The sequence below is a fragment of the Haliotis rufescens genome, unplaced genomic scaffold (genome assembly GCF_023055435.1).
Source record: "Haliotis rufescens isolate VD_foot unplaced genomic scaffold, xgHalRufe1.0.p SCAF_1, whole genome shotgun sequence".
NCBI classification, from domain to species: domain Eukaryota; kingdom Metazoa; phylum Mollusca; class Gastropoda; order Lepetellida; family Haliotidae; genus Haliotis; species Haliotis rufescens.
The window spans coordinates 37,476,398-38,053,113 of NW_025963779.1; the positions used below are offsets into that span (position 1 = coordinate 37,476,398).

The window sequence follows — 576,716 nt, forward strand, 5'->3', positions numbered from 1 at the left end:
ATTACAGATACGCTACAAAAATAATACTTGTGCGTATCATCAAAATATTGTGAAGTAACCCTGCGTATTCGATTAGCAAATCAGCAACTTATTTTGAAATTATAAACGGGCATTCCGTCAACCTTGCCAAACTCCACGATGACAGTTTCATCATGATCATTTGCCATCACACTTTCTCGTGGAAGTATCGTGGTATTTTTGAGTCCTATAAAGCTCTCTAAACCAAACGACAGCAGTTTGCAGGGACTTGATGAATAGTGTTTTTAAATATTTAACTTAAATACCCACATGTGTAAAAACTAGTGGGTAACAGAAATTTTAATACCCAGATAGAATTACTGATACCAAATGATTTTAAAATGCATGGGTAAAATACCCACAACACCAAAAGCTTATCTGGAGCTATGATCAATGTACACAAGACTTATTTATTCACGTATAATACGCACTCATGTGTTATATGCACCCTTAATTATGGGCAATTAAATTCTGGAAAAAAACAGTATCTATCTGTCGTAAATAAACATTTCAGGTTGTCAGCATAAAATATGAAAAGTATCTTTCAACTCTTATGAGAGACCCTTATTTCTAATTTTGAGAGCGCCCTGGGCGCTTATTACGTCGAATACGGTAATCTGAATAATGTGTAAAATATGAAACTCTTGATTGTCTTTCCAACATGACTATACTAGCTTCAGCAACACAAATCTGTACCTGCTTATTGCCACATGTAACAATGGATGGTGTTCTTACCTCCTCTCCCTCGAATGTTCCTCAGCCTGTTACACTGAAGCAGCCATCATGCTTTTGCTTACAACATATACCACAAGCAGGAAAAGAAAAACGATACACAGCAGTTTCAAAAATAGACCCTAAATGTAAAATACCTCTTGGAGTCATGAAACAAACATCCTAAAAAACCATGGAACAAGTAAAATACAGACAACACAAGCTGAGACTTCTTTCAGAGACATGGTCAAGGTTCAGAGTGATGATCTGATGACTGCCATCACGTACATCAACATCAGGAAAATAGCATTAAGCCACAATAAACTATCAGATTTTCATCAAAATTTACTTAAAATGTGAGGTGGGAGGCATTTCAACTTTCATAGTTTGGTTTTCTAAATCAATCCATGTTGAAAGATTCACTTTAATTTTCAGAAGGTCTATGTGTTTCGTGTATTCAAGGAGTGAACAACACATGGGTCAATATTTCTTGTACTTATGGTTTACAATTTTGTTAGCCGTGTTTTTTTGTACTGGTAGTACTGCAGGAAGGGTTAAAAATATAATAAATAATACAACACACAGTCAAATATTTTTTTGTTGAACTTGGATGTGTCAAATTCCCAGTTTTCTCGAACTCATTTTGGAGTCCTAGGTATCGAAATCAAGCATAAAGTTCCCCTGATCGTGCTGATGTTTCGAGCCCAAGATCCAGGCCCCCATGAGTTTGACACAACGAGGTTCGACTGTAGGTGTCTGTAGTCCATTGAATAATAGGCTGGACAGGTTCCATGACTATCACACTTCTCGGCCAGCACTAAAACAGTTTTCCATGTTAACTTCGGCAAGTGGCTGATGTTCTGTCAGTGTTCTGTTCTGGTCAGCATCCTGAGCAAGCACTGTGCGATTGATTGAGAGAGTCGTGGACACATGGAGCTGGTCAGGGAGAGGAGCCCCGGCGGTCTCGGACATAAACATCATGAGAACACCACACACCAGGGACAGAACCCCAAACACTGCAAAGGGAACTGGCTTGTGTATGTCTCCCTACAACAACAAAAACAGATTTATTCTAAGTTGTTGTTTGTTCACTCAAACTTAAAGTGATTATTTGTTTCAAGTACCGTACAAAGATGATGAAGTAAGGCGAAGCCAATAAATTTTTTGTATCACATACAAGCAGGGAAATAAACTACTGGAATACAGTATTTGACTACCGTTGGACTTTTTATATTTAAGGATTTTTTTTTGATTTTTTTTTTTAAATGGAAATAAAAACGAAACATGCAGTGAACTTTATGATGATGTGGGCAGTGCCTGAGAACCAAGACTATTATTTATTTTAGCCTAAGTTGTCTAAATCAAGTACATGTATCAACATTCAAACATGACATCGACAGAGCTTAATAGAGAATGTGTCAGGTCCCACGTTGTACATATGACACCCCTTTCACTGCTATGGGATCAGTGTCAGAATGTCTTACCAAGAAAACAATCTGTGGGGCAACTATCCCTCCGATCCTTGCTGCCATGGAACATGCTCCAATGCCAATATTTCTGAAAGAGAAAAGAGAACATCCAAGATATCCTCCAGATGAAGGAGTACACTGAAATGTGTAGCTCCCCTGGCTATTACTTAACTGGTTTACTAAAGAATTAAAACATTATCTGCTTAACCTATATATTAGCACTTCAAATGTCGACGCCATGAAATATCACCATTTGTTCTCGATTAGCAAACAACAGATGTACTATTCTGGACTACATCATCCCAATGTTGTTTCTCTGCACGTTCCTGCATCCTGCCTGTATTGTGGGAGTGCAGTTTCATCAATGTTCACATCCTGCATAGTGGCTGTGCAGTTTCATCAATGTTCACACCCAGCATGATGGCTGTGTTGTTCGATCAATGTTCACACCCTGCATGATGGCTGTGCAGTTTCATCAATGTTCACACCCTGCATGGTGGCCGTGCAGCTTCATCAATGTTCACACCCTGCATGGTGGCTGTGCAGTTTCATCAATGTTCACACCCTGCATGGTGGCTGTGCAGTTTCATCAATGTTCACACCCTGCATGGTGGCTGTGCAGTTTCATCAATGTTCACACCCTGCATGGTGGCTGTGCAGCTTCATCAATGTTCACACCCTGCATGGTGGCTGTGCAGTTTCATCAATGTTCACACCCTGCATGGTGGCTGTGCAGTTTCATCAATGTTCACACCCTGCATGATGGCTGTGCAGTTTCATCAATGTTCACACCCTGCATGGTGGCTGTGCAGTTTCATCAATGTTCACACCCTGGATGGTGGCTGTGCAGTTTCATCAATGTTCACACCCTGCATGATGGCTGTGCAGTTTCATCAATGTTCACACCCTGGATGGTGGCTGTGCAGTTTCATCAATGTTCACACCCTGGATGGTGGCTGTGCAGTTTCATCAATGTTCACACCCTGCATGTTGGCTGTGCAGTTTCATCAATGTTCACACCCTGGATGGTGGCTGTGCAGTTTCATCAATGTTCACACCCTGGATGGTGGCTGTGCAGTTTCATCAATGTTCACACCCTGCATGTTGGCTGTGCAGTTTCATCAATGTTCACACCCTGCATGGTGGCTGTGTAGTTTCATCAATGTTCACAACCTGCATGGTGGCTGTGCTGTTCGATCAATGTTCACACCCTGCATGGGGGCCGTGCAGCTTCATCAATGTTCACACCCTGCATGATGGCTGTGCAGTTTCATCAATGTTCACACCCTGCATGGCGACTGTGCAGTTTCATCAATGTTCACACCCTGCATGGCGACTGTGCAGTTTCATCAATGTTCACACCCTGCATGGCGACTGTGCAGTTTCATCAATGTTCACACCCTGCATGATGGCTGTGCAGTTTCATCAATGTTCACACCCTGCATGGTGGCTGTGCTGTTCGATCAATGTTCACACCCTGCATGATGGCTGTGCAGTTTCATCAATGTTCACACCCTGCATGGTGGCTGTGCTGTTCGATCAATGTTCACACCCTGCATGGTGGCTGTGCAGTTTCATCAATGTTCACACCCTGCAGGTGTTTGCAAAAGATCACAATATGTCAGCACGTGGGATAAAAGCCCAAAGTGCCGCAACTGTTTAGCACTTTCAGAAAAGCCCATGAGGATGGATATGGTGCTGACAGATCCAGGATCATATTGAGTGTGACTCTTGCATTCAGATTATGATCATCAGATGATCCTAGCTGGCGTGACTTTGGGACAGACAAACATGCAATAGTCATAGCGCTGTTGTGAAACAGGACCGGTTATCTTAGTTCCAATTGCAGTGCCTTAGTCATCAGCTACCCTACCTTTCCTCCCTAATAAGAAGTGCACAAGTTACAAGTGAACATCCATGGGCTGACTGACTCACCTGACTACAGTTGGGAATGTTTCTGCTGAGAAGACCTGCACTGCCGCCCAGCCCCCAGATATACCAGCCTTGCCGAGCAGGGCAAACACTAAAGTCAGTGACGTCAGCTTGACATCTTGAGGAAAACAGAAACATGGTAATGGTGAAAACTAATAAATATCAATTTGTGAATGACCGCGAAAAAATGAAAAGCTGAATGAGCAGATTGACATATGTACATTACATTTATGTCATAAATCAACAACATCTGTCGGAGACCTACCAGCGACATCTAGGATGAGGATGGAGAAGCAGAAAACTCCAGCCATCATTATCAGGAGAGTGGTGGTCTTCCGTCGACCGAGACTGTTGTTGACCAGGGCAACAAATATGAGAGCAGGGATCTCCACCAAGCCAGACAGGAAGACATTCAGATAGCGATCTCCTGAGAGGTTCTTGGAGTTGAAATTGAGACCATAGTATACAGAGCTTGACACAAACCTGAAGAAGAGATGTCACCAAGGTGAGGCAGCAATTAGTTGGGGGATGACAATGGTAAGGGGAAAACATAACTTCAAAGTTTGAGGTGTAACAATCAGGAGAAAAACAGAATCTTTCCTTCCGTACAATAATTTCAACAAAACCTTGCTGATTTGTTTTGTAATTTATTTTTTCTCTCTCATAATGTATGGTTAACAATGTTTACAATATTGCATGCAAAGAAGCTACAACAATAGAGCCACAAGGCTCTGTAGCTCACCTGAATTATGAAAAAATAATGACGTCCATGTTCAAAGTAGGACTTGAAATCTGTGTGCAATGTTGAGGCATCATAGCTGGGATCATTACTACAGCTCCATAGGCCAGTTTCAGATGAGATTAAAAAAATGCAGTAACACAAGCAAAACGGAGTATGTGAAGACAGCTCTAAATTCAAAATGTTCCAAAAAATGTATAATGTTTCACACCGCATACCACAAACTTGAAGCATATCAAATTTCATAATGATACATGCAGAAAAAATGAGTAAAGGGCAAAAATGACAACTTTAATATGGCCACCATTGGAATCCTGTGAGCACAATTTAGGGACAACACAGTTGGGATCATTCATGGGTCTTGCAAAGAGATGTAAACAATGTAAAGGTTAATGACAGATAAGCAACCGGACAGACAATGCCCAATGACATAAGCTCACTTGACTTAAATTTAAGTCCAGTCAGCTAAAAAGCATATACAATATGATCACAAAAATAGCACTTCCAATGAAATCAGTAACATTAATACAAATATTGTCACTACTAAAGTTATAGATGCCTAAATGAAATAATAGGCAGAATAAGAATTTTGTCCCTTGCTGAATAATATACCAACTAATGAAAAGTGCAGTTTTAACATGATGAAACAATTCTCAACAAGAACCCATCAATAAACTAATTATACATCTCATAATGTGCGCAGGCTATGCTAATTAATCCTAACCATGTCCTTCCTGACCCCAGGTGAGGGAGTAAGCAATGCTGCTTTAAAGAATGTTTCATATATCCCCACATCCCCACATTTTCGAGCCCCTTAACAATTCATGACCACACATATTAACAATGTATTCAAGGTAGACGCTTCAAAGCCCATGGAAGACATGAAAGTGTTCGCCACTTGCCACTGATGTTATGTTGCGAATTAAGCTACACAAGGAAAGACATTCAATAAGCAATGAACACAAACATCCTCTTTCATTAATCATCATTTAATCAAACTTGATCTGATGATAATTTTGATTTGGAACAATCATATGTACCGATAACTATATCGGCTGATGTTTGTAAACTTCCTGTCTGTAATGTCATGTGACTGACCATGTTGTGCATCTATTTTTAACTTGACTCTAATGGAGGGGATCAAAATCACGCTTTAAAATTAACAAAACATGGTCATTTGACCATCCAAGTGTTAACAGAAATAAACGTTCTCAAAGGTAAGACTTACTTGTGGTGTATTGGGATTGTTATTAGACAGGTAATGAGAAATACTTCTTAGGGGCTCAAAACCCATACCACAAGGATATATATATATGTATCCACCTAATGTGGAAGGAAACGCTTGTGTGACACAAGTTGTTGACACTAACTACTTGTTTGAAGCTCATGAGCACATTTAGAAGAACAGAAGGATGAACCTCAGATTTAAACCTATGACCCGAGGATCCTGGCATAGCTAAGGGACACAACTCTGCAAGCAAAGCACACACGAAACCAGAAGGTGAAATCACATACCATCCATACATGAGGAAGAGAGACCCTCGAGTCAACTTCCAGGAACTGCATAAATGAAAGTAAGAATATTTCTTCTGTTCTGCAACTTTTCTGTGTTCCCTCTGAAATTTCAATATTTTGATATGATCATTCTGATAAGATAACAACTTCAGTCTATTTTCCTTACCTCTGATGAAACTTTTTAATTTGAGCTCAAAATAGTCACATTGAATTAAGGTGCATCATATGTTTGAAGAGAAAATTGATAACAAATCATATCTGGAAGTGTTAGCAGTGAGACGCAAGCAATATCAGGGCCATTTCTCCATCCCTAATGAACATTCCCATCTTGTCCTACGTACAGTGAATGTCCCAACATAGCATGTGAAGGTCTTATCATGTTTACAGACAGTGAATGTTCCAGTATAACATGTTTATGTCTTACATATAGTGTAATGTCCCAGCATAATGTGTGTAGGTCTTACATACAGCGTAATGTCCCAGCATAGCATGTGTAGGTCTTACATACAGTGTAATGTCTCAACATAGCATGTTTAGGTCTTACATACAGTGTAATGTCTCAGCATAGCATGTTTAGGTCTTACATACAGTGTAATGTCCCAGCATAGCATGTGTAGGTCTTACATACAGCGTAATGTCCCAGCATAGCATGTTTAGGTCTTACATACAGTGTAATGTCTCAGCATAGCATGTTTAGGTCTTACATACAGTGTAATGTCCCACCATAGCATGTTTATGTCTTACATATAGTGTAATGTCCCAGAATAATGTGTGTAGGTCTTACATACAGCGTAATGTCCCAGCATAGCATGTTTAGGTCTTACATACAGTGTAATGTCCCAGCATAGCATGTGTAGGTCTTACATACAGTGTAATGTCTCAGCATAGCATGTTTAGGTCTTACATACAGTGTAATGTCTCAGCATAGCATGTTTATGTCTTACATACAGTGTAATGTCTCAGCATAGCATGTTTATGTCTTACATATAGTGTAATGTCCCAGAATAATGTGTGTAGGTCTTACATACAGCGCAATGTCCCAGCATAGCATGTGTAGGTCTTACATACAGTGTAATGTCTCAACATAGCATGTTTAGGTCTTACATACAGTGTAATGTCTCAGCATAGCATGTTTAGGTCTTACATACAGTGTAATGTCCCAGCATAGCATGTGTAGGTCTTACATACAGTGTAATGTCTCAACATAGCATGTGTAGGTCTTACATACAGTGTAATGTCTCAGCATAGCATGTTTAGGTCTTACATACAGTGTAATGTCTCAGCATAGCATGTTTATGTCTTACATATAGTGTAATGTCCTAGAATAATGTGTGTAGGTCTTACATACAGCGTAATGTCCCAGCATAGCATATTTAGGTCTTACATACAGTGTAATGTCCCAGCATAGCATGTGTAGGTCTTACATACAGCGTAATGTCCCAGTATAACATGTGTAGGTCTTACATACAGCGTAATGTCCCAGCCTAGCATGTGTAGGTCTTACATACAGTGTAATGTCCCAGTATAGCATGTGTAGGTCTTATGTACAGTGTAATGTCCCAGTATAGCATGTTTAGGTCTTATGTACAGTGTAATGTCTCAACATAGCATGTGTAGGTCTTACATACAGTGTAATGTCTCAACATAGCATGTGTAGGTCTTACATACAGTGTAATGTCCCAGCATAGCATATTTAGGTCTTACATACAGTGTAATGTCCCAGCATAATATGTTTAGGTCTTACATACAGTGTAATGTCCCAGCATAGCATATTTAGGTCTTACATACAGTGTAACGTCCCAGCATAGCATATTTAGGTCTTACATACAGTGTAATGTCCCAGCATAACATGTTTAGGTCTTACATACAGTGTAATGTCCCAGCATAGCATATTTAGGTCTTACATACAGTGTAATGTCCCAGCAACGCATGTGTAGGTCTTATGTACAGTGTCATGTCTCAGCACAATGTGTGTAGGTCTTACATACAATGTGATGTCCCAGCATGGCATGTGTAGGTCTTACATACAGTGTAATGTCACAGCATAGCATGTGTAGGTCTTACATACAGTGTAATGTCCCAGCCTAGCATGTGTAGGTCTTACATACAGCGTAATGTCCCAGCATGGCATGTGTAGGTCTTACATACAGTGTAATGTCCCAGCATGGCATGTGTAGGTCTCACATAAAGTGTAATGTCCCAGCATGGCATGTGTAGGTCTTACATACAGTGTAATGTCCCAGCATGGCATGTGTAGGTCTCACATAAAGTGTAATGTCCCAGCATGGCATGTGTAGGTCTTACATACAGTGTAATGTCCCAGCATAGCATGTGTAGGTCTTACATACAGTGTAATGTCCCAGCATGGCATGTGTAGGTCTTACATACAGTGTAATGTCCCAGCATAATGTGTGTAGGTCTTATGTACAGCGTCATGTCCCAGCACAGCATGTTTAGGTCTTACATACAGTGTAATGTCCCAGCATAGCATGTGTAGGTCTTATGTACAGTGTAATGTCCCAGCATAGCATGTTTAGGTCTTACGTATAGTGTAACGTCCCAGCATAATGTGTGTAGGTCTTACATACAGTGTAATGTCCAAGCATAGCATATTTAGGTCTTACATACAGTGTAATGTCCCAGCATAATGTGTGTAGGTCTTACATACAGTGTAATGTCCCAGGATAACATGTTTAGGTCTTACATACAGTGTAATGTCCCAGCATAGCATATTTAGGTCTTACATACAGTGTAATGTCCCAGCATAATGTGTGTAGGTCTTACATACAGTGTAATGTCCCAGCATAGCATATTTAGGTCTTACATACAGTGTAATGTCCCAGCATAATGTGTGTAGGTCTTACATACAGTGTAATGTCCCAGCATAGCATATTTAGGTCTTACATACAGTGTAATGTCCCAGCATAATATGTTTAGGTCTTACATACAGTGTAATGTCCCAGCATAGCATATTTAGGTCTTACATACAGTGTAACGTCCCAGCATAGCATATTTAGGTCTTACATACAGTGTAATGTCCCAGCATAACATGTTTAGGTCTTACATACAGTGTAATGTCCCAGCATAGCATATTTAGGTCTTACATACAGTGTAATGTCCCAGCAACGCATGTGTAGGTCTTATGTACAGTGTCATGTCTCAGCACAATGTGTGTAGGTCTTACATACAATGTGATGTCCCAGCATAACATGTTTAGCCTACACAGAGACAAGAGGTAGGGGGAAGGGAAAGCCTACACAGAGACAAGGGGGAGGGCAAAGCCTACACAGAGACAAGGGGGAGGGTAAAGCCTACACAGAGACAAGGGGGAGGGCAAAGCCTACAAAGAAACAAGGGGGAGGGCAAAGCCTACACAGAGACAAGGGGGAGGGCAAAGCCTACACAGAGACAAGGGGGAGGGCAAAGCCTACACAGAGACAAGAGGTAGGGGGAAGGGAAAGCCTACACAGAGACAAGGGGGAGGGCAAAGCCTACACAGAGACAAGGGGGAGGGCAAAGCCCACACAGAGACAAGGGGGAGGGCAAAGCCTACACAGAGACAAGGGGGAGGGCAAAGCCTACACAGAGACAAGGGGGAGGGCAAAGCCTACACAGAGACAAGGGGGAGGGCAAAGCCTACACAGAGACAAGGGGGAGGGCAAAGCCCACACAGAGTCTAGGCGCAGTGGAAGGGAAAGCCTACCAGAGATAAGGCACATTGCACATTGGGACTACACTGTACCACATGAGGCAATCCTGCAGCCTCTCTGTACCTCTCCACTAGAATGTGTCACCAGTGTCTGCTGTAAATGGTAAATCAGAGTATCGTACCTCAACAAAGAGTTGGAGAGGGGAAAGGTCAGGTAATGGGCGCTTGTTGGTTGCTGCCATGGCTGTCAAAATCCTTTCGGCGTCTTTGAATCTTCCCTGACTTAGGAGCCATCTTGGACTTTCAGGTATGAACCTGTGTAGATATGGTGAACTCATTGCAATACTCCAGCCACATTATGGCAGGCAAGGTGTTGAAACAAAGACTGACATCTACACATGGTGAAATTAACATTCCCCAGTTTGACATCACATACATCACCCGTCATTGGATAACGAATCCCAATTATAGAGCCAATTAAATCTCATATAACTTATGGGCATTTCTTTCTAATGCGTAGAAACAGATCTTGATATTTCCTGGATCAACAGATATTTCTGTGAACGTACTATGTTCCTTAATGTGATCTTACAGGAAGGGGTGTTTTCTGAATAACATTGTTCCATTGAGAGCCAAGTGTGTTTCCATATTGTAAATATCACATAAATATGTTTTATAATTTGTCTTATTTCTAACATATGATATTTATACCATGGGATACACACATGGGTAATAATGTCTTTATGAAGACATTATTCTTGAAACAATTGAACACAATGCTTGATTACGTAAACATTATTTTGTAAATAGTGACACCTGATTTGCAGCCATGCTTACTTAGATCAACAACATCAGGAAACACCAATCCATACACATTAAGAACATTATACAAGTAGGCATCACATCGATGTATGGCGCTCATTAAAGGTTGTTCCTGCTGGGACACCTTATCTGCATAATTATCAGATCCTGATAACAGATTTATCCGACTGTTGTATCACATTGATAACATTATCCCATATATGATCATGAGGATAAAAAGCATTATCACCTTAATAGAAACACACGTAGAGACACTTTGTTGTGTTTTACATCCTTTATGCTTTACAGTCTCCACAAAAATACAAGACAGAAAATGTGATTCTTATTCTTTAATGACATGTAGACCAGAGTTCATACTTACCACCATGTAAAGAGTAAGAAGACACCTGATGCCGATGTTGCCATAGTGAGGTGGCGCCAGTCGCGCATGAAGAATGCCCACAACGCCAGGGTCATGAGGCCCACTGCCCAAAACCCGATGCAGCCACAGAACGTTCTCCAGGCCGGCGTGACGAACTCCAGCGGCAGAACAAAGTTGACCACTAGCGTTCCTGAAAGTCATATGAAGCCATACAGTTCATTGAACAGTAACAGCTATCCTCATCTGCAGTGTATTTTGTGGAGCTCACTGAACCATAATCACAAATTCACATCTGATCAACTAAGCTTGAGATCACAACAAGAATGGTAGTTAGGTCAAGATGTGTCAGCATAATGTGGGAGGAATGTTGAAAGTTATGCAGGTCACAGACCTTGACCACTTTGGTGAAACCAATGAGCACAAGTGGGGTGTTATTAAACCAAAGAACACAATGGGGGAAAATCCAGGATCTAAACCAGCAATCCTGGGAACAGCAGGACCTGAAGACCACTGAGCCACCCATGACCCCAAAATAACATTTGAAGCAGCTGTCATCATAATCAGTTTTTAAATACTAAATTTAAATTGAAGGAAGTGACAATCACAATGACACTGACAGTGATATGGACATTGATTGAAAGTCATGAGGCCCTATTTAGGAATAAGGATATTTACATGATGTCTTCTAGGATATTAAATACAAATCTGCCCTTAAAAGTGTTTGCTATTTCTTTTCTTGCATTACTTCATGTTCAATGAATTCGATTTAAAGTTTTAATTAAATTATCCTGAGAAACATATGATAATAGTGGGCAGGCAGGTTTTGGTCAGGGCTGGCAAGTTTTTCAGCTAGCCAGTCCTGTGGTCTGGCTGAAATTTTTGGGAGCTTCATACCCTGGTATCCACAATTTTTTAGTGGGCATTCAATTCTTTTCACCCACCTGTTTCTTGACAGTTTGGTATTTTAACTTGAGAACCTGTTTCATAACAATTCCTAGAAATTATACTGTAAATTTTGTTATGACCCGCCTTGCATGCTTGCGACGACCTCTCCAGGAAGTCCTATTTTTCAAAACCTTGCATTGTGGTCATTGACCACTATTTTTTAGAAGCACCAATCAGTGACTGGTTAAGATACACGAGGCATGATGCACTTTTCAATTGGAATCTATCAGTTCTACCAACATGACCAAATGTACAGTACAATCTGTGATTGGTATGGGTACATCAATCATAAAACGAGTTTCAAAATACGAAACATTTCCAATCAAAACAAAACACTGCAAACCTCCAACAAGAGCCCCCACGATGAAGCGGAAGGCTGCATACAGTTCCCAGGAGTTGGCGAAGGCGCTACCAAACCACACAACCAGCAGCAGGGTATACTCCACAAACAGCATCTTCTTGCGGCCCAGCAGGTCCGCCAGTTGACCAGTGGCCACCGCTCCCACCAGGACACCCACCATCTGTATCGATGTGATGAGGTTGGGAATGTAGCTCCGAGAACACACCAAGCCCCACTGAAACATCCACAACATCATTCTATCACTGAAATATCGACATCATTATTCCACCACTGAAATATGAACATCATTTTATAACTGGAACATCATAACACATGAAGTGATTTTTTTCAAGGGGACATATTGTCGGACATGTTTTCGGACATTATATGTTTCAGACGTCCATGTCTATCGTGATTAGTCGTGCTATAACAGGGGCTGTAGCATCACACAGACATTGTTAATATATTTAGATGATGGTTTGTTTTTAAGAGAAAGTTGTCTTTTAAAAGTGAATGAGATGTTTTACATTTGTTCATTTGATTAGAGAAAAAACTATGAATGTTTCTTAAGCATCCAAAAACCAAAAACCCATACTTGTGAACAATAAAATTATATGAGGAGGACTGTCATTAAATTTGACACCAAGAATACGGACAAGGACTGAAGGCACATATTTTCTGTCACCATGATATATTTGCAACAAAATATTATATAAGTACCAATGCCTATGTGTATTGAAACACTTGATAATGCTGATTCTGTAATTAAAGGATTATACTTATGTAACATAATGCCTCCAATCCTGAAGTTGAACCACTACCCACGAGGAGGTCATTATATTCAGTCTGCACCTGTAGTATACACTACTACTCCCATTCCCATGATGATCCAGGTTAGAATCGGTCTTCATCAACCCTTGCTTGTTGTAAGAGGCAACTAACGGATCAGGTGGTCAGGCTTGCTGATTTGGTTGATACATGTCATTGTATCCCAAGTTGCGTCGATCAATGCTCATCATGTCAATTACTGGATAGTTTGGTCCAGACTTGATTATTTACAGACCGCCGTCATATAGCTGGAATACAGCTGAGTGCTGCGCTAAACAACAAACCAACAAACAACTACACCCACACCTATGTAACAGGGATTGCTTACAGTCTACATTTCTAAATACCCATTTATTCTCAGGAGCTATAAGATAAAACAAATAGAGAGGGCACTTCAGTGTTTGAAAGAATTAACACTTTACAGAAGGAATATTTCCTCAGATAATTGTCCTGAGTAATATTATTTTAGTGCAATTTTTTGGGAAGTCAGTTTTCTGTGGGCAATTGGTGGACTTGCCTTGAACCATGGCTGTGGTCAGAGACTGGACATGTATTGTGTCAAGACAAAGTGTGTCATTACGTTCTTTATTCAGCACCCCCGATAATGCCATTACAACATGTTCAGTGACTACTTGAATATGCTATACAAAAGTCATAGTTACTTCACTTAGAATGGATGTGAATTCATCAGAGAACCTCATCCCAGGACAAAGCTGCCCACTGGGTAGACATGCTGCTGCTTCCACCGCTGACACATTAGATGAATTGGATGCCCTGAGCGATGTGGAGTTGACTGAATATCCCGTGTCCATACTGACCGATCCACATGTCCAGGGCGGCTTGGCGGACGTGAATATCGGCAGTAACATTGCCCAGGCCAGAGGGGTCTCAAACGCAGACACCAGTATGAAAACCCGTATTTGGTATGGTCCAAATGGCCGCAAGCCTGTCAATACTGCCTCATATTCTGACATTTTCAGTCTTTGGTGACAGACTTACTACAGACAACTGAAAGTATGAAAAAAGAAAAGCATTTACTCAATATTGGAAGTGACTATTATCTGCTTAAAGTATTCCCCCTTGTCCAGTGTTGTCATCTGGGTACAAATGGTGTGACATTGTTCTAGAAATCTACAACTAAAAGGCTTGTATCGTAGTGCCACCAGTGGCTATTACAAGTTGTGTTCCTTCTATGTCGCTCCTACTGACCAATCAGATTCCACCTCTCACATCACTTGCTTCAAACAAAATGGCAGCACCCAGTCAAACGATCTGCTTGATAATCAAGATCTATATGGTAATAACCCAAGACTTACCTCGCTATGTGCATCAAATCATTTGAGAACCTTGATTAAAAGCATGAAAAGTTTTGAAAAATATCTGTCGACACCCAGTTGATGGTACACATGCTTTGCAAATCCTGCAGTCGATCAAATTCTGCACATTGAAATTCATGTTGTTTCCTAACTAGATGAGTTTGATTGGACTATGCATAGACTCATTAGTACAGCCAAAATATAACTCCATAATTCCAGCCCAGTTTGGCAAGGGTGGGAGCTTGACTTTTACAGTCCGTTAACTGCCTTGCCTTGAGAAGATTTTTGTTTAGTTACATGACCCTTCTGGTGATGATGGACTTAAAATTTACAGCAAACTTTGAAATACTGGTATAATAATTCCAAAAGAATAATGTTTTGTTTGTTAGTTTGTTTGTTGTTTAACACCGCACTCAGCAATATTCCAGCTATATGACGGTGGTCTGTAAATAACTAAGTCTGGACCAGACAATCCAGTGATTGATATCATGAGCATCGATGACATGCATCAACCAAGCCAGTGAGCCTGACCTCCGAATCCCGTTAGTTGCCTCTTACGACAAGCATAGTCGCCTTTTAAGGCAAGCATGGGTTTCTGAAGACCTATTCTACCATGGATCTTCATATGTCTAAAAGAATAATGACTACTAAGCCTAAATATTATTTCCCTGCTGTCTGTTATTCCAATCAAAGTCATCCATACAGAAAACTATTTCTTTTCTTATTCATAGTGATGCTAGAAACTGATATTAATTAGATAACATGGAAAAAGAGTCACTGTTTTTCATAGTGACTGACTTGTTGGCCTTTCCCATAATCAGATTCACTTGTGTTTGAACTTTGGGGACGTAAACTTCTTAAATGTCAACCAAACATTATTCAACTTTGTTTCGGTGGTCAGGTGTTGGGTATAGAATAGAAAATCTTAAGATATTGTGGTTACAAGTATTTGGTAATTGGTAGAGACTTTGACCTTCAAAGCCAATAAACCATAATTCAGAATAATTCCTTTAGTGGGTGTGTATGGTTTTACACTGCTTTTAGCAATATTTCAGCAATATCACGGCGCAGAGACACCAGAAATGGACTTCACACATTGTACCCATGTGGGGAATTGAACCCAGGCCTACGACATGACAGGCGAACGCTTTAACCACCGACCCAATAATCCCTTTAAAACATGGATGGTACATTACCTCTGACAAGCAAAGGAAGCATGTTTTTCAATCGATTACAAATACTTCAAAGACAACATTTATGAATTAAGATCTCACTTCATTGTCAACAAGCAGACCAAGTCATCTATATCCACCTCCCATTGTCCAATCTTAAAGACAATGATATGTGCAACCAAAAGTGACATTGTAAATTATCAGTTGGTCCACCTGTTTGTGGAGGAGGTTATTACAAGAGCTACTGTATAACATCTCCATAAAACTTTGTACAGATATCTGCTTTAGTAAGACTAATGATAAACAAATATTATAATCATCTTCCATTAAGTTAAGGCTAAGAATATTTTGTATCCTTGAGCACTGTACAATTTTCTCATTTAGATAGCATGGCATGAATTGTATTGTAGAGCATTGTTATACCGGTAGTTACCAGAGTAAGGTACACGATACAGCTAAGGTACACGATACAGCTAAGGTACAAAAGTTGTGGGAATGCTCACCCCTCAAAACCTGGTGAATTTCTAATACAATTCCTATGAATGCTTTTATAGCTTTGTTTGTTGCAGTGACTACTGGTGTGCCATTTAATTGAAATAAGAAAATAAAACATAATTCTAATATCTTTAAAGAACAAAGACATCAGCCTTAGACTGATATCGTACAAAGTTTCATGGAAAAGTACATAACAGAACTCAAGTAAAATTAAGATCGGTTCCATTCAGTTCAAGCCTAAATTTATGAAATTAACATAAAACCTAATAATTGGAGAACTCATAAGTAAATAGCAAAAGGGATATCTACACTATATGGTGAATGTGTTTACCAAGTTTCTTAAATATATCTCTTAAATTATTTTCTAATTCTGCTCTGTAAAAAAGGCCCGTTGCTTTCATTCAGTTCAGGGACTAAGCCAAAATTTATAAAATACATATAAAATGAAAGAAAACTTCGGGGAATTATAAATAGCAAAATGCACATGTACACGATGTGGTGAATGTGTGTACTCAGCTTCATGAAGATGTCTCTAATAGTTTTGCTCTGGAAATGAAACCCACTGCTTCCATTCAATCCAAATTTAGAAAATTTATGTACAATATATTAAAAATGCAGGGGAAACCTAAATAGCATAAGGCACATCTACACCATATGGTGAATGTGTGTACCAAGTTTTGTAAAGTCCCCTCTTACGATTTCTGCTCTGGAAACGAAATGTGACAGACGGACGGATGGACAGAGTCTGTTTCTATATCCCCTGCCAAATTCACTGGGGAAGGGGATAATCATATATCCATTTCATAGATACTTGATTGGCATCAGTTTCAAACCAAGAAATTGACCAGGGAATCTGTGATCAATAATATTCCAATTTTTTTAGTTCCTTTAATGAATTAGCAGGGATAATAAATATTGGTTAGGTGAGGTGAAATGGAGTTAAACACATGCACGTGTGTGTGTGTGTGTGTGTGTGTGTGTGTGTGTGTGTGTGTGTGTGTGTGTGTGTGTGTGGCTGCTTGTACTAGTCCGGACTGATGCGGATTTATAGTGCTAGCTCACTGAGATACCGAGAATTCCCCACACAAGACACAGTATACTGACTCCGAGCCGACCAGTCCTTGTTTTAGCCCCATAAAGCTTAGCGCCAGACTGAATAACAAGAAGTACCATCTTTTAACATCTTTTGGAATGACGCGGACAGGGATCGAACCCCAGACCTTCTGCTCTTGGGCCAGACATTCTACCACTATTGAATTAACATATCTATATGCACTTATAAAATGGGCCATCTGTTTGTCTTTCCTTCACTGGCCAGAAAGATGCAATGACAAAGCCATTCCAACCTCATGGGCAACAACAATCCAACTTTGAAAGTATTGACATATATTTCTTCACGGATAAAAGATTTGACTGTGAACAGCGCTAATTGTCATCTGGTTATTATACAGGCTAATTGAAGCGGTGCCTGTGAGACAACCAAGAGTTGGAATGTTGTTTCCCTTCGAGTGAGTGAGTGAGTTGAGTTTAACGCCGCTTTTAACAGTACTCCAGTTATATTGTGGCGTGTCAGCTTAATGTGGGAGGAAAGCCCGAAGTGATGCAGGCCTCAGACGTTTACCACTTCGGTGAAACCCACGAGCACAGGTATGGTGCTGACAAACCTAGAAACATAATCGGGGCGAACCGGGATTCGAACCCACAATCATAGGTTTCTGGCGTGCCCAAGGGACACAACTCTGCACAGCGAATCGTTGCGCCTTAGACGACTGGGCCACCCGTGCCCCGTTTCCCTTTGAACTGATAGCACATTTAGATCAGTCCATGCCAGCAGTATATGTCACTATAAACATAAATAATATGTCAGTGTTTGTTGACCACACAAGAACAAATGCACACAAGCACAACCAGTACTTCTCATTCATTTCATGCTTACTTTAATCATTTTCAGGAACCTCAAAAAAGCATTGCTGCCTCCAAAACCTGATGCAGTTCACCATTTTTATAATTGCAAAATGTTACATATTCAATTGTTTTTAGCAAAATTCAAAATCACCTTTTCAAAAGGCTCACTTAAAAACATTGCTGTTGTTTGAAGAAATCATTTTCACAAGATTTCTTTTGTAAATGTTTCTAAAACTATATTGTATCAAATCAGGTTAAATATCAATTGACATGATTTATGGACTAAACTATGTCAACACCGACCTTGTTATACATTGAAACAGCCTACAGTAAACACTACAGTAGAAACAGACCTGTCACTGTATGTCCGTCTTAAAATAAATATACGTCTTAAGAATAACGCTCACGCAGAGAGCCCGTTTCTCAACTGCAGCGCTCACAATCCTGCTCGTATTTATATATACCACCCGTCCCACGCATGCCCTTACATCATATTCCACAGTCAGCACCGCCACAGTACAGCGGTCTGATTCACTGACTAATTTAGCCAAAGCTGTCATACATGCCGTGTGTGTCCAATAATTGCATGTCATTGCGAAATCTGAAACCCGGCCTCGGCGAAAACAATTCTTACGATTATATTGTTGCAAACAAACTTGCATATTCGCATATCATTACAAACAACGTTCACAATTTAATTTTACAGAATTAATGAATGGAATTTGCTTTGTCGTGCTCAACTCACAGTCACCACCCAACCTAGGCGTTATACCCCTAAACTTGTAAATGTAAACAATGCCATGTGCTTTAAACCGGAAGTTAAAAAATTACTGACTAGCCAGCTTGAAACGAAAACGGAATATTACCTTTCACCAATGCAGAGTGGCTTTTACAAACAAGAAATAACTTTAATTAAACTTACAAGCTCACTGACACTTATAATGTGTTATCTTGGTGCTTAGTTTAAGAGATAGTCACCAATTATCCCAACCATGGCACAAATGTGAACTCAATGTTTGAAATGTTTTATGAATGATTGACAGGCGACCATATTGAATCAAGAGTGATATAAAATGTTTGAATGTGTGAAACAAGTGTACTGTGAATAGTACTGTAAATAAATTCTTATGAATATATATTTATTGTCATTTTGACGGTCGATATACTGGTTAGCCAAATCCAGTCAGACATCTGCTGTATTGCCGACTCGTGATGAAAATGAAAATGCATTTGTACGGGTCCTCCACGTTTGTTTACGAATCTTTTCGGTTGAATACTTCAATCCAATCATTTATTTTAGTATTAAGGCCTCGGGCCCACGTAAATTAATAAAGTGAAGGTGTTTTGTACACGAGTGCAACAGCAAATACTTACAATTGTGAAGATCGGAAATTGACAGCATTTTTCATATAATTTGCTAAATGTACCACAAGCAGCAGAATATAGTTCAATGCTATATGACTGTAACTCGTGTAAACACAGTAAAGGGTGGTTTAATGTTTGTTTGTTGTTTAACGCCGAACTCAGCAATATTCCAGCTTTTTGACGGCGGTCTGTAAATAATCGAGTCTGGACCTGACAATCCAGTGATTGCCATCATGAGCATCGATCCATGCAATTGGGATCGATGACATGCATCAACCAAGTCAGCGAGCCTGATCATCCGATCCCGTTAGTCGGTTCTTACGACAAGCATAGGTTGCTGAAGACCGTAATTGAGTAATTGAGATACGATAACATGCATCAACCAAGTCAGCATGCAAGCCTGACCACCCGATCCCGTTAGTCGCCTCTTACGACAAGTATTGTCGCCTTTTACGGCAAGCATGGGTTGCTGAAGACCTATTCTACCCCGGATCTTCACGGGTCGGGTGGTTTAATGAAGGTACATTATATGAGGATACATTTATAGAAATCTAATCTCTACATGAGTTAAGTTTTCATCCACGAAACACCTAAAGATGAGCGAGAAGGATTAACACTGCTTAAAGAATTGAATAGTGTGTCAGTTATATCACAACCTGTAACGCAGGTTTATCATTTGACGTTGGAGTCAGTCTGTATGGATGTGACCAAATGGGGGCATTTTGGGCGTTGGTTTTGTTTTGTTTTTAAAAATACCGCTTGGAAATCTTTTAAAACAACTGTATACATCTCAACAAGGTCTTTAAGATATTTTTATAATAATGCACCAATTCATTTCCTATGGTAAGACCATATTTATCACTGTCAAAGTACCACGTAACGGTATACCATCAATGCAATATGTTATAATATCCCTCGTCAATATAAGAACATAGACTCATATCGAGACCGAACCCATTAAATGTGCCAGGCAGGACTCACGCAGTCAAGAAGTACGCACACAGCCAAAACATGCCTTACACGTGTCTGTAGCCCCGACCTGTGTGTCTCTACTGCTTGATGACGGACTGTTGGACCCGCTCTGCAACAGACCCTCCTAACACAGGGGGTCCCTGTTCATCAAGAACAGTTGTTGGACTTTGGCCCGCAACACACCTGGCTTGTTCTTCCTTCTGCATGTGACTGAACGCATGCAGCGTCGAGTCTCATGCAGATCAAATAATAGTGGGTGTTGGTTAAGTTGGCCTTCTCCAAGAGCGACCTCCCGTACTTTATTGCGGTTTGGTATAATCACTCATAACACTATACTATCCATGAACATTTATTTTATTGACTATGAAGTGAGTAGTATAGGACGGGTCCGCAGAAGGTAGTTTTGGTTGATCCGGTTGATCCAGGCGGATGCGAAGGTGATTGGCTGATCAAAGTCACGTGATCGGATAGGATGACTCATGCATCAACAGCGCGTCACAGGTGAGGGGGAATGAAAGGTGTGTGTTTATAAGACAGAAAAGAATTCATAAGAAAACAAAAGTAAAGGGTATTGAATAGAGCTATGTGTATGGCGTGCTGCCCTGAATAGACAGACCGTACCCGTCAGCCCAGTTTGAAGTGAGCGCGCTTGACAACTCACGTGACCACATATTTGTATAGAAGGCGTTCAGCCCTCTCCCGACTTGCATAGTTGATGTTTCAACGCTAGCTTTTCCATTTAACGCGATGACAAATAAGCCCTACGGTTTGAGTTTTAACCCTGTAACATGATGTGCACAGTTTTACTTCAGAACGTGCTATTTTGACAATTGATAGTTAGAACCATGTCTATGTTCAATAGAAAACTGATAAGTACATGTACCCGTGTGACGGCACGAAGCTAGGTTTGTTGGGAAAGTGATGGAAGCAATCTATAGGACATTTTCATGTTTACAATACTCACCCTTAATTCGAAGAGAGAACAGAGTTTATCATGGAAAATTGTTTGACGAGGAAAATGTCTTATTGGAAATATAGGTTTATTCATAGCTAATGTATAGCAGAGAGACTAAGCGACCGACCGCCCATAACAATGTCAACATACCCCGGCCTTACAATTAATGTTAACATACCAGCCTCGCCTGAAGCTTCCCATTCATAAATGGTGTGACCAGTGTCCCGTATTTATGATATGTTAGGGAACATGTGTTGTACATTTGTTATTTTAAAAGGGAGTTATTTTAGAGAGGATATATATGGGTATTCCCCCTCATTAAACCTTTCTTTCGTTGGTGTCTATTAAACGTATCCGGTATTTAATACATTTGAATGATGTAGGAAAGTATGTGCGTGTAGATGTTGTACCTATATCCGAACACGAATGTATGACACCTTTCAAATAGATCAATTACGGTTCTAACCACGACACGCAACATGACTATGTGCGTGGTTAGCAGTTCATATTTATAAACACATCGTAAATGACAGATTTCTGATGAATGAACTCGCCCGCACACATGTCTATAGGGTTATGTTCGCCCGAACTGTAAACGGTGACACATTGGATAACAGGAAGGGTGTGTGGAATGCACTCATCCTTGTAAGGGTAAAATACGCGTTTAAACTCACCATTTAAATGATGATGACATTACTTTTTTAGATGTATTGGTATCAGTGAGTGAGTGAATTTAGATGTACGCCACACTCGGCATTATTCCAGCTCTAGGACGGTGGTCTGTCAATGAACGAGCTTGGACCAGACAATCCAGTGATCAACAGCATGAGCAGCGATCTGTGCAACTAGGAACCGATGGCACGTGTCATCCGAGTCGGCGAGACTGACCAACCGATCCCCGTCAGTCGCCGATAAGCATGGGTCACTGAAGGTCGATTCTATAACCCGGGACCTTCACGGGTGTAGTATGACGAAGACTATATACTCATATGCAAAAAACTGAGAAAAAAAACAAACAATTCATTCATTCGTATCATTTATTGATTCGAGTCAATCGGTTCCATACAAAGCCGTGATATACGAATGGACAATAGTATTCACTCTGGAACATTATTTAGTCACTCATATACACATGCTGCTGCTGCTCGAAGGCCCTATTGTTTAAACAGCGAGTCCATGTTTTGAAACACATTTCGCACTGTTGAATGTTTCCTTTTCTACGCTGTTTTAAGGTTGAATGGTTGTCTATAGTCTATGCTTTATCCATTGCTTGGAACGATTTCCGTCCAGGCGGTCCCAGTTTCACCATTCCTCTCACGTAGAGGGAAATTCGGCGTTTCTTATCGTTCAAACGCCTCAGTTTACGAGGTGTTTTCAAAATATGAATCAAACTAGACGCGTGGCGTTGACTCGGCATTCTCTTCTGACTGTTAGACTGATATAGTAGTGATGGGTATTTATGCCTAATCGTTCTGCTCACGGTCATCATCCTCCTCCTCGTCATCACCGTCGTTATCCTCTGCAACGCTATCAGATTCAGTCTCACTTTCTATTTCCGGCATATCCATCAAAGGCAGGATCTCTTTCATCTTGGGTTTTAGGAGGAGTTTGATTTTATTTTTGAGAACGGATTGTTCCGTGGAAGGATTCATGTCTCCCAGGTTGTATAGCATGTTTTGAAACAGAGGTGCCTCTTTAAAGTACGTGGTATATTCCATCGCATAGTTGAGAGTACTACGCACTAGATCCTCCCACCTCAGTTTCAATCTTCTCTCAATCCATTCTTGCGTTCGTCCCTGTCGCTTGTACTGTTTTTTCTGCAGTTTCATCTTGACATGAAACGTATCGTACACCTGCTTCCAGATGCGTTGTAAGCCTACATTTTGCCACTCCTCGGCTTCCATATTAGTGAATGTTGACTTCCCACGTGGAGGTTTGACGGCAAGACCACTGCCTTTCTGGGAAGAGGCTACACTCTAAATTTATGTGTTCTAATATAGAACACTGGACGCGTCCATACGTTCTGCCACAGAATACGAATGTTCTAATTCGTGCAGCACGTGTTCTATTGCTGAACGCCTGTGATCTGATGTAGAACGCGTGTGTTCTCTCCGGGAGAAGTCCATGCACATTAGCAGAGTTAATGTGCTGAATGCTGTTAGACAAATTTAAATTCGACCATCATATTTGTGTTTTCGGAATATTTATTTTTGAGAAGAAGAGAGGCTGGTAGATTGGTATGTCAAACAGAAAATGTGTATAAGAAGGGTTATATTTTGAGTTTGATGAATAATAAATAGTTTATAAACATGGCATACTTTGTGTTAATAATAACTCATATGTAGCCTGAATAAATACAACAAGAAACATTACTGAAATACAACTCATTGCTAATACATGGAAATAACTTGCTTGCATTGGGGACATTTACGTGTATCAGAACACTGGCATTCTGATGGCTAATTTTAGCTGGATCTTTAATGGGTGCTCTGGAACATATACGGTCTATTTGCTGAACGCCTGCGTTCTCTCCTAGAACGCGTGTGTTCTGCTGTGTTCTATAATGTTATATGCGAGAACACGTGTTCCATTAATAGAACATCGGTGTTCTGTTTTTCTAACAAGCATTCAAAGCTGTCCATGCTCTGTGATTCACATCCGTTATGTGAGAAACTGGCGTGACGTCGCATGTATTTGGCGCTACAATTTCCTATGATCTGAGGTGTCTGTGGTAAGTATCCATCTAGGAATACTTTTGTTTCATATTTAATACGTACCTAAAATAATGTATTATTTCGGCGATATATTCATATGCTGATCCCAACGAAGTAAAACCGGCCCCTTACAAAACGCATAGCAGACGACATATTACTCGCCATTTTGACCGTCATTTCTGCCATTGTTCCACACGCTTTATTTATAAATTATGAGATGAAATTCCAATCCAAATTGCAAGTGTCACTATTTGAACGTTTCCGTTTATTTGAATGATGTTCAAATAAAATGAATATATATTTCAGGTTCTATATGAATCGCCTGAAAGTGCGAAGCGGGCTACGTGCAACAAATCTCTGAACATCTAAATTTGGGATCCGAGGGCATGATCAGCAAGCATCGACAATGCATCGAAATCAGCAGAGAGTAGTGTAAGTATGTAATGAACAAAAAGAACTAAACCTTCACAGGACATGTTTTTGGCTATTTTATGTGAAATATTTTAGAGAATCAGTCTTGTTGTTTCTATTTCAGGGTGCATTGCAGATAATCAGTACCATCCATGGAAATTATTGCACAGGGCACACGTCTACACAAAGGAGGAAAAGACACAAGGTTTTGCAGATCAAATAAGAAGGTACTTGTGTATATTTTGCTCTAACCTTTATCCAAGTAAGTGGTAACTTTGTTAGTCAAATGACATTTTTGGCAAAACATTTTGCAACCTATAAATAATGAAACAAATGTCACGGTAATCTTGGGTTTACTAACGAACATTTGTTAGAATGTCCTATGTAATATGTACGAGTTTGATAACTATATGACTATGATCAAATAAATGTTTTGTGTTGTAGGATGTTGGGGAGTCATATTTGACATGAAGTTTCCTGAAGCCTGCGATGGTCATGTCGCTGTTACGAACATCGTCCTTTGGGGATATTTACCCACAAGAAACATCTGCGAAGTACATGCGCTTGAAACTTAAGTTATCTTAAGTATGGAAGTATGCTTCAATTTGCTACACAACAGTTTGTAATGTTTCATGAAGAACTCTGACTCATAAGTGACTTGAATATCCATGATCATCCCAAACAAATATAATAAAGAATTCATGGTTGCAGTTCAGAATTTCGTCCGTGTGATTTTATGCCAGAGAATATGCATGGGTGTATGGTTTAAATTCTTACACCTTGAAAAACATCGGGTAAATTGTATTCGACACACACGATGAGTTGTCGTTTCAGTAATGTGGAAGTACGTGTCCGAGAACGTGTAGTGTTCTGAATCTCGGTCCAGAACACTTTACAGGCGTTCTAAAAGCGTTACATCGTCAGAACACGTTGAAGCGTTCTAAATATGTTTGTAGAACACTCCTGTTCTGGGTCGAGAACATCAACGTTCAGAATATTTTCAGAACACATGGACGCGTTCTAAAAGTGTTACATCCATGTGTTCTGTCTAGTGTTCAGAAGTGGAACACTTGGGTTTAGAGTGTAGGTCGTCAAAGTCACTGTCATCGTCATCACTCTCGAGTCTGGCACGCTTTCTCTTAGGTTGAAGGCTATTGGCCGGACACCAGTGTTTGATATGTCGCTGTAGATCGTGCATGTTATCTATCAGCACCCCGCAATCTGCGCAAGCCGTGGCCATAGTCAATGATGTCTCACTACTCGTGTCTGAATCGGTTTCAATTGGCGTGAGCTGATGTTGGGGCAATCTCTCTTCTTGTGTCAGAGGACTATCCAGAGATTCTGTCGTAGTCAACTTCTCCCTACGCAGATCAGGTTCAGACTGTGCTGTTGTTCTCCTGTTTTCCTCATTTATGAGGTTAACATGCAGTCGATCCTTATCTTTGGTGGTAGGTTTTAGATCGATGGTGAGTTGCCCATAGGGAGTTTCAGCAACCTTTTCATACATAGCCATAAAGTGATCCATAAGTTCGGGGAAAATTCTACGAGCGAAGAGTTTGATTTGCTGTTTATCTATGGGGGAATGAAACAGGGTGACATAATGCGCGTTCAAAGCAATGTCTCTCGATTCCTTACCTCTCGGAAACAGATTTTGTATCAAGAGAAAGATCAATACATTCTTGTGATGTGAGGTTTGAGTAAACAGCCGCGAAATACGCTTGTCGTGCTTTGCTTCGGCCAGGAAATCATCCAGGACCAACACGTTCTGTTGACGAGCATCAAAGTAATCCTCGTCCAAGATATCGTAGGGAATTCCTTTGACAAAGGTCAGCTGAGGCAGCTGCTCACCGAGGTCCTGATATAATGGCTGCCATTGAGTATAACACCAAACGATGCGGGTAGGTTGGGGTTGAATCAGGCCATGCCGGAGTACATGAGAGGTAAACACAGACTTTCCACAACCACTGGGTCCCACGACGAGCGCATTTGAGGGAATCAGGAACTTGAATTGTTCTCGAAGATCAGATATGCATGGTAAGTGAGGCAGCCACGAGTGGACTTGCGATGGCGGCGGCGGCGGCGGCGGCGGCGGCGGATGTGCTTGTAACGGCGGGTTGGCTTGACGCAGCGGCGGCGGTGGGTGGACTTGCGGCGGCGGCGTTAGCGGGTGGGCTTGTAATGGCGAATGGACTTGCGGCGGCGGGTGGGCTTGTAACAGCGGCGGTATGCTATGTTTATTTCTCCTGTGTCGTAACATGACATCTCTCCTTGAAAACATTTTTTCACAGTCCGGACAGGTGGCAACCCCCATGGTGATCCAATACGGTGTGCGATTAGAGGGTATGAAGCTTTCTTTTATACCCTTGACTCTGTTGACGCTTCAAGGCAGCAAGTGCCCGTTCCACCACAGCCTTCACCTCCGACACATGTTGTATTTTCACGGGTTGGGGTGTTGTCTTCGATCCCTGTTGGGTTGTCATCGTTTTCATTTTAGGTGTTACCTGTCTCTTCTTTGTCTTCAGCGTCGACTTCTTGGCTGCTTGTGGTTTCTTTCTCTGTTGTGATTTTCTCAACGTAGTCTTCCTAAATATATCTCTAGGGTCAAGTCTAATCTCTGATGCTTTCTTCATGTTGTTCACGTCCAATCCGTTTGCTGGCGAGAGTAAAACTGTTTGTCGGGCTACACTACTGTAGAGTTTATACTGTCTTACACGTGCAGGGAATCTTGGAAGACACTCTTTTCTTCACAGCACACTTGTGAGTATGTTAAAAAAGCGATCATATTAGTATATAGTCTTCGTCATACTACACCCGTGAAGGTCCCGGGTTATAGAATGGAGCTTCAGTAACCCATGCTTATCGGCGACTGACGGGGATCGGTTGGTCAGTCTCGCCGACTCGGATGACACGTGCCATCGGTTCCTAGTTGCACAGATCGCTGCTCATGCTGTTGATCACTTGATTGTCTGGTCCAAGCTCGTTTATTGACAGACCACCGTCCTAGAGCTGGAATAATGCCGAGTGTGGCGTAAAACTAAATTCACTCACTCACTGATACCAATACATCTAAAAAGTAATGTCATCATCATTTAAATGGTGAGTTTAAACGCGTATTTTACCCTTACAAGGACGAGTGCATTCCACACACCCTTCCTGTTATCAATGTGTCACTGTTTACAGTTCGGGCGAACATAACCCTATAGACATGTGTGCGGGCGAGTTCATTCATCAGAAATCTGTCATTTACGATGTGTTTATAAATATGAACTGCTAACCACGCTCATAGTCATGTTGCGTGTCGTGGTTAGAATCGTAATTGATCTATAGAAAGGTGTCATACATTCGTGGTCGGATATTGGTACAACATCTACACGCACATACATTCCTACATCATTCAAATGTATTAAATACCGGATACGTTTAATAGACACCAACGAAAGAAAGGTTTAATGAGGGGGAATACCCATATATATCCTCTCTGAAATAACTCCCTTTTAAAATAACAAATGTACAACACATCTTCCCTGACATATCATAAATACGGGACACTGATCACACCATTTATGAATGGGAAGCTTCAGGCGAGGCTGGTATGTTGACATTAATTGTAAGGCCGGGGTATGTTGACATTGTTATGGGCGGTCGGTCGCTTAGTCTCTCTGCTATACATTAGCTATGAATAAACCTATATTTCCAATAAAACATTTTCCTCGTCAAACAATTTTCCATGATAAACTCTGTTCTCTCTTCGAATTAAGGGTGAGTATTGTAAACATGAAAATATCTTATAGATTGCTTCCATCACTTTCCCAACAAACCTAGCTTCGTGCCGTCACACGGGTACGTATACTCATCAGTTTTCTATTGAACATAGACATGGTTCTAACTATCAATTGTCAAAATAGCACGTTCTGAAGTAAAACTGTGCACATCATGATACACGGTTAAAACTCAAACCGTACGGTTTATTTGTCATCGCGTTAAATGGAAACGCTAGCATTGAAACATCAACTACGCTAGTCGGGATAGGGCTGAATAAGTGAACGCCCTCTATACAAATGGTTCACAATAGTACGCAGCGCGGGGTGATTCGAAATCCGGCTGCCTTCAGCGTTATAGTCAATGCAGGGTGACGTGACTACCTCGTTCTTGCGCGCTAAATGTAATTAAACGACACTGCTAGCTTACTGATTGCGTAGTCTTATCTATTTTGTCTCTATGTATTTTTTTCTATATAGGTTGTCTAACGTTCATGGTGTACAACGTGTAGACCGTACAAGATGAATTTGATCCGTACATTTTTTTCCCTACATTACACGGTGTATATCGTGTTGACATAACCCGTCTCTATTGGGGTACTTGTACTTTCAACACACACCCTGCATTCATCAAACCAGATCGCACGCTCTCGCGAGCGCGGGTTAAACGACGAGGCCACGTCAGTTGTTAAGCGCGCTTAATTCAAACTGGGCTGACGGGTACGGTCTGTCTATTCAAGGCAGCACGCTAAACACATAGCTCTATTGAATACCTTTTACTTTTGTTTTCTTATGAATTCTTTTCTGTCTTATAAACACACACCTTTCATTCCCCCTCACCTGTGACGCGCTGTTGATGCATGAGTCATCCTATCCGATCACGTGACTTGGATCAACCAATCACCTTCGCATCCGCCTGGATCAACCGGATCAACCAAAAAAGGTTCCTGCGGACCCGTTCTATACTACTGAAGTGAACGCGCTTCACTTAGTATAGTGTGAAAAAAGAGGTACAAATACCATATGCGTACAATGCATAAATTGTAAATCAATCATTTTATCAGTGTACATTTCCCCATTTGATGAGAATAAAACTTATATCCAAACCTGGCTCTGTCATCCGTGACTCCTATATATATACACACACACACACACATGATTACCTATCTACATCACTACAAACTGACTGCTACACCACCCCCATATATCATCAATGTGTCTGTTTGTTTATTGTTTAACGCCGCACTCAGCAATATTCCAGCAATATGACGGCGGTCAGGTAATAATTGAGTCTGAACCAGACAATCCAGTGATTGACATCAAGAGCATCGATCTACGCAATTGGGATACGATGACACGCATCAACCAAATCAGTGAATCTGACCACCCGATCTCATTAGTCGCCTTTTACGACAAGCATAGGTTGCTGAAGACCTGTTCTAACCCGGATCTTCACGGGTCCATATGTGATCAAGGAACGGACATTATTGCCACTGTGACAATATAGAAGCATGAACTAAAACAAACAAACCAAACCAAAACAAACAAATACACGCCTGCATGTCTTCAGCGTCGACTGAATAAAGTTCGCCCCTGGGGCATTGTGCCACGGCGCGTTGTATCTTTGCTTATGCTGTCAATCACTGAATTGCCTGACCCAGACTCGATCATATACATATATTGCTAACCATGAGGTATAAAACGAAATTCATTCACTAAAACTCATCGTACATGTCAGTTGTTATAGATTTACTCCTAACAAACATCAATTCAATCTGGCCACTAGGAAAAGAACTGAACAGAATGTATTGTACAAGAAGCCCTCATGCGATAGGGTAAAATAATAATTTGGCACATTGCAACAGCATATTACACAGTGGTGTGTACATACATTTACGCACATACACAAATATCTGAACACACACACACACACACACACAAACACACACACACACACACACACACACACACACACACACACACATACATACACATATAGAATATGACGAAGAAATGCATACATTTATACAAATTAGGATTTCTAAGAATACTTCAGTTTTACATCCGTTTTCATCCCTTAAAGAGAACATTTCATATTTAATTTTTCCAAGTACATTTGGTGATCGCTAATGAGCCACTATTTGACTTATCAGCTGATAAATAAGGTGATATAAATGTTTGTTAGTTCCCCGGGCAACTTTGTAACTGATCAGTAATTATATCATGAACAAAATAGTTACATTGTTATATGAGACGACATATGCACCATGATGATGATCTAATTAAACGCCAAATTAATGATGTCATTGTTGGAATTAATAATTAAAACACAGCAAAGACCAAATGGACAGCCCAAGCATGACAGTACAGAAAAGTGACTCCATGTACATCCATGCACGTGAAACACCAAGACTGATTGGTTAACATTTAGTCTATAAAAAACATTTCTTTAAAATAATTGTTGTTGTTTTTCAAAAGAACCTTTCCTCTTCTGCTGTTTTCATAATCAAGGTAGTCTGTCTTACAGACCCTGATACAAATATATATCAAATACAGCCCATGCAAGTCTATAATGTTTGGCAAGTCTAGATCACTGCAGTATCATGAAGAGAGTCAATGGGCTCCTTTTTATTATATTTTTATTAAGATAACTAAACAACTGGTTTTTTTATGTACGATATGTTCATTTCAGAGACTAGATTTTAGTCTATAATCAAGGAAACAGGACCTGGTTTAGTTTGACTTCGACTTGTTTAGCATTTAGTAAAAAGCATGTTCAATATATATGCTCCAAACATCCCACAGTCATGGCTCATGACTACACGACTGAACCAGCAGCCAAAATCAATGCCACACTGCCACGTATCGTGTTACGACACGTGTGGTCAGCCGGCAGTATCCCGCACCTTATCCACAGGTTCTAACCGGTCATTCTGTAACTTTAATTACAGATGTAGCTGACCCGCACATGACTCTAGTCATGCAAGTCAGGATAATAAATTGCCCAGCTGCTGTTCTCTAATTTGTATTGACTACACGGTGTTTAGGTAAGATAGATAGATATGAATTTTTACTGGACTCTGTGAATATAGAACACTAAATAAACGTCCAAGTAAAACCCATCCATGTTCCGCCTAAGTGCCTGAACTATAAAAGTGGGGGTTCTCGGAAGCCAAAACACTGTCTGTGTATCTGTGTGAAATCGCGTCATGGCTAGCCATAAAGCACAACGGAACAACGTCGTCGGATCACTGGAAGTAGAATCGCAGCCGACTGGAGCCAGAATTATGAACGGCGCAAGTCGGGCCTACCCCTCGTTCCAACGGCCAGGGCCGCTTTACACGACCACACGTCTGTTTGTTGTTGTTTAACGCCGCACTCAGCAATATTCCAGCTATATGACGGCGGTCTGAAAATAATCGAGTCTGAACCAGACCATCCAGTGATTGCCATCATGAGCATCGATCTACGCAACTGAAATACAATGACATGCATCAACCAAGTGAGCGAGCCTGACCATCCGATCCCGTTAGTCGCCTCTTACGACAAGCATAGGTTGCTGAAGACCGGGGCCCCGTTCCACAAAGCGATCTTAGTGCTACGTTGATCATAAGCCTATGTTAAAGTAATGGACTTTCTATCACCTTAGTGCTAAGATCGCTTTGAGGAACGGGGCCCGGATCTTTACGACTGCGAAGGATATTTGACTAGACATGTGGTGCGTAACCGCCTTCACGAAGCAGGTCTGAGAGCCAGACGACCTGTCAGAAGTGTTGTTTTGACGCAACAACGTCGACTACTGCGACGGTATGGGTGTCAAGTATAAGAGTAAGGCCTATAAGCGATGGATAACTGTTTAGTTCATCGACCAGTCAAGATTTATCCTGTTTCGGGCTGAAGGGACAGCAAGGCTGTACCGAGGTCGCCATGAACGATTTGCCGTCAGCTACATCCAGGAGATTGACATATTTTGCGGTGACAACTTGGCAACAATGATGTGCGTGGAAATCACCCACACCAGAAGAACAGACATGTGTCCAAAAATGAACACAAAAATTATTTTAGAGACTAAGAAAATAAATTATTGCAAAGTCTACTTCATTATAATATTAGGTATTTCAGAAAGACAATACATATCCGCACACTATTCATAGTGTTTGTTTGTTTGTTGTTTAACGCTACACTCAGCAATATTCCAGCTATTTGACGGCGGTCTGTAAATAATCAAGTCTGGGCCAGACAATCCAGTGATTGACATCATGAGCATCGATCTACGCAATTGGGATACGATAACATGCATCAACCATGTTAGCCAGCCTGACCACCCGATCCCGTTAGTCACCTCTTACGACAAGCATAGTCGCCTTTTATACGACAAGCATAGTCGCCTTTTACAAACCGACTTTGTGTCCGAGGCGAAACAATTGAATTAATCTATAGAAGAAAAGACAATTTAAGTTGTGAATTGACATTTAAACGACTTTATAGTTTGGGTCATCTCATGTTGATAAATGAGACAGTATTTACTTGGTTTTGAAAACTATTGTTTGACGCGATACACTATATCCTCCAGTGGTCAGAATGTGCTCGGATCTGAGCAGAGATTGTGGAGTTTCAAGTTACAAAATGACACTCCATTAACAGACTCAGTGCTGGTCCTTATGCAGAGGGGCCTTGGGATGGTGTTTCTTAAGACAGATAACGGAGATCATATTACCAGGCAAAAACCACTGTGTAACAAAGTAGATACAGTGTACTCATTTGTTTACAAGTCACCCGCAACCGGCTTCATATCTGGTCCTAATATTGGGAAGCGAACACACACGTTGTGGCTGAAAAAGATGCTGTTTGTGGAAAGTTTCCGAAAACCTCATTAATAACGCACACATTACGCCGAGAAAATAATAAAATGCAGTGGTTTAAAGCACGACACGGAAATGAATCTAAGGCTTCGTCGAGCTGAAATAAATATTCTTACTTACAACCAAAGGGAACTGCCTGACCACATCACATGTATTCGCCAAGCATTAGCAAGACCAAATGCATGACGGTGCAGAGTCTCCATGCACCGACACTTCCTGCACGTCCTCTATATGTAATGCTCTCAGTTCAATGGCGAAGTCTCCCACGTACATGCAGGGTTGACCAGTCAGTTACAACAGGTGCTGGGCGTTCTGTAAAAGCTGACACAGATTGTGTTTCACGCGTGGTTGGTTAATTAATAAACCATATCACGCAAATGAAAATAAAATTGTATAAAGATATATAGTTTGGTCTCGGTCTGTTTGAAGTTTTTTTGTATTTTTAATGGATACATTTTGTAGTTATTTGTGTTGATATCCAAATATTCGATTGTATGAAAATTTAAAGGACTGTCCGATTTTATTACATTTATATTAATATCAATATTGAGAGTGGTCCAGCCTATAATAGCCATTCAGCGAGGAAATTATTGCTTTTTTTATTAACATCGTTATTGCTATAGACACTGCAAATGGTATGTACACATATTTCAGCTAGACACGTTTCAAATAACATAACAAATTATTTGAATATCCATGCATGAATTGTGTATCTTCTGTGCTAGAGATTTTTTTGTTCCGATGTTGATAAAACTAATATAGTGAGTGAATGAGTTAAAGATTTTAAGGCACATGGGCAGTATTTACCATCGTGGGCGTTTCTTGATATTTTCAGGCAATTTTCCCCTACATTTACAACATGGTATTTGTAAATAATCGAGCCTCGACCTGACAATCCAGTGATTGATATCATGAGCATCGATCAACGCAATTGGGATACGATAACATGCATCAACCAAGTCAGCGAGCCTGACCACCCGATCCCGTTAGTCGCCTTCTACGGCAAGCATAGGTTGCTAACCCGGAAATTCACGAATACACCAAAGAATACGAATGCCTTTCACTGTGCATACAGGAACGTGCGTGCGTGACTTTAATCCCAGTTGACATGAATACCCCACTCGGATACAGTTGGTGGACATCAGTATTCGTCACTTTACAAATCGCTCAGCAAAATGTAGTCCTCGTTTTATCCCATTTATGCCGAGAGTCAGGCAGAGTTACAACATGTACCTCCTTATTTTAATTCTCATTTATACAGGGCCGCTTAAAACTATATGCTCATGTAATGGAATTTATTTTTTCTTTTAAGACAATATGCATTGGGAACATTTCAGTGTTGAATCTCATTACGATGTCTAAAAACGTATTTTTATCATGCTAACATTGTATTTAAGAACAGTAATTATGTTTCATCTAAGTTGGCGTGTTTCTCACCATTCGTTACAATATCCCTCAACTGACGATATGAAATGACGGCACGCCCATGTCAGAAATGAAAAGGGACTTAACTCTGTCGTGGTTTTGTAAGTATCTTCCGCGGGTTTCTCTTTGATACACCAATTGCTCAGCTCTTATCCTGCAGATGGAGTGTCACGAGGGGAAATAAAAATAGTGCATGACCTAAAGTCAGGCCAAGGGACACTTGAACACCCAAGTCAACACATTTCAGATTACTTTAAACAAGAGTCATCAGAAAGATGACATATCCCCCCGGCAGCTGTCTGTAAAGTAACCACTAGTAAATGTGCAATTCTGTATGTAATGAGTCAACAGTTGAATGTTCTTTAAGAAGCATACATTGTTTACCCACTGAATGGTTTTCGAATTCTGGCCCGGAAACGAACCCCATCCCCAATTGAGTCTATGTCCAACTTCATTCCATAAAAATTGAAAAGAATTTTTTTTTAGAAAAATCCCCAAAAATCAAAAGGCACAACTTCAGTATGTGCCTGATAGATTTGCCAAGTTTCGATCAAATACACTGAATGGTTTTCGAATTCTGCCCCGGAAACGAACCCCATCCCCAATTGAGTCTATGTCCAACTTCATTCCATAAAAATTGAAAAGAAAAAAATTTAGAAAAATCCCCCAAAATCAACGGTCACCACTTCAGTATGTGCCTGATAGATTTGCCAAGTTTCGATCAAATACACTGAATGGTTTTCGAATTCTGCCCCGGAAACGAACCCCATCCCCAATTGAGTCTATGTCCAACTTCATTCCATAAAAATTTAAAAGAATAAAAATTAGAAAAATCCCAAAATATCAAAAGGCACCACTTCAGTAAGTGCCTGATAGATTTGCCAAGTCTCGATCAAATACACTGAATGGTTTTGGAATTCTGCCCCGGAAAAGGAAATGATTACGGACGGACGGATGGACGGACAGACAGACTGGCTGATTGCTATATCCCCCCCGCATTATATGCCGGGGGGGATAAAAATCACATCCCCACATCTTTTGACACCACTAATGTAAATATTTACATCTAAAAAATATGTTACAGCACTGTTAGAGAACATGTTTCTGGAAACCAGAACACTGCCTGATAAAAGAATTACATCAGCAAAAGGGTGGAAAAGTAAAAATATTTGTGGGCGGATTCATAGTTGACATGACTTCATTGCAGGCTGATTACACTAGTCTTAAGTGTCAAATAAAATCACAACTGACAATTTCTAAAACTTTGCCAACTCCTGATAACCAAAATGGTCTTGTGCAAAACCTCCTCCGCAGAAATTCCATTAGTTTCTTATAGAATAGAAGCTTTTTTTCCAACGGACATGAACAAATCACACACTGTGTATAATCAATGTTGAGGATTCCTAACTGTCAAGTTATTAAGACTTGAAATTACAATTTGATTTTTGTTCCATTCTTTCCCATTAACCATTGTGGTGGTCCACATTCTCCAACAGTTTCAGCTGTTTCTGATAAGTTCCAAGATAACAGAAATGCAAGGTGTCACGTCTCTTTGACGCTCACTCCTGGGTCGCTAAAATGACAACTTTAAAATCATTTTAGATAGTTTTATTCTTCAAACTGTTTTCTGAATATGTTGCCACTGTGGGGTGTTCTTAAAGTCTGACAGGATATTAGCTGTCAGCTATTATCGAACACCTAATAGGTTTCGTACTTAAAGGAGGTTATCTTGAATGAAGAGACGTTTTAGCGCACAGTTCTCAATATAATTCTTGCAGATGGGTATAAACAAGTATTTGATTGCTTGAAACCTATTCACAAAATATGAATATTTGTCACATTGTGTTCACTCTTCCTTTTTGTCATCAAGAAACGGGCACCAAAAGTCTGAATGACACGGAATGTTCCGACAGGTTGTCAGTACTTCATATGAACTGGATGTTAATACTCAAGTTGGCAGCTTTGATGACGTCACACCTTTCCCCATAATGCGACAATTCAATATCAAATACGGCTGTTAGGGTACTCGTCGATAGTATAGTAAGTATACTGAGACCGAGTGACTATGTATATTGCAGCTGCTATTTTTTTGCGTTACAAGTCCCTGTGATTTCAACATGGGATACCACCATGGCGTCTCATTTGTGTCTGCCTGTTTGGTCACGACATTAAAATCAGCTTATCAGCCAGGACAGAATGGATCCACCATCTTCATAATGAGCGTCACCTAAAGACTGATTGTAGCTGGTCTTAACTGACCAACATGAGAAGGATCTTTTCTTGGCCTTGCATCATGTAGGTGTACTTTATACACTTGTCTGATGAAGGGTAAGCCTGCTAGCTCTGCCAGGTCTACACAGATGTAAATATCCAGATTGGGATGTTTGCGATGGAAGTCTTTGACTGACGACCTTTTTGTTGAGTAACGAGCTGTTGGACACATTTACAATTCTGTCCAAATTCAAGAGAAACACAAGAGGTAGTGTAGCACAATTTATTCCAGGTTTTTCATTTTTCTCTTAAAATGTGATGTTGAGCAAGCATCACTTTCTAGATTGCAAACATTTTGCAAGTATTTTAACTGTCAGATGACATCAGAAAGCGGATTTGTTTAAGTTGGCCACATTTGCTAAAGTCCTCAGTCCAGAGTTTGTGAACATTCATATATTTGGTCAGCACTTTTTTTCAACGTTGTTAGCAATAAAATTGCTTCATGTCCCAGTACCATTGATCAGAATTTAAATTACAAGTAAATACATGTGTGGAGGTTTGTTGAAGCAAAGGATAACGATAATTTACATCTTGTCCAGGTACTTGTCGAGTGGTGGTATCGTCTCGCTGAGACCCTTGCGTTTCCTTGTCTCCAGTACAATGACTCCTGGCTTGGAAGCGGGATCTAAGGGATCACCAGGCATTACCTGCCAGTGATCAAACACACACTGGGGGAAGGCCTGACCACCTGTTCCTGCACGTAGAGCTGATGTGAAACCTGAGGAGGAAGACACAGAATGACTAATATGGACAGAGGCTGCCTGGTTAAAAATCGAAAAAGTAGTAAGAAGTTTACTTTCATATACATTATGTTTAAAATGAAAAAATTTCAGCGTGGAGTTGTCAAGCTATTCCCAGTTATATGTGTTTTGTCTGGTTCACTAGTGATTTCTTCGGATTGTTAACGGTCTCTTTATTTGTTTCTTGTTGTTTAATGCCACACACTCTGCAATATTCCAGCTATAAAACGGTCGTCTGTAAATAATCGGAGTCGGGACATATGAGCATCAAACCACACAATCGAGACACGCATCATCCATCACCCAAGTCAGCGAGCCTGACCCCCTAATCATGTCTTGTCTCATACGACAAGTATAGTTGCCTTTTACAACAAGCATGGGTTGCTGAAGAACTTCTTCTAACCTGGATCTTCACGGGTAAAATGTCTCTCAACATATTTGAAGGCTTATGGTATTTTTGTATCTGGCATCGTTTTGTATTGAAATGCTTACTGTAATCCGACAGTTGTGAACACTACAGATTTTCCATTTAAGCATAATTCATATTCATGCAATATCTTCACATACACCATTTCATATCCATACAGCATTCGTAGTTATGTTGGTGCCGAGGTCCCTGTGGCTTTCCCTTTTAGTATTTGAATCTAGAGACTGGCATCAATGAAGAAATCAATTGTCTTCAGTTGGGGAAAGTGACGAACATGTACTAGCAAGTTCTTTATTTTTATACATGTTTGTTGTTCAACGCCACACTCAGCAATATTCCACCTATATGAGAGCGGTCTGTAACTATTCGTGTCTGGACCGGACAAACCAGTGATTGACAACAAACAATTAGCCACTAGGCCAATGCATTGTAACATCAACCTACCGAATGACTCGTTTACTGGAAGGTAAGCCTTCTGTTGGCTCATGCTGGTGCCAGTAACATCGTTGTCCTCAAACACATGGCCACGTCGTTTGTTCAACACACCAAAGATTCCAGAGGCAGCTATACGGGGACACTGTAACATAGACCATGTGACTTTGAAAGGAGATGTATATCATGACAGAAGTATTTTTTACTACTTTTAAAACTTGACCAATTTAACTTTACCCCTAAAATGTAAACTTGAAAGCACTGCTAAGGTCTTCAGTGAAGATTGACCATACCTGGATCTCCACAAGGTAGACTGGTTCAAGGAGCCTGGGTTCAGCTGTCAGTGCAGAGGCGTAGAACACTCTCCTGGCTGTTGGGATGATCTGACCACCTCCCCTGTGGATGGCATCAGCGTGGAGAGTCACGTCTTGGATGTTCATACGTACACCTCTCATATTCTCATCACATAAAACTCCCTGCAAGCAGAAATGTACAATGATAAAAGAAACACCAAACAAAGACAGAAAAGTTTGGGTAATTGGAGATCGAAATGGTCTATCAATTTCAATGTTAGGACTTGTTTGTTGTTTAATTCCCCCCTGAGCAATATTCATGCTATATGACAGCGGTCTTCAAATAATCAAGTCTGGGCCACACAATACCGTGATTGAGATCGTGATTATCGATCCACACATTATTGGGATCTGATGACATCCATCAACCAAGTCAACGAGCCTGACCATCAGTCGCCACTTAACGCAAGCATAGTTGACTTTTATATGACAAGCATAGGTTGCTGAAGACCAAATCTTCACAGGTAGGATAGGATGACGAAGCAGGAGAATTGTTGCCGGAGAAGCGAAAGACCCATGTTGGGCTGATCCCTGGTTACAACGGCTGCCCAAGAGCACTTCACATGTATATATGTGATTTGCGGCAAAGGTGCATGTATAAGACCCACAAACGCAAATCTACACTATCCAAACCTACACAATAATTAGCCATAAAATTAACTTTACAGGTAAAAATGAACACAAACTTAGAAGTTATTGCTGTGTTATCATGCATGTAACATCTTGTAACCTGAGGGATACCTGTCCCGAGGTGATAACCTCACACCTGCCCATGCAATTATCACCTGAGCTGGGGGTGGTCTCTAAGTATTGCTGTTATTGCTGTTATTGTTCTTTATTGAAATATGTGTGGAAAGGGTAGTAATTAAGATACTGCATTATATTTGCTTATGGCATAATCAAAAGATACAAAATGGGATGAGTCTTGGAAGGGCTGGGTTTCTAAACAGATAAGTATTTAAAAAAGTTGTTTTACAGCTGATTTCTTTAGACTCAGCTGATGAAGTATCTGAATCTGTGCTTTCACCCAAAGGTTTGACAACTAGTGCAACAAGGTTGATAATTACACCCTTCACATTGGGGGAACTGACATTCTACTTCAAAATGTGATCTTCAGCCTTTTTGTGTGATACTATCAAAGGCTGCATTGATTAACCCTTTGACATGTGCGAGATAGAATGTTATGCAACGTCTTGCCACAAACCTTTTACAGTAAGCCCTGATTAGCTGACTATGTCTGACTGCCACACACAATACAACGTTACCATGTTGTGCCACCAGATCTGTCTTGTACTTTACTGATTTCTTATTCAGGCAAATTTTCTCCATGCGTTGCTTTTAAGATATTTCAATGGCAACAGTCTGAAAAATTCTTATTTTTTACAGGGCAAAAAGTATTTTTCTAGCATTTCTGACAGCATCTTAGCCGTTTTCTCCCAAATGGTTGATATTCCACAGCTACTGTGGAGGTCACACTAGGTAGGAGTAGTAAGCAGTAAGCCGTAAACCAGTTGACATCATTCATGACCGTTGTGTTGTGTATTAAATGCAACACTGCAATCATGAGAATAGTCAAAATATAATTCAATTCAATGCTTAAATGGTGCAATTTTAGGGTGTGTAAGAAACACTATTGCACTCATACTTGTCATGTACTATTGCTCATTAGGTACATTTAGAAACTAATCATGCAAAGATAAATAGATGTGACCGACAGTAAACAGTAAGCCTGAATTCATAAAACTCACATCCTTGGTGGCCCACTGGAATCCTGCTACAACACTGTCCTTGATTTCATTCAAGTACTGAACAGCTTTGGTGCAGTCCACCAGCATGTTGGGGCCAGTTCCCTCAGGACCGAAACTCCAGATTTTCCTGGCTTCAGTCACATCAAATTCGTACTTATCTGCAAGCAAACGTGCCCTCTCTTTGAAGTCCTGTTTTGGTGAAACGTGACCCTGGAAAAGAAAACAAATAGGTTTACATCAGATGAAAGAATTCACTGAAAATTTCCTACAAGCATTAATTCATTAATACCAGATATCTTTCTTAATATTGAAACATACAATTACAATTGATTATCTACAACATACTCAAAGAGTTTACTGCAAATTTATTTCACTTTTCATGAACAGAAAATGAAGGAATTTTTTTTATGTACTACTGTTACATAAAACAGAGCAAAACCGTACATCGTCAATGGCCTTTGGTAGACCATCTGTCATAGGTGCTGCTCTACAGTGAAGTCGATTGTGCTTGTTGGGAGACTTGGACAGGCAGGTAATAGATGACTCTTCAGTAACGGTTTCTCTGTAGGAAACAACTGGGTCACTCTTCTTGATAGGGATACAGGCATGGTCTTCCTCCAGATCCTTCAAGCAAATCTCCAGATGCAGCTCTCCAGCTCCAGCAATAATGTGCTCCCCAGATTCCTCAATTTGACACTGGAAACAACAACATTAATTAAGTGTGATTCTACCATGAATTTGGAATTTACTCGATTCTGATTGGTCAATCAGAGGCTATTAAATCACATTAAACCCCCTCTGATTGAAACAGTTGGTTTGACGGCCGCATCACCGCGGAAGGTAATATTCATAGAATAGTACTATTTTCAGTCATTGTCAGTAGGCATATTTAAATAATTATATCTACAATTACAGGTTACAAAATGTACAGATGCGGTTACTACAATATTCAAAGGATGCTGCATGTTCGGTTCGTAATTCAATTTAGCGGGGTTAAATCTACAGGTAACCTAGTTCTACATTGAAAACACAGTATGTTTATCTCCTAAATACTACTCAGTGCCACATAGTCAGACTTGATGATATTGAGGTGCCCCGGAAAGAACCAGGTTGGAATAGGTCTTCAACCCATGCTTGTTGTCAGAGGCAACTAATGGGATCGGGTGGTCAGGCTCACTGTCTTGGTTGATGCATGTCATCATATCCCAATTGCATGAATCGATGCTGATGACAGTCACTGGATTGTCTGATCCAGACTCAAAAGCTGTAGGGTCATGTTGACAAAAATCTGAAGTCACTGAGCGTGACCACCTAAACCATTTAGTGGCCTCGTGAAACAAGCACAGTTTGTTCAGTACCAAGTCTAAAGCAGAATCCCATCAAGGTTGGACTTCATGACCACAAATATTGTAATTAATGAAGAGCTAGATGTAATATTTCTGCTTGCAGGCAAAAGTAGATAATTAGGTAACACTGTTACAGAAAAGGATACTTTCAATGTGTACATACCTGCACCATGGGGTCAGACTTGGCTAGACGTTTGAGACCTTCTACCAGTTTGGGCAGATCACCAGGATTCTTGCACTCAACAGCTACTCTCACAACGGGACTTACAGAGAACTTCATCACCTGAATAACACAATCTTGCAAGTTCACTTGAAGTGGTCAACTTAAATGACAAAATTGCAAACACACAATGAAACTAAGTTTCTAAACTGCCTATACACACACACACACGTTTTAAAGTCTGGACAAGTTAACACACCTTCAAGTTGTGGGCATTCTCGAAGGTTGTGATTGTTCCTGTCTTGACCAGGTACTGGTCAACTCCAACCAGACCACAGATGTTGCCACTGGGTACATCCTCAATGGCCTCAGTGTATCTCCCCATCATCAGGATGGTCCTACGAAAAACAAGGCATTCAAGGTCAGCCACCAACATCACAGCAAATAGCACTGTGGCACTATCTTCCATTTGTAAATGCATGTGTGTATTCAATATTGGAAGAAAAACAACTTCACTGTCTACCAAAAAAACCCAAAACACTTTCGTAAGAGTATCAGTGACTTTGCAGGAGAGAAATGACATAAGGACATGTCACAACTATCAACCTTTGACCGGACATTCTTCCACATTACTAAAAATTGGAAAAATATCTTTAGGGCATTTTGGGAGGACAATAAGTCGATGCCCTAGAAAATCACTCAATCTGAAAATGACACACAGTTACTATAAGATCATCAGGTCCTCTTAAATTACTTTTTTTTCATCTTCATGGAATTCTAATTCATTTGGCAATAGCTGCCATTAGGAGAAGAATAAGGAGTCATCATTTCAAGACGTCTCACCTCTGAATGTTCTTGATATACAGATCAACCTTGCTTCCAGGGTTATAGTTGGGTCCCATGATGCGCACCTTCTGTCCAGTGCCAACAGTCCCAGAGAAGACACGTCCAAAAGCATAGAAACGACCCTTGTCAGAGGTGGGTACCATCTTAGACACATACATCATCAAGTGGCCTTTGGGGTCACACTTCTTGATGCCTGAATAAAAGAAAATTACCTTTTCAAAATTTGCCGCAATTATATAATCTTAGTAAAACTAAATATTGTATACTTCTCCTGCATTACTCCTTAATGTATTCACTCCTTACCTTACGACAACAAAAAGACAGCTGATGGCGATGGTCTTTGGTGAAAAAATAAAATTTCACATTCCACTCCTGCTTTTCGTACGGACCATCTCCCCTGTCATGTGACCTTGATGACAAGTCACCTTCCCCATATCGCTGCCTGTCGCCCGAGCTTAAAAAACATACTTTTGAAGTTTCTGAAGCCAAAGTGGGAAGGCATGTCTGTGACGTTGGGTCCTCAAACGTAGTAATGCAGGATAAGTACACAAATGTAAAAAACATTTAGATTTACTAAAAAATTTACTTATCCTGCATTACTCCTTAATGCATCTGTATCAGACCGTTTGGAGGCAAGAAACCTTCATAAAGTCCAAAACCTCAATAATTTACACCCCAAACCAACGACACATGTTTGTCAATAATCCGTGAGACGGAAAAAGCTCAGATAAACTAGGCTCGTTCAATCTTCTTACAGAAGGAATGTAGGAAATAAAGGGTAGATCCCTATACATATTTAGTAAAGAAATACTAGCTAAACAACTAATTCTTTACCTACTATGTCATCGAACCAAAGCCTGGTAGAAAAGCTTGTCTTAATTTATCCACTGGGCGAGTCAACGACTAGCACTGAAGTAGACTGGCTCTGAAAAGGGCGAGTTCGTTATTTGCGTCGAGGGTTACCATATTTTCTTGAGTATAGTGCGTTCTTTTCTTTTTTAAAATACAGCTGTGCTGAAGGGGGTGCGCATTATACACACAATTATGAGTTTTGATGTTTTTTTACTCCAACAGAAAAACATTACCGTGAGTACGTAACACCGGAAATTCCATGTAAACAATTTCGGAGAAATCGTGTGTGAAGAGATCGGAAGATGGCACAACTCACAGTTATTAACAGCAACCACAAACAGATTACCGCTATTGACACCTTGAAACGACCTTTAGCTGACAGAGAATGGATACATGTATCATAAATGCCATACTTTGACTTGTTAAAAGTCAAATTTGTTATAGTTTGATGATTCTATGTCAACACATAGTTCTCACGATCATGTGCGCGGGAGCCTAGACGGTGACTGGTCAAACTGGTTCCATGTGAAAAATAATTACCGGCAATAGCGATCAGCTATAGCTTAGGGTTATAATTATTTTAAATATATTTAGTAAAAACTGCAACTAAAGCAACAAGATCTTGGAATATATTATTCCTGATAAAAAAAATAGTTTCAGATACAATTTTTGACGATCCTTGCATTAAAACTAAAGTTATATCATTGGGTGTGTCTTGACCGAATAGATTCAAAGAAAACGTGTGTACAGCTGATTGCCGTTTCTGGCTTAGTTTACGGGAAAATACAAAAGGTAATCTTAATCCCTGGGTGTAAAACAATACCTAGGAGAACAAAAAATACAATTTAAACGGTAAATCAACATGTCCGGTGTTTTTTTTTATCTCTAATTTCAAATTTGTATTGACCAGGTTTCTCATCACCTGTTCATTTACCGGAATATTTGACTCATTTTTTCCAAAATACTGAATCTGCTAGAAGAGAGTGCGCATTATACTTGAGTGTGCACTATACTCAAGAAAATACAGTAGTTACCTGCTGGGCTACTACCAAAGCACCAAAACTTTGCACGCCTTCTGAAGTCCTCAAGAGCAACTTCACGAAGATAATGACTAGCGAAAACTGTGTCGGCCATCCAAAAACATCTTTCCATGACTGTTTTAATAGAACAGTTACCATGTAACGCCCTGATCTCGTGAGGATTATTCGCTCTTGGAGGATCAAGTTTGGCGATCTCATAAGCCAGAAGGATGACTGCTCGTAACCATAGAGATATGGTGTTGCGTCTTTGGTCTTAGATGTAGGAGATACCGGTATAAATAACCGCTGCCTAGTTTTGGAATGGCGGATGAAAACTCAAAGTGCTCGCACCGGGCACAAGAGAAGTTCACCCTCATCTTCGACTCCCATAATCTTCAATATAGGTGGGATGGTGAAGTAACGATCGGGTTGGCCTGGTAATTGAATTTTTGCTATAAAATCCCAGCACAAACCAAGATGTACCAAGATGTACCGCTCTGCGTACCATGCTCAACAGGTGAGGTGAAATCGGGTTTAACGTCGCGTCAAAGATTATTGCACTTATATAGCGACGTGCGTGTACGTGTGTGTGTTTGTGTGACTGCTTGTACTAGTCCGGACTGATGCCGATTTATAGTGCTAGCTCACTGAGATACCATGTCGCAGTTTAACATGAATACCCCACTCAGACACAGTATACTGACTCCGAGCCAACCAGTCCTTGTTTTGGCCCCTTAATGCCGAACCCCAGACAGGGTAACAACAAGTACCATCTTTAAATGTCTCTTGGTATGATGCGGCCGGGGATCGAACCCCGGACCTTCCGCTCTCCGGGCGGACGCTCTACCACTAGACCATGGAGGCGGTCCCATGCTCAACAGACCCGAGTGATGTCGATTGCATGTAGCTCGCTCACCCGTGCCGCCATGGCTGATGCCAAGAGAAATAGTTTTCTTGGAGAGGTAATAAAATGAGGATGCATAGAGGAGCTCGAAGGGGGGTCCTCGCAAACCTTGAAGTACCACGTTCGAGTCCCAAGCAGAAGGACGGAATTTGGCCTTCTGATCCTAAAGCCTAAATGAGCGATGTAGGGACTGCAGTTCCGGGACCTTGGTCATTTTGCGATTTTCCAGAACAGCCAACAATACGTAGCAATGGTGCTACCTTTAAAGAGCGATATGTTATGAATATGTTATACATACATAGCCAAGAATTGTAAACAATTCGACAACCCTTGCAGGCAAACAATTGTAACAAATGGCGGGTAACAACGAGCCACAAGGTGGGGAAAAAAGACAAAATGTTTTTACTCCTAAATAACCAACATAAAACTACACAACTTAGTAAAAGTAATAAAAATACATAACCCATTGCAGATAAAATTTCGAATTATATCCAAAGCTGAAAATATAAAATTATCCAATTTGAAGAGCTTCGCTGAGCCAAATAAGAAATAATTAGCTTCACTTCCTTTCAGTTGGTTCAGGAAATCAAAAGTCAAGGGATATGGTAGAATAGCACCACTTACATTACTTAACAGTTGTCTTTGGGTAAAAGAAAATTCGGTTAACATTATGGAGTCAAAGCTTTTAAACTCGCTACAAGTGAAGCATTCAGACAGGCATACAAGACCTCTTTATTTCAAAAACGAATATAATCAGAAAGTGCCAAATAGCAAAACAGCTGTGCTATAATATTGTGGATATTTTATACATCCTGTTATTTCTGAGCACCACACCTGCTACACACAGAAGTGTGTACTATATTTGTGCTCTGCAGCAGTTTTATTTTGCTAAGATTAAAATTTGCAAATTGAGCTGAGAAAGCCTACATCAGATTAGTTCAAGAACCCAAGCAGCCTTCGTTAGATGGGTTACTTCTTATGGTGCAACCTATGGAGGTGTCCTTGGTTCTTCATGCAGTGAAGTATTGTGCAGAGTAAAAGATCTGATTTCAACTAAACTGCCCTTCAATGCCAGTTTAGTGGCCTTTCAGACATTGAAATGAGATGGTATACATCAATATTCCAGCAAAATGATGGCGGTCTGTAAATAATTAAGTCTCAGCCAGACAATCGAGTAACTGATATCATGAGCATTGACCTACGCAAATGGGCTACGATAACATGCATCAACCGAGTCAATGAGTCTGACCACCCAATCCCACCGCACAAGCATAGTAGCCTTTTACAGGAAGCATAGGTTGCTGAAGACCAATTCTAACCCGAATCTTCACGGGCAGTTCTATGCGTGTGTAGTCGTTTACCTGTAGCAGCTTCATCATCAAGGGGGCCTTCATACAGCAGCTCCATTCTGTAAGCCTGGGCTGTCACTGGAGAGGGCAGGTTGAACACAATCATCTGCAACATGGCGTCACCAGCAGGGAGCCACTTCCTCATGAAGGTCTGGAACAATGGAATAACAATAATCATCACTTGGCAAACATCTTGATCAGGGATTTAGGATCACACTAGCCCCTAGCCACTCAATTCCTCTCGTGTTAACCGTATCCTAAAGGCCAGTAGATTTGGGGGCATTCTGTTATCACTCTTCAGGTTAATTTCTATCAGTTGGTTCAACTGGCAATCATTGAAAATCAGACCAAGAATTCTTGCCATAAATATGTCTCAGTCATATGACTTAGTCAACAGGAGTTAAGAATGGATGGAAGACCTGTGCCAGGTACAATGCAATACAAACAAAATTCTGACAATATGTTGAAAAGACGTGGAAAATGATTGTTTTCTCACCTTGAGGAGTGGTTTTCCCTCATGTTCTCTCTCTTCAGCAGTTAATGTCACCTTCAGCTTGTCAACCAACTCTAAAGCTTTAGCCTTTGGTTCGTTCATGCATGTTTTGAACACCTGAATATACAAGAAAACATGTTAATTTAGCTTTAATTTTGCATTCATATCTTCAATAGATCATGATTTTACTGATGACCCCTATCACAGCAAAGAAGAAGTTTTGGGGTAGAACTTTCTGTTATTAACATCAAGAAGAATATTTTCCTCCCAAGAGTGATGTTTGGGCTCATAGTCTCAATTGTGTTTCGTACAAATTGCCATTGTTGATTAATAGTGCAGAAAGGCTCTGCTGCATCTTCCTCTCACCTTGTAGATAGGGTCCAAGATGTATTGGGTAAAGCCTCTCTTGGCATCAACTGGCATGCTTTGCTCTGTCTTCTTGTACCACTTCTTTTCCTTCTTGCTGTAGAACTGGTCACCCCAGAGTCTCTTCATAATCTGCTTCTCCTCGATCTTGAACATGCTCACATACATACGGGCAAAGTCTTTCAGGGTGAAAGCCCAGCCGTGAAGACCGGCTCCAAACCCTACTGTTCCTTTGTTGGGACTGATCTGGAAAATAGTTTTTGATACTATTAATTCTGCTGATATTAATTTACTGCTTACGTTTATTTACATTAATGGTGCTTATGTTAACATGACATGAAAACTGCTGCGAGTCAGTATATCATGAACATCCCACTGGTGAGTTGTAATGTAAGAAATATTTGTTACAATTTGTCAAAAGTGTTCATGACGCATTAATTTAAACTTACCTGGAGGTCATTGTCAAAGTTGTCTGGGTCGTTTAGGTCTTCTTCTCCAGCATAGGTGGCAATGATGACGTTGATGTCCTCAATGATCTTCTGGAAGGTCTGGTACATGTCTTCTGTCTCCAGCTGGAGTGTCAGCAGGGCCAGATCCATCTTGTTCATCATCAGAACAGGCCGGATACGTTCAGTGATGGCCTGACGCAGAACAGTCTCAGTCTGCACACACACACCTGCAGAAAATAAAACCATGCTATGTTAATAAGCATGAGCTGACAGTATTGCACACACTAGGCATAATTAGGAACAAGAAGGTTAGAAACTTCTAAAAAAACAAATAGTAAGCAGGGGTCACTAATACTCCTGACTTCAACATATTTCTAAGTTCAAAACATGAAAAAACAATATTTTCACAGAAGACAAACCACTTATCAAAATCAAACTTTGCACTGCACCTCTCCAATTGGTATAGATACTGTAACCCAAATTGGTAAAGAATACATGAAGTAGTTTTTTAAGTCATAGGTCGCACAAATGTTGACGAAAGAAAATGTTTAAGTTCAAAACATGAAAAATTCCTTTTTCAGAAAATACACGTATCAAAATAAAACTTCACTGCACCTCTTCCATTAGCATGGAAACTGTTCCCTAAATATGAAAAGAATCCATGGACTAGTTTTGTAGTCATAGGTTGCACAAATGTGTCAGTAAAAATATTTGAAGTAAAAAAAATGAAATATAGCTGTATTCTTTTCAGAAATCAAAATATTGAAAACAAACCTTGCACTGCACCTCTCCTATAGGCATAAAAAGTGTTCACCAAGTTTGAAAAGAATGAAAAGAAGATGTTCAAAAGAATGTCCTTTTAGGTCAGGGGTATAAAAAAATGCCTTCTCTTGCAACAAAACTTTTAGGGAAGAGATTGGAAGTTATTCATATATGAAATGAAAAGAAAGATTCTTTTGCATTGCATAGCTTTCCATTGGTGTGACTACTGGGGACCATGGCCACTCATGCAACAATGACAGGGATACTGGAGACTTATTTGCTCCACAATACCAAATAGGTTAAATCCTGACAGTCATCATGGTCATACAGATGATCAGAATAAAACAAATGGATACAAGTGTTGATGTCAAATTCACTGACCTGAAACACAGTCTACAACCACTAGTGCGCCGTCAGTAACTCGGAGGGCAGCTGTGACCTCAGACGAGAAATCCACGTGGCCAGGGGAGTCGATCAAGTTGATCAAGAAAGCATTGCTGTCCTTCTCCCACTGCTTGTCAGGCCTCTTGATGTAGCATGTGTCCTTGTCGGCAACCTCGTAGTACAGGGAGATGGCACTGAATGGGTAACATTCATACTTTATCCCAATGTCATCACAAAAAAGGGCCAAAAAAAATGTTCTATAATATATACTACTCAAAAGAAGTTAAGGATGACCTGATTCTTTCATATTACAATAGTTAATCTCTCATCCCATGACATTAACATTACCAATATGAAAGAATTGGGTGATCCTTAATTTCTTTTGAGTAGTATATTTTGGTATATGAAATACCATTTTTAAATCTTCACACTTATTTGAAATGTCCTACAATGTAACAACTCAAATTCCAAAAATTTATGCACATTGTGCTAAGGTTTTAAAACTTCAGCAACTGTGAAATTTGTCAACTTACGTAGACTTGATGGTGATGCATCTTTCTTGTTCGTCCTTCCTGGTATCGGTGAACCTGGTCTCACCAGCCCTGGAACTGGCAATGATACCAGCTTTGCTGACCAGTGAGTCTGTCAGCGTAGACTTGCCATGATCGACGTGGGCAATCACAGACATGTTACGGATGTTTTTCTTTTTGTCCATGATGTCACGGATCTGGTCTATAGTGAAGTTCACCTAAAAAAGATATGAAGATACAGAGTATCAAACAGCTGTTTAACTGTAGGTATATTACCACATATATTTGACACCATGATCCAAGAACTGAAAATTATGGGACACACCTGCACAAAAATATTTGAGCAAACTGATAACATATTAAAATCCACTGTCTTTCTTAAAGATGAATGTCTGGATGATAGAAGCATGACACAAAGGTGAATTACGATTGGTTTAAATCAAGGGACATAATCCGATGAAGAACCTTTTTTAGGATATGAATTTTACCAACAGCAAACAAAAGATGCACAGCAGGGATTTATCTGACCCTTTCCTGAGGTTGATGTTTGGCCACAACTCCAAATTTGTCAGTACAAATTCCCAGTTTGAGATGAAAATTTCCCTACTCGTTTTGTAAGTCATTACTAATGTTATGGCTTTGTAGAGGTGACAAGCCTGACAGGACCAACAAAGGGGATTGAAGAGTTTTTAATGCTTAGTTTTACAAAATTGCATTGAACATTTTGAATGCCAGGTCAATAATCGATTTTGAAAAGAGTTTTTTTTTCCCAATTGCTGCCATGGGCAGTAAGAGAATGAGAGTGCTAGATAAGTCCTTGGACCACCAGCATGGCTAATTCACTTGATTTGATAATTTTAAAATAAATACCAGTGGTAATAACAGGGTTCCCCGGATTTTTGGCTGAAGTAATTTAATCGAAGGACACCTTAAATGTAACTTTAAAACCGGGTTAATGACAAAAGCAGTTTGATCTCATGCTTTGGTTTGAACAGTGATTCTAGGTAATTGGCAGTGACTACATTTCAAGATAGTGCTTGCAATCAACTCTTTCTAAACCTCCAACAAATAATTTGATACATTAGAATGTCAACATGGCGTGGGTTCTTTTTACACTGTAAGCTTCTAAACTATTCTTTACTGTAACAATTTCCAGTTTTAGGACTACTATTATATAGTATTAATAAATTGCCACTACCACTGACTGTGTAAGTGAATTAGATTTAAAAACTTTCAAGTTTGTAAGGTGTGTGTCACCCACCCAATTAAACTTGACCAAACCAGTTGCAGTCAGCTGACATTGATGTTTCACTAAAAATATTGAATTGGTTGTGTTTTTTAACACATTCAAACTGTTTATTACGATTCACGTGGAAAACTTGTATTATCATCAATAGAGCAACTTTAACAAGTGTCATTGACCTATTGGCACTTTTGAAGCAATAATTATTAATTTTAAGAGCCACAAAACTTAAGTCTCGTATTGTGAATGTTTCTTTGTACATCTACCAAACATAGAAATACTGCGATATATAACTTTTTAACATATATGTATGTAAATGACTAACTACGCAGATATACCTATAACGCCAAAACAGGATAACAGTATGACTGGGGCAGACATTACGCAGGCCTGTGATCTGACAATGTGTCACTTATGATAATATATCCTTCCAAAGCTCTGATAATTACAAATAATTAACAGATCGCTCTCCGTATGTTATTTGTCACTGCCAACATATCTTTCAGTGTACGATCACATCTAAATCGAATGGACTGATCATGTCCGTATATTGTGTAAGAATATGGCCATGTTGACAACACAAGAAAATATGGACAGACATATCTAACAAAATACACATTTTAGTACATCTAAACTCAGCAAATAGATTGATCAATGTATAAACTTTCAATATATTGCTAAAATATAAAAGGATGAAGCATACCATCTTGGATCGAGTTTCGATTAGACAACCCCGCTTTCTGACAAGTTGTCTTTTCGGTGAACCCGAATGGAAAAGGCTGTATCTTGCTCACGTGACGTCACTTGTGAAATTTCCGGTGCCACGTTTTAGGAGGAACAGCAGAATAAGATATATGAGGAAACACGAGAACTTCAGTTTTTTTAATTATTAGATTCTGTATATTTTGTGGCATTAACAGATAGTCTGCATTCGAAGAAAAATACGAAACTTTAACGAGAAGATTCACTATGTACTTTATTGATGCTTCATGAAGTCTTGATATTAGTAACAGCCAATGAAGTCAAATTCCTTGCACGCGAACGTGACGGTGTCAGTTGTGAATGTGTCTAAGAAAATCAAAACGAAAGCTTAGGCAAGTTTAAGCATTTAGTGATCACATTTACGTATTACTCAACGGTACTATTGTAAGCAGTGTTTATATTTTGTATTAATTTGGAACATCCCGAACATTAACTATAGGCTGGGAAGTGATCACAATATCACCTAAATAAAGACCATTCGTTTATCATACGCCCCCTTTAGAGTCAAAAAGACAATATGACCACACTTATTCCTTAAACAAATATTTATATTTTTGGAACATATAATGAATTGTTTATCATGACAAAAAGATTAATTATTTGCATGGTTTCTTGTTGAAACTTGAATTATTATTTTTGTGCATGTATTACCTAAAAGAAGCTAGCGCCTTTTAAACACATTTGCTTTCATTTGTTTGGGGCACCGTTACTTACATAATAACTTATATGTTGCACTTAATATCATATTTTGTAAAAAAACTATTGACGTTATAATGGTGTGGGAGATGGGAGATTCAAGAAATGTATCATGAAGTTAGGTACATAGCTGTCGATGAAGCACCATCTTTTCATAAACTGGCAGTGTATATTGTTTTTAAAAAAACTTTTTGTAGGTAGCATGGACAGAAAGGATCCAATACTGGAGGTGAGGTGAGGAGAAATGGGGTTTCACGTCGTGTCAAAGTGCACAAACACATGCATGCACGTCGCTATATTTAAGTGCACTAATCATAGAGGCGACCTCCTGTGCGAAATACGCATAATGTCGGAAAGCGCACGTTACATGTCCAACAGTAAGGAATAAAGGATGCGACGCTAAACCCCATTTCACCTCCCACCTATGAAGAATCGTTGCTTTAAACAGCATTCACTCTTCTATCTCTCTACACGATGTAGCCATTTAAAGAGCAAATGACTGTAATTGAGTTTTGAGAGAAACACAAAGAAGAGAAGATAGTTTCTATAGACTGGAAGCAAGTTCGAATATCGTTAATGGTGTGCACATTCGAAAGATTGAAGTATTTCTATTGAGACTATCTGTACAGTAAATGAAGTATAACCAACTGACAGGTGTGACTGTGGTGACACCTGTGGCTGTCACGTGACAGACAAATGCGTCGCATATAAATTATGTAGCTATTTTTAGAGAGGAATTTACACCAGTGCCGTAGCCAGGCGGGGGGGGGGGGATGTTGAAATGTTGCTCCCCTAGATTTTTCATAGAAAACAGTTTATTGGAATCCAGTTGGGGACAAGCGATACTTGTACAAATATTCCCCCCCCCCCCCCCCCCCTCCTCTGTAAAAAAAAAGAAGTTAACTAGGCCTTGCCTTGTAGATAACCCTTCATTTTTCAATATTTCTATTTAATTTTGTTTTGTTAAATATCGGATCAAAAGAACACTGCATTCTTGATCTATTTTAAGGCATTACATAATTGGATAAAAATACACATTCAAATCTGTCACGATCTCACGTACTGACTCCACGTGATCGTGTGAACGGACGGAATTAATCATGAAACATAAATCCGTATTGTGTTCATTGTGTTTTGCCTTAAAATATTCCAATACTTGTGGAAGATCGTACTATTTATTAACAATATATTCTATTAATCATGATTAATTGTGATTACAAATTTGCTAAAGATATTCAGTGTTTCCGACGATTCCAAACTAAGCGCCATTGGCTGGCGAAGTGGGGAAAATCGTTATTACTTTCAATTTTTCAAGTTCGTATTTTCTTGCATTCTGAGGTATTATTGCATTGTATTTTAACATTGCATCAAATGGAATACTTTAAAACTAAGCGTAACATCCTCTTTATTGATCCTGCGTAATACAAATACACCTCTAAAAAGACCATAACAATAGTTATAACTATTGACAATTATGAGAAAATTAGAATTTGGGAATTGTTTACTGACATTTGCTGCAGACTTGGAGCCGAGTATCTCCCTCCGAGCAGATCTACACGGATTACACTGAGCCATAGAGAAACCACTCATGCATGGTCCGGCAACCCAGGCATAGTGAAGCTCTAAACATAAGACAACCCGGGTTGTAACCCTAGGTATATGCCTGGATATACTAACATTTTCTAGATAATCCGTCTCACTAAAACGTGTATTCGATGCTCGGATGTGTTACCTGAATTCCTACATGTTTGAAATGCTAAAATTATATATCAGTGTGTACTACTGTCATGCAAATACGTGTATAATGCATTTGATAAAAAACAACATACAGAGCAATTTAGTGAGAGAGAGAAAAAAACCAAGTTAAATGTGCGAATTTCTTAATTAATCAGTAATATAATCGCCCCCCAGTAAATCAGCCAGTTCACATTAAAGCAACTTCAGAGGTTCCATGCATATACTATTTGATGCGTGAAGATATTGCAGAACCGTTTAGCTCTGTGCAGAAATAAAATCAATATAACTAACGCATTTCAGTGTTAGGGGGATTGATTACAAACTGATCAAATAATAACGTAAAGTATTGTACTTTTGTGTATCTAGTCGAATCGCAAGGTAGACACAATTTCATGGATAACAACTTCTTTAATACTGTAAAAAGCGACGTTTCGTTATAGATCCTTATACCGTTGTCAAGCAAGACTGAATGAGGGACATTGTACAGAATATATATAGTAGGTGGAGGATTGACAGTAGAGGATTAACGCTAACCACAATTACATTCATGAGTGGGATAGGCCGTATAACCACAGCTCGTATGTTCACTGTTTGTTTACTGAATGTATGACAGGTCGCAGCCAAGTCACATTTTGTAACCACCCAATACAGGAACTACTGTTGATAAAATGCGCTATGTTACAAAACAGATCGATTCAATTCCCTCTGTGTTAATGATGTCTAATATTTAACTATGTATCTCAACACCATTTAACTCATGTGTGTATATTTACAGCAGAGCAAATTTGCATCATGTCTGGAGCAGGTGCAAATGTGAATGTAAATATGCACTGTGTGTATATGTTGCAATGTGAACGTTTATGTTAACGTAAGAGGGTGATCAAATAAATATCTGTTCTTTAACTAACACCAAACAAATTGTCAACAGTTGCCAGTTTTTATGTGTATATACAGAATTGAGCGGACGGTGTTTTCTTTTGGATTCAATGAGTCAGAACTTTGTATGCAAATTGAATCAAACACATGTTGCTTCACGAGAACAGTTTCGGGGAAGTAACTCTCTTCTCATTCAACTTTGGAAAACAACCTGTTTTGTGTTGAAAGTCGTAAACAGACTGACGAATATGTGTGCCTTACACAATTTACATACTTTATTTACCCACCTAAGTTGATTTTCATGTGAACGCATAGTAAATTTACGTATACACACGTATGTATAGTTACCCATGTGCAAAATTACTTACGTTAGTAAATGTTGTGCACGTGAACGGGGTACAAGAAACTTGTCTTACTTCCTTCACATCTTAAAATTCTCTGCTTTCTTTCTCATACTCATTCGTCCAACTCTATATCTGAAATTCTTGGTGGGATGTTTATTGCGCTTAATCTGGTCACGACCTCTAAGACTCCACACAAGACAATTAAATTTTATACAACATTATATCATTGCTGCAACCAACCACTGGGAAAACAGCCTGGAACGTCCGCTGGCAGCAAGGGCTGGCTGATTCTTATGTTATATTTTATTATTATAGTAAACACTTGCACAAAGCCTACCAACGATAAAATTACAATGCTTTTCTACGTACTACAAATACCTAAAACTCTGCTCTGAGAATGATCATGATGCCAATCACTGGATTGTCTGGTCCAGACTTGATTATTTACAGGCCGTCGTCATATAGCTGGAATATTGCTGAATGCAGCGTTAAACAACATGTCCTTCTCAGAGGGACAGACATGCAAAGGAGAACGCCACCAAATAGTTTACAACAAAGTACTGGTCACGACATGCCGTATTAATGCATTGTGGGGTAAATAGTGTGCTCTAGTGGGGAATGGAAACAACCAGATATTTCACTTTTGCAAATAAAACCATTAATATTTTTAAATGTAAACACATTCTAAATTCACATTCTGCTTTTTCATGTTTCTCACAAAGCTTTGTTTTTTTGTTTGTTTTTTTGTTTAACGCCGCACTCAGCAATATATATGACGGGGGTCTGTATATAATCGAGTCTGGACCAGACAATCCAGTGATTGACATCACGAACATCGATCTATATACGCAATTGGGATACGATGACGTGCATCAAACCAAGTCAGCGAGGCTGACTGCCCGATCCCGTTAGTCGCTTCATACAAGCATAGTCGCCTTTCGCAAAAACGTTTTTCGTCTTTTATTATTAAATTTTTAATTTTTTTTTCAGAATTTGTTTCTGAAATATTTTTTATGTTTTATATTTCGCAAAATTTGTTCTCACGTGTGCCTGGTTATGGCGAATAACGGACCATAGTCTTTGGTGTTCTCTTTTGTGGCGAAATCGCAATAAGGCATAAACATAAGGGAGATAATTCCGTCAAACTTGTGCCTCGACAACACTGCAGTTAATCATTCAGAAGTGGCAATGGTGTTCTTGAGTATCCATGATAAACAACACAATATCGATGCAGTCGATGAAATGGCGCTTATAACATGAATAAAGGAACAGGTTTTGGTGGAATCGGACTTCAGGAAGAAGTAAAGAATACGTACAAATGCAAGAGAAGTGATTGTTTCTTTGAAAGTCAATTATTTTAGACGACTGGGTATGTTGGAATCAAATTCCTAGTTCTAGTGCGAAATGAATTCATTATAATAAACTGCGGGCAAAATAAAGTATGCAGAGGCTTTTTTATGTCCAAGAAAATTGAAATAACTGTTGTTAAATTTGATTACGTCTACTAAACCATGACTCATTCCTGCAACAGTTTGTAAAAATGTAATCTGTAGCTGGGTGATTTTGTGTAAAAATAAATTGGGACGGCAGACTTGGGTGGTAAGAAATAAATCTGCAACCACGTGCCCCACACCGTGTTTGAAATGTTGTAATTTGTGACGAAAACGCAAATTTAGTGATTTCCAAAGATAAGAAGTCTGATACCCCGTTCACATAAGCATCATTTACTCACGCAAGTAATTTTGCACATGTGTAGCTATACAACACAGTATGCACATAAAAATTAACAAAGGTGTGTAAATAAAGTATGTAAATGGTGGAAGGAGCACATATTCATCAGTCTGTTGACTGTTTTCACAACGTTCAGCATGAAAAGGATGCTTTTCAATCAAAGTCGAATGGGAAGAGAGTTATTTTGTAAAAATCTTCGCATGAACCAACATGTGTGTGATTTAATCTGCACACAACATTTTGACACCCTGAAACCTAAAGACCCAATGTCCGCATGAAAGTTGGTATTGCTGTACACTGAATAGCGGCAACTTCAGAATACAGAACTGTTGCCAATTTGTTTGGTGTCTGCAAATCAACAGACAATGTCAGATATAATGATTAGATCATCATCTGGGGTTGGCATGAACGTTCACATGACCACACCTACTTTATATACAGTGCAAATTTACATTTGCACCTGCTCCAGGGCACATTTTTCCTGGTTAAATATACACACATGAGTAAACGCGTTCACATGACAAGTATACTCACGTGAGCACATTTACACATGTATGCAAACCACACACACACACACACACACACAAACACACACACACACACACACACACACACGTATAAAGGTGCATGTGAACGGTGTAGATACTTATCTTCATGCGATTTGTTTTATTTAAATAAATATTTGTAAAAATAAAAACTTGTAGAAGTATCATTTGAGTGCTGACTGAGAGCAAGTACTGTTCATTTTTTGAATTATAATATCGCTAACTTAAGACATTGTCAATAAAGTATCATCAAATGGATGGTCAAGGTTCGGGTGTTTGTTATTCTCTAAATATGTTGTTTGTTGTTTAACGCTGCACTCAGCAATATTCCAGCTATATGACGGCGGTCTGTAAATAATCGAGTCAGGACCAGACAATCCTGTGATTGACACCATGAGCATCAATCCACTCAATTGGGACACGGTGGCGGGCATCAACCAAGTCTTACGACGAGCATAGTCGCCTTCCACGGCAATCATGAGTTGCTGAAGACCTATTCTACCCCGGATCTTCACGGGTGTATGAGATATGTAACGCGCTGGGATAAAACTGACAAACTGACATGATACTTAATTCATTAATTAATTTAATTTCGACAACCATATATGAGCACAAATGTGTTTGAAGTAGTGTCTGGTCGTATTTAACTTTTGTACCGATAAGTTCCCCCTGAGTTAGATCGCGAAGGTGAAAAATCGTTGCAGACTGGATCAAAGCATGAAACTTTGCATAACTATTTGGAATATCAATCTTAACAATAATTTAGGGCGGTGCCCAAGCCACCTGGGAGTTTGCTTTTTGTGTCAGTAACTTACTTATGAAGACTCAAGCCTTTTTCAAAACCATATAGATCAGTGCCGTAGCCAGAAGTTGGGGACAAGTGATACTTGTACAAATATTTGCCTTGTAGATCTTATTTGGGTGAATTCCTGCACGAACCACTGATATTGAATGTACCACTTGATGTTGAATTCACCCCTATAATGATATCGTTCTAAAGGAGCAATGATTAGGATATGCGTTTCGCATTTCCAGAAACACTCAAGTCGCTCGCAGGCGAGCCATATATAGCCTATGGAGACTATTATCAAGTCTAGAATTAGCAACGTCACCCGGTCAACGTAGGCACTTGTGACTGGGATAAGTCTTGCTGCCAATCAGCGTCCTAAGTGTTTAGCGTGCTCCCGTACTGATATGATACAACCAGTCACACAAGTGGCAAATACTAAATATTGCTTATGATAGACAAAGGATATCATATTAGGTTTCATTGAACGCGATTCAATTATAAATAAACAAATAATTCAGGTTATATAACGCAATATGTCCTGCGATAAAAATACGAAACTTACTAAAAATATGTTAGCTTTGCTGCTTCGTTATTATCATGTCTGACATTTATGATGGTGATGCGAATCGTGCATCCGTAATCAGATGCAGGTAAAATGGGGAAGAATTTCAAAGATTATTTAATGTTTTTCGAAAATTTATTCTACCATTAAGGTGACATAGAAATATCTTCTGCTAAATGTCGAAACTCACGATGTTTGTAAAAGCAGGTGCTTCGAGGACCATTCCATCCCTGAAGACAGGCCTAACATTGTGATTCATAGGGTTTTGTTTCCAACACCTAGTGCTTGAGAAACGCCGTGTGTCTTCATGGTTTGTATCATATTTTTAATAATGCGTGTATTGTGGGAGCATTCTGAAATAATTATCGAAACCGAATTCACGGCGATGTAAAATTGTCTTGAAATCATGGTATATTGTCGTATGTTGTATTCCAATCTGCATTGGAACACGTTTTAATTGTTAGGAATTAAATCAATGGTGTGTCTTAGATTGCTACACGCTAGATATTTTGTATTGCAACAGTTGTATGTATTCTTATAGCAGTGTAACAGCCTGTTTGATGAACTGGGATGCAGATTATAGAATATGATCACCCAGTACAGTAATGCATTTCTAATGACATTGTTTGAATAATTTGTTGATTTAGTGAATGACTAATCTAGGACTGGTTAATACTATAGAAAGGTGATATAATTATGCACTTAACATTTTCTAACATACTCTGCACAACACAGAGATAGTTTATGTAACAGTGCCAATTATTTATCACAACATATCAATGTGTGCCTTTGAGTGCCAGTATGCCGACAGTTCTGGGTGTATTGAAATCATGCATAAAATAATTTTGCGAGGTCACACCATTAATTCAAGCACAATTCAATTCTCAAAACAAAACAATATAGCTCCACATAGCAAATAGGGCTGGGGCAATACACCAACTCTGCGATTTGATACCTATCACAATACCTTGCTCACTATCTGATACGTATCACTATACTTGCATGTGCTATTATCTGTGGTGTGTAAGCCATCTTTTTCATAGACAGAATGGCCATATACCTGGCACACTAATGATTTACTGTTGGCAGTTTCAAGTATGGCGCAATGGATGAAGATATTTACGTTTTCACTACTCATTTTCACAAGTAATTAGTGTTCGGTGTAACATTTATTAAAAAAATGCATTTAAGGTAAGAATCGATACTTTTTAGTTAGTGTGAGATTGTGATCGATACTCGTTTCGAGAAGTATAACATCGTGTTCCACCGATGCATCGGTGTATCGTCCCACTACTAATAGCAAAGCCGTCAACCCAAGTGCTGCGCAGAATAACTGGCTTAGTTCATGTTTTGATAAAAGGCAAATTGAGGAGAAAGCTTGTGTGTGTTTTTTTCAAATGAGGTACAAAATACAAATTGCCGGCTTGGTTGGATTAGAAGCCAGTGCTTAACAAAGCCTAGCTTACAATGTAAATGCCTTGCTCATATGAAGCCAATCACTCTTCTACCCAGTGTTTCTTGTGGCCAGCCTAGTACCTCTGTCACCTCTCAAAAAATCTATTCAATTCATTGCATATGTTTTTCATCTGTTGCATTTTTTTGATGAGTCTACACATTTAGATAAACATATGACATGAAATGTTTTATTGAGAAAGTATCCTAAAACGTGAAAATCTTTTGCGTATTTATCTTCGTACGATGACATTGTGGATTGATGTCCTGTTGGATTGAACATTACATAGCATGGAAATTGAGATCATAGCACCCCACGATTATTTTAGTTTTGTGTGTCATTTAGTGTCACACTCAACAATATTCAACAATATAATGATGGCAGTCTCTTAACAATCAATTCTGGACCAGACAATCCAGTGATTGACATCATGAGCATTGATCTATTCAAATGGGATACAGTGACATGCATCAACCAAGACAGCAAGTCTGACCACTTGACCTGTTAGTCGCTTCTTATGAGAAGCAATGCTATCAGGAAGATTATCCTTATAAGTCTGTGGTTCATGTCAGGTATTTTGTCTGGGGCCAGTGGCATAGTGTCAGGTTCAAGTTATCTGGAAGTAAGTCAGTGTATATTATTGTGTGGTACATAAGATTTTTTCAAATATTTTTACCTGTATGTATTTCAATACTGTTATGATTATTGTCAATTTACTTGAAATCCGAATAGGTAATGAATTCCCTCCTCAGTTTATAAGTAATGAAGGGAAAGCTGAATCTGATTTGAATTGTCTTCACATTGATTGTATGCAGAAAATGTAGTTAATTGATTTGTGTACAGGCAAGTAAGAAAATATATTATTATGTTCAAAATGTTTTGCATGAAGTAACTGTTTAATCACCATTTGATTTTTTTTCAAGATGATTGGCCAAACAAGAGTGACTGCATCAAAGTTGTCTCCCCATTTCCTACATCTGCAGTTGTTATGACAACCCATGAAGGATATGTGGAAGTAAAAGACATCATACACTGCGATATGGACGGAGGTGACACTGTAGATGGTGCCCGAGGTGGTGGATCCCCAAAACATCAACTCATGGTCAGTATGTCCGAATTCTCTGAGTCCATGATTGATGATGGAGCTGACAACATCAGTATGGAGGTACAGATGGGAGAGGAGGGCTCCAGGCATCCCAGCGAGATCAGTTCCATATCATACCAGAATCTCCTCGAGGATGCCGATGCAGGTAGCACGTCCTTATCCCGCCGGGATAGTGAGGACAGCAATGACTCCTATCAACCGGACGACCCTGACGGTATTGCCGACTTCCCACCTGAAGATATAGAACGGTTTGAGTCTTCCGATCTTCCTCTCTCGGAGCATTATGCTGTAGCACGGAAGTCTGAATCCACAAACCAGAGTTCTAATAAGGCTACGAAACAATCTGATTTCTCACCTGAGGAGAACGGAGGAGAGAATTTGAGTGTGTGTTCAGACAAACATTATGACAATGTTCCCATTACGATCACTGGTGAAGAAGATGATGCGGATGTGTCTGAGAATGGATCTTATGATAGCAAGACTAATGTGATACTCCGAAGGAAGGCTTCATCTTCTGAAAATGTGAGAGAACTCAATGATGTAATGGATGCAGTGAAAAAGAGAAACAGTCTAGAAATCCGGAATAATATTCCCACAATTGGGCAGATAAAGACTTATGATAAGGATATTGATGACATAACATATAACGCTCAGGGGGCCAAGCCAAAAATCCGAAAACAGTCCCCTGGTCTTGCTCGAAGAGTTTGTGATCGTCCCATGGGTTCTGGGAGTGATAGAGAAGGTTCAAGCTCTGAGCGGGAAATGGAGAGGATAGAAAATCATTTAGAGCCAAATTTACCTCGTGCATTAGGATTAGAACTGTCAGGGGAGCCAACAGTTGGGGTTATAGAAAACGGCAAGGATGGCATTCAAATTATAGCGCCTAGAAAAAATCTGAACATTGAGAATGAGTACGACTATGTTAAGTATGCTCGTGTACAGAAGGGTAATTCATATGTAGGCATGAGGCTAGCTTATTCAAGTTCCAGTGATTCTTTGAATTTAAAACGGAACAGTATGAACAGTCAGGACAGTGGGTCCTTGGACAGCTCCAGAGAAACATCTCCAGAGAAGATTCTTCAACAAAAGATCTTGCAGGATTTAGGAGTACCTGCACCAACTGAGCGAGTGAATGAGGACTCTCTCACCGAGATTCCATTGAACGGGACTGATGGTAATATGGTGGATGACCGCAAGAGCTTTACATTGTCACCTGAGAATACTGAGTGTGATAGTGTGGAGGTAGAGAGTGTGATGTCCGATGGTGACCGGTCGACGCTAGGCATGCCCATGGTGGATGATGGCTTGTCCAGTAGCCAGGCCAGTGATGTGGAGGATATGGGGAACCATGACTCCTCCATCCCCTCCGAGATCCTCAAACAGAGGCAGAAGCAGGACATTGAGCAGGAGTTAAAGAACAGTGAAGACAAGGTGAGGTATTTGTGTGGTAGGGTTCAGATCGGGCATTGCACTTACCATTGCCTAGTGCCTATATACAGTTATATTTATTGGTCAGACAACTGCCTGATGCCTGGGCACAGTCATATTTATTGGTCAGACAACTGCCTTATGCCTGGGTACAGTAATATTTCATTTCAGACAACTGCCTGATGCAAATGGGAGAAAAAGATGATTTTAATCTTATTTTTAACTCACCAGACAGAAAGTCAAGTGTCTTTATGCTGTGGTCCGTTGTCTGTTGATTATCATGTCTTGTTAACATAACCTCAGAAACCACAAGTCACATGAAGCTGAAACTTAACTAGCTTGTTCCCACCAATGATGACTCACAATTTATTCAAGAGGTTCAAATGCGATTTTCCATATGGTCGCTATGGCAGCCATATTAAAAAACTTTTTTTTGGAATTTTGTTCAAACTGTAATGAAATGTGGTATAAGTCTAGTTGGTAGTAGGACTCAACACGTTCCGATATTTTTGCAATATTTGAACCTTGTTTTGACCTTTGTGTTTTTATCATGCTCTGAAATTATCTGAAATATATATTTGACTCTGCAAGTTTTTAGTTCTCAGTTTTTGGTCTAGAATACCATTGTGGCAGCAACATCTTATTTGTTGCTCTCTTTGTTGACATTTTAATCTGTTGATTACATACCCAGGTGACCTCAGTGCAATTACACTGTTTTCATGCTCATCATTCCATAAAATTAATTATCATTAACCACATGAAGCATTACATTCCTGATATAGTTTCTAGTCGTTTAATGAAAGCAGTAAGTCCTAGATGTTTCGCTAAAGGATGAAAGGGGCTGAGTGTACTTCATCCTGCAATAAGGTACACCTTTTGAGTTGTGTCCTAGTGGACTGACGTCATGGCACTGTTAAAATTACCTTCCTGTGATCTTATGTATCCTTGGTAACATTACTGTCAAGAGGGGGCACGGGTGGCCCAGTCGTCTAAGGCGCCGTGATTCGCTGTGCAGAGTTGCGTCCCTTGGGCACGCCAGAAACCTATGATTGTGGGTTCGAATCCCGGTTCGCCCAAATCATGTTTCGAGGTTTGTCAGCACCTTACCCGTGCTCGTGGGTTTCACCGAAGTGGTAAACGTCTAAGACCTGCATCCCGCGATATAACTGGAATACTGTTAAAAGCGGCGTTAAACCCAACTCACTCACTCACTCACTCACTCATTACTGTCAAGCATAATCTGTGAAATGGTTTCTTTTAACTTGTTGAATATTTGAATATTATAACATGAGAAGAAATATGGCAAGATGATGTCAACCATCTCTCATGCTGCAGGCTTATCCCAAAATATTCAAACCACTGTGTCCGTTCCACAGCAGTCACAAAATTTTCTAAGGCGGCCATTGGTGCCCAAGGAATGATGTGTGTCTCTCAGGACAAAGGAATGAGCAATCCTTAAAAAGTTTCATAACTACATGTACACCTGTTGCTCAGTTAGCAATATACTGCAGTCAAACAAAGTGACCATGGTGACTGCTGCTGCTCTTCCTCCACCATGTTTGTCCCATGCCGACGCCATATCACGCCCAACATAGTAAGGACACTATTTTATGACATGCAGTTCCGGCAGTCACAAGTGGTGGAAACAAAGTTTCAACTCGTATGACAGAAAACACCAAAACTCACGATAACAAACATAGTAAGGACACTATTTCATAACATGCAGTTCCGGCAGTCACAAGTGGTGGAAACAAAGTTTCAACTCGTATGACAGAAAACACCACAACTCACGATAACAAACATAGTAAGGACACTATTTCATAACATGCAGTTCCGGCAGTCACAAGTGGTGGAAACAAAGTTGCAACTCATCTGACAGAAACCACTTATAACCATAGAACTTATGGAACTCACAATAACCAGCGACACTGAACTTCTCTAAATGGCCCCACCATGCACTTGTAAAATGGTTTGACTTACGTGATTAAATTGAATAAAATTAACATAAAAATCCAATTATTGCTGCTTTGGATTGTTGTGACCTATCTAAATAATAAACGACCCATTTTAGTGATGTATTAAGTTTAATACTGAAATATGTCTCTAACGTAGGGGTGCAGGTAGTTAGGTGGAAGAGCCTGTCAGTAAGCCCTGTCCGAGGATTTTAAATTAGCGTCAAACATAATTGAGGTTTGATTTCAAACCCAGCTCCAATAAAACACAATGTTAGTCTGAAATTCGGCATCTTAGAAAAGGAATAAAGTTTGCTTTACCCCCATGTGTTGTGTTAACTTGTGTAATAAAGTACAGTTTTGCAGTGAACTATTATAAAGTTAAAGCACTGCTTTAACTGTCATAGTTCATGGCAAAACTATACTTTGTTTCACTACACATGGGGGTAGTGCAAACTTTATTTCTTACATGAACATTGTTTAATGAGTAGCTATTATCCCACCTTGGTCATGTTGATGTGGCAATTCTCTCACTGCAGTGTGTCAGTAAGCTTGTTTCCTTTTCTACAACTAAGACAGGTTTTCATTTTGAAACTATCGGAAGTAGTGTGCATGATATCAGTATTTGCCTACAAAATACAGTGTAAAACTACCTACTTACTAGCCAGTTGAGCTCATTTTGAAAATGACTGTCCTAATCAAAGTGAAAATGACTGTCCTAATCGAAGAGAAAATGACTTGACTTGCCAAAAGGATCTTCTGGACAGATTGAATATTTGTTTGATCGATGAGCAAACAGTGAATGCCACACAAAATATATACTAAGGCTGGGACGATACACCAACTTAGCGACCTGATACGTGTCATGATTCCTTGCTCAACATCCGGTATGTATCACGATACTTGCATGTGCTCTCATCTGTGGTGTGTAAACCATCTTTTCACTTTGTGTGAGATTGTGATCGATACTTGTATCGAGAAGTAAAAAATCATGATCCACTGATGCATCGGTGTATCGTCCCGCTACTAGCATTTACACAATGTGCAGCTGTATTGGTCAGTATGTCATGAGTCAGGAGGAAAACAGAAATGAAATGTAGAAATGTTTTCATGGCTTTCCTGATACTTCCAAAATGTTAATTATGAACTAAATCATTTTAGAATATTATTAACAAAACAATGTTAAAAAGTCTTTTTTTCAATGAAAACAGTTGAATATGGTTAAACCTTTGCAATCACACAATGGCAAAATGAAACAAGGTAATATTTCGGACATATTTCGGACAAATCCAACTGTTTTTGGGAAAAGGCCTCAAACCCTCAGAGGTCAACAAGCACTGAAACTGATCCTGCTAGGCTAGTGTCCTCGCTAAATTGTTTTGCAAAATTGTTCTCCAAAGTTGCCAAACCTTGTAAAACTGATTTTCGGTATCTTAGACTATCGTTTTGATAGTCAAAATAATTATCATAGAAGTCTCCAGATCCAAGATGGTTAATTTAACTCAGTCACTGGTTGACAAGGTCGACGCCATGTTTGTTTGTAAACACTGAAAGTACTAGTTACCTGACCTTTCATATTTCCATCTTTATCCCTATATGACCCCAACGGATACCATTTTTATACCCCCGACAAAATGTCGGGGGTATATAGTTATACCAAGATTCCGTCCGTCCGTCCGTCCGAAAACTTTGTCCGCGCGATTTCTCTTAAACTTTATACTGGATTCATCTCAAACTTAGTACATATAATCTGTGTCATATGCAGGGGTGCAGTCAAAAGAAAAAAAATGTTTTTATTAATTTTCCATTTTTTTATGAATTTTTCAAACCCTAACGTCCGTTCGAAAATTTTGTCCGCGCAATTTCTCTTAAACCATTCAGTGGATTCATCTCAAACTTAGTACATATAATCTGTGTCATATGGAGGGGTGCAGTCAAAAGAAAAAAATTGTTTTTATTAATTTTCCATTTTTTTATGAATTTTTCAAACCCTAACCAGGGTTTCCCCTGATGCAGTATTCTTGCGTATATGACTCTCAATTAAGGAAAAATACGTCCAGAAATTAATGACTGCGTCATGACTGACGCAATTTCAAAATATCTGTGTTGTTGTTACCAGCTTTGGAATGAAAATATTACAACTACTCACCTGAACTTAATTTATAAACATTTTCTGAAGACAATATATGCAAACATCTTAAAATTTACGTCTAGTTTTAAATTAATCGTTGTTTCAAAATATATTTATGCATCAAAGTGAACGTAACTCTCACACTCCATGTGGCTTCGATGACAGCACGTGATGTAAACAAAGGAATATTCCGCAAATGGATAAGGTTTTTCATGTTTCGACATATTTTCTCACTAAAAGTTAACCATGACATATGTTTATCTAGATGTGTAGACTCGTAAAAAATGAAACAGAAGAAAATATTATCATTGTTGCGGTGAATAATGTGATTTGGCACGGTTACAGTATGTGGTTAAGCAGACTCTATGGAACGGGGTAAACAGAAGTTGTAAGTATCGGAGGGACACATGTTTTTTTGCCGAAATTTAGGTAAACATTATTGAATGAAATTTTTAAAAAAATTAATAAAATAGATGACAAACATAAGGTCAGTTATACAGAGAACACATTTTTATTACCAGATAGTGTAACAACAGGATTAACTTGCGTAATACAATTCGGATTTGTTATGCTATTTCCGATGACAGATCATGACAGCCTGAAATAAGACTGAAGAAAAGTCGTATTATACACGAGAGATATTTTTTTCAGGATTTAATAGCCCATAATTAGGGGTGTGTATTATACACGAGTGTGTATTATAGGCGAATAAATATGGTATATACGAAATGTAAAGCTTTGGGCGTGTTTGTTGTTGCTAATAAACTGTATTCAACCAGAAAATATTATGAGTGTTCACAAGTCTTCAGTTCAACTTCACTGTTGATAGATAATACAAGATAACTAGATAAAAGATGTAAATGAGCTAGTGGTATTAGATTATAATCTGACATGAAATGTATTTTAATATCCATCCATGATTAAAAATTATGTCTCACAGTTGAGACTGATGTTATTTATTCATCCTGTATTAGTGTCACTGTAAATTGTTTCATGAGCTGTGAAGTAATTAAAGATTGTAAAAAGATAAAACCAACAAACTTTGTTTTTCATTCATATATCCTTTATTTCTCTGTAGTACAATCAGCTGAGAACATTAATTAGCACTTGTTAACTTAAACTAAAGACATATAATATTTAAAAGATACTTAACTTTAAGTGTAACATTAACAGTGAACACTTTAAATTTCATTAATCATACAATAAAACATTTGACTCTCAAAAAATATTTTTGACTCCAAAAATTCATAGGCTGAGTCAAGGTGACTCTCAGATATTGGAGTCCAGGGGGAACCCTGCCTAACCCTATCCTAGCTATTTAATTTGTAACTACTGACACACTAGGCAGGTCGGGGGTATTAGTGAGCCACGCTCACTTTTGCACTTGTTATCTTTTGGTTTTATCCAGTTTAGAAACCTAACCATTTTATGATAAAAAGTCTTATCTGTAGTGAATTAAAGTTTTATGTTCCTAAACGTAGGTAGTGTTGAATTGCCTCTTTGGAATAAAGTACTCTATATATGCAGTTGAACAGCTTCATATCTTGAAATTAAGGTTTTCACTTTTAACAATATTGTGTCATTGATGTATTGTGTTTATGTCAATCAAAAGCAGTTAGACATGTAAAAATGTGTGCGGTTAAATGATTTGATTTCTGTAACAATAGGGAAGTTGCTTTCAACCATTTCAGTTGATGTTTTGGGGGAATAAATTCACTGAAGGATTTTAGTTGTGCCCAAACTAATCCACAGATAAATTAATGTTAATAATAACCTTAAGAGCCATGTCGACACTGCTATTAATATTTTAATTGCCAAAGAGTATTAGAAATCACAAATGTCAGTTGCAACAAAGAGGCCTGTGTACTATAACCTCTCTACTTTTCTGATGACTTTCTGCTATGTTGAAGTGGAAATCAATGTTAGAAATTGGCACTAGTTCTGTAGTCCTTGCCAAACTGCCCAATATTTAAGGTATCCTAAGGATGAGTAGAAATTTGCCCTTTTTAAGGATTTTTCCGTCTGTTATCATTACAATGACTAGTGGACTAAAACTGTTAGTTTCTACCGCTGGAAATGGTAGGCGACAGAAATGTAACTTGATTACGTTGACTGGCTTTGTTTCGATGTGTTTACATTTTAGCAGTTTTACGGAGCATTCTTCATCTGATTTGTAAATCAATATTGTAATCCATAATCTATAACAAACTAATATCAAAATAATGGGGAAATGAAAACAATATTAATTTCAGATATAAACATGTCCATCACCTTTGGTACCTTTACAGCTGTTGACCACATACCAAGTTTAATCAATCCTTATCTTCGCAATTGGGTTTGGTTGGTTGGTTGCTTTTTTATGCCGCGCTCAGCAACATTCCAGCTATATGACGGCACTCTGTTAATAATCGAGTCTGGACCAGACAATCAAGTGATTGACACCATGAGCATCGGTCCACGCAATTGGGAACGATGACATACATCAACCAAGCCTCTTATGACAAGCATAGTCACCTTTTACGGCAAGCATGGGTTGCTGAAGACCTATTCTTCCCCAAATCTTCGCGGGTCTGGCTGCACTGGTTAATGTCTTGGTCAGTTTAAAATGAATAAGAACCTGCATCTCCCCTCATCAACCCCCTCCTTTCTCTTACATTCCCTTGTACAAATGTACCTTCATTAATATTTCCATGTATGTGACATGTACATTGTAACTTAGGTTTTCGCTTTGCTAAGGTGGCTTTCATAGTACCATGAACCATAAACGGAAAGAAAGGTTGAACTTGATTTTATTTTATTGCATTGAATATTTTATTAAAACAAGAAATGTTTTTTAAAATCAATATTTTGAACAAAATACAGCTTTTTCCGTATTTGCCTACTACAGGCACTTATTTTGGAATCCAAGATGAATCATTGTTTTGACCACACTATCTAAAGCTGCCCTGGAAATGTTTTGTGTCCAGAATGTTTATGTTGTTTATTTTAATATTTGATGAAAACATGATCAAATATTACTTGGTTTGGCTTGTTTTGAGAGCAGATCTATGAAAATGATCTTATTGATGAAACGGGACTTTTTCTTTCGTTTGAAAAATTCAAAGAAACCTTTCAAATAAAAACACACTTTCTAAAATACATGAGCATACTGAACTCTGTAAAATAGTACTGTCGCATAACACGCATAATGGGGATAAACAATTTCCAAAAGAAAATGGAATATCCTATTCTACTTTTAACTTGTTTCACCTACTTAAAACATCCAAGGGAAGTCAACATTACTACTCAACCTTTATACAAAATATTGTGCCACAAATCAACACTGATAAATTGGAAAGTCTACTAGAAAGTAAGACGGATAGAGATAAGCCTAACTACAACCTTATATCTTTTAGATGTGTAACCAACACGAAACTCCAATAGTTTCAATACCAATCAATGCACCTTATTTTACCAACAAAGAATTAATTGCACAAGATGGGATACGTAGATAACTTACGTAGCTTCTGTTCAGACTTTAGAGAAACTATTGAACACATATTTTGGTTGTGCAGAAAAGTGAACTCTCTTCGGATTAAGGAAGAGATTTAATGGATGTCAATTTATGAGGAACACAACCTTTCGGAGTATATGCTTACTCCTTCATCGGGTAAATGAATGCTATGAGGCAGAGAGCATATATATAAGTACATGTAGAACAGCAAAGATAACAAAAGGTGGAAACTTAACAGAGGGAAGCCAGCAGATAATTGGTGCTGATAGATGATTAGCAATAGGCAGTGGAAGCCAACAGTTTACAGTAATTAGCACTGATAGTTATGGACTACTGGAAGCCAGGACTTAAAATATCACTGATTGGTAATGGACAATGGGCAAACGAGAGGCTGGGGGTAATTAGCACTGATGGATAAAAGAATGGAAAGAGCAATTGACATAAATTCTCTTCCTTATGTGTATCACTTCTAAATGCCTTTCAAAGACGCTCTTTGGAAAATGGAAATTAAATAAAATACAGATCAAAATTACAATGACAGAAGATTATGTCTTAATAGGTTATCCTGCACAGACCTACTACTCAATAAATGCACTAATCATTGTATCAAAGTGCATGACTTATAGATATAAATATTTCAATAAACAGCCCACGTTTAACCAACTTAAAGAGGAGCTCACAAACACCAAGTACAATGCACGACCAAACACAATGCATCAATATATGATAGCAAGAACCTCTTTAACAAATTTTGGTCAAATTGTCACTCATTGTTTAGTTAATAACTGTTTCTTTTTCTGTAGCTTGTATACAAAACACTGGCTTTGTGTCTATTTATGAAATAATGATATGTTCATTTGTAATAAGCAACAGAAAAACAAAGAAGTTATATATATTCTACTCCACTTTTGATAAGGATAATTTTTATCTCTCCATGATTCACAAAACTGATTCTCATTATATGTCCGCGTGGGGCGGTCGGGTAGCCTAGTGGTTTAAGCGTTCGCTCGTCACGCCGAAGACCCGGGTTCGATTCCCGACATGGGTACAATGTGTGAAGCCCATTTCTGGTGTCCCCTGCCGTGATATTGCTGGAATATTGCTAAAAGCGTTGTAAAACCACACTCGCTCACTCACTATATGTCAAGTGTATATTCAAACAGAATGACATTATCTGAATATGCCTACCAAAAGACTAGTAAAGTATATCCTAAGAAATGGCTATTCAAGTTATTTCAAGTAAATGTGTTCGCTTACATTGAACATGTTGAAAAAAAAGAAAGAAAAAGATCTATGAAAAAAACTTGATCTGTTGTAATAAAACTTGATATGCTTGCACACCTACAGATATAGTGAAGAGTAAGTGGTTTTGATTTCATCAGTGTTGTGCTCAACAATGTTACCAATGGTAACCACGTCTCTACAGTGGTCTCAACAGGACTATATTTTGGCTAATTTCCAGGAGAGATCAAGGTCGCAAGTAATCACAAACCATGATAGGAACCTCTGCACGATGGGATGTTATCCATTTCTGTTCACAAGATTGCAAGGCAATTTTCAATCTGTAATGATGAATTATTTAGATTTTTATCACCATCTGTCACATGTATCCATGTACCTTCTGTCACATGTATCCATGTACCTTCTGTCACATGTATCCATGTACCTTCTGTCACATGTATCCATGTACCTTCAGAGGTCAACAAGGTGGAACAGGAAGTTTAATAGTAGAGATTCATTGTCATGCACAATGTGTACAACATCCGGAGCAATGCTTCAATTCAAACAAAACAAGTTTTTTATTACTGTAATCAATGATAATCATGATAACAACCCTCTTCTAATAACTGCCGTACCGTTACCGTTATGAATATGTTTGAAGTGATTGAAAGGATTTAGAGATTTAGAGATTTAACCACACACTACAAATTGCGGATTTTCTGTCCTCATTGAATTTACTTTGTAAGTTGCAAAGCTTTCCTAACTTCTGTGACACCATGAAGAGATGACATCATCTTTAATTATTTGCAACCATGAGTCAATAAGGATTCCTGGTTGCTACTTTCTGCTTTGGCCAACACCATTCTGGAATATGAACAAATTTACCAAACTATAATATGTTTGTTATGAATGACCAATTATGACTATTGATAGATGAATGGCCAACTGAGACACAGCATACTAAATCAGTAAACTAAACCCTGCTGTGCTGGCTGGCTGGCTGGCTGGCTGTATTAGAACGATCGGTAAACTACATGACCCATGTAGGCCTAGTGAAGTCTTCAGCAGCCCGTGCTTGTAAGAGGCGACTATGCTTGACGTAAGAGGCGACTGACAAGATCGGGTGGTCAGGTTCGCAGACTTATCTGATGCATATCATTATATCCCAATTGCGTGAATCAATGCACATGATATGAATCACTAGATTGTCTGGTCCAGACTTGATTATTTACAGACCGCCATCATATAGCTGGAATATTGCCGGGTTTTGCGTTAAACAACACGTCCATTACAAAGGGATAGATATGCACAAACAAACATAGTAAACTACACTCTACTGTGCAGGCTGACGCTGTAATAGAACAATCAGTAAACTACACTCTACCATGTAGGCCGGGGCTGTATTAGAACAATCAGTAAACTACGCTCTACCGTGTAGGCCGGGGCAGTAATAGAACAATCAGTAAACTACACTCTACTGTGCAGGCCGGGGCTGGTATAGAACAATCAGTAAACTACGCTCTACCGTGTAGGCCGGGGCTGTATTATAACAATCAGTAAACTACACTCTACTGTGCAGGCCAGGGCTGTATTATAACAATCAGTAAACTACACTCTACTGTGCAGGCCTAGGCTGTAATAGAACAATCAGTAAACTACACTCTACTGTGCAGGCCGAGGCTGTAATAGAACAATCAGTAAACTACACTCTACTGTGCAGGCCGGGGCTGTATTATAACAATCAGTAAACTACACTCTACTGTGCAGGCCGAGGCTGTATTAGAACAATCAGTAAACTACACTCTACTGTGCAGGCCGAGGCTGTAATAGAACAATCAGTAAACTACACTCTACTGTGCAGGCTGAGGCTGTCGTAGAACAACAGTAAACTACACTCTACTGTGCAGGCCGGGGCTGTCGTAGAACAATCAGTAAACTACACTCTACTGTGCAGGCCGAGGCTGTAATAGAACAATCAGTAAACTACACTCTACTGTGCAGGCCGAGGCTGTAATAGAACAATCAATAAACTACACTCTACTGTGCAGGCCGGGGCTGTCGTAGAACAATCAGTAAACTACACTCTACTGTGCAGGCCGTGGCTGTATTAGAACAATCAGTAAACTACACTCTACTGTGCAGGCCGTGGCTGTATTAGAACAATCAGTAAACTACACTCTACTGTGCAGGCCGGGGCTGTCGTAGAACAATCAGTAAACTACACTCTACTGTGCAGGCCGGGGCTGTCGTAGAACAATCAGTAAACTACACTCTACTGTGCAGGCCGTGGCTGTATTAGAACAATCAGTAAACTACACTCTACTGTGCAGGCCGAGGCTGTAATAGAACAATCAGTAAACTACACTCTACTGTGCAGGCCGAGACTGTATAAGAACAATCAGTAAACTACACTCTACTGTGCAGGCCAGGGCTGTAATAGAACAATCAGTAAACTACTCTTTACTGTGCAGGCCAGGGCTGTAATAGAACAATCAGTAAACTACTCTCTACTGTGCAGGCCAGGGCTGTAATAGAACAATCAGTAAACTACTCTCTACTGTGCAGGCCAGGGCTGTATTAGAACAATCAGTAAAAAACTCTCTACTGTGCAGGCCAGGGCTGTATTAGAACAATCAGTAAACTACACTCTACTGTGCAGGCCAGGGCTGTATTAGAACAATCAGTAAACTACTCTCTACTGTGCAGGCCAGGGCTGTAATAGAACAATCAGTAAACTACACTCTACTGTGCAGGCCAGGGCAGTAATAGAACAATCAGTAAACTACACTCTACTGTGCAGGCCAGGGCTGTATTAGAACAATCATTAAACTACACTCAACTATGTAGGCCGACGCTGTAATAGAACAATCAGTAAACTACACTCTGCTGTGTAGGCCGGGGCAGTAATAGAACAATCAGTAAACTACACTCTACTGTGCAGGCCAGGGCTGTAATAGAACAATCAGTAAACTACACTCTACTGTGCAGGCCAGGGCTGTATTAGAACAATCAGTAAACTACTCTCTACTGTGCAGGCCGAGGCTGTAATAGAACAATCAGTAAACTACTCTCTACTGTGCAGGCCGAGGCTGTATTAGAACAATCAGTAAACTACGCTCTACTGTGCAGGCCGGGGCAGTAATAGAACAATCAGTAAACTACACTCTACTGTGCAGGCCAGGGCTGTAATAGAACAATCAGTAAACTACACTCAACTATGTAGGCCGATGCTGTAATAGAACAATCAGTAAACTACACTCTACTGTGCAGGCCGAGGCTGTAATAGAACAATCAGTAAACTACACTCTACTGTGCAGGCCGGGGCAGTAATAGAACAATCATTAAACTACACTCTACTGTGCAGGCTGAGGCTGTAATAGAACAAACAGTAAACTACACTCTACTGTGCAGGCCAGGGCTGTAATAGAACAATCAGTAAACTACACTCTACTGTGCAGGCCAGGGCTGTATTAGAACAATCAGTAAACTACGCTCTACTGTGCAGGCCGGGGCTGTAATAGAACAATCAGTAAACTCCACTCTACTGTGCAGGCCAAGGCTGTATTAGAACAATCAGTAAACTACACTCAACTATGTAGGCCGACGCTGTAATAGAACAATCAGTAAACTACACTCTGCTGTGCAGGCCGGGACAGTAATAGAACAATCAGTAAACTACACTCTACTGTGCAGCCCAGGGCTGTATTAGAACAATCAATAAACTACTCTCTACTGTGCAGGCCAGGGCTGTATCAGAACAATCAGTAAACTACACTCTACTGTGCAGGCCAGGGCTGTATTAGAACAATCAGTAAACTACTCTCTACTGTGCAGGCCAGGGCTGTAATAGAACAATCAGTAAACTACACTCTACTGTGCAGGCCAGGGCTGTATTAGAACAATCAGTAAACTACTCTCTACTGTGCAGGCCAGGGCTGTATTAGAACAATCAGTAAACTACACTCTACTGTGCAGACCAGGGCTGTATTAGAACAATCAGTAAACTACTCTCTACTGTGCAGGCCAGGGCTGTATTAGAACAATCAGTAAACTACTCTCTACTGTGCAGGCCAGGGCTGTATTAGAACAATCAGTAAACTACACTCTACTGTGCAGGCCGGGGCTGTATTAGAACAATCAGTAAACTACACTCTACTGTGCAGGCCAGGGCTGTAATAGAACAATCAGTAAACTACACTCTACTGTGCAGGCCGGGGCTGTATTAGAACAATCAGTAAACTACACTCTACTGTGCAGGCTGAGGCTGTAATAGAACAATCAGTAAACTACACTCTACTGTGCAGGCAGGGGCTGTATTAGAACAATCAGTAAACTACACTCTGCTGTGCAGGCCGGGGCAGTAATAGAACAATCAGTAAACTACACTCTACTGTGCAGGCCAGGGCTGTAATAGAACAATCAGTAAACTACACCCTACTGTGCAGGCCGGGGCAGTAATAGAACAATCAGTAAACTACACTCTACTGTGCAGGCCGGGGCTGTAATAGAACAATCAGTAAACTACACTCTACTGTGCAGGCTGAGGCTGTAATAGAACAATCAGTAAACTACACTCTACTGTGCAGGCCGGGGCAGTAATAGAACAATCAGTAAACTACGCTCTACTGTGCAGGCCGGGGCTGTAATAGAACAATCAGTAAACTACACTCTACTGTGCAGGCCAGGGCTGTATTAGAACAATCAGTAAATTACACTCAACTATGTAGGCCGACGCTGTAATAGAACAATCAGTAAACTACACTCTACTGTGCAGGCTGAGGCTGTAATAGAACAATCAGTAAACTACACCCTACTGTGCAGGCCGGGGCAGTAATAGAACAATCAGTAAACTACACTCTACTGTGCAGGCCGGGGCTGTAATAGAACAATCAGTAAACTTTACTCTACTGTGCAGGCTGAGGCTGTAATAGAACAATCAGTAAACTACACTCTACTGTGCAGGCCGGGGCAGTAATAGAACAATCAGTAAACTACGCTCTACTGTGCAGGCCGGGGCTGTAATAGAACAATCAGTAAACTACACTCTACTGTGCAGGCCAGGGCTGTATTAGAACAATCAGTAAATTACACTCAACTATGTAGGCCGACGCTGTAATAGAACAATCAGTAAACTACACTCTACTGTGCAGGCTGAGGCTGTAATAGAACAATCAGTAAACTACACTCTACTGTGCAGGCCAGGGCTGTATTATAACAATCAGTAAACTACACTCTACTGTGCAGGCCGAGGCTGTAATAGAACAATCAGTAAACTACACTCTGCTGTGCAGGCCGGGGCAGTAATAGAACAATCAGTAAACTACACTCTACGGTGCAGGCCGAGGCTATAATAGAACAATCAATAAACTACACTCTACTGTGCAGGCCGGGGCAGTAATAGAACAATCAGTAAACTACACTCTACTGTGCAGGCCGAGGCTATAATAGAACAATCAGTAAACTACACTCTACTGTGCAGGCCGAGGCTGTTTAGAACACATTAAACCTACCAATTTAGAGTGATGAAGGTTGGACAGAAGTGCTACAGAAGCCTGTTTCCAAGTTGTGTGTGGTCATTACATATGCAGGAGTAATACCTTAAGTGATGTGATCCACTCAAGTTGCAAACTTGGAAAGATATTTTTGCAAGTGATGAAATGGATCATAATCAAACCTCGTCTTTTTCAGGTCAAAATTTAATTTCTTAGGTAGAATCAAAATTATGCCACAAGAATCTTTGTAGTTTCAACCAAGAACCACAAGTTTACATTAGTTTCCAGATCCTAATGGAAGTGAAAGTGATTAATACTAGACAAAGTTGGGTCTGATATTGATATTTGTGGGGAAACTTTATTTACGTTGAGTCCAATGAGACCTTTCACATCTTTTATGTTGACAATCATTCAATCAGTATAGTAAAAACAGCTTTTTGAATCTATTGAAGATTTTGTCCTTTTCTTTGAAGGACCATTCTGAGAGTCGAAATAAGGAGATGGATGCTCAGGCTATTATGAATGACCTGAAGGCCAAGCGCGAGGCCCTAGACATGGCGATTGCAGACATCAAGTCAGCCATCCAGCGCAGTAAGGGTGTGGCTCTGCAGTCATCATATCAACAGGAGGACAGCACTAACGAACCAGTCTGGGTAAAAAGGTAAGTTTGTACCTGGAATATTTATCACATCAAGATGTTGGAATCATGACCATGATGATTAGGTTTATTGCATACAAGGGGCGGTCAGGTAGCCTTGAGGTTAAAGCGTTCGCTCGTCATGATGGGTTCAATTCCCGACATGGGTACATTGTATGGAGTGGTGTAAAACCATACTCACTCACTAATTGCATACAAGTTTGAAGGACTTCAAAGTTTGTCTCATGTTTGTCAGGTTTTGGTTTGTTAAAAATAAGTAAGTGGGTCATGATTACTTGGGGCATTTTTTTGGAAGTGGTGATGAAGTGCTGCATTTTGCTGATTTTAAGGTTTGACTTATTAATTCTAAAGAAACAAGTTGGTCGTAGAATATTGAAGTGTGGGTCTGTTTTGTTATCTCTAATTGTTAACTATTTCTTCTTGACATGTGGTGAGGAGCTGGGGAAATATAGGACCTCCAAATCAGTCTTGTTTGTCTTGATTAAACATGTGGAGCAAGAGTTCCAATTCTGACAATGTATTGGCGCATATTGGTAAATGTTCAAGTTCTTCTGCCAGTGGAGAGCTGTGCTATGTTCAGTGGTGACTTTATGTATATTTTCCATGTAAAGAGGATAACTAATCATTTTTGTAAATTTTGAGTCAAATATGTCATTTGATTATCTCAGTCAGGGCTGTTGGCTGCTGTCCAGTAATTTTACTTTTTAGCTGAACTAAAACTTCATGTAAGCTTACTATGTTTATGTTGGTTGGTCGCAACCATGGCTGCCACATTTTCAATATATATTGGACATGTGGTTTACAAACTCTGAAAAGACTTGAGTAAAGTTGACTCCTTAGGAGATTCCGGGCAGACTAGGTCCCCAGCACCCCATGCTGGGTGTAAGAGATGACTAGGTCCCCAGCACCTCATGCTGGGTGTAAGAGATGACTAGGTCCCCAGCACCTGATGCTGGGTGTAAGAGATGACTAGGTCCCCAGCACCCCGTGCTGGGTGTAAGAGATGACTAGGTCCCCAGCACCTGATGCTGGGTGTAAGAGATGACTAGGTCCCCAGCACCCCATGCTGGGTGTAAGAGATGACTAGGTCCCCAGCACCCCATGCTGGGTGTAAGAGATGACTAGGTCCCCAGCACCCGATGCTGGGTGTAAGAGATGACTAGGTCCCCAGCACCTGATGCTTGGTGTAAGAGATGACTAGGTCCCAAGCACCTGATGCTGGGTGTAAGAGATGACTAGGTCCCAAGCACCTGATGCTGGGTGTAAGAGATGACTAGGTCCCCAGCACCTGATGCTGGGTGTAAGAGATGACTATGTCCCCAGCACCCCATGCTGGGTGTAAGAGATGACTAGGTCCCCAGCACCCGATGCTGGGTGTAAGAGATGACTAGGTCCCCAGCACCTGATGCTGGGTGTAAGAGATTACTAGGTCCCCAGCACCTGATGCTGGGTGTAAGAGATGACTAGGTCCCCAGCACCTCATGCTGGGTGTAAGAGATGACTAGGTCCCCAGCACCTCATGCTGGGTGTAAGAGATGACTAGGTCCCCAGCACCTCATGCTGGGTGTAAGAGATGACTAGGTCCCCAGCACCTGATGCTGGGTGTAAGAGATGACTAGGTCCCCAGCACCTGATGCTGGGTGTAAGAGATGACTAGGTCCCAAGCACCTGATGCTGGGTGTAAGAGATGACTAGGTCCCAAGCACCTGATGCTGGGTGTAAGAGATGACTAGGTCCCCAGCACCTGATGCTGGGTGTAAGAGATGACTATGTCCCCAGCACCCCATGCTGGGTGTAAGAGATGACTAGGTCCCCAGCACCTGATGCTGGGTGTAAGAGATGACTAGGTCCCCAGCACCCCATGCTGGGTGTAAGAGATGACTAGGTCCCCAGCACCTGATGCTGGGTGTAAGAGATGACTAGGTCCCCAGCACCTGATGCTGGGTGTAAGAGATGACTAGGTCCCCAGCACCTGATGCTGGGTGTAAGAGATGACTAGGTCCCCAGCACCTGATGCTGGGTGTAAGAGATGACTAGGTCCCCAGCACCTGATGCTGGGTGTAAGAGATGACTAGGTCCCCAGCACCTCATGCTGGGTGTAAGAGATGACTAGGTCCCCAGCACCCCATGCTGGGTATAAGAGATTACTAGGTCCCCAGCACCTGATGCTGGGTGTAAGAGATGACTAGGTCCCCAGCACCTGATGCATGGTGTAAGAGATGACTAGGTCCCAAGCACCTGATGCTGGGTGTAAGAGAAGACTAGGTCCCCAGCACCCAATGCTAGGTGTAAGAGAAGACTAGGTCCCCAGCACCTGATTCTGGGTGTAAAAGATGACTAGGTCCACAGCACTCCATGCTAGGTGTAAGAGATGACTAGGTCCCCAGCACCTCATGCTGGGTGTAAGAGATGACTAGGTCCCAAGCACCCCATCCTGGTGTAAGAGATGACTTGGTCCCCAGCACCTGATGCTGGGTGTAAGAGATGACTAGGTCCCCAGCACCTGATGCTGGGTGTAAGAGATGACTAGATCCCCAGCACCTCATGCTGGGTGTAAGAGAAGACTAGGTCCCCAGCACCCAATGCTAGGTGTAAGAGAAGACTATGTCCCCAGCACCTGATTCTGGGTGTAAAAGATTACTAGGTCCACAGCACTCCATGCTAGGTGTAAGAGATGACTAGGTCCCCAGCACCTGATTCTGGATGTAAAAGATGACTAGGTTCACAGCACTCCATGCTAGGTATAAGAGATGACTAGGTCCCCAGCACCTCATGCTGGGTGTAAGAGAAGACTATGTCCCCAGCACCTGATCCTGGGTGTAAAAGATGACTAGGTCCACAGCACTCCATGCTAGGTGTAAGAGATGACTAGGTCCCCAGCACCTCATGCTGGGTGTAAGAGATGACTAGGTCCCCAGCACCCCATGCTGGGTGTAAGAGATGACTAGGTCCCCAGCACCTGATGCTGGGTGTAAGAGATGACTTGGTCCCCAGCACCTGATGCTGGGTGTAAGAGATGACTAGGTCCCCAGCACCTGATGCTGGGTGTAAGAGATTACTAGGTCCCCAGCACCTGATGCTGGGTGTAAGAGATGACTAGGTCCCCAGCACCTGATGCTGGGTGTAAGAGATGACAAGGTCCCCAGCACCCCATGCTGGGTGTAAGAGAGGACTAGGTCCCCAGCACCCCATGCTGGGTGTAAGAGATGACTAGGTCCCCAGCACCTGATGCTGGGTGTAAGAGATGACTAGGTCCCCAGCACCTGACGCTGGGTGTAAGAGATGACTAGGTCCCCAGCACCCCATGCTGGGTGTAAGAGATGACTAGGTCCCCAGCACCCCATGCTGGGTGTAAGAGATTACTAGGTCCCCAGCACCTGATGCTAGGTGTAAGAGATGACAAGGTCCTCAGCACCCCATGTTAGGTGTAAGAGAAGACTAGGTCCCCAGCACCCCATGCTGGGTGTTAGAGATGACTAGGTCCCCAGCACCTGATGCTGGGTGTAAAAGATGACTATGTCCCCAGCACCTGATGCTGGGTGTAAGAGATGACTATGTCCCCAGCACCTGATGCTGGGTGTAAGAGATGACTAGGTCCCCAGCACCTGATGCTGGGTGTAAGAGAAGACTAGGTCTCAAGCACCCCATGCTGGGTGTAAGAGATGACTAGGTCCCAAGCACCTGATGCTAGGTGTAAGAGGTGACTAGGTCCCAAGCACCTGATGCTGGGTGTAAGAGATGACTAGGTCCCCAGCACCTGATGCTGGGTGTAAGAGATGACTAGGTCCCAAGCACCTGATGCTGGGTGTAAAAGATGACTAGGTCCACAGCACTCCATGCTAGGTGTAAGAGATGACTAGGTCCCCAGCACCTCATGCTGGGTGTAAGAGATGACTAGGTCCCCAGCACCCCATGCTGGGTGTAAGAGATGACTAGGTCCCCAGCACCTGATGCTGGGTGTAAGAGATGACTAGGTCCCCAGCACCCCGTGCTGGGTGTAAGAGATGACTAGGTCCCCAGCACCTGATGCTGGGTGTAAGAGATGACTAGGTCCCCAGCACCTGATGCTGGGTGTAAGAGATGACTAGGTCTCAAGCACCTGATGCTGGGTGTAAGAGAGGACTAGGTCTCAAGCACCCCATGCTGGGTGTAAGAGATGACTAGGTCCCAAGCACCTGATGCTAGGTGTAAGAGATGACTAGGTCCCCAGCACCCCACGCTGGGTGTAAGAGAGGACTAGGTCCCCAGCACCCCATGCTGGGTGTAAGAGATGACTAGGTCTCAAGCACCTGATGCTGGGTGTAAGAGATTATTATGAGGATCAGGTGTCATCATTCCCTGATCATGTATGTTGTTGCTCAAAATATCAACCATCGTTTTTGTGTACCTAAGGTTGGATTGTATTCAGGCTGCTGACTCTGATGCATAACATTCACTCACTCACACATGCCTGTTTTTGTCTCAATATCCTCAAAAATTACAGTAAAAGTAAATGGCAACTATGAAACAAACACTTAAGTGTGGAAATTTGTTTCTAAATAAAACCTGCGATAGAAAATGAGGTAACCATGATAATAGACACCCTTGAGTTATATTTGGAATGAACATCACTGACAAGTTGAATATTACAGATCAACACATGCTACATTTATCATGAAATTAACTTTCTTGTATCACCATGCAGACTCAAATTCAGACAAGTTCCAATTTGCACAACCCTCAGTCAATATTGGTTATCTTAGCCTGCAGGGCTTTTGTGATTCTATATCATCATGACCAAGAACATTATTGTTGATATAGACATTGAACATTATTTCCTAATCATTTGCACATTGTTAGGCATTAAAGGCTATTCACTTGAATTTAAAAAACGTTCAAACTTTGAAGTATTAATTTTCTTATGGAATGTTTATGTAAAACCCATGAAGATTATTGATCATTGTCAATCAAACATGAATCAGAAATACACAAGGTGCCTATTTTCTGACCCTTTCTACCACTATATTTATGTGTTTGAGTGGTCAATCCTTGATTAGTTCATGAAACGTCTGACTCACATGTTACACACTAAGAACATGACAAGAAATATGATTGATATGTTTTGTGTTGTAGTCTGTCAGTATATAAAGAAGCAGGTGTGATTTCTACTGATGAGGTACTGGCTGATTCAAATTCAGGATATTTATCATGGCAGTTCAGACATTTATTCAAGATGTATTTCTTCATTTCACCTACAAAATGTTACCAGGATGTCAGTTCTGTTCACCTACAGAAATGTTACATAGGTGTCTGTTCACCTTCAGAACAGAACGCCTCCATGGTCTTTTGGTAGAGCATCTGCTGGAAGAGCAGCAGTTCCGGGGTTTGATCCCTGGCAGGGTCATATCAAAAGACATAAAGAGATGGTACTCAGCATTAAGGGGCTAAAACACGGACTGGTCAGCTCAGAGTCAGTATACTCTGTCTCAGTGTGGTATTCATATTCAGGCATCAAAGTTGCGACTAAAACGGTCGCCAATTCGACCTAAATTTCAATTTGTCTACTGTCTAAATATTCTGAAGTAGCCAAATGACTACCTTGAAGAAAATATCTTGTGGCAACTAAATTCTATTGCTTCACATTTGAAGACACAAAAATAAATAACAGCATAATGTGGAAAACATGTCTCCTAATAATTGTACTTGCGTATAAGTCCTGCTAAAGTCGACAATGAACAGAAATACATAAATATTAATGTAATTAGTATCTTACTTCAGTTGACAATGCTCATTGGATAAGCAAGGATATGCCTAAATAATCAAGTAACATAAATTGCATCATTGTTTGAGTCACAAATGACAAAAATCAAGTACAGTTCACTAATATACAATTCCAAGACTAATGCTAGGACTTGTACATATTATAATAGTTCTTTGATAAAAGATAATTTCAAATGCTCACCTCACCTCATTTCACCCCATTTCACCTCACCTCACCTTTAGAAATATTACCTGGGAGTCAGTTCAGCTACAGAAATGTTACCTAGGTGTCGGTTAGCGTTCAGAAGACTAACAAATCTAGTGGTCAGACTCACTGACTCGGTTGATGCATGTCATTGTATCCTAATTTCGTAGATCAATGCTCATGATATCGATCACTGGATTGTTTGATCCAGACTCATTTATTTACAGACCACCCTCATATAGTGGACTATTGCTGAGTGTTGCTTTGAACAACAAACAAACAAACAAAACACATTCAGAAATGTTACTGAGATTTCAATTGACCTACAGATATGTTACCTGGGCACCATTCCACGAAGCCATAATAGCGCTACAACTGTCGTAAGTCTATGTTGAAGTATGGGGGGGTTACGATCACCTTAGCACTACGATCAATTTGTGGAACCGCACCCTGGGTGTCAGTTTACCTGCAGAACTGTTATTGGGTGTCGGTTCGCCTACAGAAATGTTATTGGGATGTAAGTCAAACACTTTCCTGGTTTGTATTTACACTTGCACGTACACTGTTAAATAAATAAATCTGAACAAATCTGCAAACAGTTTGATGTGTAAATGAAAGCTTTCTCATGATGAATTTGCCCCAAATATTAGCCATAGAAAAAAGTACAGTCCTCTGTGGATCTCTGATGTTCTACCTTTGAGAAAATGCATAAAGGAAGATGATTTTTCAGTTAATTATCATCAACATTGTCTTGAAATCAATCAGCTTTCAAACAATAAAAAAATGAAAATGGTATTAAAAAACCCTGTTTAAACCTCCTATTTCACTGTGACCTTTGCTTGGCAACAATCAATTCATCATTGTGATCTCTCAAGCAGTTTAGGGTTGATTTATGTTCCCCATAACTTGAATTTTAGCTTGTTTTGCAGACAATGTCCTCTTCCAAACCAAGGTATGAACATACAGGTCAGAACAGAAGCAAGAGATTTCTGTAAATTCTGATCAAATTACACTGCTATGGGTATTGAACTTGTATAAGCTGTGTTCTTGGGGGAAGCATCTGGTGATCCTTTGACCAATACGACTGTCAAATCACTTCTCTTATGGGGATTGCATAGGTCTTATGAGAGATGTGTCAGACAGAAACTGACGAAAACACTATCAGGTTTTTTTTAGGCACAGTTTGTGTTACCACACAGGGTAAAATGGAGAATGAAACGACATATCTTCAATCATGGTAAGATTGTGTCGAATTTGAATTTGTATTGAACCGGCAGCCTTTGACTGGCAGTCGCTTATTGTGGGGTATTGATTTCAGGGTTCCATCAGCAGATGCCCATGTTCAGGGAAGGAATGTTTGGCCAAGAGCTTTTGTTGCAGAGTTGCCAAATTTGAATTGAGCAGTACAAGGATGATTGCCCATTTAGGGTAAACAGACAGTATTTGGGGGGAAATATAACCTTTTGGTACCATGAAATGATGGTCTGTCAAGAGCACAAATTTGAATACATATGTTGAAAGCTATTTATTGGTTTATGCTTTATGGTGCCAATATGATTTCATAATGGTAAATGGTTTTATTTTTAATTTAAATGGTGATCATTTATATATTTATCTATGAGGAAGTACATATTTATTTTTCACTTGAAATTATTGTCACCGTTGATGAAGAGTTTCGGGAAATATGTCTGTCTGTTCCTCCTCTTTTCATTGGTCAATTACAATCAGCAGGAGAAATCAGTAAACAAACAAGGTATTGATATGACATTTTAAGGGTTGTTTTCCTGCACCAAATAGACATGTGTAAGTGTTTTAAAGACTCCGGTATCTTATGCTTGTTGTCAGAGAAAACTGAAATGTGTATTTGAGGGTCATTCTTATGGACCTGGCTGGACCTTGATTGTGTCATACCCTGATGAGCTGCACATGCTATCAGTGACTGGTTTGCCTGGCCCAAATTCTATTATTTGCAGATCCCTGTTGATGTCTTGGATATACAGACTGCCACGTAAAATGACATTCACTCTAACTCTTCTGCTTGTCTGTAAATAGTTAGGCCCAGGTGGGACTTGTGGCATTTCTTTGTGGACTACCACTCTTACCATTCGGGATAACTCTGCAGGAGTAGTAGTCAATGATCAATCTTCTTGGCATTGTGTATTCAAATCTTTTCCCTGTTTGCAGGACACGAAGAATTCTCTTTTTAGGCTATTATGACATGATATTGTTGGTTTGGACTGAAACCCCCTGTACTAATAAGTGACCACTATAGCTGCTAGGAGTGTAATGATAGTTTGAACTATCGTAATTGTTTGCCTTAGGATATTACTATATCGATAGGAATTTTAAAATACCAATAGTGTTGTTGAAAGTATGCACAACAATCGACAGTTTCAATAGTTGCAATTTTTATTTATGAATAATACATATATATGCAAGTTTCAAAGCTGTCTCTTTGTTGATTAGCAAGTTATGAAAACTTCAGATTAGAGTTACATCCCTTTGGTTTGTGTTGTAACAGGGAGGAAAATGGCTGTTTTTAAGATTGTCAGGAAGTGTTTATTCATTTCTATTACATTGATTAATATAATTATCAAGCCTTAAAGTTGGTTTACTACTATTTCAGTACCTATTGCAATAACTGACAACTATCACAATACTATTGCAGTAGTGTGGGCTACTATTGCAATAGTTAAGATAGCCCCAATTGTCAGTCACCTGTGTGTGGCCTCACAGTTTCAAGTTAGTCTGTGTCTACCTGTGTGATTGTCAACCTCATACATTACTCCAGCATGAAACCGTCTGACACATGTTAACATCCAAACCTTTCAACTTTCACTGCCATCAGCATATAGAATGGAGAGGAAATCCATTTCATGAAAAAGTCATGCTGAAGTGAAATTTATCCCTTTTAGGGTGAAAATGATCTCTTTATATATCAAAAGCCTTTATTTCACGCCTGTAGACGAGAAACAAATTAATTCAAGGCCATGGCCTCAATGCGTTGTTTTCCTCAGACAAGAGCTTAATCAGTATGCATAGTATGGTATTTTGTGCCACAATAACTCTCCTCGTAACTGGTGTCTAATCTATCACACAGGCCAACTCTGATGCTGTCTTCAACCGTCATACATGTTTAATGTAAAACCACTTTGGTAAGGCCTCACTAAGCTCTTCCAAATCATCCCTTATCTCTAGTGATACACCTCGTTTGCCTCAAGCGGGGAAACTAATTGATCACCATTACTTTACAACGTTTTTCTTTTCTCAAAATTCTGATTATGTGAGACGCGATCCTTGCGAGCCTTTCTTCTGCGAGTGGTGGACGTTATAAGTTTGGATACACTGTTGCTCAACTTTTTCATGGTGTCTACTCTTGGATGTATGGTGAATATGTGCATCATGCCAAGGATTGATTATCTGTGAAAGGGAATACGCACCTCAAGTGGGATGTTTCTGTTGCCCTGCTTCTGAAGGAATTTTATCGATTATCAAGTTTACCTGCATTTGATCTGCTGAAAATAACTTTCAATATTGGCTTTCTTAATGACAATTGTGCTTCTGATTGGTGCATTGACTGATGTTTATGAGAATTCAAAATAGTTTTTAGTACGGAAAAATGCAGTTCTTCTGGATGAATTAAGTTGAATCAAATGTGTCATTTTGGTTTCAAATCATGTGACCATCTGGTGTCTGAAAGGAAAGACTTATAATAGAGTTGATGAGCTTGTAATGTTAAGTAGAAAATAGATATCATGCAATGTGAAATTTTATTGACAAAAAGAATTGGAACATTGGTACAAAAAAGACAATCAAATTGAATGTTCATATGAGCTAATAGTAAATCACTGGTTTGTGAAATTGCTGTTTGCATTTTGAAGTTAAGAGCTCTCCAACATGAATGTTCTCAGTAATGAAATATTGTTAGTGTCAGTTGGGACTCTGCTGTACTTCAGTGTTGCTACAGAGCTTGGCAGCATGTGAGACCCATTGTCTTCTGATACAACTCTACTTAGATATTTCATGCCTGTGTAGTGGTTAAATTATTTATGGGTTATCGATCTTAATCTGAAAGTTGCATGTTTCACGATTAGTCATGTTTTGTGTTTGGACAAGACAGTGACACAAGTGTGCATTCATCTGACCAGACAGCTTGATAAAGAAATTGGAAAACTCTCTTAAATCTTTGGAAATGATTGGTGAATGTCGTCAGTTCAGTAGTTCCTTTTGAAACAACTTCACATTACGAATGATAATAGATTGTTGTTTCAATTGTAGGATATTTTTCTGACTGAATTCCTTTTCCTTCAACAAGTGGATACAGGTTTAGAGATAGGTTAACTTTGTTCAGGTCGATCCATATTTGGGTTCACTGTCAATAAGTGATGTAAGCGTTAGACATTTTAACGAGAAATTTTTTAAATTGAAAACTGAATTCAAGGACTCACTGTGAAATGTTGTGTGTGTGATGTAAGAATTTATGAAGTGCTGATTCGGGGAAAGAAGCTGCTGTATTTTGATTCCCGGGACTACTGTGAAAGACAAGTGTTGTTTATGACTGATGGGACAATGTCGGCATCAACTGTAAACCATTTCAATGGTGAGATTTTCCAAAATCTCATCGAGCTGCTTGAGATGTATGTACAGATACGGCTATACCATGACCACAGCCAAGCCTGCAAATACATTATGAATCGGTAAGATGAAGTAGCTTCATTCATATTACATTGTATTGGCTGTGCCTCAGTAATCAGTTCTGGAAATGATGAATTGTGTTAAAGGTATAGACTTCTGGGCTGATATTCAATGTTTTTGTCCTGGTGTTTGATCAGTTGTTGTTCTGTATGTTGATGCTTGGTGTTGTGACCATCAGAAGTAAGGGACCACATCATGTCAGGCTGTTTGATGAACTAGTAGTTCCTGTATTGACTGTCACAAACAGATGACTGGTACACACAGCCATGAGTACAGTATAGTATCTAGGAATTTAAACTGAAAATGGTCAAAGTTCCGCCATTTTGGAAAGGGGAAAGGGAAAACTGTAGGTGGTAGAGAACCACTTTCCCTGCATTGATGCAGCTGTGAAAGGTGCCCTGGAGAAGGACATAGATCTCCTTACAATATACGAGTGCCATGGATCGTATTATCGCTTTACCGATTGTGTGCTGAAATTAAAAAATCGATCAGATAATCATAAAATCAATATTAAGATACTAACCCACATATTTTATTAGAACATGTTCCCAAAAGAATCATTCTGCAATAAATAACTATATGTTTGTTGATTGAGAGCAAACAATGAACATATTGTTGACAAACTCTTTCCAACGCGTGTCACCATTGCTACAACTTTTTATCTAAAACTTCATTTATTGAGTGTAGGGTTTGATGTATGACTGTGAAGAGCTTAAGCGTTGTTAAGGTCATGTGAAGGTCAGGGAGATGTAATTCTATATTATGTTTTAATGTGAAGCGTACACAATATATGACTTTTCCAGTGGATAAGGGACCACGAAACTGAAGCTCATAAATGTATGAATGACACATTTTGACGTTCGTAGTCTTTTTATGAGAATGTATTCTTGAAAAAATGTCAACTCTGACGGACTACTTACACATTCATGGGGAAACCTGTGGAAATTCCCTTACATAAGTATGTACAAAAAACTTGTTTCTGATCATTTAGATACTTTAATTTAGAACTCAGCATTTTGGTGGACATTGGAAAAAGTCAGAGACTTTGTCTCCATGCCTATTAACGAATATACTTGCTACGACCCATTGTAGTGAACAAAACGAAGAAATGACAGTGACAGTCTACAGTAATCAATGAATTTACTTCATTATCTATTGGACACATGTCTATGATCACTATTTAATGATCGGCTAATTGATCAATGATGACTTACATTTGTAATTGCCATAGGCCTTTTTGATGTCCTGTAAATGTATTATGATATGCAGTCTGTGGCTGAGTTTGTGAGGTAAATGTTAACAGACCTTTCTCATCTAATGATATTATTTGAAAATATTTGTTGGAACCAGCCTACAAAAGATGTTACTGTAGAGCAATTTGAGTATACATATGCTCATGTTCTATCTTGAAAAACGTTTATACAGTTTGGCCCTCACTCTATGAAAGTTCATACTCCAATGAACTCAAATAATGTGTTAGACAAATCTTAATCATTTTATCAGAAGCGATGCTTGCATTGATAAACATTCATAGTTTAGATAAATTTGCATAGGCTAAAAAAAATAATAGTCTTGGTTCTCAGGCACTGCCCACATCTTCATATAGTTCATTGCACATTTCTTTTTGTTTCCATTTTCAATTTTTTTGGTGCATTGTATTTAAGTATTAGGTTTTTGGTGCCTGAGAACCAAGACTATTATTCTTTTTAGCCATATGTTGATCCCATTAGTCGCATCTTTCAACAAAGATAGTCACTTTTTACGGCAAGCATGGGTTGCTGAAGACCTATTCTACCCCGGATCTTCATGGGTCACAAGCAAGATATTTGATTGGCTGATCAACAGCACTTGAGTGAAGACAGGAAAACAAGTGGGTAGGGTAATGATAAGGAAGACGCTGTCTACATGTATTTGTTTATAAAAGTCTACATACTCAACCTGACATGGAAACACATCCATAGAATGTGATCCTGAACTTCCCAGTGCCAATCACTTGATGGTGTTGATTATCAAACTCAAATATAGAAGTTGATTCCTATCACTGTACTGCTTACCAATGCCTTTATACACAATGTTCTTTAGAGCTAGGAAGGGAGGTACATTGGATGGAAGACGAATATCATTGAACATTCAATATGAAATTTATGCCTCTAAACTGAGCATTATTCAAATTATTATGGAGCAGTTATTCAAATTATTATGGAGCCGTTATTCAAATAAAACCACTATTATTGGATCATATGAAAGTGGTCAATAAAAGTAAGTGGAGGGTTTGACATGTTATTTTCTAAAATGCAGATTCGAAAATATGACGGATAAATATGGGTGAGGAGGTCAACTAATAATTTAGAACAGAATGTCTCGTTTGTTGATGTTATTTTCAATGACGTTATATTGGGCTACATGTTTCATTTAACATTCATTCTTCTCATGATCAGAGTCATAGAGAACTGGTTTGACATCATGGAAAGGTCCCGAAACTCTCTACTGTAGGAAACCTCCATACCTCCTCCTTCAGATTAGGCATGTTTTCTGATGACATAAAGCAGCCCAAGGACCTATCTCTTCTTAAGGCTTTATGGGGCTCTTTTCTACAGTTTATGTTCACTACTATAAAAACAAACAAACTTCTAATATGGCTCATGGCGGTAGATATTGAAAACATGTAACATGACAAATACTTGAACATTGAAACTACTTGAATCTGACTGAACACTGCCGGATGCAAACTTAGACATATGGCACAGTTTATCAATAAAATAAATAAATTGGAAGTGATTTCATGGGATTTGATTAGCTGATACACCTCTTTTAGCAATATTCCAGCAATATCAAGGTGAGAGACACCAGAAATGGGCATCACACATTGTACCCATGTGGGGAATCGAACCCATGTCCTCAGCGTGACAAGTGAACACTTTAACCACTAGGCTACCCCACCGTCCCTCATTTTTTCACTGAATGAGATCCTTGATACCGTTATGTTTTTGACGCCCGTGATTAAATAAACCATCTGTGAAGTTATTAATGTTTATGTATTTGTTTTAATACCAACTGACGTTGCTATGCTATGTGGATTTACACAGTGTGCACTCTGTTTCTTATGGTTTTTCCTCCGTAAATGCAAAATATGTTGAGGTCATTTCTTTACTGAGCAGATTGCTATCTGATACAGACAATTGATGCACATGGTGAAAGAACCCTGCAATGTAATCACTTGTGAAATTAGTTGTAAAAGATACTTTAAGAACCTCGTTATCCTGTTATGGTTATCAATTATGTACATTGATGGATTGACATTAGAGCTTTAGATTGCAGCATTTCTCCGAGTTCTTCAGCATTTCAGCATTCTTCCTAAGGCAATGGCAAAATTTCAGCCACTTTGTCCTGACTGTGTACCTATATATGGAAGTAGTTTCCCAGTCTCTAATTGTTCCCGCTGGTGTTTTCAGAGACCCAAACATTCAGAAAATGCAACAAAGACAGGAAGAGATGCGCCGAGTACGAGAAGAGATTGAACGTCAACAGGAGGAAGAGTATGCCAAACAGGAACAGGAAAAAGGTAGACTTTTTGTTCGTGTTTTCGTTTCCAGTAACATGTTTTTTGCTTGTTTCTTTTTTTGATGCATATTTTAATTAAGAATTTCTTGAATTTCAGCTTTTTATGCCAATTCAATCATTGTTTTGGTCATAATTATTTTTCATATCATTAAAATATGACATCCATTGTTTTCTTTGATGATATTGTTTATTTCTTGGTAAGTCTGAAACCCACTTTTTTAGTTTTCATTGATTGAAGTATTCATTCATTTGTTTTCCAGAAACAAGATGTGAGAAATGATTTTTTTACACAAATTTACCAAACCCTACCTTTATTCAGTGCACTCAAAAACAAATCTTGAAAAGGTTGTATAAGGATGAGGAAAAATTATGGATTAGACGGCGACATTGACCTGTTTTGACCATTGATCAGCATAGACCAGTTGTAGTCGCCTCCTCTATTCTTGGCCAATAACCATTGTGTGGGCAAGGTGCAAGTCGAGACAAAGTGCATTTAGCTACATTATTGTACATTAGATGTTTAAGATGTGTGTGTTTTGGAAATAGGACATAATTGGATTGTGGAGCTGTGTTTGGGGCAGGGTGTTACTTAATGGTAGGCCTAACACGGTTATGTCCAACTTGGAACAAGCATAACCAGTGCCATTTAGGTTGACATATGACTTTATAATGTTATTGATCGAAGAAAGTGCTGCTATTTTAGACTATTACTTGCGTAATCAGGAAAAAAGGGTTTTACTTAATACAAATATGTTCCAGCCAAAATGTTGTTTAAAACTCTTAACATGTTTGCTGGTTCATTTATTTTCAAGACAGCTACATCACTCAAATGTTTGTCAACTACTTTTAGTTTTTGTATATTGCTAGGTAGGGGTAGTAATCAATTTGTATTATTTTGTCTTGATGCTGGAAATGTATTCAAGCATGAATAGTTTGGACTTACATCTGATTATTGTATCAGGAATGTTTAATAACAGCTTCTTTCTCCTATAAATGCACTAGTAACTGCACAGATCTTTGAAGGTGAGGTAGGAAGGACACAATATTACTCATTACCTCCCTTTGTTGAGTTTGGTTCCTGTTTTGTCCAGTAGATGGTGCTGAGTGCAGTGGGTCAGAGGACACAGGTAATGCCAGTAATGGTGCAGAGGCCGAGGGTGAAGGTCAGGGGTCCCCTGATGAGGAAAAACCGCGACCTGCAATTCCATCTTTTGCTGGCAAGTTTTGCATCCACTAACGTCCAGCTTGGAATACCCACTAACTGCCCTCAGCACGGGTGTTGCCAGTGAAAGTCACATTCTGTCTGTTAGGGTTATATGACACACAGGCTCCATGGAGATCCAGTTTGGCTGATTTTCTCCAAGCCTTTGTGTCATTTCTTGATTGACATGAAATGTATATATGTCCCTCACTCTACTGACAGTGTGAAAACAGAGACAAGGTTTTAAAAGGGTTTTCACCATAATGGTGGTTGTCGCCTGATTTTGTGCATGTTTTGGATGGGACAGATATCAAATACTTAGTCTGTGATAATGTAGACCTTTGAAAAATTACATTTACTACTTTTGACATAAAGTCTAGTTATTGAATTCTTATCAGTTTGAATTCCTACCTTGCCTCGCTTGCCACATACCAAACCTGGTCAGTGATGTGATCTTGTTATTTACCAGGAGGGTTATTAATTATCAAGCATTTACTGATAGCATTCAGTTTTGTCACCAAGATTATTATATCAGCTGATGATAAAAATTTATGGTATATATTCTGCTAAAATTAATTTTGATCTTATGTTTCTGAACATTTGAAACTTTGAATTGTTTTTGCCATTAATGTTGATCAGAGCTCATTCTGTAGACATGCTCCAAATATTCTGTTTTATATATCCGAAAGTTATTTCTCACGGCTAAAGATGCTGTTTTTGTAGCCAAACGTACCACAGGAACTTGGATTAAGTTTTAGGGAAATGCCTAGATTTATGATGAGAATGCATTCTCAAAGGAAGCAAGCTCTTTCTGTTACTTCCTTGAAGTCCACAATTGCTGTTTGAACAAACAATGGTTTTATTTTCAATAGTGTCTTGAATGATTGTTTCTGTTTTGTACAAAAGGGACGAATTATGTATTTATGAAAACATTTATTGCACCCTGACAGTTGACATGTGACTTTCATGTGGTGATACATACTCTAACACCCCTGAATTAACCTTTGACCTTTGAGGGGAGTCCCTTACACCTGGGACTGGATGACCTGTGACTTAGACTGAGACAGTGATATATAATGTTTTATGCTTCCTCTTCATCTTAGGTTTCCTTTGAGATGCATAGTGGCCTTGTTGTGTTGCTCCTAACTGCTGTACATATGGTCATTGAATGTTTGTCAAATGCATGGCATAGGGTCCATGGCCACAGATTTTGTAGACTGTCAGTTGTGATTGTCAATTGAAGTTGTTGCATAGGTGAAGTGTTATTTCAAAATAATGTTAGAACTTAAGTCATTCTAATCATGCTAATATATAAGTAATGGAATAATAACTTAATTAATTTTCATTCACGCCAGCCTCCCAACTAAACATTGTTACTTCATGGTACCACATCCCTAGACGGCTAATGTACAGATAAGGGGGTGGGACGGGTAACGTGGATGCTTGAGTCAGGTGGGTACTGAGGAGGACCGGGGAGCCACAGGACTACACGGACCCGTGGTTAGTCACATGATATAGTGTTTAATGTAAGAAATTCACTGTAACTCCATGGTTACATTACAAGTCGACATTCGGACATTCCGTCTGACCTTTATATGCTGAGTAAAGATTCAGCTTCTGTCCAATTCAGTGTATGCATGACCAGATTTTTTTATAGTGTATCTAAATACTTTTTGCCAGGGCTCTGGTAAAACAATTCCTGACTGGACATTTTATACCCAATTCTTGAGAGGTACATTGGGTACTGGGGTAGGGTTAAGTACTCAGGTAGTAAATTTGGACTCGTCCCAGCCCAAGTACCAATGCCTTGAAGAAATTGTTACAAGAAAGATATATGTATACGTGTATAAAGAAATGCCTCCCACCTCACATTATTTAAAAATATGGATGAAAATCTGATAATTAATTTATTATGGCCTAAGCTGTACTCAATTCTCGATTTATTTGAAATGATCGTGTATGACATAATGAATGTCGGTTGTTTTACAGAGGTATATATATATATATAGTTTGGATTATAGAAATTTTACCTTTGACCTTTTTAACACTTGAAATCTCTTTCTCAGATGTGCAAGCTTTCTTTATGGGTATGTTATAAACTGAAGGATGGGTTGAGGGATGGAACTAACTGGAATATAATCAGTCTATCTTGTACAATAAATCAGTGTATAGTAGGACGTTTTCCAAATACCAACTTGCCTCTGCACTAAGTGGGCCCTATTCATGAAATGCCCCATCGCCTTTCCAACAACATTTTCTTTACCATGCACACGCTGTCCTAGTTATATGCTAATGCTAACTCACCACCCACCCACAGTACATGCTGATGTTAGAGAGAAATACTGAAAAACTCACTGCACACACTGCCCTGACAACTCGAGCACTGAATGAAGTCGGTGGGGTAGCCTAGTGGTTTGAGCATTCGCTCGTCACATCGAACACCGTGTGAAGCCCTTTTCTGGTAATCCCTGCTGTGATATTGCTGGAATATTGCTTAAAGTGGCATAAAACCATACTCACTCACTCACTTGTTTATGCACAAAGGTGTAAAAGTGTACCAGTATTAGTTTAGTGCAGCATTGTACTGAGAAAAACAGTGGCTCTGCTCAGTTTGGTGGTGGACACCTGTCTGAAATATCTAAAGATTATCAATAAAACTACAAGGTTAGCGTATCTGGTTAGATTATTGGAAGAAATTATGGAATGGTTAATGCCATAAGTTAATACATTCTACTCATTCACCTTGAAAACATGAAGCAACCCTTTTTTACATGAAACATGTCTTTTGGAACATTGCATAGATTTGCTCGAGTGTACCCCCTCAGGCCTCTGTGTGCTTGAAATGGCTTGAAACAAATAAAGGGTTGCCATGGTTATAATAGAAGGTATGGAATTTCAAAATCCCTGTACTTTCACATGAGATTTAGATACACATGAGAGAAGTTAGGTTTAACATAAATTTGATTTTACTCTACAATGCCTATTTTTGGGGGTGGTTTATTCTATCTGAAATTGTTGTGTTATGTTTAAGGGTGATACATTCTCCTCTGACTAAACATACTGTCTCAGTATTTTACTAACTATGCTAACACTGATAATAATCTAATACATACTCTTGAATAGGGTGGTCTGTTTAACCTGGCATGCTGGTGTGACATGTAGAACTTGGCAGTGCTGTAGAAGACTTATTTGCTTATTTTTATTGGCTAAATGTTACATTCATTATAAACTCTTCCAATTATTATATTCATTTAAATAGTATGTACTTATCAGCATGGAAAAGCATCAGTTCTATGGCTGAATGGCTCCCCCAGCAAATATTCATCTATGTTAATTAATATTTGTTTTTGGATGTCACAGCAAGCATTATTCATACTGACAGTAGGATAATGTGCCTTGTGCTTGTGTGAACATCTGTGACGACAATATGTAACAGCATAATAGAATTCACATTGCATTGTACTTCACTCCTCTTTTCACTCAACCACGATCATATGGAGGATTTAAATTCACCAGCGGTACATGAGTGTTCCATGGAATTAATGTCTACCTTCCATCTGTGTTGAAGTTTTAGTGGATCCATGCTGTGCTTTGTACCCTTCATGCTTTATGTACTCGCTTCTCAACTGCTGTTTTCTCTTGACAGTTTATGAAATGGACGATGAGAAAGATGGATTACTTGACAACCAGTATACAAACAACAATGGGAAGGCCTATCAGGCACCCAAAGGTAACTGACAGACGTCACCTGTCACCTACTGGTGGCAGCCATTTTGAAATGTCTGGTGCCACCATTCAGGTTCAGTTGCGGATTCTTTCTCTTGGTGGCAGGGATGTATGTGGAAATTTAGCTTTCTTGATCTCGCCAGTCTGGTGGAGGCCAGTTTCTTTCAGGGAGCAGAGGAATGCGGTTGTGGAAGAAGTTCCACTTACATCGGTTGATAGTCATAGCACTGTGTGGTGCAGTTGAATCTCAAGATGGCTATGTGCATAGGCATTACATTGAGATTCATCTTGTGACAGAAATCATGCAACTTGAGACATCTGTGTTTTAAGAGATAATATACATTCATAATCATATATTTCATCTGTGATGGAACAACTGCGTTCTTGTGTCGATGATGACTTGATTGGAAGCCAATATCCAAATAACACTGTGTAATGAGGTGTGAGATTTGTTATGTCTCTTCTGTAGAAAGGAATCAGTTGTTAATATCCTGGTGCCCTGATAGATGTCACAAGTGGGATGATTTCTGTCATGTCCGACTGTGCTCAGTGACTCCATCGTGTCCCGGTAACGGCCTTACACTGATACCTCCATGTTACTCTCATTCCAGTCGTACGGTCCACCGGTAGGAAACTTGCTGTAGTGTTGCCGTAGTTAGCGTGTCTACTGTGCTGTGGAGCACTCTATAACTTGTCTATATATACTCTGTCTCACCTGGCTAACACCAGCTGCTCGCACGCTCATTCCAGTCACTCAAATCAACAACGTCAATTGCAAAAATATGTCATTATAAATTTTGATTAACTGCTATAATGTTGGTCTTTACCAAATCTTAATGTTACTTGTCAGACTGGAATGCATTTGGCTGTAGAACTTACAGAAGAATTGATAATAGAAAACTGATGTTTGTTTAATTCCAGTTGACTGTTAACCTTTTTCCAAATTTATCAATCATTCCTCATTTATAAACATAAGACCTCAGGGCATGGTTTTAAATATGATTTGTTTCTGTTGAAAACACACTTGCAAGCACACATGACATGCATCTTTCACCACATCCACAGTTAACTTGTCATGACACTTAGTATTGATCACCCTGTGTGAGAGGTGCCCTCGTCAGTGAAGTTCACCTTATGATACACTTCTTAGTCAGGGTAGGATGCAGTCATCATACCATTGTCAAATAAACTGATCTGGAAGACAGGATATACATGGATATCAACATCCTGTGTATGGTTTGGTACCGGTACTTGTATTGCTTGCTTGGTACTAAACCTGCCCTAAAACATCACAGTGAATGAATTGAAAGATGTTGAGTTCTTGAGGCCTGTCCTGTCTACTTTTCATGGTAATATACTGTTCCCTGGAGTTCTAGAACTCAGCAAGTTGTGGGAGGTTAGCGGATCTGACAAGGGCTCCTTTGGCTACCAGTCATCATGTGTGTTCTCATGCTTGTGGTATATCTGCTTACACATCTGACTTTCTGCTGTTGATATCCTAGATATACTTATGTACACAAACAGAACTACAACACACCTCCAAGCTCCTCACACATCCAGGCAAATATGTCCTAGCCATAGCAGAAAGTAGGTTCCACAACAACAAATTAATTATTTGGTCATAAGAATTGTCACTGTTTTCCAAAAAGAAAATTTGGGCAGGGGTAGGGGGTTAGGTCACAAATTGACATGCTGAGCTTTCTGCTTTGGGGAAACGAATGGAAGTCTTTACTCTAGGGTTTATTGATGGCATGTTCGAAATATTGTCATGGACAATTATTGTAGAAGGCATGCGTCAACCAGGGGAACCTTTACCTCTTGAATTTTTTCAGAAGGAATCTGTTGTCATTTAAAAATTTATAAATGAAAGAATTTGTGTTGGTCGTATCATTGACATCCAGGAATACAGGACTAGGGATTAACTAGTTTAACCCTGAGCAGTGAAGGGAACCCTATGTGATGGGTATACCACTGGTATCATCTAATCATTTATAGCAGATCTATTCCCCAGGAGAATCATATTAAAAAGTACAGAAAAAGTACACATGTGGACTTATCCAAGACTACTTCCTTTCATTCATTAAGCTCCCTGATTCAAGTCACCTATTCTTTCGATTCCAGGCAGTGTATAAACGTAACTTGTTTCTCAAATCTTTCCTATCTTTCTTTTTTTCTTAGTAGGCAGAAGAACATATATTCAATTCAAGCAAACACCTTCACTAGCAACGGCTACATAGTTTTGGCAAGGAAAGATAACTCTTCAGTTAAAATCAGGACAATCTTCACATTCATAAAACTTGTATTGTAAACTGGATCAACACTTATCATCAAAACTAAAACATATTGATTGCCCTGTGAACAAATCATTCACACAGCTTGCTTTAAATGACCAACACAATGATGAGAAACATTTTTTCATGGCTCCAGTTAAATATTTGCCTGAATGACTGTGAAGACATACCTGCTTCACACCAGTCCTTATAGTCCTGGCTGTGTAGCTTTGGCTGTTTAGGAGAGATAGGATCTACATACTTATTGCCGATTTGTAGTGTGCTTTCTATGGAGAAGTATAACCCATGTCTAGCTCACGGTATAGCCATGTGTTCTCTGCTAGTCATGCATCCCATGACACAAGCAGGCAGGCCAACCTGCTTTACCTGGACATAATATTTATCATCAAACATTTCTGGATTAACAGGTTATGACTTCTGAAATGTAGGGATAGTTGCACTGCTTCTTTGGCTTAGAACATTAAGGTTAAAGAGCAGTGTGGATGTTTTCATTCAGTTCAGTACACATATCCTTTTTCACTTTTTTGACTAGTAACAGCTAAAACCCATGGCTACATCGGTGTACCAAATATTTAAGATGGATTCTTGACACTATGAGCCTCTCTAAACTTGCTTCACATTTACCACCATAGCCTCTTGTTCTTTCATCTTACATGGAACTTTATGCAAATCCTTGCCTTTTGATTTCAGCTATTTTGAACCTTTTTCATCTGTCTTTTATTTCTCTCTGATAAAGTGTATTAGTTACAGTTTAGAGAATGTTAAACATGTTAACTATGTGGATCAAAATATCTCCATGACAACAGTAGCAGATGCATTTTGTATCATAAAAATGATGAGGATATGTTCTTGCTTATGAATAAACATGTTTACGCGAAATCGTTACTATGACAACTGTGATTTGCTTGAAAGGTAACCTAAAATAGCATTGTGCAGGTGTCGTAATCAGAGATTATTGGGGGAAACTGCATGTCAGCAATATGTCTATGGCTGAGGCTGAAAAGAGGCAATATTGTGTGTCAAAAGAATGAAGATGCGACAGAAAGGATTCCAGGTGGAAGCATAATGAAAAAGTATTGGAAAATGGTTCCAGAGACACTTACAAATATCGATGAACTTTTTCATCACGTAAAAGATAATATTACCCACGCCTTGTAAAAATGGCATTTCCTATGTTTGGAGAACTAATTTCTTTGAAGTTTAATCATCATCAGATTGTTGGTCTAGCTTTTGTGTCACAGAAGAGTTGCTATTTTCATCTTGTGTCTGTGGCTTGTTCTTCAAGGATATTCAATTCATAGCCATTACAGTGATGGAACACAACTTCTTTACAAGATTGTGTCAAATATAAAGCAGTGATTAATGAGTCTCGTAATAAGCTGATTTTTTTGGAAAGCAATTTTTAACTGATTCTATTAACATTTTCTGAATTTCTGAAACAGAAATCAGAATGGATGAATTGTTAATAGAACTTATTTTCAAAGTGACTATTTCTGTTAGCAATAAGACTGACATGATCGTGAGATGAAACTAGACAACCAACTGCCATGAATGCATCCTGAATGTGCATGCATTGATATTGATGCATGGCTGTCGAATGGATTCAGATGAAATCTGAAAAAAAACCTAATCCAAATTTAATCATAGTATATTAAAAAAATAAAATTGCATGTGCAAAATGAGATTGAAATTCTTTGAATTAAGAACCCTGGAATACCATCCATAGTTACAATTCTGTATTTCTTAAACCATTACATCAGTAACTGACGATATGTCATCAAATGTTCTTTGCTACTTTCTTTCTCCCTTCCTTTTCCCTTCAGTCTATCATGTTTTTCTGTGTGTAATTGCATCCAGGAGACGCTCTGGCTTAAGTTGTCTGTTGTATGTTGTTTAGTGTTGTACATGCATCAGGCATTGTTTTGTTCAAACATGCATTTCTTCATTCTTGCATAACAACTTTTAAGAGAATTTATATTATAATGATAAATATTTTAGAAAAAACATATCGTAATAACTGCTTATCATGCTGATGTTAATTGTTAATATTGTAGTAAAGTTTAATTTGTGTTGCTAATTCTATGGAAGGTAGGTGTCACAAATATTTAATTGATTTCAGTGTTTGCTTTGTGCAAATTTGATTCTTGACAACACAGAGTTAAGCAATAGAACATGTGTTTTGTACAGTAATTTTGTTAAGGGAAGGATAGCATGTAATTTTTTTAAATAGTTTTATCATGTTGTGTTAGAATTTAGGAATTCATTGATGTGCAGTCAGTGGCGAACCTTTGTTAAATTCAGTCATTAACAGTTCCCCTTACATTCCATCTCTAGTTTGCACCTGTCATGATTTTGTTTACATCCTTCCATCTTATCATCTCAGTTTTTTGTGGCAGCCTCCTTTTTTAATTCTTGACATTCATCCTTAAGTTGGTTATCCAAATTATGTCTGTTTTAATTAGAAGTCAGTTCATATTTATTTTTTGAAAAAAGTACCTGTTCTGTATTTAATCCCCTGAACCTTATAACCTTGATTCTACTGATGCTTCTGGTTATGTTGATATCCTTGTTTCTCTTCTCATCACTTGTGTTTGCATTTCATTTCTTTACTATTTCAGTTTGCTGACTGTCGGGCATGACTTTGATTTACTTACTTTGAACTCCAGAATTTTATGATTAGATTTGTTCTGCATAATGCAAGATTCGCCTGTCAAAGTTTCAGAGATTATAGAATCATATGTATTTGGATGTGTTAATTTGATATCCAATGTTGAATTTTCAGTAGAAGAGATGGCATCAGTTACCATTAATACTGTATGGCATTTGTGAAACTTTTATCCCTCATGATAAATTGCTGAGTGTGGCGTTAAGCAACAAACAGAGAAACTTAGATCTGGGTTCTACTTTCAATTAAATTGATAAATACCTCTCTCTGAAACATGATCAGAGGATATATATATTATATACATGGAAGCCAGGTTGATGTTCTCACTGTATTTCTGGAACAATTTATATCTCTGAAACTTTGAGCTGTTACTAGCTAGAAATGTGATGACAAGTGTTGTAAATGCTAAAGTGCATTGCATCAGTATACAATTAGTTGATCTACCATAAGTCTACCATTGGGAGCAAGGCATCTACAGACAAGTCGCTTAGATGCTGTCTTAAATACACTATCGATTCTGAGTCAGTGTCATTTTAAAGGTCAGTGTTTGTTGCCCAGCGCTACAACTGAAATAGCATAACTTCTTTTGAAATTTTCTCCAAAGACTTGCAATGCTCTGTGACGGACATGGATTAGAAGCAACTTGTATCAATTATTTTCAAGAATCTTTTGATCTTTGAGAAATTTATCATTAGTTGAGTCCTTTGGTCTCCTGATTGAAAAGATCAATCAGTGCAGAATTTCAATAAACAATGCTGCAAAATAAATCTGTGAGAACACAATTGAACAATTGCTTAATTTATTCAGTTTTTGTTTTGGGCATTTAGAATAAGATTATTTGATATCAGATATAACTGAAAGTTGTTGCTGAATTGGCAAACTAGGTTTATAAAATTGAAAAGAAATCATGATAACGAAAGTAATGATATGAAAGTTATGAGGTAAAGAGTTCAGAGAATATCAAGCTTTAAACTCTTGGTGATAAATAATATTGGCTCATCTTGACATAGTCAGTGTGAGCTTGTCTTGGGTATCGTCGCTTGTCTCTATTAAAGGTATGCCAGTTGTATCTTTTTGGTTTGTACCAGAAAGTTCAGTTTTCTTTCAGAAAATAAAAGATGACCTCTGCGATTATTTCTTTTTTTATCAATATACAACCTTAATGTCAAACTTCTCTTTTAAAATAATGGACAACATAATATTTCATTTTCTGAAAAGTTACTTATTTCTTCCAAAAGTACTCTTAAATATGGTTTCCAGTTATGTACAGCCATCTTCAGTGAAGTAAGTGCATGAGGTCAGCTTGATATTAAATGTACCTAAACTAGGACAACAACTGAAATTAATTGTTGAAATTTATGTCTGTGACATATGGAAAAATCAAATTATTTCTATTTGTAATATCGGTAAATTTCAAAACGTTATCTCAAGTGTCTTTTTTCTCCTAGTGGAAAAGATTGAATTCCTGTTTTTTCAGGTGTTATTCGAATGAGTGCCAGTGTTATTCAAAAAGAAAATGTGATATATGAAAGTAAGATTGGTTCCAAACTGTTAAAGGCATCAACCAAGCAGGTTACATCAGTGATAATGGGATTTATGTCTGTGTTGTGGTAACCCATATTTACTTAACTATTTGAAAATGGATATCAAACATAAACAGGAAAAAATATATTTCATGACTAGCCCCATTGGTCAACCAATTATGAAAAAAGTAGTCACATTTGGTTGTTATTATTTTACCTTGTGAACCTTTGGTCAAGTAAGCTTAGATCATAATAATATAAGGATAAAACATGTTCTGGCTTGTTGACTCAGCTGGCTGTTGTTTGTGTCTTTGACCATTATTACAGTATAACACTAGACATTAAGACAAAAATGGAATTCTTGACCCCAATTTGGGTGATATCAGGTGACATGTTTTGTCCAGATGCTGTAGAAGAGAATCTTGAAGTATGTCCAAATGTTTGTATTTTTAAGAACGACAAGGTTTTTACAATATATAAATGAACCTGATAGCTGAGTAATCCTGTATGGTGAGCTGCAGTACCCCAGGTATTTCACTTTTTGGATGTTGAGAATGAAAGAAAATTTTCAGTTATGTTTGCATCTAAGAAACAAATTCTGTTGTAACAGAGCATTGCGTAAATGTTTATCCTCACCTTTGGATGTAAAGTCTTTACGGCAATAGCATCCATGTCTAAATTATGAATGTATGACACTTTACTCTTGTAGTATAGTTGTGCTGTCTGTAGATGCCCCAGTTTGACTAGCGTTGCATTCAAGCAAGAACCTGTTGTCTTGTGGCCTGTCCAACAGTGCATGCTGAATGTCTTTTGCATGGTTCTTTGTAGGTTATGAGTCTGATGATGAATATGAAGAAATAGAGGGCATTCGCTACACTCGCCGAAACAAAGGCAAAAAATATGCTCTGCTCCAAAAAGACGATTCTTTAGAGCACGGCAGCCCCATGACCCGCAACATTCGGACCAATGGCGGGAACCATACTAATCATGGCCCAGATATGAGCTGCAACTCCAGCTCTTTCCACCAATCAGAAAAAAGGCATAATTCGGAAACTCAGTATTCATCTCCGGACGAGGTGGGGAGTGATACCGAGCCTGCATCCAAAAACGCCTACGTGAGAGATCCCCATGGAGGTATAAGTGGCACCTTGTGTACTCAAATAATGCACAATGCACATCGAGAAGGGGCTGAGCAAAAAGGGACTAGAGACATGCTGAGGTGTAAGGGACTGAAGTATAGAGATTTAATGTGTGATGTGCTTGACAGAAGTGTAGGGCTTAAAAGGGGTTGGGATGTATCGACTGGCAAACACAGTTGGAAAGACTGACAAGGAGCTGAAGTGTAGGGGCTTAAAAGGGGTTGGGATGTATGGACTGGCTGGACACAGTATGAAGGACTGACAAGGAGCTGAAGTGTAGGGGCTTAAAAGGGGTTGGGATGTATGGACTGTTTGGACACAGTATGAAGGACTGACAAAGAGCTGAAGTGTAGGGGCTTAAAAGGGGTTGGGATGTATGGACTGGCTGGACACAGTATGAAGGACTGACAAAGAGCTGAAGTGTAGGGGCTTAAAAGGGGTTGGGATGTATGGACTGGCTGGACACAGTATGAAGGACTGACAAAGAGCTGAAGTGTAGGGGCTTAAAAGGGGTTGGGATGTATGGACTGGCTGGACACAGTATGAAGGACTGACAAAGAGCTGAAGTGTAGGGGCTTAAAAGGGGTTGGGATGTATGGACTGGCTGGACACAGTATGAAGGACTGACAAAGAGCTGAAGTGTAGGGGCTTAAAAGGGGTTGGGATGTATGGACTGGCTGGACACAGTATGAAGGACTGACAAGGAGCTGAAGTATAGGGGCTTAAAAGGGGTTGGGATGTATGGACTGGCTGGACACAGTATGAAGGACTGACAAATAGCTGAAGTGTAGGGGCTTAAAAGGGGTTGGGATGTATGGACTGGCTGGACACAGTTGGAGGGACTGACAAGGAGCTGCAGTGTAGGGGCTTAAAAGGGGTTGGGATGTATGGACTGGCTGGACACAGTATGAAGGACTGACAAGGAGCTGAAGTATAGGGGCTTAAAAGGGGTTGGGATGTATGGACTGGCTGGACACAGTATGAAGGACTGACAAGGAGCTGAAGTATAGGGGCTTAAAAGGGGTTGGGATGTATGGACTGGCTGGACACAGTATGAAGGACTGACAAATAGCTGAAGTGTAGGGGCTTAAAAGGGGTTGGGATGTATGGACTGGCTGGACACAGTTGGAGGGACTGACAAGGAGCTGCAGTGTAGGGGCTTAAAAGGGGTTGGGATGTATGGACAGTTTGGACACAGTATTAAGGACTGACAAGGAGCTGAAGTGTAGAGGCTTAAAAGGGGTTGTTATGTATGGACTGGCTGGACACAGTATGAAGGACTGACAAGGAGCTGAAGTGTAGAGGCTTAAAAGGGGTTGGGATGTATGGACTGGCTGGACACAGTTGGAGGGACTGATAAGGAGCTGAAGTGTAGGGGCTTAAAGGGGGTTGGGATGTATCGACTGGCTGGACACAGTATGAAGGACTGACAAGGAGCTGAAGTATAGGGGCTTAAAAGGGGTTGGGATGTATGGACTGGCTGGACACAGTTGGAGGGACTGACAAGGAGCTGAAGTGTAGGGGCTTAAAAGGGGTTGGGATGTATGGACTGTTTGGACACAGTATGAAGGACTGACAAGGAGCTGAAGTGTAGGGGCTTAAAAGGGGTTGGGATGTATGGACTGTTTGGACACAGTATTAAGGACTGACAAGGAGCTGAAGTGTAGGGGCTTAAAAGGGGTTGGGATGTATGGACTGTTTGGACACAGTATTAAGGACTGACAAGGAGCTGAAGTGTAGGGGCTTAAAAGGGGTTGGGATGTACGGACTGTTTGGACACAGTTGGAGGGACTGACAAAGAGTTGCAGTGTAGGGGTATGAGAGGGGTTGGGTGTATGTACTGTCATGGCGCTAAGTTAAGGGATAAGAGGCGACAGAATGGTAAGGAATGACAAGGAAGAGGTGCAGCATCTAGCAAGGACAATCCTGAGGTTTAGTAATTGGATAGGCACTGAGACTGGAATACAGCTGAGTTGAAGGGATTCGATTAGGACTGGAGGGACCTGAGATGTACGGACTAACGCAATGAGTGACATCAGGGATTGAGAGTGTCCAGCGTGATGGGGCTGTAGTTGTGTTGAGGGGAGGTGTAGGAACTGCTGAGTGACTTAGGATAGGAAATGACTGAAGAAGAACTGACTGTGAAGGACTGGCACAGTTCATCCATATGCATCATATAGGAACTGACTTGAAGGTGGGAAGGGGTTGTTGCAGTGGCTGGCAAGTGTAGGGGGGTTGCAGTGAGGGCTGCAGACCAGTGATGGTCTGGGCAGAGGTTGAGGTGATTCTCAGTACATACTAAACACATCATGGACAAATAGTGAACATGTTCTGGTGCGGGGTAGATACTGGGTAATATATATGAATGTGTATTCCATATGTTATGAGGTAGTGATAGTTAAACAAAACTGAACATTTACAAGCCATGCAAAAGGGATACTGAGAATGTCATTAGGGTTTGTTCGAGGCAGTTACTTAACAGATATGCTGTGCAATACTCAACAACAACAGGTAAATATATATAGTCAAATATACAGGGCTTATAAATGGAATGATAACAGAGGAAAAGAAGGTACCGGAAGTATCATATATTTAAGCTCAGTACAATGTGATATTAAATATGTTAAACAAACTCCCTTTCTTAAAATATTGATGTCTACATATTTCAAGTGCAAAATAAGGTATGTATTCATCTCATTGTTAATAATAATTTGATACAGCAAAGTTCGAAGCCTGAGCCTAGTTAACATCTGTTCATTCTAGTAAGCTAATCCCGTAATAATTTAGAAATGAGATTACAATCTACAGAAAATGATGCTTTTAGCCAAGTTCAGGCGAGCAGACTTTTAAGTTTTTTGCATGGACTGATACAGTAGTCCCTGTGGGGATGCCAGCGAAGGCCCAACATACCCAATGCTAAGTTGCTTGTCATAACAGCAGACAAATGAGGTTTGGGATCTGATGCTGTGAGACTTGGCTGGTTGTGTGTCATACTGTGATGGATCATTGTCCTTGCTGTCGGCTGCTGGGCTGCCCGGTCCAGATAGTATTGCTGCCTGTGGCTTAAAACATCCTTCACTCACACATTCACAGATACAGTTGACATTAATGTGAAGCTGAAACAAGTCTAAAGAAGGTTTAATGAGTTGATTGTCCCTTGCAATTTGATGTCTTGTTGACATCTGAATACCTTACCTGCAGACATGAATAAACAAACTTTTGATCCATTGTTGTTTCTACATACGTACTTAAAATGATGTACTTTACAGTCTGTATTTATAAGAACGCTCAACATTTTATATCTGACTGAAAAAATCTCAAACAAATATTTATGGACCCTACAACTAATAGGAAATATTTCAATGAAGAAATCTTTGACAAGCTTGCTTTGTCTACCAAGTTTGATAATATGTGAATTGATGCTTCTGAAAGCTAATGTTCTCTAAACTTGAAAGCCACCTATAATTTCAAATAATTCAAGTTTATCATGTATTAATGTTGTTCAGTGAAATTGTCCTTTACATTGGCTCTAAAGAAACGTGTTTGGACCGCAATTGCTGATTTTGAAGCATAAATCTGACTTAGATAATTAGTATCTGAATTTTTGCCAGATTTTGTTATTTGGGATATTAGGCAAAGCCATAAGTCTTTCACTGACAGGAAGGGGTTCACCACTTTGAAGATTATGAGATTCTGTTTGCTGATGCGTGAGAGTATGTTGCAGACTCGGACACAGATGAGGAGACGGACCGCTTGCTGCAGAAACAGTATCAGCGACGGGACCAGTATGTGGAGATTCCTGAACTCAGTGAACCACCTGTTAATAGAAGTGCTCAGGTATACTGCCAGCCTTGCTCCCCGCGTGTGGAGAAAGTGTTGGGGATTGAAATATATTCATATGTATTGATATATAAATGAATTGCAAATGATTCTATGACATTTGACTGTCTAACCAAGCAATTATTGTGTTTGTGTTCCATTATTCCCCCAAGAATGAGTCCCAGCGGTATACTGATTCCTGATTGGCTGATAATTAGGGCTGAATGATTTCACTAACTTCCTATTGTTGGCTCCGGTCTTTTGTGTTAATGATTAAATAAGCAGTCTGTGAAGTTATTATGGATGACATACTTATTTATAAGAATTTACTAAAATATGTATTTTGACACTGTGTAAATCTGCCTAGCAGTATGCACACTGGTGTTTTCTTTTATACCTCCATAAATGCAAACATTATTTATTGTATTAGTCTCACATTATAAACATGTCTGTTCAAGATTTGGGTGTTGACAGACAGTGTATAAAATTCCTCCAAATTTCAGTCAGACAACCAGACTGGCAACATTACAAAGAAACCAGACTAAATAAAATGTTGCCAGTCCAGGACTTTCTGAACTAACGATTAAAGGTAACAAAAAATTAACCATAAGAAAAGCACTGTTTAATATTAGTTCTCAGAAAATAACAATAAACTGGTTGATTGTCAACTTAGAATCTTTAACTCTCGAACATTGGGCGTGCAACTTTTCAAAACTGACTGCCCATTAGCAAATAGACCTTCTCTGACTGTTGGGCAGGCAGGTATTTTAAACACAGCATCGTGCTCACAGTCTAGAATGGAGACTGAAGCTACCTACTGTTATAATCAGAAGCTGAATGTTGTCAGGTTGTTGAATGCTGTGTTGTCAGGTTTGCAACTGTTAGGAATATTCTTTTTGCGGTGACAGATAGGCAGAGTTTTCAATGCAAGATCTATTCGGAGATTTTCGGAGTCATCATAGACAACACTTTGCCGTATGATCCAAGGGAGATAATTAGTAGAATTCTAATGGTCTGAATCTTCAGATTATGTATTTTGTATTTATACAGTTTAGGTAAGAGTTTGTATGCTATACTGTTTGTAGCTGTTCTTCATATATAAAGCCAGGCAATTTATTTGCTGAACAATTTGATAATGGAGTTTATATGACATATTCCAAGGGAGGCAACCCATTTTGTTGAAATTGGTTCATTATCTTTTTTCCTTGAAGAGAAAACTTATCAAGCTTGTGTACAAGTATTTAAAAATAGTCACCAAAATATGAAACCAGAGATGCCAGGTTTATCAAGTACTCAAATTATCTCTATCACTAGCCAGGTTGTACAGTGAACGTTCGATCAGATGATAGCTGACTAATTCTTTGATTGTTGTTTCAGGCCGAGAAGCGCCGTTCGCGCGCCAAAGAAGGTGAGCAGGAGTCATGTAAGCAATCAATTTATTACCTCATAGTCTAGGTGTTGTTTGTCATCCGCATCCATCCTACTTCCTCCCGAGGTGAGGCCAACAAGATGGCGACCAGCGACCAGTCACGTAAGCCACCACACAGGAATGTCCAATCTTGTAGCATTAGATTAATCCAGACACTGTCATCATATAGGCAATGATATGGCATAAGCTAGGTTCTTCATTATTTCAAGATAAACCTTTAACGGTTTAACCATGTTAACAATAGCAGTTCCAATTATGAACTATTGGCAATTTGTCATTGAATATTTACTGATTTGATCTATTGTCTATTGTTAGATGATTTCATCATTCAGTTAGAGAATAGCCCACTTGACATGCCTACCATGTAGGCTGGTGGCTGTTAGACTTGAGAGTGCACCTGCAGCTGGTGAATCACACAACACATGCCCCTACACTACCCTGGTGTCTGTACTCCACCCTCCCTCCCTCCCTCCCTGTCCCACCCCTGTGGGTACATGCAGTCTGTGTTAGATTCCACTGTAGAGAGCTAGACAACACTGTTAGTGCTGCTACTGTGGGAACATGACGAGGAATTCATCAGACCATGTGGCCTTGAGATGATTTATTTAATACTGGGAAGGAGAAAAAAAGGTAAAGTTTCTGAAAATGTAACCAGTATGTTTAATGTGGAACAGGGTCAGCTTGCCCAAAGCCATGTTAGCGCTTCATCTATTGTAGGTCTATGTTTAAGACATAGAAGCTACATAAACCCGTGCTAAAATGTTTTGTGCAAGTAGACCCTTTAACCCAGAATGGGAGATGCCGACTTAATCATTGTAGGAATAATGTATTCTCAAGGTACATGGAAGTTACTTCAAATTTCCCTGTTGTCGGAATATGGTCATGTTCTGGAAGCAGAGCACTAGCAGAGCAGGTAGCTCTTGTGTCCTGTCAGGTCCATACTGAACTGGTATGCTTTCTTCATGGGACTTAACACAGCATTCTCACATGTTACAACCTATTCAGCCATGAGTGTTGAGGTACAGGTGAGGATACATTCAGATGGACTCTCGGCCAATGTAAACGGAACTCTATTTGCATGTCAGTTATGACTGAAGTTGATCCAGTATGGCTTGGTGGACACGTGGGTTACATGTTGGGTATCCAGGGGGACTGAATGATAGAGAAGTGCTAGTGGTGTGGGCTCTTCAAAAACGTGATGGAATCCATCATCTGCCTATTTTATTAGACTACAAGTATTTTAAACATGTTTTATAAATTGAGTGGCCTTGCAGTTTTGGGTTTTATAGATCATGTGGAAAAACAAGTGTTAGTTGTATTTGTGACTGCAGAAGAAAGGGTTACTCGAGGATCCCCAGGTCCTTGATCAGACAGGGTGGTCACAGATTTGACACAGACATCATGTCAACTTACATCACACATAAAAACATCCCCTAGAGATGGCAGATAACACATGTTTGCTGTGATAAGAAGCTACAAAGGGAGATAACTTTGACCTGCTTCAGTGAACTTCAATCAAGGAGACAATATTTTTATCAGTGTAGCGGTAGGGTGCATGCAAATTCAATTTGCGCCACTTGGGTATCTCGATTATTTTTTTGCAAATATTTCTTTTATTTAGAAATAGATGCTGGTTATATCACTTTATTTTTTTCACATATGTTTGCCTTCCACTGACTGGCTTTGGGTATTTAATGTTGAGAGTCCAAATTTGGTGTGGGTATGTAACAGGTAAGATAATGGCCTGCCACATTTCACCTGCAGTTGGTGACATGTGGGATGGCTGTGAGTGTGAGGGACTGAACTGGTGGTGGTGGTGGTGGTACATGGTTAGAATCTGGGTGTCACTGTTGCCTCACTTCTCTATCAATCTTCTCTGCATCATGTTCCTTGCTTTGTTGCATTGCATGCTGTTGCGCTTCCATGCTTCTTTACACTGTCACCTTTTACAAATATAACCTGTAATATACTGTAGAGTCTAGATATTGAGAACAAGAACTGTCTAGTCCCTTCTGGTGAAACCATGCTAAATCTAATGTATTAGGACTGGTAAAGTCACATATGTTGTTTCACTTCATGATTAATATTCAACAGAGTACTCCATGTTAAGGAAACACGTTTTGTTTGAGTATGTATGACCACAGCAGTTTTTGTTCCGCCTGCATTCCCGGTGTTCCTGTCCTGCTGTGTGGCATTCCCTAGGTACCTGTACATGTTGTCAGTGATACTGTTGACAGTTTAGGCCACTGAGACATGGTGTGTGGCTCAATAATTCTCCTGCAAATATGTGACTTCAAGATTGCAGTGATGTTTTCTCTTGATGAACTTCTGTCTCACACATGCATGCTTTGTTCTTCAAGTACTAATACCATATTTCCTCAATCTAACGGATGCTACCAGGACAACGAAACCAGTTTTATATTTAAATGATGTAGGAATAAACATTAAAATTCAAAAGTAAATAAATTGAAGTCATTAAAAGCTGATATGATCCTGGTAAATTTTGAATTCTATCAACTGGTTGAAATTTGTTGAAGGTTCAGGCTTTGTGATATGTAATGTATGTTGGTGATCCTGTACTTGTGAAAATGTCCTTCTTGCTCAGTCATCATACTTAGATGCAGAGGAAAAAATTTAATGATGCAACGTTTGACATTCCATATCACGTTGAATAAATGTCACCAGTTCTCCATGAACATATTCCTCTGTCTTTAGCTGTAAGTCTGAGTGCCAGCATTTGAGGACATGTGGTTCTGATGTAGACACTTGATGCAATATACTCTTTACTTGTCTAGTTGAGACTTCTATACTCTGTTAGAGTGTGTGTCTTTCAGCTTTGACATGTCATCTTCAGAAATCTCAACAAAACATGTTCTCTAAAACACTTTACTCATCCATGAGCTTCTTCAATAAGGAGGACATTGATGTCAGTAAAAGACACCTTTTTCCTTTTCTGTGTGATTGAATACTTCATGTCTGTCAACTTGTAGCAGGCTTCAAACAAATAAAAATCCTTAATATTGACGACATTTGCTTTGCACCCAATATTTCTAAAGTCTTTTGAATGTTTGATGTTATGTTATTGGTGTAAAGTGATTGTTTTATCAAAACTGTGCATTGAAATTCAAATCAGTGTGGCTCTAATTGGTGTGTTTTCAAGTTGGTAGGAATTGTCATGCATTATGGATTATTTAGATGTGTTGACAGATATCAGCATGCATTGTCTGGATGAATATTTTGTAACTTGATTGTCACTTTTTATTTTGAAATTGGTCAGTTTTTAGCTCACAATGACCAAAGGCCTACCTGAGCTTATGTGATGGTGCAGTTTGTTTGTCCGTCCGTCATTTGTTAATAGCTTGTATACTATTATTGCCTTCTACAAAACAGCAATAAACAGACATGGTGGATACTATTAAAACAAGCGGAAAAAGAGTTGATGGTCAATCTCATTAAAATCAGACCTCAGTTCTCGCTACCGCTAAACAAAGATCTGAGGACATCCCATTACGGGTCACGTCAGACCGACCTTGCGCGAACTTTGACCGACCAATGGAATGACCAATCAGAAGGCAGCTTTCTCATGCTTTACGGCACTAATTTCAAATTGGCGACTATGCTCCGAAACATTTTGACAAATTCTCGATTACAAATTTGAAACCTGAACAAAAGAACATTCTGGAATGGCTAATAGATGGTCTATATTGTATGGATTCAGTCGTTAAACCCGTAACTATGGTTCGGAGTTAAAGTTTTTGAGGTTGCATCACATTCCGACTGTCACTTTCATAATCTGGTAAGCGATGCTCTGATTGGTCGGATGTAAGGTCGTTCTGACGTGACCCCTAATGGGATGTCCTCAGATCTTTGTTTAGCGGTAGCGAGAACTAAGATCTAATTTTAATGAGATTGCATTGATGGTATATTGTGGTGGTATTGTTTGTGGCCAAGATACTGGTAGAGGTTCTGCAATAAATAGGGTGTCAATGGATATGATATTGGCCATAGAGTGGGTATGGTAGTTTCAGTAAATATGGCCCTGTAAAGGGATATGATGAATGTAAATGGATATGATGTTGGCCATAGAGTGGGTATGGTAGTTTCAGTAAATATGGCCCTGTAAATGGATATGATGAATGTAAATGGATATGATGTTGGCCATAGAGTGGGTATGGTAGTTTCAGTAAATATGGCCCTGTAAATGGATATGATGAATGTAAATGGATATGATGTTGGCCATAGAGTGGGTATGGTAGTTTCCGTAAATATGGCCCTGTAAAGGGATATGATGAATGTAAATGGATATGATGTTGGCCATAGAGTGGGTATGGTAGTTTCCGTAAATATGGCCCTGTAAAGGGATATGATGAATGTAAATGGATATGATGTTGGCCATAGAGTGGGTATGGTAGTTTCCATAATAGAATGGATATGATATTGGCCATAGAGTGGGTATGGTAGTTTCCGTAATAGAATGGATATGATATTAGCCTTAGAGTGGGTATGATATTTTCCGTTATAGTGGCCATGTAAGTGGATATGATATTGGCCATAGAGTATGTATGGTAGTTTCCATAATAGTGGCCATGTGACATATGACAATGACTAGTGTTGTATGGCCCATGCACTGGCCATGTTTGTATCCATGAGAGCTGTTTCATTAATTATGCAACTGCAGCCATTCTAAAAAGCGTTGCCCCATCTATGAAAACACTAGGTTGCCTGACTTGCCCGGGGTTTTAAGTATGTTCTCTGTCAGTATTATCCAGGTGAGCTCCAGAGTCTTTTGCCCTTTTGGAAAATGTGATTGTGTCGTTTCTGTTCAACTTGTAGTTCTGTGAACATTTCCAAACAATTATAATGCACTGGTTTCCTTTTTGTTTGATGAACATGTTGTTGACATGATGGTAATTCACTGAAATGTGTATTATATGTCTTTTCCCCCAGTATCAGATATGTGATTTTGAACTGTGGTAGAAATTAGATAATGTTGTATTCGTATTGAAAATGTATTTAATTTGCCACAACACAGTTGTTATCAATCACACTTTGAAAAAACAATAATCTGACATATCCCAGTTAATTCACAATGATCTGTTACTCTTATCAAGTTACTGAAGGACTGTAGAACAGAATGATGGATTGTCGCTATTCAAAACTAATCAAAGGAATATGAATTAGTCTAATATTGGGATCTGATTTGTAAAGAAGTTACAGTGCTTCACAAGCTGCTTGGAAATTCTATAGATGGGAGTTATTAAAATAGATTAATATCTAGGTTTGAGCTGTATTGTACTTAATGCATTCATATGGAATACCAGATGTTTGGGCATTTCAAGGAATGGCTTCCTGCATGAGGAACGCAACTCAATAATTGAATATGCCCCCAATACTTCTTGCTTTGGAACCAAATTATAAACATGTGTCCATGACTAAAGTTGGAAAGTGGAGAGGCTTTGTGAGCTCCAAGATAGTCACCTATACACAACATACTAAAAAAAATCAAAAGTTATAATTTGTTAAATACTATATATAAATGAACAGTTTGGAATTGATCAAACTACAGAAACGTGATGTCACTACTACCTGACATTTAGAAACAAAATATGTTTCAATTTGAGCACAATAACTTCAAATTCCATATTGACCATAGACGTATATCCATAAAAGGAAAACATTCCTTTTGGAAAATATTCAGTATGGACTGTCGTCAACATTGTGAAGTCAGTTGACATTTATCAGATGTATTTTGTTGAGATTTCTGGGAAAGACAACACATTTATTACTAAGTGCCTCGTACTAACGTGATTTGTTGTTATTTGTTGTTTTTCTCACGCCCTGCATGGATCCTACACCTTCCTTGTGTTTGACTAACGATGTTGGTAAGTTTGACTAATAAACAACTTCTCTGCAGACCACAGATGCAGCTCACTTGGCTTGGGTGTGGTGTACAGTTGTTGAGAGACACTCTTTTCAAAATCATTTTGCTTTTGCTTCAGTTCACCAGACCTTATTTTCCCCTTTAAATCATGAGAGACGTAATTTGTTTTCTCCTGCAGAAGAAGTTATGTTGCATTTTGGGTTGGTGGGAATGTTTCATTTCAGGTGTGGCGGTCAGCATGTGTGGTTTTGTTACTCATTGTATGGTCAATGATTCATGAATATTTGTAAGACAATCGGATTCTGGAGCAGAATTATTTCCAAACAAGCCATGCTTGTCATAAAAAGGACTATTTGGAGATCGTTGGTCACAATGGCTGCTAAATATGATTAACACATGGATGGGAGCTCACCCGGACAGACTGTTACCTTGCATTCCTGTGAAGTAGCCAAGTTATTGCTGATAATAGTGCTTCACATGGCATGTAGCATTAGCCAGACCATGTGTAGACTACTATAGTGACAGAGCCTGTAGGATTGCCTAGTAGTTAATGCCTTGGCGCCAAAGGACTGGGTACCATTACAATGTGCCAAGCTCCCAGATAGGGCAGGAATATTGCAAACAGCCATGTAAAACCATACTCACTCACTCACTTTAAATGGCAGGCAAATGATCCCTGAGACTGCATCCCCACTTCACTCACTTTTGCACAATTCTGTGTCAGATGAGTTCTGTGATGCTTATCTTCAGCTGATCAACCAGAAGAAACTACTCTCTCACTCAGTCACATTCACTGACATGCTCAGCACAATGCACAAGCACATCAGGTTGAAGGTTGGAGTTGGCAAAACCTTCGTTATTGTATGCTTATATAATGGAACTTCAATTCTAAGAATTCCAGTGAGATTGATAGTGATAATTATTGTTGTGTAAAAGACATGCAGTTTCTGTACCGTTAAGTATGTATACATGTATAAATATACATATATGTCAACACGTTCTCACTCAAAATGGCCTGTTTGCTCATGCCCAAATAGTGATGAACAGCATTCACAACTGATCCATGTTCAGTATTGTGTGTCCACATTGGTCACACCTGCATCTCTGCCTCACTGTGGAGTAGAAGCTGGACAGTCTGCCAGGCACTGTGGAGCGCCATACACAATTCACACATTATGCTCCATTACATTCGAATTATGAACACAATTTGAGGGTTCTGCTGGCCATGGAAGCAGGTTAAAGTTCTGCTGCTGCACAACCCGTTTGAGGGTGTGTATTTTCATGTTGGTACATGAAGCCTGCACCACTATGTGATGCAGCAAGAAGGAGACAACCACAGGAGCTGGTGTTGCATCTCCCTCTCTGATGGCTGCCGTGTTCCCTGAACAAGGTTAAGGGAGCTCCTCTTGCAAACACTTCTAAAACCAGCAAAGTGTTCCTCTCTACAGCAGAGGCCTATTACAGCATGTCATCAACAGTATGTTGGTGTTGAAGACCAGCATCAGACTGAGACTCATCTTGGAATATGTCCACCAGTAGAGGAGATGATGATGACGTTGTCTACACTGATGTAGTTGTGTGTGAGAATGACGTCCAACCAATATTGGTCAAGTGGCATGTCTGCAGGGAGGAAGTCTGACTCTGACTCATGGCAGCTGAGGTGCCTGCCTGTTGTTGGACCTGAGAGGTGCCCTCCTGTTGTTGGACCTGAGAGTTGCCCGCCTGTTGTTGGACCTGAGAGGTGCCCGCCTGTTGTTGGACCTGAGAGGTGCATGGCAACAGCATGTGGATCTCACTTGTTCAGGGGCCTTTATAGCGAGATCATGACTTGCAGCTCCGACCATAACCAGTGCTTTATGAACTTCCACAAGTCGTGTGTTGAGTCATGAACAGTACATATTTCATACCTCTTGGTACAGTTATGGTTTCATTATCAGAATACATTGTGACAAAATTTTGATAATTATTTCCACAAATACCTTTTGGTTTGAGCAGACTGATGAAATTTATAACATTGCTGATGATATGGCATATGAAGTAGACGTCAGATAATATTGATAATTCTGTAAACTGTGATCTTGCATTTAATGGCAAATCACATTCATGGCAGAAACTTCCATGTTTCCGACTTCCGTGAATGTAGGGAAGTCACAGAATGTATTGCCTGTATGTTGGATCAGGGGATTGATCCGGATCACCACTGCCGTATCCAACTGTTGTCCTTGTCACAAGTACCCCCTAACAGAGAGACACTTGCAAACACATCAGTCACTTCCCTTGTGTACATAGCTTTGTGCAGTGAATGTTCCCATGTGGACCTATGTTTAGATGCACTTACATAGGAACTGTTGCAGCTGCTGGACAGGGTCAATAGATTTGGGGGTCAAACCCCGCCAAGTATTATGAACTATTTTTAAGGCACAGTTTGAGAACAACATGTTTTTGATCAAATTCATTCATTGTAAACAGAGTGTGTCTTGAAGGGATGGTCCTGTATCTTTAAGAGTTCCTTTTCATGGGCGAAATGTTCTGACATGCAAGTATTGAGCTGAGCACCTTGCAAAGAGATTGGTTCTTGTCCTACAATTGAATAGCATGGGAGAATGTAAAAAACTAAACCTACATCTCTCATATTGAGTAAGTGCAATCATGTTGCAAATCTGGTCAATATCTTTAGGAGAATAATAATTGAAATGTCTACGAGATATTGCTTTTATGTTTGACAAGGTTTGATTTGTCTACAGTGATATCAGCACGGAGGTTAAGTCATATTGATTTCATCTCCATTATGGATTTTTGAAAAAGGAAAATTCAGAAATAGAAATCCTGTCTCTCATGCAATATCTTTTGAAAGAATTTCCATTTGGAATGAATTGAAAAATGACATTACTTTATTTCCGGGGGTTTTTTGTGGAAGAAAGAAAATAGCTCAACTCATTACTTATTCATTATTTATGATGCTCACATCCTAAATGCTGAGATTCTATTTTCACATGAGGAAAGTCTGGCCTTCCACTCAATGAGTTTGAAACCTTTTCTGGAAGAGAAATTAGTTTACTGTTATACTATATGAAGATGCTGGCATGAGTACATCACATATTACTACATTTGGATTGCTGACTTCAATATTTGTCAAATTAAGATTGACATCACTGAAAGGGAGAAGTTTACTTCACAGTCTGAAAGAAAGATAGATATTGTTCAAATATTGATAAATATTATTAACATCATGAAGTAATATCCAAATATCTTCACAGACCAAATGCAAATACTAAAAAATATATATTGAATTGAATTGTCAGAAGTTAACGGTTAATACCATTGTTTTTGTTAGTATTTGATTTATTTCTGTATATTTTGTTCACAATGGTTGCTTCTGACTTATATTGCCCTGAAGTTGACCATAGAGGTGAGCTTCAGTACCTTTTGTGGTAAAGGGCTTTTGTTTTGGTTTCTTAGTACCAGAGTCTATGTTCTCTCAATATCTTCCAACAGTTTTGTCCCCCTATTGTGTTTGTAGGAAGATCAGCATTCAGCATATCTGTTTCAGTCAATCTCTTTGGAATGTTGGCCAGTGTTGCATGAATGGAGCAAACAGAATGACATTTAATAACTTCAAATGCAATTTGTTTTCTATTTAACTGTTAACATTTGGCAAAAGAAAATAATTCTCCACAATCCTTCAACATGATCTGGCATTAACTAATTTTTGTTTTCTTTAGCTATTAAATAATGTTGAAGATGTTCCAAGAGACATGTTTGATAAGAAGTTTGGTTTATCATTAATATTTGTCTTTGAAAGAATATGTCAGAGAAATAGAGAGAGAAACCATTGTAACCAAGTATATTTGTTGACAGTACATGTTCGTGATCCGGATAATCCTGAAGTCTTAATCGAGGGAGTTTTGTTCCGAGCTCGTTACTTGGGCTCGACACAGCTCGTTTCAGAAGGCCAGCCATCAAAAGCCATGAGGATGATGCAGGCCCAGGAGGCTGTGGGGAGAATCAAGGTGAGCTATGTTCAGTCAATTTCTGTTTGTGGAGTTGCAGTTCATATTTATCTCTTCTCTTGAGTTTGGTTTCAGAAGAGAGGTGCTGTTCGTTTGATGTTTGCACTACTGTTTTAGAATTGAAAATTAAACCTGTTGGACTTTTTACACACATTTGCAGAACCATATCCAATGGGGTACTAACTTTTCTTATTTCCGGATTCCTGTCTCAGCCAATGACACTTTGATTATTGGGCTGTTATGCCCTGATCATATGCTTGCTGCTCTGTGATGGGTGTTCATCATCTTCCCGAGGCAAGGGTGTACGTTAACTGACTGTAAAAGTCCAGTTTCCAACCTCACTGATCTGGGCTGGAATTTCAAGTGGCTATTACGAGTTATGTCCCTTCTTTGTCCCTCCTATTGACCTGTCAGATTCCACCCCTCATATCACTTGCATTCGCTTCAAACCAAATGACGTTGCCCAGTCAAGACGTTCTGATTGATAATCAAAATCTATATTGTGATAAAACAGATTTTACTTCGCGAAGTGCATCAAAAACATGAATAGATTTGGAAAATATCTGTTGACGAAGTGTTGGCAGTACACATGCTTTGCAAATCCTGCAATCGACCAAAATCTGATCGTCAGTTTATGAACCGGATGTTGATTTAGTTAAGCGATTTTTATTGGACTATGCATAGACTCATTAGTCCAGCCAAAATATGACTCCATAATTCCAGCCTAGTTTGGAAAGGGTGGAAACTGGACTTTAATAGTCAGTTAACTCTCTTGCATTGGGAAGATGGATTTTACAAAACCTAAAAATATCTTGAACATCTTGGATGTGTTTGAACATAACAGTTGCAGATGCTATTGTTGTGATCAAAGCTTTGGCATCCTCTGTTTCGGCTTGGTATCACAATCACGATGTACATCTATTAAGATGTAATGAATGTTTTCACTAAACTGTTTATATTAAAACAGTTATAAACTGTGTATTTCTACATTATGATGTCCACTGATGTCACTTCAAGTATGAATAGATGTATAAATATACTTTTTACATCAATGGATCTTTTCAACTCATTGAGGACGTTTGTCTTGAGAACCCTGCAGAGACAGCAATAAACTAGTGTTTGAGCTCACCTGGGCAGGGACCTTCCATTAAGCATCAATAAACTAGTGGTTAGCTCACCTGGGCAGGAACCCTTTAGGAAATGCCAATTATCTAGTGTTTAGCTCACCTGGACTGGAACCCTCCAGAAGACACCAATAAGCTAGTGTTTAGCTCACCTGGCCTGACACCAGCTTATAGTGTATTTCTAATTTTATGGTTAAAAATACTACTGATTCACCTTCAATTCAGTTCAAGTTTGTAAATTATCTAGAGCAGTAGATGTTTATTATAAGTCACATGCTTAACACTAAAATAATTTTTTTAAATGGGTAATGGCCTGGCTGTCTTTGTCTGCCATCATACTCACACCATTGACCATGGGTTTGGTGACTTCAAGCTCATGTGGCTTGCTCTGATATGCTGTCTCATAGTGCTGACTCTGCATGAAAACCCTAATGGCTCTCCCAATCACCAACCGTATCAGCATAACCATTCTTTTTAGTTCCACCAGGAATAGACAGTTTCTTGCCAGAAGACATCTTGACATTTTAGCATAAGGGGTCATTAAAACAGTCAACGCATCAACCTACTGTAGGTAATTGATGTAATAGCCCTTTCATCAATCAATTTGCCTTGTTAAGTTTCCTAAAAGAACACAAAGGTGTTCATCAATTATCGAAGTTCATCAAGCAATAAATCACTTTCCCTGTGCAAGCTGAGGCATGTCATGGATGCTCATGTTGGGGGGCTGTCTGGTGTACGATCCATCACTCCTAACAACAGCTCCATGGCACTGACCAGGCCTTGACAGCTCCTCTAATAACACAGAATAGAATCGACTGAAGTAAAGTTTAATGCCAGGGTCCTGTGGGTTGTCCATAATACTACTGATTTAAAGGATTGTGGCCAAGGTCTGTTTGTCACCTTACAGCTTTACAGTTTATGTGTGCACAGCTTATGAGCTCATTCTGGCCTGTGCATGTTTGGATATATGTTACATGGTTGGAAAACAAAATGACTTTATGTAGAAGGTTAGGGGCGAGTTAGTTTTGGGTATGAGATGTGAAACTGCAGATAGCTGCCTGTACAGGCTATGTATTGTAGCTGTAGTCTTTGGTTATCAAAGATAGTTGACTGTTGTATTAAAATAATCAATTAAGTCCCAGGACTGGAGTTAATTAAATAAAACGGGAGGAAATTGGAGGGGATAAATAGGGCAGTGAGTAATGTGAGGAAGTTTGATTGGGGTTAGGAACAAGAGTGGTGTGAACAGAGGTATATGTGGGTGAGAGATGCTTGATGTGGGTGAGAGATGCTTGATGTGGGTGAGAGATGCTTGATGTGAGTGAGAGGTGTTGATGTGGGTGAGAAGTGTTGATGTGGGTGAGAGATGCTTGATGTAGGTCAACGGTGTTGATGTGGGTGAGAGATGCTTGATGTGGGTGAGAGATGCTTGATGTGGGTGAGACATGCTTGATGTGGGTGAGAGGTGTTGATGTGGGTGAGAAGTGTTGATGTGGGTGAGAGATGCTTGATGTAGGTGAACGGTGTTGATGTGGGTGAAAGGTGTTGTTGTGGGTGATAGATGCTTGATGTGGGTGAGAGATGCTTGATGTGGGTGAGAGGTGTTGATGTGGGTGAGAAGTGTTGATGTGAGTGAGAGATGCTTGATATGGGAGAACGGTGTTGATGTGGGTGAAAGGTGTTGATGTGGGTGAGAGATGTTGATGTGGGTGAAAGGTGTTGATGTGGGTGAGAGGTGTTGATGAGGGTGAGAGGTGTTGATGTGGGTGAGAGATGCTTGATGTGGGTGAACGGTGTTGATGTGGGTGAACGGTGTTGTATTGGGTGAGAGATGCTTGATGTGGGTGAACGGTGTTGATGAGGGTGAGAGGTGTTGATGTGGGTGAGAGATGTTGTGTGGGTGAGAGGTGTTGATGTGGGTGGGAAGTGTTGATGTGGCTGAGAGATGCTTGATGTGGGTGAACGGTGTTGATGTGGGTGAGAGGTGTTGATGTGGGTGAGAGATGCTTGATGTGGGTGAGAGGTGTTGATGTGGATGAGAGATGCTTGATGTGGGTGAGAGATGCTTGATGTGGGTTAGAGATGCTTGATGTGGATGAGAGATGTTGATGTGGGTGAGAGATGCTTGATGTGGGTGAGAAATGCTTGATGTGAGTGAGAGATTCTTGATGTGGGTGAGAGGTGTTGATGTGGATGAGAGATGTTGATGTGGGTGAGAGGTGTTGATGTGGGTGAGAAGTGTGGGTGAGAGGTGTTGATGTGGGTGAGAGGTGTTGATGAGGGTGAGAGGTGTTGATGTGGGTGAGAGATGCTTGATGTGGGTGAACGGTGTTGATGTGGGTGAAAGGTGTTGTTGTGGGTGAGAGATGCTTGATGTGGGTGAACGGTGTTGATGTGGGTGAGAGGTGTTGATGTGGGTGAGAGATGTTGATGTGGGTGAGAGGTGTTGATGTGGGTGGGAAGTGTTGATGTGGGTGAGAGATGCTTGATGTGGGTGAGAGATGCTTGATATTGGTGAGAGATGTTGATGTGGGTGAGAGATGCTTGATGTGGATGAGAGATGTTGCTGTGGGTGATAGATGCTTGATGTGGATGAGAGATGTTGATGTGGGTGAGAGATGTTGATGTGGGTGAGAGATGCTTGATGTGGGTGAGAGATGCATGAGGTAAGGAACAAGAGACACTTTGATGGGGTAAGAAACAAGAGAGAGGTGACAGTGATTAACTGGGGGAAAGTTGTGATGAAAAGGAGAGAGTAAGGTGAGGGATGAGAACAAGTAGGAGAAGTTTGATGGGGATAAAGAAGCAATATTAGATTGAGAAGAGGTTTTCTGGAATAATCAAGCAGAAGTGGATGGAAAAATGTTTAAGGGAGTAAGAAAATAAGATTGAGCCAGAAATGGGAAGATCATTAAACTGAAAAATGTTCAATTTGTATTTCAAAATGAAATTTCAAGCTCAAGCTTTTTGACAGATGACACCCTTCACTGATCCATTTCCACCCACTGTGAAAGAAAACTTATAGGTATTTGAGTTTGATTGAAAGAAGCCCACTTTCCATGATGTGAAGGGTGACTGTGTGTATAAGATAGCCATAATACTGTGAGTATAAAGTGCAAGGACTACAATGCACAGGAACAACATTGTTGAACGGTCTTCACCAAGAAGGATTCTGAATTTGTACAGGTATTGATGTCCTGGATAAACACCAGAAAGGTCAATTTCCCTTTAAATTTCGTTATTTCCAGACTATTTTGGTCCCAGCCCTCACTTGCAGTAGCTTTTAGACCCAATCTTTGAAGAAGTAGAGAGGGTTGGCAGCAATTTGATTTGTGTGGAGTGACAGGGTGGCCCAGTCTCCTCTAACTTCTCTGGACATTGAGACGCTGTTAAAGATTCACTTCTCAGTATATTTATGTGACCACTATCAAGTATTATTGGGATTAGATATCTCTTAAAGTTCAGTTGAATTATACATATTCCCTGTGCAAGAAGAACAAAGCTGGACAATGGCTCTTTTGTACATATTATCAGTAGGGACCATATGAAACTAAGATAACTAGGCCCCTTTGAAAATGTGTTGCTAGTGTTATTACTATGGTAAGTCTGTGAGTTCTTACCTTGAGGGAGTACAAGGATCCTAGAATTGCCCTGATTGCAATCCTTGTTTTGTAGTAAAGGGTTGAAAACTGCGTTTTACTCCCACATTAAGCTGACACACCATGATATAATTGAAATACAGTTGGACCCAACTCAATCACTAAAGGTTTATGTCAAAGAAGGGGAAGTGTAACAGTCTCAGTGATGAAGTCCCTTTGGGAATGGCATTTTTGTAGTATGGATGTAATTAATGAGAAATTACAATATGAAACTAAATTTGGACTATTTGAATAGTCTTAAGGTAAACATTGTTTGGATTTTAAAAAAAGACTGAAATAACAAGAGGGTTGTATGTATTGATTAGGGCTTAGAAATTGAGTATCATTCTGATGTAACTGGATGATAAAATGAATGAGTTTGAGTCCAGCTGTGGGAAGTCCCGAGGAGTAATGGTCGAAGAGTGGACCATGTAGAGAGTGACGTCTCTATTAGAAGCTCAAGATGAAGCTGCCATACAGAGTTGATGACATATGACTACGGAGTGCCGAGACAGATGCTTGTGGAATGTTACAGATCACAGCTGCTACTGTCAGCAGACAGCAGTGCTCCCTGGAGATTGCCAGATTCAGAAATACTTTCAGAGGAGACGTTGCTTGATTGGATTAGATTAGATTAAATCCACACTTCACTGATGGATCTTAAATGTTTAGAAATAAATAAACAGTGTGAAACTTGGCTGAGTAGAAAGTTATATGTTCAATGTAAAGTTGATACAGAAAAGATTATAGAATATCAAAGATGAGTGCAATGCATTATGTGTGGTACATGTTTTATCTGTTTTACAACTGTTGGTATTGATGTTATTGATAGAAAAATGTCTGTTTAATAGTATACAAGCCATGTAAAGTTTTCATGTGTAGATTACGCCGTTCCTTGGAGGTGAAAGGCAGCTGAATGATTCAGTTTCATTTCTCATTGAGGTGTTTTTGCATGACCTGGACACAGCTGCATTACATCCTGAGTTTAACTCACACTGTTGATAAACGGTTTGCTTGCTCCAGGTCCAAACGCCTGAATAATAGAGGCAAACAGAAAAAAACCAATGGGCCAAAGGTGTAAATCTGTACTCAAGTGTTGAAATTCTTGTTTTGTTAACCAATATATATGGGATCTCTGCACCCCAGTACTCAGTGTTAGTCATACCAACTCCATGTTGGCCTTGAACCTGTTGCAACTCCACTGTAGGTAGCTGAAATACTGCTCCCAAACCCCATTAATTCATGGGTCATTGTGTTGAGCTAGGGTATTGAGTGTGCACCATGTTTTATACTCATATGCCACATTTCACAGAATATCTTTGTGTGTTGAAAGAGGATGATGGATTACTCTGGAAATGAATGAATGAATGATATGTTTTAATTTTCAGTCATTCAGATCCCATACGCCTATGTAATATTTTCATCTATTCCCCTTCCTATTTATCTCGCTCTCTCTTAGGCCTCGGTAAGTCCACTCTGTTGTCCTTGACCTGGTGTTTTAACGACTGTTGTCTTTAACCTCTGTGTTGTCCTTGACTTTCATGTTGTCCTTGACCTGGTGTTTTAACTACTGTTGTTTATAATCTCTGTGTTGTCCTTGACCTTCATGTTGTCTTTGACTTCAGCTGTTTCTCATTTCTTGTGTGTTTGGCATTAAAATCTGTGTTCAGTTTTCTGCCATCTTAACTCACAGTATGTATTGTCTGTTGCAAGCTTTTTGTATATAATTTCATTGTTCTTGTTTTGAGCACTGTAACCTCATACAATTAATTGAATGGTACATGTTTAATAGATTGGAGTGACCTTTATCATAGCAAAATTGTTATGACTGATTAGCCTTTGCAGATATTTCACATGAATAATTTTTAAAAAAATGCTTGAAATAGGAAGAATTCCAGACAGTGAACAAATTCATTCTATTGTGTATATATATCAACAATATCACACACTTAATCGATCATGGACTCCAGTTAGAAAAAGAAATAATTTCACATATTTGTGTAGGAGTGAAAACAAACAGTTTCCTTTTGGTGGAAATATTGACATCCCTGTTGTCCCTGTAGACTTGAAGGATGATTTGAACCTTCCTGAAGGGAAGGCTACCCACATCCAACTTGTTAAAGCTATAAGTGAGTGGAGCAGGACAGTGTATAGGTCACAGCTTAGCTGAACACAGTGGTTTCCTTGAGAAAAGAGTGGAAACATATTAGCTGCTGTTTGGCAGAGTATTTGAATATTCTTGACTTACATGATACTGATCCTTTGTACACTACAGTCATACAAGTTTAATTAGGAATTAGATATTCAAGCTTTTTATTGACAATAAAGCAGAAAGTACTTAAAGCATATGATCTCATTTGCCTTTTTCTCCGTTGTTTCTCTTGATAGTTATTGATGGTATTTTAACAACATATTTTGTCTTGTCAAACTAAAGTCATTCACGTTGCTCGAAGAACAACATATTTTGTCTTCTCAAACTCAAGTTATTCACGTTGCTCGAAGAACAACTTATTTTGTCTTCTCAAAATCAAGTCATGCAAGTTGCTCGAAGAACAACATATTTAGTCTTCTCAAACTCAAGTCATTCACGTTGCTCGAAGAACAACATATTTTGTCCTCTCAAACTCAAGTCATGCACGTTGCTCGAAGAATAACATATTTTGTCTTCTCAAACTCAAGTCATGTACGTTGCTCGAAGAATAACATATTTTGTCTTCTCAAACACAAGTCATGCAAGTTGCTCGAAGAACAACATATTTAGTCTTCTCAAACACAAGTCATGCAAGTTGCTCGAAGAACAACATATTTAGTCTTCTCAAACTCAAGTCATTCACGTTGCTCAAAGAACAACTTATTTTGTCTTCTCAAACTCAAGTCATGCAAGTTGCTCTGAGAGCAACTTATTTTGCTGTGGTTGTGGAAGGTAGGGCTGACCTCCTTTACTTCCTCCCAAGCTTCCCTAATGTAGGCTTTGTGAAAATGTTTGAATTGATTTATTGAAACTCTTCACCATAAACTTGAGTTATTTTACACATATGACACAAGGTATTTTATCATTTTGCTGAAAATTGCAATTGTTAATTCATTTATCTTGCATTCATACTTCAAATAAAATAAATGTCATTCTATAACCAAAACAATCCTTTCTTACTTAAATGATATTATATCAACTGTTCATAATGAAACAATTCAAAGAAAAAGATGAAATGAAAAATTATTATTGACATGAAAATGATAATTTAATTCTCATTTGATTAATCTTCAAATAAAATCACATCAGTTCCATCAATCTACTTTACACAATGGCACACATAACAGAACATGTTCTCATTCAATGAGCCTTTGTTTATTTTCCCACCTTTGTCAGAATGCAAACAATATACCCGGTATTATACAAGGCAAGCATGCCAAAATTAGCGGTTAAATATTAACAGTTTCCTTTTTCAAATGCTTTGTTTCCACTGCCAATTATTCCATGAATATCCCCTGACAATCTTCTTCATGAAAAGCTGTTTGTACAGCAGTCCCAATCAGAACTTCCACACAAAACCAATATGTCTCTTGGAAACGGTATTTGCTGTTTGAAAAAGTGTCTCCTCGCCATTGCTTGTTTGTCACATGGATGGACAGTAATGTCTTTGTCACATGCTAATTACCTCCCCTGTGAATCCCTGATATATGAAATAACGTAGACTTAGTTATGAAATAAACTGCAAACCTGTCAGTCAAATTAAATCTTTAAAATTATCCTTTTCCCAATAGAAAAATATAATTATAAAAGCACTAAGCAGAGCGTGATTGATGTATTAGGCATGCTATTTCTGTCTGACAATTAGAGGTTTGAAGGTAACCACAGAAGTCCTCCAGTATATCCCTTGCTGGAGATCAAGAGATGGAAAAACTCCAACCTTTTTCATGCTCCCTGAAACAATCAATTTCCCCTTCTCCCAAACCAGGAAAGGAATCCCAAGATAATTACAGTCTGTTGATTCAACACACATATATCTAAATTTGGTTGCAATCAGTGCACGGTGGACAACCAAGCCATTATATGATAGTGATAATGTGGAGCCCCTGTTAGACATGACGGATCTAATTGTTTACTGTAGTTGCTCAGGACCCCTCAATGGCACTCACAGACTTGGCTCCAGACATCAGTCCATGTGCCCCATCTTGACGCTCAGACTTACGTCTGGACAGGAATGACTTTTATTAACTTTATTCGAACCTCAGTGCTCCTTGATTTTGTAGCTTGGACTTGATTTGGGGAAAAATTCGTCTGTCGTTGTATTGAGGTTGTTGTAGGGTGTGTTAGCTGAGGCAGTGAACATCGTCATCCATTGTAGTCTCTATTTTCCATTCCATTGGTCATTTCAAATCAGGATGCTGTCATTCTTAAACAGCATGTTATGGAAGTTATGGCTTTTCTATTTGATTGTAGGTCATGTATGGCCATATTATTGCTGTTGTAGACAATTTTAGTGTATGTTGATCAAATTGGTTGAGTTTATGTCCATTGTGTGGTCACCTCTCATGTCCAATTGCCTTTGAGAATTGATGGGTAGTTCTATCAGTCCCAGTATTACATACTATCAATATGTTCTTCCTGTATCATTAATAAAATTGTACTATTTTTTCATTCATTTAATTAGCTCCCATCCACCCTTGTAAGTATCAAGATGAAGTTAAAGAAATATTTTGAGAAATCATAAAAGCTTTACGAAAATAACCAGATGTATTTTTAACTAGGGCTGTATTATGTATGATTATTAATGGAAATATTCTTTCATTTTGTATAAAACAAGCACTAAAACAAAACCCAGTTTTACTGTCAATATATTATTGATTAAATTTTTAGTCAATCCTTAGCAACGACGACGTGTATTTGAGTGTTTCTTAGACATGTCTTGCCTTGACACTGTCTGTCAACCTTCAATTACCACAAACTAGTGTTTCCGTAGTTCTAATTTAAGCATGAAAATGTGTGCACGAGGGTGATTTAACAAACTAATGATGAATGCTGTCAAGTGCCAGGCATGGCCAGTAGCAGGGCTGGGGAAGCTGACCCGTGACAGAGGAGCAGTTGGAGTAGAAATCAGGGACCAGTTGAGTAGGCACAATGGATGAAACATGGCTTGATGGGGGAATGATTGGCCTGGATTTTGGGTTAGAATTATATTTCACTTTGCTGTGACTCTTTGTGATTTCTTGCAACGATGCTGTCAACTCCCCAAACAAACATGGCTCTACAAATGTGACATTTAAAGTTTCATTATTGGAATCAGATTTTCAGCTATCATTTTCCTGAACTTTTCCAATAACATTTTTAGATAAAATGGATCACAGACTCATGCTTCAATTTTTGGAAAAAAATTGTGAACGAAAGAAAAATAAGATGAAATTGGTTACTTTGTGCTGCGGACACATTTATAGTCCTAGTTTAACATAAGGATCAGGGATCACACTGTAAAGCTCGTGTAGGTTCTGCAAAAGTGTAAAGGATGGACAAAAATGAAAAGAATAAGAGGTCTGTTTGTGAAGGCATTCTGTTTATGTTTAGTTGCGTTATTTCTTGTCTAGTAACTAAATACCACAATCAATTTGAAAGTCAGCTATTAGGTAACTGTACAGTGTATTCCGAATCTAGGCATCCGTTTGGCTGTAGGAAAGTTAATGAGACTGCCATTTTCTTTGACTGGCTGTACTTCATGTTAAGTAAATTTCAAAACTTTTATCAACCCAAACTTGCCTTATAACATTCACACAAATCTTTGTAAGATCATATAGGATATTCCATCCCCGGTGAACAAACTGGTGTTGAGAAATGACATACTGCCAAGGCTCTGTTAAACACCTTCATCACAAGCCACTCAGGGGGAAAATGGATCGGTCAAAGTGGACATCATTTCCGTAAAATAAGATTGGAAGCCAATGAAATACTGCCCATTAAAGGTATCGCGGTAGAGAAATTACTGTAGATAATCAGCTATGCAAAGCCACGCTAGCAGTGATTGTTAATCTACCCAAGCAGATGTGTTACAAACAGAAGCCAAAATTTGCTCAGTAATTTATATCCCCAGGAAGTATAATAGTTGTCTAATTGTTTCTTGGGCTTGGTTACTAATGTCTGGAATACAGACCTTACTGATTCTCAGCACGCATTGACCAGTAGTTCATCCTGCTGCTGTGTCTTCACTTGTTACTGGGAGCTTGCTTTGCTTTGATTGGAAGAGCTGTGTCAGATGGAATTAAGTCTGGATTGTTTGTTAGTATTGGGGCACACTTAGGGAAGCTAACACCTCTTGACCTATGTGTTACTTTGGAAACTAGATTGATGTTGGGTGGCTGGTGAAGATGCTTGGTGCTTGATGGTCTGAAGTGTAGTGGTGTACAAATTAATATACACAAGGGCATGTAATTGGTGGATGTTTTCTGAGTCTGATTGAAATGCTCCCTTCTTAGTCTGCTTATGTTTGTTACCTCTTGCCTCATATTGAACATGTGAGAGTTTGGGTAGTTACCTCTTGCCTCTCATTGAACATGTGAGAGTTTGGGTAGTTACCTCTTGCCTCATATTGAACATGTGAGAGTTTGGGTAGTTACCTCTTGCCTCATATTGAACATGTGAGAGTTTGGGTAGTTACCTCTTGCCTCATATTGAACATGTGAGAGTTTGGGTAGTTACCTCTTGCCTCATATTGAACATGTGAGAGTTTGGGTAGTTACCTCTTGTCTCATATTGAACATGTGAGAGTTTGGGTAGTTACCTCTTGCCTCATATTGAACATGTGAGAGTTTGGGTAGTTACCTCTTGCCTCATATTGAACATGTGAGAGTTTGAGTAGTTACCTCTTGCCTCTCATTGAACATGTGAGAGTTTGGTAGTTAACTCTTGCCTCTCATTGAACATGTGAGAGTTTGGGTAGTTACCTCTTTTCTCATATTGAACATGTGAGAGTTTGGGTAGTTACCTCTTGCCTCATATTGAACATGTGAGAGTTTGGGTAGTTTACCTCTTGCCTCATATTGAACATGTGAGAGTTTGGGTAGTTACCTCGTGCCTCTCATTGAACATGTGAGAGTTTGGGTACTTAACTCTTGCCTCATATTGAACATGTGAGAGTTTGGGTAGTTACCTCTTGCCTCATATTGAACATGTGAGAGTTTGGGTAGTTACCTCTTGCCTCATATTGAACATTTGAGAGTTTGGGTAGTTACCTCTTGCCTCATATTGAACATGTGAGAGTTTGGGTAGTTACCTCTTGCCTCATATTGAACATGTGAGAGTTTGGGTAGTTACCTCTTGCCTCATATTGAACATGTGAGAGTTTGAGTAGTTACCTCTTGCCTCATATTGAACATGTGAGAGTTTGGTAGTTAACTCTTGCCTCTCATTGAACATGTGAGAGTTTGGGTAGTTACCTCTTTTCTCATATTGAACATGTGAGAGTTTGGGTAGTTACCTCTTGCCTCTCATTGAACATGTGAGAGTTTGGGTAGTTACCTCTTGCCTCATATTGAACATGTGAGAGTTTGAGTAGTTACCTCTTGCCTCTCATTGAACATGTGAGAGTTTGGTAGTTAACTCTTGCCTCTCATTGAACATGTGAGAGTTTGGTAGTTACCTCTTGCCTCATATTGAACATGTGTGAGTTTGGTAGTTACCTCTTGCCTCATATTGAACATGTAAGAGTTTGGTAGTTACCTCTTGCCTCATATTGAACATGTGAGAGTTTGGGTAGTTACCTCTTGCCTCATATTGAACATGTGAGAGTTAGGGTAGTTAACTCTTGCCTCATATTGAACATTTGAGAGTTTGGTAGTTACCTCTTGCCTCATATTGAACATGTGTGAGTTTGGTAGTTACCTCTTGCCTCATATTGAACATGTGAGAGTTTGGGTAGTTACCTCTTGCCTCATATTGAACATGTAAGAGTTTGGGTAGTTACCTCTTGCCTCATATTGAACATGTAAGAGTTTGGTAGTTACCTCTTGCCTCATATTGAACATGTAAGAGTTTGGTAGTTACCTCTTGCCTCATATTGAACATGTGAGAGTTTGGTAGTTACCTCTTGCCTCATATTGAACATGTAAGAGTTTGGTAGTTACCTCTTGCCTCATATTGAACATGTGAGAGTTTGGGTAGTTACCTCTTGCCTCATATTGAACATGTGAAAGTTAGGGTAGTTAACTCTTGCCTCATATTGAACATTTGAGAGTTTGGTAGTTACCTCTTGCCTCATATTGAACATGTGTGAGTTTGGTAGTTACCTCTTGCCTCATATTGAACATGTGAGAGTTTGGGTAGTTAACTCTTGCCTCATATTGAACATGTGAGAGTTTGGGTAGTTACCTCTTTTCTCATATTGAACATGTGAGAGTTTGGGTAGTTACCTCTTGCCTCATATTGAACATGTGAGAGTTTGGGTAGTTACCTCTTGCCTCATATTGAACATGTGAGAGTTTGGGTAGTTACCTCTTGCCTCATATTGAACATTTGAGAGTTTGGGTAGTTACCTCTTGCCTCATATTGAACATGTGAGAGTTTGGTAGCTACCTCTTGTCTCTCATTGAACATGTGAGAGTTTGGGTAGTTACCTCTTGCCTCATATTGAACATGTGAGAGTTTTGGTAGTTACCTCTTGCCTCTCATTGAACATGTGAGAGTTTGGTAGTTAACTCTTGCCTCTCATTGAACATGTGAGAGTTTGGGTAGTTACCTCTTTTCTCATATTGAACATGTGAGAGTTTGGGTAGTTACCTCTTGCCTCATATTGAACATGTGAGAGTTTGGGTAGTTACCTCTTGCCTCATATTGAACATGTGAGAGTTTGGGTAGTTACCTCTTGCCTCTCATTGAACATGTGAGAGTTTGGTAGTTACCTCTTGCCTCATATTGAACATGTGAGAGTTTGGTAGTTACCTCTTGCCTCATATTGAACATGTAAGAGTTTGGTAGTTACCTCTTGCCTCATATTGAACATGTAAGAGTTTGGTAGTTACCTCTTGCCTCATATTGAACATGTGAGAGTTTGGGTAGTTACCTCTTGCCTCATATTGAACATGTGAGAGTTAGGGTAGTTAACTCTTGCCTCATATTGAACATTTGAGAGTTTGGTAGTTACTTCTTGCCTCATATTGAACATGTGTGAGTTTGGTAGTTACCTCTTGCCTCATATTGAACATGTGAGAGTTTGGGTAGTTACCTCTTGCCTCATATTGAACATGTGTGAGTTTGGTAGTTACCTCTTGCCTCATATTGAACATGTAAGAGTTTGGTAGTTACCTCTTGCCTCATATTGAACATGTAAGAGTTTGGTAGTTACCTCTTGCCTCATATTGAACATGTGAGAGTTTGGTAGTTACCTCTTGCCTCATATTGAACATGTAAGAGTTTGGTAGTTACCTCTTGCCTCATATTGAACATGTAAGAGTTTGGTAGTTACCTCTTGCCTCATATTGAACATGTGAGAGTTTGGTAGTTACCTCTTGCCTCATATTGAACATTTGAGAGTTTGGATAGTTACCTCTTGCCTCATATTGAACATGTGAGAGTTTGGGTAGTTACCTCTTGCCTCATATTGAACATGCGAGAGTTTGGGTAGTTAACTCTTGCCTCTCATTGAACATGTGAGAGTTAGGGTAGTTACCTCTTGCCTCATATTGAACATGTGAGAGTTAGGGTAGTTAACTCTTGCCTCTCATTGAACATGTGAGAGTTTGGTAGTTACCTCTTGCCTCATATTGAACATGTGAGAGTTTGGGTAGTTACTTCTTGCCTCTCATTGAACATGTGAGAGTTTGGTAGTTACCTCTTGCCTCTCATTGAACATGCTAGGGTTTGGGTAGTTACTTCTTGCCTCACATAAAACGTGTAAAACAGGGGTACTGATGCTATTGGTTCTGTATAATCATCTTGGTCAGGAAACAACAGATTCTTTATATTACCTCATTGAGAATGATTGTGTATGTTCATGCATGCTTGATTGTAAAGAGGGTTCTTTCATTTTCTTTCTGTAAAATGAACACACTTATACTTAAAATCAATGGTTACGGCACATGTTTGTTTGTTCACAAAATATGAGTGTGAATAATGATGCATCAATGCAGTCATGTTTGCACACAGATCTACCCTTGGCAGGACATTTTTAAAAGATGGAATGTTTGTCTCTGGCGTACTATTTCCACACTGAATTTTAACAGATGGGAGGATCTATGGTGATGATTACCTTGAGTCAGCTCCTCAGTGCCCTTCATCTACCTGCTAGCTATTGCAGGTTTATCTTCAGACTTAATCTATTGAATAACCACATGGAGTTCTTCCCAAAAATGTGAAAATATTGGTTTGGTGTTCCAATTACAGAATGTAAATACATTTATCTCAAATTCTATCTGCATGAAGAGATTGATTGTGCAAAAAGTTTTAGATTGGTCATTTGCTTCAGAATAGAATAGAATGGAATCAATACACTTTATCTTAAGGACATGAAGTTTGAAGAAAAACAAACATTTTAAGTGTGTTTTTAATGAATTTATTTTTTCAATTCTGCCTGAAGTTCTTCAAGTAAATCGATATCTGATGAATTTTTTTTAAATCAAGACTTCCAATATAAATTACCCTTCCTAACAATTTTGTTGTGAAAAACATGTCCTAGGCTCTGTTTCACAAAGCATCACTTTAGCTATGACAGTGGTAACTCCCACATATAAACATAGACTTTTAGAAGGTTGTGATGAGGATCAGGAACCAGAATTGTATCAAAGATAGGTCATGGTGTAAACTTCATGTATATTTGAAAGGTGGTATGTTCAAGGTAAGGGTTGATATGTTTCCTCAAAAGGATTGTAACTATTTAATAATCACATATATCAATTATCTTTAAACTGAGATAATTTGAGGCTATAATAAATAAAGTATTAGATTTTCTTTCCTGTCTGCTGTGCTACAAAACTCCCTACCAAGCTCACATGGTTTTATTGTCTCAAGGGACCTACAGAAAATCACTGTGTTGCTTCTTTCTTCATTAGATGGAGTGCACCGTATATATAGTTCTACCAAACTTTCAAGGGTCATGTGAATCGACAGCTGATGTACACAGATGCCGTGAACAATTCCTTAAAAATAATATAAACTAAAATGTAGATGAAATTCTGATAATTAATTTATTGTTGTCTAAACTAAATGAAACAAAGCAGAAACTATGATGCAGCAGTGTGTGAATGGAATATAATGGTAGTGTTTTGTTTGTTTGTTTGTTTGTTGTTTATCACCGCACTCTGCAATATTCCAGCTACATGATAGCGGTCTGTAAATAATCGATTCTGGACCAGACAATACACTGATTGCCATCATGGGCATCAATCTTTGGAACTGGGATATGATGACATGCGTCAACCAAGTCAGTGAGCCTGACCACCCGATCCTGTCAGTCGCCCCTTATAATGGTAGTACACAAGAATACCTCAAAACTCCCCTATGATTTTGACAGATGGTTGCTTCAGGCTCGTCTGTTACAGACACTGCATCACTATCCACAGTCAGTTTCATAGTGATGCAGCATCATTCACATCATTATTCCTTTTGATCAACTATTCTGTAAACTGTGGATAAGATAACACCAAACAAAAAATAATCCAACTAAAACTAACCACAAAGAACACTGATATAAGCATCAATTGTTGCCGATGGCATGTCTGTTTCATGCTAATGTTTTTGAGAATGTCATATACATCTGGCTTCAGTTGTGTTGGTGCCCACATTAGGCTGCATCCTGTTATTAAGTGAAGATGTGTGTTTACAGTTGTCTTATTATTTATATAAGCCAAATCCATCTTTTCATTTGCTTTAGACTTGTTGTTTGAGAAGATGTTTTATAGAATTTGTCTAGATCGTTTTCATTGGTTAGCTATTCAGACAATAGTTTATGCTCTTATCTAAGACTTGAAAACGCCTTTGAACATTTTTCATCCCTGTAAATGAGATCCTGTTTGACTCTTTCTGGTTGTTGTCACCTGTATAGACAAGCTCCCTGAGACAAGGGACAAGGAGACTTGCATTGAGTAGGTGGAGAAAATGACTGGAGAGAGAAAATAGACATAATTTGGGAGAAGACTTCACGTTTTTGGTCATGAAAACAACTGACATACATTTGGGAAGGTCATCTTTTCTTTGTTCACTCAGGGGTTAAAATTGTCACCCCACATCTCACCCATCAATTGTAAATGATCTGTCATGTTGTCTTGATGCAGTCTCTAGAGCTTTGCTCCATACCAATGCCAAGGGTGTTGTGGTCTAGTGGTAGAGCGTGCGCCCGGAGAGCGGAAGGTCCGGGGTTCGGTCCCCGGCAGGGTCATACCAAAAGACGTTAAAAGATGGTACTTGTTGTTACCCTGTCTGGCGCTCAGCATTAAGGGGCTAAAACAAGGACTGGTCGGCTCAAAGTCAGTATACTGTGTCTGAGTGGGGTTTTCATGTTAAACTGCGGCATGGTATCTCAGTGAGCTAGCACTATAAATCAGCATCAGTCTGGACTAGTACAAGTAAACACATGTACATGCACGTCGCTATATAAGTGCAATAATCTTGGACGCAACGTTAAACCCCATTTCACCTCACCTATTGTTAGGACTTGTAAGTTATTCAAAAGAATGCAATTGTTCGCAAACATCATGTATTCAAGAATAATGAATTGCAACATTAAGAGGAGACATTGATATGTCATACCATATACATAAGACAAGTGTTCCATGTGAAATAACTGGCCCTGTTGCCTCTAGAAGACGTCATTGTCATACAACGTATCCTATGAGACAGAAAGGAAACAATGACTGCTTGTAGATGTTTTTATGTCAAATCTGTTCTTATGTTCTTCTGTCAAATATTATGCTGTGTTGTCTTTCTGTCACAAACTGAAAATCTTGTTTTGTCTGTATTCATAATCACTAATGTCATAAGTTAAGCAACTTCAGACCTTTTGTAGGTTTCATATAACCTGAAGATTTTCTTTCAATATTGTAAAGGAAAAAAATTGATGTCTTGGTGAAAATGTGTGCAGCACATTTTCACTTGAATTTTATTCTGTGGTATGTAAATCCAATGCCATACAAGCATGGACCATTGTTAATATTGACGTCACCCCAGTGTATGTATCCAAGATATTTTAACATATGATCTATAAATATAGATTGAAAAATATACATAGTTGTTTAACTTGTGACCAACAGTATATCATTTATTGTAGAATTTTAGTTGCTGTTATTTTGTTCATGTTGTCATTTTTCTGTATTATTTGTGTTGTGATTTGTATTAGGATTACTTTCACAAAATATTTGTACTTTATGGACCTACTTTGTGTATGCAGGATGCTTTCAGTTTTTTGAAGCATGTCTCTGATAATGACTTAATTTTTTAATATGTTCTTTAAGAAAAATTTCTTTGAAAACCTATTGTTATTTTTCATTGTCACGCTAGCAGTTTCTTCACTTGTTAGGCAGATGTATATTGATGATATAGCCTATTTTGATGAATAGACATTTATTAGACACAGGTGTGTGTACCGGTAGTTATAAGGAGACCGAGAGGAAGGTACAGTGGAAGGGATGAAGTGATTGCTCACAGCAGCCTTTATCATCTGTAGTGTGAACTACTGGATGCAGTTTATTGTAGTTTAACTAGTGGTAGGAAGTCAGCCAACAGTTTCATATTTTAAATTCTGCTGTAGAGTGTGCTCACATGTAAGGCAACAGGGATTACTTCGCTTTACAAAGTTTTCAGCCAAGATGTCAAAAACATTGTGTGTAGAAATTGGACAATTGAAAATATTCCATTAGAAAATCATACTAAATTTATCTAACAGTGATAACCTAGATTTCAGTTTGGACATTCTTGTGAGTAAAAAGTCTACTTTAGTTATTTTCCTCAATGTTGAAAACAAAACTATTAGACAATTAGGACATTTTGAGAAGAATATTTGAAATAAAGTTCAGGATTTGACTTTCTCTATACATCTGCTGAATAAGGGATAGGAATACCTGTAGGAGTATAGCTGAAATAGAAGAAGGGGGGTTGTTGGATGTTGTTCCTTACCTCCTCTGTTGGTACAGATGTTATAGAAAAACACAAAGCAAGGAGCAGTATTAGTTGACACATGTGCACAAATGCATGCCATATAGCATGTTATATGTAATTTTTAAATGGCCTTAGTTCTGTTGGTAAATAAGGGACAGCTTGTAGGTTATTTTGCCTTTTGTCTATATTGTCATATTATAGAATCTATTAATCTATTCATATAAATAAAACGTACATTCTAATCTTCCAATAATGATTAATTTACCTGTTCATGAAACATTCACCAAAATATCATTTCAAGTCACACTTCATCATAAAGGCTTTTGAAAAGAATATCCAAAATACATTTTTAAAAACAGCTTTTTTCATTAGTTAACCTTGCATTATTTGTCACTGTCATGCCGATGTATTTTTGTGTGAAGCAGATGTGTGAAGTTTATTTTGATGTATAGACTTTGTTCACTCCATCCCTTACAATCAATGTGCTGTTAAAATTGGAGAACAGTGTATTATCCATGTCCTGTGTGTGGCGTGTGCAGCACATGTTTGTCATGTCCATTGATTGTAGTGGTTTTGTAGCTTATTGTTTGATTAATGGTGTCAACTTCATCTTCAGACCTTGGGCAGTTTGCATTTTGGTGAAAAATATCAGGTAGTTTGAAAAACCCACCATTGTTTTGTATTCTCCCATTTCCCTTTGTCTATGTTTTCTGTACGTCTTGCTACATTTTGCCAGATCTACAGTTTGCTAATCATGTCATGTGCCTGTGTGTTTGTTATCACATCCTGCAAAATGTATTTTATATCATGCAATTCCAGTGTATGACATTCAATGTCACTTTTCTTCCTTCACGAAAAATTGTAAGTTTTCATAATATATTATTCAAAATCTCATGTTTAATTTTTAGCCACATTTTCGAATATATTTGGATGTACATAATACCACCTGTTACATGTTTATGAAAAAATGTATGAACTGTCATTTTCATATTCAATTTTAAATGTTTCGGTGACTTTGGATTCTGTCTCTGGACCTCAGTAAAACACATTCTCATGATTATTCAATGCTCTATGAATATACATAATGTCTTTCTTTGTTTCCTCATAAATAGCTTAACACTGTAGATGAACTAAATGAAGTTAAGGTAAAATATGAAACTATTACTACACCAAATATCCACTGAACTGTAAGAGTGTGGGGAATCAGGTGCATTAGCTTGTGTCCATCTGGTATCGTCATGTGAAGTCATTCTTCTTACATTTTTATAAGATATCCCAGAAACTCAGGAAGTAAATATGTCATGATCATCCTTGTTCATTTCTTCATGAAAAGGCATGGAACATTCTTGAAAATTCTTCAGATGCATATCAACCTATTTTGAAAGTGATCAACCTGGAAATTCTTTCAAAGCAACGAACAGTTCAATGGATAATTTGTTTTGAAACACACTTTCCTTCTTTGCTTCAATTACATTCATCTTAAATGAAACCATTTGCAAGCTCTTATTACCAAGTTGATATCTCTTTCCATTTCGTTAATAAGTGGTTTAGTCAAAGTCAGTGTGCTGCAACGTAGTTCATAAGATTGAATGCATCACATGTGTGTGGTGTTGCTGATGTTGCAAGGATGTGACACATGTTGTTGAGGATGGTTGCGCACACAAACACAGTTTGACACTGAAGAACTTAAACCTCCTGGCATGAAAGTGATGTCAATCTGACCAATAGCGTGGCCACAATGGCTGCTACATATGGATTTGTTTGTGTGATCCCTGGAACTCACTCTGCCACTTTGGTCCCAGGAAAACTCTCAGCTGAGTCATGGCTGATTATGTCCGACATGCTACTCTGTGATGCTTAACTAATGACCATTGCTTTTTCTTGCTCAAGCTGCAGGCCACATTGTGAAGCTATATAGTAATAATAACAATGTTCACTTGATCTGTCACTCAATAATATTTGCAATCCACAAGCTGTCATAGCTACTGTTACGCTTGTTTTGCTTGTTGTTTTTCATGAAAGGATTATGATGCTGAAGACAACTTCATCATAAAATGTAATCTCATGCATCCATTATGAAGTGAATTTTACTGCATTGGTACTTTTAAGTTTGATATGTGTCATCTTGATTCCTTGTCAGTTTGTATCACTGTTGACTATATACCCCAGCCTTCTTGAAACAATAACCGCCTCATTGGCCCAGTGGTAGAGCCTCCGTCCGGAGAGTGGAAGGTTGGGGGTTCAATACCAAAAAACGTTTAAAAATGGTACTTGTTGTTATCCTGCCTGGCGCTCAGCATTAAGAAGCTAAAACAAGGACTGGTCGGCTAGGAGTCAGTATACTGTGTCTGAGTGGGGTAGTCATGTCACACTGCGGCATGGTATCTCAGTGGGCTTGCACTAGTCCAGACTAGCACTTAATACCACACAGACCAATACCTGGGATTGAAGATATTGCAGTGTATTTAAAACTGAAATGAAATTCAGTGCTGCCTGCACACTTCCACACAAAACATTCTCAGCAGCAGGATGTTGGGTGACGTACAGGCAGGGTAATGTCACATAAGGCAGAGAGAAGCCACCACCAACCATTAGTGTAAATTGATCAATGATTAGTCCATTATGGAAACAGCTACAGGTGGTATTAAGTCAAGTGATATTTGATTACCACTGGAATTAGATCTTGAACCTAGAATTGCCATGTTGTTTGGACAGAATAAACTAACTTTGAAGCAAGCTAAGTGTAATGCTGGTGATGCAAGGTGGTCGTGGAGATGGTGGCAGATATCACATAGCTCCAGAAAAGAAGCACATTGCACTTTGAAAGTTCTCAAGTTTATTAGTAAACCAGCATTTACCCTTTCCTTCAACAGTGTTTTTGTAATCGAAAGAATTCATCAAAGAATCACATGACTGCCGTATTTGTAAAGAATATTTGTTAACTCCACCATAAACAGTTATTACCGACTAAGGGCACTTCTTCCAAGATGAATGAAGAAAATATGGACCTCATTTGCACACTTCCTGTAACATTTCTAACCCGAAAGCAAATATCAAAATTGATCAACTAGTTACTTGAAAAACAAAGATTTATATGTGAAAACAACATTCTGCAGAAAATATAGCACCTGCTTGACCAGTTTTGTTGTGGACAATGAAATTGACAAATGTGTAATTATCCTATTAGAGTTTGACTCTCAGCCAATTTACCATGTACTTTCAGAGTTTCTCAGTAAAAACACAAAAGCACCTGCAATTTCTTGGAATAATTTAAAGCTTTACAGAAATACAGTAATCAACATCGTTGCTCTGCTGGGTTAGAAATATATGGTTGTGATGTGCAGTTGGCATGGTAGAAAGCAGCATGATTGATTATCCCCTTAGCCTGTCCCCCCCGCACAGTGTAATTGACATCCTGTGTGCAGTTGCCTATCACTTGCATGTCAATCATCAGGGCGTAATGTACAACTGACATCACATTTTTTACAAAGGAATTTAATGCTTTAATTTTGATAACATTTTGCAAAACCTTAATATTTTGTGTTTACAGCTCTTAAATTATTCATTAAGCAATTATTGAGTTTGAGATGTAAAAAAGAAAATTTGAATCAATAACTTTGTTTGAATGAATGTGTGTGCATCCCTCATGATGAAGAACTGACCGAGTCGGCATATTTTTATATGAATCCTGAAATTTGGGGCAGATTCCTATCATATTGCTTCCAAATTTAATACCAGATTTGTATTTTGAAAGCATATTTATATGACAAGAACAAAAACATAATATCAACAACATTGATAACTTTGTGATTTATATTGAATCTAGACGAAATGGCTTGTTTAATTGAGAAATGTAAGATATCATGAAAAAACAGTTTGAGGTTTTCTTGATGATTGTGCCTGAAAAAGTTAATGATGTTTGATAATTTTGATGACTTTTTTAGTGAATGATTTACACACAGTTAATCTTTGCTGGCTCTTTCTTTCATTTTGGAGTCATTGTTTGACGAGCAGTGTAATTGCAACTGGAGCATGTTCATTATCAACCTTCATGTTAAGACCGCCATCTTTGGGGAATTTGTATCAGATTATTGAGATTAAGCTCTTGTATAACAGGGCATTATGAATTTGATATAATGAAGTTTTGATTATTGTTTTCTTTTCACCTTTTCACATACAATCTCATTTAAATTTGATGCAACGATTTGATACACTCTCCATCAAAAGGAGATGCATTGGAGGATGCATGGCATGAACTTTTTAACAGTCATTCAGCATGGAAACTACAAAATTCTCAGAACAAGAAGGCAAAGCATTTGTCATAGCATATTACTTTGTCTCAAACCAGAATTATACAGGCAGTTCTGAATGGAACAAAAATAAGGGCTGTGCTGTGTATATTATTGTGGATACTATGTACACCTTATCATTTCTCAGTGCCATGGCATATTCATGCAAAAGGGTTCACTACACATTTGTGATCTGTGTGGGTTTTTCTTTTGATCAAGATTTTTTAATTGAAATGGTAAAGAAATAAAGCTTAATTTTTTTAGAAAGCTGACATCTCATTGACTCAAGAACTGACATCCTTTGTTTTGATTGGGTGGTTAAAGTTCACTCAGGGTTTCCCCTGACAGACCTTCAGTTAAGGATTTGTCAGGTCTGGATGAGGAGATGTATACAATCAGATGTAAATTTAATGAGATTGCATGTGATAATGATTTTAACAAGCCACAACTCTGTCCATAAAGGCAATTTCCTAACCTGCATTTTGACAGTGATGAATCTTATTTCCTTTCAGTGACAGCATACAGCAGTGAAGACCTGCTTTTTCTGACATTTGATTGCTTCTTTCCAGTAGCTGGGCCTAGAGGCCACTGAACCCACCTTGACTTCGTACCCCACTGTGTCTGTTTGACTGCTCCTGTATGTGACTGACTTTGATCCCTATTCCAGGCCCCTGAAGGGGAGAACCAGCCCAGCACTGATGTGGATCTGTTTGTGTCCACTGAGAAGATCATGGTCCTCAACACCGATCTGCAGGTCAGTTCATTCCACTAACACGTGGGGATTTGGGGTTAGAATCGGTCTCCAGAAACCTATACTTGTCATAAGAGGCTTAATAGACTGGGTGATCAGGCTAGGTGACTTGGTTGAATATGTGTCATTGTACACTGATGTGGATCGTTACTCACAATATTAATCGCACATAAAGGTCTGACACAATGGAGTTTAGCTGTATATCTAACTTTGCTGATCAAAATGATCTCACACATACTCAGTCCCTCCTATTTTAAGATTCAATGTACATTATGAGTATACATGTACTAGGAAGTTTGAACATCAATTTTCCATGTATGAAAGTGATGAATGACCGACTGACAGAACCTTCTGTTATCGGTGTATTTGAAAACAGTCAAAGAACGTATCTTGCAGGACTAATGACAGAATCTATCATCTCCTTCCTTGAGGACAATTTAGGCATAACTTTCCAAAGTACATATTGTGATGAAGATATATTTCCATGGGTTATATGTATCTTACAAAGAGACTCCCCTAAATAAAACTGCACTGCCATGTAATTTTGTAACTATGAACAAAACAAATCTTACTGAAAGAGGAAGGATAGGCCATTACCTGAAATTTGTAAACTAAGTTTTACTTCTTGAAAACAACTTTTGGCTTATTTTCTCCCAAGCAATTATTGTTCTTCTTTATAATGGCTTTAAATAGCCTTTGCCTTACTCAAGCCATTCAGTCACAGGTCAGCCTTCTGCAGCAATTTCCGATAAAACATATCACTGACACTCATGTAATTTGCTCTCTCTTCTTGCACGCTGCAAGGTTTCCCAAAGAATAGTTGTAATTGTGACCAAGTCAGGTCATTTTGTCCCTGAAACAGAAGCCCTGAAACCATGTAAGCCAACACCCTTGTTTACTGCAGGCTGAAGAAGTGTCCATCTAGGTATTGAGCTGGACACAATGGTTGGGATTGTGCTCTGTGGTCTATTATCGTCCTGAAACCCTATTCTTCAATCGGGGGACCTGTGTACTGTCCTGACAGTTTTCACACGCCTAGTCTGACATTTCTACATTACTGTCAGTGATTAGTTCCAAAGTAACATGTTGTGTAATATATTGCCCTTAACTTGACGTGGATGGTTGGTTAGTAGATGTGAATGTCTTGTTATCTTCTTAAACGAGAAAATGAAATGAGGTTAGCCCCAACCATGGTGAGCATTAAGTTACAGCCTGATTTTTCTAAAAGTGGATTGAAATAGTAAAAAGAAAAGTAGATTGTATGATGATGAGATCATTAGGACAAAGATTATCACATTAAAAACTATTATGATAATAATAATCATAAAAGATATGACCCCAGAAGATCCGGTTAGAACCCATGCTTGCCGTTACAGGCGACTATGCTTGTCGTAGGAGGATCGGGTGGTCAGACTAACTGACTTGATTGATTCATGTCCCCAATTGCGCAGATTGATGCTCATGACATCATTCACTGGATTATCTGGTCCAGACTTGATTATTTACAGACCGCCAACATACAGCTAGAATATTGCTGATTGGTCATTTAACAACCAGCAAATTAACAAACAAACAAACGTGAAGGATATGATGAAAGTTGTGATGATTATTATTGTGGTCATATTGTGTACAGTACAGGTGATGATGAAAAACTTTATGACATCACAATACTGATTATGATTAGTCTTAAGATCTTGTTATGTTCTTCAGGAAATAATGATGGACCACTCATTACGAACGATATCCTATATTGCGGATATCGGTGATATTTTGGTGATAATGGCACGACGTCGCCTCATCACAAGCCCAGATTCAGAGTCTCTACGTAGAAGACGACAGGCAAAGATTCTGTGTCATGTCTTCGAGTCGGACGAGGTAAGTGCTCATCAAATTAGTCCCATTTGCTGTAGAAGCGACACCCTGGAAGAGTGCATGCCAATATCAGGTCCTCATTGATGGACCTGGACGATGCAGAGGAGATGCTTACTTGTTCAGCAGCACATAATCTGGAATACATTCCAGTTTATGGTCTTATCTTCATTACTGAAGGCCATGATAAACTTATGAGATTGTCCTTTCCATCTGCCCCATAGCCAAACTACCTGTCTCATTTGATTTTACAAGCCAATGATGGCCATTCATAAATAGATGAGCCTCAGTCACCAGTCCAGGACATGTCCTGTTCTTTGTTACTGACAATCACCTTAATATGCCTGTACTGTCTGTAAATGTTTAGAACTTCTTCATGAGTTTTTCTTCTGCTGCTTCTGCTGACATCTTCTATTTTAGCAAAAGTCCTGAATATTTAGAGACTATTATTCTTCAACCAGATGAAAGGGCAGGCAACTCCAAAATCTTGCCAGCACGGTCATAACGTTACCTGTCCAATGTCTTCATTTAGCATGGAACCAATTGGGATTATTTCCACTGAATACATTTTTACCAAAACAAAACAGATTTTGATTCTATTTGATGTCACTTTGGCTCCATGTTAAATAAAGACTTGTCCTTGTTTTAATATTTGCATTTTATGGTCATAACAGAATTATGCACACAAATGACCATGAAACATCGTAACATTTGTAAGAAATATTGCCTGTTCCCGGCATACTTTGTGTGGGATCTGTACAAGAATTTTCAAACACATTGCTGACAATTATATTTAATTATTTGATAATAATGCCATGAAAGGCCATGTGCTGCATAAACCAGACTTGAAAGATTATTGCCCACGACCAAAGTGTCTCTTTCTGACATTTTGCTTGTGCAGGATTCATTGGAAGTTATAAGCAGATGCATGGATTACATCAAATGCTGCTCTGTTTTGTCACACAACGTGTGATATGTTTTGCCATGTATTCAGATTAGGATCAGCAGACTTGTGGCATATGCTTCTTCAGATCAGGTTGACCTGGAAACAGCTTCACACTGATCTATGAGTGGTAACTTGGTGATGAACCAAGAAAATGGTGAACTGAATGTGGTTAGAGAGAAAGAACGCCTGAGGGCAAATAGGTATCACAATTCTTGGCTGTGTCACCATGGACAGGTTTTGTCCAGTCACAGCCCCTGTGCAACCGTGAAAGGTCATTAGCAACCCATGCTTGCCATTAAAGGTGACTGCTGGTCGTAAGAAGTGACTAAGGGGAATGGTTGGTCGGGCTTGCTGACTTGGTTGATGTGTTGAACAACAAACAAACAAACAAAACAAACAAACATACAACCCTGTGGAGGGATTCTGGGTCACACTGGGACCCAAGTACCCCATATATGACATCATTATGATTGTTGTAACAATGTTTGGTTTAGCTGAGGTGTGCTCATACCCTGATGACAGCTATAGGTGCTCATACTATCGTCCATCACATGCTCCAAGATGGATGTTCCGCAGGCTGTGGTTATATAACTGGACTATTGCTGATGGCCGTAAAATTTCTTTTTTCATGCATTTAAATGCACACCAGCTATGGAAACTGTTCTTGCTTATCAAGACTGGATGTGCGGTGTGTTCACAGATGGGGCTGTTAGATTGGCCAGGGTATGTAGTGGATGAATTCGTCATACAGGGAAAGTCACAGTAAACTACTTCAAAATTTGAAACAAGATTGCTGGGATGATGATGAAACTTCCAAGTGGGTAAACAGAGAGAGAGAACAACCTGAGACCTGTGTTTCGGCCTTTGTCCCCTCATCAAGTTGACATGCCGTGGTGCAACTGAAATACTGTTACAGTCTCACCCCTACCTAACTCACTCTCACACACCCACACTAATTAGAATATGTTATTCAGAAAATATGTGATATTAAGCACAAATGAAGAGTTTGACATCCTTTTTTATTCTCTGTATAATGTATAATTTCTTAGTTCTTGTTATCTTTCAAGGAAGCCATCTTGCAAGATGTATCCGTGTTGTGAACCCTACTCTTCCCAAGACCTATTCTATATTTTATCAATCACTAAGTATGTGCCCATGACACAAACAGCTTCAAGCACATGTGACTAGTTTTGACAAATGAAACCACTGCTGTGCAAGATAAGAAAGAAGGTCTTTGTTTGAAGTATCTCGCCCATCGCTTTCGATTCAAACAGATGTATTATTACTTATGAATAATACCATATCCTTCTTTTATGTATCTGAAAATGATTAGATTTTCGGATGTCTTAACCTGCATTTCACGAGTGAGTAGACTTAACTTCATGCCTCATCAAGTCTTTGGTACTTATTTGTTGAGAAGATGTGGTGCTGTCAGTTTCTCTTGTTCCTTTATCCTGCCCTGTGTCCCTGTGTTGGGGGAGAGTTAGTTTGCAGGCAGCAGGTGCCTGTCCAGATATGTCAGCCACAATGTTGCTGTGGCTCACCTGGACAAATATACCACAATTCTTGGTTTGATGCGCAGGAGGTTTGAAGGCTACTCTAGTATGAGTTTTCACAATCTGATAAGATATTCACTAGTCCATCATGAGAATTGAAAAATATCTGGCTTATAATGTTTGTTGTGATTGCAATAATTTATAATATTTAATGAGACGGTTGTCAGAAATAACAGTTTGTCATTGAGAAGATACTGAATTTGATTCAATATATTTTTGTGTACATTTGTTCCAAACATATCACATTCATATTTTCTGAATGCAATATGAAATGGGGTACAAGTGTCAGTAAAGTGATCTTGATATTTTTGGCAGTCTACGTCAACTTAAAACCATGAAGTTATGACATTGGGATTATGGTTGGTTGGTTGGTTTGTTGTTTAACACAGCACTCAGTAATATTCCAGCTATATGATGGCAGTCTGTAAATAATCGGGTCTGGACCAGACAATCCAGTGATTGACATCATGAGCATCAATCCATGCAATTGGGATCGATGTCATGCATCAACCAAGTCAGTGAGTCTGAGCACCCGACCCCGTTAGTCGCCTTTTACAACAAGCATAGTCGCCTTTTTACGACAAGCATAGTCGCCTTTTACGGCAAGCATGGGTTGCTGAAGACCTATTCCAACCCGTATCTTCACGGGTCGATTACCACTTGACTTTCATCCCAAATTTTGAACACAGTCACAATCAGCAATATTGTCAGTTTTAGAACTATTTATTTGTAAATGGTAATCCATGCGCTTTGAGGATGACTTGAGTGCTTCAGAAGTTCCCAATCAGGTATTGAAGTTTTCACAAACTTTCTCATCTCCCCTTTGAAATGTAAATAAAATAATTTGATTTTCATTAGTTTCTTGAAGTAAATCCACAAGCATGTACTGTCGGGCATAACTCTCAATTAATTACTCCTTTCTTCAAAAGAAACCGTTCCGCTGTGCTTCCAAGAATCATTTTCCGATGAACAGTCAGGAGAAAGACAGTGAACTGAAACAGTTCCAGTAATAGAATATCTGCGTTTATGTTAACACTTTATTGCAAAATGTTCAATATATTGCCAGCGAAGACACTTTAAGGAAGGCAAAAATTCTTTGTGCTTGCTTTCATAATTGTTGGGTTCATGGTGCAAAAACACAGATTTCAGTGGATATCGATTAAGGAAATTGCATCTCAGCACTTTGTTGGCCCAGTTAGAAATCTCCTGAATGGGAGATCATTTTTGTACTTGAGAAATTGAACCAGAAATGGGGTAATGTGATATGTTTGTGTTACGAAAATGAACTTCTTGAAAAGAATAAGTGTTTAGGGAGATAAGGGATGTTGGGTGCAGAAATTAGTTTCTTTTAGTTGACTTTTATATTGTTAGGGATATTATTGAAGCCAATTAGTGTTAAACTGGACCTTCCTTCGTGTCGGTGTTGACGCAGAAATATTTCACTCCCTGAAAGCTAGGCCATCAGTGTGAGTTAATCATGAAGTGTTGACTCACTTTATTTCTGTTTAATTTACACCAAAATTATATTGAAGAGATCTTCATGTTTTTCTGCTGAGATCTTTCGAAGAGTTTTGATTTGGGTTAGACTATGAATACTTGTTGATCTGTGTGATGTGACTTAATGCTTTTGACAACAAGGAGTGAAGTTTCTCTAACCACATGACAACTGCTGTGGGAAGAAGTGAGGCTTGTTTGTCAGTGTCAGCATGACCCAAATAGCAATAGGACAGATTTCTTTCGTAGATCCAATTGATTAGAAATGAAGCTTTGGGAAATTTTCTTGATCTTGTCAGAGTCATTGAGGTCTAAAATCAGATTGTGGTAATTGGATTGTGCACCTACGTTTCCTGGTTTGTAATCTTGATGTACAGCTAAAGCCATCCATGGCACCACATGGTGTTGTTCAGTATTTTATCACAGTAACTGTCATCATAGAATTTGATTGATTACTGAAAATAAATAATAATTATGATGATGGACTGTGCGGCTTAACAAATCTCCGAACTGTGTGCACAACACACCACTGTCAAAACAGACCAGTGCTCGGTCAAAAGGAACCCTGCACAACAAATTTGATTTCTCTATCTATGTCTATTCTGGAATTAAACAATCCAGATATTTCATATAACCTGTGTAGTGAAGACAAATATTGTAAGGCAGAATTTGAATTTTAAATTTCAAAACTTTCTCTTCTTTAGAAAGCCTAAGGTGTCTGTCTACCTTCAGCTCAATTAACTACCATACACTTTAAAACTCCAGAGGGGAAGGATCTCTCTGTATTTTTCAGACTTAATTAGCATTGAAATTTTTCAACTCCGGTATTTTCCTCTATTTCAGGCAAGAAGGTATGTAAATCTGTGTTTGGCTCACCATCCTGTACCATGTTCCCACTTTATGACAGGGCTTATAAAGACTTGGGTTCCATCCGTTGAATTTCAGCAGGGACAATTTCTTTAGGAACTGCTGTGTATATAAAATGAAATTTTGCATACGTCATTAAAGAATAAATATGTTTATTTAAAAAACCAGCATCCAAAATTTATTTTGGACAGAGTTATGGGTCTTGTTTGATCTTTTGAACAAGATGCACAAGACCCTCAGTGGAGACACTTTTCTCAGAAACCACTAGGGGTACAAGGATGAATATTCTGCATAAATCATTAAGGGCCGGATATATATGTTGAAACACCAGTATAATATTCTACAGAGTTATGTCTTTTGTTTGATGTTTTGGACATGGTGCCCATCATTTTCCAAGAAATCTAAGATTATTTATTTACAATTGTAAGCTTGCAAAGATGTTATGGAAATATGGATGGCTCTGTGTTCTTATTGTTTTGGGGAGTATATGAGTCATGAGCACTGAGCACACGACCTGTTCCACCATCAATAAATAAGAGCGACAGGACCATTTCCACATTCAATAGGAATGTCTGTTAAAAGCAGCGTTAATTGTACGATTCCAACTGTATCATGAGCATGTGTTTCTGATTCACTATCAAATAGTGATAATACCAGGTGTTAACAAATAGGTGAGCATATCTTGCCCCACTGGTGGCACCCATCACAAACACATGCAAAGGCAAGCCAATTGTTCACCTGAAAACAAATTATGATATGATACAAATCAAAATAGGGAATTGCATCGGACATAATTTTTGTCATTGATGCATCAATGGGAGCATGGGGATTGCCACTTTTTGCCGAAATGTCTTACCCCCAAATTTTACATAGATGTTATCAATGAGGACGTCCAGCATTTCATGTATTGCTTTCTCTGTAAACTTCAGAAGGCTTTTGCTTTCATTTCTGGGAAATTGTCCTGAACCTCTGAATATGGATATGTAACTGTATCTGTGGTCACCACGTTTTGTGTCAAAAGCCCCATGGATGAAGGAATGAATAAAACAATCGGTTGTTGGTTATTCTTGGCTAAATGTATGCATCAAAAGAAAAACAGTAATGATTTAGCACAGAGACCATTTTGTTGCATTTGGTTATCAACCCCAAAGCTACTGTAAGTGTGATCAATATTTATCAGTGACAATGGCTGTGCCAAGCCAGGTGAATATTGCACAACCTTAAAGTTTGGGGAGGGAGCTTTGAGAAGATCTTGACTTGTTTCACTGAGTTCTGCATGAAACCAGGAATGGCCATTTCAATATGCAATACATATTTTGGTTACAGTTTTTGTAACTTCAGTGAACAATATCACAACAGTAAGACTACTTTAAAATATCCGAGTTAAGTTGTTGATATTGAGACTGCAGTGACAACCAAGTAGTTGATGGAGTAGGGACCAAATGCATTTAATGATAAGAAACATGGGATAGAGAATATTCATTGCGGGCAATTGATGTTCTATTGACCATTGCTCTGGCTCAAGGAAACAGTTTTAAAATGTTAAGACCCATGCTATTTACTGTTAATTTGATAGAATTGATTCTTGCATGTTAATTACTCCAAGGTCTTAAATTAATGTTTTGAAGAGTTTGACATTTGCATATTTATCCGTGTAATTTGTTACAGTGTAAGTGCAATTGCATGTAAAGAGCTACTTTAAACTATTTTTTTTTCAAATTCTTTTGTGTTACTAAAAAAACATCTTTACTGCAATAGACCTACAATAGCTGTCCAATTTCATTTTTCAACCTGAAGGACAGACTTTTTTGGAGTATGTCTAGACAAGTTTTCTCATGTAACACAATGCTGTTAAGTGAACAAAGTTCTGTTAGTTTCTACAGACAACTTAAAGGACCCAGATTGAAGATGCTTCTTACATGAACACGTTTCCAGCTGTACATTTGAGAAGATATTGCATTGCCAATGTCCAGCCTTGTGTTACCAAAGCCATGCTGGACTGCCACAACGAGCATTCAGTGTCTGCCAACTCTGATAATCAAATCGAGCGGTGAGGCCGTAGATTAGTTTCTACGACTTCCCTTTGTGATTGTCAATTCAGCATACAACCTGGGGATAAACCATTTAATATCCTGAAGCTCTCACAGAAGTGATGGAGAAATTTCCCCCTCTTGACATTCTATTGTCAGTGTTGGCCTAGCTCTTGCCTTACTCCCCACCGAGGTTGGTGGGCCCTGGTGGCCAGAGTTAGGCCTGGCCTTTTTGTTGTTGCAAGGTTGCACTCAAGTAAGAAGAGCCACCAGATGTAGGCCATTTTTGTCTTGTTCATCTTCATCTTTTAAATTCTTTTGTTTTTTTGTGAGAAAATGATGTTTTCTCTGAAGTGTCCTGACTTTTTTTTTTAATTTGGAGGAGCTGAAAAGATCTGTTTTAAGGCTGTTTTTATTGTCTCGTCCATCAGTGAAACCTCTCTCTGAGCCTGTGGAAGATCAAGGATAGCTTGTAAGAAAATTGACAGGATTGTGTTTTCCTGTCCAAAAAACAAGTAGCAGTCAGTCTTCACCAATCTTACAGTAACACTTCATTTACTGTAGGAGTTCATTTTTTCTGTCGTGGAATGTGAGACTCATTTTTAGAAAGAAATTTGGTCTAGTTTGTGTCTTACTTAGTTCATGTAGTTCATGTTTGAGTTTTTCTGGTGACAGGCTGGTGAAAGTCCATCAAGGTTTACAATCTCAGGGTTGTTAAATACACAGTGTACAATCAGTGTTTATTTAAGTAAAGATGTGTAATCAGTCTTTTGGAAGACAAGGCATATACTTAATATTTATTCAGGACAAGATGTTCTATCAGTATTAACTTCATTAGAACTTGGTGTACAGTCTGTTTTTTTAGGAAAAGGTTTTTACTTTATGTTAATTGAGGATTTGGGGTTTAGTGAGTGTTTAGTTTGGGCTAGAATTTTACGTTATGTTTGTTTATTCAGGACAAGGCATTTTCTTGATGTTATTATCATTTGGGGCTATGTGTATACTTGATGTTTGAAGGACTAGGTGTTTACTTTAGGACTAGCTGTTAGTCATGTAAGTTTATACCCGTTTCTTCATTCAACGTCATTTTGTTGGGGAACAAATGTAGCTATGGACTGTCATTCTGCAACAGTCTTTTGGCATTGCTGTATTAAAATGTTTGTGTTTATATATAGTTTACTAGATCAGACTATGCCATACGTTTCAGTTTACTGGTGCCAACCTGCAACCTTTTAAGTAGATTTTACTCCAAGTTGTTTGTCAGTAATATTCCAGCTATATGATGGCCATCTGTAAATAATTGAGTCTCTACCAGACAATCCAGTGATTGACATCATGAGCACTGATCTGTGCAGTTAGGATATAATGACATGCATCATTTGAGTCAGCGAGACAGACATTCCAATCCTGTTTGTCGCCTCTTATGACTAGCATGGGTTGCTGAAAAACAATTCTAACTCGGTTCTTCATGGTTTATGTGTGAAGATCTGGGTAGTTATATTTATCATTATAATTCAAATCAGATCTGGGCGTGAAGATCCGAGAACACTGGCAAAGGAGGTCACATCTCTTTGTGATCAACCAATCACCATCTGAGTGAGAAAAGCATTCAGACAACCATGTTTGATTTCTGTGTCTCAAAAAAGAATGTAATTGTGGAGTTTGGATTGCTAATATTACAGCTGCACTAAGTATATGGACACAGTAAGCTAATCTTAATAATATATTTCCTTTCATCAACAGTCGTTTGGGGGCACGGGTGGCCCAGTCGTCTAAGGCGCCGCGATTCGCTGTGCAGAGTTGCGTCCCTTGGGCACGCCAGAAACCTATGATTGTGGGTTCGAATCCTGGTTCGCCCCGATTATGTTTCTAGGTTTGTCAGCACCATACCCGTGCTCGTGGGTTTCACCGAAGTGGTAAACGTCTGAGACCTGCATCACTTCGGGCTTTCCTCCCACATTAAGCTGACACGCCGCGATATAACTGGAATACTGTTAAAAGCGGCGTTAAACCCAACTCACTCACTCACTCACTCAACAGTCGTTTGATGCAGTGTATTTACCTCTTGCCCTTGTGACCTCGAAGGTCCCCTTGTTTGTTTGAAAGCAATCTCTCGGTGTGTTTTGACAGAATAATGGCCATGGAAGAAGCATGTCCTTGAGTGAGGGAAGGAGAAGAAAACATGAGCATCTGAGAGGACAATTATGTTTGCTGTTGGTGACTTAAAGGTCAAAATTAAAGTGAAAAAAACAAACCTGCTAGTTCTTGAAGATAAAAGTGTCATTTTACCAATTCGGAATAAACAAGATTCCTAGAAATCAGAACTGTATCCCTCAAATTAAGAGAAACACCCTTTTGAAACATATCCTCTTTACTGCCAAGCCTGCAGCGTTTACTCTGATTCCTTAACAAAGTGGCTCTCTCATGCTTTCCCAAGGCGAACACCATGTCTTTCTGCGGAAGGAAGTGCCCTGATGTTTCAGTGGGAATGCAGACATTATGTCTTTAGGGCATCCTGTCTTCTCATGTCTCGTTTGGCCCCTCCATCCATTTATTCCAGTTGTGTTGATTTTATATCATTGATTCAGTGGAAAGAGAAGTTTCTGTTTTTCCCACAGATGCCCTGTGATTTCTGACAGTGTGTGTAACTGGGAAACCTTCCGAATACAGATTCAGTCTTGGGCTCCTCATACACCTGTACATGGTCATCAGATCCCATGGCTGGTCATATCAGTTTGGAAATTAGATTCTGTTTGAACAACATTGAACTTCTAAAACTGAAGCAACTACCTATTCATTTGGGGGCGACCCGTGAAGATTCCAGTGTAGAATAGGTCTTCAACAACCCATGCTTGCCGTAAAAGGCGACTATGCTTGTCGTAAAAGGCGAATAACGGGATCGGGTGGTCAGGCTCCCTGACTTGGTTGATGCATGTCATCAATCCCAATTGCGTGGATCGATGCTCATGATATCAATCACTGGATTGTCTGGTCCAGATTCGATTATTTACAGACCGCCGTCATATAGCTGGAATATGAGTGCGGCGTTAAACAACAAACAAACCAAACCAAAACCATAAGGGGGCACTCTTTTAAACTGTTATTTTTATGCTCACAAACACCACCAGTTGATCTTGATTGCTTTGTGAATAGTTTGTAAATTTTGACATTAAGAATACATATTTGGAACCCACAAACACTGGAAAATTGCCAATGATTGGTACATCATTGCACCAACAGGGAACATTGGCTCCAAGGTGATAGCTAACGTAAACATAAATTTTCTAAGGCAAAGATGATTGCTGAAACAATGTCAGTCTTGAATGGTTTATCTATATCCTCGCCCTTATTCCTGTAATTTCCCTGTCAGAAAAAAACAACCTCCTGTCAAACAGGGAAGAATCGGCATTCTTTAGAGAGCCTGGCTCTGCCAGCATCTTCACGTTGATACATTAACATTAACTAATACATAAATAACAAGAAGGAGTATTTTTGTGAATATAAACTGAAGTTTTGAATTTTAGCAAACATTTCAGCATGTACTCAACTACACATTTCCAGAAGCTTGTTCATGTACTGTTGTCTGAAGAGAAGTTTCAGTTCTTGTGCAGGCTGTGAAAGAATGTGGGCAGAGCATCTGCCGGAAACAACCGAGCAGCCAGGATTGGACCTGTGCTTGTCATTAGAGCTGAGGCAGAGGACCGGGTGGTTGCTGTGTGTGACCTGTCTGAGTGTGTCCTCGGCGTGGAACATTAGAACCCTTGCAGATCATTGGCTTGCCTGGCCTGGCCTGGCCCACCCTGGATGCCACAGGGACATATATGCCCCTCATCATCAACCCTCACTTTGAAGTTGAATAAAACTCAAAATACATCACGAACACAAATACATTTCACAGTTTGAATTCTGCAGCAAATTCTCTGTTCTGTGATATCATCCGCAGTCATTTTAAACAAGCAGAATTACTGAAAATGACCGATGGGAATTAGGTACATCGTAAATCTCGCAATTTTGGACGTATTACTAAGTCACCATTCATGGCATTTCATGTTTGTTTTGACATCTAAATATCAGATATTTGCTTGAAAAATGTAGTTATGAAAGTGATTATTAGTGTTCACAGTATCTGTAATGTATCAAATCACCAACGATCATTCTGAATCATCGCCGATAACCCTAAAGCGTTCAGAATGTTTTAGAAAATATGCAAACACGAATGCCAAAGTGAACTTTCCGCCATATTGAATAAGGTTTACAAAATCTTGTTTCACACATGCTGGTTATAAGACACCTATTACATCACATATATTTCAAACTCAGCTGTGATACATACATCCCTGAATTCCGCCTACATTTTTTTTATCCAATGACAAATGGTCTTTATCACCCGTACATATTGTTAAGTTGAAAACAAGCAAATTAAATTTGATGTGAAAATGAATGCTGTGCTCGGAAAACTGTACCTGTTGAAATGAAAACAAAGCAAACTTTACGCTGTGTAGGACTTTCGTAAAAGTTCACACAATCATTCTATCCTGCTGTTGGTAGTTTCAATCATGATGTAGATTTTCTGTATTTTTTTTACATATTTGTTGCACGCAATGACTTACACTATGGATATCTATTTATGTTTATTATAGAGCTATGCCACAAAACGTATGAATCTTTGATAATCTCCTGTTTTATTGAACATTTTTTACATAAGAATTTGACAAATTGAGTGTCCTACACATGTGTCCTACACCTTTAGACATGTTAGAAGATGATCTGTAAGTGTAACTGCAAATTGTTCGTATTTCCTGTGGAATGTAATATTCAATATTGTAATTTAATGTTAACAGGTTTCATGTTATCATAACTGAAACTTAATGTATTATTTTTGACAAAATTGATAATATTCTTGTTAAAATATATACAAACATTTTTAGAAGGAATTTTCATGGTTTTGGAAATGTTGAGTATTGATGTCTAAAAATGATTCACAAACTATTTACAAAATACTCCTATAGTTTTGTATTATATAACCAATTGTTTCACTCTGTTTTAAATAATGTGATCTCAGAATATTTAACTGTTTTCTTAATTTCTATAAGAATGGTAAAACATATTTATAAAGCATGCCATTTACCTCATTGGTCAAACCTTATAGGATTATCCTGATAATTCTGTACAAAAGGAGATTTTTTCACATCTGTAATTGTATAATTCTAAGACAAGATGAAGAGAATAATGAACAAATACATGTCCAATATTAAAAAAAATATTTTATTTTTTTTAGATAGTCTTCTGAGTATTGGTTTTATGTAAAATTGATGCCTACTAGGTGTGCGTCTTATCCAATTAAGATACAGTCAAACTGTCTAATTGTTTATCTATTCAAGACATTATTTACATTATAAAAATAGTCATTGTAAGTTGTGTCGAAAAGCTTCAAATAATGTTTTACAAATAAAGGTTTTTCATACTATGAAAAAATATTAGTCTAGATATCTATTAATCAGTATACCAACTGTGTCTTTCTTCAACGTCACCAAAGACCTAAAACATGACATCTAACAATAAGATGTATTTTTTCAGTAATTCATTACATTTGATAAGGCTGCTGCTCCATTAATAATGGTGCAACAACATCAGTCACATTACACTTATACCCCCCTTTCACTACGACCACAAATATCCTGAAACACCCCAAATCGGAAAATTTGTGATGATTTGGCCAATAATGCAAACTTTCGTGGCTTGTCGGGGTGAAAAATATGAAGATTGCCAGGAATGGGTAAAGAAACATGTACGAATTACAAGATTCATGTACCGATCATGCACAAATTGTAAGTATCGCCTACGACGAAGTTACGAATATGCCGAATGTTGTTCTTACTTAATTCTTACATGATTCGTAGTTGACTCGAGACATTTGTGGCTGTTTCGGGATGTTTTCAGGTTGAGGACAAGAAATTTTGGGAGCCACAAATCGTGAAGAATAGCCAAGAATGTAAGAGAATTGATTACAAAGCTGTTATGGAACATAAGAATTAATTACGAATGGATTACGATACAGCCACGAAATTGCAATTCGGGGGCCCTTCCACGAAAGTCTTTGACAAACAAAAACTTTCTCGCCGATTCGACGAACTCCCGCAGGCTGTACAAGTGTTTGGGAATCAAATAAGATTCATTTAAGAACTTCAAGAAATGATTGAGATTTATCTACGAATATGAAAAAGTTTCTATTCGGGGTGATTCGGGATATTCTTGGTCGTAGTGAAATGGGGCATTACACAATCAGGTGAATGCGGGAAGCTAAGGTCTAATTTACACATTAGATAGGGCTCTCCTTTTTGCTGTTACTTCCTTTTGTATGTTGTACAAGTTATCATTGCTTACGATTTGTGATAATACCTAAACGTATACGGTTTCAATATTGATATTTTTGTTGGTATTGTTTGGTTCCTGGTGAACAAAAAATAAACAAAAATATAACGAATTCTCACTAAGTGAGCTTGGTTATAATGAACGAGTTCTAAGCACAACATGTCTTTTGACGTCATAGCTTAAAAGCGTTTTTCGTCATTTTTCGCTATTTTTCGAATGTATGTTGTTATACATAAGCATACACATCAATTTGATATACCATTATATCCTTCAGACATAAGACATAATGATAAGTATTTTGTTCGCTCACAGTTTCCTTAAAGCTGTTGAATAGAAAAATTAGTAGCACAGTACTCTAATCCATGTGAGATAAAAAGTGGAAACATTTGCTAAATGTCGGACAGTTTAATAGTTGTTGTTAATTTTACACAATCAGAAAGGAAATTTAATATTCTACATCCCTGCATAATTTTATTGTCAGAGGGAGATACTCACTCACTCACACTCACTCACTCACTCACTCACTCACTCACTCACTCACTCACTCACTCACTCAACTTTTCCAAACTGCTAGTCTTATGCTACCATGGTATTCAAGGTGATCATAACAATCTTGACATCTAACTTGAAACAATGACAATTTTAATTATGAAAATATTAATGTCAGGAAAATCTGAAGTATCATTAGGTAACGTTTAAAACAAAATAATCAGCCACGCTGGTTATGAGACTCAAGTTCTGAGATATTGAAGTACAAAAACCAAGATGCTGGGATAGTGGATTTTTCATTCCCAGTGTTCCTGAATGAGATCAAGACATTTTGTGTCTTTGAACTATGAGAGTATCAGAGTACTCAGCCAAATTTTAAAAAAGGACATTATATGAATAATGAATCTGCTGCTGACCCAGTGTCCCGTAGAACTGCCATCTTCATTATTGATTTGTTCGTTAGGGTAATGAGATCAAGCAACAAGAACTGTTGAGTTCACTGCTGTATTTGGCTCCATGGACTCCATAGTTTTGTAATGACCCTATTAGCAACAGCGACTGAGTTTGAAGATACAATATTAATGTGGTGATTTATGTATTTGGGTGTATTCCTGCTCTGGAGTTTATTGCCTCAGTCCAAGCTAGCAATTAAAACTTGTAATTTACTATTGAAAGTTGATTTGCTTCTGACCTTCCATGCTGTTTATCAAGCAAACCAATCTAACATATTCAATGGATTATTAAAAATTGACGTCATTGATGAAGATTTTTTATAAGAAAGCATGTTATCATAATCCATATTGTTAGTGGTTGCTAGGCAGTTGTTAAATTTCTTTTTGCTTCAATGTTGTATTGTGAGAGTTTATACTCATCTGCAAAAGCTATGCATCACCAACTCATGTTTCATGCTTCTTGTGCTGCGTGTAAACAACGGCTGGCAAGACAAACAAGTTTTGTTTTGATGAACTAATCATTTTGCAGCAAACAATAACCTTGTCTGTACAACACATATCATCTAACAAAGAGATTTTTTCTACGGTTTGATTAATATAAAAAGAGAGTAATTGGTGGGATGAAAGCACAATGTCACCACAGCTAGACTTTGTTAAGAAGTAGCTCTAATCCATTAAAGACCTTTGGTGCGTGATGATTTCTGTGAAGAAAAAACAATGAAGTTTTTCTATATATAACAATTTTATGATTCAAGTTCAAGCAATGTATGAGTTGCCAGTGCAGCTTTCTCTGTTTCATTTTATCAATAAGAAGAGAAGCACTGACAAAAGATTGATTCCTGGTTAACTTCAAGCTTGACTTGTTATTTCCAAAATGTTATTACTTTATGGTGACCAAGTGCAAAACACTGTCTTTCCTGACTTTAGAAAGGTCTACTCTGAAATAATAATTTAACAGCTATGATGTATACGGAAGCATTAGCAATTTACTACCCTCCGTTGCCAAGTGTTGTAAAATCTTTAAAGAAATCTGTGAGGAAGAATTTTCTCTACCCAAGCTTGAAACCTCTTAAGCGAATTGTGCTGTGTTTTCCCTTGGTCTCTCACATGACTGCAATATGCACAAACTGTTGATGTGAAAGACGTAGAACAGTTACGAATCGTGTTTTGGAGTTGAGCTATGCCTCACCAGGTACAGTAGATTCAATGAAGTCGATTTTCTCTCCATTCAATCCATACAGAATCATTGATTGAGTCATTGAGGAGTATTGGTCTCATATATTTATTGTAGGGGTTTTTGCCTCGGTGGTTATGATTTAGCAGACGGGCAGGGCTTGTCGAAATGTATTGATTGAAAGTTTTGGGGGCAAGCTAGTTGTTTGAGCCACTGCCGTGGTGTGGAGTGCAGGGGATGCTAAAAGGGGCTGGTCTCACTAATTAATTTTTCATCTGGATAGTACGGAGACAATTGGACAGCTCGCTGGACTGGCATTGCAGAGACGTATTTATGGCTTCACAGCTCTCTCCTTGTCATGACTGCACTTAACGCTTTTCTAAGAAAAGTTTGAAGAATCACAATTGACTGTGGTCCTCCTTTCACTTCAGCAGCAAATTTCCAAATACTTTGACAGCTTATCTGTTTTAGTGGCTCTGGTGACATGGTTCTGGGTTTCCACACGGCCTCTGCAGGAATGTATTCCCCATCAATTTCAATTACGGTTAATTACAGCAGCGTCTTTAGTAACGCTGTGGATAATCCAAGGAGGATCATGATGGACCAGTAACAATCATCCTCTCCTTATGCTGGACTTGCTGCAGATAACATTGTTTTTAACTAATGGAGGATTCAGTTTTTCAAATTAGGATCCTTAGAAAAATATGTGAAGGATGTTTTTGTCTTTTGCACTTTTGTTATGAAGAACTGAAGCCGCATGAAGATAGGTCGTTACAGGAGATCTGATACCCTGGTTGTTGTGACAAACATAGTTTTGTAATTAAACACAGACAATGGCAGTTGTAGTGGACAAACACAGGAGCCCGTTACTATCGTCGGTGACAACCAGTCGAGGAGAACCAATCGCGAGGAATCAATATACAAACAATACCATCCACACTTGACGGGATTCCATGGACTTATTCCGCGCTGATTATAGTTTCACGTTGGCATTTCCACAATGAGGGCAGAAAGTAGGGGACGGTGATTAGCACCGACGGATGTTTCAGGTGGGGTGTCTGCTGATTTGGCTCCAACACTTGTTTTCCAGAATATGGTGTGTTACTGAGCTATACGCTGATGTGTGCTTGACAAACAAATTGACAGCCTCTTTAATTGGTCCCGTAAAAACATGTTGAATCGTTTCAGTGTTGTTTTCTGCAGCTTTCACAACCCATTTGACTCCAGGAATATGGAGAAGTTGACAAATGTCTGTATGCTTGTGTTCTGATACTGTGTTCATGTGCTCCTTCATTGATGAACAAAGCCTGGAAGAATGATTTGATTATGTGCAAAGTTGAAGGTAATTACTCATGGGACGGGTTTTGTCACAATGCCTGAACCTTTGGAGACTTGGCTCCACAGGGGTGTTCTCAAGCATACAGGATGACACTGTCACTCATTAGGACAGTCAGTGGGTTGGCCACAACCCGAGAAATAACTTGGATATGCTTCATGAAATATGAATGATCTGGGGAGCGTAATGGAAGGCTTGTTTCATGGAAACTGAGTGAGACTTTGTCACTTTATTTATGAATTAGACAGTCATCAATGTTTCAAAGAAACTCAAGGCATAACAATAGCAGGATGTAGTATAGAAGACTGACTTCACTCCTGATGTGGGGATTACCAAGGATGGTGTGACACATGAAGGAACTGCTCTTGAGTTTGGCATATTTTGGATACCATACAATAACAATGTTTGCCATAGGGGGAAATGTGAGGATCCCTGATTACAGGGGGACTAAATATGAACCGCTGGATGTATTCTATGAAACGCATAAAGAGGTGAGTTCCTGCCATTCATTCTCTCCACTTTGGAAACCAGAACAAATACTTACTTGTAGACTTGACTGTATTTTGTAGTTTATGAGAATTGTTAATGGTATGACCCTTCTAGACTCAAAGAATGCAGTATAAATGTATATGATATTAATTTCAGATGGGTTACATATTTATATATTATAGTTTATTTGTTGAACATAACTGTCACAGTTGTTAAATTATGAAGATGATAACATTTCTTAGTTTAGCTTTTCTTGAGTAACATTGTATACATCTGTATGCAAAATGTAGTGTAGATAAGACATTTTTTGTTTTGGACCATAGTTTACAATTTTCTGTGTTAGTTTAAAAGTTTAAAGGTTTAGTTTAGAAGGGCATTCAGGTTAGGTGAGATTTCATACCTCGTATGGCATTATTTTTCATTGATCTATGTGCCACAAGTACAGAATTATGAAAATGTTATCAATCAGACTGTTTAATTTATAAAACTATATAGCAGTATTTAAATGATTATGTATTTCATACTTTTCCGATGTCAGAGGTGGCCATGCCATTTTAAAGAACCCTCATGCATGTTCAGATGTATGTCCAATAGTTGTGAGTATATTCTGATTGTGGATCTCATCTGATCCGACATGATCCAACATGATCCATCATGTCACCACCTTACCAATGCTTATATTATGGGCCTTACCAAAATGATAATGGTCAGTGCTCTGTGTCACTCTCTACAAAGCTGACACATCATGATTGTTGAACCCTGTGACACCTACCCACACACAGCCATATGTATACTGCAGAGATGCCTTTTCACAAACTTACCCACAAACAACTTTCCCCCATACTGCAGGATAGTATTTACTACCAAAGATCCGTAACACAGAAAACAGAGCTGGTCAGGCCTAAACAAGAAGGATATGATGATGAGAGGTCAAAAATAATTCTTTATTATGTTGTGTTGAGTGTATCTTCTGACAGATTGAGGTGGTGTCTGTGGAGGTTCCGAGGTGCTATGTTGTTAACAAGGACACACATGACATGGCGCCATTACTCTCCCTCCCCTTGGCGGCAAGAGGTGATACTTCCCACTAAATTATTTACTCTGATTTCCTCAGAGATTAGGACAGATAACAGCTTAACCCAATAGCAACGTCTGTCAGAAAGTACCCACGTCCAGAAGACCCATTCAGTATTCATTAAAGGTGTAGCTATTCTCATCTTACTGTAAGTGCAGGTTGAGTCAGTTTAGTTTCGTTGTAATAGATTTTTTTCAGTTTTCAGGAAGTAATACAAACATAAAAATCAATGATAAAATAGGTCAACACTGTTAATATGCTCTCCCTTTTACTATTCACATATTGTCCTTTGCAGAGACATTGTTTCAGAAAATTTATTGTACTGACAATTTTGTAAGAATTTCTGCCATGTATGCAACCTTGTGTTAAGCTTGATGTGTTGTTTAATTCCTAGGAGATGTTGGATGATCAGGAATTTGTTCACACATATGGGTGTAACAGCATATATTGAATAATAATTGATGGCAAACATGTAGTTTACTGTGACGTCAATGCATTGACTTATGTCTAGATCATTAAGCATGTTGTGAAAAGATAACAACATGGAGTCAACAGCTCACAAATATCAGCTTTAGAAGAAAAACAAATAATTCAAAAAACATTCAGTCAAAACATGAGATCAAACAAGCTCAACTAGTCACAAATGCCGTCCAAAAACAATCTCCCATACATGAAAACAGCTGAAGTGTCGAGTGTGAGGATTTGATGGTAATCCATGGGAAATCCTTGCAGCTTAACTGTAAACAATGTTGACATGGAGTTAGGTAAATTTCAGTAAACTGTCAAGAGACCTGTATGGCTCCCTCATGTATGAGCAGATGTCAGCATAATTCTTGTGGACCAATCTCAGTAAGCTGTTTGACTTTGTCAGTCGATGGCAATTTGTCATATGGTATTTTGAAGGCCTTTGAATCCCATACTGAGTTGCCTGTAATGCTTCATTATGGGGCTTATGTCATGGTCATTTAGATCAAGGTTTTATACCAGCAGTGTAAGAATCTACATCGAAACATCGCTATAGGCAATAAACCCCAAGTTGTTATCCATGTAGTTGTAGTTCTCCAAATAAAACAGCTACGCTATATAATATACTGTGGATACTCTTGTTTCTGAATGCCATGTCATCTTCACTCAGGGTGTACTACGGTATATTTGTGTTCTGTTATTTTGCTAAGATTTATAATTACCAAATCGAGGATAGAGAAATAATGATGAATCATTTAAGAAAGCTGATATCTTGAACCCAGACTTCCTTCATTTTGGATTGGGCAGTCAGTGTTCACCCGATGTGACCTACTGTGGAGGTATCGTAGAGGGCTAAAGTGTGGAGGGCTGGCCTAAAGTACTCATGGAAAAGAAAAAAAAACTGTTTTGCTGGATTTAATAATCGACACAAAGCATTACACAGATGTAAATACGAAATAACAAAACAACTGGAAAAGTACTAGTCTGGATTTGCTAGTTTTATCTCAGTGCTCAATACAAAATGTACTTTACAGGAGGTAATTTGTAGGCACTTTCAACATTCAAAAATAAAACAGTCCAAATTGACATGGCAGAAACAGGCTATAGGCATTATGCAAATTAGCCTGGTTATCAAAACAACAATAAAAATAACAGCTATGTTTATGTACATATTAATAATGACATGTTAGTTGTTGTTTGAGAAGGGAATATGTTACTTTTACATTCTGATATTTTGACAATGATTCACTATCCCACAATGCCACTCACACATCACTAACCACTGACAAATCAGATGCACGTGGGTTTCAAGCACCTGTTTTCACCTGTCGTCAAGGTGTCATAGGTCATGGACATTCACCTTGATCTACTTAAACCTGGTTATGCTCAGTCTGTTTTGTTCATATTTTTACACACTTTTACGTGTAAAAAGACATAAAAACCTTTGATACGCTGTATTTGTGCCAAGGCCCAATTAGTACTAATTGAGTTGTTTGAATATTTATATATTTTGTATACTAACTGCATTTATTTAAAATCTGAGAACGAAAAAACAGTTTTTTTTCCTTTCTGTTAGTACTTTAGTGTTTAAAGCATTCGGTCGCCATGACGAAGACTTTGTTTCGATTCCCCACATGCGTACAGTGTGTGACGCCAATTTCTTCAGCCCCCCCCCCCCCCCCCCCCTTGATATTGCTGGCTTATTGCTAAAAGTGGCGTAAAACAATACTCACTATTTTGTTGGTGATATTTTATGCAAACTGACCGAGTTGAAAATCTGGAAGAGGGTTTGTTTTGTTGTGTAGGAAAGTTTAGTACTCCTGGGGCTCCACCACACTGGTTCTCTGTAGTACTCCTGGTGCAGTGACTGCTGAAGGGAGGGGCAGGGCTTCCCCAAATCTCTTAAATCAGAGTTTTCAATGGTCATGTTCCTCTGTAATAGACTGCAGTAGTAACTTTGGTCATTTGCCAAATGTCATTCTCCATAGGGTGAATTTTGTCAGAGTGGCATTAATAAATTTCTCAGTTGTATTTCTGAAACGAAATTCCCTTTCCTTTATTTTTTACATTTCAAAAGAAATAGCTGTTGTAAAATTATATATGACATCACCTGCCAAATAATCTTTCATTCAATTTCATTTGGCGAAAATGCTACAAGGAGTGAAGTGAGGAAAGGTTTGCCACACTGCATTACCTAAGAACTCTATGGATATTTTCTCTGTGGGAATGTATATCACCAGTCGCTGGAGACAACATCGGAAAGTCCATTAAGACATGTACATTTTGAGGAAGCTTCCCTTGATGTTCAAAGTCTTTTTTTTCTTCTTTCTGATTTTCAGTTCTTTCAGTCGATCGGTCCTGTCAACAATCTAAATGTAAATATATGTCCTAAGAAGACTATAAATAAGGCTAAATAGCTACTGGATTTCTGTCAATAGCTAGTGGCTATTAGCATATACACATGGCTAAAATGGTGATGTTATTACTGAATCATCAGGATGATGAAGTGAATCTATTCTTTATGGCCAAATGTGGCATTCCAACATATATCTCCACTCACTAAGTGCCAGAAATATGCTGCCCCTTTTTGGGGCAAAATGTCATAAAAACTGTGCGGAAATCTTTAAAAACTTCCTGTCAAATTTCATGAAAGACTGATTTCAATGGTATCAATCAATCTCATTAGGGATTGTACAAATTATTCCTCGAACTTAAAATATACTAAGACACTCTGACTTTTTAGCAAACACAAATGTTTCTCCCAGCTCTCATTTCCTTTCTGAGAAAATGGCCTGCGACCATCTCTGGTCTAAATTGGCAGTGCTGGAGGCTCCTTCTTTTATGTACAATACCTCAGAAGGATGTTTTTCCACAGACAGTCATAATGATTCTTCTTAAAAGGTTGCCCTAGATCATCATTAGATGCAGTAAATTGGGCTTCTCAAATGCATTGCATGTTTGAACATAAAAAATATGAGGAAAAGAACTTGTGCTATTTGGCGCCAGATATAACATCTGTCTTGAAGTCAGTCCTGCGAGTTTGCTATGTAAAGATGTAGGAGATGTGGAGACAGAAGTTAAATCCAGATGAATATTTCATCTGTCAGAAGCTAGGTGTTTTATGCAATGTTATTGCTGCAGTGATGTCCAAAACCCAAGTGTAGGTTTTTGGATTATGGTGAAGACATGGATGGATGTGGTCGTGGCAGACTTTCCATCATACTGAGTGCTGCATGGTAATAAAAATGGCTAGGTGAAAGATCAGAGATTGTTTATTTATGTATATGTAAAACTACTGCTACAATTCAGGGTTAGAGTATGCAAGGGTTTTTCCTGAGCCAGACTTCTTATTGCCCAGCTTTCCTAATGATTTTGCTATCACAAATTAAGATTCTTTTCTCTGCTTTTTTGGTTATGGAGTTTGAAGATAATCCTGCGTGTTAGTTATATTAATGTCCCAAGTAAAGTTAAGTTCATCCATAACTAACCATAAAGATGGAAGCTGAGGGTGAGTCAGTTTATTTATCATGGGCATACTAGGCCCAGATGTACAATCAACATCCCTCTCAACATAGTCACATTCTAAATATTCTCCAGAACGGTTATGGGAGTATTTAATTAAAAATATATTACCTGGACATAAAGTTAAAACCAAACATTTAGTGTGCTAAAGAAAAAGAGAATTGGACTATACATGAACAAGGTAAAATCATTTGCAAAATAGTTGTGCCTTACATGTAAAAATGTTTATATGGTTTGAAGGAACCAGCCAATACAATATTCTATCTTGATCAAAACACCCAGAGGCACACGCGCACGCACACCTAAACCGAAACACATACCCACACCACTACCACCTCTACCTCCACCGCCACAGCCCCCAAACCCCTACTCACCTATACTCTTACACCCCCACTCCCCCACACTTCCACACACCCACACTTCCACACCCACACTCCCCCACACTTCCACACCCCCACACTTTCACACCCCCACACTTCCACACCTCTTTACCCCCACCCCCCACCCCCACACACATAATCCACACCTCTTTACCCCAACACCCCCACCCTTCCACTCCTCTCTACCCCCACACCCCGTCACCTCTACGTCTCTACACCCCTTCACCACTACTCTCCCACACCCCTACCCTACTCAATATATTGCCCTTTAGAATGTAGTGGACTTGCGATAATGTCAATATGTTACTCAGATAGCCTATCATCTAGACATTCACTTGGAAAGTTCCACAGCTAGTTTCATGAGCGAGACAAATGCTCCGTGGAGAGTTCTAGCCAGAACATTTAGAACCTCTGCAGCTCTCCCAGCGGTCACAAGCTGTGAAATGTTATGGGCTGGGGAAGTTTACAGTATTTGTCTTCTGTCTTGGGATCCATAAAGCAAGTCCAACAAAGACAGCATCTATCTAAATAAGTTCAGAGAGTTGATATATTAACCATCTTTGCTCATCTTCTTCATATTCCTTTAGAGGCTTGTTCTCAACATAATGCCGTCAAATTGCGATACAGAAACATCTTGAACATCTGCTGTCACCTCTGTCTGGTGGATTAATCCATACCATTCCTGTCTTGTAACCATGTATATATTTGTTATATTTCGTTGTCATTGGATTGCCAAGTATCCAGCCCTTGAGTAGTTGAAGGTGCTACTTCACAAAGACAATTGTTTTGACAGATATGGATTTTATAAATCTGTTGAGGGGAAAAGATTTTTGTTTGTTTCATAAGCCGTATTGAATATTGGACTGTGATCTGTTTTTCATTTCTTATGTGATCTCTGGTATCGGATTCCATTTAATGTTTGAAATCTATTTCAAGGAAAAGCATTAAAGATTTTCTCAGATGGGTTGCTATGGAGACTCTTTTATCTCCAACGATCATATTTGTTTTAAACATATGCAAGGACTAATATATTTTTGTGAGAAAAATAGGAAATTATTTAGGGAATGTATGGTGAATGTCAAATGACCTACTTGTATGTGAGAACAGTGGGTGCTGGGATGAAAACTGATTTGAATATCTTGTTTGATAGGCATTACTTAGAAGTTGGCGGATGACAAGATAGACACAATTTTATGGATAACAACTTGACAACGGTATAAGGATCTATACCGAAACGTCGCTTTTTACAGTATTAAAGAAGTTGTTATCCATAAAATTGTGTCTATCTTGATTTGAATATGTTTGAGGTATTCCTATCTGTCCTTGTCTGAACTAGATATTTGGCAGCAAGCTCAAGCCTGTACACAAACACATTTATTCTATTCTTTCTGCTTCCAATTATGTCAAATGGACAAGTCATTAACAGACCAGATAGGGCAAAGTATGGATGTTTTGATGTTTGACTAATTTGGTGAGTTCATATATCATAAGACTGACAGGTATTGTACATTTAATCACAATCAGTATTAGTATCGGTAATATCTTTCAAATATCACACCTTGGCTAGAATTTCATTCAGACAAATACAACCACCTGATACTGTTGTGCTGAAACACTGAAAAAAATTCTTTTCCTGACAACAATTTAGGTTATTGATCGTATGTACAAAGTTTATTTCCCATGGAGTTACAAACTGATTAATTCTTGACTCCATTGGGAATTCTTTGTCCATGATGAAAGTGCTTGAATATGTTACAAACGTTCTGCTTTGTAGGCTGATTGATGTGTGGACAGATATCCATGTTGTGAGATAGTCCTAAGTCAGTTGTCATGTAGCAGACGACACTGAGTATGTTCCCCGCCAAACCCTCTGTGGGTGTACACATGGTATGTGGAGCTGGCAGTTGTCACTGTACCTGACTGTACCCTCCAACTGGGCTGCTTGTCTGATGAATTGCTCTTTTTGATATAGTAGAGACTGGAGTTTATTCCCAGTCTGTCTCCATGCAACAGGAGATTTAAATAAGGATAGATGGCGTCGCTATCAGATACGTTGTAGGGGAAATGAAGCAGTGCTATCTCTTGGAAACATTGCTATCAGTGGGATGTGATGCTGTCTGTTGGAGATGTTAATGAACAGGAAGCAGTTTATAGACTTTGAGTGAATACTTAGTCATCAGATGAGGAGTTTATTTCTCTATAGGTTTTGTTCCTCAGACTTAGACAATCATGAAGTTTACTGTATAGGTATGTTGTATAGTGTGTTGCCTGGGGAGATCAGCAGAGCACATTGGGCAGTATGGTTGTTCAGAGATTTTGAGGATTGTGTTGTCGTGTCAGCTCTGTTAAAGTATTGAGGAATTTGTTTTGGCCTTGTCTGCCAAATATTCTGACTATGACATTGAAGTCTTCACAAAATCAACTAATTCATTAAAGAGGAATATCTGGAGCAACAGGCCAACCAGAGTTTAAGTCTAGAGACAAGACGTATGTTCTAGGCCAAGTTGTAAGCTCAAGGGACAGGTTGTAATCTCTGGGGACAGGTTGTAAGCTCAAGGGACAGGTTGTAATCTCTGGGGACAGGTTATAAGCTCAAGGGACAGGTTGTAAGCTCAAGGGACAGGTTGTAAGCTCTGGGGACAGGTTGTAAGCTCTGGGGACAGGTTGTAAGCTCTGGGGACAAGTTGTAAACTCAAGGGACAGGTTGTAATCTCTGGGGACAGGTTATAAGCTCAAGGGACAGGTTGTAAGCTCAAGGGACAGGTTGTAAGCTCTGGGGACAGGTTGTAAGCTCTGGGGACAGGTTGTAAGCTCTGGGGACAAGTTGTAAACTCAAGGGACAGGCTGTAATCTCTGGGGACAGGTTGTAAGTTCTGGGGACAGGTTGTAAGCTCAAGGGACAGGTTGTAAACTCAAGGGACAGGTTGTAAGCTCAAGGGACAGGTTGTAAACTCAAGGGACAGGTTGTAAGCTCAAGGGACAGGTTGTAAACTCAAGGGACAGGTTGTAAGCTCAAGGGACAGGTTGTAAACTCAAGGGACAGTTTGTAAGCTCAAGGGACAGGTTGTAAACTCAAGGGACAGGTTGTAAACTCAAGGGACAGGTTGTAAGCTCTGGGGACAGGTTGTAAACTCAAGGGACAGGTTGTAATCTCTGAGGACAGGTTGTAATCTCTGAGGACAGGTTGTAAGCTCAAGGGACAGGTTGTAAGCTCAAGGGACAAGTTGTAAACTCAAGGGACAGGTTGTAAGCTCAAGGGACAGGTTGTAAACTCAAGGGACAAGTTGTAAGCTCAAGGGACAGGTTGTAAGCTCTGGGGACAGGTTGTAAGCTCAAGGGACAGGTTGTAAGCTCAAGGGACAGGTTGTAAACTCAAGGGACAGGTTGTAAGCTCAAGGGACAGGTTGTAAGCTCTGGGGACAGGTTGTAAGCTCTGGGGACAGGTTGTAAGCTCAAGGGACAGGTTGTAAGCTCAAGGGACAGGTTGTAATCTCTGGGGACAGGTTGTAAGCTCAAGGGACAGTTTGTAAGCTCAAGGGACAGGTTGTAAACTCAAGGGACAGGTTGTAATCTCTGGGGACAGGTTGTAAGCTCAAGGGACAGTTTGTAAGCTCAAGGGACAGGTTGTAAACTCAAGGGACAGGTTGTAAGCTCAAGGGACAAGTTGTAAACTCAAGGGACAGGTTGTAAGCTCAAGGGACAGGTTGTAAGCTCAAGGGACAGGTTGTAAACTCAAGGGACAGGTTGTAAACTCAAGGGACAGGTTGTAATCTCTGGGGACAAGTTGTAAGCTCAAGGGACAAGTTGTAAACTCAAGGGACAGGTTGTAAGCTCAAGGGACAAGTTGTAAACTCAAGGGACAGGTTGTAATCTCTGGGGACAAGTTGTAAGCTCAAGGGACAAGTTGTAATCTCTGGGGACAAGTTGTAAGCTCGGGGACAAGTTGTAATATCTGGGGACCACAAGTGGTTGCATAAATATTTGTCTGTGTGTGAAAGACAGATCTAAAATGAACAATAGATGAGTAGCAAATTTTCATAGGTAAAAATGAATGGATTGTGCTCAAACAAATTAATAATATTGAGATTCTTATTTGTACATTACTAGTGTCGCACACACTCCACTCCGCTCCGCCCCACTCCACTCCACTCCACTCCACTCCACTCCACTCCACTCCACTCCACTCCACTCCACTCCACTCCACTCCACTCCACTCCACTCCACTCCACTCCACTCCACTCCACTCCACTCCACTCCACTCCACTCCACTCCACACCACACCACACCACACCACACCACACCACACCACACCACACCACACCACACCACACCACACCACACCACACCACACCACACCACACCACACCACACCACACCACACCACACCACACCACACCACACCCTATGCTTCACCATGCATCTACTGTCTTGATGCACGCTATTGATATTTGAGACTTGCTGTGCTCTAGGAGCCTTGCATCTGCAGCTTCTCACATAGCAGGCCTGTTATATGTCCTCCGAGTTGTTTGTATTAAGTAGTACTGCTTCTTTCACGGCTGCAGGGAGCACTCTGACCACTGTTGTTGCCACTCTGACCGCTCTTGTGATACCAATTAGACAGAAAACCGTCTTGATACAACAAACCAAGAACTTAGTTTTCCCATGAACACACATTTGGTGATGTAAAAGGTGCCTAGTGGGCCTTGAACACATGTTTGGCGGTGTAGCAGCTACTTCATAGGCCTTGATCACGCATTTGGCCATGTAGTAGGGACCTGATAGGCCTTGATCACACTGTGGCCATGTAGTAGGTACCTGATAGGCCTTGATCACACTGTGGTCATGTAGTAGGGACCTGATAGGCCTTGATCACACTGTGGCCATGTAGTAGGGACCTGATAGGCCTTGATCACACTGTGGCCATGTAGTAGGTACCTGATAGGCCTTGATCACACTGTGGCCATGTAGTAGGTACCTGATAGGCCTTGATCACACTGTGGCCATGTAGTAGGGACCTGATAGGCCTTGATCACACTGTGGCCATGTAGTAGGTACCTGATAGGCCTTGATCACACTGTGGCCATGTAGTAGGGACCTGATAGGCCTTGATCACACTGTGGCCATGTAGTAGGTACCTGATAGGCCTTGATCACACTGTGGCCATGTAGTAGGGACCTGATAGGCCTTGATCACACTGTGGCCATGTAGTAGGTACCTGATAGGCCTTGATCACACTGTGGACATGTAGTAGGTACCTGATAGGCCTTGATCACGCATTTGGCCATGTAGTAGGTACCTAATAGGCCTTGATCACGCATTTGGCCATGTAATAGGTACCTGATAGGCCTTGATCACGCATTTGGCCATGTAGTAGGTACCTGATAGGCCTTGATCACACTGTGGACATGTAGTAGGTACCTGATAGGCCTTGATCACACATTTGGCCATGTAGTAGGGACCTGATAGGCCTTGATCACACTGTGGACATGTAGTAGGTACCTGATAGGCCTTGATCACGCATTTGGCCATGTAGTAGGTACCTAATAGGCCTTGATCACGCATTTGGCCATGTAATAGGTACCTGATAGGCCTTGATCACGCATTTGGCCATGTAGTAGGTACCTGATAGGCCTTGATCACACATTTGGCCATGTAATAGGTACCTGATAGGCCTTGATCACACATTTGGCCATGTAGTAGGGACCTGATAGGCCTTGATCACACATTTGGCCATGTAATAGGTACCTGATAGGCCTTGATCACACATTTGGCCATGTAGTAGGGACCTGATAGGCCTTGATCACGCATTTGGCCATGTAATAGGTACCTGATAGGCCTTGATCACGCATTTGGCCATGTAGTAGGGACCTGATAGGCCTTCATCACGCCTTTTGCCATGTAGTAGGTACCTGATAGGCCTTGATCACACATTTGGCCATGTAGTAGGTACCTGATAGGCCTTGATCACGCATTTGGCCATGTAGTAGGGACCTGATAGGCCTTGATCACACATTTGGCCATGTAGTAGGTACCTGATAGGCCTTGATCACACATTTGGCCATGTAGTAGGTACCTGATAGGCCTTGATCACGCATTTGGCCATGTAGTAGGGACCTGATAGGCCTTGATCACACATTTGGCCATGTAGTAGGTACCTGATAGGCCTTGATCACGCATTTGGCCATGTAGTAGGGACCTGATAGGCCTTGATCACACATTTGGCCATGTAGTAGGGACCTGATAGGCCTTGATCACACATTTGGCCATGTAGTAGGTAACTGATAGGCCTTGATCAGGCATTTGGCCATGTAATAGGTACCTGGAGGCCTTGATCAGGCATTTGGCCATGTAGTAGGTAGAAATTTTTATGTTTTATGTTTACATGGCAACAAGTTGGACTTAGGTTCTATAAGGGTGGTGTTCGTTTCCGGAGCATAACTCAAAAACTGTTAAATACTTTCTTACAAAACTTTGCATGTCTACCAGGCACAAACTGAACTGGTGCCTTTTGCTATTTAGGAATATATTATAAATTTTTAATTTTTATGTTTCCATGGTAACAAGTTGGACTTAGGTTCTATAAGGGTGGTGTTCGTTTCCGGAGAATAACTTAAAAACCGTTAAATACTTTCTTACATAACTTTGCATGTCTCCCAGGTACATCCTGAACTGGTGCCTTTTGCTATTTAGGAACTTTTTTTTTACATTTTTTTTACGTTTCCATGGCAACAAATTTGATTTAAGTTTTCATATAGGGTGGGTTCACTTATGGAGTATAACAAATAAATCGTTAAATATTTCCTTGCCAAACATTGCATGTCCATATATAAAGTACATACTGAACAGGTGCCATTTCATATTAAGGAGTTTTAGAAATCTTTATTTTAGAATTTCCATTGCAGCTATTTTGACATGGGCTAAGAGAAATGTTGGGTCAGTTACCTGGTTTGGGACCATAACGTGTTAAAATGGGTGGGGGATATAGATGACTTCGTTGACTATAAGCTTGTTTCTTGTAATTTGTCATTTGTTTGCATAAAAAAACCCACAGAAACACACGTTTTACTTTCCAATCCATATGGATGTGACCATGGTGGATCTTTTGTTGGTAAACAATGTATGCTTCTTAAAGAACATTCAACTCTTGACTCATTACATACAGAATTGCACATTTACTTGTGGTTACTTTACAGACAGCTGCCGGGGGGATATGTCATCTTTCTGATGACTCTTGTTTAGTATTTCCAATTGTTTTAAACTTGGAGTTTTCTTTTCCTGCCATCATAGCAAACTACCATTACAAATAGGAACCACAAGAGATAGTGTTAACAATTTTTATCCCAGTTGGCTGTGGATCATGTTTCAAATATTCCAAAGAGTGAAAATATAACAAGTTGTCCATATTTCACTTTCATTACTCTGTTACATTCCGCTAGTTGTAGTGACACAATCCGTTCATGCATGATACATTCAACAGATATGTTCAACTGTGTCATCATGAAAGTGCTGTCTCACACTCCTATGCTATTGTTGAAATGTTTGCTTTGAAAATTTAACATAACTGAAATATGAACCAAGAAGTACAAAGTACTCCAGATTTTGAGTAACGGTAGTGTCATTTAGCTGTGGGTTTCCTTCCGACCAGGTTCATTAGCCTTTCTGATGTGGAATCTTACTATTGCCTCATTGCATCACTCCTTTTAATCTACTTGTCCATTAGGATTAGAGCTTTGAAGCTATTGATGCGGCTGAGAAACAATTTATCTTGAAATATGACGGCCCAGGTTCCCAAAGGTAAACCCCTTCATTTGGTTTTAAAGGTTATTGTGGAGGTTTCTTGTCATGTGGTTGCCTGAAAGGCAGGTTCTTATTGTTCATCAATCTGGGGTGGTTGGACCTTTTGTGTTCAATTCTGAGTTCTCTTTATAAGTAAGACAAAGAGCTGATTTGCTGCTCAGATATTGAAGTTTGCCCATCTTGACATAAATTCTATCAGTGCCGAAAAACACATGGTCCTATTTCAAAGCAATCCTTTAAGGATATTCTGCTATTTTCTGAGTTCACAGCATCAGCTCTACTGCTATAAGTGTATAATCTCCAAGCCAAAAGGTTATTTGTCTACAGAATGGCAGACATCTTTCCATCCTTTATGGTCTAGTTTGTAGTTATATAGAACGTTTTGTTTGCTCTGCATTGTTTTAGACCAGAGAATATAATCACAGAAGTTGGCAAGTCGACATCTTCCTTTCCCCACGGTTATAACATCTGCATGAAAAACTCAGTAGTCAACACAAATGTGAAAATCCGACACGACCTGTGTTTTATTGCTGGAGGGAAACAGAGGTCAGAGAATGTTTTTTGGTGATGTATTTAGACATTGCTTCTGGCTTTGATGGAGCTGTTGTGCATATTCTCAAACAGTGCATAAGAATTGTTTACAATGTGGAAACATCTGAAGGAAATGTATTTTTGTATCCATGGGCTAATTTGGAAACAGTTTCCGAACCGAGAATTATGACACTTGATAAATGGATAAAGAATACAACCCCAAATGGTATGGAATAATATTAGCTTGATTTACTGCTATTAGCTGTATAGAAGTTCGAAAGGAATTATTATCTAGTTCTTGAAGGTCGAGCTTGGGACTACAAATGTCTTAAATGAATCTTTAAATAAATTCCTGTCTCTGACCATATGTCACATGTTTCCTGATGAGAATGGGGGGCGATGGAGTAGCCTAGTGGTTAAAGCATTCGCTCGTCACCCTGAAGACCCGGGTTCAATTCCCCACATGGGTACAATGTGTGAACCCCGTTTCTGGTGTCCCCCGCCGTGTTATTGCTGGAATATTTCTAAAAGCGGCTTAAAACCATACTCACTCACTGATAAGAATAAGTAATATAAGTGCAATAAACCTGAATACAACATTAAAATCTATTTCTACACACTTTACCTTAAAAAATTGTTATCACCATCAAGGTATTGTTCACATTTTACACCATAAGCATAGGTTAACTGTGCTTCACTGAAGCTAATCCAGTCATTATCTTCCTTTGGCGTTAAAAAACAACAAACAAACAAATAAATCATACAAGGCAACAAAGTGGATTGGTAGGTCAAAATACATGACTTGGTTGATAGAGTGGTTGTTGGATGTTATTTTCTGCATATGGTAGTTAAAGTTCCACAAGGGAATCGAGTTATGACATTATCTTTCTTGATATCTGACTAAACTTTAAATGGTGGTGTTCAGAAAGGATGTCAGGAACCAATAAATGTTTACACTGACATTTTGAAGCAGGCAGAGAAATGGGATAGCTGTTACGTATGAACAGAAAACTAGTCAGAAACAGACAAAACTGAGTGACAGACTGAAATATTTTCTATTATCGTATTTCCTCCAAAGATAGCACATGTATGAATAAGCTACAGTTATAATACCGTTTTATCTTTCTACATCATGCTCACTGTTATTACAGGCTGGTTAGAACTTAGGATTAGTGTTAACAGCACATTTATTGCAGTGCTAAGTTGGTTCTGACTGGCTATTTGAATGCTGCAAACCTTCTTGTACTCAATACCACATTTGGTTTAGGAGTTATTTTAAGAGTTCTGAGACAAATTATGGGCCACTGAGGTAGATTTGTCAGAGACATTTGTGGCTAAAAGCTTGAGATTTGCAAGTAAACGTGAACTTTGATGTGAACTTCTTGTGACAAGGAAATGGGTTTTGATCTTTGCCTTTGTGATTAATAATGTCATGTGTGAAAACGTTCATGCATAATTTGATTCTGGCTTCTTTCTTGGCATGGTTCTTGAAGTGCATGTCCTGCCCAGCTCCTCAATCTCATTATGATGAGTGTTGTTCTGTGGATTTCTCCATTTAAAACTTTTCACTCTTATTTCCAAAGATTGAAATCAGATGGATAACAGTTACATTTGAAATAACATGATTATACAAGAATCATCATTCCTCCCTCAAAATTATTATGAAGGTTATTATAACCTTGACAATGATACTGTCTGATTGCAGACATTTTGAAAGATTCAAAATAGGTAAAAAAATAAAATAAATGCACCGAGGACAACCGGATGATGGGTAGTTTGAAATCATAAACACCTCTTTTGTTGCTTGGTCTTCCTTGGTATGGAGATAATGATGAGGAAGGGGCAAATAGCCCCCAGGGGGTCGAGTCCGGAAAGCTTTCCACCTGATCTGTGTCACAGGCATAATCACAGGCCGCTCCTTCCGATCCAGTTCCTTTGCATATATAGCTGGGGAAAATGAGAAAGTTCCGTCATAAAATTCCAGCAGAGCCTGGGGTCAGATTTAGGTTTTAAACGGTCTGAGAGAAGCATAAAGCAACAGGATGGCTTAGCCTCTCCTCATCAAGATTTCCACATTACTAAATCTTTATGAAGCAATTTCTTGCGTGAGTAATCTAGTTAGGCCAGACACCGATTATTCCCCCTGACTTGCCAAACCACCCTTACATTGAGTTGGAAAGGATGTCATAAAATGCTTATCATCCTCAACATCAAGATGTCTTCAATCAGGGGATCATCTCATAACCCAAACTGGGTATTTTGGAAGATTTTGTGGTGATGCTCCAAATGCTATAAGGAGATTGTCTTGCTGATTGTTAGGAGCAGGTATTTTCAGGGATTGTTCTCCCCTCTTTCAATGTCTGGACTTGTTTGCTTCCAGGGATATGAGTGGCGGTCGGGTAGCCTAGTGGTTAAAGCGTTCGCATATCACGCCGAAGACCCGGGTTCGATTCCCGACATGGGTACAATGTGTGAAGCCCATTTCTGGTGTCCCCCGCCGTGATATTGCTGGAATATTGCTAAAAGCGGCGTAAAACCCCACTCACTCACTCACTCACTCACTCCAGGGATATGATCATTGGTTTTACGTTGTTGCTGCATTACCATACACATTTCGTCATCCATGTGGGAAGAACCATAAACAGTCCTGAGTTATCACAGCTAACTTACTTTTAGAGGTCTTTGTTTGAGTTAACCTAGAAAGGAAGGACAGCTTTTGGCATGAGTTGATATGCAAATGTCTATAATCAGAATTTGATATCATTCCTGATCATATAATCTCAATTCAACATTTGTTAATGTAAATAACGTGAAATATTTCTGTAAAAAATAATTTCAAAAGAAATATCCTGATGAGAAGGGAGGGATTAGAATATATTTGTCCAATTATTGATCTTTCCTTGCAGAGGACTTCAGTGAAATCTCTAAAGTAAAAACTATAAATAAAGATAGATCAAGGTATAATATTGATTTCCTTCTTGAGGAGCACTTCTCAGGTTGATTCGATGATGACATGGATTAATAGTGAAGGAAGAAGGTCATTGGTTTAATAGGCAAGGAACTGGTAACAGCAGTCCTAAAATATTCACACCACCTAAAAGCTCTTAATACTTGTTTACATTCCGAGCTGCACAGGCTGTTTTTTAGTAGTTGTCATTGTGTTCTGAGATCTGGTTTAATCTTTGGAAATGGCGACCCATTTTAACTAATGGATGTAGAGGAAAATGTGCTTAGGAAGACTTGGTCATGATATTATACGTAACCATTTTCGAAAACTGTGTTATTACAAAGTCAATTATCCTTAGGCCTTGATAATAGATGACATTGGTAATGCTATAGGATATGGATAAGGTTGTAATACCAGATGGGGAGGAATTGCCTGCGTCATTATAGATGTGTTGTTTTCTGGAGGGGTAGATAGGTACTTCTGGAATTGAGAAAAGCAAAGAGTCAAAAGTTGGTTGTTCAAGTCAAGCATCAACTTGGATAAAAGATTAAAAAGAGAGTCGAAAATATGAAGGACATAAACAGATTGAAAGAAGGTCAGTGAAAGACACAATCAGGAAAAACATCCAATTATGAATACTTATTCGTATGAAACAGTGACAGGAGTTAAACTATCTCAATTACAGTGAGGGAGTGAGTTAATATTTAAAGTCACATCGGCAGTATTTCAGCCATATCGTGACTAAATCAATTTAGTTTATAGTTCTCCAAGGTGAGGTGAGGTGAAATTGGATTTAATGTCGTGTCCAAGATTATTGCACTTATATTGCAACGTGCACACACGTGTGTGTGTGTGTGTGTGCGTGTGTGCGTGCGCGTGTGTAAGCGTGCGTGTGTGTGTGGCTGCTTGTACTAGTCCGGACTGATGTCGATTTATAGTGCTAGCTCACTTAGATACCTTGCCGCAGTTTAACATGAATACCCAACTCAGACACAGTATACTGACTCTGAGACAATCAGTCCTTGTTTTAGCCCCTCAATGCCGAGTGCCAGACAGGGTAACAACAAGTATCCTCTTTTAACGTCTTTTAAGTTCATCTCCTTCCAAGAATAGCTAAGTTCTTCTTCTTCCGAGAGTATCTAAGTTCATCTTCTTCCAAGAATATCTAAGTTCATCTCCTTCCAAGAATAACTAAGTTTATCTTCCAACAAGAGAAGCTAGGTTCATCTTGCTGCGGAAGTTCTTCACAATTTTCTCCAGTGACTTGGTGCAGAAGCAAATCCCTGTAATCCGCAGCCCTTGTAGAAAATAAGACCAAACAGTGTGAAGAACCAATGGCATAATTGTTTCTTAACCCCTTTGTGTTTACTGTTACTGTTCCAAATGTGTATTAATCTTGATTCCAGTAAACTCCCCAGACATGTGTTATGTTCTTCAGGAACAACAGTTCACGGCAATTGTAGCAAAGTGAATGTTAACCATATTTTATTGCCAGGGAGATATTTAAGAGTTGTGGATAATAGACTGTGATGGAGTGATGGTAATGACCTGAGTGTTAATCTTGCCTAAATGTCAGGGGTATATATAGCAGTGAGTGTTGTCACCCCAGTGTTGCCCGTGTGCAAGCTGTATCCTGCGTGAGAGCCACTTCCTCATCAGCATAGCCTGACTGATTGCTGCACAGATACCACCATACACACATTACACGCAAGTCGAGTAGGCAGGTGAAATACTCAGTCCAGTCAGTTGGAAAATCTGTCAAAATAATATGCTAGCTTTGGCTGGTCATTGATTTGTATTCCGAGCCCTCTAGAGGTGTGTAGCTGTAATTTGGAGTTGTCTGGTCAGAAAAATTCTGTCTAGTCAACAATAATTCTGACAGCAAAGATTTCTAGATTTGGAAAAGGAAATCTCTGGCTGTTGGCAAGTCTTTTGAAGAAGATGGGTTTTTTTAGCATGGAGTGTGTGATTGTCATCAGTTTTTTTCTTCTTATGGAGACTTTTTCTTGAAGAATTCTTCTTTGGATTTTTGCCAGCTCATGCCTTGATGATCAAAGTGTTCTGCTTTTGAGTTTATATTTGATTATGTTCAGTTAAAAATTGACTCAAGGCTAAAGCATGGTGTTGATTTTCAGTGTATGCCATAAGCTGTGAAGTATGCAAATTATCAATTGGATCTTTTTGCTTTTTCGTCCTGGAAATGTTCTGGGGAAATTTTAACAAGTCATTTGTGGGAAGCAGCTCAAACAAGGCAGTGTTTTTTGTTACCACTGTATCAAATTTGTAGGAGAACATCTTATTGTATCATATAGGAGAGGGATGATTGGTACATGATTGGGCCAATGATGAAAGACTTAGCAGCACTATGCCTGTTTCAGTAGCTAGATTCAACAACTAGCTTATAGAACAGTTTTAGCTCTTGGAACTCACTCCTTACACTGAAAAAGTTGTAGAGGTATCATATTTTTGACTGGCAAGCACTTTTCTTTCACCATGGAAACTGTTTGCCTGATTGTATTAGTTCTTTATCCCTCAGTGGGTGGTACCGGTCAGGGGAATGGGTTCTAGATTAACACAGGAAAGGCTTCAGAGGGCTCCGATATATCAAGTTTGACACTTGAGTTCTGGCAATATTTAGCTTCCTTGTGATGCAAATGCCTATACTTTGCTCCCATCTACTCCAAAGAGCTCCTGGAGTCGCCATTTTCACACGATTCTGGCTCAAAATGGCTAGACACCCAATATCACAGTTCTCTTTCAAGAATTGATTGATCATGTTAATAGGTTTATTAGCATGGGTTGATGCAAGGGGCATGTCTGGTGCATGTAGGAAGAGGCACGCAATGTTGTAAACATCCCACAACCAAATAAATTGTCAAGAAATAAGAGCCAAGTGTTGCATAACGCCATTAATCAGACTGCATGTATCAATGTTATAAAGCCGCGTATTAGGACATGTGAGATTTATGCCTGATGTTTGCTTTCTTTGATCCGGATGCATTGATCATCTCAAAAGAGAATATATTGATCAGAGATTTGTCAGAATTGCCAAAATGTGTCCAAAATGCCTTTTAGAGCTGAAACATATTTTCTACCAAGCATACGCAGAAGAAAAGGACTTATCATTGATTGGCTATGGGAAAGTTCTATGTGTAGAGTTATGAAGAACAGTTTTTGCACAATGTTGATGAAGCTGCTAATGATGGAGAATATGCGTCTTTAAACCTTGTACGTGCCTCCAGAAATTCTGCAAGTGATCAAAACCGTGAACAGGAGCTCAATCAATGATTGACACAAATATCTTGTTTCTTCTTGTGGAAATGTCCACTGTCACGTTATCATGTCCTAACTGACTGTGTTGAGTAGGCTCTTCTGATAATTGTTACCATTTCATCATATTCTTGTAGATGTTATTTGGCCAAAGATTTGCAATCACTGGTAATGAGGTTATACTTCAAGACCTTTGATAAGATCCTGAGCAGTTATTGTAGGAATCGTTTGGACACATCACTTGATATTACTACATTCTTTCAGATAGGATATACAACAAACATGAAAGATTTATGAAATTCCACCTGACATTTATTCAATAAAGTCACAGACTTGGCATTTTTTCAAAGCTAGTTATTCATGTAGATTACTTGTTATCGTTTATGTGTTATTTCTTTTATGTTAACACAGCTATCAGTGGTACTCTGCTGTCAGGATTGGACTAGGACTGTACTGATCCAGTTTGTGGCAGTGATACAATACCATACATCATCAATGGGAATGATGAGTAAAACCCTGAGCGTGTTGTAATGGATCTAGGGGAGGTCGGGTAGCCTAGTGGTTAAAACGTTCGCTCGTCACGCCGAAGACCCAAGCATAAACTTTTAATGTGAACAGTGTTATGCCAAATCCTCCAAGCATAAACCTTTAATGTAAACAGTGTTATGCCAAACTCTCCAAGCATAAACATTTAATGTAAACAGTGATATGCCAAATCCTCCAAGCATAAACTTTTAATGTAAACAGTGTTATGCCAAATCCTCCAAGCATAAACTTTTAATGTAAACAGTGTTATGCCAAATCATCCAAGAATTCTTGTATTTTCTCATCTTTTCGGGGATGTTTTAATAAATGAGTTTCACAAAGTATATGCTTAAAAGAGTCATCACGTCTTTCCATGGACAAAAAACTCACACTAGTGCTTTTAAGCCATAACCTGGCAATTTTGCCTGAATCTGACCACCCACTGCAGGTGCCCTAGAAATGTGAAGCTTAATAGATCTGATACAAGGTATATTAATCCAGTAATGCCCTGTCCTTGGTCTCTTATTGTACTTGCAGATTGAGTCATGTAAATGTCAGTGGCACTGAGATATAAATAAACAGCTTTTAATGCCAGTCCATTGTAGGTGTTCTGTTATCATTTTGAGAGGATTTCAAGATGGTTGCGGAATCTTACAAAGCGAGCTACGTGACGATGGGTGGTCTGAGCATAGCCGTAGGTACCTTTATGTCAGTTTAAACAGTCACTGGTTGTGTCTGTCTTCTCCCATTGATGTCCATGTCTTTGTTTGTATGAAAGCCATGGTGATCTGTATGTCATCGTGGAACAGTTGTCGAAATGTCAGGATCTGAGGTTGTGGTTCTGTTGAGTGGGAGATGCTACTCTGTTTCACTCAGACTTTCGCCACAAAGCGGAAACAAGTTCACATTGAAACATTTATTTATTATCTGGATTATATTTGTTACATAATCTGAATTAAACTAAATCTCATTTGAAGAGACACCTTTGGGCACCAAGACAATTCCAATGCTGTCATGATAATTATTTTAAACATTGTTGGTTGTTATCGAGGTGCGTTAATTTGTTTAATGTGAGTAAAAGTGTAAAATAACTTGTATCTTTGAGCATGTGAGATTGGGTTTGTGCATGTTTAGGATGTAGGGCTGGTTTTTGACTAGTTTCATCCTCCAAGACTACTTTTGAAATATATTTGACAGCCTGATTGAAATTGATGCCATTTAATGGGCGGGACATTATATACCATGTTCTTTGAAGTTTGTCTTTTTAGCATGGAAAGAGAATGCATGAATAGAGTAATCTTTACAGATGATATCGACATCCTGCTTTCGTACAAAAGAGTGAAATTAACATGTTCAGCTGTGCATGTCAAGATCTAACTAGAAATGATGTTTTTATCTCAGCCAAATCTAATATCATGTGTCAAGATAATACCATTTTGATGGCCCACATCACTTGCAATTGCAGTAAGAGTTTACTGAAGTGAGCAGATGGGGGACATAGTCATAAAAACTGGCCAAGTAAAGCACTATTGTTCCCAGTCACACAAAGTAAATGCTTTTAACATTAATGGATTTGAAATTGATTAGTGGTTGAAATGAGTTTACTTTTCATTATGTGTGTTGGGGTTGGTGGCAGATCAGCTTGAGAAGCTGGTGATGATACTGTTGTATGTGACGACAGGATCAGGTCGTCTCTCTTCCTGAACCACTCAGTGGGTGGTGGGAGTTACAGTCACAACGAAGCAGGGGAGCACTTGGTGCTCCAGCATTGCACATATGTGTATATAATGTGAAAAAATGACAAATTTGCAGATAGTAATTTATATTAATTTAATGTTAATTAAATGTTAATTAAAAATATACTACCCCATCAAAATGATAGCCAGCATTAAATAAAGTATATATGTAGTGGGAAATATCTGTAGTACAGATGATGACCTGCATTCCTCAACCCAGCTGGTCATCTGGACAGTGTGGCTGAAGGAACTTAGAATGATGTTTGTTTGTAACTGCTCCGAACCCTTCTCCTCAGACATTCTGGGGATAATTATATTTTTCAAGAGTAGCCATTGAGTAATGTCCTGTTGGACAGGAGGAAACTGCAACATGTATGTTTATGTGCAGTTTCTTTTGTATGATTCTATGCTGTTAATGACTCTAAACTTTTGAATGTTTCACATTATTGTGCATCAGATATAACTGTAAAATGTTCTTGGGGGAAATGTTAACAATTTGGAAAATGACCTTTTGACTTGAGGCTTAGTTTTGTTAAGTTAGTATTTTTCTCTAATGTTGAATGTTTTCTAATGACAGTATTCTGCAGGCTACAATGCTTTTACCTTACCAAGTTAAATACACAGTCAGTTTCAGTGTCTCACATGTACAAGGTGACCACAGTGGAGAGCAATCATAGAAAAGATCTTATGGGAAACTAACTACTCATTGTGATTGCATTTTCTGTCACTGAAAATGATATTGTTCATTGTTGATGTACCTGGGTCTGTGACTCTGTGAGTCCTTTGAACTTTCAGTAATTATCTTCAGGGGTCCTAATCATGAAAATGTGGTTTCCCAAAGTGACTGCTGTTCCAACAATAAATAATATGTAACGTATTTGTGAAGCCTTATAAGTATCATGACTTTGGATTTCCTTGTTAATGAACCGACCCGTGAAGATCCGGGGTAGAATAGGTCTTCAGCAACCCATGCTTGCTGTAAAAGGCGACTATGCTTGACACAAGAGGAGACTAACGGGATCGGGTGGTTAGGCTCGCTGACTTGTTTGATGCATGCCATTGTATTCCCATTGCGTGGATCAATGCTCATGATATCAATCACTGGATTGCCTGGTCCAGACTCGAATATTTACAGACTGCCATCATATAGCTGGAATATTGCTGAGTGCGGCGTTAAACAACAAACAAACAACACATTGATATTGTTTGGTATCGTAACAGAAATGTTCTAAAGGTCTTCTGCTTTGGAAGTAGTTTGTATGATTCAAACAGACAGACACATTTGCTTGCAATGGGTGGACATTAGCTACTTTGATTCTCAGATTATGATGCATAGAGGACAAAATATTTTCTTTGGGCAAAATCCTGTCTCATTGTTAACAATGGTAAATGTCAGTTATGAACAATCCTAATCCTTCTGTCTATCACAGCCTACACTGAACCAGGTGATTGTTTTATCTGATTCAGGACCTATCTTCAGTTAATGCAAGTTATAACTTAAAGTTATGTTCAGTAAGTTTCATTTTGAGCTGAACTGGCTATGTGTTTCTTAATGCTTAAGATTTATCTGGGATACTGCAACTGGGGACGACACTGCTTGGGGTGGGATGTATGGAATTGTTTCACAGAATGTAGACATATTAGGAACTTTACGGTAGACAGTGCAAATGTGTTTGTTTTTTAAGCTAATGTCAGTCTGAAAGCTGTCAGGCTTACTGGCATTGGTATCTTACCCAGGAGCAATAACAAGCATTGCTATGTTTTCTGAAGCGTACCTGGGAGCAAACAGGATCATTAGGTTAGGTCTGCTTCAAATGTTTTCTAGTTGGTTTTGAAGATGTTCCTACAAATATTTTGCTTTTTGAATGTGTATTTTCCACTTGTTTTACTGGAGAATATGAAATGTTTCCAACATGATTTGGACACCTAACAGCATAAGGTCCGGCAATGGTCCAGACATAGAATTAACAAATGAGCATGATACCTACTATAAGTGGATGAAGTAGCTAACTGGTTGCAGACAGGGCATACCTCATAAATTGCTGATAGTTGCTTAGTAACTTGATAAGCCCATATGTGTCTTTTGTTGTATATGGCTTTAGAACAATCAGGGTGGACTCAACTTGTTATTGCGATGTATGGATAGCTAAAGTATTTGGTCTTTTGATAAATTAAATTATGCAGTTGACTGATCTTTACTTGTCTGACAAGGTTGCATCACAGTGTTTCTTTTTTTGGTCAGAGATGTTGGGTTTTGCAGTGTTATTATAACTTCTATAAGCATGGAAATTTGGCTGGAGATTAAACGAATGTTGATAAAAATGAAAGTTTCAAAGGACCAAATATAATATAAATATTGTTCAGAAACGTTTGTGTTCTTAATCTTATGACTGACAACTGGAGTTCTTTACTTTCTTCTACATGCATATGTTACTTGTTCCAGGACAGAATTATGTCTGAAAGGAATGAAAGAGCATTATTCCTTTTTTAACTTCTGGGTAACATCTATCACTGTCCATCAGAGTGTCTATCTATATCCATGTGAAAAAGACTTCCTGAAACATCTGAGACTCATTTGGCTCATTAATGTCTTACCTTTGCATTTGTAGGTAGTATGTAGTCTTCTGGTACATCTGGTACATTTGGTACATCTGGTTCATATGGTTCATATGGTTCATATGGTTCATATTGAAGACCCCATGTTATTGTTAAAAGTAAAATACATGTTTGAAAACTATTGCATTATAATTTGTGGGTACTATAACGGTGTGTGTTTTGTGTTGCAGGCCCAGCTGATAGCCCAGTCCATCGGGCAGGCCTTCCAGGTGGCCTACATGGAGTTCCTGAAGGCCAATGGCATCGAGGACCCGGGCATCCTGAAGGAGATGGACTACCAGGATGTTCTCAACCAGCAGGAGATCTACGGGGAGGAACTCAACCTGTTTGCCAACAAGGACTATCACAAAGAGGTACATGTGAAAGCCACTTCTTATTCCACAGCCTTCCAATATTAGAAGAACTGACTTTTTCTCTGCCAGTATATGTGAAAGACCCGTGTCATTCCCCATTTATCTCGTTCAAAAGAACCCATCTCCTTCCCCACTCTTCCCATATGAAAGGACCAACTCATCCACCTATATCCTGTGATTTAAAGAACCATCTCCTTTCACACCTTCCTATGTGAAAGGACCAAATCGTCCACCTATCTCCTGTGACTTGAGGAACCACCCCCTTCCTCCTTCCTACATGTAAGTCAGTATGTGACTTCTGTCCTCCTCTCCAGGTGATAGTGCCGAAGACAAAAGGGGAACCTTTGGGTGTTGTGATTGTGGAGTCAGGTTGGGGATCCATGGTGCCTACTGTCGTCCTGGCCAACATGATGCCAACTGGTCCAGCAGCACGCTGTGGTCAGCTCAACATCGGTGACCAGATCATCTCCATCAATGGCATCAGCCTGGTCGGCCTGCCCCTGTCAGCATGTCAAAATCAGATCAAGGTAAGCAACTTCAGCTGTCATCATATGGTCATAGAAAGACAGGAGGATATAGTTTTATTAGGACTGCAAATATACTTTCACGAATGTGTGTGTTACATTAAAACAAAGACAGAAATGTAGTGATAAGAAGCAACATTATGGCTTTTCTTGGTTTAGAAAACATTACATGGTGTATATTAAGTTTCATCAGAGTATCCAGACCCCTTGTTTGGTGATCAACACCAGCAGCGTTCAGCAGATCTTGAACATATTCACTCTAATTATTACTTTTCCTAATATAATGGTATACCATACAATCAGTGATTTATTGAATAGGAGAAAGGCAGTATTTATATGACAAGAAATGTTTATAGATTTCAGAGGGATATTTAGTACTTGTCAATACCATGGACAGCTATATCTTCATACAACAGTACATCTGTCTTGCAGCAGAACTAAATGATTTCAAGTCTTGAAACATTTCCTGTTGTGTTCCCACTCACCGCGGACGTCATTTGGTATTAAGTGTCCATCAGAACTGTGTGAGACTGGCAGCATATCCAGATCAGCCAGTCTGGGCGGGCCTGGCCAGAGAGATCCACCAGTATTTGTCCATCAGACAAAGATGAACCGGTCAGAATTGACACAATGTAATTGGATTCCCAGATAAACTTTTAGATCTGGACATCCAAAACATTTTGCAGTGATATAAGCTTCTTAGGAACTGATGAGATTTTTAAGATGCAGTTTCATGAATGGACATAGTATATCAAATTATGTTGGATGTTGAAAATATGCTTATGGTTTTCTATTGTATTTCTGACTGAAGTGTGTTATAATATGATTTAAGGGGCAGTCGGGTAGCCTAGCGGTTAAACGTTTGCTCGCCACGCTGAAAACCCGGGTTCGACCCTGGACATAGGTACAATTGTAAAGCCCATTTCTGGTGTCTCCTGCCGTGATATTGCTGGAATATTGCTACAAGCGGCGTAAAATCAAATTCACTCACTCACTCACTATAATATGATTTGCTTACAACTAAAAATTGTAGTTCTCAAATTGTGAAATTGATGGGAACCAATATTTAAGGTCTAAAACTTGAGAAGTTTTTAGAGTGATGGTGATCATGTGTTTAACAGGCCACTTCCTGACATTAATAAGAATTGAATATGCATATCTTCCCTGACAATGTTTTCATGTGCAAACAATGTCTGAATTGAAACCAGAAGTTGATGCAAGCAAACTATCACCATAGTGCCAGGAACAGGTTAAGAACTGATGCACTTTGAATGAACATCATTATCAGATTCGTGTGGTGAGGGGCGGTCGGGTAGCCTAGTGGTTAAAGCGTTAGCTCGTCACGCCATAGACCCGGGTTCGATTCCCGACATGGGTACAATGTGTGAAGCCCATTTCTGGTGTCCCCCGCCGTGATATTGCTGGAATATTGCTAAAAGCGGCGTAAAACCGTACTCACTCACTCACTCGTGTGGTGAAAACTGCACTAGAATACCATCATGTCATGTTTGATTTGGAGTTGTTGTCTGAATCTAGGATGAAACGTTTATTCAAATGTGCATGCAGATTTGTTGTCTTTACAGACTCAAGAATCAAAGTACATGATATTGTTCAAAGATTTTGGACAGATTTTTGGTCAGAGCAAGATTTCATAAGAAATGTAAAGTCAAGAATGGTCTGTTTTGTATGGAGTCAAAATTGGAAGATGTTGTGTGGGCAGTAGTAGATACAAAGGCATTGTGTACACATTCATATCCTAGAATAAACACCAAGTCCTTGAGAAAGCTGAGCAGGACAAGAAACTGTCTGTTAGCAAGAAAAACACAGGGTGATACCATCACTTCTTGATCCTTGCACTCTTTGCACAAACACAAATGGAGATAAATTGAGCAAAAAGGGTGATAAATCAGAAACGTCTGACACGATAAAAACGTGTGGTTACTGCCTTTCTTATTGACTGCATGTGTTGGATACTGGCTCAAGTACTCAAAGAATGTTTTGACTCTTCAAGTGAACAAGAAAAAGAGACAATTTGATTTGGTATGCATTGAAAACGTATTCCTGACCGGCACGAGGCTGGTTGGACGTTACATGTCAAACTGATTGACAGGCATGATGTTATCGTAGAAAGTGAGGCTTTTCTTGCTTGCCAGCCATTGATGATGTTGTCTTTATTGTATCCGTGGACTGCCAGACTCGTGACACATCATGCATCTTGAACTTTCCCAACGCTACTTTACTCCCATTTCCCTGTTTTTATTTTCAATTAAAGTCTGAATTGAGTTTCAAGTTGATCCTCTGGTCAATAATGGTAAAGCTTTCAAGATTCTGAGGATGTGTGGCAAATGTGATGTTCATCATGTCAGATCATGCTCCAGATACGATAATAATCCTCTGTACTGTTGAGAATCTATTGTTTGACTTCATCCGCATCATGGTATGTTGTCTTGATGTCTGTATATGAAACATTACTATGGAAATATATCTGAAAACAGACATGGCAAATAGTCTGTTTGTCAAGCATTGATTTCCAAAGACAGTGTGGTCAGTTGCATGATGAAATGCTATTCAGGTTTTCCCTCAACTAATTACTATAATAAACAAGAGATTAAGGATTTATCGACACATACACTGGCAACAATACAGGAAGAAAAAAAATTGCCTACAAGGGAATTAAATGTTATGGATCCAGTATTGATTGGTTCTTGCATCTGACAGTACCATTGATCTAATTACACCAGGTTGGGGAGGATGTGAGCTAGAATAAACTTCATATTGATCTGAACTGATTGACTGCCCACATATAAAACTCCTGTCTGCCATTGTGCTTGTCAATAATCGATCAGGTGGAAGGTTAATCGTCCACAAGATGGGAGTTAATCCATTGTTCTCTGTTGTTGTACAGTCCTATAGTCAATGATCAAGTGAAAGGTTAACTGTCCACAAGATGGGAGTTACTCCATTGTTCTCTGTTGTTGTACAGTCCTATAGTCAATGATCAGGTGGAAGGTTAACGGTCCACAAGATGGGAGTTACTCCATTGTTCTCTGTTGTTGTACAGACCTATAGTCAATGATCAGGTGGAAGATAAACTGTCCACAAGATGGGAGTTACTCCATTGTTCTCTGTTGTTGTACAGTCCTATAGTCAATGATCAAGTGAAAGGTTAACTGTCCACAAGATGGGAGTTACTCCATTGTTCTCTGATGTTGTACAGTCCTATAGACAATGATCAGATGGAATGTTAACGGTCCACAAGATGGGAGTTACTCCATTGTTCTCTGTTGTTGTACAGTCCTATAGTCAATGATCAGGTGGAAGGTTAACTGTCCACAAGATGGGAGTTACTCCATTGTTCGCTTTTGTTGTACAGTCCTATAGTCAATGATCAAGTGAAAGGTTAACTGTCCACAAGATGGGAGTTACTCCATTGTTCTCTGATGTTGTACAGTCCTATAGTCAATGATCAGGTGGAAGGTTAACTGTCCACAAGATGGGAGTTACTCCATTGTTCTCTGTTGTTGGACAGTCCTATAGTCAATGATCAGGTGGAAGGTTAACTGTCCACAAGATGGGAGTTACTCCATTGTTCTCTGTTGTTGTACAGTCCTATAGTCAATGATCAAGTGAAAGGTTTACTGTCCACAAGATGGGAGTTACTCCATTGTTCTCTGATGTTGTACAGACCTATAGTCAATGATCAGATGGAAGGTTAACTGTCCACAAGATGGGAGTTACTCCATTGTTCTCTGTTGTTGTACAGTCCTATAGTCAATGATCAGGTGGAAGGTTAACTGTCCACAAGATGGGAGGTACTCCATTGTTCTCTGATGTTGTACAGTCCTATAGTCAATGATCAGGTGGAAGATTAACTGTCCACAAGATTGGAGTTACTCCATTGTTCTCTGTTGTTGTACAGACCTATAGTCAATGATCAGGTGGAAGGTTAACTGTCCACAAGATGGGAGTTACTCCATTGTCCTCTGTTTTTGTACAGTCCTATAGTCAATGATCAGGTGGAAGATAAACTGTCCACAAGATGGGAGTTACTCCATTGTTCTCTGTTGTTGTACAGACCTATAGTCAATGATCAGGTGGAAGGTTAACTGTCCACAAGATTGGAGTTACTCCATTGTTCTCTGTTGTTGTACTGTCCTATAGTCAATGACCAGGTGGAAGGTTAACTGTCCACAAGATGGGAGTTACTCCATTGTTCTCTGTTGTTGTACAGACCTATAGTCAATGACCAGGTGGAAGGTTAACTGTGCACAAGATGGGAGTTACTCCATTGTTCTCTGTTGTTGTACTGTCCTACAGTCAATGATCAGGTGGAAGGTTAACTGTCCACAAGATTGGAGTTACTCCATTCTTCTCTGTTGTTGTACTGTCCTACAGTCAATGATCAGGTGGAAGGTTAACTGTCCACAAGATGGGAGTTACTCCATTGTTCTCTGTTGTTGTACAGTCCTATAGTCAATGATCAGGTGGAAGGTTAACTGTCCACAAGATGGGAGTTACTCCACTGTTCTCTGTTGTTGTACAGTCCTATAGTCAATGATCAGGTGGAAGATTAACTGTCCACAAGATGGGAGTTACTCCATTTTTCTCTGTTGTTGTACAGACCTATAGTCAATGATCAGGTGGAAGGTTTACTGTCCACAAGATGGGAGTTACTCCATTGTTCTCTGTTGTTGTACAGACCTATAGTCAATGATCAGATGGAAGGTTAACTGTCCACAAGATTGAAGTTACTCCATTGTTCTCTGTTGTTGTACTGTCCTACCGTCAATGATCAGGTGGAAGGTTAACTGTCCACAAGATGGGAGTTACTCCATTGTTCTCTGATGTTGTACAGACCTATAGTCAATGATCAGGTGGAAGGTTAACTGTCCACAAGATTGGAGTTACTCCATTGCTCTCTGTTGTTGTACAGTCCTATAGTCAATGATCAGGTGGAAGGTTAACTGTCCACAAGATGGGAGTTACTCCATTGTTCTCTGATGTTGTACAGTCCTATAGTCAATGATCAAGTGAAAGGTTAACTGTCCACAAGATGGGAGTTACTCCATTGTTCTCTGTTGTTGTACTGTCCTATAGTCAATGACCAGGTGGAAGGTTAACTGTCCACAAGATGGGAGTTACTCCATTGTTCTCTGTTGTTGTACTGTCCTACAGTCAATGATCAGGTGGAAGGTTAACTGTCCACAAGATGGGAGTTACTCCATTGTTCTCTGATGTTGTACAGACCTATAGTCAATGATCAGGTGGAAGGTTAACTGTCCACAAGATTGGAGTTTCTCCATTGTTCTCTGTTGTACTGTCCTACAGTCAATGATCAGGTGGAAGGTTAACTGTCCACAAGATGGGAGTTACTCCATTGTTCTCTGTTGTTGTACAGTCCTATAGTCAATGATCAGGTGGAAGGTTAACTGTCCTAAAGATGGAAGTTACTCCATTGTTCTCTGTTGTTGTACAGTCCTATAGTCAATGATCAAGTGAAAGGTTAACTGTCCACAAGATGGGAGTTACTCCATTGTTCTCTGTTGTTGTACAGTCCTATAGTCAATGATCAGGTGGAAGGTTTACTGTCCACAAGATGGGAGTTACTCCATTGTTCTCTGTTGTTGTACAGTCCTATAGTCAATGATCAGGTGGAAGGTTAACTGTCCACAAGATGGGAGTTACTTCATTGTTCTCTGTTGTTGTACAGTCCTATAGTCAATGATCAGGTGGAAGGTTAACTGTCCACAAGATGGGAGTTACTTCATTGTTCTCTGTTGTTGTACAGACCTATAGTCAATGATCAGGTGGAAGATTAACTGTCCACAAGATGGGAGTTACTGCATTGTTCTCTGTTGTTGTACAGACCTATAGTCAATGATCAGGTGGAAGGTTAACTGTGCACAAGATGGGAGTTACTCCATTGTTCTCTGTTGTTGTACTGTCCTACAGTCAATGATCAGGTGGAAGGTTAACTGTCCACAAGATTGTAGTTACTCCATTGTTCTCTGTTGTTGTACAGACCTATAGTTAATGATCAGGTGGAAGGTTAACTGTGCACAAGATGGGAGTTACTCCATTGTTCTCTGTTGTTGTACTGTCCTACAGTCAATGATCAGGTGGAAGGTTAACTGTCCACAAGATTGGAGTTATTCCATTGTTCTCTGTTGTTGAACTGTCCTACAGTCAATGATCAGGTGGAAGGTTAACTGTCCACAAGATTGGAGTTACTCCATTGTTATCTGTTGTTGTACAGTCCTATAGTCAATGATCAGGTGGAAGATTAACTGTCCACAAGATGGGAGTTTCTCCATTGTTCTCTGTTGTTGTACTGTCCTATAGTCAATGATCAAGTGGAAGGTTAACTGTCCACAAGATGGGAGATACTCCATTGTTCTCTCTTGTTGTACAGTCCTATAGTCAATGATCAAGTGGAAGGTTAACTGTCCACAAGATGGGAGTTACGCCATTGTTATCTGTTGTTGTACAGTCCTATAGTCAATGATCAGGTGGAAGATTAACTGTCCACAAGATGGGAGTTACTCCATTGTTCTCTGTTGTTGTACAGTCCTATTGTCAATGATCAGGTGGAAGGTTAACTGTCCACAAGATGAGAGTTACTCCATTGTTCCCCAGTTGTTGTACAGTCCTATAGTCAATGATCAGGTGGAAGGTTTACTGTCCACAAGATTGGAGTTACTCCATTGTTCTCTGTTGTTGTACAGTCCTATAGTCAATGACCAGGTGGAAGGTTAACTGTCCACAAGATGGGAGTTACTCCATTGTTCTTTGTTGTACAGTCCTATAGTCAATGATCAGGTGGAAGGTTAACTGTCCACAAGATGGAAGTTACTCCATTGTTCTCTGTTGTTGTACAGTCCTATTGTCAATGATCAGGTGGAAGGTTAACTGTCCACAAGATGAGAGTTACTCCATTGTTCCCCAGTTGTTGTACAGTCCTATAGTCAATGATCAGGTGGAAGGTTTACTGTCCACAAGATTGGAGTTACTCCATTGTTCTCTGTTGTTGTACAGTCCTATAGTCAATGACCAGGTGGAAGGTTAACTGTCCACAAGATGGGAGTTACTCCATTGTTCTTTGTTGTACAGTCCTATAGTCAATGATCAGGTGGAAGGTTAACTGTCCACAAGATGGGAGTTACTCCATTGTTCTTTGTTGTACAGTCCTATAGTCAATGATCAGGTGGAAGGTTAACTGTCCACAAGATGGGAGTTACTCCATTGTTCTTTGTTGTACAGTCCTATAGTCAATGATCAGGTGGAAGGTTAACTGTCCACAAGATGGGAGTTACTCCATTGTTCTTTGTTGTACAGTCCTATAGTCAATGATCAGGTGGAAGGTTAACTGTCCACAAGATGGGAGTTACTCCATTGTTCTTTGTTGTACAGTCCTATAGTCAATGATCAGGTGGAAGGTTAACTGTCCACAAGATGGGAGTTACTCCATTGTTCTTTGTTGTACAGTCCTATAGTCAATGATCAGGTGGAAGGTTAACTGTCCACAAGATGGGAGTTACTCCATTGTTCTTTGTTGTACAGTCCTATAGTCAATGATCAGGTGGAAGGTTAACTGTCCACAAGATGGGAGTTACTCCATTGTTCTTTGTTGTACAGTCCTATAGTCAATGATCAGGTGGAAGGTTAACTGTCCACAAGATGGGAGTTACTCCATTGTTCTTTGTTGTACAGTCCTATAGTCAATGATCAGGTGGAAGGTTAACTGTCCACAAGATGGGAGTTACTCCATTGTTCTTTGTTGTACAGTCCTATAGTCAATGATCAGGTGGAAGGTTAACTGTCCACAAGATGGGAGTTACTCCATTGTTCTTTGTTGTACAGTCCTATAGTCAATGATCAGGTGGAAGGTTAACTGTCCACAAGGTGGGAGTTACTCCATTGTTCTCTGGCTTCCTTCGGCATCAAGTTGACATGCAGTGTATGGTTGAAATACTGTTTAAAATTACATGAAATCAAACTCACTCACTCACTCACTCACTCACTCACTCACTCACTCACTCACTCACTCACTCACTCACTCACTCACTCACTCACTCACTCACTCACTCACTCACTCACTGCACCATAAACAATGGATATAGTTGACTAAGCTTGATCAAATGTTGTTTGATAGGTTATTATATTTGAACCATCTTAGTAAAGCTAACTACTCGTCTGAGTAGTCCAGAAAACTATTAGTATAAAGCTATCCTTCATTACCCGAGAAATGAAATGTTGATGTATGACATAAGGTAAAATAGTTGTGTGTTATAGGAGTAAGAGGAGGTATTCCATTACTGGGGAAACAACTTGAGTTGTATCCTTATGTCTGATCCAGTGTGACTAGCAGCCTTAGAATGTAGCTGTCCACGACAACGTCTGGATCTGACCCTAATACTCCCAACACGAGACTGACACATAGATTATTCCCTATCGGTCCACACTGCGCCACAAGGTTCCCATAATGTGCTTCTCAACATATTAGATCCCAGATGAATAGGCTGTAAAGAATTATTGAATTTTTATCCACGATATTATATCTAAATGGCTGTGGCCAGCTTAGGATGGATTTGTGAATTACTTGGAAATAGAGTTCTCTATTAGGTGTCATTTCAGAATTCTGTTAACGTGGATACATGAATTAGCAATAAAGTGGACAGTATGGTGTCATAGAGGGCGTTAAGGTGATGCCAGACAGGACTACAATAATTGGCCCCATAACAAGTCTCCCCAGTGCAGTCATTCTCACAATGAGTTTCCTTAATCCACTGAGCCTAACTAGCTAGAACCAGGCCAAATGGCACCTAATTTCATTGTCTTACACTTCAAAAGGTTGCTTTTCTCGGCGGGATAGCAAGGTGGTAAATTGTGTTGTAAAGTACATCAAAGCTCAGATCTTTTAACGGGGAAAAGACACATAAAATCATGCATGCTTGAGTGTGTTGAAGGTTGCCATAAGGAAGAAAGATTGTACACAGCGTTATCTGAAAACTTTTCCCATTTGTGCGAGTTTTGTAATATGTTTTTGTAACAATGGTTTGAGAAGGGTGGTGCATGATGAATGACGTTGGGTGATTTGGAGGATGTATTACTGGCCATAGGGGATGACATCAAGGGAATGATATCAAGGGGAGTCACCATCATGTCCTAGCTGGATGTATCAGCTTGGTTCTCCAAGGGAAGTCTTCATTCCTAATAATCTCCCGAAGATGTACCAACAGCTGTATGAACCCAGATATTTGGACAAGTTTGCAATCTCATTAAAAACATATCCTTGCTGCCGCTAAACAAAGATCTGAGGACATCCCATTACAGGTCACGTCAGAACGACCTTTCGCAAACTTTGACCGACCACTGAAATGACTAACAAGAAGTCGACATCAGCCAATAAGAAAGCAGCTTTCTCAAGCTTTCCAGCACTCACTTCAACCTGGCAACTTCCATATCAGACTACGCTTGAAAAATATGTTGACATAGTTCTCGATTAAAATTTGGAAAACTGAACAAACGAACATTCCGGAATGTCTACCGGGTAATTGATTGACATTGTATGGCAGTGAATCCCACGTACTGTGCAATGCCTCCTCTGTTAAAATGCTCAGATCTTTGTCTAGCGATAGCGAGAACTAAGATCTGATTTTAATGAGATTGGACAAGTTTGTATCATTACCTGCACAATAACAAATCTTTTGAATAATCTAAAATTTGTTATGTTATCAATAATGAATGTGTATATGAAGATATTCAAGAAGTATTGGGAATTTTTTTTGCTTGTCTTATTTCAGATGATCTGGCATATGTGAGATGAGTTTTGATGGTAATCTTTGAAATGGACGTTGGCATTGTTTATGAATGACATTGGAAGAAAACATAGAGGGTTGACTTAATGCTGTCCTCCTCTGGAGCTTCAGTGTGATTTATTTGATGTGTGTTTCTTCTCCCCATACAGGCCTGTGTGAGAGTGAGGAAATAACATTGAGAAAAATGTTCATGTTACATGCGACCGCCTCCGTGGTCTTGTGGTAGAGCGTCCGCCCGGAGAGCGGAAGGTCCAGGGTTCGATCCCGGGCCGCGTCATACAAAAAGACGTTAAAAGATTGTACTTGTTACCCTGTCTGGCGCTCGGCATTAAGGGGCTAAAACAAGGACTGGTCGGCTCGAAGTCAGTATACTGTGTCTGAGTGGGGTATTCATGTTAACTGCGGCATGGTATCTCAGTGAGCTAGCACTATAAATCGGTCTCAGTCCGGACTAGTACAAGCAGCCACACACACATACACGTGCATGCACGTCGCTATATAAGTGCAATAATCTTGGACGCGACGTTAAACCCAATTTCACCTCACCTCACCTCATGTTACATGCTGTCACCTTGAGATAACCAAAAGTTAGGCTTCATTTGTTATTCATCCCATTATAGTGAGGTGGTTCAATTATATCCCATGTGATTCTACTTTCATTGAGTCTGCATAACTTATTTACCCTTTATCAAATATGCAATTAAATCCAATTTTATGCAGTCTCATATCAAATACATGAAAAATGCCATTTTCACTCTAAATTTACACCAATTTCCCATACCGGTAAATATAATCCTGAGATATCTCATGAATTGATCCTTGTTTTGGGAGCCATGTATCAGAAACACATAATTTTAACCCACTTGATTGAGTCTGTCAGGGCTCCTTTGTCCATTGTATTTTGTAATCTATTTGAATAACCCTAAAAAATCATTGAACCATTGAGCCTGAAACGAGATATGCATGTTCCTTACAAAGGTGACACCAAGACTGGTTAAATGGTTCTGATCCCGGAGTTTTGAAATGGCTATCATGGTGGCCTGTTTCAAAATATGTCCTTGTCTTCACTTGACAATTGTGCAGGTATGTTCTACAAATAACATTCCTTCCCCTCAGAACCACCAAATGTCATATAGATCATTTACAATTTGCAATGTGTGGTATAATGTTACTATGTATGATATATATCTCACCATGAGTAAATGTCTATATGAACTTACATGTTGATTCATTATCTTTCCATCCATTTACTTGTGACTTCTCCAAAAAAGAAATGAGCCTGAAACATCATACTTATGAGATTTGTTTATGGAATTAAGAACAAAATATATTAATTTCAGAACCAAAAGGTCAAGGAATCTTAAACAGTAAAATGACATACAACACGCTAGTTCATGCCAGTAAAATGCAGATAACATAAACATTAAATAATCTTGATTCTCCTGAGAAAGGCCCACAGAGATGAAACTTTATGAAGATGTATTTGCAAGACCATTACCCATTCGGTATCATGTTCTTAGAAACCAAAAGGGGGCAGGGGTGGCTCAGTCGTCTAAGGCGCCGCGATTCGCTGTGCAGAGTTGCGTCCCTTGGGCACGTCAGAAACCTATGATTGTGGGTTCGAATCCAGGTTCGCCCCGATTATGTTTCTAGGTTTGTCAGCACCATACCCGTGCTCGTGGGTTTCACTGAAGTGGTAAATGTCTGAGACCTGCATCACTTCGGGCTTTTCTCCCACATTAAGCTGACTCGCCGTGATATAACTGGAATACTGTTAAAAGCGGTGTTAAACCCAACTCACTCACTCACTAGAAACCGAAGGACTGACATGGCCAGTAAGTCAGTAATATGACGGTTGATTGATAAGTTCTGAGCATCACACAGAAGGAATAGTTTGTTTGTTGTAGACATGACATGATGTCAAACTTGAGTCATATGAGCCACTTGTTTCACTGTGACAAAGTCGGTGAAATAATCAGAGGCCTGTGACCTTTAGAAAATTGACAGACTTGAGGAACATGTAGTGATCAAGTACTTGCAGAAAAAGGGCAAGCCATCCATAAAGATATGAGTACAACACTAGGGAAGGATGCCCCTTCCTATGCCACCATAAAGAGGTGGGAAGCATAGTTTAAGTGTGGCAGGGAGAACCTTGAAGACAATCCCTGTCCTGGAAGGCCCGTTACGTCAGCATCACCAGAAATTATCCGGAGAATCCTCGATATTGTGTTGACATGGTGAATGTCATCATGGTGTCATCATCTTCCAAAAGGCCAGACTATAAATGGAGCATATTATGCGGCACTTTTGAGGCATTTACGGGATGAAATTAAGACTAAGAGATGTGGGAACCTGAGAAAGGTGTCCTCTTCCTTCAGGACAATGCGCCAGAGCACAAATCAGTCACTGCGATGGTTACAATCCATGAGTGTGCCTTTGAACTCCTTCAGCGCCCACCTAATTCTCTTGATCTTTCTCAATCAGACTTCCATCTTTTCCCAAACATGAAGAAAGCTCGAGCCGGAACCCATTGACAATGACGTCACAGAAGCTGTGGAGAACTTTTTTGGACTGCCAAGAGAAGGACTTATACAAAACTGGGAAAAAACACCTCCAACATGTTGGATCAATGTGGTGGGGGATTATTTGAAAAATAAATCATTTTAAGAACTTATCGATCAACCCTCACATATTTGAAATGGGGTTCAGATTTAATCAAAGCACTTTAAAATTCAAAACATGGGCATTTTTAGACTTAAGCAATTTTTTCTTGAAAGTGAAAAGAAATTCTGATATTAAATAACATTACAGGGACAACAATGTGTAAATGACCATGTGTGTTTCTTTTAGTCAGCTGCCTCACTCACTTAGGCCTTTGTTTACAATGTTGCAAAAATGAAATATCTCCCGTCTCTGAGAAGCTGCTTTGCTTAATTAAGTCTTTACATGAATGTTTGTTACCAGATGAAGTTCTTTACTACTGTTCCCTTACATTAAACACACTTTACTACTGTTCCCTTACATTAAACACACTTTACTACTGTTCCCTTACATTAAACACACTTTACTACTGTTCCCTTACATTAAACACACTTTACTACTGTTCACTTACATTATACACACTCTACAACTGTTCCCTTACATTAAACACACTTTACTACTGTTCCCTTACATTAAACACACTTTACTACTGTTCACTTACATTATACACACTCTACAACTGTTCCCTTACATTAAACACACTTTACTACTGTTCCCTTACATTAAACACACTTTACTACTGTTCCCTTACATTAAACACACTCTACAACTGTTCCCTTACATTAAACACACTTTACTACTGTTCCCTTACATTAAACACACTTTACTACTGTTCCCTTACATTAAACACACTTTACTACTGTTCCCTTACATTAAACACACTTTACAACTGTTCCCTTACATTAAACACACTTTACAACTGTTCCCTTACATTAAACACACTTTACTACTGTTCCCTTACATTAAACACACTTTACTACTGTTCCCTTACATTAAACACACTTTACAACTGTTCCCTTACATTAAACACACTTTACAACTGTTCCCTTACATTAAACACACTTTACTACTGTTCCCTTACATTAAACACACTTTACTACTGTTCCCTTACATTAAACACACTTTACTACTGTTCCCTTACATTAAACACACTTTACTACTGTTCCCTTACATTATACACACTTTACTACTGTTCCCTTACATTATACACACTTTACTACTGTTCCCTTACATTAAACACACTTTACTACTGTTCCTTTACATTATACACACTTTACTACTGTTCCCTTACATTAAACACACTTTACTACTGTTCCCTTACATTATACACACTTTACTACTGTTCCCTTACATTAAACACACTTTACTACTGTTCCCTTACATTAAACACACTTTACTACTGTTCCTTTACATTATACACACTTTACTACTGTTCCCTTACATTAAACACACCATATTACACAGTCTGTCAACAGCCACAGTATCCTTACTTGGTGCCTATGGAGTTCACACATGTACTATTCAGCTCACTTTGAATGTTCCTGGTGAAAAAAAACTGCTGTGGCAGTGTACTTTTCTTGTTCTACAAAAGTTAACTTCCTCACTGGTGTTTGGAAAGTTTATCCCACAAATAACCTTACATGCTTTGATTTCAAATAATTCTGGGAAGTTGGACTAGCACTGATGCTGGAATAGATTATTGAGATCGCACAGTTAATGGTGAGAATGTGAAATGTCAATACTACTTTAGAGTGCTGTACATGATCTATATTTGTTGAAAGATTTGATGTGTTATTCTGGTTGTGCTTAGTGGACAAGAGTCACATTATAAAACCTGTATGACACTCCGGGGAAATAAGGGCAGCAGCACCACCAATAAAACATACATCTTGTTATCGCAATCTGTGACCACATACATTTTGAATGTTTGTTGATTTTTAGATGTCGATATATTTGTGTTGCAAATGGAGGTTGTGAGATGAAATATGGCTGGATTTACACACGGTCATCTTGATAGGAACACTCACCATGCATGTGTGAAGTGAAACAGTTAATTATTCATTGAAGCTGGATGAAGGAAACATAATCAGGTTGTATCCAGGTCTATGGATGGGAATTGGTTCTGTATCAAAGGAAATGGAGTTCTTTAAGAGCAAAGGATAACGTTTAGTTTAAAGTTTTGATTCAGTGCCGATGTTTTATTCGTCTCAACAGTCAGTGGAATTGTACAAAGAAAGTGATGTCCCTTGATAAATATGAAAGGTTTGTCATTGAAGCATCTCGAGACCTGTATAAATCAAACATGTGTACCTACCTCCACAGCTTGAGTCTCAGTGTCATGTGTACCTACCTACACAGGTTGAGTCAGTGTCATGTGTACCTCCCACCACAGCTTGAGTCTCAGTGTCATGTGTTCCTACCAACACAGCTTGAGTCTCAGTGTCATGTGTACCTCCCACCACAGCTTGAGTCTCAGTGTCATGTGTACCACCTACACAGCTTGAGTCTCCATGTCATGTGTACCTCCCTCCACAGCTTGAGTCTCAGTGTCATGTGTACCTCCCTACACAGCTTGAGTCTCAATGTCATGTGTACCTACCAACACAGCTTGAGTCTCAGTGTCATGTGTACCTACCTCCACAGCTTGAGTCTCAGTGTCATGTGTACCTACGTACACAGCTTGAGTCTCAGTGTAATGTGTACCTCCCTACACAGCTTGAGTCTCAATGTCATGTGTACCTCCCTACACAGCTTGAGTCTCCATGTCATGTGTACCTACGTACACAGCTTGAGTCTCAGTGTCATGTGTACCTACCTACACAGCTTGAGTCTCCATGTCATGTGTACCTCCCTACACAGCTTGAGTCTCCATGTCATGTGTACCTCCCTCCACAGGTTGAGTCTCCATGTCATGTGTACCACCCTCCACAGCTTGAGTCTCAATGTCATGTGTACCACCTACACAGCTTGAGTCTCCATGTCATGTGTACCTCCCTCCACAGCTTGAGTCTCAATGTCATGTGTACCTCCCTACACAGCTTGAGTCTCCATGTCATGTGTACCACCTACACAGCTTGAGTCTCCATGTCATGTGTACCTCCCTCCACAGGTTGAGTCTCCATGTCATGTGTACCACCCTCCACAGCTTGAGTCTCCATGTCATGTGTACCTACCTACACAGCTTGAGTCTCCATGTCATGTGTACCTCCCTCCACAGCTTGAGTCTCCATGTCATGTGTACCTCCCTACACAGCTTGAGTCTCAGTATCATGTGTACCTACCAACACAGCTTGAGTCTCAGTGTCATGTGTACCTCCCTACACAGCTTGAGTCTCAGTGTCATGTGTACCTCCCTACACAGCTTGAGTCTCCATGTCATGTGTACCTACCTACACAGCTTGAGTCTCAGTGTCATGTGTACCTCCCTCCACAGCTTGAGTCTCAGTGTCATGTGTACCTACCTACACAGCTTGAGTCTCAGTGTCATGTGTACCTCCCTCCACAGCTTGAGTCTCAGTGTCATGTGTACCACCTACACAGCTTGAGTCTCCATGTCATGTGTACCTCCCTCCACAGGTTGAGTCTCCATGTCATGTGTACCACCTACACAGCTTGAGTCTCAGTGTCATGTGTACCTCCCTACACAGCTTGAGTCTCCATGTCATGTGTACCTATCTACACAGCTTGAGTCTCCATGTCATGTGTACCTCCCTACACAGCTTGAGTCTCAGTGTCATGTGTACCTACCAACACAGCTTGAGTCTCAGTGTCATGTGTACCTCCCTCCACAGCTTGAGTCTCAGTGTCATGTGTACCTACCTACACAGCTTGAGTCTCAGTGTCATGTGTACCTCCCTCCACAGCTTGAGTCTCAGTGTCATGTGTACCTACCTACACAGCTTGAGTCTCCATGTCATGTGTACCTCCCTACACAGCTTGAGTCTCCATGTCATGTGTACCTACCTACACAACTTGAGTCTCCATGTCATGTGTACCACCCTACACAGCTTGAGTCTCCATGTCATGTGTACCTCCCTCCACAGCTTGAGTCTCCATGTCATGTGTACCTCCCTACACAGCTTGAGTCTCCATGTCATGTGTACCTACCTACACAGCTTGAGTCTCCATGTCATGTGTACCTACCTACACAGCTTGAGTCTCAGTGTCATGTGTACCTCCCTACACAGCTTGAGTCTCAGTGTCATGTGTACCTCCCTCCACAGCTTGAGTCTCAGTGTCATGTGTACCTATCTACACAGCTTGAGTCTCCATGTCATGTGTACCTATCTACACAGCTTGAGTCTCCATGTCATGTGTACCTCCCTCCACAGCTTGAGTCTCCATGTCATGTGTACCTCCCTCCACAGCTTGAGTCTCCATGTCATGTGTACCTACCTACACAACTTGAGTCTCCATGTCATGTGTACCACCTACACAGCTTGAGTCTCCATGTCATGTGTACCACCTACACAGCTTGAGTCTCAGTGTCATGTGTACCACCTACACAGCTTGAGTCTCAGTGTCATGTGTACCTCCCTCCACAGCTTGAGTCTCAGTATCATGTGTACCTACCTACACAGCTTGAGTCTCCATGTCATGTGTTCCTACCTACACAGCTTGAGTCTCAGTGTCATGTGTAACTACCTACACAGCTTGAGTCTCAGTGTCATGTGTACCTACCTACACAGCTTGAGTCTCAGTGTCATGTGTACCACCTACACAGCTTGAGTCTCAGTGTCATGTGTACCTACCAACACAGCTTGAGTCTCAGTGTCATGTGTACCTACCTCCACAGCTTGAGTCTCAGTGTCATGTGTACCACCTACACAGCTTGAGTCTCAGTGTCATGTGTACCTACCTCCACAGCTTGAGTCTCAGTGTCATGTGTACCTACCTCCACAGCTTGAGTCTCAGTGTCATGTGTACCTACCAACACAGCTTGAGTCTCAATGTCATGTGTACCTACCAACACAGCTTGAGTCTCAGTGTCATGTGTACCTCCTTCCACAGCTTGAGTCTCCATGTCATGTGTACCTCCCTCCACAGCTTGAGTCTCAATGTCATGTGTACCTACCAACACAGCTTGAGTCTCAGTGTCATGTGTACCTACCTCCACAGCTTGAGTCTCAGTGTCATGTGTACCACCTACACAGCTTGAGTCTCAGTGTCATGTGTACCTACGTACACAGCTTGAGTCTCAGTGTAATGTGTACCTACCAACACAGCTTGAGTCTCAGTGTCATGTGTACCTCCTTCCACAGCTTGAGTCTCCATGTCATGTGTACCTCCCTCCACAGCTTGAGTCTCAATGTCATGTGTACCTACCTACACAGCTTGAGTCTCCATGTCATGTGTACCTCCCTCCACAGCTTGAGTCTCAATGTCATGTGTACCTCCCTACACAGCTTGAGTCTCCATGTCATGTGTACCACCTACACAGCTTGAGTCTCCATGTCATGTGTACCTATCTACACAGCTTGAGTCTCCATGTCATGTGTACCTCCCTCCACAGCTTGAGTCTCCATGTCATGTGTACCTCCCTACACAGCTTGAGTCTCCATGTCATGTGTACCACCTACACAGCTTGAGTCTCAGTGTCATGTGTACCTACCAACACAGCTTGAGTCTCCATGTCATGTGTACCTACCTCCACAGCTTGAGTCTCAGTGTCATGTGTAACTACCTACACAGCTTGAGTCTCAGTGTCATGTGTACCTCCCTCCACAGCTTGAGTCTCCATGTCATGTGTACCTCCCTACACAGCTTGAGTCTCCATGTCATGTGTACCTATCTACACAGCTTGAGTCTCCATGTCATGTGTACCTATCTACACAGCTTGAGTCTCCATGTCATGTGTACCTCCCTCCACAGCTTGAGTCTCAGTATCATGTGTACCTACCTACACAGCTTGAGTCTCCATGTCATGTGTACCTACCTACACAGCTTGAGTCTCAGTATCATGTGTACCTACCTACACAGCTTGAGTCTCCATGTCATGTGTACCTATCTACACAGCTTGAGTCTCCATGTCATGTGTACCTCCCTACACAGCTTGAGTCTCAGTATCATGTGTACCTACCTACACAGCTTGAGTCTCCATGTCATGTGTACCTATCTACACAGCTTGAGTCTCCATGTCATGTGTACCTCCCTACACAGCTTGAGTCTCAGTGTCATGTGTACCTACCAACACAGCTTGAGTCTCCATGTCATGTGTACCTCCCTCCACAGCTTGAGTCTCCATGTCATGTGTACCTACCTACACAGCTTGAGTCTCAGTGTCATGTGTACCTCCCTCCACAGCTTGAGTCTCAGTGTCATGTGTACCTACCTACACAGCTTGAGTCTCCATGTCATGTGTACCTACCTACACAGCTTGAGTCTCAGTGTCATGTGTACCTACCTACACAGCTTGAGTCTCAGTGTCATGTGTACCTACCAACACAGCTTGAGTCTCCATGTCATGTGTACCTCCCTCCACAGCTTGAGTCTCCATGTCATGTGTACCTACCTACACAGCTTGAGTCTCCATGTCATGTGTACCACCCTCCACAGCTTGAGTCTCCATGTCATGTGTACCTCCCTACACAGCTTGAGTCTCCATGTCATGTGTACCTCCCTCCACAGCTTGAGTCTCCATGTCATGTGTACCTCCCTCCACAGCTTGAGTCTCCATGTCATGTGTACCTCCCTACACAGCTTGAGTCTCCATGTCATGTGTACCACCTACACAGCTTGAGTCTCCATGTCATGTGTACCTCCCTCCACAGCTTGAGTCTCCATGTCATGTGTACCTCCTTCCACAGCTTGAGTCTCCATGTCATGTGTACCACCTACACAGCTTGAGTCTCCATGTCATGTGTACCTATCTACACAGCTTGAGTCTCCATGTCATGTGTACCTCCCTACACAGCTTGAGTCTCCATGTCATGTGTACCTCCCTCCACAGCTTGAGTCTCCATGTCATGTGTACCTATCTACACAGCTTGAGTCTCCATGTCATGTGTACCTCCCTACACAGCTTGAGTCTCCATGTCATGTGTACCTACCTCCACAGCTTGAGTCTCAGTGTCATGTGTACCTACCAACACAGCTTGAGTCTCCATGTCATGTGTACCTCCCTCCACAGCTTGAGTCTCAGTATCATGTGTACCTACCTACACAGCTTGAGTCTCAGTGTCATGTGTACCTCCCTCCACAGCTTGAGTCTCAGTGTCATGTGTACCTCCCTACACAGCTTGAGTCTCAGTGTCATGTGTACCTCCCTCCACAGCTTGAGTCTCCATGTCATGTGTACCACCTACACAGCTTGAGTCTCCATGTCATGTGTACCTATCTACACAGCTTGAGTCTCAGTGTCATGTGTACCTCCCTACACAGCTTGAGTCTCCATGTCATGTGTACCTCCCTCCACAGCTTGAGTCTCCATGTCATGTGTACCTATCTACACAGCTTGAGTCTCCATGTCATGTGTACCTCCCTACACAGCTTGAGTCTCCATGTCATGTGTACCTACCTCCACAGCTTGAGTCTCAGTGTCATGTGTACCTACCAACACAGCTTGAGTCTCCATGTCATGTGTACCTCCCTCCACAGCTTGAGTCTCAGTATCATGTGTACCTACCTACACAGCTTGAGTCTCAGTGTCATGTGTACCTCCCTCCACAGCTTGAGTCTCAGTGTCATGTGTACCTCCCTACACAGCTTGAGTCTCAGTATCATGTGTACCTACCTACACAGCTTGAGTCTCCATGTCATGTGTACCTATCTACACAGCTTGAGTCTCCATGTCATGTGTACCTCCCTACACAGCTTGAGTCTCAGTGTCATGTGTACCTACCTACACAGCTTGAGTCTCCATGTCATGTGTACCTCCCTCCACAGCTTGAGTCTCCATGTCATGTGTACCTCCCTACACAGCTTGAGTCTCCATGTCATGTGTACCTCCCTACACAGCTTGAGTCTCCATGTCATGTGTACCTCCCTCCACAGCTTGAGTCTCCATGTCATGTGTACCTCCTTCCACAGCTTGAGTCTCCATGTCATGTGTACCACCTACACAGCTTGAGTCTCCATGTCATGTGTACCTCCCTCCACAGCTTGAGTCTCAGTATCATGTGTACCTACGTACACAGCTTGAGTCTCAGTGTCATGTGTACCTACCTACACAGCTTGAGTCTCCATGTCATGTGTACCTCCCTACACAGCTTGAGTCTCAGTGTCATGTGTACCTCCCTACACAGCTTGAGTCTCCATGTCATGTGTACCTCCCTACACAGCTTGAGTCTCAGTGTCATGTGTACCTGGGGGGCACGGGTGGCCCAGTAGTCTAAGGCACCGCAATTCGCTTTGCAGAGTTGCGTCCTTTGGACACGCTAGAAACCTATGATTGTGGGTTCGAATCCAGGTTCGCCCCGATTATGTTTCTAGGTTTGTCAGTACCATACCCATGCTCGTGGGTTTCACAGAAGTGGTAAATGTCTGAGACCTGCATCACTTCGGGCTTTCCTCCCACATTAAGCTGACACGCCAACTCAAATAATACATTTTGTGTTCACATTGACAAAAGCGCAGCCATATAGCAATTGATTGATGCTTTAAGTTCTTTGAACTAGAGTATATATGTTAAAGAAAGTCAGTGGTTGGTAGACCTATAGTAAATATGTCACCATGGAAATCACTTTCTTCTCATGGCTCCAGTATTGTAACTACCACTTAGGTCTTAACATAGTAAAAAGTGTAGAAACAAAAGTAGTCTGGTATTGTAAGCTTCCTTTTAAGCAGATCTTGGGTGTGTGCGACAACATGTAAGGTGTATCTGATTTTACTCTCTGATCAGGAAAACACCCATACTGTTATTCCCTGCCACAAAGTGAGAAGAAGAAACAGAAAATGTTTTTGTCCATCCACTGATCAAACAATGACAGGAAGGTAATAGTGCTGACATTGTTGAGACATTTTGCAGGTGGTTTTCATGATAAGAAATAGACATTGAGTATTTAGCTTACCTGAATGAAAGTCGATTGAAATTATGTCATGGCCTGTTTGTATGGCGTCTGGCATCAGCCTACCATCCGTTGTCTTCTCCTCAGAAACTGCTTGGCCAATGGGGCTAAAACTTCACATGCTTGTTCCCACCAACGATGTCATCCCAATTTATTTGTGAGGTGTGACTGTGATGTTCAACATAGTCGACACAGCAGCCACATTGAAAAAGTTCTTCATAGCCATGACTCAGTGATGTCTGTTTAAAATGTAATAAGGGCAGTCGGGGAGCCTAGTGGCTAAAGCATTCGCTTGTCACGCTGAAGACCCGGGTTCGAATCCTGACATTGGTTCAATGTGTGAAGCCCGTTTCTAGTGTCCCCAGCAGTGATATTCCTGGAATATTGCTTAAAGTGGCCTTGAAACATACTCGGTCAAAATGTAATGACATTTGGTATGTATGTAGTTACAAGTGGGTCTACACGTTCTAAATCATATCTTACATTTTGACCTTTATTTAATCTTCTACTTAAATTCGCTCCAAATGCATTTGCTTACACTGTAAACATTTCTCCAACAAAACCACTGAAGCTTCACATGCTTGGTACCACCCCTGATGACACTTTGATTTTCAAACATATATATGGCCGTTATTTAGCCATTTTTGTTCAATATGTTGTGACATTTGGCATATGTGTTAGCAGTTGTAGGATTCAACACATATTTTTTTCACAATATTTAAAAGTGTGACCTAGCTTTGACATTTGTGTTTTGATGCTGCTCATACAAATTGCCTAGTCGGCTCTGTATACTTCTTTTCCTCTGAAAATAGTTTTTTTATCCTCAGTGTTTATGCAGAAAATATTTGAACATCATTGCTGACAGCAGCTTCTTATAAGTGCTTGTCTTTTTTGATATTTTAAACTGTTATCAGCATACATACCCAGGTGAGCTACAGTGCTGGCACTTTTTTAAATAAGATTCTTGAGATATTAATGGAGTTCTGACCCTGTTGATTTCAGGGTAGATTATGTTTGGTCTATACAGGAAGAACAGTGACTTTTCACATACTCTATTTGTATGTTGCTGAGATTACACTTCTTTATAACAAAAAACCCAATCTTTTTCAATACCGTCATGAGTATTTTATATCACTACTTATTTTCCTGGAAAGCACCAAAACTAGTATCCTTTGAGACTCACTTGTTTGCAGTACCAGATCATTCCCATTCTGTGCATCCTTGCTCTGCATCAAGTGGTGCAGTTAGTGTTGGCATCTACAGTCTGGATTCCACTCCCTTGATTTGGAGATACTGCTTTCAAAGGCTGTTTCATGCCAGCTCTTGTATTCTGTAATGTCACTGCTTGGTGGTAACCCGTCTGAAACCCTAACCGTTGCTCACATGCTCAAAGTAATCGTAGCACTGAGACTAATGTAAGTCTTTGTTAGAGGATGGGACTTAAATGGTAGCATTTCAATCTCTTTAGACCAGGCCATTATTTCGTCAGTTGGATCATGGATCCACCGGTCCCTTTTCCCATTAAAAATGAAAAGAGTATAAAAATGTAATCAAGATTTTTCTTATCTTATCTCGGCTGCCCTGTGGTTGAAATGAAGTACTAGTTAATAATGTTGTGTTGTATTGCAGACGTCCAAGCCACAGACGGTGGTCAAGCTGACGGTGGTGCCATGTCCCCCAGTGGTGGAGGTCCTCATCAAGCGGCCGGACGTCAAGTACCAGCTCGGCTTCAGTGTACAGAATGGGGTGGTCAGTATCAACTTATTGATTCAGTGACATGGGACTTGCAGGCCTTGACGCTGGCACTGGTCTGAGAGACTAAAACAAAAAGTGCAGTGGTTAAGATATCCATTGGATAAGGGGCAATAACTAAACTTTGAAGGTTATGTACACACCGTTATAGCAAATAGTGCCTGAAATGAGTATTGCCTTGCAGTGACTTAATAGAACTGTTTTTTCCCCACTTGATTGCACAGTACTTGTGACACACACGTCTTTGAGCCTTGTACATACAAACAGTGGGACAATGCATGAAGTAAAGCCTGCTCATTGTTAACCTTGCCTTCAGCTAAGTCCAAACTGCCAGAGTCCAACATTTGCAGCACACTTTACATAGTTCAAGTGTAGCTTCCAGCCACAACCCCATCCTGACCTCATTTCCAAGCTCTTCAACATCATCATCATCAACTTGAGCTCCAGCCTGACATCCATGCTGGATGCCACCTCCAAACACAGTCCTTAGCTCATCATCATTTCCAATTGTACTCTTTATGCCACATTAAACCAACAATCAATTCCAACCCGCTGAGCTGTACGGTACCTAACACTTTTCTCTGGTCATATCCCTGTAAAACTCAGAAAATAGGCCTTGAGGATACACTACTCACTTATTACCTTTCATTACCCCAAATGGAGAAGATTGTGGTTTTCTCAACATGTAATGCATGAAAATGTCTTTTTAAAACAAACCATGTTGGCAAAATAGGTCCCCAGAATCCCAAACTTATAACAACTCACTAAATGGGGGATTGGATGATCACAATGGCTGCAGGTGACATTTCACTTAACATCTGAAACACAGTCAACCCAAAGTGTAACATTCCAAATTTCTTTGGTAAATATGACAATTCTGCTCAGCCGTGTTTGGTTTGGATGTAAAGGTTTATTTTTCAAAATTTATCTTTTTGAAATTATTTTACAGAACATTACTAAATATTATAAGACAATCGTTAGAGTGTGGCACAATCTGATTGGTTATAAATCAACATTTTTTAACAAAATCGTAGTCTTTCATGTTAATACTATTCTCGATACATATAGTTAAATTTCTCAGTCCCCTACGGGGTATTCAACATGACATAATGAATATTGTAATCACTGAATTTTGAGTTTCATTCACTACTGAAAAGAAACTCTTAGTCTTTTACTCTGCATTTTACCAACATGGGACTTTGGTCATTGAAGCATAGGATCATTATGATGTCATCCACTACTTGATGACACCACTGTATTCCAGAGTGATGTCATGTCTGTCTCTCAGCTCTTTAAGTAAACATCAGAAGAGAGTACTGCCTAAAATTATAAATAACATTTTTTTTTTGTCAATGTCTGGAAATATGGATGATTGAAACCTTTGGCGGAACCTTCAGTTCAGAATGAACTTATACTCTATAACAACTCAAATCTGAAATCATGTGGTTTATATTCTAAATCGACTAGCGATAGCCTGTCATAAAATGTTATGTAAGCTTTGTTAAACTTGATAAACTGAGATGAGAGTTGATGTTCCTCTAATGCTGTGCCTGTCTGCTCCAGATCTGCAGTTTATTACGTGGAGGCATAGCTGAGAGGGGTGGTGTGAGGGTCGGACATCGAATCATCGAGATCAACAATCAGAGTGTGGTAGCGGTACCGCATGAGAAGATCGTAGCACTTCTAGCTAACTCTGTAGGAGAGGTGAGTACATGAGTCCTCAGTGGCCTGTCAATACACCAGCTGCTGAACTCTCATCATAGCTGGGACATGGAGGCCCAGTGTCACAGCAACTCATTGTTCAGGGAGTTGTGTCCCTTTGCCATGCCAGGATCTTGGATCATGAGTTCAAATTCTGGTTAATGTTTTGCCAAGACTATACCAGTGTGTTTGTGGGTTTCACCAAATTGGAAATGTCGATGATCTGCATCACTTTTGGTTTTCCTCCCACTTTAAGCTGACACAGTGATATACATTTTAAATATGCATTTTTATATGTATGTTTATGTACATACTGAGTAATGATAATAACAAGTGTTAGAAAATTCAGTCAGGTTGGATAAGTAATAATGGCGAGCCTCCAAACAGAAGATTCCAACGTGTGTAGGTTTTTTTTACTGGAGCATAACTCATGAAGCATTCAGTATTTTTTTCAGGAGCTTTGTACACACATAAGGTATGCCCTGAACTGCTGCCTTTTGCTATTCAGGAAGTTTTGAAATATTAATTGTTTTGGCATATCCAAGGCAACAAGTTAGACTAAGGTTCAAATGAAAGGTTCAAATAAAGGTAGGGATCATTTCCAGAGCATAACTCATAAAGTGTTTCTCATTTCTTTGTGAAATTTGGTAGACACATCAGGCAAGTGCTGAACTGATGTTTTCATTTAGTTTTAAAGGTTGCAATTCCAATACAATCACAAGATAAATTAAGGTTCAAATGAGGGTTTAATTTTGCAGAGAACTTGACAAGCAAACCAATTATCATGCATCATACTATCTTGGAATTCATGGTTAAAATAGGTCCCCAGCAAGCTATGCTTGTTTTGAGAGGCAACTAAATGGCTCAGTTTGTCAGGCTTGGTGACTTGGTTGATTGAGTGCCATCATACTCTTGCTCATTATGCAGTGTTTCTTTTTAAAACATATACAGCATCATAGATCTATTCATGTATGTTTTGTGTGTTTGTTATGGAATTAGGATTTAGAGTTTTGAAAATAATAAATGTAACATTACTCTCCAATGAAAATCTCTTAACTGTTAAAAAAGTACCTTTAATAACTCACATCCTTGGAAGGTTTAGAAAGCATTTAAAGAATAGAGGGAATTATTTGGTTTAGTCATCAATTTTAATGTCATTTGTACTCTAAACTTTTGAATGATGAACCTTTTTGGGTATAATGAAGTATGTCTACTTTTTGTGATGTTATGCAGTTTTTGAAAGGGGCGAGGGATATAGATAACTTGTTCTTCATTCTGTCCATTCTACTATTTACCCCCTCGCTCGGGAGGAAGGAAGGAAGGTGTGAATAAATAGGCTCCATGAGTTTTGTAATGAATAATTGTCACTTAGGATGTCCTTCATTAATTCATACCAAAGTGAGGACGCCATGGAGTGAAATGTTTTAAGAGACAAATGTTGATGATATAACAAGTTTAATGTAGTTTCAAGCATGTCTACAACACAGCGGCCTGGGTACAGCACAGCACAGCACAGCACTGCACAGCACTGCAGACCATATATATACTATAAACACACTGCCATTAAAGATGACCTACTCTCCCTCACACAGCTGCAGACACAGACAGGCTGACCTTGTCACACTTACCTTTGTTAGGGCACTGGGGTAGTCATGCTTTTAATAAGCTGAAGACACTGGTTTGAATCCTAGAATGGCCCACAATGTGTGAAGCCTATTCTAAGTGCCCCCCATCATGATAGTGCTAAAACCAGTGTGAAAGGATCCTAACCCACATTTTGGTTTGAGCCGCATGGCGGGAACAGAAATATGTGAATGATAAATGAAGAAATACAAACATGTGAAGGAGAAGACAATTTGGAATGAAAGAACTGCCTGTTACTGCTATAAAGATCTAGATCAAAACCAGTATTAAGAAAAAAGAGAACATTAAATATCAATACATCTAAAACATAAACACAATTTTTTTATTGTTTTATTGAAGTATTATAATTATACATGTAAATATCAATGTACAGAGAACCGAGGAAGATATCTCTTTTGTTCTTGGAAAAACGATTCCTGACTTTATGGTGTGTTTATGATTCATTTGCTTCTGAAATTAGATTTACTGTCCATACTGAGAACTGCCCAGGTAGTAACTGGTGTTTGCCCAGACCTGTCTACCATGCTTCCCTTCTGGTGGGGCTGTACTGACAACTTGAATAATGTCTCAAATTGTCCTGGATCTACCCCCTAATCCTGGCATCATCCCCTGGGTTGTGTAGAATTACAGGATTGTGTTTCTTCACGGAACCAATATCACATGAAACGTGGACAACCAAAGTCAAATGCTCCACCTAAGAATCAGGTTTCATAAATTTTGTCGCAAGGTCACTTCTCTATTATGTCGTTGTTGTTTGGGTCAGCCTTGACATGGTCGCAAGAAATTTGCGAGATTACCTGATGATTTCATGACTTTGGTCACCTAAAGTAGCCAGCAATCTTCAGTGTTGCCATCTTCAGCAAGTCTTAGAGAATCAATTATATATTATTATTTGCATTCTCGATGCAGACTGAATCAATTTTGTGTGATCAGGGCAGGAAATAACAGCATAAAGAACCATTGATCCTCTGTTTGATGAAAGCTATTTCCAGACGAGGTGCTGAAAATATAGCTTGTATTGGATATTAGGGTGAAAAATGCAATATCTTATGAAATTGTACCTAGACATTTCCTCAGGCTCACGGTCTCATATCAGAAATGTTTCTGGGTCTATCAATATTAATATACGGATGTAATATTACTCATTTTGTTATGTAGTACAAGTTTCTAGATCTAACTAATATGTTGCAAAATGGCCGCCTGCCCACTAGACCCTGGCTAGCAAAATTTTGGGTGAGCTGAAGGTTCTGAAATGTCTCAAGCACGACTGGCTACTTAAATTTTAATGGTGAATTTTTAATGAGCACCTCTTAGTTGGTTAGAATAAAGAAAACGTTTTCCCATGTCTAGATCTATATAACCATCAAAAATAAAAAATAAAAATATTAGTATCTGTAACTGATCAATGTAGCAAGGTTAGAGTTATCCGCTTGCTTTAGTGATTGTTGTCACTGTAACGCTGTTTTGATTGGTTGCAGTTTGTAGTTTAACCAATCGCCAGCTGTGTAACTTTACAAACTGTGACTACCCATGTCAAACAATGTGGGGACGAAAAATAGCTAGTGAAATTGTAACTGGCAAGTAACTTGTAAGACTAAATAGCCCACCTGGCCAGCCATGTTTTGAGACTATTTCACACACTGGTTTGTCAATATGTTTGTCAAATTAATGTACCCGTCTGGATGAAAAGGTAGATATAAAAACTTATGTTATCTAACTCAAAAGAAAATGATATGCATAAAAGTGTGACTTGTCACAGAAAGTAGGACAGTAGCACCAGACAATTGGAATCTAAAAGGTTGACAGACTTACGTTTGTTGTTTAGCATGTGGGGATATTATTGTGAGTACATTTTTCAGAGATAAAAGTGAATGAATAATGGCAGTATGTTTTATGATGCTTTATAGACTGGCTTTATCAAGTCATACCTATTGATTCCTCAACAAGACTTGTACAAAACAGTATGTGCGCTGTGGGAGACAAACAATATTCACAGAAAATCAATAATAATGACTGGCAAGGTAAGGTGAGGATGAAAACATTGATTTATTAAAGTGTCAGTAATCATTTTTTTAGTCATTATCTGCAAGAGTAAACTACCAAATCAATGGATTTTTTGTTTCCCACAAGTGAGTCATGGAGGCACAGGAAATCAAGCTGATGAGGTGCAACGCACATGATTCAAATCTAATAACAATCTTAATCCTGTGGTGCTCAGGGAATATGCAAGTGACTGAGAAAATGGGACGATTGCAGATTTTTTATATGTGCATCGAATAAGGATGCAAGCAGTTGACATCAGATGACAATTCTCTTGATTTCCATGCCATTTTGTTTGCACACAAGTGCGATCCTTACAGCAGACGACACATGATGTCTTAACATGATGTCCACACGACCCTTAATTTCTGGACAATTCTTAAAAGAAATGTTGTGGCATGCAGAAAGTTTCACTGCATAAACTTGCAGCTAAACATTACGATGTGCGGTTTACGAATTCTTGAGCAGGATGTAATTAAGCAGTAACAAAATACAGTTGACATTAAGATATTTAAGATTTGACTTCAATATATTTTGTGTTCATGGAGGCATGAATGTAAATATGGGTGTGCGTACTGTGTAAATCCATGTAGTGTGCTCTCCAGGTTGTACGTTTATGCCTCCATAAACACAAAAACATATTGAAATCAATTATTATAAATAAATATGTCAACTATGACTTCACGGACAGCTAATTTAATCATTAAAACACAAAAAAGCTGAAGACATCAGTACGAAATCAGTGACATCCATTTTATTATTAGCCAATCAGGAAACAGTTGTCTGTTATTGGGTGTGGATTAATTTTTTTTCAGCTTATGGAAACATAAAAGCAAAAAGCATTGCATCCTTGCGATGTATTTATTATCGAATGAAATTTGATCTCCAAGACATTTATCCATTGTTATTGTCAGAACTACCAGATTCTACGGATCAATCAATACCTGTATGTTACAGCAGCAGATGCATGAGATTATGTGAGGAGCATGTGTCACTGAAAAATATTTTGTTGAATTGGTAACGTTTTCTGTGTGATTTATTGAAGTACCCTGTTTGTGTTGTTCCAGATCCACATGAAGACCATGCCAACGTCCATCTATCGTCTGCTGACAGGTCAAGACACACCTCACTACTTATAGACACAACAGTATTGTATGCCAAGACTTGCTTCCCACGACTGTAGCCTTGCCCCTTGGAGGAGGAGGCAGCACCATTCTAGTCAGTGTGGTCACCAGTGGTCACTCTCCCACCAAGAACATAGACAGCCTCAAGGTCTTGACCACTGCTGACCTTTGTGATTTGACTGTGAGTGATGCACTGATGCATACCATCTGGGCCAACATGCATATATCAAGCTTTGCTTTGAATAATTTGTGAAAATGGAAATGTACATCTTGTATGATGAGGTTCTGTGAGCTTCATCAGGCAGCATCAGTTTCATCTTTCCCCTATACATTATCCGCAGTGTGGAGATGAATGATCTGCATGAGTACCTGGTGGATCTTCATAATATGCAACTGTTTAGTGTTGTGGGAATAGTGCTGTGCTGGAAGATGTTTTGAAGGATCTTTGAAGGATCTTTCAGGGTAAACAGGTTCTGTTTAAGGAGAACATGTTCGTGAATTTGTGACTTATGGTGCTTTGAGAGTAATGGCCAAGGGAAGACTACAGCTAGATCTGGGAGGAGTAACTTATACTGTAGTCTGATCAGACTGATGTCTGCCATGAGATATGGTGAGGAAGGCCTACATTGATGCTTTGTACTTCAGAATATTGCAGGGCACAGCTTTACAATATGGACTGTCAAGCTATTAAAGGTGTCATTTCCTACTTGTTCATTTATATCAGACAAACCTATAAAATATATCCCAATGTGGAAAAGTGTCATGTTGGACTGTGTATATCTCCATGTTTGTGTTCAGTGTCAAGGAGCAGTCTATTGGAGGCCTCAGAACATTCCACATGACATTGCTACAAGTTCTTCTATAGCCAGTGTTAATGGATATGACCAACAGTGTGTCATAGCAGGACAAATCATCACACCAAATACTACTCTTCAGTGTTGAAAATAAAGCATGTGTCGAAAAGCATGTATAGAATTATTGCACGGATTTGCAACTTGTGTTGATAGAATCATCCCTTCTGCAGGGTCAAGTATTTTAGACTATGTCTTATTTGTGGAGTGTCCACTGGTCAACGGAAGCTGGCCATCTGATTATGCAACTGTACACTGCGAAGGTGACAGATGAAGATACTGTGTTTCCATGGTGGTTGATTCTGCCCTGCATGGTCAGCGAAGTCCACTGATTGTTCTATTGAGGTTCCAGTGATGCCCAAACCTCTTGTGACTTCCTTTGTGTATCTCGCAACATTTCTGGTCATAACATACCTTTCACTGGTAACTATTACATGTGATATTGTTCAGTATTCCGTGCTAGTGTGTTGTAGTGAGCTGTTGCTTCAAGCTAAGAAGTCAATTGTGAAGTGTCAAAATTATCTAAATAAGAAACATAATATTGTAACACAGTTCTCAGTAAAATGGTAGATTACGTATAGTCTAAGTAATTAGAAGCTTCAAGTGTTCAAATTGAGCATAAGTACCTGTGTTGAGTACCTGTTCTGTAAGTTGGATCAAAGCAGTAGTTGTCACTTTACTTGATGCTTGAGTTACCATGCCTGTCAAGGCCTCTGCAGAATCCCATCCTGAAAGAAGCAGATGGTTGTCACCTTACTTGATGCTTGAGTTACCATGCCTGTCAAGGCCTCTGCAGAATCCCATCCTGAAAGAAGCATATGGTTGTCACTTTACTTGATGCTTGAGTTACCATGCCTGTCAAGGCCTCTGCAGAATCCCATCCTGAAAGAAGCATATGGTTGTCACTTTACTTGATGCTTGAGTTACCATGCCTGTCAAGGCCTCTGCAGAATCCCATCCTGAAAGAAGCAGATGGTTGTCACCTTACTTGATGCTTGAGTTACCATGCCTGTCAAGGCCTCTGCAGTGTCCCCTGTGTCATCCTGTGAGAAGCAGATGATTCTCACCTTACCTGAACATTAAGATGTGCATTTTGTATGATGAGGTTCTGTGAGCTTCATCAGGCAGCATCAGTTTCATCGTTCCCCTGTACATTACCCGATGCTTGAATTACCATGCCTGTGAAGGTCACTGCAGTATGTCCTGGTAAGAGAACCCCTAGATCTTCCACAGATGTGTCACATGCTAATGACCCAGGTGAACCATCTATATTAGCGCTTCATCTTGTATGGTAGAAGCTGTTCAGTCATGGAACAATTTGTACAAGTGTATAGTGTAGTCTTGGGAGAATTGTTTCAATTGTACAGTGATTGTCAAATGTCTTTCTGTCAAGGTTAACCACAAGGTATCTTTGTGAAGCATTTATATGAATACTTGAACAGTATTCCTTATTCAAGATTTGGTTTAGTTGATAAGTCAATGGTAATTAATGTTCACCGCTATAATTTCTTCATAAATATTGGCACATTTTTTTCAGTTTGAGTGATGATTGACATCTTAGTTGTGTTCCGTATTTCTTTCTGTTTAGGGGATAGTGAAATACAAATTGTTTGTGGTTGTTTTTATTAAAGAAGTGTTGGAAGCGGGATTTATGTTTAAAAATAAAGGTTATGGGTTTCATTGATCATTTCATTGAATCAAATATTAAAAATTAAATGTCTAAATAACTCAAGGTATTTGTGTATTGTAGTGTATTTATTCTCAGTCAATCAAACATTCCAAAAAGTCAAATGTCCCAGCCACTTGCATCACATGACCATGTGGCGCCAATCGTTTGTGGCGCCAATCGTTAATGCTGACCCATCACCCTTGTGCTCCATATGGCTGCATTGGCTGCTTCTTGGTGGTCCCATATACATCCAGATAGGAAAGGTAGTTGAATGGGGAGAATGTTGCTCTTTCACCATTGTAGTTGAAATATATGTGTTGTTTATGAATTGTTAAAATATAATTGTGTAATAGTACACACTTAAAGATTGAACAGTTGAATGATATTTGACTCTGATTTGATATTCCATTGTATCAGGCAGTTTGCTCTGTATAGTAACCACATTTAATTACCGGTATGTACATCGGACATAGCTTGCAGTTTCCAGTTTTGGACCATGCTGATTTTAATAGCTTGCTACTGTAAATAGTGTTGCTAGTACCCCAAGCTAGGACTAGACCCAGGACTGAACCCAGGACTGAACCTAGGACTAGACCCAGGACTGAACCTAGAACAGTTTTGTTATAGAAAAATGATGGATTATGATATATGTGCAATAATATTGTGTTGACGTGCTTTCATTCTCACTTCCTGGCCCTGGCTCGTGTGATCTTACTGTACAATATTGCCAGCAGTGAACCAGTAAATACTTGAGGCACAGTCCACATGGGCCTGGTTAACTTACAGTTCCTCAACATGGTTAGACACAAGCATCTGGATATTAACACAGTGATAATAAAAGAGTTGAGAACAATCCTGTCTTGAAAGTTGTCCCATTTTCAATAGGGGCTATCTCAGATTGGAACATGGGTCATGTTTTTGAAGAATGAGTTAGAAAGATGGGACAGTGGTGTAAATTAGGCAAACATTCACCACAGGATTTCCTTGTAGTTCTATCTCAGAATATTGATAATATGTCTTCATGTTGATCTAAAAAGGTTAAGTTGACAAGTCACGTTGGAGTTATTGAACAGAGAATGTTCAAGAAGATATTTTTTGGCACAAGTTGATTGGCGTTTCCCAATTTCCCAAATCTGAAATACTTTTTCACCACTATAACGAAAGGTTTATAGAAATTCTCGCCTGGTCCATTTCTGTCAGGTTTCACTTATCTAAGGACACATATATTTCTCATGTAAAATGTATCAATGATTTGATCTTGTACAGAGGGGTGAGATGTTTAATGTCTAGACAGATGGGATTTTCCCAAGAATCCCCACTTCAGTTGCCACTGTGTGAATGACATAATATTCTGTGAATCCTGAATAATAGATGTATTGTCTCTAATAATACATTGGAACAATGTACATTATGTCCTTGGGTGTAACTTGTCTAGATCCCTGTTATAACATATGTGCATTTACCAGTCTGCATTCAGTCAACAGTAGTATACAAACATACTGAATCATGAAAAGGAACTCTTAGTCAAGCTTTCCAGCATTTCTCCAAGTGTACAAAAAATATTCTTGCATCAATTGGATTTATTACCCTAATTTTAAATGCATTATCAGAGGCATAAATATTCCATTTTATTCAGATAGATAATAACATGATTATAATGAGGACATTTTGAAATTGGAATTTATCAGGCTAAGAAAGAAATAGAACTTTTGCAATGACTGTTTGCATTTCTCACTTGGCAAACAGAAACCTGTAATGGGATTGTATTTCTACCCATTGTGATAATGTTCCATGTGTGCATAATATTGTCATGAAGTCAGATCGCAGCTCATTATTGCTTATATGACTAAAAGACATCCATTTGTCTTTGAAACTGTAACTATATCACATCTCCAAGGTATTATCCTTATTCACTCATGCAAATGTATGGCAAGCATTGTTGCAAGATATTAATTTCACAGGAATAATTTCTATTGTCCCCTCTCCATGTAGGTATTGAACAATAACACACAACAGTATCTCAATGTAGTGTGTTCTATTGACTACAAAAAGTTTGTTTTGAAGTGCATTTCATTTTTGTGTGCAATTGATACTGAAGATTACGACATATTATTTATTATAAAGTGATATTCAAAGAATTGTACTCATTGCTAAATATGCTGTTGAAAAAAATGTCCATGTTGTAGCAGTGTTGTGGTCCAAGGGAGGTAACTCCAAACTTCAGTGTTCTGTAGGTGTTCAAGTCTTCATGTCATGAGAAAAACTGTGTTGCTTTTGTGGAAGCAGGCATAAAAGAATATACAAATTGTTGATAGTTTCCACGTTGAATTTGATTATTTATTCATTGTGTCTTAAGATATATGGGAGTGTCTGAAGACTGATTTATTGAGAACATCACCAAGCAAATTGTTTGTTTCCTGTTATGGGGTTTCTTGTTAAAAAAGGTGTTGTCCCAGTTTCATAGAATATTCCACACAAACTGAATTGATTCAAGTGTTCATCAGAATGGATTTACTCCTTGCTATAAGAACATACAGGAGCTAATAGTCTCAATACACATTTTTGTCTCTTTGATAACATGTGATTTTCCCTGCTTCATAGACAACCTCATCTTTGCTTTCATAGCATAAATGTGTAAAATCTTGACCGATTTGTTCTCCAAGAATTGTCGTGTACATGATCCATGTAACCAAAGGTGGACCTATCTCCCAGTGATGATGGGTGTTCCCCAAACTGGTTGTTTGTGAGACCCCACTGTGCCCCTCCTCCTGCAACTGTTGTGCTTGCTCTCTACGTTCTGTGATTCTGTATGACTGTATGATATGAAAGACTGTAAGCCATTATAAATGTATTATCTGTGCTACTCTCGGATATGAAAGAATTGAATAAAACATATTTAATGTAATTCTGTTTTGTGTTATTTCTGCGTATAAGGATTTAGTTTGCAACTTATATGAAACTAAATACCGTATTCGACTTAAAGAGCGCCCAGCTCTAAAAAGCGCCCATGGGGTATTTGGTAATATACTGGCTAGTAAACAATCCCAATTAGCACCCCTTCTGAATGATCAATGTACACAAGACTTATTTATTCGTGTATAATATGCAGTCATGTGTTATATGCACCCTTAATTATGGTCAATTAAATTCTTGAAAAATATATTTGTTGTGTAAAATACGCACAGACTTTTATTTTGTGGCAGTCAGCATACACCACAAAATTTATGATCTTACAACTAATTTTGAGAGCCCCCTGTGTGCTTATTATGTCAAATACGGTAAGTAAGAACTAAATGGTGATATCAATGTGGGTAATAAAATGGAAATCCTACTGCTCGTTATTTCCATTTGTTTTTACTCCAAGTACACCTTGCTTCTCTGGTGAGCATTTTATTTGTCAATATAGCTAGTTAGTGGCATCCATTCAGAAATTGTTCAGACATATATATCCGACATTAATCAAGGGTTCCCTCTTTAACTCACAACAAAATTGTAGGACAAGAGAGGTACTTTCCCAATACTATTCCAATAGTTGTACTCCTTTGGCTATGTTGGTAATTGTGTAACAGTACAAATGCTCTCAACATTCAACTAGATCTCAGGAAGTGGTAATTTGTCCAATAAAGTGGAATATCCCCAGGATGAGAAGAGGCCTTTTTCACCTCACATTCTCAAGCATTTGCTAATGTATTTCTTTTTCAATTCTTACCAGCTTATCTGGTTATATTTTGAAGTAAAACAAGACAATCCTGCAATGGTAAAATACCTTTATTTATATAAATAAATAATATGGGAACAATATGAATGTTGATACCATGATACTTGTGTCCATTATCTGACTGTACATGCAATACCCACAGCCGCAATAGATTAACCCACAGGATATCAAAGAAGTACACAACAGCTGTGGGCCACAGTGTTAACAAAAAATACCTCAAGTCTCAGCTTGTACTTTGTTTCCCAGGACAATATAACATTTCAAACTGAATGACATGTCATGACAATATTCTCGCCCCATGACTCCAGCCTGCAGTGTGATCAGGTCGACAGTGTAATCTTCAGGGCAAGACGGCGAATCACCAGTGGGACCAAGTGACCACATCCTCCAATACAGACCTGATATGTCTGTATGTCTGGGTAATAAAATGGAAATTCTACTGCTTCAATGGCAAGCTATAGGACGCAGGCACCAAACCTACACCAAAATGACAAGCGTTCACTTTTTAAATACATTCTAAATTTAAAATAAATGAGATAAGGTTTTTTTAGTTTGCTAAAGCACTTTTAGAGTTACTTGCCCTTGCCATTTACAGAAATCCCAGGTAAAATAACACATAAAAAATATTCAAGAATTGAAACTCTTAAACAAAAACTGTCTTTTAATTGCCTGTACCTGAAGTATGAAGTCTCCATGAGAAATGTCTGGGGGAATGAGGAGGTTGTGGGTGTGTGGGAGACGCAGAGAAGTTGTCCACTCTGACATTAGACTACCGACCTGACATTTAAAGTGGCGTTTATCAAGAAAAACCTACAAGGGAACTCTGTGTATGTCCGTAATCAAAGGAATGTGCGTCACTTTCTGAAAATGGCTGTCTTAGACTCCAAGCCTCTGTGGCTCAATCAGCACATACTTCAACTCAAACCAATACAAACTTTACTTTATACTGACAAGCTTTAAGCTTTGTTTTACCAACTTTGTATCATGACATGACTGCCTATACTAACGTGGCTCCTAGTGTGTGCAAATATTGTGCGAAACCACAACCAGATCAATTTCAGTAATTTTAAGTTTGAACTGTTAACATTTAGGTACAAATTATTTCTTATATTTCTTGAAAACATGTGACTAAGACAACAAACCAACTGTGAACATGTAACTAAAACATTACTTTTGCATCCTGTTATTGAACTGTATCACAGACACTGTATGTGCAGTCTCTACATGGCACACATGCATCTTCATGGAAGACTCTTGATTGACCAACCTGTCAATTTTAGCATATCAAACAATTTGGGAACTGAACAGATCCTCATCCAGTTTGTACAACCCTGACACAGTTGTGGAGACTGGTCAATGAATACCTAGATGAGTTGCTATCACATGAGTGGTACCCTGGGCAAGTGCTCCCTGCTGCAGGCCGGGTGAGCACGGACAGCCATTCAACATGGGAGGGGAGACAGACCTCTCAGGTCTAGGGGAGGGGTGTAAAATAACACAATTTAGAGGTGGGTCATGGAACAAATGTCATTGAGAGGATCTTCATGTAGATTTCATTTTTCCCAATTTATATTTGCATGTTTTTTTTCTGGGAAGGACCATAGGAGCAAGCCAGGAAAGTGTTCCTAAACATCATGGCAAACATGTGGAGAGACTGACATTTGTTAAAGTGTACTCATGGATGCCCCACCTTCACAGCCCCAAAGTAGCCCCCATATTAATTACTAATAACTGACATTTAGCACTTGGAATGTAAATATTTCACAATTGCAGAGCTAACCACATTGAGGACTGTGTGCATTAAGTCAAGCCTTTCACGGGGCTGGAATATCAACTAATTCTGACAATGAATGGGAATACACACAATAATCACAGCTTAATGCCATGTTTGCTACAACAATTGGAATGGTATAAGACAGGTCATATTTTATCCAAATACACTGTGCCATCTGTGTCTTTCAAAACACCTGACTGAAATGACAATTTCTACTGTAAAATTATTGATTATACAATTTGTAATCTCATCTTTTATCTTACATCAAAATAACCAGCTATACTTTCCTCACTCAAAGCTACTGCTTTCTACAGACATCTGGACTGATAACATGAGATTCTGCCACTAAATGCAGTTTGTGTGGAGAGGCTACTGTAGGCTCACTCTATGGGACTACATTCACACATCTCTCAGCCAACATAGATCACTCATCCAAAGTATCTTGAGACAATACATATATAGCAGGTATTATTGATGGAAATTATGACATAGCACTGCCTCAAACACTTCAAACATCTATATTCATCTTACATATCTGTCTTGGAAAATACTTAAAATGAGTTCATATTAGTTTTATCTTATTTCTCAAGGTAAGACTTCTGCCCGTATCCCCCTTCAAAAACATATCGTTAGAAGAAACATGCAAGCTGTAAATATAGAACTTTCGGAGGGGGATATGGGTGGAAGTCTTTCCTTTCTAATGACCTGCCTGTCACTTGCCCCAGCATGGATAAGAAATGACTTTCAAACTCAGTTTTCTTTTGCACCAGATTAAAATGTTGTTTTTCTGTGCTTGTGCCATGTCCTTGGTAATGTAGCTGGGTCAGGACTCACAAGTGAACCTGGACATGACCAGAAAGGCCTCAGCCCAGTCTCTTCAGGAGATGCCTTGTGGTACCGAGGATCAGGTTTTCTAGAGAATGTAGCCTACTATACAATAATGAAAAGTAGCAAATCCTCCCTCACTACTCAGTCTGTTTTGAAACAAAGTCTTGGGAAACAAGAATGTATAATAACTGGCCTTACATGGATAGTTTTCATCTATATAATTGGTAGACATGTTTACGGTCTGACAATCATGACTACTTAACAATAAACATACCCTGATACACAGTACACAGTTTGTTATGTTTATACCTCCATAAATGCAATGAAGAATTGACATTCAATTTGTTTGAGTTCATTGGAGTATGAACCTTCATAGAGTGAGGGCCAAACTGTATGAACATCAGAGTTTTTTATATCACTATTTTATACCTCAAGGGAGGTAGCGCTAGATCTGTATGTGTGATTTCATGTCTACACTGACAGCCATACAACAACCAGCCGTATCACAGAATAAAAAGTTTCCCAAAAAGAGAGGCAACATGAGCGTATGTATGCTCAACTTGCTTTACATGAACATCTGTTGTAGTTTGTTTACAAGAAATGTATTCAAATAATATCTTCATTGGGTGAGAAAGGTCTGTTAAGAACTACCTTACAAAGTCAGTCACAATGACAGTGCATCATAATACATTTACATCAGGTACAAGACATCAAAATGGCTGACATGATAAACATGACGGGGGAGATATCCGAAGTTGTTAATGAACCTGTGTCAGTTACATTAGTTAGTCATGAAAGATCAGTTGGCTGATCATTGAAAGGTGATTGTAAAGATGTGTCAAATAGATACTAAGGTAAATTCGTAGATTGCTGTAGACTTTAACTGTTGTCAGTCTAGACACAGATCGAGTCGATACTACGATAGTGGATGTGCATTTCTTCGTTTTCTTCACTAGGATAGGTCGCAGCAGGGATATTCGTGAATGATCGTGCAGTCAAACTTTCTGATGTTTCTCAATGTATGCTAAAATGCTGAGTTGAAGATTAAAGTGTCCAAGTGTTCAGATAGAACGTCTCTGTAAGTATATGCGCAAGGGAATTCCCAGGGGTTTCCACAGGAATATAGTAGTAGTCCTTCAGTGTTTACGTCATTTCAAGAACACAGTCTCGTGAATAAATACTGACGTGTACTAGGTAAACCATTTCTAACTATCAGTATCAACCTTCAACTTAAATGATAGCACTTGTTCATAGAATATTCCGATGACAATGAATGCAGAATTGCAAGTACCTGATTTCATGAAAAAAATCATTATCAATAAATTAAAGAACAAAATAATCAGATCTTTCTCATGATATACCATAAATACCAAAGCTTCAATAACACATCAATTATCCATGTAATAGGGGCCAGAGTGTTTCATTTACCAATGTAACTGCCCTAAACATGTATATATCCTCCTCTACACTCCTCAATGGTAAGATAACCACGGCATCATCACTGCACCGAAACAAAATTGGCAAGCTAGTGGTCACATCGAACTATTTCAAATTATTTTGACTACTAATAATGATGTGAGACTCTTATTTCAAGTGAATACAAAGACTCAGTGCGGTGATTAAACTGCATATTGTTAAGTACAGAAGCAGGCAGTCACCACAGCAGACAAGCTCAGTTACTGGAGTGGAGAGATAGAAAAGTTCGGAGATCAGGAAAACAACTGAGAACTTCGAAAATTGTGGTAAATTCTTAATTTAGCATTAATCATGTTAATATTCATGTTTGCTAATCAAAGAAGTATTTGTGATCATAATTTGTCAATGCTAAATATTATGTCAGAAAACAAAACCAGAGCATCTGTCAAACTAAATCACAACTCCACTCAAACAAACATCTGAAAGAAAACAGATTATCAAAACATTTTGACATATACATAAAATCTCTACTCTAGAAAAGAAAATACTCAGATAAATAATGCTGAAAATATTCTTTGGACATCACAACCTAAACTTTGTGGACAGAATAGTCCATACTACCTTGTCTATGAGTCATGTAACAACTTCACTTGAGTAAACACAAATAACTAAATGTGGTCATGTTGTATGAGACAACAAGTGTCTTGTGGTCAAGTAATTCTACAGACGCATTGCAAAATGCAGATTAACAAACTGAATCTTAAATAATTCATAGATTCTAAAAAATTTGGAATACATGTTGGCTAATATCAGTGAAGGATTACAAGGGGACACAACTCAGATTAAAATGCACCAAGAGAATGAGTAACCATGGTAACAAGATGACTAACAAATGTCTGTCATGACAGGTTACACTTGTGTAATACAAGCAAGTGAATTACGTAAAGAACTGAGAAGTAAATATGCCCATTCAAGAATAAATAGGAGATTCAGCCATTAGTGATTTGATATGCATAAGCTTCTACACAGGAAATTATTCATTTGTAATAAACACAAAATGATACACATATATATACACACACTAAAGGCATAATTCTAAAAAATAATTCTCTGAATAGTTTGGAGATAGCTTAAAGCTTAAGCATGTCAAGTTGCTATGTGGAAAATAACTCACACTCTCCAGAACATGAGGGACCGACTATTTAATATTCCCGGGGAGCCCAGGATGATCTTAACAAAATCCTTTGCCCGCAGGTTTTCCACAGTTAACTGTTCACAAGACATGGTGGATGTTCTGGAAACAAATGTGTTTTGAAACATACAAACTGTTCAGGTCCTTCTTTCACATAATTATATTGTGTATTTAAAAGTCTCTAACAAAACCTCTCAGTCCCTCTCCCAGAATACTAAACTGGGGGTCTCTAACTAAATCATGTAAGTTACAAGTGCTTGAAATTGAAAATACTCCTTTCGAAAAGATAACACATTAGAACGTTTCATGATGTTGTGATCAATACAAAACAGATCAGTTATAAATACATACCCATTGCTTACATCATGCATATTGGCTGACACAACTCTATAGATAAAACTGGTCCCAGGTATCGGTATAAATAAATATATAGAATAGTTTTCTCTGTGACCAAGTCCTTTAAATGTTATATTTAGATATAAAATATAGCTCTAACACACAATGTACTCATAAGTTATACCAGTGTTAATTATGTTGGTGGGATAGTTGAGACATTATATACCTCTAATATCAACGGAGATGGGAAGTGCAGAAATTCACAGTAAGATCTCTATGGTAGGGTGAATAACACATGTCCGGCGAGCAGCCAGTGGCAAAGTTTCAATCTATTCTCCTTCACTACGATCACGGCAGTAAGTGCATGTCCACAACAGCCACCTTAAGTCTTCATATTGTCACAGAGGTCTCAGTGTCAACAACACTTATTTGGTTAACTATCACAAATATTAGCTGACTTGATAGATACTGATTCACAATATACAGGAGAATCATGTCTTGCTGGATGTAAATGTACATATCTGTGTGACAGAGTGGTATATACACTGCAGAGATTGGCCAACCTACCAACCAGTAAATCACAATATTAGTTTTCAAATACACTGAAACAAATGACTAGTTTTTTCAAAAGTAATGAGATTCATTCTTTTCTCATATACATCCTCCACAATCCTAATAGTGAAATTTCTTCAATATGTCAAGATGTCTTGGTCATTCCTGCCATTCAATGACAAATAAATATTTATGTAAACTCATGGCACAACTTTAACTGGTGATGGACATGTTTGCATAGTAACCACATAGGATGCGAAGTCAATCAACCCTGTTAGGGGTCAACACGAAACTGACATGTGCTTCGCAGTTTTTCATTATGTCCTCATGGTTGAATTTTTTCTTTCATAATTTCAAACAAATCAATATCAAAATTACTTAAAACAGCACACTAGAATTAGAAAGTCTTCTGGCATATTGGTAAACAAGAAGGGGGCATAACTCATTTCCACTTCCTGTGTGAAGACACTACTATCTTGATGACTGCTGTTGACGTCTTCAAAAATCTGCTGTGGATGACAGTGAAAGAACTGCATTTACATTTTCAACAAGATTTCAACATGATTCAAATTTCAATTGTCATTAACTTCAATGCTGAGAAATGTACAGGAGTCAATAGATTAAACCAGTGCATGGTAAATCCGCAGAAATCCACAGTAAAGGTCTCATCCCTGAGTTGAAGAGACAAATCCACTTCAGCGCAACTCATAGCCAACAAGTTAGAAGTAATCCTGATCCCTGTCACATACCGCAAGTGACAGTTGGATATGATGTGACGATATGATACACCTGCCAAATACTTTGCTACCATCGTAGGTACCATGATATGAGTTGTGGAGTGGTTTTCAGAAAAATCACCACCAACAAACAGTCCTCTTGTTCAGATCTGGGCACATAGTTAGTTACATCACCCCTAAATCAATGATAAATATATCTTCACTTTTTATCTCTCCAGTGCACACTATAACATTCTCTCTTCTTCCAGTCGAACCTCTTGTAATGAGAGGGTAAAGTGTGTACGAGGAGAATCTACCCAATACTTGTCTTCTTGTGTGTCAGTCTTGTGGTAGTTTCTGTGTCAGTCTATTGAGTGAGTTCCTGATGCATTCATTCCTTTGGCTAGAAAGTTATCCTTAATCCCCCGTCTTAAAAATGTTTTTGTCATTTGCATATTCCATTCCTTGATGATAAATTTCATTCTCTAACTCATTTGGAACATTTCCAATTTTTCCACTTAAGCAGGTGCAAGGGGCACCAATCTAGATCCCAGGTCTCTGCTGCCATGGGTGACGAAGTCCAGTACCTTTATCTGCATTGAATGAATTCACTCTATTGTGGGGCAGGCAAAGAAGCAACTAGACACATTGACTGTAGTTGATCAAGACTAAACCACGTTTCAAAATACACTTCTTTAAGCTGGCTCTGCTGTATCTTCAGGCAGGCAACCTCCACCATCTTCTCTCTACATGCCACTGAGACGACTCATTCACAGGTTCTTGCACACATATCAGCTCAGAAGTACACAAAATAATCCCAACGGCACTGGGAAAAGATCAGCTGCCCTTGTCAAAGTCCTCATTATCTATCCGCCACCATCTGTGGAAGACGTATTGTCATTAGAACGTGGGAGGATCTGACTCCAGGGCCTCAGGACAGTGTACCAGCACCTTTGTCAGAAGGCGATCGATATAAGCACGCATGTCCTTGTTCTCAAGCTGCAGTTTCGTGTAGTTTTCTTTCAGAGCTGAAAACAGACGAATAATCATCAACATATTACATGATTATTTATATATGACAACTTTCTTTCTGTGTGTAGTCATATATCATTACTAATGACAGACCTCAAACACATCAAGTGTACAAATTGGGCCCACGAATCCAGTAGTAAAACCTTGCTTGGTGAATGACAGCTTGCCAGCCATAAACATCTCCTGGCTACTGTGTTTATGACTGAGCCATTGACAGTTCAGATGAGCAGGACATTCTACAGCATGTGACTACCATTGTCAAAATAATAAATTCAATGAAGTGAGAAACGCATCACAGCAAAAATGAATCTACACTTACTCTGGTTTTCTTTCTGCAACTTTTCAACTTGTTCTTTCAGTTCTGCTTTTGAGGTACCTGAAAAGAAAGAGATCCAAAGTATGACTATATGATTCCCTGCACTTTAGAGAAACCACCCATTCCAACATGTACAGAAGGCAACGTGCCAGAAGACTTTACAAAAGTCTATTGGACTATACTTGAGAGGTTTGGGAAATATACTGAAAGTACCAAAAGTACCCATAGATACCATCAGTCATGACATGTGTATGTATTAGGAAGAAATAAAAGTGGACTACAAGATTTATGTATAGCAACAAGCAGTGAGGGATCTCAGTGACTCTTACTTCTCCTCTCTGGGACATCCCTCAACATGGAGGACTCGCTTGAGCGGCGTACATGCTTCATGAAGTTCTTCTTGAAGCGGCCTCCCTCCATGTTGTCGGAGCTCTTGATGCGAGGCAGGGAGTTAGACGTGTACTGAGACTGTAACAGATGGTGTACATCATTCTTGATTGGAGGTTTTACGCTTTTGATGGCATATTTAAGTAGGAAGAAAGTGAACAAATACCTGCTGAAACATTGATTGATTGTTCTGATCAACAAAGGCTACTTTGGAAATAAGAAATTTAATCAAATCTTAGTCAAAATATACCTAAGGAAAGAAATGAGATACAGGCTTAAAAAGTATATGTGTTGGTATGACATTCTACATTTATCCAAACATGAACAGATATTGTGATTGCGCAGTGACTTGTTCTGTTGATATGGGACATTTTACTGAACAGCAGAAAACATGAACCTTCATTATCTGTATGTTCCCCTATCTGGGGATATATATCAACAGTATATGTGACGTGATTGTTGTTCCACATCCACATTGAAGTTTGTCATATTTTCAAATACAGAATGTTGTGTAAATGGCCTTTACCTCCAATACTGAATTAAACTTGGATAGCATCCTTCAACTGCAATGAGTGAGTGAGTATGGCTTTACGCCGCTTTTTAGCAATATTCCAGCAATATCACGGCGAGGGACACCAGGAATGGGCTTCACATATTGTACCCATGTTGGGAATCGAACCCGGTTCTTCGGCGTCACGAGCAAACGCTTTAACCACTAGGCTACCCGTCCGCCCCTCAACTGCAATGACAGTATTGGACTTTTCACTCACCTCTTTCCTGGGCATAGGTGTTGGTGGCTTAGTCTTTGGCTGAACTGGTATACTGGACTCTGTAGGCACATGGCTGTCTTCAAGGCTCAAGGATGTTGTCCCGCTGTCAATGGCCAGACCTGCCTCACCGTTGTCATCTTCTTTGAGCGCAACTGAAGTATCCACAAACGTAAACACATTTTTGAGAACACTCTGTCCTCCTGATACTGTCTCAATCCACAGATCCCCTTTCCCAGGGGTTGTGGCATTCGTGACACAGGTTACAGCATTCTCAGACTCATATTCTACACTGTTGAGCAAGTCACACCCACATAGCTGCAGTTCTATCAAGTCCGACTTTCCGATTCCAAGATGCTGCCCACTAATCCTCAGCTTGGTTCCTCCTTCAATCGGGGCAATGTTCGGATTAATCGCACTGATGACCGGCGGCTGACTTGATGCATCAAGTTCCGTATTACTTTTAAACTTCCAGCCAAATTTGGACTGGTTTCTTGAGTTGGTGTCATCATCATCGGATGACTTCCCAAAACTGAATATGTCATGTATTGACTTGGAGAGTTTCTTGTTGAAGTTCGACAAGGAGCTGCTACTCTTGCTGTCCCTCTTTTCCCGATTTGTTCGTGGGGGAAGGATCGGGGATGCTGCGAGGTTGTGGCGCAGGCGAGCGAACCCTGTCAGAGTGGCCCCACTGCTGCTGTTGGGGGTACTGGTCTTAATAAGCGGAGTTTGGGAAACAGGGCGCTGTTTGGACACGTAGCACTGGTAGATGAGTTCCCCTTGTGGATGCAGACATTTTTTATGGCTCTTGAGAAACACACGTTTTACCTGACCTTGGGTCGTCGTCAGACCCGCCAGGGGCACAATCACTTGACCCAAGATGTCCTCCTTCTCTGTGACAGTGAAGAACACATGGTCGCCAGTATAACCCACATTCCTGGTGGAGAAAAAAGGGTGAATGGAGAGATGAACATGGGTTTACCTACATCTTGGTCACAAAACATTTCACTGAAATCAGTTGATACAATTCATCAGAACAACACCACCGTAAAGACAATTCTCATAAACTGCTTTACACCACATTTAACAAGTTGTCAAATAATTTCTGTGACCAGATATTTTGTATCTTCTTTTTAGAGCTGCAACGATACAGGAAGGTCACGATATGATATGTATCTCGAAACTCTGGTTACGATACACAAAAATACACACAAAAAACAGATACCGGTACTCCAGAATTTATTAAGTTTCATGATTTCAAGCATGTAAAAGATTGGATCTTTCATGATTTTGGAATAGTAAAAATTATTTTTATAATAACAAGACTACTGAAGTTGTTAAGCTTCAAAGTGGAATTTTCTCTAACTTTCCTTCAAAACACTTCAAATTTCAAACCAGCAGATAACTTCAAAGTTCAAACACCAGAAAATAATCAATGTACTTCACAGTCTGAATAGTTCAACTTCATGATCTTTTTCAGAAAAAATAAAATGTCAACATTATCGGGGACAGTACTGACAATGTCTCAGGCTGTTGAGTCTTAACGGAGGTGGAGACATAGGGGGTAGATGACCAACACAACAGTACATGTCTCACTACCAAACACAATCTACTATATGCGTTTCAGTAGTGTAAAAAGAATATTTATCAAGTGTTATGCGGTTAAAAAAAACACATTCTATCCCTTCGGCGAATTCAGGTGTCTGAACTGGTATCACAAACTTGGAAATATGAAATTTGATATAAAACATCACTAGACACGATGATTTACCTTTAAAACTGTATTTCCTGCTCCCATAAGCTAGAAATAGCAATCAGCTGTGCACACATTTTCTCCAAATCTACCGGTGATTCAGTTCAAAAGTACCTAACAATACAACTTCAAAGAATTTGAAATGTGTTCGGAAGAAACAGTATCTGAAAGTATTGTTTTATCAGGAACAATATATTCCAATATAGTGTCACTTTAGTAGCAGCTTTTACTATATATATTTAAAAATATAAGACCCATAAGCGTAGCACTTTGGTACAGGTGATTGCTATTGCAGGATATTATTTTACCAGTCACCATAGGGACTTCCTGCGCAAAATGTATTTTGATTGCAAAAACTTTATGTTGACATATAATAGTCAAATTTTAACGAGTCAAAATATGACATTTATAATATACTGAACAGCATTGAAAACGCACCACCATGAAAATGGATGTATTTTTATCCGGGCTTAAGTCATATGAAAATATATAAGTGAATGAGTAATATACGACGTTCTGGACGAAGCATGAAGAAGAACACCTCGGCAAAACACATTCCTAAATTTATTGTGAGCGAAATCGCCAAACCGCAACAAATTGCGTGAACATCATGGAAAACGTGTTTTGTTTCACGGGAAGCATGCAGAACAGGGCTATAAAAGACAGACTTTTAAAAGCCACATCACTTGTTGCTGCAGACATAAAGGGTACTGACACAAGAAATGCCAAGATTAACAGCAGAGGAACGTGAACGTGCCTTGGGCATGCTTCAAGTTGGTATGTCAAGTAGAGTCGTTGCACAACGGTTTCAATGCCATTATTCAACAGTCCTCAGGCTACTGAGCAGATACCAGCAGACAAGAACGACCAGAGATCGACCACGTCCGGGTCAACGTCGTGTAACTACACCACGTCAGGATCGCCATATTGTTCGTCGGCATCTTCTTGATCGTACACTTCCGGCTACCAGGACTGCAGCAACCGTACAAGGCCGACGGAATTGATCAGTGCTGACACCATATGTTGACGTCTCCGCTCAGCAGAGCTACGTGCTCGACATCCATATGTTGGACCCATACTCACTGATCGACATCGAAATGAACGTCTGCGTTGGGCCAACAGGCATCGTCATTGGAGATTGCGGCAGTGGCATGGTGTGCTGTTCTCTGATAAGTCCTGTTTTCATTTACGGAATGCTGACGGTCGACTGTGAGTGTGGCAGTGACGTGGAGAACGTTACCACAATGACTGCGTTGTACAGACAGATCGATGGGGGGGGAGGGAGTGTCATGGTGTGGGGCGGCATCAGTCATAACCATCGAACAGAGCTCCATGTTTGTCGTGGAAGAGTTAATGCCTTTACTACAGGAATAACATATTGGCAAATCACGTCATCCCATTCTTTCATCAGCACCAGGATATGCACACCTTCCAGCAAGATAATGCAAGAGCGCACACAGCACGTGTTTCAACACAGTACCTAGCGAACAATAATGTGCCTCTGCTTCCATGGCCCAGCCCTGTCACCCGATCTATCGCCATCTATGGGATTGAACATCTATGGGATTACCTGGGTCAACGCCTCTCACGTCGTCCGCAAGTACAGAACCTGAGAGAACTTGAAGATACACTACGTCAAGAGTGGAATGCCCCAGAACACTATTCGCAGACTTATTCGATCAATGAGAAGACGTTGCATGGCCTGTGTTGCTGTCAATGGCGGACATACCAGATATTGACTTTTCATTTTAACCCTATGTGTCTTCCTGTGTGGTATTCCTGTTTCCTTTGTCGTCTTTCTTAATAATCCGTCTATGTCTGTTCTAATCAAAATCGGTCATTGCTCAAGTTGTTTTTGTAATATTTCAAGATTTATTGCTGGTGCATTTTCAATGCTGTTCAGTATATATCTATATATTCTCTGGCAACAAAAGTTCGTTTCAAGGCATCAATAGTGGTAATCTGACTGTGACTGCTGTAAACAACAGTGAGTTGTGCAATCTACCGATCACTTCACACGCGATTTTAATGTACTGTAGATCTAAACAATAATGAATGAAATTTTTAGTAAAAATAACAAAATATATTACAAACCTAAGTCCAGATATACAATGAACATGTTTTTATAACCAGATAGTATAATAATGGGATTAAATTGTGTACTTCAGTTTGGATTTGTTGACTGGTATTTCCGGTGTTACCTGCTCGCGATGATCAGCTGATAATGTTTTTTGAGATGGGGAAAACTTGAGCTTATGAAAAATGTAAGTAAGTTTTGGGAGACATGCAATACCGCACACTTTAACTGAGTTAACGCCATATTGAAGTGTGCAATAGCGAGGGAACACTGTTCTTAAGATTTGCGTTCTGTATCATGGCGTATCGATATATAGGCTCACATGTATCGTGTATCGTATCGTGGGTCAAGTATCGTGCTGCATCGGAATATCGGTGTATCGCTTCACCCTCACTTCTTTTCTCATGTACCGTATTTTCTTGAGTATAGTGCGCACCCGTGTATAATGCGCACCCCCCTCTAGCGGGTTCAATATGTTGAAAAAAAAAGAAATTTGAATATTATGCGCAGAAAAAAATTACACCGTACCCTTTCAGCGAAGTCCGGCAAACGAACGGGTGATGAGAAACTTCGTCAGTACAAATTCGAAATTTGAGATAAAAAATCACCAGACATGTTTATTTACCGATTAAATAGTATTTATTGTTCTGCTAGGCATTGTTTTATATCCAGGGATTAAGATTACCTTGTGTATTGTCTCGTAAACTAAGCCGGAAACAGCAATCAGCTGTACACACGTTTTCTTGGAATCGACCTGTGATTCGGTCAAGACACACCCAATGATATAACTTTATAGGATTTTTAATGCAAGGATCGGCAAAAATTGTATCTGAAATTGTATTTTTTTTATCAGGAATAATATATTCCATTATTTTCTTAATTATATGGAGCCTTTACTAAACATATTTAAAATAATAATAACCCTAAGCGAAGCAGCTGATTGCTATTCCCGGGTATTATTTTTTACATGGAACCAATCTGACCAGTCACCGTCAAGGCTCACGTGCACATGATCGCGTGATCGCGAGAATTTCATGTTGACATAGAATCGTCAAACAAAAACAAATATGACTTTTAACGAGTCAAAGTATGTCATTTATGATATATGTATCCATTCTCTGTCAACTAAAGTTCGTTTCAAGGCGTCAATAGCGGTATTCTGACCGTGGTTGCTGTTAATAACGGTGAGTTGTGTGATCTTCCGATCGCTTCACACACGATTTCGCCGAAATTAATAAAAACAATATTAAAAGGAATTTTGAATAAAATTAATGAAATAAGTTACAAACATAAGTCCAGATATACAAATAACTCTTTTTATTGCCAGACAGTGTAATTACATGATTATTTTGCGTACTTCAGTATGGATTTGTTGACATGGTATTTCCGGTGTTTCGTGCTCACGGTAATGTCTTTCCATGGGGGAAAAAACATCCAAACGCATAATTCGTGTATAATGCGCACCCCCTTCCACACAGCTGTGTTTTTTGGAAAAAAAGTGCGCACTATACTCAAGAAAATACGGTATAAATACTAGATTACAACAGTGTTTATATTTTTCAGTACCGAATTTGGACCCAGTACATTATAACTTTGCCACCTATACAGACCTGTCAACCCCTCATCATGACAATGTGGGAGATTTGACTTCAAAATGGGGGAGATTTGACTCCAAAGGGGGAGATTTTTAAGATAGTGAAGATAAGATAATTTCCAACTTTTATTTTTAATAATGTTACAAAGAAAACCAAATATTTTGAAACAATAAATAATCAATAAGTTTCTTATACGTACAGCTTGCTTAATTTCCGTTTGCATTTTCCTCCTCCAAAAATAAACCCAGCACAATCTACCCATATAACTTTCGTTCAAAGATCATCTCAGATAAACGCAAACAGATATTGAAATTTCACAATCGGTAGCTTGACCAGTTGACGACGTGTTCAATCCGACCAGTTGTCAGACTTCGTTACGATGCAGGTTTTCTGAGTATTTGGCGCGATGTTGGTTACAAAATTCGCCAAAGAAAATATCAAATGCATTTATCCTGACGCAACATTATCGCCCTTAATTTCAATAAGATATACTGTTTTTTCTGTCTGCCGTAGTCTGTTGACAGTCCCATTACTTCGCTCCTTAAATTTCCTAGAAATGTTCACGTTATTCCATTCCAAGAAATGTATGCCATATTTGGAAGTACTATTACGTTTTACTACAATTTATGAATGAAATGAGTCTCGTTGTCGTTGTTGACCTTTCTGACCTTGATGTGTATTAATCTCATTGGTTGACTAGTACTGTTGTATGCAAATTAGATTGCAGATCTGGGACGCAAGCAAACTATTAGCCAATCAAATCGTGTAAAATAATCACATGATACATTCTCGCGAAATTTGATAAAGTTCTGTTTTGATATTTTCTGTGCACACAAGTCACGATGTCAGTCAAAAGGAAATTTATAAGTTTCACTTTAAACTTTGACTTTGAAATCCTAGCTGTGAGGAAGCCTGATCGTGTAACTCATTGTTATTTCGACTACCGAATCAACCAATCACGCATAGTGTTGTTTCTGAAGACGGCGCTTGCAGGACATATTTTGTTTTCATTTCCAAGAGTTCAATGACGTAACTTTGAGGTATGTTGATGTTTTAACAAAGTTTCTGACAAATCTGATAACCAATAAAGTTATGTATAACTGGACTGGCCATATGTTTCCAATGTTCTTAAATTATGGAAGAATAAACACGCTAAGAACATGAAGACAACAGTTCATTTCATGAAGTGATGAATACTTGGCTGATTTTTCATTTCAAGTTCAACCCTTCAGGCACCTGTTAGGACTATCCGAGTTTTCTTAACAGTTTACATTGTTCAATCGTTCACCATATGAATTTAATTACCAGTTGATTACTGGACAAAGGCCCATCTGGGTCCCCCTGCGGGTGGCTGTGATAAGGGTCGCTAATCCGGGAGCCTACCGGACAGATCGGGACGCAAACTTCCCGTTCATTGTTTTTACTCACGGGACAATGGAGGCGAATTTTTTACATAATGAAAAATTCTGTTTTGCGGGAGAAATAGTCCATCTTGCGGGAGACTGGGAGATTTCATCAAATTGCGGGAGTCTCCCGCAAAATGCGGGAGGGTTGACAGGTCTGCCTATATGATGCACTGGGTTGCAGTAAGGCCAGAAACAGTCCTTGTCATCAAATCTATTCCTTGTGAGCTGCCTTCAAAATACTTTCTGAGCACCATGTTAAGGAATTTAATCAATACAAGCAATAGAAAGAATAATCCTGAGTGAACACTTCAACCTCATCACCCTGCTCTAGATGCGCTAGCTTTTGACTGTGATTCTGCAGCAACTCACACTGTGGATTCTTCATTCCAATCTGGGTTTCCTGGTGGGTCTTTCACAATGCTGGTACGATACTTCTTTGAGCCAACACCAAATATCACAGAGAATTTACACCGACCTGCAAATTAAAGGTTAGTCCAAATGACAAGCAGCTGGCAATCGTGCCATGGCATGGGGTCCTGGTTCCCACTTGACAGTAACAGAAGGTTTGCCAAGGATCCCATCCTCCAACATCCAGGGAAATGTATATGTTACCATGGTTACAGGCATATGAATACTCAAGGGTCTTATGTTTGTTAGAACAGTGAGAGCAGACATTATTAACCCACGTAACACGCATCACTCTGTCTACATGGCACTCACACATACATATCTCACAGCTGAGTGAGAGCCGATATTAATAACCCATGTGACACACATCACTAGGTCTACATGGCACTCACACATACATATCTCACAGCTGAGTGACAGCAGATATTAATAACCCACGTGACACACATCACTAGGTCTACATGGCACTCACACATACATATCTCACAGCTGAGTGACAGCCGATATTAATAACCCACGTGACACACATCACTAGGTCTACATGGCACTCACACATACATATCTCACAGCTGAGTGACAGCAGATATTAATAACCCATGTGACACACATCACTAGGTCTACATGGCACTCACACATACACATCTCACAGCTGAGTGACAGCCGATATTAATAACCCACGTGACACACATCACTAGGTCTACATGGCACTCACACATACATATCTCACAGCTGAGTGACAGCAGATATTAATAACCCATGTGACACACCTCACTCTGTCTACATGGCACTCACACATACATATCTCACAGCTGAGTGACAGCAGATATTAATAACCCACGTGACACGCATCACTAGGCCTACATGACACTCACACATACATATCTCACAGCTGAGTGACAGCCGATATTAATAACCCACGTGACACACATCACTAGGTCTACATGGCACTCACACATACATATCTCACAGCTGAGTGAGAGCCGATATTAATAACCCATGTGACACATATCACTTGGTCTACATGACACTCACACATACATATCTCACAGCTGGGTGACAGCAGATATTAATAACCCACGTGACACACCAGTCAGATACTGCTATTAAAATATGAGGCACAATGAAGTCTGACTCAGCACAAATACACAGAGCTACATTATAAGCCTGGCTTACACTGCTCCAGACAGTTCTTGAATAGTCATGATATCTGCGGGCAGATACATACTGACTTGGATTCACCAATCGTTCTTCAGATACAGAAAAGTATCTTACCTGCTTTTTTCCCTTGTAAACCTCGAGCTCCATGGACTAAAACAAAGGAAATACAACACTGACAAATGGATCAGAGTCATGATAATTTTTTGTATCATACCATACTATACCACATTATAACACACTGTGTCATACTCAAACAACTATAACATTCATACTGTAGGTGAGGTGAAATTGGGTTTAACGTCACATTAAAGATTATTGCACTTACATAGTGACGTGCATGTATGTGTGTGTGATTGTTAGTACTTTTTATAGTTTCATCCTGACCAGTCCTTGTTTATCATATTGTATCATACTGTAACACACTTAAACACAGTGCAACACACTGAAAAATATATCATACTTATTTCAATATATATATGTACATATTGTATCATACTGTAACACACTTAAACACAGTGCAACACACTGAAAAATATATCATACTTATTTCAATATATATATGTACATATTGTATCATACTGTAACACACTTAAACACAGTGCAACACACTGAAAAATATATCATACTTATTTCAATATATATATGTACATATTGTATCATACTGTAACACACTTAAACACAGTGCAACACACTGAAAAATATATCATACTTATTTCTATATATATATGTACATATTGTATCATACTGTAACACACTTAAACACAGTGCAACACACTGAAAATTATATCATACTTATTTCTATATATATATGTACATATTGTATCATACTGTAACACACTTAAACACAGTGCAACACACTGAAAAATATATCATACTTATTTCTATATATATGTACATATTGTATCATACTGTAACACACTGTAACATGGTGTTGTTGGTTTGTTGTTTAACGCCAAACTCAGCAATATTCCAGCTATATGACGGCGGTCTGTAAATAATCAAGTCCGGACCAGACAATCCAGTTATTGATATCATGAGCATCGATCCACACAATTGGGATTTGGGCTCACAAACAATATGAAGCATAATTAATTATTCTTTTCAAGATAATTTGGGGACAATTTATTCTCCCCCCCGCCTTAAAATATCCTTATTAATCGTTATCTCACTGCATCAATTAGACTGTGTAGAGATGCTATATTCTACTGCATATATAACCAGTATATAACCTATGAAGTATCACATGATTCTGTACAAAACTTTGAAAAGATTATACATTTTGAAGGCGTGACATAAACTAACGGGTCAGGTTATTAGGGAGAATAGAGTGAAATGAAGGTTTTTATCTCAACAAAATACTTTCTCAAATCTAGTACTTTCTCAAATCAAAACCCGAGGAATTCCAAGTATTCAAATAAACAAAACAAGTTCCAAATTGCTTCCAAAATGAGAATTTTGCTGGGCCAGATCCTGTTGGCTTGTCTCTTGAAAATGACAGCGACATTTCAGAAAAAGAGTACACTCTTGCAGTGAAATGAGGCCACTTCTGTCATGCTCTCAGACTTCATGGGAACAAGCTGACAGGTTATTATCAGCACCCAGTATTCACTGACAATGCAAATTTCTCACATGACTCATTCCATGTTTCAAATTTCTTGATAAAGTGTTGCATGTGAATCAATGACAGTTTCCTTGGGAGAAGAGTGTTAATCCTGGACTTCAGCTGCTATAAATATACTTCACATTTCACCACTGTGAAGACTGTAAAATCTTATTTGTCAACTTCCATTAGCTCGTATTCAGTGATTTCTTTACTCTCATTACATTTTAGTTTAGTAACCCACACACTGATTTCCGCTGAAAGCATCCCTGACTTGTTGCAAAATCATGGAGATATAGCATATATATAATATATATATTCATTCTTACTGATAAAAGGAAGTTTTCTTGCCAATACCCACAATATGCACATGTATGTATAACAGTGGTCATGTTTGTTTGTTTGTTTGTTTGTTTGTTTGTTTGTTGTTTAACGCCACACTCAGCAATATTCCAGCTTTATGACGGCTGTTTGTAAATAGTCAAGTCTGGACCAGACAATCCAGTGATTGACATCATGAGCATCAATCTACGCAATTCGGATTCGAAGCCATGCATCAACCAAGTCAGCGAGCATGACCACTTGATCCCGTTAAACACCTCTTACAACAAGCACAGTCGCCTCTTATGAAAAGCATATGTAGCTGAAGACCTATTCTATCCTGGATCTTCACGGGTCGGTCATGTTGGTACTGAAGTAATATATAGAAAATTAGACGCAAAATATAACCAAACTTAAACATTTATCATGTTTATATCTTGTCCATTATGCAACCCTGTCAATGTTCCGAACTCCTTTCCAAGAACCAATACTAACCTAGACCATGCAGACAGTTAATGTCAAATATATCAATGTCAACAATAAGTTCAAACAAGTGTCTGACCACAACACAATCGACTGAACAAAGCTAATCTTGACTTATGAGCTACCATTCTTATCAAAGTAACACAGTTTACTTAAGGCCAAACATAAACCAACACCAGTACTATGTCAGTTATCCCAGCAACCAGTACAGGTTGTCACAGACTGTCCCAGACCAATCTGTACCTCCACCTGACACACACCTACACCTCACTCTAGTCACCTCTGACCCCTGACCCCAGTGACTGATGACCTGCCCCTGGCAGCCACTTAGTGAAGAGTAATGGTTTGCTTTTGCCCTGGGACACAGGCTTCAGCTGGTGGGGCTCATTCTGGTTGTCGATCACCTCTCTTACACAGTGTGAAAAATGCTTTTTGTTTGTGGCACTTTAAATTTTATGTTATATTTAGTATTGTTAATGTAACACCTCAGCTTGACCCATAAATATTTCTTTTGATTTTAAAACATTAAAACATTACTGGTCAACGACCAGCCATTTTTTTCATGTTATTTCTGAAATATTCTGTATACAAAGTTAATTGTGCCAATAACTTTGATTTTTGTGAAAATATGAGCTTGTATTTCAGTCCATGGACAAAGTTTCAGTAGATTTCTGTTATGGTGCGACGATAAGGAATCAAAACAGTGGAAATAGAAATTTACCAGTTATTGCCATCGTCTAAACATCGGGTTTCACATGATCATGAACACAGCTTCGGTTTTACAAATTACATTTTTTATTTTCTCTGGTATATGCATGGGCGGATACAGAGGGGGGGTGCGGGGGTGCGCACCCCCCCTTTTTATTCCGAAAAAAATCTTTATTTCTGTATAAATTACCACCAAAGTCAATAAATAGATCTTAATTGTGCACCCCCCCTTTTAAAAAAAGCTGTATCCGCCCATGATATGTCACTCAATTATTATTACAATTAATAAGAAATGCTATCACCAATTTGTCATTTGCAAACTGACGTAACCAATATTCCCCTAATTTGATTTACACATGCTTATCCGGAACACTTTGTACTATGGATTTCACAATATGAACAGGGTTACAAATTTTTGGAAAATTAGCGCAAATAGGTTATAGAATTGTATTTTTAGGAAGAAATGACAGAAAGATAATGAGCTACGACAGAACTGAATGTGCTTCATTGCATTGGTGGATTTCTGTTTACTCATGAATTAGTCACATGACACCACCCGTTTGTCTTTTCTGAAGTTGTATTTGAGCAAGGTGATTATATGGTGTGTTTTTAATATTTCCTCAATTTTTTGGAAAAATTCATTATCTTTTCTAATGAAAACAAGCAAAACTTAAACAAGATGCAATCATGTGCACACTATGATGGGGAGTTGGTGGCAATTGTTCCTCAGCGATAACTGGTCGCTAGCCATTACATATATGACAACATTAACGTACAAGAAGGGTCCATGGGGATTCCAGGGCAGAATAAGTCCCAACCAAACAATGTTTGTCTGTCAAATATGAGGACTTGATGGTCACAATGTGTGAGTCTGTGACCGGGCTGAGTATGTGTCATCATATCCCCATGATGTGGATCACTACCTCAACCCCTTGTCGATTGTTTTCAGACAGATGGGATGTTGCTGGAGGATTGCTGACTGGATATATAGCCACATTTACTCAGGACTAAAGGGGAAAAGCACCAAGTGATGAGGGTCAAAGATGTTGACCATGTTCTTAAACCCCACAAGTATGTGCATGGTTCTGACAAGAATCACAATCATGGTTAACGTGCAGTCCAAATCATGAGAAAGATGTAACCATACTGCAATAACATTTATCAAGTCTACCAGTATCAAGCACCAGCCTCTTCAGACAGAAATACCATCCCAGCCTCTGTACCAATGGAATGCCGTTTCTTCACATGACAAATACAACATTTTACATTAACCTACTAAACAAGGGTCCAGAGAACCCCCCAATTACTAATTTCAAGGGTCCTTTCAGTAAATATAAGGGTCCTGTAAATGAATTAAATGGTGTAGTGTACTGTACTGTAAGATTAAATAATCACTTTAATCACTTGAACTTTATATTTCTTTTTTTTCTTTTTTATTCAGTCATGTACCACAGGATACAGATACAGTCGAATAACAGTACAAATTCATGTATAAAGCTATTCGCAAAAGGATGTGGTACAGAGGAGGCCTAAGGCATAATCCACAGCATGGTACAGATAAAAGGCATATTTATGTATACAATTAAGAAGATACGGTATTTATGGTACATCAAATTATGTTGCAAGCATTAAGTGAATAAGTTATTTTACAATTTGAGTAAACAAAGCCCAAAGCCCATTTTCTGTTAAAGGCAGAGAAGTAATAATTCTACGTGCAATATGATATTCAACGTCATAGATACTTCTTATTGTGTTCTTAAAAGCAACAAAGTCAACATTTTCATTCTTAAAACACTGGACAAAGATAAATCTTTTAGCAGCTACAATCAAATGGTTAATTAATACATAAGAGGTACCAAAAAGGAGCTTGTTGTCAGTTATATGAATTTTTCTATGCAAAATATGAGTCAAGTAAATACAGAAATCTGACCCAAAATTCTTAACAACATGACATTCAATATAAACATGAAAAACATTTTCTTTGTGAGTATGACACGTAGAACATTCATCGTTATCAATAAGTTTCATTCTTAATAACTCACGTTTAGTAAATATTACTTTATGAAAAAATCTAAACTGGAAGTCCCTGAGTTTTGTGTCCCTTAACCATGGCAATATACACTGAATATTTGTTTCCATGGAAAAGAACATCCTAGCTGCTTTTCCCATTTCAAACAAGATTTGGGGAGAGGGAGGGAATTCCCTCTCAGTTTATCATAAAAAATCTTTTGTTCCTTTAATAGAACGTGTAAGATCATAAATCCAACTTTATATTTCTTGTCAAGAGTTTGCTTTAATGAATAACACTGTGCGCCCCTCAGGATGCAATATATCTACTTTTTACTGCATCCAGTCTATACATTTGTGCGTACTCTAAACTACTGCCAACATTCACAAACTAATGCAGATATTTGTTCTGTGTTGTGGTACAACATACAACCATCGGCCAATACAGTGTCTACAAATCTGAGCAGTTGTATTCAGACAGACAGACAGACAGAGTTTCTCAATTTTCACAGATCTGCACAAAGCAAGGATGAGATAAGAGGATTGTACATTCCACTGGGGTGTTTTAAACAATGATTTATTGGCAGAAAATAGCTAATTATACACTTTCAATTGATGCATTGCAAGAGATGTGTTGTGTACAAATAAGCCATGCACCTCACAATGAGGGAGCAGGTAAATGTTTGTAGCAATTGGTAGTCAGATCAAGGCTGCGTAGCCTACTGAAGGATAGTGAAGTGAGCGCTTGACTTGTTTTCTAATCAACACAGCCCTGTGCCATGTCAACATGTTCATATTCAAAACTTGTCAGGGATTAATCTAGAGTGCCTCAGGTCAACATTCAGCACATCTGCTGTAAATATCAGTAAAATATCCCCAGTTCAGGTCAATATGGTTGTGTAACTAATGTTATAGCTTTGTAGAGGCGACTTGTACTTCACTGAATTCAAGATAAATCTCTTCTTATAAAGTTATACATACATTCTCAAACAGACAACTAGAATTCCATTCTCAAGTTACCTTGTCATCCAAATGTGCCAAACGTTGTTAAAAGATATTTTTGAAATACATTCCCTCCCTACCAATCATTGCTTCAAGTAAGCAAATAATTACACTAATCATCAGAAAGCTATGATAGTCTACCAGCTTGTCTACTTAACATGCTTAGGTTGCAACAGATAACAGTACTAGAGCTCCTCCAACTGGGTGGGATTACTGGGCTCGGATTGCTGTACATCAAACATCACGCCACACCAAGTCACTGATACACATATATACATAAGCCTCCACAAAGACTTGCAGACTGGGCCATTAAGGCGATAGAGATGTTTCTCTAACCTACATCATGCAGTATGATGAATGTGTTTTGAGCCCCACCCCCAAACAATATACACTGTGTTATGAACTCGGTTGGTAGGTAGGTAAAAATGATTTCGAAATCATATTTTTGAACATACGTTTGGATATTTTGAGTTTTCTTCTTGACAACTAGTTACAATAACCAGCTAGTGACCTGATCATAATCCATCTTTCCAAGGCAAAGGAGTTAACTGATTATAAAAGTCCAGTTTCCACACTTGCCGAACTAGGCTGGAATTATGGAGTTATATTTTGGCTAGACTAATGAGTCTAGGCATAGTCCAACCAAAATCACGAAACAAAATCGACATCCGGTTCGTAAACTGCCGTGCAGATTTCGGTTGATTGCAGGCATCAACAAATATTCTCCAAATACTTTCATGTTTGTAATCAAGGTGCTCACGAGATTTGATGCACTTCACGAAGTAAGACCCGTTTTATTACAGAACAGATGTTGATTATCAATCAGATTGTCTTCACTGGGCACCGCCATTTTGTTCGAGGCAAATGCAAGTGACATGAGAGGTGGATTCTGATTGGTCAATAGGAGGGACATAACTCGTAAAAGCCACTGGTGGCACTATCATAGAGCCAAGAAATTTCAACCAAGTTCAGCAAGGGTGGAAACTGGACAGTCAGTTAACTGGCCTAATCGAAACAATTATTTTATTTGGCCTGACTCTACTACAGCAACATAACCAGGTAAACATTTACAAACTTGACTTCAAAACAACAATTACATTTCAATAGAACAAAAAAATGAGCGTCTTTGTTAATGATACAGGTATTGATCAATAGTTTCTATGATGTGATGGATATGCAGCCTGCTTGACAGACTGATGACAGATTGATGACAGAATGATGACAGATTGATGACAGACTGATGACAGACTGATGACAGACTGATGACAGATTGATGACAGACTGATGACTGACTGATGACAGACTGATGAATGACTGATGACAGACTGATGACAGACTGATGACAGATTGATGACAGATTGATGACTGACTGATGACAGATTGATGACAGACTAAGGGCAGACTAAGGACAGACTAAGGACAGACTGATGACAGATTGATGACAGATTTAGGGCAGACTAAGGACAGACTGATGACAGATTGATGACAGACTGATGACAGATTGATGACAGAATGATGACAGACTGATGACAGACTGACAACAGACTGAAGACAGATTGATGACAGACTGACAACAGGCTGATGACAGACTGACAAAAGACTGAAGACAGATTGATGACAGACTGATAACAGAATGATAGGTGTCAGTACTGCATGGTATTATCCAGAATACTCACATGAGATGAATCAGAAGCTATATTTACACTGCAAGGAACAACTGAATTATTATTTTCTTATGTATGAGAATTAATCAGATTTGACATCTTCCATAGAAAAGAACTCTAATCACTAATATCAAATGTGGAGTTATGTTTCCAATCTGAATGTCAGCCATATCCTTACGTCGTCATCCCTTACAACTTTAACTCACAGCAACAGAAAGAACTTTATTCCTTATCATAACAACAGCACTTAAAGATAATAACATATGATGTAATTCAAGTTAATGTTTCTAAGTTAATGTTTCTGAATCAGTTGAAAACCACCACAACTCTTAAACTCACTTGAGGTCATGCTAAACTTCATTCCTTTAATCGTGTCTTATCAAGGCTGAACTCACCTCACCCACAAACAAACACGTCTGACAGTCCCGCCCAAAGACCAGATAATCTGTACACTGTCCCAGCCCTTACATGACAACAGGCAGTTAATGAGTGCCCTTGTTTTGATTACATACACTAACACTGCTAATGACCTGCGGGAATGTTATTGTTCCCAAATCATCTTGTAAAGTGTTCATCCCTGTTTTCGCTCAATGTATTCCATTCACGATGATGATAAGCTTGATAGAAGCTATATATATTTTACGTATATAGTCATATATTGTTTCTTCTATTGTCTTTTCACGGGCTGTACACAAAAGACACGCCTATCTTGGATCAATGACAATTCTGCACTTGTGTTGAAGACTTATTGGTAATTGTCTTCTTGACCCTGCCCCTCCAAGGACTTGCCAACACTCCCACATGGAAGATTGTATTGTCTGGGATAGGTGATTGTCAAGCTTTCATCTATTCAAAATGTTCTGTTTGGGAAGTAGATATGGCAGCAGGAAAACAAACTCATCTACTGCACCCACTTTACCACTCTGTAACAACACTTGGTAATATTGAAACTAAATTATTCATTTCAAACATTTTTCTTGATTTAAAACAAATGGAAAACACTTGAGTAAAAACAGTTGATCACAAAGATAGCAGTATCTGATCACACTTGCCGAAGAGAATGCTTCAATCTTTGTTCACACAACTGCCCCCACCATCCAATCTTTGCTGTGTTAACCAAGAGAATAGAGGAAGTTTATAATGTATCATTCATTGAAAAGCAAACAAACATATTTCAATGTCATGATTGTCAAATACTGTATTTTGAACCTATGATAATCCTATTTGAGTACCATATACAACCATTAACAAGATATTAGACAGAAAGAACTTATTTCTTGTTTTATACACTTCCAATGACAATATGCCACAATGCAGGAAAACAATTATACAACAAAGCATACCGATTAAAACAGTTCAAATTTAACAGAAGGAACTGCCCTTAAGTTTGCAGAACTGAAAAAAAATCATTCAATATTCTTAGGATTGAAAACATGCCTGTTTTGAACATCCCAAAGGAATCAATACGAGAAAGTTAAGAACGTAAAATTAAATGTAAAAGTCCAGTTTCCACCCTTGCTGAGCTAGCCTTGAATTCCTGGACTCGATCATAGCGCCACAAGTGGCTATTACGAGTTATGTCCCTTCAATGTAACTCCTATTGAACAAGTAGATTCCACCTCTCATATCGCTTGCATTTGCTTCAAATAAAATGGTGTCACCAAGGGAACACTTGGATTGATAATCAAGATCTATATTGCAATAAAACTGGTCTTACTTTGTGAAGTGCATCAAATCATGTGAGCACCTTGATTAAAAACATGAGAAGATTTGGAAAATATCTGTTGATGCTGAGGTGTCAATACACATACTTAGCAAATCCTGCAGTCGACCGAAATCTGCACGGCAGTTTACGAACCAGATGTCGATTTTGTTACATGACACCGATTGAACTATGCATGGACTCGTTAGTACAGCCAAAATATAACTCCATAATTCCAGCCTAGTTCAGCAAGGGTGGAAACTGGACTTTCATAGTCAGTAAACTCCCTTGCCTCAGGAAGATGGATATTATTTGAAAAGTGTGTAGCTTTTAAAGGTGCAAAAATATTTAAGAACAAAAATATTTACAAGCTGGGTTTTGATATAGCAGTCAGGAGTCAGGCCTTTTTCATTGACTTTCGATTTAATAACAGAAGAAAATTGTTTTCATCTGGGTTCAATTTCCATAAACCGATCAAACTTGTTTGGCTTAGTGTGAACATGGGGGTTGTCATTTCAAACACAACATGTCCTGTGTCACTCTGAACATAGAAACATAGGGCAATGGCTGTAAGCACATTTATGGGGAAATCTTTCAAAATGTCTTCAATTACACAGATTAGGTCTTAGGGCTAGTGTCATATGAGCCTGAAATGAGACACTATCCTTTATATAAAAGAGATAGTCTTCAGCACACAAGCTTCACACTGGCTCAGGCAATGGTTTCCACATCTGTCCAAGGACTAAAATACTTCAGATTTGTGATTTATATCCAGCTGTCACCTGTGAGGTTTATTGCTTGGTGGTAACTGTCACGTCATGCTTCACTGCCCAGCAATAATGTGTAATACAGGAGTAAAAGGTAACATACACTTATCTGTACATACAAGTCCCACATGTAACAGGTCTTATTAATTCATTTGTCTAAACCTATGTGATTGTGAACTCTTAATAATATCTCAATGTCTATGCAAGAAGCACACCTCTGTCAGAAAAGACAAGGATTGTGTACATGCATGCGAGACCCACAGCCCCCGGCTGTATATACACTAAGCTTCATGATGATCGTGTGGCACATTGCAGGGCCTTCCTGGAGAAACCATGATATAAACACAAGGCTATGTTAACAGGGTATTATTGTAATACACATGTGCGTTCTTAGTATCCAACGTACAAGTTACAATGGGAAATTCTACTACATGATGGATCCATGTTGAACACTGTGTAAAAGGTAGTGAGTGAGTGAGTGAGTTGGGTTTAACGCCGATTTTAACAGTATTACAGTTATCATGGTGTGTCAACTTAACGTGGGAAGAAAGCCCGAAGTGAAGCAAATCTGAGACGTTTATGACTTTGGTGAAACCCACAAGCATGGGTATGGTGCTGAAAAACCTAGAAACATAAATGGGGCGAACCGGGATTCGAACCCACAATCATAGGTTTCTGGCGTGCCCATGGGATGCAACTCTGCACAGCGAATTGCCACCTTAGATGACTGGGCCCCCCGTGTCCCCTGTAAAAGCAAGACAAAACCTGTACCTGTGGAACCAGACATCAACTTGGGAAATATTCTGAATGATCACCAGTGTACCTTTACAGGTTAACATTTAATTACAGAATAACTGTACACTATTCTCTGAAGGACTGCCAGACATGGTCAGATGAGGCAGATGTTCAAACAAATCCCAAACGTCTAATTACCTATGTTTGAAAAAACCCTGAGTCTGAACAAATCTTCTCTTTTGGCATCAATTTAGTGGATGTAACTTATAAGGCTGACAAATTACACCAAGCATATAGACTTTTACTAAGCTTACTAGACTAACATTTAGTCTATGAAATCTTATATTACACAATACCCTTCTTTACTAAAAATATTAAAAAAATATTTCCCTCTGCTGATTTCATGTGCAATAGAGCTTGCTAGATCTGGCTAAACTTGCTTTTGTATACGTTTCTAGATTCGTTTTTTTTTTCATAAAATAAATATATTCCACAGTCATGGTGCAGGACTTGAAGCTTACCACATCAGAACAAAATGTTAGACTCAGGCTTCAAGCTAGAGGATGAGGGGGCAGACTATTGGCAGTTTGTCATTGGTCAGTTGTGTATGAGATCAGTACCTGCCAGATTACTCACAACTATAATGAGAGTGAATGATACACAACCAGAACTCTTAACATACTGGAGACGGGCAATTCATCAAAGTTCATGTCTTACAGTGAACAAAGGACATGCCTCACTTGAACCTGATCACTGGGAGTTGTCCCTGATTAATTGGCAGAGTGGTTCTAGTGGGTACTGCTGGACTAAGTGGATTAACTGCAGCAGGAACACTTCTCTGTTCATCAAATTTCAGTACCTCATTCTGCATCTCAGAGTCATTGACTTGATAATCAACTTAGTGTTTCACTTGTAATTACAGGGTACAACTACACTCTCCCCATGAGCACATTTCCAGATATTGTCCTGAGACATTCATTAGCAAATGAAGAAAGGGTACTTGTAACACACATGGTATCTGGAAGATGGGAATCCATGGACACAGCCCTGCAATACATCACTAGAAACACAGCAATACACTATGTTGACAAACCTAAGTCTGATATCTGAAGCAGAATAATCCACCGTCATGAACAGGGAATCCAATAGGTGTGTCCCGAAAAGCCCACCTTATGCATCAATACACAACGCATAATATATTACTTCGTGATACTTAATTTGCTTGATTTTGGGGTGAATTTCTCCATGTAGTAGGTTGGTAGTTGCTATCAACATCAACAAGTTAATGTTCATGGTATTAAACTCTTTGACTAGATTATTTAGACTTATTCTTATACTGGTAGGATTATCAGAGATTTATCCATGATTCCAACAATGTGCCCTTGGCAGGCAATTTGGGAAAATAATTGTTAGTTTGCTCACATTGGTCAGTGATATAAAAGTCACCTGAAAAAAACCATAACAATATTAACGTTAGTTATTACTATATAACATGAAGTGGGAAATTTGTAATTCCAATTTGGGAATATTTACTGACATTTGCTGCAGACTAAGCAGACTTGTTGCCGAATATCGACCGCTGACCAGGCCTGGATATATCCCTGATTATGCATATCCTATAGTTCAGCTTTAAGGCAGAGCTAACATGAGTAGTTATCAGGCTGGGTTACTGCAACATGTTGTAAATATTACTTTTTGATAATTGAGATATGAATTGGTGTCTTGTGTATCATATTGTCATGTAAATTCATATCAGTGAACTGTGACATCCTTAGAACCCAAATCAGTGAGGTCACACATTAGCCCTTTATAGCTCTACAAATATTAATGAAACACTGTCAATCTTATGTGACAATCGGAAACAAGTTTCAGACTAACATGGAGAGGCCGGACTAGATATTATGAGAAGTGTGCAATGCAGTGTTGCCAATTCATTCATTTACTAAATCTGACACCCAGTGCATCATGACAAATCGATCATCATATAAATTAACATATGTCACTAAAACTATCTAGGGACTAAAAAATGTTATCAAATTCATTTCCTATCAGGAATTCCATATTTCGCAATTCACAAGAGACATAAAAATAATAAACTTCCTATATTAACCAAGTTATTAGTGATTCTGCTTCACTGGTTTAAATTTTTTATGAGATCAGGCAAAAACATTTGTATAAAATGATGAAAAATCATGTCGATCTGTTTTGAACAAAGTTTTGATGAGTTTTTGTACATTCAATAAACTGCTTCCAATAAAAGTTCATACCCAAAATACAAACTTTTAGCGTTCATTCTGTACTTGTTAAACAGTAGGCCTGTAAAACTGTTGGCCATTCAGAGATATGATGATAAGTAACAATACCCCATTCAACAGGGTTACAGTGAGCAGGGATAGACACCATTGGTCATATCCAATGAGTCAGCAGCTCATTTTGGAACGAGTGGCTTTTGCTAAATAACTGGATTTGGGGATAAAACAACTGGTTACTCTAGATTTTCATGAGTAGCAGACAAGCGGGCTAGTCGACACGTCTATCACAGGTTAACCTCTAGACAATTAATCCACACAACAGCATTCCCAGTGAAATATCCAAATAACAAACCACAGGTACATAGTAATGTTCCTTCAACTGTATACAAACACGCGTCCGGATTAGGGGGTTTCCGGACAAACAAGGTTTCACTGGACATTGTTGTTGGCATAATTTTACCATTTTTGTTCTTTTCTTGTCTGATGGTTTGGTAATTTTCACTGAATATTTACTTTAAAATCAGTCAGGACTAACTGTAAGCCATCCTAACCCATCAGTGTTTAGAAGGAGAGCCTTCCGAAAACCAAGAGTAATATTCTCGCAATGGCATTGACCCATAATGAACTCTTAATCTTTCGTCAAATATAACTTTGTTTTCCCTTTTAGTTTATCCTGGTAGCAAGACTTGGTCTTAGTTTGCCTTTAGTTTTCTCCCTCCGATTGTAAACCCTAACCACAGCCTGGGACGTTTTGTATCTTTCAAATACAATTGCTTTCTGTGCATGGCATGGGTAAACTTTCTACTTATTAATGATTTCATTTCTGGTTTTACTTGTTAATTGAAATCTTCAAGAAAAGCCTTTGAACAATAGCTAGCATATATCCTGATCCACAGATAACTCTCATGTAGAAGGTTAAGGTCACATCAGCTGTTCTTCCCAGTGTATAAGTGGGAGTATCCCATCAAATAGGTCAGAGCAAAGGTCACTGCCCAACAATGCTAAAAATGTTTTTAAGCAGAAAATATACACTCTGCACCATCTGAATGCTTTGAAGTAAACACTCCCTTCATTCAAACAGTTACTGGATTTTCCTCACTACTAATTATGCAGCTCATACATGCTGTTTAACTCACTTGGCTGGAATTATGACATGACATTAATATATGTAAAATTATACACTTACCAACTACAGTGACCTCGCTTGGTTCCATGGCAACGACATGAACTCCTTAGTTACCTCGACCTGATGTTATGGTGAACATTACCTGGAACAACAATGCCTATGTTAGCATGGATAGTTGTCACAGTACCATGACCATCAAGTACAACCCTGTACACTGTACACAGTTTATGCATGCTTTGTAACCATGGTAGCAACAATGTGTACATGGTATATCATGAAGTAGCAGATTCTTGGGGATTATCACCAAAGTTCAGATCACAACACAATTTTAATCTGGAACTTTGTATCTGTTCCAGGAAAATATTTCAAAATCTGAAAGCACTCGTTTCTGTTCCCTAATAATTTCTAAGTTCAAAAAGAATAGACACAATATTCTGCTGGTTCTGAGTTTTGATTTATTAAGTGAAATTTATCAAACATTATTGATTTGCATGTCATGCTGTCATATCATAATGAGTGTTTAGTACGGGGAAGGGGAAGCGAGGAATTCTTTTGTTTATGAAAGACTTACTGTGTGAACTTTGAGTCAATCCCTAATATATTCCGAATCAAATAACAGTGGTTGTGAAATCCATGCAGATACATAACCAGCATTAATATTCAAACTGATATACCATGTCAACATTGATTATTTACACTGACATACTCTCCCACACTTACAGTAATTGTAAAACCATGATGTATTCCTATACTATACATGTTGATACAATCTATTGACATTTCAGGAGCAAACATATTCATTTGACCTTATTTGAAAATATTCAACAAAAATCCCATCAGAAAATTGTTTGGTAAAACTGTTCATTTTCTGCAATAAACTCAACAAGCAAAAACACTGAAATATCTTAGCAAGGGAACAAAGCACAGTCATGATAGACATTTTGTTTTGATCCACATAGTCAGTTTGGATCAGTTGTTTATTCTGTATACACAGCCTTCTAATGATTCTCCCTACCTTCCACCCAGACAGTGAAGCATGTTGCACAGATGTAATTTGATGTATTACATTAACTCTTTCAACACCAGTCAACCAGAAGTGTTTACTGCTGGGACACCAAGTTCCCAGAGACTCGTGTGATAGATGAAGCCAACATTTATCAAAGAAAATACCTGCTTGTAAAATATATTTGCTACTACATGTTATACACCATTTGAAAGGTCTGATCCTATGGTTTATAAATATGAAAGTTATGTTTTTCACAGTATTTAAAATAATGCATTTACAACTTAATTAAATTCGTTGTAAATAAAAAATGTACGCTAACACGTTGTTAACATCCAGATTAAGGACCAAGGAAGCGAAAACTTGACGATTTTCGGCAAATATATGATTTCATAATATCCACGTACCTATTTCTGTTTTATTTTCATTGTTTACGTAATTGGAAAATCATTTTAAAAAGAATTATAAACAGTTTCTGTCATCACCCATTTCCCGATAACAGCGACTGTCCGCTCAGTAAAATGAAGAAATACCCCCGTTTTCGAGGTTTCGTATGAATAACACGTTCGTCGAAGAATGGCATATGACACATCGCTGGAAAGCTTATTCCTTCATCTACACGCACGTAACATCGACTGTTTTTTTTTCGTAGTTATAACAAGCGATTTCATTGGATTAAAATTGGTTTCTAATGACGCTTTCTTGCTGAAATCTGCTACAAGTTTCGTGATTGGTCAATTTTGAGCACGTGACCTAAGGCAGCCAATCAAATTACAGCTGTGATACCAAGCTCGTGTTTGATAAATTACAGAAGTTTGCGAAAGAATTTTGTTAAATCGTGTTATTCTGAACGTTTTGAGCAGGAAATCACGATATATATTAAAAATATGGAACTTCGTGAATGTATCGTGCTAGGTTACGAGCTGTGACAAAGATTTTTCATGCGTATATTTTTGCATTAAACATCGTGTCCGAGCCGAGAATTCAAGGCGACGAAAGCCGAGATGTCATTTGACTTACATTACACGCGATCGCACGAAAAGATGAAAATAATAACTTAGATGTAAGTTTGATTACTTTAAGATATATTTTTGTTGATTTTATATATTACTTTGTATAATATATTTAAAGATTTGTTTAAAACGTCTTTATTTTCCTCTTTGACGTGTCCGATGTGGACCCGTTGTCGAAATGTGTGTCCGAGAATTTTATTTTCAATAACATCGCGAGAAATAGTGAATAATTTTTTAATTTAACGATAAAAAATGTTAAGTGATATGGAATATGTATTTCAGACATTATGAAATGTGATAGATTTAATAAATGAATGACATTACAGGTAGGTCCATAAAAATATATACTATTTTGACGTGACTACGGCTTGGCCGGATAACCGGCCTGCGGTGTCTGGGGACTCGATGCTTCTTGGCCGGATAACCGGCCTACGGTGTTGAAAGAGTTAACACATAGCAGTATACTCCCTCCTGTCTACATTAATCTCACAAGTCATTAACAACTGCCAATATGTCATAACTGAAATACATCAAACATTCTAATCCTTCACCATTGTTTAAATGATATTTTCTCTTCACATGTTTCATTACTGGTTTTACAATATACTTTGTATACTGCAATATAGCCTGGATGATCATGGAAGACCATACATTAGGATGCATGTTTACATGAATAATTTGATGACAATACACAACAGACAAAACAAATGAGACAATATTTTGCAATCAAATATATTTCTTCCAACAGAAATCAAAATTTCAAAGACATGGGTGCCTTTGTTTGAAATGTTTATTTTATTATGCCAATTATAATTAATGATGTATTGAAGAAACTTATTATCATGCTTATATTTAAGATGCTGAGGTAATGTTTACTTTTTTCAAAAAATATCATTTTTCTTTCAGACGCACCTGAAAGCTTAAGAAAACCTCTCTCTTTTACGTGATCATGAACCATAAAGTAAAATAGCCTACAACTATAACATGACATTTCATACTGAGTACTATAATAGCTGTACATGTACATTTCGGAAGGCTTGTCTGATAACTATGTCATATATTGGCATATATGCTTTGGTACATGAACCATACAAACAGTACACTTAACCTTCAAAGTATCAGTGTTATGAAAGTATCATGAAAGAAATTATTTGGCAATTGGTCTTCAATAACAAGTCGTCATGGAATCGTGGTTGAACTCCTAGTTTAAATTAGCCAGCTTATCCAAGAGTCAAAGGATTTAAATTCCTACCTGGACCATACACTGCAAAATGTGAAGCATAATCCAACAATAAACTGACAGTGATGTTTACAAACAAAACTGAAATATACCTTCAAATCGATTTCAAGCGTCAAGTGTTTACAGATCAGCTGAGTAACGGTTACGTCACTTCGCCTGTTGTTTCAGACCCACTGAGAGACTGTTGTTTCTACCTGGTTGGCTCGACCAGAGAACATGACTGGGTCATAGCAAGCGAGCGACATACTGGGAATATACAGGTACAACCGTGTGCCAACATCAAACGAAAAACTCTTCCGCTTCGAAGCTCCGGCTCGAACAGCCTTCCTGTCTCCGCTAATCTCCAAGACAAACTGAGTCAAAAGTGGCCTTATTTTGGTAATCAACTAATAAAAGTATTGACTAGGATACTTACAAAACTCCCATGTCCACTGTAAATAGAAACAAACTTTCATCAATCATAAATATGTCACCAACAGTACACTGTATCCCTATCACATCGTCACCACTGTGTAACTGCCTTTGATTGGTTGCTTAAGGGGAAACTAGCCAATCACAAGAACTTTTGTGTTATCGTAGGGCACCTGCTTTTGTTGCGTTTTGACGATACATTTTCTATTTGTTTGGGTGAACTTGTAAAAAAAAACAAGCAAATATCGATAAGGTGTCTTTGTCCTAAATATGTAAATACAAGAAGGACTGAATATGCTAGAACTATAAAATAAACTCGCGTGTGTAATGCTGTGACGAAACAGTGTGTTTACAAAGAATACCTACACGTAAACAAATCATGCATATAATTAAGTATAAATGCCTCACACGACCAACTTCTTTGAGATATTAAAATAATTTTAATTAAATGTCGAACAATATGATCAGGGAGACTCTACAAAGAGGGTAGAGACTCCCTGAGATGATGCAGGTTTGTACTGCAGCTTTGGGTTACATTCCGACAGGCCTGTTAATCAAACGAGAAAATATCAATACTATTGTGCAACAAAGTATAATGTTTCATGGGAATTTTATGTTCACTCACTAATACGCTTTAGGTGTATCTTTTTCGTTCCTGCAGGAATGTCCCCCCTCCTTTTCAGTAGATAATATAAGTACTAATGACCACTGTCGTTGTAAAGGGTTGAACATTGTGAGTGTGTGTGTTTGTTTGTTGGGTGGGTGGGCTGTTAGCCCAGTAGTTAAGATGTTTGCCCGTCACGCCGAATGCCCGGGTTCGAAATCTCAACATGGGTACTATGCGTGAAGTCCTTTCCTGGTGACCCTGCCGTGAAATTGTGGGACTATTTCTGAAAGCGCTGTGAAACCTCACTCACTCAGTCACCCAATGATTTTCCACTATTAGCTGTTATAATATTATCGAGTATTGGAAATCTCATCTAACTTAAGTCAATCCTACAGTTATTCACATACTTAAGTAACAACCATTTGATTTTCAGGGTGGAAACCCATGTTTTACTTATTTTTGTTCACACGCCTCCTATTGTAGAAAAAACCCCAATAACGTGCCCTTTTCTTGCCCAAACACACACACACACACACGCGCGCGCGCGCACACACACGCACACACACACACGCACACACACACACACACACACACACACACACACACACAAAATGAAGCTCCCATAACAAGAATGGAGCATTATAATTGATACTTCCACCCACAATAAGCCCTAACCTATTTATGCACCTGTAATATAATGACTGGCATTGGTTTTACGTGTGTTAGTACTTACTTCTATCAATGCAAACATCATCATATCTATAATACATAGTCACATTGGTATACTTACTGTTTTCATTATCACCCTCAGATGATATCTTTACAATCAACATCACTTAAGTGTTTGGGGTTTTTTCTTAAACAAAACGAAATATGAACAGAACAGATATTTATTCATGAAAAAGACTTGGGCTTCAGCCCCTCGTCTGACAGATACAACAAAATATATGTTGACAATGGGGCAATATGCACTATACGAAATAGAATCCGTCTGGTCACCATATGGACAAATGGGCATTTTAGTCATGCAAACGTTGCGTCTATTTAATTGAATGTACAGGGGCCTTACATTTAAAACAGGTTTCCATTTCTAAGACTTGTGGACCTAAAATTTGATGTTATTTTTGCGTCGAAACCGAAAACCACATGAATTTATTTTTTACATAGTGTAGAGTAGTGCGGTATTCAACACCCAGCTAACCCCGCTGCTTTCCTGTCCAATTCATGACAGTGAGTCACAGAACCGCTGCACATATTGTTACTGCAGCGCTGAAACACAGTTCATGAACAAACGTATAGCCTCAACTATTTGTCCATCGAACACAACCAGCAAAGCACTGACCTCTTCCTGAATGTTTACAGTCGGGTGATTTGTTTACATTTCGGATTTGGAATAGTATTGTAATGGGTCGATACCTCTCTCAAATAAATTTGCCATAGGCGTTAAGAAGAAATTTCCATCTAACACGAACACTGGTTGTTTTCACTTTAATCCATTTAAAGTTTTATTTTTTAGACAGCTGGTAAACGTGACAGTATTTATCCATATGATTAAACATACACCAGATTGTAGTGGTTAGTAATGCTAATTTGTTTGGAATATTGGATTCTGCATACTCGTCTCGTCGATTATTATGATGATAATGATGTTTGTTTATGTTACTCCAAACCTACAACAGAATTATTTAGCGGAAAAGCAATCATCCTTTTAAATGGTCAATCAAGTAAAGAGGCCACAGATTGTGTCAAAGAACACGTTCAAAAAGAAATATTTCTTACATGTGAAGTGTTATTTGCTTAAATTAATAACTTTATAAATTTGATGTGAGATTTTCATTTATGCCCAGATATAACTATCAAATAATTATATCCTTGAGTATTGTACGGTACACGCGTGTACAACACTCTTTCTCACTGTTCTTTGAGGGAGTCTTGTTTGTTTTACGCCGTTATTAAAAGCATCACAAGTGAAGGCACTAAGAATGGGAATCTCCGTGTGAGACACACTGTTTTCATGTGGGGAATGGAACTCGGATCTTCTACTACAAATGGAATACCCCAAAGGCCACCTGGTGCGGGATAAGATGTGTCCTCATATTTACAAGACACGCGGAACAATTAATGCAAGAAATCAGATATTGTATATCTGACTGTTTGATTGGCATTCTAGAATTCTAGAAGTTGGTGAGTAATTTTAAGTAAGCTTGATAACGATGAAATAATCTACATGAAAACGTCGCTAAATGCAATAAATCAGAAGTTGTTATCCATAAAGTAGTACGTTTTCTTACTTGTATTTCTGCACAAACATTCAAACATTCTGATTGTAAATCCATTACGTTGGACGACAGATGTCGAAAATAAAGGAATATGCATAATAAAATAGGTGATCAAGTGTACATTTCAATTCCATGGTGATACAAAAGCCACCATGGCTTCAGTTCGGAGATGACGTGTGACGTCACTATGTCCATCTCTCCTATCTCGAATGTTTTGTAAATTTTAAAAAAAATGTTTATAATTACACATACAGTCAAACACCGTTGTGTCCAACTTTGATGTGTCGAAAGCACGGTTGTCTCGAATAAAAGCTTCGCCCCTGTATATTCATCATTTTCGGTTGTATGGAACCTCGGATAACGCGAAGTATTTACGTAGGTCCCTTCAGCATCGACACAACGGTGTTTGACTGTATAATATATCATAGTCACATTGGCGGTGTTTCAGCGAGCGACTTACACCTACTCACGGGTAGGGGGCAGGTGCTGAACCTGGGATTCGAACCCATGACCAGTGGATGCCAACATCTAACACAGCGACTTGCATCCCACATGCACCCAACTGCAGCTTAGAGATATTCCCGGGGGTGTAATGTGTCGCAGTCTTAATCTTTTCTGGAATCAGAACAACATGCAAACACAAGTTGCGATGACTCCTATGTAGAATTTCGATAGCAACTATTCACTTTTAATAGTATGTTAGATGTTTATAGCTACATAGTTACATCTATATCCTGCATGTTATGTAGGCATGATATATTGGAATGAAGTTACATTTACAGATACTTTAATAACAGGGCTAACATCATAAGAAAAAGCCCCGTGGCTTCATTACGGGTCAGGTAACCTATTTCTGGTGTCCCCTGCCGTGATATAGCTGGCGTTAAACAAAAAGTTATTTACTGATAAAATAATTAAGTCACTAACCAAAATAAGTGACATCAAATACGTTAGACATAAATGCTAAAAGAGAAAAAATGCATCTAAAGTGGCTTTTGTTGTGGGTTTTTGATTTGATGCAAAAACAAACAAACCTGGTTTCATATTAGTAGTGAAAATATCTGGGATATATATTTCGTTTCGGAATATTAGTGACAACGTATTTTGAATAAACATGCAGATTTGTACACTTCCGGTTAATTTTACAATGGAAGGTAGAACCCGGCTAAGATCGGTCAGCAGTCCTAAAACCGAGAGTAAACGAAACAGCACCGAGAGTAGACAATTTCACTCTGAGATAAGCAATAGTAGTGACAATAGTAACAGCAGCTTAAGGAGAAATGATCATTCAGCTGACCCCGATAGAAACGAAGACGAAGACGTGAGTTTCCTTGAAATTTCGTGTCAATAAAATTCTGACATTGTCATAAGTTTCAAATGATGTAGTGGGTTTTTTTCCTCTCGTCCAAATTTGCACTCCGCTTGCAGGTTTCGTTAATCTTGTGATAACTGCCTGTTTACCACAAATGCGCACAAATGTCAAAACATTTTGTACAAGAGATCACATTGTCTGATGCCCGAGGCAAGTGTATTTTCAATTTCGGGAAAGCACAATTTACTGAAGAAAGCAAATTAGTCCTTTTATAATGCACTCGGATTGTAAAGAGTGTTCAGTGCATTTATGGCTTGATGATTTTAATCTGTTTTATGAAAACTTTCATTCAATAATGTTAACATAAATATTGGCGATATTGGGTGTTGATCTGATCAGGAGATCACAACAGTGGGTTGTAGTCAAAACGGGCTCATGTCTGAAAGGCCTCAAAAGTCAAAACGGTTACAAACCCATAGTCTAAACGGACATAAAAAAGACAAAATGGACACAGGTAAAAAGATTCGAAATAATAAATGAATTTAACAGTGAATGCATATCCAATGTGTACAGAGTACATGTTAGATGTTGTTATAATATTACAATGTAATCTCTTCCATGTTGTTTAAACCAATCTCATCAAATTACTTTGAACTCTTTACTGACCATTGTACCAAAACATGAATAGTGGCGGTGGGGTAGCCTTGTGTTTAAAGCGTTCGCTAGTCCCGGTTTGATTCCCCGCATGGGTACAATGTGTAAAGCCCTGGTGTCTCCCATCATCTCACCCCATTTGTCAGACACCTTAATATCCCATCCTACCTCTAGAATACAGTACCACAAACGTTTCAAACATGTCACAACTCCCTATGACATAATTTGTAGTATTTTGTTGCCAGTCACACCGGAGAAACAATGCCCTGTGAAGTCAGGGGACATCAAGTGTGCATAAGCTCTTCTCAGTGATCTATCATCTCTACATGCAATGTCATTTAATAAGCCCAGCGATGTTGAGAGTTTTGAATATTTGTTTATTAACAATAGCCTGCGATGGCGCATTTTATAGCACACACTAGTATATAGAAGCACTTTCATTATCAATATATTTTTTATTTCGTATTTTTGTTAATTCAAGTAGCGTAAATGATTATGAATGGCAACTAATATGCATATATTATTTTTTCCATTCTTTATTTTTCATTATTATGGACAGGAATGCAGAAACAGATAAAACAGTCAGTGCTTCTTACATGTCTTACAGAAATGAAAGTTGCCATTTGTCTCATTGTCATACATGTGGGTTGCAATGCCATCGCAATGGTTCAGTTCATACTGTGGCGTTCCTGTGGAGTCAGTTCTAAACAAATTAACTGCTACACAGATTATGCGTTCACTTGTCAGTTGTATTAAAACTTTTATTCCAAGCTTAATAACCCTTAGTGACTTGTTCTATAATGTCTCTCTGACTTGTTCTATCATGTTTTTATAGTGATTACCACTGGTAGTTTGTATCCTTTGATCTTTTGTACTTTTGTACTTTTGCATGAAATAGGAAGTTATATAAATTTCAAATTACAGAAATCAAAGTTTAGCAACATATATTATGAACTTATGTGAATTTGTGATGTATTATGAAAATACACTTATGCATCTTAATTTAACATACACAGGCGTTTAATTTATGTCGTTAAATGTATCTAATATAACAAAGAGGCACAATGCCAAATCTGTGGGACCATTTTCATCACCTCATGGCCGATATTTAGTTTTGCTGTAATCAGAATTAGTAAAGTGGTCTCAAGGGTAAACATGGTAAAGATGGCAGCTAATCCTGTAAACTGTTCCTGGAAAGGACACATAATCAAGCATCTTTTGGTAATTATATTCCTGAACTTTTCTAGGGCGTCAGCAAAGAATTGAAGATGTTGTCGTATGGTCCATCAGGAGGTCATGGTAAATTCATGGAAGATTTTGACCCAGAAAGAAGTGGACGAGAAATGAGAAAGATGAACAGACGGATTTACAGAGAAAGGTGCTACAAGAATACATAATTAAATTTTTGTTGTGTTCATTGTTATTCCTGCATTCTGATACAGCTGAACTGGTCACATGTTATTGCATTCATTTCCCAATGAATGTGAAAAATTAAGCCACGCCCACCGAGGCAAACTACTTTTATTACTATGGAATGTCAGTGAATCCCAATATTTAAAGTCGAGGGAATTTCCTTTCTGCTCACGCGTATCACGTGGTCATGCAAGGACATTTAGCAATACGAATGCATATTCAGTGTCCAAACAACCCTTTGAGACCGAATGCTGAGAAGGAATGAAACAGCAAACGTGCAGGCTCAGTCACCTGTTTTTTTCCTGCTTGCCTCAGTTCCACAACTTGTCTTCAGGTTTCATTTCTGACTAGCATCATTAAACTGTGTCTTCCCGTTCTCAGGGAACTTATGTTTGAATCTGGCGGCAACTGACCATGTCATTTGAAACAGCTGTCACATAATTCTGGACATATTTGTTCCGGTTTGTTACAGTCTGACCGTTGCAATTCTTCTCGCCTCTTTCCTTGATTGACAGGTCCAATGAACATAATTTTGATCTTATTCTCCGTTGATTGGCTACTGACTTTGTAAGTGTGTCAAGTTATGTGCTTAAATTAACAATCACCTGATAAATGACACGCCACAGTATGTATTCCTACACCTAGAATGTTTATCAATGTCGTCAATTTTGTCTGCTTTCATATATACAACTGTTTTTGGTTTAACTATTGTAGATAAAACATGTTTTCTTTGTCAAATTTAATTATAAGCATTAGGCTATGCAGATTCATACAGTTTGCACATCGGTTTTTAGATTCATACCTCAATGAACCGAAAAAAATACAGTCAATCCTTAAATACATTCAATGATCCAAAATCAATCATACTAGTGGTTATGTGTTACTTACACGATGAGTGTCTGACTTGTTTTAAGAGAATGTGTTTTAAATAAGGATTTAAGAGAAAGAAATGTGCAGTATGTTTTCTTTGTCATGATTGTTGGCAGTCAGATAATATAGTGCATGGAATCGGTTCCTGTAGTTAAAACATGAACAATTTTGAAATTTTTTCTCAGACATGTCAGAAGCAACAAGAGAATAATTGTTTGTCCATGAAGAACAAAACCATGTCATATGATCATGATAATTATTGTTATTTTCAGTGTTCGAAAGAACCAGCTGTATGATGAGACTGGCCGCTTGTTCGAGAACAGCAAGGATCTGTGTGACTGTCTAGAAGTTGACTGTCCAGGTTGTCATTTTCCCTGTTCCAAGTGTGGATCTGAGAAGTGCGGATCTGAGTGCCGATGTAATCGCAAATGGGTCTACGAGAGTGTGGAGGTTGAGGGCACAGACATTGTTATCAAGTGGCCAACATGAGAAGATTCTTTTGTGATAAGTGTTCAACAGTTTGCCTGAACTTCATAGTGTCAAAGAAGAAATGTTGTGTTCTGTATGTGCTACTGCTACAAGGAAAGGCCCAAACTGTTAAGTGAGCATGTTGCAAGCCTTCCACCAGTTTCAGTGAGAGGTTTATTTCAAGTGTTAATTTTCTTAACATAATCGATACCTCTAATTACCGGTATGCACTTTACATCCGTTTGAAACAGGTGAAGTGATGAATATTACTTTTACATTTGTACTTGAATTAGTTTGAAACATTTGTGTATGTATGGACACTTTGTATGGCCATTGTGTTGGTGTGTAAATCTTTGAAAATCATAAACCATTTAACCCATTTAATGATTTCATAGCCTCTAGTATGAACATTGGATAAAAACTGCTCAGCACTTCATTCTGGCAATATCAACCCTCAGGTTTTGAAAATGACTATAAACACTACATTTTATGAAAACATAATTATGTATGTTATTAACTTTCCTACCCACAGATCTGTATTAAATTTGTGTCATGGAAATCCTCGTGGAAAGTTTCATAATAAATCAGCCTCACTGAACTTTGATTTGCAACTGCAACTGTTATCTTTTCTCAAAGGAGGACAGCTGAGCACAGATTCCTGGTTGAGACTAAAAGCATATTTGTTTCTATGTATGTTCAAGAGTTAACTGAACAGGTTAATTCAGATGGTAATTGAATTTACTGCAGGTGCCTACTTGCTGGAACAGTTTAATATTTTCCTTGAAAGCCAAAGCATCACTAAAAAGCCAGTCGTTCTACATTCAAAATTCCAGGTCTCCATTCTAGGCTTGATTTCCTTGTAAGCACATTGCTGTGACTAGGACATTACCGTCATGGTTGTTGCAGCACAGTTACGTCCCCTTGCACGCAGTGTATCTTCAAAACTTGATGAATCGTCTATCTTGCCTGGAGTTGTTAATGTTACCAGTACTCATGAATTAAGTAAGGATAAGATATATGGATGAACAGCTTCTTTATCATGTTTATTCCAATTAGGAGTGACGTTTTGGTGTAGGTTCTAACACCGTTTTCAAGCAAGAACCTACACTGAAAAGTCGATCCTAATTGTAATAAAGAAGTTGTTCATCCATATATCTTATCCTTACTTAGTACTCCAACTTCAAAATGCCTCTCAAAGAAGTTACTCATGAATTACTTTGTTATTGATGTCAGTTGAATTGAACTGAAGCTGTTAATGGTTTATTTACATGGTGGAAATGAAAGGCAAAGAGATACTGTTTTTGATTAGCACTTTGCATGTTCGTGAACTGAATACATATAATATCATATGGTTTTTTTTTTTCAGAATACATGTTGATTTAGCTTTCATGACAATTTAAGTGGGGTTTATTGGAGATATTACAAATAATTGAGTGTTTTCCATTTTATTCTATTAATGTCAATAATAATGTCTGTTATAACTGTACATGTACAGTTTAAACCAGTGTTTGTGAACTGGTTTGGTAATACTTTTGTTACTTAAGGAATATTTGTTTTTGGTTATCAATTATTAATATTGATTTGAAACACAAAATGTACAACATCCATATATACAAAGTTATAGGGATTTGTTGATTTTCACTGTCTGCGAAGTCCATTGTTCAGTTGTTACAGAAGAAAAGAGGTTGCTAATCATGTTCATGTCTTCATCAAAATTATCTATCCCCGCCCTCCTCACACTTCCACATATCCATTTATTGTGGGTGGGTGGAGGGGTTGGAGAGTTGAGTAAATATATGACCCTCAGTGCTTGTCCACTCACTTGTCTCACGGATGCACAGTTGCTGAAATACTTCTCAGTATTCATTGTTTAATCATAGAAATGTAATCATGTAGATGTTATTCCATGTTGGAATCAGAAATGAAATATGACTTGTAATGGTTGGTTGGTTGGTTTGTTGTTTAACGCCACACTCAGCAATATTCCAGCTATATGACGGCGGTCTGTAAATAATCAAGTCTGGACCAGACAATCCAGTGATTGACATCATGAGCATCAATCCACGCAATTGGGATCAATGACATGCATCAACCAAGTCAGCGAGCCTGACCACCCGATCCTGTTAGTCACCTTTTTCGACAAGCATAGTCACCTTCGACTTGTAATGATCTGATGATTATGGAGATATGATTGTGAAGAATTGCATCCCTTAGTTGCCAAAGACTGTGAGGTGTGGGTTTTTCAAATCCATATGCCAAGATTTAAATATGTTGCTGTGTCTGTCAGCTTGGTCACCTTGAAATTTTAATAGCAGTCCAAAGTCATGTGTGATGAATAAAGGTAGACAACTCTTGGGGGTCTCATGGAATTCTCATGTTGCAGGTGTTTCTGTTGTTTGTGTCAGGGTGTGTATTTTCCAGTACACATTATGTGACATATTGTGCTTTAAACAAGACCGTTTTGTGAAAATATCTGATGGTCTCCAGTAAGGTAAAGTACATTCCTATGTTGTACAGCCAATTGAAATATTGTCTCACCTCACATAAGTGTTTCAAATAAGCGCCTGCCCATAGGCCCATGGCAGGTATATCTCGTGTCGGGCCCATAGTTTCACACGGTTTTACACGGGCCCTTGTGACCTGCAGTAAATTTACTATCATTTTATATGTCACAATAAGCTGCAGTTTTGTTTTTTTAATGAGGGCCTGAAGAGTTTAGTCAGGACCAACAGCTTCTGGCATTTGTTTTTATTTCAAACACTGCCGAACATCTGTGATTGTAAGGAGTAGATTTTAAGGTGTTCATTTTCTTTTATGTGCCACTTGTTTGTTTTTTTGTTATGGTTTGTCATTGAGATCAAAGACTTGGTTCTTGTACACTCTTTGCATCAGTAACCATGGTAACAACAGGACAGCATTTTATCAGGAGGCCAACTTCCAAAACAAATCTTTTAACAGACCTTGCCTGAGAACCAATTGCTTTTATATTTCCACGGAATCCAATCAAAATACTGGAGATTGATGGTATTTTGTGGATGTAATGATTTTGAAGGTGTGATACAGTGGCTAGTTGTACTTGGCTTTCTGTATGGATGCAGCCCTTGCAGTTTGTAAATGATCACAGTGGAGATGTAGTCATTATTATTACCATAACTACCACTCTATGTGAGAACAACATTGTAATAAAATATATGATCTGATATGGTGTTGAGTTTATGTTGGTACAGAAATAAGAAAAACAACCTCACTGGAACTAGTCTGAGACATTTTGTTAATACATTGTATAGTTTCGTGTCCAGATTCTGAAAAAGGTGCACACTATAGGCAAGTCTAGAAGTGAAGGAAACACAGGACTGGGTGACATGTAGGATGACCATGTATGAGAAGAGGCTCAATACACAAGCAAGTAACATCACTTCTGAAGTCTTGCATCATGACCGTACCTGTCTAATCAGATGTTTATTATCACACTTCTACATCTCCCACAAGCTACAAATGATAACATATTTTACAAAATCTGTGAGCATATGTATCCCTTAAAAACTTAACTCACAATTAGATACAATGTACTTCATTTCATCGAAATTGAGGAGATGATTGTCCGTGGGGTCGCCATCTTGTCATCCAAGTTTACCTACATTATAGTTGATGCATACAGAGTACAGTGACACGTCTAAGTAAAACGAACAGTGTAACAAACTCCAGGGGTTATCTATTTTGCATGGAACATATATTAAGGTAGTAGGGCTAGGACGAGTCCAAATTTACTAACTGGGTATCCGATCCCCTATTACCTAAAACATACATTTATCAAATAATCAGACCATGCGTACAAGAAGTTGACTGAAGCGTTATCTTTACTCACACATATACAAGTCTAAAGGAATATGTGTACAGTCAGATAGAGATGCAAACATTAATGACATATAGTGTAACCGCTGAGCTATAGGGAGTTTTTGTCATTAAACAATATATAACATGACTAACCACGGGTCCGGGTAGTCCCATGGGTACCCGGGTCCTACTCAGGACCAACCCGACCCAGGTACCAGAGTTACCTGTCCCAGGCTGAAAAGGTAGTTACTTGCCAACCGAGTATACTGTACATGAGTTACAGTCTGTGTGTAAAATCAAACAATTCGTAAATTTGTCAGAAGTTTTTATGGCCTGGTTCACTTGGGTAGTTTACAAAATCCCTAAATATTTTAGTCATTTTTTAAATTGACTGAAAAATATCCTCTTTTGACAGGTTGACTGATGTTGAATTTCATCACCAAGAAACTGAAAGTGAAAGGATTAGAAGAAAATGAAAGTCAATGTATATAATTTTTGTGTCATTATTGGCATTAAACAACATGTAAACAACAAAACAATATCAGAAACATTGCATGAATTACATTTGTTTAGTTAGTTGATTCTAATCGGTACTGGTTTGGAAAAATAATAACTGATTGAGAGGGGATTTGGGACCCGTCCCATTTACAAATGCTGGATCCGCCCTTGGACAGTGTATGGTCCCAGGTGCACACTCACATTATGCCTATCCTTGTCCACCACACCAGTCTTGTCGCACAGCCTGCCCTAGTCCTACTCCTTCACCTCTGTCAACCTGTAAACTGATGGAAACATCCCTGCCGCACAACTGCTGAGTGTAGTGTCCATTTGCTGCTCTCTTGAGGTTGAGGCGGATGTTGCCATGCTGCTTTTGGATCTGGGTTTCGACCGATGTAGTCAATGGACTCTATGTCAGTTGACGTGTCTACATGACTAGTGTTCGTAGAAACTGCTAAGATCTGATTAAATGAAGTTTAAGGGGCGTCATGGCTTGATCATCTGCAGACACCAGTCGTTCTAGGATCTTGCAGAGGGAAGGGATGTTGAACTCGGTCCAATTCGTGCATCACTACCAAAAAGTGCCTTGATAGGAGATTGTTGAACCATAACGGTAACTTAATGGTACTGTTCTTCTGAAACTGAACAGAGGGAAGTCAAGCGTGCCAATATGTTTCATCTTTAATGTCATTATTCAGTTGCTAAACCGATCCCTGACTTGGTGGCCAGATTTATCATGGACCATCAAAAGATCTGGCCTGGTATACTTTGGATGACTGATGTTGTCAACTCACTGTTGTTGTCACTCTGCACAACAACAAGAAAATGTCTGCAGCACATTTGGAGGTCAATGGTTGCAGTACACAATACTTGGTCAAGTGGTCTTGGTACACACCATATTCCAACGGTATGAACCTTTAGCATGAACTGCATGTTGACCGGATCAGCCTGACCACGGGAACCAAAATCTATAGATAGAATTGGCTTCACCCCTGGTGGTAGCATGGGTACATTTCGTTGACACTGCAATGCACAGAGATTTGAAGGGTTTAGTGGAGTCACCGGTGATATGTGCACACAAACAAAACGAAGACAGAGATGCCAACAGTGAACTATCCGGCGTCCAACTAAAATCTAATTAAACTACTGTGTCACAATAAAGTATACCATAAACTACATGTGATTACAGTGAAGTCAATGTTTAGCTCTACGATGGTCAACATCGCCTGACTTACAATCTCACACATAGTCTATTGTGGACGCTACAGCGAGTCTGTAAATAAATTTTCAGTCAGTTTGTAAAATAGCTTAAATTGCCTAAGTGTATCTGGCATTTTATATATTTTTACAATTTTTGTATAAGATGTTACACATTGACTGTAATACATTCAGCGTTGATCTATGAACGAAGTGTACATTCTTCACATAAACGATTACATTTCGTATGTCGTATGTCGCTTTAGGAAATCAAGCAAACTACGAAGCTACTGTTAAAGGGGAAGCAACCACTGACCACATGATGAGAATATTTCACTTAAGATTCGTTGTACTGAGATAACATTTCTTATCTATACTTCTCTGGATAAGACAGTTAAAACACTCCATACGGAGCAAACCTGTAATAATAATTTCTCCCATTGACCTAATACAGTCATCACGATCCCAGTGCATGCATTGGTACTTTCAGAGAATCCGTAGAAAAAATACTAGATTTGTTTTAGGGGTGTATAAATCTATATCTACTGATGTTATATTGGGCTATGTTGGTAGACAATGTTTCTGTATCAGGCATAAAAGTGAGTGAGTGAGTTGAGTTCAACTTCGCTTTTAACAGTATTACAGTTATATCGCTGTCAGACGACTGGGCCACCCGGCATAAAAGCCGTTGTGTTGGTTTTTGGTGCAGTCCAATATCTATTAACTTAAGTTTTCCCCAAATGTTGTTATGATGTGCTGAGACGTTTTGATGAAAATGAATATGTAAACTAAAACAGGTTATTTCTTTCGTTTGGATTACTCAAGATTGTGCTGATGCGTAAAGCTTCTTGACCTGAACATGTTTTCACAACGTTGTAAAGATACTGAATTCCCAAATTGTCATGGTAAAATCTCCTGTACATATACTTACACGGCTCGTGAAGATCCAGGTAGAAAACAGGTCTTCGGCAAGCATGGGTTGCTGAAGACCTGTTTTCTACCCGGATCTTCACGACCAGTCCTTGTTTTAGCCCCTTATGCCGAGCGCCAGACAGAGTAACAACAAGTACCATCTTTTAACGATTCTGGTATGACTGAACTCCGGACCTTCCGCTCTCCGGACGAACGCTCTACCACTAGACCACGGAGGCGGTCGTGATAGGCAGAATCAATAAGATTGACAGAAATAATCGTCCACAATCGTCCATTAATCTTTGGCATCATGTCAAGACATCTTTTTTCTAATACTTCGTATAACATTATTATTTCATGATCCCCTACATTTTTTATAAGAGTATAGAACTCCTTTACATCAGAGCTATCTAATTTTCTGTTACATTCCTTCTCGGCCTTCGGACTCGCCTGCAAGTTTTTTTTGTGGTTATTATTATAAATTACATATGGTCCTGTGATTGAACATTTATATTACATTATCCCTTACTATTGTATAAGAGTAAAAAACGTCACTACTTCTTAGCTGTCTATAAATTCCTTTCTTATCAGCAAAACACGAATTGTAGTATTGAAATATTATAACGAACGTACAATTATTATTTTCGAGGAAAACATTTTCGACATACAAAATATTTATTTATGTTTCCACATTTTTCGGATTCCATACTTTTAAACATTTAGATGAGAGTAGCGCCCTCTATGTATGGAGTAGCAAGATGGGTAGGGATCCGGTGCTATTCATAGAATGGTGATTGTGAGTGGAAAATTAAAACACATACACACAAAAACATGGAATCATTGATGACCAACAAAGTGATCCCCTCCAGGGAACATGTGAAACGTGTGCAAGAGAGTGCAGTCGTAAACGGAAAACAAAGTTTGCAGACAGCAAATGAAAAGAAGGGAAACAACTCTTCTCGCACTGAACCAAGAAGGTCTTCACGTCTTGAAACCACCGGAGTTAAAGTATGTTGACAGTTTCCATATGAAAATAAATATCGCTAAGAATAAGGTTTATCGTAATACCTTCATTGATTCACGATGTACTTGTGGGGTATCGCTTATTTTACAGCGACCTCATACCTAACTTTGGGATTCTATTATGCATTTTGTTATGTCATACATTGAATCGTTTTCAATATTTTGTCAGTGTTGATAGGATTTCTTACCAGCCCTTAACGAAGTTGGCGGGATGTGAAACAAGCTTTGATGCTATGTCCGTCAATATGTGACATCTGTGTGCATAAACATTTGTGTTTCAGGCTTTGTTAATATACCCTTCAACTTTATTAGGTCTTCAGGATAGCCTTCATGAATAAAATAGCATCAGATCTAGGCCCTATATCATACACAGCGAATGTATGGTTGATCACAGGACCATTTAACTACTACTACTACTAATAATAATAATAATCAAAATTGCAAAAAAATTGTAGACAAGGCCGGAGGACTTCGGCCTCGTTTTTTAGTTTGTTTGTTATTATTTGTTACATGGTCCTGTGGGTTGATGCATCCACCAGACAATGTTTTGGCTAATTTTCACAAAGGTCATGGTCACCTGTGATCATAAGGTTATAATGCATATTATCTACTTATTTGATCATTGTGATATGATTCCTGTGGCAGTTCAATGATATACAATAACTATGCATGTTGGTTTCACAAATATGGCTTACATTTCCATTGCCTGAAATGTTAAAGGGAAACAACACTCCAAGTTTGAAAGTATTGAAATATGGATCAATCTTTTTGGGGGTGGATTCAACATTTGCTTATTTTGGACTATGACATCGACTGGTTGACTTGTTTTTGGCGCTATTCTTGCTGTGCTGTGATGCACAAAGCGACTCCTATTGGAGGACTGAAGAATAAGAAGCCGTACATATACAAAATACAAAGGATATACAATAAAGAGCTGTAGTCAAACTGACATGTGTTTTTGTTGTTGATTTATACATATGGGACTTGAAAGGATGACAGTATCGATCAACATCATATGCACAGTCAAAAACTACGTCATATTCCTTAAAGGGGCACTGATCTAACGCAATTCCCCGGGACTGGTTGTCGCCTTTGTTATTGTTTTTTCCCAGTGAGTACCCGGATGTATAGCAGAAATCTAGACTAGTTCGCGACCTCTGCTGCGCCATTCGTAAGCGCATTAGTCACTTGTATGGGTAGTAATATAGAGGGCGTATGGTCACATTGATCAACAAAATGAAATACAGTTTTGGAGATAATAAGGAAATGTAGGTATCTTTGTTGTTAGCATCGGTAATGGTGACGAAGTTTTGATAAGTCACTTGCTTGGTAATTTTGCGATTTTCGTTTACACTATTTTGACTTGCAACACAAAGTAAATATTTCACCTGAGCATTGCTTTTTGATAGTGTGTATATTTTTTACTGTCAAAATGTGTAACATTTTCAAATTTATTCAACGCCTAAATATTCAGTTATTTAACAAAGTGACTGAAAAACATTTCCATCTGTATTATTATGGTAACGAATTCCAAACATTTTGATGTTTAATGTCATCACCAAGAGACTGAAAATGTTACGTTGAAAAGTACATTTCTATGTTGTTTGGCTTCTAATCCTACATAATATACTGATGTGATGTCTATAGGCCCTTTTGATCGTCTTAATCAATCTGGACAGATTTTTTAGTCAAAATTACTGAAATATTTACACATTTTATAAAGTGCCTGAGAGCATTACATTTTACAAATTGACGGTAATATATACACGTTTACAAGGGAAAAGGCCTGTGAAAACAACGTCTATCGCGCATTGAAGAATTTCCCAACCAAGACGTGAGAAACAAGGACGAATCGGTTCAATGCTACAGCAAATGAAGGAAAACAAAATGCAAATACCACAATTACAACCTACCAAATTTATGTGTATAAATTTTAGGCAGCTTCCTTGTTCAAGGAATGTATCCGTGAATATCCATTCGTCTGCAGCTGTACAAAGAAACCTATTCGATGTCACGTGTCTCTGTAACAATCACATATTTTAAAAGATATATATCGTTTCGGGATATTATAACCCGTGTTCGTTACTCAACTGATCACTTGGATTGTTTCAGGTGTTTCACATAGGTGTCAAGTCTCAAGGGTCAGCTGAGAAAGCCCACGTGACAACTATTTTCATAACGTCCACGGTTCCTAAAAAATCCATTGAGTGATAGATAACAATGAGCAATCAATCAACATATTATCAGTGAACCCTTTGAACAAAGTACGTTGTTTTTACATCGGCACTTCACGCAAGGATATGTGTGTATTCCCTTTGTTTTAGTAAACCTAGACATGTAAACACTCACTTTTGACATATCCACTGTGCAAGATAACAGTGATTAATCAATCAACGTATTTTCTGTTAATCCTTTGATGACTAGGAACGATCCGTTGATTTACAAAAAAAAGTAAATCAACTGATCATTCACCTCTTGCTGGTCTGCCACGTGCATATTACATTACACACATTTCACCTCACTTCAAACCTGGATTTAGATTGAATAATTACCCCAGACACAATAAATGCCAAATGGGAACCTTTGTCAGGTAATCTATTTGGTGCTACCACTAATTGTACCTGTAATAAATTCATTAACTGAGCATCAAGTGAATGACGACAAATACACAAGTGTAGGGTTATGCGAGAAAACGTGGATGACAACAAGGGAGTAGTAATCGTATTATCGACGCAATCAGAAAACCGAAAATGCTTTCACTGCATGGATACTTATTTTAGTGTTAACTATAACCATCTGGGGTATTTCCAAATGACGACATCCGATGAGCTCCGCCGTTCTTTTTGTCTATTAGTTTAGGCTGAAGAAATTAATTAACATGCGCCCTTTGTCGAAATGCGTAAAACAAATATTGCCTCCAGCCTCCAAGTTTATTTAGCTGTCCTTGCAGACGGTAGCCCAGTCTCTGGTCACGCTCAGTTGCGTTGCGTATCATCCGGGTACTCACGGGGGAAAAAACAATAACAAAGGCAACAACCAGTCCTGGGAATTGAGTTAGATCAGTGCCCCTTTAAGAGAATTCAGGAAACAAACAGGTGACAACAAACTTGGTCAATAAAAAAGTTTGCGATAAATTATCACCAGACATGATGAATTACCATTTAAGTTGTATTTTCTGTTTTGATAGACATTGTTTTATATGCAGAACTAAAGATTACAACTTGTATTGTTTCATAAGCTAAGCTGGAAATACCAATCACCTGTAGCACCTGCAATATATACCGGTGATTTGGTTATTATAATTTAATAATACATAATAATAATATAATTTAAAAGAATTTTGATGCAGTAATCAGATGATTTGTATCTGAGACTTTTATTTTATCAGAAATAATATATTCCAGTATCGAGTTATTTTAGTTGCAGCTCTTACAGTATATATTTAAAAATATAATAATTGTAAGTGTGGTACTTTGGAACAAGTGATTGCCACTGATGGATATTTGTTACGTATGGGACAATTTGATCAGTCACCCTTGAGGTCCCCCCCCTCCATAATTCCTGCTTCAGCAAATGAATGAAATCAAAATGCGAATGCACTGCCATGTGCATATTATACATTCACCACATCAGGTCTCAATTTATAACCCAATCTTAGATTAAATAATTTCACCAGAAAATAGAAATCCCAAATGTGAACCACTGATTGCTATCTATCCTTGACATCCTCTATTATTATTATTATTATTATTATTATTATTATTATTATTATTATTTAGCTTTGTATTATCATCATATGTAGTTCATGGTCTCAAATTATGTATGACTTTATTTTCTTTCAGAATGTGGAATGTGAATTAAAGAAGCTGTCATTTAGAAACCCTGGCAAGTTCATGGAAGACTTTCAGCCTGAAAGTAGTGGGAGAGAGATGAGGAAGATGAACAGGAAATTCTACAAAGAAAAGTAACTGGTTTAGGAGCATTTTGTTGAGTTGACAACTGTGTCAAGACACTTTCATATTTTTCTTAACTATTAAAGGTCTGTCACTTATATCCCATGAGGATTTCAGGTCAGAACAAGTCCCCAGCATTTGTATGAATCAGCTATAATTACACAATGTGTAACCTTGATGAGTGTGTGATTGTACCTCATGATTGTTTCTTATACTGTCAACCACTTGTTTCCTCATTGCCAGTGATATTGCTGACTGTGGCGTAACACAACATTTACTCACACACTTGGTTACCATCACACACATAATCCGCAACCTGAATATCTGATGTGTTTGGTGACGTGATTCTTAATCCTCGATACCATATTCTTTGTCATGTTGGTGGTAATAATATAAGTTGTTGTTGCCCTTTCCTGAACAAATCCATGACAAACTTAACATTTTCAACATTTACATTTTGGGTTTGAATGCCTGTTTCAGTGTGAGGAGAAACCAGCTGTATGATGAATCTGGGATTTTGCTGGAAAACAACGAGGATCTATGTGACTGCTTGGATGTCCACTGCCCAGGGTGTCACTTCCCATGCCCCAAGTGTGGATCAGAGAAGTGTGGAACTGAATGTCGTTGTAATAGAAGATGGACTTATGAACATATCAATGTGGAAGGCACTAATGTTTTGTTTAAATGGCCAACATAATGTCATTGCAGTGTTTTTGAAACATATGCTTGAGCAGAGTTAGGTCCAGTCACTAGTCTGCTAGTCTTAGACTTTTGAACATCTTGAGAACTAGTTTGTCTCTCCCAATACCTAATTTCATTAACCACTAGTCTGAAATTAAGCTTTTGTTAAGTTGGATAAATCTCATGGTGTCTCTCACTGTTGAATGATTGTCTGGAGCTCTATGCTAGTGTTCGAAATTGAGGAGAGCATCCTAGAGTCCTTCAAGTTTATTGCTATTAGTGACCCTTAAATCATTCTATTTTTACAGTGAAGGTAACAAGAAGCACCCCTTGACTTTCATTTTTAATATATGAACACTGTAGACTGTTTAGCGATATTTTACCTTGAAACAAATATCAATCAGTCACACACTAAGTAAAAGATATGGATTTTTAATTTTTTTTTTTGCTTTAATGACTGATACACCGAACACTAATTACTAGTAAAAATTAGTTGTGAAAACTTAATATTATCATCCATTGCGCCATAGTTGACACTGCCAATTGAAAATGGGAGGTGTGACAGGAATTTGGCCATCCTGTCAAATGAAAAAGATGGCTTACACACCTCAGATAAGAACACATGCAAGTATCGTGATACTTATCGGATGGCACAGTTGGTGTATCGTCCCAGCCCTAATGCTGTGCATGTTGTCAACGTATCCAAGGGACACATTGGTCACAATTTCAGCAGACTTACATTCCACAGGCATCATTATAATTCATGTTCATGGGTGATCTCTGTATCACAAAGTAGAACTCATTGCTATCAGTTATCTTTAGGTCATTAATTCATCAATCACCCTTTTTGGAATGATCAAAGCGTTACCAAATTACATGTATTCTGAATGCTGCTGCATTATTGAGAAGTGCCTTATGTGTTTTGTCTGCTTTAGTATTGCCTAGAAATACATCTGCAGCAAGTACAAGTCGTTTGTTGGAGTCTTTTTTAGGAGATCCTTCAAAATTAAAAGAAATTACACATGTTAATTTATCTAGACTATCATTCTGTTCCATTTTGATTATGGACTTTGTAAATATTTTGTTTATGTTTATTATGGCGTTGTTTTTTGTTGTTGAGGAATCAGATGGTCATGTTCTTTTACAGCTTGTTAGAAGCATATGTTCTAGTCATGTATATCTTAGGTCCTACCTAAAAAGGAGAATATTTGTGTCTTTGGCACCTACCACATTAACAATAGTGAAGGGTCCAGGGAACTAAATGGACCTGACCAGTGATGTTGGACTGTTGGACAAGTAGAAGTTTGCCTTTTAGTTGTTCATGGACTGGTTAAAGATTCTCCTGGGACGTAAATGAAAATTGTAACACTACCATTTATTTTGACTACTCAACATTTGCTAAGGCCCACACCTTTAACTAAAGCTGACTATTTTTGTCAAATGTTGAGTGGTATAATGGCTTCAATCACAGATATTCAATTAGATTATAACTTTGCACATTTATGTGAAGAAAAGCAAAATTGAACCGAAATTACACAGTCTGAAATGTAATGTACCCATAAAATTACAGACAAGTAGTCTTCAACTCTGACATGTATGTTTCCTGAGTTTACTTGCAAGAGAATAAGGAAACATTGATAATGTCTGATTTCAACACCCCTACCAAGTTTTACACCTACATGTACACATGACAGAAAAAATGTTTCTCTTTAAACAAGACAAACAGTAAGATTTGTAACAACTTGGTTTTCTTCATTCACTTTTGGGTTTATTTAAGTAGTCTCATTTAAAGTATTTACCTGAAAAACAATTTATTTTTTTACAGCTCACTACACTTTTTTACTTGGATGATAAGGTGGTGCTATCTAGTTGAGCTCAAGGTGGGAGGGCGGACACTCATGTGTTTACAGACTTACCATGTCCTAGTTTGCATGGTGCTAATGTTTTTCCATGGGATTGTTGTAATACATCATGCCAGCTTCCTCTGCCACTTGAAGAACTTAGGCTACTGTTGTTTATAAATATATTTTTTTATTTTCATGTTAAGTAATGCTTTGATAGTGTTTTGTATGTGTTTAGTGTTTATCTGCAACACTATGCACTTCTGTTGCATTGTTTTATTCACAAGGTTGCAAGAGTCAGGCTTCATACTCACTGTTGGAGTGCTTGATGTTCTTAGCACTGCGGAAGTGCATCATGTCATTGATTCTTTACTGAAACAATGGACTAACCAAGTTTGTATCTATTGCTGTTGATAAAGTTTCAGTTTTGTGATAAGTAGAGCTTTTCTAATGGTATGTTGCTGTCTGTTCACCATCTTGTTCATGTTGTGGATTTTGCCACGTACTAACAGATTTTGGCTAAATCTGTTTCAGAACAATAACTACCAAAGATTCATAGCCAATCACATTTGGTCGCATAATATTGCCGAAAGAGAGACTACATTGGACAAACATTGATAGATAATTAGCTCAACTGATTGGAGTCAACTGATCAAGTGAGCTTATGTCATGGCCTGTTTGTTGTTTGTCGTGCATCATAAACATCTCATCTAAAACCACTGGACCAATGAAGCTGAAATATTAATACATGTTACCTCAATTTGTTCAAGGGGCTCAAATCACATTTTTAACATGACCACCAGGGCAGCTATCTTGAAAACCCCACATTATGCCATCACTCAGACATTATTGTTAAAAATGTAATGAAATTTGTTACATGTATCGTTAGTTGTGGCACTCAACGTATGTGTTCCGTTTTTGGCAGTATTTTAAATTTTGACCTTGATTTGACCTTTGAATTTGAACTTTACTAAAAGCTGAAAGTTTGTTAGGTTGGTATCTTTGATGACCTGTTGACTAAATATCCAGGTGAGCTGCAGTGTGGGGCACCGTTTTTTTTATAAAATATTATTCAGGGGTAGTGAACAGTCATAATAGGTAAGATATTGTACACACTGGTTAAACTGGACTATGATGAGCTGTGGATAAGATTACTCTGGTAGAGAGTTTTTATAGTGCTGCCTAATTGTCAAAGTAACCACTGGTTTAAATAAGAGGTGTGAGGTATCACATAATAATGAAAACTAATCTGAAATTAGACATGTTAAACTGATTTGGTGATATTTAATTTTTTTTTATTGGATCAATTGAATGAATGTGTAGACCAGTAGAGCATTATCTGGGTGAATTTCTGGTATGTTTACTTGTATGCCTTCAGTAGGTGTTGATGATGGTACATGGAGAAAATTGGGAACATGAATAAAATTTAATCAAATCCTCTGTTGTCTAACATTGTTGAAGATGTGCCTTGACTGTTCATTCTTTTCATGGAGGAAGAAGTATTGTACTAAAGGCAGCTGACTTGTATTGTATTCTTTTGTCAAATACTGTATTTGGATTGTTTGTCTTCAATTTGTAATTTTCTATGTGGCTTTGCAAACTGTTATATGATACTGCATTAAAATGGATGAAAAGAATTTTATAACAGCGTCAGTTGTGTTTAGCTCACCTAACCAACATATTTGTGATTGATTTTAGCACTGCTTTAACTCAGGCTTACGTTTCCCTTGGAATGAAGTGAAGTCTGACATCTCTGAAACTATATCTCTTGAGTAATAATGTCATGTAAATTTTACATTTTGGGTTGTATCAAGCTGGCCTTTTACATGAAAAGGTTAAATGTCTGTTTTGCTGGGTCGGGACAATGTGAGGATGTGAGACCTCGTCACCATGGTGCACACATTTTAAGTTGCATTGGTCTGGATACGAACAAGGTCTGTTCTTCGCCCATAAGGGATAGATCCCCACATCACGACTTCATCCAATGAATCTGTCGACTTTTTACACGCAACATCAGGTACAGCGCACATGCCGTTTCTGATGCATGCTGATTCGCTCATCGCTCCTTTGAATAAGGAAACGAGATTCGTCAGTAAATCCAGAGACCATATCTGTATATGGTCTCTGATAAACCAAACACTACGCCAGCGTTATGGAAGATACTGGCGATGTAATCGACACTAGGTAAAATGACCCCAACGTGAACGGTTACTGACAGTGTGCAGATATGGGACAAGTATAAGGAATTTGTGTTTCAATGTACGGTGTAGTGAGTGTCCTGTTTCGAAGGTAAAGAATGTAGTGATGTTGGGCAGGGTCTAGATTTTAGAAACAGTTAAGATTGACGTTGTTTGATGACGTTTGGCTTCATTTCTTTGGCTGGTGACCTCCATACTTTACATTTGTTTGTCTGAATTGGCTCAAGTATTATATTTTTTAAGTATAAATGGGTAAATGCACACTAAAATTTTGAAAAGAACATCAGTTATTCTTGTTATTCCTTTCAAAACGAATCACGAAATGCAAAATGTAAAGATTATTGTGATAAAAATATGCTCATTTGATATTTATCAGTCAATTAACGTTTACTGAGAAAAAGGTGGACAGTGAAGTAAAAAGTAAAAAAATATGTTACTTTTTAACTACGATTTAATTATCATGTTCAACGGACTCTATTTAGTCACTTAGAATCAAATATAAACCTTTTAATAAGTCAGACAATCCATTTTTTTTGTTAAAACGAATACAAATACCGATTCGCTGTGCAGAGTTCCGTCCCCTGGGCACGCAAGAAACCTATGATTGTGGGTTCAAATCCCGGTTCGCCCCGTTTATGTTTCTGGGTTTGTCAGCACCATACCCGTGCTCGTGGGTTTCACCGAAGTCGTAAAAGTCCGAGACCTGCATCGCTTCGGGCTTTCCTCCCACATTAAGCTGACACGCCGCGATATAACTGTAATACTGTTAAAATGGGCGTAAAACCCAACTCATTCACTCACTCCAGAGATGAAAACGGACAAGGTCTTACCCTCAGCCTTGTTAGGGTTAGGCTAGGGGGCACTACCACCACCACTGATAGCAGTATGTATTGACCTGGCACATAATGCTTCTTGTGTGTATTTATTTCTGAGGTATATAGTAAACTTGTCATATATCGAAAGCCACCGACTCCATTTTGTCAATTCCAACCGAGAACCGTACGTCGACTTCTTGCATTTAGGAGTATCCAAATAACCATAAGCAACGTGATGCGTGTCTCCAACGCGTTGTTAATTCAACTAGTTTTTCATCTGTCGACTAGGCTTTGTATAACTATCGCAGGAAAACCATCAACTCCACGTGATCTAGGCGTGATCACATGTTATTGGGATCATGTTTACACAGAAGTAAGCCGTGTGTTCCACATTCACATTGAGTTGACCTCAGAAGTCCCGAATCCTCGAAGTTTTTGTGCTGAGATGTTCGGCTATTTTAGGCAACATTGGCCGTATCGAAAGGGGGACAACATATTAACCTCAAGGTTGATGTAAGAATCCCAGGTTTCGGGCAGGTTATGTGGGGCACTGTTGAAGGTGCCCGTGATCATGCAGGCAAGCACTGTTATGCCAGGCCGAGACTCAATACTCTTTGTTTTTCCCCATAGCAAGACAGGGAGGAAAAATGTAATTTCTTTCGAAATTGAATTTTTTTAAAGCTTATAAAACGGTAGTTCACGAATCTACTTAGCAGAAGGACGATCCAGGGTGCCCATTTCCTGCGTATGTATATTTGAATATACTACGTGGTTGACACTGAGACATTGTAATTATTGAGTGCTGTAGTTTCATTTACATGTTGTAATCCTTTGTAACCTGTCCATATATGAAGTAAGCTCATGCCACAAAAATACGGGTAGTTTCGCAACCATGTATTGCTATCTCGATTATATTACACTATCATGCAGTGTGTGTGTGTGCCTGAATATTCGGGTCTTCTCACTGTACGAGGGCTGGTCAAACAGTTCTAAGCCTTACAAACAAAACCAACAATTGTGAAAGTGTTTTTAATTTTATTTTTTAGCATAATCTCCCTACTTTTCCAGTCAGGAAGAAGTTTTCTGAAGCCACCCTGAATTACTAATTCACGGCAGCTTTGAGGTCATACCGGGATATTTCAATCTTTATATTTTGGATGATTTCTGGACATCATCAAAACTTGATCCTTAGGAAACTTTGAGTGGTATAGCATATGAGTAAGGGTAGATATTTTGCCGTAGGCTTGGGTGTTTATAGTGAAGAACAACAATTCACTACATCCGGGTTCAAGGTGATCTGAATACAAACACTGTCAATAACACCACTGTACATACTACCGAGATAAGGGTGAACCAGCCATCAGATAGGTCGTGGTCGGCTGGTGACTGGTGTATGTAACGTAAATACTTATGTCCTCCCACAACGTGAAACTTTGACGGACGTGTCGTGATTAGGCTCTGAAGGTAAGACATGTTTGACAGATGAATACAAGGTTTCGGTAATATTTCTTAGGAAGAGCTGATTGGTAAAACGGGGCCTCAATACGTCGAAATACACTGTACTTAACAGAATGTGTTGACGTACTTATTCATCATGCTAACATACGTGCTTTGCAACATACGTGCTTTACAACTTACAAATAGGGATTGACTGTTTCTTTTCGTCGAGGTGAATTAATTTTATAGTATGAACACAATTTTGATATTGTCAATTTATAACTTAGCAATAGGACATGCACGGTTCACTTTGAATTCATGACATTTCAGCAATGGATAATTACAATAGCTACACGTCCTAATGTAAGATTAGAAAGCCTTGATTTTCTTATACGCTGGAACACAATGCACTGCACCACATCACACATTCTAGTGTATGGCGGCAGGTCATGTTAACCATTGGGTTATATATTTTAAGACATTAGGACAAGGATGTATTCACGTGAGTCACGTGTTCACATGACCTTCGCCTTTACATAGTAATACACAACATAAGCATGACAAGTGCCTGGTATATATTGCGTGTCAGTGTCGTGGAAGTTATAAGGGAGCTCCTACCTGTGCCCGTATGACGTGTGTTCTCCACCGCGCACATACACCCGCTCGCCTACACTGTAGTCTCAACTGGATACTCCAGGATTTACAAGTTTTCTGTGAAGAGATGCTTCGTTTTGTATATTCATAATAATCAAACTATTAGGAAGGTAACTATTACAAACGTCCACACACATATAAGGTCACTAAACGATTTAATTGAGAAAGGATTATTGATGAACGATGTTTAAGCGTATGCATATTTTCTGACGATCTACACATTTCATATAATGATGTGTTTTACATAAAAACATTGATACCCTATTTTCTTAATAGAATAGACCCGTGAAGATCCGGGGTAGAATAGGTCTTCAGCAACCCATACTTGTCGTAAAAAGCGACTATGCTTGTCGTAAGAGGCGACTAATGGGATCGGGTGGTCTGGCTCGCTGACTTGGTTGATGCATGTCATCGTATCCCAATTGCGTGGATCGATGTCAATCACTGGAATGTCTGGTGCAAGCTTGATAATTTACAGACCGCCGTAATATAGCTGGAATATTGCCGTGTGCTGCGTTAAACAACAAATAAATAAATAGATTAATAGAATAACACACGTAGTACACAGCTTCGTGAGCTCATCAGGGACGACCCCTGTTAGGACCGCGCTGAGTGTGTGTTATTGTACCCTTTGTTGTAGAATCAAGGACGTCTTCTGTTTGGGCTGAGAGTGATTTATACACAGACACGTGACGGAAGCAGAGTACAAAACTCCCACCTTACTTCAGCGAGACATCTATGTGTGAACGTGCTTGTCGCAAGAGGCGACTAACGGGATCGGGTGGTCAGGCTCGCTGACATGGTTGATGCATGTCATTGTATCTTGATGTCATTCACTGGATTGTCTGGTCCAGTTTCGATTATTTTCAGACCGTCGTCATATAGCTGGAGTATCGCTGAGGGCGGCGTTTAGCGACAAACAAACACACGAAAAAACTGTGATGGGGAAATGTTCAGATATGAAGACAGTGACACCCCTTTAACAGATTTCCGGATTAAATATTCACTGATATACGGATTAACCTTGAGCGTGTGTGCAGGTGAGCGTGTGAGCGTATGTGCGTGTGAGCGTGTGAGCGTGTGAGCGTATGTGCGTGTGAGCGTGTGTTTGTGTGAGCGTGTGTGCGTGTTTGTGTGAGCGTGTGTGCGTGTAAGCGTGTGTGCGTGTTTGTGTGAGCGTGTGTGCGTGTTTGTGTGAGCGTGTGTGCGTGTGAGCGTGTGAGCGTGTGTGCGTGTGTTGATGGCCGTACCCGGTGGGATCCGGCAGATAATTTTCAAGACTTAAGCTACAGTCACACAGACAATGCGACCGCGATGCAACCTCTTGCAGACTGATTTCCTTTGCGACTGACTGGCGATCGCTGACCTGTGCAACTACTTCTGCCCATATTTGGAATTAGGGTATTATCAATCAGCGATAGGTTTTGTAACTTGTCAGTGATTGATCGGCAACTCTTCACCGCAGATACGGCGAAATGTTTGCTACTGGTTGAAACCGATCGGTGACTAGTCAGCGAATCTTCGGCGACTTGTTGCAACTGATCGTGGATTGGTCGGTGACTAGTTGTCGATCGATCACCGATCAAAACATAATGCATATAAAAAGGGTGCTTTTCTGAATCAAATAATTTCTTTGCAAGTTGTCAAGATGTTACCAGCAGAACAGTTGCAGTTGCTCCGCCTGCAAAGAATAAATCAAAATGCTGCAGTTGCTGCCATGATGACCTATACAGAAGAATGAGGACAAGACGAAGGCAGTATTGACTGAGACCTTGGATCGAAGAAGGCCACAGCTAGGAGACTATGCGAATCTGATGGCAGAGTTGGAGAGAGAGAAAGTCGTGGTGATTTCGTGGGCTACCACAGAATGGAGCCTGTCAACATCGGACATCTCTGGCCCCCTTCCTCATCAGGTATCCGCCTCTTCCTATGTTGAGATGTTGTTGGCTCTGGCTCAATTGTAGCAGACCTGTGCACCACAGCAGTTGGCTCTATTGTATCTTCTACATTTCTGGTTCTTTTGTTTTCCTGCCTTTACGGACCATAGTGATGAATGGAAATAATTGATGTGAACTTTCTGAGTATGAGTAAGGGTAGATATTTTGCCGTAGGCTTGGGTGTTTATAGTGAAGAACAACAATTCACTACATCCGGGTTCAAGGTGATCTGAATACAAACACTGTCAATAACACCACTGTACATACTACCGAGATAAGGGTGAACCAGCCATCAGATAGGTCGTGGTCGGCTGGTGACTGGTGTATGTAACGTAAATACTTATGTCCTCCCACAACGTGAAACTTTGACGGACGTGTCGTGATTAGGCTCTGAAGGTAAGACATGTTTGACAGATGAATACAAGGTTTCGGTAATATTTCTTAGGAAGAGCTGATTGGTAAAACGGGGCCTCAATACGTCGAAATACACTGTACTTAACAGAATGTGTTGACGTACTTATTCATCATGCTAACATACGTGCTTTGCAACATACGTGCTTTACAACTTACAAATAGGGATTGACTGTTTCTTTTCGTCGAGGTGAATTAATTTTATAGTATGAACACAATTTTGATATTGTCAATTTATAACTTAGCAATAGGACATGCACGGTTCACTTTGAATTCATGACATTTCAGCAATGGATAATTACAATAGCTACACGTCCTAATGTAAGATTAGAAAGCCTTGATTTTCTTATACGCTGGAACACAATGCACTGCACCACATCACACATTCTAGTGTATGGCGGCAGGTCATGTTAACCATTGGGTTATATATTTTAAGACATTAGGACAAGGATGTATTCACGTGAGTCACGTGTTCACATGACCTTCGCCTTTACATAGTAATACACAGCATAAGCATGACAAGTGCCTGGTATATATTGCGTGTCAGTGTCGTGGAAGTTATAAGGGAGCTCCTACCTGTGCCCGTATGACGTGTGTTCTCCACCGCGCACATACACCCGCTCGCCTACACTGTAGTCTCAACTGGATACTCCAGGATTTACAAGTTTTCTGTGAAGAGATGCTTCGTTTTGTATATTCATAATAATCAAACTCTCTTAGTTTGCGAGGGAACCTCTTTTCCGGGAAGGTAACTATTACAAACGTCCACACACATATAAGGTCACTAAACGATTTAATTGAGAAAGGATTATTGATGAACGATGTTTAAGCGTATGCATATTTTCTGACGATCTACACATTTCATATAATGATGTGTTTTACATAAAAACATTGATACCCTATTTTCTTAATAGAATAGACCCGTGAAGATCCGGGGTAGAATAGGTCTTCAGCAACCCATACTTGTGGTAAAAAGCGACTATGCTTGTCGTAAGAGGCGACTAATGGGATCGGGTGGTCTGGCTCGCTGACTTGGTTGATGCATGTCATCGTATCCCAATTGCGTGGATCGATGTCAATCACTGGAATGTCTGGTGCAAGCTTGATAATTTACAGACCGCCGTAATATAGCTGGAATATTGCCGTGTGCGGCGTTAAACAACAAATAAATAAATAGATTAATAGAATAACACACGTAGTACACAGCTTCGTGAGCTCATCAGGGACGACCCCTGTTAGGACCGCGCTGAGTGTGTGTTATTGTACCCTTTGTTGTAGAATCAAGGACGTCTTATGTTTGGGCTGTGAGTGATTTATACACAGACACGTGACGGAAGCAGAGTACAAAACTCCCACCTTACTTCAGCGAGACATCTATGTGTGAACGTGCTTGTCGCAAGAGGCGACTAACGGGATCGGGTGGTCAGGCTCGCTGACATGGTTGATGCATGTCATTGTATCTTGATGTCATTCACTGGATTGTCTGGTCCAGTTTCGATTATTTTCAGACCGTCGTCATATAGCTGGAGTATCGCTGAGGGCGGCGTTTAGCGACAAACAAACACACGAAGAAACTGTGATGGGGAAATGTTCAGATATGAAGACAGTGACACCCCTTTAACAGATTTCCGGATTAAATATTCACTGATATACGGATTAACCTTGAGCGTGTGTGCAGGTGAGCGTGTGAGCGTATGTGCGTGTGAGCGTGTGAGCGTATGTGCGTGTGAGCGTGTGTTTGTGTGAGCGTGTGTGCGTGTTTGTGTGAGCGTGTGTGCGTGTAAGCGTGTGTGCGTGTTTGTGTGAGCGTGTGTGCGTGTTTGTGTGAGCGTGTGTGCGTGTGAGCGTGTGTGCGTGTGTTGATGGCCGTACCCGGTGGGATCCGGCAGATAATTTTCAAGACTTAAGCTACAGTCACACAGACAATGCGACCGCGATGCAACCTCTTGCAGACTGATTTCCTTTGCGACTGACTGGCGATCGCTGACCTGTGCAACTACTTCTGCCCATATTTGGAATTAGGGTATTATCAATCAGCGATAGGTTTTGTAACTTGTCAGTGATTGATCGGCAACTCTTCACCGCAGATACGGCGAAATGTTTGCTACTGGTTGAAACCGATCGGTGACTAGTCAGCGAATCTTCGGCGACTTGTTGCAACTGATCGTGGATTGGTCGGTGACTAGTTGTCGATCGATCACCGATCAAAACATAATGCATATAAAAAGGGTGCTTTTCTGAATCAAATAATTTCTTTGCAAGTTGTCAAGATGTTACCAGCAGAACAGTTGCAGTTGCTCCGCCTGCAAAGAATAAATCAAAATGCTGCAGTTGCTGCCATGATGACCTATACAGAAGAATGAGGACAAGACGAAGGCAGTATTGACTGAGACCTTGGATCGAAGAAGGCCACAGCTAGGAGACTATGCGAATCTGATGGCAGAGTTGGAGAGAGAGAAAGTCGTGGTGATTTCGTGGGCTACCACAGAATGGAGCCTGTCAACATCGGACATCTCTGGCCCCCTTCCTCATCAGGTATCCGCCTCTTCCTATGTTGAGATGTTGTTGGCTCTGGCTCAATTGTAGCAGACCTGTGCACCACAGCAGTTGGCTCTATTGTATCTTCTACATTTCTGGTTCTTTTGTTTTCCTGCCTTTACGGACCATAGTGATGAATGGAAATAATTGATGTGAACTTTCTGAGTACTTATGATAAAATGATGCTGTAATGCACAGACAGGTCTTTTTATATACACGGTGACATGTTGCAAACCCAACGTAGAATGATCGACGCACGCTTTGAAACCACCTTGCAACCGGTCGACAACCAGTCACCGATGAAGCACCGGTCGATCACCGCCTCATCACTGATCAATCACCGATAGGTCGCCACTAGGTTGCAAAGAGTCAACACCACTGCCGCACAGTGGAAACCAATCTGCGATTAGAATAACACCACTTATGGACCTCTGGGAGACCAATGAAACCTCCGAGCGACCTAATCGGTCGCAGCCAGTCTTTTGTGCATGTTCAAAAAATTAGTTGCGACCGAATGGGTTTTGCGACCGCTCTGAAACCTTGTAGCGACCTCAATGAAACCTCTCAGAGACCACTGAAACCTCATTGCGATTGTCAAATATTTTGGTCGCCAGGAGGTTGCATCGCGGACGATCGCATTGTCTGTGTGACTGAGGCTTTAACGCAGCTTCACTGTAATCATAGGCTTGTAAAACAACAGGTAACCTACGTGCGTATCACATAGCATTATATAGGTGGCGGAGAATGTCGAGTTGACCCGAGTACGCATACTTGCATTCCGCCCCTACATACTTTTGACCTTGATAAGTGCATCGCACAACTAGTCGCTTACTCTATGTTTTCAGAAATTGCTGTTTGAGTAGCACCATGGAGGTTGACGACATACAACAGCTAGTGGGGGGATACAAGCCCTTCCAATTGGTGGCCTACTTCTGTCTGGGGTTCCTGTACATGAGGGGGTCGTGGCATGTGTTCAGTCCTATGTACCTTGGCTATGACCCGGGCTATCACTGTACACCTGCCCCTAACACCACGCTCAACCTCACCATCCCTGGCAAGGAAAAGGACGGGGTGTGGGTGTGGGACAAGTGTCTGATGTACGCCACCCCGGGGGAGAGGAATGCCACAGTGGCCTGCCAGAATGGATGGACATATGGATTTCAGCCAGGAGAGACTTCATTCCTAGCCGAGGTGGGTGTGACTGGTGATTAGATAGTTAAGACTTTCTAGTTGTTTTGCTGAAAGCATATTCAAAGGAAACGGAACATTGAAACCCCTCCGAAGTCTTTAAGATGACAAATGATATTAAATAATATTGATGTCTTTTTCCTCATCCCTGTCGACTCAATTTTTATTGTTTAATTGGTCCCCTAATGAAATCTTCAGGATGGCATCTCATGGATTAGCATGGTCAATATAAAATATTGAAAGTGAAATTTCCCTGCTCACTCTAATACTAAATGGCGTTTAATGATCAATTCATTGTTGTTGCCATGTGATCTGCATGGGACATCATTGTGTATTGGCTACCCTGCTCTACCCATTATATTGCCCAGGTGAGGGAGAGGTGAGGACAGGTGAGGGTCCTTGTGGGGACAGTGGTTGCTCGTCACGCCAAAGATCCCGGTTTAATTCCCAATATGGATACGATGCGCAAAGACGTGACTGGAACATTCCCGAGAGTGTGTAATTGTACTCGGGTAAAGCAAGGACCCAACCACTAAAACTCGCTAATTGATCCTTGACAGGCTAAGTGAGTGAGTGAGTGAGTGAGTGAGTGAGTGAGGATTTACGCCGCTTTTAGCAATATTCCACCAATACTAGTATCACGGAAAGACACCAGAAATGGGCTTCACACATTATGCCCATGTGGGGAATTGAACCTGGTTCTTCAGCGTGACGAGCGAAGGCTTTAACCATTAGGCTACCCCACCGCCCTTTGAGAGGCTAATGCTATATCGTGTTTACATACTGAATCTCAACTTTCACTGTTCAAAAAAGAAGTACTTAAAACAGGATTTACCGATGACACTAAATATAGACCCACACAAGAAGGTCCAATCAGCTGAAGTCTTTATACCACGTATGTATTTATAGATCTGTCCTCATCATAAGTCCAGAGGTGAAGATTCAATAGTGTTATGCCCCTAAACATCGCCCCATGCTGGAATATTTGATTATCTGATGTCCTTATATCTAGCCGAAAGGAAAGAAGATTCTAGCTAACTTCAACTCACTCCCATGATGATCCAGTTACCTGAAGACCTCACAGTAACAAATAAACATGCACCCTTTCAACGCTTAGAATTCCACCAACTGCCTATGTCAACGATGATGAGTTACACATGGTTTGGTTTCGACTCTATCCCTACCATAGCTTCGATATCCTCCCAAACAATACATTATCATACCTTCATGTCAGAATATGTGTTTGTTTGTTTGTTGTTTAACGCCGCACCCAGCAATATTCCAGCTATATGACGGGGGACTGTAAATAGTCGAGTCTGGACCAGACAATCCAGTGATTGACATCATGAGCATCGGTCCACGCAATTGGGATACGATGACAAGCATCAATCAAGTTAACGAGCCTGACCACCTGATCCCGTTAGTCACCTCTTGCGACAAGCATAGTCGCCTTTTACAGCAAGCATGGGTTGCTGAAGACCTATTCTACCCCGGATCTTCACGGGTCAGTTACACATGGAATTAGTTCCATCCCGAATGAATATTGCCAGTGTAAATGCATCGTGGAAACATTTTCCTAGTAAAACCCTCCATGGGCATAAGTCCTCCAAGAGAACGGTCACAAAGGAACGCGCTGGAACATACTCTTTGAGTGAGTGTGAGTGAGTTGGGTTTAACGCCGCTTTTAACAGTATTCCAGTTATATGTGGGAGGAAAGCCCGAAGTGATGCAGGTCTCAGACGTTTACAACATACCCTTTGACATAGTACTGTGTTGTAATGCTGGGTGTGTCTGTTGTCAGTGGAGCCTGGTGTGTGACAAGGAGTACCTGGTGGAGCTGTCCACCACCATCTACATGGTGGGCACTACCTGTGGGGCGGTGTTCCTCTCACCCTTGTCGGATGTGTTTGGGAGGAAGAGGGTGATGCTGGCCTGTCTGTGGGCCCAGGCGGTTCTCGGCTTCGGCTTGGCCTGGGTGACTGACTTCATCGCGTACACAGTCATCAGGTTCTTCATCGGCCTCTTCAACATGGTGAGTTGTGAGAGTTGTGTCAGGTAGGTGCCAAACTTGCAAGGACAGACTGAGTCTGCGATGTTTTAGGTGTATTGTCAGTAGACTAAGCTAAGTATTTAAACGGAGAGAGAAATAGCTGAAATATATGTTAGGGAGGGTGATGGATGGCTGACATTCTCTGCTCACCAATCAGTGCCGAAAGCGCAATATAAATGGCCTATTATTATTATTATTATTTTCCTCCTGTTTATCCTACTCATCTATTATGATATGTGCCCTGTACCCATTCGCCACCTTAGCATTGTGTAGGAGCCGGTTTGAATGACAGGGCGCTAAAAATAGACGTTCAATATTTTTTTCATGGTTTAAACATGCCGTGATGACACCTATGCTCTCTCGACAATTGCGTGCCGACGCAAGTACAAGCGGACGCCTTGTAGCATTAGGACGACAAATCATTTATAACAGTCCTGTGATTCGCTCGGTGAATGTAGATCTATGTTGCGTTCAGAAGAGGCATTATCATTTGTTGTTGATTTTAAGCACAAGTAAGTGATCGAGAGAAATTATTTGCTAAATTGATGTTAAGATGTTTGACATTACATATGGATCTCGTGACGTCACTTCCAAAACGAAGCTGTAGTGGCATCCAGGATATTGATCATAATACAATGGAGATACAATAATCAAGGAAGGGTGACCGAAAGCCCATTCAGTTTCTCTCTTACAATTGATTCAAATTCATGACCCCATGTTTCGAAAGCAGTAATCATGACAGTAATTATGATGCTGTTCATTGAACATCTTAATTATGGACGCTGTTTAAGCCGAAGTCAAAGTGAAAACTAAATTACTTCATTGAACTTTTGACAATTACCCCAACATTCGGTATGTTTCAGACAATTGCTCTGTGTGTGTCTGTATTACTGTCCGAATCTTTCGCCTCAACACATCGCCTCTTGCCCGCCGTCAGTGTCCAGTTCTTTTGGGCTATGGGCCTAATGTTGCTGGCTTTGTTCGGCTACCTGGTCAGAAACTGGCGCCATCTTGAGATGCTGATCTCGCTGCCCAACCTCCTAAGTATAGGCTGCATATGGTAAGTTAAGTCGCGTTTTCCTGGACAATGATAATCTGGTAACTGCTGCCTCCCAGGTGATAATAATTCAAAACACAAACGTAGATTTCTTTTTCTTGTTAGATTTATTTTTCGCGTATCTAGCGAGTGTTCACAGAAACTAGTGAGTACCTACTTGGCTCCGATTTAGTTACAACAATGAGTTTGAAATTGTGTGATACAAGTTAGTTTTTTCCCTCATCAGTCTATTATCGGAGTCCGTTCCTTGGTTGGTCTCAAAGAAAAAACTGGACGAGGCCGAATCGGTTCTCCGCCGAGCCGCCAAGATGAATAAGATCTTTCTGCCCACTGATATCCGCCGCAAGCTGGAAGAGGCGGCCCGGGGAACTTGGACTACCCTGGGGGAGCCTGAGGGCGTTCAGGAACGGGGCCGTGATCGGGAACGGTCAAAGACTGAGACAAAGCCAGAATCGGACAAAAAAGAGGGATTAGTGATGTCAGAAGTTCACGAATCCAAACTCACAGCCTTTGGTCTTCTGTGCATACCAAAAATCAACGTTTACTGTTTCATCATGTTCTTTTTATTGTAAGTACTTTGTATGCAAATTGATATATGCACATTTGTGATTGATCGAGAAACAATGAAATATTTGAAAAAAGAGTAAAAATTCATACTTAACTTACATGTAAAACCTGGACGCCCCACATTGACATCATCCTGTAACCATCATAACACGTTTAATCGCTTCTGAAAGTATTATTTCGGTTCTTACGAAAACTAATGTGAAATATGATAATCTTAGGATTGCTCCAGAGTATTGGGTCTGGTCAAGAATATGTTAATTATAGTCCTACACTTGGTAACCTGATGTCAGTATTCATTAGCATAGCTATAACATTTCAGTTTAGCCAACAGTTTGGGGTATTTTGGAGTGCTGTTCCTGACGCCAACCCTGAACGGGGACCGTTTCCTGAACCTGTTCTTGAGTGCTACCGTGGAAATACCGGCGTACATCATCGCATACGCTAGTAACCGATGGTAGGCCGCCATTGCTTTGTATTGGTATATATTATAGTATATAACAGGTAACAAAACGTTCCAAACATCCCCTGACATCCCAAGACCAAATAACATTAGATATAGAGGCCATACCTGTCACAGGAACGTGTCTGAGATCTTGAGTAATATATCTCCAAGTGCTCTCTTGGGACCTGTTGAATGCTTACAAAAAAGTGCTGAAATGGAGTTAATGGTTTTGACCATAACAGTTGGTGATACAATTTTCACAATTCAGGTTTCCTTTGTCCACAGTATCGGCCGGCGAATTCCCATGAGTGTGTTCCTCCTCGTCTGTGCCGCCGCCAACATTGGCGCCATTTTTGTTCCAAGTACTTCCGGTATGGCGTCCTTGAATGGCATAGATCAAATATATGTACAATGTATATTACACGAAGAATTAGAGCTAGCAGGTTAGGTAGGAATTGAGGCCGCTTTTAGCAATATTCAAGTCATAGCCCAGCTTCATGGGCTTCGAACATTGTGTGGAGTGGAAGCTTCGGTTTTTGGCCTGACCAACCAACCCCACCTAACAGAAGATTTTGACGTGGGCAGTCTGTGAGCAGTCGAGCTGATCTCCAGTGAGTGATTATACTTACCAGGAATGTCTGGCATCTTAATAAATTAGGTCTGCCATCTGTCTCTCTTTTGCCACGTTTCTAGGTGACGGAAGTGATATAGTCTGGTTGAAGACAGCATTGGTGATGATCGGGAAGTTTGGCATCACTGGATCTTACTCAACTGTGTATCTGTATGCCTCGGAGATGTTCCCCACGTCCATCAGGTACAGGGCACCGTTGTCTTGTTTATCAACAATTTTTATTTTATTCACACGGGAACACATTTTCATGGGAAAAGATAATATTAAACATCAGAAAGAAGTAGGTGTTTTACTTCCAATCAACAACACCAAAAGAATATGAAAGGTCGGGTACAGCATAAGTATTTGTGGCTTTAACTTTATTGCAAGCATTCAGATCTGAACTTCAGTTTTGCTAATATAATTTTATGATGCTTACTGTACTTCAGTAATATATCTGAACACACAAGACAGATTTTTTCGTTGGGCACTATGAACTGTTTAGAAACGTTGAATATGTATAAGCTTGGATTAAGACGGATATTCATGATTTATTAACAACCTAACAATAGTCGACTGCAGTTACATTTAATTCTGACGATACACTTCCATATGACATATCTTGCCAACAACTCTGCTCCTATAAACTGATTGATGATGCCTCTTGCAGGAACCACGCTCTAGGAATGTGTTCTTTTTTTGAAAACATCGGTAGCACGGCAGCCCCTTCCATGGTAATAGCGGTGAGTACGTTCTAGTCCTCATGTGAGCTTAATTTCGAGGCGTAGAAGTGATTCTAAATGTACCACCAGTGCCAGCAATGACACCATGCAGTATAGCCCACATCAGGCCCAGAATTTCAGATAGGAACTTCTCTCCACCAGAAGTCGCCTTTTTCACACATTTTTAATAGTCCGCTTTTAGCAATATTTCAGCAATATCACGACGGGGGACACCGGAAATGGGCTTCACGCAGTCTACCCATGTGCGGGTCTTCGGGGTGACGAGCGAACGGTTTAACCGCTAAGGTACCCTCATTGCCCCTATAACTATAACAGAATGTTTTAGCAAATGAAAACAATTGGATAATAATTTATTTATGTTCCACAGGCAAAGAAAATGACTTACCTCCCCTTATCTATATTCGGTGGCCTGACTGCGGTGGGTGGGATGCTAGTGTTGATGCTGCCGGAAACTCACAAGCGGCCCCTCCCCCAGACTGTGGAGGAGGTACAGAGCTGGGGTCGAGGCAGGGGGTATCAGAGGAACACCAAGAACGGTTCCGTGAACCCTACCTTTGTCGAGACAAACTGACAGGAACCATCCTCATATCGATGCCCTCTGTCCAATCTGACACTCTTCTGTTAAGAGGAGGAGACGTTACGCTGACAGTGTAGAACAAATAATTTCACGTTCTTCCAAGTGATGGGAATCATCAAAAGTTTCCTGACCTTTGTGTCAAAGGCGAATCCGTTTGTTGAGAACGCAAAAGAGAGCTTTTATTATTGCCTTGCAGTTTGAAGAAATGTTTTAGAATGTAATGGTCTCTACTGAAAAATGGACCCAGATATGTGATGCTATTGCAAACATGACATTGACACGCACTACTGACCGGAACGAGGTTTTGTCGAATGATTGACTCGGTTCGGTGTTCAACGGTCTCAAGGAAATGTGACAACGGAACATTTTGTTTTATAGAAAAGCAGATAAAGAAGACGCTCCCCTTGAAATAAATGGCAATAGAATAGAAACATTTTAGTGGAATACTATACCAGCTGATGAACATAACAGGAGGACAGTGCATGGCTGTTCGTATTTTACGCTGTTTCATTCATGCGTTGTTTAGTGAGTGAGAGAGATGTAACGCCGCTGCAACAGTTATATCGTGGGTGGTGCGTCAGCTTGATGTGGGTGAAAGGCCCAAGGTGATGCAGTCATAGACGTTTACAACCTGTTCATATGCACAACATTTAATAACGTGAGTAATTTTACACATGTGTAACTATACATACGTGCGTATATGTAAATTTACTCTGCGTTCACATGAAAAGCATCTTAGGTGTGTAAATATAGTATGTAAATTGTGTGAGGCACACATATTCGTCAGTCTGTTCACGACTTTCAACACAAACAGGTTGTTTTCCAATCAAAGTTGAATGAGAAGAGTGTTACTTCACCGAAAATTTTCGCGTGAAGCAACATGTGTTTGTTTTCATTTGTACAAAGTTTTGACTCCTTGAAACCTTGAAGAAAACACCGTCCGCTCAACTCTGTGTATAGACGCATAAAAGTTGGCAACTGTTGACAACTGGTTTGGTGTTGGCAAAAGAAGAGATATTAATTAGATCATCCTCTTACGTTGACATAAACGTTCACATTGCAACATATACACACAGTGCAAATTTACATTTACATTTGCACCTGCTCCAGACATGATGCAGATTTGCTTCTGGTGTAAATATACACACATGGGTAAACGCGTTAACATGACAAGTATACTCATGTATGTATTTCTACACACGTATGCACATATACAGACATATGTATAGAGTCGCATGTGAACGGGGTATGCCACTTTGTGAAACTCAAGAGCAGCTGCTAGCACGGATCATAATTAGGGCGACTCACCATGCATCCCGTTCACATTTATAATTACTCACGAAAGTCATTTTGCACATAACTATACATACGTGTGCATATGTAAATTTACTATGCGTTCATATGAATATTAACTAAAGTTTGGAAACTTTATTAACTAAAGCATGTCAATAGAGTGACGCACACGTGTTCATCTCTCTGTTCACCACTTTCAACTTGAAAGGCTGTTTTCCTCTCTTTGTCTCTTTGTTGTTTAACGCCGCACTCAGCAATATTCCAGCGTTTTGGCGGCGGTCTGTAAATAATCCGAGACAATCCAGTGATTGAGTGTGTGAGTGAGTATGGTTTTACGCCGCTTTTAGCAATATTCCCGCAATATCACGTGGGGGCACCAGAAATGGGCTTCACACATTGCACCCATGTCGGGAATCGAACCCGGGTCTTCGGCGTGACGAGGGAACGCTTTAACCACTAGGCTACCCGACCGCCCCTCCAGTGATTGACATCATGAGCATCGATCTACTTAATTGGGATACGATGACATGCATCAACCAAGTCAGCAAACCTGACCACCCGATCCCGTTAGTCGCCTCTTACGACAAGCATAGTCGTCTTTTATGGCATCCCTGTTATGGGTTGCTGAAGACCTATACTACCCCGGAACTTCACGGGTCGGTTGTTTTTCTATCAAAGACAGATGAGAAGAGTGACCTCTTCGTTGAATTGGAAGAAAGACAGAGTCAACTTGGTGGGACAATGTAGAAAAGAACATCTGATAATGACCGTGAATGGTACGCACGTTTTCGCATGGAGCCACATGTGTTTGATGTAATCTGAACACAACTCCTTGAAACTAAAGACAACTCTGTCCACCCATCTCTGGACGTCGGCATTAACGTTTGTACTGGTGTAGACTGAAAAGCCACTTTGTTTGTTGTTGGCAAATCAACAAAAACATTAATGAGACGTTGGCATAAATGTTCACGTGACAACATGAACGTACAGTGCTAATTTTAGACATGGGGTAAAGTTGCCTCTGGTGTAAATACTTAGTATACAGACGAGTAAACGAGTTCACATGTCAAGTATACTCATGTAAGTATAATTACACTTATTATGGCTCAAAGTGAGATTGACCAATCAGAGAGCAGAACTACTGACCCCACATGAGCCCGTATTCCGTCAGTAAAAATCCAAGATGGTTGTTACTGACCTAATATAAGACTGAATATCGTCAGCCATTTTGAATTTTCCAACACCCACCTCACATATTTCACATGGAAATTCTATACAGAAATTCGTTATTCGACACTGTTTTGTGTTTTAATATAATTATATTTGATGTGTAAGGACGTTAATGTTTTTTGGATCACGTTCGAGACTTTAATAAAGATTATATAACGTTAAAATTATCAACAAGGTCTGGCCTCTGAGGTTTGAAGAGTAGTCTCCCTTTGACCCTTAACGTCTTAGGTTGTAAGTGTTTTGAGGTTTAAGTTTTGCCATGACATGTGCGACAAAGATACCGAATAGTGTAAACTTTTCGGCATGACGCCTCGCCCAATATGTTTCTGCTAACCTAATATGACACTGTATACGGCAACTAAAGACATCATAACTGATAATGTATGCAAATGTACATACATATGTATATGAGGCGTCCTTACTTATTTTTGTGTTTCTCATCTCCAAGGTTTTCCCAGAGGTGAGGCGGGCGGGCAGAAAAAAAACCTCTTTGCGGAGCATGTTGTCACGGCTTTGACGATCTATACCTAATATTTGACACTTTAAACATATGTCTGGTCGACTATAGAGAGCAAGATGAACCCAGAAACCTAAATTTAAACACATTGTTGAAGAGATTCTAAGAGGAAAGCACTTGTAGATAAAAAAGAAACCATCCCCATAAAGTCATATATGTAATTAAAAAACATTCTTACCGTTGACCTATTGCAAGTTGTAAAACATAAAACACAGGTTCGAAACAGTTGTAAAGTCACTTAAAGTTTAAAACAAATATGTATTTGCTGACATGCAGTCTTGGGCAAAATGGAGCCGGTTACTTTATTGTAAATTTACGAACAAGGCAAATACTCCACACAGGTTTAGATCCTGATGGTTTCTTAAATTTGTCTTTATTCATAAATTAGAATGACAAATCGACCTGATCTTGTAAACTGAAATTTTACAACGAATAAATGCAAAATATCCTTTTCTTAGTGAAACAGATTTCATTTAAAAGGGCTTTCGTACAATAGGGTTATATTATGAAATGTTTGTTTTACATTTACCCAGCTGAAATGGGACACCTCCATTCAACTTAGTAACAAATACATGTCACGGATGTCACGCAATTCCAGAACAATTTCATATTATAAGCATTGATTGAACAGCATTTTTCTGCAAATGAAACATGAATCAGAATGTCTCTAATCTTCTTGAAATAAATCATAACATCGAAGCACGCACGTTATTTTTAATCGTGGTCACTGCCCGGTACGTTTTGGCTATAGTATCGGTTTCGTATATACATACATGAAGTATGAAATGACATAATATACGCACGAATAGATGGAATCACTGTAAATGTTACCAAATTGGCTCACTGCAAAGTGAACCAGACGTATAGGTTGATGAGGGAAGCTGGAACAGTCTGTGTGTTGGTTGGAGTCAAGCTTTTGCAGGCAACGTCAGAAAAACAAAAGATTAAGTAATGACGCCCTTACAGATGCGACTGTGAGAAACGACTTGCAGCCTGAGGGACTAGGCCGTCCGAGCTCTAATTTCTGAGAGAGTGGCACCGATTAATGTTTGTTTGCATGTTATCATTTAAAAAAAATATATATCAGAATCATATTTGTTAGTATTATTTTTACACCCTCATTCTCAAAATCTCCGAGAAGACGAATTAAGAATTATATGTCCCGATTGAAGGAATGGTTGAAGTCTCGAGCCTTTGGCGAGGGGATTTGCATAATTCATTCACGAGTAACAGTTAATAATTTCGAGTTGCGAGTAGGTTAGGGTCACTCACTTACTCATCAACATGGCTGCTGTGCAGTCGGATCCAATGTAGGCCTCATAAACATGGCTGTACAGTCAGATCCAATGTAGGCCTCATCAACATGGCTGTACAGTCAGATCCAATGTAGGCCTCATCAACATGGCTGTACAGTCGGATGCAATGTAGGCCTCATCAACATGGCTGTACAGTCGGATCCAATGTAGGCCTCATCAACATGGCTGTACAGTCGGATGCAATGTAGGCCTCATCAACATGGCTGTACAGTCGGATGCAATGTAGGCCTCATCAACATGGCTGTACAGTCGGATGCAATGTAGGCCTCATCAACATGGCTGTACAGTCGGATCCAATGTAGGCCTCATCAACATGGCTGTACAGTCGGATGCAATGTAGGCCTCATCAACATGGCTGTACAGTCAGATCCAATGTAGGCCTCATCAACATGGCTGTACAGTCGGATCCAATGTAGGCCTCATCAACATGGCTGTACAGTCAGATCCAATGTAGGCCTCATCAACATGGCTGTACAGTCGGATGCAATGTAGGCCTCATCAACATGGCTGTACAGTCAGATCCAATGTAGGCCTCATCAACATGGCTGTACAGTCGGATGCAATGTAGGCCTCATCAACATGGCCGCTGTACAGTCAGATCCAATGTAGGCCTCATCAACATGGCTGTACAGTCGGATGCAATGTAGGCCTCATCAACATGGCTGTACAGTCGGATGCAATGTAGGCCTCATCAACATGGCTGTACAGTCGTATGCAATGTAGGCCTCATCAACATGGCCGCTGTACAGTCAGATCCAATGTAGGCCTCATCAACATGGCTGTACAGTCAGATCCAATGTAGGCCTCAACATGGCCGCTGTAGGATCACATATAGGTGTCATCAAGGGTGGGGAGTTTCCTTTGTTCCCTGGTTCCTGAGGATATCAACAGACAAACCACTCCTGACTGATACCAGGCCCTCACATATATGGATGTCCATTACATAAATGAATGAATGAGGAAAAGACTCCATTAACAAAAGTGTGCAAAAACTTTATTCCTCTTTCAACATATATATTCCACATTTATAATTAGACATGAGCAATAATTATTAAATACATAAGAACTTATGAACTTATTTGCAATCTGGGGAAAAAACAAAGCCAAGCCAAGTCCCTGTCCCATCTCATCTCCTTCAACCCTACTCCTCAACTCGTTCAGGTGGTCAGGCTCGCTGACTTGGTTGATGCATGTCATCATATCCAAACTGCATAGATCAATGCAAGTGATGTCAATTACTAGATTGCCTGGTCCAGACTCGATTATTTACAGTCTGCCATCATATACCTGGAATATTCCCAGTCTGCCGTTAAACAACAAACACACAAACAAAAAAATCCTATGTTAACCCAAAACAACCCCACTGACTGGACCAACTGTTTGACTCGGAAGACATGGGTTATGGCACACAAGATAGGTAGATGAACATTGTCAATGAACCGATATACAATGAATGCCATGCTACATGTAATCGATATACAATGAATGTCATGTTACATGTAACTGAGATACAATGAATGCCATGTTACATGTAACTGAGATACAATGAATGTCATGTTACATGTAACTGAGATACAATGAATGTCATGTTTCATGTAACTGAGATACAATGAATGTCATGTTACATGTAACTGAGATACAATGAATGTCATGTTACATGTAACTGAGATACAATGAATGTCATGTTACATGTAACTGATATACAATGAAAGCCATGTTACATGTAACTGAGATACAATGAATGCCATGTTACATGTAACTGATATACATCGGATGCCATGTTACATGTTACTAAGATACAATGAATGCCATGTTACATGTAACTGAGATACAATGAATGTCATGTTACATGTAACTGAGATACAATGAATGTCATGTTTCATGTAACTGAGATACAATGAATGTCATGTTACATGTAACTGAGATACAATGAATGCCATGTTACATGTAACTGTGATACAATGAATGCCATGTTTCATGTAACTGAGATACAATGAATGCCATGTTTCATGTAACTGATATACAATGAATGTCATGTTACATGTAACTGAGATACAATGAATGCCATGTTACATGTAACTGAGATAAATGGATGCCATGTTACATGTAACTGAGATAAATGGATGCCATGTTACATGTAACTGTGATAAATGGATGCCATGTTACATGTAACTGAGATAAATGGATGCCATGTTACATGTAACTGAGATACAATGGATGCCATGTTACATGTAACTGAGATACAATGAATGTCATGTTACATGTAACTGAGATACAATGGATGCCATGTTACATGTAACTGTGATACAATGGATGCCATGTTACATGTAACTGAGATACAATGAATGTCATGTTACATGTAACTGAGATACAATGGATGCCATGTTACATGTAACTGTGATACAATGAATGTCATGTTACATGTAACTGAGATACAATGAATGCCATGTTACATGTAACTGAGATACAATGAATGCCATGTTACATGTAACTGAGATACAATGGATGCCATGTTACATGTAACTGTGATACAATGGATGCCATGTTACATGTAACTGAGATACAATGAATGTCATGTTACATGTAACTGAGATACAATGAATGTCATGTTACATGTAACTGAGATACAATGAATGCCATGTTACATGTAACTGTGATACAATGAATGCCATGTTTCATGTAACTGAGATACAATGAATGCCATGTTTCATGTAACTGATATACAATGAATGTCATGTTACATGTAACTGAGATACAATGAATGCCATGTTACATGTAACTGAGATAAATGGATGCCATGTTACATGTAACTGAGATAAATGGATGCCATGTTACATGTAACTGAGATAAATGGATGCCATGTTACATGTAACTGAGATACAATGGATGCCATGTTACATGTAACTGTGATACAATGGATGCCATGTTACGTGTAACTAAGATACAGCGAGTGCCTATATATGAAATAAATACTGTCAATAAATATGCAAACAGATCTTAACATTAACACCTTGTACTATATGACATTAAATTATATCACACATTCAGGAATGTCATGAAAGGGACTTTCAGAAATATATATTGAAATGAAGGCATTTCTCTTCTCAAAACACATCGCTCACAACATCTGAAGTGCCTGCTAATATCCCCAAGTTCATGAAATCCTCGACACTACTGATTGTTTTTGTACAAAAGAATAGAAACATGCATTGTTAGCCACTTCACATGCTATTTAAAAAAGAGGTGCTGTCTATAATAAATAGTAACTACAAGCATTTCACAAATTGTTAGAGACAAACAAATATATGTTAGTGAGTGAGCGACGTCAGTTTTATGCAGCTAATAGGAATATACCAGCGATATCAAGGCATGAAAAGCATAGCAAAGGGGGTCATGGGGCCCTTTACTCCTATAGAAATTGAACCAGGGGTCCCTACAGTTAACATGTGACCAAGAACCCTTTGACCCTCATGTTTAATTTGGAACACCCATTAGCACTATTTCTTTTAAAAACCATCAAAATAGAATTTGAGATTTATGAACTCCAAATAACAAACATATCAACAAAAAACAACAAAACAAAACACCGGCAAGATTCTATGGGTAAAAAATCCGTATCCAAAATGCTTTGTAGCTCACCTGAAGTTTTCAGTACCTTAAGCATCATAAATCAAATTATACATGCATGAAAAGCAACACTGTGCAACTAAAACCTCCCTATTCATATAATACCTTTGTTGAGATCATCAATGCTTTGCTTGATATATTGTCATATATCATAAAAGCCATGATATGAGGTTGATAGAACCTTTGGTTCTGGTACCCTATAAACAAAAAATCAAGAATACATGCCAATACATTATATGCATAACAAATAACATTGTCTATCAACAAAACTAGAGCTTACATATTCCAAATAACAGAATTTTGATTCAGCATTACGTATGAGAGTTTGCGTGAGTCTTGTTTTGTGCCACTGTGAAGGATATTCAAGTTATCTCATGTATACCAGCTTATGGATGTCTGCTGGTCTTTGTTGAGAACGCTGAACGCCGTGATATAACTGGAATACTGTTTAAAGCGGCGTTAAACCCAGCTCACTGACATTCACTGAGAACACTGAACCCTTCTTTTAGGTAGCTATTTTAAACATCTACCTGAGTTTATCAAGCCACCAAAATACAAAAAGAGTGTCATGGTCAATACTACTGCTCCAGAGATACTTGTTTACTTCCTCAAAAACTGAAGTCTAAATCTACCAAAACATACTTCAAGACCTTGACCTAAATCAAGGCAATTTGTTAAGATCCAGGAAGGCCCCAAATCTCGGGATTGTACAAGTCAAAGTCACATTAACCGGCAACAATAGATGAATCCTGACCTTAACGTTTGACTAATCTTGACCAAACCCTCTTCAAAGCAGGGGGCTTTCCTAGAGACGTTTCACACCAAACCTTCTTCAAAGCTGGGGGCTTTCCTGGAGACGTTGCATACCAAGATTAATTATAATTGCATTAATTTTTCTAAGAAAGTGTAACCACATCTTTTTGGTTATGCGATTTGGACAAAGTCCATGGAAGAACAATCTCTACTGTCATAATCTTTGAGCGAAAGTCAGCAGCAAAATAACTGATGGCGTGGTGGTCAAATTCCAAGAAAAACTGACAGCAGCTCTGTTTCACGGCACGGCTAATTAATGCAACTGAGAAAAAACAAGTATCCTTGATGATTTGACTTTTTGTCTCGGATTCTCGGCTGCAGTGCTACACATGGATGATAGATTGACTTAAAATATATTCTGATAAAGGACAATGTTGCGCAGTGAACACAAAAATAGACCAGCAGCATCCTTATTGTGGGCGGAAAGAACAAAGAGGCACATGTCACACATATTTAGCAATTTGGTGAAACAGAATGCTGGCTCGGCTGAGGGTCACAGAGAGGTCACCTCACAGACAGTGTCGTGAGTATTACAGTCACTACACAATGGTGTAAATGTTCAACTCCTCAATCATCAGATTCTCACAGAAAACATCCTTACATCCAGTGCATCAATCAGATCCTCGACTACTCATGATAAAGGATCTTTATATGAAATCAAAATTACAGCAACTTTACATCCACAAAAATAGATATTCTTTCTCATTATTGTTCGTGTATACAAAATAAATAAAATAGCAAAACTCTCTAAAAATAATACTTTACTGTACTCTGCAACAATAAACACAACCACAGGGAACCATTGCAACAGCAACAACCTTTGAAATCCCATCATTATCAGACATAATATAATCCCAAGAAATAATAAAAACAAGGTGTTTGCAGCTACTTGAAAAAACTGCAGCAGCCTCGTCACCATTGTTCACTGCTATTTCCTCCAAGCTCCCAAAACATTAACATGCCATGTACTTCCCCTCCAACAACATAACTTCCCGACCTTGAACTTAATCAAGATAACTTTTAAAGATAAGAAAAAAGAATCCAAGTGTAAGAATTGTATAAAAAAAGTGTAACAGTACTTGCAACCATGTTTGACAATATCCTCAAGATAGGGGCCTTGGCCTTGACCTTGACACATCACAAACAGTTCATGTGGAAGGATAAGGCCCTAGACACATCACAAACAGTTCATGCGGTAGGACAAGGCCCTAGACACATCACGAACAGTTCATGTGGAAGGATAAGGCCCTAGACACATCACAAACAGTTCATGCGGTAGGACAAGGCCCTAGACACATCACGAACAGTTCATGTGGAAGGATAAGGCCCTAGACACATCACAAACAGTTCATGCGGTAGGACAAGGCCCTAGACACATCATGAACAGTTCATGTGGTAGGACAAGGCCCTAGACACATCACAAACAGTTCATATGGTAGGATAAGGCCCTAGACACATCACAAACAGTTCATGTTGTAGGATAAGGCCCTAGACACATCACAAACAGTTCATGTGGTAGGATAAGGCCCTAGACACATCACAAACAGTTCATGTGGTAGGATAAGGCCCTAGACACATCACAAACAGTTCATGTGGTAGGATAAGGCCCTAGACACATCACAAACAGTTCATGTGGAAGGAGAAGGCCCTAGACACATCACAAACAGTTCATGTGGTAGGATAATGCCCTAGACACATCACAAACAGTTCATGTGGGAGGGATAAGGCCCTAGACACATCACAAACAGTTCATGTGGAAGGACAAGGCCCTAGACACATCACAAACAGTTCATGTGGTAGGATAAGGCCCTAGACACATCACAAACAGTTCATGTGGTAGGATAAGGCCCTAGACACATCACAAACAGTTCATGTGGTAGGAAAAGGCCCTAGACACATCACAAACAGTTCATGTGGGAGGGATAAGGCCCTAGACACATCACAAACAGTTCATGTGGAAGGACAAGGCCCTAGACACATCACAAACAGTTCATGTGGTAGGATAAGGCCCTAGACACATCACAAACAGTTCATGTGGTGGGATAAGGCCCTAGACACATCACAAACAGTTCATGTGGTAGGAAAAGGCCCTAGACACATCACAAACGGTTCATGTGGAAGGTTAAGGCCCTAGACACATCACAAACAGTTCATGTGGTAGGATAAGGCCCTAGACACATCACAAACAGTTCATGTCGTAGGATAAGGCCCTAGACAAATCACAAACAGTTCATGTGGTAGGACAAGGCCCTAGACACATCACAAACAGTTCATGTGGTAGGATAAGGCCCTAGACACATTACAAACAGTTCATGTGGTAGGATAAGGCCCTAGACACATCACAAACAGTTCATGTGGTAGGACAAGGCCCTAGACACATCACAAACAGTTCATGTGGTAGGATAAGGCCCTAGACACATCACAAACAGTTCATGTGGTAGGATAAGGCCCTAGACACATCACAAACAGTTCATGTGGTAGGATAAGGCCCTAGACACATCACGAACAGTTCATGTGGTAGGACAAGGCCTTAGACACATCACAAACAGTTCATGTGGTAGGATAAGGCCCTAGACACATCACAAACAGTTCATGTGGTAGGATAAGGCCCTAGACACATCACAAACAGTTCATGTGGTAGGACAAGGCCCTAGACACATCACAAACAGTTCATGTGGTAGGATAAGGCCCTAGACACATCACAAACAGTTCATGTGGTAGGATAACGCCCTAGACACATCACAAACAGTTCATGTCGTAGGATAAGGCCCTTGACACATCACAAACAGTTCATGTGGTAGGACAAGGCCCTAGACACATCACAAACAGTTCATGTGGTAGGACAAGGCCCCAGACACATCACAAACAGTTCATGTGGTAGGATAAGGCCCTAGACACATCACAAACAGTTCATGTCGTAGGATAAGGCCCTAGACAAATCACAAACAGTTCATGTGGTAGGACAAGGCCCTAGACACATCACAAACAGTTCATGTGGTAGGATAAGGCCCTAGACACATCAAAAACAGTTCATGTGGTAGGATAAGGCCCTAGACACATCACAAACAGTTCATGTGGTAGGACAAGGCCCTAAACACATCACAAACAGTTCATGTGGTAGGATAAGGCCCTAGACACATCACAAACAGTTCATGTGGTAGGACAAGGCCCTAGACACATCACAAACAGTTCATGTGGTAGGATAAGGCCCTAGACACATCACAAACAGTTCATGTGGTAGGACAAGGCCCTAGAAACATCAGGAACAGTTCATGTGGTAGGACAAGGCCCTAAACACATCACAAACAGTTCATGTGGTAGGATAAGGCCCTAGACACATCATGAACAATTCATGTGGTAGGACAAGGCCCTAGACACATCATGAACAGTTTATGTGGTAGGAAAAGGCCCTAGACACATCACAAACAGTTCATGTGGTAGGATAAGGCCCTAGACACATCACAAACAGTTCATGTGGTAGGACAAGGCCCTAGACACATCACAAACAGTTCATGTGGAAGGATAAGGCCCTAGACACATCACAAACAGTTCATGTGGTAGAATAAGGCCCTAGACACATCACAAACAGTTCATGTGGTAGGACAAGGCCCTAGAAACATCATGAACAGTTCATGTGGTAGGATAAGGCCCTAGACACATCACAAACAGTTCATGTGGTAGGATAAGGCCCTAGACACATCACAAACAGTTCATGTGGTAGGACAAGGCCCTAGACACATCACAAACAGTTCATGTGGTAGGATAAGGCCCTAGACACATCACAAACAGTTCATGTGGTAGGATAAGTCCCTGTACACATCACAAACAGTTCATGTGGGAGGATTGGTTAACTACAAGCCACGAAAGAGGCTCCTGCTTACAGAGGTTACTAGGTCTCGACACCCGACACTGATATAACCATGGTTACAGAGGTTACTAGGTCTTGACACCTGACACTGATATAACCTTGGTTACAGAGGTTACTAGGTCTCCACACCTGACACTGATATAACCATGGTTACAGAGGTTACAGGGTCTCCACACCTGACACTGATATAACCTTGGTTACAGAGGTTACTAGGTCTCCACACCTGACACTGATATAACCATGGTTACAGAGGTTACAGGGTCTCCACACCTGACACTGATATAACCTTGGTTACAGAGGTTACTAGGTCTCCACACCTGACACTGATATAACCATGGTTACAGAGGTTACTAGGTCTCGACACCTGACACTGATATAACCTTGGTTTACAAAACAGAATGTTGCCCTTAACCTTTGACTAATTTTGACAAAAGTCTTTTCAAAGCACGGCCCCATCCTCAAGTTTAATGGTAAATGCATTAATATTTCGAGGTAAAGTGTAAGCATAAACATATTGCTGAGATATGATATTTTGTGAAACAGACCTTTGATCTTCTCAGGGCATGTAACAAAAGAATGTTTATTGTAGGATATCCTCTACCATGTCTAATGTCAGTCATTGTTGCATCATAAGAGAAAGTATGATACAAATACACTGCACAATTACCTCAGAGGTGACCTTGACCTTTGACATAAATGCAATTGACACGTGAAATGTTAAGAAAGAAACCACTGACAAAGTTCCCCATCCAAGAGAAGGAATATACCAAGTTTAGTCATGTTAGTGTCAAATGTATAAATAATTTTGGATTAAGTGTAACCACAAACCTTTTTGTGATCCTCAAGACCACCTGACAGAAATACTGCACATGAAAAGTCACAGTGGCGGTCAAATTCCAACAAAACTTTACAGCAGTCCTGGGATGCTAATTACTTGATACAATTTGAAAATTATAAAAAAAACCCCAATTCATTATTGATTCCTTGCTTGGAACAAAAAACAACTAGTCATCCATGAAATCAAGTAATTGGTACAACACTCATTTTCACAACTAAAACTTCTTTGCACTGATGGAATGAAGATTTCCTAGTGCACAAGTGCTTTTCTCACAAACTGCTATCCTCAACCACTTCATTTAGGAATGCCACGTTGTCAGTTATTTATAAACATTGTTTTGAAGAATTAAGAAAGAAACAATCACAATGATTTATCTCACTGTAGAATAGTTACAATATTTAAAAAAAATCCTATTTAAGAAAAAAAGGTTTCTGGCTATTTAATGACCAAATATTTGAGTGTTATTCGTCAATAGGAGGTTTCAGATCATAACATACATCTGATACAAACAGACAAACAACATCACTGCAACTTTCCCAAATCCCATAGCTTCTGTTTGTCAGTGTAGCATGATTTAAATTGTTCTTTTATTTCTACTAAGTGATATGAATATTGTATTCAGACATATGTGTATAAATTCCATTGTTTCTAAATAGCATAGCAGTTGTAAATGCGTACAAATATAAAGGGAGTGATATAATTAGACATGTTAAGCATGAACAATATCAAAATAAATATTCTAAAAAGAGATGTTAGTCTACTGCCACCCAGTAGGCTGTAAAGTATAGGGGGATATGGTGGGTGAGTGTCAGTCAAGATGTTGGCTTCCTGTGCCAGCCCTTGAGGCTGTAAAGTATAGGTGGATATGGTGGGTGAGTGTCAGTCAAGATGTTAGTCTCCTGCCACCCAGTAGGCTGTAAAGTATAGGGGTATATGGTGGGTGAGTGTCAGTCAAGATGTTGGCTTCCTGTGCCAGCCCTCGATCTCCTCAATAGTTTCAGGAAGGGGGCGGTGCCGGGTCTCTGGAAGCAACAACACGACACCGGCGCCGATGATTGTCAGCACACCAAACACTACAAAGGGAAGCTCAGGGATCTTCTTTGCCTGTGGATGAAATAACCATCAGATATGGTTTGCAACTGTGTTAATACATAGAGAATACTTCACTCGTTAGATACCATTTATACAAAACGAGTGGACCTCCTATGGTATCTAACCGAGCGAAAGCGAGAAAGAATAGAAAGATCACGAGTTTCGAGTGTTTAAGTTCACGAGTATTCAAGTGTAAATACATAACAACTTTCGTTGCATTTGCGAAAATCTGGTTGCACATGAATATACCCAAATATGGGCATCATTGACATTTCTATGCATACATGATAACAACATGTTCCTGCTGTTGTGTGTGTAAACATTAATTCAAGCACATTGTTGTTAGTACGCAGGTCAACTGTAAGAAAACTCAAAGAGTCAATTAGTGCCGCCCTATGAATTCTCTTAATGCTAGGTCACTTGCACCGACGAGGCCCCTAGCTGTGCAATCAAAATGGTTCGCTTTAATTGATCTATCTGATGAATTTACATCTTGTCCATACAATTTTGGAAGAGGGAAATCAGAGTGCTCGCCAAAGACGGTTATGTTAACTGTATGACGCTATACTGTTCAAACTGTTCACTTTGAGTGATCTCATTGCGCAGTCATGTATGTTCATTCATAACCTACGCTTTCGGAAGCAATGACACAAAATACATTTTGAAGGGGACACTGATGGCATAACTGGAGCATCCAACGTAAGTCTAGATATCTGTCCAGATAGTTTAAACTGACTTCATTTCACCATGCTTAACTTTTTGCGTTAAATCAAAATGAAAGTTGTGAAATTGGTTGGATGCGTCACACTCATATGGAATCCTAAATCTATCGCTAGTCGTACGTTGCAAATGGAAGTAGCTCGATTATATAATGTCTGTAGTAGCTCCATACATAATGTCTGTAGTAGCTCTATATATAATGTCTGTAGTAGCTCTATATATGTCTGTAGTAGCTCTATATATAATGTCTGTAGTAGTTCTATACATGTCTGTAGTAGCTCTATATATGTCTGTAGTAGCTCTATATATGTCTGTAGTAGCTCTATACATAATGTCTGTAGTAGGTCTATATATACTGCTGTAGTAGCTCTATATATAATGTCTGTAGTAGCTCTATATATAATGTCTGTAGTAGCTCTATATATCATGTCTGTGGTAGCTCTATATATAATGTCTGTAGTAGCTCTATATATAATGTCTGTAGTAGCTCTATATATAATGTCTGTAGTAGCTCTATATATAATGTCTGTAGTAGCTCTATATATAATGTCTGTAGTAGCTCTATACATAATGTCTGTAGTAGCTCTATTATATAATGTCTATAGTAGCTCTATACATAATGTCTGTAGTAGCTCTATATATAATGTGTGTGGTAGCTCTATATAAAATGTCTGTAGTAGCTCTATATATAATGTCTGTAGTAGCTCTATATATAATGTCTGTAGTAGCTCTATATATAATGTCTGTAGTAGCTCTATATATGTCTGTAGTAGCTCTATATATAATGTCTGTAGTAGCTCTATATATAATGTCTGTAGTAGCTCTATATATAATGTCTGTAGTAGCTCTATATATAATGTCTGTAGTAGCTCTATATATAATGTTTGTAGTAGCTCTATATATGTCTGTAGTAGCTCTATATATGTCTGTAGTAGCTCTATATATGTCTGTAGTAGCTCTATATATAATGTCTGTAGTAGCTCTATATATGTCTATAGTAGCTCTATATATAATGTCTGTAGTAGCTCTATATATAATGTCTGTAGTAGCTCTATATATGTCTGTAGTAGCTCTATATATAATGTCTGTAGTAGCTCTATGCATAACTAAGATAGACCACAAAGCGAACTTGATGCTTGTGACTATCTTGTTTGGTTTAATAAAGTATGTGTAAATGTCTCTTGCTTTCATGAGATAACTTCATTTCTGCCTTGACGTTGTAAAAGTGAATGACGTCTAGTGATTTTTTTATGAATGCACAAAAAGTACAGATTTAGTATCTTACCAGCTGTATCTTTACTATGTGGGTAATAAAAGACAATAGGAGCTAGTCTTGTTTGTTTGTTGTATTTTTACTATGTGGGTAATAAAAGACAATAGGAGCTAGTCTTGTTTGTTTGTTGTATCTTGTTGTATCTTTACTATGTGGGTAATAAAAGACAATAGGAGCTAGTCTTGTTTGTTTGTTGTATCTTGTTGTATCTTTACTATGTGGGTAATAAAAGACAATAGGAGCTAGTCTTGTTTGTTTGTTGTTTGCCTCTTTTTATTCTCCAAAAGCTGTAGATAGGGAGCTGGGTGATAGGGTCGAGGCTGGACTATTTACTAGAGTGGGAATAGTTTCTCTGCCATTGCTTCAATACATACAATGTTTGCCAGACAAACTAATCTATGCCCAGTATGGAACACATGTATGTGCCATGTGCGGCTTAAAGTTAACATAAAACCTTAATAATAACTTATGGTAGTGACAAACTGTGTTGATAGATAACTGTAAGTTTCTACTGTTAGCAGTCAAAAACAAACATCCACTTACCACATACACTATGAGAGGAGCAGAAATGCTGCCTATATTCTCAAAGAAAGATGCTATCCCAACAGCCTGATTCCTGATCAAACAGAAACATTGATAACAGGTCAATGTACCAGGACAGGATTAAAGAACATGCAAGGGTTCAAACAGAAACATTGATAACAGGTCAATGTACCTGGACAGGATTAAACATGCAAGGGATCAAACAGAAACATTGATAACAGGTCAATGTACCAGGACAGGATTAAACATGCAAGGGATCAAACAGAAACATTGATAACAGGTCAATGTACCAGGACAGGATTAAACATGCAAGGGTTCAAACAGAAACATTGATAACAGGTCAATGTACCTGGACAGGATTAAACATGCAAGGGTTCAAACTGAAACATTGATAACAGGTCAATGTACCAGGACAGGATTAAACATGCAAGGGATCAAACAGAAACATTGATAACAGGTCAATGTACCAGGACAGGATTAAACATGCAAGGGTTCAAACTGACTCACATCAATGAGCATCATGGGCTCATTTGTTTCTCATCTTTACATTTTCAACCAAAGACGAGGAGTGTTTTAACTAACTTATGAACCATCTTATTGTAAGAAGAAAAAGACAGAATGAGAAAACATTGGGATATCTTACAGTGAAACAATACAGTTGTTACAGTAAAAAACTACTGCGATAACAGCTGGTTAGAATAGGCCACGTGCCTCATGACAAGTCATGACATGTAAGATTGAACACTCTTTCCTCACCTGCCCTGGTGGCTCCGTGGAAATAGTATGGATTACAATACTAAACATGATATGTGAGGCTGCATGTTCGATTCATGTTATTGGATTTTCATGTGAAAAGAATTTTAACCAGTTACAAATCAACCTATTGAAAGGCTGTTTATACAATTCAACTGTAAAACCTAGGTCTTACAGTTCAAATGTGACACCTCCAAGCATGTCTTACAATTCAAAAGTAAAATCTGTGAGCAGGTTTCACTTGAAAGTAATATACCTCTCACAAGGTTACTGTGAGATAGCAAGATACCTACAATGCTATAGGCAGAAGTGGAGTAGGTTAATCATGGAAATATGACATAATATTTTCAAATGATATTAGCTAGAGTGATTGAACATAGTGCAAATGGATACATGTGTCAGTCAGCAGTTTTTTATGGTTCAGTACATGTCACCCTTCCAAGAAGTAAGCAGCCCTCTTTTCTTTTGTATTTGGGAACCTCCCCATCTTCCAAGGACCCAGACTGAGAGTCTAAGATAGGACATATGTTTGCACAGATTTCATCTGAGGTAGGAAATGTGTTTGCTATCGACCTGTTTGTATGACTGGTTAATGTAGGCTTGGTCTGATTGGTTGTGCTTATGCAATCAGATTTAGCATTTTGTTCAGTGACAGACGGTAAGCTTATGCTAGCCTGTGCCATCATCAAGCCAGGCTACTGCAAGATGTAGGAAATAATGCCACTTGAAAATACCAAATACCAAATTAAAACTTGAATCAATACATTGGTAGGTAGTAGTGGGACGATACACCGATGCATCGATGGAGCACAATGTTTTACTTTTCGATACAAGTATCGATCACAATCACACACGAAGTAAAAAGTATTGATTCACATCTTAAATGTATTCTTTAATAAATGTTAAAGGGGCACTGATCTAACGCAATTCCCCGGGACTGGTTGTTGCCTTTGTTATTGTTTTTTCCCAGTGAATACCCGGATGTATAGCAGAAATCTAGACTAGTTCGCGACCTCTGCTGCGCCATTCGTAAGCGCATTAGTCACTTTTATGGGTAGTAATAAGGGCGTATGGTCACATTGATCAACAAAATGAAATACAGTTTTCGAGATAATAAAGAAATGTAGGTATCTTTGTGAGTAGCATCGGTAATGGTGACGAAGTTTTGATAAGTCACTTGCTTGGTAATTTTGCGATTTTCGTTTACACTATTTTGACTTGCAACACAAAGTATATATTTCACCTGAGCATATGCTTTTTTTATAGTGTGTATATTTTTTTACTGTCAAATGTGTAACAAATTTATTAAACGTCTAAATATTCAGTTATTTTACAAAGTGACTGAAAAACATTTCCATCTGTATTATTATGACAACGAATTCCAAACATTTTGATGTTTAATGTCATCACAAGAGACTGAAAATGTAACGTTGAAAAGTACATTTCTAAGTTGTTTGGCTTTTAATCCTACATAATAATCTGTTGTGATGTTTGTAGGCCCTTTTGATCGTCTTGATCAATCTGGACAGATTTTTTAGTCAAAATGACTGAAATATTTACACATTTTATAAATTGCCTGAGAGAATAACATTTTACAAATTGACGGTAATATATACATGCTTACAAAGGAAAAGACCTGTGACAACAACGTCTATCGCGCATTGAAGAATTTCCCAACCAAGACGTAGAGAAACAAGAACGAATCGGTTCAAATGAAGGAAAACAAAATGCAGATATCATAATTACAACCTACCAAATTTATGTGTATAAGTTTTAGGCAGCTTCCTTGTTCGAGGAATGTATCCGTGAATATCCACACAAAGGAACAATATCCCACTCGTCTGCAGCTGTACAAAGAAACTTATTCGATGTCACGTGTCTCAGTAACAATCAAATATTTTAAAAGATATATATCGTTTCGGGATATTATAACCCGTGTTCGTTTCTCAACTGATCGCTTGGATTGTTTCAGGTGTTTTACATAGGTGTCAAGTCTCAAAGGTCGGCTGAGAAAGCCCACGTGACAGCTATTTTCATAGCGTCCACGGTTCCTAAAATTTCCATTGAGTGATAGATAACAATGATCAATCAATCAACGTATTATCAGTTAACCCTTTGAACAAAGTATGTTGTTTTTACATCGGCACTTCACGCAAGGATATGAGTGTATTCCCTTTGTTTTAGTAAACCTAGACATGTAAACACTCACTCTTGACATATCCACTGTGCAAGATAACAGTGATTAATCAATCAACGTATTTTCTGTTAATCCTTTGATGACTAGGAACGATCCGTTGATTTACAAAAAAAGTAAATCAACTGATCATTCATCTCTTGCTGGGCTGCCACGTGCATATTACATAACACACATTTCACCTCACTTCAAACCTGGATTTAGATTGAATAATTACCCCAGACACAATAAATGCCAAATGGGAACCTTTGTCAGGTAATATAAGTGGTGCTACCACTAATTGTACCTGTAATAAATTCATTAACTGAGCATCAAGTGAATGACGACAAATACACAAGTGTAGGGTTATACGAGAAAACGTGGATGACAACAGGGGAGTAGTAATCGTATTATCGACGCAAGCCGAAATCCGAAAATGCTTTCACTGCATGGATACTGTTTTTAGTATTAAACTATAACCATCTGGGGTATTTCCAAATGACGACATCCGATGAGCTCCCTTGTTCTTTTTGTCTGTTTGTTTAGGCTGAAGAAATGAATTAACATGCGCCCTTTGTCGAAATCTTTATAGATCACAGTTAACCAATCAGTGTTCAAAAATGCGTAAAACAAATAGTGCCTCCAGCCCCCAAGTTTATTTAGCTGTCCTTGCAGACGGTACCCCAGTCTCTGGTCACGCTCAGTTGCGTTGCGTATCATCCGGGTACTCACGGGGGAAAAACAATAACAAAGGCAACAACCAGTCCGTTTGATCAGTGCCCCTTTAAGCACTAATTACTTGTGAAATAAGTAGTTAAATGAAAATATTTCATCCATTGCATCATACCTGACACTACCTACAGTAAATTATCAGTGTGCCAGGTTTCTGGCCATCCTGTCTATGAGAAGAGATGGCTTAAGCTTAAGAGCACATGCAAGTATCGTGATACGTATTGGATCGTGCAGTTGGTGTATAGTCCCAACTCTATTGGTAGGTGTATTATACATTGTAGCAGTATCTCGAGGGGTGTGTATTATAAGTTGTAGCATTATCACGAGGGGTACATGTGGTTTTATGTGTCTCGCGTTAGGTTTTATACCACTTATTTTAGATCACTTATTATCTGCAAAAAATGGCAGTCATGACAAACAAATCAAATCAAGTTATCACATGGAGAAACAGTATAGTTTTGAGGGGTCAGTGGTTCTTGTAATAAAGATGTTTATTGGCCTTGATGCCACTAACTACACCAGGTATTGGCTAGGCAAGCATAACAGCATGAAGAAATGTGTAACTTTCAAGGTGTTGTCTAAGCTATATTCCAGGGCACTGTATGGCACACACTATTTTATGACATCACTGAAGTCTTCCTGCAGCCTACCTGACAGAGGTGGGGAATATCTCGGCTGCAAGCAGGTAGATCGTGGAATAGGAGCCAGTGATGCCAAACTTCCCTATCATCAATATAGTCAGCTTCAGGTAGGATAACTCTTCACAGTCTGAAACAACACCACAACTATATTTACATTTGTATCATGTACGTCAGTTTCACCAATATTTCACAGAGCACAGCTATAGGCCCTGGACCAACAGATGTGTGTCATTTGGGTGACGTGTAGAACAATTGTATTTCAATGATGCACTCCCAACAAAATACTTTATACACCACAGCCATGTGGTGCATGTACCTCCAGATTTACACAGACACCGGCGTTGGGCTGCGTGGAAAGTGAAAAGCGTTCTTTGCATAATCTGTTAACTTTATAAACATGTGCTATTCATTCGACAGATGTAGGACTCATGACAGCACATTATCAGGATGTTCTCGCAGTAGAGTAGTGTCACAAGTCCTCTATCCGTCCATGAATAGCACGCATGTGTAAAAGTGAACATCTATTACAAAGAAACAGTTAAACTGCTGATATTATTAGATGAATTTAGCTAAACAAATAACTGCTGCTTCTGTTTGTTCAGATCTTTTTCATACATGGATTTCTGTTTATCAATAATTCATATTATGCAGTATAACTTCATGTCAAAACTGGCTGACAGAAATCTGCAAATTTTCTACAACCCTCCACAATTAAGAGCAAAAAGAAAAAAACAGAAAACAGAAAAAAACAGAAAAATCGCAGTTGTTTTGACCTGAAAACTAAAATCAAGAACTGCAAGTGACTATGTAAATTCTCTGTAAACAGACATACCTGCTGGAACAAAGATGGCCGCTATGTTGGTTACCCCACAGATCAACAGGAACACACACACTGGGACTCGACGCCCCAGCCTGGGAACAGAATCACGGACATGTCAGATCACTCTCTGATCATTACCACAAAACAGAACTCTGCTGTCCTTGTTTTGGATGAAGTAGAAATTAATTCCATGGCATTTCATTTGCTATCCAAGCAATTTGTTTTGCATTTCTACTGTTTCCGGATAATAGACTGGACAGGGCTTGTGTTGCATTGACACCATAGCTGGATCATTTAAACCAAGTTCAATTCTAGTCCCATGAATTTAACACAGTTTTGCAATAACCAAGTCTGATAACTGCTTGAGAAAGCATTTTCATTATACATGTCACCTATCAGTTAGTAAAATAATAAACCTGATTGCATAATACTATAACATGTTAAATACAGACTAGTTGCTAGCAGTAAACTATGTATTCGGGCTGGGACAGTTAACTCGGGTACTTGGGTCGGGTCGGGTCGAGTACCCACAGGACTACCCGGACACGTGGTATATCATGCGAAATATTGTTTATTGAAAATAACAATAAAACTCCATGGTTCCACTGCAGGCTTCTAATCTCCACATTTCTTTCTGACTATTCAGTCCTCTATCTATCTTTGATTAAAGATAAAGCTTCAGTCAACTTAAGTGTATACATGATCAGATAGTTTGTTACATGTATCTAAATAGTTTTGGCCAGGCCCATGTAAAACAATTTCCAATCAAACATTTTGTACCCAACTCAACAGCTGGTGCTCGGGAAGGGTCAGGTAATAAGGGGTCAGTTACCCAGGGAGCACATTTGGACTCATCCCAGCCCTACTATAGCTGGTTACCGGGAAGGGTCAGGTAATAAGGGGTCAGTTACCCAGGGAGCAAATTTGGACTCATCCCAGCCCTACTATAGCTGGTTACCGGGAAGGGTCAGGTAATAAGGGGTCAGTTACTCAGGGAGCACATTTGGACTCATCCCAGCCCTACTATAGCTGTGCCACTTGCAGATGTTCATGCGAAAACAGAGTGATTGAGTGAGTTAAAATTTTATGTCGCATAGGCATTATTTCAGTTATATAGCGACGAGACGCAAAAACAGAGCAAATTAAATACCTGAACATGTATCATTTACTCTTATCCTACAGGATATCTTATATGATTTAACACAGAAAACATCTTCTTTGTCATATAAGCATTAATGTTCATAAGACCAAAGTATTTTAAGAACTTAATCATCAAATGATAATGGCACAATTGACATAACAAGCAAAGTATTTGTAGACATTTTTTATACATTTCCATTGGACTGGTCACGTGACAGGAACCCACCAATTAATGACCAGCATACATATAGCATAGGCTGGGATCTCAACAGCTCCCATCAGACACAGGTTGAGGTATGGGTTGCCATGGAGATTAGGAGTACTGAAGGACAACCCAAAGTAACTTAAACTGTTCACAAAACTGAAAAGGAGAAAATTACCTGTAAGCATGTTAGCATATCATGAAAACAAACAGTTGAACTACATGCTAAGATAAGATAATGCTTGATAAGATAAGACAAACTACATGCTGACAGACTATTCTTTCATTATTAAAGAAAACATTGAACAAATTAAATGAATTTATCATCATGGAGAATGTATAAGGTTTCAAAACAATTCCTTGAAACTTTTAACAGTTATAACACATATGCACCAACTTTAATTAATCTTATAGTAAAATTCAGAAAAAATGTTCTTAATACCTCAACTCATACTTACAATAAATACCACATTAGTATTGCATAGAGTCTGATACGGGGTGTCTTCACGAGATCTAGAATCCCAGGCAGAGTTTTACTGTTGCTAGCACTGGTCACACTATTCTCCTGGGTATTCAAAGGGTCGGACGCCTTGCCCTGCCCACCAGCCTCTGCCTGGCCACTAAGACCTGTCGGTGAACTAGAGGGTTCGAGCAACTCCACCATGTTGGATGGAAGTTTGTTTAACTTGACTGCCCATCTTATCACAGCTTTGGCTTTTCTTATTTTCTTCTGAGAAAGTAGCCATGGCAGAGATTCTGGGAGACACCTGAAGTGGAAATGTGAAATTTAAAAAACCCATGAAAAACAATCCAAAAATGTTGTATTTACTACTAACTGCTGTGTGGATACATCACATGATAACCAAAGGGTTTAAAACATAATATACTCTCCAAAAGAACAACAGAAGATGACAGCAATACAAAGAGGATGCTGGTGATGGTAATGGATGGATAAGGAGAGGAAGGACGAGGTGTAATGTCACAATCAACAGACCATTGCATTGGTGGTGTATTGTAAGGGTGTAAACAACCAAGAAAGACGACATGGTCATGTAGTGAAAAAATGAATGTTTAAGATGACTTGATCAAAACTGGGTCATGGTCTAGCATGGTCCACATGCAATGTTTTGGTTGTGTTGGGATGTTTCAGTTCCAAAACCATTTCATCTCTGGCAGTCATCTCTCAAAGCTGATCTTTCTTCATAACATTTATATTTCATGATCCCCAACTCTGGAACTTCAGGAACTTGATTTGGCTTGTGCAGGTGCATGTGGACCATGTGGACATGAAAACGTAGTTGCACCAGACAAAAGCAGGTTGCACCCTGGTCCCCTAAATGTATGAAAGTTGAAACATAGAGGCATAAACTAGTAACAAATAAATAAAATCTCAGGTCTCTGATGACTGTGTCATGATTTTACATAAATAATGACGTATTGCTGTAAAACATAATATTCCTCTGCAACAGAATGCAATTATCCCAGGATACCCCCTTTTGTGTTTTGTTGGTTTGGCCAGAGCACAGACTAGACAAGACTGCCACTTCATCTTCAACCCATGGGTGTGTTCAACTTCACTAGTCTGATTACAGGTAAGGCTAGGTCGCAAAGTACATTGCAACTTTAGGTACTCAAAAGATCGGTAACCGTAGTTGCCCTCGCGATATGTAGTAGAAAGGACAAAACATGCAGGAGTAACAGTGTGTCTGATGGCAGTCACTCCGTTCCCAACTCGTCAACGGCGACGTGGAGGTGCAAATAATTGTCGGGCGAGGACGAGAGGACGCAGTTAGTGGACTCTGTAGACATCCTCAACGGACAGATCTCTGAGGTAGAAGTTGGTGAAAGTAGTGTCAGTTTGCTAAAAACAACGTCGGACATTGTCTGTGATGGAGTTCTTGGTGTGGAGTGCCATCGTGGACACCAACGCCCGAATTTGATGTAGATTGGAGGCTCTAGGTGGATCCAGTCCTGTATGGGTGTAAGCCTGGTTGGTTTGTTGTTTTATGCCGCACTCAGCAATATTCCAGCTATATGACGGCAGTCTGTAAATAATCGAGTCTGGACCAGACAATCCAGTGATTGATATCATGAGCATCGATCCACGTAATTGGGATCGATGCCATGCTTCAACCAAGTCAGCGAACCTGACCACCTGGTCCCGAAAGTCACCTCTGACGACAAGCATAGTCGCCTTCTACTTCAAGCATGGGTTGCTGAAGACCTTTTCTACCCCGGATCTTCATGTAGGCCTGGAGAACTGTGGAGTGCAACCAGGAGGACAACATATTCTTGGAAATATTCCTGCAACCATCCCATTACGTTGACGCTGAAAATAACTAGTGATGAGGAATATAACGGTGTAACGCACATACTGGGCAAAGTGAGATGTCCTCTTTGTCACTGGACCCGACGATATTAGTGAAGGTGCAATCCAACTGGCCAGGCAATTGGCTCTTAGCGATAAAATCCAACGTTAAGCCAAGATGTACCTCTGTATAACATTTCTAAACTTGATCTGAGCATGTAGTTCACTGGCATGTGCTGCAGTGGTCAAAGACAGTGGAAAGGCAATTTTCTGAGAAAGAGGTACCGATCTCGCTGCCATGACAGGTTCATGGGGAGAAACCAGGAGACGGCGTAGAACCAGATCTAGATCCCATGCCGGTGGGTTGGGTGAAGGGGCGAAACCTCAGTCGCTGATCAGCGTTACAGTAAGCACATAGTATGGCTGTGAGTTCCGGAGCAGTGGTGGGTAGCCTGGGAGGCGCCAAGGACCGAGTTAATCATGGAGAAGTAACTAGCAATGGTGCCGCCTGACAAATGCTTCAGCTCCCATAAGAAAACTAAGAAGTCTGCTATGAATGGAGTTGTCGCCAAAGTTGGATCCATATCATGTTGATGGCAACAATTCTTGAAACATAACCATTTCTGGTCTTACAGAATATACAAAGAGAGTGGTGCATCTGACAGATAGAGAGAGCTGTTGCCATTGAGAAACCCATGTCCAACCCGTGTAGATCCCACGACTTTGGGCATGGGTTTGGTCGACAAGTTTGTGGATTTCTGAGCCGACTGTGAAACATGGTGAGTTTTCATTCTAGCTCTCCTGTGAGTTGGGAGCAGATGGGGAACCATGTCCGACTGGGCCAATAAGACGCCGCCAAAAGAAGCCGGATGTCCATCATGGACACCAGTTTTTGGAGAACTCCAGGAAGTAGCTCCAGAGGTGAAAAAGCCTACGCGTTTAGGCCGTTCGACTCGATGGAGAGACCTTGTGATCCCAAGCCAGATTGTCCATTTGGTGGCATGTGGAGAACAAGTCAAAGTTTGGGTGGCTGAAGTGCAGGGATATCATCCAGAAAGTGTCTGGGTGCAGCTGCCACTTCGTGCAAGCTGACTGACCGGGGCGAGAGAGTGTTGGCAAGAATGTTGTAGATACCCTGTGTGTGACGAGCTTATGCTTCCAAAAGGTATTGTCTATGAGACTGCAGAATGTGAACATGAGATCAAAGTGACTCTGCGTGTGAGTGGATCCCAGCTGATTAATGTAATGAGCGACTGAGACATTGTCTGTCGCTATCATAAGACAAGATCCCTGCAGGATCATCTTCCACATCATGGCCAACACAACGGATGGAAAATTCAAGCCAGAAGGTGTCCTGTAAGCTCCAAGTGTTGTCTGGGTAGGGCAGTGGAGTGGTGATACAGTGAAAGGCAGTTGCCCTAATAAGGGTAAGCAGTACCCATAGCGGAGAGTCTCAAAGACCCAGCCATCCAGGAAGAGTTGGTCCCAGTTTTGCCAGAAGGATCCAAAGGATCCGATCCTTGAAAGCGTAGAGCAGCTGCATGAAATCCTATTGGGAGACAGCAAACATGATCTCAAATGCCTTGCAGGAGAGCCCATAGTGTTGTAGGCAACAACGGAAATAGAGGTATACCCTGTGGTGACGAAAGTGGTAACTGCTGGGCAGCTGAGAGAGCACCTGGGACGATCTATCCCGAGACAAAGTCAGCAAATTCCAAGCCAACTTGGGCTGAGGTGATGAATAGGAGGCACCACAGGTGGAAGAGGCATCATCTGAGGCAGTGTCTGCTGCAAGTAAAATGTAGCAGGCCAGGCATAGAGGCTGTCGAAACACGAGAACAGAAACCAAAATGGAGCCTTCACGTGCAGAATGGAGCAAGGTGTCAAAAGCTGCGTGTCAAAATGAAACATACATTTATATGACAAATGGACAATAACAATGACAGAAAGGACACCCTACTAGTGGATGGAACAAGACATGTATTGGACAACATGCAAAAAACACAATGGAGGTTAAGCAGCCATATATATTTATTGATAAAACACGGCCAGGGACCCTGAGTAATGTCACACAAGGGATAAATAGATCAGCAAACCCAAACAACAAAGTCTCTTGCAATCGTAAATTGGAGCATAGCAAAACATGTCCGTCCAATATGGGCGATGAAGGAAAATAGAGACGAGTAAACCAGGAGCATGCTGGGAGCGACATAGTCGGAGGGTGTGTTCAGGTGATTGTTTTACATTGTTCAACACTGTTACATGATTGAAGCAAGAAGGAATATTGCATACTGTTTTGGAGGGATAAGTTAAATATTTTTATTTATAACAAAAGAACGATGTAATCGAGTATGCTCAGGTTCAGAAATTCACACGAATTAGATGATTTGGCAGCAGAGTGAAAAATGTGCTAGTGTTATCCAGGGGCCCAAAATTTCAGACACAATTGATACTTCCGAAACGATGAATAGAGATATTATGACACTTATACTCAAACCTATAACTTTAAGGCTCTTCGCTTGAAAAAATGTAAATGTTCTAACATCATAGCTAGATCAAAGCAGTCACTAAATAATCGACTCTGGGCCAAGCAAATCAGTGGTTGATAGCACAAGCAACAATCCATGCCACTGGAGAATACAAACTCACACGCAAGCAGCCGGTCACACATTGAGATTGAGAAAATCTTATTCAGAACAAATTGATAACACAAACAAGATGCAAACATTCAGTCAGGAGACTTATCATAAAGGGAAGTAACTCATCCCGGATCGCAGTCGCATTCATACATTCGACATTTTATCATACAGCATTATCACATACGTTTGTGGACATCACAAGCACGCTTGTATTTCATATATAGATATTAGAAAAGATAATCTGATGTGTAGTTAATAATTCAATGTCTTTTCAAGTCATGTTGTATATATCAAAGCCTTTGCAAAGGCAAATGCTGATTAAAGGTCTTATCAAGACAAATTCTAAAATTCAAGTCCATTATTACTAGCCATAGGATAACAGGAAAGCATCTATTTCAGATACTGACACAGACACAAACTAACAGTTATTACCATATATAAACAATTGCCAGCACATTAGGCAGAGACACCAGCATCTCCAGGTGGCGCCAGTCTCGGACCAGGTACGCAAACAAAGACAGTAGCATCACCCCGACAGCCCAGAAGATCTGCATGGCGATGGACGGAAGTGTGCGGTGTGAGGCGGGGAACACCTCCGTCATCATCACGTACGCACTCAGTGCGATACCCTACAAACACAAGCACATAGAGGGGACAATAAAACAATGCACAGTGAAATTTGTTTGCATTTGAAATAAAACATACTCAAAACAATTAACAAGTACTAGAACTATTAGTCAGCTACTTATAACGGAAGACATTTAGTCTATGATCGCAAATATTTTAAGATTTCGAAGCCAGAGAAACACTTCACTTTCAGAAACCTAAGAAATCTGGACTTGCCAAAATATTGTTTTCTTGGATAGTCTGTTGAATTTTGTTCCAAGGTCTGTATGGCAGACCAAAATGGCTGGTGTCCACAATATTAAGATATAAGATCACATCTTTTACTCTGATTAGATATATCTTGCCCTCTACTTTAAGATCTGACAAGGCCTCCATATTAGGTCACATTATGCTTTCAGATGCTTAAGTAGCATTTTGAGTGGGTTGTCAAAGAAGCTCAGTGTTCCCCTTATGTTTTGGAGAAAAGGTATCAATGCAGAGTAAGCTATCATAAAGAGACTGACATGAAGACATCCATTAAGCCAAGTTCAAGTTCCATGTTTACCATATTGAGAAATCCCACCACGGCTCGCAACAGTGTAAATGCAACATAGTTCTGTACAAATGCAACAGCAAAGCCGATGACAGCTTGTATGCAGAGACATGATAAGAGGAGTCTCTTTCTGCCAAATCTGTCAGAAAACGGTGTGAGGATCACTGCTCCTGATGCTGAGCCAATCATGTAGATGGTTGTAGACAGTTCTACCAGGTAATTCTTGTTACACACCAGGTCCCACTGGAAGAAAACATTGCACAGTCTCAGACAATAACATCACAAGGGCTGCCTGCGTCAGGCTGTCATGTACTGTCACTGCATGGTGGACAAGTAAGTCACAACGCAAAGTGGAGGAATACCTTCATTAAGTCTCGTCACAACGTGAAGTGTATGGAATAACTTCATTAGGTCAAGTCACAAAGTGAAGAGTAAGGAATAACTTCATTAGGTCTTGTCACAACGTGAAGAGTAAGGAATAACTTCATTAGGTCAAGTCACAAAGTGAAGAGTAAGGAATAACTTCATTAGGTCAAGTCACAAAGTGAAGAGTAAGGAATAACTTCATTGGGTCTTGTCACAACGTGAAGAGTAAGGAATAACTTCATTAGGTCAAGTCACAACGTGAAGAGTAAGGAATAACTTCATTGGGTCTTGTCACAACGTGAAGAGTATGGAATAACTTCATTAGGTCAAGTCACAACGTGAAGTGTATGGAATAACTTCATTAGGTCAAGTCACAAAGTGAAGAGTAAGGAATAACTTCATTAGGTCTTGTCACAAAGTGAAGAGTAAGGAATAACTTCATTAGGTCAAGTCACAAAGTGAAGAGTAAGGAATAACTTCATTGGGTCAAGTCACAACGTGAAGAGTAAGGAATAACTTCATTGGGTCTTGTCACAACGTGAAGAGTATGGAATAACTTCATTAGGTCAAGTCACAAAGTGAAGAGTAAGGAATAACTTCATTGGGTCAAGTCACAACGTGAAGAGTAAGGAATAACTTCATTGGGTCTTGTCACAACGTGAAGAGTAAGGAATAACTTCATTAGGTCAAGTCACAAAGTGAAGAGTATGGAATAACTTCATTAGGTCTTGTCACAACGTGAAGAGTATGGAATAACTTCATTAGGTCAAGTCACAACGTGAAGAGTATGGAATAACTTCATTAGGTCTTGTCACAACGTGAAGAGTATGGAATAACTTCATTAGGTCAAGTCACAAAGTGAAGAGTATGGAATAACTTCATTAGGTCTTGTCACAACGTGAAGAGTAAGGAATAACTTCATTAGGTCAAGTCACAACGTGAAGAGTATGGAATAACTTCATTAGGTCTTGTCACAACGTGAAGAGTATGGAATAACTTCATTAGGTCAAGTCACAAAGTGAAGAGTAAGGAATAACTTCATTAGGTCAAGTCACAACGTGAAGAGTATGGAATAACTTCATTAGGTCTTGTCACAAAGTGAAGAGTAAGGAATAACTTCATTAGGTCTTGTCACAACGTGAAGAGTAAGGAATAACTTCATTAGGTCAAGTCACAACGTGAAGAGTAAGGAATAACTTCATTAGGTCTTGTCACAACGTGAAGAGTAAGGAATAACTTCATTAGGTCAAGTCACAAAGTGAAGAGTAAGGAATAACTTCATTAGGTCAAGTCACAAAGTGAAGAGTAAGGAATAACTTCATTAGGTCTTGTCACAACGTGAAGAGTATGGAATAACTTCATTGGGTCTTGTCACAACGTGAAGAGTAAGGAATAACTTCATTAGGTCAAGTCACAAAGTGAAGAGTAAGGAATAACTTCATTAGGTCAAGTCACAAAGTGAAGAGTAAGGAATAACTTCATTAGGTCAAGTCACAAAGTGAAGAGTAAGGAATAACTTCATTAGGTCAAGTCACAAAGTGAAGAGTAAGGAATAACTTCATTAGGTCAAGTCACAAAGTGAAGAGTAAGGAATAACTTCATTAGGTCAAGTCACAACGTGAAGAGTAAGGAATAACTTCATTAGGTCTTGTCACAACGTGAAGAGTAAGGAATAACTTCATTAGGTCAAGTCACAACGTGAAGAGTATGGAATAACTTCATTAGGTCTTGTCACAACGTGAAGAGTATGGAATAACTTCATTAGGTCAAGTCACAAAGTGAAGAGTATGGAATAACTTCATTAGGTCTTGTCACAACGTGAAGAGTAAGGAATAACTTCATTAGGTCAAGTCACAACGTGAAGAGTATGGAATAACTTCATTAGGTCTTGTCACAACGTGAAGAGTATGGAATAACTTCATTAGGTCAAGTCACAAAGTGAAGAGTAAGGAATAACTTCATTAGGTCAAGTCACAACGTGAAGAGTATGGAATAACTTCATTAGGTCTTGTCACAAAGTGAAGAGTAAGGAATAACTTCATTAGGTCTTGTCACAACGTGAAGAGTAAGGAATAACTTCATTAGGTCTTGTCACAACGTGAAGAGTAAGGAATAACTTCATTAGGTCAAGTCACAAAGTGAAGAGTAAGGAATAACTTCATTAGGTCAAGTCACAAAGTGAAGAGTAAGGAATAACTTCATTAGGTCTTGTCACAACGTGAAGAGTATGGAATAACTTCATTGGGTCTTGTCACAACGTGAAGAGTAAGGAATAACTTCATTAGGTCAAGTCACAAAGTGAAGAGTAAGGAATAACTTCATTAGGTCAAGTCACAAAGTGAAGAGTAAGGAATAACTTCATTAGGTCAAGTCACAAAGTGAAGAGTAAGGAATAACTTCATTGGGTCTTGTCACAACGTGAAGAGTAAGGAATAACTTCATTGGGTCTTGTCACAACGTGAAGAGTAAGGAATAACTTCATTAGGTCAAGTCACAACGTGAAGAGTAAGGAATAACTTCATTGGGTCTTGTCACAACGTGAAGAGTAAGGAATAACTTCATTAAGTCAAGTCACAAAGTGAAGAGTAAGGAATAACTTCTTTAGGTCTTGTCACAAAGTGAAGAGTAAGGAATAACTTCATTAGGTCAAGTCACAACGTGAAGAGTAAGGAATAACTTCATTAGGTCAAGTCACAACGTGAAGAGTAAGGAATAACTTCATTAGGTCTTGTCACAACGTGAAGAGTAAGGAATAACTTCATTAAGTCAAGTCACAAAGTGAAGAGTAAGGAATAACTTCATTAGGTCTTGTCACAACGTGAAGAGTAAGGAATAACTTCATTAGGTCTTGTCACAACGTGAAGAGTATGGAATAACTTCATTAGGTCTCGTCACAACGTGAAGAGTAAGGAATAACTTCATTAGGTCAAGTCACAAAGTGAAGAGTAAGGAATAACTTCATTAGGTCTTGTCACAACGTGAAGAGTAAGGAATAACTTCATTGGGTCTTGTCACAACGTGAAGAGTAAGGAATAACTTCATTAGGTCAAGTCACAAAGTGAAGAGTATGGAATAACTTCATTAGGTCAAGTCACAAAGTGAAGAGTAAGGAATAACTTCATTAGGTCTTGTCACAACGTGAAGTGTAAGGAATAACTTCATTAGGTCTTGTCACAACGTGAAGAGTATGGAATAACTTCATTAGGTCAAGTCACAAAGTGAAGAGTAAGGAATAACTTCATTAGGTCAAGTCACAAAGTGAAGAGTATGGAATAACTTCATTAGGTCTTGTCACAAAGTGAAGAGTAAGGAATAACTTCATTGGGTCTTGTCACAAAGTGAAGAGTAAGGAATAACTTCATTGGGTCTTGTCACAAAGTGAAGAGTAAGGAATAACTTCATTAGGTCAAGTCACAAAGTGAAGAGTAAGGAATAACTTCATTAGGTCTTGTCACAACGTGAAGAGTAAGGAATAACTTCATTAGGTCTTGTCACAACGTGAAGAGTAAGGAATAACTTCATTAGGTCAAGTCACAACGTGAAGAGTAAGGAATAACTTCATTAGGTCAAGTCACAAAGTGAAGAGTAAGGAATAACTTCATTAGGTCAAGTCACAAAGTGAAGAGTAAGGAATAACTTCATTAGGTCTTGTCACAACGTGAAGAGTATGGAATAACTTCATTAAGTCAAGTCACAAAGTGAAGAGTAAGGAATAACTTCATTAGGTCAAGTCACAAAGTGAAGAGTAAGGAATAACTTCATTAGGTCTTGTCACAACGTGAAGAGTATGGAATAACTTCATTAGGTCAAGTCACAAAGTGAAGAGTAAGGAATAACTTCATTAGGTCAAGTCACAAAGTGAAGAGTAAGGAATAACTTCATTAGGTCAAGTCACAAAGTGAAGAGTAAGGAATAACTTCATTAGGTCAAGTCACAACGTGAAGAGTATGGAATAACTTCATTAGGTCTTGTCACAACGTGAAGAGTAAGGAATAACTTCATTAGGTCTTGTCACAACGTGAAGAGTAAGGAATAACTTCATTAGGTCTTGTCACAACGTGAAGAGTATGGAATAACTTCATTAAGTCAAGTCACAAAGTGAAGAGTAAGGAATAACTTCATTAGGTCAAGTCACAAAGTGAAGAGTATGGAATAACTTCTTTAGGTCGAGTCACAACATGAAGTTTAAAGTATAGTGAGTGAGTTGGGTTTAATGCCGCTTCTAACAGTATTCCAGTTATATCATGGCGTTTCAGCTTAATGTGGGAGGAAAGCCCGAAGTGATGCAGGTCTCAGACGTTTGCCGCCTTGGTGAAACCCACAAGCATGGGTATGGTGATGACTAACCTAGAAACATAATCGTGCTGAACCGGTATTCGAAAACACAATCATGCGAATCGCAACGCCTTAGACGACTGGGACACCCGTGCCCCCAGTGTAAGGAATATCTTCATTAGGTCTCATCACAACGTGAAGTGTAAGGAATAACTTCATTTGGTCTCATCACAAGAATAATAAACATGGTACATTGTACCAGCTATGTGTAAACATTTGAAAACTGATTCATTACATCACTGTGTATGATGTAATTATGTCATGGCGGAAACAGGTTGAGTACCATTTGGCACAACTGCAGACATGAATTATCATCTCTTAGAAGATAAAAGATCCTGTTTTAGAACTATAGTGCCGTCCATCAATATAGATAGGAATATAAGGGTCACTACTTTTATTCCAGTCAACAAGAATCTGTGTGCCCTTGCAATTTGAGGTACCTGTAAAAGAATCCTGACAAAACCTTGAACAAGTTCAAAAATACTTGAACTATAGTTAGTTTACATGACTAAGCATCTCAAGTTTATATGCTCTGGGCTGGTCTCTTGTTATTCCCTGGATAGGCAAATACAACTCTCACAAAACATACGAAGAGTTGAGATTTTGAGATTTCATGCTTGTAAAAATGTGTTCCACAGCTTTAAATTGAAAACAGAACACAACACTGATCATGCTGATATTCAACTTGCATGTTGATTTAGTAATGTAAATGACAAAAAATGTAATCTATTCTTTAACAGCACCACAGCTAACTTTAAATATTTTAAAGTATATACCGACTTAGCACTTCCATTGTTTGTGTTAACTATCTAAGCACTATCGCTACACTATCACCTCAAAACCTGGATCCCAAGTACTGAATGTTATTAATACTAAAATGTTTGCTGGAGATGTTTTCATGAGAGTTCTGAGCATTTGAATTATACCTACCTCTGATACAATGCTGGAGGCTCTGTGCATGCTATCATACTGCCAGGCACTGCAAGCGTCCGTCTCATTGACAGTGTGTGTAGCATTCGAGACCATAAGCGCGACATCACACTCTCCTGCTACAATCTGAAGACTGTTGTCAACTGTTCTGTTTGCCACTGTGCAGGTATGGGCCGGGACTGCACCCAGAAATATGATGTTAAACGTGTGCCAGGCACCTCTCATGTACATGAGACCAAGAAGGGTATACACCAACATCTGGTAGCAGCCATAGCCACCAAGTGTCTTTTGGATAATGTCAACTTCCATTGAGATGACTCTGAAACATGCATGGATAATATGAATAATTATTAAACAATATCCCAAAGTCATACAATACTATTTTCTTTCTTTTCTTTCTTCTATGTTCCTACTTAATATCGAACTGGAGCCTCCGGACTACGCCTTGGAGCATCTGGAGATATAATTGTGTTGTTGAGTAAATCTTAATAAAGTGCCATTAATGTGCATTTTCTATTTACGATATTTGTGTTTTTTTTACATCAGTTTCCCAATTTTTCACACAAGTTATAGTTGCATATCTCCTCTTCTGGGCTTCATACCACCGTTCACGACTGTTCTTGATAAATTCTTTATTCTAACTGATACCATGGATTAAATTGTCTAATGCCTGCTGGAACTTAAAAAGCCACCAGAAAAGACAGACATTTCCAAAAGTTCATGTGTGGCCCTTGATGTCAACAAACCACTATCGTTTTGTCAGATGTTCGTCTCAACAATTCCAAAGACACCACAGCCAGTCAGCCAACCTTGTTCCGTTTGCTGTTTAATTTATTTCTATTGCCCATAGGGTTAGAAATGACCGAGTTCATAAAAATTTAATGTGCACTTGTGCAAATATCACTTCATGCGCAACTGTGAATTGTTTACGTCATCCAGTCGGCATTGTTAGTAATGTGACGTAAGGTAGTAAGGATGTTACATCAGCAACAACAAGTGTGGTCTTCTGAGACGGTGGCTGTGGTCAGTGCATTTTTCTAAAGGGGAGGTCAAAAGGATTAAAAATTGATTGGTAATAAATAATTTATTACACTCAAATGTGTGTCATAATGATTTTACAAAGCTTGTGACAGAATTCATGTAGATCTATTGCCCTTGTTTGGGAAATTGAAGAATTCTTACTCTTGTTTCGTAAAATCAGTATCACAAATGCTTGTATAAAATCTCTATTTACGCCATTAACATGTAGATATTTTCATGATGAAACCAAAATGAGAAAGATATATGTTTTATTTACTGTCTTCACTGCATTATTTAACTCCCGGTCCGCGAGTTAAATACTAGGACTACAGTTATTGATATTTCCTCATTACAATTGAAATTAATCAGAGTGAGAAATTAGGTCGGGGCAGTACAAATTTCCCAATTGTATTATCATTATTATTACAATGGCATTGTATCGTTACCCCTGCTAGAAAGGCTTTTCAGTTTAGTTCTAAGCATGTGAATACCACAAGTTTAGAAACTAAGCTCACCACCTCCAACAGATAAGTAAGGAAGACGAGAGGCGCCTCAAATGTGTGCCGGATCTAAAAGTAAATTGAAGTTAAAAAGGCCAAGAGCTGCGCCCCTCCTGGTGTATTCTCACTGCAGTGTTTTATTGTACGATAACTAACGACCACGAGTTGTTTATTTCTAAAATCAGCCCGGCTCGACAGAATGGGCCCGGAGATTTTTTATAGATCCGCGAATCGCGAATGGCATGTTTAAGGAGAATAAATCCCAGGCCAGCTGTTATGATTGCATCCAATAATTCGACTAAACTTAAAACAAAATTCATCTGTCACCTTAAAATTGATTAGAATCATTGATGCCTTCACAAGGTTAGATGTTGCATGAGGTAGGACTGGGAACAAAGGTAGACAACTCTCAGCTTCACGATAAAAACACACCGCTAAAACATTGGTTTCGTTTACTTCAATTTTGTAGTACATACCCGTGTGTTCAGCTGGTGGCCAAGACAGTCCCAATACTGTAGTTATTTGTATTATGTATATGGCTCTCGTAGATTCCGACAAACACACCCAGCTCTGACATACACGATTCTGTGAAAACAATGTTTCATCAGCTCTGACGCAATAACATTCCCCACTAACATCAGCGATAATACCTGTAACATCTCGCTTCATCTCACGAAGTGCGATTTGCTTTTTATTTTATCTGCAGGTTCCTGATGTCAAAACTAAAACTGAAATAAACTTGGGATTACATATTTCGTCTACATTTCCATTGTGACAGATTAATTAACATACATACCTGTATTGACTTTTGTCATAACATGTTCTCTAAAACAATTACCGGCTTCATTCGTGATATATGACATGCATTAGGGCGGCGAGGTGGCTTCGTGTTTCATTGTATCCCAATTTCGTGGATCGATGCTCATGATGTCAATCACTGGATTGTCTGGTCCAGACTCGATTATTGACAGATCGCCGTCATATAGCTGGAATATGAGTGCGGCGTTAAACAACAAGCAAACAACAAGCATGTACGTTGTTCATCTAAACATGTATTTATGTAAGTTGTGTAGGTTGGCCTGTACTGTTACAGATGGACATGAATCAATTCAGGACAAACAACTACACACGTAAAACAAGCCAACGATTCAGCAAACAAACACACACACCTTAACGACCGCATCGTTTGCAAATGGGAAGGACACTGTTGAAGGGGTTCGTATACCTGACGCGTTTCGTTGACAGAAATTGAACTAACTTCCGTTAAATGGACGATCCGCGTGTTGTCAGTGGCTTCGAGGTGAGCTCAGTTTACATGATAGGAAGCACCCACCTACAAGAGGCAAGAGACTTGATACCCCTCTAGCCCACAATGTTATAGGCCGGAAGGCACACTTAGGGAAAATCGTTACTGAAAAACCTTCCTAGTATTGAGCGGCATGGGCTGAACGGTTGATTTGTGACCAGCTGTCTATCAGTCGGCACTCGTCACCATCTGTGTTAAAATCGGGATGGAGGTGGGACGTTATAACAGACGCGCTCGTAGGTGACCATGCAATGTGTCTTGTAAACGTGGCAACATATTTTAATAATGTTTTCCCTAATTGGTTTATTCTTTCGAAACAAATATGGAGTGAGTGAGTTGGGGTTCACCGCCGCACTGACTAGTATTTAAGGTCTATAATGGCGTGTCAGCTTAGCGTGCAAGGAAAGACTGCAGTGTACAGTTACTATAGTCTATTTCAAGTACTTGAAGGGTGTAGCTAGTAGTTTGCTTTGACAAATACATGCACAGAAATATACAAACATATATAGCACAGACACACATATCACATGTAGTTTGCTTTGTATGAGGTAGACAAATACATGCACAGAAATATACAAACATATATAGCACAGACACACATATCACATATAGTTTGCTTTGTATGAGGTAGACAAATACATGCACAGAAATATACAAACATATATATAGCACAGACACACATATCACATGTAGTTTTCTTTGTATGAGGTAGACAAATACATGCACAGAAATATACAAACATATATATAGCACAGACACACATATCACATGTAGTATTCTTTGTATGAGGTAGACAAATACATGCACAGAAATATACAAACATATATATAGCACAGACACACATATCACATGTAGTTTTCTTTGTATGAGGTAGACAAATACATGCACAGAAATATACAAACATATATAGCACAGACACACATATCACATGTAGTATTCTTCGAAAATAGGTATATTAAGTGGTGTTGAACATATTTCTTATTTTCTGCACATTAAATAGGTATAAACAGATCGTTTATTCTGTCTCTCAGAATTCCACGCGCATTCTGATTTTCTCGTGGCCTTTGTGTGACCAATCAGGTTTATAAAATGTACGTGATATGCACAGCAAACAAGAAACGTGTACGTCATACATGAATACGATGTGATCAGATTACTTACTTAATATTTTTCTTGTTGAAATCATCACAAAGCAGCAACGACCAAATACATAATCTAGGGATGCAGGTCATCAATTGCGTGGATGGATGCTCATGATGTCAATCACTGGATTGTCTGGTCCAGAGTCGATTATTTACAGACTGCCGTCATATAGCTGGAATATTGCTGAGTGCGGTGTTAAACAACAAACAAACAAACAAACAAACAAATATTCTGACATGGAGGTATGATAATGTTTTGTTTGGGAGGATATCGAAGCCGGATAGGGAATGAGTGGAGGGTATTTATCACAATGGGCTGGAAACATAATACACTTGATTACCGAGGATGGGGTTTGGTGCCAACAAACAAAGATTCAGGGCGATGCTGGGATGATCCTGGGAGTGTGAGTGAGTGAGTTGGGTTTAACGCTGCTTTTAACATTATTCCAGTTATATCACGGCGTGCCAGCTTAATGTGGGAGGAAAGCCCGAAGTGATGCAGGTCTCAGACGTTTACCACTTCGGTGAAACCCACGAACATGGGTATGGTGACATTGGACATTGCTGAGTTCGGCGTAAGTAGCTTATAACAGGTACGTTCCCGAATCGTCATAAGTCAAGGACGTTAGGTCTCGATAACTAAAGTAAAACTTGCTGTGAAGTTGATTAAAGCTTTAACATTCTTAAACTGAAAACCAATTTGATTGTTGTCATTTCTCATACAATGAACAGTGGATTTGATTGTTATCATTTCTCATACAACGAACAATGGATTTGATTGGTATCATTTCTCATACAAAGAACAATTGACTTTTTGGAACGAGTCTTTAGCATTGCAGGGTTACGCGATGTGCTGAAATGACGGAAAGAAGACACACTACATTGTCAACGGTCTTCCTTTTCATCGCATCCCTCAGCCTATCGGGTTTTTAAGTCACAGGTTCGCCAATTTTGCGACGCTTGGTTTGTCGGCACGAAAGTGATAAAGGGTAACGACCGTCACTTTGGGTTTTCTTCTCACATCAAAGGGATATTGATATTGTTAATAGTGGCATTCACTCACTCACTAGATCATGCAAATTGTCCAGCAATAATTAAAAAAAACCCGACAACTGCCGTTATATAGTTAGCAACGTTCTGAAACATCATGCATGCATCGCCAGTAGATCAACATATATGCACTGCGTCGACGGTCGATAACACATTTTAACTGACGCTACATCGCCGGTCGATCAACACATATGTATTGACGTTTTATATTTCTTAGTATAAGCCCCATTCTCTCACCCAGTATAAGCCCCACACCCACACACAGTATAAGACCCATTCTCTAACCCATCATGAGCCCATTCTGTCACGTGTATAAGCCAGTATGAACCCCATTCTCTTTCTCAGTGTACGTGTACAACATATGAAACCACGTCTTAACATATGTTCGTCGCTTTTTGGCTGAAATAATACCAATGCGACGGTAAATTTGAACTCGCTCACTCAATAGAATCTTTCTGATAGACTACCCGGCATTATGAACAATTGATTAGAACACCTTTCTCATTGATTGGCCCCTCGGTTGCATGGATCGAAGGGCTCAGTTGTGGACAATTTGGACAGACGGAAGCAATCTGACTGCAATCTATTTTCTAATCAAAACACCGGCTGCTGGCTATCAGATAATCTTACTTTGTTTTATCATTTTACAACCGAAATTAGTTTGAATATTTACTCAAACCCACGGAAATAATTTAGACGGTTATCTGATTATGTTTGGATCGGGTTATGAGACTAAGATTTAATCCCGGTAGCATCCGGAAGCAATAACTCCCATCCTCAACAAAATAACAACCCACCTTCAATGCCTCTCTCCAAACACTCCCCAACCTTCAGCCATCACCCCCAAAACACTCCCCCGCTCTCGCCTATTCCTAAACTTTCCCCTTCCCGCAGCCATCACCCCCGAACTCTCCCTGTAGCCCTCACCCCCACCCTCTCCTTAAAGCCATCACCCCCATCTCTCCCTTCATCCATCACCGCACCCCATCATTAAAGCCACCACCCCACCCCTTCCTACAGCCATCACCCCACCCCCTCCCTAGAGCCATCACCCCCACCCCCACCCCCTTCCTACAGCCATCACCCCACCCCCTCCCTAGAGCCATCACCCCCAACATGTCCCTATTAGAGAGCCATCACTCCCAAACTCTCCCTGTAGCTTCACCCCCACCCCCTCCTTACAGCCATCAACCCCTCCCTACCTACATCATCCACCCCCACCCCTCCTCCTTATGCTACAGCCATCACCCCCCCCCCCCCCCCCCCCCCGTCTTTCTGAGGAGCGTGAGTTGCAGAGCGCACACCGAGCAGACAATACCAGTGTCATTTAAATGTCAGCAAATCACATTCCAGTTGATGAGCGGGAGTCGTGTTACTCATGTAGGTGTCAGAATCGTGAAGTTAGTCTAAACGAAGACTTTATTTATATACTTTTCTTGCTGTTTCTGAAACCTGGTGTCTCATTTCATAGTCACAACAACCTGAGCTTGATGCTCTGACTATTTTGGTCACGTTGAAATAGTTCCCATCAATTGTACATGCTCGTATATCAAATATATATTAAGAAAGAAATATTACAAGAGGCTTATTTATTTCATTGTTATCATATTACTTATACTGATCAATATTTTATTATGTATCTGTATTGTAAATAAAACAGGCATTTTTTTTTTTACCGGAGAACCCCTATATTAATAGGCCTAGTCATGCTGGCTCACGTGCAGAACAAGAACGTGCATCCATCCCTAATAATCGAGTCTAGACCAGACAATCTAGTGATTGATATCATGAGCATCGATCAACGCAATTGATGACCTGCATCCCTAGGTTATGTATTTGGTCGTTGCTGCTTTGTGATGATTTCAACAAGAAAAAATATTAAGTAAGTAATCTGATCACATCGTATTCATGTATGACGTACACGTTTCTTGTTTGCTGTGCATATCACGTACATTTTATAAACCTGATTGGTCACACAAAGGTCATGTATTTCACGTGTGCAGTGAATGGCAGATCACACAAAGCCTTGAAAGGTCATATATCCCTTGGCACAGTGAATGGCAGATCACACAAAGGTCATGTATTTCACGTTCACAGTGAATGGCAGATCACACAAAGGTCATGTATTTCAGGTGCACAGTGAATGGCAGACCACACAAAGGTCATATATTTTACGTGCACAGTGAATGGCAGATCACACAAAGGTCATGTATTTCACGTGCACAGTGAATGGAATATCAGGTATTTCACGTGCACAGTGTATGACATGTCAGACTGAGGTCATGTATTTCACGTGCACAGTGAATGGCATGTCAGACTGAGGTCATGTATTTCACGTACACAGTGAATGGCATGTCAGACTGAGGTCATGTATTTCACGTGCACAGTGAATGGCATGTCAGAGTAAGGTCATGTATTTCACGTGCACAGTGAATGGCATGTCAGAGTAAGGTCATGTATTTCACGTGCACAGTGAATGGCATGTCAGACTGAGGTCATGTATTTCACGTGCACAGTGAATGGCATGTCAGAGTAAGGTCATGTATTTCACGTGCACAATCTGGATCGATGGGAGGCGGCCAATAGTGCATTTTGACTATTCCCCTCACATCTAATCTGTTGACTGAGCAGTTCATTGCGGTGGAGATCGTTTGTTCAGGACGGACGATGCTCTGCGAGGTGCAGCCCAGGCCTAGATTTTGTCACCAGAACCTGACACAGTGTACATTGTGTAATCATGAACTGCTAATTCGATATACATGATGAAATGTGTGTTGGCAGACGAACAAAGTTAATTTTAAAAGACTGTAATGAAACCTGCTGAGACTGTCAACTAACATTACTGAAGCATCTGTAAAATCATATTAATATTGTCTCCTCCGTATCTGGGTTCGGTGCAAACTCGTATCAGCGTGGCGGAGTGTTTCATGGCCAATATGCAGTGGACAGAAGTATGTTTCGACGGAATTGTTCAAACGTACTTTTGAAAGCCAATGTAGGTTTAACATAAAAAAACACCAATCGAAGACAGAAGCTAATATCCCTGTCGACCATGGTGGCTATTGACACACTAGAAAAGATTAAAACCCCTCTTATATGACCTGTTAACTGTTACATTAATACATAGTTTCTATGGCCTGACTGAAACCATTCCTTTTTGTGGGAACCCTTCGCCTGATCTCCAGAGAACCAGGTTTCACAAACATTAAACTCGAACGAATGAAAGTACCCTTTATGTATTTCTAATTCTCTATTCAGGTGATGTTGCAGACGAGGTGAAGGAAAAAGTGATTATTAAATTTAACCTGTTTTCTCAATAACAAAATTGTTATATTTTTTGTTATGTTATACAAAATCATGCAAATATTGATCAAATTGATCGCGTCTTTGAGAACTGCACAATATGCTCCAAATACAAGTAGAAAATGTGAACAAAAACATGTTATTTCATCTACATGACGGCGGTCTGTAAATAATCGAGTCTGGACCAGACAATCCAGTGATTGACATCATGAGCATCGATCCACGAAATTGGGATACAATGACATGCATCAACCAAGTCAGTGAGCCTGACCACCCGATCCCGTTAGTCACCTCTTACGACAAGCATAGTCGCATATTAAGGCAAGCATCGGTTGCTGAAGACCCCGGATCTTAAAGATGGACGTACGGCGATTTGCGTTGCCATGGAACATCCACCACCTCAACCTCCATGTAGTCCCTGGTCATTCACTTGCCTAGGAACTCTGGTTTACTGTTCAGCACATCCTGAGGCTAGAATATGTTATATCAATAAATCTGGATATCTAAAACAATCAGCTGCATTCTTCATATCATAAAATGTTATTGAACACAAATTGATTTATTCATATTAGAATTCATGGGAGTTTTAAAGATCAATAAAATATAATTATTGTCAGCACGAATTCCGTATCCTTCGACAAAGTAAACTGTTTGAAATCGAGTTGAATATGAATATTATATAACCTTAAGTTGAGGAATACATTGAATCAGTACCAGTGAAAGTTAAAATAGTTACAAACACCTCCAATAGTACCTCTGCGGGAGGCGGCTACTTGTATGTTATCACACAACACTGCTTTATATTCATATTAGTTATTCATTAAATTGCCCAGGAAAATGTGAAAGTTTGTTTTCTTAAATTATTTGATTAGATTGAATGGTTGTAGTAACAATGATGACAATCTTGCTGCAAAACACAAAGAAATCGAATGATTGTGTACGAGAAACGACACCAATCAAATTGATTATTCGTTGTATGAGAAATGATAACAATCAATTGATTATTCGTTGTACGGGAAATGATAACAATCAAATCGATTGTTCCTTCTATGGGAAATGATAACAATCAATTGATTATTCGTTGTACGAGAAATGATACCAATCAAATCAATTGTTCGTTGTATGAGAAATGACAACAATCAAATTGGTTTTCAGTTTAAGAATGTTAAAGCTTTAATCAACTTCACAGCAAGTTTTACTTTAGTAATCGAGACCTAACGTCCTTGACTTATGACGATTTGGGAACGTACCTGTTATAAGCTACTTACTTATCAACAATGCCCATACACTGTCTGGAAGAATGTTAGTGTAAACCTAAACTATTGTAACGTTTATTAAAAGGAAACAAAAAACTCCATTCAAATATCTTGAATATGTTAGCATTATCATCCAACATTTGAAAGTCTTTATAGCCATTTAGAAGTTGGATATACGTATGAAAGGAGCATTTGGGATAACAACTTCTTAATGGTACAACGATTCAGGGCTAATGTTGCACGTTCATCGCGCGAATGTTTGTTTGTTTGTTTGTTTGTTTGTTTGTTGTTTAACGCCGAACTCAGCAATGTCCCAGCTATATGACGGCAGTCTGTAAATACTCGAGTCTGGACCAGACAATCCAGTGATTGACATCATGAGCATCGATCGATGACAAGGTAGAACATGATATAAGTAACAAGCTCGGATATTCTAATCCACTCTTCTGTAACAACTTTAAAGTCCCCATCCGCTTTTTTGAAACTGTATACCAACTTTTAAACTCACAGCTGGCTTCACACACGTTGTCTAATAATATTGTATGTATGCAAGTATCTCTTGTTGTACCTTGCCATTCACCCGATGAAGCGTACCGCATTAGTCCTGAAACGCCGTGCAGGTGCAACAATACAGAAGGTGTTATCCATAATATTCCTTGTCATTTTCAACATATGATTGCGCAGGTACATATGTCAAAAGAAACGAGTTTTGGCTTCCATTATCAAAACTATCCTCCGTATTCTTTGGAAACAAATAAAGAAAAACCGAATTGGATATTTTACTTGTCGGAATAATATGTATATCTATTTCCACGTATTAGCTTATGATTTTATGAACTCAATCGGAATTTGTTGTTTTGAACCGGGCAATTAATTGACCTTATTCATATTTTGTCATCTAAATAATATTGAATATGACGCCCGCGCACGCTTTAACCTTTTCAGGACTATATAGTAAAACGCATTATGTGTCTCCCCTGAAAGACCTGAACTTTATGATCTAAGGAACTTTATGAGAAAATTATGGACATGTTTATGTTAACAAAATTGATAGGAAAGGTCAGTTTTTATGGTAGCGGTGAACCACCCTTTGCCTGTCAATCGCACGCCCAAAGGAGAAATGTGCTGCTCTGACGCAGCGTCGTCGTGATTCCGCCGACTATGTCGATAATGATGAATGTTTAGGCAGCGTTTGTTGTTACGACATTCGTGAAATAATATCATGTCTCAATCTCTTTTAAGTCAAGAAATTGAGTTCCGTTTTAAACGAAGTGTAATCAACACGAACACGACATGGCTATTAGCGAGCTTAGATTGCCGGATTAGCGGAATCAAACGAGCAAGGTTTCACATGCCTGCAAAGGTTAAATGTCGCAAGGCAGACATCTATGATTAATTACCGGTACCCGGTTACATGTGACAAATTATTGACTGATATCTCTCACCTGAGGAATGCATTTCAGTTATATTGACAACAGTGGCATAAATAACATTCGCATTGAAATCAACCCTGCTTTAATGAAATGGACGTAGTTTCTTTTGACAGTTTTGTTGTAAGCACGCTCGATCTGACATGAATTCGCGTATCATGTTTGTATATCTATTTCGATGATGGATCTTTGGTCTTTAAAATCGCGATGTCTATGCGGATACTTTTATCGATTTTCATACCTTCATAGTCTTTCCTTCATATTGATATGTCTATATAGTTTCCATCGGCTTTTATTCCGTATGCCATGTGAGTAGAGTTTATAGTAGTCAGTGCTTGCCAGTTAGTTATCGTTGCTAGATCAATGTCGTAGTTGTAGGTTTGCATTATATATACCCTGGATGTAGGTCGAATACTAGAAATATAATATATTTTATATTTACGTAATTATTAATTTAAAATACTGTTTCACATTTATAAATAAACATATAGATAAATGTATAAATGAAGAAAAATCAATTTATCAGTTAAATAAATAAATGGATGATGTATGATATAAGTTTTTCGGTTCTCTGTGCGCGTCGTCAACTATGAAGAGACGGAGCCCAGCGTCAAGTAGTTTTTCCCCCCCTCTATGACGTCACTAGTCTATGACGTTTTAAACGAGGTGTAATCAACACGAATGACGTCACTAGTCTATGACGTCATGCAGAACTGTAATGATGGCGAGGATTTATGCTGAAAGTTTGTTTGCGATATTAGGGCAGGCATGAACAAACGCCCTAGTCGGGTAGTGGCTAATTCGGTGGCTTCCAAAGACAGCTATCGAGCCATCCTCCACCGTCGCCGTTCAACGGTAGGTCCTGACGACAAAACGAATCGTAAGACCGTCCCCCATATTGGAGAGTGCATCTTGTCAGGCTTGGAGACCCTGTGGAAACATAAGCAGATGACAGACGTCTCAGTGGTTGTCGAAAATAAAACCTACCTGGCACATAAACTGGTCTTGGCTTCTTGCTCCGACTTCTTCTACGACAAGTTCACCCGGGGTCGCGATGCGGAAGCAACCAAAATAGAGGTCAATGATGTCAAGGCCACGGGTGAGTGTGGAAACGAGGCCATGAATGTAGCGGTCCTCTTAGCAAATACTAACAACAAACGGAGCGTTATATATTGTAACAAGGGATATACTATGTTTCTTTTGTGCCACTGGACATTGTGTTTTGTTTTCTTCGTTTCTCTATTCGCAGATTTACGGTAGATCAGCTTGGCAAGAACACGTTTGATCGCCTCGAATAGCTGGAAAATTGCTGATGCGGCGCAAAGCAATATTCATTCGTTCATTCCACGTTTTACCATCAAGCTGTGTGGAATAGGTGAGTATGTGGGGAATCAGGGGACGTGTTGTTGTATGCGACATGTAGACGCGTGGTCAACAAACTGCATGTGAGGCCCTGACACCGAATGCATACAAGCAACAATGTTACATTTGTCACCACGGTATGTGAACATTAAAGCTGATTGAGAACATGGGGCGCGTTGCAACGCACCCATGGTCAACGATCGGAGCCGCCGGACCACGAACATATGCTATCTGTTAGGTCACATAAGGTAGTATCTACCTTTTGGCGATGGTGGAGTGGCTGGTGCATCTGCATGGTGTGTTTCGATCCCCTGTCGCGTCATACCAAAAGTCGTTAAAGATGGAACTTGTTGTTACTCTGCCTGGCGTTCGGTAATAAGGGGATAAAACAAGTACTGACTAGTTCAGTGTCAGTATACTATGTCTGAGTGGTGTATCCGACATGGTATTTTATTTTACACAGTTTTTATATTTATTTCACAAGGATAGATGACCTGTGAAGATCCGGGTTAGAATATATCTTCAGCAACCCATGCTTGCCACCAAAGGCGACTATGCTTGTCGTAATAGGCGACTAACGGGATCGGGTGGTCATCGTATCCCAACTTCGTGGATTGATGCTCGTGATATCAATCACTGGATTGTCTGGTCCAGACCGCCGTCATACAGCTGGAATATTGCTGAGTGCGGCGTTAAAAAACAAACAAGCAAGCACAAGGATAGATAACTTATAATAGGTGTATATATATATGGATATATGTTTGGGGATAAAGCACGTTCGCGTATATAAAACATTAGCGAGCCAACATAGTCTGGACAATATCTTATTTAATTATCATGTAGCTTTATGCGCGGGTAACAATGCTTTCATGTGATAGAAAAAATATTGTTATTGGTTATTGTCAGTTTTACTGCCCAGGGCCCGTTTGCACAAAGCGATCGTATTTATGTGAAAGCGTGGGAGTGACGATTGTACTTGAAGCGCTGGTTTCAAGGTTTAGACTTGACGCGAGGATCGAACCATGGGGCGTTGTAGTGCTAAGCCTATCTGATACATGAAGAAAATTATACGCAGTTTTCGTTATTGCTATGAGCAACAGGACGATTCGATCACATTAACAATTAAATTGTGCTGATATATATGAGCACCTTGTTATTACGTACCATGGGAATCGGCAGTTATATGAAACTGGATACAGCTATCATATTTACTGACGTCGTTTAAAGTTAATCATCATTACTGGAATCGCGAGTTACAAATTTCACGTGTACTTTTTAAGTTTCATGGCACGACTGAACTTGTCAACATACGTTATTCTCAAGGGCAATTCAGATTGGATGAGCGTTATGCTATATATTCCCAGGTACCTGTTCGTATATTTATAATCTCTGGTGTGGCCAACAACTATCGTAATGTCTGAATAGTTTTAGGATGAAAGAATATTTTAGGATTTATTTCTGCTACCACTTTCACTTATTTACTATAGCCTCTTTGAGATAGTCTTATTTTTGCTCTTGGAATTGTTAAAACGTGTTTTCGACCTAAAAAAAGATTAAATGATTATTCAATATTGCATGCCGCCCAAATTGAAAATGTCGGAAACTCATTTTTCCACTTTAATATCCATTGTAACAAAAACAAATTCAGCTCTTTGAAATACATTGGGTAATGGCATTGCTATCTACCTAAACATTGAATGGTTAAACAATATGACTGATTCCGTCGGATGAAAGACGAACGCTCTGTCTATGAGGGCCAAATAACACTCCGTTAACACTGCACGCGAACAAGATATCAAAGGGTTATCTTTCAAATTCATTTATCTTACCTCGGCGGGTAAAGGCCATTCGTGACAACTCTCATCTTTCTGGAACTTATTGAATATGCTGACCTTTAAAGAATGCCCATGTATACAACCGATGCAGACAAACACGATCACCATTTGTCTATTTCCGTGAATTACAAAAAGTTAATCGGCTGTTTTCGGAATAGCTCGGAATAGCTCGGAATACAGTTGACTGTATGCGTGCAGGTCGTAACTCGCACATACGAATGTATGATTTGTGTATTTCATCTCCGCAGTGGTATCAGACCACGAGTGAGCGAGTGACTCCACAAGTTGCCCAACTCATTTCTCTCCCGTGGATTTACTGAAGCAGACAATGTCATGTATGACTTAATATGTGTGCATTCCGCTGCAGAGTTGGTCCGCAAAATCCGATGGTTATTCCATGAGTTGACTTAGGAGGACAAAGCGGGACCCGGCTGATAGTTGGTCATCGTGCCCCGATTGCGTAATCGTTGATCATGCATTTCACGAAATACACTGGTGTCCTGGCCAAGAGTCGATTATTTGGAATCCTCCCACGAGTCAGACACGTTAGTTGCCAGATGGGTTAACTCAAATAAGCATCATATAGGGACGACTGCACAACTGGTCTGTCAGATGTCATCTAAGGATGAATGTGGTATCATCTTCAATCATACATGCGCCACACCTTGGCATCTTCCCGAGGCAAGAGAGTTAACTGACTATAAAAGTCCAGTTTCCACCCTTGCCGAACTAGGCTTGCGTTATGGAGTTACATTTTGGCTGTACTTACGAGTCTATTCATAGTCCAATCAAAATCGCGCAACGAAATCGAAAACCGGTTCGTAAACTGTCGTGCAGATTTCGGTCGATTGCAGGTTTTGCAAAGCATGTGCACCGTCAACTCGTCAACAGATATTTTTCAAATCATTTCATGTTTTTAATCAAGGTGCTCGCGTGATTTGATGCACTTCAGGATGTAAAACCCGTTTTATCATAATATAGATCTTTATTATCGTTCAGATCGTCTTGACTGGGCGCCGCCATTTCGTTTGAAACAAATGCAAGTGATACGACAGGTGGAATCTGATTGGTCCATAGGAGAGGTTCAGAAGGGACATAACTTGTAATAACGAACGGCTGCGCTACGATCGAGCCCAGGAATTCAAGCCTAGTTCGGCAAGGGTGGAAACTGTGGAATTTTTAAGTCAGTCAACTCTCTTGCCTCGGGAAGATGCACCCTGGGGATATGTGTAAGGATTTCGTTTTCAATCTTTGCAGAAACCTTGTATTGATGGCATGCATGATATCGATGTGCCACTTTATGAGTTCAGCCACTGCCAGGTCTTCAGTGTCTCCAAATGCCAAAATACCAGTTGTTATTACCTTGGGCCATCTTCACACTTACTCTCAGTGAGAAGATAAACACACAATACAATGAAAGGATTTCGTGGGATTGCAAAATATAGAGATGACATTATGCACCACATACAAGCTACTCTTTGTAACACGAGCAGAGCTTCCTGCCGACCCCAAAAGTACTTTAAGGATCTGCTGACAATATTTCCACATTGTATATTCTATGGAATGAACCAAAGACCTCAAAGCACATTGTGGTTGCGTTTATAGTTTTTAAATGCTTGTGATACTATCTTGAAAATTGATTTACGGGGGCACATGGTATAGCTGGAATAATCTGCTTAGTGCGGCGTAAAACAACATTTACTCACCCATCCCCTAAATACTATAAGGGTTACTTCTTTTGAGATCGAGTGGGTAACTTGGTCATAACGAACCGATGTGTATGTCCTGCGTAACGATGGGGTGTTGACAGATATGACTGAAATATTGCGCAAAACTGATTGTGCAGCACTGGCCGTCAATTAACCATACATCACAGTGTTGCATCTCCTGTGTTCTAGAGCGCGCGAATATCGGTCGACTTCTAAACCCACCCATCTCCGTATTACAGGGCTGCAGGCTATTCTGGAGTGTCTGTATACTGGCCGAATACTAAACCGATCCATCTCCGTATTACAGGGCTGCAGGCTATTCTGGAGTGTCTGTATACAGACCGAATGCTAAACCCATCCATCTCTGTGTTACAGGGCTGCAGGCTATTCTGGAGTGTCTGTATGCAGGCCGAATGCTAAACCCATCCATCTCTATGTTGCAGGGCTGCAGGCTATTCTGGAGTGTCTGTATACTGGCCGAATACTAAACCGATCCATCTCTGTGTTGCAGGGCTGCAGGCTATTCTGGAGAGTCTGTATGTAGGCCGAATGCTAAGTCATCCATCTCCGTGTTGCAGGGCTGCAGGCTATTCTGGAGTGTCTGTATGCAGGCCGAATGCTAAACCCATCCATCTCTGTGTTGCAGGGCTGCAGGCTATTCTGAAGTGTCTGTATGCAGGCCGAATGCTAAACCGATCCATCTCCGTGTTGCAGGGCTGCAGGCTATTCTGGAGTGTCTGTATACTGGCCGAATGCTAAACCAATCCATCTCTGTGTTGCAGGGCTGCAGGCTATTCTGGAGTGTCTGTATGCAGGCCGAATGCTAAACCCATCCATCTCTGTGTTGCAGGGCTGCAGGCTATTCTGGAGTGTCTGTATGCAGGCCGAATACTAAACCGATCCATCTCCTAGTTGCAGGGCTGCAGGCTATTCTGGAGTGTCTGTATGCAGGCCGAATGCTAAACCCATCCATCTCTGTGTTGCAGAGCTGCAGGCTATTCTGGAGTGTCTGTATGCAGGCCGAATGCTAAACCCATCTACTCTGTGTTGCAGGGCTGCAGGCTATTCTGGAGTGTCTGTATGCAGGCCGAATGCTAAACCCATCCATCTCTGTGTTGCAGGGCTGCAGGCTATTCTGGAGTGTCTGTATGCAGGCCGAATGCTAAACCCATCCATCTCTATGTTGCAGGGCTGCAGGCTATTCTGGAGTGTCTGTATACTGGCCGAATACTAAACCGATCCATCTCTGTGTTGCAGGGCTGCAGGCTATTCTGGAGAGTCTGTATGTAGGCCGAATGCTAAGTCATCCATCTCTGTGTTGCAGGGCTGCAGGCTATTCTGGAGTGTCTGTATGCAGACCGAATGCTAAACCCATCCATCTCTGTGTTGCAGGGCTGCAGGCTATTCTGGAGTGTCTGTATGCAGGCCGAATGCTAAACCCATCCATCTCTGTGTTGCAGGGCTGCAGGCTATTCTGGAGAGTCTGTATGCAGGCCGAATGCTAAACCCATCCATCTCTGTGTTGCAGCGCTGCAGGCTATTCTGGAGTGTCTGTATGCAGGCCGAATACTAAACCGATCCATCTCCTAGTTGCAGGGCTGCAGGCTATTCTGGAGTGTCTGTATGCAGGCCGAATGCTAAACCCATCCATCTCTGTGTTGCAGGGCTGCAGGCTATTCTGGAGTGTCTGTATGCAGGCCGAATGCTAAACCCATCTACTCTGTGTTGCAGGGCTGCAGGCTATTCTGGAGTGTCTGTATGCAGGCCGAATGCTAAACCCATCCATCTCTGTGTTGCAGGGCTGCAGGCTATTCTGGAGTGTCTGTATGCAGGCCGAATGCTAAACCCATCCATCTCTATGTTGCAGGGCTGCAGGCTATTCTGGAGTGTCTGTATACTGGCCGAATACTAAACCGATCCATCTCTGTGTTGCAGGGCTGCAGGCTATTCTGGAGAGTCTGTATGTAGGCCGAATGCTAAGTCACCCATCTCTGTGTTGCAGGGCTGCAGGCTATTCTGGAGTGTCTGTATGCAGACCGAATGCTAAACCCATCCATCTCTGTGTTGCAGGGCTGCAGGCTATTCTGGAGTGTCTGTATACAGGCCGAATGCTAAACCCATCCATCTCTGTGTTACAGGGCTGCAGGCTATTCTGGAGTGTCTGTATGCAGGCCGAATGCTAAACTCACCCATCTCTGTGTTGCAGGGCTGCAGGGCTGCAGGGCTGCAGGCTATTCTGGAGTGTCTATATACAGACCGAATGCTAAACCCATCCATCTCTGTGTTGCAGGGCTGCAGGCTATTCTGGAGTGTCTGTATGCAGGCCGAATACTAAACCCATCCATCTCTGTGTTGCAGGGCTGCAGGCTATTCTGGAGTGTCTGTATACAGGCCGAATGCTAAACCCATCCATCTCTGTGTTACAGGGCTGCAGGCTATTCTGGGGTGTCTGTATGCAGGCCGAATACTAAACCCATCCATCTCTGTGCTGCAGGGCTGCGGGCTGCAGGCTATTCTGGAGTGTCTGTATGCAGTCCGAATGCTAAACTCACCCATCTCTGTGTTGCAGGGCTGCAGGGCTGCAGGGCTGCAGGCTATTCTGGAGTGTCTATATACAGACCGAATGCTAAACCCATCCATCTCTGTGTTGCAGGGCTGCAGGCTATTCTGGAGTGTCTGTATGCAGGCCGAATACTAAATCCATCCATCTCTGTGTTGCAGGGCTGCAGGCTATTCTGGAGTGTCTGTATACAGGCCGAATGCTAAACCCATCCATCTCTGTGTTGCAGGGCTGCAGGCTATTCTGGAGAGTCTGTATGCAGGCCGAATGCTAAACCCATCCATCTCTGTGTTGCAGGGCTGCAGGCTATTCTGGAGTGTCTGTATACAGGCCGAATGCTAAACCCATCCATCTCTGTGTTACAGGGCTGCAGGCTATTCTGGAGTGTCTGTATGCAGGCCGAATACTAAACCCATCCATCTCTGTGCTGCAGGGCTGCGGGCTGCAGGCTATTCTGGAGTGTCTGTATGCAGTCCGAATGCTAAACTCACCCATCTCTGTGTTGCAGGGCTGCAGGGCTGCAGGCTATTCTGGAGTGTCTATATACAGACCGAATGCTAAACCCATCCATCTCTGTGTTGCAGGGCTGCAGGCTATTCTGGAGTGTCTGTATGCAGGCCGAATACTAAACCCATCCATCTCTGTGTTGCAGGGCTGCAGGCTATTCTGGAGTGTCTGTATACAGGCCGAATGCTAAACCCATCCATCTCTGTGTTGCAGGGCTGCAGGCTATTCTGGAGTGTCTGTATGCAGGCCGAATGCTAAACCCATCCATCTCTGTGTTGCAGGGCTGCAGGCTATTCTGGAGAGTCTGTATGCAGGCCGAATGCTTAACCCATCCATCTCCGTGTTGCAGGGCTGCAGGCTATTTTGGAGTGTCTGTATACAGGCCGACTGCAGCTGTCTGACGTGACCGTCCGTGACATACTGGCAGCAGCATCAGTTCTGGGGTTTCTCGGCATCCACGAAGCGTGTGAGGAATACCTCAGCGACCATCTCAATGTGGACAACTGTCTGTCACTCCTGGACTTAGCGGTCACCCACGTCCTTGATCGTCTGGTTGAAATGGCGTCAGCTATGGCAGCCAGCAACTTTGAAACAGTTTCCAGGAAAGCAGAATTTAAGTCAATGCCAGTAGAACAACTGATATGTCTGTTGACCCGTGATGATCTCGTCACCAGAAGCGAGGTGTACGTATTCCATTGTGTGTTGGAATGGATCGAGGTGGATCGGCAGCGCCGGCTGGAATTCGCCTTCGACCTACTGAAGACAGTCCGCCTCCCTCTTCTGTCTCCATCTGAGATCGTGGATAGAGTCGAGTCTGTTACCTTCTTGATGGACATCCCAGATTGCCAGAAGCTTGTGAAGGATGCCCTCCATTACCATTGTATGCCGGCACGCCAGACGCTGCTGCAGGTAGGACGCCTTTCAGAGACACTACTGTCTTGCATATGATCGGTCCTAGCAATAGAAATCCGTGCACAGGAGCTACACTGGAGTAGGATCAGCCTCATAAAACAGGAAATCTTGTACAGGCTAATCTGATTCAGGTCGATCCTATTAGGCATGAGCTGGCAATGTTAATGCGATGAGCTCTATGTTAATAACTAAAGTAATTCAAGACATGTGTTTGCACTAGGGCTGGGACGAGTCGAAATTCACTACCCGGATATCCGACCCCCTATTACCCGACCATACCCGGGTACCCAATGCAGGTCTCAAGAGTTGGGAACAAAATGTCTGATTGGGAATTGTTTTACCGCAGCCCTGACTAAAACTACTTACATACATGTATCAAACGATCAGACCATGCGTACACGGAAGTTGACTGAAGCGTTATCATTTACAAGTCAAAAGGAATGTGTGTATCGTCAGAAAGAAATGCGAACATTAGCGACTTGTAGTGTAACCACTGAGCTATAGTGAGTTTTTGTCATGGAACAATGTATCACATGACTAACTATGGATCCGGGTAGTCCTGGGGGTACCCGGGTCCTACTCAGGACCCACCTGATCCGAGTGCCCGAGTTACATTATACAAGACGAAACCCAGAAGCTATAATCAGGGAATAGTTCAGACAGTGACGTATGAGTAGGACTCATCTTCTACAACTTCATTATGTATACAAATAGCGAATGCAGTTAAGAAACATTGTAGCCATAATTAAATATTATATCTACAATGATCGACAAATATAGAAAAATGTTCAATACTCAAAAATCATATTTTACGTGGTTGAACAAACATTTTCTTTCTTTCTTGCAATAAGTCATGTAGCTAAATCTGGATTTAAATGTCAATCATACGCTGTTCAGAAAGAGGATTCAACTGTCAGGCTCATAGACCAGGCGTCTTTGATATTACATAGACATTTGTAGGCACCATCATGACATTAGTGCGCTAAAAGAGAGGTAGGTTTCTAAATATAGCTTGTCCTCTAGATTTACTGAATTTTTCACCTTTACTCTCAAATCGACTGATTTACGAAACTGAAATTTTGTGTATGAACTCGGAAATAGTGTCTCTCAAAATGCTCATCGAATTCTGAATTTTGAACATGGCCACCTTAGCAATTACTTGTGAAATGAACTGTTCTTATACTTTACTTAATGCAATTAGTTTGTTGATTTACTAAAGGGAGTTATCTCCAAAAGATGAACTACATTGCAAAGTTAATTGTTCCCAAAATGAAACAAAAATGACGTTATAACCAGGGACTTGGAACGTTTGGTCTGAAAAACATTGGCATTGACATTATAACCAAGGAGAACTGTATTACTGAGGGACTTATCCCAATAAACCCAATATATCCCATTTTATACATCTAAAGCAGCAAACATTAAAATAATCAATTTTAAAAGGTAGTCCTTGCTGTAACAGGAGAGGATGGAATGGTCCACCGGAATTATATAATCGCAAGGATGTATACGGTCACATAATAACTATGGAATAAGACAAATATATTGTTTAACATCCTGACTTTTAACACACAACCTGTCATGACAGTGTTCTTCTAATTGCTGCTGTGAAATAGATACATTCCCTTGGGCGCGGAAGGCCATGGTGATAAGATAGGGTGGAGTTACATTTGTCAGGGCAGGGTAGAAGGGTCATAGCTGTTCAGTTTCAGTAAGTGTTTGTAACATCAGTGAGCTCCCAACCGGAACGTTTCTTAACTGTCCTTACAAACACAGGTACGCACAAACCATAACGTTTGTGAGCACTCAACATAATGTGCATGCACAGGCGGTTTCCCCTATTTATAAATGTGTTTCATCTCCGTGTGACTGCATGCATAGGGTACATGCATGTATGATGCACATTATGCATGATGCATGCACGAGACGCATGTAAGAGTTTCGCGTGACGTGAATACATGCAATGGAAATTGACATGTCTTCACATGCCGTTTAAGTTTATCCTGCACAGGGTATTGTTTGCACACGATGGGAATTACACGAAGCAAGGTTTGTCGCCAGGGCTTATACACGACATGACCTAGCAAAACGTCTCGGGTTGGAACAAGGGTTGCCTTGGTGACACCCCCGCACAGAGCGAAGGTCGGGTCCGTGTGAGGTGCTCCCTGTGACAATGATGTAGTTGCCCGCCCGCCCACGCCCGTCTCAGGAGCACCACGCTAGCTTGTTCACATGTCCTGGCTGCATGATTGCTGCCGAGGTCTCTGTGCGAGTTTATACTCAGTGTCTATAATAAGTGTGCATAGTGACACAAGGGAACCTGAGGCAGCAGCATTGGATTCTCCCTGCAACGTGCGTTTTTTCTGACAGAGCTGAAGAGCTCCACTGACGTCTCTGTCTTGGGGTGTTTTCTGACAGGGCTGAAGAGTTCCACTGACATATCTGTCTTGGGTTGTTTTCTGATAGAGCTGAAGAGTTCCACTGACATCTCTGTCTTGGGGTGTTTTCTGACAGAGCTGAAGAGTTCCACTGACGTCTCTGTCTTGGGTTGTTTTCTGACAGAGCTGAAGAGCTCCACTGACATATCTGTCTTGGGGTGTTTTCTGACAGAGCTTACGAGATCCACTGACGTCTCTGTCTTGGGTTGTTTTCTGACAGAGCTGAAGAGTTCCACTGACGTCTCTGTCTTGGGTTGTTTTCTGACAGAGCTGAAGAGCTCCACTGACGTCTCTGTCTTGGGTTGTTTTCTGACAGAGCTGAAGAGCTCCACTGACGTCTCTGTCTTGGGTTGTTTTCTGACAGAGCTGAAGAGCTCCACTGACGTCTCTGTCTTGGGTTGTTTTCTGACAGAGCTGAAGAGCTCCACTGACGTCTCTGTCTTGGGTTGTTTTCTGACAGAGCTGACGAGATCCACTGACGTCTCTGTCTTGGGGTGTTTTCTGACAGAGCTGAAGAGTTCCACTGACATCTCTGTCTTGGGTTGTTTTCTGACAGGGCTGAAGAGTTCCACTGACGTCTCTGTCTTGGGGTGTTTTCTGACAGAGCTGAAGAGTTCCACTGACATCTCTGTCTTGGGTTGTTTTCTGACAGAGCTGAAGAGCTCCACTGACATATCTGTCTTGGGTTGTTTTCTGACAGAGCTTACGAGATCCACTGACGTCTCTGTCTTGGGGTGTTTTCTGACAGAGCTGAAGAGCTCCACTGACATCTTTGTCTTGAGGTGTTTTCTGACAGGGCTGAAGAGTTCCACTGACGTCTCTGTCTTGGGGTGTTTTCTGACAGGGCTGAGGTTCCACTGACGTCTCTGTCTTGGGTTGTTTTCTGACAGAGCTGAAGAGTTCCACTGACGTCTCTGTCTTGGGGTGTTTTCTGTCAGAGCTGAAGAGTTCCACTGACGTCTCTGTCTTAGGGTGTTTTCTGACAGAGCTGACGAGATCCACTGACATCTCTGTCTTGGGGTGTTTTCTGACAGAGCTGAAGAGTTCCACTGACATCTCTGTCTTGGGTTGTTTTCTGACAGAGCTGAAGAGTTCCACTGACATATCTGTCTTGGGTTGTTTTCTGACAGAGCTTACGAGATCCACTGACGTCTCTGTCTTGGGGTGTTTTCTGACAGCTGAAGAGTTCCACTGACATCTCTGTCTTGGGTTGTTTTCTGATAGAGCTGAAGAGTTCCACTGACGTCTCTGTCTTGGGGTGTTTTCTGACAGAGCTGAAGAGTTCCACTGACGTCTCTGTCTTGGGGTGTTTTCTGACAGAGCTGAAGAGTTCCACTGACATCTCTGTCTTGGGTTTTTTTCTGACAGAGCTGAAGAGCTCCACTGACATATCTGTCTTGGGGTGTTTTCTGACAGAGCTGAAGAGTTCCACTGACGTCTCTGTCTTGGGGTGTTTTCTGACAGAGCTGAAGAGTTCCACTGACATCTCTGTCTTGAGGTGTTTTCTGACAGAGCTGAAGAGTTCCACTGACGTCTCTGTCTTGGGGTGTTTTCTGACAGAGCTGAAGAGTTCCACTGACATATCTGTCTTGGGTTGTTTTCTGACAGAGCTGAAGAGCTCCACTGACATATCTGTCTTGGGTTGTTTTCTGACAGAGCTTACGAGATCCACTGACGTCTCTGTCTTGGGGTGTTTTCTGACAGAGCTGAAGAGCTCCACTGACATCTTTGTCTTGAGGTGTTTTCTGACAGAGCTGAAGAGCTCCACTGACATCTTTGTCTTGAGGTGTTTTCTGACAGGGCTGAAGAGTTCCACTGACGTCTCTGTCTTTGGGTGTTTTCTGACAGGGCTGAGGTTCCACTGACGTCTCTGTCTTGGGTTGTTTTCTGACAGAGCTGAAGAGTTCCACTGACATCTCTGTCTTGGGTTGTTTTCTGACAGAGCTGAAGAGTTCCACTGACGTCTCTGTCTTTGGGTGTTTTCTGACAGAGCTGACGAGATCCACTGACATCTCTGTCTTGGGGTGTTTTCTGACAGAGCTGAAGAGTTCCACTGACATATCTGTCTTGGGGTGTTTTCTGACAGAGCTTACGAGTTCCACTGACGTCTCTGTCTTGGGGTGTTTTCTGACAGGGCTGAGGTTCCACTGACATCTCTGTCTTGGGTTGTTTTCTGACAGAGCTGAAGAGTTCCACTGACATATCTGTCTTGGGGTGTTTTCTGACAGAGCTGAAGAGATCCACTGACGTCTCTGTCTTAGGGTGTTTTCTGACAGAGCTGACGAGATCCACTGACATCTCTGTCTTGGGGTGTTTTCTGACAGAGCTGAAGAGTTCCACTGACATCTCTGTCTTGGGTTGTTTTCTGACAGAGCTGAAGAGTTCCACTGACATATCTGTCTTGGGTTGTTTTCTGACAGAGCTTACGAGATCCACTGACGTCTCTGTCTTGGGGTGTTTTCTGACAGCTGAAGAGTTCCACTGACATCTCTGTCTTGGGTTGTTTTCTGATAGAGCTGAAGAGTTCCACTGACGTCTCTGTCTTGGGGTGTTTTCTGACAGAGCTGAAGAGTTCCACTGACGTCTCTGTCTTGGGGTGTTTTCTGACAGAGCTGAAGAGTTCCACTGACATCTCTGTCTTGGGGTTTTTTCTGACAGAGCTGAAGAGCTCCACTGACATATCTGTCTTGGGGTGTTTTCTGACAGAGCTGAAGAGTTCCACTGACGTCTCTGTCTTGAGGTGTTTTCTGATAGAGCTGAAGAGTTCCACTGACATCTCTGTCTTGGGGTGTTTTCTGATAGAGCTGAAGAGTTCCACTGACGTCTCTGTCTTGAGGTGTTTTCTGATAGAGCTGAAGAGTTCCACTGACATCTCTGTCTTGGGGTGTTTTCTGATAGAGCTGAAGAGCTCCACTGACATCTCTGTCTTGGGGTGTTTTCTGACAGAGCTGAAGAGTTCCACTGACGTCTCTGTCTTGGGGTTTTTTCTGACAGAGCTGAAGAGTTCCACTGACGTCTCTGTCTTGGGGTGTTTTCTGACAGAGCTGAAGAGTTCCACTGACATCTCTGTCTTGAGGTGTTTTCTGACAGAGCTGAAGAGTTCCACTGACGTCTCTGTCTTGGGGTGTTTTCTGACAGAGCTGAAGAGTTCCACTGACATATCTGTCTTGGGTTGTTTTCTGACAGAGCTGAAGAGCTCCACTGACATATCTGTCTTGGGTTGTTTTCTGACAGAGCTTACGAGATCCACTGACGTCTCTGTCTTGGGGTGTTTTCTGACAGAGCTGAAGAGCTCCACTGACATCTTTGTCTTGAGGTGTTTTCTGACAGGGCTGAAGAGTTCCACTGACGTCTCTGTCTTTGGGTGTTTTCTGACAGGGCTGAGGTTCCACTGACGTCTCTGTCTTGGGTTGTTTTCTGACAGAGCTGAAGAGTTCCACTGACATCTCTGTCTTGGGTTGTTTTCTGACAGAGCTGAAGAGTTCCACTGACGTCTCTGTCTTAGGGTGTTTTCTGACAGAGCTGACGAGATCCACTGACATCTCTGTCTTGGGGTGTTTTCTGACAGAGCTGAAGAGTTCCACTGACATATCTGTCTTGGGGTGTTTTCTGACAGAGCTTACGAGATCCACTGACGTCTCTGTCTTGGGGTGTTTTCTGACAGCTGAAGAGTTCCACTGACATCTCTGTCTTGGGTTGTTTTCTGATAGAGCTGAAGAGTTCCACTGACATCTCTGTCTTGGGTTGTTTTCTGACAGAGCTGAAGAGTTCCACTGACATCTCTGTCTTGGGGTGTTTTCTGACAGAGCTGAAGAGTTCCACTGACGTCTCTGTCTTGGGGTGTTTTCTGACAGAGCTGAAGAGCTCCACTGACATCTTTGTCTTGAGGTGTTTTCTGACAGGGCTGAAGAGTTCCACTGACGTCTCTGTCTTGGGGTGTTTTCTGACAGGGCTGAGGTTCCACTGACGTCTCTGTCTTGGGTTGTTTTCTGACAGAGCTGAAGAGTTCCACTGACGTCTCTGTCTTGGGGTGTTTTCTGACAGAGCTGAAGAGCTCCACTGACGTCTCTGTCTTGGGTTGTTTTCTGACAGAGCTGAAGAGTTCCACTGACGTCTCTGTCTTGGGGTGTTTTCTGACAGAGCTGAAGAGTTCCACTGACATCTCTGTCTTGGGTTGTTTTCTGACAGAGCTGAAGAGTTCCACTGACATCTCTGTCTTGGGGTGTTTTCTGACAGAGCTGAAGAGCTCCACTGACATATCTGTCTTGGGTTGTTTTCTGACAGAGCTGAAGAGTTCCACTGACATCTCTGTCTTGGGTTGTTTTCTGACAGAGCTGAAGAGTTCCACTGACATCTCTGTCTTGGGGTGTTTTCTGACAGAGCTGAAGAGTTCCACTGACATCTCTGTCTTGGGGTGTTTTCTGACAGAGCTGAAGAGCTCCACTGACATCTCTGTCTTGGGGTGTTTTCTGACAGAGCTGATCGAAGAGCTCCACTGACGTCTCTGTCTTGGGGTGTTTTCTGACAGAGCTGAAGAGTTCCACTGACATCTCTGTCTTGGGGTGTTTTCTGACAGAGCTGAAGAGTTCCACTGACGTCTCTGTCTTGGGGTGTTTTCTGACAGAGCTGAAGAGCTCCACTGACATCTTTGTCTTGAGGTGTTTTCTGACAGGGCTGAAGAGTTCCACTGACGTCTCTGTCTTGAGGTGTTTTCTGACAGGGCTGAGGTTCCACTGACGTCTCTGTCTTGGGTTGTTTTCTGACAGAGCTGAAGAGTTCCACTGACGTCTCTGTCTTGGGTTGTTTTCTGACAGAGCTGAAGAGTTCCACTGACATCTCTGTCTTGGGGTGTTTTCTGACAGAGCTGAAGAGTTCCACTGACGTCTCTGTCTTGGGGTGTTTTCTGACAGAGCTGAAGAGTTCCACTGACATCTCTGTCTTGAGGTGTTTTCTGACAGAGCTGAAGAGTTCCACTGACGTCTCTGTCTTGGGGTGTTTTCTGACAGAGCTGACGAGATCCACTGACATCTCTGTCTTGAGGTGTTTTCTGACAGAGCTGAAGAGTTCCACTGACGTCTCTGTCTTGGGGTGTTTTCTGACAGAGCTGAAGAGTTCCACTGACATCTCTGTCTTGGGTTGTTTTCTGACAGAGCTGAAGAGTTCCACTGACATCTCTGTCTTGGGTTGTTTTCTGACAGAGCTGAAGAGTTCCACTGACATATCTGTCTTGGGTTGTTTTCTGACAGAGCTTACTAGATCCACTGACGTCTCTGTCTTGGGGTGTTTTCTGACAGCTGAAGAGTTCCACTGACATCTCTGTCTTGGGTTGTTTTCTGACAGAGCTGAAGAGCTCCACTGACGTCTCTGTCTTGGGTTGTTTTCTGACAGAGCTGAAGAGCTCCACTGACATCTCTGTCTTGGGTTGTTTTCTGACAGAGCTGAAGAGTTCCACTGACATCTCTGTCTTGGGGTGTTTTCTGACAGAGCTGAAGAGTTCCACTGACGTCTCTGTCTTGGGGTGTTTTCTGACAGAGCTGAAGAGCTCCACTGACATCTTTGTCTTGAGGTGTTTTCTGACAGGGCTGAAGAGTTCCACTGACGTCTCTGTCTTAGGGTGTTTTCTGACAGGGCTGAGGTTCCACTGACGTCTCTGTCTTGGGTTGTTTTCTGACAGAGCTGAAGAGTTCCACTGACGTCTCTGTCTTGGGGTGTTTTCTGACAGAGCTGACGAGATCCACTGACATCTCTGTCTTGGGGTGTTTTCTGACAGACCTGAAGAGTTCCACTGACGTCTCTGTCTTGGGGTGTTTTCTGACAGAGCTGACGAGATCCACTGACGTCTCTGTCTTGGGGTGTTTTCTGACAGAGCTGAAGAGTTCCACTGACGTCTCTGTCTTGGGGTGTTTTCTGACAGAGCTGAAGAGTTCCACTGACATCTCTGTCTTGGGGTGTTTTCTGACAGAGCTGAAGAGCTCCACTGACGTCTCTGTCTTAGGGTGTTTTCTGACAGAGCTGAAGAGTTCCACTGACGTCTCTGTCTTGGGTTGTTTTCTGACAGAGCTGAAGAGTTCCACTGACATCTCTGTCTTAGGGTGTTTTCTGACAGAGCTGAAGAGTTCCACTGACATCTCTGTCTTGGGGTGTTTTCTGACAGAGCTGAAGAGTTCCACTGACATATCTGTCTTGGGTTGTTTTCTGACAGAGCTTACGAGATCCACTGACGTCTCTGTCTTGGGGTCTTTTCTTACAGAGCTGAAGAGCTCCACTGACATCTTTGTCTTGAGGTGTTTTCTGACAGGGCTGAAGAGTTCCACTGACGTCTCTGTCTTGGGGTGTTTTCTGACAGAGCTGAAGAGTTCCACTGACGTCTCTGTCTTGGGGTGTTTTCTGACAGAGCTGAAGAGATCCACTGACATCTCTGTCTTGGGTTGTTTTCTGACAGAGCTTACGAGATCCACTGACGTCTCTGTCTTGGGGTGTTTTCTGACAGCTGAAGAGTTCCACTGACATCTCTGTCTTGGGTTGTTTTCTGATAGAGCTGAAGAGTTCCACTGACATCTCTGTCTTGGGGTGTTTTCTGACAGAGCTGAAGAGATCGACAGACGTCCCTGTCTTGGGGTGTTTTTTGACAGCTGACGAGATCCACAGACGTCTCTGACCCCAGCGTATTATTCTACCTTTCCTTGGCTAGTCCCGATCATATTCGTAACATATCAGTGTTCGCATCCCTTTTTTACACTTTGGTTTACGGTCTTGACAGTGACAGCTCAAGCACCAGGAATCGCGAACATGAGCGTCAACCCGAGTTAATATGCTGATGTTAGAATGCAACCATATCGCCAAATTGTTCTGCCTATCATATGAGGACAATGTCACAGTGACTGTGGGTAGCCTGGTAGTTCAGTGGCTTTCGTTTGAGCATCGATCCACGCAATTGAGATACAGATCCGGGGTAGAATAGGTCTTCAGCAACCCATGCTTGCCGTAAAAGACGACCATGTTTGTCGTGAGAGGCGACTAACGGGATCGGGTAGTCAGGCTCACTGACTTGGTTGATGCATGTCATCGTATCCCAATTACGTGGATCAATGCTCATGATATCAATCACTGGATAGTCTGGTCCAGACTCGATTATTTACAGACCGCCGTCATATAGCTGGAATATTGCTGAGTGCAGCGTTAAACAGCAAACAAACAAACAAACAAACAAAATTGCGATACGATCCCATTACTCGCCTGTTACGACAAGCATGGGTTGCTGAAGACCTGTCGTTTCTCCTAGCTCAGTGATTGAATAGTAAGAGTGATTTTTAGAATTTTCAATCATTAATAACTACCAACTGGTCAGACTGGTACTTTTTTACAAGCACCAGTTAAATATATTCGTTTTGTCACATTGTTTTTGCGTATATTGCGTCTGTTTGTTTGTGTGAAATTAATATGAGGGTTACTTTTTGTATTTTATAAATATAAAATATTTTTGTTGTTAATAGGTGACATTAGCTGGAGCTTGGAATGTAACTTTTTTTGTGTGTCAAGTGATTACGTGGATCAGCCTACGGGATTTACTTTTTGTCTGTTGGATTAAAGTTTCCTTCACAAATAACACTGCATATCCTGTGGATGTTCTCAAACTAAATAAGAATATGATGTCAGCAATGTTGGTGTTGTGCAAGATATAAAGTTTGCAATAGGAAACAGCTGAACTTATAACCGCTCCTTGTCTATACATGTAACAATCTGGATTATGATTAAGCAATGATAGTGTCATCTTGAAACTGTTCTCACTGTTGATGTTGTTAAGAGTTCTTGCCTATTAACTAGATCCACTGGCTAGCACAATAACTGTTAAATATCTGGCTTCTGTTACCGTGATTACGATCACAATGTATGTATTTTTTTACTCTCTGCAAAAGCACATGTTTACCTCTTTATGCATCACTGGCATAACTGAAATGGCAACATAAACAATAAAAATGTTTTCACAGTATGTCCATTACATTTTAAATACTTTAAAATGGCAAGAATCTGAAAAAGGAATAAATTTAAAATGAGTAAGTTCCAGGTCACGAGATACAATGCAGCTTAGCTTATCTTGTCACATCTTCCATTACCATTCCATATGTTCTATCTATATTCTGTACGCCATGTTTTGTAAGGTCACATCTCACTCCCTTCTCCGTCTGTACTGGTCACATATATGTCTCTCCCTTCCCCGTCTGTACAGGCCACATGTCTCTCCCTTCCCCGTCTGTACAGGCCACATGTCTCTCCCTTCCCCGTCTGTACAGGCCACATGTCTCTCTCTTCTCCGTCTGTACAGGTCACATGTCTCTCCCTTCTCCGTCTGTACAGGCCACATGTCTCTCCCTTCCCCGTCTGTACAGGCCACATGTCTCTCCCTTCCCCGTCTGTACAGGCCACATGTCTCTCTCTTCCCCGTCTGTACAGGTCACATGTCTCTCCCTTCTCCGTCTGTACTGGTCACATGTCTCTCCCTTCCCCGTCTGTAGAGGTCACATCTCACTCCCTTCTCCGTCTGTACTGGTCACATATATGTCTCTCCCTTCTCCGTCTGTACTGGTCACATATATGTCTCTCCCTTCTCCGTCTGTACAGGCCACATGTCTCTCTCTTCTCCGTCTGTACAGGTCACATGTCTCTCCCTTCTCTGTCTGTACAGGTCACATACATGTCTCTCCCTTCCCCGTCTGTACTGGTCACATGTCTCTCCCTTCCCCGTCTGTACAGGTCACATCTCACTCCCTTCTCCGTCTGTACTGGTCACATATATGTCTCTCCCTTCTCCGTCTGTACAGGCCACATGTCTCTCTCTTCTCCGTCTGTACAGGCCACATGTCTCTCCCTTCTCCGTCTGTACTGGTCACATGTCTCTCCCTTCCCCGTCTGTACAGGTCACATCTCACTCCCTTATCCGTCTGTACTGGTCACATATATGTCTCTCCCTTCTCCGTCTGTACAGGCCACATGTCTCTCTCTTCTCCGTCTGTACAGGTCACATGTCTCTCCCTTCTCCGTCTGTACAGGTCACATACATGTCTCTCCCTTCCCCGTCTGTACAGGCCGCATGTCTCTCCCTTCCCCGTCTGTACAGGCCACATGTCTCTCTCTTCTCCGTCTGTACAGGTCACATTCATGTCTCTCTCTTCTCCGTCTGTACAGGTCACATGTCTCTCCCTTCTCCGCCTGAACAGGTCACATGTCTCTCCCTTCTCCGTCTGTACAGGCCACATCTCTCTCCCTTCTCCATCTGTACAGGTCACATGTCTCTCCCTTCTCCGTCTGTATAGGTCACATACATGTCTCTCCCTTCTCCGTCTGTACAGGTCACATACATGTCTCTCCCTTCTCCGTCTGTACAGGTCACATACATGTCTCTCCCTTCTCCGTCTGTACAGGCCACAATCTCTCCTTTCTCCGTCTGTACAGGTCACATACATGTCTCTCGCTTCTCCGTCTGTACAGGCCACATGTCTCTCGCTTCTCCGTCTGTACAGGTCACATGTCTCTCGCTTCTCCGTCTGTACAGGCCACTTGTCTCTCCCTTCCCCGTCTGTACAGGTCACATACATGTCTCTCTCTTCTCCATCTGTACAGGTCACATACATGTCTCTCCCTTCTCCGCCTGTACAGGCCACATGTCTCTCTCTTCTCCGTCACATGTCTCTCCCTTCTCCGAGAATGAGAGACACACAGACACACAGATATACACAAACCTAGACACATACACACATACATTTAGAGACATAGAGACACATACACACACAGACACATGCACACACAGACCTAGACAATACCCACACATACCCACACAGACACATACCCACACAGACACATACACACAGACCTAGACACATACACACAAAGAAGCATACACACAGACCTGGACACATACACACAGATACACACAAAGCTAGACACGCACAGGCACATAGACACACATACACAAACACACACATACACAAACCTAGACACATACACGCAAACCTACACACAAACCTACACACAAACACAGACACGTACACACAGCCCTAGACACATACACACAGAGACGCATACACACAGAACTGGACACACACACACACACACACACACACACACACACACACACACACACACACACACACACACACACACACACACACACACACACACACACACACACATACAGACACTCATGCCACAGACCCTCCGGAAGCTTCTGGTTTCTTATTTGACCTGGCTCATTGCGTCTCATCGTGCTATTGAGAACACATTTTTTCGTCCTCCTGGATTGTTTATAGTTGCATGGCTATAATATTTCTTTTATTAATTGTATTCTTATTTTACTGTCATCGGGCGATAAACTTTGTTGGTTGACGACCTATCATCTCGTGTACACCCGACGCGTCTTCCATCTTGACTTGATCCACAAGTAATGCAGGTGAAACATTTATATGTACACTGTAGATATCTAAGTGTCAGAACCAATACCTGCTCTGCAGAAACACATGCCAGCCAACACGTGATCCACATCCGTTCTGCACAGTCAGCAGAAACAAAATCAGAGCTCGAAAGACTTAATTTTAGGAAACAGATAAAAATGGATTTATTGTGATTTAATTGGTTGCCTTATACAAGTTAAGATTGTTATGGGATTCATATATAAGATCGTGTGACAGATGATATGGAGAGTATTACATTCGCTTGCCTTGATAGCAAACGAGTGCCTGCAGTTTTGTATTCGCTAGGGAAATCCCTGGAATCTGAGATGAGTTTCGTTCAATCAGTATGATACACATACTAATGTAATAATCTATGTATCGTGCACTCTTTGTATCTGAAAGGAAAGGGTAGTATCTTCTTGGTGTAGTAACATACATGTCAAACTCTTTTCAGAGGAAGCATGACGTCATAAACAATGGTATTTCATTAAGCCAACAATGCTGCGTTTGTCATTCAACCATGAATTTGGTAAACACTAGATTCAGATTGGTCAGTCAGTAGTATCAAATTACAGTAACCAGCGGTGATTGAAAAAAAGTTGATTTGACGGCCGTATTGCAGGGAAGCTTGTATTCAAAAGTATTCTTGCTCAGTTATTTTTGTTGGCATTTTATAATGATGATAGGTACAGTTATTAGTTACAAATTGTAGAACAGGGCTGCTACAATACATAAAGCTTGTGTGACAAAACGTTTGGGGGCAGAAATCGACTAAGATTTCATTTCATGTTTTAGGAACAGTGAGATTGAAATTTGACGCTTTTTTAGTTCCCTTGTCACAATGAGCGGTATGACGTCATAATAATGATGCGCGGTATTGAATACAAAGCAGGTACGCTGTGGGTTCGGTTCCAAAACAAGTTAGCGCTATCAAATCTAAGGTAACATACTCTTTCTTCTTTCACATTTCTCTCGATGAGTGTGTTGTTCATTGATGGGTATGTCACCTGCTGCATAAGATATTGCATACGATCCAGCAACTAGGAATGGCAATGTATTACTGATACATTCCAACGAATACGTTTCGTGGCTTTTAAAAAAAATATTATTTCACGATTTGTTTTTCGATCACAGATTCAAAACATATTCTTCCTATGAAATATGGAGCATGCCAGCCTGGGGCAATAAGATATTTTCTGTTAATTTCTGAACCACATTTATTTTACGAATATTCCAGTTTGTACTTATTGGTCTGGTCGGTCGTGTCACGTATACTCGCTTACCAGAGTGTCACATTTTCAAGATTTTGGAAGGCCTATTTTATATGTGAAAATATATCCACACTTATAACCCTGTAAGATATCGCAAATCATAAACGATTTATACTTACAACAAATATTAAAAGAAGCCGTCTCACCATAAAGCTGACACAACTCAAATGCAACCAGAAACAAGTCTGTACAAGAAGCATTTCGAAGCTATGCACCATCGTGCCACATAAGTTCGGCTTCCGGCAGGGTACACGATATGAATGTGCGGGGGAATTTTGTGCTCAAGTCACGGTTGATGGCGAGCGTCGTAAATGAGAGTTGCCATCTTCAACGTTCTATCAATTTCTGTTATGAAATATTGATTCTTGACTCACTTGTGTATATATCATACTTGTTCTCGTCGCTATATGGCTGAAATAGAGCCTATGCGACGTTAAATTTTAAGTCACTCTTATGAAATGTTTTTTATTAAAAAGTCAACTAATTCTTAATGATTATTTATGTTATTGTTATACGCATAAACAATAAAATATCCCATTAAACAAACTCAATTTTAGTATTGCACATTTACCATGTTTACCCCTGCAATTTCCTGATAGTAAAGTCAGAGTATTGTCGGAAGCGGCCGCTAAATCTCAGAAATGTGTGCTCCCCAGATTGACCAAGCTGGGAACAAAGCTAACACAGCAACTTATTTCAATGAAAGAAATATACACCAACCCACCTCAGGGTTACATATCTGGTGACATTTACTGTTAGTGTATACGCGACCTTTAATTACATTTGCAGTGTAAGTGCGTGCATATTGCAATTGAGTACATATTCTCATAAATCCTCAAGTTTTTACTGAAGGACAGTATTCTGTCTCAAACATTTCTTTATTTCCGACATTAAAACTCGCAATTGTGTTTCATTTTGACAAGTGTTCAAGGTGATATTTATAACATGGTTTTTTTTCTCATTGCAGACTTCCCGAACCGTTCCCAGAGTTTCAGCTCATAGAGATTGCCTTGTGGTCGTAGGTGGCGCTCCAAGACTCAAGTCAGAACCCGTATGTGATGAAATCTCTGTGCTTGATGACGTCACAGGGTCTTGGGAATTCGTTGCTAGGCTACCAGAGCCGCGCCATCACCACGCAGGTGTGTATATCTGAGATTGAAACGGATGCATGTAATCAGGCATCAAGTTTTCTTCTTCGCATAAAGGGAACCTTTCAGAGTTGAACGTTAAGGATATATTTCGTTTTAATTACATTTTTGTAAACCTTTAAACGTATGCGGATTTACACGCCCACGTCGTCGCGAAAACAGATAATGTTTTTGATATTCCGAACGACGATAATACACACTAAAAAATCAATATGTGATGACTTCTTAATAAACAATAACTTCAAACTTATTTACAAAACAGTTAAACAGTGAAACACCAGTAAAACGTGCATATCGACGCACAAAATAAAAGCAATACACTTCAACATAAAGCATTTCCGACCCACACGGTCAGCGTCTCCAGTCGTTCCCAGATTGATTACGGCGGACTTATCGTTTTCTGTGTTCCAACTAGCTATTTTAACTTCGAATCGTGATGTCAAATCCCATTTTATCTTTTTTTAGGCGAAAGTTTTTTAATCATGACTGGCTTATTATGGCTATCTGATTTGACACCTGGTAAGAAGAGTATTAAGTGCTTGTAGATATATCGAATGTAGGCTGTCATTAGTGTGTTGGTATTGTTCTTGGTTTATGAAGTTGTGGAGGTGGGGGATCGAAGGTGTACCGTTTTGAACTCGATGCCATTGGTAGAAGGTGGGAGGTTTTACGTGGACCGGATGGCCTTAAAGGGCTTGTCTCCTGCCTGTGTCTGTATTGCCTCAGTGATCTAACACACGTATCCGTCCTCTGTCTATATTGCCTGGCCGATCTAGCATATGTGTTCATCCTGTGTCCGTATTACCTGAGTGGTCTAACACATGTGTCCAAACTGTGTCTATAATGCCTGGATAGGCTAGCACATTTGTCCATCCCCTTCTCGATGGTTTGGCACATGTGTCCATTCTGAGTGTATGCTGCTAGGATGTCCACCCTGTGTCTATATTGCTAGGGTGGTCCAGCAAATGTGTACACCCTGTGTCTATATTGCTAGGGTGGTCCAGCACATGTGTCCACCCTGCCCTCGATAGTCTAATATATGCGTCCATCCTATGTCTATATTGCTAAGATGGTCCAGCACATGTGTCCATTCTGTGTCTATGTTGCTCGGGTGGTACATCACATGCGTCCATCCTGTGTCTTTATTGCTAGGGTGGTCAAGCACATGTGTCAATCCTATGTCTATATTGCTAAGATGGTCCAGCACATGTGTCCATTCTGTGTCTATGTTGCTCGGGTGGTACATCACATGCGTCCATCCTGTGTCTTTATTGCTAGGGTGGTCAAGCACATGTGTCAATCCTATGTCTATATTGCTAAGATGGTCCAGCACATGTGTCCACCCCGTGTCTATATTTCTAGCGTGGTCCAGCACATGTGTCCACCCCGTGTCTATATTGCTAGGGTGGTACATCACATGTGTCCATCCAGTGTCTTTATTGCTAAGATGATTTAGCACATGTGTCCACCCTATGTCTATATTGCTAGGGTGGTACAGCACATGTGTTCATCCAGTGTCTATATTGCTAGGGTGGTACAGCACATGTGTCCATACTGTGTCTATATTGCTAGGGTAGTACAGCACATGTGTCCATCCTATGTCTATATTGCTAGGGTGGTACAGCAAATGTGTCCATCCAGTGTCTATATTGCTAAGATGGTACAGCACATGTGTCAATCCTATGTCTATATTCCTAGGGTGCTACAGGACGTGTGTCCATCCAGTGTTTATATTTCTGGGAGGGTCCAGCACATGCGTCCATCCTATGTCTATATTGGTAGGGTGGTCCAGCACATGCGTCCATCCTATGTCTATATTGCTAGGGTGGTACATCACATGTGTCCATCCAGTGTCTTTATTGCTAAGATGATTTAGCACATGTGTCCACCCTATGTCTATATTGCTAGGGTGGTACAGCACATGTGTTCATCCAGTGTCTATATTGCTAGGGTGGTACAGCACATGTGTCCATACTGTGTCTATATTGCTAGGGTAGTACAGCACATGTGTCCATCCTATGTCTATATTGCTAGGGTGGTACAGCAAATGTGTCCATCCAGTGTCTATATTGCTAAGATGGTACAGCACATGTGTCAATCCTATGTCTATATTCCTAGGGTGGTACAGCACGTGTGTCCATCCAGTGTTTATATTTCTGGGAGGGTCCAGCACATGCGTCCATCCTATGTCTATATTGGTAGGGTGGTCCAGCACATGCGTCCATCCTATGTCTATATTGCTAGGGTTGTACAGCACATGCGTCCATCCTATGTCTATATTGGTAGAGTTGTACAGAACATGTGTCCATCCTATGTCTATATTGGTTGGTTGGTACAGCACATGCGTCCATCCTATGTCTGTATTGCTAGGGTGGAACAACACATGTGTCCATCCTATGTCTATATTGGTAGGGTTGTACAGCACATGTGTCCATCCTATGTCTATATTGCTAAGATGGTACAGCACATGTGTCCATTCTGTGTCTATATTGCTAAGATGGTACAGCACATGTGTCCATCCTGTGTCTATATTGCTAGGGTGGTCCAGCACATGCTTCCATCCAGTGTCTGTATTGCTAGGGGTGTACAGCACATGCGTCCATCCTATGTCTATATTGCTAGGGTAGTACAGCACATGTGTCCACCCTGTGTCTATATTGCTAGGGTAGTACAGCACATGTGTCCATCCAGTGTCTATATTGCTAGGGTAGTACAGCACATGTGTCCATCCTATGTCTATATTGCTAGGGTAGTACAGCACATGTGTCCATCCTATGTCTATATTGCTAGGGTAGTACAGCACATGTGTCCATCCTATGTCTATATTGCTAGGGTGGTACAGCACATGTGTCCACCCTGTGTCTATATTGCTAGGGTAGTACAGCACATGTGTCCATCCAGTGTCTATATTGCTAGGGTGGTACAGCACATGTGTCCATCCTATGTCTATATTGCTAAGATGGTACAGCACATGTGTCCATCCTGTGTCTATATTGCTAGGGTGGTTCAGCACATGTGTCCATCCTATGTCTTTATTGCTAGGGTGGTCTAGCACATGCGTCCATCCTATGTCTATTTTGTTAGGTCGGTCCAGCACATGTGTCCATCCTATGTCTTTACTGGTAGGGTTGTACAGTGCATGTGTCCATCCTATGTCTATATTGCTAAGATGGTACAGCACATGTGTCCATCCTATGTCTATATTGTAAGGGGGGGCCAGCACGTGTCCACCCAATGTCTATATTGCTAAGATGGTACAGCACATGTGTCCATCCTGTGTCTATATTGCTAGGGTGGTCCAGCACATGCGTCCATCCTATGTCTATATTGCTAAGATGGTACAGCACATGTGTCCATCCTATGTCTATATTGGTAGGTTGGTACAGCACATGCGTCCATCCTATGTCTATATTGCTAGGGTGGTCCAGCACATGCGTCCATCCTATTTCTATATTGGTAGGGTGGTCCAGCACATGTGTCCATCCTATGTCTATATTGCTAAGATGGTACAGCACATGTGTCCATTTTATGTCTATATTGGTAGGTTGGTACAGCACATGCGTCCATCCTATGTCTACATTGCTAGGGTGGTCCAGCACATGCGTCCATCCTATGTCTATATTGGTAGTGTTGTACAGCACATGCGTCCACCCTATGTCTATATTGGTAGAGTTGTACAGAACATGTGTCCATCCTATGTCTATATTGGTTGGTTGGTACAGCACATGCGTCCATCCTATGTCTATATTGGTAGGGTTGTACAGCACATGTGTCCATCCTATGTCTATATTGCTCAGATGGTACAGCACATGTGTCCATCCTATGTCTATATTGCTAAGATGGTACAGCACATGTGTCCATCCTATGTCTATATTGCTAGGGTGGAACAGCACATGCGTCCATCCTATGTCTATATTGCTAAGATGGTACAGCACATGTGTCCATCCTATGTCTATATTGCTAGGGTGGAACAGCACATGCGTCCATCCTATGTCTATATTGCTAGGGTGGAACAGCACATGCGTCCATCCTATGTCTATATTGCTAGGGTGGAACAGCACATGCGTCCATCCTATGTCTATATTGCTAGGGTGGAACAGCACATGCGTCCATCCTATGTCTATATTAGTAGGGTTGTACAGCACATGTGTCCATCCTATGTCTATATTGCTAGGGTGGAACAGCACATGCGTCCATCCTATGTCTATATTAGTAGGGTTGTACAGCACATGTGTCCATCCTATGTCTATATTGCTAGGGTGGAACAGCACATGCGTCCATCCTATGTCTATATTGGTAGGGTTGTACAGAACATGTGTCCATCCTATGTCTATATTGGTAGGTTGGTACGGCACATGCGTCCATCCTATGTCTATATTGCTAGGGTGGAACAGCACATGTGTCCATCCTATGTCTATATTGCTAGGGTGGTCCAGCACATTCGCCATTCTGGGTCTATATTGCTAAGATGGTACAGCACATGCGTCCATCCTATGTCTATATTGCTAGGGTGGAACAGCACATATGTCCATCCTATATCTATATTGCTAGGGTGGTCCAGCACATGTGTCCATCCTATGTCTATATTGCTAGGGTGGTCCAGCACATATGTCCATTCTTTGTCTATATTGCTAAGATGGTACAGCACATGTGTCCATCCTGTGTCTATATTGCTAGGGTGGTACAGCACATGTGTCCATCCAGTGTCTATATTGGTAGGGTGGTCCAGCACATGTGTCCATCCTGTGTCTATATTGCTAAGATGGTACAGCACATGTGTTCATCCTGTGTCTATATTGCTAGGGTGGTACAGCACATGTGTCCATCTTGTCCTCGATAGTCTAGTATATGCGTCCATCCTATGTCAATATTGGTAGGGTGGTCCAGCACATGTGTCCATCCTGTGGCTTTATTGCTAGGTTGGTCCAGCACATGTGTCCACCCTGTGTCTATATTGCTAGGGTGGTCCAGCACATGTGTCCATTCTGTGTCTATATTGCTGGGTTGGTACATCAAATGTGTCCATCATGTGTCTATATTGCTAGGGTGGTCCAGCACATGTGTCCATTCTGTGTCTATATTGCTAGGGTGGTACAGCACATGTGTCCATCCTTTGTCTCTGTTGCTAGGTTGGTCCAGCACATGTGTCCATCCTGTGTCTATATTGTTAGGGTGGTCCAGACACATGTGTCCATCCAGTGTCTATATTGCATGGATGATCTAGTATATGTGTCACCATGTGTCTATATCGCTAAGATGGTCTAGCACATGTGTCCACCCTGTGTATATATTGCTAGGATGATATAGTAATATGTTCATACTGTGCTCGATGTTCTGACACATTTTTCCATCCCGTGTCTAATGTGTCTGTATGGTCTAACTCATGTGTCAATCCGTCCATCCAATCCCCTGCACATTTTTGGCCTAGACTGTTTAGTGGTCTAGCAAACCTGTACCTTTAGGACATTGACATTTATCGCCTGTATATATATTTTAGGCCTTTGCTGTATCAATGGTCTGTATCATTATTGGGCCTAATGTCACTTTGTGTTTGGGGTCTGCAGGCCACATCTGACAATGCACTTACGGACACTCCCTTATCAACGTGTGGGCATGCTAACACCATCTCCATTTACTGTTTAAACTATTGAGACCATGTATCTGACACTGCTCAAACGCCAGCAGAATACATAAATGGGGTAATTCATCAATATTGACTAGCATGTGTTCCTGTTTCAATACTGACAATGGAACTTTAAGGACACGTATTGTATGTCTTCGACGTCGTGATCATCACATTTTGTTTATTGATCCCGGGCATCTAGGATGGTGGCTCAGGTTTAGAGATAGATAGATCCACGCATCATATATCAAACTACAGGCAAACAGACTTATTCTTTGCGTGACGAGTGTTTCGAAAAAAAATATCAACTACTTGCAAGCTTATGTGACATTACCAGACGCACCAAAGTGGAACCTGACATACGTTCCAGTTGGACGCTGGTTGAAGTCTCGCGAGTCTCGTTACTATTACGCGAGAATATGCTAATTGATTACTACGTCCCACGTGGCATCAACGCTCTACCCGGGGATTACCTGACCTTCTCCTATGTTCACAGGGATCATAATTACGAATTTGAAATTCGATAGGGTTTTCATTTCACCGACAATCCACTCATCGAGGTGATTGATGGGTGTTTTTGCAATAACATTAAACGTAAACCAGCGCACTACACCGACTCATGTTGGATATCCGCCATTGTTGCGGTTTTATTGGAATTATATGATTCTGCAATCCACAGTGGACGGGTTGTCATATATCCTAGTGCAAGGTGATAGAACATGCCCTGGACCTGTTGGGGAGCGGGTTGGTTAAACATTGATAGGGTCAGGGCTCCCCTACCGTCAGCACGTCGGCAGTCATAATAACGTGGCGGTTTATGTCTGTGTGCAGTCACACAGTTCGACTTCTGTGTACACGGCAATTACTTCCGATCTCATTAAAATCAGATCTTAGTGCTCTCTACCGCCACACAAAGATCTGAGGACATCCCATCACAGGCCACGTCAGAACGACCTTTCATCCCACCAATCAGAGCGTCAACTACGAGAAAGTCCGAATGTGTTTTCTAATCATACAACCTCGAAAAGGTTAACACGGGGCTTTCCGAATGACAGTTACTGGCTATACGACTGAATTCGTCAAAATCCTCGTCTATATCTCGTTTCAGCGGGATAAACATTTAAAACGGAAGAGACTTTCCATAGTCGGTAGACCATATACAATCTCGACCATCTGTTCCAGAATTTTCTTTTGTTCATTTTCCAAATTTGGAATCGATAACTTTGTCAAAATATTTTTCAAAGCGGAGTCTGTTTTGAAACGAGTGCTGTAAAGCTCGAAAAAGCTGCTTTCAGATTGGCTAATGTCGACTTCAGGTTAGTCATTTCATTGGTCGGCCAAAGTTCGCGAAAGGTAGTTCTGGCGTGACCTGTAATGGGATCTCCCCAGATCTACTTGTAGCGGTAGCGGGAACTGAGATAGGATTTTAATGAGATTGTAATTTCTTCTGCCAGAACAAGATATCCATTGATGCTTCTGAAGCAATGTTATGGCTTCTACATTTTATAAACGGTTCTTGAAACCAAGATGTCTATGTGCTTCGATCCTAGATTATTTCAGCAGTTATTTTATTCAAGCAATCCTTGGGGGAACTATTTACAAGGCATCAAAATTTTGTCGATCATGCGCTTAGTTCGTAAGTCAGTGTCACGTTTCAGACAAACGTCAATTAGCATTTGAACACGTCGTAGAAATTGGTCAATCAAAATATCGTAGACTACGTACATTAATCTTCGATAACGTCGTAGACGACGTTCATCCGTATCTAATAACGTGGTAGTGTACGTGAATAAACCTCTGATAAGCTAACGTCGCGGATTACGTACTTGGGTCTCTCATAATGTCGTAGACTACGTACACTAATCTCCAATCACATCGTAGACGTGGACATGCATCGCACAAAATGTTATAGACTATGCACGTCAACCTCCAATACAGCAGACCTGATGCTGTAGATCACGTGTTTCAATCTGCGGTTAAAAGGAAGTACACTGCCTTTGGTCCCATGGATTTTGAGATATCTTACCGACCACTTTTGATTTCACAGCAGTTCCGTGACGATAATATGGTCGGCCTCAACATGTCAGTGTCTGTGTGCTATTGTGCTGGTGCCTCATGGTCGTTTGTTTAATGAAAAGCGAGCAATCAACTGCGGCAGCGGTATTATTTACCCTTTTATCATCGTGCCCTGTCTTTGTTTGTGAAATGTGTCTGTGATTATTTATAATATCGACTACTGTCGTACATATAGTTATATAAATACAACGTTTTGGTTGCTTCCTTAAACTTTTCCCAAATGCGTAGGCGAGACATTGTCGCTATTTGTGAGGTCGTATTGTAGCATGCAATTAGTATTTAGTTGGTGGAACGAGTTTCGGCATACGTGTATTCATTTGTCCAACTATATCTTGAACATACATGCTACATAATTTATAAATCTATACGAATGGCCTTAGTCCATTGTCATTAACATACACTGACTCATGCTTGCTGATGGGAATGACATGAAACAGTTGTCAGTCACACAAGTGATCATGTCGCCGGTATGAGTGGCGTTAAGCCGCTGGCATGGAAATATACTGCTTGCTGTTGACGTTAATCCAATAACTCAATGTAAACTGCCGGGCAAGAGATAGTATACACCCGTGTTTGATGGTGACTAAGATTTTAACAAACAAGAAATTGGTTAATCGACGATTTGATACTGCTGTCATTGTTGTGTTCTCGACATTTAGTTTGTAGTGTTTCGACGACGGTTTTCAGCCCAGTAATGTTTTGAGAACCTCCAAATTTCTTTTGCCCGGCTGTTTGTCATGCCCGTCGATACGAGTGATGTTAACCCTCTGGCATTAACATATCATGTATTCCCGATGAAAATAGGAGTGAAGTAGAACCATATCTTGTCATTGTGCATCGTTTCGATCGAGAAACACCCTTTTCGTTATCTCGTTTTCATGCATGAGTGACGTTACCCAATCGGTGGATGAACATTGATAATTCACTCATTGCCGAATCTATTTAACTACTTAACTACTATTCTATTGGGGGAGGTCGGGTAGGCTAGTGGTTAAAGCGTTCGCTCGTCACGCCGAAGACCCGGGTTCGATTCCCGACATGGGTACAATGTGTGAAGCCCATTTCTGGTGTCCCCCGCTGTGATATTGCTAGAATATTGCTAAAAGCGGCGTAAAACCATACTCACTCACTCACTATTCTATTGTCACCGTTTTACAAATTTGACATGATCTAACAACTAAAGCTATAACAAGTATGCTTTTAAACTCAATTTATTTTGTTGGCGACAGCAGTTACCGAAACACCATGTATATTTTGTGGACTTCAGTGTTGTATTTGTCAGGAGAGAAGTGGGCGTTTGATGTCATTTTCAGATTCCGCATACGTCTCTTTGTCAAACATCAGCTTTATATTAATATTTTCATATTTACAAAAAATCTGAATTATGCGAAACTCCATTGTCGTCACTATAGTCATAATCCGAAATGAAAGTAGAAACAAGTAAATTATCCGACACATCTACATCGCGTTAATCAGAAATATACAAATATATTTATCACAGATAGAGCTGAGTACGACATTATGGAGCTATACAAATTATCATGGCACGTGTTAGCATGACGATCCCCCGGGGCACTGATGAGATTGAGGGTAATCTATTGCCAAGTACACTGGACCGGAATATCCACAATGGAATCTACATTAACCTGTCTGTATATTTAATTAGTCAAATATGTGCATCCGCTAGACAAATAGAGAAAGACCGGGGATACCCAAAGGTCAAACTACAGGTTGTGACGGTGGCAAAACACAAGATCAACGTTTGAAATGCATCAGCCACACTGGATTCAACTTGATAAAAAACGAGAAGTGGACATGAAATGTGTATTCATGTCATTATATTTGTCCCTATTTATTGGCAGACTTATTTATTCTGTCCAGTATTAATTGAAACTAACGTATTTGAAGCGCGTGTCTTGTCACCGTTAGAGAAAGAATCTATACATCAGACATACTGTTGCAATGACGTGGTTGCAGTTTGTGATCGATATGCAGGCATTTAACCGGTATGCCATGTTGACGTGCTAATGCAACTCTACCAGTGTTCAATGCGATCCTTTTTGTCTACGTGCTACTCATGCAGAGGGAAGGAATGATGTACCCGGGTAGAGTGGCAGACACACTGCACTTGTAACATAAACATTACACACTGCACTTGTAACATAAACATTACACACTGCACTTGTAACATAAACATTACACACTGCACTTGTACCATAAACATTACACACTGCACTTGTAACATAAACATTACACAGTGAAGTTGTAGCATAAACATTACACACTGCACTTGTAACATAAACATTACACACTGCACTTGTAACATAAACATTACACACTGCACTTGTACCATAAACATTACACACTGCACTTGTAACATAAACATTACACAGTGAAGTTGTAGCATAAACATTACACACTGCACTTGTAACATAAACATTACACACTGCACTTGTAACATAAACATTACACACTGCACTTGTAACATAAACATTACACACTGCACTTGTAGCATAAACATTTCACACTGCACTTGTAACATTACACACTGCACTTGTAGCATAAACGTTACACAATGCACTTGTAACATAAACATTACACAATGCACTTGTAACATAAACATTACACACTGCACTTGTAACATAAACATTACACACTGTACTTGTAACATAAACATTACACACTGCACTTGTAACATAAACATTACACACTGCACTTGTAACATAAACATTACACACTGCACTTGTAACATAAACATTACACACTGCACTTGTAGCATAAACATTACACACTGCACTTGTAACATTACACACTGCACTTGTAGCATAAACATTACACAATGCACTTGTAACATAAACATTACACACTGTACTTGTAACATAAACATTACACACTGCACTTGTAGCAGAAACATTACACACTGCACTTGTAACATAAACATTACACACTGCACTTGTAACATAAACATTACACACTGCACTTGTAGCATAAACATTACACACTGCACTTGTAACATTACACACTGCACTTGTAGCATAAACATTACACAATGCACTTGTAACATAAACATTACACAATGCACTTGTAACATAAACATTACACACTGTACTTGTAACATAAACATTACACACTGCACTTGTAGCAGAAACATTACACACTGCACTTGTAGCATAAACATTTCACACTGCACTTGTAACATTACACACTGCACTTGTAGCATAAACGTTACACAATGCACTTGTAACATAAACATTACACACTGCACTTGTTACATTACACACTGCACTTGTAGCATAAACATTACACACTGCACTTGTAACATAAACATTACACACTCTACTTGTAACATAAACATTACACACTGCACTTGTAACATAAACATTACACACTGCACTTGTAGCATAAACATTACACACTGCACTTGTAACATTACACACTGCACTTGTAGCATAAACATTACACAATGCACTTGTAACATAAACATTACACAATGCACTTGTAACATAAACATTACACACTGTACTTGTAACATAAACATTACACACTGCACTTGTAGCAGAAACATTACACACTGCACTTGTAGCATAAACATTTCACACTGCACTTGTAACATTACACACTGCACTTGTAGCATAAACGTTACACAATGCACTTGTAACATAAACATTACACACTGCACTTGTTACATTACACACTGCACTTGTAGCATAAACATTACACACTGCACTTGTAACATAAACATTACACACTCTACTTGTAACATAAACATTACACACTGCACTTGTAGCATAAACATTACACACTGCACTTGTAGCATAAACATTACACACTGCACTTGTAACATAAACATTACACACTGCACTTGTAACATAAACATTACACACTGCACTTGTAACATAAACCGTACACACTGCACTTGTAACATAAACATTACACACTGCACTTGTAACATAAACATTACACACTGCATTTGTAACATTACACACTGCACTTTAAGCATAAACCGTACACACTGCACTTTTAACATAAATCTTACACACTGCACTTGTGATATAAACCATTCTCACTGCACTTGTAACATTAAAAGTACACACTGCACTTGTGACATAAATCTTACACACTACGCATGTAACATTAACATTACACACTGCACTTGTAACATAAACATTACACACTGCACTTGTAACATAAACATTACACACTGCACTTGTAACATATTGATTGCACTTGCACTACACACACGTTACTCACTGCACTTGCACTATACACATTACTCACTGCGCTTGCACCACACACACACGTTACTCATTTCACTTGCACTACACACGTTACTCATTGCACTTGTACAACAAACCCGATACTCACTGGACTTGTACTACATACGTTACTCACTGCACTTGCACTTCACATTCGTTACTCACTGCACTTGCACAACACACCCGAAACTCATTGCACTTGCAGTGCACATACGTTACCGATTGCACTTGTACAACACACTCGTTACTCATTTCACTTGCACTACACACGTTACTCATTGAACTTGCACAACACACTCGTTACTCACTGCACTTGCACAACACACACGTTACTCATTGCACTTGCACAGCACACCCGAAACTCATTTCACTTGCACAACACACTCGTTACTCACTGCACTTGCACAACACACACGTAACTCATTTCACTTGCACTACACACGTTACTCACTGCGCTTGCACTCGACTCGTTACTCATTGCACTTGCATTACACACGTTACTCATTGCACTTGAACAACACACCCGCTACTCGTTGCACTTGCACTTCACACACGTTACTCACTGCACTTGCACTACACACACGTTACTCATTGCACTTGCAGTGCACATACGTTACCGATTGCACTTGCACTTCCAACACGTTACTCACTGCACTTGCACAACACACCCGATACTCATTGCACTTGCACTTTACATACGTTGCTCATTGCACTTGCACATCACACGTTCCATATTGCACTTGCACATCACACGTTATTCATTGCTCTTGCACATCACACGTTACTCATTGCACTTGCACTTTACACACGCTACTCCTTGCACTTGCACATCACACGTTCCATATTGCACTTGCACATCACACGTTACTCATTGCACTTGCACATCACACGTTACTCATTGCACTTGCATCTTACACACGCTACTCATTGCACTTGCACATCACACGTTACTCATTGCACTTGCACCTTACACACGCTACTCATTGCACTTGCACATCACACGTTACTCATTGCACTTGCACTTGCACACGTTACTCATTGCACTTGCACTTCACACACGTTACTCATTGCACTTGCACATCACACGCTACTCATTGCACTTGCACTTCACACACGTTACTCATTGCACTTGCACTTCACACACGTTACTCATTGCACTTGCATCTTACACACGCTACTCATTGCACTTGCACATCACACGTTACTCATTACACTTGCATCTTACACACGCTACTCATTGCACTTGCACATCACACGTTACTCATTGCACTTGCACTTGCACACGTTACTCATTGCACTTGCACTTCACACACGTTACTCATTGCACTTGCACTTCACACACGCTACTCATTGCACTTGCACCTTACACACGCTACTCATTGCACTTGCACATCACACGTTGCTCATTGCACTTGTACCTTACACACGTTACTCATTGCACTTGCACTTCACACACGTTACTCATTGCACTTGCACTTCACACACGTTACTCATTGCACTTGCACATCACACGTTACTCATTGCACTTGCACTTCACACACGTTACTCATTGCACTTGCACTTCACACACGTTACTCATTGCACTTGCATCTTACACACGCTACTCATTGCACTTGCACATGACACGTTACTCATTGCACTTGCATCTTACACACGCTACTCATTGCACTTGCACATCACACGTAACTCATTGCACTTGCACTTCACACATGTTACTCATTGCACTTGCACCTTACACACGTTACTCATTGCACTTGCACATCACACGTTACTCATTGCACTTGCACATCACACGTTACTCATTGCACTTGCATCTTACACACGCTACTCATTGCACTTGCACATCACACGTTACTCATTGCACTTACATCTTACACACGCTACTCATTGCACTTGCACACCACACGTTACTCATTGCACTTGTACCTTACACACGCTACTCATTGCACTTGCACATCACACGTTACTCATTGCACTTGCATCTTACACACGCTACTCATTGCACTTGCACATCACACGTTACTCATTGCACTTGCGCCTTACACACGCTACTCATTGCACTTGCACATCACACGTTACTCATTGCACTTGCACTTGCACACGTTACTCATTGCACTTGCACTTCACACACGTTACTCATTGCACTTGCACTTCACACACGTTACTCATTTCACTTGCACCTTACACACGCTACTCATTGCACTTGCACATCACACGTTACTCATTGCACTTGTACCTTACACACGCTACTCATTGCACTTGCACTTCACACACGTTACTCATTGCACTTGCACTTCACACACGTTACTCATTGCACTTGCACCTTACACACGCTACTCATTGCACTTGCACATCACACGTTACTCATTGCACTTGCATCTTACACACGCTACTCATTGCACTTGCACATCACACGTTACTCATTGCACTTGCATCTTACACACGCTACTCATTGCACTTGCACATCACACGTTACTCATTGCACTTGCATCTTACACACGCTACTCATTGCACTTGCACATCACACGTAACTCATTGCACTTGCACTTCACACACGTTACTCATTGCACTTGCACTTCACACACGTTACTCATTGCACTTGCACTTCACACATGTTCCTCATTGCACTTGCACCTTACACACGCTACTCATTGCACTTGCACCTTACACACGCTGCACATTGCACTTGCACATCACACGTTACTCATTGCACTTGCACTTCACACACGTTACTCATTGCACTTGCACCTTACACACGTTACTCATTGCACTTGCACCTTACACACGCTGCTCATTGCACTTGCACATCACACGTTACTCATTGCACTTGCATCTTACACACGCTACTCATTGCACTTGCATATCACACGTTACTCATTGCACTTGCATCTTACACACGTTACTCATTGCACTTGCACATCACACGTTACTCATTGCACTTGCACACCACACGTTACTCATTGCACTTGTCCCTTACACACGTTACTCATTGCACTTGCACTTCACACACGTTACTCATTGCACTTGCACTTCACACACGTTACTCATTGCACTTGCACATCACACGTTACTCATTGTACTTGCACTTCACACACGTTACTCATTGCACTTGCACCTTACACACGCTACTCATTGCACTTGCATCTTACACACGCTACTCATTGCACTTGCACATCACACGTTACTCATTGCACTTGCATCTTACACACGCTTCTCTTTGCACTTGCACATCACACGTTACTCATTGCACTTGCATCTTACACACGTTACTCATTGCACTTGCACATCACACGTTACTCATTGCACTTGCACTTCACACACGTTACTCATTGCACTTGCACTACACATGCGTTACTCGTTGCACTTGCACATCACACGTTACTCATTGCACTTGAACTACACATGCGTTACTCATTGCACTTGCACATCACACGTTACTCATTGCACTTGTACAACACACACGTTACTCATTGCACTTGCACTTCACACACGTTACTCATTGCACTTGCACTTCAAACACGTTACTCATTGCACTTGCACTTCACACACGTTACTCCTTGCACTTGTATTACACACGTTACTGACTGCACTTGCACAACACACCCGATACTCATTGCACTTGCACAACACACACGTTACTCACTGCACTTGCATTACACCCGTTACTCACTGCACTTGCACTTCAGACACGTTACTCACTGTACTTGCACAACACACACGTTACTGCAATCGCACTACAAACTATATTCACTGCACTTGCACCACAATGAACATGGTTTATGCACTCCACCTATTGCCTGGCGTAAAAAACTGACTGCATTTGTATTGATGCATAACCCACTGTGCTAACAAGAAATGAATGTACTTGCGCTATGCGATGCCTACACCACTTGCAGCAATACATTGCAACAACTCTCTTGCAACAATACATTGTCATGTGTACTTGCAACAACACATTGTCATGTGTTCTTGCAAACAATGCATTGTCATATGTACTTGCAACAATGCATTGTCATGTGTACTTGCAACAATACATTGTCATGTGTACTTGCAAACAGTGCATTGTCATGTGTACTTGCAACAATACATTGTCATGTGTACTTGCAACAATACATTGTCATGTGTACTTGCAACAACACATTGTCATGTGTTCTTGCAAACAATGCATTGTCATATGTACTTGCAACAATGCATTGTCATGTGTTCTTGCAACAACACATTGCCATGTGTACTTGCAACAATACATTGTCATGTGTACTTGCAACAACACATTGTCCTGTGTACTTGCAACAATACATTGTCATGTGTACTTGCAACAATACATTGTCATGTGTTCTTGCAAACAATGCATTGTCATATGTACTTGCAACAAAGCATTGTCATGTGTACTTGCAACAATACCTTGTCATGTGTACTTGCAAACAGTGCATTGTCATGTGTACTTGCAACAATACATTGTCATGTGTACTTGCAACAATACATTGTCATGTGTACTTGCAACAACACATTGTCATGTGTTCTTGCAAACAATGCATTGTCATATGTACTTGCAACAATGCATTGTCATGTGTTCTTGCAACAACACATTGCCATGTGTACTTGCAATAATACATTGTCATGTGTACTTGCAACAACACATTGTCCTGTGTACTTGCAACAATACATTGTCATGTGTACTTGCAACAATACATTGTCATGTGTACTTGCAACAATACATTGTCATGTGTACTTGCAACAACACATTGTCATGTGTACTTGCAACAACACGATATTATTTGCACTTGCAACATTGCCTTTCGTTCTTATCATACCTTACTGTAAACCCAAAAGCCTACATTACTTTGTTGCTCTTCCTACATGATGCATAAGCTAGGGATGCGAAAGTCAGAAAATGCCTTGCAAGTCCAACCTATATTTAATACCTGAATATATAATTTCGAGGCTTAATAGTCTATATACAAATGAGACAATTCCAACTTTTCACCAAATTGCTCGGAATGACATTCTTGTGAGCGGAGGACATTAACATTCTCTCTGTCAACTCATCTCATTGAGTAGAGAGCTCGGCTGATGTTCGTACTTGTCAATAGGGACATTTTATTGCAACTACATCATTGACATTTGACATTTTGCTTATATCGCTATTCTATCCCCAACGCTAGTAACACAATAGTCATACTGATAATTGACAAAGGTGAGATGCCCACCTACTCTCACATGTATTAGGGATGTGCTTGCAATGGTAGACCTTATTGTTATGCAGAGCAACTAGCAACGGACCTAACTACACGTCATTGGGACCATGGGTAGGATATCGCCCAAGGCTCTCCAACCTGGGGCATTTACAAATGACCCTTCTGTCAGGGCCTTCAGCAAGGCACGCTAGGTTTATATAGAGATTGGCATCTCCTGACGAAAATGTTCCAGCTGCTCCGGCAGACTTGAGCGGGATATTAAATTGATGTTCCGAGAAGCCGCGCTGGACAGATACAACATCAGATTAAACGTGACATATTGAAAACGTTGCGACTGTTATCCTTCATTTGTCAGGATTTTCACCCGAGGTGGTGTTTGGGCGAACTGTTCATTTACTTTTTTCATGCCATGCATCTGTATTATTGACCTGATGCATTGATAAGAGCTGGTGAAGGCAGCATCGACTTCGTGATCATCTTCTCATTACCAGAACAAACGTTCTTTGAGACGCAGAGCAGGAACGTCTTCAGTCGTTGGTGACATCATTGTAAAGTATTCCCGTCGACGCTGTCGCAAACTATTTACTGTTCAGCCAACGAGGAAAATGTGTTGCATTAAGTGATTTGGCCTAGACAGAAAATTTAAGGCTACTTGATACATGTTTGTTCTCAAAGGTATACCTGTCACACAGTCCTAATAATATACAATCGTTAAGGATAGTTCAAACTGATCGCGTTACTGAATTATACTGGTTCCATTTCTTCCTAACGGGAAACCACGATAAAATATATCCCCCAGTCGGTCGTATCTCAAGGAAAACATATTGCGAGTATTTCAGTAGACATCGAACGGTGTCATTCAGTACAACAAAGTGCTTCCCTAAATACATGTTCCTGTTTGTCCCATACTAATTTTACGTCATCGCTGTCTTGTTTACTCGGGATTACACCGGTACATTACCGAATTCTGTACCTGGCTACTAACAGAAAGGCAAGACATTTTATATAGGCTTTGGTGACACTTGGTTGCATTAATAAATTGCCATGGTTGTGCTTGCATAATAAGACAACGAGATTACATATTCATATTTGACATGTTTTCCTTCTGCAGCTAGAAAAGGACATGTCTCTATATCTGATGGCGCAAGGAAATATTTACAATAGCGCGTTACAAGAATAAAGTGTGTTTTTCTTCGCGTGGTCTGTTTTTTATCCATACGTCAGATGATGTCATTGGTACAAACAACAAGGGTGCCACCCCGACCCCAGAACCAACTCTGAATCCCGTATGTTATTTAATTATTCACTCTCTCGTTTGCTCACTCTCGAATGCCGAAAACCATGCTTTAAGACAAATCTCAAAAGCACATGTCATAGTTCACTCTACAAAGGCCGAATGTCAATCACAGACATAAAACTACACAACACGATTCTAATCCTTAAAAGGCCGAGATTTGAAGTTAAATTACTGAAAATATTTTTGATAATATCAAGAATATTTTGTACGTAAACCTTTCTGTGTTTAAATGTTGAGTCTGCTTAACAAATACGAATGTATTTGCTTCCCGCCTACCACACTGCTGAGTGTCGAATACCTCTAAATAGACCCCTGAATCCCTCGTTCCAAAAGTGGGTTGGCAGCCTCAATAACGTGATCTCTTCCAGAACAACAGTTTGTAACACTAGAACGTACAGCTCGAACGCACCATTGACTAGAAGCTTTTTCAAGTACCTGCAGCCTCGGTTTACAAACTCAATGTATTTTGTTTGACTACCTCCCACGCAAGCTGACATGGTCTATTTCGATTTTCAACTCGTGTGCTCTCCCCGCTGCTCGAGAAGCACCCAGTTATAGTGTAAAAACTATCCCTTGATATTTTCTACATCAGATACGAATAGAGGAATACACCTTGCGTGATTCTTTCTGCTATCAATTTGTTTGATTTCAGTATTTGTCCAGTCTATTAATTGCATGAATAATGTTCATCGTTATTTCGACCATCAGCTCATGGGGCGCACGGTGAAATACTTCTAGGGAAGCGAGACTGGAATCTCTCTAGGGATGTTGGTGCGAGCATCCAATTCAACATTTGCTACGCTTATGATTTTATTAAGGCGATGGCTGCTTTTATGCGTTGAGAAGATAAGGCTCTTTGCCACCACTGGCAAAGTACTCGGTGGACCTAACTACACCAGTTTGGGTATGTTGAAGCTTCATTATTGGAAAGTATGAACTGCTTAACGCCACACTCAGCAATATCGCGGACAGTCGACTTATGTCCAGAAATACTAATTGTTGATAGCAATAGCTGTACGAGGTACGAAGGGACACAATCCGCACATTTTAACTGCACACAATCAGCAAGATCACACATTGAAACTACACACATTCAGTATGGTCACGCATTATAACTACACACATTCAGTAAGGTCACACATTGAAACTACACACATTCAATAAGGTCACATATTGAAACTACACACATTCAGTAAGGTCACACATTGAAACAACACACATTCAGTAAGGTCACACATTGAAACTACACACATTCAGTAAGGCCAAACATTGAAACTGCACACATTCAATAAGGTCACATATTGAAACTACACACATTCAGTAAGGTCACACATTGAAACTACACACATTCAGTAAGGTCACACATTGAAACTACACACATTCAGTAAGGTCACACATTGAAACTACACACATTCAGTAAGGTCACACATTGAAACTGCACACATTCAGTAAGGTCACACATTGAAACTACACACATTCAGTAAGGTCACACATTGAAACTACACACATTCAATAAGGTCACATATTGAAACTACACACATTCAGTAAGGTCACATATTGAAACTACACACATTCAGTAAGGTCACATATTAAAACTACTAACATTCAGTAAGGTCACATATTGAAACTACACACATTCAATAAGGTCACACATTGAAACTACACACATTCAGTAAGGCACACATTGAAACTACACACATTCAGTAAGGTCACATATTGAAACTTCACACATTCAGTAAGGTCACACATTGAAACTACACACATTCAGTAAGGTCACATATTGAAACTACACACATTCAGTAAGGTCACACATTGAAACTACACACATTAAGTAAGGTCACACATTGAAACTACACACATTCAGTAAGGTCACACATCATAATTACACACATCCAGTACGGTCACACATTGAAACTGGACACAATAAACCATATCACACACTGTAACAAGACACAATGAACCATATCACACATTGTTACTAGTCACAATAAACCATATCACACATTGTAACTAGACACAATAAACCATATCACACATTGTAACAAGACAATGAGCCAGATCACACATTGTTACTAGACACAATCAGCCAGATCACCCATTGTAACTAGACACAATCAGCCAGATCACCCATTGTAACTAGACACAATCAGCCAGATCACACATAAGTATGAGGTATAAATCCTGGCGTGGCTATAACCACGATATATCACATAGACATGCTGTTCCGTTGAAGGGTCATGCACAAGAATCATGGTCTACTGCATCTTCCCGAGGCAAGAGAGTTAACTGACTTTAAGTTGCCGAACTTGGCTGGAATTCCTGGGCTCGATCGTAGCGCAACCGGTCGTTATTACGAGTTATCTCCCTTCTAAGCCACTCCTATGGACCAATCAGATTCCATCACTTGCATTTGTTTCAAACAAAACGGTGGCGCCCAGTCAAGACGATATGGTCGATCATCAAGTTCTATATTGTCATAAAACGGGTCTTAGATCGCGAGGTGCATCAAATCACGCGAGCACCTTCATTAAAAACATGAAAAGGTTTGGAAAATATCTGCTGACAACGAGTTTGCGGTGAACATGCTTTGCAAATCCTGCAATCGATCGAAATCTGCACGACAGTTTACGAACCAGATTTCGATTTCATAGCGCGATTTTGATTGGACTATGCATAGACTCGTTAGTCCAGCCAAAACGTAACTCCATAATACCAGTTCGGCAAGGGTGGAAACTGAACTTTTATAGTCAGTTAACTCTCTTGCCTCGGGAAGATGGGTCTACTGTTGTAGTATCGTACCGATTTATGGGTATGACCACGATATATCACATAAGTATGAAGTATAAACCCTGGCCTGGCTATAACCACGTTATATCACATAAGTATGAAGTATAAACCATGGCCTGGCTATAACCACGATATATCACATAAGTATGATGTATAAATTATGGCCTGGCTATAGACACTCTATATAAGATAAGTATGTAGTAGAAACCCAGGCCTTGCTATAACCACGATATATCACATAAGTATGAAGTATTAAAAATGGCCTAGCTATAACCACGTTATATCACATAAGTATGAAGTATTAAAAATGGCCTTGCTATAACCACGTTATATCACATAAGTATGAAGTTTAAATTATGTTCTGGCTATAGACACGTTATATCACATAAGTATGTAGTTGAAACCCAGGCCTGGCTATAACCACGATATCTCACATAAGTATGAAGTATAAACCCTGGCCTGGCTATAACCACGTTATATCACATAAGTTTGAAGTATAAACCCTGGCCTGGCTATAACCACGTTATATCACATAAGTATGAAGTATAAACCCAGGCCTGGCTATAACCACGTTATATCACATAAGTATGAAGTATAAACACAGGCCTGGCTATAACCATGATATATCGCATAAATATGAATTATAAAACATGCCCAGGCTATTGATCCAGCCACATCAACACTCACTCTAGCTACATCAACATACTCTAGCCACATCAACACACTCTAGCCACATCAACACACTCTAGCCACAGTAACACACTCTAGCCACATCAACACGCTATAGCCACATCAACACCACACTCTAGCCACATCAATACACTCTAGCCACATCAAGTGGTATGTTGATGTGGCTAGAGTGTGTTGATGTGACTAGAGTGTGTTGATGTGGCTAGAGTATGTTGATATGGCTAGAGAGTGTTGATGTGGCTAGGGTGTGGTGTTGATGTGGCTTGGGTGTGTCGATGTGGCTAAAGTGTATTGATGTGGCTGGAGAGCGTTGATGTGACTAGAGTGTGTTGATGTGGCTAGAGTGTGTTGATGTGGCTAGGGTGTGTTGATGTGGCTAGAATGTGTTGATGTGGCTAGAGCATGTTGATGTGGCATGTGGCTAGAGTGTGGTGTTTTGTGGCTAGAGCGTGTTGATGTGGCTAGAGTGTTTTTATGTGCCTAGAGAGTGGTGTTGATGTGACTAGAGTGTGTAAATGTGGCTAGAGTGTGTTGATGTGGCTAGAATGTGGTGTTGATGTGGCTAGGTATGTTGATGTGACTAGAGTGTATTGATGTGGCTAGAGCGTGGTGTTGATGTGGCTAGAGCGTGTTGATGTGGCTAGAGAGTGGTGTTGATGTGGCTAGAGTGTGTTGATGTGGCTAGAGTGTATTGATGTGGCTAGAGTGTGGTGTTGATGTGGTTAGATTTGGGGAACATAGCAAAACTAAAACTAATGATGATGATAAGTCAGATATTTCCCCCTATCTCTACTTCAAATTTGTTGAAAAATTCATTGCCATTTAGTTACTGAACAGACTTTTCTGGAATTTGAAACAATTGAAGTTGTAGTGCTCTAAAGTAGGTCATTTTCTGAATGTCTTGTTTATCTTATGTTAAGATATGAAAGTCGCACGAGTGTCCAAACTCGTATACTATATGTCCATTGCAACGCATCGAAGCACCTCCAAATATCTCCAAATATATTCACTGATGAAACAAGCTCATTGTTAATTCGACGGTCATGTCTTGTCCTTAATACTATGAGTTCACAGAGAGATGGTATGTCCTGAACTATACTCGTTTACAAGTTAGGATACAAAACAAAATATACCATCCATCTAAAAGTTTTAAATCCAGCCGACGCTATAGGATCACTAGACTCGACTGTTGTCTACAGCAACACCATATGGATGTAATAACAAAATAAAAGAAGTCAGCAGTATTTCTAACCAACAGACTGTCAACGTCAATGTTTTTCCGGCATCCCAAAGACGCCGTCACAGCCATAGTCACAAGAAAGTACGAGGGCCAAATGACGCTATTGATTTGGAAGAAATGTTACCCTTCCCTCAACAACCATTTGGACTGCAGAAAGTACGAACAAATCTATACTCATTGAAGGTGCCATTCAAAGAAATCAAACGACTTCAGCATCATTTGCTGATGGATAGGTCTACAAACAGTATCGACTAGAAAGTGTAGTTTTTGAAATTGCTTTAAAACGTTTGGCCAAACCAGAAACTTCATTAATATTGAAAAAAATACCGCATGTTCCTGAATTTGGAATTTGAAACAAGGGAATTGATGCTTTGAACAGAAGTAACATTCTGAGACAAAAATCAGTTTCTCCAAATTCCAGGAAACACAATCAGCACGTGGACTTGGCAGCTCTTGGAGTAAACCCTACCACTTTTGACTGCCAAGACTCATGTCGAATGTTGGTCATATAATCACAGGTGACTTCCAAATTGTTAACAATAACAACTTGATCGTATCGTGAATAGCCTGCTGCCAATAGGGATAACAAATTTACAATCATTGAGAACGCTGTCGAAGCGTATGTCAAACAATGGGCCAAAAGAGAAGACGATCCTGTTAAATGTCTTTTGGCGTGGGTTATATGATGTCGTAAGAAGGTTGGACAAACTGAAAAAAGGCAACGAATTGGAATAAACCCATTCTGACAGCCTACATGAACGGTTTGTCAAATAACATAACCTTTATATGGAAGCATCACCACGTTATTTGTTTAATCAAAGAACGAACTTGGTATAAGTGGCATATAAATAATGCCACATATAAGGGTAGTATTAACTGACACAGAAATCAGCCGAAACCATGCATCAGTATCATATCAACTTTTGACGTGACTCTAAAACCATTCCTCTTATATACAGGATTCCAAATTTTCATAAACATCTGTACACATAGAGGTATATTGCAGAGTCCAGCAAATACAGCACCAAATCCTTGTCTAAAACAGTATCAATACTTCTTAATACAAAAATAGAAGGACTTTTTGTGTTCACAAAGAAAGCATTTGAGACAAATAGTCTTAATCCTATGTGGATTCTTAATAACGCGTAGGATTTGCTTGAATTTCTGGACTGTCAGAATATTTGATCTTCAACTTCGTATGCCACTATCTCACACGACGAAGTGTTTCATGTTAAAACTACGACATTATATCTCAGTGGGCTATCACTATAAAACCGTCATGCGCCCGGACCACTATAAGCAATCACACAAGCACGCACGCACGTTTGTTTCCATATAGAGCCATAGTACACTTGTCCATGGCATTCTTGACTATATGCCATTGCTGTCCATCACATACTTCATATTAACTGTACCTGGCATGCTTAAATACTTAATAAAATATGGCCTACATAAATACGTCATGGTCATACCATGACTGAATACACCATGGTCAGGTCATGTCATATCTGAGTACACCATGCATGGTCAATGCCATGACTGATTACACCATGCATGGTCCATGTCATGACTGAATAAACCATGGTCATGTCATGACAGAATACACCATAGTCATGTCATTTCTGAATACACCATGGTGTCATTTCTGAATACACCATGGCGTCATTTCTGAGTACACCATGCATGGTCCATGCCATGACTGAATACACCATGTTCATGTCATGACTGAATACACCATGGTCAAGTCATGACTGAATACACCATGTTCATGCCATGACTGAATACACCATAGTCATGTCATATCTGAATACACCATGGTCATGTCATTTCTGAGTACACCATGCATTGTCTATGCCATGACTGAATACACCATGGTCCATGCCATGACTGAATACACCATGGTCAAGTCATGACTGAATACACCATGGTCAACTCATGACTTAACACACCATTGTCATATCATGACTGAAAACACCATGGTCAAGTCATGACTTAACACACCATTGTCATATCATGACTGAAAACACCATGGTCAAGTCATGACTTAACACACCAAGGTCATGTCATGACTAACTACACCATGGTCATGGCATTTCTGAATACACCATGTATGGTCCATGTCATGACTAAATACACCATGGTCATGGCATTTCTGAATACACCATGTATGGTCCATGTCATGACTTAACACGCCATGGTCATGGCATTTCTGAATACACCATGGTCATGGCATTTCATAATACACCATGTATGGTCCATGGCATGACTAAATACACCATGGTCATGGCATTTCTGAATACACCATGTATGGTCCATGTCATGACTAAATACACCATGGTCATGGCATTTCTGAATACACCATATATGGTCCTTGTCATGACTAAATACAATATGGTCCATGCCATGACTGAATACACCATGGTCCATGCCAGGACTGAATACACCATGGTCCATAGCATATGTGACTTCCATGGCATACTTGAATACATCATGGCCCATGACATTCTTGATATTAAACTCTCTATACTCTCACAAATTAGAATGTCTTTCCTGGCAGATTATAACGATGATTGAACCTAATGATGCGAACATTACTATCGAGGACCCACACCGAGGACCCACACACTATTTACTGAGAAATGGTGTTATTCTAACCTTTTATCCGCTGCAGCAACGTCATCAACTCAGAGCTGAATAACAAGATTTACATATCGTCCTGGGGCCGAGGTTAAACTAGTTGCTTTTCAGACGATGTGACCAAGTATCACAAACATACTACCTTCCCAAGCAGTTTACATTGTGTGTTCAAATGTACAATATGAGTCTTTTTTCTGTTCATGGAAGGTATTTATGATTGCCGTAAAATTTTGCGTTAGCCGGATATACATTCATACGTCTGATTCCCTATATTGCTTTAATAACATTGTTTTCAATATTTGTTTTTTTATAGATGGTGAAGTTATTGTTCACATTTTGTTCTCATAAGATAAAATGTTATACTTGTGTATTTATATCAGCATTCAATCGCTCATGGCCGTCACGTGACCCATCCCAACCTTATCCGTTTCGATCTAGCTAGAACCTTATGACTAGAGTGAATGAGCGAGTTGGGTTTGACGCCGCTTTCAACAGTATTCCCGTTATATCGCGGCGTGTCAGCTTGACGTGAGAGGAAGCCCGAAGTGACGTTTAACACTTTGGTGAAACCTGCGAGCACAGGTATGGCGATGGATTGGCCTGGAAACATGATCGGGGCGATACGAACCCACGATCACAGATTTATTGGACGCAATTCTGCACAGCGAACTGCGGCGCCGTAGTCGACTGGGACATCCGTGTCCCCTCCATACAACGTGATTCATAGAGATATCAAAAGATGGGATGTCCGTGTTTTAGGTTAGCTCGAGTTCACACAGCCAGTCCGATCTTTCAGAAGAAAATGCAACTTACATGCACTCATGCATATTAATCAGCTTTGGGCATTTCTTTACAAAAACAAAAGAGTAAAAAGGAATTGAAATACAAATAAGTAATTACATGTAAAAATGATGTACATTAGCAGGAAGGTACCTCGATGATAGACGTGAAGCAGCTGTAGCGTCAGTAACGAAAATAGTTTCAAATGAATTATTCAGATCCAAATACTGTTGTAACATGGGTAGGACAGACGTGCAGATCACTATGTGTGTGTGACAATATTTACTTATATAAAATGTGCCGGAGGCAGAGATCAGATGCTGTGTTTTTCCCTTTCCAAAAGGTGCTCCTGCAATTAATTATTCGGACTTGGCAATATGAACAACTGTTGTTTTTTTAGCGTTTATGTTTTTATATTTGTAATCTATGTCTTAGCATTACCAAAAACAAGATCGGTGCTTATGAACAGCGAGGAGAAAATTGCTGCTCTCTGTTCCAGCCTCGTGGTGAAGCACCTAGATGGCTGCTTCTTAAGTGTTGCACCACGCTATACTCGCCGGTATAAATCAGATACGGGCTTATCCAATAGAACAGACAACTATATGTGCCATTCCTAGTGTTCATTAATGCGTTATTTCATTTCGAGGATGAAAAATTTTGAAAGAAATTTACGGAGATGCTAAACAGAACACGTAATTTCGACAATTGCAAAACTTTTCCAGAAATAGGCAAATCTGGTTTTTATCTGTCCGCTGAACGAAGAGCGTGAGCATAGCAGTGTCATTTACATAAGGATTGGAAATAATTCTACTTATATTGAAAGTCGATGGGAAATTTACATAAGACGGGTTTTATATGTTGCTACTTTTTCAAATTTCAACGCAGTGTGAAAGAAGCCGTGTCCGATCCCTCGCAAGAGTTAGTAATACATCACTTCTATTAATCACAAAATCTTCAATTTCACAAAACGTCATACAAACCTTTATTCTATAGGGATGCATTTTCATATGCTGAAGCGGTCATTACATTTAATGTGTCTCTTGCAACGTATGCCCTGCCTGTGTTGCAGATCTGAAATTTGAAAAAAATAAATTAATACTGACTCTGCAGTGGAGTTTTTATCAAAACGACCAGCAAACCCTTCGTAAAGTGTTTTCCAAAAGGCATTCGCAATAGTTCCAATAGTATTCTTTCATGAGGTTATTTACACTACGTTGTCATTGGTACCCGAAGTTCAGAACAAGATGTAATATAGTTAGTGATAACCCAGTAAATTTACATTTTTTATACTATTGCCAAATGACCAATTTTATTTTGCATTTCCGGCCTCAAGGCCCATAGTGCTAAATGCAATGAGACTAACAGTAATGTGCACAGCAACATCACTTGATACTTAAAACATAACAACATTATCTATATACAATGTATAACCGGATAGGTAGGTTTCTTTTTAAAAATACATTCCCAATTTTTCAGTATGTTTTACATTTTGCGAAGATAATAATCCAAACATAGTAGAACCCAGTATGAAGTAACAACATTCTAATTTTGAATACCCTAGTTATTTCACCATTTTCATCATACTTTTATCATTTCATAACACGCACCTGGTAAAGCGTACTTGATAAAGCCAATAACACAATCATCAATTAAATATATCATCGAACAAACAATGACAAGATTTCATTTATTGTCCTGTGAAACTATGCATCTCAAGCCTAGGTCCTTAAAATGCTTGGTAAATATATTCATGAAGAAGATAAACAAAACTGGACTGAGCATACAACCTTGACGTACTCCATATGATGTACTGAATGAACCTGATCTGCAATTGTCTACTCTTATACAAGCTTCAACTTTACTATACATACTACTTAGTACATTTTACCATTCACACCCCTTGAATGTACTACATAAAGTAGTTTTGACCTATCTACCAAGTCAAAGTTTTTTTCGAAAATCTATAAAGTATATTCCACAAAAAAAAGTTTTTTGGGTTTTCTCAGATATATCTGACATAATGCCTGTAACACGAATATATTATCAACTGTTAAATGAAGACTCCTAAAATCCGCTTGCGCCCCATGAACAATCTCAATCTCATCTCACTTTCTTATTCTGTTTCTGATACTGAAGTTAATATTTTACCCATTACATTTAAAAGAGCGATTCCACGATAATTATTTGAGTCCGTCTTTGATTCCTTCATAAACAGAAACATGGTATACCAATATTCCACTGATCAGGGAACACACCCTCATATAAAATACTATTAAACAACATTTTTAAAGATGGTACTATACAAAAGGCATTCTTAAAAATTCGACGTCACTCCATCAACATCCGGCGGTTTGGCTGATTGTGATGAAAGAATGGCTTTCCAAATGTCCCTCTGTGCAATAGAATCCGAAAAAAAACTATCATGATACCTCTGCTATCTCTGGATTCAATAAATGCTTAAAATGATCATACCATGTGTCAACAGTAAATAATTGAGTTACCGCTTGGAGTATATAGCACAGATTTCAGTTTACTCCAGAACGTAAATCAAGAATGACCTCCTTTACAGAATTCATTACATCTTTTTATACATACACTGTTGCTCATCAAATATTTTTGCGAAAATGTTTTTGTCCTTAAATAATTCCCAACATAGTCCTTTGATTGGAACTTTTTCAACGAATACAATAGGTATCATTTCTTGTGCTTTGCTTACGTACATTCATTATCGAACCATGTATACTGCTTCTTTGCCGATTTCCCAAACTTTGACATAAATATTTGGAGACGAAATCCAGCATAATATCCCTTTTTACTGCTGAACAGTTAAATAGATACCTTTCAATAAAACCTTATTCTATTACACACATACCATACCGTGATGACAGGAGTGTTAAGGAATCTTTTTGCATTTGCTACATTTGTATATCAGTGAGGTACACAGAGATTATTCCCTGAGTGTGTATCCTTGTCGTAAATGTCCTATAAAAGGAATACACGTTTGGTATCCCTAACAAACTTAATATGATATTTACGATAGGGAAACACACGAGGGTAATGCTTTCTTATAATAAAATGTCATTCTTAAAGCAATAAATGTTAAGGTGTTTTTTTCACACACTGAAGTAATATGTGAATCAATACAGTGCTAGAGTGTACCGCCCCTTTATAATATAGTGCTAACGTATTTGTAGCCATAATTTTCTAGAGATACTTCTGAAAAACAAAAACATACTTGTGGACGTTAGGCAATAGTTAATAAAGCAACAAAACCCTTTTCATATTCACAAGAAATCTCCGCCTAAAACAGAGCCGACTGCACGATTCCGACTATGTTATGAGCAAGTGTTTATGAATCACTTGGACTATTAACTGAGCAAGTATACATTGCAATGATGCATGGAGCTTCCTGTCCGCTAGCTGACCTTACTTGCTTATGTTTTCGGATCGTGATATCAAGTTTACCTGGTTGGGTTTTCACATTGATATCACCATACATTATAGTACACGTCGTGTACTAAAAAATAATGGGAATTGTTTATATCAATGAGGTGCAAGTTAGCCGAAATGAAACATTTTGATATTATATAGTACACAGATTAGATGAGGTGAAATGGGGTTTGATGTCGCATTCACGATTATTGCCTCAATTATATACTAGTAGTTACCTGCATGAGCGTGTGTGTGTCCTTGTTTTAGCCCCTTAAATCCAAGCGCCAGGCAGAGTAGCAACAAATACCATCTTTAAAAGTCTTTAGGTATGACGCGGCCGGGGATCGAATCCCGGGACTTAAGCTCCTCGGGTTGACGCTCTACCACTAGACCACGTAGGCGGCCCAATAGTACATAGGCAGCAAGGAACACAACCGAACAGAACAGCTACCGCGTGCATGCAAAACACTCAAAATGTTATTTTAAAATAAATATATATTACATTTTAAGCACACTCACATATGTGATTTGTTATACCACATAGATGTTACATGTTGGATGATTACATGAGGAGTCATGTAATGCCCATTAGTCCGCGACTGCAATCAGAATGAGGTGAAGGCCGCTGTTGTAATTATTCTATGTACACTATAACGTTTACGTATGTGCCCTACGCACTTCATGTCCTGTGTAATATGTCTCTCGTGTAATATATTCATTGCTGACATGATGTTCCCTGATGTGTGGATGTTTGCAGCGTTATAGTGCTACTGGTTGCTGTCGACCATTGAAACTAGGAAATGTTGGCATTGTATAATGTTTCAGCGTATACTAAAAACGCCAAACATGATTTGTTAGTCATAACTGCTGCGCAAACGAGAAAACATCTGAACTGTAGGTCAACTACTTGAAGTTTGTAAGACGAAATGGCTGCCATATGGCACACAAATTAGCAGAGTTCGTGAATGAAATACCAACAGATGAGTAACTTACATATCTAAAACATTTAGACTGTTTGGACCCGATCCATTGACTACTTCGTGTAGGTCGGGTTGAAATCCCAAGGCTGAAACATGAAAGACCCAAACATGAAAGGCTGTATGGGCGAAGCAGTAATCCAAAACACATATACACCGGGGAAAATGTGAAGCACAGCTTGCAATACATTACCACATAATCTTGCCATTATTAACATTATGGATAAAAATAACATTTTGACTTCTTTTTATATCATAAAATTACAATACTTCAGGAACATAAAAATACAATTCACAAGTTACAACTAATATGTATTGCAGAGATACATGACATCAAACATTTGGACTAATTTTCAGCAAGATCCCATAATTTAGATACATTGACTGATTCATCGAAAGTGATGCTGAAATATTTTGAAATAATGTTTTTTTGCATTACGAACTAACAAAAGAAAATGAGATATTTTTTGTACAATCGGCATACATGGGCGAGTTTTACGGAAGTAAGTTGACGTCAAACGTCTTTCTTTATCACGTGACAGCACAATTGTATCCTAGCACCAATAACGTCCCTTCTCTCCTGGCGGGTCACATTTGACAATTTGAAATCGTACTCAGTATTAATTTTCGGGCGAAACTCCTTTGTTTTTGTTTTCATATTGAAATACTCATATAAACAAGTCAGAAATCGAAGACGATTATGTTGTTACATATTTTGTAACTGATACGTGGCTTTTTGGCTACCATTTCAATTGCTTCCTCATCTTCTTTTCTCCGTCCTTGCCATCATCTGGAGAACATACAGTTTTCTTGTACCAACTTCTCGGTGGTAACTTTAACATTTATCAACATTAGATAAATACTGCATAAACATACGGGAAAATGAAAGTATACACTTGAAAATTGATTTTGGCCAAACATTTACAAACGTTATCAAAACAGTCACCGAAAGACTGCAAACTTAAAGTCTAAAACATCACTATAATACAAGCATTAAAATCGAAAAACTATTTCTTTTTTTTGTTTCAAGCCACCATCAAACATGGGTGTATACTTTCTTTTGCCCGGCAGTTTATGCAGATTTTATGCAGATTTACGTTCCGCGGATATATTAGAAGAGGGATGGTGCATACATATGTCCAGGTGTACATAACATACATACATATCTTGTTCGTTACTGTCTGGGAACGACGTTCCGTTCTGTGGTTAACAGAGTCGTACATTTACTAGCCTGTTTTCTCGAACCATTTTGTTCGAATTCCAAACTGAGTACACTGTTTAAGCCCATTCTGTAGTTTCCCGAAATGTAATGTCTGATCTGTTTTAATGTTTTCGTGTGTCTACGTGTGAGGTCACATTATATATCAGTAACTGGCCGAGATGTCATTCGTGACCTTTCTTTATTAACTAGTTTGTTTATTTAGAAAGCACCATATAATGATTTTGGATTTTATTGGGACGATACATTTGCCTTATGCAAGCAGCCAGCTCGTTGCTACATTCGTGATCAACTCGTGTTACGGAAAGGGGCGACTGGTGACGAATGCTCGTTGCTACTGTAACATGTGCGGATGGACATGAACGCGCTATCTTGATGACTGAAATAAAATTCTGCCCCAAACATCTAATAATGTTTGAAGTTGATCGAAAAGGCATTTGACTGGCTCGGCAAAGGATCCATTTAAGCTTTTGTATTTAGCGTGTATTCATCTGCGTTTGATGCTAGCTTTGAGAGCCCGTAAACTCTCTCTTCGTCAGACGTTTCAACAAATACGATGTTTTAACCAAAGGAACGGGTTTGTGATCACTGATCTTAATTCCATGTTTATTAAGATGTAGGTCCTAGTTATCACGTATATGAATAGGCATGTTACATTTTGACATTACTATATATACACCTGGAGAAAAAGTTAACCCCCCCTGAAAACGTTCACTGTCGCGCGACCGCGAATATTATTGGTGAAATCACTTGGGTAAAGGCAAGAACGCTCATGCATAGTTAAGATGTGAATGTTTGCTGGCGGGTCTGATGCGCCAAGCACGGGAACCTTTCTCGTGTAGCAGGCCTCTCGCCACTTGTCACAAACGCACTATCAGTCGACACTTAATCCAAGCACATTTTGAAATGATTCATAAGTGTATCTTAAGACTTGTTCAACAGGGCTCGCATGAGATTATCTGACGACGAAATGTGGCGAATAATAGGATTGATTGATGCAGGAATGTCCTAAAAAGCTGTTGGTCAACAAAAGGTTATGAGCAGATTGGAACAGAAACATCGTAAACGTGATGAGGTAAAGGACCGTCCAAAGTCTTGGCGGCCTCGTGTGATGACAGCATGCAACGATCGCGACCTGCTCAGCTTGGTTAGACTACAACCTGTTGCCTCAAGTACCTGTCCTCCTGGAAACTAACAGGACACCACTTTGGAGGCCAAGAGGATGTCCTCTCCTGGAAACTAACAGGACAACACATGGGGGCCAAGAGGATGTGCTCTCCAGGAAACTAACAGCACAACACATGGAGGTCAAGAGGATGTCCTTTCCAGGAAACTAACAGGAGAACACATGGAGGTCATGAGGATGTCCTCTCCGGGAAACTAACATGACAACTCATGGAGGCCAAGAGTGTGTCATCTCCTGGAAACTAACATGACAACACATTGAGGTCAAGAGGATGTCCTCTCGAGGATACTCACAGAACAACACATGGAGGTCAAGAGGGAGTCCTCTCCACAATGCTATCGGGACAACACATTGAGGTCTAGAGGATGTCCTCTCGGCGAGACTAACGGGACAACACATGGAGGTCAAGAGGGAGTCCTCTCCAGGAAACTAAGAGGATAACAAAAAGGACAACGTGGTAGCAAAGTTGAAAGAGCCTCCCATACTTTTCGGAAACGCATAAGATAGCAATAAAAAAATCAGCAACAACAACATGTGAATGTATAAAGAATGTGTTCTGCCTGGAACGCCACATGATACCGCTGCTCGCCATGCCCCGAGACTGCCGGGACAGCATGTGGTAGAATCAACGCTTCCATTCTTCATCAGGAGACTAACAAAAAACACGTGACAAACGTGAATAACGTTTAAAGATTCGCAACTTAATGAATTGAAAAAAAATGCTTCAGTTAAAACTTCCTCTGAGCCGACATAATGTAATTCTGTTTTCGTTGTATGTTGTCCTCGCGAATTTAAGTATCCCTTAGGAGGCGTTTTTATAGACTAAATGCGGCATATAAATTTCCATTTTTAGTATATAGAAAATGCATGCACAAACATTTTATGCATCCATAAATGTATTTTTTCATTCACTTTTATTACCCCATCAAGCAACTTTAAACCCTGTTTTCAATATTAATTCTTCTCTTGCTAAAAGAAACACCCATTGAAGGCAGAGCACTTCTTGTCGTTACACATACTTACGTTCATGAACGACTTTCGGCTCGTTTGATAGATCGGCAGTCAACACATCTCTTTAACTCCACGTTAGCTGTTTCTCAATTACCCGCAGATGTGTTCATTCATGCTTTCCTAGACTAGAAACACTGTGGAAAAAACATACCAGTTTGGCTCGCATTTTTTGCCAAACCTAGTAGATCTGTTTAACAGTCTCTCCATTCTTCTGCGTAATTACGTAACACCGTGCCGCCCACGCCGTACCACGTCATCAGTCTGCGGGTCACGATCAATTTGACCAGGCCCCATCGCTTCTCATAGGAGCTGAGGAGATGTGATCATGCTGAGGTGAAATTAGATTTCGGTTTTCGAGAAACTTTAATTGTCTTGGATCTCACAAAACTGCCCCTTTTCTTTGTACCTCATGTAACTGGGCGTATTGTTAACATGATACAAAGGATTGCTCTAGCCTGTGATAAGATGACCTAAGTGATATTAGCACTAAAAAGCTTCTGAACGGTGTGAAGGAAAAGCTCACCATGGCATAAAGATGCTATGAAAACATTCATCGGGCAATGCTGTTAGCAGTTTGAACTCATTCATAAACCTCACTGACATTAAATAGAATTGTGTCGATTTTTTTCACCCCCTTTTGCAGACACGTTTTCTATGCGCTGTAAGTGCATAATATCTTTAAAAGGTCTTTTATACATGGGACCAATTGCTTTTCATTTAAATTCGATGTCCTTAAGTTGCACCCTCGTTCGATGGTTCGAGGGTTCGATGTACACGTTGTAATACAGTATCTGACATTGCAAACCATTCTACATACAGTGCGAATAGTTTGTATATATTGTATAGACATGTGTCAAAAAACAATCTTCCATTACAATGTCAGTTAAGTCAGGTCAAATATTCTAGCTTAGAACAAGTTCAAAGCCACCTGTCACTAATCTGAATATTATATTTAAATATGTAATACAAAATATCATGACTTGTAAGTGTTTGTTGATAGTGGAGTACCTTTGAGTCTCCAGTGTTACTGTTGGACATGTGAATTATACTGCATATAGTTGTCTTACTGCATATATTCTAATCGGCCTTTTAATGCGGAGGGCAACGGAAAGTAAGAATTTAGGAATGTTGCAGTGGTAGCAGGAGGCACAGCCGAGTTATAACCGAGTTATAACGCCTAAGCATTACATAGAATCAGTTGCTGTAATACTCTCACTGTCCCTTTATTCTCATTAACAGTCTCACTAAACGCGTCATGAATACTATCCCTATTCACAGTAGCAGTCTCACAAATACCGGAGTCAAGCGTCCTGAATACTATCCCTTCATTCAAATCAACAGCAATCTCACCAATACCGGAGTCAAGCGTCCTGAATACTATCCCTTTATTCACAGTAGCAGTCTCACCAATACCAGAGGCAAGCGTCCTGAATACTATCCCTTTATTCACAGTAGCAGTCTAACCAATACCGGAGTCAAGCGTCCTGAATACTATCCCTTTATTCACAGCAGCAGTCTCACCAATACCAGAGGCAAGCGTCCTGAATACTATCCCTTTATTCACAGTAGCAGTCTCACCAATACCAGAGTCAAGCGTCCTGAATACTATCCCTTTATTCACAGTAGCAGTCTCACCAATACCGGAGTCAAGCGTCCTGAATACTATCACTTTATACACAGTAGCAGTCTCACCAATACCGGAGTCAAGCATCCTGAATACTATCACTTTATTCACAGTAGCAGTCTCACCAATACCGGATTCAAGCGTCCTGAATACTATCACTTTATATACCGTAGCAGTCTCACCAATATCAACATTCCTCCTCGTGGACCCTCCAAGCATCCTGTCCTTTCCAGCATCCTCGTTGAATCTACAAGGCCCTATCCAATCAAGCACCTTCCTTGTTGAATCTACAAAAGCCCTGTCCATCCCTGCATTCTCTTACTGAATCAACAAAGGCCCTATCCTGCCCAGCTTATTCGTGGAACCACAAATGTCCCATTCTGCTCAGCATCCGCGTGGAACCTAAAAAAGCCCTGTCCTTATCATCCTCTCGCAATATTTAAAAAGGCCCTCTTCTGCCAAGCATACTCGCGGTACCCAGAAAGTCGCTCCTCAGCGTCCTCGCCGAATCTGTAGCCCCTGTCATTCCCAGCAGTCGTGCTTTACCTAAATATTAATCTAACCGGTCAAATAATCCTTGGGTTCTGTCCTTTCCATCACCCTTTTGCATTTCCAAAGGCCTTGTCCAGCCCATCATCCTCGCGGAATCTACAACGCCCATGTGCTGTCCAGCATCCTCGCGGAATCTACAACGCCATTGCCCAGCCCAGCATCCTCGCGGAATCTACAACACCCCTGTCTAGCTCAGCATCCTCACGGAATATACAACACCCCTGTCCAGCCTAGCATCCTCGCGGAATATAAAAATGCCCTGTCCAGACCAGCATCCTCACGGAATATACAACACCCCTGTCTAGCCCAGCAACCTCGCGGAATCTGCAAAGGCCCTGTCCTGTCCAGCATCCTTCCAGAAAATACATATTTATAAAACCGTTGCGTCTTAGAAGAGACTAATACAAAAAAGCAGTTTTTTAATTATCTGGTAGCCAAGGATTTCGCATGAGGAACATTTTCCGGTTGCACCGGCAATGTGGGAGGTAATGAAATCATCTCTGATGGACATTTTGCTGTCAGCCTTAAATGGACAATAGACCTGACCTTTAAGCGATGCAGGATACACTGTTTGGTGATGATGTTTACAAATTCTATAAAAACAGAGGCGACCAGTTTCCATGGTTTTCTAGCAAGAGTACGTGTCGACGAGATTAACTTGCATTGACCTGGTACCACGTAGGGGAACTAACGTTAGACCTGTAGACGAAGCTGTCATTATAGGTAGCGCCTTTTTAGACAATGGTAGGAGGACTGGCCCAATCAGTGGCTCTACGGTCTCCCAACGATCACCTGACAGTACTTGCAGTAGAAATGAATGAAAGTTAAACCCTACTATTATGGATATTTATCTCTCATCGTCTGGGAAGCCAGAAATCCAGTTAGTTAAGCTGTGTCAGTAATTCTTAACCTCTTACTTTATCTAGTCACTCGATTAGTCTGGCTCGTTTTGTAATGTATCAGGTATGCAGTGAATAGCTTGACGAAAGTGAATTAGGCGATTTACGTGTTCTTGGTGCACGAGGCTCAAACGGATCGACGTCTGCGGTATTTACAGTTCGTTGCAAGCATGACTGTTCACGGATGTTCTGTTTTTTAATAAACTAGTACAGGTTAATTGCTGGCATTATAGTTTGAAAACAATACATTTAGCCTAACCCGTGACTCGGGAACCATATGTGATACAAATTCTAGGGTAGGCCTATTTGACACGTCTACACACTTCTTTTCAGTTGTGTACTCCTCGAGTAACTGAGAAGGAAATTCGAGAGCACACTGATCGAATTAACGGGGTGATAATAACGTAGCGCTGTGAAAACAGCATCAACGAGTGGAATAGGCGCATTACAAATGTATTTTATTATTGTTTTTATTTTCATTATTAATAATTCCATATACACATACCCGCGCCAGTGTCCATATCAGCTTCATTGATTTCAATCAAGGACTTTTAATCTGATGATCAATAAGAAGGTCAAGGCCACCATCACACGAAAAACCAAACAATGAATACGGCCTCAAAGAATGCATGTAACAGGGGTGGAAAAGAGGAAATGGTCGGGGTCACAGACATGTCGTCATTAGCACTCACTGGAGTTTCTAAGCATAATTGGGAACGAAATCACGCCTAACTGATAATCCTACGGGGTATTCCACGACTGAATAACCGCTGAAGTATAACTGGTGTTGAAGATTATGTTTTGACAAGATAGGCATTAATGGCAACCACGACTGATTCAATATGTGCTGACCATCCTCATTGGAGCTGTAACAGCCTAAGCAGTGTACTACCACGAACCTACTCGTGGCAATCCTGTCGTGCCAACGTTAAAGGTTTGGAGCGATAATTACACATACACCATTAGCTTTTCATAGTTAATCTGCGCGTAAAGCATTTCGGATTACTTCTTGTCTGGTTCTGAATACATCTGGTGTAACCTCGTCGCAGCGTCATTAATCTGCATTGACGACACTGTTCACGTTCACACTGAAGACGTCAGGCGTCATGAATCTGTGTTAAGCGACACTTCTAACGTCTTCGATGCACCGTCATGAATCTGTGTTATACGATGCTGCTAACGTAAATTCGTAGGCTCGCCGTCTTGGTTTACATGAATCGATGATATTAAATTCATGCCGAAGCCTGTCGCCAGACGTCTTTGTGAAGCCATGCTGCTAGCCTACGTTCTCGCGCTGCCGTCAGAAGTCTATGTTAAATCATACTGTCAACTTTTATTGTTAAGCTCGCCGTCATGAATCTGTGAAGCGATACAGTGGACGTTCATAGGCCGCTAAAAATTCAGATTAAAATTAAAATCAAAATTAATACAGCAAAGATGGTTTTGGTGATCCTGCCATAGTCAGGCTGGTTAGATTTAGCATCAGCTCAGGGCCCTTGCCCCCTCTACACACAGCCTCGACAGCGAATGGGACTTCTCCAAGGCCTCGTCGAACCCACCGAGAAATCTTCGGACAATGTGAAGACTACCCAACACTGCAGCCTTCTGCATTACCTAGATTGTCAGAAGGACTGTGTTCCTGGCAGCATACCCGAGTACTCTCCCAATGTCACCAATTGCGTGGATCGATGCTTATGATGTCAATCACTGGATTGTCTGGTCCAGATTCGATTATTTACAGACCGCCGTAATGTAGCTGGAATATTGCTGAGTGCGGAGTTGAATAACAAACGAACAAACAGTCAACATATTGGGAGGTACCAAACCTTGGGCACCGAAAACAATGGGGAGTCGGACAGCATAGTACTTGACATGCAAGCGTGACATTTCGTAAGCGAGGTCCGCATTATTGCCATGATTCTCCTGAATCTTGTCAATCACATTGGTGCCAAAAGAGACAGAAAATGCAATGAAATATATTATTTCATTGCATTTATAAAAAAGGTCTAGATCAGGTTTCTTGGCCTGGATGTGTCAGAGGCTGTATAAGAACCTATTCCAAAGAATTTTATATTTATCATTTTCTATGACGCCATCTATTAACATTCTGGGTCGTTCCAAGGATTGACCTCTGTTTCAAACTACAAGCATAGCGAAGACCATAATAAAGAGATCGAGCCACACCATCATGTCGCTTAAGATACTGTGTCTGTGCCCAAGCTGAGCATCCACTGACAACGTGTTGTACAGTCTCTATAAATTCATAGCATAATCTACATTTTATATTTACATTTTGATGAAAAATCACACTTTGACCGTTTGGAGTAGGAAGTGACTGATTCCGAGCAGCAAACAGGTCAACTGAAGCCGTATCACCATGAGTCTGTGTTGAGCGAAATTATGTCACTATGGGTCTGGAAACTCTGTGAAGCAAAACTGTTAACGTTCGTTGTTGAACGATGATTCCACATTCTTTCTCAGGCAATACACGAGTCACATATCTTGCATACCGGCACTTCATTCACAGTAGCAGTCTCACCAATACATGAGTCCAACATCATGCATACTATCCCTTCATTCAAAGCAGCAGCAGTCGCACGAATACTGGAGTCATTTCCTTCACAGTCAGTGTTTTACGTATTGTTTAACATTAGCCCATGACGCCTGTATTTGCTTTGAGGAGTTAGGCAAACATTCACTTGTAATTCGCGGCGCTTGGCGTCAGCAGAGCTGTTCACTGTTCACATTCAATGATATGACGCTACGACATCAATCAGAGAGAAAGCAATATCAAGGTTCATTCATATCACACTGTGTTTACCTTCTGGAGAGGGACGATGAGGTGGCCCAGTGTTAAAGTGTTCGCCTGTCACGCCTAAAGCCCAGGTTCGGTTCCTACATGTGTACAATGCATGAAGCCCATTTCTCGTGCTCCCACTGTGGTATTGCTAGAACAGTGCTTAGGCAGCGTTCAATCCACACTCACTAACTCACACTGCAGGGTACCACCGTTATAATGTTTACAATGGTTACAAATCACCGTATCAAAATAGTTTTTTCAAATTTAGATTTCGAGCAGGTCACAAAGTACCCTTAAGTTAGAGTAGGGTGAAATTGCGATCGGTTAGAAAGAACGAGCGACTGGGCTGACTGTCTTGCTCTTCATATAAAACTATAGACTAACATTTCGTCTATGAAATCTTATATTATACAAAACCCTTCTCGACTCTAAAAATTAAAAAAATAATTTTCACTATGCTGATTCATATGTGGAATAGGGCTAGCTAGAGCTGGCTAGGCTTGTTTTTGTATGCGTTTCTAGATTATTTTTTTTCCCTAAAATAAATGCGGGTACAGGACGTATAAAACTATTGCTTTATCTGGTCCTGTCCCCGGATATGTTCAGCCCCAAACCCTCCCCCAGTTAATTAATGTACCCTCATCAGGAAAACATAATAGGTATATCACCTTCCCCAGACTGTCCTCTTGCGACGTGACGTCATGTAAAGCGGTACTTTAGCTGTACGTTTGCCATAGACATCAAGTGCTTACTATATTGACGATGGAGCAAAATACATTACAGTATTCTTTATATGTATTACACACACCTAGGATAGAACAGTTTCGCAGAAGTTGAGATCGATATCAGTCGTGTGGCACAGAATTGACCTGACAACTCTGGTACATGGACGTGAGCTCAGTGTAAACAACGGTAGCCATTGGAATAAAAGAAGTGAAAAACAATATTGAGGGATTTATAGCGTTCAAGTTTGTTTTAATGAAATTAGACACTTCGTGAAACAATCTCACAAGACGATATATTTCTCTCACCGCAATAGCATTGTAGTTGGTAACCCTCCCAAAAGGAGAAATTATGTCTAGATCTGTCGGAGAATAACTGCTTCATTTGTCCTGTTTCGAGGTCCATTTTTTAGAGTGAGGATGTAGCATTATTATCGGATAAACGGATGACCATAAAACATCTATCTAATAGCATCGGACCATGTTGTAATCACGAATAGTCATAAGTTAATGCATGGGAGCAATTCATGTTATTATCTGACTTGAGAGAGAGAGAGAGAGTATCTCCGAACTATTTTCTTCAAGTTTTGCTAATTTCTTGAATTGTGCACATCCTTTGGTCCAATGACTACCCTTATCTTACATAAACCTTTATTTCATCCACCCCACAACCCACTTGTAACCCGTTTACAACGAGTAAAGGAATTAAAGTGTTTGTAATCTAAATTCGTGATTACAGGATGTTATTTTTTCTTTTCTCAGTATATGGTATAACATCAAAGATCAATTAAAGTCGCCCACGCTCGCGTTTACTGTCATTGTATGCTGTTTGGTGCATTCTATGTCCATCTTTGTGTATGTGTTTCAGTGAACAATGCATAAACTCCGATAATCGCATACATCCATGACTTTCCCATCGAACGTAAATGTAACTATTCAAAGAACAGTTCACTTATCTGGTTTATCAATGTTCACCGTTTAGTTACGCTTATAACCATTTTACTGGATACCTTATTTATAGAGACGATGTATTCTTGCGCCTCACAATTAATTGCAACGTCTACACCGTGTCTAACGCCGTGCCGCACTGCTCTTCTCGACTCTAAGTGGCAAATAGCATGCACATTGTCATCAGCAAATTTGTACCTGTTCCCTATGGGTACATATATTAAGGCAGAAGATATCTTGTTATATAGGTCAATGTCCATGATCTGATGTGTTTTTAAGAAACCTTATTCACAGAAAAACGCTTGCCGTTTGGGTGACACAAGGAGGTATGCATGATCTGTCTGGTGTATGTGTCACTGTACATGTCATGGTTGTATGATCATGTACTCGTCTATGCCTACACCACAACCATGAATGGGATTAAGTACAGGCCAGCATGCATATTGTAATCAAGAATTGGTCCGAGGGAAGTACTTATTCAAGTAATGAGTGTGTGCTATAATTTAAGGCAGCAATGGCAATATGAAGGTCATATTGCGACAGGTGCAAATAATACATTCAAAATTCCAAATAGTATGTATGTAGATATTAATCATATGTGTGTACCAGTTCAGTTCAAAACTGCTGTGTGCTATATAGTAATGGTTACTAGTATATAGAAGAAAAACATTCCTAAAAGTAGGTATTTAGTATATGAGCCAAAAGATATAACTTGGTTAAATAATCATTTTGCTATGACTTGAAAATATTCTCTTCTGATTAGTCAGTTGGAGATTTCAAATAATGATAAGAATTTATTATTGACATACGTCACCCAAACAGCCAATATTAATAGAAAGGTACTTCTTTCTCCACCATTGGAGTGATAGACAAATAGCGATAGACACAAATGCACGTTCCTGCAATACTCAAATTATGTGTGGCCATCATTTTGCGCAGAAACACGATAAAAATAGAGTAAGAGAGTGTGATACAATTCTCAGGTTCAACATAAATCTTGAAATAATATTGATGGCGTTTGTTTAACTCCGCCAAAGACCGTTGCGACGTGATAGTTGTAAGCTATGGAAGGTTCTCTTAAGTTTCTTCTCAGTTATGTCAACACAAGCGGTTCTATTGACTTTCAATGCCTCATATATGCCATTTAATTGTATTAACATCAAACCCAATGCTTAACAACATACAACGACAGACTCTGTTCAAAGGCGATAATCGGTATTCCTGAATTCAAATCGGACACCTATCCAAAACAGAACTCCTAACACTTCACACTTTATCTCTGCTAACACCAAAGTCTAAATAATGTTGCCATGGTGCGGATATCAAATTCAATTTAGCACCTCAAATATACCAATCACATAGTTTTACTCTGAAACCACAGTATGTTGCCTCATTACTTCAACGAGGTGAAATATTTCCCTAAAATTCATCGATTTTTAATAATCAGTTACCAATTTCAAACAACATTCAGTTCACATTTGTTAATTCTTGCGACCTTTTCATGTTTCTTTGCGGGCACGTGAAGACCTCGTCTCTTATGGAGCCGAATGGTGTGTATATCCGTCTAACACGTTTCAAAGTTATTATATATCTCTATATAAAGAGCCTTCGCTGTTAGCTCGGCGGACTGCGATTACGTATAGACTGAGCATCAAAGGTGTTCTCTTGCACACACCAAAATAACTGATTAGATGGAAATCTTGTCTAATTTGTTTCTGTCCCGGGGGAATGACTTCATATATCAGCAGGCATATCTATTTAGCCCATTATGGAACGATAGATTCCCTCACTTTCAACACCAGTGGTAGCGATGTTTTGGCGTGAATGCACTTGGGTATTCAAGAAAATAATCTGACAGACATGATGTTCTGATTTGTATGAACAACGTCTTTATGGACATTGTTTTTGTGTCGGATGTAATACGTGTAAATCACTTTGAGTCCGATCTTTACATGCAACACGTTTGAACCTCTTTGAGTCCGATCTTTACATGCAACACATTTGAACCTCTTTGAGTCATATCTGTACATGTTTACACGTTTGAACCACTTTGAGACACATCTTTATAGGGAAACACGTTTGAACCACTTTGAGACACATCTTTACCTGTTTACACGTTTGAACCAATTTGAGTCATATCTTTATAGGGTTACACGTTTGAACCTCTTTGAGTCATATCTTTATAGGGTTACACGTTTGAACCTCTTTGAGTCATATCTTTATAGGGTTACACGTTTGAACCTCTTTGAGTCATATCTTTATAGGGTTACACGTTTGAACCTCTTTGAGTCATATCTTTACAGGGTTACACGTTTGAACCTCTTTGAGTCATATCTTTATAGGGTTACATCTATGAGGCAACATGTTTGAACCACTTTGACTCATCATATCTTCACAGGGTTTGTGTCATATCACGGTTAAGCCTCTGTGCGTTGCCTTGGGTAAGACTGTAGTGGGTTACAAGTGTGCGCTGCCTTCGGTAAGACTGTAGTGGGTTTAACGTGTGCGCTGCCTTGGGAAAGACTGTAGTGGGTTTAACGTGTGGGCTGCCTTGGGAAAGACTGTGGTGGGTTTAACGTGTGCGCTGCCTTGGGTAAGACTGTAGTGGGTTACAAGTGTGCGCTGCCTTCGGTAAGACTGTAGTGGGTTTAACGTGTGGGCTGCCTTGGGTAGGACTGTAGTGGGTTTAACGTGTGCGCTGCCTTGGGTAAGACTGTAGTGGGTTACAAGTGTGCGCTGCCTTGGGCAAGACTGGTGGGCTTAACGTGTGCGCTGCCTTCGGTAAGACTGTGGTGGGTTTAACGTGTGCGCTGCCTTGGGTAAGACTGGTGGGTTTAACGTGTGCGCTGCCTTGGGTAAGACTGGTGGGTTTAACGTGTGCGCTGCCTTGGGTAAGACTGTGGTGGGTTTAACGTGTGCGCTGCCTTGGGTTAGACGTTGGGTGGGTTACACATGTGCGATACTTTGAGTAAGACGTTGGGTGGGTTTCACATGTGCGATACTTTGAGTTAGACGTTGGGTGGGTTTCATATGTGCGATACTTTGAGTAAGACGTTGGGTGGGTTACATATGTGCAATACTTTGAGTTAGACGTTGGGTGGGTTACATATGTGCGATACTTTGAGTTAGACGTTGGGTGGGTTTCACATGTGCAATACTTTGAGTTAGACGTTTGGAGGTTCATACGTGTTACATTGAGCGTGACCTTTCAAAGGTTGCTAGAGTGAAACAATTCAGGAGATTATTTGACTAAACGAGTTGGGTTCACAAGATAAAAGTTGAGCCAAAACTATAAGGTCTGTTTTAGAGTACAATAATATGATACTTAAAACATACTTACTTTAAATTTTCAATAGTCTTATTTGTTTAACGTGGGCAGTATGGCTCCGACATGGTCCCAAAGGAATTATATCATATTGAGGAGATTTGAACAAAATTTGATTGCTTGCTTTGCTAAATGCAGGTTTAAATGTTTTATGATAACGCACGTGTTGAGACTAAAGTTTTCGTTGTCATTAATTAAGACTTATTACACCACACTTCTGTGAGATGTTGTTTTATGATGTCCTTCCTATTCCCAAGAGAGTTTACCACGCGCGAGCTTCTCGCCTTGTGTTAGGACTTTCATAGTAGGATTAATGACAAGAAAGAATCGTAGTGTTTTTCTGCAGATGAATACTGATAGGAATTGCAATTGAAATCGCACAAATATCTTTTTGAAATACCCGAAAAAGATATTTAGATTGATGTGTTAAAACATTTTAGATTTAATACTCTTCTCTACTCTTTACTTGCTGACTGCTTGAAAAGTCAAATTGTACAAAACAATGTAATATATTACCAATATCCATTATAGGCGCCCAGTCATTATTGTTTCTGCACTTGATCCCCTATGGACAATGGTGTACTGCCAGTGTTCGTGTTCTCTTTCAAATCATTAAGGACAATTTAAGTTACTCATCAACATTCTAATCAGTACAGGAGAAGCGAGGTTAAACTCTTGTGTAGGTAAGTCAACGCCAAGTGTTTTCCATTTCTTAAGTACGCAATTTAATCGACGGTGTAACACTACGGTTTCGCAGTGGGATGGCAGTTCCCGTTCATGCGTGGGTGTTGCTGTAGTGATTCGGTTATATATTCTACGTGTTGCTCCTTTGCTGACGACAAGAAGCAGAGAAGTATGACTGGCGTCTGGTAAACATTCTCACCCCCATTCATTGAAGAAGGACAAGGCGCTGAACATCTGCCACTTACTGGGATCAAACGATCCTTGATACTCTTTGCAACCTATCACATTGAAATGACATATGGGTAAATGAAATATTAAAAAGCATCTTGATCAAACCAGTTGTGAAAGTATTTGGCAAGTTTGCTTCAGGAAGCAAGTGTCACGGAGTGAGTGGTGGCGTGGGATATTGAGAAAATGTCAATACCAATGTATGTATGGGCTGTGTCGTGGAGGAGTGGCCATGTAACCCTGGCTATTGATTAGAATGTGGTTGTTCTGTAACGTGAGTTAGTAAAAACCTCGATTTCTCACACCTGTTAGTGGGTTTTATTTCGATCCTCATTGAAGGGTATTTCAGTTATATCATGACCTGTCTTCTTTATGTGGATAGAAAACCAATGTTACGGAGGTCCAGGGCGTGTGCTACTTTAGTTACACATACAAGGATGGCTGACAAACGAAGGATCCTGATCGGACGATTTCTTGATTCGAACCCTTGCTATGACTAAGGGACCAAACTGTGTAATGCATTACGGTGCTCTAGACCACTGGGCCACCCGTGTGCCCGCTCTAGAGACTACTGACCCTTACTTTGAAATACAAATACCAAATCCAACAAAAAAAAAGGATAACTGTTGTTAAACAGATAAATTATGTGAATTAGAGTGAATTATGTGGTGTTATCGGTTGATTTCATATATTCCAACAAACAATAGGTTCGATTTGGAAAATACCTTGTCTGGCATAATATGTTGACGCACACTAATGAGCATGTTTCTGTGTAGGTAGCCCGAAGGCTGTGATAACAATCAGGAAGTCTATGGTAATGATGCCCATAGGTGCCAAAGTCAACATCGTAAACCATGACACTAGGACAAAACGCATTCCAGTGTCCAACAAGTCTAAATTCGACAGGCAAACATTTACTTTTTACATATAGCATTTCAGATAATGATGTAATTGCATCCGAATCAGGTCTCATCATGCTTAAGTTGGGTCTCTCGGTCTTAACGCAATCATCTACAATTGATGAGGTTCGGAATACACGTCATGCATATGAACTAGGTCACTGGCCCATGAAGACGTATGTTGACGTAAGTGAAATATGAATGTGGGTCTGCTGCAACATCCTCATTTCTCGCCTTTGCCCTCAGAAATTCCAAATGACACCCGTTACCAGGCCGCCGTACACACAGTATGTTCTATCTGGGTAATGAATCAGAAATGTCGACAGCTATGTTATTACCTCAGCGTTAAACGCGGAATTTCAACGATCGCTTACTGTTTGGTGTGGGTGACGCCCTTCTCTGAACAGGCGAACTGGAAGTATGTGGTGTATATTTGTTTACATAGATAATATTTCCGGTATTTTTGCACTTGTTTCTAGTCATGGATGGTAAAGAGAATGAGGAAATATAGCTCGGAATACTCCCAATGTATAGCATTCTACATAGCAGGAATTCCCGATCACGGTTTACGAGTTCCGACGAAAACTGTTACTCAACACGTACTTGCTTGTTTTGTTTCAAGGCCGAATGGATGCTGCCTTAAAAGATCTTCTCTCTTCTGAACCTTGTTGTGCCCTTGGGTCATTGCTGTCTTCGTGTGAGTCAAGGACACCTGATGTCTGTAGTCTTCAGGACATCCTTGACTTCGACTTACGGGCATCATACACTAGGCCAACCGCTATATTATATCATTATTAATAGTGATTAATTTCATTTTCTGAAAACACATACTATAATAATAGATTTTTCGTTTCCGTTAATATTTATGATACTATTATCTATATACATGGAAGATACATAGCAAATGTTACTTTTACATTGGTTCCACTTCGGTCTGTTATAGGAGGTAAAACCAATTTGTGATTGTTGTTTTGACCGAGTTATGTTTAAGCATTCTTAGGGAAGTCATAGAGCTAACTCTTGACGTTGTTGCTTTATAACATTCGTGATGCCGCGACCAAATGATCCTCAGCACCCGAGGCTTGTCGAAGAAGGCGACCAAAAGGGAGATCGTTTTGTCAGGCTTTTTGACATAGCCGATTTTGTGTCATCGTGATCATCCATCAACCACTGGTTTGCCTAACCCAGGCTCCATTTTTAAACGACCGCCGTGATATAGTTGACTGCACCGTAAAATAACGACATTGGCAACATCATGAGTAACCACGTTACCAACGCCACTAGGTGACAGATTAGACTAGTTAGTTAGCAGGCCGTGCAACTCATATATATCGATTATTAGCCTTATAAACGGGTTGATTCGGCCATTAAGTTCGTAAGTGTCTAATTTGGTTTGTTTAGTCTACGATACATCCGTGTTGCATTGTTCAGCTTTCTTTGAAATTTTGTTCATAACCTTTCACATGGACTAGTATAGTTGATTCAAATAATTCAGTGTAACATGTGCGCTCTGCGTTATTCTTTTAACTTATATCTATCATATTCATTGCAATCTATTGTGCTGTATTCACAGTATGATGTGTGGGTATGGTATTGGACACTGTATCGGAATACATGGTAATACCAGTAATTAACTTGTTTCTGGTTTGATGTCTGTTGCACATAACAATGTCACTGGTTCAATTCAATTGTTATGTTTTGTTATTTGACTACCTTTATGAAATCTAATCTCATTAACCTTTTACCTGCTACAACATTTTGGTCGACATTTTCAAAGAAATTACAAAAAATCAATGTAAGCCTACTTGGGTTATTCCTTTGTCCGTGCTTGAAATGTAGTCATGACGGTGCTGAAGTTGTGGCTTAACGGCTTCGGAGTCTTAAGATTGACTTCCTTCGATTGCTCGTCAAAGACGTCACACTGAGAATCATAAGAAAACCTTCTTTGGTTACGGTTGACTTCCATTCTTAATATACCCACTGAGCAAGCACACCTGATGACCGAGGGAAATTAACTCTCATGCTTCAAACATCTTCTGTTAGTCTTGTATCATTTAGACATACGGTGATTCACTATCTAAGCATGTTTTTATTAGCGTTATAACATATGAGGCAGTGTGGTATGTTTCTGCATCGATGTACCGATATATCTTAAGACGACAGAGATTATGGATTAGTCATAGCTATATTCACCAAGTCTGAAAATGGCTTGGCTGATTTCCTTGTGAAATGGATGTTTTACGACTTTGCTCTGTCCGATGAGGGGGAGTAGGGTTTTATGGTTGACCTATGGCGTTTCTGGACAAGAAGTTACATGTAGCACCGTGTGAGACGGTAGCGTGTGAGAGACACATAACGTGCTGACATTACACAATGTTGACATAATAAAAAATATCAATCGGCTTGATGTAAAATGTTCCACGTATGCAAGCGAATGAACACTGTAATATATACATTGTATAAAGTATCCCCACGAAACATGTTTTCGAGCCTAACATCTTTTAGAGCCCCTAAACAATACGTAACCATGCGCTTGATGACGTAATGAAGCTCACTGAACACATCAGAGTGTTCGCCACTTGCCGCTGTACTTATGTTACGAATTAAACTGCAGGAGGTAAGAGTGAGTGAGTTGGGTTTAATGCCGCTGTTAACAGAATTCCAGCTATATCGCGGCGTGTCAGCTTAATGTGGGAGGAAAGCCCGAAGTGATGCAGGTCTCAGACGTTTACCACCTTGGTGAAACCCACGAGCACGGGCATGGTGCTGACAAACCTGGAAACATAATCGTGGCGAACCGGGATTCGAACCCACAATCATAGGTTTCTAGCGTGCCGAAGGGACGTAACTCCGCACCGCGAATCGCGGCGCCTTAGACGACTGGGACACCCGTGCCCCCCCCCCCCCCCCCCCCCCCGGAGAAGGTAAGTTGTTCAATGAGTAATAAAAGATACCTCAAAACTTACTTTTTTACTAATGTACAATTCAATCAAACTTGATCTGATGATAATGTTGCATCAGAACAATCGTATGTACCGATGATGTATCAGCTTCTGTTTGTAAGCCTCCTGTGTGTAATGTCATGTGACTGATCATGTTGTGCATCTATTTATAACTTGACTGTCATGGAGGGGCTCGAAATCAGGTGACGGTAACAAGATGGTACCTGATTGACTCGTCTCGCTTGGCGAGGCATTATCACGATTACTTTGACAAGATCTGGTCATTTGATTATTCAATTGTAAATAGAAATCAATGATCTCAAAGGTCTGACTTAATTTTAGCGTAATTGTTATTGTTATTAGACACGTAATGAGAAATAATTCTAAGGGGCTCGAAAACACAGTACGCGAGGTTATATTAAGAAAATAGTTTTTTCAGGGAAGACGAATCTGGTCGTAAAGACCTTTTACTATATGTTACTCCTTTTTAAGATTTGTCAAAAACTGTTACCACTGACAGTTAATGGACAAGAAGGCGTATTGACCAAAATCATTTCTGGCCCTGGAACCTACTCGACACAAGCCCTTGCCACAGAACGTGTAGAGTGTAGCAATTCAACGTTGGCTTCAAGCTAGACAGGCATATAAATGCGAAGACATGTGTAGGTGATGGACTGCCTTGTCTCTGACATTGTCTCTTGGACGAGTATTTACTAATTCGAATCAAGGCGGCTATGCAGGCATTTGCTCACTAGTCTGGCGATCGAAACGGGTAATAATGAACGGAGATCAGTGATGATGTTGAATTTGGAGTTACCGCGACACATATAAACTCGAATGATAATTAAAGGAACACTTTATTGCACAAAATTGTGTTAGCAAAGGACATACTCTTATCAATGTAGATTAAAGTCGTTGCATCATTGACAAATATATAGGTTAACGTATTGGGCTGAATATGAATATTGTGTACTACTACTACTACTACTACTACTACTACTACTACTAGGGGCGTAGGGTTACTACAACTACTACTACATATGTACTACTACTACTACTACTACTACTACTACATATGTACCACTACTACATATGTGCTACTACTACTACTACTACTATTACTACTACTACATGTATACTACTACTACTACTACTACTACTACTACTACTACATATGTACTTCTACTACTACCACTACATATATACTACTACTACTACTACTACTACTACTACTACTACATATGTACTACCACTACATATGTACTACTACTGCTACCACTACATATGTACTACTACTACTAATACATATGTACTACCGCTACATATGTACTACTACTACTACCACTACATATGTACTACTATTACATAATTACTACTTCTACATATGTACTACTACCGCTACATATGTACTACTACTACTACCACTACATATGTACTACTACTACTACTACATATGTACTACCACTACATATGTACTACTACTACTACCACTACATATGTACTACTACTACTACCACTACATATGTACTACTATTACATAATTACTACTTCTACATATGTACTACTACAGCTACATATGTACTACTACTACTACTACTACATATGTACTATTACTACTACTACATATGTTCTACTACTACTACTACTACTACTACTACTACTTCTACTACTACTACTACATATGTACTACTACTACTACCACTACATATGTACTACTACTACAACCACTACATATGTACTACTATTACATAATTACTACTTCTACATATGTACTACTACAGCTACATATGTACTACTACTACTACTACTACATATGTACTACTACTACCACTACATATGTACTACTATTACATAATTACTACTTCTACATATGTACTACTGCAGCTACATATGTACTATTACTACTACTACATATGTACTACTACTACTACTACTACTTCTACTACTACTACTACTACATATGTACTACTACTACTACTACTACATATGTACTACTACTACTACTACTACTTCTACTACTACTACATATTGACTGCTACTACTACATATGTTCTACAACTACATATGTACTACAACTACTACTACATATGTACAACTACTACATAATTACTACTACTAAATATGTACTACTACCACTACTACTAATACTACTAGTACTACATAATTACTACTACTACTACTACTACATATGTACTACTACTACGACTACTACTTCTACTACATATGTACTACTACTACATATGTACTATTAGCACTACATATATACTACTACTACATTTGTACTACTACTACTACGACTACTACTACTACTACATATGTACTATTACTACTACATACTTACTACTACTAAATATGTACTACTACCACTACTACTACTACTGCTAGTACTACACAATTATTCCAACTACTACTACTACATATGTACTACTACTACTACTCCTTCTACTACATATGTACCACTACTACTACATATGTACTATTACTACTACATATATACTACTACTACATATTACTACTTACTACTACTACTGCTACTACTACACGTGTACTACTACTACTACTACTACTACTACTACATATCTACTATTACTACATAATTATTTTTACTACATATGTACTGCTACTCCTACTACTACTACATATGTACTACTACTACTAATACTGCTACTACATATGTACTGCTACTACTACTACTACTCCTACTACTACTACATATGTACTACTACTACTACTACTGCTACTACTACTACATGTGTACTGCTACTACTACTACTACATATGTACTACTACTATTACTTCTACGACATATGTACTACTACTACTACTACTTCTACTACTACTACTACTATTACTGCCGCTGCTAATCAATGCCTTTATATAAAGATATTATCATCATTACTTTAACGTGTTAAATATACATTATTAAACTTACACACATAAAACCTTTTGGAAACGCCATTGTAGTGAAATGATGGTCACAAGGTTATTAATTACAGAACATCCAGGAATTAGTTATCATTGAAATATATTTCTAACTTGAGGTTAGTGTTGAAAGTAAGGTCTTTTGATTCGGCAGAGTTACAGTTCACCCACATAGTCACAGATCACATGTGCCTCGAAAGACGTGTACGTTTAATCAATTATTTACGGTGTACGGTCACACTCAAAGATTTACAAGAGAAATGACCATAAACGACTTTGGGAAACAAACCCAGACAAGGTACTCTAATATGGATTATTGTCAGTTGGTATTGTCTGGAAAATAATCAAAGAATCCCGTAGCGTGACAAGGACAGAATATGAACTTTACAATGAGAATTGAGTGCCACTGACCTGACATTGGATACTGACCTAGGGTAGTGTTTATCAAAGGCGTTTAACATTGGGCACGAGAAACTGTTCAGGTTGGTCGCCGCAATGCTCAAGCTGCGGGGGCGTTACAGTTTCAGTGTGAAAATGTTTGAAGACACAATCCATTCTGTAACGTTCATGCCGAGGCTTAAGTCCGAGCAGTCCCAACCACTGCTTGCGGCTGACACCGTTGATTAATAACATTGGTCGTTAAGGAGTGTCACACAACCCAGATGACACTCCAGTATTATTGGGTGAAGGAATCCAAGGACAAATCCTGTTCCATTCAGATAAATGACGACCTGTATATGCAGGGATGATAATCAGTCTCGACTATTGGCCACAACAGGAAAATCTAACATAGTGGTGAAATATTACATGAACGGATCACTGACAATCAGTGATAACACAAGGTGGTGGTGAGAGCATTTGCTTGATTGTTTGGGATTGGTTGCTCATCGTAGATGCGAAATATGGGTAGTACTAAGACAGTTGGCCTATATGACAGCAAAGTACAGTTAGTGATCTCATTTTGGCCTCTATGGCAGAAACGTATGGGAGGAACTCTGTGTGGGGGGGAAAGTACGGGCGGTACTCTGATGGGCGATAACGATGACTTCAAAGTATGGGCAGTGCTCTGATGGTTAGTCACGATGACTTCAAAGTATGTATAGGTATCCGATGGTTTGTCACGATGACTCCGAAGTATGGGCGGTACTCTGATGGTTGATCATGATGACTACACAGTATGGGCGGAACTCTGATGGTTGATCATGATGACTTCACAGTATGGGCGGTACTCTGATGGTTGATCATGATGACTACACAGTATGGGCGGTACTCTGATGGTTGATCATGATGACTACACAGTATGGGCAGTGCTCTGATGGTTAGTCACGATGACTTCAAAGTATGTATAGGTATCCGATGGTTTGTCATGATGACTCCGAAGTATGGGCGGTACTCTGATGGTTGATCACGATGACTACACAGTATGGGCGGTACTCTGATGGTTGATCATGATGACTACACAGTATGGGCGGTACTCTGATGGTTGATCATGATGACTACACAGTATGGGCAGTGCTCTGATGGTTAGTCACGATGACTTCAAAGTATGTATAGGTATCCGATGGTTTGTCATGTTGACTCCGAAGTATGGGCGGTACTCTGATGGTTGATCACGATGACTACACAGTATGGGCGGTACTCTGATGGTTGATCATGATGACTACACAGTGTGGGCGGTACTCTGATGGTTGATCATGATGACTACACAGTATGGGCAGTGCTCTGATGGTTAGTCACGATGACTTCAAAGTATGTATAGGTATCCGATGGTTTGTCATGATGACTCCGAAGTATGGGCGGTACTCTGATGGTTGATCATGATGACTACACAGTATGGGCAGTACTCTGATGGTTGATCATGATGACTACACAGTATGGGCAGTGCTCTGATGGTAAGTCACGATGACTTCAAAGTATGTATAGGTATCCGATGGTTTGTCACGATGACTCCGAAATATGGGCGGTACTCTGATGGTTGATCATGATGACTACACAGTATGGGCGGTACTCTGATGGTTGATCATGATGACTACACAGTATGGGCAGTGCTCTGATGGTAAGTCACGATGACTTCAAAGTATGTATAGGTATCCGATGGTTTGTCACGATGACTCCGAAATATGGGCGGTACTCTGATGGTTGATCATGATGACTACACAGTATGGGCGGTACTCTGATGGTTGATCAGGATGACTACACAGTATGGGCGGTACTCTGATGGTTGATCATGATGACTACACAGTATGGGCAGTGCTCTGATGGTTAGTCACGATGACTTCAAAGTATGTATAGGTATCCGATGGTTTGTCATGTTGACTCCGAAGTATGGGCGGTACTCTGATGGTTGATCACGATGACTACACAGTATGGGCGGTACTCTGATGGTTGATCATGATGACTACACAGTGTGGGCGGTACTCTGATGGTTGATCATGATGACTACACAGTATGGGCAGTGCTCTGATGGTTAGTCACGATGACTTCAAAGTATGTATAGGTATCCGATGGTTTGTCATGATGACTCCGAAGTATGGGCGGTACTCTGATGGTTGATCATGATGACTACACAGTATGGGCAGTACTCTGATGGTTGATCATGATGACTACACAGTATGGGCAGTGCTCTGATGGTAAGTCACGATGACTTCAAAGTATGTATAGGTATCCGATGGTTTGTCACGATGACTCCGAAATATGGGCGGTACTCTGATGGTTGATCATGATGACTACACAGTATGGGCGGTACTCTGATGGTTGATCATGATGACTACACAGTATGGGCAGTGCTCTGATGGTAAGTCACGATGACTTCAAAGTATGTATAGGTATCCGATGGTTTGTCACGATGACTCCGAAATATGGCCGGTACTCTGATGGTTGATCATGATGACTACACAGTATGGGCGGTACTCTGATGGTTGATCAGGATGACTACACAGTATGGGCAGTGCTCTGATGGTTAGTCACGATGACTTCAAAGTATGTATAGGTATCCGATGGTTTGTCACGATGACTCCGAAATATGGGCGGTACTCTGATGGTTGATCATGATGACTACACAGTATGGGCGGTACTCTGATGGTTGATCATGATGACTTCACAGTATGGGCGGTACTCTGATGGTTGATCATGATGACTACACAGTATGGGCAGTGCTCTGATGGTTAGTCACGATGACTTCAAAGTATGTATAGGTATCCGATGCTTTGTCACGATGACTCCGAAGTATGGGCGGTACTCTGATGGTTGATCATGATGACTACACAGTATGGGCGGTACTCTGATGGTTGATCATGATGACTACACAGTATGGGCGGTACTCCGATGGTTTGTCACGATGACTCCGAAGTATGGGCGGTACTCTGATGGTTGGTCACGATGCCATCAAAGTTTATATGGGACTCTGATGGTTGGTCATGGTGACTACGAAGTATATGTAGGTCTCCGATGGTTTGTCATGATGACTACAAAGTATGGGCAGCACTCTGATGGTTCGTCATGATGACTCCGAATTATAAGCAGTACTCTGATGATTGGTCATGGTGATTACAAAGTATGTGTAGTTCTCCGTTGGTTGATTGATCACATGACTACAACGTATTGGCAGTACTCTGATGGTTTGTCAAAATGACTACAAAGTAAGGGCAGTACTCTGATGGTTGGTCACGACGACAACAAAGCACGGGCAGTACTCTGATGGTTGATCACGAAGACTACAAAGAATATGTAGGACAATGGTTGTTGGTCACGATGACTCTGATGGTTGGTAGAAAATTTGCCATCGTGGAAGGAGGCACGGATGTCCCGGCATTCTGAAGACAGGATCTGATGGTGAGTTAAAGTGACGGATTTTCCTCGATGTTGATGTTTGGTTTGTCAGCACCATAGTTTCCTCAACGCTGCCCGTGGATTTCACAATGAAGACATGCCTCACTTCCTCAAACATTTAGCTGACACCCAGTTAATAATGGGCTCAAACACATACCCGCTGATATTTAGATTTGAAATTTTAAAGCTAATACGACCAAAGGGCAGAGTTCAAGAGAGTTTAAACATTTCATTATCAACAGCTTGAAAAAGATCGGACGTTATCTCTCAAAACACTATTCAGATATGCTGAAATGAATGTGCACAAAGCCTTCATGGAAATTTCGACACATGTTTTTATATATATAATGAAATTCATCATTAAATACCAGGTTGAAATACAATCATGTTGTGGGAATAGAAAAGAGTAAATCTACATACAAAAAAACCGCTTTAGATAACATGTCATCAACATATTAGGAGGTTGCCTTTGAAGTCTAAACAACCAAGCAACCGGCACTGGGGGGATGTAAATTGTGTGCAGCACAACTCGCTATATGATGTTTGATAGTTCACAAATAGGAATATTGTCTGATCGTCCCGGAGTTAGCAAAATCTAACCTTGAGAGCATTTCAGTCCTAGTCAGTCGGGAAATCATAGCTAACAACACGCTGGGTGATGGTTCCCATAATGATATCCCCAGCTGCATTCTTATATTAACAGTTGGGTATGAACTCCTACGGTTAGCGGTATACATGAATTATTAAGTGAACACTTTTGTTTCCGATGTGTTATATATTTTTCTCCAGCGGAATTACTTTCATAGTCGTAAGACTGATAGGTAGGCGTGTAACAGTTGATTGATGAATCGGAATTGTTCATACCCTGATGAATATCCGTATCCAATTCATAAGATGTGCAGAATACCCCCGCGGCAATCTACGTTTCCTATGAAATAAGTGACATCTTAGGACATTGCGTCTTATCGATTAATGCAAGGGAGGTAATGGCGGTCATCACGCTATCCCAATACTAAAAAAAGTAGTGCACACTGTAATAGTATCATTACAATAGTTCAAATTCCGCAAATAGTGAGTTCACTCATTTATCTAAAATGGACTACATTCTTGTAGCTGACTACCAATCAGTAATATCTTCTTTGGTTAGTTTTGTGTCAGAGTATGAATGCATATACATGAACTATTTGAGACCACCTGAAACCAGTGCTTTAAACTCAACGTACCTGCACTTTTTACATGGCCACAAATGTTCAAACACAGATATCACTTATTTACATGACATACCATCTTGCCGTAACCGTTTCACCTTTCGAAATTGATTATTTAGGCACTAACATTTCAGCTCAACTTCACCAGACCATGTTGTATTGATTAGGCATGGTAATTAACGAATTTCTGTGGTATTTTCATGTACGCCTATGTACGCAATACCTATTTCCTGAAGTTCATATAAATTTGGTGTTGCATCAGTATATTTTGGTTAATGGCTCTGCTGCATTCGGACGATGCGTATCGTGTCATATATACCTCGTATAGTCCCTGTTGGCATACTCTATAACACTCGGAGTCACCACGTCTGCGCTGGCCTGTGTGTTGTTAATTATTCAGAGCAATTCGTAATTTACGGGCCAATGTCCATTCCTGTTATTACACATGAAGTAACGTAACCAAGGGCAGATGCACATCAAGGAATGACCGTGATGTATGTTGATGCCTAAGACCCGAGGGTGATGCACTTTGTTGTACAGTGATGGTACTTTGTGGTGGGCGTTGATACAAATCCATACACGATATGACTATAACTGGCACCGATACACACTGACGGGCTTATATACTATGTTAAACATCAAGACACATTGATACAAACTGATGGGTTTTCATACACACTGACACACAACGCTGCACTATTGTTGGTGTGATACATGCTGACACAGCGATGTACAATGCTGAACACGGAGACAGCTACATACACTGTGTTCCACATAAACACAGCTAGATACACAGTGTTCAGCATCCATACATAGCGATAAACAATGTTCAACATCTAGACACAGTGATACACAATGTTGAACATCGAGACAGATTGATACACAATGCTGAACATCGAGACAGATTGATACACAATGTTGAACATCGAAACAGTGATAAACAAGAATGAATATCGAGACACAGTGATACACAATGTTGAACATCGAGACAGATTGATACACAATGCTAAACAATGAGACAGTAATATACAATGCCGAACATCGAGACAGTGATATACAATGCTGAACATCGAGACAGATTGATACACAATGCTAAACAATGAGACAGTGATATACAATGCTGAACATCGAGACAGTGATACACAATGCTAAACAATGAGACAGTGATATACAATGCTAAACAATGAGACAGTGATACACAATGCTGAACATCGAGACACAGTGATACACAATGCTAAACAATGAAACAGTGATATGACATGTTGAACATCGAGACAGTGATACACAATGTTGAACATCGAGACAGTGATACACAATGTTGAACATCGAGACTGATTGATACACAATGCTAAACAATGAGACAGTGATATACAATGCTGAACATCGAGACAGTGATACACAATGTTGAACATCGAGACTGATTGATACACAATGCTAAACAATGAAACAGTGATATACAATGCTGAACATCGAGACAGTGATACACAATGTTGAACATCGAGACAGTGATATACAATGCTGAACATCGAGACAGTGATACACAATGTTGAACATCGAGACAGATTGATACACAATGCTAAACAATGAAACAGTGATATGCAATGTTGAACATCGAGACAGTGATACACAATGTTGAACATCGAGACAGTGATACACAATGTTGAACATCGAGACAGTGATACACAATGTTGAACATCGAGACTGATTGATACACAATGCTAAACAATGAAACAGTGATATACAATGTTGAACATCGAGACAGTGATACACAATGTTGAACATCGAGACAGTGATACACAATGCTGAACATCGAGACAGTGATACACAATGTTGAACATCGAGACAGATTGATACACAATGCTAAACAATGAAACAGTGATATGCAATGCTGAACGTCGAGACAGTGATACACAATGCTGAACGTCGAGACAGTGATACACAATGCTGAACGTCGAGACACAGTGATACATACTGTTAAGTGAGTGCGTGAGTATGGTTTTACGCCGCTTTTAGCAATATTCCAGCAATATCACGGCGGGGGACACCAGAAATGGGCTTCACACATTGTACCCATGTCGGGAATCGAACCCGGGTCTTCAGCGTGATGAGCGAACGCTTTAACCACTAGGCTACCCGATCGCCCACATACTGTTAAACATTGAGACACAGCGATACACAATGTGGAACATCGAGACACAGTGATACATAATAATGAACATCGAGACACAGTGATACATAATAATGAACATCGAGACACATTGATACATAATAATGAACATCGAGACACAGTGATAAACAATGCTGAACATCGAGACAGTGATAAACAATGCTGAACATCGATACACAGTGATACATAATAATGAACATCGATGCACAGTGATAAACAATGCTGAACATCGATACACAGTGATACACAATGTTGAACGTCGAGACACAGTGATAAACAATGCTGAACATCGATACACAGTGATAAACAATGCTGAACATCGAGACACAGTGATAAACAATGCTGAACATCGAGACAGTGATATGCAATGTTGAACATCGAGACAGTGATACACAATGTTGAACATCGAGACAGTGATACACAATGCTGAACGTCGAGACACAGTGATACATACTGTTAAGTGAGTGCGTGAGTATGGTTTTACGCCGCTTTTAGCAATATTCCAGCAATATCACGGCGGGGGACACCAGAAATGGGCTTCACACATTGTACCCATGTCGGGAATCGAACCCGGGTCTTCAGCGTGATGAGCGAACGCTTTAACCACTAGGCTACCCGATCGCCCACATACTGTTAAACATTGAGACACAGCGATACACAATGTGGAACATCGAGACACAGTGATACATAATAATGAACATCGAGACACAGTGATACATAATAATGAACATCGAGAAACAGTGATACATAATAATGAACATCAAGACACAGTGATACATAATAATGAACATCGAGACACAGTGATAAACAATGCTGAACATCGAGACAGTGATAAACAATGCTGAACATCGATACACAGTGATACATAATAATGAACATCGATGCACAGTGATAAACCATGCTGAACATCCATACACAGTGATACACAATGTTGAACGTCGAGACACAGTGATAAACAATGCTGAACATCGATACACAGTGATAAACAATGCTGAACATCGAGACACAGTGATAAACAATGCTGAACATCGAGACACAGTGATACACAATGTTGAACGTCGAGACACATTGATAAACAATGCTGAACATCGAGACACAGTGATAAACAATGCTGAACATCGAGACAGTGATAAACAATGCTGAACATCGATACACAGTGATAAACAATGCTGAACGTCGAGACACAGTGATAAACAATGCTGAACATCGATGCACAGTGATAAACAATGCTGAACATCGAGACAGTGATAAACAATGCTGAACATCGATACACAGTGATACATAATAATGAACATCGATGCACAGTGATAAACAATGCTGAACATCCATACACAGTGATAAACAATGCTGAACATCGAGACACAGTGATACACAATGTGGAACATCGAGACAGTGATACATACATACACAGTGTTCAGCATCCATACATAGCGATGCACAATGTTGAATATCGAGACAGTGATACACAATGATGAACATCGAGACAGTGATACATGATGTGGAACATCGAGACAGTGATAAATACTGTTGAACATCGAGACAGTAATACATACATACACAGTGTTCAGCATCCATACATAGGGATAAACAATGTTGAATATCGAGACAGTGATACACAATGTTGAACATCGAGACACACTGATAAACAATGTGGAACATCGAGACACAGTGATAAACAATGCTGAACATCGAGACACAGTGATAAACAATGCTGAACATCGAGACAGTGATAAACAATGCTGAACATCGATGCACAGTGATAAACAATGCTGAACATCGAGACAGTGATAAACAATGCTGAACATCGATGCACAGTGATAAACAATGCTGAACATCGAGACACAGTGATACACAATGTTGAACGTCGAGACACAGTGATACATAATGTGGAACACTGAGACAGCGATACACACTATTGAACATAGAGACCCAATGAAGGACTTTGAAGTGCGTTGCGCGTTGATAAACTTTGATACTGAATGCTACAAAACGATAGACTCTGACGGGCGTCTAACAATAAGGTGTTGATACACACTTTAAACTTTGAATGAGCTTGATAAAGAATAATACCCTACAGTGGACGCCAATGCACGCTTTTGATAGACAGTACTACACTTTGAAAGAACGTGGATACGCAACTATCTAGAAAGTTACACTTTACAAACTGACACGCTCCATTGAGATTTACTGACCATGGAGGGCTACGTTTGTTGTCAAAACACTGTGTTAAAACGTTTTCGTATATGTCAAGTGTGTCTTAGATAAAAACGTTTATTGACTACCATGTACCATGTCTGATTATTCTGCTGATAGACTCTCTTTGTGTTACGAGGCTAACTAACTCGGATCTGTGCGAGAAGTATGATCCTCAATGTTTTTGGCCTATTGTATTTGACCTCGGATATCAAAGGGGCCGTCAGCTGCAGCTGCTAAATGATTACCCTGGGCGCAGCTGCAGGCAGACTAATCGCAGACCAAACTTCCGTGTCCACACTCACTGGACGGTATGAAGGATCGCTGCTGGTACTACTCACACGATGACGTCATTACTTTATGTTCTTCACTTTTCTTCACCAATACATTTTGCATAATTGACAAGAAAACATGGCTGTACTCTTTACGACATTCAGATTTACAGGTTTCAGTGATAAATGTCTATTTCTACATACACGTGAATACATATATTTTACTCTGTGTTAGTCATTTCTTCAACTTACACTCTTCAAAAAAAGAAATGCACAGATAGGATGTAGTTCATTGAACCTGACTACACAAAATACTCGGTATATAAATTGGAAATATGTTATTGGAAAATGTTGGTGACCTGATTTGCAATGTCTTAAACGGCATTCTTTTCACCCTTGTTAAAAAATGTCATGTAGGAAAACAGTTAAGCAAAATGCACATTCAAGTTATGGCATTCGTCTCTCGTGGTCGTGGCTATAAAAAGGCAATCATAAGCCAATAAATTGTCATTCAATTGTCAGCATTTGTCAAATTCGAAAATGCCGAGTCTCAGCGCTGCCGATCGAAACATCGCCATTGGACGTATCCAAAGAGGGGAATCGCAGTCTTCTATGGCACACCATTTGCCGCATTTGTCACCGATATACACAGTTCAATTCCACTGCAGACCGCCTGAGAACCGGCCAACCAAGTGACCACCCCTGCATAGGATCGCTACATTCGACTGTTCCACCTACGTCATCGCAATGCCACAGCTTCGGAGACTGCAAGACGCATCCCTGGTTGGAGGAGGATATCGGACCAGACTGTCAGGAACCATCTTCGCGTGGCTGGAATCCGACTCAGAAGACCAGTTATCGTCCCTGTTTTGCAACAGATCCATAGATAGCGACGCTTGCGTTGGTGCCATGCCTTAAAGCCTTGGAATCTGAAAAACTGGAGACGAGTGTGGTTTAGCGATGAATCACGATTTCTTCTTCACCGGCGAGATGGAAGGCAACGTGTTTATCGTCGTCGATTGTCGTTTTGCCCCACACCGTGTACGTGAATTCGACAATTTCGGTGGCGGTTGTTTCATGATGTGGGGGGCAATATCCTACTTCACGAGATCTGACTTGGATGTGGTTCAGAGACATTTGACAGCAAATCGCATACATGAATCAAATTATTCAATGAAGGCCAAAGGGAGCTGCTTCAACAAAACAACGCTCCACCGCACACCGCTCGTGTCACGATAAACTACCTTCATAATGCCAACATCAACGCTCGCCCTGGCCGTCGAGATCTCCAGATCTCAACCCAATCGAACATCTCTTTGATGAACTCGATCGACGCGTACGTCAATGTCAGAACACGCCGCAAACACTCCCACAACTAGCAAACGTGTTACAAGCAGAATGGCGCAGAATTCCGCAGGACAGAATTAGTACACTTATCCAGTCAGTGCCGAGGAGATGCAGACCCGTGATTGCTGTCCGGGGCGGTCACACCGGATACTGAGTTCAGCGCAACCTTGTGGCCTTATGTGACATGACAAAAAACAGTTTTCAATGCCTTTGTACAACGACAACATGTGACTATCGAGCTCTAAAATTTCACATTTGTATCTATGATATTTAATTAAATATATCGACTTTATTAGGTACAATGATTTTACTAAAAATCTACCTGTGCGGTTTTTTATAAAGAGTGTATATAATAATCGGCATTAAATAATGGCGACAAAACCGTGTGAAATCTTTGCCATTGTAAGAAATACTAGAATATATCTGTGAATCACTATCTAATAGTGTTGATACCAGGTGTTCACGAAAAGGTGACCTTAACCTGCCCCACCAAACACAAGTTTAAGGCAAAGAATTGCTTATTTGAAAAATAAACACGGGTACATAATAATTGCACAATTCATATTGGGAATTGCATCGGACACAATTTTGGTCACTGATGCGTTAACACACAATCTAATTGCAGATTATATTTCTGTTTCTTGATGTTGTAGAACTATGTGCATATGTGTTCACATGACTTGGTATTAAGTCACACATGGAAAGTGCCAACTTGTGTTTGGAGGATAATTACATTTTGTGCACGACCGCAAAGAACTTATTTCTTGGAGATTCGACAAAACCAAGAAAGATGCTGGATCAAGAAGCCATGCCGAGGGTTCATCCAACGATCGTGTCATGAAGACATGCACTATTACAATAAAATAGGTGTTATCATTGTGCTCTCACTAAAAACTGCCTCTACATATGTAACGCCAGAGAATAAGTAGTCACGATTATCCTACGAAACAGATTCCACTGGGTGTAAAAGGCAAATCAGGGGTGAAAAATATAGGAATGGACCACTCAAAGTCAGTGATGGTTCGCAATGTGTCGCAGTGTGGTTATCTAACGCTAGATGATATATGGCCCAAATGTTTGTAATTGCTTTAATGTCAAATCGTCATCAATTATATATCAGATGAATCTATGTGGATTGCTACTGGCTAGTTTACTGTCCTTTGTTGACTGAATTGTAATGCCATACAGAATCATAAAATGCTTTCGAGTCACAATGAGGCTGAAAAACAGCAAACGTGACTAGAAATTATGTACTCAATCACTCAAACTTGACAGAAATAATTTCTTGGCCATGGACGTTCATAGTGACTTTGGGGCGGTCGGATGGCCTAGTGGTTGAAGCGTTCTCTCATCACGCCGAAGATCCGGGTTCGATTCCCGACATGGGTACAATGAGTGAAGCCCATTTATGGTGTCCCCCGCCCTGACATTGCTGGAATATTGCTAAAAGCGGCGTAAAACCATACTCACTCACTTGCGGTATGCACACCCTCTCACCAGGTGTCATCGTGGCAAGTTTACTGTGATTTATCAGAGTAGGTCTCCATGCATTTACGCTCCTATTTAGTTGGGATTTATTTTTCATTTCCTGTGCTAGAGATATGAGTATGAATATCCCCAAGGTTCCGACTATCCAGTTGGAGCATCAGGGATGTGCTGTTGGGATCTCCGTTCAATGTCCAATTTGTCAGAGGGTTCCTTGAAAAAGTAAATGTCAAATTGATTTCCATCTGTTCGTGTGTTAGTGTTGTAAGAAAGATATCTCAATTGTGTATTACCGAGCAGAATGTTATTTAGCCCGCAGTTCTTGCCCTTAGGGGACTGCACGGCTTTTCTCGAGATAATTATTGAGAATATGGTATCGAGGGCCAAGAGCAGGACATTGGGACGATTAAGCTGTGGTTTTTGTTGATGAATGCAATCATTAATGGTGTGTTTACATTGTTGGGAATGACCTTACTGTGTTTGGAATTATGGTTTGCCAGTGAAAGTCCTTCTCCAATTGACTTTGTATTATAGACCCGAAGACACAACGAGACCATGTACCGTCAGTGAGGAGATAGTAAGGGCATATGAATACAATGAAGTCAGAATTAATGGTTGTTGGTACCTCAGTTTTCTTATTTTCAGTAGTCTGTTTTGAGCGTAGGCATGCTATCGATGAACACTAGGATATGATGCATGAAATAACAAAAGTACGTCTTGCTTGACGCTATCGATGGATAAAAGCGGGAATTTGCCTTTGGATCAAATATTCATGGAAAAACATTTAAAACACCTGCCATGTTATTTACAGATGTATTTCGTGGTGGAAAAGGGGCGAATTGTGTGGGCAGAGATGTCTGGTTTGTACAGAGCGACACAGAGCTAGCACACGTGTCATGTTCATGGTGAAATACTGACAACCGAATATTTATTAGCAACATTTATTATTTCTTCTCAGTGTTATACATTCAATTGCCATATCATTGATATGTGTGTACAGCTTTTCCTGTCTGTAATTCGGCCTGAAACCAATATATCCCAAACAACCCATAATAAATGCTATAAAAGTGTGCAAGTCTAGATTTATGCAGTATCAGGAATCTGAAGATGAAGAGAGTCTCTGGGCGCCTTTTTATTAGCTCCCCGGGTCCGAAGGAATAAGGTGAGTTTATGCCATACCGTGGCGTCCGTCCGTCGTCCATACGTCAACAATTTATTCACTTCTTCTTCTGAACTACTAATTGGAAATTAACGAAATTTGACTGGAAGCATCCCTAGGTGGTGGGGATTAAAAATTGTACAAATGGTGGGGCTGATCCCCCAAGGGGCTGAGGGCGGGGCGAAATAGGGGTTATTTGGCGTTATTGCTTTAAACCTCTTCTTCTCTGGAACTCTCTTTTGGGATTTAGTATACTCTCTTTGATGCTAAGGGGTTCAATATACTCTCTTTGATGCCAGGGGATACAATATACTCTCTTTGATACAAGGGGATGTAGTATATTCTCTTTGATACTAGGGTATGTAGTATACTCTCTTTGATGCTAGGGGATTCAATATACTCATTTTGATGCCAGGGGCTGCAGTATCCTCTATTTGATGCCAGGGGCTGCAGTATCCTCTCTTTGATGCTAGGGGCTGCAGTATCCTCTCTTTGATGCCAGGGGCTGCAGTATCCTCTCTTTGATGCCAGGGGCTGCAGTATCCTCTCTTTGATGCTAGGGGCTGCAGTATCCTCTCTTTGATGCCAGGGGCTGCAGTATCCTCTCTTTGATGCTAGGGGCTGCAGTATCCTCTCTTTGATGCTAGGGGCTGCAGTATCCTCTCTTTGATGCTAGGGGCTGCAGTATCCTCTCTTTGATGCTAGGGGCTGCAGTATCCTCTCTTTGATGCCAGGGGCTGCAGTATCCTCTCTTTGATGCTAGGGGCTGCAGTATCCTCTCTTTGATGCCAGGGGCTGCAGTATCCTCTCTTTGATGCCAGGGGCTTCAGTATCCTCTCTTTGATGCCAGGGGCTGCAGTATCCTCTCTTTGATGCCAGGGGCTGCAGTATCCTCTCTTTGATGCTAGGGGCTGCAGTATCCTCTATTTGATGCAAGGGGCTGCAGTATCCCCTCTTTGATGATAGGGGCTGCAGTATCCTCTCTTTGATGCCAGGGGCTGCAGTATCCTCTCTTTGATGCGAGGGGCTGCAGTATCCTCTCTTTGATGCTAGGGGCTGCAGTATCCTCTCTTTGATGCCAGGGGCTGCAGTATCCTCTCTTTGATGCGAGGGGCTGCAGTATCCTCTCTTTGATGCCAGGGGCTGCAGTATCCTCTCTTTGATGCCAGGGGCTGCAGTATCCTCTCTTTGATGCCAAGGGCTGCAGTATCCTCTCTTTGATGCCAGGGGCTGCAGTATCCTCTCTTTGATGCCAGGGGCTGCAGTATCCTCTCTTTGATGCCAGGGGCTGCAGTATCCTCTCTTTGATGCCAGGGGCTGCAGTATCCTCTCTTTGATGCTAGGAGGGACAGTATCCTCTCTCTGATGCTAGGGGGGACAGTATGATATCCTGATACAGTGTAATGGTCTGTGACGAGACGTGATGTCGTTTGATGCGTTTATATTTGCTTTGTTCCAGCACGTGTTAGTAAAACGATATTGTGTAAGCAATTGGAATAAGGGTGTTTAAAGTTCTTAACTAAGATTGCATCAAACAAATATTCCAAACCATGGTATAATCACTCCAATGTGTAGTACTTCACTTTTAACCTAATCTATATGCATATGTATTTCAGAGATAAGATGCACGTTAAACCTCATATTTGTCCGATTTTCCACATTTTGATGCTCGAGATATGCGAGCCAGGGCCCTATGTAAGCATCAGACACTCGTAGCCAGACAGAACCCAACCTGAGATTGAAATATCATCAACTACTCACCCACCGTAGTAGGAACAATACGTGATCTCTTAATGAACTGAATCTCATTAACCACAGGGATTCTGTCAGCGGAAGCGGCTCAGTTGTGTTGGTGTAGAGTGCAAGACTAATTCACCACAACATGGGGGAATTGTAATTCCTTCATATCGTGGGCGAACTGTTACAGGCATATGTTAAGTTCCGTCCTAATCATTGGCCTTGGACCAATTGAATTACCTTGTACTTGTGGGAGGGAAACAATTTGATTTCATTCGATTTTCTAGATTTGTCCCACGAATATTATCTCTGTGATTCCGTAAACTTTAGTCCGACTTTCTAAGCGTTTTCACGTGTCTGCAGTATGCAACAACCTCCTCGGCTGCAGGTTTGTGTTCCCTACATTCAAGCTGCGGAAGGTCGGTGGTTCGATCCCCGGCCACATCATACCAAAAGACGTTAAATGACGGTACTTGTTACCCTGCAGAGGGCACACACATGCACGCACGGACGCACTCTTATGCACGCACGCACACACACACACACACACACTGTTATTGTATTCGATTCAGTTATCCTTTGAGTGATATTGATGTACCTGTTAATGTTCTGGTATTCACATCAGCTGTCCTCTGAATCATGTGACCGTATCTGTTAATGTGCTCGTATCAGCTGTCCTCTGAGTAATGTGACCGTATCTGTTAATGTGTTCATATCAGCTGTCCTCTGAATCATGTGACCGTATCTGTTAATTTGTTCATATCAGCTGTCCTCTGAATCGTGTGACCATGTCTGTTTATGTGTTCATATCAGCTGTCCTCTGAATCATGTGACCATGACTGTTAATGTGTTCATATCAGCTGTCCTCTGAATCATGTGACCGTGTCTGTTAAAGTGTTCATTTCAGCTGTCCTCTGAATCATGTGACCATGTCTGTTAATGTGTTCATATCAGCTGTCCTCTGAATCATGTGACTCTTTCGCTGTTAAAGTGTTCATATCAACTGTCCTCTGAATCATGTGACCGTGTCTGTTAAAGTGTTCATTCCAGCTGTCCTCTGAATCATGTGACCGTATCTGTTAATTTGTTCATATCAACTGTCCTCTGAATCATGTGACCGTATCTGTAAATGTGTTCATATCAGCTGTCCTCTGAATCATGTGACCGTATCTGTTAATTTGTTCATATCAACTGTCCTCTGAATCATGTGACCGTATCTGTAAATGTGTTCATATCAGCTGTCCTCTGAATCGTGTGACCATGTCTGTTTATGTGTTCATATCAGCTGTCCTCTGAATCATGTGACCGTATCTGTTAATTTGTTCATATCAACTGTCCTCTGAATCATGTGACCGTATCTGTAAATGTGTTCATATCAGCTGTCCTCTGAATCGTGTGACCATGTCTGTTTATGTGTTCATATCAGCTGTCCTCTGAATCATGTGACCATGACTGTTAATGTGTTCATATCAGCTGTCCTCTGAATCATGTGACCGTGTCTGTTAAAGTGTTCATTTCAGCTGTCCTCTGAATCATGTGACCATGACTGTTAATGTGTTCATATCAGCTGTCCTCTGAATCATGTGACCGTGTCTGTTAAAGTGTTCATTTCAGCTGTCCTCTGAATCACGTGACCGTGTCTGTTAAAGTGTTCATATCAGCTGTCCCCTGAATCATGTGACTGTGTCGCTGTTAAAGTGTTCACATCACCTGTTCTCCGATAAATATCTGCTCCGTACATGTTGGTTGTACACATTTGGAGATAAACATTCCTTCGAGTTTGGTAAGCCTGCAGAAACGATATCTTTATGTAAATCAATGTGATTACCAGACGCGTATGTACCCCCGTGTGACGGTGTGGGCAGTATAGATAGATCGCAGTGGATATATTTACTTACGCCCAAGTATTCGTCACGATTTTTTATGGAAAATATCAGCAGATTAAATGTTCATCAACTGTGTAACTAAGATAATGTAAATAAGGAATGCTGCCTCCTCAAATCGCCGATACACATTGTACTGTGCAGGACATTTCATAGATGAATGGTATATGCTGTATAGAATATAGACAAAATCGATGTCCTTTGACAGTATTGTTTTGTCTGACATCGTTCGTACTCCGCTGAGTAATCAAATTGGTCTTGTGATGCGTCATCAACATAATAGCATTACAGGTGAAGGACCTGTCCAGTTAGACTGAGCGTATAGCATGAATAGCAACAGGGTTAATTTCACGGATAAAGGATTCAGTGGGTTTCAGAATATGTTATATTTCGGTGGGTGATTTAGATCGACGTCATTCAATGTCGTCTCTAAGACTGACACAAAATCCAAACTCTTCTAGTCAAAATATGCGCCCTCTCGATCGGGGACTACTTCGTTTGCGTGTGACACTACTTTGAACATTCCGCCCATACTACTCTACATCCCGGTATCTTTTGTTTGAAAATGTGTTTGAAATAACACAATACGTGCCAAATCCTAAACACTTGTCACACTCGCGCTCATGGGTAGAATAATTTTAGCTTGCAGCGACTACGTAAGTAGTGTAGATGTGGTGCTCCAAGTTATCTCAAACATATATGACATATAATAAATTATTTAAGCTACGGCTATCGATATTGTACTTTATACCTGTAAGACATAGCAACCTATAGTCCAAACTTCATACCCAAGTTCTGTAGATATGCCATTCTGAGTTCCGAATACTTTGTTTGTCTACAGTGGCGGTACTCAATGGCTTCCTCTACCTAGTGGGAGGGGAGATGGGTAACGACCATTGTTCGCCACTCAACACGGCGTACAGGTTCGATCCCCGACACGGCACCTGGCTCCAGGTAGCCAGCATGAAGTACCGCAGGGAGAGCTTCCAGATCGGTGTGTTAAATGGCAAGTTGTACTCAGTAGGTAAGTGAAGCTGTGCCGTCTGTTTCAGAGGAGCTGGACAGTGTGAGTGAGTGGAGCTGGACAGTGTGAGTGAGTGGAGCTGGACAGTGTGAGTAAGTGGAGCTGAACAGTAGGAGTAAGTGGAGCTGGAAAGTGTGAATGAGTGGAGCTGGACAGTGTGAATCAGTGGAGCTGGGCAGTGTGAGTGAGTGGAGCTGGACAGTGTGAGTAAGTGGAGCTGGGCAGTGTGAGTGTGTGGAGCTGGACAGTGTGAGTGAGTGGAGCTGGACAGTGTGAGTAAGTTGAGCTGGACAGTGTGTGTGAGTGGAGCTGGACAGTGTGAGTGAGTGGAGCTGGACAGTGTGAGTGAGTGGAGCAAGACACTGTGAGTGAGGGGAGCTTGACAGTGTGAGTAAGTGGAGTTGGACAGAGTGTGTGAGTGGAGCTGGACAGTGTGAGTAAGTGGAGCTGGACAGTATGAGTAAGTGGAGCTGGACAGTGGGAGTAATTTGAGCTTGACAGTAGGAGTAAGTGGAGCTCGACAGCGTGAGTGAGTGGAGCTGAACAGTATGAGTAAGTGGAGCTGGACAGTGTGAGTGAGTGGAACTGGACAGTGTGAGTAAGTGGAGCTGGGCAGTGTGACTAAGTGGAGCTGGGCAGTGTGAGTGAGTGGAGCTGGACAGTGTGAGTGAGTGGAGCTGAACAGTGTGTGTGATAGGAGCTGGACAATGTGAGTGATTTGAGCTGGATAGTGTGAATGAGTGGAGCTGGATAGTATGAGTGAGTGGAGCTGGACAGTGTGTGTGAGTGGAGCTGGACACTGTGAGTAAGTGGAGCTGGACAGTGTGAGTAACTTGAGCTGGACAGTGTGTGTGAGTGGAGCTGGACAGTGGGAGTAATTTGAGCTTGACAGTAGGAGTAAGTGGAGCTCGACAGCGTGAGTGAGTGGAGCTGAACAGTAGGAGTAAGTGGAGCTGGCCAGTGTGAGTGAGTGGAACTGGACAGTGTGAGTAAGTGGAGCTGGGCAGTGTGACTAAGTGGAGCTGGGCAGTGTGAGTGAGTGGAGCTGGACAGTGTGAGTGAGTGGAGCTGAACAGTGTGTGTGATAGGAGCTGGACAATGTGAGTGTGTGGAGCTGGACAGTGTGAGTGAGTGGAGCTGGACAGTGTGAGTAAGTTGAGCTGGACAGTGTGTGTGAGTGGAGCTGGACAGTGTGAGTGAGTGGAGCTGGACAGTGTGAGTGAGTGGAGCAAGACACTGTGAGTGAGGGGAGCTTGACAGTGTGAGTAAGTGGAGTTGGACAGAGTGTGTGAGTGGAGCTGGACAGTGTGAGTAAGTGGAGCTGGACAGTATGAGTAAGTGGAGCTGGACAGTGGGAGTAATTTGAGCTTGACAGTAGGAGTAAGTGGAGCTCGACAGCGTGAGTGAGTGGAGCTGAACAGTATGAGTAAGTGGAGCTGGACAGTGTGAGTGAGTGGAACTGGACAGTGTGAGTAAGTGGAGCTGGGCAGTGTGACTAAGTGGAGCTGGGCAGTGTGAGTGAGTGGAGCTGGACAGTGTGAGTGAGTGGAGCTGAACAGTGTGTGTGATAGGAGCTGGACAATGTGAGTGATTTGAGCTGGATAGTGTGAATGAGTGGAGCTGGATAGTATGAGTGAGTGGAGCTGGACAGTGTGTGTGAGTGGAGCTGGACACTGTGAGTAAGTGGAGCTGGACAGTGTGAGTAACTTGAGCTGGACAGTGTGTGTGAGTGGAGCTGGACAGTGGGAGTAATTTGAGCTTGACAGTAGGAGTAAGTGGAGCTCGACAGCGTGAGTGAGTGGAGCTGAACAGTAGGAGTAAGTGGAGCTGGCCAGTGTGAGTGAGTGGAACTGGACAGTGTGAGTAAGTGGAGCTGGGCAGTGTGACTAAGTGGAGCTGGGCAGTGTGAGTGAGTGGAGCTGGACAGTGTGAGTGAGTGGAGCTGAACAGTGTGTGTGATAGGAGCTGGACAATGTGAGTGAGTGGAGCTGGATAGTGTGAATGAGTGGAGCTGGATAGTATGAGTGAGTGGAGCTGGACAGTGTGTGTGAGTGGAGCTGGACACTGTGAGTAAGTGGAGCTGGACAGTGTGAGTAACTTGAGCTGGACAGTGTGTGTGAGTGGAGCTGGACAGTATGAGTAAGTGGAGCTGGACAGTGTGTGTGAGTGGAGCTGGATAGTGTGAGTAAGTGGAGCTGGACAGTGTGAGTAAGTTGAGCTGGACAGTGTGTGTGAGTGGAGCTGGACAGTGCGAGTGAGTGGAGCTGGACAGTGTGAGTGAGTGGAGCTAGACACTGTGAGTGAGTGGAGCTTGACAGTGTGAGTAAGTGGAGCTGGACAGTATGAGTAAGTGGAGCTGGACAGTGTGAGTAACTGGAGCTGGACAGTAGGAGTAATTGGAGCTTGACAGTAGGAGTAAGTGGAGCTGGACAGTGTGAGTGAGTGGAGCTGAACAGTAGGAGTAAGTGGAGCTGGACAGTGTGAGTGAGTGGAGCTGGACAGTGTGAGTAAGTGTAGCTGGACAGTGTGAGTGAGTGGAGCTGGACAGTGTAAGTGAGTGGAGCTGAACAGTAGGAGTAAGTGGAGCTGGACAGTGTGAATCAGTGGAGCTGGACAGTGTGAGTAAGTGTAGCTGGGCAGTGTGAGTGAGTGGAGCTGGACAGTGTGAGTAACTGGAGCTGAACAGTGTGTGTGATAGGAGCTGGACAGTGTGATTGAGAGGAGCTGGACAGTGTGTGTGAGTGGAGCTGGACAGTTTGTGTGAGTGGAGTAGGACAGTTTGTGTGAGTGGAGCTGGACAGTATGAGTAAGTGGAGCTGGGCAGTGTGAGTGAGTGGAGCTGGACAGTGTGAGTGAGTGGAGCTGAACAGTGTGTGTGAGTGGAGCTGGACAGTTTGTGTGAGTGGAGCTGAACAGTGTGTCTGAATGGAGCTGGACAGTGTGTGTGAGTGGAGCTGGACAGTATGAGTAAGTGGAGCTGGACAGTGTGAGTGAGTGGAGCTTAACAGTGTGAGTGAGTGGAGCTGGACAATGTGAGTGAGTGGAGCTGGACAGTGTGTGTGAATGGAGCTGGACAGTATGAGTAAGTGGAGCTGGACAGTGTGTGTGAGTGGAGCTGGATAGTGTGAGTAAGTGGAGCTGGACAGTGTGAGTAAGTTGAGCTGGACAGTGAGATTGAGTTGAGCTGGATAGTATGAGTAAGTGGAGCTGGACAGTGTGTGTGAGTGGAGCTGGATAGTGTGAGTAAGTGGAGCTGGACAGTGTGAGTAAGTTGAGCTGGACAGTGTGTGTGAGTGGAGCTGGACAGTGCGAGTGAGTGGAGCTGGACAGTGTGAGTGAGTGGAGCTAGACACTGTGAGTGAGTGGAGCTGGACAGTGTGAGTAAGTGGAGCTGGACAGTATGAGTAAGTGGAGCTGGACAGTGTGAGTAACTGGAGCTGGACAGTAGGAGTAATTGGAGCTTGACAGTAGGAGTAAGTGGAGCTCGACAGTGTGAGTGAGTGGAGCTGAACAGTAGGAGTAAGTGGAGCTGGACAGTGTGAGTGAGTGAAGCTGGACAGTGTGAGTAAGTGTAGCTGGACAGTGTGAGTGAGTGAAGCTGGACAGTGTAAGTGAGTGGAGCTGAACAGTAGGAGTAAGTGGAGCTGGACAGTGTGAATCAGTGGAGCTGGACAGTGTGAGTAAGTGTAGCTGGGCAGTGTGAGTGAGTGGAGCTGGACAGTGTGAGTAACTGGAGCTGAACAGTGTGTGTGATAGGAGCTGGACAGTGTGATTGAGAGGAGCTGGACAGTGTTTGTGAGTGGAGCTGGACAGTTTGTGTGAGTGGAGGTGGACAGTTTGTGTGAGTGGAGCTGGACAGTATGAGTAAGTGGAGCTGGACAGTGTGAGTGAGTGGAGCTTAACAGTGTGAGTGAGTGGAGCTGGACAGTGTGAGTGAGTGGAGCTGGACAGTGTGTGTGAGTGGAGCTGGACAGTGTGTGTGAGTGGAGCTGGACAGTGTTAGTGAGTGGAGCTGGACAGTGTGAGTAAGTGGAGCTGGACAGTGTGTGTGAGTGGAGCTGGACAGTGCGTGTGAGAGGAGCTGGACAGTGTGAGTGAGTGGAGCTGGACAGTGTGAGTGAGTGGAGCTGGACAATGTGAGTGAGTGGAGCTGGACAGTGTGAGTGAGTGGAGCTGGACAGTGTGAGTGAGTGGAGCTGGACAGTGTTAGTGATTGGAGCTGGACTGTGTGTGTGAGTTGAGCTAGACAGTGTGTGTGAGTGGAGCTGGACACATGGTGTGTGAGTAGAGCTGGACTCTTTCAATGGTCATGGTTATTAAACTATGGCCGTCTACTGGAAACACCATTTTAAACCGTAATCGTTGTTCCTGGATTAGATTTATTTTAACTTCAAATTCAAGGGATAGTTATGTCGAAGCCAGTGCCATTCATACGCACATTATAAAAGTCACCAACGGTATAATGTGAAGCAACTTACAATAGCTCGCTTTTTGTGAAGACAGATGCTTCTGTGGATGTATTCTAGTTTAACATGGATATGATATTTCCTTACGAGTGGGTGTTGGATCATGTGAGCTAGATCTGTCAGGAAGAGAGTTCTTCATACCTACCGAAACTTCATGTCTCAGTTTGTGATGTTCGCATTGCGAAAAAAAGACATGTACTTTCGTTCTGGAAATATATTTTACCATTGTTTCAAAGAGGTAGGGGTGAGGTAGGGGCTGATGAGGGTGTGATTGACAGGTTGTGTCGTAATAGCTTCACTATGTTGACAGGTTGTGTCGTAATAGCTTCACTATGTTGACAGGTTGTGTCGTAATAGCATCACTATGTTGACAGGTTGTGTCGTAATAGCTTCACTATGTTGACAGGTTGTGTCGTAATAGCTTCACTATGTTGACAGGTTGTGTCGTAATAGCATCACTATGTTGACAGGTTGTGTCGTAATAGCATCACTATATTGACAGGTTGTGTCGTAATAGCTTCACTATGTTGACAGGTTGTGTCGTAATAGCTTCACTATGTTGACAGGTTGTGTCGTAATAGCTTCACTATGTTGACAGGTTGTGTCGTAATAGCTTCACTATGTTGACAGGTTGTGTCGTAATAACTTCACTATATTGACAGGTTGTGTCGTAATAGCTTCACTATGTTGACAGGTTGTGTCGTAATAGCTTCACTGTGTTGACAGGTTGTGTCGTAATAGCATCACTATATTGACAGGTTGTGTCGTAATAGCATCACTATGTTGACAGGTTGAATTGTAATAGCTTCACTATGTTGACAGGTTGAATTGTAATAGCTTCACTATGTTGACAGGTTGAATTGTAATAGCTTCACTATGTTGACAGGTTGAATTGTAACAGCTTCACTATGTTGACAGGTTGTGTTGTAACAGCTTTACTATATTGACAGATGGTGTCGTTATAACTTCACTACATTGACAGGCTGAGTTGTAAATGCTTTTCTTTATAGCCAGATTGAGTCAAAGCATCACTACATTTACATATTGAGTCGTAAAACCTTACTTTATTGACAGGTTTAGTCGTCAAAGGTTCCCTATATGGACAGGTTTAGTCGTCAAAGGTTCCCTATATGGACAGGTTTAGTCGTCAAAGGTTCCCTATATGGACAGGTTTAGTCGTCAAAGGTTCCCAAGATGGACAGGTTTAGTCGTCAAAGGTTCCCTATATGGACAGGTTTAGTCGTCAAAGGTCCCCTATATGGACAGGTTTAGTCGTCAAAGGTTCCCTATATGGACAGGTTTAGTCGTCAAAGGTTCCCTATATGGACAGGTTTAGTCGTCAAAGGTTCCCTATATTGACAGGTGTCTGGTTTAGTCGTTAGAACTTGACTGTGTTGAGAGGTTTAGTTACTAGAACTTGACTGTGTTGAGAGGTTTAGTTGTCAGAACTTGACTGTGTTGACAGGTTTAGTTATTAGAACTTGACTGTGTTGTCAGGTTTTTGCTGTCAGAACTTGACTGTGTTGACAGGTTTTTGTTGTCAGAACTTGACTGTGTTGACAGGTTTAGTTATTAGAACTTGACTGTGTTGACAGGTTTAGTAGTTAGAACTTGACTGTGTTGACAGGTTTAGTTGTCAGAACTTGACTGTGTTGACAGGTTTAGTTGTCAGAACTTGACTGTGTTGACAGGTTTAGTTGTTAGAACTTAACTGTGTTGACAGGTTTCGTTATTAGAACTTGACTGTAGTGTCGGGTTTAGTTATTAGAACTTCACCATGTTGACAGGTTTAGTTGTTAGAACTTGACTGTGTTGACAGGTTTGGCTATTAGAGCTTCAATGTGTTAACAGGTTTAGTTGTTGAAACTTCACTTTGTTGACAGGTTTAGTTCTTGACATCTCATCGGGCTGACAGATTTATAATCGTGGGTGCCTTACCGTGCTGCCAGGCCCAATCATTGATGCTTTGTTATGTTGATACGCTTCATCGTGCAGGCTTTATTGTCTTGACAGCTTTAATCGTGGATGCCTAAGTTAATAGACTTGTTTAATGCGTCCAATGATTTAATTAGCGGATGTAAAAAGACTCTTTGTGCGTTCATAACTTGCACCAGACCTTGTCTGTCTTTGGATTCTTCTTGCGGTCATACGTTGCCTTTGCTCAAGGTGTGTAGTATTCTCTCTATATCGTAAAATACTAGTCACTCAGATGAGAGTGGTATAATGCTATAAAACTTTTGTATGTGAACCTGTGCGAACATATGATTTTTAAAAGAAGCGTTAAAGTTATATAGAGATAGGAACCGTTTATCATGACCGTAGCTTTAGTCGTATTTTGATACTGATGTATGTTTGCCAAGCAGATAATGACCATGACCAATGAAAATTGTATTTCATAAACGTATGTGTAGGGTGGCGTTAGTGGTTAAAGCGTTAGCTCGTTACATCGAAGAACAGGTTCGATTCTCCACATGAGTAGAATGTGCGAAACCCACTTTTTACCACCTACCCCCCCACCCCCCCCTGGGATATGGTTGGATTATGGCGCAAAACAATGCTCAGCCACATATACTTATACGCTAAAGTTGATGAAAAATGTTTATAGGTGTCTTTCGCCACTGATGTTTTTATTGTTAAAGCTGTTATGTTTTTTTATGTGCTCTATCATGTTTTCCGTGGGTGTAATTGAAGCAATGGCGGGCCACTATGTATTTCAACAAAACCCACTGCCACCGGTACAAAGACTAGTCGACAAAGCGGAAATATCTTTTATGCATGCTTTTTTGTCGTTTGATACATGTTGGGTAATGAAATTAATTTAAGGTTCTCAATTACTAGCCCATGGCTTCAACGGGGCTTTTAATTAGTTTAGCATAGACAGATTCAAATTATCTCTTGAGACTACGCTCCACTTCGATCCGCTGACCGAATATCAAAGTCAAGACGGCGATGAAAAATTTCGCAAACAGATTAAATCTACCAAACATCAGATATACGTGTAGTGGAGTTGCTGGAGATGAACCTCATCCAACTCAAAGAGATCTTTGTATTGGGTTTTCTCCTTTCAAAGGTCAAACTTCCAAGGTGTACCATGCGTACACTGACTACCTTTTTTCCAGACATTGACATGGTCCACTTGGTAAGTTATATCTTTATACTTCTAAAGATTTCGAATTAATATTTCTTCTTTACTCAACTGATCTAGAATCTTGTGTCGTGTTCATATAACCAAATGCAAAACGTAGAAACTAAAGCTGGGAATCAGAACCTTATCTGCTTATTACCGATATTCCATACATATTTCTTCTAACACTTGTGAGTTCCATAAAAATGCTGAAACGCAATTCTGCTTACCTTGCATTGAACTGAATTAAAAGTAATAATATGGATATTAGATGGCGTCAAGAAGTCATATTGTCGCTCACTGTATGAAAGAAACTAACATATTTATGTAACGGTATTCGTCAGGCAGTCTTGGAGATTGTATGACTCTTGGACCTCACCCGTCGGATTAGGATTAGCGCAAGGCATCCTGTACTTGAACGGGGCAACTTAATGGATTGGTTGGCAAGGCTTGTGTTTCATCGTGCTCCGACGGCGTGGGGCGTTGCTCGTGGCATGCCACCGTCATGTAGCTGGAATATTGCTGGACGCGGCGTTAAAAAACAAACATCCACACGTTAAACAGACTGGTTCAAGGCTTCAAAGAATAAAGTGCGGTTAAAATGTAATAATAACTCAGAAGAAAATGCACAAATTGCTCGCAGCTTATGGTGTAACACCCGATGACAGTAAACGTAAACTACGCATAATTATAAACTGTTCCAGAAGACCTGCTGTCTATAATTAAATTAACTGAAGAAAACATAATATGAAATTGTTAATAACATTACAAGTTAAAATAAATAATTGGAGTGTTGCTTTTGTCATGGTTGAACAAGTCTTCAAATCGGACAAAAATGCGCCTGTCTATTGTAATTGTTGCTTCAATGTACATAACAAGCTGAAAGAATTAATCACCCCCAAAATCTTCCCAGCTGTTTCCTACATCAGTAATGACTCATAAAAAATACGATAAATACAAGACAGTATATGATAAGAGAAACGGTAGCAACACCATTTCTCTTATTTTATTGTTTTCCTGTACGCATTGTATTTAAAAAAAATAAACAATTAAAGTTCAATTGGTATAACACTATTGAAACAAAAATGTGACTATTTCCACTAAGTCCATGAGTACGTGTGTGCTGTTTTAACGGAAACAATTACAAGGCATTCCAAGGCAGTCAATCTCAACGACCCTGTGGACAGATCTGTGATAAGAGAATGCCACCCCCCACCGCTATCTGAGCGGTGTGTATGTGTACAAACGAGTGTTTAGAACTTTTTATTTATTATTGGTCTTTTGAGATAAATCCTACCTCTGACGAGTATTACAATTACCTTCTTCCCCTTCTGTTATGTAAGCCGTTGTAAAATGTTCCAGGCGGGGTAAGTGCAATATTTAATCAAGCAGTTAGTAGTTATGTATCATTGGTAAATTCGAGTACAAGATGAACTTGAATCACCGGACAACGATTTCAACAACCAAATATATTTCATGCAGGTGGACGGGTAGACAAATCCGAATCCCTGTCATCTGTTGAGCGGTATAACCCCAGCAAAGATGAGTGGGAGGAAGTAGCACCAATTTCTGCACCCAAGCGGAGTGTGGCTGTAGCCGCCATGCACGGAAAGTTGTATGCCATAGGTGGATCAGGTAGCTATAATAACATCCCATCACATTATGTATAGGGTAAATGACACCTGTATTACCACACGTTCCAGATAAGTAATTCTACTCCGAAAGTAAAACAGCCAGTAACACTAAAACTACATGTACGTAACGGTTCATGCTCCACTAAGTGTGCAATTATACAAATGTCATGTCCCAGGCATGCTGCATACACCAAATCCAAAATAAGTACTCTCCATGTCCATCCTAAGACACAACATTAAATTTTGGTAACACCAGTGCTTAAATATGTCAACTAAATATAATTATATATCTAAAATGAGCAAAATATACCTGTCGCCAGTCAATAGAGTACATTTTCATCTAGAAGTTGTTACATGTACATATTTGTATGTTAAACTGAATCCCACACGTAGATTGGAACTTGAAGGAAGATTACTGACATCATTTCTGTTTTCTTCTCTGCGAAACTTTGTTTCAAGGATAAGGACACCTGTCTCCAGTTTGCATATAACATATACTTTGAAGATGCTTTACACGGTGATCCACAAGAGAAGGTTTTATATTTATCATAACACAATCACATTTTGAACATGCGTCACCCATGTACATGTGAAGTAAAACTGAGTTAGCCAACTAAAGTCTCCAATGTCAGTTACAGATACGCTACCACACACGGCACACATTAGGCAAAATTGACCTTTCTGTCCAATTCCCAGTGCTTATATACTTAGCGTTATTTACTGTCTTTAACCTGGGCATGTAACCTATCTATTATACAACACAAGGGAACGAGTTTTTTTATCATAAATTACTTTTATAAATAATAGCCTTTCATAAATATATTCACCAGAGATTTTAGTCAATCAACTGGCCATACTAGATCTATCCAGGAAGAACATTTTTTCATGTTTTCATATGGACACTTTGTGGACATTGAACCTAACATTGACATAACACAATGCTACTTTTGCAGGTACCAAATTCGTATCCAGTCGCGTGGAAAGGTTCCACCCATCCGAAAACAAATGGGAGCTTAGATCCCCTTTGTCAATACCCAGGTTCTTTGCCCATCTTCAGCAAGTAGGTAGTGCTCTTTACTTGGTTGGTGGTGCTACTGTCGATGTGGACAGTCGTGTTATCTGCGTAGACACTGTTGAGAGATATGTACCAACAACAGATACATGGACTGTTGTCAGCATGTTGAGGACGCCCAGGGCTGAGTTTGGATCTGCTGTGGTTGCGGACAAGATGTTCATTCTTGGAGGATACAACTGGAATACTAGAGAACGACTGTACAACGTAGAGTCGTTCAGTCCGTCCCGAGAGGTGTGGTCAGATTGCAGCATGCTGAGCAGACCGTACACAGGGTTAGCTGGTGCAACACTCACATTGTATAGAAGGAACCGTTCAGATTATGAACCACCTTGAAACTGCTGGCATTATGAGCAATGGCGTTGAAGAAAATAAAATTGCAAACAGTTGTTTTGAATTAAATCATTACATACTTGTCAAGTACCTTTAACAATTTAACCATGTTTGTGACCTGATGGTATTCACAGTTCACCCTAGTGTAATGTTCTCGACATGTAAATGTAAATATAACATTAAAAGAACATATGCCGTTCATCGTAATTTGTTTTGTAGTCACATAATTGAAATGACAAGGCTTTCATAACCCACCATCTTTGATATATAATCTGTTTGTGCAAGATATCAAACCATCGAAATGTCAAAACAGTTTCTTACACAGATATAGTTGGTCGTCATTGGGCGTACTGTCCAGCACCTGTCCCAGGGGTCAGACAGTAAAGGTCAGAGATAACTATTTGATGACCAGGGTTCACCGCTGTTGCTTTGGGCATTACAGCACTTAAAAAGGCCAAGGGAATTAAAGTTACAAGAGCAAAGAGGCTTGTCTAATTTTCTTGATTTAATTCGTGTCTGGTCTAACTCTCCTTCGGCATTCAAACTTAAATGTCATAGATCACGAAAGGTTGTTGCTTTTCGCATCAATTAACCCACTGGCAGATCCATTCTCCAAGAGAACAAGGTTAAGGGGAAGTGTATACATTCAGTCCAGTGCTTCTTGTTGAAGACTGCAGTTTGTAAGGTGTGCGGCTATGAACTAGCACTGAGGCATCAGTAAGAATATATTCCTATAACCTTCAGACTGTTATTTCTCCTGAAACCATTAACATGATCGTCTTTTTTTCAAATGTGTATTTATCTTATTTATGTCACAGATATGTATCAGTGATTCGTTTGGTTTAACATGGATATAATTAATTCAGAACTGCATGTATTCTATGTCAATGATGTCAATCACTGTCATTGCAAATGTCTTATTGAGCTTGACACTAAATTGTTTCAATCGATTGACAAGGGAATATTCAGTGGGCGCAAACGTAATTTCTTTCCTCTCTATCAAGGTGATTTGTTGGAAGCTTAAATAAGCAAAGGTTAAATGAAAAAAAACCCATCGGGATGGCGAAAAAAGCAAAATGCCCTTTTCGTAATAAAAACGTAACTAGAGAAATCTATTATCATTTAAAAAGGTGATCACTACCTATGATTATAGGTATTTTTTGCAACTGCGCCATGATAATTTGATAATACACTCTACACCAAACGTCAATCGATGTCCAGAGGAGGACGATTAATATAACTTTTCAAATTGATCAAAACCTTAACTCTGTACATACTTCCATGGCAACCTCTTTAAAAACGTCATCGTTCTTGGAGCTACAATTTCCCTTCGGAATTGTGTCCCTCCTTCTTATTTTTCTCAGCTTGAATGAGTATACCATAGGGACATTGCTGAATGTCACTCTAGTCGGCTTGTATATCTCTCGATGTAATCCAATTTAACCTTGGCATCTGGATTCATTCAACATGACGGTTCGTTCCAGTAAAGATGTTCCTGTTACTGTGATTGCTGTGGCAGCATGTCCCGCTTCTGCGGATGGGTCGGTAGCTTCAAAATGAATGAATGGATTGATGATTTACGAATCACGAATCATGGTTAGCTCAATGCATGGATTACAACTGATGTAAATACATAATGGGTAGATTTGAAAGCGGTGAATAAAAGTAAAACAATCTTGAATGAAAGATTGACACATGAGTGGTGGGGGTTTGTTTAATATTTTATTATTAAAAGATTAAAACGAAATAATCCGATTAAATAAAATCATTCTGAGAATGAATTGTTACAATTTAAGAAATGTGACACAGAATCATTAGAATAACACAAGACATATGCTACAATATGAGCATATTAAATACAATAATTCTGAAATAATTAAATCAAAAGCTGACGAAATAACTCGTTGATTCATTTTGGTTCGTGTTTGCCAAGTGGACGATCAAATCGAGTATCGAAACCCCTTCGTAGACGATTGTCACTGAAGTACTTGTGATGCGTCGGATTTCGACCTTATCGCCATGTGTTCCGCCTGCTGTAGTTCTTGACAACACTTGCTTTATAGAAAAGTAACCATGGCAATACACTGTCTGCAACCACAAAGTTGAAACAGTGGATCTTGATCGGTAACAAACCTCTTATTGTGTGGCGAGTTGATTCTTATTCGGCAAGTTATACACCCCGATTGCATATTAAATGTTAAAACAAAACACGCATGATATACCACTTTAAATGTTGCAATTGTATTGGCATCAACAAGCCGTGACAATACTTATAAGAACATAAACATATCAATACCGTTACCAGTTGTGCTGTCGAGTCGCTAGATGTTTCCATCATAATCATCATCATCATCATCTTCACGATTATCTTTACTCGATCGTTCGTCACTTAATCAGCCACGTCTTGGATGTACTATGGATTCATATTGGTAAGCACGTATACTGGTATTGATGAAATGACAAACCGTCATCAGACAAAAGGAGCAATTATGAAATGACTGCAATACTCGTACCCATCTGTGATATCAGACCACGTGGTAACCGGTATGCTAACTGATATCGGGTGTTTCCAGAAAAGCTTTAAAAACAAGTAACTTTTTCTACTTTTTTTTCACCTTCAAAACACCGCTTTGAGTATTATTTTTTTGCAGAATAATTTATGCAATGATATTTGTCAAAAACTGAAAGCTATGTTTTAGTACTGTTATCCTTTAAAGCGAGTTTGAGGGAAATGGGGCTTTTCATCACGGTATTTATGATACCAAAACAGGTCCCCAAAGTCATTTCACGTCATTGTATTTCAGAAAAATATCAGCGGTCAAAATATTTTCATCGATTGAGCAATCATGAATAAAATATACAAAGGTGCATTTTCCAAAGTATAGAATCGTATTACTCTAATTGATTTTGTTAACGAAAAACCCTCAGACACGGGTTAATTCGCCGCCTCCAAAGTCTCTGTGCAATTGTTTCGGGTTTGCCAGAAACATATCTTCGTGGGTTCGAATCCGAGATTTGGATTATGTTCCTTGGTTTGTCAGCACCTCAACCGTGCAAGTGGATAAACGTCTGAGACCTGCTAATTGGCAGTTCACTCCCTGGGGCAAGCTGAGACACCGTGATATAACTGAAATAGCCTCAGCAGAGAATCGCCATACACATTTCAAACAAGCATAGACTGAATATTTCTCTGTAAAACTTACAGAAACAAATACGCAGTAGGAAGATGGTGTTGCGTTAGAATCAGACGCTTAATCATTAAATTACATAGACACATTGCGAAATACGTATTTGATAAATGTTCAGGCTATTTTTATAAAACGAAATGTAAAACAGTCGGATGGTAATTGTTATATTAAGATGTGTGTCATTCTGATTATTCGTTATTTGAAGGCCTCATTTCAGTAAACTTTATCAATGTTACTAACATCACTGCCATCGTATGGCACAATAAAGGTATGACACCAAGTTAAATTAATTTAGGGGCAAATACCACTTGAAACACAAATGAAGCATATTGACATAAATAACAATAAAAAAAATTAAGTAAACTAGAAATCGGATAGAAAAAGACCATATGTTATAACAAGAATACAACATGTAAATAAAACTAATTACTTTTACTACTGACCTCAAGGTGAAATTATTTACATATATTTGCAATTCAAAGTGATTCTATACGTGTGTCATCCTGACATTAGATGATTCTTTGATTGCCCTAAAGGCAAGGTTAATGAATGACTATACAATGAAATCAACGGACTCAGAGCGTGGACAAGCTGTCACTGACATGACCATCAACAGCAGCTGCATCCTGCCCAGTCTTTCCTGTGAACTAAATACCTAACGATCACCTCTTCCACACACTTTCTGAAAAAATAAATAAAACTTGCCTACTTTTATCTTGACTTGGATTTAGAAGCGCGTTTTTCTTACAAACGATATTTTCTAAGAACTCTTTCAAATCTATTAAGTACAGTTGACGAAACATAAAGCCACCCACGCATCGATTTTCGGAAATAGATAACGTTAATGCGCAATAAAGTAGTTTTATCAACCTCGCAGATTTAAATATGTTTTGTATCATGTGTCAGAAAATATAGGATTAATCTGTCAGTATCTTTCAGCGGTGATTCCCAAGAGAATTTGAGAAATATGAACGGCCAACGACACCCATGTGTCTTGTTGGCCCTGCAACGTCTTCACTTCATGGTGTGCATGATTCTGGAGACACGGCATTCATATTTGGTGAAAACAATTCAGCAGACATTAAGCCTACTCATTTTCTGGGTATCCATTTCATGTTGCACGATGTAGCATTTCATTCTACTTTTAAGTGTGTGGGTGTAGACATATTAATATGTGTATACCAAACATGACACAATATCGTGTAATTGATTAAATCCCGTTTTACTGTGCCTTCTAATGTACATGTTTCCGCGTCAGGTAATTCAACGAAAAAAGGAGTGCTAATTATCAACTGGAATACAGATACTTTGGAAATTAACTGTCTTCAGACAACAACGCGTGACTTCGAAGCCTACGCACCTGTATATGTGTACGGTTAGGATTTACGTTATATATATAATATTATTATATAAAGAAAGCATTACGGTACATGTTAAGATAAAAGGGCATACATATTTCCCCCAAGCTAACGACCAATTGGAATGTTCCGCTATTGGTCTACATTGTACGCGTGACATTATATTTGGTTCTTAAGTAGAATTTGAATATGATGTTTCTCTCAAGCAAGGTTGTATTTAGCTTAAGGCGTATGCAAAGGTACACATTTCCTGACGATTAACCCTGAAGGAACTTCGGGTCAAAATGTCCCCGAGCATCGATCAAACTAAAAATGACAATCGGTTTGTTACCTTGGTAATTGAATGAAGTAAGACAAGTTCTATGCATGAACAACTTCTTTATTACAATTAGTGCGATGTTTCGGTGTAGATCCTAACATCTTTATCAAGCAAGTGATGATCACTTGCTTGATAAAGGTGGTAGGATCACTTGCTTGATAAAGGTGTTAGGATCTACACCGAAACGTAGCACTAATTGTAATAAAGAAGTTGTTCATCCATAGAACTTGTCTTACTTCATCACACCAACTTCTAAATGCCACTTAAAGAAGTTGGTATTTGAATGTCGCACGCGATGAGGTGGATGGCTGCTTATGATTTGGCTTGCCCTCATCTGGCCTTCACTAAATACAAATGGTTACTTCCACACCCCTGTTGTGTAGAATGGTACTGTCCATTAACCCATTAATGATTTCATTCATTAATATGAATTAATGACCTGAGTACATGGGCCTTTGAACTAATCCGATGTTTTCATAGTGGTATCTGATCCTTGAGTTTGTTTTGACTGTTTATGCAGGATTACTGTTATAATCCACTTTGTATATTTAACAGTCATTCAAAAGTTTTGTAAGTGTGTATACATTACCTTACCTGATATAATCCAATCTGAGCATTTTAACAGGTCTACTCATCTCCAAATTTCTGTAAGTGTATATACAATTTATATACCTTAGTAAGTGCTATTGTTTCTCTTTACTTTGATCAACGAAATAGCTTTCACAATGTTAACAGGATCACCTCATCTCCAATGCCCTAGCTTGTGGCTGCAGGTGTACAGTATACATTGCCTTGTGGATGGCAAGATGTTCCCAGTCGCCTTTTCCCTACTCCCAACAAGACCAAGCAGACCTATGTCCGACTGTTCACCTTGCTGAAGGATGTTGTTGGCGCAAGGACTGGTGTAGACCTCTCTCCAGACATCATCCAGACAGACTACGAAGCAGCTGTCATCAGTGCCATCAGTGATGTCTTCCCAGCAAGTTCCGTCAGAGGATGTGTTTTCAACTACGCCCAGGCTCTATGGAGACAAGTTGTGGACAGAGGCCTGGCCCGAAACTACACCGACAACCCAGCAGTGCAGACCCACATCAGAAGAGCTGCAGCGTTGCCGCTTCTACCCCTAGCTGAAGTCCAAGATGCCTGGATTGAAGTGATGGAGCAAGGACCAGATGGACAGCAGATGACCAGATTCAACGACTACGTCACCAGCACATGGGTGGACTTCAATGCCACGTTCCCTCGAGCCCTGTGGAATCAACACGAGAACACCGGTCCACGCTCCAACAACCATCTTGAAGGTTTCCACAACGGCCTGAAGAAGAGAATGCCGAAAGCCCATCCAAACATCTTCCAGTTTTTCAAAGAACTCGAGAAGATCGAGACAGCAGATAGACGGTCAAGAAGGCAGATTGGACTGGGTGGTGCCATGAGACCTCGTGCTCGTGTTGACAGAGACCGAGATGCAAGGATCGAGAGACTGAAGCAGCAGCTTGCTACTGGCAGAAGATCAGTGATCCAGTTTCTGGATGCAGTTGGACATTTCATCAAATTACAGTAATTCTGCAAGTAATGATGTAGTGCTTATGTTATAAAACATGAAGATGATGGATATAAATGTACAGTGCTATGATAATACATGAGTATAAATTTATGATATTTGATGTGAAAACATTTGAGTTGTGAAGATGGTCTCATATACAAAATGAAATTACAGTATCAAAAGTCATTTACATTCTTTGTTATCTTGTTGGATGAGTTCATTTTACTTAAGGGATAAGGATACAAGTGTGATGTGCACTCATCGATAAATTTGTTTTGATAGTAGTGGAGTCGATATGAGGTGTTGGCCAGATGAGGACAGGCCTATGATTTAACAACATGTTTACCTAGAGTCTATTATCTACAGACCTCTGTGATAAGCTTGAGTACAGAATAGAACAACATATATTCCCCACTTTCTCTATCAGGATTAGTTAAGGTATTTGAGGCGAACAGAGGTACATCTAAAAATACTTTTGTTAAACTTGATCTTATGGAGGATATACTGCTTTGCGAAAACAAAAGCAATTTTATATATTTGTTGATATGAAAATGTGAACAGAAGAATTATATAAAAGAAACAAGGAAAAAGACCACATTAATACGACTGCTGACCTCGAGGGACAAATGGGACTCATTATCAATGCGACTCCCCCCACCCTATCCCCAGTGGAATGATGCATATCGTAACCTTAATTTAACCTTAGATTAATCCAATCAAACAGCAAATAGCACCGCTTTTTAGCACCGAGAAGAGCACTTCCGTAAAAACAATAAACAGTCTTTTCCTAAAAACAACACACAGTTTATATGTTTACTCTGTACACTGGCACTAAGGAAGTTCAAAGGCAATAAAATAATTGAACCAACACCATTTCACTGATTTGTATGCGGAGAAGGTGAAAACAAACTTGATCCCAGCAGTGATAACTCACCGGATGCCTATTGTGTAATTCCTATTGTTTGAATGACATTGTTTCAACTGCTGCTCAATAAACCGTGACTGTGTTTATTATTCAAGTTGGTATTTCCGCTATCCAAAGTGGGCAGGGAGGCCGTCTTATTATTGAATGTTCTTTTGACCACTCGCATTTAATTCACGCTCGCGTTAAGTATAAGATTTACAGTAATTTTACAACGAGGTAAATGTTGCACGCATTATCAGAAGCTTCAAATGTTTCTTCAGGCAAAGATAACCCGTACATATAGCACAACTACAAATTCGTAATTTCTCTCTAAACTGTATTAGCTAACTATATTTACCTCAACAAAGCAATTACAGGTGCTGTTAACTATAACGATCCGTCACGAGACGTGACATTTAAATCCAACATCCCTCGTTCGCTGCAAAACCCTGTCCGGGGAACTGACATCTGATCCCATGCTTTGATATCAGTTTAAACGAACAGCTGCGAACTATGCTGTTGCGCAATTAGCCTAGTCAAAGCTAAGCTTCTAGTAACAACAATTCAGATACCTTGAAATGTCTTCTTAGAAATAAGAGAAGGACATCTTGGGTGTCTCGAGAAAGGACAAACAGAAATGAGAAAAAGAATTTTTTGACGCCCGGGATCAACATCACACTGATTTCTCTCTAAGTTATGATTTGTTTTTAAGAGTCTAAATACCATAATTCTATCCAGTATTGGCTGAAAACGCCCATACTCCAATATGAATTAAGCTTAGACGTTAAATACAGCAAATGGAAACTCGGTGTGTTACAAACGCTGTTTAAGTAGGGTGTGATTTAAACAATATTTATTTCCAAGACAAAGGAAGGGGATTGGTGAACAGGTTTAACCTATTTAAACACCTCTCCCTACAAAGAACAATTAACAAATAATAAGAGTAAACTGTACATAAAATAATAAATTTAGATTGATTGTGCCTACTGTTGCAAATATTATGATGATATACAGGTCATACACAAATACACAAATACACGCATACATATATCGGTACATAAACAAACAGCATACCAGCATACACTCTTAAAAAAACAACCAAAACGCATAGTTAAAAAATAAGGATAATTATTAAGCGGATGTAAAAGTATCTACACAGAATATGCATGAACACAATCAAATGAAATTAGACACAGTGATCGACAAAAGCATTGTCGTCGTTGTCAGCATTAATTCAGTTCAGTCATTGCACATATATATGCATGTGTAGCAACAAGGGGGCGTCATGGTCAGTACCTGGTCACACCACCTCTTGCAGCCGTCACTGCTCGACCCCTCCTTGGCACAGATTGCACAAGACGCTGGTGACGTTGACGGACGCGTCGATCAAGTTCGTCCCACAAATGTTCAAACAAGTTGAGATAAGGCGATTTGGACGGCTATGGAAGGACATTGATGTTCTCATTAACAAGGAAATTAACTGTTGCACGTGTTGTGTGGGGCCGAGCGCTGTCATGTTGGAACAGCTCCCTCTGGTGGTCCAAAGTTGGGAGGAGGTGAGGACGCAGAATTTGGTCTATGTATCGGTTTGCTGTAAGATTGCCCTGGACAACCACTAACTGTGATCTACCCGTGTAGGATATGGCTCCCCACACCATGACACTCCCTCCACCAAATCGGTCCACCTGTCAAACGCAGTTCGGCGCAAAACGTTCATGTCGACGTCGGCACACACGTTGTCTTCCATCCCGTCGTTGAAGAAGAAAACGTGACTCATCGCTGAACCAAACGCGTCGCCAGTTCCTAAGATCCCATGCCTGTACTCTGTTGCACCACCGGACACGTCGTTGGCGGCGTAGACGTCGCAAGACAGGTCCAACTTTTGGTCGTCTCGCTCGAATTCCCACTTCCCTCAGACGATTTCTGATGGTTTGGTCGGAAATTCTTCGCATATCAGGCACTTGTCCTGCAGTGTCCGTTGCTGCAGCAAATCGATTCCGAAGGTGATGCAACCGGATGTACCGATCCTGAGCAGGGATGGTCACTCTTGGTCTTCCACTTCTGGGATGATCTTGGGTCGAATTAGTGCGGATATATCGATCCCATAGTCGAGATATGGTGCCTTGGTGAACGTTGAAGTGTCTTGCAACGGCAGACTGGGACTCCCCTGCTTCCAAACGTCCAATGGCGATATTTCGGTCAGCTGCAGTTAATCTTGGCATTTTTCGATCTCCGTTCACGTCAGAAAGTTCTTAATGAACTGATGAATTTTGTAAGGTCTTTTATAGTCAGTGTCTCTACTCTTGTTTCCAACACTTTGCACATGCATTGTGCTGAAAACTTTTTCTGAAAGCAATTTCCGTGCATCCTTTGCATTTTTGCTGATAAACGTTTACAAAAAACATTTTGAGATGTGTTTGCGCGCAATGCACAACAAACATGACATGATTAACGGGAATCAAACATAAGAATTGTCTTTATGACGATTGCTGGGACAAAAATTTAATTGGAATTCTCAAAACACCTATACGTTTATTTTTTTGAAGAGTGTATCACACATACAAACAACTATTTGATCGATGTAATTGTTATGAAGACACATTTAGATTTTAAATCTTTTTGATTTTGCAGTGAACAAATGAACAGATTGTACAATAGCAAGGTTAGTATCAGTATATGTTGTAGCATTTCCATATAACACCGAATCCAAGTCATATCCCTTTATATAGTAGTACATATTGTTCCGAAGATTACAGTATTTGCGACATGAAAAGAAGTAATGTGTAGGATCCTCATAATAATATCCACGGGAGCAGATAGTAGAATCATGAGGATGTCTATGATATTTGTGTGCATTTAAATCACTGCATCCTAATCTGAGGCGGCAATGGAAAATTTGACAGAAACGGGTACCATAGTCTAAGTTAAAGCTAAATATTTTAGGATTTTCTGTCTTGGTGTTACATTTAATGAAGTCATTTACAGTATATTTTGACTGGACATTATCCAGTAATTCATCCCATTTTCGCACTGTGTCGGGTAAAAATGACTTGTGGTAGTTAACTGTTCTAGCATTTACAGTCTGTAGCTGTGAAGAAGTTCTTAAATTGTAACGTGAGCCCGCTGAGACAGGAGGAACAAGATTACATAGATATTCAGGGGCCAACTTGTTAACCATTTTGTAAAATGTTTTTAATTTATGAGTTTGCCGTCTTTTGGATAAGGGTGTAAGGTTAGTTTCAGAGTATAGAGACTCGTGGCTGATACCACGAGTAGCTCCACATATTGTTCTCAGTGCCTCTAAATTTAGCCTTTCCAACACCAACGCTTGTTCTTGGGAACAGTTATCCCATACTTGGTCACAATGGTCGAATATTGGTATTTGAAAGTTCTAAAGCAGTTAATAATTGGGCTTACTTTATCTACTATATTATCTATATGATTGTATATAGTATCTTGCTGTAAAATTAGCCCTAGGTGTTTGTGCGATGAGACCTCTGTTATTGGAGTACCTTTCATTTTAAGAACAGGTTTTTGACTTGGGTTATTTTTTCTTGAAAACATTATGATTTCGGTTTTGTGTGGATTAAACGTTACTTGCCATTTATTCGCCCATACGGATATCCTTTCTAGATCAACATTTAAATTAATCGCTGCTGTGTTAGGACCATCGACAATGATATAAAGTGACGTATCGTCTGCAAAGAGACGTATATTACTGTCTATATCATCAACCAGGTCATTTATAAAGATAAAAAATAATAATGGTCCTAGGACCGATCCCTGTGGAATACCTGCCGTGATAGATTTTAACTGTGATTCTTTACCATTAATAACCACTTTTTGTATTCTATTTGATAGATAACTGTCAAACCATTTCAACTACTTTCCTCGAAAGTAAGTATGGTGTGAACAGGACCCCAACATCCTAAGGCTTGTATTTGATCGACTGTTACAAAAGATAAATCATTTCATTATTGTAATAAGACATTGTTTTCCACGGGAAATAAAAGATTTTTTTCTAAACTCCCCTTTATATAACACTGATTCTGGTTCAACGTTTGAATGCATCCACGAAATTCCACTAACGCATACACCGCTTCTTGTGGGTATACACAAATGACGAATTTTCACTCTTGAAAACAAACAAAATACACCTAGCAACAACTTCCTACACACATCTTCACAGGCTGCAGTTTTAAATTCCACAAACTCTCCTCAAACTTACCACTGTTCATGCAAGCCCTGGTTATATACTTCATAGCGGGAGAGGGCATCTGCTGAAAAATGCCATTTACGCACACTACGTGTCATTCAATATGCCCTTTCTTCCTCCATTAAAGGTTGGAATGACCTTATGGACTGAGAAACAAACTCGTTTTCAACGTCTAAAGCTAGTCTTCGCACTTCGTATCCTGCAGCGTCAACTTATTCGTTTGGAGTATACCTGCTGCATTTAGATACAGTGTTTAGTAAAGTACGACGTGTAATGTGTAAGTTTACATCATGATCGTAACTGTAAATGTGGGGACGCTCGAAACAATTATTCTCTCTTTTTTTCTTTTTCGTATAATGTAATTTAATTGGTAAATGACTTGTACACAATAGCAGGTAATAACAGTGTCCTTACCGATATAAACTTGATTTTATGTGGTAATGCAGATGGTTTAAACATATTTTTATTTCAAAAGAAATCTGGATCGGTAAACAAGCAAAACTTGCTTGTAAACACCTCTCCAGGTAATAACTTTACAACTGCTGGTTATATATAAGATAGTGCTAAACATAAACATACTAAATGCACAAATGAAATATATGAAGCCAAAACAAGTAGTGTCTGTGAAATAAGACAATGCAGTTTTCCATTACTACATGCATAAGATTACGCTACTCGAATCTTTTGCTTTTGACAATGAAATCGTGAACTGATTTAAGAATATTCATGTTTGTAGAACTGCTGACTAAACTACTGCCATGTAATATCGTTTTTAAATCATACCCATGTGTGTATAAATATATCGTGTTTCTGGCAGGTATAGAAAAAAGTAATTTGCGTCTTCAAAGTGAAATCCACAAGTGCAGTCTGATATGTCTGATACATGTCGTCTAAACTAATCAGCGTTTAAGTCACTGCAGCCAAGCCTAAGGCGACAGTGGACAATTTGGCATGATCAATGACCGTATTTTAAGTCAAAATTATTAATAATTGTATCAGAACGATCAATTAAGGATTTGAATTTTTTTAATGAGCAAACATTAGTAACTTCATTGGATAGGGTGTTCCACAGGTTAATCGTATAAGGAAGAAATGATTTAGCATAGGTCTTGGTTGTACATTTTATTGTTTGCATGTTAGATCTATTTCTAAGGTTATAATTGCTATTATCAGAGACTTGCCTTGGAATGAGATCGTTGAGGTGAAATACTGTTTTCATTTTGTAAAATGTAATCAATTTGAAGCGGTGAAAGTTTGTTTCGTTATAAATTTTAACATGACTGGTACCACGAACCGCACCACAAATAGTTCTCAATGCGTCCAAATGTAAATTCTCGAGTAACAATGATTTTTCGTGTGTACAGTTGTCCCAAATATGACAGCTGTAGTCGAAGTTTGGTAGGATAAAAGATGTGTACATAGTTTCAAGGGTATTTCTTGTTTGTCTGTATTTAAAGCTCCCTAGGCAGTTGATCATTGGACTAATTTTTCTAATGATTTCGGTAATATGTATTTTCCATGAACAATCAGATTGAAGTGTAATTCCTAAATGTGTATGACTTTGTACTTCTTCAATAACAGTACTCTCCATGCATAAATTTGGTCTAAAACCAGAATCGACTTTGCAACTGAATGTTATAGTTTTGGTCTTATCGGGATTGAAACCTACTTGCCATTTTTGGGTTCAGTTTGAGATTTTTGCCAAATCATTATTGATACAATTTGCTGCAGAGATTTGATCACCAGTGATGACATGTATAGACGTATCGTCTGCGAACAGGCGTATATTACTCTCGACACCTTCGACAATGTCGTTTATACAAACAATAAAAAGCAGTGGTCCAAGGATTGACCCTTGGGGGACCCCAGCTTGTACAAATTTTGATTCTGAGGTATAACCATTAATGACTACCTTTTGGACTCTATTTTCTAAGTAACTTTCAAACCATTTCAACAGATCACCTTGGATACCGTAAGCATTGAGTTTATTAATAATTCCTTTGTGACATACTCTATCAAAGGATTTGCTGACATCACATAAAACAGCTCTGATTTCTTTACCTTCGTCTAATGCCCTAGCAATAAAATTATATAGGTTAGTGAGTTGATAAGATGTGGAGTCACTTGGCACGAATCCCGACTGTAAATTTGTCAACAATTCGTTTTCTCTGAAAAGGTTAAACACATACTTGAATATACACTTTTCAAAAATTGTGGCTTAGCAACGTGTGAGTACTACAGGTCTATAGTTTGAGCATTCATGTACATCGCCGTTTTGTGAATTGGCGTTACTGATGCTTGTTTCCAAACTAACGGGAAGGTTTTGTTTTTAAGCGACAAGTTAATTAATTTTGTCAGGATGGGAGCTGGGCGAGTCGCTGTTAATTTAAGTAACTTGTTACCTATACCATCTCGAACTTCGTCTAGATTTAAATTCACAGATAGTAATGGATCGGCGATTGTAGATGGTCCAATAAATGGAAGGTCAGAATCGGGGTTTCTTACTCGTGCTTGATCAGTGAAAGAAAATTTCATTTAGGACATTGGTAATATCTTCAATATCATCATATAACACATTATTTGATACTATAGACGGAAACGACGAATTTTTGGTGTGCGTTTTGACATATTGAACTGAGAAACAAACTCGTTTTCAATGTCTAAAGCTAGTATTCGCATCCTGCAGCGTCAACTTATTCGTTTGGAGTATACCTGCTATATTTAGATACAGTGTTTAGTAAAATACGACGTGTCATGTGTAAGTTTAGATAATGATCGTAACTGTAAATGCGGGAACGCTCGAAACAATTATTCTCTCTTTTTTCGTTTAATGTAATTTAATTGGTATGCACAGAAGCGTTCTGGTAAATGACTTGTACACAATAGTAGGTAATAACAGTGTCCTTACCGATATAAACTTGATTTTATGTGGTAAAGGAGATAGCTCTGTTGACGCAAATACTAACATATAGCAGTCCCATATATACATGTAGCTAGGACAAAATAAATGGTATAAATAATGTGCCTCTTTCCTTTCCCAGTTCTTCCATTTTGAAAATGGTCTTTAGTAGTCGTAAATACCTTCGGAGATACGAAATATGTTTAAACATGTCTGCCGTCATGTTGTACTTGAGTTAGAGATGTACCAAGAGCTGATTCTTCTCCGATCTATTTCTGCTAAGATAAATGTCACTGTAATACTTAAAGATGTGATAGTATGCCTCAGTTTAAACATCGACAGTTTGCAAAATACAATAACCAACTAAAGTAATCGTATTCACTTATTCCTTGCATTGCGTATACGTTGTATTAACCCCAAGAGCTCCTTCAGATATGTGGATGAATGTTTAAGGTTTAAATTCTGTGTTATACTTGCCCAAGTAACCCATGCCAAACTTCATGACTTTTCCCAAGAAAATGCAATTTTCAAATGTCATCGATATTAACTCTATTAAAGACGATACAACCGTTTTGTACCATTCGAAAAGAACACGTAGCAGTGCGACATGTCTTACTCTCCATCCACGCAATTTGCTTTTGAAAATATTGTTACCAAATATTCGTTCCGTTTGTCTATGGAGACGTTTGTTACATCGGGGATAACTTACTTATAAAGGTAATAACAATGGTGATCATCGCCCATGTTTACTATATTTGTGAATTTATGTATGTTTTTATTAACTCTATCTATACGTTGTACATTTGGGGCCGGGTGTGGTTTGAGGCGGAATATCTTTTAAAAAACATATCATTCTTTTCTTACAAACTGGGAGCTAAGTACCATTTTTTTTGACGCAAACACATTATTTTTCAGAGCCACCACCATGACCATTGAACGATTGTGTGTAACAAACCACACAGATTACCTCTTTTCAATTGTTGTAACCATGGCCAGACACTACAGGTGTAGTAACAGGTACATAGTCATAAGATATCTCCTCCACCCCCCCCACCCCACCCCCACCTCGCCCCCACCGCCATCTGCTCTCAACACCATCGCATGATAAACGCTACTAACACAAGAAAACAATTCAACAAATACTATTTATAGAAGCACCTATATCGAGTCTATTAGACTTCAACATGCAACTGTAGCTGCCTGTGTCTTATTTTGTTAAGGTAGTTTCATACCAAACGAAGAACCGAGGAATTTATAGTTTGAAAAACGCATGAAAAAATGGATAAATGAAGAAATAGTTATTTTTGCAGTTGTAGAATGCATTTGCACTTTGTCTAGGATGGCTAACATTTGCTATTGTATTTGAATGTAAAGTGACGCACGCAGACACAGTTATGAAACCTTTAAAATCAATCAACTAAGCATCGTTGGTACATATAACAGTTTTTTCCAATGAGACGATTGGAAATCCCACTCTGGTCGAGAGGAGGACCAGATGTATATATCTTCTATTGTAAACATAGGACGTGTATAGTGTTACCAGTAATGAATCCGTGTCGCGACACCTGGTGTCGGCAACGTTTTCAGAAAGCTGGTCAGCCATCTATTTATACTCACTGAGTGGCGCGCATACCAGCCGTGGAATACTGTTCAAAGCGGCAATAAACCCAACTCATTCACTCACTAACAACGTGAACGCTACAATATCAATCTGTGTCGGGCTAGTCGAATTACGGGCATATAACGAACTGACAGGCAGATATATACAAAGGTGATTGCATGGAACTACCAAACAAAATGAACAGCAAACGGAAACCTGCAAAACAGATCGTTAAAACCCCTACTTTGTTCCAAGCAACAACACTGCCATCGTTTTGTTTACCTTCACAGGGTCACTTTTATTGGTTACGTATATTTTCCATGTAAAATTAAAGTGCCTCTAGATTGCTGAAATAATTCACTAAAGTCTATGTATGACTAAGGACACATGGCTACATGAATTATTTCCCCCGCTATAATAGGGGAGTACCTTTAGTTGATCCTGTACAAAGCTACATGTATAACGTCTCAACTAGATCCTTCTATTGACCCTGTACACAGCCACATGTATAACGTCTGTACTAGATCCTTCTATTGACCCTGTACACAGCCACATGTATGACTTATGTACTAGATCCTTCTGTTGAACTGCACACAGCCACATGTATAACATCTGTACTAGATCCTTCTGTTGACCCTGCACACAGCTACATGTATAACGTCCTTTCTAGATCCTTCTGTTGACCCTGTACACAGCTACATGTATAACGTCTGTACTAGATCCTTCTGTTGACCCTGCACACAGCCACATGTATAACGTCTGTACTAGATCCTTCTGTTGACCATGTACACAGCTACATGTATAACGTCTGTACTAGATCCTTTAGTTGACCCTGTACACAGCCACATGTATAACGTCTGTACTAGATCCTTCAGTTGACCCTGTACATAGCTACATGCATAACGTCTGTACTAGATCCTTTAGTTGACCCTGTACACAGCCACATGTATAACGTCTGTACTAGATCCTTCAGTTGACCCTGTACACAGCTACATGTATAACGTCTGTCCTAGATCCTTCTGTTGACCCTGCACACAGCCACATGTATAACGTCTGTACTAGATCCTTCTGTTGACCATGTACACAGCTACATGTATAACGTCTGTACTAGATCCTTCTGTTGACCCTGTACACAGCCACATGTATAACGTCTGTACTCGGTTCTTCTGTTGACCCTGTACACAGCTACATGTATAACGTCTGTACTAGATCCTTCTGTTGATCCTGTACAAAGCTACATGTATAACGTCTGTACTAGATCCTTCAGTTGACCCTGTACACAGCTACATGTATAACGTCTGTACAAGATCCTTCTGTTGACCCTTACATAGCTACATGTATAACGTCTGTACTAGATCCTTCTGTTAACCCTGTACACAGCTACATGTATAACGTCTGTACTAGATCCTTCAGTTGACCCTGTACACAGCTACATGTATAACGTCTGTACTAGATCCTTCTGTTGACCCTGTACACAGCTACATATATAACGTCTGTACTAGATCCTTCTGTTGACCCTGTACACAGCTACATGTATAACGTCTGTACTAGATCCCTCAGTTGACCCTGTACATAGCTACATGTATAACGTCTGTACTAGATCCTTCAGTTGACCCTGTACACAGCTACATGTATAACGTCTGTACTAGATCCTTCTGTTGACCCTGCACACAGCTACATGTATAACATCTGTACTAGATCCTTCAGTTGACCCTGTACACAGCTACATGTATTAACTTCTGTACTAGATCCTTCTGTTGACCCTGTACACAGCAACATGTATAACGTCTGTACTAGATCCTTCTGTTGACCCTGTACACAGCTACATGTATAACGTCTGTACTAGATCCTTCTGTTGACCCTGTACACAGCCACATGTATAACGTCTGTACTAGGTTCTTCTGTTGACCCTGTACACAGCTACATGTATAACGTCTGTACTAGATCCTTCAGTTGATCCTGTACACAGCTACATGTATAACGTCTGTACTAGATCCTTCAGTTGACCCTGTACAAAGCTACATGTATAACGTCTGTACAAGATCCTTCTGTTGACCCTGTACACAGCTACATGTATAACGTCTGTACTAGATCCTTCTGTTGAGCCTGTACACAGCTACATGTATAACGTCTGTACTAGATCCTTCTGTTGATCCTGTACATAGCTACATGTATAACGTCTGTACTAGATCCTTCTGTTGACCCTGTACATAGCTACATGTATAACGTCTGTACTAGATCCTTCTGTTGACCCTGCACACAGCTACATGTATAACGTCTGTACTAGATCCTTCAGTTGACCCTGTACACAGCTACATGTATAACGTCTGTACTAGATCCTTCTGTTGACCCTGTACACAGCTACATGTATAACGTCTGTACTAGATCCTTCAGTTGACCCTGTACACAGCTACATGTATAACGTCTGTACTAGATCCTTCTGTTGATCCTGTACAAAGCTACATGTATAACGTCTGTACTAGATCCTTCAGTTGACCCTGTACACAGCTACATGTATAACGTCTGTACAAGATCCTTCTGTTGACCCTTATATAGCTACATGTATAACGTCTGTACTAGATCCTTCTGTTGACCCTGTACACAGCTACATGTATAACGTCTGTACTAGATTCTTCTGTTGACCCTGTTCACAGCTACATGTATAACGTCTGTACTAGATCCTTCTGTAGACCCTGTACACAGCTACATGTATAACGTCTGTACTAGATCCTTGAGTTGACCCTGTACACAGCTACATGTATAACGTCTGTACTAGATCCTTCTGTTGACCCTGCACACAGCCATATGTATAACGTCTGTACAAGATCCTTCTGTTGACCCTGTACAAAGCAACATGTATAACGTCTGTACTAGATCCTTCTGTTGACCCTGTACACAGCAACATGTATAACGTCTGTACTAGATCCTTCTGTTGACCCTGTACACAGCCACATGTATAACGTCTGTACTAGATCCTTCTGTTGACCCTGTACACAGCCACATGTATAATGTAAGTACCAGATTCGCTAGTGACCCTTGTGTGCAGTTGTGCCACAGAATGTCGTAGAAAGTTTGTGTGATGGGAACAGAAGAACTAACGCGCTGAGATATTAACACTTTGTTTAGCACTGCACCTCGGAAGTGGAAGATAAAATTGTTGGAAAGGCTATGTTAGTATTCTTAACACATCCTTCAAAACACAGCATCAATGTAGACCAAACGTCAGATTATTAGATGATGTGCAGATATTATGCTGAGTCGCTAATGAGATGGCTTCATCTTTGTTGAGCATATTTATGTTATGGGAGGAGTGTTTACTGTTGGCACACAGACCTGACAGAAGTGCTCCAGTATCACTTTGATCTTTGTCAGCTTTCAGATATTTAGATATGTTCCAATGTAGAACATTACAAGTAGGAGGTTCGGACGGTGACATCTTATTTCATAAATAGCTCGAGAACGCCTGAAAACACTTGTTATACCAGTCAGTTATCAAAACACGCATATCGTTATATCTAGACTCGATATATCGTGCCTTGATATGTTTGTGTAGTTATGTGACAGTTTAGTTACTACGAAATAATTAAATTAATAAAGTGTACACATGATACATGTTTTTCAGAATATACACAACGCAAAGCCAATATAATGTATTGTCAGCGTATATGTTTAGCGTTAGATTGAAGATAACAGTTCTTGACATTTAAAAAAACTTAGGGTGTACAATAATCGTTTGTTTTCAGTGTGTACATATAGAAACGATATAATTCCTAATGAAATCTTGATGTGCAAATTTGATGTAATACCGTACTATATGTCCTATTACTGTTATTCAATGCAAAATATCCTGTTTAAATCTGCGATTGAAGAAAGACGGTGTTCGTTAAGTTAGACAATTCTTCCCTGAATAGGTGGCCTGGGGCCAGTGACGTGACTGTGATGTAGGTTCCTAAGCTGCAGCCTAATCTAAATCTCATTTTGAATGTTGGCACTTCATGAAGGACGGAGTTGAACAGTAAAGGACACTGATTGATGAACGAAGAAAGTGTTTCTCCTCAACTTTTTGAAAACTATACAGGCAATTTGACTGACAGCCTGCCTCCCAATATATTATTCATCAGCGTTTTGACATTTATAGTGTACTTATAGAATATTCTCTGCTCGCGATCGTGGCGCCCCAAATAGCCCCGATGATGATACTTAGTCCGGGACCATTGCTGTGCTCTCGTCTTTCACCAATACAGAAGTCTACGACCTGAGCCAATTTAGGCTGTCATCCTACAAGACACATTGTCAAACATGGACAATGTTCCTTGTAGTATTTTCTAAGTTCTGGTTGATAAATTATGGAAAGTGCAGACTTCCTTTGCTTGAGAGCACCATATTTATGTCTGCTGAACTTACATTTATGAGGGCGGCTGATAAGTTGTGACCCTAACTATGATGCGCAGCTAATTTCTTTCGCATAATCCCCTCCGTGGTCCACACACTTACCAACGACGCTGGAGTGTCTGGATTCCACTGTGTAGAAGGCTTCCTCTATGTGGTGCAAAATGTCCCCCGCAGTAGAAATGACATCATCATCATTTACATAATGCTTGGCAGTTCTTTTTACAAGTTGGGGAAGAGGTGGAAATCTGACGGTGTCAAATCTGATGAATACGGAAGATCTTCAATGAGTTCAAAGCTGGAGTCATGTATTGTAGCCATGGCGACATCAGACTTGAGCACCTTCATTATTCTTGTGGAACATCACACCTTCAGCCTTGATATTCTCACGCAATTGCCCAAGCAGATTAGCATAATATACTGACCAGCAAAAGAATCGGAAGCTCCTAGTGTAACCATTCAATTTTGCCTGAATTGATTGGAAAATGCTGAAATGGTGACAGATGAACTGATGTCATGCGATATGGCGTTCATTCCACACATTGACACAAACACAACTAAAATCAACTAAAACCATGACTTTTCTCGTGCAGTTAAGATCCGGGGTAAAAGCAAATGTATTTTGACCTATCCTGAGTTATCCTTTATAAAGGTGGGTGTCAAACAATATTTGCATTGTAAGCTCAACAAAGTCAACGATGCCTGTGCAAAGGGGAAGGTCCTTGGAATGTTACAGGCCGGTACTCTGCAACTGCTGTAGCCAGAAAGTTATGATGTCATCTCAGCACTATCACAAGCACAATGTACCAAGCAAACGGGGTCCTTTTCTGCTGGTCGACCACGTTCTAGGTGACCGGGAGTTACAACACCTGCACAAGATCGCTTTATAAGGGTCACTAAGGAACTAAAAAAGCAACAGGAACAGCAGATGTAGTTCATGGGCCTATAGGTGAGCAGTACCAGCAGACACGATTCGACGACGTCTCCATGCCGTCTGCGATTTTTACAGTCGACCCGGCAACATAAATGGTGGCGACATGCTCAGTGGCGTCAAGTTGTCTTTTCGGACGCGTCTCTCATGCTGACGACCATGTACGTGTCTGGCGTCGCTGTAATGAACTTTACGCTGATTGCTATGTTATTCAGGCTAACAGTTGGAGTGGTGAAAGTGTGATGGTTTGGGGTTCAACTTCATGTCTTCCGACAACGTGTAACTGCTGTTGTGTATGGGAATCAAGTTCTTTGTCGTCATATTGTTTCCTATCCTCAATTGTCCCAACAGGAACAGGACAATGCACGTTCTCATACAGGTGTCAATGACGTATCTGAACAACATCAACATTCTTCCATGTCTCTCCTCGGATATTGCTCGTATTAAACATGTTTGGGATATCGAATTACAGAGGGTAAACAACCAAACATGCGTGTAGAAATGGAACAGAGATTACTGTTTGAGTGTAACTACTTGCCTCAGGCATTCTGTCTGACACTTGTTAACCCGATTAGGCGACTTTGTACCGCCTGTGTGCTAACCCAAGACGGTCAATTGGTTACTGAGGCGATTCATTCTTCAGTACGAAAGATATGTTTCTTTGACGTTACGTGTTCCTTTGTAAACTCCTGTAACACCAGTGTGACAACCGACTTCCGCTCTTCAACTGACAGTTCTCTATATTAATTTGTGATTTGACACCATTGCGTTTGTCAGTTTGTTCAAAACTTGAAACAGACGTAAGACTTGCGTTTCTTTTGCTGTTTACTTTTTTAACCATTATTGGTATGACATTTCAGGAGATAGTCCATCAGTGGGACTCCTTTGGAATCCCAGAAAATCAAAACATCACTTTGCCAGCTGCTATGACAACTTTGCCTTCTTCGGAGGGAGAGATGTTAGATGTTTCCACTGATTTTGCTGTTATTTAGTCTCTGCCTAAAAGTGGTGAAGCCAGACTCCCATGGTTACAAATCGCTCAACAAAAGTAGTAGGGTCGACTTTAAAACTACGTAAATACTCACGAGAGATGATGAACCTGGAGCGTTTTTGATCAGGAGTCAGAACCTTGGAACCAATAGAGCTGAAACCCTTTCTCATGCCCAGTCGTTTCCTCAGAATGTCCGCGCGCTCATGAGAGATGCCTCTTGTATTGGCTATCTGAAGTGTGGTGAGTGGTGGCAGTTTGAAGGCCTGCCCACCTCTTAACAGTGGTAAATAAAGGAGAATGACCCCCCCCGCATAGATGTCTGTCGGAGATAATTGATGTCAGCGCGGGAGCCAATTTTGTCCGTTTTTTATCAGCAAAGAATACCTAATCACTAATCACCTGCAGAAATATGCTGCCTAGTCTGTAAGCATGGATGAAAGTCACCATTCCCGACCATACTTGACGAACAAGTTGAAACATTGGCCTCAACCTTATCCAGAACCTTAAAAGCTGACACACACACACACACACACACACACACACACACACACACACACACACACATATACATAATCCATGTTTTTAAATAGGGACTAAAATATACATAATCCATGTTTTAAATAGGGACTAAAATATACTTAATCCATGTTTTAAATAGGGACTAAAATATACTTAATCCATGTTTTAAATATGGCTAAAATATACTTAATCCATGTTTTAAATAGGGACTAAAATATACTTAATCCATGTTTTAAATAGGGACTAAAATATACTTAATCCATGTTTTAAATAGGGATTAAAATATACTTAATCCATGTTTTAAATAGGGACTAAGATATACCTAATCCATGTTTTAAATTGGGACTAAGATATACTTAATCCATGTTTTAAATAGGGACTAAAATATACTTAATCCATGTTTACCTATATCCCTGATTACAATAGAATTCTTTTAATTAATTTGCATGTTCATATTTGTATTATGTCTGATTATCCTTGATAAGACGTTTATGTCAAAAGATGCTTTTACTGTTCTTTATGGCATCACTATCTGCCATTTATTTACACCTAAATATAACTTTTCACCTCCTCGTAACTGGATTGAATTTAACCCGAATGTGTACAAAACCTAAGGAATAGAAGATAACTATATATATATTTGACATCCCTTAATGTAGCAACTGTCCTTTGGAGTTTCTTTCAATCCAGATGTATCCCTTCGTTATTTCTTTGGTCACGTGAACTGAACTTACTTTTGCCGTCTATCGAGCGTGATCTTTTTTATGAAAGACTATCGATTGTCAAAATCGATCAATATGTGTTTGAGATATCATCTGGAAACCAAACAAAATATTAACAATACAGCGGACAGTCGATGGACGCCACGCCAGTGTGTAAGCTCGATGATCTAAGACGAGTCGGGATAAAAGCTAGATAAATGTGGATGAGCATGTCCACTGGATCTTCTCAGGCATATGGATTGATCCAGTAGCTCCCTACAAAAGACATTTCTCTTGTTTTCAGTAAAGAACGTTTGATTTTTTAATACTTAAAACACGACTACGATCAAAAACTGGTTTAGTCTCAGTCACCAGTGAATACTGTCAAACTCTTTAAATACTTTTGGAGCACTTTAGTCTGTAAAAGGAGTTTGACGTCAAAGCTTTAAAAATAATGATTACTGGCTACAATAAGAAGGATACCAGCTGCTTCTGACAAAATATACTGAGGAATCCGACGCTATAGTTGTATTCTGGTCTAATGAAAAGATTGTACGTTCAATTTATTTGTTGGATCATCCAAGCTATTGTATGTTCCTTCAGCCAGGTGGCCAAAATACACCAATTAAAAATATATTACCTGTTCTCTTGATGCCGTGTATTGTTGGATTGGAAGAAATATTCCAGGCACCATTCACAATACCATTAAGTGGAATCTAAGGAACTTACGTTATAGTTACTATTTGTATGGCTAACGCACGCGTACAGTATGCAACATGTTGAAGAGTATTAGAAACAAGAAGGTATTTTCCTACACATTATATTGAATTCACTGTGAAAGATGCACCACAATCTTAAGCTGTGCCGAGAAAGGAACCTTTCCGTGGGAGGATCAGATCGCTCAGCACTTTGACTATCATATGACTTTTTTAAGCATGAGATGTAGGTGTTGTGAACTTTGTGATTGATGATTCGTGCAATGTCTCTCATGAGATCGCAGTTAGGGAAAATAGAATAGTCTCTCCGGATATTAACCTTCGAAATAATGTTCTGTGCTAAAGGTTGAATGGCGTGTAATGGGGCGGTGACGCAATGCCTTCAGTTTAAATTTCTAATCACTGGAAGCATCTTTTAACGATATCTATTCACTTAAAGTGGAATATCGTGAAAAGAAACAATTTCAAAAAACGTTTCGCCATTTGAGATTATTGAATGCATGCTCATTATGAAGATACATATTTGCACATTTAGTTAAGAGCTTGGGAAAGAAACGCCTACTTTGCAAATTAATCTTGTCTTCTAAATGACAAGGACTTAAGAATTACATTTCATGCAAAGTGAAAGATAACTTTAGACAATCACGTTTACAGCGCAGGAATTCAATTGCGCTCACAATAACGTTTGGGTATCTTTTATCGTGACTTTACGTTTCTCATATTTTCCACTCACAACTTTTTTGCATTTGTCGTTCATGATTGTATCTCATGAATGTAATTCAAACGATATAACCTCATGAGACCCATTAGTTTTTCCGGGTTGACGGACGGATGGTAAAACAATAGTGGAACACACACGCATAACGAAAACACAAGAGATATCAAACTTTCAAGACAATCTGTAGGAGCTTGCGAACATCTACCTTGATAGACTAGAATTTCATTGCCTACAATGTTTGTGTGAAGATGAATTCTTTTTCATGAATTTTGCATTTCGAATTCGGGATGTATGTATATTGTATTTGTTGCAATATCAACGAATGTTGTTTGCACAAAATGTTTTTCATGATGTGCAAATATATTTTATTGGTACCAAATCCATTTTGCTGTGTTAATATATGAAAGTCCTACAAGTTGCTTTGTTAGTTTGAAGACAGCCACCAAGTAATCCTTGTACTGTTTTTATGTTTCATTTCGTTATTTAAAGAACTTAATCAAAGCAGCCAAAGCATTGTCCTTTTCATGGACAAGAGGAATTTTGCCCACCCGGAGGGGATAAAGGTTAACCTTGCATTAGCCTGAGGCATAGAAAGGCTTTCATGTTATAAATGTAGTTTGATTTCAAACAGAGAAACAAATTAGGTACACACGTTGATCATTAATGTTATCTCAAATGTCTATATGGTAAATTGGTTCAGAAAATAAGACCCCTCCCTTTCCCGAGGATCTGAACTAAAATGCAGTTATCAATCTTTATTGAACTTTTTTTTACATTTCCCCGATCTTAACTTGTAGCTTGTTTTAATCTAACAATCCATGGCACGTTGAAATGGTTACAGGAACGTGATTAGTTTCAAACAGACAAACCATGTTTTTTACTGATATTTACGCTGCATTTCTGAGGACAAAGGCCATATTATAAATCCCGTTCTGCATAAGCTCAACTGGGATTATCACTCGCTGAATTTCGGTAATGGATTGGTTGTTATCAGGCGATATGAGAAAATTAAATGATTTTATTTAACCACTTAATGTCGTGCAGCCCTCGATTTCTAACAAATATACATCAGCTGACATCATTCTATTCAGATCAAGACAGAGGTGCCTAGCGATAGAATGGCGCTAGTGAGGTCTAATGTTCAATAAATACATTAGATCGGCTCTTCAATTAAATGACAAAATCTGATATTCACATAAATATTTTATTTGCAGATGACTTAATATTGGTCAATTTGTAAAGCCTTGGATGGATAAGAAAATTTACATCTTGTTTTACAGAAGTTTACAATAGAGAAAGTATTTCAGTACATTACCGCGTACAACGGTTAAAACATCGTGACATGATCGTTTGGAGGGATCAACATCACAGTAGACCAAGTTCAACAATCTAACAACAATCTGGTCAATACTAAGTTTGACTGCTTAACCCATGACACAGTCAAAGTCAGGTTAACCGCGACCCCAACCTCTCCAATCGAACAGCCGTAATGAGAAGAGTCCACAGTGAGATTGAGGTGATGGCTGTGGGCACCAAGAGATGAGAACCGCCCGCCTAGAGATGACCTGTCACATCACCTGGCGGTCAAAGGTCTTTACAGAATATTTCCATGAATGAAATTCAATGACCTTGTAAAGAGGTCGCTGTTTGACCTCGCGAATCACCTTCAGCGTAAGGTCAATAAGGATGATATGTTGATAACTGCGTAGTTTGCCACCAATCACTTCCCAGGCACATCTCCTTAGCCTTGACAGTTTTGTCGACGCCAAATTTCGAATATCTGTCTTCGCGAAGTGAAGGGCTCCGCCGGTTAATTTCTCGATACATTGGATGACGGCTTCTGCTTTGAAAGCCTTGTCGCATCTTAGAGTGTAAGCACTAAGGTGATTCGTAGACCGTGTATCGGCAAGCAACAAGCTCCAATGGCTATGGAACCATCTGCAACAAGTTCTTTAAATCGCCAGCAAATTACATTGATAGAGATGGTGATTGAGTGACGCCATTTTGCTCTTGAACACGATGGAATCTTTTCGTTTGTCATACGAATCGGTCTGTTGAGCCGGGTGAGCCGCCAGTTACACAACCGTGGTTTGAAAGACAAGATTTAAACACAGGTTCTGCAGTGTCGCTAACCATATCTGGTGGCATCACGATGGAAATCCAGCTCACATGTGCACCCCGATTTAACTTTAATGTAGTCCACCCTGTATGGCTGCGTCACGTTGTAGTCTTTTACTATGCCGTACATATACGTGTACTTCTGCACACACCGAGAGTACCTCTTCGCCCGGACGTCAAGATAATGACACTGTCCGTTGACGACCCAGGGACGGCACCTAGTCTGGTAAAACGTCTGTACGGTTCTCGAGTCTCTGTACAACTCCAGGACTTTGCCCTCTCTAGAGATTCCTCCATATGGTTCAATACGTTCCCTCAGCGCTGGACAACATTCGTAAGGCATCGGCCTGCTGACAACCGAGTCTCTCCTTTTGGACATTCTGTCATAGCGCCTGAAACATAGAACATGTCCGTTAAAATCGTGTAACTTATCGGGTGAGTGAGGGTCGTTTTACACCGCAGTCTGCCACAACACTGCTGTATTACTGTGACTTAAAAATAAGAGAGACTGAACCATACAAAACCAGTTGTTTATTGTATGATTAAAGAGCCGTGCTTGATGCATACGATGATACAAACTCACACTACTTTGAAATCACCCGATCACAATAAATAAAGTGGTTAACCTATTACGAACGTCACTTTGGCTTCTCTCCCACTTTAAGCTGACAGGCCGTGAAGTCTCCGAAATATTGCTCAAAGCAGCATGACACCCAACTCATTAAGTCACTTGCAGCAATGACAATACGCTCTTCAAAAGACCAAAGGTAGTTGGGTAGATTGTCCTCTCATCAACGCTACTGTGATTGAACTACGTTATAACTACAGATTCAGATTACTTCGGGTTTCTTCCCATGCTTGCTGGGAATAAATACAGTGACAGTTGGGAACAGCTGCTTTAACCTATCACAAAATTCGTTAGTTAAAAGCAGCCTCGATGCCTTGCGGTTTAGCTCTGAACTGATCATAACAACTGACATAATTCTGATCGACTGTTATTCTTTGAATTTGTACAGATCAAGGGTACTCTATTCACGAATACGACAATCGTCTCTAAAACTTGTGCGCTTTGAAATAATGCTAAACAATAAACACAATAAGATTGTATGCAAGTTTGGATTAGGTTGGATCGTTCCCAAAACGATTGGTGTAGATTTAGGCTTGTTTACAATTGATTAGAATATTAAGAAAGAGCAGGTGACCCTGTAAGTCTAAGATTAGAACGAATCACCTCAGGATACACGCGAATCAAAAGTGAGTCCACAGCTACCCATTTCACAATGTCACAGATCAGAGGAGAATGAAGCTGATCATATACCACTTCCATTCCCGAGTAACACATGCTCTCTTCTTCCCTACCGAAAAGGTCTTCATTGTTTGCTGAGGCACATTGGTAAAAATTTCGCAGAACCGCAGTCAGTCCACGCTCACTATTACACCCTTATTACATTATGCATGTAATGGCCGTCTTGTTTCAGAACGCTAATAAAGATACCTTGCACCGCATAAATAACTCGGAATGACGATGGGAAATAACTGTAAATCAGACACTTGTCATTAAAGATCCTTTAACTGAAACTAAGTTCCAAGCCTATAGGAAGGACATCTGTTTTGGTGACTGACACGCCGGAAGTAGGGGGCGTTGATGTATCTGAGTATCTGTTTAACATGGATGAGGATGCAAGACTTAAGTCGCTGTTTTTCACCATTCTGGTTAACTTTCTCTACGCCATTTTGCACGTTTTATTTGCCAGAATCTAATCTTGGCGATAGACTTGCAAATTTAGACCGTTAGAAGAGAATGTGTTCACTCCCTGAAAATTGAGTTTCCCTTCTGAACACTAGCAATATATGGACAAGTCAGAAGCAAAGCTTTCATCCTTGGGCAACTCAACATTCAAGGGGTCTTAATTCTGTGGAACATGCATATAGTCTACTGCAACCGATCCACCTTTTAATTTGGCACGTTTCTCTCATGTTTTAATCAAGTTTTAGTGTTCTCTGCCGAAAAGCCAAACCGGTCCAATATCCTTCTCTGCTCCCAGCCATGTATTGATCCTAACGTGTTGACAGGGCGGCGGGGGTGGTTGGGGCGAGGGTGATGCGATTAAGCTATTTGACTGACAACTATCCCACAGTTACAACTATCGCTATCTGACACCAGTCTCGTTGAAATATTTACCCTACTACTGACTATAGTTAGACCAGCATCGTCTCGAGGTGGCCAAACGTCAATATTTACCTACTCCCATTACTTTGAATTCCGTCTGCTTGGAGTTGCTTGTCACAGCCGGAAACATTAACAGTCGTCAGACCATCACGATCTGCTGAATCGGATAAATCATTGATGATGCATCTTAAGGTCTGACGTTGCAGATTTTGAATGAAAATGCGCCGGCTCAGCCCTCAATGAAACCATCCCACGAGGGATAAGCTATATGGCAAAATTGTTTGACACTATTTCACCACACGGCATAAGATCATGGCTTTTTGTATGCAATGCTCGGATCCATTTCATTCAATTGCCATTAACCATTTGCAAAGGCTATCATCCCAGTCTCAATAGATACGTTTGCAAATTTGTGCCATTTTCGAACAAGTTGGAACAAAATGCCAAATGGCCAAATCCATGGTGGAACCCTTTCACTAGCTTTAGAATATTTTTTTTCCACGAGACATACTGCACTCCATTTCATCAAAGTCGTTGAATAATCAATTTGAGGCTCCCAATTTAGATTTTTTTTATTATTCAGGAGGAACTTTCAAACCCTAGTGACCTTTATATAGAGAGAAACTACAAAAAGTGTGTCTCTTATATCGGCTGTCAATTGTGCTTAAGGTAAAGAGACTCATATCTGGATTTTACCAAATTCATTAATGGCCTGTGAACACTATTTATCGATTGATTTTAAATGATGTCCCTAAAGCCATCTCAAACGTACATTTTAAACAAAATATCATGAGAAGTCCTCAACTCACTTTGCTTTCTCTGTGTAGAGAAACTTTTCAAGATATGCAACATGAAGGAACATATTAACATGTATGATATGAATGTAAGGTTGTGCAAACTCGCTTTGCATTTTCAAAAGTGATCAAACCCAAATAATATGATATTGTTTAAAACTTCTAGTTCCCGCTTAATTATACCATAGGCTCAGTTTCAAAGTAATTCAATATTTGTAAATGTTATACAATGCATTATTTTCAACATTTGTGACCACAAAACAAATACACATATTAGCAACGTAGTGCGATAATAGAATGATTGGAAATACGTTCATCGTGTATTGATCCTAGCCGAAAACATCAACCATTAAAACATAATGTCCTTGTGCAAATACACATTCAATACAAGAAGGAAGCGAGTAAATCTCAATGAGATGGCGGATGTGTTATTTATGAGGAAGATGTTATTATTTCAAAACAAAGCAACAAATCGAACATTGCCTCCATACTATCAGTCTATCTGTCTCCTAATCCGTCTGAATTTTCTGAAAATAAAACCACATCACCAAAATAAAACTAAATCACGAAACGTGAATGTGCCGCACTAACATGAAGTTAAAACCTCGTATTCAGAATGACGTTATCCCGTTGTGATGTATAATTGATGGGACTCTTGCAAGCGGATTGAATCTACACGGCATGTATTGGTTGTTTGCCCTTTTGCGAACAGACGAGAGATGACTAAAGAACACAGGGAAAGGGAAGAGTTTGGCGCTAGTTGTTCCAACTGTTAATGGGTAGAAATGGCACGACCGTAAGTGAATATGGTGCATTTTAAGAGCCATCTTCCCGGGAAAATATGAACAGTGAAAGATTATTAGTTTGGTTCGTGTGACTCCGAAAACGTCATCTTCCGGATAATAAGATTTGAAGCAAATCATTTCTACTTCCATCTTCTTTTGTAAAAGCCGAAATCAATGAATCAAGAGTTAGCTTTGTTGAAATTGAATGGCTGCAACATTGTTGTTTACTTGCACAAAGAAAATGATATGCATGATTGTAAAACTATTTAAAATATTTGAATTTTGTTTGTATTCATGCACCTGAAATTCGGTGGATATACATTTTAACTTCTTTGCCATTAGGAGACATTGTTATCATTATTATCCATAGAAGAAAGCGGTAAAACGACAACGCTGATGACATTACATTGCTTGGCCTATTGAGTTATGTCATTTATCACTATCATTTACAAAGCCAATCCAAAACGATGACCAGATATTGTGTTAAAATCATTAATGCAAAGTCTTATGGCCTTTGATGAAATGTTCGACATAAGATTCGGTATTCGGGTATGATCATCTTAGGAAGTCGTTTGAAGCAATTGTTTTCGCGATGTTTGTATAAACAATTATGTGACAATGCCGAGAAATTCCCATTAGGCTTTCATTTTCAGAGTAAGGTCACTGACAATGTTATCTAGCTGGGTAATTGTTGTCGTTTAAAATAGGTACATGTCGTTTCTAAATAGCACAATTAAGAATGTCGTTGACAAGAAAACATGTCTTGAATATCTTGGATTACCGGTTGTGCATTCCAATAACATAATGCATCACTAATAACGTAATACGTACGAAAGCATCCGATTCGAGATCCCCGTAAAGACGTGAATTTCAAGCGTTAAAATAATGCTATAATACACATAGATCCAATGCTTCTGGAAACCATTTAGCGCCAAAGTAGTATTGGGTAGGGGTGTGCACGATGTATAGGTATATATAATTATTGTTTTATTAGAGCTCGGAAATTGAAAGCAAAAAATACAATGAAAAGAATTAAATTCCACGGAGGAACTTTCAGTATATCGTTTAGCTTCATATCGTGGACTTGAAGAACGACTTTAGAAAGGTAACACATAGATTGCAAGCGTCAGCTGCAAATGTCAAAAAGGGTCAGTCAGACAAAAGGCCCATCTATGTTGAAAGGACAATATGTACATCCATTATGGATGTGATAGTAAAACGATCGATGCCACTCCTTCGGTGGTGAATTATAGCGTGGGATATACGACTTGATAGTGTTATCAGAGGGAGACAGTGATCCTGAAATGAACTACATCGATGTGAAATGAACATGTGTTTGTTTGAAATAGAAATTAACTCGTTAGTGTGCTGCCGTTGTAAATTGCTTTGAAATGTGTGTTCCATGTTTCCTGTTTATTTGTTAAAGGGTATAATAACGATTGCTGCATTGCTTATTCTGGAAGTACATCTGTGTGATTCTAACAGGATGGACATGTTTCCTGTTTATTGCGATCCTGATCAAACATACTTATCTGTGTTATTCAATTATTAGGGAGATGAAAGTTTAATAGAAAACGCCTAATTTCATCAAGAAATACGTGAAACGCCTACACTGTCTATTCAAGGCGTGCATGGAATATGATTCTCAGGAACACTTTGGTCTTGGAGCTCACCTTGCTAGTATACTATAAAACGCCAACGCCAGGTAATAATCAGTCTCGATTATCTGCCGAATAGATTCCTTTGGGCGTTAATGGAACATAGAGGTGAAAAGTATATGAACGGATCGTTGAAGATCAGTGATGACACCAGGTGTTCGCGAAAAGGGTACATGTGGTGGTCTGCCGGCAGCAACTGCCACTCACACAGGGTGTATAAGAAAGTAAGGTCATGGCACAGACCTGATGGGATATAATACCATGTTTGTGTTGAAGTTCACATGGACTGGACTCATGTCTAGTTCCGAGTAAGTTTTTTTCTAATGATGACCATTTATACTATGGGCGTGTATCTAGCAGTTAATAAATACTGTAATTCCCCAAAGAAAATGTCACACACTGCACTTATTACAACGTCTAAAGATAGATACTAAATGAGCACTTCTCTGAATAAAATTGTCTTTATTAAAATATCAGAAATCGTAAATGTGAAATTAATTTTCTCTGTGATTGTCAATGTATCGTAAACCGCCATGCGTTCATTCACATTACCAGTTATGGAAGTCCTTTGTAGACGTTTTGAGTGGGCGAACTGCTTTATGATGATTAATGATGATTAATCTTAAATGAAATTAGAAACTGATTTCTTGTCATTGGATAATTGTGATACACAGATATGGCGAAAAGTGTTGAGCCTGGAGTATAATAGGGTATACCGACATCTCTTTAAGAACATATACCACACGCATACTGTGACTGCATAATTGATAATTTAGGATGTGCATTCCTCTGAAGTGAGTTCACTATTGCTAACTGGGGTTATCTATAAACAACACAATCAAATAGAAATTCAGCTGAACGAATATACACCGACACTTTGCAATGTATGGACATACACCGACACTTTGCAATGTATGGACATACACCGACACTTTGCAATGTATGGAAATACACCGACACTTTGCAATGTATGGACATACACCGACACTTTGCAATGTATGGACATACACCGACATTTTGCAATGAACTGTATGGACATACGCAAACACTTTGCATGTATGTATAGTAATTTTCTTGTGAAGATATCCATTAATGGCAATGTCTCGTTATACCACTATCCTTTCATGACGGATTTGTTACAAAAATTTATTTACATACACAGAACGTACTATTACAGAGCTACATGTTAATACAACTGTTGTAACTAGCATCACAAATGTGAATGTGGGGGCGTATGTGTCCTCCAAAGTAACACATCGACTTGGCGGATAAAGTTAGGAAGCTTGAAATAGCTATTTTGGAAACACGATCTTTCAAAATGATAAGATCAATTTTGAAACAGATTCATCAGATATGAGCTCTATTACTTCTATACCACAACAACTATTAATCTTTAGCATAGTTCATTGCTCTATGAATATAATTAATTTAGCTTGAAAAGTTCAGGAATAATTTCTGAGAGTAGTTGACATTTAATCTAATTTGAAAAAACCTTCTTTGTTTCTATGAAATCACTGCAAGAAGTATGATTAAGTGAAATCTGATATAATATTTCAATGAAGTTCAGATTGTTTGTCGTTCAACGCCGCACTCAGCAATATTCCAGCTCTTTGATGGTGGCCTGTAAATAATCGAGTCTGAACCAGACAATCCTGCGATTGATATACCCTGTCAGGGTACACGCAATTAACCAAGTAACCGAACCTGACCAACCGGTCCATTTTGTTTTGTTGTGTTTTGTTTGTTTGTTGTTTAACGCCGCACTCAGCAATATTCCAACTATATGACGGTTGTCTGTAAATCGCCTCTTACGACCAGCACAGGTTGCTGCGGACCTCTTTAAACCAGGAATTCTCACAGGGGAGTTCAGTTTTGTTAAAGAGCATATATATACATAATTCCTATTTGAAGTAATTGATATTGCCCTGACGTATACGTGAAGCCAAGACCATTTGTGACCATGAATACATCAAAGTTATGCGTGTGCACTTTAATAATGCATTCTGGTTGTTTCAAGGCAGACAATGTTGCCACTTCCGTAAACGCGTTGTAATCTATCACAAGAAGTGGTAATTGGTGCATAAAAGGACTGGTTGTGGATTAATAAGACAGACTATTAACTTGGAGGAGCAACGTTTCGCAATGACCTAGCTTACTCAATATTTTGCCCCAAAACACGCTTACAGGATCGCATGTAACGCTGCAGGTCTGAGCTGAAATAATCGTTGCAATGATTTTGTGGTAATGCCAAAATAGCTAGCACGTGTTGACACGTCGCGAGTGCATTGTGCAAATGTCATGTTTTTAAAAGTCATCTATGAACTATAGCGTAAAGAAAAATACCTCATACATCAATCACAAAATGAAAGAGGGAATGCTAAATTATGAATAAAATTCAACTAAACTCAGCATGCATGTTTTAAACACATTTAACATTTCCTTCTTATTGATTCGAATGATTTAGTGGCAGAGTCTTATTCATAAAATTCATTGAGCAGACTGATCGAACAATCTTCAAACTACACATGGGTTTTTGATAGTTAAGCCTTGCCCTGTTAAACAACCTCCTGCGCCAAATCAATATACGAACAATAATTTGCCTTTGGCTATGGACAAAGTTGTGTTGTGCCAACTTGTAGCAATCTCACTCAGGAGTCGGAACATGTAAATCTGATCCGAATTAATCCACCTGTTTTCGCACACAGACCTGGACAAATTAACTTACGTGCATCCACTAAGTGACCCTCACTTCCCGCGAGGCAAATATTTGTTTTGTCTCGTCATAAATTTCATTTTTCTCATAACCTGAGGACTGGTCCGCCATAGCTTGGCAAATAAAATAGCATCACTTCCCACCGAAATAGCCATAAATAAGAAATCTGGAACCCATTTACGTCCATTGCTGCTGAGTTAATAGATTTACCTGTCTGTAGGAAGAATGAATAGAAAATGAATTTGTTCCATATTAGCCTCTTTGGGGTTATGACATTCATGTTTGCATTAGATAAGATTTTTTCTTCCTTGTCTTCCTCTGTAAATACAAAAAAACTGAATTTACATAGAGTTTTCAGGAATGCATGCTTACAATATAAAATAGAAATTTTAGTTGCTTCCTCAAAGGAATATTTGAAACATCCGTGTGTATTGAATCATTCGTTAATTGCAAAAACCCGGTTAAAAACCCCGGTATAAGGAAGAGCAATGAATGTGTACACCTATTTAGTTTCACAACACGAACAGATGTAGGATCAACTGACCTTTAAGTTTTGATTACCTGCTTATTATTGCAGGATAACAAGGACGTGTGGAACTGGACTGCACTGGACGCCAAAAGTATAATGAGGTCGTTATGTACTAATAAGGGGTCAGTTGTCGGCGTCTTCAAAGGAAAACATAGAAATCATCAACGCCATAAAGGACCACTTAATAATCAATGCACAATATATATGCACACGCATTTCAACATGAATACCTACTACTACGAATTAACCTGAGGCAGATGAAGAAATGGTGATATGTTGATTAAATATAGATTTTAGTGTGCTCGATAGTAATTAACTTACAAGATTACACGCGAACATTATCAACGTGGGAGCGTAGATTACAGAGAAAGTAGCACGTATGTCTAATGTTCCAATACATAAAGCTCTTCCGCACTTGTAGGTATTCGTGCGTCAGAAGACTGGGTTTCATCGTGAATGATGTTTTGATGTGCTCCTATGCATTTGGAATTTAACGACAGAAGGAAGGACAAAATACTTTAATAATACTTTGCCCGAATAACTTAACAAAGAGAGTACATGGGGAACTGTAGAATGTCATCCTATGAGGTGCACCCTGAAAAGAACGTCACCTCAGTAGCGACAGACAACATCCCCAAGACACCTATGCCTTAAAGTTCGATGAACTCGAAAACACAGCAATAGTAAAGCCAAGAGCAAGGTTATAATGAGAAACTGAAAGAAACAGGAAACATCAGGCTAATATACGAGGCCGTAAATCTGCTACTGTCCCAATATTGAAGCCCATACTTTAACGTCAATATCACAGCAGGCGGTGGATACGTAAATGACACGTGGTTCTTGATTCTTTCAGGTCGCAGGACCAGACAAGTTCATCGTGGGAAGGTCACATCTAAATCAGTTGGTCAGGGACATTTTAGTATGTGATGAGACAATGTGTTGATATTTGGACACATTATTGAAGACTGCACTAGACAGTAGCAACAGACGGTTCTCGATAAGCTAAAATGCATCTTAACCATTCAGAAGTATCTACTGATGAACCTGAGTGATGCAAATCTTTTCGCTGATTATTACAGTGTGTGTTTGAGAATTTACCGTCTCAAGACTTTCTTTTAATAATGGCGGTTGCTGTTTCCGAACATTTAATCGAACGGTTGTAAATCAACGATATAATGCAGCTTGAAGCCACAGGCAATGTTAATCGACAAATAACTGTTAATGTCCTTCTTTTTGATAGACACTAGCGCTACTGTGATTTTATTACAGTAATAAAGTTTATCATACTTTTTTTACAGTGTTACGTACAAGTAGTAGAACCGCAGCATTGTGCAAACGTTTTTTACTAAAGGCAAGGCGCTGCGAGTGAGTGAGTGGGTATGGTTTCACGTCGCCTTTAGCAATATTCCAGCAATGCACGGCGGGGGACACCAGAAATGGGCTTCACACATTGTACCGGTGTGCGGAATCGAACCCGGGCCTTCGGCGCACTAGGCTACCCCAGCGCCTCTGCACTGTCTCTTGTGTTTCATATATATATATGTCATTCATTAATAGATAATGTTAACGTCCTTATATTAAAGGCAACAGTCTACAATAAACTGTGGTACTATTCATGTAACATTTGACACAATATATTGACTGTGTAACCTTTCTAATGTTTACATATACTCTGCTACATTATTTCATGGTATAGTTTAATATGTAACGGGTGTTGAAGTAAAGATAATTAATACAGTAATATAATTTCGGAATGTATTGCGTTCGATAGTATGCCAGTGAAAGGGACAGCTTAACAAAAGATAGGTTTGTATCTAACATTCCACAACGAAAGGTATTCCAGCAGTAATTACCAACTGTAAAAGAAGATAATTAAAATAATCTAGCATATGTGTCTATTGTTAAGCTAGTGGAAATAGTATTTTTAACTTTTGTTCAGCACGGGCCAACTGAATCTAAAGGGTTTTAAAAAGCATTCAACAGGTGACGATGAAACAATGTTTGGTGGTGGTTGCACAAGAATCAACACGGCCCTCAAGTGACCATGCAGTTTCATCTGAAGCACGATAATGTGACAGCAATGGAACTAGTGGGTCGTTTGATGTCAGCGCTACAAGACTTCTGAATTGATCCCTGGTTAAGCTTTGAAAGTTTGCTTGTTTAAAGGATTCGTCTTATTTGGGAAGCTAGTTGGAGAGGCCCGGAGGTGTTGGCACGACAGATTTAGACCACAGTTTATATGGTCTTGCTTGGGTCAACAAACCTTCTGAAGCAATGCTCCAATATTAGAAATTACTCATTAACACCCCACATTGGCTTATGGCGTGGATAATGCATAAAACAGTCTTGCCTTAAAAGACATGGGCAATGTTACAATAGGCGAGCTTTCACTCTCAGCTATAAGCATTAAGTTGACATTGTAAACTGTGGAACCACAAAGACATCTATGGATCGGTTCGACCTAGCATTGCAGACATTATTAACTGTCACGCCTCCCAACGCCCACACCACAGTCTTTGATAGAATTACCCTTTTTAATCGCGGAAATTGAATCAAGGATCGTAAACCCTAGGGACCGTCTACGACCATACATTGCAATGCTCCCAAACGTGTTCAGTCCCAACGTACCCTACGAAATCACTGTCCGGCCTGTGCCCTTTGGAAAATGCCATTTAACTCGCCGCGACAACTACAAGTTTTCACCAGTAGGCAAAAGCCCCTGTATAATGAAAGGATAACGTCTTAAGTCTAGTTATAATTAAATGACCACGATATCATTTCTAGTCCGTAATGCACTATCCAACAGAGCCCCAATGTATCGTCTACTCTGGGCCAGTCACTTGACACTGTGGGAATTGTCTGCGGCGGAGGTGACGTTATATTCGTGTAGCACGTAAGTTTACGCTTTGTTAGAGGATGATTATGCAAATAGTACCTGTGGCCATGGCTGAAAGAACGCGAACTGTCATGTTCCAATACACATACGTGCTTTTAATGATTATCAACCTGAAAAATGATGTTATTTATTTGCAAATAGTAACCACCCACGCCCGTTTCATTCATGTAACGTCGAGACACAGAAACGTACATTATCTAAATGGCTCCGAAACAGATTTGCCACGTGTCGAGGGAATACTGTGAACTGGTTAATATTTGAAGCAGATCAGGCTGTCACAGAAAATTCACAGACAGATTATCTGATTGAAGGCGAAATTGCAAGCATGAACGGTGTGGTGTTGAATGGCCAATGATGTGGTCGGATGTTTCCCCACATAATTCACAATTCATATGATAAAGCATGTGCACCGGCACGTCCGAAACATTATCGTTTCTCATGACCCGCACGCACCTTACGTCTTCTTTGTTTTAAGCACAGTTGAGAAATGACTTGTTCAATTCTATTGATACCAAAAGCTTCATTGTCACGATATGGCTCAAATACTACGATGTGACTTTAAACATTAACTCACTCACTCACTCACTCAAATGTATCAAAGGACCACAACGACAGTTATATAACATAAACACCGATCGTTAGTCACATAAAGCCAAAAAGAAACTATTAATTTGGTAGGACAAGAAGCCACGTGTGATGAGGGTCGGTAACCCATTCTGATGATCGGAAGCACACAATCTGTAGGTTTGTCTGACCCAAACATAAGTCACTCAGGCCGACAGTATGTATGGAGCTATCAAGTAGGATGCCTTAAATAAATGGATACATGTATTTGTAAAGTATTTATTGTCGATTTATCTCTAAACGTAAATTTATATCTTATAGTTTTAAGAATAGGTTTGTCCAAAACGGTATTACCCTTGACATTAATATTCATGGTCACATGGTAAAAAGCCCACTATATTTTGAATATCGCATTTTTATCAAAAATATTCCAAAATCATAAAATATAAGCGATTAAACTATTTTTTCCATTATAAGAAATATCTGCTACAAGCCGAGTATGGTTTTTTTATGAATCACTATGCAAGTTTTCCAAATTCGCGAAAAGGTGAGCTTTTCTTTCCCCACCTGTCGCACCCGTCACAAACATTTGTCTTCAAGTATCAGTCATAACTTTGAAGTCAAGCTAACAAGCAGGGTATGTTACATAATAGGCACCAGACGCATGTCTAACAAATGGTATGCCTGCTTTTAATTAGTTATGCGTTTATGTTTATGACATAAAACGTCATGTTTTGTGCACCCTTTATGTTAAGCTCTGTGTATCAACACTATTTTGCATTGCACATCGTGTATATTGCATGTCTTGATATGTGTGTTGCTGTCATAATGTGTATATTGTATGTCATATTCTGTGTATTGCACGCTATCATCTGTGTATTGCCGTTATAATTAGTACATTGTATGTCATGTTCTGTGCATGGAATGTCCTGTTCTGTGCTTGTATTGTATGCTATGTTCTGCGCATCGCATGTCACGTCATGCGCATTGTGATGGTCTGTGTGTTGCATGTCATGCACTGTGTATCGCGTGTGATGATCTGTGTAGCGCATTTCATGTTCTTTTGCATACCATGTTCCGTGGATTGGACTTCATGTTCTCTGAATTGCATGTCATGTTATGTGTATTGTATTTCATGTTCTGCGTATTATATGTCTCATTTTGTGTGCTGCACGTCATGTTCCCTGAATTGTACGTCTGTGTATTGCATGCCATGTTCTGTGTACTGTATGTCCTGTTCTATTTAGTATATGTCATGTTTTGTTTATTGCATGTCATGTTCTGTGCATTTCATGTCCTGTCCTGTGCATTTCATGTCACGGTAGGTGAATTGCATGTCCTGTTCTGTTTAGTATATGTCATGTTTTGTTTATTGCATGTCATGTTCTATGTATTGCATGTCCTGTTCTGTGTATTTAATGTCCTGTTCTGTGTCTTGCATGTCATTTTCTGTTCAGTATATGTCCTGGTCTGCGTATTGCATGTCCTGTTCTGTGTACTACATGTCATATTCTGTATATTTCATGTCCTGTTCTGTGGATTTCATGTCGCGGTCTGTGAATTACATGTCATGTTCTGTTTATTGCATGCCATGTTCTGTGTATTTCCTGTCGTGTTCTATTTATTGCATGTCATGTTTTGTTTTGTGCATCTCATGGGTATTGCACGTCATATTCTGTGTATTGCAAGTCATGTTCTGTTTATTGCATGTCATGTTCTGTTTAGTATATGTCCTAGTCTGTGTATTAATGTCATGTTCTGTTTTTATTGCATGTCGTAATATGTGTATTGCATGTCGTGTTCCGAGTAACGCGTGTCGTTTTCTGTGTATTCCGTGTCGTTTTCTGTGTATTGCATACCCTGTTCTTTTTATTGCATGTCATGTTCTGTTTATTGCATGACCTGTTCTGTGTAAAACAAATAATGTTCTGTTTTTATTGCAGGTAATGATATGTGTATTGCATGTCGTGTTCTGTTTATTGCATGTCATGTTCTGTTTATTGCATGTCATGTTCTGTTTATTGCATGTCATATTCTATGTATTGATCGTCATATTCTGTGTAGTGCATGTCATGTTCCGAGTATTGCGTGTCGTTTTCTGTGTATTGCATGTCATGTTCCGAGTATTGCGTGTCGTTTTCTGTCTATCGCATGTCGTGTTCTGTGTATTGCATGTCATGTTCTGTTTATTGCATGTCGTATTCAGTGTATTGCATGTCATGTTCTGTGTATTACAAATAATGTTCTGTTTTTATTGCAGGTAATGATATGTGTATTGCATGTCGTGTTCTGTGTATTGCATATAATGTTTTATTTTTATTCACCGTAATGTGATGTGTATTGCATGTCGTGTCCTGTTTATTGCATGTCATGTTCTGTTTTTTGCATGTCATATTCTATGTATTGAACGTCAAATTATGTGCATTGCAAGTCATGTTCTGTGTATTGCATGTCATGTTCTGTTTATTGCAGGTCATGTTCTGTGTATTGTTTATCGTGTTCTGTGTATTGCATGTCGTGTTCTGTGTATTGCATGTCGTGTTCCGTGTATTGCATGTCATTTTCTGTGTATTGCATGTCATGTTTTGCTTATTGCATGTCATGTTCTGTTTATTGCATGTCATGTTCTGTGTACTGTACGTCATGTTCTGTGTACTGTACGTCATGTTCTGTGTACTGTACGTCATGTTCTGTGTAATTCACGTCATGTTATGCATTTTATTGCATGTCGCTATATGTGTATTGCATGTTGTGTTCCGTGTATTGTATGTCGTTTTCTAAGTATTGCATGTCGTGTTCTGTGTATTGCATGTCATGTTCTGTTTATTGCAGGTCATGTTCTGTGTATTGTATATCGTGTTCTGTGTATCGCATGCCATGTCATGGCTCGTTTTACATTCTATCTTATTTGTCGTACATGCATGAACATGTACGGAACATGAATGAAGCGTTGTCGCTCATGGTCGGGATCTCGGGAATAACTCCGAAACAATCAGTATTTACGGAAACTGTTTATATAACTATGCCCGAAGCTGTATTTAATCGATTACCTGAGAAGCGATTGTCTCGAATAAAAAGGCATAATTCAAAGAAATTAACACCGCGAGGTCGCGTGCGACTTCAGATAATCACAAAATCTTACCATCTTGGTCGCTCTGTCACCGACTACATGTCTTTGAATAATCGTACACCTGTGGTTTTAAAGAAAACGCAATAAAACGGCCACGGTGAAAAGAATATTATTTTGTGTTTAAATGTTAGTACTGTCATATCAAACTAATCATAAGCGTGTGGGCAACTAGCGTACATTATCACAATATCGTCTGGGGCGTAAGCTTGTCGCAGGTGGAAACAGTATTTCGTCACGTCACAGGAGTATGTTAGATTATAAAGGCGGAAACAACCATTTTTGCTCTTTCATGTTGGGCGTATACGGCAATTTCTTTTATCTGTCTATTTCTTCATGGGACAACCAAGGACATTAATATTAATAGGACTAATGATAGATGCAGAAACTAAATATATTTCTGAAACGCCATCAAATATTGGTTCGTCGACGTCATACGCCAGGGGATGCAATTGACGTTTATAATCTTCAGTAATGAGATATTTCAATGAGATCCTACATCAAAGTCGTCTAGTTCCTCGAATTGCACATCGTTAAAAACCAAATATAGATATGAACATCTGAAATAAGTCTATTGTATGTTTATATTTCTAAAGCGTATCAATACTCCCATATTCATGAAGATTAAAATGATTATCGTGAAAGAACTTATATATTAATTCTTAAATTCTAAACTCTTGTGCTACTCGTGGGCCGATAATGACAGGACAGAGGGATATCTTTTATACTGAAACAGTATCTGTAACCTTATACAGAGAGAAATTCATGGACACATTTGATTCTCACCTATTGAAAGATATGCTTTATTACGTCTATATATTTGATGTTTCAGAGCACAACTATTCGCTTCTATGTGATCTATGGGACTTTTCTAACGCTCGCTTTTCAACCGTGCGCGCTTACCATAAAAGATTCACGACCAAGCCGGTTTCAACATGGATCCGGTAACGCTGCTTCTGCGGTATCACTCTCACGGGGCTTTGAACTCAGTCTCGGTGAGCTTCATCAAAGATAAACATCCCAAGCCATCACTTCCAATGGTTAAAGAGATAATAGATGAAAACTAACATCTATGAATTCAGTTCAGTTGTCAGATAAAGCCTGATTTGGTTAGATAAACTGCTGTGGGCGCCAAGGTGTAACAGGCTCATTTTGTGAGAAACGAATTAACACACTTTACATATTACGGCCACATTAAACCTTTTTCTTATAATGGAGGTATTTTTTTCATGAAGGTCACGGAACATTCATATGAATAAAGAAATCAATAATATAACACTAGACACTGTTTATGGTTGACCCTTTGGTACATTTTAAGCACTGTCCCATGATTAAAAGATTCTTGTGACAAGCACCTCTAATATGTACGATAACAGTGTAAGTGTTTGTTTTATTTCCAGCCAAGTAAATATTTCACTGAAGTGATCGTAATGGGAGACATTAATTAATATTGCATGCAACTCCTCTACAAACCTGTTTGTAGGAACTGTTCATGCAGATCAATTTGGACCACATCTCAAATGTGACAGATATGGGTTGGTAGCATTGTGTATAAGATGATATTTTACAAGGGGTTAGTACATATTTTCATAACGGTAATACGGATTATTTTACAGAAAGTATTTGATAGGATAACGATTTTTGGATGTAACATATAAGTATTCGCCCACCGTTACCTTCGTTCATATCATTAGAACCTGTGATCTCACATTCTTCCTATTACAAAAAGCCATGTTTGTGTGTGTTCTAGTAGCTTCAATTTGATTTCCTCTCTCATTCCATGCAGGTTGTTTTGAGGTACTCTTTCCCCCCTTATTGAGATCAGCCCCATTTCCCTGCTGAGGAAACCAGCGAGACTCAAAGAGTCAATGATAAGAAACAGTTCGATATGACCTTTCATATAAACTTAAGACCACTACCACTAAACCTATAATAAAAGATAACATATGCTATGACGCTAGACTAATGATACACTACGGGGTATACTTTGAGGCATGTAGCGTTTATGAAACTAGACAGCAATTATTGTTCTAATCTGTCTGCCAGAACCATTGTAAAGGGGCTATATTAGGCAACAGACTGCAATGAGACGTGATACAAACAAAAGCGGTAGACGATCTTGAAGATCAAAGGTTATATAAGCATTGTAGCAAATCTTTAATACGTACTTAAGTAGACCTTTTTTGTTGTCTTGCAGTACCGAAGATGTCGTGAAACATACATTTCACTCTGCCGATAGATACACTTAAAATCTTCTTACCAAAGGAGTAAATGTAAGTGCAAGGTAGAAATATAATGGCCACTGCGTATATTGCATGCACATTTCATACATTAAGTTTCATCTTTGAAGATTCACTGGTGGAGAGATATTGAGATAAAGCAAGAACAACAGTCCTTGTCATAATTAATGGTGATAACAAATGTAAGCCTTAGTGATGAAAGACGTATTAACAGAATGCCAGAAACATAACCAAGGTGAACTGTTTCTCAATGTCATCAGATATGACAAGAAAATGACAACAGAAACTGGTTATTCAAAGATGTCGTTCCTGATGTCCGTATTAATATACAAACTCCCTTAAACATCCTTCGCGAACAGCATGAATCGATATCTTGAAATGATGATATTGTGGACTCTGGCGTCTGGTCGAAAGCGACACCTAAATATCCATCCTTCTGGGAGGACTCCACTCAACGACAGATTCACGAGAGATCCGTATGATCTGTTCAGTAGTAAAGACATTATACACCGGAGGTGTCTAAAAGCGTATCTTTCTTCTCCTCAAATAACAGAATGGAATAATAAACTTCCCAAATATTTCGTTAAATCTAATCAGCTATACTTGGCTTGCATGGGTTTTCTCAATCGCAGCCGCTATGCTCAAATGGCTGACTACTAGCCGTCGTATTTTATCGGAATTGGCAATTACTTGAACATCCCTCTTATTGGGCAGGTGCATGGGGGTTACTTACTTCCATACTGGTGTGTTACTCGCCATTTATCCTGCAGGAATGACCAGATAAAAGCAGTGATGTACTGCCGTACCGGCAAACATGTGAACAAGCAGCCAAAATAGATACAGGGGACCGTCCGCAACTTAATAAAATGACATGGTGTCCAGGAATATACCAGAATAGAAGGTTTGTCTGACATAAAAGTAAAATAAGACCACAGAAAGGGCACCAGTAAGTGCTATCAAATGACCGAAAAAAGAAAAGGGTGCGACTTACAAGAAACCCCACCTGCTGCAATGAGAATTTCCAATCTTATATCTCTCGTTGTTCATAGACCTTGCATAAAATATGGATGTGTGTCATTTTCTTTAGTTGTTCTTTCATTATCTGTCACGAGGACACTTTGGATGAACCTGTTTTGATATGTTTTTCCTGCAAACACAGATGCATGTTCTGTTTTCAAATTGGTCTTTTGTTATTCAAATTGTCCGTACTCATACCGCCATTCTTAAAGGAACTTGGCAGGAATCAATTTTTACGATCACAACAATGCTACCTATTTTGGTCTCGTATTTGTCATTACACAAAATGCCAATATGCATTGCGGATGTAATGAGCATATCTGCTTAATCCCCCCGGGCTATTTTTAGCAGGTGCATTTAGTTAATAAATGCTGATGGCTACCGAGTTAAAGAGACGTCTTTGTCTTATCAGCTTTGCGCACGGTTGCTTATGTTCATTCCCATATTGCGTTACCTTTACACTCTGTGTGTCTGAAGGTATGTGGCAAAAAGAATAGATTTAAATGAAATGTCCCTAAAAATATAGAAATATACCAACGAAGGTTGCTTACTATAGGATAGAAATGATAGATTGGTATATTTTCTCATTTTATTCAATAACCCTCCCTCCCTTGCTTGTAAAATGAATACGTCAATTATTTCGACTAAAAGGGAAAATGCATCTAGATACGTAACCTGATCTTTACTTACCTTTCTTGCAATAATATAGACGTAAGTATCACACTTCGTTTACTGCCAATCTGCTTTTCAAGTTGACCGCTTATGATAACAGGGGACACAGCTAATAGTATCTGAAATGAAACAACCAAATAAGTACTCATGCTATGGTCGGTGGAAATTATTGTCGTTGTCAACAATGTCAAATCTATATGCATACCGTGAAACATTAGAAAGACATAAAGGAGTCACCAAAGGCTAGACATAAAACGGGACAACCTAGGCTGCCACAGCAGACATCGATCTATTCTGCTGCAGTTCCAAGCCATGTTGTACCGCCAGAAGACGAAACGGGTAGTCTTCCATGGAGTCCATGGAATGTTCGTGCTCACAGTCGTGTAACGGAGTCCTGTTTGCAACCTAGTCGTCTGAGACGACGACCGCCTTCACAGCGTTTTTCAATGTACAAGTAATGGCTTATGAAGGACATTTGGAACACAGTTATATTACATAGTCAACACTGAGGCATGCTTTTCGGTGTCCGTAGTTGGTTGGAATGCAAAATAGATACTTTATACTCAGAAGGTTCTTCCTCCAAATGTATGACCATGACAACTGATATCTAAGATAATTATTGTAAGTTAAAAAATGGATAGGATAGTACTCTCTATTGCCATCAGACGTTGACAATACCTGCCACCAATCACTTTAATTATTAGTATTTATTCCCTTTTAGTGACAATAAATAAAAGTGGCAAAACCCTTTCCATATCCATAAGACAGTTCTGCCCCAAACAGAGTCAACTGTACGATTCCGACGTCAATATCATGATCATATGTTTATGAATCACTATCAAATAATGATGATACCAGGTGTTCGCGATAAGGTGAGGGTATCCTGCCCCAGCGGTGGCTTCCGTTCACCCGGTGATAAGTTCACTCAAACATTGACCCCAGTCCTCCAGTAGAACATTTTAACAATAACCACTATTTCAATGTGTTTTTTTAATGGTGCCTATTTTTCCTGAAGTGCAATTATATGTGCTGACAATACTGTAGGGATAGTACCTGTAGGCGATAAAACCTGTTTATTCATTTGTTTTAGAAGTCTCATTACTTCATGTGAAACTCTTGGGGACTATATGTCAAATAGACTGTATTGTCGACCTATAATTGCAATCCGGACCCATGACTACGATGCTACATGGATACCGGCGCGTTTTCCTTTTCTGTATCATTGACTTATACTTTCAAATGATGTATGTTTCTTTGGTTACATGAACTCAATAACAGCTGGACAGATTGTTAGTAAACATTCATTACAAATAGCTTATATATGATATATTGAGAACGCACAGGTACCAAGAATCTCCAGAGATAAACAACATGGCATAACAACAGCATTTTCTCCACTGTATTCAACGGACACGGAAGACAATCAGGGGTTAGTGACACGTCCGATACACCTAACACTTTGCAAAAGTTCTCCAGTCAGAACTTCATTTTAACAGTCCGCCATATAACATTACAACAGCTACACAACGTTGGCGCTAATGAGCTGTCTCCATCCCATGTTATCCAAATACCATGCATCACCAATGGTCTTAGTGCTAACCAGACAAATTATGTTTCACCGACGTAACTGGTTTGGCAAAATTATATACCGTGGGGCTTTGTTTTCAAAGGAAACATAACTGATACTTGTCTGGAAAGGTTAACTGTGTCCGAACAGTCGTGGGTGATAATCAAGAAGACAAATACAACATTGCTTGTACTTGACGATGGTTTAACGGCGAGCAGACGACCGAGGTGATCGGGAATCTTAAACAGACGGACAATGGGTCGCTTTAGCGTGAAGACGATTACTCTTAACACAAATTCTATTCATTAATAGACGATTTGTCAGCATTTAGAGTTTCGATGAAATTAAGCTGGAACCGAGGACGACTCTCCGAGTGAGCTGGATAATGGTATTTGTACCGTCCCAAAATGTAGTTTTGCCACCAAAAAACTTTGATTGATTGATTGATTGGGATCAATTTCCCCACCTCCTACACATTTCATGGTATGATTGTTCAATTGGAAATCTATTTCTGGTCTTCCATTCATTGTTATTTTTATCAATGGCTCTTACATACTCCCATTGATCCGACTATGGGAGTGGGGGTGGTGATGGGGGGAGCGGGGTGGGGGAGAGGGGATTGGAAAATTATTCACGAGGTTATTTAATTTGGTTTCGTTGTACAATCATTCAATCATTCCAGAGTTTATTTAATTTAGAGTTACTGTATCTTGAGTGCTCCATTGATTTTCTTCATTTCGGGCACGAGGAACCGAATTATGCACCGGGTATATATATATCATAAGGAAGGTGCATATAAATATTATGTGATTAAATGAAAATGTATACAAAGGCGAAAATAAAGGTATTTTTAATAAAGTTTTTGATTTGTGACCAAAATATTATCATTCATAAATTCACGAACCCAAGTAAGTATTGAATTCGTTTGAAGTTATTATTTACGTTCAGATGAAAGCGGCTGCTGATAATCGAGATTATCATCTAAGGAATCGTTGAACTACTGCGCGAGGGACTTTGCTGGATGCTGCCTCATGCTGCACAGCCATGTTAGTAGAATGTTTCGGACGTCATAACATCTGCGCAGTCGGACAGATGAAGCATGTCATACGCAGTGTGTGCGTGCGCGCACGTGTACACGGTATGCGTGAGCGTACGAAACAGGTACTTGTTTGGATGGAACTATCATTGATGGAGTGGTAAGTTTAAAAGGACAGTCAGCATCGTTTTGAGAAATCCAACATTTCAAAAATATATGCCTGGAAATGAGATATATCAGGTTCACAGAGAAAGTTGAGAAAATTCGAGTTTTTATCCAACGTTTCCAGCTCAGGTGATGACGAACTTAGATATTGCAATTCTTTTTTATTACCTGCAAGACGATCGTTATTTTTTACATTGACTCTCAGGTATCAGAATGTCTAATATCAAGATAGCATTAACAGAGTAATTCTGTCTGACATATGAGAAGGAAACTTGTATGCTCCTGTATGGAATAGTTCTTTATCTCAGATTGTCGACTAGTTTCTTGAACACAGTATGACATATCACGCCACTTAGTAACTATTTCATTTTGAAAGCATGGCAGCAATGTAGGTGTAGGGTGGACAAGTTAAAGAACTAAAGGTCAACTAACATGTAGTCAGAGATTATAAGTCTTGGATTATTAGTAACATAAAGACCGGCATTAAGCAGATGAAGAAATCAACTCTTTTCTCATAAACATGTCGATAGGGAACATCATTCATGATTGTGCGTATAATATATTCTTGTGGGTGTTGTTCAGCATACTGGACGTGATGAGAGCCAAAGGGATTCATCAAGTTCACACTGATATTTCTGATTGATATCAGTATTAAATAATCAAATATGTATTCTTGCTTTCTTGGTTTCAGTGTTCGCGAAAACGACATTGAACATGTTAACAAAGGCGTCAAGACAAATTTGAAATATGAAAATACTTTAAGTTAATGAAAATGTATTGTTCTCCTCACATAATTGATAACGCAGTGCCTATATAATGGAAAACACGACAAAGCAAAATCATATCTATCTAAGTTATTTGCGTGTAAAATATTAGATTAATTTCTTGTGGAATGCCAGAGCTTTCAAGATAAGACATGTGGGTTACCTTAATCCGTTAAGACTTGATACATTTAGCGATGGAAATCACCTTCCGATACAGCGAACAGATAAACCGGTTTTTAGGATCAATAAACGGATGAACGTAGGAGCTGAATGCAGTGGTATATGCAAAATTCATGTGTGTAAACATATTTATTAATAGCCACCTGCGTACCATCGTCTTGACTTCAAACGTTCGCGAGAAACCACTGTTTATTGATGACGTGTGTCTACAATAAAGAAAATTAATATCAACGTGCGTGTGTGCCACCGGAAAAAGTCGTCTTCAAAGCAAAGAAGAAACACGCATTTATCAAGCGAGATGTATCTTTAAGTGCTCAAACATGGGTGAAATTGTGTACGTACATTGAATATGATAAAGGTAACCGTATTGATAGAATATGTGATATTATTAGCAAACGAAATCAAAGTAACAGACAAATGTCTTTCACTTGGTTTACTGGAGGAACTGGTTGAGAAAGCTTCTAGTTATTTCTGACAGGCCATGATCAGGCAAAACAACTGGACATTGTAGATCGCCTCTGTGCAGAGAAAAACTGATAGGGATTTGCCTTCTCATTAGTTAGTGTCAATCTCAGTCAATCAATACGCCAGCTATTGTGACCAAACAAGGATACTCGAGACAGCCTTATGTTACTCTTAGCCTTAAGTATCTATTCTTAGTGCCTAATGCAAAATAAGTGGCGCAACAACATTTCCGATGCTACACTACTGTTCAAAGCAAAAGTTCCCTCTATAGTGGTTGGAGGGTAAAGACGTTTGTTTTTATTATCATATATCAAAGAGGAAACGCATTGCTTAGGCCTGCTGAAGAGAAAAAAAACAACCCACATTTTCAGATCCTTAAAAAAATGAAGTGTCAGGTCATCTTTGGTGTCAAATACATAAAGTATTAATTTGGAACTGTTAAACACATCAAAACACACAATTGAAATCGATTAATGGTAACATTTAATTAATTATGCATAAATCGAGGTTGGAGTCGTACAGATACAGAGGATAGGGGTACAGGTCCACACCACCTGGACAAGGTTCAGCTCCTGATATGTTTTATTAAGTATGTGATGACGATCCAATGATAGTCATGTATCAAGATGCCACTCTATATCGAGGAAATAATTTATTCTTAATCTCTGAATTTGGTACGGAATGCTTGGTGAGCTTGTTCTTTGAACTTGTTTTTCTCATCTTCATTAATGTCACTTGTGTTACGAGAATTTTATTGAATCCCTTGCTTGAAAAAAATTAAAGAGCTATTCCTGCCACTCCAGAGACTCCCGCCACTACTTCCATACCAGGTACGATAGGCACAGTGATTATAGTTGACAATAAACCATCACCAGCAACACCAAACCCATGCTAGTTACTAAAAGTGCAGTCTCAACTCCATCAAGAGCATTCACAGCTCTATGATACTTTTTATACAACTCAATTCATGACTCTCGCTCCTTCTCCAGTTTCTTTTTAATTTCACATATTAGTTGTAATCGAAATCCATCAACAGTATCCAACTTTTCAAACACTTCATCGAGCGCAGTATATAAATCAATAATGTATATTATATTATAAAAAGAGTCTTAAAATGGCCCAATGACACTGTCTTGAGACTATACATCAACCTCATTAGATGTATATTATAAGGCATTCATATCCTAGTGAGTGAAATAATCCAAGTGTCAAACTGGACCCCCCCCCCCCCCCCCCCCAAGGCTTATAAAGATAACTCTTGATGATATTATAAAAATGCTACAATGTTGTCTCTCATGTCTTTTGCCCCAGTTAAGGCCTCGACCCGGTAATACCTTAAGGACATCTTCTGATGCATCCACAAGCAAAACTTCAATATAAAGTGTAGAGTCTCAAATTCAGTTTCCAAATATAAGCTAACATTTTTTAAAACAGTGCGTATCATTAACATATGGCCTGGTTTCTCAAGTAGTTGAGCAATGAAAACACTTGTACGTTCTGATGGACTATAAGCCCCAAGTATAATTTAGAAGCCGGTCGATTTATTATCATCAGGATGGGTAACATTGTACTTGGTGTTATTACTTGGGTTTCTAACCTCAAAATCATTGAAATCTCCTAGATTAGGTGCTGCACCAGTAGGAGTAAATATAACTTCTTTCCGCTTGTATACACCATTTTGCAAGTGTAAAACATCTAACTTGTCTTGAATACCAGGTTAATCAAATCCTTCTGTGACTCCAAGATCAGATTCCTCCATTGATGTTGATAGTTTTTTAGAAGATAAGGTTATAGACGATGCACTAGATAACCGGTTCTATTTTCCACTCGACTTTGAATTACAAGCGAGTCACATGCGTTTCTACCAAGCATAACTAACTAGGTGATAGTTTAGAATATGAACCCACTTTTAATGACAAAGTAATCAGAGCCACTTGTGGCAAAGAAGATTGCTATTCCATTGACAATATCTCAATGGAGTATGATATGATAACAGATCCCGAATTAGTGAGACATATTCGCAACCAGTATACTGGAAGTTTAGCCATTTTGTATGACAAACGTAATACGCTGTGGAACATCAACCTGAATGGACCAGCTAGATCCTTGAAGGGTATTTTAATCTTGTCCCAAGATCCTGTAACGCCAGATTACAGAGATACCGAGGAATTCTACAACCCCCAAATTACTAAAGTGACTATCGAGGGTGCGCCTAATCGGTTATAGAGTCAAGGCATGCAAGCATATCAACAGTGGGATGAAGTTAAAAAAATATCTTCTATAATACGTAGTCCGGAAGTAAACGAGGTCGCAAAAGATCTGGCTCTTGTAGATGTCTCACTGGGTGAATCATGCGCTATGGCTTGACGTGCAAACAACAGATGTGGGTGTCACTATACAGATAACGAAGAAGTCTGAAATGGCTGGCAAATTAAACTTATATTTGATTATGTTTGTCATTATGTGAGTATGTGATAATTGATGCTCAAAATTAATATACAAAACTGAAGATTCGTCCAATCAATTAATAATATTTTACCAAAAGAACCTCACTGCCCTATCATATGTGGTCAAACGGATTGTGGTAAAACAGCTTTTATTCTCGATATTATTCTAGGCCATTATTACATTTTTTTCGAGCATATTATTATTCTATGCCCAAACGTGAAAGTTACTAAAACATATCGATCAAGACAATGGGTAATGGAGGATCCTGCAGTGAACAAAGTTGATCCATGTGAACGTTTACAAGACTGTTAATGAGCGTGCCATGACAAATTCATGGAAGAACCAACCCTTTTTATTATAGACGACTTCAGTGCGAGTAAAGAACTTACAAAAAAAGAAAGATATGCCTTCTTATTTAGCATTCTTGGGTCGAAATATTGAACAAAGTTCTTGGGTACTTACTCAAAAATACCATTCAGTCCTGAAGATCTCAGAGAGCAGATACGATGGAATGCCCTGTTTCATTTGAGATTCATTTGAGGAATGTCTACGTGAAAATGATGTTATTCCTATCAAGAGAGAGCGAGATCAAGTTCAAAAGCTGTAACCAGAAACCAAGCACTCTAAGCTCATATTAACAACTGAACAACCAGCTGCTCATACAATTGCTTAACAACTGCTTAGCAAAATAAAGCAAATGCATAGCAAATTGACAACCAGTTGCTTATACAATAATGTGGTGGAAAAAAATCATTCTTTTACAACAGTTTATTATTTCTGGTTGTATTGGATATTTCATATTTTTTATTTAGAATTAAATATAAGCTAGTGTATATTAGAACAGATGGAATGTGTTCAACTTCTTGAACAACTGCTCCAAGATGTACCCATCCAAGATGAGTCCACCACTATTGCAAATAAATCTATACAACAACATAGAGAAAGACTAGCGGCTGTAGAAACTGGTGGAAAATGCGCCCAGTACTTAGGGGCAAATTATTCTACGTTATGAACTTGCAAGGTGGTGTAGGCGCATCTATACCATCAAAGTTGAGTCCCATCATTTGGTGGATTTGCTTGATGGCCTATCTGCATGTTTGTTTGCTGGTAATATAGCAGATCTAAATGCCCATCTTAAACAGTTATCATCATTATTTTTAACGTTAATTTTGCAATGTTTTTTCTGATTATTTGGGGGTAAATCTATATTAGATCCACCTTTCAAAGGCATTTAAGTTGCTAGATCTAAATATAAAGTATCAATTCTATCCTACAACCCAAACTGAACCTCTATTAGTCCATCGCCCTAAAGTTTCTTGTATCTGTTGAAATGATATATCTCATGACAAACCTATAGAACTCGATTCAGTTATTACTTCTTGGTTGTTCCTGAAATAACGAACAGTATGTTCAACACTGTCACCCGTGTTATCTTTACTTAATGACATTTTAACTGTTAGCTGATATTTTATGCTTTTCAAATTAACTCCTTATGAATCTTGCTCGAAATGATGGGTTTAACGTCATTAACATCCATATTGGAATTAATAGTCATCTTCCTACCTCTTAGATATTTACCAACAGCATGATCTGTGGCAACAAATCGTAACTCGACCGGTTCATCATTTTTAATAACTTGTTTGCTGTTGTCATTCAGTAAATTAATCAATTCAACTTTTCTCATTTGAGAATAACTTCTCAGCCCACGACTTCTTGCCTAAGCTTTGAGTTTTCTGACAGTCGAGTGTTTGTTGTAATTCAGACAAAGTAAAGTAAAATTTCCTGGAATCTCTACAAAATGTAGAGAGAATTACCAGTGAAAATGTATCACATAAGAAATCCATGTGTATGACAAAGGATGATTGGCGGGCCAAAATGAAGCAAAGGAGCTTTTATGTTTGTAATAAACCCCTGTATGGGGATTCTGTGAGAGATCATTGTCACATAACAGGTAAATACTGAGAAGTCGCAAATGTACGAGTTACGAGTGTAACTTAAAACTTAAATGAATACCAAAACAATACCAATTCCCGTTGTATTTCATAATGTTAGAGGTTATGATTCTCATCTCATCATGCAAACTATCTCAAAGACTGATGGTGGTTTAACGTGTAATCCTAATAATATGGAAAGAAAAATATCATTCTCTTTGACCTAAAATAAACATTACACAGACAAGAATGGGAAAGCGAGAACAAAACAAAGTAATGGACTAAGATTCATAGAAAGTGTACAGTTTATGTTATCTTCTCGGGACAGTTTAGCTAAAGCAAACAATCCTGATGACATTGCTATAGCATACCAATATACTGATCAGTTAACTTTACATTTGCTGCTGAGACAGGGTATGTGTCCTTACCAATATATGGATGATAGGTCTAGATTTGACAAAACTTAATTACCACCAATGTAATCATTCTTTAGTAACTTAACAAAATCCAAAATAATTGATGCTATTAATAAACATGATAAAATAGGCTGTAAGAATTTAGGTGATTATCATGATCACTTCTTAAAAACTGATGTACTATAACTCGCTGATATGGTTGAGATATTTAGAAGGACCTGTTCAAATCAATATGGCTTGGATGCAGCGTGGTACTATTCCAGTCGCGGACTCTCATGTTATGCATTGTTGAAAAAGACCAGTGTAGAACTAAAACTACTTACTGATTATGATATGCACTTGCTTATTTAGAAAGGATAAAGTGGTGGTATATCAGTGACAGCGAAAATATATTCTAAGGCCAATAATAAATTAGTAGAAGGATATGATTTGAGCAAACCTTCTACACACACATTATATCTCGCCAACAACTTGTATGGATGGTCTATGAGTCTGTCTTTACCAACAGGTGGCTTTGAGTGGGTAGACAATGTCGATGTGAATAATATTCCCAAAATATGCTGATAAGGGTACATTCTAGAAGTTAACTTAGTATACCCTACAAATTTACATGAACACCATAACCGTTATCCGCTAGCTCCTGAAAGATTAAACAGACACAGACTTCATAAGTTTGATCAAAGCCTTTGGATGGAACTTTATATAAGCCTGAACACAGATTTAAGAAAGATGGCTACGAGCAATTTCGAAAAGATTCTATATATGCTCATGAATAGGTCAGTATTTGGTCAAACTATGGAGAATCTAAGAAAGTGTGTTGATGTTAAATTGGACAGATCTAAAGAGGAAGAAAGAGTTAGAAAACTAATATCTAGTCCAGCTTTTAACAGAAGTAAAATATTTGATAATATCTTAGTGGCATTGAATATGAGGAAGAGTAATATATAAAATTCAACAGACAAGTATATGTTGGTATAAGCATTCTTGACTGATACAGATTCTTTGTTAATGGAAATACAAACTGATGATGTGTATAAAGTTATGTATAAATAGATATGTATGATACAAGTGATTACCCAAAAGATAATCCATTGCACAGCACAGTAAATAAACAGGTATTAGGTGAGATGAAGGATGGGTATATTTGAACTCCTATTGCTGGGTATAACAATTACAAGCCAACAAAGAAGAACTTGAAAAAGCTATAAAAACATTCACGCTCCAAGATAAAATTATCAAGTGGCGAGAATTACCACAAGGCGTATCTCTTATATTGGATGTCTAACCATCCAAATACGGGTTATCAATTGTTTCTTTCCAATTGTGAAGAAGAGTTTACAGTCTGGTCTCCTAGTAAAATGAACGAAGAACTGAACAAGCAGAAATGTTGAATATAAATATATCTGAAATAATGGTATGTGTATGAGTAAAAATAATGGAGAATATTTTCATTACAATTTGGTTTAAAGATTTCCTCGATACATGGTGGCATCTTGATACATGACAATCATCACATAATTTATAAAAGCCATGTAAGCAGTTTCAGGGCCTATATCTGGTCAAAGTGGTGTGCTCCAGTACCCCCATAATCTATACTACTGTTGGCAATTTCACTTTATGCATCTTATCGTCTCAATGAAACCTCTCCATCTGGACAATTTAATCTTGCGCGCCAGGGAACCTTGACACCACGACATTACAATGGCTGAAATTACTGCAAAACAATACCTCCAACAGAGATGAACGCTATTTCATTTCTTACTGATTAGACTTACGAGTGATACTTTGAGCTATCATTTGAGTTCAGAACTGAGGTATAGATCATTGGGCTTATAAAGTATTCATCTACAGCAGGCTACCATTGACACCACATCAAGCACAACAAAGACGTAGTCTATATTAACTTCAGTATATTGTGCAAGGTATATTGATTTAACGTGAGTTGTGACGTGAGCGAAATAAGGAATCAAACAGCAAATTCGAGTAGCTGTGTCCCACAGACCATGTCGTGACGTTTTACTGTCTTTTTGAAGAAACACAGGGACATTAAAATGCAGGTGTTGAGCAGGAGCTGTTTTAAATAATGTAAGGTGGTGATGGTTAAAAATAGCCACGTCGTAGTATAATCTGTACCACGAATAACATCCTCTTACTTTGAAGAATACAGAGGAACGTAATATTAATTGGCGGAAATGGGTTACTGGTCAGACACCTCAGAACATATAGGGGTCGCGATAACCCTGAAGGGCACTGAAGTGCAAAACCAAAGTGTAGCCTTTTATAACGACAATCTAGATATCAACAAAGGGCTTTAGAGTTGGTTCATCATACTAATCGGTTGCATTGGGCACCAAGGTTATCAGCTTGGGAGAATGGGGTGTCGGATTAATGAGTTTTTTAGGCACAAATAAACCTGCTAGGTTTTTTTAACATTGAATGATTTTAACTCGGGTTCGTCACCTAAAATGTATTTTTGGCACAAGGCTTATCAACGAGGGAGGTAAGACTATCGGATTCACCACCTGAGGGGTCTGAGGCACCAGGTTTATCAACGAAAGGTTTTATACAATCGGATTTGTAACCGACGCCATCTACAACTAGTCACTGAATATCTCCCACGTTAACTACCTGATTGATGACTTTGGGCAAAAATTAATATAGTTTACGAATAGGAGCAGCAAATTGAATATATATATTGAAATCCTTTTCGTAATGGTGTGTTATAAAACAAAAAACAAAGTGAAATTATACATCCTTTTATCAATATTATGCATGCAAGTCGTTACCTCCCGAAGTACAATACATACGCCAAGACCCAGTTCCAAAACCAATAATCATACACGAACGAAGCTTTGATCAAACTAGCATAACTGCATATATTTACACAAAATTACCAGTTAACTTCACTTACGGTTGTCAGATGGAAGCTTACTACGTGCCAAAACCCTACAGCTACCCTGTACAATATCAACAAATATCCACCCTTTGATGTGGGCGACCGAGGCTTTGAGAAAGTAAACATTGTCACGCATATTGATTTTCCCGTTATGAGAACCCGATTGATATAATATATCTTTTTAGATGACACCTAATGTGGATTTCAGGTTACACGAGCAATTTTGAGTAGTAACGTTTTCGTTTTTCTGATCTTTGTTTCTTTTTAATCATACATAATAATTGAAAAGTTGTCCTCACTCACACTGGGTCAGACTAAATATTGATCTCCATTACCTGTAATTGTAGGGTCCCCATAGAAAGGAAATCGGACGACATACAATGTGTTACCTAATTAATTGTGTTTCCTGGTACACGACCTTTGCTCATGCTAAGAAGCATTGGTTTGTCTGATCCAGGCTCGAGTATGTTTAGGTCGTCATATAGCGATGCAACTCCCAATTGAATTAACACTGGGTATCATACACTATCACCCAATAACAATGTTTTGACTCAAGATGTTTAATTTGAAGTAAAAAAGTTGTGACATGAGTGATGTAAAGTCCACTAGTTGTGATACCATTATAACTGTATAAACTAATTTACATATATTCCTCCCTAAGAATAGTCTTAAGATACAATATTTATTCCGCAACCGAAAGACATCGAGTAACTTAGCTATAGAAATAACATTAAGTAAAGGACATTAGGTGAATAAGTGGCTTGGTAATGGCATAGTTATGAGCTGTGTTAACAAAAGCTAAGTCCGTGTAAAGGAGATGATTAGAAAGCCCAAGAAGGTCAAAGATTTCTACCTACTGCAATAATCCCTACTTTAACATAGGAAAAAGGTCAGACTCTCCATTATAGTCCTTGCTAGACCGTGGCATACCGAGAGAACGACGTTAATCGTTAAATATTAAAGCTCTGTACGAAGGTTCGGTTTATAAATTACGATATGGTTAACGTTCAGATATACCTTTATTTTGTATAGCCAAACATTCTTCATTTTGCCTTTCCTACTATAGACATTTTCCACTAATTTCCGATGCGTGTTTTATGTTTTCACAGCACTTGTGGAAAAACACTATCAGTACTCTATAATCGAAGCAACTGACGTAATACAATACGCGCTGCTTACTTCGATCCATGAATTGAAGTCGATTAACATAGCTGAATGGCAATTGGGGACTGCAAGAATCCATATATCTAATACATTTATAGAATGGTCCAGAGGTTCTGAATGTCAGTTGTGTTTATATAGGAACTAACATATACCCCAATAGTCAGACAGCAATAAAAATGTGATAAAAATGACAAAGGTATTGGGCATCATATCATTTACAGAGCATTGAAAATATGCAGAACAACATCTACTTGTACAAATGCCAATAGCAATGTATTCTGAAACGTTGACACTACACAGTAACGTAGAGGTATAAGTATATGGCACTGGACTTGCCAACAATCGAAACTCGACTAGCAGTCTCTTAAAAATTATGTAAAAACACATTGTACGCAATATAACGAAACGGGTTTTGCAAAGATAATTCGCAAATATATTTTTGATAACAGAATCTTATTTTTCTATAGGCAATGATACATGAATGAGAACTTATCAATAAGAAATGTATTTTTTGTACATATTGCAATCAACTTTGAATAAAACTTAGATAAGAAGAGAGAATCGTAAATTGCAAAGAAGATTAGCTGTTCATTGATGTCTAGGCCCTTGGCATCATCAATGAAAGGTCATTTAGAACCTTTATTGTTTCTCACTTATGTTCATAACTAAAAATAGTGCATAAAGCAGCAATAATAGAGGCATAGAGAGAAGGCTGCCCGTGTTTCAAATGTCAAAAGTCTTCATAACTGGATACAGCGCAGTTACATATTCATAGTTAAGTTTTTAATACCCTAACATCAACCAACACAAAAATACCAGTGTGCATTCTAAACATGTAACTCCGATCCATACTATTGTTTAGTTAACGCTAAACATGAATCGATGTCACTTGGGGAATGATTCAACAATAAGTTTTGAGATGATAAACTACACTGGACCCTGTGATTAGGAGTAGCAAAATACTTCGTTGGAAAAAGAACTTGTAGTGGAATCGTTTGAAAAGCCTACAAACGCCTTGAGTGAAATAGTTTCGGGGACATGTACAAAATGTTTTAAGCATATAATTGTGTTTCGCATTATATGTTTTGATTATTGAAACAACCGTAGAGAGGACTGGATCTTGATAATTGAAAACCGGTTCCTCAGAAACAAAGCAGGTTATACGCTAGATCGTATAACCAATTTCAATTTGGCAGATTAACAGACAGGTCGGAACTGGAATTTATGGTGCGTAGAGATGAAGTGTCATGAATTGTGAGCATCACTGACTAGTTTGTTGAATACATTGGTATCTGCTTAATGTAATTAAATACTTTACAAGCTATCTACAAATTGAAATCATACATCAATATTTAACAATTCAGCATCAAATGTTCACCACAAAACATCACACAAAGCCCATACAGAGTTTACACGCTACACATAAAAGCGTTTTACCTGAATCAATTATCAGAATGTTTACTTTGAAATAAAATGTATACCGCTCGATAAGAACCTTTCCAATAATAGATGGTATAAAAGCAGACCTTTTCTGATCGATGATACTCCACCTACACACAGCTTTATTGAATACATATATTAATAATAGATAATTGTATCACATTCACGAATACAGGCCAGAGTTACAGTAGGGGCATGGTTACTGAAGCATGTAGGAAAAACGATATCAATATTTTCAATAATATATTACAGACGTGACCTATTATTGTCACATACAGATAATCTCCCCTAGCTACAGATATAGTTAATAAGAAGGGTGCAATAAGAAATTGACATATATCAGCGAGAAAAAGAACAGTGTTTAACACAAAAGAGCATGAATGTCCCCAGGTTGAGAAATATTTATTACATTTGATATATTCTAATGACGCCAGTCGTCATCGAAACAAATTTGATAAGCACATATTTTCCATATTGTGCAACGTCTCTATTTAATAAATAATCGATATGTTATGTAAATATCTGAAGAGAATATGAAAGTCACTAACTATGGATTCTGAAGTCTCTAAACATCGCACTCACACATAAATAAATGTCGTGGTTCTACATATATGTATTGGTATTGATACTAGCATATGCATCCATGGAGAATATGGTCTAGAATGATTTGGATCTGAGAGCTTTCATTTCGCTGAAGAATACGGACCACGTTTAGCGTTTTGTTGTATGTACATGGATAGAGACTGTCACCCGATTGTGTTTTGATATCAGAAAAATCAAAACGAGTCAATAAACGTTTTACTTTTGTATCCATGATCATTCTTCCAACGTAGTTTAGTTCATAAACAGCAATAACCAATTTATTGAATGTACAAAGTAAAGCTAACCAGCTTCAGTGGCAGTGAGATCAGTGATGGCATGTAACTGTGGCGTCGTGAAAATCAAATGACGTCACAATGGTTTGCAAAACATTATGATGCAATTCATTGCGGCGATATCTCCTTGGAGATATTCTTGGTCTTATCCAACTGATATCTCGTGTGGAAGCCAGTTTTGGATGATAAATGTCATTGTCATAACCATATATTTGAGCTCACTGTTGGCTAATTCACTAAAATCTCACTTTATGAATTACGAGCATGTTCGTGTGAATAGATTGTACCACGTATCATACGTAAGTATCACCACCTTCACATTTCGTATTCTTCCAGATTCATGACTGAAGCGACAAGGCTGCCATGTGATGGAAAGCAGGGACATTCCACATAGATATATATACTGGATAATCCTTTCGAAGCAGCATGTCTTAACATGTTAATGATGCCAGCTTGCTGAACAGGTTGCCTTCAGGTCAGTGGTAAAACCGAGCTGTTTGCACCACACTAACATCAATGCATAGAGAGGAAATATGTTTCAATGTCCAGAAGATATATTATTATTATTATCCTATACTTCAAATTCTGACCGTTGAGAACGAATTATGCTATTGCATCTTGAACGCAATATACTAAGTACAGTTCGAAACATTAAGGTTCCATAATGGTGTAGCGTTTCCTGGTCATACATAAGCTAACTTCAACGAAAACAACAACAGTCATAATTGGGTTGAATTGGCCCATTGTTTCACTGTCTGATTTGAAGAAAAACGAATAATTCTTAGTCATCACTCCTGTTATTACCATTCCAAAGCGAACACCATCCAAACCAACCAAGGTGATAGTAAACATCAACGCCAGAGAATAATCAGTCTTTTCTGTCGAAACAGAATCCACAGGGCGCAAAAGGCAGCACAGTTGTGAAAAGTATATGAATGGATCAATGAAAATCAGTGATGACACCAGGTGTTGGCGAAAATGCTAAGCAAATCCCATCATGACATAATGCCCCAGACCATGTCTTCAATGACATATGTGGTCAGAAATTTACAAAATATATGCATACACAGATTAATCAAATGAAGCCTACGCAGTATATTGCCATGAACACAACTGAAATACAGTCAGTTCTATTATTCTGATGAGGTGAAATGGACAAACGTAGACATTCATAAATTCAAATGAATTCTCACGGGTTGATAGTTCTGTCCTGAACGATAGCAAACTTATCGACTTACGTGGTACAAATCCCTTTGTAGAGTCGTCAGAGTGTTAATAATGCTTTGGGGTCTCAGTTATGGCTCGAAGACTAATCCCCGTAAGAAAGTATTGTGATTTTACAAAGGCATTGAAAGATTTATGAAACGCACATCACACTTGTGAGGAACAGTTTATCCTACGCAATGTAACGTATCAGAAGACAAAGTAAATCGCCTGAATTAAGGTTGTGATAATACAATGACGTTGAAAACACAGAGCGAAAAAAAATGACTTATACCACCTTGAATTGCTACCAAATATGAAAGGTGTTAATAAATTATTCATTTCGACTGTACTGGAACTAGAACGATGTTTAATAATAAATTATTCATTTCTACTGTACTGAAACTAGAACCGATGTTTTCTATTGAAACAGGTCCTTCCAGGCAACTTGGCATCATCCTACACTAGTTCACGCTTTGTTGTTTCACCAAACATGGTATGACAATGATCCGATCAATGCCCAATGATGTTTCAGTGATAATGGAGGAACACGTTCGTTCACACATCCTCCCCCGCATTGCCAATCGACATGAGAGCGTTTTCCATTCACATGCTGAATTGTGTGTCAGCACTGTATAACAGGCGTTTAAAGAACTACTTACTTAAATCTTCTGGTTCATGTACATAATCCTTTTCCTGTCGCCATGAATGAGTATAACATAGATAGGAGTATGAATGACCCTCAGGCATTACTGTTACTAATCACAAGTGTATCACTGCCAGGGCGTAAGTGAACCTAGTGCTACCGGTCGACATTACTTGAACGTTCAGCTCAGGGTTGAAATACTTTCACAACAATTACAGTGTTTAAATATCTATAAACCATTCTGTACAACCATAACACGTACATCTTAAACCGACAATATTCACATTAAAAGCAATTTAACAGAATCAGAACGGTGTTAACATTTAATCTGAAATGTGGACAAATCCTACCGCCAAAATGAATGGAAATAATAGCAAAATACCTAAAATCCTAAACCAATCACCATGTTCATGGACGGGATATGAATATATCTTTACTTGTGTTTTAACTGAAGACAGTTTGACAGAATATATCTTTCAATTATTGTGTAATTCTATTCAAATCGCCCGAGGGACACTGTGGACGATCGAAATAAGACGCACTGTTATGGTATACCGCCATATACACACGTGATTGTTGCACAGAAATCAATTATTAAGTTGTATGTCGACGGTAATAATGACGTCTTAAATAATCTAAGGATCGAATTCTTTAAATAGGATATGCGGAAACAGCCATCCTATTGTCTCCCAAATGGCCTTATTTTCTGCCGTATGTTTCCTGCTGGTAATAGTCAAACCCATTAACATTGCTCTACCCTATGAACCATATACTCAATGATAGAACACTGTTTGGGGAAAGGTCTTGCAGTGCATTGTCAAAAATAGTACAAAACAATAGGTTTGAACTAATGAAGGCACGCTAGAAATTTCTACAGAAGCACATGTGGCAAGAACGGCTGGGTGTCCCTTTTAGGCATGTGCACGAGTCTCAAACAAGGGCAATCGATAAAGCTTGCTCTATGTTGAGATGTTTCGATCAATGGTGGGTAGGCTTTAAATGATATGGTTGATGTGAATAAAACATTACAATCCGTCAAAGGTAGAGAACCAAATTACCTGAAGAATCGACAACCGTCAGGTCTCATAAATTGCCCAACACTGAACCGTGAAGAATAGAAGGTGGTGATTGTTCTTTTAGGTTCCAAGAGAAGGCGCAATTTCAGATAAATGGCAAACTATTACGTTGGAATATGTTGTTAAAAGTGCTACGTTGTGTTCCTAGTGAAAGCACTGCGTTAAGGCAGACTTTACCAAGACGAATATCAATGGAAGAAAAACAAAGACTACGTTTCAAGAGCGTGCTTAATACCTATTACGCCAGGGGACGTTGTAGTACTCTTATGGTATTGGAAAGATGACAAAGTCTGAAAGGCTAGCTCGATCTGCAGCTAATGTAATCTGTTAAAATAAATTGCCTCATAGGAAGCTGACATATCATGGCCTGATAGACATTTCATCTGTTTTCCAGACAAATTGTTAACTTAGTATTGGATGTGCTCCTCAGTCAAAAAGAAAAGCCTTGTGATGCTTATCAGAGCTTAAGGTGTTTGTGATCAATAGGCTGCCAATACCTAAAGCTTCTTAGGCATGCTGTACTCCTTCAAGCTTACCCACTGTCTTACTGTTGGGAAATTATATGGGTATGGGGACGAATGGGGATTCGTGTTGCAGAAACTAACACATTAAGTCATGTTTTACTCGATGCTTATTGATCCAACAAATAACACTGAGGCGGGCATTAGGGTCACGGTCTCTTCCCGTGAAGTGAGACAGCTTACAATATCCATTAACTTTCTCCTGGATGGAATTACGATCAAATATTGAATCAGATATTTCCCGCGCTTTGTGTCGCTAATCATATTTACGAAGGTTATATTTAGGAACAAGGCGCCATTCACAAAACATATTCTTTGATCAGTGAAACAGTCATCAAATTGACATAGCGCGAGTAATTGCTCTTGCAGATAAAACAAAAAAACAAGCGATGTGATCACAAAAATGTTATGAATGAGTTGCAATATGAAAAATGAAATTATGAAAAATAAGTATAGAAAATATTTCAAAGTATGTCACTCACCCATGAAAACGTCAGTATCTGCATAGTTTCCACATGAGCGCACTCGCTCTTTGAAGCGTTTGGCTAGAAAGGCCTGCAACATAAAAAGATAGAGCGATCATAGGCTTAGTCCTTAGATGCAGGTAGTTAGGCGTGAGACAAGCATCTGTGAAGGTGTCCACTATCTTGCCACAGTGTCGCAGTCAGATGCTATAGCCCCGGCAGGACACTCTGTTCCAAAGGCTGGTCGCCGCACGTAAGCTAAGCTAGAATACACGTACATCGCTTTATGCGAGAGTGATGGTGTGGGTGGTGAAACAACGTCGACTTGGCACAGATCGCACTCACTCGCTAGTTCTACACAGATCAGAGGGAGGGGTTCCCTGGGGCGAGTAAGGTATAGGCCATAAAGCTCACTTTTAGACGAATGTAACGGTATGGGTTGAGGGTGTTATTAAAATAGAAAGGATTCATCACTCTCACCAACCTGCTTTTCAAATAAAAGTCCATGAACTCAGCCAGGTATGAATAGAACCAAAATGAGCGCCAATCACAGAGACTAGAGCTGTTTTCTCGGCTATACTAAGAATTTCACATAGTTTAAGAATAGCGCACCCATTGGTAAGCATTGGGCATAACAAGCGTGCAATTTCATAACAGTTCATCATCGGAAAGGGGAAAATGCGGGTGAGTCCTAATGGATGCTTATCGCTGAATAATCTAAGGACGCGTTATTTTCCTTGTGAATCAGGTATGAGCATTAAATCAATATTCTTAGCGTAATAAGCAGTAGAAGACAAATTACTCATCCTAACGATCCCTACCAGTTGATGACTGGTAACTGGCTGAGCAGCGTGGAGAAAGGAAGGAAGTACAAAGGGTTTAGAGAGAAAGGGTTTCACTTGCCTGATAATCTCAGCACTTTATACACCTGCTATCGCCTCCTGAATTCAAGTTACCAATTTTTGGTAGATCTCTATACATTTTGCGCCTGGCCTCTACAAGTGCACTGCAGTGGACTGACCACCCATATATGCCGATAAATTGTGTTCCGATGCGAAGGTGTTGGTTGTAGGGTTATCCTAGTAACGGTTTGACAACACAAATGATTTGGAACTGCGTAAGATGTATCACGAAGTTATAATACGACGTCACAGGTCCACCGGTAACCACCCCCACCTCGCTAAAGAGCCGTTCGTCCTACTTGTCAATCACATATCACATTGATTGTAATATAGACCGTATTTATTAAGGGCGGGCTCAATAGTGTTTTCGCCCTTAGGTTCCTATTAACAGAGCGTGTTGCGGGCCGCCTTTACCCTGGCTCCCTCGTCAATAACAGAATTATATGTTAGTTATGCGCGCCGTATTGTGGGACAGACTCAAACGACGAGCTCCTATATCATTTATTATTGATGGATTTGCTGTGGATTAATTGATTCTGTTGGTGATAGCATTAAACAGAAACAACGTTAACAGATTAATTCTGTCAAGAGTGTTCCATAATGGCGCCTTGGAAAGAACAATACCTTTGCACGAGATTTCTACACGGGAGTGTTCATTTTCTGATGACAGTGTTAACATTACCCGTTGACCCTAGGTGCTATTTATTCTAAAGTCGTTTTACCTGATTTGCCAAAACTGATTCGCTTTGGCCTGCTGGTCAGTGACAAGTAGAAACCCTGTCAAGGGAATGTCTGCACGAACAGGTGTCATTTCCTTAAACATTTAGAACTGATGACCATAAAAAGTGATATATAGAATAATCGAAAATGACATATTTTACATAGTCATGTTAAACAGTTTAGTTAATAAATTGTGTAACTACATGAACGTAGCCTCTTTATCAAATATCAAATAAAATAATTCATTATTTTAAAAGACCGTTCATATGTATTGTATTGCTTGTAATATACTGAAGACAGTAATAACCAATATCAAACTTTTATTGGAGTAAAGATACATGTTTACATTATTTCATCACCATTAGGATTTTATTTATTTCTATCCCATCATTGTCCCGAAGACAATGTCAGTTAAAAATCTTTATATGGGTTTATGTTCCATTTTGAGTGTATTGAATCCAGTTCGATTTTCCGCAGCTTCACTACTCCGATAACAATGACAACAAGAAAGATGTTTCCTGAAATAGTGATTCGCGATGTGTACAGGGAAACAGGACTCGACAACAGTGCGTAATAGAGGGGGCGGGGCGGGACGCAGAGATCGAAGGCGGGAACCGAGAATTGTATTTCATAAATAACTATTTGACTTAAAATGCCCATATTTGGTTAGTAATACACCTACAATGAAAGTGGGAATTGTTCCAGTTTGGTGACAACGATTAGACGAGCTGGGATAACATATAGGCATATATATATGGATGCGTGAATTTGGTCACAGCACACCGTTTTTGATTTGATCAATGTGGGAGAGACGACCAAAATGATACTGTTCGCAGACGCTACCGTCTTTGTGCAGCCACGGTCGGCCCTTGTTCTGAGGCACTAATGTGCATATTGTCCACCCTCTGTTGTGCCTGATTCCGATTATCGTTGGTTCGAATCCAAGACTGTTGCTGGTTATGATCCTTGGTTTGTCAGCACTATACCCGTACTGATGTTTTGTTTGTTTGACACAGTCAGCACTATGCCCGTACTGGTGTTTTGTTTGTTTGACACAGTCAGCACTATACCCGTACTGATGTTTTGTTTGTTTGACACAGTCAGCACTATACCCATACTGTTTTTTTTAGTTTGTTTGACACAGTCAGCACTATGCCCGTACTGATGTTTTGTTTGTTTGACAGTCAGCACTATGCCCGTACTGATGTTTTGTTTGTTTGACACAGTCAGCACTATACCCGTACAGATGTTTTGATTGTTTGACACAGTCAGCACTATACCCGTACTGATGTTTTGTTTGTTTGACACAGTCACCACTATGCCCGTACTGGTGTTTTGTTTGTTTGACAGTCAGCACTATACCCGTACTGATGTTTTGTTTGTTTGACACAGTCACCACTATGCCCGTACTGGTGTTTTGTTTGTTTGACACAGTCAGCACTATGCCCGTACTGGTGTTTTGTTTGTTTGACACAGTCAGCACTATACCCGTACTGATGTTTTGATTGTTTGACACAGTCAGCACTATGCCCGTACTGATGTTTTGTTTGTTTGACACAGTCAGCACTATTCGAGCTTATCACCCAGGCTTGTAGATAATCTGATCTGGACTTTACAAACCAGTGATGGATATGTGCAACGGGGTGCGATGACATGCAAACCCGAACCAAAATAACTACTCGACCCATTTACGCCTCTTGCAACAAGTATCTACTCCGGCCCGGCATCATCAAAGTGAAAAACGTCACTTTAGACTTTCCTCCCACATGAAGCTGACACGTGGATATACGTGAGAGACTGTTCAAAGCAGCATTGAACCCAAAAGATCAACAATATTTGTTTCTCTTATGAGATATGTTCATAAACTGATTCATGTTCACGCAGATGGGAACTCATCATTCCATACATGTGCTAATGCAGAGTCGCATGTGCATCATATGTAAGACCTACGCACACATTACCATTCCTGGACCAGAATGGATCCTTAGTAATCGGTGTTTTCGTTAAGACTCGACTTAAAGCGGGTCTCAGTAGTTACTCAGTAGGAGTGACCATTCATTGAATTCATCTGTGACCCGACTCTATGCGAAACATTTTACCTGTCATGGATAGTCACGATAATAATAATGATAATGATAATGATACAGCCTAAGACGTATACAGCCTAAGACGTATCCAGGCCAATAAACCTCATCTTGTCCTTTTGGATAAATCCAATGAAACCATTTATATTGTTGAATCTTCTACCCTTTTTGACACTGATGTGATGGCAAAATTCAAGAAGAACATGGCAAATAGGCAGACCTCGCTTTCGAAATGTCACGCTTGCATCACAAGTACCAAGTTGCCCGACTCCCCGTTGTTCTCGGTGCCTTAGGTTTGGTACCTCCCAATCTGTTGACTGACATTGGGAGAGTACCCGGTTTTCTACCAGGAATACAGCCCTTCTGACAATCTGGGTAATGCAGAAGGCAATGGAGTCTTCTCATTCTCTGAAAAGTTCTGGATGGGTTTGACTGGGCAGCGCTTCCTGGGAGAAGTCCCATTCGCTATTTGGGCTGCGTGTAGAGGGGGCAAGGGCCCTGAGCTGATGATGAGCCTAACCAGCCTCATTGTGCCAGGATCACCCAAACCCTCTGTGCTGCATTTTCTATTTAAATCTGTAAATAATAATAATAATAATAATAATAATAATAATAATAATAATAATGTGTGTACTTATATTGCGCTAAACTCCATACAAAAAGTGTATGCTGAAAGCGCTAACATTTTTACCTGGTTCAATGGATCAGTGTGCTCTCGATCTTTTCAATCTCATCTCCCTGGGGAGTATACAACGCAAGCTTCCTATGAATCGTTAGAAGGTTAACAGCGATCACGTTCAGGCGGCAATGGCATAACTGTCATGTTGTTAGCAAGCATCTAACGAGTTTATATTTGTAGTGACTATTAAAATGTTATCACTAGGTATTCTTATAATAAACGCCGAAACAATGTCGATGCGACGTTAAATTTTAACTCACTCACTAATAATAAACGACAGTGCTAGTGAAACCCCTCTGGTTGATCTTGCAGTTTAGTGTTATGACAACATGTTGTCCTCACTGACCAGAACTATCATGAGATTTATTCAGGAAACTTTGTCTGAAACTGCCACATCGGTTCTAACGGTCATGTCACAAACGTCTAGGTGTTTAATTCTCTCAAGATGAGATGACGTCCCTTCGCTTCAGAAGAGGTTTCTTATAGATATTACCGGCTTGTCCTACAAACAGTAATGGACTATATATATATATATATATATATATATAGAAGGTCAGTCGCGTGTCCAGCCAAGCTATTGTTTAAAGTCTTTAAATCCTACACCCACCTCTTCTCAAATGCTTACATTCGGCTCACAGGCACATATCGTATTATAGCCAAATCGCATATATCTGAGTGCTCATTACGCTCTTCAATCTCGCCCTAGCTGCTTCACCGCCCATATTACGGAGCGCACGACCCATGCTCCCCGGTCTGACCCGTCGCCGGGCTCGCCGTTAACGGCTATTGTGTATGCAGGAAGCCCCGACAGTCAAACCATGGGGGATAGCAGAACAATTTACAACCCTTCCCCGACAGTCCAATGACCTTTGATTCAAAGTGAACCAAAGGTGCTAACGAAACTCGGGCCCTTGGCATTAACCTCTCTCAATGATTTTACCTTCAAATTTCTAACAGAGAAAATGCATTGCCCATAGAGAGTGGCATGGTCTGGCCTGAAGGTGATATTGTGGCGTGGGTGGTTTCACAACGTTTACGCTGGCCCTGGGACTTGTGTAGACCTCCACAGTCTATATTCGATTTCCGAGCATCATCTCTGCAGGCAGAGCAGCTTGCCAGCGTCATCACCGCTTCCCATAGCATCCAAGTAAGGAATTAATTGTTACTGCAGATCTTTGGTTGCTTCGGACCACGCACGGGTCGAATGTTGGGATCATTTGATCTTTTATCGCGCCTATATTTGTTTTACAATGAACAAGACGTATTGCATCATTCATTATGCACGTGACGTTTTTCAAAATATCCTATTATCAGTTTCAACAGCTGTAATTTGCTATAGTCTAGATAAATATAGCCAAGGTGGGATGAACAATAAGCATACGTTCTATATATGAATTTGCTATAAAATAGAATAGGTCATTAAAATCAGAACGCGCGGACAGAAAAGTCAGACCAAGTGGTTAAGGATTGGATGCTGCAGATATAATTCTCACGCCGTCTGTAGTAATTAAGTAACCAAAGTATTCAATAAAACGTTTGCAAAACGGAACACTCATTTAAAAAAATAAATGTGAAAACATAAGTCGTTGTAATTTATGCAATGAAACGCTAGAGAAATGACAACAACATTTGGCTAACGACGTTATACTACCACACAGAACGTCATTAATAACATGTTGGGCATAACACTGTTCCGCTAGAATAGTAAGACGCCTGAAATGCGAATACGGTGTTGAAATAAGGACGCTATATCACCGCCCGCTGAGAATATATATAACAAATTGGACCTAGGAATAGCCCGAGAAGTGCTGAAATGTTGGACTTTGCATCTAGAAAAGCTTCATATACAAAATTAAGCAGTTGTGGGACACACTTAAACCTCTTGAATTGCATAGTGACAATACTGCAACAGTCCTGCATTATGAGGAGACGCTTTTTATAAGACACTAAAACAGTACATTTAAATCGTTTACAATAGAAAGACAAACTTTGAGAAAGCTTTGTATTATTTTTAACAACCTTCGCCTGGATATGGGCACATAACGATCCGGAACTGACAGCAAGCGACACACAGACAACTGCAAATATTATCGTATCAGACATTTCGGTATGCACCACCATCAACAGTATTGAATTAAAGAGTCAATAAAAGCGGCAAAACCCTTTCAATATTCATAAGAAATCTGTGCCAAAAGCAGAGTCGATTGTACGATTCCGCGTATATCATGAGCATAAGTTTATCAATCACTATCAAATAGTGAATATACCAGGTGTTAGCGAAAAGGTGAGCGTGTCCTGCCCCACCGGTGGCACCCGTCACAAACACATATCCTCCTCATATCTAACATAACTTTTTTTAAATATTTTCTTTAGACCTTGAATGTTATAACCTCTAAACAACTTCTGAGCAAAAGTTGTCCGTTTTGACAACGCTGTTTTGTCAACGCTGAACAGTCATTCCAAAGATTGCCATTAATCATTCTATGTAAAAGACTCATACGAAGCTGATGTTCTTTGTAGGTGTGTAGTCGTTTCTCAAACATATAAAGACCGACTTCAAAGCAACTGCGCGATTTACCATAAAGGTAAAGGTTTCTTTGACTTTCAACCGTCAGCTTTCTCGCTTCGGATTTGGCAGACACTCATCACCAATAATACAGTCTTGAAGAACCGCGTGGTTATTCCTTTACTCACTAAAATGATATTTCATTTCAATGTTTCGTATTTACTGTTTACTCTTAGAGTTAGAGTAGCATAACAGATAGGACACATCACATAGTTTATGTATATCACTAACTGTAACAGTTCACCTAGGTTGTGTGAACCGTGTGTGGTATGCTAAAGTAAGCATACTTCTTGGGTCTGTTCCTATATTCATCAACATATTGCTGCACAAGTTACTGTAGCAGTTGTTCAAACACTAATTGAAAATGGACATGGCAGATGTAGGAATGAGGAAATAACGTTTGACTTTTCTACCCAACATTACACAGACCCGCGTTCAGTGACGTAGTCCCTAGTCCATTCTTCTTCGTGCATGAATGCTTTATACACCTTCATTCTCATAAAGTAACGAACTTCATGCCACTGTTTAAAGAGTCAATTCGAGTATTGCAAAACAAACTGAATGTGTGAAAGGTTAAAATTTATGACTGGATTTATCTTTTAGTATTTCCATATAAAAATATCAAATGCATAGTCCTCAGTGAGACCCACATGGGTACAGTGTGTGAAGTTCATTTCTGGTGTCCCCCGCCGTGATATTGCAGGAATGTTGCTAAAATCGGCGTAAAATCATACTCACTCACTCACTCTTTAGTGACGAAACATTTCTCATATCGATTTTAATTATTTATGATTAATCAGGTTTGTGCATGCAATTTCAGGCGATTTGTCAATTGTAAAATAGCTTCACCCGTTTCAAAAGACATTGAAACTGTTCGCCTCGACGAATTATGAACATTGAGCAATGACCCTTTATGTAAGTAAACGTCCGGAAGTCGAGGTTTCTTGACTAATGGGGTTTCTTTGTGTAGATTTTAAAACTTGTATCATCGGCTTGTTTTTCCAGTGGTTAGAAGTACATATGCTCAGATATGTGGTATACCTTTTTTTAAGATACTGCTGACTTGAACATAATTCTTTTCAGTGCTGTGCTGGGCAATATGTTTTTCTTCATCATGAGGCAGTGACGCTTGTGGCACTGTCGTAACTGCACAAGGTCGAACAAACTAAAGAGTCAGCTAATTATGAACAGTTGTCTGTGGTCTCCTGAGACTAATAAGGTGAACGTCAACCACCTGTTTCCGTGGCGTGATAATAACGTTGCACATACAAAAACAGATTGCAACGTAACTAAATATGAACATTTGTCGGCTCGTTATAACACAGCAAATAAATACATTGTACCTTTGGAAGCGTTTCTAAAACAACTACAACAACTAACACACGTACGTTTTGTCGATAACAGGACCCCTGTAATGATGCATCCTAACGTCTGGATTCTTCTATAGTAATACCTAAAAGTCATATCTTAAGGTTTCTGAAAGCGCTGCTTTTTCGATACATCGAAATAAGATGCGTTTAACGTTGACATACCGATGTGTTGAAGGGAGTTCCATCGTTTGTGGTTTATATGTGTAGCGCCTTTATAAACAATATGGAAAGCAAAGACAAAGGAAAACTGTTATGTTCACGGATAAACTAGACACGGGTAAAAGTGTCACCCATCCGAAACATAGCGCCAAGGCATTCAGATACATTCAGGACACAGGCCAAGTGGAGCTGTTATAATGAAGTTGCCGTGCAATGTGGAAGGGTATAGAAAAACAATATGAAAACTTAGGCAAGTGAAAGAATCTGAAGACGTTCAACATGAGTGAGTGAGTGAGTATGGTTTTACCCCGCTTGTAGCAATATTCCAGCAATATCACGGCGAGGGACACCAGAAATGGGCTTCACACATTGTACCCATGTCGGGAATCGAACCCGGGTCGTCGGCGTGACGAGCGAACGCTTTAACCACTAGGCTACCCGACCGCCCCTCAGATACCATAGAAAGTTCACGTGTTTCGTCAAAATGGTGTCTAACGAGATTGAGTGTGGTAGTTTATTTATGACCCACGTTGAATATATATTTAAGAGTAAATACATAACAACTTTCGTTCGTTGACAGACCAAACTGAAACCGGTTGCAAAAGCGGTTGCGTATGAATATTGATATATGCCTAAATGTGGGCATTGTTGACATTTCTATGAACACGCATTAACAACATGTGCCTGCAGTTGTGTTTGCAAACATGACAGCACCGACGCTCAAGGTCCTTTTGGAAGAATTTCTTCAACTTATAGTAATTCGAACGCCATGTTGTTAGACACCTAAAAGATAATTTGAAAAGTCACATTAGAGCTGCGCTTGGAATAGCGGACCAAAAGCTAGTCGGTCACTCGCACTGCCGGTGTCCCGTCAGTGCATTTAAAATTGTTCGGTTTCCTTGGTCTATCAGCTGAATTTATATCATGTCCGTACCATTTAGGAAGAGGGAAATCAGAGTGTTCGCCAAAGACATTCATGTTAACTGTACCACCTTATACTGCAGACGTAAAAATCAACAATAACAAGTCTGCTTGCATGTCAGTGACAGCATCGAACGAAGGGCAAGGTCACCACCGGAATAAGAAAAGACAACCGTGATCTACTCACAGCGTTTTACGCTAGAGATAGGGAACGTTATTGTTCACATTTGGGCTATTCTGGGCCACATAATTAGACGTCAGGCATACTTCAACTGAGTTGTCGAATTATTTGTATCGAAAAAGTTCACTTTGCTTGATCTGGTCCTGCAGCCGTGAACAAACAACTCCCGAAATAGTGCCACAAAATACGCTTCGAAGGGGACACTGATGGCACAACCGGATCATCCCAAGTAAGTCTTGATATCTGTCCAGATAGTTCAAACTGACTTCATTTTACCACGCTTATCTGTTTACGTTAAATCAAACTGAAAGTTGCGAAAGTGGTCGGGGGCGTCATGTTCGTGGGGAGCCTCGATCTATTGATCGGTAGTCGTACATTGTGAATGGATATAGCTCGATTATATTTCTGTAGAGGCTCTATGCATAACTTATATAGAATGCAAACCGGATTTGTTGCGTGTGATTATCTTGTTTGGTTTTATAAAGAGTTTGTAAATATCTCTCGCTTTTATGAGATTGCTTCAGTTCTGCCTTGTAGTTGCAAAAGGAATGATGTCTCGCGTTTTTTTGGAATGAAAAAAGTAGTCCCGGTGTGACAGAGGTCACGGTCATCCAATCAAAACGAATAAAACGTGGTCAACCTTGTACCACACACGTGTGATGAACGGATTTATTATCTTACCACCTGTATCATCACCACGTGGGTAATAAATGTGTATATGTGATGTGTTGTACTTTAGACAAAAGTTAACTGAAGTAGGGTAATTTGGGTAATACGTCCATGTGTATGTGTCCTTGTGTGATCCCTGGTCATCAGGATAAAACATGTATTAAATGTACTTACCATACATTGGTAACAATAGGCAAGTAATAAAACCATACCTAAACGATTAGAATACTGATAACACTCAGTTACATGATGTGGTTCGCACTTTCTTCTGTTTGTCGGATAAAGTGTTAACCCGTGGATGAAGTCTACATTCTGAAATTATCGGACCAGTACATGCGAGAATGGTCTTTTATCAGGCACAATTGGTCATAATGGTTTCTCTTTTCATTATGAGCAAATATGTTGCACGTTCGATAAGTCCCTTGCCGTTAATCAGTCATAGATTGATGCTGATTAACGTTACGAGCGAAAAATTGCGTGTTTACTGAACAATTAAAGATATATTTTTTAGATCAAACAAATAGTTGCAACAATTTCTTCGACCGAGTTAGTGAGTTAATGTCGTCAACAGAAATAGTAAGCTGCATATGTGAAATACGGTGTTGTCACACAAGGCATCTGCCCGAGTTACGAGATTGTGTTCCAGGTGTCCTCTCATCCCGTCGCTGTTATAGACATGTACATCAAGGGTGACGTGCAACGGCAAACCCCACGTAATTCCGAAACAAAAGTGTGATATAACATAATGACACTTGACTATTCAGGGAAGAACTCGTGTTAGAAGGACTATACTATGTAGATTCACAAAGTTGCATTTTACGAGAGGTTATTCCTTTGAAAGCGACAAGGTTCTACTAATCAATACATGTCTTTACAACCGCTAATTCAATTTATTTACTTATTTGATTATTGATTTTCACAACTTGGGTATGTGTTCTGTGAGCACTTCATCCAATTCAAGTGATATCTTGCCTATAAATATAGGCAATGCAAATTATTTCGAAAGTTAACGACAGGAGTCAATATATTTTACTCAATATATTGCTTAAGAAATACTCTCCTAATTCGCCCCTTCAATATGAATTGATCCAATAATAACGATAGCAATTTTCTTTCTACACGTATACTATCCATATTCTTGCTTCATTATTGAAAGTAACCGTCAATAAATAAGATAGCCTGAAGTGATGAACTCTAGTCTCAAATATGAGCAAGGCATAGGTTTAAACGTGTCGCCCCTTATAATGCTTGTGACCATATAATCATACATTGCCAATGGAACTAACGGTCAGATATTGAGGAAGTCACAAAACATATCACTGCACAACATGCCGAGTCTGACGTTGATATTAAAGAAAAAGAATAGATGGTTGGAAATGTTTCAGGTCCTAAACTATGTTTGTGCTATTTGATATAAAGGCTGCCATAGCTTGTAACTGCTCATGACGGTCCAAGCAGTGTCGCTTCGGAGAACGGGTCCTACAATCCCAAGAAGTTGGTAACGCACATACGCTTGATAGAGTACATCCAAGTTGATAATGCATTGCCAGTGTCTATTCCACACCAGTTCACTCTTTGACGACATCCTCTGCAGCTCCTACACGCTAGGCCCATCGTCTGTACGACACAACGCTGGCTGGTGACCTCACTGGCTGCATACGTACATGTATGGCAATCAATCAGTGCTTCAAGGCGTTCACGAGTAGGCGTTTGGACATTGCTATATATCTTAGTCCCACCCTGTTTTTCATAATTCATTTTGTAAGCGTCCTGAATGGTTATGCTTTCACTGGATTTCTCAGAGACAAATCTAAAGAGATGTTATGAGGTTATAACTGATTACTTTTGAAAAAGCTAATGTTATTTATTCACGCAATTTTAAATGTGTCGTTATAAGACAGTTAAATGTGAAGCAAAAGCTTTTGACCTCATGAATGAGAGTCAGTGCGTCAATGCAACGTTGTTTTATCTACTGTGTAATTTGTGTAAACATCCCTTCCTTTCCCTTCAACGACGAGAAAAAATCACATTCACTTTTATGTAGTGACTTAGTACTACATTACTGATGACAGGACACAGTCAACGGGGCTTCCATTTTACATAGAAAAATATGAAACTCTTACATACATTAGCACTCAAACATTTTTTTTCAGAATCTGAGAACTGAATTTGGTGCTGTATTCTTAGGCGACTCGGTGATACTGAATAAAAGACGATCAAAATGATATGAAATAAAGAAGGTTGAAATAACCTTTAAAGTTGACAGACATATACGAAGGTAATCAAACAGCAAACCATATAATCCGTTTACCAGTAGTCTTACTCATTGATCGACAACAGCTCTGTTAACGATGACAATGTTATGAGCTGATCGGCATTTGCAAATTAATCACGGGCACTCCAGTGCTGGTACTCCGATGGCCCTGGGCGAGAAGGAGCTTATTTGTCCGGTCCAGTCACCCATAGTTTGGGATGGTTGTCTGGATGACATATGGAGTGATTGGCAGACACATGAAACTACGCTGAATTATTTTCATTTGATTATTTGAGGACAGCATTTGCGGCTCTATTCTTAGAAGACCCGATTTCTACGTTGTGACGAATTTATCGTCACCGATGAGTCAAATGTTAATCATTAGGGGAGCTAAGATATCACTCAATCTGTCATTGCGTAGTTGTGAGGCACTTTGTTATATAATGAAAAGGGAGTGATGCATGCTCGTAACACCTGATGATGCCATTATTTCGTAAGTAATTCGAGATGACTAATTGCTGACACACACTGACAAAGCATCTTTATCACTATTGTCTGTTAAGCATTTCAGTGAACAATCTGCTCACCTACACTTAAAAGGCAATGAAAACCGTGCGCTGGACGTGACACGTGGCTAATCCTTAAGAACATTTTCTCTGTGTCTCTCTAACACTACCTTGGTATTTGCAGATGTGATTTACTAAGAGTTCACGATAATATCAGTTTAACATCAGATCTGCTTAAAACGTCCATTTATTCCTCTTTAATTGATTCGCACATGTCGTCTGTTTATCACTCAATGTTCAAATCCTCTTTTAGCATCTGTTTATTTCTGTTTACATGTACCCAAAGTGCATCCATTTATATCTGTTTTATAGTTTATATATAACATATGTTCATATTTTGCTACATATCAATAAATAACAACCGTTTTCACATGCCCACATAGTACACCCGTTTATATCTATATTTACATTTACAAGTCAAAAAAGGGTATATACAATATGAATATAACGTCTACTTAATATTTTTATAGATTCGAATATATCGTCTGTTATTTCATGTTTATGAATCCAAACATAACGTTTGTTTTTCTCGTTTACAGATGCAACATAACGTCCGATAATCCCCGTTTACGGGTCCGAACATAACGTCCGATCTCCTTGTTTACTGGTCCGAACATAACGTCCATTAATCCCTGTTTACGGATCCGAACATAACGTCCGTTATCTCTGTTTACTGATTCGACCATAACGTCAGTTAATCCCTGTTGGTAAATCTAAATGTAACGTCCGTTCATCCATCAGCTGTCTTATCCGCATTTTAAAGTTTTTTAACAATTTCAGTTTACATTGGTTGAATGTTAAAATTTGTTATAATGTTATAATTTCTCATATCTGACAACGAATCACGCATGTAGAACATATAGACGATTGAATAAAGGCGTCATCATAACGATTATTATGGTGTGATCTGATACATGTACACTGGTGTCAATAAAAACTAAATAACCGTACCTGCCCATACATCCAGGCAATACAGTTGCATAGAAAACATTAGATCAATTATCAGCACGTTGTGTTATGAATAATACATGCCGCACATTTGAAAGCAATCTTTTCTGCCTTTCGGTGTCACTTTCGACGCTAGGGTATCTGTCGTTATAGCAACCAATGATGCTATTTAGATATATCACTATCATTTCTATCACACATTGTGAAAATCAAATTTCAAATTAAAATGTTACAGCTTATGGCCCATTTTGGTGGCTCTTGTTAACCCTTTATCAATATGTAATACCTTACCGTCAATTCTGAGTCTAAAAGAACAATTACTATTGTCGCGCAGAGGACTGATGTCATGAGCCTGATACAATACTATTGCACACAACGCTCTGCACAAGCAGTGCAGAGCATTGCTAGGACTCACTGAGCTGTATATGTATAAAATAGAGTAAGGAAAACAATGTAATTCAACGACACGCAAGGAATATATGCCATCCTCCACATTCGTAATATCAAAATCATATAAAACTGTTAACACACTCATAATTCAGTAAGTTTGTTTTCTTTCAATAACACAATGAATAAAAAATCATTCTTGTTGAAATATTTTGATAACGTTAGGTTTTGCAATGGCTGCTTTACTAACAGCAAACACTATTATACTAGTATATGGTTGGTTCGTCTCGTGTTCCTCAGCTCTTGAGAAAGGATCAGGCGACGATTAATGGTAGCGGTCGGGTTTGGATCGATCAAGACACGATAACAAAATTTTAAATAGACAAATGACAAAAGATATGTAAAAACCATCTACATTAGTCAGACCGTTTGTATTTCTTAAATTGTGTTATCATACGGCAACTTAATGAACAATGCAAGATAAAACTGTTTCAATATACCACTACAAAGCTCCACATTTTCATTTGACTAGATATGTACTTTTGAAATATATATAGTTTTATTGTGGGTGGGTGTGGACAAAGAATTCAACATATTTAGATTAAATAGTCAAACATATAAACATCAGAACCAAAGAAAGAACTCCATGACTGTTGATCGGTGTACGTGTACATGTGTTAAAGTTTGAAAACTATCAATATTGGATCTGTTCTGATATCATATATGAAAGCTACAGATATTTATATATCAAGCTAGTATTTAATAGAAACGCAAAGAGTAACATTCTCTTCTGATGCAAAAACCGTTTACAGATTGTGACGCCTTTACACATGAATTGTACCTTATTCGTAAAACATGACGCAATGACAATTGTTGCCATGCAGCAATAAAACTGACTCTAGAATATCGTCAATGAACCCTGTTTTTTTATTTTGATTCAATGCACGATGCAAATGAGACTCACATCTGCCCACACCTTCGTTTATAAAAGACAGCGCAGTCGCATCTAGGAGCTAGTTTTAGGTTAAATCAGGATGAATTATTGTACTAGATGCACGAAGCTATATAAAAAGAACATGAAACTTGTAACATATTATTTTTCAACCCCGCAAACATACGAGGGTTGATCAATAAGTTCTGCGCCAAACATAGAAGGAATTGGATAATATTGAAATCATTTGTTGTGGATAACGCAGGATGTCATAGAAATATATCCACAAGTCAACTGAGCAAATTCTTTGGTTGTGAGAAGTCAGTAAAATAAACAGGGATCTGTGACCTTTGGAAAATGAGGAACTTGAGGAACCTTCAGTGATCAAAAAAAGGCCTAAAACTCCCAAACCAAAAAGTAAGATATGCCACCGTAAAGAGGTGGTCAACGGCGTTTATGCCTAGCAGGGTGAGCACTGACTCCCGTCCTGGAAATAAAAGTGGCAAAATCCAGAGTCGATTGTACGATTCCGACTGTATCATAGGCATGAGTTTATGAACAATTATGAAACAGTGAAGATACCAATGCGAAAAGGCGAAAGTATCCGGCCCAACCGGTGGCGCCCGTCATAAACCCATGCAAAGACAAGTCAATTGCCCACCTGAAAACAACACGGGAACATGTAGTGCAAGTCAAAATAGTGCAAGTATTGCATCGGACATCACTTTTGTCACTGATGCGTCACATTTGGAGATTTCCTCCACATGTCTACCATAAAACGTTTTGAAAGCTTTACTGAGGTCTTGAATGTTGTAATCTTGATCAAACAACTTTTGAGCAAGACCTGTAACGTCAGCAACACCAGAAATAATCCAGAAAATAAAATAGACCAGCGAATGACAGGGCGTCATATTGCTAATTCAGGCGTCATATTGCTAATTCATTTCCTAGGAGAGAATTCATTCTATCATTACAGATACATTTGCAATGAAGAGAGTATCAGTTCTGATATGTGGTCATAAACGCACCAGGCACAACGTGTATCCTTATAATATAGCTCTTGAAGGTGATCCAGAAAGGTTTCTTGCTCAGATTTGTGCCCATGGGTGAAATCTGGGTCACCACTTACAGTCAAAACAACAATCAAAACAGTTGAAGCATTTGACCATCAACGAAGAATGCAAAGAAAGCTGGCCTCCGTGTCCTGGGAAGCCGAGGGTGTCGTCATGGAGTCATCTTCCAAAAAGCCAGGCAATAAACGGAGCATATTATGCTGCACGTTTGTGGCAATTACGGGATGAAATTATACGAAGAAACGCGGAAAACTGAGAAAAGATATGCTCTTCCATCACGATGCACACATCAGCCATTGTTGTATGGCTACAGTCCACGAGTGTGGCTTTGAACGCCTTCAATACCCACCTTATTCTCTTCATCTTGTTCAGCCAGACACCCATCTGTCCGCAAACAAGAAGAAAGCTCTCGCCGGAACCAATTTCGACTCGAACGATGACATCGTAGCCGCTATTCAGAACTTTTGGGACAGCCCTACCAAACTGGGTAAAAACTCCAGCATCGTTGGCAAGTCTATCAGTGTGGAAGGTATTATGTTGAAAAATTAAAAGCTTTATGTCTTTAGCTCAAGATACGAGGCTTAGGAATCAAACTCCGTACACAATATTTGATTTTCATTGTGTTTACTTAGCTGGGCTTTTTAACAGAACAATTTTTATCTATAATATATTTGTAATGGAAAGACGAAAGTTTATTGACATATTTCAACTATCATATTTTTTTTAAACATACGAACAGCCTGCATACATTGACACCTCAACCTAAAAAACATCGACCATATTCCAATGTCAATTAAATAGCTTTGCAGTTAATGGTACAATACGTCATCTTGGACAAAACGGACGCCTATGGGCAGTTGTTCCAGGTTGAAAGAATCTGACACAACTCGCATCCGTACGTAAAAGTGACCCATCTGGCTTGTGAAGTTACCCGGTGCTAATGCACATGTCTCCATGATACTTTTTGTCCGTCACAATTGAATCATCATAGAGTTAATTATTCACAATCAGAACGAAATCATGAGTGTGGATACCTGAATTAGGATGTTATTATGCAACTGCTAAAATACATCACTGTGGAGGGTGGGGGGGAGGTACAGTCGTCTAAGGCGCCACACATCTTTATGCAAGTTGCGTCCCTTTGGCATACCAGAAAATTATGTTCGTGGGTTCGAATCCCGATTCGCCACGACAATGTTTCTCGGTTTGTCAGTACCATACCTGTGCGCATGGGTTTCACCAAAGTGGCAGACCTGCATCATTTTAGGCTTGCCTCCCACATCAACTTGACACGCCGTGATATAACTGAAATGCTGTTCCAAACGGCGTTAAACACAATTCACTCATTCTCTTTTTGTAAGGGATATGCAACGGAAGAATTTATACATCTACATCTGTGAAAATAAATGAGTGAACTAGTAAGTTGGGTCTATGAGCGCTATTCAGGCCATATTAGACGTGAGATACCATACCAAGAATGAATGGGCTTCACACATTGTTGAATAGAACACGGTGGTGATGAGTGAGTGAGTATGGTTTTACGCCGCTTTTAGCAATATTCCTGCAATAGCACGGCGGGGGACACCAGAAAAGGGCTTCACACATTGTACCCATGTCGGGAATCGAACCCGGGTCTTCGGCGTGACGAGCGAACACTTTAACCACCAGGCTACCCGACCGCCATGGGAGTGATGAGACAACGCTTTCACCACGAGGCTAACCCAAAGCCTCCTGTGAAAATAACCTCATCAGTATATGCAGTTAATTTCGTAATATGATAGCATATAAAGGTTAAGGGAATCTTCTTCTTTACACATCATTGGCAAATATGAAAGTGATCGTTAAGTCCTTATAACATGTAATCAGTCGTAGAACTCGCAAAAAGATGAAAAGTACCTCTCAAGGAGATGATTCCTTCCCTGAGCGCTTCTGACTCGTATTTGCTGATATCTCTTCCATCACCACTTGTTCGGCCAAGCCAATTGTTATACTTTGTCCCTAAATCAACTCCCACTACCCATAAAGTAAGGGCCCTCCTTCTGTTCAACACTTGTGAAACACATTCATTTCCTTGTAAAATGATATGTGCTTATCCGTGGCCCAGACATCACTTATTGAAGAACCTTACACCATCGGAGATGAGCTCATTAATAAGACCCTTTGGCTTTTCCACCTGTTGTGAGTAAGTCTTTCATTTCCTTGTGGACAATCTCGATCCGCCTTCGCGGGTAGGGACCTTTCGTGTCTCCGATCGCAGAGGAAATTATATCAATCCGCTAAAACTGCAGAACTGTTTGTTATTGCGTCCAAGCAAAAGAAAGGTTTGCAAAAGACGTTCACACAATCCGATTTCTAGCGGCTCTTTGTAATGTCAAATTGGTCACTGCTAGCTTCTTACTGTTATCAGTATGTAGCCGATTTGGATATACACATTGAATATATATTACAATGATGTGTACAAATCTTGGTTTCTTAATACTTTTGGAAACTCGTCGTACTGGGTGCATTAACAATGTAATCTGTATAGAAATAACAACGTAGCGCTAATAATTAATAGACATAGATATGTTGCAAGCAATCTTCTTCCTACTCAGCTTCAATCAAGTTTTACTTTCCTCTGATTCGGATTTAATCGCACCACACATGCATAAGAAACAAGGTAGTGATCACAGAACACGCTGAGTCACCGTGGGACAGACAGGACACACCAGAAGAACAGTACGTAAACACGCCTAGATTAAATTATTATCCTGTGTGAAACCAAACCCGGTTTAAATGCTCAGGTCTGTTGTCAAAATGGCATAGAACTCAAAACGCATACTCTGCAAACACATAAACGTTGTTGCATTTAAATGAACTAATCTGAACCCAAAATGCAATCAGTTCTAAAAAATTCAACCACATCACAGTTACTTTAGTTGCGGATTATATTTCCTTATACGTCGAAACGCAAACTAGATACATTGATATGCGAAGCGACTGTTGTAGTGTCTGTGCAGAGTTGCGTCCCTTGGGCACGCCAGAAACCTATGATTGTGGGTTTGAATCCCGGTTCGCCCCGATTATGTTTCTAGGTTTGTCAGCACCATACCCGTGCTCGTGGGTTTCACCGAAGTGGTAAATGTCTGAGACCTGCATCACTTCGGGCTTTCCTCCCACATTAAGCTGACACGCCGTGATATAACTGGAATACTGTTAAAAGCGGCGTTAAACCAAACTCACTCACTCACTCATTTCACCGTCGTTGAAAAGGTTACAATGTCCTTAAATGACGTGAAAGCCATCGCACACAGAAATTACTTTTGGTGGAATTTTAGTGGATTGTTTGTTACAAGACGACTCGCGACTTCAAATCCGCTCAAACAACTATCTGTCATGTTACACAGCACAGTAGTTCGCAAAATCGTTATTTTGGCGAAATTCAAACAATAACGAGACCCATCTCCAAGTTGAATATACTGCACCTGATTGGCATCCTAGCTGACATGGACTTCAAGAAACTGGAATCGACCTTCGGTCTTAACTTCGCAGCTGAACAATTGATTTCACGTTTTCGTTTATGAGACATTTGAACCAGGTGACACGGTGGCAGAAGGTCCGTTACCACCTTGAAAATATTCTTAACCTTTGTCTAACACGATTTGTACGCGATTGGATGATGGGCCTTAATAAGTATTCAAGTTTGATGGAATATCGGCTATATAATTGCACATTAAGATTAACGGATGACATGCTCAGTCATGTTTATGTAATCCCGGCGTTTGTAAACATTTACATGTTTTTGTCTACCGCATCTTTGTGCACCAGAAATAAATGGGTGTAACACATGAACATGTCCTTTTATAAACGTCAAGAGCAGTTATACTTGAATTTTCGAAGCGTTACTTGATGGATCCACAGTTTCCCCTTCTCAGTTTGTGCCGATTATACAGTCACCTTTATTCATCATTACATAATCAAACGTTAATAGAACAACTACAATACATTACAATAACGTTCGCCTCCATGTGTTCGTTCCTAGGCACACTTAAAAATCACAGTATCATAGTAGCCAATTAATTCAATCAAAATCGAAATAGAAAGGGATTGCCATTATATGGAAGCAAATCCACATTTCTCAAATTTATTGAGACAACAGATTCCCAGATCACGAGTCTATGTCTAATTGTGGTCCATTGTAACTACAGTCATAGGCATCTCCACAAATCCGCAGATACATATAGGCATGTATTTACAAGGAACCCATGATCAAAAGCTACATAATACAGAACGCAAATAGTATGTTTGTACTATGGCCTTGTCATCATACGTACAACTCCCTCCGGGAACGGTCAATAAATACAGGCCACCCTGCCCTAGGACTACCGCGTGGTAGACAGCTGCGGTGCAATATTGTCTCCAATGTGCTAAGCTCCTTAGCAGACCAAATTTCCTTTGCCTCAAGAAGTCCTGCCTACATAATTAGAACCAGGGAGGAAATATGAGGTTTGAAATCACGTGGAGGCTGTAATAGATATTGCTTTATCATATATAAGACAGTGATGGCTTGGATTTCCAAGTGATACAAAATGATATCCGGCTGCTATGCAGAGAAATGGGGATATATCATAGTAGTTACACTATGTTGTTGCAAGATCCTTCTCTCTAATACAGCTTATTTTCAACGTCCAATCTCAAAATATGCCAACCGGCAGAGTTACCTTGCGAGGCTTATTCAAACTGTTGAATATCGATGTGTTGAAATTTGAAGCTTGAATTACGTATATGTAACATGTTAAAATACTATTCATGATATGTAGACATTGATTTTTATATTATACTGGCAGAATAACTTTAACTTTAACTACTAGCCCTGTCTCATTCAGGTTGCAGTGGTGAAAAAAAAGGACTTAAAAGTAGGACACAGATTTTGACCCTAGCCAGTCAGGAAAAAGGCGTGACTTCAACTTTGATCTCCAAAGAGATACCTGTCCACCCTATATTGCAGGGGGCGGACCCCATGTGCAGAACCTAACAAAAGACTAGCTTTTTACTGATTATGCTCAGCTAACATCTTCTTAAATATCTCAAGAATAATAAGAATACAGCCTGAAATAAGGAATACAATTGTTGTAGATACACCAATGGAGATAATTGCTTTATAAATCTGAAATAAATGCAAAAAATAATTCTTAGGAACTGCATTATCTGAAATATCAGAAAAAAACATTACCTACAACATTTTAGGATTGACTGTGTATTTTTTTCGGTTCATTGAGGTAAGAATCGAAAAACCGACGTGCAAACTATGAATCCGCAAATATCAGGAAACAACTGTCATATCAGGAAGAATTTATGGATGTCAACTTCTTTATTATGAGGAACACAACGTTTCGGAGTACATGCTTCCTCCCTCATCAGGTGAAACGTTGTGTTCCTCAAAATAAGGAAGTTGACATCCTTAAATTCTCTTTCTTATGAGTATCACTTCTAAATGCCTTTCAAAGACTCGAACTGTTATATCGCTGGCACTAGTCACTGTTTGAGAAAAGCATTCCTAACTACCTGTTAATACTTGCATCTCTCAGACATGAACAATCTGTGTGGAGTCCAGATAAGAATACAGGTCCCCAGTATCCCATGTTTGTCGTAAGAGGCGACTAAATGGATCGGGTTCGGTACGGCGTACAGTGATTCCATCAGGTTGGCCGTATACATTTTCTGTGGTGTTCACATTTTATCAGCACAAAACTAATCAAGATATGTTTCCCAAAGGTAAAATTAATTGAAACTAAACATTAAATAAAAGACAAGCAGACAAATACATGTATTATCATACAATGGGTACACTTCTTGGCAGGGTGGAGCCGACGGATGAACACGTTATCCGTTGGGATCATTTACGGATAAATATGCAAATATAAAGGTCAGGTAGGTACTACTTTCAGTGTTTACAATCTAACATGGCATCACCCTTGTCTGTAGCCGACCGAGTCACAAGTGGAAAAGTTGTTTTCATTATCCAAATAACAGTCTTCGTGTCTAACAATGGCGTAGGTGACTCATATTACAAGGAAAGGAAAGTTTTTGAAATATAAACTGCGAAATAATATAAGCGAAGATGTTAGTGGTTTACGAGCCCAGTTTCTATATCTGTGCTTTAAGACATCTGCTGGTTGTGATCCTTTCCAGAATGTATAACCGTTGGATGTTGCCGAAGTATTTTACCTTGTTGGGACATCTGCATTTTGCAAAGTTATGATACGACAGGCAGCCTCAAAACAAGTGTGGCGTCTCATGTACGAGGGCTGGTTAAAACCTTCTAAGCCTAACAAACAAAACCAACAATTGTGAAAGTGTTTTCAATTGTATTTTTCAACAGAATCTCCCTGCTTTTCAAAACACTTCTCATATCGATAGTGAAGCTTTTCAATTCCAGTCAGAAAGAAGTTTTCTGAAGCAACCCTGAAAAACCTATTTCACTGCAGATTTGAAGTAATCGTTGTCGTCATAGCGCTCTCCACGGAGGTGCTCTTTCACTTTAGGAAATAGGTGGAAATCACTTGTTGCCAGGTCTGGCGAGTATGGAGGGTAAGGTGAGTGAGTGAGTGAGTGAGTGAGTATGGTTTTACGCCGCTAGCAGTATTCCAGCAATATCACGGCGGGGGACACCAGAAATGAGCTTCACACATTGTACCCATGTCGGGAATCAAACCCGGGTCTTCGGCGTGACGAGCCAACGCTTTAACCACTAGGCTACCCCACCGCCCCTGGAGGGTAAGGACGTTCTTCGAACCCACATTGTCGCACAGCAGCCTTTGCAAGTCGAGAGGTGTGAGAAGAAGTATTTTCATGAAGGAGTAGAACTCCAGCAGTCAACTATTCACCGACAGTGTGACGTAATATATTCATGCGCACATTCCAGAAAAACGCTTATGTGTCTGTTGGTTGGTAAATATCCTAAATAAGAAATATATATATATACTCTTCAAAAAAAGAAACTTGACACTGACTTTCAAAATGTAATATAATGCGATTGTTTCAAAATAGGACACATAAACCATAATAAAAACACTGTTTGAAGATCAATGTGCACAATGTTCAAAACATTAATCGTGTCACCTAGACAGACACACGTACACGATACAGTTAATATCACAGGGGTACAGAAAATGTCAGTATCGGTTGTGCCCACCACGTGCATCAATCACCGCTTGACACCGACGACCCATAGATGCAATCAAGTTGTCAATAACACGCTGTTGGATGTGCTGCCATTCATGCTGAAGTGCACCAAGAAGCGCCGGAAGTGTTTGGGGCGGTGGATTCCTTCTGCGAACGCGTCGATCCAACTCTTCCCACAGATGCTCAATCGGGGATAAATCTGGTGACCGGGCTGGCCAAGGTAATGTCTGGATGTTGTTGTGCTGTAAGAAGTCCTGACAAACACGTGCAATATGCGGTCGAGCGTTGTCCTGCTGGAACTGTCCGCCATGACCGTTGACGTGAGGAAGAACGTAAGGCTGTAGGATCAAGTCTCTGTAACCACACCTGTCAATGCACCTGCCACATGCACGAGAGGCGTCCTACCACCGTGATGAATTCTGGCCCATACCATGACACGCCTGCCGCCAAATGGGACAACCTGCTGCACACAGTTGGGGGCGTAACGTTCACCCCGACGTCTTTAGACACGTGCGCGCCCATCAGCACGTGTGAATAGGAAACGGGACTCGTCAGTAAACAGTACATTTCTCCACCTTTCACGTGCCCATCTAACACTCTGTTGGCACCAACGCAGACGGTCCGCCAGATGACGTGGGGTCAATACATGACGTCGAACAGGTCTTCGTGCAAAAAGTCCAGCCTCCCTCAGTCTGTTGCGTACCGTTTGATCTGATATTCTGCGTACCCCAGGGATCTGTGTGGTTGTAGACGTGGCTGTGGTAGTGCGGTCTCGGAGATGTCGCAGCCAGATGTATCGATCTTGTGCTTGGGTTGTCATCCATGGTCTTCCTGACTTGGGTCTGTCGTCAACTCTGTTGGTGTTGTTGTATCGGGTCCACAGTGCGGAGATTGTCTGTCTGGATACGCCAAAGTGCCTGGCCACTTCTTGCTGAGTTGCTCCAGCTTGTAATCTCCCAATGGCGTTGTTCCATTCAGCTGCATTCAGTCTTGGCATTCAGTCATCGCCTCTACTGCCGTTATAAGGACTGTATGAACAGCCGTTGATGTGGATTTTTATACCCATTCAGCAGGGAAGCCTGCATGCCTAAATGCAGGATCCTGTGCTGCATGTTTTTTACAGGCGGTTGCGTTTGGATGAAGCTGTAAAATTGATCCCCAAACGCTACGTTTATGTGCTTTGCATGTGTTTTCGCGAATTATAGACACATCATCTTTCTGTTTGACTTATTTGGTTCTCATTTAATGTAATTATTTTAGATATTTGGCAAAAAGTGGTTTTACATCTATGTCAAGTTTCTTTTTTTTAAGAGAGTATATATATAACCATTTATTTAGTCAGGTGTATAATTATTAAATATAGAAAAAACAGAGTCCAGATATTCGTGCTTGTCAAAACTCCTTTATCTACACAAGATCTTTCGCCGTTCAACGGCTCTTCGGGTGTAATGAAAACTTTAACTTACATTGTAGTCCTAGGCGACGCATAACAGTAGTATTTGTGGCGTCATAATGCCTATGATGTAATAGTGACAAGAGATACAGACACGGACATTCTTCAGTCTGTGTGTACCTACAATCCTAGAAACTGTAAAATCATACCCCTTATGAAAGCCAATCTTCCAATTTTACAGCAACGTACACCTGATTTTACACATTTTCTGGGATGGACAAGAAAGTGGCACCGTTTAAATGGTTTGTGGTCAAAACAAGAGTGTCCGGGTTTTGCAAAATATTTGATTTCAAGGGACAAATCCAGGAACCATTCAAAAGTGTATTTTAGACTCGGGAGAGTTCCCCCGCCTTTTGGGTTATTTTGATTGAAGATCACGCTGATTTGATACTTGAGTACTTTATTTCACCTGGATCGCAGCGTCGTGGTTTCATAAATCACTAATGCCTTTCAGGATCACCTTTTCTTGGTCTATTTCTGTTAATTATTATCCCCTTTGAGCGGAATACCCTAATGCCATAGACATAGCGTTCAAATTATTGCCATACAATTGAACACAAACAACAGATTCCAACCCACAACATAAAACGTAAATATCCCGACTACACCTACGCGAGAAGTGTTGGCTCCATTTAATCATCACGTGCAGGATAACGCTGATCTGGCAGCAGGAGTCGCTGAATATAACTTGTGTATGAAACTCTTATAGATATATATTGAAGATGACATGGCTATCCTCCTTTCTTTGGAGCCACATATACTGTATTGCATCTATTGATATTACTGCACATGTGCAAATAATGTGAGTATAAAAAAATATTATAGAAGTAATAGGTATTATGTTTTGTATAGTTTTAGCTGAAAACATGTGTCTTTGTGTTTGTTCAAAGTGAAGTAAATGTGGAGATTATTCATAAGATGTTTAAAGAGGCTTCCGGGCTATACGTATTATGTTGCTCTGACTTTCATCTGACGAAGTTGCAAGAAATGGGCACGTAACGTGATTAGAAAATGATTAAGAGAAACAAAGACGTTGCTATCCATAAATGTGTTCAAGTTCGATACTGAGAAGTATATACTTGTCTGCTATACCTGGATTACGTTCAACAGTAACTCACCTACTGAGAAGTATACACTTGTCTGCTGTACCTGTATTACGTTCAACAGTAACTCACCTACTGAGAAGTATACACTTGTCTGCTATACCTGTATTACGTTCAACAGTAACTCACCTACTGAGAAATATATACTTGTCTGCTATACCTGTATTACGTTCAACAGTAACTCACCTACTGAGAAGTATACACTTGTCTGCTGTACCTGTATTACGTTCAACAGTAACTCACCTACTGAGAAGTATATACTTGTCTGCTATACCTGTATTACGTTCAACAGTAACTCACCTACTGGGAAGTATACACTTGTCTGCTATACCTGTATTACGTTCAACAGTAACTCACCTACTGAGAAGTATACACTTGTCTGCTATACCTGTATTACGTTCAACAGTAACTCACCTACTGAGAAGTATACACTTGTCTGCTATACCTGTATTACGTTCAACAGTAACTCACCTACTGAGACGTATACACTTGTCTGCTATACCTGTATTACGTTCAACAGTAACTCACCTACTGAGAAGTATACACTTGTCTGCTATACCTGTATTACGTTCAACAGTAACTCACCTACTGAGAAGTATACACTTGTCTGCCATACCTGTATTACGTTCAACAGTAACTCACCTAGTGAGAAGTATACACTTGTCTGCTGTACCTGTATTACGTTCGACAGTAACTCACCTAGTGAGAAGTATACACTTGTCTGCTGTACCTGTATTACCTTCAACAGTAACTGACCTACTGAGAGGTATACACTTGTCTGCTATACCTGTATTACGTTCAACAGTAACTCACCTACTGAGAAGTATACACTTGTCTGCCATACCTGTATTACGTTCAACAGTAACTCACCTAGTGAGAAGTATACACTTGTCTGCTGTACCTGTATTACGTTCGACAGTAACTCACCTAGTGAGAAGTATACACTTGTCTGCTGTACCTGTATTACCTTCAACAGTAACTGACCTACTGAGAGGTATACACTTGTCTGCTATACCTGTATTACGTTCAACAGTAACTCACCTAGTGAGAAGTATTCACTTGTCTGCTATACCTGTATTACGTTCAACAGTAACTCACCTAGTGAGAAGTATACACTTGTCTGCTATACCTGTATTACGTTCAACAGTAACTCACCTACTGAGAAGTATACACTTGTCTGCTATACCTGTATTACGTTCAACAGTAACTCACCTAGTGAGAAGTATTCACTTGTCTGCTATACCTGTATTACGTTCAACAGTAACTCACCTAGTGAGAAGTATACACTTGTCTGCTGTACCTGTATTACCTTCAACAGTAACTGACCTACTGAGAGGTATACACTTGTCTGCTATACCTGTATTACGTTCAACAGTAACTCACCTAGTGAGAAGTATTCACTTGTCTGCTATACCTGTATTACGTTCAACAGTAACTCACCTAGTGAGAAGTATACACTTGTCTGCTATACCTGTATTACGTTCAACAGTAACTCACCTACTGAGAAGTATACACTTGTCTGCTATACCTGTATTACGTTCAACAGTAACTCACCTACTGAGAAGTATACACTTGTCTGCTATGCCTGTATTACGTTCAACAGTAACTCACCTAGTGAGAAGTATACACTTGTCTGCTATACCTGTATTACGTTAAACAGTAACTCACCTACTGAGAAGTATACACTTGTCTGCTATACCTGTATTACGTTCAACAGTAACTCACCTACTGAGAAGTATACACTTGTCTGCTATGCCTGGATTACGTTCAACAGTAACTCACCTAGTGAGAAGTATACACTTGTCTGCTATACCTGTATTACGTTCAACAGTAACTCACCTAGTGAGAAGTATACACTTGTCTGCTATGCCTGGATTACGTTCAACAGTAACTCACCTAGTGAGAAGTATACACTTGTCTGCTATACCTGTATTACGTTCAACAGTAACTCACCTACTGAGAAGTATACACTTGTCTGCTATACCTGTATTACGTTCAACAGTAACTCACCTACTGAGAAGTATACACTTGTCTCCTATACCTGTATGACGTTCAACAGTAACTCACCTACTGAGAAGTATACACTTGTCTGCTATACCTGTATTACGTTCAACAGTAACTCACCTAGTGAGAAGTATACACTTGTCTGCTATGCCTGTATTACGTTCAACAGTAACTCACCTAGTGAGAAGTATACACTTGTCTGCTATACCTGTATTACGTTCAACAGTAACTCACCTACTGAGAAGTATACACTTGTCTGCTATGCCTGTATTACGTTCAACAGTAACTCACCTAGTGAGAAGTATACACTTGTCTGCTATACCTGTATTACGTTAAACAGTAACTCACCTACTGAGAAGTATACACTTGTCTGCTATACCTGTATAACGTTCAACAGTAACTCACCTACTGAGAAGTATACACTTGTCTGCTATACCTGTATTACGTTCAACAGTAACTCACCTACTGAGAAGTATACACTTGTCTGCTGTACCTGTATTACGTTCAACAGTAACTCACCTAGTGAGAAGTATACACTTGTCTGCTGTACCTGTATTACGTTCAACAGTAACTCACCTACTGAGAAGTATACACTTGTCTGCTATACCTGTATTACGTTCAACAGTAACTCACCTACTGAGAAGTATACACTTGTCTGCTATGCCTGGATTACGTTCAACAGTAACTCACCTAGTGAGAAGTATTCACTTGTCTGCTATACCTGTATTCAGTTTAACAGTAACTCACCTACTGAGAAGTATACACTTGTCTGCTATACCTGTATTACGTTCAACAGTAACTCACCTAGTGAGAAGTATACACTTGTCTGCTATACCTGTATTACGTTCAACAGTAACTCACCTACTGAGAAGTATACACTTGTCTGCTATACCTGTATTACGTTCAACAGTAACTCACCTACTGAGAAATATATACTTGTCTGCTATACCTGTATTACGTTCAACAGTAACTCACCTAGTGAGAAGTATACACTTGTCTGCTATACCTGTATTACGTTCAACAGTAACTCACCTACTGAGAAATATATACTTGTCTGCTATACCTGTATTACGTTCAACAGTAACTCACCTACTGAGAAGTATACACTTGTCTGCTGTACCTGTATTACGTTCAACAGTAACTCACCTACTGAGAAGTATATACTTGTCTGCTATACCTGTATTACGTTCAACAGTAACTCACCTACTGGGAAGTATACACTTGTCTGCTATACCTGTATTACGTTCAACAGTAACTCACCTACTGAGAAGTATACACTTGTCTGCTATACCTGTATTACGTTCAACAGTAACTCACCTACTGAGAAGTATACACTTGTCTGCCATACCTGTATTACGTTCAACAGTAACTCACCTAGTGAGAAGTATACATTTGTCTGCTGTACCTGTATTACGTTCGACAGTAACTCACCTAGTGAGAAGTATACACTTGTCTGCTGTACCTGTATTACCTTCAACAGTAACTGACCTACTGAGAGGTATACACTTGTCTGCTATACCTGTATTACGTTCAACAGTAACTCACCTAGTGAGAAGTATTCACTTGTCTGCTATACCTGTATTACGTTCAACAGTAACTCACCTAGTGAGAAGTATACACTTGTCTGCTATACCTGTATTACGTTCAACAGTAACTCACCTACTGAGAAGTATACACTTGTCTGCTATACCTGTATTACGTTCAACAGTAACTCACCTACTGAGAAGTATACACTTGTCTGCTATGCCTGTATTACGTTCAACAGTAACTCACCTAGTGAGAAGTATACACTTGTCTGCTATACTGGTATTACGTTAAACAGTAACTCACCTACTGAGAAGTATACACTTGTCTGCTATACCTGTATTACGTTCAACAGTAACTCACCTACTGAGAAGTATACACTTGTCTGCTATACCTGGATTACGTTCAACAGTAACTCACCTAGTGAGAAGTATACACTTGTCTGCTATACCTGTATTACGTTCAACAGTAACTCACCTAGTGAGAAGTATACACTTGTCTGCTATGCCTGGATTACGTTCAACAGTAACTCACCTAGTGAGAAGTTAACACTTGTCTGCTGTACCTGTATTACGTTCAACAGTAACTCACCTACTGAGAAGTATACACTTGTCTGCTATACCTGTATTACGTTCAACAGTAACTCACCTACTGAGAAGTATACACTTGTCTGCTATACCTGTATTACGTTCAACAGTAACTCACCTACTGAGAAGTATACACTTGTCTGCTATACCTGTATTACGTTCAACAGTAACTCACCTACTGAGAAGTATACACTTGTCTGCTATACCTGTATTACGTTCAACAGTAACTCACCTACTGAGAAATATACACTTGTCTGCTATACCTGTATTACGTTCAACAGTAACTCACCTACTGAGAAGTATACACTTGTCTGCTATACCTGTATTACGTTCAACAGTAACTCACCTACTGAGAAGTATACACTTGTCTGCCATACCTGTATTACGTTCAACAGTAACTCACCTAGTGAGAAGTATACACTTGTCTGCTGTACCTGTATTACGTTCGACAGTAACTCACCTAGTGAGAAGTATACACTTGTCTGCTGTACCTGTATTACCTTCAACAGTAACTGACCTACTGAGAGGTATACACTTGTCTGCTATACCTGTATTACGTTCAACAGTAACTCACCTAGTGAGAAGTATTCACTTGTCTGCTATACCTGTATTACGTTCAACAGTAACTCACCTAGTGAGAAGTATACACTTGTCTGCTATACCTGTATTACGTTCAACAGTAACTCACCTACTGAGAAGTATACACTTGTCTGCTATACCTGTATTACGTTCAACAGTAACTCACCTACTGAGAAGTATACACTTGTCTGCTATGCCTGTATTACGTTCAACAGTAACTCACCTAGTGAGAAGTATACACTTGTCTGCTATACCTGTATTACGTTAAACAGTAACTCACCTACTGAGAAGTATACACTTGTCTGCTATACCTGTATTACGTTCAACAGTAACTCACCTACTGAGAAGTATACACTTGTCTGCTATGCCTGGATTACGTTCAACAGTAACTCACCTAGTGAGAAGTATACACTTGTCTGCTATACCTGTATTACGTTCAACAGTAACTCACCTAGTGAGAAGTATACACTTGTCTGCTATGCCTGGATTACGTTCAACAGTAACTCACCTAGTGAGAAGTATACACTTGTCTGCTATACCTGTATTACGTTCAACAGTAACTCACCTACTGAGAAGTATACACTTGTCTGCTATACCTGTATTACGTTCAACAGTAACTCACCTACTGAGAAGTATACACTTGTCTGCTATACCTGTATGACGTTCAACAGTAACTCACCTACTGAGAAGTATACACTTGTCTGCTATACCTGTATGACGTTCAACAGTAACTCACCTACTGAGAAGTATACACTTGTCTGCTATGCCTGTATTACGTTCAACAGTAACTCACCTAGTGAGAAGTATACACTTGTCTGCTATACCTGTATTACGTTCAACAGTAACTCACCTAGTGAGAAGTATACACTTGTCTGCTATACCTGTATTACGTTCAACAGTAACTCACCTACTGAGAAGTATACACTTGTCTGCTGTACCTGTATTACGTTCAAGAGTAACTCACCTAGTGAGAAGTATATACTTGTCTGCTGTACCTGTATAACGTTCAACAGTAACACACCTACTGAGAAGTGTACACTTGTTTGCTATACCTGTATTACGTTCAACAGTAACTCACCTACTGAGAAGTATACACGTGTCTGCTATACCTGTATTACGTTCAACAGTAACTCACCTACTGAGAAGTATACACTTGTCTGCTATACCTGTATGACGTTCAACAGTAACTCACCTACTGAGAAGTATACACTTGTCTGCTATACCTGTATTACGTTCAACAGTAACTCACCTAGTGAGAAGTATACACTTGTCTGCTATACCTGTATTACGTTCAACAGTAACTCACCTACTGAGAAGTATACACTTGTCTGCTGTACCTGTATTACGTTCAAGAGTAACTCACCTAGTGAGAAGTATATACTTGTCTGCTGTACCTGTATAACGTTCAACAGTAACACACCTACTGAGAAGTGTACACTTGTTTGCTATACCTGTATTACGTTCAACAGTAACTCACCTACTGAGAAGTATACACGTGTCTGCTATACCTGTATAACGTTCAACAGTAAGTCACCTACTGAGAAGTATACACTTGTCTGCTATACCTGTATTACGTTCAACAGTAACTCACCTACTGAGAAGTATACACTTGTCTGCTATACCTGTATGACGTTCAACAGTAACTCACCTACTGAGAAGTATACACTTGACTGCTATACCTGTATGACGTTCAACAGTAACTCACCTAGTGAGAAGTATACACTTGTCTGCTATACCTGTATTACGTTCAACAGTAACTCACCTAGTGAGAAGTATACACTTATCTGCTATACCTGTATTACGTTCAACAGTAACTCACCTGCTAGGAAGTTTACACTTGTCTGCTATACCTGTATGACGTTCAACAGTAACTCACCTACTGAGAAGTATACACTTCTCTGCTATACCTGTATTACGTTCAACAGTAACTCACCTACTTGGAAGTATATACTTGTCTGCTGTACCTGGATTACGTTCAACAGTAACTCCTCTACTGAGAAGTATACACTTGTCTGCTATACCTGTATTACGTTCAACAGTAAGTCACCTACTGAGAGGTATACACTTATCTGCTATACCTGTATTACGTTCAACAGTAACTCACCTACTGAGAAGTATACACTTGTCTGCTATACCTGTATTACGTTCAACAGTAACTCACCTAGTGAGAAGTTAACACTTGTCTGCTGTACCTGTATTACGTTCAACAGTAACTCACCTACTGAGAAGTATACACTTGTCTCCTATACCTGTATTACGTTCAACAGTAACTCACCTACTGAGAAGTATACACTTGTCTGCTGTACCTGTATTACGTTCAACAGTAACTCACCTAGTGAGAAGTATACACTTGTCTGCTATACCTGTATTACGTTCAACAGTAACTCACCTACTGAGAAGTATACACTTGTCTGCTATACCTGTATTACGTTCAACAGTAACTCACCTACTGAGAAGTATACACTTGTCTGCTATACCTGTATGACGTTCAACAGTAACTCACCTACTGAGAAGTATACACTTGTCTGCTATACCTGTAAGACGTTCAACAGTAACTCACCTAGTGAGAAGGATACACTTGTCTGCTATGCCTGGATTACGTTCAACAGTAACTCACCTAGTGAGAAGTGTACATTTGTTTGCTATACCTGTATTACGTTCAACAGTAACTCACCTAGTGAGAAGTATACACGTGTCTGCTATACCTGTATTACGTTCAACAGTAACTCACCTACTGAGAAGTATACACTTGTCTGCTATACCTGTATGACGTTCAACAGTAACTCACCTACTGAGAAGTATACCCTTGTCTGCTATACCTGTATTACGTTCAACAGTAACTCACCTAGTGAGAAGTATACACTTATCTGCTATACCTGTATTACGTTCAACAGTAACTCACCTGCTAGGAAGTTTACACTTGTCTGCTATACCTGTATTACGTTCAACAGTAACTCACCTAGTGAGAAGTATACACTTCTCTGCTATACCTGTATTACGTTCAACAGTAACTCACCTACTGGGAAGTATATACTTGTCTGCTGTACCTGGATTACGTTCAACAGTAACTCCTCTACTGAGAAGTATACACTTGTCTGCTATACCTCTATTACGTTCAACAGTAACTCACCTACTGAGAAGTATACACTTATCTGCTATACCTGTATTACGTTCAACAGTAACTCACCTACTGAGAAGTATACACTTGTCTGCTATACCTGTATGACGTTCAACAGTAACTCACCTACTGAGAAGTATACACTTGTCTGCTATACCTGTATTACGTTCAACAGTAACTCACCTAGTGAGAAGTATACACGTGTCTGCTATACCTGTATTACGTTCAACAGTAACTCACCTAGTGAGAAGTATACACTTGTCTGCTATACCTGTATTACGTTCAACAGTAACTCACCAAATGGGAAGTATATACTTGTCTGCTGTACCTGGATTACGTTCAACAGTAACTCATCTACTGAGAAGTATACACTTGTCTGCTATACCTGTATTACGTTCAACAGTAACTCACCTAGTGAGAAGTATACACTTGTCTGCTATACCTGTATTACGTTCAACAGTAACTCACCGGCTAGGAAGTTTACACTTGTCTGCTATACCTGTATTACGTTCAACAGTAACTCACCTAGTGAGAAGTATACACTTCTCTGCTATACCTGTATTACGTTCAACAGTAACTCACCTACTGGGAAGTATATACTTGTCTGCTGTACCTGGATTACGTTCAACAGTAACTCCTCTACTGAGAAGTATACACTTGTCTGCTATACCTGTATTACGTTCAACAGTAACTCACCTACTGAGAAGTATACACTTGTCTGCTATACCTGTAAGACGTTCAACAGTAACTCACCTAGTGAGAAGTATACACTTGTCTGCTATGCCTGGATTACGTTCAACAGTAACTCACCTAGTGAGAAGTATATACTTGTCTGCTATACCTGTATTACGTTCAACAGTAACACACCTACTGAGAAGTGTACATTTGTTTGCTATACCTGTATTACGTTCAACAGTAACTCACCTAGTGAGAAGTATACACGTTCTGCTATACCTGTATTACGTTCAACAGTAACTCACCTACTGAGAAGTATACACGTGTCTGCTATACCTGTATTACGTTCAACAGTAACTCACCTACTGGGAAGTATATACTTGTCTGCTGTACCTGGATTACGTTCAACAGTAACTCCTCTACTGAGAAGTATACACTTGTCTGCTATACCTCTATTACGTTCAAGAGTAACTCACCTACTGAGAAGTATACACTTATCTGCTATACCTGTATTACGTTAAACAGTAACTCACCTACTGAGAAGTATACACTTGTCTGCTATACCTGTATGACGTTCAACAGTAACTCACCTACTGAGAAGTATACACTTGTCTGCTATACCTGTATTACGTTCAACAGTAACTCACCTAGTGAGAAGTATACACTTGTCTGCTATACCTGTATTACGTTCAACAGTAACTCACCTAGTGAGAAGTATACACTTGTCTGCTATACCTGTATTACGTTCAACAGTAACTCACCAAATGGGAAGTATATACTTGTCTGCTGTACCTGGATTACGTTCAACAGTAACTCATCTACTGAGAAGTATACACTTGTCTGCTATACCTGTATTACGTTCAACAGTAACTCACCTAGTGAGAAGTATACACTTGTCTGCTATACCTGTATTACGTTCAACAGTAACTCACCTGCTAGGAAGTTTACACTTGTCTGCTATACCTGTATTACGTTCAACAGTAACTCACCTAGTGAGAAGTATACACTTCTCTGCTATACCTGTATTACGTTCAACAGTAACTCACCTACTGGGAAGTATATACTTGTCTGCTGTACCTGGATTACGTTCAACAGTAACTCCTCTACTGAGAAGTATACACTTGTCTGCTATACCTGTATTACGTTCAACAGTAACTCACCTACTGAGAAGTATACACTTATCTGCTATACCTGTATTACGTTCAACAGTAACTCACCTAGTGAGAAGTATACACTTGTCTGCTATACCTGTATTACGTTCAACAGTAACTCACCTAGTGAGAAGTTAACACTTGTCTGCTGTACCTGTATTACGTTCAACAGTAACTCACCTACTGAGAAGTATACACTTGTCTGCTATACCTGTATTACGTTCAACAGTAACTCACCTACTGAGAAGTATACACTTGTCTGCTGTACCTGTATTACGTTCAACAGTAACTCACCTACTGAGAAGTATACACTTGTCTGCTATACCTGTATTACGTTCAACAGTAACTCACCTAGTGAGAAGTTAACACTTGTCTGCTGTACCTGTATTACGTTTAACGGTAACTCACCTACTGAGAAGTATACACTTGTCTGCTATACCTGTATGACGTTCAACAGTAACTCACCTACTGAGAAGTATACACTTGTCTGCTGTACCTGTATTACGTTCAACAGTAACTCACCTAGTGAGAAGTATACACTTGTCTGCTATACCTGTATGACGTTCAACAGTAACTCACCTACTGAGAAGTATACACTTGTCTGCTATGCCTGTATTACGTTCAACAGTAACTCACCTAGTGAGAAGTATACACTTGTCTGCTATACCTGTATTACGTTCAACAGTAACTCACCTACTGAGAAGTATATACTTGTCTGCTGTACCTGGATTACGTTCAACAGTAACTCACCTACTGAGAAGTATACGCAACAGTAACTCACCTACTGAGAAGTATGCACTTGTCTGCTGTACCTGTATTACGTTCAACAGTAACTCACCTACTGAGAAGTATACACTTGTCTTTACCTGTATTACGTTCAACAGTAACTCACCTACTGAGAAGTATACACTTGTCTGCTATGCCTGGATTACGTTCAACAGTAACTCACCTACTGAGAAGTATTCACTTGTCTGCTATACCTGTATTACGTTCAACAGTAACTCACCTAGTGAGAAGTATACACTTGTCTGCTATACCTGTATTACGTTCAACAGTAACTCACCTACTGAGAAGTATACAATTGTCTGCTATACCTGTATTACGTTCAACAGTAACTCACCTAGTGAACAGAACGAAGAAGACATCCGGTTCCTAAACAAAATGGATTTCAAGTGCAGAGTTCGGTCAACTGCAGGATTTGCAAAGCATTGGTATCGCCAACTTGTCGTCGACAGATATTTTGCAAGTTGTTTCATCCTTTTAATCAAGAAGCTCACGTGATTTGATGCGGGGTAAGACCCGTTTTATTACAATATAGATCTTGATTATTGAACAGATCGTCTTGACTGTTCGCCGACATTTTGTTTGAAGCAAATGCAAGTGATATGAGAGATGGAATCTGATTGGTCAAAAGGAGGAGCATAGAAGAGACATAACTCGAAATAGCCACTGGTGGCGCTACGATCGAGTCTGGAAATTCCAGTCTAGTTCGGCAAGGGTTGGAAACTAGACTTTTATAGTCAATGCCCTTGCCTCGGGGAAATTACTCAGAAAAGGTTAAGTAAAATCCTAACCCGTTGTTTGTTCTTAAATACTAGATAGAATGGAATCCTAGAAGGTACAATGTCGCGTTGTTGCATTGTCGACCCTACAAAATATCAGCCATTTGTCGCAATGTTGCTCTTTGAATAATATTTTAGATTTTACCAAAGTTTTGCCTTCATACATGTTTTAACATGCCTCTAAAATGCGCGAGAATGCGACGTACTGATAATGTCGCATTGTCGCGTTTGTAATAATTACTGCATATTTTAATATTTTAAGAAAGCGTGACAATGCAACATTTCATCAAAATATCGCGTTGTCGCATTGTCGCGCTTTTATTAGTCACTGATTGTTTTGAAAATTTGAATAAAGCATGATTTATGGTTATAGATGAATACGCCCAGGGATCGCACTCAGTCACAACAATTACAAATGTGCATGCACACGTCCATGAAGGAGATAGGTTTGTGAGTTAAAGGCTTGGTGGTAATCTGAAGGTTGATGTATTAAATCCGATAAAGTATGTAAGGTTCAAAAACAAACATCGCCAAAATCATTATTGTGAAATTCGTGGGTGAGTGAGTGAGTCTTGTTTAACGCCGCTCTGAACAGTATTTCAATTACACTCTTCAAAAAAAGAAACACACAGGTAGTTTGTAGTTCATTGACTACACAAAAAAATCCGGTATAGAAATTGGATATATGATATTGGAAAATGTTAGTGGCCTGATATTCGACAAACGGTGCGTCAAAACACAGCCATTGTCGATTTGCAATGTCTTGAATAGCATTGTTTTGACACTTGTTCAAAAATGTCATGGAGGAAAACAGTAAAGCAAAATGTACGAGCATGTTATTGCATTCGTAACTCGTGGTAGTGGCTATAAAAGGCAAGCATGCGCCAATAATTTGTCATTCAATTATTAACATTTTTCAAGTTCGAAAATGCCGAACATCCAAAGAGGGGAGTTTTCTGTTGCACGTCACTTCAACGTCCACCACAACACCATTTGCCGCCTTTCACAGTTCAATTCAACTGCAGACCGTCCGCGAACCGGACGACTAAAAGTTACCACCCCTGCACAGGATTGCTACATTCGACTATTCCACCTACGTCATCGCAATGCCACTGCAACGGAGACTTCAGGACGCATCCTTGGTTTGAGGAGGATATCGGACCAGCCTGTTAGGAACCATCTTCGCGACGCTGGAATCTGACCCAGAAGACCAATTTTCGTCCCTGTTTTGCAACAGATTCATCGACACCTGGAGGGGTACACAAAGTACGTGATCTAGACTACCAGTTGTCGGACTTCCCTTTTCGTGGAAGCCTCGGTGGCTGAGTGGGTTAGATCGCTGACTTTGTGTGCTGACACAATCCAAAAGAGTACGAGAATCTGTACTTTACTCAGAATGTGTTATCCCAAATATAACATTTGTTACATCAAGGGAATTTCTATGTAAACTTTCTATGTAAAACTATGTATTTCACATGTATTTATGGTAATTTTTTCCTCCTCAATAATTGTTCATAGTTTGTTTTAAATCGTTAATAATACCGTTGGATAGCTTATGTTAAGCGTTTTTTTTATACTTACATCTTCCGTGTGGATATAGTGGTTAGTTCGCTATTCGTGTTTTCCCCATGTTTCGAAACACACTTGCTTAGCGTCCCAGGCTATTGAATTCCCCGTGTGTCCAGGAGAGATTGACCTCTCTGAGGTCCGCGCGCAAGTATATACAAACTTTGTCAAGATCGTGTGTCTTTATCCCAGGCTTCGTTAGATCTTTAACGATTGGCATGCTACTGGGTGGTCGTTTCGTTAGTAAGTGATTATGGGGAATTGATCTCGTTCTGACCTACTCTGGTTCCAATACTCAGTTTTTCTAATAATCCGTGGATAACCAACTTTGGGGGAATTTCAGTATTTCCCAGTTCAGTCAAAGTGGCTGATTCTTAACTCCTTCTGACTAGTTTGATATTTAGAGGTGTCCAGGTGACGTATTTAAGGGATAGGCCCTCTGTGTTATTTCCCGTTATTTAACTCAGCCGAGGTTATTCACTCATTAGAGTATTGAGTTAATGAACTCTGGTGTTGATTAAGCCGTCTTAATAGGCTGTCTAAGCATCTTGCCTATATCTTCTCAAAGTGTTTTTTTAGCTACTCTTCTTTCATTACTGTAGTACAGTTGGTTAGTTCAGCCGGTTGTGTATTTGCTTTCATGTAATTAATCAGTGATCTTTGTCAGCGCAGATTGTGATTATTTGATCCTTTTATTGTCATATATTGCTTCAATTAGTTGTTAATAATAATCCTGTGAACCACGTTTTCATTATTATTTTATTCTTGTTTAATGACACAATGCAACGCCAGACAATCAAGTGATTGACATCATGAGCATCGATCTACGAAATTGGGATACGATGACATGCTTTAACCAAATCAGCGAGTCTGACCACCCGATCCCGTTAAGACAAGCATGTGTTGCTCAAGGCCAATTCTAACCTGGATGTGAATATATGAACTCTACAAATATGAATACACGCAACTTGCGCTCGAAGTCCCCTGACGCAGCGAGGCCGGTAAATCTTAGATGGTGATCGTGCCGACGTTTGTTGTCAAGTGTTTGTCCTGCGCGTGATTAAGTCTGTTAATCAAAAGAGGAATACTATATAATAGATAAGCTACAACACAAGCGTGTGCAATTTCAGATTAATTTGTGTTGGTGTGACGCATTTACTCGATAGGCCTATTTCTCTGCAAGAGAAGGCAACGCTCTGGTGGGGTCTGACATTTAAAGATGACTTCACATACCACTGAAAGGGCAGGTAGAAACAGAAGGCAACTGCGTTGTCACGCAGGGCTCTTTTTATACATTAAATGAACTAAATATCACCCAGAAATATGAAACATAACTAAATGCCCTTACGCAATAAACCTGTTACGCAACTAGGCATTAAGGAGTATGACAGTCAATTCAATACTCACTATTCAAAAGTGATTCATAAACACTTGTTCATGACATAGTCAGATTCGTTCTGCTTTTGGCAGAGGTTTTGTCGCTTTCTTTCTTGTAACACGATAAAAAATCATATATGAAAAATACCGGATATTTTTAGGTTTAAACTGAGCCTTTTTTTACTGAACCTATTTTTTTGGTATTTTATACTGTTTGAAGATAATTGTTCATTTTATATAGGAAGAATTGCATCATCATCTGTACAATGAAAGGAAAGTGTGTCTTTGCTTTCTAGCTTTGCCAACCTATATATCTTAACCTGACGTCAGATACCATATCATATCCATTGTATTCTTTATAGGTATTTTCACACACACTCCAGACAGAGGAGTTATGAGGGTCATTAATAACCTTCAGGTTGACGTTGCAAACTGTGTCATGGCACGAATGTTGTCGACAGACCAATCTTAACACCAGACGAGTAAAGCAGTGAAGTATTGCAAGTATATTAATTATTCAAGTCTTAATTTGCACTAATCTACGACAGGACTGGTTTATAAGAGCTGATTCTTTCACCAGATTGTTTCATTTTCGTCCATATTTTCGGCTGAGGGATGGTGCTTCAGTTAGCTATCCATATCACCTATTTGCCAGACCCAAAAAATAACAAAATAATATTTAACCTGAATAGTTGGAGGAAAAATAACGTACTGAAGCGATGCATTAGAGTCTCTGCGTATTCTAAATATGCACAACAAGGCAGGAAAATTGATTTGTACAAGAAGAACAGACCTTTATGTCATGTTTACGAAGCAATTGTGCTCATAATATGTGAAACGCATAACCTGATCTATGTTACTTGGCATTTTGACATGTATGCCAGGAATCAGAGCTCTTGTTAAAATAAGCTAACTATAGGATAAATCTCTTATCAAATGTCAAAAACAAACTATCGGCATTATTGTACCGTAAATCTACTTTTCGCCTCTTTGCTAATGTAAACACAACGAACATGAACAGCGACGTGCGGAGAAGGAATTGAAGCAGGGGTAATCTGTTGTGCAGATCAAAGGGACTCGTTGCAATTGCAAGGGCGAGTGGATATTTGCTGGCGTTATAACATTGGGCTAACAGGTAGTTGGTCGTGTACTGGTCTGTGTCATAGCAAGATGTTGCATTGATACAGATAACATATCTTTCTCGAATATATGACCATGTTTCAGGTTGAGCATTTTATCTGAAACATAAGTTGTTTCAGTAACATTTCTTCAGCTGTATATCGCAGCCGCGAACCAAAATCTGGACAACGCGTACTGATACAGTACAAATGATTATATATAATAGAACATGAAAGCTGAATATTAAAGAATCTTTGTAATAAGCATATGCATTTAAACAATCTACATAACAAACCGTATTCTTCATGTATGCATACAGCGATTTTGAGAGTTCGGATAAAAGTGTCACCCATCCGAAACATAGCGCCAAGGCATTCAGATACATTCAGGACACAGGCCAAGTGGAGCTGTTATAATGAAGTTGCCGTGCAATGTGGAAGGGTATAGAAAAACAATATGAAAACTTAGGCAAGTGAAAGAATCTGAAGACGTTCAACATGAGTGAGTGAGTGAGTATGGTTTTACGCCGCTTTTAGCAATATTCCAGCAATATCACGGCGGGGGACACCAGAAATGGGCTTCACACATTGTACCCATGTCGGGAATCGAACCCGGGTCTTCGGCGTGACGAGCGAACGCTTTAACCACTAGGCTACCCGACCGCCCCCGTTCAACATGAACCAACAAGGTGTCTGTGAGAGTGTTTACATTATGACATTATTGTAAAGCCACCCTAAGAGACAGACAGAGGGGAGTATAGGCTAGGTGTTCCGGGACACCAACACCCAAACCACTGCCATGTTGTGTTGACCTTACACAAGGTGCTTCTTGTATAACTCTACCTGTAAATAGCAAACACAAGCCACTCGACGTTGTCGCCTACAACGGAGAACCGTACACGTACCCATTGTTTGGGGGAATGTGAAAACGTTACAGGCGTCTCTGACCCATTTGCCAACGCGTTGTTGATTTGGTTGTGCTCTTCTCACGCGACGTACTACTTTGTTTGTAATAAAATGGACTTATTCCTGGGTGTATCATATGTGACTATACCACAGTAAAGCCAGATTGGTCATAGCCGTTATGTTATTGCCGAAATGTGTCTTTCCAAACTTTTTTGTTGTATGTACGAAATATACCCCACAATTGCATATTTAATCAAGTTAGATCTTTGAAAGTATGTGTGTGGTCTGTCTCTGTCTGGCCAGTTATTCCTTTCGTTAAAGGTTGTGTGTAGGGACTCTTAGACATGTCTCCAGGCCACGCCATACATATAATTACGGCTGGGGCCCAGACAATCTGTATGGTCATTAAGTCTCGACTCGTAATTTCAAAAATCTAAACGAACAAAATTGCCATCTGTTACAAGTTACCAATGTGTACATTTTAGTACAAAAATTATTGTATTGTCTATAATTCAGATAAGGGATATTCCTGGGTCAACCCACGCGGGCAACGTAGATATATATTGTACGTTGTACAAGCTCCCCCAAACAGACACGAGAAGAGCACCCATTGTATCTAAAAGGACAAACGTACCCACAAGTATCGTTTTAGTCGCACTCCTGGTTTTAAACTTATTTTTGCAAAATATTTTGCTCATTTACCATTATTCTGCACTGAGTAGCATCGCCAGATTCCACAATTGAAAGATCCTTCTATGAAATATTTGTTGAATCTCTACAAAGTGGCAAACACCTTAAAGTGAAATTGCACACAACAAAGATCATTAGGTTATTTTTCAAAGTGGCACTAAATCAAACTGGCTTGACGATCAAACCAGTACATTTATCGTAGGTAACCTTGTACTCATTTGCACTGTTGTTTCCTTTGGTGTAAATGCTCAATATTCAGGATCACCCTTGTGTGAACGTTTAACTCCAAAGGGTAATGATATGTATAGAAAGTGTTTATTTATGTATCACTCGAAAATAACATTTAATTTTTTAAACGAAATTATATGCACGTATGGTCACAATATCTACAGCCAACTCAGTGATTTATGAGGGGCATTAATAGACAATTAATAAATACATAAAATGTTATTTTATAAGGAGACTAAAATAGCTAAATATACACAATATATGCAAATGCAAATTGTTAATTACCATTGCACATTTACTGTCGGCGAGCCTGAAGGAGCAGTGGAGGTGGTCAGTGGAAAGAGCGTCTACCCAGCGGAAAGTCCGGGGTTCGATCCCCGGCCTCGTCATACCAAAAGACGTTAAAAGATGGTACACCGCCTGGTGCTCGTTATCAAGCTAATATAATAGGGACTGCTCGGACCGGACTCACTCTACTGTGTCTGATTGGGGTAGCTATATTAAACAACTGCTGCAGTAATCTAGCAGTATAAAAGTTATTAGTCCGAACAAGTGCAAGCGGCCACACATAACATGTCGCTATATAAGTGCAATTATCTTGTACGCGACGTTAAACCCCTTTTCACCTCACCTGTCTATGTCACTCCTCGTTAGTTACTGTTGTATGACTTAATCCGTGTCAGGTGGCCTTGGCTATATAAGCTTCGGTCCAGACTAAGTTGGAGGAAAGAGTAAGGTCTCACCCTTCCCAGCTGGTGTTTGGCTACGTGTGCAGGTGTACACAACCCTTCGCTTGCGTCTACTGGTCTCTTTCTGCGGAACGGCAATTAGTAGAACTCTCTCTCTCTGTCAAATGTATCCTCCATGATATAACCTTCTCTCATTAAGTAAATGCTGCTCTTTCTCAGCGTCTCTGAGCTGAGACAAAGAGACCCAACCATCATAAAGTAATTAGGGTCCAATAAAAACTATGTTCCGCCAAACCTCATAAATAGAATCACTGGAAGTCGTACAACAGACGTTTAATGTCAAATAACACAAACTTTTCAATGACGATAACATTTTACAGGATTATGTTTTTTCTTAACACCACCGCAAAGGATCACGTAGAAGCAAGTGGTCGTATAAATAAGATGGATCTGATTTATCACAACGCTACTCATATTTTACAACAAAATCACATCTAAAAAGGAGACACCAACAAGTACATATCATAAAATGTGTTTTAACATTTTTCGCCAGGATATAAAAAAATTGCTCTCCCTGCTACTACCTCCAATTTCAGGCGGACGGGTTCCACACGCGTAACCAACGGGGTGCACATGGGTAGCGTCACGAGTTCAACGTGTGTATAAGGGGAATGAACTTCTAGGTAGTAGTGTAGGTGATCCGGGACATCGCCACAACCACTATGTGCTGGCCTGGTAGACTGTGCTCCTTACATATACACATGCGCAAAAGTTAAGCGCCACCCACCATATTTGTGAGCTGTTACTTTTGGCACTTAATGATGACTATTATAACGAGATGTACGATTGCTATAAGCGGTATATGTAAACCTCATTTGATGCAAAAGTTGTCTCAAGGCTAGTTTATCTTGTGTTCCAAAAGAATATGAGCAGAAAGGAATTTTACGGAAGACCAGAAATTGAAGGATTCGAAAACATTGAAAAACTTTTTTTTGGCATGTAACTGTCATGATATCAGCAGACCATATCAGGTGTCACATAGACACCCTAGGGAGTGCAGAGTCTATTGCAAGACAGAAACGTCCTTAACGTGTGTATGATCCACGGACATTGACCACAGCTTCAACCCTACGCCTCATACTCGTTACAAGTCGTTGAATGCTTCTCTGAGGCAAACGGATCCATTCTTCATGAAGTGCGGCTTCAAGTCCAGCGAGATTTTGAACTGGGGGATCACGATGTCTGATTTTCCGGCCAAGAATGTCCCAGAGATGCTCAATCAGATTAAGACCCGGACTACAGGCCGGCCAAGGAAGAGTGGCAATAGCTTCTTGACGCAAATAAGCCAAAACTGCCCGAGATCTGTGTGGTCTAGCATTGTCGTCCATGTAAACAGGTCTTGTCTGAAGAGGATGGTTGTCAAAATGAGGGACTACCACTGGACGAAGAACGGCATCTTGGTATTGTTGGCCATTCAGGTTTCCAGGAATTGTCACCAGCGGAAGTTTGCAGCCGAAGGAAACACAACCCCATATCATGACAGACCCCCAGCCACATGCTAAGGTCTTCTGGATGTTCCTTGGTGCAAAACGAGTGTTACGTTGCCCCCAAACACGTATTCGACCATCAACAGTTCGTAGCAGCATTCGACACTCGTCAGACCAATGGATCCTTCTCCAGTTGGCCAAATTCCATCGACTACGGGCACATTATGTACGTTTACTGGTCTTCTGGCGTTATAACCAGATGCTCTGAGGCGATGCCTTACGGTCATCGTCGAGAGTCTCTGATGGGTAATCCACTGCAGTCTTAAATCTGTTGAAGTGGCAAATGGATTTCGTCTGACTATCCTGAAAAGACGTCTATCCTCTCTGTTAGAGGTCTTTCTTGGCCTACCAGACCTATGCCTGTCATTGACATCATTGGTTTAACCATGTTTGACAATCAAACGAGTGACAACACTGTGATGACGATCCATTTGTCTTGCCATCTTTCAGCGTTCGTTAGCTTTCTCCTCACCATGGCTGATTTTCAACCTTTATTGGAAGGGGAATCTCACACAGGAGCAAAATGCAACCACGTGTCTGAAACTTGAATTTCACTATTTATAGGGTAGGGGAACTGCAGCAACACGTAAAGCACGCTTTCCTTGTGGTATCTGGACAAATTTGGGTTCATGAAACTATGGAAGCCTAATTCAGTCATACATCATCATATTTCGTATTTCTGATTCCCACACGTGAAATCAAGAGACTATGAATATGGTGGCGCTTAACTTTTGTGCATGTGTATACATCAACCTGTAAAAAGTAAGACGTGTATATACGACAGGCTATCGAATCCATGTTATCACATCTAACCGAAAACCGGACATGGATCTTTTCCATATAAGGGTTATGCAAATTAAAATAATCAGGAGCTTCTAACCCAACGCGCACCTCGCGTTCTTATTTTCACTGTCTCTCTTTTTCATTGTTTTGAGACGGGAAATTCTGGTGTTTACTGACCCCCTTGACATGCCGTCTCAAATAATCCATTTATTAAAGGGTTTATATGACGGCCTTTCATTTTAGAGATGCAATTATCTTGCACGAGTCAAAAGATTGAAATACCATATACTTACTCTTTCAAAACATGTAATCCGCCAACCTCGCGAAATACTGAGATAGGACAAGCTTATAAATGTTCTAAAAGCGAAAACAATGATGTTGAAATGAAATCATCACATTTGTAGCTCATACATAATTTATTTTGTCGTCTGAAGACCTTTGACCAATACATTTTAAAAGAATAATGTTTCATCTGCTGTCTCAGTGGCATGTCCACGATATTTGGACACCCTTGACCTTTTGTATATTTCTCATGAAGTGTAAAATGTTTGGTCTCGTGGGATATTTCAATTGTACGAACTAATGCACAATGGGTCATTCATTATGCCAGTGTCTGCTATTCAAATGAACTTAAGCCAAGTGACTCAATGTAGTCAGATCTGATAGCATTTTTATCAGCTACGAACTCTCATTTGACATGTATTGATACAAGTGTCCAAAACTGACATCTGCATTGTGCAACATTTGAGGAGTAGTGAGTGAGTCAACTTACATTAGCATCGGCAACCACGACGTATTACACTACATCATAACTCCCTACATGTTTTACGGAAGAAAGGGAAGTCGTTCTGACCAAAACACAACATAAATAATTCTAGCATACTTGTTTCTGATCAGGTTGGTTTTCCGTATACAATAGAGCTCTCGCGATTGCCATTATCACCAAATCAGGTAACAGACTATTTATAAGTATCAGTCGTCGGCAGTTTGAAATAAATTATTCTAAGTCTGATGTTTGTCTGTAAATTCAAATAATTACATAATGTATATAAATTAGTTACTACCAAACGTACACAATCACGGTGTCTCGGTTTGACACAGTCACTTATTAGAGCTCTAAAACATTGAGGAAACCCATACTTTACGAACTGGGTACGACAAACATATTTTCCAGAACGTGTAAACACGGTTGGACACTCTTTTGTATGAATCTCTTTTATAGATAACGTGAAAAGGCACACAGTCGTTACATCCTTCCATCTCGTTAACTCTAAAAAGATTGGCTCAGCATGTTTTGACATTTCTACTAATTGGCATACTTCTATGATGTTTTCGTTTATTATCGACTTCGCCTGTAAATAATTTATGAAGTTACATGAACCAATCTACCAAAACGTTTAATGCTGATATTAAGTAGAGAGGTTACATAGGTCAAATTTTAGCTCTCTTTAGAAAATTTGACGACTAATCTAAAATACCTATGGCCAGAAACCATCACAATTACAGTTCCAAAAATTTAGATCTACATTTTACAACTTTTGAGATCCAATCGGGCATGCTCTTTCCACGAAGATGTCAAAGGGCGTCATACAACAAGGTTACAACATTCAAGGCCGTATTAAAGTTTTATGGAGGACATGTGGCGGGCATTTCCAAATTTGACGCATTAGTGACAAAACTGACGTTTTACTTGACTTTTGACATGTACAATATGTTCTCGCGTTAGTTAAGGTGAACACCTGACTTGCATGTGCATGTCACACCGGGTGATCACGATACTTTCACCTTTTGTCAAAGTATTTCCACCGCGGTGATAATATTTCCATCGCGGTGCAAACTATTTACACCGCGGTGGAAATAGTTTTCTACATTTTCATTTTATTTTTTGACATTTTCGCTTCTGTTTTTGACATTTTCGTTTTTGTATTTGACATTTTCATTTTAGTTTTTGACATTTTCGCTTCGCATTTAAGCGATTCAATAGCTACTTGAAAGTACATTTTCCATGTTTTCGGTTGTTTTTATACATGATTTATCACATATTTGTATGACAAATTGTGTTAATTTGTAAAAGGTTACCATAAAAGTAAGTGAAATATCAAAATATTGAAAAACAGACTCCATGTCCCTTATGGGCCACAATACTTATAATACAACGATTCACTTTTTAGCAGATATTTCTTATGATTATGGACAAGGTTTTTTCGCTATTATTTCAACTCATTCGACCAAGCAGCTATACCCGTGCCTCGAACAGTTCTCAAAGCTGTGTACGGTCGCTATCGTATCGTCGCTTGTACATTTCATAAAGCATAGCGACTCTTTGACGACGATGAATGTAATTTAATAAATATGCCATAAACGGTTCATCGTCGACACTTGTTCCCTTGCCGCCATTTTGCTTGACTATTGATATCGTGAGGATATCACATTACCTATCAGAGGGTTTTACCCTTAGGCTTTGGGTTTAAAGTGAGTCTCTTTAAAGAATCACACACATTATAATAGTGTTTATAGGAAGAAACGCCATAGGCCTGGATACACCACTGAAACAGGTGGCAAGCAAAAATCATTTCAATTCATTGTTATTATGATTTTCATACCATGGAAAAACTAAAATGACATTCTTTAGCTCGCAATACAAATCAGTTGACATTAGCCTGATTTGTTCGATGAACTGGACAAAGATAATATGATACAAGTTTTTTTCTGTTTATTAAAATACTATTTGCAATGAGGGCAGATAGTTCATGTTTTAGATAAATACATGTTCTCCCAGGGTCAATTCTTAAAGCTGTATTGCAAAAAGTCAGATGGGAGAAAAGTCCCTTGCTAACGTACAGAGTGTCGGGTCTGTTCCAAAGTAGGATAAAATGCATGCAAGTGCCAGATGGGACGTCTTGAAACAAAAAGAAAAAAAGAAAGGCATAACCGGACAGTAAAAGACTGCACCCAATACTTACTGAACGTCTGAGCACCAATTGTGTGACTAAACACATCTTTCCGAGGCAGGGGAGTTAACTGACTTTAAAAGTCCAGTTTCCACTTTTAAAATCAGTTAACGCCCTTGTCTCGGGAAGATGAACTATATATTGGGCAGTGGGCACGTATCCAGTATAAAGACGGATAATGAAAATGTTCAGGGTCATGCAAACTCAATATCTACTGTGGCCAATACGAGCGTCAAATAGTGCCCACCTGTGCTGTTGTACATCTGCACGCTGTTGCAGTGTCTAGGGTTCAGGATGACGTGTCTTAAGCGGCTATCCAACTCGGCTCATGTGTGTTCTTTTGGGTTCACATCTGCCGTTTAAGAGTGACACGCGAGGACTTGTCGATGTGATTCCGTAGCTAAGGTCATACTCTGCGTACCTCACACCACTAACGTCGCAGCTGACGATGTTGTTAAGTCGAAATAACACCTCTCACAGTCCGTCTGGAACTGACATTTGCCTCTCACGAACGCGAGTCTGGTCAGTTATTCCTTGCAATCCTGAAATTGCTGCTGCTGTAGAGGACGCTGCCGATCACGTAATCTAATAAAATGGCCATGAGCATCCGTTGTACAACAGGGTCGGCCTAACCTAGGTCTGGCATCATGACGTACCGAGCTGTTGGTACGGATTCCAACATAGTGCTCTGGGGCACATCGGATACTTTGCTACAACCGATTGCGATTCTCTTGTTCCAGGTGCGGTCGGGTGGCCTAGTGGTTAAAGCGTTCGCTTGTCACACCGAAGACCAGGGTTCGATTCCCGACATGGGTACAATGTGTGAAGCCCATTTCTGGTGTCCCCCGCCGTGATATTGCTGGAATATTGCTAAAAGCGGCGTAAAACCATACTCACTCTTGCTCCATTCACATGGCGACGTTGTTCAAATTGGCTTCACTTAGTAGTGACACGGCATCGCAGTTGAGCTGTTGCTTGCAGGCAGCGATTTTGCAACCTAGGACTTCCCACTTTTTCAGGCCTATTCAGAGTGAGAGAGTTGGTTTTAACGCCACTTTTAACAGTATTACAGTTATATCGCGGCGTGTCAGCTTATTGTGGGAGGAAAGCCCGAAGTGATGCAGGTCTCAGACGTTTACTGCTTCGGTGAAACTCACGAGCACGGGTATGGTGCTGACAAACCTAGAAACATAAACCCACAATCATAGGTTTCCCAAGGGACGCAACTCTGCACAGCGAATCGCGGCGCCTTAGACGACTGGGCCACCCGTGTCCCCTGCATATTCAGAACATGAACGTGCATGAATCCCGTGGTTCTCTTATGGTGTTACTTTTCTGTATTGTTGCGTTTCGGTTATGCATTTTGATGATTCCAACATTGACATTAGCAATTTAGTACCAAATGTCTTCATGTTAATGCTTCATAATAACGTCGTGTATTTGCTGATGTCTTTATGTGTACCAATATAACACGTATGTTTCCTTTTATAAATCAATATGAAAAAGTTCAATATAATTTCAATTAATCAAGTGTTAATATATAAATTCAACTGGATTGGATTGAGAAAAAAATAAATGTGGAACATGTTATTATCATGCCGATTTCATACACAATAATAATATAGCTCATTCGAATTGAAAAGTGCACATGGCGATGTTTTGCACAGTGCATGTGTGAGTGGAGGGTGCTACCAGTGGGGCAGGATATGCTTTCACTTTTTGCCAACACCTGGTGTCATCACTGATTTTCATTTCATGCATATAAATGTAGCCACTTGTTTGCCGTTTACCTACAATGGAAACTGTTTCGAGAGATAATCAAGGCTGATTATTCTCTGGCGTTGGAATTATATATTTGTTAATTTAAAAATGGTTTCAAACTTTGATATTATGTTCAAATTCAAAACAGTCAAATCGTAAATAATGACAATGGATAATAAACAAAATCACTTGTCGATGAAAGTAAGCTATGATGCAGTTGGAGTATTGCTATATCTCTTATATTGCTGATAGCCATCATGAGTGAAGAGTTGTACTCTGTTCTGCTAACAGCGACATTTAAGAAAAAAACTAACAAAAACATTGTGTTTTTTTTAAATCGACTCTCGGGTGAAATTCTCTCTCTACACAAAAGTGGCATGTGTGAAGAAGAAGAGACAAACATACCAATTGTTTTCCTGTAATATCTTCCAATGGCAAAAATATATTGCCAGACACAGCTTCTACTTAAATCTGACTTATTAAGATAAATGTGGTGAACCAGACACGTGTATCCATGACACAAATACATGTTGTTAATATACTGGTAGCAATTTAATTGACACTGTACTGTTTCCCCCAGTTTACATGTGCAAGAAAAATGATAAATGGTGTTAAGTGGGTAAATGATATAAACAACCCATATGGCTGCAATTAATGGTGTCTGCCAACTATCACATGGAGCTAATACTGAAATGTTCCTTTCCACAATTTCGTGAGGGTTATTCAGTACAAACTGTCATATTTCAATAAATAGCAATCATTGTGTTCCTTGTCTTCGCTGCAGGTTTGACACTATTTGGCAAGGAAGTCAAGAACGGTAATTATTCTAGAAACAAGTTTTCAATCTCTAGATAATGAGTTTTGTATGAGCAAACACAAAGGTCACCAGTATAAAGTGGATCTGCATATTACTCATCAACTGTGTACACAAGCCGGATTGGTATTAAGCTCATATTCTGATCGAAACCGTGTCTTATAATCAGCTTGTTAATTGTTTCCTGGATGATAAATGCGACCACTTTAACCTAGCTGTTATCATACTTATGAAACTGAATTCTTGATTTTCTTAGAGAACTCAAACTACCCACAGTGCACGTGAGACACTCAATGGCGTCTCCATAGACGATGCTTCATCCCCCGGTATTACTGCAAATCATAACGACGAGGACCTGCTCCCAAAACAAATAACACGTCTCCTTTCCACAGCTTTCATTTTGGTTCGTCGATATTAGAATTTAAACAAAAGTTTAATTTCACATATGTATTAATTCACTGATAACCTCTAAAACGTAATGAGTTGTGAGTTGGAAACTTATAAAAAATATGAATTTAAAAAATAGATAGACGCCGCACTATGCAATATTCCAGCCATATGACGGCGGCCTGTAAATAATCGTGTCATGCCGTCGGGATACAATAACAGGCATTCAACTAAGTCACCGAGGCTGACCACCTGTTCCATGTTGAGGCCTCATACAACAAGCATAGCTTGCTTGGGACCTATTCTAACCCACGGGGGCTAGGTTTAACATGACGATAATGAAGACGTCTTCCTAGATCGCCCCAAGCATGTTTAAGAGGATTTAGTTTGGGTGATCCCGCAAACCAGCCCATATGTGTGATATTATTAGCATGGAATACATCATGTGACCGGGCGTTGTCAAACATGGGAATCTAATGATCACTTTGTCTCATCCCTAAAAGGTACACTAGTCATGGCACCCATCCATCAGAAGAGTTGTTCGACGGCCAACATGAACACTACCCTAGGTGAAACTTTCACCTGCATAACGATCATGTTGAGAAATTGGACATGCTTTCAACGGTTGCCATACTGAGTTGTCCAATATGTCCTTTGCTGGCGATGATGTATTGGCAGTGAAATGCATTGTACTGACCTTCAGACCGCGGTCATTCTGCATGGAGTCTATTATGAACTGTCTGGTAGACATCCTGTGCTCTGCCACCCTTTGAAGACCAATCTGCGCAGACCTTACTTCAGTGAACCTGCTTCTCCGGGCGAGTACAGCAAAGTCAGAGTCCTCTCTCGGAGGCCCATGGGCAGCCTGTGAGCTTTCTCTTTGCAGGCCAGTTAGGTGGTACCAAGTGATTTTCCTTCTAATGAGCCTTATGCTGTTTGAGCCGTCCTTCCTTGTATTCCCGTGGCTACCTAATTTGAGGTTACATTGACCCTGTAACCGTTTCTCAAGCCGTACTTTCATCAGGTCTTCGCTGAAAGTGTATGCATGTCCTTGTCCTGCCCTCACACAATTTGCATAAAAAGTAAGTGTTTGTTGCACGACGCCGCACCACAGTACTCATGCAATACGACTGCGTTCTGTAGACAATTGAGTCTTGACCAGAGTGATGGGCCACGATAGCGAGGTTAATAATTTTGTTGACACTAAAAACGATATGTTATTTTATAATTACGTCTGCTGTGTTTGTGTTAGTGTGTGTTAGTGTGTGTTAGTGTGTTAGTGTTAGTGTTAGTGTTAGTGTGTGTGTGTGTGTGGTAATTATATATTGAGCCACAAAAGAAACGTCACCATGGATAGATATATCAGAAACCTTATTTGTCTAAACGCTGTAAACATACTTTTAGACATATGATATTAAAAAGATGAAACTTGGCAAAACTGATCTTCAAGGTTGAAATTAAAGTGGCAATTGTTCTTAAAGTGAGACCCGTGAAGATTCCGGGTTAGAATAGGTCTTCAGCAACCCATGCTTGCCGTAAAAGGTGACTATGCTTGTCGTAAAAGGTGACAAACGGGATCGGGTGGTCAGGCTCGCTGACTTGATTGATGCACGTCATCGATCCCAAATGCGTGGATTGATGCTCATAATATCAATCACTGGATTGTCTGGTTCAGACTCGATTATTTACAGACCGCCGTCATATAGCTGTAATATTGCTGAGTGCGGCGTGAAACAACCCCCCCCCAAAAAAAAAAAAAAAAAAAAAAGAAGAAAAAAATATATATATAAAAATATTTAAAAAATCAAAAAAATCTTAAAGTGAAACACAACTCTAGTCTCTGAGAAAATGGCATCACAAGTCAGTACCTCATGTGTCCGCCATGTGCATAGATGACTGCCGTGCAACGTCAATACATGGAATTGATGAGGCGGTTGATGAAGGCTATAGACACTTGAGTCCACACTCTGAGGAACGCCTGACGCAGTTCAGCTGCAGTTGTCGGCCTGGGTCGGACTTCATTTTGCCGTCTTTGAATCTCGTCCAACAGGTGCTTAACCGGATTTAAATCGGGACTGAGGGCAGGCCACTGCATGGTTCTGATGCCATTCTGCTGGAGGAAGTCTCTTGTTGCTCTCGCAGTGTGGACGCGGGCGTTATCATGCTGAAACTCGTGGTTGCGGCGACGTGCCAAATGAGGTATGGCATGTCGTCTCAAGACTTGATCACTGTACCGAGCTGCTGTGACACGATTGCCTCTCCCTGGACCGATGTTCTGGAAAATCACAGGGCCGACCACAGGGCCTCCCCACGATTCTTTCTCAACAAACTAGCATCCGAATAATGTTTCTTACGGCGTCGCCAGACGCCAATGCTGGTGCTGTGTTGCCCACTGAAGACGGTCCCGGCAATGACGTGGTGACAGAATGTCTTCGGTGTGGCCCGTCAATCGTCGAAGCGCGGTGTCCGCACTAATGTGTCGCTGGTGTGCCCCCATGGTCTGTCGAACAGTTTCCGAAGCAGTAACAAAGCGATCTTGAAAATGGTGTCGCACAATCTGACGATCCTGATGTCGGGCGGTGACCCTTGGTCTTCCACTACGTGGTCGGTCATCTGTAGTGTTGGTGGTCAGTTAACTTTGCCGGAGCCTGCATATGGTCCTTACATGGACTTGAAATGCATTGGCTACTTGCCGGGCGGTTTGTCCAGCTTGCAATCGTCCAAGGGCTTGGTGTCGCTGATTTCTTGTCAATCTTGGCATATGGTAGCAATTCAATAACGAATAAATGTTATCCTATCTGGGCCGATTCTTATTGGGCAAGAAATGGGGGAACGTGCATCGGGTTACCATGGCCGTTGCCGTGATGCGTTAGGGCGATCAGTTTGATTGTCATCTGCTTTGTTTTTTATCATCAAATTCTCCGGACAAGATAAAGTTAAATTTTAGAAACTTTGACAAAAATTACCATTCCACAGAAATATTAGAAAGTTTAATAATATATATATATAGTTTGTTCTTTTAAATTGATCACAAATGAAATGGCGGTCACAATCTGAATACTGTCATAACAATATTAGTTGTCTTCCATATTAATGGATATAGAAGTGACAAAACCCTTTCCATAATCATCAGAAATCCATTATACGATTCTGACTATATCATCAGCATGTGTTTATAAATTACTGTCAAATAGTGAACATTCACTGTGTTCGCGAAAGGGCGTATCCTGCCCCATCGGGGGCACCCATCAAAAAACACACACAAAGGCAAATCTATTGGTGACAATTATGTGAATGCATCCCTGAAAATCAGTTAGGACAGAAGGTGAGGGCGCCGCAAAAATGGTAAGCATGTCCTGCTCTACCGGTAGAGCATTCCTACTCGGTTATGCATGGGGATGTTAACCCTGCATTCAGTCCCCAAGTATATAACCGTGCGTTATCCTACACATATGGACAGATCCCATTTGCATAATATTAAATTTGAGGCTGTACACTAAACAGTACTGAGGAAACAACACATTCCACATTCAACTTCTGTTTAAATATTGTTTCAGTGCAGCTCCGTATATATAGAACTCACCAAATGTCATGAAGCTAATCAATATTAAAAAATCAAAAAATATTATTAATTTAATTACATTCCAGTTTTTAACTTTATGTTGCTAAGGTTTCAATTAGTAATCAATCCCCATTTTCTGCAGATCGTGTTCTAGTCTACGTCTTGTCGTGTCTGGGCTCACTTCAAGAGATCACTGAATAAGCTGATATCACTGTTAAAATGGAAATACAAATACATTTATGCAAAATATATTAACACTGTTCATTTTGTAGTGTAATACGTGTTGACTGAAATTACAAAACATGTTTACCAATTTACTAATTGAATGACATTGTTTGTTTTTTTACGTAAAAATGGTGCGTGTAGTTTACATTGAGCCAATCATTAAACGAATCGAACGAATAGCACTGGTAGGCTCATGTTCAAAGGGTTCATCAGGGAGGTTCTTCTCAAAGGGCACCTAATGTCAGCCAGATAGGTATATACTCAAAGGGCACCGCATGTCTGGTAGGTACATTCACAAAGGATACTTCATGTCATGCTGGTAGGTACGTTCACAAAGGATACTTCATGTCATGATGGTAGGTACATTCACAAAGTGTACTTCATGTCATGCTGGTAGGTACATTCACAAAGGGTACTTCATGGCATGCTGGTAGGCACATTCACACAGGGTACTTCATGTCATGCTGGTAGGTACGTTCACAAAGGATACTTCATGTCATGCTGGTAGGTACATTCACAAAGGGCACTTCATGTTATGCTGGTAGGTACATTCACAAAGGATACTTCATGCAATGCTGGTAGGTACATTCACAAAGGGTACTTCATCTCATGCTGGTAGGTACATTCACAAAGGGTACTTCATGTCATGCTGGTAGGTACATACACAAAGGATACTTCATGTCATGCTGGTAGGTACATACACAAAGGGTACTTCATCTCATGCTGGTAGGTACGTTCACAAAGGGTACTTCATCTCATGCTGGTAGGTACATTCACAAAGGGATAACTCATGGCAAGAGGGTAAGTACATTCACAAAGGATACTTCATGCCATGCTGGTAGGTACATTCACAAAGGGTACTTCATGTCATGCTGGTAGGTATGTTAACAAAGGGTACTTCATCTCATGCTGGTAGGTACATTCACAAAGGGATAACTCATAGCAAGAGGGTAGGTACATTTACAAAGGGTACGTCATGCCATGCTGGTAGGTACATTAACAAAGGGTACTTCATGTCATGCTGGTAGGTACGTTCACAAAGGGTACTCCATGTCATGCTGGTAGGTACGTTCACAAAGGGTACTTCATCTCATGCTGGTAGGTACATTCACAAAGGGATATCTCATGGCAAGAGGGTAGGTACATTCACAAAGGAAACTACATGCCATGCTGGTTGGTACATTCACAAAGTGTACTTCATGTCATGCTGGTAGGTACATTCACAAAGGGTACTTCACGTCATGCCGTTAGGTACATTTACAAAGGGTACTTCATGGCAAGTGGGTAGGTACATTCACAAAGTGTACTTCATGTCATGCTGGTAGCCACATTCACAAAGGGTACTCCATGTCATGCTGGTAGGTACATTCACAAAGGATACTTCATGTCATGCTGTTAGGTACATTCACAAAGGGTACTTCATGGCAAGAGGGTAGGTACATTCACAAAGGGTACTTCATGTCATGATGGTAGGTACATTCACAAATGGTACTTCATGTCATTCTGGTAGGTACATTCACAAAGGATACTTTATGTCATGTTGGTAGGTACATTCACAAAGGATACTTCATGTCATGATGGTAGGTACATTCACAAAGGGAACTTCATCTCATGCTGGTAGGTACATTCACAAAGGGTACTTCATGTCATGCTGGTAGGTATATTCACAAAGGATACTTCATGTCATGCCGGTAGGTACATTCACGAACGATAATTCATGTCATGCTGGTAGGTACATTCACAAAGGGTACTTCATGTCATGCTGGTAGGTACATTCACAAAGGGAACTTCATCTCATGCTGGTAAATACATTCACAAAGAGAACTTCATCTCATGCTGGTAGGTACATTCACAAAGGGTACTTCATCTCATGCTGGTAGGTACATTCACAAAGGGTACTTCATGTCATGCTGGTAAGTACATTCACAAAGGGAACTTCATCTCATGCTGGTAGGTACATTCACAAAGGGTACTTCATGTCATGCTGGTAGATACATTCACAAAGGGAACTTCATCTCATGCTGGTAAATACATTCACAAAGAGAACTTCATCTCATGCTGGTAGGTACATTCACAAAGGGTACTTCATCTCATGCTGGTAGGTACATTCACAAAGGGTACTTCATGTCATGCTGGTAGGTACATTCACAAAGGGTACTTCATGTCATGCTGGTAGGTACATTCACAAAGGATACTTCATGTCATGCTGGTAGGTACATTCACAAAGGGTCCTTCATGTCATGCTGGTAGGTACATCCACAAAGGATACTTCATGTCATGCTGGTAGGTACATTCACAAAGGGCACCGCATATCTGGTGGGTACATTTACAAAGGATAATTCATGTCAAGCTGGTAGGCATATTCACAAAGGGTACTTGATGTCATGCTGGTAGGTACATTCACAAAGGACACTTCATGTCATGCTGGTAGGTACATTCACAAAGGATACTTCATGTCATGCTGGTAGGTACATTCACAAAGGGTTTTTCATGTCACGAGGGTAGGTACATTCCCAAAGGGTAATTCATGTCATGCTGGTAGGTACATTCACAAAGGGCACCGCATGTCTGGTAGGTACATTCACAAAGGGTACTTCATGTCATGTTGGTAGGTACATTCACAAACAATAATTCATGTCATGCTGGTAGGTACATTCACAAAGAGCACCGCATGTCATGCTGGTAGGTACATTGACAAAGGATACTTCATGTCATGCTGGTAGGTACATTCACAAAGGGGACTTCATCTCATGCTGGTAGGTGCATTCACAAAGGGTACTTCATGTCATGCTGGTAGGTACATTCACAAAGGGAACCGCATGTCTGGTAGATACATTCAGAAAGGATAATTCATGTCATGCTGGTAGGTACATTCACAAACAATAATTCATGTCATGCTGGTAGGTACATTCACAAAGGGTTCTTCATGTCATGCCGGTAGGTACATTCACAGGGGGTACTTTATGTCATGCTGGTAGGTACATTCACAAAGGGTACTTCATGTCATGCTGGTAGGTACATTTACAAACGATACTTCATGTCATGCTGATAGGTACATTCACAAAGGATACTTCATGTCATACTGGTAGATACATTCACAAGGGCACCGTATGTCTGGTAGATACATTCAGAAAGGATAATTCATGTCATGCTGGTAGGTACATCCACAAAGGATAATTCATGTCATGCTAGTAGGTACATTCACAAAGGGTCCTTCATGTCATGCTGGTAGGTACATCCACAAAGGATACTTCATGTCATGCTCGTAGGTACATTCACAAAGGGCACCGCATATCTTGTGAGTACATTCACAAAGGACACTTCATGTCAAGCTGGTAGGCATATTCACAAAGAATACTTCATGTCATGCTGGTAGGTACATTCACAAAGGGTTTTTCATGTCACGAGGGTAGGTACATTCCCAAAGGGTACTTCATGTCATGCTGGTAGGTACATTCACAAAGGGCACCGCATGTCTGGTAGGTACATTCACAAAGGGTACTTCATGTCATGTTGGCAGGTACATTCACAAACAATAATTCATGTCATGCTGGTAGGTACATTCACAAAG

The 576,716-nt window shown here is 39.7% G+C and overlaps 10 protein-coding genes and 1 long non-coding RNA gene across 38 annotated transcripts; 6 read left to right on the forward strand and 5 right to left on the reverse strand.

The window, feature by feature from the left end:
* Positions 1-575: 575 nt before the first annotated feature.
* Positions 576-20,722, reverse strand: LOC124135717 (organic cation transporter protein-like). The gene is made up of 10 exons (XM_046501202.2): positions 20,603-20,722; positions 13,992-14,337; positions 12,505-12,736; positions 11,217-11,406; positions 10,216-10,348; positions 6,385-6,485; positions 4,396-4,613; positions 4,134-4,248; positions 2,214-2,286; positions 576-1,776 (listed from the first exon to the last, which is right to left on the reverse strand). The coding sequence occupies exons 2-10, from the start codon at positions 14,301-14,303 to the stop codon at positions 1,528-1,530; spliced, it is 1,623 nt and encodes a 540-aa protein (XP_046357158.2). The 5' UTR covers positions 14,304-14,337; positions 20,603-20,722; the 3' UTR covers positions 576-1,527.
* A 2,761-nt stretch (positions 20,723-23,483) lies between these two features.
* On the forward strand, positions 23,484-25,583 carry LOC124141056. Of its 2 annotated transcripts, XR_006861999.2 has the most exons (4): positions 23,484-24,240; positions 24,530-24,655; positions 24,759-24,861; positions 25,079-25,583. It is a non-coding gene; the product is annotated as an uncharacterized LOC124141056 (long non-coding RNA). The 2 variants fall into 2 exon arrangements; XR_006861998.2 differs by lacking the exon at positions 23,484-24,240 and having other exon boundaries at positions 24,308-24,655.
* Positions 25,584-37,159: 11,576 nt separating this feature from the next.
* On the reverse strand, positions 37,160-52,209 carry LOC124135718 (eukaryotic translation elongation factor 2). The gene is made up of 15 exons (XM_046501204.2): positions 52,057-52,209; positions 50,114-50,328; positions 49,578-49,774; positions 48,435-48,661; positions 47,986-48,231; positions 47,623-47,736; positions 47,139-47,277; positions 43,000-43,195; positions 42,416-42,554; positions 42,160-42,279; positions 41,095-41,346; positions 40,651-40,860; positions 38,843-39,025; positions 38,562-38,694; positions 37,160-37,668 (listed from the first exon to the last, which is right to left on the reverse strand). The coding sequence occupies exons 1-15, from the start codon at positions 52,057-52,059 to the stop codon at positions 37,475-37,477; spliced, it is 2,568 nt and encodes an 855-aa protein (XP_046357160.1). The 5' UTR covers positions 52,060-52,209; the 3' UTR covers positions 37,160-37,474.
* Positions 52,210-59,404: 7,195 nt separating this feature from the next.
* On the forward strand, positions 59,405-223,948 carry LOC124135719 (amyloid-beta A4 precursor protein-binding family A member 2-like). 16 transcript variants are annotated; one of them, XM_048396016.1, is made up of 19 exons: positions 59,405-59,484; positions 61,773-63,385; positions 78,145-78,332; positions 92,421-92,530; positions 93,621-93,746; positions 97,377-97,460; positions 104,764-105,069; positions 108,799-108,911; positions 110,271-110,316; positions 120,062-120,213; positions 126,435-126,440; positions 139,660-139,695; positions 144,000-144,086; positions 145,794-145,958; positions 188,192-188,374; positions 188,689-188,901; positions 211,892-212,011; positions 213,578-213,718; positions 218,467-223,948. In XM_048396016.1, the coding sequence occupies exons 2-19, from the start codon at positions 61,838-61,840 to the stop codon at positions 218,536-218,538; spliced, it is 3,696 nt and encodes a 1,231-aa protein (XP_048251973.1). In that variant the 5' UTR covers positions 59,405-59,484; positions 61,773-61,837; the 3' UTR covers positions 218,539-223,948. The 16 variants fall into 16 exon arrangements, with proteins under 16 accessions (XP_048251973.1, XP_046357162.2, XP_048251983.1 ...); XM_046501206.2 differs by lacking the exon at positions 59,405-59,484 and adding an exon at positions 59,543-59,706; XM_048396026.1 differs by lacking the exon at positions 59,405-59,484 and adding an exon at positions 59,543-59,706 and having other exon boundaries at positions 120,092-120,213.
* Positions 223,949-224,795: 847 nt separating this feature from the next.
* Positions 224,796-260,606, reverse strand: LOC124135721. Of its 2 annotated transcripts, none has more exons than XM_046501216.1 (8): positions 260,513-260,606; positions 256,902-256,983; positions 242,589-242,624; positions 241,278-241,383; positions 234,081-235,014; positions 233,253-233,391; positions 232,927-232,983; positions 224,796-232,603 (listed from the first exon to the last, which is right to left on the reverse strand). In XM_046501216.1, exons 2-8 carry the CDS (start codon positions 256,927-256,929, stop codon positions 232,476-232,478), a joined length of 1,428 nt encoding a protein of 475 aa, XP_046357172.1. In that variant the 5' UTR covers positions 256,930-256,983; positions 260,513-260,606; the 3' UTR covers positions 224,796-232,475. The 2 variants fall into 2 exon arrangements, with proteins under 2 accessions (XP_046357172.1, XP_046357173.1); XM_046501217.2 differs by lacking the exon at positions 260,513-260,606 and adding an exon at positions 260,190-260,418.
* Positions 260,607-264,515: 3,909 nt separating this feature from the next.
* Positions 264,516-271,311, forward strand: LOC124135722 (ARL14 effector protein-like). The gene is made up of 3 exons (XM_046501218.2): positions 264,516-264,715; positions 266,608-266,738; positions 267,916-271,311. Exons 1-3 carry the CDS (start codon positions 264,542-264,544, stop codon positions 268,130-268,132), a joined length of 522 nt encoding a protein of 173 aa, XP_046357174.1. The 5' UTR covers positions 264,516-264,541; the 3' UTR covers positions 268,133-271,311.
* A 3,976-nt stretch (positions 271,312-275,287) lies between these two features.
* Positions 275,288-283,687, forward strand: LOC124135723 (ARL14 effector protein-like). Its single transcript, XM_046501220.2, has 3 exons — positions 275,288-275,560; positions 279,418-279,539; positions 280,009-283,687. Exons 1-3 carry the CDS (start codon positions 275,384-275,386, stop codon positions 280,223-280,225), a joined length of 516 nt encoding a protein of 171 aa, XP_046357176.1. The 5' UTR covers positions 275,288-275,383; the 3' UTR covers positions 280,226-283,687.
* Positions 283,688-286,351: 2,664 nt separating this feature from the next.
* On the forward strand, positions 286,352-300,257 carry LOC124135724 (organic cation transporter protein-like). Of its 4 annotated transcripts, none has more exons than XM_046501224.2 (10): positions 286,352-286,527; positions 292,886-293,231; positions 295,030-295,260; positions 296,142-296,338; positions 296,562-296,903; positions 297,222-297,356; positions 297,630-297,715; positions 298,038-298,158; positions 298,625-298,697; positions 299,065-300,257. In XM_046501224.2, exons 2-10 carry the CDS (start codon positions 292,908-292,910, stop codon positions 299,266-299,268), a joined length of 1,713 nt encoding a protein of 570 aa, XP_046357180.1. In that variant the 5' UTR covers positions 286,352-286,527; positions 292,886-292,907; the 3' UTR covers positions 299,269-300,257. The 4 variants fall into 4 exon arrangements, with proteins under 4 accessions (XP_046357180.1, XP_046357177.1, XP_046357178.1 ...); XM_046501221.2 differs by lacking the exon at positions 286,352-286,527 and adding an exon at positions 289,312-289,487; XM_046501222.2 differs by lacking the exon at positions 286,352-286,527 and adding an exon at positions 290,028-290,250.
* A 729-nt stretch (positions 300,258-300,986) lies between these two features.
* On the reverse strand, positions 300,987-337,574 carry LOC124135725 (organic cation transporter protein-like). Of its 5 annotated transcripts, none has more exons than XR_007221013.1 (11): positions 337,292-337,573; positions 334,603-334,921; positions 328,984-329,214; positions 328,245-328,441; positions 323,324-323,632; positions 322,890-323,024; positions 321,536-321,615; positions 320,713-320,830; positions 316,405-316,477; positions 312,021-313,880; positions 300,987-301,042 (listed from the first exon to the last, which is right to left on the reverse strand). XR_007221013.1 is itself a non-coding variant. In XM_046501225.2 (11 exons), the coding sequence occupies exons 1-10, from the start codon at positions 337,303-337,305 to the stop codon at positions 313,728-313,730; spliced, it is 1,629 nt and encodes a 542-aa protein (XP_046357181.1). In that variant the 5' UTR covers positions 337,306-337,574; the 3' UTR covers positions 306,179-313,636; positions 313,705-313,727. The 5 variants fall into 5 exon arrangements, 4 of the variants coding, with proteins under 4 accessions (XP_046357181.1, XP_046357183.1, XP_046357184.1 ...); XM_046501225.2 differs by lacking the exon at positions 300,987-301,042 and having other exon boundaries at positions 306,179-313,636; positions 313,705-313,880; positions 337,292-337,574; XM_046501227.2 differs by lacking the exon at positions 300,987-301,042 and adding an exon at positions 336,919-337,108 and having other exon boundaries at positions 306,179-313,880; positions 337,292-337,571.
* Positions 337,575-346,314: 8,740 nt separating this feature from the next.
* LOC124135727 (kelch-like protein 20) lies at positions 346,315-452,027 on the forward strand. The gene is made up of 6 exons (XM_046501229.2): positions 346,315-346,708; positions 353,932-354,491; positions 369,616-369,787; positions 440,868-441,050; positions 450,123-450,275; positions 451,228-452,027. Exons 1-6 carry the CDS (start codon positions 346,378-346,380, stop codon positions 451,680-451,682), a joined length of 1,854 nt encoding a protein of 617 aa, XP_046357185.2. The 5' UTR covers positions 346,315-346,377; the 3' UTR covers positions 451,683-452,027.
* A 25,834-nt stretch (positions 452,028-477,861) lies between these two features.
* Positions 477,862-518,480, reverse strand: LOC124135728. Of its 4 annotated transcripts, none has more exons than XM_046501231.2 (4): positions 518,115-518,480; positions 517,230-517,302; positions 497,973-498,073; positions 477,862-479,181 (listed from the first exon to the last, which is right to left on the reverse strand). In XM_046501231.2, the coding sequence occupies exons 2-4, from the start codon at positions 517,251-517,253 to the stop codon at positions 478,800-478,802; spliced, it is 507 nt and encodes a 168-aa protein (XP_046357187.1). In that variant the 5' UTR covers positions 517,254-517,302; positions 518,115-518,480; the 3' UTR covers positions 477,862-478,799. The 4 variants fall into 4 exon arrangements, with proteins under 4 accessions (XP_046357187.1, XP_046357190.1, XP_046357189.1 ...); XM_046501234.2 differs by lacking the exon at positions 518,115-518,480 and adding an exon at positions 517,696-517,894; XM_046501233.2 differs by lacking the exon at positions 518,115-518,480 and adding an exon at positions 517,692-517,894.
* Between the last annotated feature and the right edge of the window lie 58,236 nt (positions 518,481-576,716).

What these genes read in the sequence shown, in the direction of transcription:
- LOC124135717 (XM_046501202.2), bottom strand. Translation starts at nt 14,303, where the DNA reads ATGTCAGAATATGAGGCAGTATTGACAGGCTTGCGGCCATTTGGACCA. An exon ending in CGTGGGGGCTCTTGTTGGAG is followed by an intron (nt 11,407 to 12,504) that starts GTTTGCAGTGTT and finishes TATGACTTTCAG; the next exon opens with GAACGCTAGTGGTCAACTTT. An exon ending in CTCTCCAACTCTTTGTTGAG is followed by an intron (nt 6,486 to 10,215) that starts GTACGATACTCT and finishes TTGAAATTTCAG; the next exon opens with AGGGAACACAGAAAAGTTGC.
- LOC124135718 (XM_046501204.2), bottom strand. An exon ending in TCCAGTGGGCCACCAAGGAT is followed by an intron (nt 39,026 to 40,650) that starts GTGAGTTTTATG and finishes TTCTGCTTGCAG; the next exon opens with GGAGTTTTATGTGATGAGAA. An exon ending in TCTACCTTGTGGAGATCCAG is followed by an intron (nt 38,695 to 38,842) that starts GTATGGTCAATC and finishes TCTATGTTACAG; the next exon opens with TGTCCCCGTATAGCTGCCTC.
- LOC124135719 (XM_048396016.1), top strand. Translation starts at nt 61,838, where the DNA reads ATGACAACCCATGAAGGATATGTGGAAGTAAAAGACATCATACACTGC. An exon ending in CTGTTAATAGAAGTGCTCAG is followed by an intron (nt 108,912 to 110,270) that starts GTATACTGCCAG and finishes TTGTTGTTTCAG; the next exon opens with GCCGAGAAGCGCCGTTCGCG. An exon ending in CATGTCAAAATCAGATCAAG is followed by an intron (nt 188,902 to 211,891) that starts GTAAGCAACTTC and finishes GTTGTATTGCAG; the next exon opens with ACGTCCAAGCCACAGACGGT.
- LOC124135721 (XM_046501216.1), bottom strand. Translation starts at nt 256,929, where the DNA reads ATGGAACCAAGCGAGGTCACTGTAGTTG. An exon ending in TGGAATGAAGAATCCACAGT is followed by an intron (nt 235,015 to 241,277) that starts GTGAGTTGCTGC and finishes TTTCTCCACCAG; the next exon opens with GAATGTGGGTTATACTGGCG. An exon ending in GGATGTCCCAGAGAGGAGAA is followed by an intron (nt 232,984 to 233,252) that starts GTAAGAGTCACT and finishes CTTTCTTTTCAG; the next exon opens with GTACCTCAAAAGCAGAACTG.
- LOC124135722 (XM_046501218.2), top strand. Translation starts at nt 264,542, where the DNA reads ATGGAAGGTAGAACCCGGCTAAGATCGGTCAGCAGTCCTAAAACCGAG. An exon ending in ATAGAAACGAAGACGAAGAC is followed by an intron (nt 264,716 to 266,607) that starts GTGAGTTTCCTT and finishes GAACTTTTCTAG; the next exon opens with GGCGTCAGCAAAGAATTGAA. An exon ending in AGACGGATTTACAGAGAAAG is followed by an intron (nt 266,739 to 267,915) that starts GTGCTACAAGAA and finishes TGTTATTTTCAG; the next exon opens with TGTTCGAAAGAACCAGCTGT.
- LOC124135723 (XM_046501220.2), top strand. Translation starts at nt 275,384, where the DNA reads ATGGAATCATTGATGACCAACAAAGTGATCCCCTCCAGGGAACATGTG. An exon ending in TTGAAACCACCGGAGTTAAA is followed by an intron (nt 275,561 to 279,417) that starts GTATGTTGACAG and finishes ATTTTCTTTCAG; the next exon opens with AATGTGGAATGTGAATTAAA. An exon ending in AGGAAATTCTACAAAGAAAA is followed by an intron (nt 279,540 to 280,008) that starts GTAACTGGTTTA and finishes TGCCTGTTTCAG; the next exon opens with TGTGAGGAGAAACCAGCTGT.
- LOC124135724 (XM_046501224.2), top strand. Translation starts at nt 292,908, where the DNA reads ATGGAGGTTGACGACATACAACAGCTAGTGGGGGGATACAAGCCCTTC. An exon ending in CTAAGTATAGGCTGCATATG is followed by an intron (nt 296,339 to 296,561) that starts GTAAGTTAAGTC and finishes TTCCCTCATCAG; the next exon opens with TCTATTATCGGAGTCCGTTC. An exon ending in TTTTGTTCCAAGTACTTCCG is followed by an intron (nt 297,716 to 298,037) that starts GTATGGCGTCCT and finishes CCACGTTTCTAG; the next exon opens with GTGACGGAAGTGATATAGTC.
- LOC124135725 (XM_046501225.2), bottom strand. An exon ending in TGGTGGGATTTCTCAATATG is followed by an intron (nt 328,442 to 328,983) that starts GTAAACATGGAA and finishes TTGTGTTTGTAG; the next exon opens with GGTATCGCACTGAGTGCGTA. An exon ending in ATATTCCCCACCTCTGTCAG is followed by an intron (nt 316,478 to 320,712) that starts GTAGGCTGCAGG and finishes CTGTTTGATCAG; the next exon opens with GAATCAGGCTGTTGGGATAG.
- LOC124135727 (XM_046501229.2), top strand. Translation starts at nt 346,378, where the DNA reads ATGAACAAACGCCCTAGTCGGGTAGTGGCTAATTCGGTGGCTTCCAAA. An exon ending in TGGCAAGTTGTACTCAGTAG is followed by an intron (nt 441,051 to 450,122) that starts GTAAGTGAAGCT and finishes TATTTCATGCAG; the next exon opens with GTGGACGGGTAGACAAATCC. An exon ending in GTATGCCATAGGTGGATCAG is followed by an intron (nt 450,276 to 451,227) that starts GTAGCTATAATA and finishes CTACTTTTGCAG; the next exon opens with GTACCAAATTCGTATCCAGT.
- LOC124135728 (XM_046501231.2), bottom strand. Translation starts at nt 517,253, where the DNA reads ATGCAGATACTGACGTTTTCATGG. An exon ending in AGATACTGACGTTTTCATGG is followed by an intron (nt 498,074 to 517,229) that starts GTGAGTGACATA and finishes GTTTCATTTCAG; the next exon opens with ATACTATTAGCTGTGTCCCC. An exon ending in TCTATATTATTGCAAGAAAG is followed by an intron (nt 479,182 to 497,972) that starts GTAAGTAAAGAT and finishes TCTATGTTTCAG; the next exon opens with GCGCTATGACAGAATGTCCA.